Source organism: Carassius carassius, chromosome 43, assembly GCF_963082965.1.
Source record: "Carassius carassius chromosome 43, fCarCar2.1, whole genome shotgun sequence".
Taxonomy (NCBI): Eukaryota; Metazoa; Chordata; class Actinopteri; order Cypriniformes; family Cyprinidae; genus Carassius; species Carassius carassius.
Genome location: NC_081797.1, coordinates 13,121,516 through 13,690,981, shown reverse-complemented (window position 1 = coordinate 13,690,981; position 569,466 = coordinate 13,121,516). Strand labels below are relative to the sequence as shown.

General features: G+C 38.0%; 23 protein-coding genes, 2 long non-coding RNA genes and 3 pseudogenes across 45 annotated transcripts; 17 read left to right on the top strand and 11 right to left on the bottom strand.

Moving 5' to 3' along the window:
- Positions 1-16,581: 16,581 nt before the first annotated feature.
- Positions 16,582-37,405, top strand: pkmb (pyruvate kinase M1/2b). The gene is made up of 11 exons (XM_059536289.1): positions 16,582-16,634; positions 19,391-19,575; positions 26,647-26,738; positions 30,860-30,991; positions 31,068-31,254; positions 31,364-31,634; positions 32,160-32,310; positions 32,390-32,542; positions 34,321-34,487; positions 35,521-35,702; positions 36,988-37,405. The coding sequence occupies exons 2-11, from the start codon at positions 19,425-19,427 to the stop codon at positions 37,092-37,094; spliced, it is 1,593 nt and encodes a 530-aa protein (XP_059392272.1). The 5' UTR covers positions 16,582-16,634; positions 19,391-19,424; the 3' UTR covers positions 37,095-37,405.
- Positions 37,406-44,658: 7,253 nt separating this feature from the next.
- On the bottom strand, positions 44,659-71,460 carry hcn4l (hyperpolarization activated cyclic nucleotide-gated potassium channel 4l). Its single transcript, XM_059535804.1, has 8 exons — positions 70,093-71,460; positions 61,694-62,117; positions 60,009-60,170; positions 57,492-57,710; positions 53,944-54,090; positions 53,599-53,839; positions 49,226-49,390; positions 44,659-48,664 (listed from the first exon to the last, which is right to left on the bottom strand). The coding sequence occupies exons 1-8, from the start codon at positions 70,749-70,751 to the stop codon at positions 47,115-47,117; spliced, it is 3,567 nt and encodes a 1,188-aa protein (XP_059391787.1). The 5' UTR covers positions 70,752-71,460; the 3' UTR covers positions 44,659-47,114.
- A 3,208-nt stretch (positions 71,461-74,668) lies between these two features.
- nptna (neuroplastin a) lies at positions 74,669-101,114 on the bottom strand. Its single transcript, XM_059536060.1, is given in 12 exon segments — positions 74,669-75,319; positions 76,156-76,230; positions 76,442-76,463; positions 78,015-78,288; positions 80,609-80,742; positions 83,228-83,322; positions 93,625-93,790; positions 94,684-94,751; positions 94,753-94,808; positions 94,811-94,908; positions 94,911-94,943; positions 101,003-101,114. Coding segments are annotated over 11 exon segments (1,080 nt in total). The 5' UTR covers positions 101,076-101,114; the 3' UTR covers positions 74,669-75,319; positions 76,156-76,169.
- Positions 101,115-105,328: 4,214 nt separating this feature from the next.
- Positions 105,329-107,382, bottom strand: ugt5a5 (UDP glucuronosyltransferase 5 family, polypeptide A5). 2 transcript variants are annotated; one of them, XM_059536029.1, is made up of 2 exons: positions 107,254-107,349; positions 105,329-107,146 (listed from the first exon to the last, which is right to left on the bottom strand). In XM_059536029.1, exon 2 carries the CDS (start codon positions 107,144-107,146, stop codon positions 105,569-105,571), a length of 1,578 nt encoding a protein of 525 aa, XP_059392012.1. In that variant the 5' UTR covers positions 107,254-107,349; the 3' UTR covers positions 105,329-105,568. The 2 variants fall into 2 exon arrangements, with proteins under 2 accessions (XP_059392012.1, XP_059392011.1); XM_059536028.1 differs by having other exon boundaries at positions 105,330-107,156; positions 107,263-107,382.
- Positions 107,383-123,970: 16,588 nt separating this feature from the next.
- LOC132124732 (UDP-glucuronosyltransferase 2A3-like) lies at positions 123,971-125,681 on the bottom strand (annotated as a pseudogene).
- Positions 125,682-126,350: 669 nt separating this feature from the next.
- Positions 126,351-133,448, bottom strand: LOC132124731 (UDP-glucuronosyltransferase 2A3-like; annotated as a pseudogene).
- LOC132124815 (UDP-glucuronosyltransferase 2B13-like) lies at positions 129,782-131,415 on the bottom strand (annotated as a pseudogene).
- A 4,038-nt stretch (positions 133,449-137,486) lies between the features above and the next one.
- Positions 137,487-142,875, bottom strand: ube2q2 (ubiquitin-conjugating enzyme E2Q family member 2). 4 transcript variants are annotated; one of them, XM_059536903.1, is made up of 13 exons: positions 142,663-142,875; positions 141,433-141,537; positions 140,286-140,408; positions 140,128-140,184; positions 139,868-140,026; positions 139,538-139,622; positions 138,951-139,011; positions 138,769-138,859; positions 138,607-138,665; positions 138,217-138,265; positions 138,028-138,123; positions 137,881-137,947; positions 137,487-137,793 (listed from the first exon to the last, which is right to left on the bottom strand). In XM_059536903.1, exons 1-13 carry the CDS (start codon positions 142,819-142,821, stop codon positions 137,762-137,764), a joined length of 1,143 nt encoding a protein of 380 aa, XP_059392886.1. In that variant the 5' UTR covers positions 142,822-142,875; the 3' UTR covers positions 137,487-137,761. The 4 variants fall into 4 exon arrangements, with proteins under 4 accessions (XP_059392886.1, XP_059392888.1, XP_059392887.1 ...); XM_059536905.1 differs by having other exon boundaries at positions 139,883-140,026; XM_059536904.1 differs by having other exon boundaries at positions 139,868-140,023.
- Positions 142,876-162,927: 20,052 nt separating this feature from the next.
- il17rel (interleukin 17 receptor E-like) lies at positions 162,928-172,415 on the top strand. Its single transcript, XM_059536007.1, has 18 exons — positions 162,928-163,108; positions 163,925-163,952; positions 164,051-164,191; positions 164,732-164,838; positions 164,990-165,104; positions 165,216-165,260; positions 165,347-165,489; positions 165,577-165,648; positions 165,734-165,788; positions 166,336-166,496; positions 166,604-166,648; positions 167,399-167,456; positions 167,533-167,684; positions 167,975-168,040; positions 168,146-168,203; positions 170,250-170,366; positions 170,785-170,834; positions 171,421-172,415. The coding sequence occupies exons 1-18, from the start codon at positions 163,001-163,003 to the stop codon at positions 171,427-171,429; spliced, it is 1,530 nt and encodes a 509-aa protein (XP_059391990.1). The 5' UTR covers positions 162,928-163,000; the 3' UTR covers positions 171,430-172,415.
- Positions 172,416-209,575: 37,160 nt separating this feature from the next.
- On the bottom strand, positions 209,576-211,385 carry kbtbd13b (kelch repeat and BTB domain containing 13b). The gene has a single exon (XM_059536219.1). It carries the CDS (start codon positions 211,167-211,169, stop codon positions 209,814-209,816), a length of 1,356 nt encoding a protein of 451 aa, XP_059392202.1. The 5' UTR covers positions 211,170-211,385; the 3' UTR covers positions 209,576-209,813.
- Positions 211,386-233,309: 21,924 nt separating this feature from the next.
- Positions 233,310-236,988, top strand: LOC132124568 (serine/threonine-protein kinase pim-3-like). The gene is made up of 6 exons (XM_059535637.1): positions 233,310-233,713; positions 233,966-234,075; positions 234,168-234,218; positions 234,297-234,660; positions 235,700-235,876; positions 236,086-236,988. The coding sequence occupies exons 1-6, from the start codon at positions 233,626-233,628 to the stop codon at positions 236,253-236,255; spliced, it is 960 nt and encodes a 319-aa protein (XP_059391620.1). The 5' UTR covers positions 233,310-233,625; the 3' UTR covers positions 236,256-236,988.
- Positions 236,989-247,620: 10,632 nt separating this feature from the next.
- Positions 247,621-259,112, top strand: LOC132125365 (bromodomain-containing protein 1-like). 2 transcript variants are annotated; one of them, XM_059536741.1, is made up of 12 exons: positions 247,621-248,977; positions 249,066-249,222; positions 250,822-250,953; positions 251,122-251,250; positions 251,941-252,253; positions 252,372-252,626; positions 253,051-253,521; positions 253,604-253,733; positions 253,822-253,952; positions 255,349-255,458; positions 255,802-255,956; positions 257,935-259,112. In XM_059536741.1, exons 1-12 carry the CDS (start codon positions 247,632-247,634, stop codon positions 258,101-258,103), a joined length of 3,498 nt encoding a protein of 1,165 aa, XP_059392724.1. In that variant the 5' UTR covers positions 247,621-247,631; the 3' UTR covers positions 258,104-259,112. The 2 variants fall into 2 exon arrangements, with proteins under 2 accessions (XP_059392724.1, XP_059392725.1); XM_059536742.1 differs by lacking the exon at positions 255,349-255,458 and having other exon boundaries at positions 257,935-258,092.
- A 37,282-nt stretch (positions 259,113-296,394) lies between these two features.
- LOC132124693 (proline-rich protein 5-like) lies at positions 296,395-402,606 on the top strand. 2 transcript variants are annotated; one of them, XM_059535824.1, is made up of 9 exons: positions 296,395-296,509; positions 392,821-392,968; positions 396,185-396,265; positions 396,551-396,599; positions 397,492-397,549; positions 397,679-397,770; positions 397,858-397,992; positions 399,675-399,795; positions 401,217-402,606. In XM_059535824.1, the coding sequence occupies exons 2-9, from the start codon at positions 392,850-392,852 to the stop codon at positions 401,588-401,590; spliced, it is 1,029 nt and encodes a 342-aa protein (XP_059391807.1). In that variant the 5' UTR covers positions 296,395-296,509; positions 392,821-392,849; the 3' UTR covers positions 401,591-402,606. The 2 variants fall into 2 exon arrangements, with proteins under 2 accessions (XP_059391807.1, XP_059391806.1); XM_059535823.1 differs by lacking the exon at positions 296,395-296,509 and adding an exon at positions 390,303-390,533 and having other exon boundaries at positions 401,217-402,605.
- On the bottom strand, positions 314,392-377,419 carry LOC132124694 (chemokine-like protein TAFA-5). 2 transcript variants are annotated; one of them, XM_059535826.1, is made up of 4 exons: positions 376,998-377,419; positions 329,669-329,818; positions 316,766-316,893; positions 314,392-315,134 (listed from the first exon to the last, which is right to left on the bottom strand). In XM_059535826.1, the coding sequence occupies exons 1-4, from the start codon at positions 377,053-377,055 to the stop codon at positions 315,126-315,128; spliced, it is 345 nt and encodes a 114-aa protein (XP_059391809.1). In that variant the 5' UTR covers positions 377,056-377,419; the 3' UTR covers positions 314,392-315,125. The 2 variants fall into 2 exon arrangements, with proteins under 2 accessions (XP_059391809.1, XP_059391808.1); XM_059535825.1 differs by lacking the exon at positions 376,998-377,419 and adding an exon at positions 352,242-352,785.
- A 7,359-nt stretch (positions 402,607-409,965) lies between the features above and the next one.
- On the top strand, positions 409,966-421,202 carry LOC132124601 (apoptosis inhibitor 5-B-like). Of its 2 annotated transcripts, none has more exons than XM_059535686.1 (14): positions 409,966-410,251; positions 412,655-412,816; positions 412,904-412,997; positions 414,077-414,142; positions 414,288-414,439; positions 415,335-415,562; positions 415,838-415,942; positions 416,148-416,237; positions 417,270-417,448; positions 419,501-419,594; positions 419,842-419,898; positions 419,985-420,070; positions 420,145-420,287; positions 420,370-421,202. In XM_059535686.1, exons 1-14 carry the CDS (start codon positions 410,180-410,182, stop codon positions 420,447-420,449), a joined length of 1,608 nt encoding a protein of 535 aa, XP_059391669.1. In that variant the 5' UTR covers positions 409,966-410,179; the 3' UTR covers positions 420,450-421,202. The 2 variants fall into 2 exon arrangements, with proteins under 2 accessions (XP_059391669.1, XP_059391670.1); XM_059535687.1 differs by having other exon boundaries at positions 409,969-410,251; positions 415,335-415,541.
- A 2,569-nt stretch (positions 421,203-423,771) lies between these two features.
- On the top strand, positions 423,772-425,186 carry LOC132125490 (uncharacterized). The gene is made up of 2 exons (XR_009426921.1): positions 423,772-423,901; positions 424,117-425,186. It is a non-coding gene; the product is annotated as an uncharacterized LOC132125490 (long non-coding RNA).
- A 1,040-nt stretch (positions 425,187-426,226) lies between these two features.
- On the top strand, positions 426,227-442,517 carry LOC132125267 (uncharacterized). 4 transcript variants are annotated; one of them, XR_009426886.1, is made up of 6 exons: positions 426,227-426,443; positions 428,144-428,161; positions 433,348-433,452; positions 437,336-437,463; positions 440,376-440,471; positions 440,816-442,517. It is a non-coding gene; the product is annotated as an uncharacterized LOC132125267 (long non-coding RNA). The 4 variants fall into 4 exon arrangements; XR_009426884.1 differs by lacking the exon at positions 426,227-426,443 and adding an exon at positions 427,761-427,903; XR_009426885.1 differs by lacking the exon at positions 426,227-426,443 and adding an exon at positions 427,944-428,059.
- A 1,840-nt stretch (positions 442,518-444,357) lies between these two features.
- Positions 444,358-459,941, top strand: LOC132124863 (very-long-chain 3-oxoacyl-CoA reductase-A-like). The gene is made up of 11 exons (XM_059536005.1): positions 444,358-444,660; positions 453,089-453,135; positions 453,967-454,042; positions 455,777-455,884; positions 456,239-456,303; positions 456,383-456,427; positions 456,748-456,782; positions 457,249-457,330; positions 457,660-457,725; positions 458,562-458,711; positions 458,800-459,941. Exons 1-11 carry the CDS (start codon positions 444,483-444,485, stop codon positions 458,905-458,907), a joined length of 960 nt encoding a protein of 319 aa, XP_059391988.1. The 5' UTR covers positions 444,358-444,482; the 3' UTR covers positions 458,908-459,941.
- Positions 459,942-460,134: 193 nt separating this feature from the next.
- Positions 460,135-492,463, top strand: LOC132125007 (alpha-ketoglutarate-dependent dioxygenase alkB homolog 3-like). Of its 3 annotated transcripts, none has more exons than XM_059536206.1 (10): positions 460,135-460,257; positions 460,620-460,712; positions 463,907-463,980; positions 464,056-464,090; positions 464,170-464,217; positions 464,316-464,422; positions 465,899-465,987; positions 466,072-466,281; positions 467,682-467,780; positions 492,354-492,463. In XM_059536206.1, exons 2-10 carry the CDS (start codon positions 460,637-460,639, stop codon positions 492,393-492,395), a joined length of 780 nt encoding a protein of 259 aa, XP_059392189.1. In that variant the 5' UTR covers positions 460,135-460,257; positions 460,620-460,636; the 3' UTR covers positions 492,396-492,463. The 3 variants fall into 3 exon arrangements, with proteins under 3 accessions (XP_059392189.1, XP_059392187.1, XP_059392188.1); XM_059536204.1 differs by lacking the exon at positions 492,354-492,463 and adding an exon at positions 475,532-475,684; XM_059536205.1 differs by lacking the exon at positions 492,354-492,463 and adding an exon at positions 475,532-475,684 and having other exon boundaries at positions 460,208-460,253.
- A 26-nt stretch (positions 492,464-492,489) lies between these two features.
- LOC132125009 (uncharacterized protein C11orf96 homolog) lies at positions 492,490-493,830 on the top strand. The gene has a single exon (XM_059536207.1). The coding sequence runs from the start codon at positions 492,706-492,708 to the stop codon at positions 493,072-493,074; it is 369 nt and encodes a 122-aa protein (XP_059392190.1). The 5' UTR covers positions 492,490-492,705; the 3' UTR covers positions 493,075-493,830.
- A 9,234-nt stretch (positions 493,831-503,064) lies between these two features.
- LOC132125514 (treslin-like) lies at positions 503,065-513,792 on the top strand. Of its 2 annotated transcripts, none has more exons than XM_059536960.1 (22): positions 503,065-504,205; positions 504,289-504,541; positions 505,148-505,374; positions 506,058-506,286; positions 506,407-506,551; positions 507,333-507,463; positions 507,608-507,799; positions 507,938-508,083; positions 508,424-508,524; positions 508,640-508,730; positions 508,870-508,952; positions 509,042-509,269; positions 509,345-509,432; positions 509,513-509,585; positions 509,668-509,805; positions 509,885-509,975; positions 510,098-510,156; positions 510,243-510,371; positions 510,501-510,643; positions 510,758-512,789; positions 512,877-512,990; positions 513,272-513,792. In XM_059536960.1, the coding sequence occupies exons 1-22, from the start codon at positions 503,519-503,521 to the stop codon at positions 513,364-513,366; spliced, it is 5,475 nt and encodes a 1,824-aa protein (XP_059392943.1). In that variant the 5' UTR covers positions 503,065-503,518; the 3' UTR covers positions 513,367-513,792. The 2 variants fall into 2 exon arrangements, with proteins under 2 accessions (XP_059392943.1, XP_059392942.1); XM_059536959.1 differs by having other exon boundaries at positions 503,068-504,205; positions 513,269-513,792.
- A 2,068-nt stretch (positions 513,793-515,860) lies between these two features.
- On the bottom strand, positions 515,861-520,955 carry LOC132124734 (protein disulfide-isomerase A3-like). Its single transcript, XM_059535885.1, has 13 exons — positions 520,666-520,955; positions 519,456-519,534; positions 518,816-518,933; positions 518,624-518,731; positions 518,376-518,505; positions 518,163-518,279; positions 517,912-518,037; positions 517,230-517,412; positions 517,041-517,149; positions 516,789-516,917; positions 516,622-516,701; positions 516,452-516,509; positions 515,861-516,348 (listed from the first exon to the last, which is right to left on the bottom strand). The coding sequence occupies exons 1-13, from the start codon at positions 520,800-520,802 to the stop codon at positions 516,238-516,240; spliced, it is 1,485 nt and encodes a 494-aa protein (XP_059391868.1). The 5' UTR covers positions 520,803-520,955; the 3' UTR covers positions 515,861-516,237.
- A 5-nt stretch (positions 520,956-520,960) lies between these two features.
- Positions 520,961-526,678, top strand: LOC132124735 (cation channel sperm-associated protein 2-like). Of its 3 annotated transcripts, XM_059535887.1 has the most exons (11): positions 520,961-521,093; positions 521,918-522,111; positions 522,506-522,676; positions 522,794-522,862; positions 522,948-523,120; positions 524,061-524,222; positions 524,302-524,426; positions 524,515-524,690; positions 524,972-525,068; positions 525,914-526,182; positions 526,384-526,678. In XM_059535887.1, the coding sequence occupies exons 2-11, from the start codon at positions 522,033-522,035 to the stop codon at positions 526,413-526,415; spliced, it is 1,353 nt and encodes a 450-aa protein (XP_059391870.1). In that variant the 5' UTR covers positions 520,961-521,093; positions 521,918-522,032; the 3' UTR covers positions 526,416-526,678. The 3 variants fall into 3 exon arrangements, with proteins under 3 accessions (XP_059391870.1, XP_059391871.1, XP_059391869.1); XM_059535886.1 differs by lacking the exon at positions 520,961-521,093 and having other exon boundaries at positions 521,606-522,111; XM_059535888.1 differs by lacking the exons at positions 520,961-521,093; positions 522,794-522,862 and having other exon boundaries at positions 521,605-522,111; positions 523,026-523,120.
- Positions 526,679-527,141: 463 nt separating this feature from the next.
- LOC132124736 (creatine kinase U-type, mitochondrial-like) lies at positions 527,142-534,721 on the bottom strand. The gene is made up of 10 exons (XM_059535890.1): positions 534,540-534,721; positions 532,691-532,887; positions 531,777-531,975; positions 531,584-531,679; positions 530,078-530,299; positions 529,919-530,004; positions 529,140-529,263; positions 528,674-528,808; positions 528,444-528,569; positions 527,142-527,561 (listed from the first exon to the last, which is right to left on the bottom strand). The coding sequence occupies exons 2-10, from the start codon at positions 532,840-532,842 to the stop codon at positions 527,448-527,450; spliced, it is 1,254 nt and encodes a 417-aa protein (XP_059391873.1). The 5' UTR covers positions 532,843-532,887; positions 534,540-534,721; the 3' UTR covers positions 527,142-527,447.
- Positions 534,722-537,406: 2,685 nt separating this feature from the next.
- Positions 537,407-543,673, top strand: ahcyl2a (adenosylhomocysteinase like 2a). 3 transcript variants are annotated; one of them, XM_059535811.1, is made up of 16 exons: positions 537,407-537,715; positions 540,358-540,469; positions 540,586-540,729; positions 540,823-540,923; positions 541,217-541,319; positions 541,416-541,510; positions 541,609-541,715; positions 541,820-541,936; positions 542,024-542,087; positions 542,223-542,311; positions 542,397-542,467; positions 542,555-542,649; positions 542,726-542,824; positions 543,023-543,091; positions 543,364-543,442; positions 543,549-543,673. In XM_059535811.1, exons 1-16 carry the CDS (start codon positions 537,428-537,430, stop codon positions 543,671-543,673), a joined length of 1,758 nt encoding a protein of 585 aa, XP_059391794.1. In that variant the 5' UTR covers positions 537,407-537,427. The 3 variants fall into 3 exon arrangements, with proteins under 3 accessions (XP_059391794.1, XP_059391793.1, XP_059391795.1); XM_059535810.1 differs by lacking the exon at positions 537,407-537,715 and adding an exon at positions 539,247-539,584; XM_059535812.1 differs by lacking the exon at positions 537,407-537,715 and adding an exon at positions 539,248-539,527.
- Positions 543,674-544,984: 1,311 nt separating this feature from the next.
- On the top strand, positions 544,985-550,097 carry ppp1r3ab (protein phosphatase 1, regulatory subunit 3Ab). 2 transcript variants are annotated; one of them, XM_059536600.1, is made up of 5 exons: positions 544,985-545,946; positions 546,200-546,252; positions 546,335-546,399; positions 547,024-547,150; positions 549,845-550,097. In XM_059536600.1, the coding sequence occupies exons 1-5, from the start codon at positions 545,180-545,182 to the stop codon at positions 549,916-549,918; spliced, it is 1,086 nt and encodes a 361-aa protein (XP_059392583.1). In that variant the 5' UTR covers positions 544,985-545,179; the 3' UTR covers positions 549,919-550,097. The 2 variants fall into 2 exon arrangements, with proteins under 2 accessions (XP_059392583.1, XP_059392582.1); XM_059536599.1 differs by lacking the exons at positions 544,985-545,946; positions 546,200-546,252; positions 546,335-546,399; positions 547,024-547,150 and adding an exon at positions 547,372-549,753.
- A 4,960-nt stretch (positions 550,098-555,057) lies between these two features.
- LOC132125413 (S-adenosylmethionine sensor upstream of mTORC1-like) lies at positions 555,058-561,713 on the top strand. 2 transcript variants are annotated; one of them, XM_059536804.1, is made up of 5 exons: positions 555,058-555,247; positions 557,572-557,713; positions 557,792-557,920; positions 558,018-558,132; positions 559,849-561,713. In XM_059536804.1, the coding sequence occupies exons 1-5, from the start codon at positions 555,109-555,111 to the stop codon at positions 560,476-560,478; spliced, it is 1,155 nt and encodes a 384-aa protein (XP_059392787.1). In that variant the 5' UTR covers positions 555,058-555,108; the 3' UTR covers positions 560,479-561,713. The 2 variants fall into 2 exon arrangements, with proteins under 2 accessions (XP_059392787.1, XP_059392785.1); XM_059536802.1 differs by having other exon boundaries at positions 558,015-558,132.
- Positions 561,714-563,375: 1,662 nt separating this feature from the next.
- Positions 563,376-567,745, top strand: tmem168b (transmembrane protein 168b). Its single transcript, XM_059536801.1, has 4 exons — positions 563,376-565,133; positions 565,963-566,105; positions 566,208-566,482; positions 566,813-567,745. The coding sequence occupies exons 1-4, from the start codon at positions 563,997-563,999 to the stop codon at positions 567,358-567,360; spliced, it is 2,103 nt and encodes a 700-aa protein (XP_059392784.1). The 5' UTR covers positions 563,376-563,996; the 3' UTR covers positions 567,361-567,745.
- The last annotated feature ends 1,721 nt before the right edge of the window (positions 567,746-569,466 follow it).

Here is a 569,466-nt window from a genome sequence, read left to right as displayed (position 1 = left end):
AATTCCATTTTGTGTTTTTTTTTATTTATGTTGAGTTCTATTCTATCTTTTATTCAAATGTTTTCTTTTATGGTGTGTAAAGTTCTATTCTGTTGTGTTCTAGTCTATTGTGATCAGTTTTGTTTTCTGTTCTATATTCTGTTCTAATTAATTTTATTTATTTTTGCAGTGTTTTTCTATTTGTTTAATTTATTCAGTCATTTTATGCTGTTCTGTTCTGCTCTATTCTATTGTGGTGAGTTGAATTCTATTATGTGTTCTCATCTATTTTGTTTTTCTGTTTCATGTTGAGTTCTAATCTACTGTTTTATTCAATTTCTGTTATTTTATGGTGTGTTAAGTTCTATTCTGTTGTGTTCTAGCCTATTGTGTTGAGTTATATTTTCAATTATATATTATATTCTAATTTTTTCTATTTGTCTGTGCAGTGCTGTGTTGTATTTTATTAAAAAATTTCAATTTTCAAGTTATTTTAGGGTGTGTTCTATTCTATTCTATTGTGTTGTGTTGAATTCCATTTTGTGTTGTTTTGTTTTTTATTTATGTTGAGTTCTATTCTATCTTTTATTCAAATGTGTTCTTTTATGGTGTGTTAAGTTCTATTCTGTCGTGTTTTAGTCTATTGTTTTTGGACTTTGTTTTCTATTCTATATTCTGTTCTAAATCATTCTATTTATTTTTGCTGTTTTTTTCTATTTGTTTGTTTAATTTTATTCAGTCATTTTATGCTGTTCTGTTCTGCTGTATTCTATTGTGGTGAGTTGAACTCTATTATGTTTTTTTAATCTATTTTGTTTTACTGTTTCATGTTGAGTTCTAATCTACTGTTTTATTCCATTTCTGTTCTTTTATGGTGTGTTAAGTTCTATTCTGTTGTGTTCAATGCATTAAATTCACTATACATGCATTCTATTTATTTCTGCAGTATTTTCTATGTCATGTTTTATTCTATTTAGTTATGTTATGCTGTGTTCTGTTCTGTTATATTCTATGTTACTCTATTCTGGTGAGTTGAATGTCATTATGTGATCTCATCTTTTTTTCTGTTTGATGTTAAGTTCTACTGTTTTATTCAATTTCTGTTATTTTATGGTGTGTTACATTTACATTTACATTACATTTACATTTATTCATTTAGCAGACGCTTTTATCCAAAGCGACTTAAAAATGAGGACAGTGGAAGCAATCAAAAACAACAAAAAGAGCAATGATATATAAGTGCTATAACAAGTCTCAGTTAGCTTAACACAGTACACATAGCAAGGGCTTTTAAATAATATAATAAATAAAAAGAAAACAGATAGAATAAAAAAAGATTAGAGCAAGCTAGTGTTACAGGTCTTTACACACACACACACACACACACACACACACACACACATATATACAGTACATATACATATACATATACATATATATATATATATATATATATATATATATATATATATATATATATATACACATACATATATATATACACACACACACACATACACACACACACGTGCACACACACACAATTGCTTAATAAATGAAAAGAAAATAGAATACAAAAAGATTAGAAAGGTAGTTAGATTTTTTTTAAGAATAGAATTACAATAGTGAGTGTTAAAGCTAGAGGGTCAAATAAAGATGGAAGAGATGTGTTTTAAGCCGATTCTTGAAGATGGCTAAGGACTCAGCTGCTCGGATTGAGTTGGGCAGGTCATTTCACCAGGAGGGAACATTTAATTTAAAAGTCAATAAAAGTGACTTTGTGCTTCTTTGGGATGGCACAATCAAGCGACGTTCACTTGCAGAACGCAAGCTTCTAGAGGGCACATAAGTCTGAAGTAACAAATTTAGGTAAATGGGTGCAGAGCCAGTGGTAGTTTTGTAGGCAAACATCAATGCCTTGAATTTTATGCGAGCAGCTATTGGAAGCCAGTGCAAATTGATAAACAGAGGTGTGACGTGTTTTCTTTTCAGCTCATTAAAAATTAATCTTGCTGCCGCATTCTGGATTAATTGTGAAGGTTTGATAGAACTGGTTGGAAGACCTGCCAAGAGAGCATTGCAATAGTCCAGCCTGGACAGAACAAGAGCTTGAACAAGGAGTTGTGCAGCATGTTCAGAAAGAAAGGGCCTGATCTTCTTGATGTTGATTAAAGCAAATCTGCAGGATCGGACAGTTTTAGCAATGTGCTCTGAGAAAGTCAGCTGATCAACAATCATAACTCCAAGGCTTCTGGATGTTTTTGAATGAGTTATGTTGATGTGCCTTACTTGATGGTGAAATTGTGATGAAACGATGGGTTTGCTGAAATCACGGTCCGTGTATATTTTGGTCATTTGATTTTCTATTTAAAAATAAATAAAGATAAATGAGAAACGGTTTGATTTTCGTTTTTTCGTTTTGTTTAAGAAACGGAAAACGAAAATTTAGCTGCATTTTTCGTATTTTTGTTTGTGGGTAAAAAATGAGATTATGCTTTAATATTTGTTTGAATGTGTGGGCGGCGCTGAAACGCCCCTTTCATCCTTCTGTACTGCACCGACAAGCGGCAACCGCAAGCTCAGTTCATTTTCAGGAGAGAAGGGCAGACAGCAGAGCTTGTTAATCCTGACGATTCTTTGCTAGTGGTGCTTGCAAGCTTTATATATATATATATATATATATATATATATATATATATATATATATATATATATATATATATATATATATATAATTTTTTTGACCAAACAGAAATTAATTTATTCAATGACATTTGAATTTTACTGTAGGCCTATACATGACATGAAATATGCGGATTTTTAGCCTACTAATTTTATTCTATACCTATTTAAGAAAAACCTCACAAGTAGCCTATGTTTTCATTTGCTATTACAAACAACAGCAACTGAAGCTTTATCTTGTAGAGTGTAGTCTGCTGCACTTCTCTGATCGGCGGATCCCGATCCACACCTTCCATCCCGAAAACAGGGGAAAGAGCTTCAGCTCCGTCAGTTTGGATCGTAAAACACCCTAAATAACACGAAAACCTTACAAAACTCAACACGATGTGCTTTCTGCCATCTCGGTCTACATTAACTTCTTTCTGAAACGTCAGAAATGAACCAGGCTCATGCATCAGACGAATCATGTCTAGCTGGACATGTCTACTTTTAAAATAATCCATTTAAATAGAAAAATAATAATAATAATTTTATATTTAGGCCTATGTAATTCAAATGAAACCAACAAGAGGTGCAGTGTTTCCCGTCTGAACTCATTATCTGTAATGATGTCACACCATCACTATATTCATACTGTCATCTACAGAATTCGTGAATTCAGTTCATAATTCTAAGTAGCCTATAGCCTATAATTAAAACATTTAAAGTAGACTAATTATGGGGAAAACTTAACTTATTTTAATATAAATTTTATTATAAATGTGGGGTTGGGTTTTTCCCATTTTATTTTTTTTTATGAATGGCCTAGAATAAAATAAATAAAAATTAAAATAATTAAAATAATAAAGTTGTCAAGTCTGCTTTGTCAATAACATGCAGCAGCTGGAAAATTATAATATTATTTTTTATTTTATTATTAATTTAATTAATTAATTCATTATTATTATTATTATTTTATCTTGCAAGCACCACTAGCAAAGAATCCGCGGGATTAATATGCTCTGCTGTCTGCCGCTTCTCTCCTGGTGAAAATGAACTGAGCTTGCGGTTGCCGCTTGTCGGTGCAGTACAGAAGGATGAAAGGGGCGTTTCAGCGCCGCCCACACATTCAAACAAATATTAAAGCATAATCTCATTTTTTACCCACAAACAAAAATACGAAAAATCCAGCTACATTTTCGTTTTGCGTTTCTTAAACAAAACGAAAAAACGAAAATCAAACCGTTTCTCATTTATCTTTATTTATTTTTAAATAGAAAATCAAATGACCAAAAGATACACGGACCAATCACAAGCAGTTCTTTTCTTGGCAAGGTTGAGTTGAAGGTGATGGTCCATCACCCAGCAAGAAATGTCTGTTAAAATCCTCGAGCTCGTTATAGCAGAGTGGATTCTGATTGGATGTCAATGTTTGTATCATTCATCAGCTGGAAAAAAATCGTTCTGAAAATGATTCCAACGATACCGTTTCTCTGTGCCTTTATCGTTATAGTTGTAGTGTGGACTCTGCTATTCTTTAATATTGAGAAAGATTTTTAGAACTATATCTTTATCGTTATCTTTATAGTTATCATGCTTGGTGTGAACGGGCCTTTAGACAGGCTGAGATGCGAGTAGTAAGCGTCGGATCATCAGGATGGAATAAGAGGTAGAGTTGAGTGTCATCAGCATAGCAGTAGTATGAAAAGCCATGTTTCTGAATGACAGAACATAATGATGCTATGTAGACAGTGGTCCAAGAACTGAGCCCTGAGGCACCAGTGTGTTAATTCATATTCTGTTGTGTTCTAGCCTATTGTGTTGAGTTCTGTTTTATTCTATGATATTCTTTTTCACGTTTAATTTTATGCTGTGCTGTTTTATTTCGGGTGTCTTGTGGAGTTCTGTTCTAATGTTTTAATCTATTCCTTTTTTATGGTGTGTTAAGTTTATCGTTTTGAGTTGTTTTATTCTGTTATGATCTTTTGCAGTAAATTGAATTTCATTCTGTGCTTTGTTTGAATTTCAATTATATCTTGTCCTGTATTCTGCTGAGTTGTGTGGTGTGGTGTTCTGCTCTTATGATATGTTAAATTCTATTCTATCTTGAGTTGTGTTTTATTGTATTTTGTTCTTCTGTGGTGAGCTGATTTTTATTCTGCATTCTATTCTGTTCGGTTCTTCTGTGGTTTTCTTCTGTTCTGTTATTTTATGATCTATTCTATACAACTGTTGTATTATATCATATCTGGAGTTGTGTTCTGTAAAATTTTTCATTTAAAATTATGTTGTGCTTTGTTTTCTGCTCTATTGTACTCTGTTTAATCCTATTTTGTTATTTTCCTTATAGCAAATCACTGCACACTGGTGTTACACTTAATGTTTGATAGATTATAACGTTTATAAATATCCATATGAATTGTCCTGACGGGCTTCAGTCCTCAACAAAAACATCCTGTTTCAGGGATGTAAAGCTTTCAACAAAGTCATTTTCATAATTTATCATTTTGGCAAGAATGGATAAAAATAGGTTGCTTTGTGACAGTACCTCATCATTTAGTCATTCTAGTGGGTGGGGAACAACACCGGAGATCTGAAAGAGATGGATGGCAGTGGAGACTGTATGAGTGCGTCCCATTTAACTGTCAGAAAGGTACAAAGCAGAGGAGATCATGAACATACAAGAATTTAACCTCCCAATGGCATAAACCGTCCCATTTGTATCATGTTCACATAACACCAAGGGTGTTTTTTTTAGACACTTGTTTCCAATACAAAAATCAGTACCAAAATCATTGCTTTTACAATATGCAAGTCATTTGTGTAATCTCAAGCAGCACTAGCACCCACCTAAAAACTACATAAAGTCACTGTGTACATTACAGATGGTTCAAAATGTCACAATTAAAATGTTAAATGTTTAAGACTCTCTTTGGTTAGAAAATGTGCATTCTGACATTTTATTACATAACTGACAGTGGGATTAAGAAGCAGTAATACTAGTTAAAATTCTACAAAATACATTTAAATAATACGGTGTTTTACTAAACAATTATATAATTATTAAACAATAAACGATATACATAAATATTTAAATACTTTATAAAATAATGAAATAAAATGAATTCTCTTAAATGTCTCAACAATACTTATGAACCGTTTGTCTTATATTGGTTCTTTGTGGGATGCATGAAATGGCACATTTGTGCCTGCATATGCAACAGAGACAGCTGAACCTCAATTAAAACCAAATTGATCTAAATTTAGCACAACAAACCTTATCTCCCAATGTTTGGAGATACGAAAGAATAGAGGATGTGTCAAACAGAGTATACTGGAAATATCTACTGTTTGACAAGTATGCTGGCTGCTGCAGATGTAGATTAAAGGTAGGGTGTGCCTATTGTCCACTTGAGGGAGATAGTGGTTGTCTTACTTATAGAAACATCAACAGAAGAGGGAACAGAACACAGCATAAAATAAATGAATAGAATAAAACATGAAATATAAAATACTGAAAAAGAATATATATATATATATATATATATATATATATATATATATATATATATATACAGGTGCTGGTGATATAATTAGAATATCATCAAAAAGTTGATTTATTTCACTAATTCCATTCAAAAAGTTAAAATTGTATATTTTATTTATTCATTACACACAGACGGATATATTTCAAATGTTTATTTCTTTTAATTTTGATGTTTATAACTGACAACTAAGGAAAATCCAAAATTCAGTATCTCAGGAAATTAGAATATTGTAAAGGGTTCAATAATGAAGACACCTGGTGCCACACTCTAATCAGTTAATTAACTCAAAACACCTGCAAAGCCTTTAAATGGTCTCTCAGTCTAGTTATGTAGGCTACACAATCATGGGGAAGACTGATGAATTGACAGTTGTCCAAAAGACGACCATTGACACCTTGCACAAGGAGGGCAAGACACAAAAGGTCATTGCAAAAGAGGCTGGCTGTTCACAGAGCTCTGTGTCCAAGCACATTAATAGAGAGGCGAAGGGAAGGAAAAGATGTGGTAGAAAAAAGTGTTCAAGTAATAGGGATAACCGCACCCTGGAGAGGATTGTGAAACAAAACCCATTCAAAAATGTGGGGGAGATTCACAAAGAGTGGACTGCAGCTGGAGTCAGTGCTTCAAGAACCACTACACGAAGACGTATACAAGACATGGGTTTCAGCTGTCGCATTCCTTGTGTCAAGCCACTCTTGAACAACAGACAGCATCAGAAGCGTCTTGCTTCAAAAAGGACTGGACTGCTGCTGAGTAGTCCAAAGTTATGTTCTCTGTTGAAAGTAAATTTTGCATTTCCTTTGGATATCAGGGAGAGCGAGAGGCACACAATCCACGTTGCTTGAGGTCCCGTGTAAAGTTTCCAGTCAGTGATGGTTTGGGGTGCAATGTCATATGCTGGTGTTGGTCTACTGTGTTTTCTGAGGTCCAAGGTCAGCACAGCCGTAGAGCAGGAAGTTTTAGAGCACTTCATGCTTCCTGCTGCTGACCAACTTTATGAAGATGCAGATTTCATTTTGCAACAGGACTTGGCACCTGCACAAAGTGCCAAAGCTTCCAGTACCTGGTTTAAGGACCATGGTATCCCTATACTTAATTGGCCAGCAAACTCACCTGACCTTAACCCCATAGAAAATCTATGGGGTATTGTGAAGAGGAAGATGCGATATGCCAGACCCAACAATGCAGAAGAGCTCAAGGCCACTATCAGAGCAACCTGGGCTCTCATAACACCTGAGCAGTGCAACAGACTGATCGACTCCATGCCATGCCGCATTGCGGCAGTAATTCAGGCAAAAGGAGCCCCAACTAAATATTGAGTGCTGTACATGCTCAAACTTTTCATGTTCATACTTTTTAGTTGGCCAAGATTTCTAAAAATCCTTTCTTTGTATTGGTCTTAAGTTATATTCTAATTTTCTGAGATACTGAGTTTGGTATTTTCCTTAGTTGTCAGTTATAATCATCAAAATTAAAAGAAATAAACATTTGAAATATATCAGTCTGTGTGTAATGAATGAATATACAAGTTTCACTTTTGGAATGGAATTAATGAAATAAATCAACTTTTTGATGATATTCTAATTATATGACCAGCACCTATATATATATATATATATATATATATATATATATTGTGACGGGGTGAAGAAGCACACGACACGAGGATCAAGGTAAGTTCCCCGAAGGGTGGATTTATTGAGGTGATGTAGGGAAAAATAGCCAACGTGAGGGGTTTCCGGTGCTCAGTGCTCAGCCTTCTCTTCCTCCTTCGGTGCGCAGGGTCCGTGAGGTCCGTGTCCTTAGCGGGCTGGCGGTCACACGCTGCTGTCTGGAGGGGAAACACAGAGAATTGTTAGCTGAGTCTTTTGGAGACATCTCTCAGCTCTGTGTTCGTCGACGCTGCTTATAAAGCCCGCTCCTGATGGGCTGCAGCTGTGACCGCTCAGCCCGTAATGAGCAGGTGCAGGTGTGCCTACTCTGTTTCCAGGGCGACGCTGATGAGAGCTCGGGCCACGCATCACACTATCCCCCCTCCCCCCTAAGCGTCGTCCTGTCCCTGTGGAGAAGTGGGGAAACTGGGGGAGGGTGGGGAGTGGAACCTGACAGACCTGCGAAAGCTGACCATATCCTTGAGAGACCGTCGGCGTTCGCGTTGGCCGTCCCCGCTCGGTGTTGTACGGTGAAGTGGAAGTCCTGGAGCGCAAGGAACCACCGAGTCACCCTTGCGTTGGTGTCCTTCGCCTGGGCCATCCACTGTAGAGGGGTGTGGTCTGTAATCAGGGTGAACTGGTGGCCGAGGAGGTAGTAGCGGAGCTCCAGGACTGCCCACTTGACGGCCAGTGCCTCCTTCTCGACGGTCGCATACCGTCGCTCCGCTGAGGTCAGCTTCCGGCTGATATAGATGACCGGGTGTTCCTCACCGTCGAGGACCTGGGAGAGGACGGCTCCCAACCCGGTATCGGATGCATCCATTTGCAACAGGAAGGGGCGATTGAAGTCAGGGGCCCTGAGCACGGGCTCGGAGGTGAGGACGGCCTTCACGCGCTGGAACGCGCTCTCCATTTCCGGGTTCCATGAGACCTTCTCCGGCTGCCCCTTCCTGGTCAGGTCTGTCAGGGGAGAGGCTAAGGAGGAGAAATTAGGAATAAAACAGCGGTAGTAACCCGCCAACCCCAAGGAGGCCCGTACCTGTGTTTTGGCACTTGGTAGCCGAGGTACTTGGCTTCAGTGAGAGCAAGGTGACACTTACGGGGGTTGGCGGTCAGCCCAGCCCGGCGGAGTTCCGACAGCACCTTCCGCAGCTGCTCCAGGTGGTCCTCCCAAGTCTCGCAGTGTATGACCACATCATCTAGGTAGGCGGCGCCATAGGCCTGGTGGGGCCGCAGGAGGATGTCCATAAGCTGCTGGAAGGGGGCGGGAGCCCCATGCAGGCCGAAGGGTAGGACCCGGTATTGCCAGTGGCCACTAGGGGTCAAGAATGCCATCTTCGGCTTGGCCTGCTCCGTTAGGGGGACCTGCCAGTAGCCCTGGGTGAGGTCAAGAGTTGAGATATACCGGGCCCTTCCTAGGCGATCCAAGAGTTCGTCCACTCGCAGCATTGGGTAGCCGTCAAACTCCGAGACTTCATTCAGGCGGCGGAAGTCGTTGCAAAAACGGAAGGTGCCGTCGGGCTTTGGAACCATGATGATGGGGCTGGACCAAAGGCTGCGTGATGGTTCGATCGTTCCTAACTTCAACATCTCCTGTACCTCCTCCTCAATGGCGTGGGGCCGAGCCTCCGGTACACGATAGGGGCGCTGCCGGACGATCAGTCCGGGTGCTGTGCGGATATCGTGCTTGAGTACGTGGGTCCGCCCTGGCTGGGGAGAGAACACATTGGTGAACTGACTGACCAGGTGTTGCAGCTCCGACTTTTGGGTGGCCGAGAGGTGGGGGTCCATGTCCACATCCACGGGAGGTCGCTAAGCGAGGGCTGCAAGTTGGGGCTCGGTCCTGACCCAGCGCTTCAGAAGGTTCATGTGGTACAGTTGGTCCTCTCTGCGTCGTCCGGGCTGCTGGACCTGGTAGGTGACAGGCCAGATCCTTTCTGTAACGGTATAGGGTCCTTGCCAGCTGGCCAAGAATTTGAAACCCCATTGGCTGGGCCGCCTTGTTGTAAAGTGGTTCCCGGCGGGGCTGACAGGCTGGCTCGCGGAGTCGAAGAGGCAGTCGAACCCTGGCCAATCCCTGCCGAGGAGGACCGGTACAGGCAGATCCTTGTCGTGAAATAGTTGGGCGGCACCAATAGGCGACAGTCCAACCGGCCCCAAGATTTCCTTCTTCAATTCTTCGTAAGAGCTGCTCCGCTCGGGGGTAAGCATGAAGTACGCCCGTTGCGCTTCTCCCGTCAGCAACTGCACCACAATCCGCACCCACTCGTCCCTGGGCCACACCTCCCGGATGGCGATCGCCTCGAACATCTGAAGGAACGTCTCGAAGTCATCATGCGCCGTCATTTTTGGGATGAGTTGGGTAGCCTGGGCTCTGGGGTCAGGTAGCGGAGTTCACGGGGCGGCGAGCTCTCGTTCCGTTTCCCCTTGTCGGGAGGCCATGTGCTCCATAATCTGTTGCTGGCGGATGCTCACCTCGTTGAGGTGCTTCAACAGATCCTCCATCGTTGGGGGAGGAGCGCCACCTGGGGAAACAGGAAGGGGACGTGAAAAAACAACCCAGAAAAAAAAACGTCCGTCAACAAACCAAGTCAATGGTGGCAGTGATGTAGTGGGATCCTGGTCGGTGACTTCTTCACTGTAATGCCCACATTCTCTACCAGTGTGACGGGGTGAAGAAGCACATGACACAAGGATCAAGGTAAGTTCCCCGAAGGGTGGATTTATTGAGGTGATGTAGGGAAAAATAGCCAACGTGAGGGGTTTCCGGTGCTCAGCCTCTCTTCCTCCTTCGGTGCGCAGTGCTGTGTGGGTCCGTGAGGTCCGTGTCCTTAGCAGGCTGGTGGTCACACGCTGCTGTCTGGAGGGGAAACACAGAGAATTGTTAGCTGAGTCTTTTGGAGACATCTCTCACCTCTGTGTTCGTCGACGCTGCTTATAAAGCCATCTCCTGATGGGCTGCAGCTGTGACCTCTCAGCCCGTAATGAGCAGGTGCAGGTGTGCCTGCTCTGTTTCCAGGGCGACGCTGATGAGAGCTCGGGCCACGCGTCACAATATATATATGATGACTACGCCAGGCTCTGTGGAAGGAGAAACAGAAGGATGGTAAGGTTTGAGGAGTGAGACATGGAAAGTGGGGTGAATCCGGTACTCAGATGGCAGGTAGAGCTTGAAAGTGACCTGATTGATCTGCTCGGTGATGGTAAACGGGCCAATGAATCTGGGACTAAGCTTGCGGCATGGTAGACGCAGGCGGATGTCCCGGGTTGACAGCCAGACCTTCTGTCCAGATTGGTATTCCGGGGCGTTAGAGCGGCGAAGGTCGGCTGTCATCCTGCACCTACGTAGGGCCCGTTGCAGTTGGTGGTGGGCTGCGTCCCAGACCCTCTCGCTCTCTCCGAACCAGTAGTCGATCGATGGGACATCCGAGGGCTCACCTGACCAAGGGAAGAGCGGTGGTTGGTAGCCGAGCACGCACTGGAATGGAGTGAGTCCGGTGGTAGGTTGTCGTAGGGAGTTCTGTGCGTACTCGGCCCACCCTAGGAACTGGTTCCAAGAGTCCTGGTAGCCATGGCAGAAGGTAAGGAGGAAGCGGCTAATCTCCTGAATCTTCCTCTCTGTCTGCCCATTAGACTGGGGATGGTAACCAGAGGACAGTCTGATGGCCACACCTAGGAGTGAGTGGAAGGCTCTCCAAACCCGGGTGATGAACTGGGGACCTCTGTCAGAGACGATGTCTTCGGGAATGCCAAAGTATATGAAGATGTGGTTGAACATTAACTCGGCCATTTCCATGGCCGTGGGTAGATGTGGGTAGGGAAGGAGACGACATGACTTAGAGAACTGGTCAACTATAACAAGGATACAGGTGTTGTTGTCAGAGGGAGGCAGATCTGTGATGAAGTCCACCCCTAGGTGTGACCACGGGCAGTTCGGGATGGGCAGAGGGTGGAGCTTGCCTGATGGTAGGTGGCGTGGACTCTTGGAGACTGCGCAGTCTTTACATCTGTGCACGTACCCTCTGATGTCCGATGCCATGTTGGTCCACCAGAAGCATTCCCTCAGCAGCAAGAGGGTTTCACTGACCCCTGGGTGACCGGTGCCAAGAGACGTGTGTGCAGAGTGGATGAGTGGAGTGCGCCGTGTCCTGGGGATGTATTGCCGTCCTGGTGGGCAACCAGGCGGAGTGTTGGTGGAGGGATTGGAGGAGGGTAGGGTTTTGGTTGACCTCAGGAAGTATAGTTTCAGGTTCTTCTAGGCTTTCTTCAGGGGCGTGACACCGGTACAGGGCGTCAGCCTTGATGTTTTTGGCCCCTGGGCGGTACGAGATGGAGAAGTTGAAGCGGGTGAAGAATAGCACCCAGCGGGGCCTGTCTTGGATTAAGCCTTTTGGCCATACGTTGATACTCGAGGTTTTTATGGTCCGTGAGAACTAGGAAAGGGTGTTTGGCTCCCTCCAGCCAATGCCTCCACTCCTCCAGGGCTAGCTTGATAGCCAGTAGCTCTCGGTTGCCGATGTCGTAATGAACCTCCGCAGGGTTGAGCTTCCGAGAAAAGAAGGCACATGGATGGAGGCGGCTGGGACTCCCCTGCTGCTGGGACAGGACCGCTCCCACTCCGGTGGTGGAGGCGTCAACTTTGATGATGAAGGGCTGATTGGGGTCAGGATGTACTAGGAGTGGAGCGGTAGTAAAAGCCTCTTTGAGAGAGTGGAAGGCCTCCATAGTGGCCGGGGTCCAGGACAGAGACTTGGGTATATTACGGAGGAGACTGGTGAGAGCGTTGGTGATGGAGCTGTAGTTCTGGATGAAACACCGGTAGAAATTGGCAAAGCCGAGGAATCGTTGGAGTTCTTTGATGGTGGTAGGAGTGGGCCAGTTCTTGACAGCGTTCACTTTCCCCTCATCCATCCCGATGCCACTGCTATCGATGTTATACCCAATGAACTGCACTGAGGGCTGATGGAAGGAGCATTTCTCTGCCTTGAGGTATAGGTGGAAGGCCCTCAGGTGTTGCAGGACCTCCGCAACATGGCGACGATGTTCGGCTAAGCTCTGGGAGTAAATGAGGATGTCATCAATGTAGATGAGGACGAACTTGTGGAGGAACTCCCGGGGCACCTCAATGTATGAAATCCTGGAATACTGAGGAGGCATTGATAAGTCCATACGGCATCACCAAGTATTCATAGTGGCCTGTAGGGGTGATAAAAGCTGTTTTCCACTCGTCCCCCTCACGTATCCGGATGAGGTTGTACGCACTGCTGAGGTCCAACTTGGTGAACACAGTGGCACCACAGAGATGTTCCAGGGCAGCTGGGACGAGGGGAAGAGGCTAACAGAATTTTACAGTTATATTGTTGAGGGCACGGTAATCAATGCATGGCCGCAAGCCTCTGTCCTTCTTTTCCACGAAGAAAAAGCTGGATGCAGCAGGGGAGGTAGATGGACGGATGTAACCTTGCGTCAGCGCCTCCTTGATGTAGTCCTCCATGGCCTTCTCTTCCGGGATGGAAAGGGGATAGATCCTTCCTTTAGGCACTGGTTCATCCGGAAGCAGATCGATGGCACAATCCCATGGCCGGTGTGGAGGCAGCTTGGAGGCCCGTTTGGGGCAGAATACGTCACTGAAGGGGGTGTAACAGGTTGGAATGGAAATAGATTACTTTTCTACCGGGCTCTCGATGGATGTGGTACAGACAGGTAGAGGTTCCAGGGAGAGTTTGGCTGGAACAGGGAATCCAGTAATACAGCCCTGGAAACAGGAGTTGCCCCACTTCAGGACTTCGCCCGTCTTCCATGAGATAACTGGGTTATGCTGCTCCAACCACGGGTGCTCTAGGATGACATCAGCGGTGGATTCCTCCAGAACCAGCAGATGGATCTCTTCCTTATGAAGTAGCCCAGTTTGGAGGGTTATCGGACCAACACTGTGACGAATGCATCTTCGACTCAATGGTTTACCAGTTATTGTATGGACCCGGTAGGCTGACGGCGTTGCCGTGGTAGTGAGCTTGAGCTGACGGCAGAGGGCGCCAGAGATGAAGTTGCCGGCTGATCCAGAATCGAGGAGGGCGGAAACTGGAAGAGAGATGTCAGTGGCGGTGTCACTATAGTGGTGAGTGGTTTCATTTGATACTTCGAAGGGAGAATGGCACTCACCATGGGACGAGGAGGAAAGACGGGGCATACGGAGATGATATGCCCCGGAGATGCACAATAGAATCGGCCCACTGAAGTGCTTTACCTTGGAGTTGAGATATCAGAAAGGCCACTTTAGATCATTCAGTGGAGTACAAATGCGGTTGCATCTCCAAGACCAGCGACCATTGGAGCAGGAATCTGCTGCAATCCTCTGCCGAACCAGAGTAGGGCACCGGCCTGGCCATGGGACTGGCGTGCACAGCTGGTGAGGAAGTGATGGTGTTGTCAGCGGAAGTGCTCGCAGGTGATGGTGATGCCGGAAGAGTGGTGAGTGTTCGACGCAAAGTGTCAAAAAGGTCCTGGAAGGGGTCCGTGAGGCTCATGCTTGTGCCGATCGGTCTTGGTCATGTCTTCTGTTACAATAAACCAGGAGAGGAGGCTGAAATAACAAATAATATGGTTTATTGAGGCACAAGCAGAGGAGCAGGTAGTGCAGGGTGAGGTATAGGTGCTGGAGGTGAAGTAGATGGGATCCGTTTGAGAGGAGTTCTAGACGCTGGAGGTAGTGGACACACACACATGCACACGATGGAGACTTGGAGACACTGGAGATCGCTGGAGAGAGGTAAGCAGAGAGATCGTTAGTCCTTAGAGTAAGCATGCAGGTTAGACCTTGTTGCAAACGAGACCGGAAGCTGACTGGGTGCGTGTGTGTGGTATTTGTAGTGAACTGGTGATTGCAGGTGGATGAGGTGCAGGTGGGAGTGATAAGTACTCAGGTGAGGGAGTGCACTGTGACTGGTTGGTGATGGAACCTGGCGTATCTGTTACAGTGATATGATAAAGCAAACCCATACCTATAAGGTGTCCATTCCTGCCAGGTGTATTTTAAGAGCTTAGCTTTTCGTATGTCACTTGTCTTGAAACGTGCCCTTTGACTTGGAGAACATACTGTACCAGTGGATGGAAATGTCCTCCCTAGAAGTAAATAAAAAAGACAGGCAATAAAGATCAATGTTGGTTGTAGTTACTTTTAAAAGTAATGCAGTACAAAATTACTTTTTAAATGTGGGCAGGGCTTGATTGTTTTTAATATAATAAATTATACTCATAGCAAATGTAAAGGCCCTTTCACACCAAAAAGTGTAATGAATAAACCTTAGGCTGAAGGAAAAGTAAATTTACGTCTGTACAACACTCTTCAGCAATAATTAAAAAAAATGAAGCACAATTGTTAGTTTATCTAAAGTCATGTTTGCTTATTAGTATGGTTGAACTGGATCATCAAAGGTCAGAAGCAAAGATATTAGTTGATAAAATGGGATTAGATACATTTGTGTTATTTAAAATATTTAATTATTGCAGGCTTGCGTCATATTCTGAGTTTGCATTTCACTATTTTAATTCATTTTGATGAATACTCTTTTTTTTTTTTCGAGTGAGATGAATGAATGCACATTAACATTTAGAACTACAGTACATCAATTTCACACAACGCCTTTGTACTTCCGATTTCTTCCAATATGACGACAGGAGACTTGTCAGTCAATAAATGGGTAAAAAGAGCAACTTCCTTTTTTGAAAAAGTAACTCAGATATTTTCTTGTAAATTAAAAAGTAATGCGTTACTTTACTAGTTTCTTGAAAAAAGTAATCTAATTACATAACTCGTGTTACTTGTAATGTATTACCCCCAACAATGTTAAAGATACATCTTGAATTTGCCTAGAAACCCATTTCAAAACCATCATTGTTAGCGGGCAAAACTGTACGGCCTAATGTTAGACAAGAAGCTACGCATTTTTAAAGGTCACCCATACTGTTACCCATCAATCAACATGTCTGCAACACAAGCATGACTGTCTAGTTTGCACATTGAAGGGTAAGTATGTGTAGTGAATTTAATGATAGACTAATTATGACAAACATTATTTTGATATATAGGTCTATGCAAAGCATCAGATGATCTGACCTTTCCTACTCTGTGGAAATGGCATACAGAATAGGCAACAAATCAAACAAGCAGCTCTTCTATCATGGGCACCAAAGTTTCAGCTGTAGGCCTTGAGCTATTATTAGTACTCCAGATGCCTGTAATGGCTGGTATTTATGAAATGACATGAAGGAGTGTTGAGGGTGTTGTAAAGTCATATGTAGGCCTACTGTAAACAGTGAGGAGTAAAATATAGAAGTGCAATGATTTAATTGACAATAAAAATCAAATAGAATGACAAATATAACATGGAAATCTGAATTCATACAATAAAATGTTGTATAAATGTTGTAATAACGTGTTTCTTGTTCATTAAATTCCAAAATGAAACGATCACACTAAATCCTTCATATGAGAGTATCAAGTTCCTATTAATCTGCGGGTGGCTCCTGATTGGCCGAGGTTAAAAAACGTTCGCGCCAAGTGAAATAGTCCTCAATATATATCAGAAGTTTATCAATATTATCAATATATCGTAGTATTAATATTATTAATGTAATAATTTAAACTCAGTTCAAAATACTGAACTATACAGACCCTGTCGGAGGAACACGCTGAGTTGTGGGAAGTAGTGCCGGTCAGTTCAGACTGGATAAGTTGAGACCGTGACGGAGGAAGAGAGCAGAAGTTCCTGCAGGCGTGCGTTTATCTTCTGAGGTAAGAGGCACTGAACTCAACAGATTACAAGATAGCAATATGCGCTAACAAAATAAATATAGTGTATATAACAAAATAGTTACTGCGAAGTTCTGAAAGCACCCGTTGGCTGTTTGGAGCTAATAAAATAAACGTATATTTAGACCTTAAATGTGATTAGAAATAAATATTTTTGTCCACGTAATTAAAAAGTTAACCTGACATTTTCTGGTGAAAAATTGGAGCTGAAATGTATTAATAATTTACACATTTAGTTCATTGACTTAAATCAGTTCTATTAAAAGTTGAACATGTTTTGGTGTTTATTGACATGATATTTATATACTATGTTTTATTACTTTGACAAGTTGTCTTTTTACCCTCAGATCACTGTTTGCTGGAATGTGTGCGTGCAATCATGCATTTAAACACACTCTTCCTTTCTGGCTTAGGCAGTGCTGCCACTGGCTCTCATTTAATGTTTTGAACCATGTTGAACCATATAATAGCTTTGTGCAAGCGTCTGAATGAAATTTAAGGCATTATTCTGTGAATATCTTGCTTTATTCAGCCTTGTGAAAAGGAGGTGTGTAGTGTAGTGTACAGTCGTGGCCAAAAGTTTTGAGAATTACATAAATATTAGTCTTTCCGGAGTTTTCAAAAGGTTTGCTGCTAAACTGCTTTTAGATCTTTGTTTCAGTTGTTTCTGTGATGTACTGAAATATAATTACAAGCACTTCATATGTTTCAAAGGCTTTTATCGACAATTACATGACATTTATGCAAAGAGTCAGTATTTGCAGTGTTGGCCCTTCTTTTTCAGGACCTCTGCAATTCGACTGGGCATGCTCTCAATCAACTTCTGGGACAAATCCTGACTGATAGCAACCCATTCTTTCATAATCACTTCTTGGAGTTTGTCAGAATTAGTGGGTTTTTGTTTATCCACCCGCCTCTTGAGGATTGACCACAAATTCTCAATGGGATTAAGATCTGGGGAGTTTCCAGGCCATGGGCCCAAAATTTCCACATTCTGGTCCCCGAGCCACTTAGTTATCACTTTTGCCTTATGGCACGGTGCTCCATCGTGCTGGAAAATGCATTGTTCTTCACCAAACTGTTGTTGGATTGTTGGAAGAAGTTGCTGTTGGAGGGTGTTTTGGTACCATTCTTTATTCATGGCTGTGTTTTTGGGCAGAATTGTGAGTGAGCCCACTCCCTTGGATGAGAAGCAACCCCACACATGAATGGTGTCAGGATGCTTTACTGTTGGCATGACACAGGACTGATGGTAGCGCTCACCTTTTCTTCTCCGGACAAGCCTTTTTCCAGATGCCCCAAACAATCGGAAATGGGCTTCATCGGAGAATATGACTTTGCCCCAGTCCTCAGCAGTCCATTCACTATACTTTCTGCAGAAGATCAATCTGTCCCTGATGGTTTTTTTTGGAGAGAAGTGGCTTCTTTGCTGCCCTTCTTGACACCAGGCCATCTTCCAAAAGTCTTGTCCTCACTGTGCGTGCAGATGCGCTCACACCTGCCTGATGCCATTCCTGAGCAAGCTCTGCACTGGTGGCACTCCGATCCCGCAGCTGAATCCTCTTTAGGAGACGATCCTGGTGCTTGCTGGACTTTCTTGGACGCCCTGAAGCCTTCTTTACAAGAATTGAAAAGAATTCTTGTGCTCGTCAACATTCTCACCTGAGTTAACAAGACGATTACTGAAATGATCTCAGCAGGTCCTTTAATGACAGCAATGAAATGCAGTGGAAAGGTTTTTTGGGGATTAAGTTAATTGTCATGGCAAAGAAGGACTATGCAATTCATCTGATCACTCTTCATAACATTCTGGAGTATATGCAAATTGCTATTATAAAAACTTAAGCAGCAACTTTTCCAATTTCCAATATTTATGTAATTCTCAAAACTTTTTGCCACGACTGTAGTGTACTTTAAAGAATATTAAAAATGTACTTGCAGATAATATAAAATTAAGGAAAAGGCCTCTTAAGTGTGTTAAAAGATATTACACTTTTATGACTTTTTCTAAATACAAGTACGCTTAAAAAAAGTCATTAATTTCAGTTTTGTGTTTTTAAAGTCCTTTTGAATAATTTTATTGCGCTTTAAAGAGGTACACAAATTTTGATTCATTGACTAACATAATAAACACGTAATAATTAACGATTTTTAACTATAATGTGTTATTTGATTTTATATTTAAAGTTTATATATATTAAGTGTACTAAAGTGTAACTTTATCATTACACATGTGTAATTACAAAATGGGTTCAAATTTATTACAAGATTAATAGAAATAAAATTATATGTAAGTTTACAATAAATGCTTGTCAGTATATTCAGCAAAATAAATTGCATGAAGACATGTACTTAAGTCCTGCTTAAGATAGTCTAATAAGCACTGTTAAGTTCAGTTACGGGCGTTTAATATAAATTTAATCTATAATAGATTTTATTTTATTGCAATTAACGAAGTTAAGTGTCAAAAAAATTACATTCAGTTTGGACTTAAGTATATTCTTTTAAAGTCTATTGTTTCCATAATAAATACTCTTTTTAAAAGTATGTTTTACAAGGCCAGTCTTCTATGAAATTATGGTGGAATTTTTTTTTGCTTCTTTGAGATCCTTTCCTTTTGTGTACACAGAAAAGAAAGTCAAATGTGTTTCCAAAGGCCTGAGAATAAAAAAAAAACTCAAAATAATCACTGTCCTTGCATAAGTCATCTAAATCTGCTTTGTCCATATTTTTTCCAGCACTTTTCTAGCAGTTGTGGACGCAGCTCCAGCCATGTCTCAGACAAAGACTACAGGCTCTGCCTTCATTCAGACGCAGCAGATGCATGCTGCTATGGCAGAAACCTTGCTGGAGCACCTGTGTCTGCTGGACATCGACTCTGAGCCTACAGTGTCTCGCAACACAGGCATCGTCTGCACGCTCGGTCAGTGAAACATGTAAGGCACTTAAAGGAATAGTTCACCCAAAAATTAAAATTTGCTGAACGTTTACTCATCCTCAGGCCAAGATGTAGATAAGTTTGTTTCTTCTTTGTAACAGATTTGGAGAAATGTAGCATTACATCACTTTCTCACCAATGGATGCTCTGCAGTGAATGGGTGCCATCAGAATGAGAATCCAAACTGCTTATAAAAAACATTACAATAATCTACAAGTAATCCGCACGACTCCAGTTCATCAGTTTATGTTTTGTAAAGTGACAAACTGTGTGTTTGGAAAAAACTATATAACTTTAAACCTTTGCTTTCAGTCAAAAAACGAGTCCATAATCCATAATAACACATTTTCCAGTGAAAAAGTCTCCTGATGTCCTCTTACATCAAAATCCACCCACATATTTGTTTAGAACAGTTTTGGGGTCTTTCCACTTGTAAATGGTGCTCGATCTGTGTATATTTCTCTGCAGACTTCAGGCTTTTTCACTGGAGAAAGCATTATTATAAATAGAGGACTATTTTAACTGGAAGCAAAAGTATAAAGTTAAAAAAATCTTTGTTTATTAAAGTTTATTAAAAAGTTGTTATAAAGTTGTTTATTATTTTGTTTATTAAAAATAAAGTTGTTGTATTAAAAACACAATTTATGACAAGTAGGGATGTTCATTTTAACCGGTTTACCGTTAACCGACCGTTAAGAATTTTGACCGATTTATACAATCAGTTAAATGGTTTAAAATGTCATTTATTTATTTTAAGTAATTTATTAAAATGTTTAAAAAAAAAGTTTGCTGCATTGGCTTAATTCCGACGCAAAATGTTTAATCAGCAGTAAATCTCCATCACCTGCGCGCTGTCACATGGAGCAGCATTAACTACACAGAGCTGTTGTTCACTGACAAGCTGCGCAAAAACACAATCATATTTTGCTCATGTTTTGCGCAGCTTGTCAGTGAACAACTGCGTGTAGTAAATGCTGCTCCATGTGAAAGCACGTAGGTGATGGAGATTTACCGCTGATTACAGAACCGGCTTTACTGACAAGATGCACATTAAATATCGCATGCAGTTTATCGTGCAGCCCTAACAAACATCATAATAAATATTGTAAATATAGCTATGTTATTTTAGTTCCCTATCTGTCGGTCACTACGAGTTATGTCGAACGACATATGGGGTCTCACTTGGGAGGCCAATCATCTCTGAATTTAAGAGAAAACGCCAATGAAAATTGGCTAGTGGATTAACACACCTGAGCCACTCCCCGTGCCACGGGTATAAATAGGGCGACAGGTGCATCCACTCATTAGATTTTTGCTTCGGAGCCGAGTAGTCGATGAGAGCAGTCACTACAAAGCCATTCATCTTTGTTTTAAAGAAGCTGTTCCTGGTCGGTGTGACGGCGCGGTACAGCGGTGTCCCTGTGACGGCGATTCCCCTGGGCGCTTCGGCTAAAAGAGACAGTTTTCTAAAAGAGCAAATCACGGGCGATTCGCGTCTTTTTCAAGATGCCGTTTAGTCCGTGTCCTTCTGGATGCGGTCGTTTCCTGTCTTCGGTGGACGGTCACGAGCGTTGTCTGCAGTGTCTGGGCGTCCAACACGCTGAGGCTGCGCTCGTGAATGATTCATGTGTCTACTGTGGGCGTATGAACATGGCAGCGCTGCGATCGCGTCTCTCACTCCTCAAGGGGAGTGCAGCAGACCCCTCTGTCGCCACCCGTCCCGGTTTCTCTGGCTCGAGCAGAGGACCGCCGGCTGGCGCTCTGGGAGATCTGAGGGTTACAGTGAGAGCTTCTCCGCCGGGCCACGCCCCACGGACCTCTCACTCCTCCCGCAGCGCCTGTCCCGTGCAGCTGCCGATTGATTCTGCTGGGCCGTCTCATGGCGATCCCAGCGTGTCTTTCGGTGCGCCGCCCGAAGATCAGATGTCGATCGCTGCATCGGGGGATGGGTTATCGACCTCTGAGGATGAGGATTCGGCGGGGCTGCCCCCCTCGGGTGTTGTCGCTGCTGCCGAATCTGACTTGGAGTTGTCGGCCATGCTTGCTCGGGCAGCCGTGAGTATCGGGCTGGAGGTGACTACACCGCCCAGTCCCGAGCCCTCGCGGCTGGATGATTGGTTTCTCGGCGCGGGACGCGGCTCACAACCTCGTTCTGCTCCGGTGCCTTTCTTCCCGGAGGTGCATGAAGAGGTGACGAAGTCGTGGACGGCCCCTTTCACGGCCAGAAGCCGCTCGTCTCCCTCTTCCATCCTCACCACCCTTGATGGCGGGGCAGCCAGGGGGTACGTGAATGTTCCCCAGGTGGAGAGAGCGGTTGCGGTGCACCTGTGCCCACAAAACGCCGCCACTTGGAGGAATCGTCCGCGTCTCCCGTCCAAGGCCTGTAAACTGTCGGCCGCGCTCGCTGCCAAGGCTTACAGTGCTGCGGGCCAAGCTGCCTCCGCCCTGCATGCCATGGCTATCCTGCAGGTACACCAAGCCAAGGCGCTCAAAGCAATGCACGAGGGTGGTACCAACCCGGGGTTGATGCAGGAGCTGCGCACGGTGACTGACTTCGCCTTACGGGCGACGAAGGTCACGGCACGGTCCCTCGGGAAGGCGATGTCCACGCTGGTGGTCCAGGAGCGGCATCTCTGGCTGAACCTGGCTGAGATGAGGGACATGGACAAGGCCCGCTTTCTCGATGCTCCCATCTCCCAGGTAGGCCTGTTCGGCGACACTGTCGAGGACTTTGCCCAGCAGTTCTCGGCGGTGCAAAAGCAGACTGAGGCCATCCAACACATCTTGCCCCGACGTGTGCCTCCGGTTGCCACCATTCCGTCGCGGGCAGCGCCTCAGCCTGCTCGTCGCCGTGGGCGCCCCCCTGCGTCCTCCAGCTCCGCCCCGTGCTGAGAGTTCTTCGAGGCCGGCGCGTCGAGCCCCGAGCAGGCAGCTTCGGGGTCCTGGACTGGACCTCGACTGCTTTGGCACATCAACTGTCTGGAGTTGCTGGCAGTGCATCTAGCTTTACGACGGTTTCGTCCGCTGTTGCTGGACAAGCACGTGTTGGTCCGCACGAACATCAACCGACAGGGCGGTCTACGATCACGTCGCATGTCTCAACTCGCCCGCCATCTCCTCCTCTGGAGTCAGACGTGGCTCAAGTCGCTGCGTGTTATCCACATCCTGGGGGAGCTCAATCGTGCAGCCGACGCGCTCTCACGACAGCTCACTTTCCCCGGGGAATGGCGACTCCATCCCCAGATGGTCCAGCTGATCTGGAGTCGATTCGGGGAAGCCCAGGTAGACCTGTTTGCTTCCCACGAGTCCTCCCACTGCCAGCTGTACTATTCCCTGTCCCAGGCCCCCCTGGGCACAGATGCACTGGCACACAGCTGGCCTCGGGCTTTACGCAAGTATGCGTTTCCCCCAGTGAGCCTGCTCGCACAGACACTGTGCAAGGTCAGGGAGGACGAGGAACAGGTCCTGTTGGTTGCGCCTTATTGGCCCACCCGGACCTGGTTTTCGGAACTCATGCTCCTCGTGACAGCCCCTCCTTGGCGCATCCCCCTGAGGAGAGACCTTCTCTCTCAGGGGCTTGGCACCATTTGGCACCCGCGTCCAGATCTCTGGAACCTAAGTGACCTAAGTGATCTGCCCCCAGCAGTGGTAGACACTATCACTCAGGCTAGAGCCCCTTCTACGAGGCAGGCCTATGCTCTGAAGTGGAGTCTGTTCACGAATTGGTGTTCTTCTCACCGAGAAGAAAACCCGGAGATGCCCGGTCAGAGTCGTGCTTTCTTTCCTGCAAGAAAGGTTGGAGCGTGGGCTGTCACCCTCCACCCTGAAAGTGTATGTGGCTGCCATTGCAGCCCATCACGATGCAGTGGACGGCCGGTCCCTGGGGAGGCATGACCTGATCGTTAGGTTCCTGAGGGGTGCCAGAAGGTTACATCCTCCTAGGACACCCCTGATTCCCTCCTGGGACCTCTCTATTGTCCTGGCGGGACTTCAGAGGGGTCCCTTTGAGCCGCTGGATTCAGTCGAGCTTAAGTTCCTGTCTCTCAAGACAGCGCTCCTGATCGCGCTCACTTCCATCAAGAGGGTCAGAAACCTCCAAGCATTTTCGGTAAGTGAAGAGTGCCTTGTGTTCGGGCCGGCCTACTCTCACGTTGTCCTGAGACCCCGGCCTGGATACGTGCCCAAGGTTCCCACCACTCCCTTCCAAGACCAGGTGGTGAACCTGCAAGCGCTGCCCCTGGAGGAGGCAGATCCAGCCTTGGTGTTGCTGTGTCCCGTAAGAGCGCTTCGCATATACGTGGACCGCACCCAGAGCTTCAGAAGCTCTGAGCAGCTCCTGGTCTGCTTTGGAGGTCAGCAGAAGGGGAAGGCTGTCTCTAAGCAGAGGTTGGCCCACTGGATAGTGGATGCCATCGCCTTGGCTTACCATTCCCAAGGCGAGCCGTGCCCCCTGGGGGTGAGGGCCCACTCCACACCGAGTGTGGCCTCCTCCTATGCACTGGCGCACGGCACCTCTCTGGCAGACGTCTGTCGAGCTGCGGGATGGGCGACACCTAACACCTTTGCGAGGTTTTACAACCTCCGTGTGGAGCCAGTTTCTTCCCGTGTGTTGGGTAACAGGTAATTGGCGGGAAGGGCTGGCTGGGTGTCACGCTTGCTGCGCCATTCCCCCTAACACGGGGATGTGAGCGCCTTTCTTCTCCCAGTAGAGTTCCCCGGTTGGCGTACCCTGGTCGAGCATCTTCCAGCACCCTCGGCAGTCAGACTTGGCGGAGCAGTCTGTCGCCAGGCCCAGTACTGGCGTTAGCATGCCCGGAGTTCCGGTCAGCCCCTGTACTGGGCTAGGTGTTCATATGGCTTGGTTCCCTACGGGTAATCCTATATGTGTATTCTTCCACGGTAAGGTTTCCCTCTTGGCAAACCCGTGTCTTCCCTTTGCAGACCCGTTCTGTCAGTCTCTTCTGGCAGCCGTTCCATCCCTACTCCAAGGTAGGACCTGCCTCAGAGACCCCTTCCATATGTAGTACTGCCCCCTGGGTCAGTCCATATCGGTATATCCACATGTCACCTACCTACGGGTAGGATGTGGTATCCGTAGCGACCCTTTCCTAGGCTCGCTTCCCCATTGTCTTGCCAGCTGAAAGAACAAATAGGGAAGATTTGAAGCAATCTTTCTCTGAAGGTTGAAATCCCTTCCATTAACTTTATGTGGGCGGAACAGCAGCATGGCCTTCTCCAGCAGCGATGTACTCACCCTTTGGCCCCTTCGGTACCAAGCTCAGTGAATTTGCGCTGGGGCTTTGGGAAGGTTACGACCTTAAGCGTAGCTTTTGTGGCACGCCAGGGCTTTGTCGACAATTGCAGCGCCACAGGGTTGTGACGGTGTTCAGGTTGTGGAGTTTTCCATAGGACCCCATATGTCGTTCGACATAACTCGTAGTGACCAACAGATAGGGAAAGTCTCGGTTACGTACGTAACCCTCGTTCCCTGATGGAGGGAACGGAGACGTTATGTCCCCATGCCACAACCTTGAACCGTTCGCTGTTGCCGGGACACGTTCTCGGCTCCTCAGCGTAAAACCTAATGAGTGGATGCACCTGTCGCCCTATTTATACCCGTGGCACGGGGAGTGGCTCAGGTGTGTTAATCCACTAGCCAATTTTCATTGGCGTTTTCTCTTAAATTCAGAGATGATTGACCTCCCAAGTGAGACCCCATATGTCGTTCGACATAACGTCTCCGTTCCCTCCATCAGGGAACGAGGGTTATGTACGTAACCGAGACGTTCCCCTCACTCCACAACAAATCCTTTCAAATAACAGTAGCCTATTTAAGAACACGAATAAAAGTAATAGCAACATAAACGACAAGCCAAAACAAATTAATTTAGGCTAAAATTAAACTGAAGCCAATGTTGGGTCTGTCATTCGACACAAAATCAAATGTTTTCGTATTCTCTATGTATTTGAATGCCAAATTATTTTATATTATAGCCTACTTCACTCGCGTTCCAATATCCATGTAAAACAAAATGTTTTGCATAACATCACAGCAGTACGGTGATAACACTTGACCGCACAGATTTTATTACATATTTAAACTAAGCAGTGTGTGGTTTTTTTGTTGTTGTTGTTGTTGTTTTTTATGTTTGTTTGACTGTATTTTATTATGATAGTGAACAGGCTGCTTTGTCAGAGTAGCATAGCTTAACTTGATTTTTTTCCCTTCTAACAGTGGAAGCAACTATTCCTTTTAGTCATAAAAATAATCACAATTGTAAACGGTTTGCCTTTATTTGTGTACATTCACATTAAAAACAAATCTTTGTGCGTGAAATAAGCCTAAAGAAAAATAGGATGCCGCTTTCTGCCATCTGACTTCCTTTTGCGCGGATCAAAAATGAACCAAAACTGGGTTTTTAATTCATTTTCGTAATTTATTATTCAAGTAAAAATATATTTCTCGTAGAGGCTTATTTGTTCGCTATATATAGCCTAGCTTTATTATGTTTTTCATCTCTCGCAGAAGCACTGCAGGTGCGTGATGTGATATGAAGACCATGTGAATCCTCATGTTATGTTCATTGTTGCTTTTTGAACATGAAATTAATTCCCGGGAAACAAATGTTAGTATTTTTAATGGGTCACAGACCCTTATCCTTTCTAATTTAATTCAACTCTAATTTAAAATAATCGCATCTGACTTTTAATGGTTAATAGTCGTTTAATGAGCCTCGGTTGTCAGTTAGGAAAAAACCCCCGAAATGAACATCCCTAATCACAAGGCGTTAATTGATGGATTGTAGTCGCGTGAATTATTCTGATGTTTTTATCAGCTGTTTAGACTCTAATTCTGACGGCACCCATTCACTTCAGAGGATCCAGTGGTGAGCAATTGATTTCTCCATATCTGTTCCAATGAACCAACAAACTCAAATACATCGTGGATGGCCTGAGGGCGAGTACATTTTCAGCAAATTTTCATTTTTGGGTGAATTATCCCTTTAATGCAGTTTGTGCCTCAAAACGTTTTCAGTATGTTTTATCTTAATGCAGGACCTGCCTCCCATTCTGTGGAGACCCTAAAGGAGATGATCAAGTCCGGCATGAATGTTGCACGTTTGAACTTCTCCCATGGAACTCACGAGGTACGTGATCTCCTCCATTATGGAACGTTTTCCATTAGCCTCCACTGAAATGATCCACACATGTATTGTTATATCATCAAGCAGTCTGATAATCTTGTAATAATGTTATTCAAAAAGTCTCCATCCTATTAATCAGCCTTGACTTCAATCGTAGATCTTTGATTATTGTGGTATTTCCCTCGTGCCTCTTCAAATGTCAGAAGTTTTAAGCTGATCTTGTTACCCGCTCTGATCTGTCTGGTCATCTTGGGCTCTAGCCAGAGTGTGAGTTTAGACTGCGCTGACCTGTCCCCTTTAAAAGTCATGGCTTTTTACCTGTTTTTTTTTTTGCGTGGCACTGTTGCAACATATTACTATATTAACCATGCTATCATGAAGTGAGGCAGTAGTTATTTGTGGCTGGGGAACTGAGAAGGTCAGTAGCTCATGTTCGTCTTTAATAAAGTTTGCTTCTATATTTGATGAGTAAATATGAGCACAGAGTTCATTGAGAGTTCCAGTGAGCATTACTAAGCATCTTCATGTGGTAACTTCTTTTTAAAACCATTTTAAAAATAGAAAATCAAGATTGAAATATTAAATATTCGTAAAAAATTAAAATCCATACTATACAATGTATTAAATTAAAAGCATGATTTTATTTTATTTTTTTATTATGGATTTATTTATTAATCTGTTTAATTTGGTGAAACGTAATTTAAAAACGTACAGATAGTTTACTATATGTGTGTGTGTGTTTATTTTTTCACCTTTATTTACATAAAAAAATATGCCATTTACAGTTTGCACATTGCAAGGTATTTATTAAAAATGTATGGAATTCTTAATCTTGTTAGTTTAACAAAATTTAAAACTTTCTACTTCAATATAAAATAAATTTATGTTTTACTTTATTATAATATATAATATGCATTCTATAACTTGCAGAATATTTTACTTTTATTTACTTTAAAATTTTTATTTATTTTATCAACCTATTTATCATCTTGTTAATCATTCAATGTTAATACTAACATTTATATTAGTGTTTATTTTAACATTTGTTAATACTAATATCATAATTGGACCCGAGATCACAGTAAATTTACAATTTTTAACCTGAGATTTTCATATTTATCCATTTTTATCTGAAATTCATAATCAGTCACAATACAGCACTATCCTTTTGTATCATTTGAGTCTAAATTGTATTTGTTACTTATGAATTTTAAATAATTTACCTTTTTAGCATTATTAGAATGAGCACTCTCATTGACACTTATGCATGTAGTGATATGGTTGAAGTGACTGTCTTGTTATTTGCTTAGTTGTTATTTGCAGTCTGTAATCAGAGAAACGGCAACCAAAATTTGACATAACTATCAGTAAAGCTGTCAGACCAGTCATATTAATTCACAGAAAAACTAAGAGTTTGAGATCAGAAGCAGTCAAATGTTTGTGTGGGTCACTGGAAACATAACCTGTCTCTCCCTGATTCTATATATATATATACACCTCTGTCTCTGCCTCGAGCCTGCGATTGAATGCACAGGACAGAGACAGACTGAGCTGTAGACTTTACAGCAAAAAAGACATGTTCGCTTTGTTCTTTTTATTCTGTAACATCGTGTTCAGTAGAGTTTTACAGGTCTCAGAGCTCACGCTGTCAATCGATAAAACATCCGTCTGAGAGCTAGAATCAGCGTACAAACAGAACAAAGAAGAGAAAATAGCCTAAAAAGAGTTTTTAATGTTTCTAAAGGACAAAAATGATGCCATATGTAACATGAGGAAGTTGGGTTGCTTGGAGATCTCAGAGCCAATGTAATATAATATAAAATGTGACCCTGGAGCACAAAACCAGTCATAAGTTGCACAGATATATTTGTAGCAATAGCCAACAATACATTGTAGGGGTCAAAATGATCAATTTTTCTTTTATGCCAAAAATCATTAGGATATTAAGTAAAGATCATGTTCCATGAAGATATTTGGTAAAGTTCCTACAGTCAATATATCAAAAGTAATTTTTGATTAGTAATATTGCAGTAACATTGCCAAGGACTTCATTTGGATAACTTTAAAGGCGATTTTTTCAATATTTAGATTTTTTTGCACCCTCAGATTCCAGATTTTCAAACAGTTGTATCTCGACCAAATATTGTCAGATCCTAATAATGGATACATCTCAATAAAAAAAAAAAAAAAAAAATGGACTCTTATAACTAGTTTTGTGGTCCCAGGGTCACATATAATATGTAATGGATAATCAACGGTTTGCCGTGCATTAAATGATTTTAAATGCATGACGTGGAGGTCAAGAACCACCCGACATGAAGCACATTGGTGTATTTAAAATCCTTTAATGCAAGCCGTTGATTATCCCTGCTTAATCCATGATCTTTTGCCAAGTTATAGACAAGTTAAAACTAGTATTGCTCTTTGCAGCACAACATTTTTATTTATTATTTCAATTTCATCTTTTGATGAAGTGGTTAACAGATTTGAGATTCCCAGGTCCCATTTCTTTAGATATCTGCAGGTATGAATTTTCTTGGCTTCACATACTGATTGTTTTCCTTCATATCGTGTGCATGTTTTAGTACATTGAGGGAACGAATTAGTAAATCTTGCACACGATTTAGCCTTATATTTTTTCCTGCGTGTCATGTGCGGGGCTCCGTACTTAAATAAACAGTCCTTGTTCAAAATCTCATAAGTCTGACTGTAACGATCTCTAGCTGGAGTGCCCACGAGATCCGCAAGAGGGCACCCCATCCTGTACCCTTTACCAGTCACCCCGGACTCCATTTCCCATAATCCTCTGCCTGAACTCATCATCAATTGCAATCACCTGTCTCTCATCACCTCATCAGTCTCACACCTTAAGAATGGCGCACACACACACACACACACACACACACACACACACACACTCAATCAATCACATCGTTGTTGATTGAATGTCTTTGTTACACTGACCTTTTCTTCCTTAATCTGAGAGAAGTTGGAAGTACCTTTTTAACTTTTTTCAGAATTGCAAGATGAAATCTCAGAATTGCAAGAAATAATACATAATATAATTAGTGATGTCAGTCGATAAAAAAACAAAAAAAAAAAACAAATTCATCACACATTTTTTTTCTGAAATTAATCAGGATTTAAAAATCATTAATAATCAGGACAATACAATTTTATACTGCAATAATTTCACATTCGATCTTCAAATGAATGTTGAAACAACATAAAGACAGTGTATTTGTTTAGTGGCATCTTTTTTATAACTGAAAGAAAGTCACTGATACCAAAACTACTGATCGTCTCTAGGAAATTATTATTTTTTTCCTAATGTTAAACCATTAAATACAGGCACTCAACATTAGAGTATCATTGAGAGCTATTGATTTAAACATTTATTGGACTTAAAACACATTTATTGTGTCCTTCAGCAAGTAGGAAATGTACAGAAATTTAATAAAGATATCAAACACTAAATTCTAAATTAAATCTAGATGAATCCTTAAAGCTAAAAAACATTGATTACCGCTTTTTTTTCTTCTTCTTTTTTGGTTAACAGACATCACAGCAGCTGGCTATTATTTATTTGGCTGCTATTACTTTAAGAGCTGCTGCTGCTGAACGTAACACAGATCTGACGCTCACGGTCATAGTTTAATTTGCGTTTTATTATGAAATTATACAGGCTACAGGCAGAGCACACTGCCATATTTTTGCGTGCAATTGAAGAGCATGCACTACGAGCACATTGTAATTGCTGGCAGGACAGAAAAATACTGGTGAAGTGGAGCACTTCTGAAAAGATGCTCTGCTTTTAAATGAATGCAATTCTTGTCAAGAAAAGAGAGACCAAAGCAGCAGTTGTGACTGGGGTGCCCAACACTAGCTCCACCCCTGCATAACTGCTTGGGATATATTTAACCCCATTAAACTGGAAAAATGAATCGCCTGCATTAACGTGCTAATTTAACTTATCAGTATTGACCACTGTTTATATACTTGTTCATGCTCATTTTCCCTATTTGTACTTTTAGATTACATTTTCTATCATCTTATGCTCACTTACAGTTAATATTTAAAACATTTGACACTCATATTTACTGTAAATAACCTTTTTAATGCAGTACCATGCTGGCACCATCAAGAATGTTCGTGAAGCCATTGAGAGTTTTGGAGCTGGTAGCATTGAATACCGACCAGTGGCCATTGCTCTGGATACCAAAGGCCCTGAGATCAGGACTGGACTTATTAAAGGCGTAAGTATAGCATAAGTATAGCATAAGGCGTAAGTTTTTTAAACTCAGGCTTCATGCATGTATGTGGTTTCTTCAGAGTGGCACTGAGGAGGTCAAGCTGGTCAAGGGTAACATGATCAAGCTCACTCTGGATGACAGCTTCAAGGACAATTGCGATGACAAGATTCTGTGGCTGGACTACAAGAACATAACGAAGGTGGTGCAGCAGGGCAGCCATGTTTACATAGACGACGGTCTTATTTCACTCAAAGTTAAGGAAATTGGTAAGGTCCAAGTTCAGTGAATCTTACCCATCATAACCACATCGTATTTTCAAGCCTTTGAAACATGACAGCAGGACCGTGTTGTTTTAACGTTTTTTTAATGTTTCAGGTTCTGATTTCCTGAACTGTGAGATTGAGAACGGAGGCATGCTGGGCAGCAAGAAAGGCGTGAACCTGCCCGGGGCCAAAGTTGACCTGCCTGCAGTATCTGAGAAGGACATTCAGGACCTTCTGTTTGGTGTGGAGCAGGGCGTTGACATGGTTTTTGCCTCCTTTATCCGCAAAGCTGCTGACGTGCATGCTGTCAGGAAGGTGCTCGGAGAGAAAGGCAAAGACATCAAGATCATCAGCAAACTGGAGAACCATGAGGGTGTGCGCAAGTGAGTGATAATAAATATGAAATAAAATTAAATAAATTGTAAATATTTATTAATATAAATAAACTGATTATATATTAAATAATAATTATTACATTCATTTTTAATTATATATTAAAAATAAATTTAAATATTGTAATGTATACATTTAAAATATTTTTTAAATACATTTTTAACATTTTGGGGCGAGTAAGATTTTTTTTTTTTTTTTTTGGCAAGAATGCATTCAGTTGTCATTCAAAAGTGAAAAAAGACATTTATAATGTAACAAAAGATTTCTATGTAAAATAAATGCATTTTTTTTTACTTTCCATTCATCAAAGAATCCTGAAAGAAAATATATCACCATTTCCACAAAAATATTACGTCACGATATTACAGTTTTTTACTGTATTTTTGATCAAATAAATGTAAATTGTATGTATACAGTATATTAATTGGAATTTATTTCAAAGTGGGCATTCCTTACTGTAAACGTGTTGTGCTTTGTAGATTGAGTTTCTTGTTTTGATTTCTTTATTTGCATAGGTTTGTTGAGATCCTGGAGGCTAGCGATGGTATCATGGTCGCCCGTGGAGATCTGGGTATTGAGATCCCAACTGAGAAGGTGTTCCTGGCTCAGAAGATGATGATTGGTCAGTGCAACAGGATTGGCAAACCAATCATCTGCGCCACACAGGTTAGGACAGACATCATGCAGAAGCAAGTTAGCCGACTCAGTTCAGCCAACACAATCTGACTGTCTCTTTGACTGACAGATGCTGGAGAGCATGATCAAGAAGCCCCGCCCCACCCGTGCCGAGAGCAGTGACGTGGCCAATGCCGTGCTCGATGGCGCCGACTGTATCATGCTGAGCGGAGAGACCGCAAAGGGTGAATACCCTCTAGAGTCTGTGCGCATGCAGCACCAGGTACTGTACCATCAAGAGCGCCACCTTCTGGCTTTACCTGACTGGTGTCTGATATTGTACTAATGCTAATATGTTCATAATGCACTGTAAGTTTAGCTTGCTAAGCAGAACATTCATGTAATTAACTCCAAAAGCAAATCTAGCAAAATAAACACTATCTAAATGCTATAGCTGTAACTGTACTGTGTACATGTGCAATTTAAGGGTTAGTTCAATCAAAAATGAAAATTTTGTCATTAATTACTCACCATCATGTCATTTCAAAACCGTAAGACCCGTAAGTTCACCCAAAAATAAAAATTCTGTGGTTAATTACATGTCGTTCCCAATCCATTCATCTTCAGAACACAAATTAAGATATTTTTGATGCAGTCCGAGAGCTCTCTGACCCTCTGTAGACAGCAAGGGTACAACAAGGGTAAATAATCTCCTTGCTATGTTTCTGAGCCTTGATCGTGTAAGGATTCTTGCTGTCTATGGAGGGTCAGAGAGCTCTCAGAAAGCATCAAAACTATCTTAATTTGTGTTCCAAAGATGAATGGATTGGGAACGACATGTAATTAAAGACAGAATGTTTATTTTTGGGTGAACTATTACTTTAACTGTTACCCTTGTGAAAAAGAAGTATACTTTAGCATATGTTTATTATGGAAATAATACATTTAAATATACTTGATTAATAATATACAGATTTGGAAAAATTTTGCATTCCATCACTTGCTCACCAATGGAGTGAATGGGTGCCGTCAGAATGAGAGTCCAAACAGCTGATAAAAACATCACAATAACCCTCAATTAATCCATAAGACTCCAGGCAATTAAAGTCTTATGAACTGAATCCAAATCCATCATTAATACATTTTTTAATTTCAAACTGTTGCTTCTGGTTAAAAGTCCTCTATCCATAATATTGCTTTCTCCAGTGAAAAGTAATCTTGTCTGAATCTGTCTAAGAGAAATATGCACAGATCAAGCATTGTTTGCAAGTGAAAATAGTCTAAAACAATTCTAAGCAAATATATATGTTAATTTTGATGCGAGAGGACGACAAGGGATAGACATTTTCACTGGAGGAAGTGTGATTATGAAATATGGACTAGTATTTTTGCCAGAAACAATGGCTTAAATTAAAGTGCCTTGATGTATTTTTTTTTTTTTTTAAAAACATGCAGCTTTTACATTTACGAAACGTTAATAGATGGACTGGAGTGGTGTGGATTGCTTGTGGATTATTGTGATGTTTTGATCAGCTGTTTAGACTGTCATTCTGACGGCACCCATTCACTGCAGAAGATCCATTGGTGAGCAAGTGATACTAAATTTCTCCAAAACGGTTCCAACTATCCAAAACTCATCTACATCATAGATGGCCTCAAGAAAAAGTCAATTTTCAACCAAGTTTCATTTTTAGGTGAACGATTCCTTTTAAGTTCAGTTATTTTTTTCACAAGGGTATGTTAGCCTTGCAAGTTCCGTGCTTTTGATGTGCTTGTTTCTGTGCCATTTGTAATTAAGGTTGTTAAGTGTTGTGACGATTTCTCACATGCTTTTGAGGAAATGCAGCACTACTTCTCTCACTACCAAAGGTTTTTTCTCTAATTTATCAGCAAAGGTTTTTTATAATTGTCAAACTGAATAGAGCTCCATCAAAATAAGTGCTCTGGAGGTACCAGCACACTAGTGATGGTATCAGATGGTAATACTGTGATGTATACTATGGAAATACAATAATACGGTTCTTGCCTTCTCATTTGTGTCATTTCTTAACATTGCATCAGATCGCCCGTGAAGCTGAGGCCGCTATGTTCCACAGGCAGGTATTTGAAGAGCTTCGCCGGACCACCCATCTGACCCGTGACCCCACTGAGGCCGTGGCCATTGGTTCAGTGGAAGCTTCCTTCAAGTGCTGTGCCAGTGCTATCATTGTGCTCACCAAGACTGGCAGGTCAGAGACGCTCTCAGTTACCCTAAAAGGCCTACGGTGGCATTTACACACACACACACACACACACACACACACACACACACGGTTCTAATATTAGGTACAGTGACCTCTACTCAGTGTCATGCACATGAGATTGTAAAACATATGCATGTATTGTAAGACACAAATCTTCTTATGCCAGTTTAGAATATATTTAACACTTAATTTGATCATTTGTGTTAAGTTAGTTTACTCACGGTCTCTTCACACTCATATATTATCCGTTTTGCCCTGTGGCTGATCGAAATGCATCTCATTGCGAGCGAGACAGTCTGACCTTTGCAGGCCTGAACCTTGACATTTCATAGGCTAATTTAAACTCCTTATTCACTTGTCCCACAGTAGTTTGCAGAGAGGGAAAAGTGCACCCTCACTGGGGATTGGTAAATTTATATAATTTATACATTTATAAATTTATACAGCTAAATTTATATAATTTTTGTTTTTGCATACTTATGCTAGTTTTATGTCTCTTACAATCCTCAGTCATTCCTAAAGTAATTACAACTCCAGTTCCATCTTTTTAAGTTTATTTATTTGGTAGGAAGCCAAATGAAGTTGGATAATGAACAGTCAGCCAAACATTAATGCAAAATAAAACTCTTCAGGATGTACCATTTTCAAAAACAATGTTAAAAATATATATTATTATAATTATATATTATAAATTATATATATTTAAGTATATAAGTATATACATAATTTTTCTTTCTTTCTTTTGTCTATTTTCAAAATTGTCTGTAATGTTTTAGATATGTAAATAAAATATCAAGTTAAAATAAATTATTATACAATTTTAAATTACATTTTTTTTAACTATTAATCATATTTAAAGCATATTTTAAACTACTATCCTTTCCTTTCCATGACTCATAATTATTAATATTCATATAATTATTATTATTAAGAATCAATTAACTTATTATTTGTATAATAAAGTTTTCATATTTTGTTTGGACCTATAAAAATAGTCACCCTGTCTTTGTCTCCTCAGGTCTGCCCAGATGCTGTCCAGATACAGGCCACGTGCTCCTATCATGGCTCTGACCCGAAACGGCCAGACGGCCCGGCAGCTGCACCTGTATCGCGGCGTCATCCCCATCCTCTACACCAAACCTGCTAATGATGTATGGGCTGAGGATGTGGATCTACGTGTCAGCTTCGCCCTGGAGATCGGTAATGAGACATCCGGAGAAATCTAGCACTTCATCTGGCCTGACACTAACAGACGCACATTGATTTAGTTAAAGTCATTCACAGAGCAGGTTGCCTCTTAAAAGAACACTGTTGGCAGCTACAGAAACCCACTTGAGCAATTTATTTGGTCCATTTTAAAAATTAAAAAAAGTCAGTAGCCAATAACCAGTGGTTTACATATCAGTAGTTGTGCACACTTATAAACAGAAAGTTGGTTTGAACTCTAATACAGTTGTCTTTTATAGTTATAATTTTTGGTGTAAATGGGTCTTAAAGGATTATTCACTCCAAGAATGAGGACTACAACCACAACAATAACTATAAAGTTTTAAGAATAATTCTATTTCTATACAATAGACTATAACAACTGTACTATACAACTATAATGATATTGACACAGATGGATTGATCTAGACGGATGATATCATTGGAATCCCATTCAGAATGATTTTTCTAGGTTATAAAACTTTGACAGCCAATCATAATCCACTAACTTTACACCATAACTGCAGCATGTGCTAAAACAGTTATTGTTAACTGTTTAGTTCTCATTCTTGGTGTGAACAGCCTTGAAGGTATAGTTGACCCAAAAAATTTTATTCTGTCATTAATTACTCACCCTCATGTTGTTCCAAATCCAAACCCATAAGACCTTCGTTCTTCTTCGGAACACAGTTTAAGATATTTTTGATGAAATCCGAGAGCTCTCTGACCCTCCATAGGCAGCAAGGATCCTTACACGATCAATGTCCAGAACCGTAACAAGGACATCGATAAAATAATCATCGTGACATCATTGGTTCAAGCGTAATTTAAGAAGCTACGAGAATACTTTTTGTACGCAAAAGAAAAAAAGCAATAAAACTGAAGGACAACGAAATCCTCCTCACTGCTTAAAGACGCCATTTAGTACTGTTTTTTGCAAGTTTTTTTCACAATGGATGAATTGATATGCATCAGATTCAGTTTCTTCGTGTAACTAATTTTAGGATGACGAATACGAAAAAATGAATACGCGAATTTCACACTCTGTTTGCAAGGACCTTTAAAGCTAAAGCTAACGTATATACTAAAAGTCACAAAGTGCAACATCAAGTTAAAGGTAGCGTAGGCGATTTCGAAGAGGCTAGCAATAGCAAGCTAGCTTTGAAAGCATAAGATCTCGCACTCCCTGCCAATCATTCTCCGAAATCATAAATCAGGCACTAAAACCATTTACCCTTGTACTTGAGGTCTTATTCACATCCACCATTTTGATTTTCAGGGAAAGCCCGGCAGTACTTCAAGTCTGGTGACGTTATCATCGTTGTCACAGGCTGGCGTCCAGGATCTGGATACACCAACACTATGCGCATTGTTGTGGTGCCTTGAGCTCACTCATGAACTGTACCCCACACCCCCAACCCCCAGTATGTTTTCACACGCAAACATTTTGTCAGCTGTTCAGCCTCCAACGAAGAGATTCAAGTTCCAAAAATAGACTTGTGGTGTACTCACATGCTTAAACTTGCATCAAACCCTTTTCATCCCACTGGAAGATTATTTTCATCAGCACTGTACTGTGTTTACAGTGACCTTTTTGTATCATGAGATATTGTGGAATTACGTTGTTTTTCCCTGTATGTTTTATTCTTTGTTGTTTTTCTTGTTGAAAACGATTAAACAGCAAATCGTTTTGTTCACCGTTTGTTTGTTTTCATATATTGTCAAAGGCAAAAACTACAGTAACGCCACCCCGTGGCCTATATTGAAAATACAGAATCTCTATAATAAGGTCAGTCCAATGTCATTGCCCTGTGTTTAAAATTTGATGCTGACGAATATCAGATAATTTCAGAAAAAAAAAATATATATATATATATATTGAATGTATGCTAAGTGCTAAGCATTATGAACATTTAATAGCTTGGATTAGAAAGCTCTGAATTGCCTTCAAGGTCTGTAGTCAATTAGCTGTAATATTCAAAATTATCCCTTGAGAGCTAAAGAAAGATAATATATTATTACGTTAAGGCTTTAAACAGACCACGAGGGGTCAGTGTGTAATTGGACATCCAAAGCACTGGATTGCACGTTATTAAAAACCAAAAGGCAAACATTCACAATTTATGCATTTTTTATTTAATTAATTTGGATAGCGACAAAACGCAATGAAAATACCCGGACTATTCCTCCGGGAGCAGGGTTACTGAGAGAGAGAGAGAAAAAAAACTGCAAGGACCTAAATAAAAGCTTATCGGCTGTTCAGATGCAGAGTGAGTCAGCAAGTCCTAAAGCGCAATTAAAATGCATAACATACTGGGTAACTTTTCAAAGTTTCACAAGGGCCGACAATAAGGGGAAACTTCAGAGCATCAGGTTTCATTCCAGTCTAGGGATCAATTTGGCATTAATATAATGGGATCACGCTGTAATTAGCTGGGCTTGCTGTCTGGGTGTACCTTGGCTGCATTGTCAGAGTGACAGGGATCAGCTGGTCAATTTGTATGCAAATAAGGTGAGGCTTAGCCAGGCTTTGATTCGCCAGCAGGGCTCGCTGACATCAAGCCTCTATGAGTGGAATTCTTACGAAGCTTCAGCTCCAGTGCAAAGACATAACATGTAATAGTTGCCATAAACATCATTTCAGCTTGTGGTGAGTATTCTGTCAACAGTCCTTCACAAGAAATCTTTGCTTGGCTCCACCACAGGGAGGAGAACACTTCTATGGTGAGCGCTAAATCTGAGCGAAACATACAGATTAGATGCTCTGTTTCGCGATGATACTGATATAGGGGTTAATCATTGCAGGTTAGTGGGGGATGGAGAGCAGGACAGATCCACTACTGTCTCAGGGAAGTGAACGATGCTATCTCAGTTCCCCACTAGAGCTACATCAAGTGTCAGAAGTGCTGGTATCGAGGCTCAATAAACCGGGAGAACTGAGTGCATTGGGTTTTCAAGGACGCGACCTTGTGATTCTCTCCTTGTGTGGCAGTATTACAGATATGGCGTGTGGCCTGGTCCAAAAATAAGGCTACAGCGAACGACTCACTTTCCTCAGCGAACGACCCCCTTTCCTCAGCGAACGACTCACTCACGCAGCGAACGACTCTCTTTCCTCAGCGAACGACTCACTCACGCAGCAAACGAATCACTTTCCTCACGCAGTGAACGACTCACGCAGCAAACGACTCACTTTCCTCAGCGAACGACTCTCTTTCCTCAGTGAACGACTCACGCAGCGAACTACTCACTTTCCTCACGCAGCCGGAGACCCACTTTCCTCACGCAGCAGACCACTGACTCTCTCTTCATGTAGAGACCGAATATTATAATTAAAGTGACTTCTATATTACATCCAAAAGAATATTTAGATATAATATTTAAATATTCAAAATGTGTACATTTCAATAAAATGAAATAATTGCTTACTGCAAATTTGTGAATGCATGGTTAACTTTTTTTCTGCAGTCACTAGGCTTATATGTACTGAAACATTTAAAAAAAATCTATATTTTATAAAAAAATAAAATAAAATAAAAAATAATCCTGAATTATAATCTAAACATCTGTATTTTCATACAATTTCATAAATAAGTAGGCTAATAAATATATAATGTTTAAAAAAATATGATCTAAACTATTATAATATATAGTGAGAGCTAAGCTAAGCAATAAAAAATATAAAAAGGCACAGGTTAGGTCGAGGTGTCCAGCAAACGGCTAAAACCCCAGTACTATGTTTTTATAAACTGTGGACCCCAGGAAACCTAATCGGCGACAGGAAACGTTACTTAAAAATAAATTAAGTTTTTAATCTTTACTGTAATTTAATTTATATTTATATGTATATTAATATTATATATTCAAATGTATTTATACAGTGGTCGAATTTTAAAATTGTTTTAGGGGGATAGAGTCTTTTTCTTTTGGGGGGGTGGTCCTGTAGCTAATTTTACTTAATGATTACAAAATACAAAATCATAATTTTTAAAAACGTTGTATTGAAAATTTTGCCTTTTTAAATGAAACTGATTAATTTTGGTAAATATTTTGCTAAATGTGTTTTTGTGCTGGTAGTAGGCTAGTGCTGGCACCTTGTCTGGTTTAGGCCTTTCATGGATAAATAATGATGACAATAAAACCGCCAGTAGGTGACAGCAAATCCATGGTTTAAGTATTTATTGAATCGTTCGAATCAAACTTTTCGTTAAAAACGGCTGATTCCATTAGAAAGGAAACAAGTGAGTCCATTTGAATGGACTGTTGAATCACTGGCTCACTTGATTAGTTGAAAATCTGATGAATTCAAGGAACGAAACACCGTTTTACTATGCACTGTTGTAGCTATAAAATTAATAGCACATTTGAGCTCGCGCACATCTGCTGATACTCAAGCATTGCTTAATGTGCAATGAATATAAAAACGTAAAACATTTTTTTTTCATTTCTTAAATTATAAGGACATTCTAACTTTATTTATTAATTCTAACAAACTTCATTGCGCAATGAATGCTTTTGGATTCTCAGGACGTTTTTTTTTTTTTTTTTTGCAAAGTCGGTGACTCCAAATGTCAGCTCTATCGTCTCTTAATCCGTCACAAACAGTGTATGAGGGACAATGGAAGCAATCAAAAACAACAAAAGAGCAATGATATACAAGTGCTATAAGAAGTCTCAGTTAGCTTAAAAGCAGTACACATAAATACAAAATACAGACAGCATGTTACCTGTCCCACCAGAGACAGTAATATATTGAATCACTGTTACACAACAATAAAGGATGCATATCACTCTGTTCCACGAGCAGCTTTGGGACGTTCTGATCACCTTCTGGTTCATCTTATACCGACCTACAGGCAGAAACTAAAATCAGCTAAACCTGTATTAAGGACTGTAAAAACATGGACTAATGAAGCAGAGCAGGATTTACAATCTTGTTTTGACCTCACTGATTGGAGTGTTTTTGAAGCTGCTGCCACCGATCTGGATGAACTCACAGAGACCGTAACATCATATATCAGTTTCTGTGAGGATATGTGTATTCCTACCAAGACTCAACTAAATTACAACAATGACAAACCGTGGTTCACTGCAAAACTCAGACAGCTCCGTCAGGCCAAAGAAGATGCTTACAGGAAGGGGGACAATCTCTTGTATAAACAGGCTAAATACACACTGGAAAAGGAGATCAGAGTGGCAAAGAGGAATTATTCTGAAAAAATAAGGACTCAGTTCACTTCGAACGACTCAGCATCAGTATGGAAAAGTCTAAAGAAGATCACCAATTACAAGACACCACCCCCCAGCACTGTGGAGAATCAAAGACTGGCAGACGATCTGAACGAGTTTTACTGCAGGTTTGAAAGAACACCCATCACCTGCCCTGAACACCTCTCCACACAACCGTTCACACCAATAACAACTCCTGCATCCCCCCTCTCCCCCACACCAGCAATACAGATCAGCGAGGATGCGGTGCGCCAGGTCTTCCGGAAGCAGAAGAGCCCAGAAGAGCAAAAAGCACCAGGCCCAGATTGTGTTACACCAGCCTGTCTGAAATCCTGTGCTGACCAGCTGGCCCCCATCTTCACAAAGATCTTCAACAGATCACTGGAGCTGTGCGAAGTCCCTTCATGCTTCAAACGCTCCACCATCATCCCCATCCCAAAGAAACCCAAAATTACAGGACTAAATGACTACAGGCCTGTGGCTTTAACATCCGTAGTCATGAAGTCATTTGAAAAACTGGTGCTGGCTCACCTGAAGGACATCACTGGACCCTTGCTGGATCCTCTTCAGTTTGCCTACAGAGCAAACAGGTCTGTGGACGATGCAGTAAACATTGGACTGCATTATGTTCTGCAACACCTAGACAGACCGGGAACCTATGTGAGGATCCTGTTTGTGGACTTCAGCTTGGCTTTTAACACGATCATGCCAAACCTCCTCCTGCCCAAACTAACTCAGCTCTCCGTGCCCACCTCCGTCTGTCAGTGGATCAACAGCTTCCTGACAGACAGGCAGCAGCTAGTGAGGCTGGGAAAATACACATCCAGCACCCGTACAATCAGCACCGGAGCTCCCCAGGGCTGTGTTCTCTCCCCACTGCTCTTCTCCCTGTACACTAATGACTGCACATCTAAGGACCCCTCTGTCAAGCTCCTGAAGTTTGCAGATGACACCACACTCATCAGCCTCATTCAGGACGGTGACAAGTCTGCTTACAGGCAGGAGGTTAAAGAGCTGGCTGTCTGGTGCACTCTCAACAACCTGGAGCTTAACACGCTCAAAACAGTGGAGATGATTGTGGACTTCAGGAGAAACCCCCCTGCACTCCCCCCACTCACCATCATGAACAGCACTGTGACTGCAGTGGAGTCATTCAGGTTCCTGGGCACCACTATCTCTCAGGACCTGAAGTGGGACATTCACATTGACTCCATTGTGAAAAAGGCCCAGCAGAGGTTGTACTTCCTTCGCCAGCTGAGGAAGTTTAACCTGGACTGCTGAGCGAATCATCGGTTCAACTCTCCCATCTATTCAAGAACTGTACTTATCCAGAGTGAGCAAAAGGGCTGTTAAAATCACTTTGGACCCCTCACATCCAGCACACTCCCTCTTTGAACTGTTGCCATCTGGTCGACGCTACAGAGCTCTGAACACCAGAACGACCAGACAATCCATCTTATGAACAGCTGATACACACTGAACACACTGAACACACTACACTTTATATTTATATACACATACACTTAATTTATCTAACACACATACTTAGTATACACTTAAATTTTGCACATAATATACATGTACTTACATAACTGCATTTTTGTATACCTGCCTACAATTGTCAATTTGTATATTGTCATTCCTTATCTACTTATTTGTATTTTTTGTATTTTTATATTCTTTTATTATGTGTTTTATGTTCTGTCGCTGTCATTCTGTTGTACTGCGGAGCTTCTGTCACGAAAACAAATTCCTCGTATGTGTAAACATACCTGGCAATAAACTCATTCTGATTCTGATTCATAACAAAGGCTTTTAAATAATATATTAAAGGAAAAAAACAGATTGAATAGAAAAAGAATAGAGCAAGCTAGTGTTAGAGGTTTTTTTTGCCTTTGTTAATTGTATAATAAATTAAAATTAAATCGATAGAATACAAAAAGATTAGAAAGCTAGTTTTTTTAAAGAATAGAATTAAAATAGTGAGCATTAAAGTTAGAGGGTCAAATAAAGATGGGAGAGATTTAAGCATTTTAGGCTGATTCTTGAAGATGGATAAGGATTGAGTACAGACAATCCAGTAAAGATTTACCCAAACAAAGGGCTGAGAATATCCTCAATGCAGAAAGCACTTTCTTTTTTTCCTTAACACAGTTAAATTTTAGTGATATGGTGGAAAACAAATAGTTTATATCATATTTTTTAAACATTATATATTTATTAGCCTACTTATTTATGTTATATATATATATATATATATATATATATATATACATATATATATATATATACATATATATATATATATATATATATATATATATATATATATATACTACTTATATAATATATGAAAATACAGATGTTTAGATTATAATTCAGGTTTATTTTTTATTATTTTTTACAAAATATAGATTTTAAAATGTCTCAATATAGCATAGGCCTAGTTACTGCAGAAAAAAAAGTTAACCACGCATTCATAAATTTGCAATAGGCAATTATCAATTTATTGAAATATTTTAATGAAAGTAAAAAAAATACACTGTACACCTTTCTTAATATTTAAATATCATATCTAAATATTCTTTTGGACGCAATATAGAAGTCACTTTAATTATAATATTCGGTCCCTACATGAAGAGAGAGTCAGTGGTCTGCTGCGTGAGGAAAGTGAGTCTCCGGCTGCGTGAGGAAAGTGAGTCGTTCGCTGCGTGAGGAAAGTGATTCGTTCGCTGAAGAAAGTGAGTCGTTCGCTGCGTGAGGTGAGTGTGTATACTGATGCACCGCCGGCCTATCAGTGGTAAACTCAGTGGATACTGGCAATTGTGCGGATCCCGCGTGACAAGTCAGTAGCCTTATTTTTGGACCGGGCCACACGCTATCTACAGAAGCCATGTGCTCCAGACTATGTGTGAATCATAGCAATGCAAATTAGGGCCGTCAATCGTTTTGATAGAGTCACAACAATTACGTTTAATTTATTAATATTAATTGCGATGAAATATTAAAATATATCAATATTCAATTTATTTTTCAGCGCAGAAGCAAGCAGTTTCCTGCGAGATTTTTTAGCCGCTGTAGGTAAACTAGTGGAAGAATACCTAACATACAACTATTTGTGCTGCAAACCAATGTTTATTACAGCCTAATTGGTAGTAAATTATATAATACAATAACAAATATGTCCACGAGTGCTCTTACATTAAGGCAGCAGTTCATCCAAAATTTTAATTTAATGAAAATTTACTCACCCTTGGCCTCAGGCCGTCCTGATATAGATTAGGTAGTTTAACGTCACGTGACTTGCTCACCAATGGAGTAAATGGGTGCAGTGCAAAGAGGTGAAAAAACATCACAATAATTCACAAATTATCAACACGACTCCAGTTTATCAGTTAATGTCTTGTTGAGTGAAATGTTTCATCTCTAAAATGCGTTATTAAATTCAGATATATACTCTATCCATGATATTCTCCAGTAGAAAAAGTTGTCGTGTCTGAATCAGGAGAGAAATATGCAGAAAGCAACAAGCATTTACAAGCAAAAATAGTCCAAAGCCACTTTAAAAAGTAAAAACGCCTAAATTATGGTTTTTTTTTTTACACTAATAGAAATCTAATAAAATATGGGTATTCATCATCGTCAGAGAGAAATAAATGACAAAACACAGATTTACCAAAGAAAAACGATAAAATTTAATTTTTTACAATTATTTATCGATTAACAGTTCAAATGAAATATCATATAGCTATACTCATGAATATTTGTACATACATGATTATTCAGTATTCATGATGAACATTATATTCTGTAATATTTTGAATCTGAAGCATGTTAGTCATATTACATATTGTAACCATAATTATAATCATGATACAGTGAAACACTGTCCAAATATGGCAAGTCTGGTCATCTCCAAAGTAAAAAAAAATTAAATAAATAATAACTTGTTCATATTACATGCGAAAATATTGCACTAATATGTCTATGAGTTCTGAAGGGGACATATTCCATGAGGATGCTGGTTAGGATGGAAGAATTTTTTTTTTTTTTTCATAAACTGAAAGTGCACTGTAGACTGATGCACAATGACACAACTTGTCCATCGTGGATATGCCATATGGCTTAACCATTCTGCCATACAGTGATCATAAATTCTGTTTTGGATTATTACACTCAAACACCAAAACGGCATGAGCATCCTTTATGAACACACAGCCCACCAGTACTTATCGGTAATTATGTTGATGGGTTTAAAAATGCTACTGTATAACAATAATTAATGATACCTCACTTTGGTTATGATAAATAATAAATGCACAGAATATTATATTATATTATATTATAAAATACTACAACATAAATCCACAGTAAAACACCCATACACACACCGTTTCAGACCTGAAAAAGAGAAATTCTACAGTGTAATGTATTGTGTGCACTGTAATACTAACAAAAAGCTCTTTGATGTTTTGATATTTAACTCATTAATATTCAACATCACGTATAACACTCTCATTTGCATTTTGCCTTGCAATTTTATCCGACTTCAATGCAGGGAATGATGTTAACTTGGAAAAAATCAGGGTCTGAAAATGAAAATAATTATATGATAGTCAAATGCACATTGCAGGAATGGAAGAGAATTGAGTGTGGAAGGACAGAGTGATGTATAATGACAGTATCTGCAGACTGATTATGACGGTATATAGTTTAAATTATGAATCTATAGATTAACAAAACAAACACATACACAATAAATAGATATATACATAGACATGTAATATAAAATCATATAAATTATATAATATATAATAACCTGGGACAAAGCAGGGAATTTGCATGATCCCTCTGTGTAAGCTTTGCTCAAAAGGAAGGACACTTAGAAAAATACTATTCCTCCTTTTACCACCAGCCACATTTGGCATATCATAGCAGGTGCTAGGCTAACTATTGTGTTAGCAGAGTTGTTTTTATTATTTTAGTCTGCTGTACCTCTGCTGAAATATATTTTAAATGGTTAATTTTTTTTAATTTCACAGATATGAAATATAATACATAATAACCAAAACATGTATTGCACAACCAGAAAGGATAAATAACTTCATGCAAATTGTGGGGTATAGGCTTACTGCATTATATAAAATGTGCATATGAACCGATGAAAAACAGAAATGAAACATACAAACCCAACTTCAAACATGACTTTGTAATTATAGTTCTTAACTCATAAGCTTTGGTAACTGCAGTGGGCTTTTTTATAACTGCGTCATATTAGTAGTGTCGTTGCCATTGTCACAATCACCCAGTATCTTTTATTTGACAGGAAGAAAGCTGCAATTTACAGTTCAACCTCCATGCATGTACAAAAACCAAGCATACAGTTTTATTGCTTAAGTACTGCACAAGTTCACAAACAAAGCACATACAAAATGATTGCAAAACATTCTTAATATTCTCGGTTTTGTTGTGGAAGTGAGGGTGTCGTTCCCTGGTGTCCAGACACTAAGGCAGTATTGTTACAAAAAGGAAAGGCCATAGATACTGAGCATTACTTCTTTGTTAGCAAGGAGGTATGCATGGGGTCAAGGTCTAGCGGTCTAGATAATTGGGATGTTGAGGGCTAGGTTTGTTTGTGCATGTGTGAACATTTCTGTGCACCTGTGTGTGTATATATCTGTGCCACCTGCCCAGAGAGACCTGTACGGCGTGTTCTCTCACAGTGACAGATGATGCCCGACTGATGAAGTGCAATGAATGTAGCTTTGCTTCCCTGACCCAGGATAATTCCTGCCTTTAAAAAGAGCAAAGACCATAGCAATCGCTCACACACACACACACACACACAATCGCAAACATACGTATGTCCTTTAGAATTATTACTTTTTTTGTTTGTTTTTCGGAAGTCGTAATTTGCATATCCCTATACAGTCTTTTCATCAGACAATAATATTGCAAAAATTACTGACAGAACTTGGAAGACAAATTTAAGTTACACTTTCATTCTTGGGTCATTTTTGTTAGTCCATTCCTTCTTTTGAAAATACAAATAGGGAAGTCAGTGGACCGATAGAAATCCAAGTCAATGAACACACACCCTCCTTCTCTAGTGAGAAATGTCAGTGTCTTTGACGTATTAAAAATTGCTCACTCATCGTTGGAGGGTGCAATCCATTCTCACAAGTTCGATGGGAGTTTGGGGTGCAAGCTTGGAGTCCCAGGGGTGGACCTGTCACTAGATCCATGGGCTGGTGACCCACCTGAGGACCCAGTCTGAGTTATGGACAACTTGGAAGTTTGTCTTGATAGGACAACATGACCAGGTATTGAGCTAAATGGTTTCATAAGGGGAGGGGGTGACGGGAGTGGTGAGTAACCTGAAGCAGATCCTCTGTGATGGGATAAGTCCGGTGGTTGAGGTCCTCTTCCAGCCGGCTTGGACTTTTCAGGTAGTCCTGGGGTGGGGAGAGACATGGAAATGGTGCTTAAGTCTTGGGTAGGTAGGTCAACTAGAGATCTGCCCTTTTCTCTTGGTTGAGGTGGTGGTGGGAAGAGTGTCTGAGGGGTTAGGAGTGAGCTTTGGGATCCAGAGATGCTAGCAGGGTGGCTGTGCATGGACATTCTCATCGTCTCCACTGTAGGACTCTGGCATGTTGGGCTCCAGGCTGAAGGTGTGCTACATGGGGACGCATTTCTGGACCCATATTGTGCAAGGGAAGCAAGAGCAGATGGTTCTTGGGAAAGCTGGGAAAGTACATCCGTCTGTAGACCAATGTGACCATGTTGGGATGGGACAATTGTTGTACTCTGGACTTGTTCAGTAATGTTCCTGGGGCAGACAGGAGACACTTTTATGGGAGACTGAGAGGCTGTCCTTACAACTTTATTCAAATCTTGTATTGGTTTTGTTTGTTGAGGAGTTGGCTGAGCTGAATGCAGTTGGGTCAGGATTGGACTTACTGAATGCGCTATCAAAGGAGTAAGGGTGGATGCAGGGGGAACTGCAAGCTGGACAGCCTCTCTTCCAATTGCTCTTTTTTGGAAGAACCCAGGAAGTGTTGCAGCAATGCTGGGAAAAGACGCCTGAGGAAGTTGTGGTTGGGAATGAAGTTGGGCAATACTGAAGTCTTTGGACCCGTGGGAAGCAAGGGGTCTATGGGGGTAGAAGGAAGACTCTGTAATGTTGGAGGTGGTGGTGGTGACTGTTGTTGTGATGGTGGATGGCAAAGAGCTGGAGGATGGTGGTGGAGCTGTGGAGGTAGATGATCTCTCAGCGCTGAGTGTGTCCAGAATTGGGGTCTCTATACAAGAGCTGAACTGTGAGCTGGTTGAGGAGGAGCCACCAAATGCAGCAGCACCTGAAAGTGCAGTTGGGAACCTTTTTACATACCCTGGTTGGTCTTTCAGAGAGCCAAGCAGTGGGACAGGGGGTCGGAAGAGGGTATGGGGCAAATGGGGGTGGCGAGTTAGGGCAATGGCAACTGAAGTGGTGGCTGCGGCAGCTTGTAGAGGAGCCTGAATAAGAGGTGCCCAGATGACGGGGGTGTGGGAAGACGGAGTCGCTGCTGGGTTAGGAGCTGGAGGAGGTGTCTGCATAAGGTGGGCACAATGGGCCATATCCCTGTCATGCTGTACAATCTGCTGGATGATCTCATTTTCTTGGTAGTTTAGAACACCGGAATTGAGATCCCGTTGGACCTTGTGTTGGAGTACAGAGTTCTGTTTTCCTGAGGACATAAAAGGAAGATAGAAATACATGGAGCAACTCAAGAATGTATTTTGCTTTAAGCTTTAAACATGTCGACATGTAAGGCTGGGAAAATGTTTATTCCATTTTAAATAATGCTATTAAACAGATGTTATTTCAATTATTAAATAATAACCTTACATGCCTAATCAACATGAAATCGAAACTGACCAAATTTACTGTCTTATTGTGAAAGATATATCTTATTGTGAACTATATATCTGTGCATCCTGCGTCGCCTTTTGACTTTCCTTTTCCATGGACAAAACTTCAGCTGGGGGTGATCATTCTCGTTCGTTGATGAAAGTTTGTCAATAGACAGATATCAACAATGTCAACAATGTCAATTTCAGTTATCAACATCACATTATGAAAGTAAAAATAATGAAAATTGCAAACAGCAATTCATGTTGATTTCAGAATGAAACAATTACAATAAAAGCAAGGGACAAGATGCGACCGCTTATTAAACTCTCAACTCTTTAAGGACATCTCAGAGCAGCTGTGAAAAACATAGGTCTATTGAACTGACAGATCTCACCTATGCGGTCAAGCCGATCAAGGGCTACGGTCTCAAAGGCGCGTCGCATCATGGGGTACTCCTCCAACACCTCGTTGAAATGGTCCACAGAGAGCGAGTACAGACGACAGTATGTGTCTGCTCTTACACTGGCTGTTCTTCTGCCTCGAGTCAGCAAACAGATCTCTGTGGACGTTTTGCAACATGAGCAAACTGAAAGCCACATGGGAAGAACATGTATCCTATTCTTCTTGTAAAAACAACCATGCGGAAAAGAACATGTACAATTTTACATGTTTATATATATATATAATATAAATATGTATATGTGTGTGTGTGTATATGTCCTTTTATGCATATAAATAATAGAATGAAGAGTAAATAAATGAATGTATGAATGGGTATACCCTAGTATCCAGCCCCTAACTTAGCATTAAACATAAATGTTTCTTCAGCCTAAATTTAGAGCACTCCAGCACTATTAATATGTGCATAAATTCACAATAGTGGGAACCATGAATTAAATATACTTGCTGTAAATGCAGTGACTTAGACTTTATAAACTTTGAGGGTGCTTTTTTGAATGGTATTTTTTAATCTGTACCCAGAGCATTAAAATACCATTTTGACAGCTTAGAGTTGTACTCAGCCATCATCTGTCCAGTCAGATCACAGAATAAAAGCTCTATCTCAAATGCAGAGGAAATTTCTGAGCGACAGACAAGCAGGAGGTTTGAGGAGAGGACACAAGGGACTGTCAACACTAATGTGCTATATGGGTGTTCCCAGTCGGTATCTCACCTTCGCACCTAAGAAATACAGTTTTACTGTTTTCCCAAAGGTTCACTGACTAGTTCATACCATTTTTATAAGCTAAAGAAAATTGAATTTGTGTGATTCTCTGTACAACCTAATGGAAATTGTACAGGTAAAGCATTTTGTTCCAAACCCGTAAGACCTTTGTTCATCTTCAGAAAACAACTTAAAATATTTTTTCAATGAAATTTAGAGGCTTTCTGATCTTGCATAGACAGCAACACAACTGACACGTTCAAGGCCCAGAAGGGTAGCAAGAACATTGTTAAAATATATTCCATGTGACATCTGTGTTTCAATCATAATTTTATGAAGCTACAAGAATCATTTTTGTGCGCAAAGAAAACAAAAATAACAACTTTATTCAACGTTCAATTCAGAACTCTGGCTCTTGCATCAGCAGCAACACACGTGTGTGTCGTGATACTCTCGTGAACGCGCATCAAAGTCTGAAGAAAGTTTTGTTTTCTATTTACACAAAAAGTATCTTTGTAGTGGAATTACAGTTTAACCCCTGACGTCAGGTGAATTATTTTAACAATGTTCTTACTACCTTTCTGGGCCTTGAACGTGTCAGTTGTGTTGCTATGAAGGATCAGAAAGCTCTCAGGTTTCATCAAAAATATCTTAATTTGTGTTCCCAAGATAAACTAAGGTTTGGAATGACATGAGGGTGAATAATTAATTCTTTTTTTTTTTTTTAATTTTTGGGTGAACTATCACTTTAGATAAATATTCTTACTACCAAACCGATCAATGAAATTTTAATTTTAAACAGAGGAACCTTGATAGTGTTACAGTCTATAAGTGTTTTATTTCAATAATAACAGCTTATAACGCAATTACTAAGATATTTTTTCATGCACGCATGTGTGCAACTGATATTAAAGGGATAGTTCACCCAAAAAAGAAAATGTGATGTTTATCTGCTTACCCTCAGGGCATCCAAGATGTAGGTGACTTTTTTTCTTCAGTAGAACACAAACTGAGATATTTAACTCAAACCGTTGCAGTCTGTTAGTCATATAATGCCAAGTGGATGGGAATCACAGTTAAAACATACAATAAACCAAAAAAACAAAAAACATACACATTGCACAGACCGATTGTTTTGTGTCTTTGTGTCATATGTGATGTATCGTCACGAGCCACATGGTTTAATTTGTTTTTGTTTGAGTATGTTTTTTTTTGTTTTATTGTATGTTTTAGCCGTGTTTCCCATCCACTTACATTATAAGACTGACAGACTGCAACGGTTAAAAATCTCAGTTTGTGTTCTACTGAAGAAACAAAGGCCCGGTTTCACAGACAGGGCTTAGACTAAGCCAGGATTAGACCATAGATCAATTAGGACATTTAAGTAATTTTTATAAACATGCTTAGAAAAAAACATTACCGATGTGCATCTTAAAACTAAAAAGGCACTGATATATTTTTAAGATCAGTCAGTGCAAGTTTATTTCAGTGGAAACAGCTCAGACTTACATTTTAGTCTAGGACTAGTCTTAAGCCCTGTCTGTGAAACCAGGGGAAAGTCACCTACATCTTGGATGCCCTGGGGGTAAGCAGATAAACATCAAATTTTCATTTTTGGGTGACCTATCCCTTTAATGATGGGTACTGAAAAATAAGAATACTATGGGGATAAACAATCTTTTGTCTTTTGGACCTTCAAGAACCTAAAAGATAAAGTGGTGTTGTTTGGGAAAGACAGAGGGGTAGAGGAGGCTGCAGAGATTATTCTCATTCTCTTTTTCTCTGTCTAGTCGTCATGGCCAGAGTCATAAAGAACATGTTGCCAAGAGCCACTCCATCAGAGCACACACATCACTAGCACACATCCCGAGGTGGAATGAGGGGAGAAGGGTGGTGCGAGGGTCAGGGAAGATGGAGAAATACAAATAAAGAATCAATCATGGTGAATACAAATGCAAAGACAACATGGTTTTGAACACATTACCAGAGTAATACCAATGCTTTTGAATTTATTATGAGGCATTCCATTGCTATTCTTTCATATACCATTAAATATGAATCTCATATTCATATTTCATGGTGTATAAAAGTAGAGCAGTCATACAGTGCCATGAGACATCTGCTGTGATTTCCTTCTCATTTAATTATTTGAATATTTGACTGCCAACAGTTTTACAATTGTATCCATAGTAATTGGAATAACTTAATTAAAAATGCAAATAAATACATTTTATACACTACCATTCAAAAGTTTTGGTTTGGTAAGATTTTTTAATGTTTTTTAAAGAAGTCTCCTATGCTCACCAAAACTGCATTTACTTGATCAACAATACAGCAAAAACTGTAATATTGTGAAATATTATTACTATGAAAAAAATAAGAAGAGCAAGAACAGCATTTATCTGAAACAGAAATGACTGTCTTTGCTGTAAATTTTGATCAAATTTTATGCATCCTTGCTACTTTAAAAAATATTGTAAATCATACTGACCTTTTGAATGGCATTATATATAATTTTGTGCGCTGTTTCACATTCCATTTTTTTTTAAATAGGAAAAAAGCAGACAGTATACAGCATATACTTTGCAGTGTGTAGTACTAGTATTGTATTCTATTCTTAACCTAACCAGATAGACAAGAGAAAGAACAGATGACATATGGGGACTGGGTGAGCTCAGTACTAGCCCAGAATCCAGCCTGCTCCTCCCTTCTGCACTTTCACACAGGGTTTATGGGAAAAGAGATTATGAGCGGCTTGTTGAACATGTAATGACCTCAGACGAGCCTGGGCAGAAGGAAAGAGTTTTTTTTGGAAAATATATTTTTTTTCCTTGACTAAATCTGCAGCTCACTGATAGCACAAACTACTTAGTTGTGATCCCAGAACTGCACAGGAGACAGTAATAGAGTTTATAATGGCACAGAACGCCAGGAAAGAGGCTAGCTTGCATTCAGAGACCAGGTGGTGTATAATTTATTTCAAAATATTTGCATCACCCTCATTTTCTTCAGAAAACAGAGTGTGTTGATTTGTTTGGTAGACTCACTATTTGCATACAAGGTCAACTATAATGTCAATAAAATGTATTTTAGCAATTTAAAATGCATTTAATAATGGACAACATATACATGATGTCTTCATGAATGCCAAAATGAATAACAGAAAATGTACAAGACAAAAAAAAAAAAAATGAGTCTATGTGGAATCGAACAATGGTAATGAGAACTGAGTGAAAGCCTCTGGATGACAAGGCTCAACTCAAACTGTTATCTTCCCCTCCTCCCTCAATCTTGTGAGGGAAATTAATTTCATGAATGGTTAACTTATGCTGGGTGAGGAATTTCCCCAGGCTCCAAAAGTGTGGCCATTCACTGATTTGGTTCCCTGGGAGAACGAGCCGATAACACTAAAGAACATGGTGGTACCAGCCTGAACATTAAGCACATAAAAACTCGCTAATAAAAAAACATACTTGTTTGCTGCAACTAAAATGCAAATGAATCCACATTAGCTTCTAAAATAAACTTCCTTAAAGAATTTTAAAAAAAAAAAGAATCAAATGAAAGCTGCATCAAATCCAACAATATCAGTGTTTTCTTACCTCCAAAGTAAGACCCGTCCGAGATCTTTGTCTCTTTGCTGCCCTTCGTCAGAACAGTTAGTACACCGTGTTGGATGAAATACATCTTCTTGCCAACAGTCCCCTCTTTGATAATGTAGTCTTTTGGCTGGAACACCTCGAAACGTAACTTGGTGAGCATGGAGGTCACAAAGTTGGGATCTGCGTTGGCGAACAACGGCATGGTAGCCACAAGCTTTCGACAGTTAAAACTGATGATTTCCTGTAAACGAAGAACATCAACATAAGTGGATAGAACGGTTCAATACTAGAATACAAGCAACGCAATGAAAGTATACACGAACTGGCTTATATGCTACTACTAACCTCTCTGAGTGGCTCATTTAGTTCTCCCAGAATGCTTTCCTCGTCGAACATCTTCCCCTGATAGCGATGCTCATAGTAATCATGGATCCTCTGCCGCATGTCTGTAGGAAGTTTGTGGAACGACATGTACTGCTCCACCTGCTTGTACTGTACAAATGACATATACACTGTATTATCAACCTGAATATTACATATTTATATAGATAGATGGATGGAAAGATCAAACAGGGAAATTCCAGCTTATCCTGTTTTTTGATTTCAGTCTTAAGATTATTGTCAAATCAAAGAATGTAGTTGACACCTGGCCCTTGTTTGAGAAAAAAACAAAACAAAAAACAAAACAAAACAAAACAGAAAAAAGAAAGCAAAATAAAAAGCAAAACATATTTTTTTTCAAAACACACACACACACACACACACACACACACACACAAAACAAAAACGAAGCAAAGCAAAAAATAAAAAAAGACCTAGTTTCCAAATAAAAAAATGTTCATTATCACAGAAAGGAAAAAAACGTTTCTAACATCATAATCATTTGCATATGCACAATGGTACAAATATGGTAATTGATCATTACCATAGTATATAACAAAGTACTGTGATATTACCATGTGATACCATCACCTTACAATGGTACAGTCTCTTCTTTTTTCAAAGATCACTGTCCAATATTTTTGTACTTGGAACAAAAAAAACTCTTAGTAATCAGTCTTTTTTAGTAATCCATTGTCTTTTTTTAAGTCTTGTCATGTATGATTTTATGATTAGGTGTGAATAGGCTTTGAAGTGTCTGTAGACCCTGAGGTGTTGTCTCTAACTACACAGCTACCGATAAATAAATATTGACTAAATGTCCTGCAAAGCAATAGCTCGGTCAGTGTAACTGTCCGGCTCCATATTTACGGCAGCCATCCCAGGCTCCATTTGCAAAGCTCGGCAGTATTTTCACATCAGCGGCCATCTCCCCATTTATCATTGTCTTTCTGTTTGTCCCGCTCTCAAGCCTGTCTCTTTCACTTCAAGGAAGGACGTATAGTACTGATAGGGTTTATTTTACACACAATCCTCTTGTACTGTCTATTTGTTATTTCATTTGTGTCTCTGAAACTGTCAGAGATCGTCTGTGGCACTGCGGCTCGACGGCTTTACGCCTCTGCTGTCCTTTCTAATAAACTTTGTTCTGTCTCTAGCCATTTTGCATCTCCCGCTTCCATGAACTCCTGTCCTGGCTGTCGACGGTAGCCGGTTCCAATGTGCCCTTCACCACATGCTAATGTTCCTGCCATGTCAGCTGTGAACATCTCCTCGGTCTCTCCGAGTGGCTCTTCTATTATCATATTCAAGGGTAGGGGACAAAGCCAGCAGGAAGAGTTCAAACAACAGGAAATAATGTCACGCTGTACAGTTAGGTATAAACTGCGGAGGGTGTGAAGACGTTCGCCGAAATGCCAGAGTAAGGCGAGCATGACTCATGGTGTCGGGAAAAAAGTGTGTCATTGGAATTCGTCCTTTTTCTGGAAATGGATGCTGGTAATCACATTGACACTGAGGAGAGTGGTGTGGAAGCCCAAATACAGCAGGTAATGAAATCGGCAGCTAAGTTAACAGGACAAATTGACAACTTCATACATTTTTATCCCGGTTGAACTCTCCCTAATCGAATCTTCCTCTCTCTCTCTCCCTCTCCTTGTGTTTGTGTCTTCAAAACCCTCTCGAACAGATGTGGAGAGGAACTGTAAATTATGTACTGTGAAACCATAATCAAAAGCGGTGGCCTTCATGCATTCAGCTTTCAGGAAAACAAAACACTTGCTCCAACCACTGCATCATTTTAGAGGAAAAAGGAGGAAACCTCACATCAATATGCGCTTCTGTATCAACAATGCAAGTTGCCAGGACAACCGCAGTCGGGCTGAATTGACTTGAATCTTTTAACACCGCAGAGGTCAAGGCTCTTGTATTTTCTTCTCATAGAAGATTGCAACAGTTCAATTACCACTCCAGCACACTTACAGACACGATAAAACCACGAATCGATCACCGCAGAGGTCAGAAACCTCCACGACTAGCGAACCGCTCAAAACTCACGAACCCTCGTCGTTTTCCATTTTTCTCTCCACTCGTCTGCTTGCGACCCTGGTTTTTCTATTTTTAAACAAGACTTCAAAGGCGTTCTCGGATCTCGGAGTGAAGAAATTTTGTCTGCTGGGAAATCTTTACAATGCTCAACAAAGTGGGAAACGGCAGCTGCCCACCCTCATTAAAATGATCTTTGCTTTAATTGCTGGCTTGCCGATGAAGATCACATTTTTGGGGGTTTTCCTTTAGTATATATTTTCTACAATTATAAAAGGAATATAGAAGACAGCTGTAACATTTTAACTACTACTAACCTACCCGTCATCATTTAGTTTAATAAACAGATATATGTTTGAAATTTAAATGCACCATCAATATATAATATAATATAATATAATATAATATAATATAATATAATATAATATAATATAATATAATATAATATAATATAATATAATATAATTAATATAATATAATATAATATAATATAATATAATATAATATAATATAATATAATATAATATAATAAAAAGTTTGGGGTTAGTAAGATATTTTTATATAAATTAATACTTTTATTAAGGAGGGTTCATTCTACTATAATATTTTACAAATTAATTAAATTAAAACATTTATATTTCAAATAAATGCTGTTCTTCTGAACTTTTCTATTCATCAAAAATTCCTGGAAATATATATATTTTTTTTCACAAAAATATTAGGCAAAAATAACATTTTTAACATTGATAATAATAAGAAATTTTTCAAATTATAATGATTTCTGAAGGATCATGAGGGGTTGAAGACTGGATTAATGGGTCCTGTAAATTTCAATTGAATAAATTACATTTTAAAACATAATAAAATAGAAATCAGTTTCTTTAAATTGTTATAATATTTCACAATATGACTGTTTTTACTGTCAAAAAATACCAAAAAATATTATCAGCCCCAGTTATACTTATATATTACATTATACTACTTTTATATCTAAATATGTGCACATATACAAATTAAAAAGTATATAATTAATATGTATTGTAATTTATACAATTGGATATTATTTAGTAATAAATTATTTAACAACCTATGATATTAATAAATATTATTTTTTTAAATTATATATATATATATTACTTTCTTTTTTTTTGAAGTAGTAATCATAAATACTACTAGAAATGATAAAGACTTCAGGGCCATGATAAAATGAGCAGCTTTTAACCAACAAATAAGACAGATATAAAGTGGGTTCCAAAGGCATTTAAATTTCAGACATCCCAAAATAGTTCCTCAAATAATAAAGCACAAATTTTACTGAGCAGTGTATGTGTCATCATTAGCTTAATTATGAGTGAAGAAATCGCCCCAAGCTCAGATTATTCTGTAATAAAATCACAATGCATGCAGATATCCACACTTTAGCCTCTCAGACCCAACTGATTTCATCACCCCCTCTTGTTTTCACTAACCTTCTCCTGGTACTGCCTGCGTGAGGAGTCCAGTGACTGAATGAGGGCGGTGGCGTGGCCCACAAACATGGCATAGCAGGTTGCACCCACGATCATGCTGAGGATGGTCAGCCACACGTCCGTCATGCCCACCGGAGGGTACATGCCATACCCAATACACAGCATGTGGCTCATGGCCTTAAACAGGGCGTAAGAGTACTGCTGACCCCATGTGTCATTCTGTGAGGACAGAGAGAAAGGGAGGGATGCACGGAAAGAGAGAGCGGAGAAGAGATAAAAGAGAAAAAAGAACCCAAATTAAAGCATGAATATAATTACGAGCATGAAAGACAGCAGTTGTGATAGAGAGCAAAAGAAATAGGAGAGATGGTGAAGTGTTGTGAAGGGACAAAGGTATGGACCAATAAGAGTGAGAGAGGAGAGAAAATAGACAGAATGTGAGAGAAAGAGCGCGAGAGAGTGTTAGACTGGAAAAAAGTGACAGTGTTTCTATTCTGACAGGAGCCGGAGTAAAGGCCAGAGAGAGAGAGAAAGGGAAATATCACGTCCTTTAGCAGGAGGGTCATTACCAACACTGCCTGTGCTTTCTTGATATCAGAAGATGGAGGGAAGCAGAAGGTACTGTTTTACAAATGCTAATGAAGCATAGTCGTGGACCGTGTTCGTCTTTTAGCAAAATGAGTCACTCGGCCTGGCACTTTTCGGCCAAGTACTTATCATGCAGGTCCAGGATATGATGTAGATGGCCTAATTTCAGTCGTAAATATTACTTTTACCAGTATGAGTTCAATATGGTTGCCAGATTCAGTCTCAGAGTAAAAAAAAGAAAAGTAATTAAGACTTGATATGTCACAATTGTGATGTTAGTAAGTAGCTACGTTTAAATGAACCCTACTAACTGGGTTTGTTAATTGGTTAATTGGAATTGAACTGCTGGTTTCGTCAGAGGAGATCTGGCCCCCCGACTGAGCCTGGTTTCTCTCAAGGTTTTTCTCCATTCTGTCACCGATGGGGTTTTGGTTCCTTGCTGCTGTCGTCTCTGGCTTGCTTAGTTGGGGTCACTTCATTTACAGCGATATCATTGACTTGATTGCAAATGATTGCACATATGCTTTTTAAACTGAACTGAGATGATGACATCACTGAATTCAATGATGAACTGCCTTTAACTGTCATTTTGCATTATTGACACACTGATTTCCTAATGAATGTTGTTCAGTTGCTTTGACGCAATCTTTTTTGTTTAAAGCGCTATATAAATAAAGGTGACTTGACTAATCCGATTGTAATAGGACTAGGAGCAGAGAGAGAGAGGACATGTAAACACTTGATCAGATTGAAAACTGGAAAGTACTGCGCATTCGCAGTGACAAAGAAATAGCGTAATGATGTTTGACACGTGGAACGAGCTGTTCTTCCTGGTGAATAAAGTACCATAAATAATTATCCCGTCATTGTAAAACTCCCCTCTCAATCAGCATCTGTGAAGTGGAGCAGGAGAACATTTCATTTAACGCGCATATCAACCCGATCACTTTGTTTAGTGTTCATAAACATTAGGTTCGGATTCGTCATCAGAAGGAATTCATTCCAATGGAAGCAAAAAGTGTCCATGTAAATGCACCTATTGACTTTAAATTTCATAATATGACTTTTTATCTTGCAGTCTTAACTCATGTTTTTCATGACTATTAAACTTTGTTTCTCATACTCGTGACTTTATATTTCGCAATGTAAACCTACATTGCATAATCTGACTCTTTAATCTGATAATTGCCATTTCTTTCTCAAATTTCTGACTTCATATTTCATAATTTGGCTTTTTATTTTGCAGTTTGATTTTATATATCCCAATTGTGTCTTCTGACTTTGTTACTAATAATTTTGACTTTATATCTCACAGTTTGACTTTATACGTAAGAATTTGACTTTATATCTCAAAATTACATATATATCTTTTAACTCTGACTTTATATCTCCCAATTGTGATTCTATACTTTACAATATGACTTGCGATTGTAACTCTGTGACTTTTGTTTCTTTTATTTGAAACTTTATATTTCAGTGTGATTTATATAAAAAAATCTAATTTTATATGTCATAAACTGTCTTTTTATCATGCATTGTGACTTTATATCTTGCAGTTTGACATATCAAAAACTGCAACTATTTCCTTTAATTCTGACTTTATCTCTTAATTGTAATTCTCACAATTGCAACTTTATATTTCACAACGTGCTTTATATCACAAAATCTGACATCACATAATTGCCACTTCATGGTGTCATAAGTGCAATTCATATCTTGCAATTGGACTTATCATATTTTACGATTGTGACGGTTTCTTTTAACTTTTATTAACTTAAATTAAACTCTGAGCTTTCTATAATTCAAAACGTTCCATCTGGGTCATTTATTCTGTTGTTGCATTTTAGATGTTGGGATTAATAAATCATCGGGAGCTGTGCCAATGGAAAATAAAAAGAAAACAGACAAGGATCGGCGCCTCAAATTTACCACCATTTTGTTTTTGGCCACCCAGCAGTCTGAAGGGAAATCCTGCAGCATAGGCACCAGGAACTGCAAGCATCCGTCCCAGTGGCACAGCAACAACATCATTCCAATGAGATTCACAATGCGCACCATGGCACTGGCCAGGTCATAGGTCATGTGAAAAATCTAAAAGGAAAAGAGGTCAGAGATGTGAACTAGAATATGCTGCATTGGGTCACAATTAAGATTTAATCCTCACTCAGTTCTAGGCCACATTGTCCTTAAGCTGATTTTTAGTAGCAAAACGCTGAGCTTGTGGAGTATTACGTAAGGTACTGTATCTTTTATGCTAATGTCACTAATAGTTCCTAGGAGATCAGTGGGAGGCCAAACGAGAGGCTGATGTTACCCACAATCCATAAAGGCTCCGATGGACCCCACCCCCTACCTAAGTGGACAAAAAGGCGGCGTTCCCAAATAGCAGTAATTAAAGTGCGGATCCCAATAGATTTTCGTTAACTAGCAAGCTTGAGGGATCGAAGCAATTAAAGGGTCATGTTGCACACTTTTAACTTTGCCATGGACAAACAATGGTTAGGTTGAGTAACACATTGGTGTCTGTAATCGTGGCTAATTGCTGCTTGATTTAGAAGCTGCTATTCTTTGGCAGAGCTAAAATTAAATCCATGTGATGGCAAAGCAGTCGCTGAGTTTCAGACATGACTGTGAAGTTAATGTGACCTTCTGTCTATAATTGCTGACCGTGATTTTAACAAGTAGGATGTGCTCTTGGAGCGGCTCCATTGTTGGTCCTAGCACATCCTCACTGTTGTCTGTTACCAATCATGTCCTTATGGTTTTAGAGATAATTAAAACAACAGTCCATCCAAAATGAAATTTATGCCAACGTGTACATTTATTTTAGGTTGTTTCCAAATGTGCCAAATTGTCTTTTCTGTTCACCATTAAAAACTGTAATATTGTGAAATATTGTTCAAATTTAAAAAGAACTGTTTCTATTTTAATACATTTTAAAATGTAATTTATTCCCGTGATTGCAAAGCATCATAACTCCAGCGTTCAGTGTCACACGGTCCTTCAGAAATCATTCTTTTAAGTAGATTTGCTGCTCAAGAAACATTAATATTATCAATTTTGAAAAAGATTTTTGCTGCTTAAGCATAATTAATTTTCAAGTTCAAAAGAACAGCATTTATTTGAAATAGAAACCTTTTGTAACATTATAAATGTCTTTAATGTCACCTTTGGTCAATTTAATGCATCCTTGCTGAATAAAAGCAATCAAATTCTACTAACCCAAACTTTTTGTAACATTAGTGTATAGAATTTAATAAGCAGCGTTTTTCATACTTCTTTAGTATTTTATATTTTTTTGTCACTTTAGACCTCAACAGCCCAGATCCCTGGCAGAATTTTCATTTGAAGTTTTCATTTTCATTTGAAATATTCATTGAATGGTTTATATTACGGTTAAAATTGTGGTTATGAGGAATGAGTATATTTGTTTGACAGAAATATTGCTTCAGGACCACCAAAAGAAACCATGGGCAGCTCCATTATTGGTACGGGAATATCAAACAAGGTTCATATCACAGTTAATTTTCTTTTCAACATTCACAAGCCAACAAAAAAATTGTTATTTGTGATAGATATATTACAGGCTAAGAGTCTATAGAGGGGCATCTTACCTCCTCCCATTGGTGGATGTATCTAATGAGTCTGGACAATCTCAGCAGCCGAAGTAGACTGAGTATTTTAGTGAAACGCACAATCCTCAACGCTCGGGCCGTCTTGTAGAAGTCTGAATCGATGCGGGTCTCCACAATGAGGAAGATGTAATCCACAGGGATGGAGGAGATGAAATCCACAGCGAACCAGCTCCGAAGATACCTCACCTTGATCTGCTGAGGGTCCAGGATGATTTCCGTGCTGTCTTCTTTGACGATCCCCGTGCGGAAGTTCAGCACCAGGTCAACCAGGAAGAATGTGTCAGAGACCACGTTAAAGACTATCCAGGCGGGGGTGTGTTCATCTTTAAAGAAGGTGATGCCTACGGGGATGATGATCAGGTTGCCCACCATCAACAGGAGCATGATCAGGTCCCAGTAGAACCTGGACGACATAAAATGCACAACGTGTTTATTTAATGCCTTTGGAACAGAAGAGTCTGCATGACCTTTGAAACCGTTAACCAGTAAAGACAATTAAAGATTCTAAATTACAATGATTATTATTATACTTCCTGAAACACCTTTTAAATCTACACTCTTAAAAATAAAGGTTCTTTGCAGCAATGCCACAGAGGAACCATTTTAGGTTCCACAAAGAACCATTCAGTCAAAGTTTCTTTAAAGAACCATTTCTTTCTCAACTTTTTATAATCTGAAGAGCCTTTTTTCGTCATAAAGAACCTTTTGTGCAAGGTTCTTCAGATGTTAAAGGTTCTTAATGGAACCATTTCGACAAAAAGGTTCTTCTATGGCATTGTGAAGCACCTTTATTTTAAGAGTCTAGTTTGTGTATAGATTCCAAAAAACTAAACAAAAAAACAATGGCATATTTAAGACCAACAGGTTCTGTAGCTTAACTGATGTGCTAGCAACACCAAGGTCATGGATTCAGTTCTATGGATAGATGCATCTGCCAAATGCATGAACGTAATCGTCTGCCATCATTTCCTCAAAATAAGCATCATGATGTCCGTAATCAGAAACACTAATCTAAATAGCGCACTCAGGATTTCTTGAGAACGCTTCACGAGCTCAGCCCCTGACTGACGCTGGAAATGGCTGGCTGTTTGGTTGGGCTATTACTTCTCGTTTATGGATGAGTTCCATGTTTGGTAATTGGATGTGTTGTACGTATGTAAATGAAAGAGGCTGGAAGACATCCAGGAGACCTCTGGCAAGACTGCCACTTTGTCAATAAAAGATCTGCTGGGAGAAACGTTTACACTAAAACAAGCCGCCATAATTGCTGAACGCAGCATTAATTACCCCGTTGGCCCTGACATGCCAAGATGAGCCTTTTTGGTTGTGTGAAACATTCAATAATGCTACTGATATTTCATGCTGCTTTATAGTATTTGCCTGGCTGTTTTCCCCACTTGCTAATATTCTTTTTCTACACCAAAAACTGAAGTTTTGGATTAGCCGTGTTCATTTATACCATGGTAGAGAGCTAGTTGGTTACTATATTCCAGTCCTTTGCTGCTGAGCTGTAATTAAGCAGAAATCGATCACACAGAGGGTTGATAAACCGTCCAGCTCGGTATGGATTGCAAAGAGAGAACGAGGCTCACAGCATTTCAGAGTTGTCCAGTGGGATTAAGTGTTGTTTGACACCACACACAAGAAAAAAACACACACTCAGTTTGATTTTAGGCCCTTTTTGTGTATAAATAGGTCACTGTGTTTTCTTCACTAACAAATTGCTTCTGAAATGACTGCAGAAATAATAAAAAAGCAGATTAACCATGATCTCACACAGTATTGGATCATGACTGAAGGTTACTGTTATCTGCAATCATATAAGCATAAGCAATCATTAACATATCAAAAGAACTGGGCCATTCCATGTCAAATCAACCAGAGGTCCTCAGAGGCTAAAAAGTTTAATTTTGATTTAATTTTTTTGTTCAAAGAAATACATAACTAAAGAATAAAGCCGAAATATGAAATTGCTTTGAACCAGAATCCAAGAAATAAAATCTCATAGGATATTATGAAACAGTATCTTCTTAAATAAATTACAGACACGCAAACTTTATGAAGAAACTATTTATACCACTCAAACATCTGTTCTTTGCAATTGTTTTGATAGATAGAAACGAGATAAATTCCTAGTTTAAACATTATTTGTTCATCAGACAATCCTCTTTGAATTGAAAAAGACTTCACTGTAAGCAAAGTGACCCACATTTGGTTTTTGAGCTCTGAAATTGTGAACAATTTAATTTACACATGGAGCCAGATTGAAAATACCCACATCTGTTATACCATATACAGTAGGGCCTTAAAAATGAAGAGACCAAATTATACATTTGTTAAGAACCAGTATTTAACAGAATATTGGCATACCGCTAATACTTTTTGAGTTAAAGCAAACAAACTCTGGAAGAAACATGTGCTTTTTCCTGTTTTTGGCTCCAAATCTCAGGTGAAAACTGCCATTTGACTATTTCTTCAAATATACAATTACTGGATTATTATTACAAAATAGTAAATATTCCTCAATGGCATTTTAAAATGTTGGTTCTCTTCACTATTAATGTTTGCGTTGTAAAACATTGAGCCAGGAAAGCTTCAGAAATTTGGTTAGTTTGACAGAATGACCAAGCTTCATAGTGTCTGTTAAAAACAAAACTGGGCAAACTGAATATTAAACCGCTGACTGAATATTACCTTTGTCTAATTAAATTCTCAAAATAATAATGTCCTTCAACTGACCAGAAACTAGCATTATATTAGCTTAACATACCAGCTTATTTAAAACCAATTAAATTAATAAAAGATGAGCTTTATGATATGTCCCACTCAGACTTACTGTAATACATCAGGAATAGAATCCAAATAATGCTAATATTATATTACATCTGCTTTTTTTCTCCCAAGTTAATACTCTAATCACATATATGTTAAATACCTACTTTTAAAATTTTATATGAAATCTGGGTTTAACCAACTGGAAAAACACTACTTCTGCTTCGCAGGGCTCTATTTTACATTGCTTGAAATGAGCTTTGGAGGAGATTAAACAAGAACAAACCATCTATAGGAAGTGTCACTAAATCTGCCAGATTATTTCCAGACAGTTTTCAGATTATAAAGGATTTGCCATTGACATTTACCCTTGGACAGATGCTCCAGTGGTCAAAGCAGGCAAAAGAATAAGTTTTACAGCAACATGTGCTGAACTGTTTGTACCGAACACTTATGCAAGGACTAAAAGCAGCATACTGATTCCAAGAGAAGTTCGACAACTAAATAAATGTGGTGAATAATTCATTATTTGAATAAATAATATAAATTAAGCTATATATATATATATATATATATATATATATATATATATAAATGACAACAACAACAAAACAGATTCTGTCTGGGTTTACAAATTATTTAATCTAATCATATCACATCACATCACAGCATTTTCTTGGTCCACTTAATCTCCATATTATAGTATAGCCTATAAATTTCCATCATGTCTATATTACTATCTATACTGTAAATGCAATATGGATATTAAAATTGTCAGCCCACGCTGTTACTAGAGCAGTAATTGTATTTCAGAATATCCAGTATCTATCACATCAACCATAGTATCACTGGAACCACATTATTCTCTTCTCAAGTCACATGTGTAAACAATTAATTTTATCGTGAGAACATACACTAGAAACCACAAGAGGCATTTTTCAATATAATTTGCAATATAAAATGGACACCAACTTGAGAAAGCTTGGAAAAGTGAAGATAGTTTTGCAAGAAGGTATCTGGTTTGTTTGTAAGTTTTGATTCCACCTTCATTTTGAACTTTAACGACCCTATTTAAACTAAAACTCAACTAACAGACGGGAGCCACTGTTAAATGACAGCAGAGGGAACACATTTCATCCAAACAAAAGCCTTTGCAATAATCAGCTTTCTGTTACAATCTGCCAAAAACACACTCTCTATTCTCCTTCTCTATCTGTTGCTGCTTAGCATATTAAGAGTCCTAATTGTCCTTCCCAATCCCCATCTCTCCAATTGTAATGATCTCTCTGTGGAATCTGTGTCAGCTCTACTCACCAGATCTAGCCATCATCTGAATGCTCTGCACCACAGCTCAACCAGTCGCTCTGGCTGCTGGAGGTCCCTGCAGAAAGCTAATGTGTTGGGTACATAATAATACGTTTATGCAAGACCATTGCCATGATTCACTTGGGTGGCTGTCATGCTGCCATCATGCAAAATAATCGACTGAATTCAGATAGCCTTAAGGCTGTTTCTTTAACTATTGTCACTTTAGAAAGTAAACTCAACCAAGATCTATAACTAGAGATGAAAGAAACAGGGCCCTCTGCTGCATTTCAAAAATATCACCGTATGACCACAAACATCCACTTTATCATGAGACACAACACTATTATGGACAAATCAAATGAGTTTTCATTAAAAAATGTTAATATTACAGCCTGATTATAGAACTGAGGAAGATCATTTAAAACATCTTCATCGCTTTTACTAGAACTACTAACACACAGTTTAAAGCATGGGGAATAGTTACTTTACAGTACATTATTCTTCAATTTTCGGGTTTCATCACTGTTTTCCATTTACAGTACACTGCGTGATCGCATTCATTATCTGACCTTCTGCTGCATCTGTGCAGTTATTTACATAAGCCACTTTCACACATACAGTCTTTAGAGGTAAATTACTGGTAAATTACCTTTAAGAGATCATGTGAACAGGACCTTTTCAAATAAATACCGGTAAATTTGTTCTGGCAATTTACCAGTAAGTGAAGTTGTAACATTACCTGTAAACTAACAGAATGATGCTGCGCATTAATGCGGAATGAAGATTACGGTATGAGCACATACGAGTTCAGAATGTGCTAACATAGGTCTACTCCGGGCCAATCATAACATTCTGATGCATTTGATGCATTAACTCCGCCCTGTGTAGTTCACTTTGAAGTCGTGTGTAATCAGGGGCCCCCTGAACAGCATATTTACTCATGCCCCCTCTGTACAAATCATGTTCCGGGCGGAAATAAATAGTGTTCCCCAAAGTAGAAAAAAAACGTGTTAGAAATCGTGTTCCCCCCTGGGGGGGCCCCTTCTAATGCTGGGCCCTTGGAAATGTCCTAACCCCCCAAGCCCCCCACCCCATGGCGCACCTACGTGTAATACAATGTGTCTGGGCCAAAAGCGCTACAGGAATGGGAAAATTTTACAAAAGCACTGATCGCGTATACCCCATCCATGTTTACAAACACAACGCCAGGAGGCGCAGCTGTTAAGACGTCATTTCTGATTAATGAAGTCACAAAATTACCAGCATTTTTAAACGGATGTGTGTGTACCAGAGAAAAGACAGAACAGTGTTGTCAGTGTGAACAGGGAATTTTTGTATTTAACGGTGAAATCGTTTCAGTGATTATGGAATTAATTTACTGGAATTACTGTGTGAAAGGTGGTACATATGTGATGTAACTTGTGCACCTAAATGCTGTCAGCATTAGAGTAGATGCAATATGTTCAGAAAAAAAACTAAAAATGTAAGTGTTGTGCAGAGATATCGCTATTCGAGTTTTGCACTCGCGTATCGCGTTCCTAGTGTGGAGAATCAAATTACGTAATACGTTTCTCTGCAACTCGACCAGTCACAATTCAGACTGTAACGAAGGACAAAAAAAAATTATTTATAATATTATGAAGAAATATTTAAAACAAATCCCAGTAACAAGTTGATTTTCTAGTGTATTTGTGTCTATATGTGAGTCTATGAATAAATGTTTGCGTGTGTTGGCTGACATCTTAGTAGTCTGTTAAAGTTATGTTTATTTTAGTATAACTATCTGGAACTAAATTATAGTTTCCGATATCTTTAATATAACTGTTATGAAAACTATTGTAAGATATGCTGTTTTTATTAATAATTAATGATTTGACATCGATACACTTTTAAACTGTAACAACAAAATGGCTCTTTAAACACTTTTCTCCTTCTCTGAATAATATGTGACATCATTATTTTCAATAATTTGCATCTTATATCTGAGAACATCTGCTATTAAGTTTAATGATCCTTCAAAGGTTGTTATAAAACGCCTATAAAAAGCCTTCAAAATAAATGAAAAGACAAAACGTTATTTTTGACTAAAACCTAACCAGTGCATAACACAAAGAAACGCCTGTGTATTGTTTGAGCAAATCACAGAAATACACATCCATTGAAGTAATACGTTTAGTCTATAATTTAATAAATAGGCTGAAATGTTTGCTTATGCGACGCCACAGCTCTAAATGCTAGAGAGAAATTTTTAGCTCTGTGAGAGAGCACTGCTTTCATTTTCATCTGAAGCTAATGGAGAAATGATGTGATGCACCATATTGTTCAGCAGAAAATTATGTTTCCTACTCTTCCAAATGCGCTGCAGAACAGAGCTGCTCTGTGGTGATTCATTAAAAAAGCATGTTTCTTTGCTTCCCTTGTTCCAGAACCCCTTGAACACTGATGCTAACCTTCCACCCCATCTCAACAGCCTCCCTCAACATTCTGACACTCTCTTCTCGTTTTCTACATCAACCAGGTGATGCAATCAGCAAATGGATGTCCCCGCTTCGCCCCTTCCCTAACAGTGCTGAGGGGAGGAAGGTCAGAGAGCGCGGGGAGATTGGGATGAAGCAAGTGCAAGAGGAAGGAGACGAGGGCAAATGTGAAAATGACACATGAAAAAGACTGGGACGGTACCTCTTGAGACAGCTGAAACTTTACAAATCACCTGCTGCTGTGGTCATTTGGTACTCAACAGGTCTAGATGCTTCCTGAAATAACATTCATAAAGTGACAAAACTTAAGTTTAAGTTTAAGACAGATGCATTTTGGGTCGTTTTGCCAGTAAAACTTAAAGGGAAATATTCTAAGAAAATCTTTAAAAGGGGGGGGGGGGGGGTACTGTGTTAGTATGAATATGAGTTTCCATATTAATACCTTTTTATAGGTGAGTTACTTGTATTTTGAATTAAATACAGCATTCCCTGTGTATTAGGAGTAAATTAAACATAACAATGTGCTGGCAGAATAACCAGAATCCTTCCAATTTTCTACACTGTAAAAATTATTTTCGAAACCAATATTATTGGAGTAATAAAAAAATACTATTTTACTTTTCTATTTGAAAATGTTCATGTTTTATTCCATGTGTTACTTGCCTTTTCTTTGTAATTAATTTTGATTTACTAGCAATTTCTGAGTGAAACTGTATTTCAAATTTCAAGTGCATTGTAAAAAAAACACAATTGGCAAGTGACACTGAATTAAATGTTCATATTTGAAGCAGAAAAACAGATGTGTGTGTGGAAAAAAGTAGTTCAAACAAACAAACAAAAAGAACATTCTGTCATCATTTAATCATCCTTATGTCATTTCAAACCTGTATGGAACAGAAAAAAAGATCTTTCGAAAATATATTTGGTTGTTGTTGTTTTTTTGCCGAATACAATGGAAGTCAATGGTGTCCAAACGACTTTGAATGGACAAAGAGCAGTTATTTCAAATATCTTCTGTGAGGAAAGAAAGTCACAGAGGTGACCTGAGGGTGAGTAAATGATGACAGAATTTGATTCAATATTGTCCTCCTTTGCACTGCATGACCCTGATCTCACATTCATTTTGACTGATATCCAAAACAATGTGCCAATCTATCATTAGAAGCACCTAACTGCTCGGCTTACACGCCGTCCTGACTGTGCAGAGGCCATGTGGTCCATTTCTGACTGTTAGTACTGCCCCCTCCAACTAGGACCAGAGTGCCATTAAATAAATTGTGTTGTTGTAATCCTCTCTGATGTTTGCTCCCAATAATGCCCGTCGTTATGTTAACCCATTTTGATCACCCTATTTCCCGGCATGTGCAGAAACGGACAGCTCTGTTTGAGCAAAAACATGAGAACAATGGCTAAATATGATTGTGTGACTTATTTCTATGCAGTAAAGCGAGAGATTGCACTTGACTTCTGTGATTGGTGCAGTGAAAGTTTTCATGCAATGAATGCAAAACAATCACAGAAACTCCTAGACAGCTGGCGTTGGTGACAATGTCTGCCCTTGCAATGTGCCGGTGGATGGTATCAATGTCATTCAAACGGGAAAGAGGTGAATATGACCAGGTGAGGTTAGGGAATGCAACAGCACGGGCCTGATTGTAATATCCCCATGCAGCAAGCTCAAGGACACAGAAAGACAATTTTAAAAACAAAACCATGAAAAGACAAATGTGCTGTATTTAATCTGCTCAGACATGTGAGCAAAGCATAGAATCGTTTAATTCTGGAGAAGCCCTTGCTGGAGGCAATTAGGCATGGGTTTACCTGAAGTCACTGTATGGGTGAATGATCCAAAAGCCTGCAGATTTGACCCGTTCCTGCTCGCGCTCCACCGCCTTCTCGCTCCCGAACATTCGAAGGGAGAACTTGTTGACCCCTGGTTGAAGCATCGCGCCTAACTGTCTGTGCATGAAGCCCGCTTGGTACAGCCGCTCATCGTCAGGCATGATTTGATCGATACCTTCCAACTTTACGAAACTCGACTGTTCTTCAGCGGGCGCCTCGTGTGCCCCGTCATCGCGGCCGCCCTGCGCGCCCAGGCTCTCTCCAGGTCCGGGTTGCTCCAAGGGACCGTCGTCCTCGGGGCTCGCATCCCCGATGAGGCACCTCTGCTCGGCCAGATCCGCGTCTGGAGCATGCCGACTGGTGATTGAAGAGAGGCTGCCTCTGAACCTCCGGCAGTCGCCGTTCACGTTGGTTCTGAAGGGTTTCCCCACATCGGTCTCCGCGTCTCCGCTCTTGGCCTCGCTGACACCTTTAGCGCTCCCCGTGGAGGAGGGTGAGGGAAGATGCTTCATCTTGACACTTTTCCTCCGAGTGTCCTTGTCGCTGTCTTCGCCGTCTCGAGTCATAGCACCCTTGTGTCCAAACTGATGGGGCAAGCTATAGAGCCGTTTGCGCATGGAAGAATGCACCCTATCCATTGTGATCGACCACCTTAACGGAACAAATGACAGTCGGTATCATCTGAGAGGAGACGCAGGCAGGAAAATAGGTCGTCAAAAATATGAATGCACACATAGCATCCCGCTGTATCTGTAATACTAGACACCGAGCGCGCGCACTGGATGCGGGAAGACGGACGGACGTGTCTACAGTCTATGGTCTGAATGAGGAACAATTTGACGCGCGTCTCAATGACAAATCATTGCACACTCCTTTCCAAACTACTCTTCAGACAGCACGTGCGAAGCCCCCGGCCATTGACACATCAGTAATCCAATGTGCAAAAGATGTCCAGATCAGTCGTGGTAACATGCGTGGGGATGGAGAATCTATTACGTTGCCATAGAAGCGCAGACAGCAAATTAGCACGCACCACCGAAACCGACTTAGGGGTGTAGCAAAAAAAAAAAAAAAACCTGACATGACATTACCTGCATTCACCAAATGATTTACCCAATAATAACATTAACATTCATAAATGGTTAAAGTAGCGTTTTTACGTCATTCGTTCTATTACGTCATGATGCCTAATGGGAAACAGTTGGCGTTGTTTATCAGTTGGCTTGAGATGGATCAGACTAGCAGGGTACGAGGAAGTCAGAAGAAATAAAACTATGTAGGCTGTTCGTCCTACATAAGGATTCACGCAATTCAATAGCGTTCTCAAACGCCTCTGTAAACGGTAAAGTTGAAATCGCGTTCGCTGAGATTGTAACAATAGCAACAGTTCACCGCTGGAACGCTGTTTTAGGATCAACAAAGCGGCAAAACTCATGGCTTTATTGTGGATTATAAAAAAAAAAAAAATTATATATATATATATATATATAAATATATATATATATATATATATTGAACATTTAATGTTAATTAAAATGCTTTTAAGGACGTTGACGGTTATCTGGGACGCCAGAATTTAGGGTCGCTGGAGATCTGAAACGAATTATTCAAATAAATATTTGCCTTTCTGAAGGTAAATTAATAATTCGCACAAAGGTGTCCTTGTTACAATGTAATTATACATTTAAGTAGGCTACTGAGTAGAATATTACTTAATTACATAGGCTAGTTACTATATGTGACCCTGGAGCACAAAACCAGTCAAAGGTAGCACAGACATATTTGTGGAAATAGCCAACAATGCATTGTATGGGGCAAAATTATGGATTTTTCTTTTATCCTAAAAATCATTTGGATATTAAGTAGCCTAAAGATCGTGTTCCATGAAGATATTTTGTAAATTTTCTTCAGTAAATATATCAAAAACGTAATTTTTGATTAGTAATATGCATTGCCAAGGACTTAATTTGGGCAACTTCAAATGCGATTTTCTCAATATTTAGATTTTTTTTGCAGCCTCAGATTCCAGATATTCATTTGGTGTTGCTGTATGCTAATGAAGAGTTATAGTGGGGACAGCTATGATGGTCTTTTCAGTAGAGATGGGTCTTGTTTTTATATTTATGTCATGTTTTTATCTTGTGTAGCCTAATCATGTTCACCACAAAATGTGACGTTTTTCCAGAGTAATACAATTATTTGAAATATTCAAGCCATTGATTTTCAAAAACCACACAGCCTTGTTTTAAAACAACTGTGCTTCTTCTAATGTCATGGTTTTTACTGTGCAGTCCGGATACAACATAACATGTCAGATGGTGAAGTCAGGGCACCAAGTGATCTGATGAAACTAGATACTGAGAGAATAATGGCACTATAATCTGTAAGCGCATGGGCAAAGACAGCTTTCTGCCTTTTGAGCAGAAAATGCATTGTGACAAACGCTGCCTTTCCAGGAATCATCCATCCCTGTGGCTATGGAGGAGAAACGACTGAGATTATTCTGTGTGGATGTGATTTTTGTGAGAGTGTATGTATGAAAATATAATCTTTGCTTCTGTTGTACGGTTGGTTACCTGCTGTCTGAATACCATTGTAACTCAGTCAGCCAATTTCACATTGTATGGATTTATAATGTGCATGTCATATTAATGAACTCAATCTTAAAAATACCTTTTGCATATTTCTGGCAGAATATTAATGTTCATTTTTATATATATAGTAATGCACTATATAAACCACATTTATGCAAGTAAATGCATATTTACTCCATGGTTTAAATGGAACAGCTAATAATAAATGTAGATGATAATACTTATGGCTCATCCAAAAACTGTTGCACAGATCTTTTCCGTGCAATGTCTATAACTGAAAACTGAAAAGGCGGGGGGAGTGGAAACAAACGTTCAGAGACATTAAACGTTTGGAGGGTCTTAAGTTTCAGTCTTGGTCAGCACAGATATATTTCTTTTAGGACTGCAGGCATAACAGTGCCAACCCTACAATAAGATGATTTATAACCTTTAAAACACCCACACAAAGATGTTGATATTGAAGCAGATGGTATGTACTTATTTTTTTCGAAAACAATGCAACATTGTGTAAGTTGCACAAGGCTTGGATATTTTTAGCTTTTAATGTTTTGTAAGTGTCCTTGTTTGTTAGTATACGATTGTTTCCATATGCACATTGATTAAAGACAGATTATACAATTGATGTAAACTCATATTAAAGGAATAGTTTGCTAAAAAAATTAAAATTTGCTGCAATTTTTACTCACCCTCAGGCCATTAAGATATATGAGTTTGTTTCTTCATTGGAACAGATTTGGATAAATTTAGCATTACATCATTTGATCAGCAATTGATCTTCTGCAGTGAATGGGTGCCATCAGAATGAGAGTCCAAAAAGCTGATAAAAACATCACAATAATCCACAAGAGGACTCTTTTTAAGTTTGAAGTTAAAAACATCTTAATGATAAATTTGTTTTAATCAAGCAGCTTTTCACTTTACAAGATATTGATGAATGGATTGGAGTATTGTGATGTTTTTATCAGCTGTTTGAACTCTCATTCTGATGGCACCCATTCCCTACAGATGATCCATTAATGAACATGTGATGCAATGCTACATTTCTCCAGATCCTTTCTGATGAAGAAAAAAAAATCTACATCTTGGGCACTGTAACGAGGAGTCAGAGGCGTTCGGATCCACGTGCAGAACTTTATTGAGAGAATAGTCAGACAGGAAGAAATCAGGAAAGGCGTCAGGTTTATCAAGGATATCCAGAATCATAAACGATAACAAGCAGAGATCAGGGCAGGCAGCAGAAAATCAGAGTCGGTTTAAACTATCCAAAATCAGACACGGGAAGAACAAACACAGGGAAAACGCTCAGAAATGCTAGACGGGGCTAAACAAGACTTCGCAAGGTGTCTGTGTGTGAGTGCTGCTTATATGTGCATGTAAATGAGGTGCAGGTGTGGAAAGGAGATAGCTGATGCAGTGACTCATGGGAGATGTAGTTCGGGTGTGGTGCAACAGTATGAGAGGTGCTAGTGTCCAAGTGATGATATGGTGACATCTGGTGGTTGATGGGTGGAATGGTCCTGAGTGGAGTGCCCTCTACTGAAGTTCATGGGCACTCCAGCTAATGATAGTGACAGGCGCCCTGAAGGTGAGTAAATACCGGTATTTAGCAATTAAAAAAATAAATAAATAAACAAAGCCTCATATCATAAAAAAGACTACTCATATGACTTTGGATATTTTAATAGTTAAAACATGTTTATGCCTTAGTCAATTGAGATATTATTAATTTCTCTTCACATTATGAATTAGTGACCCCTTATATGTGTAAGGAGCTCATGCAGTAATGTTTTAAAACATGTGGATTGTTTTTCATGGTTTGAACAGTGCACTTTGCTAACATATAATATTAAATCTTAATTATACAGTACTCAACCGAAAGCTTACATTAAAAAAGGCATGCATAGATATTGCTTCGAATAAAAGCCATGATGTATACTATGCATACTGTACATAAAAAAAAAAGCAGTCCTGTAGAATTAGAGACAGATAAGGCACATAAGTATAAAATGTCACTGGTTTGCAAAAATATTTGAAGGAATAAGTGCATCAGTATGAAAAACATTCAGATAACTATAGATATTTCAAATGATTTCATACATCAGTGTACAAAACAAATACAAATTAAATATGGCAGGTCATTTCGCAAAGCCCTTAATTGATTGACAGGATCATATGCCACCTTACCAAATGGTCTACAGTAATATGATAATCTGTACAAAAACTGTCATACCAGAATCATGGTGGCATAATAAGTTAAAGGCTTGCTTGAACAAAAGTCATTCATAAATACGCAAACAAACCTAAAAAAAAAGCCTATATAAACAATAATTATCTTGCATGCAGTCATTATTTTTGGACTTTTGCCTGAAAATGGAAAAAGTTTACTTGAATAAAAGAGATTCTAAAGAAAAGGCAACACAATCATGCAAAAAAAATTTCAGAATCAAGTGCAGTTCTGTTCACTCGTGGTCCTCACACCAGATTTATAAGGCAGGCCTCGGGTGCCCATTTCTTCCAGTCTTCCATTTAACTCCTCCACCTTTGATTTGATTGCCAATGCCCTGAACCGTTCATGAGTAACGTTCATGTGGTCATGATGTGAATGTCTCAATCTGTAAACAACAAACAGACAAAAGTGGGCAGTTTCAGAAGAGTAACTGATTGAGAAATGTGCTAGTTAATAAAAAATTACACAGATTTCTGGAATACTTGATTCTGACTGGGCCAGCTGCGGCATTCTGCGAATAGATATTTCCTAATATTCATCACTGTCCATGGCAACTTTTTGTATCAGTCAGCTTATCAGCCAGGTTCACAGAGAACTTGTTCTTGCCTTTAAAAAACGTAAGATGCAGGGCAGTCTCAGGATGCCTTTTTAAAAGTTCAATTTATTTTATCTTGATCGGAGTATTTTTAGAATGCCATGTGAGCTAGACGCAAGTGTCCGTTAGCATGTATACTTATAGAAAACAATAGAAAAGCAGCTCAGTGGAATGCAAACGTGCTCTGTTTAAAACTTGTTTAAACTGCCGCTACTTTCATGTGTATTCAGTTTTATTATTGTAATGTTCTTGAAGTGTTTATGTTGTTGCTGCGCACGTTTTGTACATTATAATGGACATTTTTTTCCCTAGTGGAAGCTTTAAGATAATATTAAGATTATAAAATCACATATATATGTAATTAACAGGAAAATGTACTATCAGTAGTTCATTATAAGTTTTTAACAGTTAAAATGCATAAGTCATAGCAATGAAATTATATATATATATATATATATATATATATATATATATATAAAGAGATAATATTCTGTTCCAAAACCTTTACACACTTTTTGGTAATTTATATATTTTAAAGTATGGCTTAGTGTCTAAATTTCTGTAAGCACTGTTTCTTGTTGTATGTTCCACTGATATGAATATTCTCAGTCTAACTGAATACTCACCTTTAATGATGAAATCAATTTGTATTTCTCTGACGTAGGCTTTTCTCTTTGTGGTTGTTGGTGGAATTAGTTTTCCTTGAAGGTGAGATCATAAAAATGAGTCAGTGTGAGTGTCACAATACAAAATACAAATCCAGCATTTTACACTCATCCATATAATTACATTTCCTTCATTCACTGTTTCTTTATACTCCATACATTCTGTATATATAACATCCGCTGGCTTCAGTAATTTAGGACAGTTGCATCATATTAAGTCTTATTGAAATGTAAATCTGATACTTACATTGGCCCAGCTGGTTCGTCATCTTAAGCAGAATGGGAAACAAAACAACAACAATTTTAGTTGGAGGCTGTAAAGGTTCCAGCTGGAACAATATTCACATTATTGAATGGATGCTGTAAACTGATTGCTGAAGATATTGTTGTGCAGTAGAATAACACAGAATGAAGACTTCGCTCCATCAGCTTTGGTGTGAGTAATTAAAAGGCTTGCAGTTTTTAACAGAACAAGAACAGAGAAGAAAGACAAACATGCAGCCCACACACACACACACACACACACACACACACATATATATATATAAATATATGCATCCTATGTTAAATATCACATGACTTTTATATATAATATTGCATATACATAGCATAGCTATACAAATACATGTACACAAATTTTCAGCCTTTAAAAGTGAAAGGGGACACAGAAAAAAAAGGTAAAACCTCATGCTCATGCCAACATGATTGCATCTGAACAGACTCCAGGTGAAGAAGATGTACAGAAATGAAGGTCATTTGAAGGTTAAACAGCAACAGAACAGACGGCATTCCAGTAATAATGGCCAAATAAAATCCCATTTTAGCCTAAACCACACAAGACTTATATATACACACTAAAGTACAGGAGAACAGTGAATATGGGCAGTACTGTTAGGTTCAATCAAGCTGCATGCAGGTCTTTCACTTACCACAGTGTTTTAGGTTGTGCCAGTCAGAGAGAAAGAAACGTGTTAACGTTGTTCATTCTTAATGGCTTAATGATATTAACCATTAAGAGTGTCATTTAACGGTAAAATAACGATGCAGTAATTCTCAAGTAGGCTCAGCTATAAACGCCTGCACTAAGTGTGAAGCTGAACCTGAATATATACACTCAACATTGTATTTTAACATACGTCTGCTCACATCCACGAACAATGCTAAATACTGAACACATTTTAAACAAACAAAACGCATAAATTCTTCGTTTCTATTTATGGCGATTAAATCAATTCCGATGAAAACCACTAGGTGGCGATGCTGGACAGACAACATCCCATTTAACGTCACTATTAGCTCAAGACATTAAAAGCTTGGTAAACCAGTTCTTGTGGAAATATAGATTGGTAATGAGTAAATATAAGAAATAGCACACATAATTGAATCCAAAAGCGAATATTATTGCTTTAAATAGTTTTTAAACATAAAGAGTTCGTTTTATAATGAGAGCTGAAAGTGATTTACTGGCATACAGGAATACATGAATACATTATACAAGACTGACAGGGTCTCGTTTTCCCTCGCAATGCATTGTGGGTGAGCTGTAAGTGGCGTTGGACTACACCTCCACACGCATCAATAATTCACTGCCCGCTACCTACCCTTACACCACAGTCACATTTCTCTCAAATATCAGATTAGAGTCCAGATGACCTAACTCAGGTGACCTACAGGAAAGAGAGTGTGTGTGTGTGTGTGTGTGTGAGATCAGAGTCCAGATGATACTGTAACCCAGCCTTTTAAACTCACCGTCAGGAACATCGTGTGTGTGTGTGAGATCAGAGTCCAGATGATACTGTAACCCAGCCTTTTAAACTCACCGTCAGGAACATCGTCAGGCTTCTTGCGCTTCTCGTAGATGACGATGATCAGCACCAGGATGATGATCTCAGCGAGGATCCCCAGCACGGGCCACAGGGGGGCCAGGAGGCTCCTGACACGCAGAATTGTTTGCTTTGAGTCGGAGCTGATGATGTTGGTGGCGTTGCACTGGTACTTTCCCGGGTCGGTGGTGATGTTTAGGTCAATGATGGACAGTTCGGTGTAGCCATCCTTGCTGCTGATGAAGAAGCGGCCAGAGGAGTTGTCAATATCCTGGGTGATTGATGGAGTGGGAGGAAAGCCGGTGACAGACAAGGAGAGGTGAAAGAAGAAAAGCCAGTCATTATATGCTTAATTAGTGTTTCTATAAAAATATTTACTTTTTATTAAATGATAAATGCTTGACGGTAGACCTTTTTGCGTAACTGTAAAAAAAAATTTTTTATAAAGTAAATGTAAGAATACATTTTATATTGTTATTAATATTTCAAGATTAACCCTTACCAGACTTAAAGGATTAGTTCCCCCAAAAATCATAATTATGTTATTAATAACTCACCCTCATGTTGTTTCAAACCCGTGAGACCTCCGTTTATCTTTGGAACACAGTTTAAGATATTTTAGATTTAGTCCGAGAGCTCTTAGTCCCTCCATTGAAGCTGTGTGTACGGTATACTGTCCATGTCCAGAAAGGTAAGAAAAACATCATCAAAGTAGTCCATGTGACATCAGAGGGTCAGTTAGTGTTTTGGTCCAAAAAAAGCAAAAACTACGACTTTATTCAGCATGGTCTTCTCTTCCGGGTCTGTTTTGAGAGAGTTCAAAACAATGCAGTTTGTGATATCCGGTTCATGAACGAATCACTCGATGTAACTGGATCTTCTTGAAACAGTTCACCAAATCGAACTGAATCGTTTTAAATGGTTCCCGTCTCCAGTACATATTAGTCCACAAATGACTTAAGCTGTTAACTTTTTTAATGTGGCTGACACTCCCTCTGAGTTCAAACAAACCAATATCCTGGAGTAATTCATTTTCTCAAACAGTACACTGACTGAACTGCTGTGAAGAGAGAACTGAAGATGAACACCGAGCCGAGCCAGATAATGAACGAAAGATTGACTCGTTCTCGAGTCAAGAACCGGTTGCATCGGTTTTCAGATCACCAGTAGTTCTTTCGGACAGTTCGATTCAATAAACCGGTTGAAGAAAACGGTTCACCGGTTCTTTTGCGCTCAACGTAATGATGTCATTGGCGATGATTGCCCTTGATTCAAGCCCTCGGTTTACCTGGGCTCATAACATAAGCACAGAATCAGTTCAGAATCAATCACCAAAAGAATCAGTTCGGTTCAGACGCTCTGTGTGTCAGTCTGCTTCACGCTGAATCACACATGCACAGTATCATCAGCTCCTAGGTTCACGAATCGGACGTGTCTGACAGAAACGGTTCTTGACTCGAGAACGAGTCAATGTTTAGTTCGTTATCTGGCTTGGCTCGGTGTTCATCTTCAGTTCTCTCTTCACAGCAGCTCAGTCAGTGTACTGTTTGAGAAAATTAATTACTCCGGGATATTGGTTTGTTTGAACTCAGAGGGAGTGTCAGCCACATTAATAAAGTTAACAGCTTAAGTGATTTGTGGATTAATGCGTATTAGAGACGCAAACCATTTAAAACGATTCAGTTCGATTTGGTGAACTGGTTCAAAAAGATCCGGTTACATCGAATGATTCGTTCGCCAACCGGACATCACTACACTGCAGTGTTTTGAACTCTCGCATAACAGACACGGAAGAGTAGACAATGCTGAATAAAGTCGTAGTTTTTGCTATTTTTTGACCAAAATGTATTTTCGATGCTTCAAAAAACTCTAACTGACCCTCTGATGTCACATGGACTACTTTGATGATGTTTTTCTTAACTTTCTGGACATGGACAGTATACCGTACACACAGCTTCAATGGAGGGACTGAGAGCTCTCGGACTAAATCTAAAATATCTGAAACTGTGTTCCAAAGATAAATGGAGGTCTTACGGGTTTGGAACGACATGAGGGTGAGTTATTAATGACATAAGTTTCCTTTTTGGGTGAACTAACCCTTTAAGTAACTTTAGGTTAACTTAATTTTCCATATACATGTTTGTAGAAAAATAATCGTAATGTGTAAGGTATTATTGAGAGATACAAATTAACAAATGATATTTATATTATATTTTAGTCTGTTATACTGTAAAAATCTCATTGATTACATTACAAGCCTTCAGAATTATTATTACTGTAATTCTCTTATTATTTTGTAATTCACTGTAACAATTTTCATCTTCAAGTATGATCACTCACTATATCATACTATATGAGCCATAAAAGTCTGATGCATCACATATCAAGCTTTTAAATCTTTTTAAAAACATTTTTGTCTAAATGTTCAATAAACGTAATAAAAAAATGGATTTTAGAACATTTACTTAATATGCTTTATAGGGTTAAAACAACTTGCTAAGTAGATGAATTTTCTTTGTGGGGTCGAACTATCTCTTTAAAACGACCAAACAGAAAATTGATGGTTCACTTATGAGTCAAAATGACCATACCATACTGATGCCATTATTAAGTTTGTACCAGCTCCACATGGGATAAGGATAAACCACGGATTTGCAGTAGATGACAGCTTTTTCACCCTCATACTTATTCTCGCTGACCTTGTACCCCGTGATATTTGGTGCAGCTACGAGAGGAGAGCAGAAGGACAGTGAGACCTTCACTATCAGAACAGATTTCATTGCATAAATATATCATTGCTCTGATATTCAATCACTACATGGACATTTGCTGTGTCATATTTGTGTGGTTAATATAGCTTAAAACTAGTGATGGATCAGCAAATATTAAGAAAATATACCATGATTGCCCCAACCCATGAGAATAAATCAAAAACCTATGTCCACAGCGATTTGATGTGCTGTCGCACAAGCCGATTTAGACGAAAATGCTAAAAGTAGTGAAAACAATGATGTTTTCTCTTTAACTTTTATTTATTTGGTTGACCTTTTTTCACCAAAGTGATTTACATTCAAGTTCAAATTTAAACCATGAATAACTCAGGATTCAAAGCTGTGGCTTTTCTGAAATTGCTGAAATGAGTGTGAAGTGCTGGTTCAAGATCTCATTTAATTTAATGTTATTGAAACAGACCAAAAAAATAAAATAATAATAAGCCTAGGGATGCGCCAATGTCATTGTTATATTATTATTACTCTGGCTGATAAAGACAAAATAAAAATAAATAAATCTATACTACATTTTTAATATTTCACATTATAACATTGTCAAATCTATATTAACTTAAATTAGTGTTTTTAAAGGTTAACATTCTGTGAGTGTTAGACAACTGGAAAATTGTTACGTCAAAAGCATTAACAATTTTTACCGCCCTTAAACCTTGATAATATAACTATATACTTGCTGTTGTTACTGACATATTTAATCTAATATGTTTATTTCTCAAAGGACTACAGGTGCTGGTCATATAATTAGAAACATCAAAAAGTTGATTTATTTCACTAATTCCATTCAAAAAGTGAAACGTGTATATTATATTCCTTCATTACATTCATTCATTACAACCTTCAGCTCTTCTGCATTGTTGGGTCTGGCATATCGCATCTTCCTCTTCACAATACCCCATAGATTTTCTATGGGGTTAAGGTCAGGCGAGTTTGTTGGCCAATTAAGAACAGGGATACCATGGTCCTTAAACCAGGTACTGGAAGCTTTGGAACTGTGTGCAGGTGCCAAGTCCTGTTGCAAAATGAAATCTGCATCTCCATAAAGTTGGTCAGCAGCAGGAAGCATGAAGTGCTCTAAAACTTCCTGCTCTACGGCTGTGTTGACCTTGGACCTCAGAAAACACAGTGGACCAACACCAGCAGATGACATGGCACCCCAAACCATCACTGACTGGAAACTTTACACGGGACCTCAAGCAACGTGGATTGTGTGCCTCTCCTCTCTTCCTCCAGACTCTGGGACCCCGATTTCCAAAGGAAATGCAAAATTTACTTTCTTCAGAGAACATAACTTTGGACCACTCAGCAGCAGTTCAGTCATTTTTGTCTTTAGCTCAGGCGAGACGCTTCTGATGCTGTCTGTTGTTCAAGAGTGGCTTGACACAAGGAATGCGACAGCTGTAACCCATGTCTTGTATACGTCTTTGTGTAGTGGTTCTTGAAGCACTGACTCCAGCTGCAGTCCACTCTTTGTGAATCTCCCCCACATTTTTGAATGGGTTTTGTTTCACAATCCTCTCCAGGGTGTGGGTGTACACTTTTTTTCTACCACATCTTTTCCTTCCCTTCGCCTCTCTATTAATGTGCTTGGACACAGAGCTCTGTGAACAGCCAGCCTCTTTTGCAATGACCTTTTGTGTCTTGCCTTCCTTGTGCAAGGTGTCAATGGTCGTCTTTTGGACAACTATCAATTCATCAGTCTTCCCCATGATTGTGTAGCCTACAGAACTAGACTGAGAGACCATTTAAAGGCTTTGCAGGTGTTTGAGTTAATTAACTGATTAGAGTGTGGCACCAGATGTCTTCAATATTGAACCTTTTCACAATATTCTAATATTTTCTGAGATACTGATTTTGGGATTTTCCTTAGTTGTCAGTTATAAACATCAAAATGAAATATATTAGTCTGTGTGTAATGAATGAATGAATTGTATAATTATAATTGTATAATTGCCTTTAAAGTTGTTAAAGTCAAAATGAAGTTTTATATTTTTACGGTAGGTAGGAATATATATATATATGCAACATGAACTTATGCAACATGAACCAATCAGCTTGTGCCAAATCTTTTAACGCTGTGAATATCATCAGTTACGTTAATACCCATCAGCCTGTGCCATCTAGAATTTCATGACTGAACTATACTTTTCTATAATTATATACTAATTATTAATATTTCAAACAATTTATTCACATTCATCCTGTACTGGCTGGTGAACAAAACCTGTATGTCTTTGCACTCAACTAACCAAGCTCACATTCATGCTGTCATGGCCTTTCAAGCCCCGCTCTGACATGTCCAAGAGATGGAAAGACAAGCTGACCCCATAGACAGGTTTAAAATGTCAAAATGTCACTCATCCAAACCAACTGAAAATCAGACTCCAGTGAACATTCAATTCCTATACTTTTTTAGCATCTTACCTTTTATCTCAATTGTGGCATTTGCTGTGGGGGCCGAATCGAACGTGAACACACACATATACACGCCTGTGTTCTCTCGCCTTGGTTTTTCAAGTCTGTATAATGGATACAACACAATATGCTTATAAAGTGAAGGTAACAGCTATTCTTTGAAGTACATTGGCATAATATAAAATGGCTCAGAATGACACCCCCACCGGTAAAGAGAAATCTAATGCAGGTTAAGTGTTAGGAGTACTAGTATGCCTACTAGTCTGTCTCTGATGAGATTAGGAGTCAGGCAGAGAGATTAACAACACATGTAGGTAGAGAAAGAGCCCTCGTATGGGATTACAATCCCGCCAAATGTATTGCAGTCACAGAGCGAAAAATAACAAGCAAAGATCAAATATTTAAAAACACGCGTATAATAATAACGCACAAAACTGAAAAACAAATGCAGTTTTTTTTTTATTTATTTAATTTATTTATTTAATTGTTTTATTGCTCCATGGTAAAAACACAAAACATTTCATTTTCTTCTTTAGATAATTTAAATTCTCATGTGCAAAAGGGAACAGAAAGAAGATTAAATCTTATAATATCTGTCCCCTATTCCAAAAACAAAATAAAAAATAACCTTGGTTACGCAACTTACAGCCAAAATTACACTGACAAAAACAATGTTGGTTTAAATATCAGCATTCATGCAGTATAATATAATAAATCAGGCAATGCCCTAACAACAAATCAACATGTAATCCAATACATATACAATACACAAAAAAACAAACAAAACAAAAACCAAAAACATAGATGTCACACACCTGGACTCATTTTGTGTGTTTTTGCCCCTGTGACCCAGTTTCCGTCTTCCGTGTGTGGTTTGATTAGTTCCCAGGTGTGTCTAGTCATTCCCGCATGTGTTCCATGTCCCTGTTAATTTAGTCATGCCTTCCACCTGTGTTTCCCCATTATCCTTTGTATAAATGCCTTGTCCTTTCAGTTCTGTTTTGTCGGGTCTACTCGTCTAAATGTCAACTTGTCTACTTGTCACCTGTTACTTGCCTCTTGCCACCTGTTATTTACGACTTACCTTGTTTATGTTTTATTTAATAAATCCTTGTTTCGTTTATCCCTCGGCTCCGTGTTCCTTCCAGCAGCATAAGCCGTGACAGAAGACCCGACCTGAAAAAGTTAAAAACTGCGTGTTTTCCCTCCGTTTTGTTTTCCGTTTTTTTTCACAGTCTTTTTTCTTTCCGTAGTGTTTCATGGATCCCCTCTATCGCCCCGAATACCTCCTCCTCCTGCTGGAGCAGGAGGGACTGTCTCTCGAGGACCATACCAGACGGTTTCTCTGGCTAGCTAATGCCACCAGCTACCCGGACCACGCGCTCTGCACCTTTTAACACACCAGCCTGAACCCTAGGTGCAGAGCGTTGTCGCCCGAAGATGGTCCTCGGGAGGATTTCGCCGCATTTATAGAGTGGAATCTGGTGAGAAATGGGTCCCCTCTCACGGTCGGCCCAATGGAGGATCTCGCCAGGTCCACTCTGGACCCAGAGCCCAGCCTACAATCTCCCCACGGTACGAGGCATAAGCCCGAGCCCACCGATGACGGAGAGCCAGAGAGCATCCCGTCAGACCAGGTGCGAGAGCCGGCGACACTGCCCACCACGAGGGAGCAAAATATGGAGCGCCAAATGGGTCAAAATGAGGGGGGTTCCAATTCACCTATGCCAGATCCTCTGTTAAGCCCAGGAAGGGCTCCTGATCTTCCGTTAAGCCCAGGACGGGCTCCTGATCCTCCTGTAAGCCCAGGATGGGCTCCTGATCCTCTGTTAAGCCCAGGAAGGGCTCCTGATTCCCCGTTAAGCCCAGGACGGGCTCCTGTTCCCCCTTTAAGCCCAGGATGGGCTCCTGTTCCCCCGTTAAGCCCAGGACGGGCTCCTGATCCTCCTGTAAGCCCAGGACGGGCTCCTGAACCCGCGTTAAGCCCAGGACGGGCTCCTGAACCCGCGTTAAGCCCAGGAAGGGCTCCTGATCTTCCGTTAAGCCCAGGACGGGCTCCTGATCCTCCTGTAAGCCCAGGACGGGCTCCTGAACTTCCGTTAAGCCCAGGACGGGCTCCTGATCCCCCGTTAAGCCCAGGACGGGCTCCTGATCCCCCGTTAAGCCCAGGACGGGCTCCTGATCCCCCGTTAAGCCCAGGACGGGCTCCTGTTCCCCCGTTAAGCCCGGGACGGGCTCCTGTTCCCCCGTTAAGCCCGGGACGGGCTCCTGATCCCCCGTTAAGCCCGGGACGGGCTCCTGATCCCCCGTTAAGCCCGGGACGGGCTCCTGAACCCCCGTTAAGCCCGGGACGGGCTCCTGAACCCCCGTTAAGCCCGGGACGGGCTCCTGAACCCCCGTTAAGCCCGGGACGGGCTCCTGAACCCCCGTTAAGCCCAGGACGGGCTCCTGATCCTCCGTTAAGCCCAGGAAGGGCTCCAGCCCCAGAGCTTACTCCAATGCCTGCTCCTCCAAAATTCCCACCCTCCCACCCACTCCTGCCTCCTCCTCCGCTGTCGTCTGGCTGCCCCTCTGCTCGCCCTCAGCCTACCATCATTGTGGTGCGAGCTCAGCGGGACCGCCATCCTCCAGCGACGCCTTGGTCGGCGTCTCCCTCACCTCCGCCTCCAGCCTCTGAGGCCTGGACTCCGCCTCGGCCCGTTGACCCGTCGGCTCCACCATGGCTCCTAGCTCCTTCCTCTCCGCCGTGGCCCGGCAGTCCGCAGGCTCTGCCTGGCTCCCTCGTCCCTCCGGCTCCGCCTTGGTCTGGCGTCGTCCATCCTATGCCTCGGGACTCCACTCCTCCGGCTTCGCCTCATCCCTCCGTCCCTCCGGCTCCGTCAGGCTCCTTCATCCCCTCGGCTACACCTCAGTCCTCGGTCACTCTGGCCTCACCGCGGCCTTCCGGATCCACATCGCCGCGTCAGTCACCAGAGCCATCTGTTCCGCCTAGGACCTCCGGCTCCTCCCCGTCACCCTGGCTCTTCGGCTCTCCGTCTCCGCCTCGGGCTCCTCCTCCACTTGCTCCGTTGCCGTGGGTCGAGTCCCTGGAGTCAGTGACCATTCCTCCTCCATGGCTCCTTCCACCGTCGGCCCCACCTTGGGCCGTTATGGCTGTGGCCTGGGTCCTGCTGGGTACCTCCTGCTTCAGATCCTTCCTGTCTCCTCCCTGGCTCCTCCCTCCGTCATCTCCTCCCTGGCTCCTCCCTCCGTCATCTCCTCCCTGGCTCCTCCCTCCATCTCCTCCCTGGCTCCTTCCTCTGTGGTCCCTGTCTGCTGGCCTCCCTTTGTTGTTTCTACGGTGCGAGGACGCACCTTCCCGGGAGGGGGGAGTACTGTCACACACCTGGACTCATTTTGTGTGTTTTTGCCCCTGTGACCCAGTTTCTGTCTTGCGTGTGTGGTTTGATTAGTTCCCAGGTGTGTCTAGTCATTCCCGCATGTGTTCCATGTCCCTGTTAATTTAGTCATGCCTTCCACCTGTGTTTCCCCATTATCCTTTGTATAAATGCCTTGTCCTTTCAGTTCTGTTTTGTCGGGTCTACTCGTTACTCGTCTAAATGTCAACTTGTCTACTTGTCACCTGTTACTTGCCTCTTGCCACCTGTTATTTACGACTTACCTTGTTTATGTTTTATTTAATAAATCCTTGTTTCGTTTATCCCTCGGCTCCGTGTTCCTTCCAGCAGCATAAGCCGTGACAATAGACCTCACCATATTAATACTGACTGAATATACTCTGTTTATACTTATACTTAAACTGTCCAATACTACTACAACTTTTAAGATTTTCATGCAATGAGTTCCACAATTTTACTCCAATAACTGAGGGGCACATTTGTTTTATTGTTGTACGTGCAAATTGATGCAAATTTAAAATTATACCTTCTCCTACTGAACTCTTTTTCTAACTGAAAAAGGTGTTGTATTTTCTCTGGTAAGATTTTATGTCTTGCTTTAAATAAAATTATTAGTGTTTGAAACTTTACCAAATCTTCTAACTTTAATATTCTGGATTTAACAAATAATTTGCTTGTATGTTCTCGGTAGTTGACTTTATGAATAATTCTTATAGCTCTCTTCTGTAAAATAGATAAAGGTTTTATATTTGTCTGATATGTGTTCCCCCAGACTTCTATAAAATAAATAAAATATGGTACGATGAGTGAACTATATAGTATTTTCATTGTTTTATTATTTAATACCTCCTTCACTTTGTTTAAAACAAAAATATTTTGGGAGATTTTTCTTTTAATGTGTGTTATGTGAGGTTTCCATGATAGCTTATCATCCATAATTACACCAAGAAAACGAAACTCAAACACTCTCTCAATATCAACTCCATCTATGGATAAAGCAACAGGTTCATTTATTTTCCTATTTCCAAAGACCATAAATTTTGTCTTCTCTAAATTCAACGACAACTTATTTATATCAAACCATTTCTTCAATTTTGTCATTTCATATTCAATGGATTCTACTAGTTTCTGTATATTATTTCCAGAGCTGAAGAAATTAGTATCATCTGCAAATAAAACAAACTGTTATAATTTGGAAACATCACAAATGTCATTAATATATAAAAGAAAAAGTTTAGGTCCCAAAACAGAACCCTGTGGTACCCCACATTTAATTTCCATAAGTTCAGATTTGACATCAGTTAACTGTACATATTGTTTCCTGTTATGCAGATAACTTCTCAACCAATTAAGGGCCATTCCTCTCATTCCATACAAACTTAATTTAGAAAGTAAAATATCATGATTCAAAGTATCAAATGCCTTTTTTAAATCAATAAACACTCCTACTGTGAATTTCTTTTCATCTGTTGCTGTTGTTATTTCTTCAACAATATTCATTAAGGCCGTTGCTGTGGACCTTTTTTGTCTAAAGCCATACTGGCTTTCACTCAGCAGGTGATACTTTTCTAAAAAACTGTTTTTAACAGTAAAAACAAAAAGTTTTTCCAGTACTTTTGAGAATTGTGACAGTAATGAAACCGGTCTATAGTTATTGAAGCTTTGCTTATTTCCTGCTTTAAATAATGGAATAACTTTTGCCCTCTTCATTCTATCTGGAAAAATACCCCTTCCAAAGGAAAGATTACAAATATAACAAAGGGGTTTGACAATACAATCAATTGTCTTTTTTAATATAACCATATCTATTCCATCACAATCAATGGAAGTCTTACTCTTGGACTTAGAAACAATAGTCATAATTTCTGATTCACTGACATCCCCTAAAAACATTGACTGCAGCACTCTACTATCGCCTCTCCATCCTCTTTGCAATGACGTGTCATGTATCTTGATACTATCTACCAGATTTGGCCCCACATTTACAAAAAAAGAATTAAATTCATTAGCCACCTCATTCAAATCATACAGTGTCTTATTATTATAAATAAAATGATCAGGCAGGACTGTGTGTGCTGTTTTATTACCCATTACTTTATTCAGAATGTTCCATGTACCTTTTATATTATTTTAATTATCATCCAACAGTTTATTATAATAATCCTTCTTAGCCTGTCTCATAATTAATACTAGCTTATTTTTATACACCTTATATTTTATTTCAGCAGTATTTGTTCTATATTTTATAAAATTTCTATAAAGTTTGTTTTTCTTTTTGCATGAATTCATCAATCCTTTTGATATCCATGGCTTTCTATTTTCATTTGCTTTTTGTTTGTGTACCACTATTGGACAATGTTTATCATAATATGTCATATACAGTTTCAAAAAAGCATTGTAGGCAGCATCAACATCCTCCACATACACCCCTTCCCATTCTTCATTCCGCAGCCTATTTATAGCATCATCGTTTCTTACTCTTACAAATATACACCCTGTCTTCTCTTTACTTCTTTTTAATTGCCAAGTAAAATTAACAAAAATTGGCAAGTGATCACTTACATCATTTATAACTAATCCACATTTAATGTTTTCTTTAAAGCAGTTTATAAGATATTATCGATTAAGGTTGCTGATTGCTCTGTAATTCTACTGGGTTTATCAATCAACGGATATAACCCTCTTCCGTACATTAACTCAAGAAAGTCAGCGGATGACTTCTGCTTGGTAACCTTTAATAAATCAACGTTGAAATCTCCACAAACTAAAAAAGTTTTGTTTTCGTTTACCTTACTCAATAACTCATCCATCTTTTCTATAAATGTTTCCATCAGAGACCCAGGTCGCCTGTATATACACGTAACAATTATATTACTCATCTTTTCCAACTCAATTTCCACCGATATGCATTCCATTATATCATCAATTGCCATCGTCATACACTGAATTTGTTTACATTTTAAATCTTCATTCACAAACAATGCAACACCGCCTGATCTCTTATTTGTTCTATTAATGTGATACAATTCATATCCATCAATATGAAATATAACACCTCGTTCTTCTTGCATCCATGTTTCTAAAAAAAAAAAAAAATAAATAAAAAAAAAAATGATACATGTTTCTGATAATGCTATCAGCATAAATCGTCCCTTAAGGGTATGCAAGTAATAATCTATCTTATCAAAGTTTTTATAGAGGCTCCTGCAGTTGAAATGAATTAACGAAAACATGGAATCAATAACTATTTGTTTGGCAAATTGTTCTTCAGAATAATATCGACAAGTGGAATTGCTAGTATTAAACACATATCTTCCTGGATCAACATCACATTCAAAATCATGCACTTTATGATCACTCAAAAGTAAAGATTCATCTCTTGGTTCTGTCATTTTTCCTACGTAAGTGTCTCCTTTTACTTTTGAGTACCTATAGGTCATTCATAAAAGAGTTTATCAAACCTTTTTTGTCGGCTCTTCGTGCACTCCTTGTATGGACCTTCAGCCAATCACAGCACAGGCCTATTAACTTAGCATCCAGGTCATCTGGAGTCATTATATCCAGTTTACCAAGGAGCCCACTTTATCCATAAGAACATAGAAACCATATCCAGCCGATTGAACCTTAATCCAGTCTATAAACATCCCTCGACCACTGTTCACGCCGACATATTCCATGTGATCCCTCGAGATAAAAGTCATTCTCTATACTTATCCTTAGCTTATAAAATCTCGACAAAACATCAACCCTGCGCAAGAATGTAGAGGTAAGCTAAATAATTGCATCGTTGCATTGGTGGTTAAAATGAAGCTTTGACATTTTAGCAAGAGGTTTTGCACAAATTAGCCAAAAAGACAGTGGTGAGGAGTGTGCTATTTTTGTTTTAATGATGTGCGCGCGCATTTATAGTGCGTTCTTTCACTGTGTGATTCAGTCTCCTAAAATGCATTTAGAATGATCACAAAATTGAAGATATAGCGGCAGAAAATTCACATATTTATATAATTTCATATATTAAATCAAAATCACTCAAAGAATGCCATCGTTTCCTCCAAAAATCATCATGAATATATACATACATATATATAACAGTTCAGTAAACAAGTTAATTAAGAGACTTGCGTTTTAGACACCATATTGCCTTTTTAGCTCTATTTCTACAACAGAAAATAATTCCAAACACAGCCACCAAAGCACAGTTTTGCGTCTCTGAGCAACGTGACAGTGTTTCGTTCCTGAATGAATCAACCGTTTAAATGATTCGGTTCAGTCGCAATGACTCACTTATTAACAGTGACTTGCTGACACATACTGGCCATTTTAATTTCACATTTAAAGTATCTTTTGATTTTTTAAAATAATTAATTTCTTATCATTTCAAATGAGTATTCAACATTTTATGTCTTGTATATCAAAACATTATTCATGCATTGGTAACTGCAGGTTAAATGCATTCTTGTCCTGCACTAAACAGTGTAATACATCTAAATGCCACTTCCAATGAATCTTCTGCATTTCCTCTGCATTAAAAGATGAGTTTGTTGATACTGATTTGCCTGGTAACAGCCCAAATGTTTTATTATTCTAAATAACTGATTCCTTTAATTAAAAACAACTAGTTTGAGATTAATATACCTATACTCAGTTCCTGGAGGGCCATAGCCCTGCAGAGTTTAGTTCTAACCCTGCTCCAGCACACATATCATGTAGTTTTCAAATAAACCTAAATGATTAGATTAGCTGGATCAGGTGTGTTTAATTAGGGTTATATCTAAACTGTGCAGGACTGTGGCCCTCCAGGAACTGAGTTTGACACCCTTGGCCTGTCCCATTTTGACTCCCTCCAACTGTTAAAATGTAACTAAGTAATTTTTACTCTGAGTAAAGTTTAAATGAGCTACTTTTTACTTTTACTTGAGTAGATTTTTAGACTGGTACTTTTACCTGTACTTAAGTAAAATTTCATTAATGTAATGGTACTTTTACCTGAGTAGAATATTTTTGTACTCTTTCCACCTCTGCTAGATTGACAGCTGCGCCTCTAGCCAATCAGTTCAAGGGGGAGTTGACGTCACTCCAATGTGACTCGTGGCTGCTGTGGCAGGTGTGTGTGTGTGTGAAGTAGAGGGTGATGGTGACACGGGAGTGGATTTTCAAATCTCTCCTGTCCCAATCCCACAAAAAAAACTGGGGGAAAATCCCGTCCCATTTCCCAGAATTACTCATGATCTCTCCCTCTCCCATGTTGTATTCATTTTATTTTTTTAGCCGGAATCTGTCAGTTACAGTGAAAAAATACAGCACAGATCACAGCACGCCCACTTTTTTTTTGTTATTTTATTGAACTGAAAGCAATCTTAAACAATGCACATTGTGCATTTCACACACGTTTTCTATTTTATTTTTTTTCATTTGAGCATAGACATTGCACTCTGAGAGTGGCACTCTGTATAGATTTATTTATCATACATGGAGTTTCTCGCTCAAGTTCACATTTTAAGAGCAAGTGAGAGCACTGGTGCCTCCATCTGTCCTGCTGTTCAGTGTCCACACACACTTCAATAGCGTACATTTCTGTAGGTCAACATTAGATTGAGCGGCCAAATAAAGTTATTACTACATACATCTTTTCGATGAAAAGCTATATTTGAGGCCTATGAATGATAGGTGGGCTTTTGGATGTACTGCCCGATGTAGGCTACTGTATTACCACATAGACCAGCTGTTACCGATCTGTTCTTTACCAGCCACACCAAAGCAAACAGGAGGAGAGCATAAAGACACAGGGCGAGTACAATTGAGTTCAAAATTAAAATATAAGCCTACAGTTTATACTTTATTTATTTAAAAGGTAGGCTATATTTGTGTAGAAAGTTGGGGATCAAAGTGTTATTACTATTCCAGGTCCCACCAACATTTTTTCCCATCCCGTCCCAATCCCGTGATAGTGATTTTGTTTACAATCAATGTCAGCCTCTAGTGTGAAGATGGATAGCCAGCGTCAGCAGGCAAATCCCGGACGATCTCAGGTAATTTGTATTAAATATTTTGTTAGTGGGTGACAGAAACATTCCCTTTGTGTGATATTTAATGCGCATCTTGTCAGTAAAGCTGGTTGTGTAATCAGCGGTAAAAAAATAACATATGAGGAGGAAACCTGATTTTGTTTGCGATTTGGAAAATTTTGAATTCATGTTTCAGTTTTGTGTAATTCATGACTGCGCTGTTTGTTATATCACGTGTTATTACACGTGTTTTTAAATATTTTATTTATGCTTATTATTTTTCGATCTGTGACTGCAATACATTTGGCGGGATTCTAATCCCATACCCTCAAGTTCAGGATTTTTCAGCAATGCAAAAAAGAGCGGCATCAACAAACACTCCGCCAGTCACTGATACAATACATTTACAAAACAAAAGTCCCAGGTAATACACATGATTAGAAGCCTAAATTGGCATATTTTGAACTGATAGTAGTATAAAATTACATTAAGGTCAATGTTTTTGCAATACAATTTACAATAGTCATTAGTAATTAATCTATTGTTAAATAAATGTATGCAGTCTCTTGAGTTACAAGTAAAAGTGTCAGTATATATATATGCACAAATATGTATATTATAAATATGTAAACATACATTTATAAGTATAATTATAGCCAATATACACTTATTACTAGTAGGGCTGAAACTACTAAAAATTGATTAATATGTCAATTTATGTTCATATACTATACACTATGAACAAAAATGGTTTAAAATATCAAGTTGGATGTGGCAGTCTGGTCATATGATTTTTTTTTTACAATATTAAAAATATATATATAAGTATTAAAATATGATGTGACACCATTCAGTTGAGCTTAAATCTCATTTGAATAAATAAGTTTGGTATATATTATTATGAAAGAACAAGCAAAATATATTATGACATTGAAATGAATGAGTGAAAATTATAATATGTGCACACACACAAACACACACACACAACCACATCAGCACCTACTTGTATTGTGTGTTTTTGACACTGGCCCTTGTTTTAGCGATCTCCTCCCCATTCTTCATCCAGAAGCTCTCATGGTGTGTGCTTTGGGACGATGTAAGGTTGCACTGGAGCGTGATTGGAGAACCCGTGGGTAGAATTATGTGATCCGTTGAATCAATTGTTGGTTCTGGAAACACAGATGCATCGGTCAAAAGGTCTTTTTGAATCTTATAGGACTTAGAATGTTTTTTTATTTATTTTTTAAATAAAGAAACGTTATACTATAAAATGTATAATAAACGTCTGAGATTCTGCAAACAAACACAAACCAAATACTAAATCCTCAAACGTAAAGTCTATTATTATTATAGTCTCATTGATGCACTATTATAGTTTATTATTTATTTATTTATTTTCTAGTTTTAGTTTATTCAGTTTGAACTTAAAACAAATTATTTGGAAACTACAGTAGCTAAAATAATTACTTTTTATTTTAAATTAAAAGTATATTTTATTTCAGGTAACTACAATGTTTTTATTTTATTTTTATCATTTTTTTAGTGATAGTTACCCTGCTTCAGTTCATTTTTTCACATAAAACATTGTTATATTGTGATTATATAATTTTAACTTTATTCTATAAGGCAGCACTGTGATCTCTCACTTCTGGACTCCACTGTATATCATATATGATACAGGATCGGAATTACCAATGGACACTGATAAACATATAATGGCTCACTAACTACTGTACCTTACCAGATCCATGGATGCCTCAGAACAGAAACTGTAATATTGTCATGGTCAAACCCTGAAATATCTCAATAAGGAGGACAAGGAAATTTTCTACAAAAATAGGTCACTTGCCTGTATATGTAGCAGCTACAAGGGCAAAAGTAATCTAATAGGATGGTGCTCTGACCAGATTATAGTCCAGTTATAGACTAAAACAACCAGAGGAGGAAAAGGGAAGATCCACTACAGCAAATGCTGACCACAGCACAACACTAAACAGAGGTGTATTAGGAAGGGCGGATGGTTCATTTCGGCTACACCACTAGCGGGGAAAGCTGAACTCACTCTGCAACACGGTAACTGTTGCCTGGGCTCGTATCCAGGTAGTGGATGGATTCTGGTGCAAATCGTCATGGGTCAATACTGGCCCTGCACTCATAAATCCCAGAATCCTCGATGGTGATGCGACTAGAGTGATGTCTAACACACTTACACCATTGGCGCAGTACGCCATGCTGATGGACACGCGTTGTCTGCGCGCTCCATCCCAAATCTGGAAGAAGCTGTCAGCTTAGTCTCAGAGAGGGGCGACTTCACAAACCCCGCTGAGGGGCGGCACAGAGGCAAATAGAAACATGACAAGAAACATGACAAATAAAGACATGGGAGGAAAAAAAGAAAACAAAAGATTAAACTAAAATTACAAACCAAAAATGAAACAAGAAATGAATAATTGCACAATTGACGAAAGACAAAATGAAAAAGTTTTCTTTAAAGGGTTAGTTCACCGAAAAATGTAAATTATGTCATTAATAACTCACCCTCATGTTGTTCCAAACCAGTGAGACCTCCATTCATCTGTGGAACACAGTTTAAGATATTTTAGATTTAGTCCGAGAGCTCTCAGTCCCTCCATTGATGCTGTGTGTACGCTATACTGTCCATGTCCAGAAAGGTAAGAAAAAACATCATCAAAGTAGTCCATGTGACATCAGAGGGTCAGTTAGAATTTGTTGAAGCATCGAAAATACATTTTGGTCCAAAAATAACAAAAACTACGACTTTTCTCAGCATTGTCTTCTCTTCCGTGTCTGTTGTGAGAGAGAGTTCAAAACAAAGCAGTTTGTGATATCCGGTTCGCAAACGAATCATTCGATGTAACCGGATCTTTTTGAACCAGTTCACCAAATCGAACTGAATCGTTTTAAATGGTTCGCGTCTCTAATATGCATTAATCCACAAATGACTTAAGCTGTTAACTTTTTTAATGTGGCTGACACTCCCTCTGAGTTCAAACAAACCAATATCCCGGAGTAATTCATTTTCTCAAACAGTACACTGACTGAACTGCTGTGAAGAGAGAACTGAAGATGAACACCGAGCCGAGCCAGATAACGAATGAAAGATTGACTCGTTCTCGAGTGAAGAACCGGTTGCATCGGTCACATGTCACATGGACTACTTTGATGATGTTTTTCTTACCTTTCTGGACATGGACAGTATACTGTACATATGTTTTCAATTGAGGGACTGAAAGCTCTCGGACTAAATCTAAAATATCTTAAAATGTGTTCCGAAGATGAACGGAGGTCTCACGGGTTTGGAACGACATGAGGGTGAGTTATTAATGACAAAATTTTCATTTTTCGGTGAAGTAACCCTTTAAGCCTACAGTATATGCATTTTTAGATTTAACATGCATTTACATTTAGTAGCCTACACTGATACATTTTATTTCTGATTTTGTTTATATTATGTTTGATTGAGTACTGATTATTGCAGTTTGTTAGTGATAATTAAATACATCCATGCTACATGTATCTATATTTAAATAAAAAATACTAAAATAAATAATGAATCATAAATTGAGCATATACATTTAAATATCAAATAAAAACTATATTTGATTACTCACACTGGAAATGAAAGATCAATTTAAATACATTGTATTGTTGGAAATTATTTTGTACTTCACATTTTAGCAAGTTTACTTCATCTGGATATGCATCTGGAAACAATGCACACACACAATTTGAATACTGTGCACAGTACACATACTACATATTTATGCTGTATGCAGACTAGTATGTCTGTCCGCTATTCCAGCCATTACTGGTTTGAAGATAATGTAATTGATTCTACAGAAAGACACAAAGTGCACAGCATTGAACAGTGCTGTCAATATAGCACTCTGAATCTGAGCACTATTCATGTGTGGATGTGCTGATAGACAGGCAGTTTCCATAGAAGCATGCTACAGCAGTTGAGCAGGCCTTTAAGAAGAGGAAGGACTGCCAACCACACTGCATGCATGTCTGCCACAACCCCCCACCCCCCATTAACCGCTGTGCAAGCTGATTGCATTCACATGTATGAAGCCCCGCTGTCAACAGTCATATAGTGCGATACGTGTTTGTTGTGTGCATTTCACTATATATGGCAACATAGGAACAAAACTTGTTCCTATCGAGTGATCAGTCAACAGTGCTTTCTAATGAAACAAATATTTTGAAATGAAAAACAAAAGAGACACAATGCATTGGGGCACATTTAAAAGATGTCAAAAGCAAAAAAAGAAAAGCATAAAGACACAAACATAAATAATTTATGAAAGGAAAGCCATGATATTTGAACAACAGCCACTGACAGGTGTTTACTATTTTATGATATGGTTTTAATGTTCTATTTACATTTCTTTTTTTTTATCTGTCCGAAACCCGGGCCAACACAGACGTTCTTTATTTTTTTGTTTATCCTACTAACTTCAGCCGCCAAACGGGCGATCATACAGTGAGGAAAATTGCAGTAGTCAAGGCGAGCTGACATGTTATCAAGTACGCTGCTGTTTACAGAATTACCGGACCTGCGTCCTCGCAGACATCACACTCCCGAGTCGAATGGGAAGATGCAAGTCCGAAAACAGCGGTTGAAGTTAGTAGGATAAACAAAAAAATAAAGAACGTCTGTGTTGGCCCGGGTTTCGAACACGCGCTAAAAGATGGCATGCCATAAGAGATAACAGTCACTAACCACTGAGCTACAGCACCATCATAACTTGTCACCTGTGTTTACCTATTATGAAAATAAACAATAGCAGAACACTGACTACATTTTATGGTTCATGATGTTAAAGAACATTTCATAACGTCTCAGACAACTGTACATTTGTGGCTACTGTGGCTTAATTATAAACACTATCGTTAACTCATATTTACCCTAGTAAAAACATGGTACACTTTAGTACGATCGTCACTTCCCAATGCAAACACGCCCAATAAAATGGCCCCACCCCTGTCACTTGATTGACAGGTTTCCGTGTAGACGTTGGAAATTCAAATGCAAAAGGTATTGCGATTCCATTTGAGTTTTGGCAGTTTACATGCACAGTGCAGAGAGAGTGAAAAGGCAAATGTGGTAATTAATATTGCTATTTAAATATGACAGGCTCATAGCTCGTAAGATATGGGAAACACAATTGCAAACGGACTTTGCATGTCCATTTTAAATTTGGCAGACACTGCGTTCACTTAATCGAAAATGAAAACGGTAATGCGCGATTTGCATTTGCGTTTGGATTATGTCACATTTTATGTGTCCACAAATTGAAAACGCAATTGCAAATACAATTTGCAATGCCTTTTGAATAAAGTCCGCAATATCATTCCATAGTTTCCTTTGAGGTTATGTTACATAAATATGCAGAGAGGGTTTTTAATGGTTGCACTGTATTATCATGTTAATCAGAACATACACACAGTAGCTTACTGCTGGTTATTCTGACATTGAATGTGATGATAAAACAATCATATAAGGCCATAATGATAATAAAGCAGGGACAGATATGATTTTTACATCCAAACTGACTTTCTACACAATGGGTGATACAACTTACCAAATGCTGCATTTATCCAAACAATAATAGAAGCATGTAACCTTTTGACCCAATGATTGTGAAAGAAGCTTGTAGTAATTACGAGATGTAACTAAATGATTACTTAGGGTTGCACAAGTATTTATATTTTATACGTATTTGTAAAAAGAAATATCAAATACAACACTAAAAGCTAAAATCAAGCATTTTAAAAGGCTTCAAGTGAAATTAGGCACAACAACTTTTACAATATGAGAATGTCTTTTCATTTTAAGATTGTCTAAAAATTGCATTTAACAGTGTTATTATTTTTCAATATTATTTTATAATATTATTTTACTATATTACTTATATGTTAACATAATTTGTTATATATTTTACTTACAGTAAGTAATATTTTAATTATTAGTATCAAATGTTTTTACTTTTACTTTAAGTGAGCATCAGATAAAAGCAAAGATATTAACGGATTGATACTGACAAAAAAAACCCCTCAAATATTGATAAACTTTATGATACCAATATACAGTGTAATCTTCCAATATAATTTTAATCTAAGTGCATCTTAGAACAAGCTTGTGGAACTAATGGACATGTAATTAGTTTATGTGAAAGGGCTTGTATGCTATTGCATATAGTCGCTTGCTAAAGATAGCAGCAAAAACCTGGTTAACCTAAAGGCAGCAAGTGCTGTTGTGCTCTTATGCTTCTAACCAAACACACCTATGCTAAAATGATCCATTTGATCAAATGTGTCTGCCTGTGTGCTCATGCGTTTGTATGTGCATGTGAGTGAGATGAAAGGAAAAGTGTTTGATCTTCATATGAGCTTATGGCCCCTAACAAACAGGCGATGGGCAAAACAGTTTAATTCTGAAATGCTGACAGCAACAATTATAATGCAAATTATAAATTGCAACTAATGATATACTCATGCATAGGATGGTAAAATAAATAGGCTTATTTACTTAAAAAAAAAAAAAAAAAACACTTCCCATATCTTTAGTTGTTGACATCCAAGGTCATGTGTCCAAACAATACAGTCACAAATATATATATATGTCCCTTGTTAGAAGCTAGTCAAATCAGGCAAAATTACACTAGGTGAAAGAAAATATGATCCAGATTACTTTAAAGGAATAGTTCACGTAAAAATTTAAAACTGCTGAAAATTTACTCACTCTTTGGCTATCAAAGAAGTAGTTAAATTGTTTTGTTGCATCTAAAAACTTTAAAGAAATTTTGCATTACATCACTTGCTCACTAATTGATCCTCTGCAGTGAATGGGTGCCGTCAGAATGAGAGTCCAAACATCAGATAAAAACATCAAAAATAAAGTGCTGCAGTCATGATGTCAAAGCGGGTTTCTAATTTATGGGATGCAAAACATTCACGCATCATAAAGTTATCTTTGCCACTGACCTTTTTTAACTTAAAACCCAATATAAAAACCCATATCTCAAGGGAACCATGGCGAAGTAGTCTTCTGCGGTTTTCCGTCATGGCTGCATCACTCTATAATCCACAAGTAATCCTCAAGACCCTAGTAGTCCTTCAATTAATGTCTTGTGTACATTAACAAATACATAAAGTTGTTTAATTTAAACACTTTGCTTTCGATGCTTTTAAAAGTATAGTTCACCCAAAACGAAAAATTCTGTCATTAGTTACTCACCCTCATGTCATTCAAAACCCGCAAGACCTTCGTTCATCTTCAGAACACAAATTAAGATATTTTTGATGAAGTCCAAGAGCTCTCTGACCCTCCATAGACAGCGAGGGTACCACAATCAAGGCACAGAAACATCGATAAAATAGTCCATGTGACATCAGGGGTTCAACCATAATTTTATGAAACTATGAGAATACTTTTTGTGCACAAAGAAAACAAAAATAATGACTATTCAACAATTTCTGTGCCTTGATTGTGGTACACATGCGGTCTATGCAAGGGTCAGAAAGCTCTCAGATTTCATTAAAAATATCTTAATTTGTGTTCTGAAAATGAGCAAAGGTCTCACAGGTTTGGTAAGACATGAGGATGAATTATTAATGACAGAAATGTCATTTTTGGTTGCACTATCCCTTTAAAACTTTAACTCTGATGGCACCCATTCACTGCAGAGGATCCATAGGTGAGCAAATAATGTAGGCTACTGCTAAAATTCTCCAAATCTGTTCCGATAAAAAAAAAAAAAAACTCATGAAGACCTTGAATGGACTACAGACGCACTTGTAGATTGTTGGGCCTTTTTGCTTACAGAAATATTTTTCATAATGTAATGGATCGCAAAAACATGAGCAAAACCAGTTGAGAACCACCAAATCCAATCAATGGGTCACCTTAAAACAGGTGTTTAACACAAACTTCAGTCTATATCAACTACTTTTTCAGTTTAGCAAAATAATTTTTCCTACATGTCCTACGATAATCCACCGTTTTTAAAATGATCCGATGATCCACCTAAACACATCCAAATGATTCTTTAAAAGGGGAATCTTATATATAAAAGAGCCACAAACAGACTCTCCCTGTGGGACAAGTCACAAAATATTAAAATTGTACCTATTTGTGAGAATAAATGGCGAACCGCTTTTAAGAAATAAACAGCACTTTTTAAATGGATTTTTAAATGCAATGCGTTTTGACTTTTAAACCTACAAGTAAACATTTAACTAAATATGTAATAGGTCCTGACATCCATTTAGTTTAGTATTTCCGAAAGCAATGCATAGGATCTGAGATGAAACTCAGTTGTTCTTTAAATGCAACACATTTTTAAAGTCCTTACCGTTCTGAGCGAAGCCCGAATGCAGCATAAGGACTCCGAATAATATCACCAGCACATTTCCCGCGTAAGGCATGTTCTGGGTCGCCTGACTACCTGGATATGTGTGGAGGGATGCGGATGAGAGGAGGGCTGTCGAGGAGGATGTGAGTGGGAGGGAGCTGCATCAGTGACGTTTTGCTCAGTTAGTAAGACATTTATTGAATTTATGCTACCAACTGAGCTTTATTGTAAAGCTAAAGTTTCTGACTGTAGGTCTGTATGTTATTAAATCACATAATGTAGCCTAAATACAGTAAATAGCTATATCAATATCTGAGTTATTAATATATTTCATTGTAAAAAATGTTTTGTGAATAATACAAGTGGTATAAAATGGAAGGAAACATGGTTACTTATAGTTCAGAATTGGCCTACACAGAAAACATTCCACATAATGCAGAAGCCTGAAAACCAAAAACATAAATGTATCAGAAAATAGGAGTAGCATCTTGTCCATATTATGCATTAAACATTTTATTCCAACAACAGTTTGTAGAAAATCTACTTGTTTTTTTAATGTAATATATCTATAGTTGGTCACTTTTAAACTGTATTAGTATTTACGTTTGAATGCTGTAAATTTTAATTCACAGAATAAAGTAGTTTGTGAATGTGAGATGAATATAGTCTAATAACATAGATTGACATGAACTGTATTTTACAGACAACAGTGTTGACACAATGAATAGGGTGGTGCATCTAATGCATGGGAGGAAATTTTTGCATGCTAGATGAAGTTTAAAAATGTTCAAAAACAATGTTCAAACTATTTATTATAACATTAAGTTCATTCATTTATTCAACCAACACATTAATCACTGACATAATGTGCCAACATTGCCATTCCCTGCCAAAACAAGCACTTTAATCTGTAGTTCTCAAGATGACAGTCTGCCTTCTACTGGACAGTAGAGTTATAGAAAAAAGTATATTCGTTAACTGTTGGTAAGGACCTTGCAAAGGTGAAAAAATATATTTAATCATCATTTTTTCATGTTTATCATGCATTTTTTTTGGAGCAATTATTACATTAAATTTTAATTTATTTATATTGATCGATTTTGGAGAAAGTATTTTGTTAACAAAACTTGATCTAAACTATGGAATGAAAAAATGGTTTGCACTTATGCCCTACTGAGTGGGCAAACATTGCACTTCATGTCATGCGCAAGCTGTTCACACTGGCTTTGACCAGAATAGATGCTAACTGTGACATCTCTGTATACATAAAAATCACATTTATATATGGATGCATGAAAACTTTTTCCTAAAAATGACACTGGCCATTCAGGCGATGGTAACCACATGTTGGAAACATCTTTTACAAATGCCAATACCAAAGAAGTTTCAACTTCCACATTCTGTAGCCTATAGGGCTGAATCTGTCTGGTACATTCTTCTCTTTTTCATTTCTCATCTGCCCCACACCAGATAAAATCTTAATTAAATAGAAAGGCAAGTTGTGTTCCAGAGAAATGCACACTACGGAAACTGCAATGTTGGATATAATGTTTTGACTATATGCTTTAATGGTGTCTATGTATAATTGTGTATTTAGCTGTTCACACTGGCTTTAACCAGAATAGATGCTGTGACATCTCTGTATACATAAAAATCACATTTATATATGGATACATGAAAACTTTTTCCTAAAAATGACAGAGGCCATTCAGGCAATGGTAAACACGTGTTGGAAACATCTTCTTTTAGAAATGCCAATACCAAGGAAGTTTTAACTTCCACATTCTGTAGCCTAGGGGGCTGAATCTGTCTGGTACATTCTTCTCTTTTTCATTTCTCATCTGCCCCACACCAGATAAAATCTGAATTAAATAGAAAGGCAAGTTGTGTTCCAGAGAAATGCACACTACGGAAACTGCAATGTAGGATATAATGTTTTGAGTATATGCTTTAATGGTGTCTATGTATAATTGTTTATTTTAGGGACTGTCAAAATACATTTAACTGCAGTAGTACATGTGTGTGATAATAATATAACATCTAGTGGATATTGGTCAATGAACAATAAAAATAACAAAATAGAAGTTCATTGAGGCTGATGGAGCTTGTGATGTCTGATGATGCCTCTGGTATTCTTCCAGCATATTTTTCCCGTTGCTACTTAAAATAACAGTGTGTCATTTGCATATCATTTGCACTCTTGAAATATAAAAACATGTCCTCCTGACAAGGTTGAGCAAAAGGAAGCCTGGTCACCACCCAAAACATATTTTGACAAAATAATAGTTAATATATAATATTAACAGTTAAATATTGTTTATTTAAATACAGTGCTTACAAGGTAGCAGTGTATTTTCATTAGGCGTTCTTCTTAATGTTCTGTATGCGTAATACAATCTGTACAAACATAAAGATTAAAACTTTATTTTTTAGATAAATTCAGCCGCCCTTAGGCGTGTAGATAACTACATTAAAAATAGCCTTTAAAGGAGTCATACCCTCGTATTACCTTGGATACCTACTGCTGTATTATAGTCTTTCAGGCCCTTCTAAAAAAGAAAAGTGGAAAAAAAATAAACACAGAGCTCCTCAGACCCTTATTTCTGTAGGCATTATTGTCTCGCGAGATCTGATGCGATATTTTGGCTGTCGTGGACGGTCATTATAATAATGCAAATGAGGGGCGCGTTGATTGGTTGCAGGAAGGGGGGGGGGTTGACAACGCAGGTAACGCTTTAGCATATCATTACAAACTGACATCATGGCGCAAGTTGTGAATGAACGCGACCGGCATCCCGGCCAGTGTATAAGTATGAGGCACCGTTTAGGGCTTAAATCAAACTTCATTCACGCACACATATGAAACACGCTTGCATATATACTAAGTGGTCACACATACATGTATATGAACTCACGCACATAACGTTACTCATATGAGACACGAGCACAGCACACACACACAAATATAAGACGAGCACAGCACACACACACAAACTAGACGGCGCCTCATATATAAGCGTTAGGCAACAAATAAACAATAACCGAATTCATGATGATCTCAGTCATTTGTTTTTTGCAAAGTACGTTAGCAGCCATTCCCCATACCTCGAAGCGAATACTCCTGCCAGTGTTGTGCCTGAACGCGTTCATTGAACGATAGTTCATGAACTTGTTAATATTTTGGGCGAACATGAACTGAACGTACCGCATTACTGCCTGATGAACGTTACTGTGAAGTCGTTCATTCTGGTGTCTGTGAACGCACGCTCTCTCAGTTTAACTTCGTTCAGTAGGATGCCAGATTTCTATAAAGCCTTCCAGGCGAAAACCCACCTAAAACCCACCGTAAACCGGCCTTAATATGTAGCAGAAAAAACACCCAATCTGGCAACGCCAGACTCTCTTGTTCAAGCTCGTTCATCAAAATGAACAAATCTTTTTTCGAGTCATTTCGTTCACTTAAGGGGCTTTAAATGTTACTATTAACTGGCAAATTCCCCGAACACATCAACCTACGCAATCTTGATCATATTCTGAATTAAGAAATCATTATAATGCAGTCAAAAGTCCGTTTTTGCAGTCAGTTTACAGGGAACATAAATAATTACTTCACCACGAGTCTTTCGTTTATTTGTCTAGTGACAGACGCAATAGCATACAATAGCGCATTAGCAGTTAGATACTGTTTGTTACACACAGTAGAGCAATAAAAACACAGTCTTACCGTTTCAATTGCAGGCAATTTTGTTGGAATGGCGCTTTTCCCGAGCTTCGATGCCAACTTCGCCTGATATTGCCCCAAATTTGTGAAGGATTTCGGCGTACAATGTTTAGCACAAACACGTAACAATAAACCAGTGGAAGGGTTGAAGGAACCGCGTCATTAAAAATGAATTTAATCCACTGGTCTCTGATAGCTAGGTCCTTTCTTGGTAGAGAAAACACACTTACATGTTGATTCTGGCAGTCAACCACAGAGCAACTCACGTGTGCACTACTACAGCGTCTTTCGCGACTGAATATGAGGGGGAGAGGGGAAGGGTGAGCTTCCTGCTGCGGTGTCCATATATGGTATATCCTGCCCCGTCTTGACGTCAAGACGGGGAAGAAATCAAAATCTCGTATTTGAGTGCGCGTGCACGTGGGCTATTTTACAAACCCTGAGGTAAACAAACGCTTCACTTTTAAATATCGGCTTCCCGGCCAGTGTATAATCGTTAGGCAATCATAACATACATTGATTCTCGTGGAAAAGTGCAAATTGTGGGTCATGACTCCTTTAATATATATTTTTTGTCCTTATAAAAATTATGCTAAGAAGATAAGTAGAAAATGTAGAAAAATTTGCTGTTACAAACAGTGTATACTTTACACCTGAAGATGTAAATCAAGTGCAACAATTAGTTGTTAATAAAGAAGTTTATTTCACTCTTTTTCCACTCATATTGTGCACAATTTTTTTTTTTTAATTTAAAATCTGCACAAATAAGAACAAATAAAAATATAAATTTTCAGGTTTATATATGTTGCATGTGTTATTTTTAAACTTTAAATAAATTCCTGGGATCACTCAGCTTTAATTTTCTTCTTAAATACTAATTTTAAGCACATACATTTTATGATCTTATGAATCATGAAACAAATCAAAATAACTATCACCAGCAGAGTCAAAATAACATCTACAGAGTGGTACTCGATCCAGGACATTCTGAAAGACTGTGTTCGTAAATGAGGAGCTCCTCTATTCCTCATAACAAACTCGATCCAGAAGACGGCACGATCAAGAGGTTTCATTGGCTGGTCGTGGTGCAGCTTGGACAGTCTCTGAATGTTCTCCTTGTAAGATGGGTTATACAGCACTTCCTCCAGTGCCTGTAGAAACATCGTCCTGTTCAATTCTGCAATATCCACAAGTTTAGCTGTGCCTCTAACTTTCATTCTAGACAGATTGTCAGGTTGATCAAATACTATAGGTAAACCCAAAATGGGCACCCCGTGATAGATGGCCTCTTGGATGCTATTTGTTCCTCCATGTGTTATAAACACTTTAGTCTGAGGATGTCCAAGCAGGTCATTCTGAGGTAACCAGTCAACAAGTAATGTATTATCACCTATATTGACAGGTCGAGGTCCGGTGTGTCTCCAAATGATTTTTTGGGGCAATCTGGCAAAAGCGGCAGCAATTTCCTCTGTGATATCTTGTGGAAAATGGCTAAAAATAGTCCCTAGGGACATGACAATGAGTCCATGATCTCCTGAGCTCTGCACAAACTCCTCAAGATCATCTGGAAGCGGCTTGGCGGGTTTACACTGGAAGCCCCCCATATAAATGATATTAGGCATTGTGGGTCGTGGAAACTCAAAGGTAAAGTCAGTTCTCATGAGCCAGATGTCTGCATCCCGAAGGACGTTTTTGTAATCAATTTCTGATCCAAAGTATTTATTGCAGAAAGACTGGTAGTGTGAGGAGATATATCTGGTTTTGTGATAAACTGAAAATATGTATCCCATTATGTTCTGTACACGTTGAGCAAACATCATCTTATCTGTCAGCTCTAGTCCTGGTAAAGGAACATACGATAGTGGTGAAGGAGCTATTTCGTAATGTGCCTCTCCATGCATCGTCCAACGGACATTTAGCACAAGAGGGAGACCAAGATGAAGCGCAAGAAAACATCCACCTCCAAAAGCCGGATCTGTCAGAACCAGGTCATATTTTGCTGTCTGGAGTGAAGCCATTAAGTCTTTATTTTCAAAGATTTTCCCCATTAAGTCAAGTTGATTGCGATGCATCGCTTCAAAAAATGTTCCAACCTCTAAGGCCAGAGTGAGGTAGGTCCAAAAGGACAGTTTCTCTCTTCTGCTGACCAGGATATGTTTCGTAAATGCATCAAACTGCTCCTTTTCAATTCCACCGCTATTATAAACAGTGATGGAGGTATAGAAAGGAGATTCCTCCTTGATATACCAGCTGTTAGAGGGTCTAAGCACGGTCACGTTGTGACCTCTTGTATGTAATTCCTCAATCAGGACCTTCATGTTCACCCAGTGGCTTCCATCCAATGGATACACCAACACTTTCCCTCCAAACACTTGAGATAATATGCTCAAGAATGCTAACAATGCGGCAGGAAAGTAATGCATCTTTTTTAACCTTCGATGAAAGAAAGTTGATTACAATACATTATAATTCAGTTTCACAAACCACACCAACACTTAATAACTGTTTACATAAAATGAGGGCAGTCTACTTTACTCACCACAAAAAGTTTATAAGCTGGTGATGAAAATCCAAGTATGCGGCCGACTAGGTAACACACTGACAGCTTTGAAATAGTGTGAAACAAGCCCAGCCCTGCTAAAATGTGCAAAACACTGGGAGTGTACAAGTGGAAAGTTGATACCAATGATACTTCCTCTATGCGCACAAAACGTGTCTAAGCTTGTACATGCTGTAGTTCTTGAGAAGTGCAGAGATTTAATAGCACACCTTATGTCCTCTAGACAGCCAAATAAAATAGCCTAGTAAACCACTACATCCCCCCACCCCCAAATATACTTGTTTACCAAGAAGACAACGGTGTCGCTGAAAAGCTAGAGATTAAGAGTCATGTGATAAATTTCAAGAATGTTAGGAAAATTTTGAAGTGTCATTTGTGAACAATATTTTTATTGTGTGTATATATATATATATATATATATATATATATATATATATATTAATTTATCTTCTTTGAAATGTAATTTATTTATGTGCTGTAAGGCGACTAGGAGCAGTAGCACAGGCCTACATTCTAATTTGAGTCCAGTCTGTTATGACAGACTGTTCCTATGGAGTGAGAATCATGCCAAAACCTCACACACACACAAAATGTGTTTTACTCACACCCAACGATTCACAAACAAACTCAGTGTGGTTTGCAAATACAAAACATCACTCACAAACTAATGCATTTTGTTCTGCAAATAAAAAACGTTGCTATCAAACAAATACAGTACGTCTTACATATACAAAGAAACGTATTTCTTCAATGACAAAAATATCCTCCAAGTACAAACTAAAATCAAGTACAAAAAAAAAAATCCTTCAATTAAAAAAAAATCCTTCAAGTACAAAACAAAATCCTACAAGTACGAAAAACTGTCACGTGACTTTTGGCACTAATTTTTCGCCTTGCTGATCCACACGCAAATGCCTTCAGATCCACACACATGCTAGTAAACTGTCATGTAATTTAGCCATTTACCCAAATCTAGGGCCTTGTAGAATCTCAATAGGCATGCAGTACAAACTTTGGTTCAGTTATACTAAGAACATGTTTGTCTTTCATCCTGCAAAGTTTGGTGAGGCTATGAATAACACTTTAAGATATTAATGCCCAAACATGGTTCTCTGATAGTGTTTTTGATGCTATAAAAATGACAATCTCAAGGACTGACAAAAAATATGAATATTTTTACAGGCCTTGGTTTTGGGACCCAAATATAATATAGAAAAACTCTTCATCTGAGATGTTGCTGCAACCACTGTCCTGGATTCTGACTGATTTGACATGGAATGAAGCCTCTATATTCTATGAGACACTAGCAGGAGAAAACAAGGGTTGATTTGGAGGTCCAAACACACCCTTGCCATGAAAAACAGACCGTTGATATAGACGCGGAACGGACTATTTTCTTTAGCGGAAGCAATACAATCGTTTTTAAAATCAATAAACTCATTTTTAAATCAATATTTTGTCAAATTATTTATTTATTTTGTAGGTAGCAATGTAATAAGTGGGATCATGTATAGCGAGGTGGTTGTTATAGCGAATAAAAACCCCTTCAGGCTGATTTTTCACCAGCAATGACTGGAAACTCACCTGTTGGCCGCTCATCGTGTTCAAACGTCCCTCACGCTAGCGTTTCTTCTTCTCTTCTGTTTCCATGTCGGTGGCGGCGCCAAGCAAGTCGCTAACAGCGCCACCTGCTGTTGTGGAGTGCGAATTACATGACAGTTTACTAGCATGTGTGTGGATCTGAAGGCATTTGCGTGTGGATCAGCAAGGCGAAAAATTAGTGCCAAAAGTCACGTGACAGTTTTTCGTACTTGTAGAATTTGGTTTTGTACTTGAAGGATTTTGTTTTGTACTTGAAGGATTTTTTTTTTCATTGAAGGATTTTTTTTTTGTACTTGAAAGATTTTAGTTTGTACTTGGAGGATATTTTTGTCATTGAAGAAATATGTTTCTTTGTATATGTAAAACGTACTGTATTTGTTTGATAGCAACGTTTTTTATTTGCAGAACAAAATGCATTAGTTTGTGAGTGATGTTTTGTATTTGCAAACCACACTGAGTTTGTTTGTGAATCGTTGGGTGTGAGTAAAACACATTTGTGTGTGTGTGAGGTTTTGGCATGATTCTCACTCGATATGTTCCTCATTTATTCATTTAAACATTGTAAATTCATGATAAAAAAAAGAATGGAAAAAAGACAATTAATTTATTTTCAAATAGCAAATTTCCCTGCCCCTGCTTGACCGATCACGTGCTTCACTGCATCGCAGGACAAGGCTGACTGGAGGAGGAGCGCGAAATTTCTGAGGTGAGGTAACATTAGCCTACTTTCATTGCACGACAAAATTAGTTTTTAAAGTTGTTACGTTGTGAATAACACTAAGAGTAATGACAAATATTAAGGCAGGGAGGTGATAACTACAGCTCGTAACGTTTCTAGTAGCTTTTTTTTAAACGTAACGTTAATTACGTAAGTGATATTTTTAGACTAAATACTTGGGGTTTCAGGTCTGACGACATCAGACGGGCGCACGCATGTCTCGGGTTTGGTGTGTGTGTGTGTGTGCTTGGTGTGTGTCTGTGCGCTTGGTGTGTGTGTGTGTGTGTGTGTGCTTGGTGTCTCGGGTTTGGTGTGTGTGTGTGTGTGTGTGTGTGTGTGTGTGTGTGTGTGTGTGTGTGTATATATATATATATATATATATATATATATATATATATATATATATATATATATATGTATATGTGTATATATGTATGTGTATATATGTGTATGTACAGTCGTGGCCAAAAGTTTTGAGAATTACATAAATATTGGAAATTGGAAAAGTTGCTGCTTAAGTTTTTATAATAGCAATTTGCATATACTCCAGAATGTTATGAAGAGTGATCAGATGAATTGCATAGTACTTCTTTGCCATGAAAATTAACTTAATCCCAAAAAAACCTTTCCACTGCATTTCATTGCTGTCATTAAAGGACCTGCTGAGATCATTTCAGTAATCGTCTTGTTAACTCAGGTGAGAATGTTGACGAGCACAAGGCTGGAGATCATTATGTCAGGCTGATTGGGTTAGAATGGCAGACTTGACATGTTAAAAGGAGGGTGATGCTTGAAATCATTGTTCTTCCATTGTTAACCATGGTGACCTGCAAAGAAACGCATGCAGACATCATTGCGTTGCATAAAAATGGCTTCACAGGCAAGGATATTGTGGCTACTACAGACTGTAGTAAAATCTTATTGTAATTAAACCAGAAACATGTAAAGTAAATGAACAAAAACTATTTTTAAAGTTTGGGCTCATAAATATTAGATCACTCACACCCAAAGCAGTTATTGTAAATGAAATGATCACAGAAAATAGTTTTGATGTACTCTGCTTGACTGAAACCTGGCTTAAACCAAATGATTATTTTGGTCTAAATGAGTCTACTCCACCAAACTACTGTTATAAGCATGAGCCACGTCAGAATGGTTGTGGCGGAGGTGTTGCAACAATATATAGTGATATTCTCAATGTTACCCAGAAAACAGGATACAGGTTTAACTCTTTTGAAATACTTCTGCTAAATGTTACACTGTCAGACATGCAAAAGAAATCTAATGTATCTCTTGCTCTGGCTACTGTGTATAGACAACCAGGGCCGTATACAGAATTCCTAAAAGAATTTGCAGATTTCCTCTCAGACCTTCTAGTTACAGTTGATAAGGCGCTAATCATGAGAGATTTTAATATTCACGTTGATAATACAAATTATACATTAGGACTTGCGTTTACTGACCTAATAAACTCCTTTGGAGTCAAGCAAAATGTCACCGGGCCCACTCATCGTTTTAATCATACACTAGATTTAATTATATCTCATGGAATCGATCTTACTGCTATAGATATTGTTCCTCAAAGTGATGATATTACAGACCATTTCCTTGTATCGTGCATGCTGCGTATAACTGATATTAACTATATGTCTCAGCGTTACCGTCTGGGCAGAACTATTGTTCCAGCCACCAAAGAAAGATTCGCAAATAACCTGCCTGATCTATCTCAACTGCTATTTGTACCCAAAAATACACATGAATTAGACGAAATGACTGACAACATGGGCACTATTTTCTCTAATACATTAGAATCTGTTACCCCCATCAAATTGAAAAAGGTTAGAGAAAAACGTACTGTGCCATGGTATAACAGTAATACTCACTCGCTCAAGAAAGAAACTCGTAGTCTTGAACACAATTGGAGAAAAACTAACTTGGAAGTTTTTAGAATTGCATGGAAAAACAGTATGTCCAGCTATAGACAGGCTCTAAAAACTGCTAGGGCAGAGCATATACACAAACTCATTAAAAATAACCAAAACAATCCAAGGTTTTTATTTAACACAGTGGCGAAATTAACAAATTACCAGACGCCACCTGATTCAAATATTCCACCAACGTTAAATAGTAATGACTTTATGAATTTCTTCACTGATAAAATAGATAACATTAGAAATACAATAGCGAATGTAGACTCTACAGCGTCTAACACTTCAGTTTCATCCATCGCACCCAAAGATAAACTGCAGTGCTTTACAACTATAGGACAGGAAGAGCTAAATAAACTTATCACTGTATCTAAACCAACAACATGTTTATTAGATCCTGTACTCACTAAATTACTGAAAGAGTTATTACCTGTAGCCGAAGAACCACTTCTCAATATCATTAACTCGTCGTTATCTTTAGGTCACGTCCCAAAACCATTCAAGCTGGCGGTTATCAAGCCTCTTATTAAGAAACCAAAACTAGATCCTAGTGTACTGGCAAATTATAGGCCTATTTCAAATCTTCCATTTATGTCTAAAATTTTAGAAAAAGTTGTGTCTGCTGAACTGAGCACCTTCCTGCATAAAAATGATCTGTATGAAGAATTTCAGTCAGGTTTCAGGCCCCACCATAGCACAGAAACTGCACTTGTTAAAATTACAAATGACCTGCTTCTTGCGTCAGATCAAGGCTGCATCTCATTTATAGTCTTACTTGATCTTAGTGCTGCGTTCGACACCATAGATCATGAAATACTCATAGATCGATTACAAAACTATACAGGTATTGAAGGGCAGGCTCTAAGATGGTTTAGATCCTACCTGTCCGATCGCTACCATTTTGTTTACTTAAATGGGGTGTCATCTCATTTATCATCAGTAAAATATGGAGTGCCACAAGGATCCGTCCTAGGTCCCCTTCTATTTTCAATATACATGTTGCCCCTTGATAATATTATTAGAAAATACGGAATTAGCTTCCACTGTTATGCTGATGATACTCAGCTATATATCTCAACAAGACCAGATGAAACTTCTCAATTATCTAAGCTGACAGAGTGTGTTAAAAATGTAAAAGATTGGATGACAAATAATTTTCTCCAATTAAATTCGGATAAGACAGAGATATTAATTATTGGACCAAAAAAACACTACACAGAATCTTGTAGATTACAATCTGCAACTAGACGGATGTACTGTTACTTCCTCTACAGTCAGAAATCTGGGTGTTATATTAGACAGCAATTTGTCTTTTGAAAATCATATTTCCAGTGTTACAAAAACTGCATTCTTCCATCTTAGAAACATTGCCAAGCTACGAAACATGTTATCTGTTTCTGATGCAGAAAAGCCAGTTCATGCATTCATGACCTCTAGACTGGACTATTGTAATGCACTTCTAAGTGGTTGTCTTGCTTCGTCAATAAACAAGCTACAGGTAGTCCAAAATGCAGCAGCTAGAGTCCTTACGAGGTCAAGAAAATATGATCATATTACCCCAATTTTACAGTCTCTGCACTGGCTACCTATTAAGTTCCGTATCAGTTACAAATTATCATTACTTACCTATAAGGCCCTAAATGGTTTAGCTCCTGCGTACCTAACTAGCCTTCTACCACGCTACAACCCATCACGCACCCTAAGGTCACAAAACGCTGGACTATTGGTAGTTCCTAGGATAGCAAAGTCCACTAAAGGAGGTAGAGCTTTCTCACATTTGGCTCCCAAACTCTGGAATAGCCTTCCAGATAATGTTCGGGGTTCAGACACACTCTCTCTGTTTAAATCTAGATTAAAAACGCATCTCTTTCGCCAAGCATTCGAATAATGTATCTCTTTAATTGTGAGTGTAGTTGCATCTGATCAAATGTGCATTTTTATTCATTAGCTTGGGTTAAACTAATTTTACTTTGTTGGATCAGCAGCTATGCTAATGATGTCTCTATTTTGTTTCTATGTTTTGAGAATTACATAAATATTAGTTTTCAAAAAGTTTGCTGCTAAACTGCTTTTAGATCTTTGTTTCAGTTGTTTCTGTGATGTACTGAAATATAATTACAAGCACTTCATACGTTTCAAAGGCTTTTATCGACAATTACATGACATTTATGCAAAGAGTCAGTATTTGCAGTGTTGGCCCTTCTTTTTCAGGACCTCTGCAATTAGACTGGGCAATGCTCTCAATCAACTTCTGGGCCAAATCCTGACTGATAGCAACCCATTCTTTCATAATCACTTCTTGGAGTTTGTCAGAATTAGTGGGTTTTTGTTTGTCTACCTGCCTCTTGAGGATTGACCACAAGTTCTCAATGGGATTAAGATCTGGGGAGTTTCCAGGCCATGGACCCAAAATTTCAACATTCTGGTCCCCGAGCCACTTAGTTCTCACTTTTGCCTTATGGCACGGTGCTCCATCGTGCTGGAAAATGCATTGTTCTTCACCAAACTGTTGTTGGATTGTTGGAAGAAGTTGCTGTTGGAGGGTGTTTTGGTACCATTCTTTATTCATGGCTGTGTTTTTGGGCAGAATTGTGAGTGAGCCCACTCCCTTGGATGAGAAGCAACCCCACACATGAATGGTGTCAGGATGCTTTACTGTTGGCATGACACAGGACTGATGGTAGCGTTCACCTTTTCTTCACCGGACAAGCCTTTTTTCGGATGCCCCAAACAACCGGAAATGGGCTTCATCGGAGAATATGACTTTGCCCCAGTCTTTAGCAGTCCATTCACTATACTTTCTGCAGAATATCAATCTGTCCCTGATGTTTTTTTTGGAGAGAAGTGGCTTCTTTGCTGCCCTCCTTGACACCAGGCCATCTTCCAAAAGTCTTGGCCTCACTATGCGTGCAGATGCGCTCACACCTGCCTGCTGCCATTCCTGAGCAAGCTCTGCACTGGTGGCACTCCGATCCCGCAGCTGAATCCTCTTTAGGAGACGATCCTGGCGCTTGCTGGACTTTCTTGGACGCCCTGAAGCCTTCTTTACAAGAATTGAACCTCTTTCCTTGAAGGTCTTAATGATCCTATAAATTGTTGATTTAGGTGCAATCTTAGTAGCCACAATATCCTTGCCTGTGAAGCCATTTTTATGCAATGCAATGATGGCTGCACGCATTTCTTTGCAGGTCACCATGGTTAACAATGGAAGAACAATGATTTCAAGCATCACCCTCCTTTTAACATGTCAAGTCTGCCATTCTAACCCAATCAGCCTGACATAATGATCTCCAGCCTTGTGCTCGTCAACATTCTCACCTGAGTTAACAAGACGATTACTGAAATGATCTCAGCAGGTCCTTTAATGAAATGCAGTGGAAAGGTTTTTTGGGATTAAGTAAATTTTCATGGCGAAGAAGGACTATGCAATTCATCTGATCACTCTTCATAACATTCTGGAGTATATGCAAATTGCTATTATAAAAACTTAAGCAGCAACTTTTCCAATTTCCAATATTTATGTAATTCTCAAAACTTTTGGCCACGACTGTATATATATATATATACATATATATATGTCTATGTATATATATATATATATATATATATATATATATATATATATATATACACATTTAGCTGACGCTTTTATCCAAAGCGACTTACAATTGTTATATATATATGTCAGAGGTCACACACCTCTGGAGCAACTAGGAGTTAAGTGTCTTGCTCAGGGACACATTGGTGTCTCACAGTGGATTCGAACCTGGGTCTCTTTGTCCACTGCGCCATCACCACCCCTATATATATATATGTATGTGTGAATGTATGTGTATGTATGTATATGTGTGTGTATGTATGTATGTATATATATGTGTATGTATGTATATATACGTATACGTGTGTACGTGTACATGTATGTGTATACATATGTGTATATACGTATATACACGCATATATATACGTATATATATATATATATATATATATATGTATATATATAAATATAGAATTTTTTTTCAGGATTTACAGATGAATAGAAAGTTCAAAAGTACAGCATTTATTGAAATAGAAAGCTTCTGTAAAACTAAATTACAGTTCGAAGGTTTGGGGTCGTTAAGTTTTTTTTTTTTTTAATGAATGATACATTAAATTGATCAAAACTGACAGTCAGGATGTTACAAAATATTAAAATTTAAAATGTTTTTCTTTTGAACTTTCTACTCATCAATTTTTATATACAAAATTGTGTGTGTTTATATATATATATATATATATATATATATATATATATATATATATATATATATACCGTACAGACCAAAAGTTTGGACACACCTTCTCATTCAAAGAGTTTTCTTTATTTTCATGACTATGAAAATTGTAGAGTCACACTGAAGCCATCAAGGGCTATTTGACCAAGAAGGAGAGTGATGGGGTGCTGCGCCAGATGACCTGGCCTCCACAGTCACCGGACCTGAACCCAATCGAGATGGTTTAGGGGTGAGCTGGACCACAGACAGAAGGCAAAAGGGCCAACATGTGCTAAGCATCTCTCGGGGAACTCCTTCAAGACTGTTGGAAGACCATTTCAGGTGACTACCTCTTGAAGCTCATCAAGAGAATGCCAAGAGTGTGCAAAGCAGTAATCAAAGCAAAATGTGGATACTTTGAAGAACCTACAATATGACATATTTTCAGTTGTATCACACTTTTTTGTTATGTATATAATTCCACATGTGTTAATTCATAGTTTTGATGCCTTCAGTGTGAATCTACAATTTTCATAGTCATGAAAATAAAGAAAACTCTTTGAATGAGAAGGTGTATATATATATATGAGAGAGAGAGACAGAGAAGGAACTGCATGTTGCTGAAGGAGGTTCTGATAAACATTTACATTCACTCTGCCATGTGTCTGTATAAGTGTCCATTGAGAGTCTTGCATTATCCTGTCTTCTCATGCATTTTTGTCTTGCTTGGACAACAAACCTTTTTGGGTACTTGAACCTACAATATTCGAGATTTGGAACAACCAGCTTCTCTTGCAGTGGCTGAAAGAGACATCCCTTTGACCTTCATTTGGACAACCGGCCGTCGCAGGGTTTCAGTCACCTTAGAGTGGCATGTCGTCTTGCCAGTTAAATAGGTTTTTTCATATAATTAAAAGAATTTAGCACCAGGTGCCAGATTAACACATATCAGTTATTGATCAGTTATTTTTCAAATGTCTCATTTAAGCTTTTTATACTGTGGTTCAGAAATCAATTAATTTAAGAAATATGCTTAAAAATGACCTACTTCTGTTAGAATAACTTAAAATAGGATTAAGCAGTGACCTTGAAATTTTGGAAATTGTAGGTTGTTCTCTAATTTTTATCTTCATTGCACAAACCTTTTAGCGTTATCAACATTTTTGAGAAGTTTAAGAAAGCAGTTAGAAATCACTCAAAATGAAGTGTTAATTTAAAGATGCATTTAATTTTTCACAAAAATGTGACACTTGATCGAAACACTGGAAAATTACTTTACAGCTGGAACTCAAGAGAAATGTTGCTTCAGTTTGTGGTACACAAACTTCCTCATTGCCACTGCATGGCATTGCGTCAGCTGTCTGGGATTGATGGTTCTGGTTAGAGCGAGAGCATTCTGAACAGGTAAATAAAAAATGAATGCCACATAAAAGATGTCCATTTATGTATTAAAAAGAAAAAGGGCTTTTCACGTATGAAATAGTGAAACCTGGGTCATTCTAAACCCTGGGTGAAGGGAATCCTGTGTTTTCTTATTTCACACTGCTCATACTTTATCCGGGGTTAACAATTCATACTGGGTATTCATAAACTGTCATTTAACAATGTAAATTTATAAACCCCAGATTAACATAAGTTGTGTTTGAAGTGGCACTGTGCAGACCAATCAGTTTGTGACATCAAAGTACCGTGAGAGTGATTAGAAAGCATACAGAACCATCTGATCTCTGATAGATGTCTATCAGATGTCACTTCAAACCTAAAACATAATTGGATGAACGCAGCACAGGACCTGTTTACATAAAGGCTCTAGCATTGCACAACCTCGTATTATAGACTGCAGACCTTACTAACCAGTTTTTCTTGATATTAACTTTTCTTGGAATATAAAAGGTAAGAATTAAATGGTCCTCTTCTTAACTCCAATTAATGCATTTTCAATCATTATTCAATATTTTTCTGCATAAAATACTGTTGTGAATGTGAATATGCATCTACAGTAGCTGTAACATTCTAACACGACATTGTTACACATTGGAAATGTTTGGTACCACAATGAGGGTTTAACAGCATAAAAGCAGTTCTTCTAATGCTGATCCAGGGCAGGGTTTCATAACCCAGGGTAAAAAGTGGTGCTTTTAAATTGCAAATTTAAACCATTGCTTTACCCGGGCTTTAAAATGGCAGTAACCCAGAGTTAATCACAGTGTGAAAAGCCCTAAAAATGTTACACAAAGACACAAGTTGTGGCCGTGCCGTCTTACCAGTAATACAAAAGCCCCACAACTGTTTCCATCTTCTTGCAATGCAGAGCAGAGATTACCATTTCCCCAGAATCCTTGCAATTCCTGTGTCTTCCTGGACCTCACAGCCATATACTTCCTAAGAACAATTAATGGAATACATTAAATTTACCAAGTCAAAATTAGCATTTCTAATGTTTCCTAATCAATTTGGCCTAGTTCAACTTAAATGATTAGTTCACCCCAAAATTAAAATGCTTTCATTAATTACTCACCCTCATGTTATTCAAAACCGGCAATATCTTTGTTTATATTCAGAACACAAATAAAGATATTTTTTATGAAATACAATTTCTGTCCCTCCATAGACAACAAGGGTACTACCACGGTCAAGGCACAGAAAGGTAGTAAGAACATAGTTAAAACGTTCCATGTGACATCAGTGGTAATCACAGTAATGTTCCGAAGCTACGAGAAACATTTTTGTGCATAAAGAAAACAAAAACTACTTTATTCAGAATTTTTTTTTTCACACACACACGTTATACTACATTTATATAATGTAATATAACGTGCGCACACACACATACACCATCAATGCTGAAAGATATCCAAGTTCTAGAACAACATATGCTCCCATCCAGACGTCGTCTCTTTCAGGGAAGACCTTGCATTTTCCAACATGACAATGCCAGACCACATACTGCATCAATTACAACATCATGGCTGCATAGAAGAAGGATCCGGGTACTGAAATGGCCAGCCTGCAGTCCAGATCTTTCACCCATAGAAAACATTTGGTGCATCATAAAGAGGAAGATGCGACAAAGAAGACCTAAGACAGCTGAGCAACTAGAAGCCTTTATTAGACAAGAATGGGACAACATTCCTATTCCTAAACTTGAGCAAACTCAGTCCCCAGACGTTTGCAGACTGTTATAAAAAGAAGAGAAGATGCCACACAGTGGTAAACATGGCCTTGTCCCAACTTTTTTGAGGTTATTAACAATAACTCTGTCCACCAAAGCATGGCTGCAATGAACAGCACTGCAAAAGATGTCTGAATATCTGTAGTATAGAGAAAAACCCGAACAACATGAGTAAGCAATTTTCTTTTACCAAAAGCTAATGAAGAGGAATGCATATTTCTTCTCAGTTCAGCTTAAAAACTAGTTACTACTACCAGTGCTAATGTGTAAAACAAACATTGTAAGATTTGCACTAATCATAATCACCTTTTCAAACATCCAGGAGTCAAATCTGTCACACAGTAGAGGCATGTAGGTAGAAATATTGAAAAGTGATATCCAGCGTTAGTTTTGGTGTTGTTTTCGAGTTTCAGAATGTCCAAATATGCATTTATCACCTGTGACAAACCACAAAGGATCTTAGTTTTGGAGATTTTACTAAGCTTATCCCTCCCTGATATGAAACATTGAACCTATCATGACACCTAATTTTACCTTATCATTTAACCAGTGAGGATGTTTCAGAGTTTCAAGATCACAGCTTCCTAACACCTGTCCACACACAGACAATCTACCTCCACCGTCTACCTCAACACTCTCATGCTTGTTCAGCTCTGCCAGAAATGTCTCAGCCTCTGTCAAATAACACCACACTTTTAAATTTCACGTGCAGTAACACCTAAATTAGTTACATACCCATAGTTACAGTATGATAAGTGTATAACATTTACCTATTACTCACCTGGCAAATCTATTGTAGCACAGTCTTTCAGCGAGTTATCTTTCAAAGAACCAGACTGGTCACCCGTATCACCTGCAACTAAATAATCTGCAATGGATGACATCTTTTAAATTGGACACAGACAACAACTGTACCCTCGATCTTACCACTGTTTCTTTTTTCAATTTTTCTTCTTTTGGTTCTCAACATTCTTCTTTTCACAAAGTTTCGGCTTCACATCATCTTTCTTGCTTAGAAGTGGTAGCATCTTCCTTTGGAACAGAGCATTTAATCTTTCCTTTAAGTTCACCAATAACTGCAGTTGCATTTTGCAACAATTCAAGATCATAGCTTAGGTATTACAGATCCAGGAGAATTTTTAATTTCTCTCGTAGAACACTCTGTGCAGTGGAAACTCCATTTGCCTCCACATCCATGTTCAAGCTTTGAATGTCAAGACTGTCTTTGGCCACAGAATGTACAATCTTACTCTTGTGAATCACTTCTTTCACAAGCGTTTCTGACCTGAAACCACCTCCGAGTCAAGAGTGACATATGGACTGTTTATGTAATCTGGGCACAAGTAGTACCATGAGCTGTCAGTGTGTTGGAAAATCTCAAAAAAAATGCTTGCAGGGTAAAAAAGATGATTTAAAAGATCTGCATTCACATGACGGAAAACGGTCTTTGTCTCCAAGGTCTACAGAGTACCAGTCACATGACTGTTCACTCTGGACTTACACCCTTGCTCTGTTCTTGAAGATGTTGGGAGGTATAATGAGCAGCTGTCTCTATGCTTTTCAGGCAATGTTGCACAAAGCTTCTTGGACGGTCCCAAAGGAACTCAGGAACATTAGCACTGTAGACCTTGTGTTCACAGCTGTATGTGTAATTAAGTTTAGTGTATGAGAGGAGCTGCTCAGGTATGAATTCAGTAATTATCATTTCAACTAAAGATGATACTGTTTTAGTACCCGAAATCTTCAGGTAAAAGCTCTTCAAAGAGTTGTTCATTGCTTCAGTGCCATTGTTTGTGTTTACAGAAACATTAAATCCATTTGGGGAGAATCCTCTGCACCACCTCTGAAAATAAACAATAATTTTTTTTACACCAATTTTTGAAAAATTTGAAAAATGTCTTTATAACCTCCCTTTACTGTCAGTGTACATAAATGCATAACAACCCCCACTTGTGACAACATTAGATTTTCATGAACACTGCTGTAACCCCTACCTCTTTAATCACGAGCCACCTTTTCTCAACATAGTTTCGAACGGCTGTGTTAGTCTTATACAAGACACTATCCCTGAGCTTACTTAGGTCTGCCTCACGTTTCTCTATCATGTGCAGATGCTACACTACGAAGGAGGCCAAAAGGTTCACTGCAATCCTGATCAGAGAGATGGTTTTTGCCTGCAACAGTTACATCAAAATGACTATTACTTTTTAAAATGTTAATACTACTCCTATATAATGCACATGTAATCTCTAGCATTTGGCCTGTAAAAATTAACTGGTTTACACAACATCACTATTAATAAATAATAAACATTTTGTAAGCACCAAAGTTATTATTCTTAAGACAGCTGGAAATATAGGAAAAGAAACAACAACAAAAAAAACAACCAACCGGCAATTGTAACCATGAGTAATGATACACTGATTTGGCTCTTATAATCAATCGTCAAGATAAAGAAAGATTTAAAGAACTTTAAAATCTAGACATTTCTAGTCCATCACCACATAAATATTAAAAAGAGAACTTCTTACTTTTCCTAGTCCAGCGAATCCAGGCTTGCTCGCGATGGAAAACACACAGGTATTTGTGAGCATGTGGGAAGACTAATTGAAGCGCCTGGTATTCTTGTTCGCAGTAATCAGTCATGAAATATTTTGGATTCCAGGTTTGTAGCCAACATTTGTCCTGACAACTACTAAAAAAGTGGCAAGGCATATTTTGTTGTTTTGTATGTGGCATCCAGGAGAACCATCTCTCCATATCGTTTCAGAAGTCTCTGCTGTTCTTGTGACTGATGTACAAATAAAAAATTAAGCTGATCAAGACCAGAGTACTTCCCTGCTACTAAAGCCAAATGCACATGATTTTGAATGGTATGGCTAGCTGGAAAGTAGCACTCATCGTGTGACTTTGGGGTGACACAATCTGAAGGCGAGAGTTCAGTGTTCACAAACTGTCGAAAAACTTTCCTAAGGAAAGGCACAGATGTAATTCCTAGAGATACATACTCTTGAACACACACACACACACACACACACACACACACACACACCAAACCCGAGACACCAAGCGCACACACACACACACCAAACCCGAGACACCAAGCGCACACACACCAAACCCGAGACACCAAGTGCACACACACCAAACCCGAGACACCAAGCGCACACACACACACACACCAAACCCGAGACACCAAGCGCACACACACCAAACACGAGACACCAAGCGCACACACAAACACACACACCAAACCCGAGACACCAAGCGCACAGACAGAAACACACACACACACACACACCAAACCCGAGACACCAAGCGCACACACACCAAACCCGAGACACCAAGCGCACACACACCAAACCCGAGACACCAAGCGCACAGACAGAAACACACACACACACACACACACACACACACACACACACACCAAACCCGAGACACCAAGCGCACACACACACCAAACCCGAGACACCAAGCGCACACACACACACACACACCAAACCCGAGACACCAAGCGCACACACACACACACACCAAACCCGAGACACGAAGCACACACACACCAAACCCGAGACACGAAGCACACACACACCAAACCCGAGACACCAAGCGCACACACACCAAACTCGAGACACCAAGCGCACACACACCAATCCCGAGACACCAAGCGCACACACACCAAACCCGAGACACCAAGCGCACACACACCAAACCCGAGACACCAAGCGCACACACACACACACAAACACCAAACCCGAGACACCAAGCACACACACACCAAACCCGAGACACCAAGCGCACACACACCAAACCCGAGACACCAAGCGCACACACACCAAACCCGAGACACCAAGCGCACACACACCAAACCCGAGACACCAAGCGCACACACACCAATCCCGAGACACCAAGCGCACACACACCAAACCCGAGACACCAAGCACACACACACCAAACCCAAGACACCAAGCGCACACACACCAAACCCGAGACACCAAGCGCACACACACAAACACCAAACCCGAGACACCAAGCACACACACACCAAACCCGAGACACCAAGCGCACACACACCAAACCCGAGACACCAAGCGCACACACACCAAACCCGAGACACCAAGCGCACACACACCAAACCCGAGACACCAAGCGCACACACACCAATCCCGAGACACCAAGCGCACACACACACACACCAAACCCGAGACACCAAGCACACACACACCAAACCCGAAACACCAAGCACACACACACCAAACCCAAGACACCAAGCACACACACACCAAACCCGAGACACCAAGCGCACACACACACACACCAAACCCGAGACACCAAGCGCACACACACCAAACCCGAGACACCAAGCACACACACACCAAACCAGAGACACCAAGCGCACACACACCAAACCCGAGACACCAAGCGCACACACACACACACACACACACCAAACCCGAGACACCAAGCGCACACACACCAAACCCGAGACACCAAGCACACACACACCAAACCAGAGACACCAAGCGCACACACACCAAACCCGAGACACCAAGCGCACACACACACACACACACACCAAACCCTAGACACCAAACGCACACACACCAAACCCGAGACACCAAGCACACACACACCAAACCAGAGACACCAAGCGCACACACACCAAACCCGAGACACCAAGCGCACACACACCAAACCCGAGACACCAAGCGCACACACACCAATCCCGAGACACCAAGTGCACACACACCAAACCCGAGACACCAAGCACACACACACCAAACCTGAAACACCAAGCACACACACACCAAACCCGAGACACCAAGCACACACACACCAAACCCGAGACACCAAGCATTTTAATTTTAATTAAATTTTAATTATATTTATGCTTCATAATAGATTATACAGTCAAGGAAATGCTGTTTATTTAACCAAAATCAACAATATCGTGAATAATATAGATCTGATAACTAATTTAATGCCTCTAGAAACACCATCCTGTCCAAAGTTGCATTATCTACAATTTTTGCTGTTCCTTTTGCTTGCATCCTGGAGAGATTATCAGGCTGGTCAAAAGCTAAAGGAAGCCCCACAATAAGCACTCCATGGTGCCCGAATTCTCACCCCAAAATGAAAACAGAAACATTGGTTATGGAATAAATTCCTGGGATTCTGGCCAAATATCCAATCACTCAGCTTTAATTTTCTTCTTAAATGCTACATTTAAACACATACATTTTATTATCTTATGAATCATGAAACAAATCAAAATAACATTCACCAGCAGAGTCAAAATAACATTTACAGAGTGGTACTCAATCCAGGACATCCTGAAAGACTGTGCTTGTAAATGAGGAGCTACTCTATTCCTCATAACAAACTCAATCCAGAAGACGGCACGATCAAGAGGCTTCATTGGCTGGTCGTGGTGCAGTTTCGACACGTCTCTGCATGTTCTCCTTGTAAGATGGGTTATGCAACACCTCCTTTAATGCCTCTATAAACACAGTCCTGTCTAAAGTTGCAATATCTAAAATTTTTGCTGTTCCTTTTGCTTGCATCCTGGAGAGATTATCAGGCTGGTCAAATGCTAAAGGAAACCCCACAATAGGCACTCCATGGTAGATGGCTTCCTGAACTCCACTGGTGCCTCCATGTGCTACAAACAGTTTAGTTTGAGGATGTCCAAGCAGGTCATTCTGGGGGAGCCAGTCCACAATCAGAGTATTGTTACCAAGATTGGCAGGTTTTGGACCTGTGTCTCCAAATAACCTTTTGAGGCAGTTGGGCAAAAGCTGCAGCAATCTCATCATTGATTTCACTCAGAAGCTGACCAAAAACAGTTTCATAAAGTCATGATGATGACCCCATGCTCCCCTGAGCTCTGCACAAACTTCTCAAGTTCATCTGGAAGTGGCTTAGCTGGTTTGCACTGGAAGCCACCCATGTAGACAACATTTGGCATTGTGGGTTGTGGAAACTCAAAAATGAAATCATTTCTCATGAGCCAGATATCTGCATTCTGGAGGAGGGAGAAGAAATCACCGTTGGGGCCAAAATATTTCTGGGAGAACTTGTGATAATGACAACTAAAGAATTTTGAATTTTGGTAGATAAAAATCACATAAACCATCACATTCATGACTCTTTGATTGAATGTAATTTTGTCGGTTAGTTGTAATGCTGGTAAATGAGAGAGGAGATAGAGCCACAACAAAGTGACCTTCACCATACATGGTCCACTGAACATTAAGTACAAGAGGGAGGCCAAGATGGTGCACCAGTAACACTCCAGCTCCAAAACCAGGATCCGTGAGAACAAGGTCATATTTACCATCCCTCCAGTGAATTCATATTGCATACTTGCTGTTGAACTTCTGCAAAAATATCTCTTGTCCGATTTCTATTTCAGACCAAAATGATTTTCCTTGTGTCTCTTTATTTGCAATTACTGGGGAAGCAACATCATCCAAAAGTCATTGTCAGATTCGCCAACGTCTACAGTAATGGAGGAGTACTAAGGAGACTCATCTTCAATATGCAAGGTATTTGAGCCTCGGACCACAGTGATATTGTGACCTTTTGAATGTAAATCCACAATAAGGACTTTCCTATTAATCCAGAGGCTTCCACCTTCAGGGACAACCAGAACTTTACAACAATAGGATCCTGATAACAGATAACAGAACAAACAAACCAAGAGGGGTGGAATGATGCATCTTTATTGATTACCTTAAATTAAAAGAAATAATATCTATAATAATATATTGTAGAATGAATGGTATTTTACAAATTACAATGATAAAGACAATCTGCATTACTGTCTAAAAATATAATGGAATTGAATGTTAAATATAATGTTTCACCTTCTATTTTCTACTATTCTATGGCTAAACTGTTCACAATTGGACAGTTATTCAAGAATATTAAATAAAATTAAATAATTCCTTGGCATCAAGATATGTAAGCAGCTTCAATAAATAAGGATAGTTGTTATATATGCAAGTCACTGTTTAAATCACTGACAGATTTTACACAGTCACACTATGTACAAAAGTCAAGGTGTGATAACGTACACATGATCAGATGCCTCTTTATTGTATTGTGCTCATAGTACCCTGTCAGTTAAGGTTTCAGCAATAGCTAGAGGTCATTAACAGTCATAACACGAAGATGAAATTAATTATAATGTAGGAGATGGATTTTAGCCCTTGTACTATCTGTGACTGATATTTGGCTATAGTAATTCTTAATACTATGGATTGTTCGTTCTACACTAAAAGCAAAACATTTTTAAATACGTAAAGATTCATGAAAGCACATGCTGTCAGGAAATAATAAAACTAAAAGGAAACATCAATAATTAACTGATATTTCCAGTCAGTACTTCACTCATGTTTTACTTTCTTTCTGAATAAAACCATACAGAAATATCTCATTATGTAAGCAGTCACAAATACAAATATCAAAAGTGTCATCAATAATGTCAAAATAACATCTATAGAATGGTACTCAATGCAGGACATTTTGAAAGACTGTGTTCGTAAATGAGGAGCTCCTCTATTACTCATGAGTCATGACAAACTCAATCCAGAAGACGGCACGATCAAGAGGCTTCATTGGCTGGTCGTGGTGCAGTTTCGACAGTCTCTGCATGTTCTCCATGTAAGATGGGTTATGCAACACCTCCTTTAATGCCTCTAGAAACACAGTCCTGTCCAAAGTTGAAATATTTACAATTTTTGCTGTTCCTTTTGCTTGCATCCTGGAGAGATTATCAAGCTGGTCAAATGCTAAAGGAAGCCCCACAATAGGCACTCCATGGTAGATGGCTTCCTGAACTCCATTAGTGCCTCCATGTGCTACAAACAGTTTAGTTTGAAGATGTCCAAGCAGGTCATTCTGGGGGAGCCAGTCCACTATCAGAGTATTGTTACCAAGATTGGCAGGTTTTGGACTTGTGTGTCTCCAAATAATCTTTTGAGGCAGTTGGGCAAAAGCTGCAGCAATCTCATCATTGATTTCACTCAGAAGCTGACCAAAAACAGTTCCTAAAGTCATGATAATGACCCCATGCTCCCCTGAGCTCTGCACAAACTTCTCAAGTTCATCTGGAAGTGGCTTAGCTGGTTTGCACTGGAAGCCACCCATGTAGACAACATTTGGCATTGTGGGTCGTGGAAACTAAAAAGTGAAATCAACATTGGGGCCAGAATACTTCTGAGAGAACTCTTGGTAAGGAGAACCAAAGTACTTGGAATTTTTATAAAGAATCATTATATATGTCAACACATTTCTTATTCTCTGACTGAATGTCATCTTGTCAGTTAGTTGTAACCCTGTAACAGGTATATATGAGAGAGGAGATGGAGCAATATCAAAATGGGCTTCACCGTATATAGTCCAGCGTACATTAAGCACAAGAGGAAGGCCAAGACGGTGTGCCAGTAACACTCCAGCTCCAAAAGCAGGATCCGTAAGAACAAGATCATATGCAGTATCTTTCAGAGAATTCATCAAGGTCTCATTTTCAAACATGGCAGCTGTCATGTTGCATATTTGCTGATGAAACTACATAAATTTCCTATAAACTTCATCAGCAAGTGCTATTTCATTCCAAAATGATCTTCCTTGTCTCTACATTTTAAGTAGGTTAGGAAGAAACCTCTCCATGAAGTCATTGTCAAATTCACTGGTGTCTACAGTAATAGAAGTGTAGAGAGGAGACTGTTCCTTAATATACCAGCTACTAGAACCTCTGAGTACTGTGATATGGTGACCTTTTGCATGTAATTCCATAATAAGGACCTTCATATTGATCCAGTGGCTCCCATCCACAGGAATGACCAGAACTTTACCAGCATAAGAGCTTGACAGAGCAGAAAACAGGATGAACAAACCATGAAGGGTGGAGTGATGCATCTTCATTGATGACCTTTGATAAGAAATAATATTACAGAGAATTAAAAGAGTACACAAGATTTCACAAAATACAACAATAAAGAAAATAATGGCCTGACATACTCAGAGTTAAATACACAATACCTTCCTTCTATTTCGGGTTATTCTCTCTAGGTTGTAAGGCAGATGAAATGAAGTCTTACATGTTTGTAATTAATCTGAGTGTAAGTAAATTATAAAATAATTAACATTTTTGGGTGAAGAAATCCTCAGAAATAATCAAAATACTCTCATACTGCATCAAAAATAAAGCTAAGTACTACCTCTGTAAGTGTTAGGAAATGCAGTAAGCATCAGTGACAGATTTTCCCGTTTTACTAGCAGAATCTGAAAATTGTTAATGTATTTATATTTGTCAGCTTTACTTTTTAATTAATGTTTATTTTAGTAATTGAACACAGGTGTAGGAATGAGTTTAACATGGGGGGTAGGGGGGGGGGCATTTATATGAACACGGGTGTAGGAATGAGTTTAACATTGGGGGGCAGGGGGACATATCGGAAACCTGACAGATACGTTAATGGTTTGAAAAGAAATATGTTATAAATTAATTACACTTTAAAACATTCACCAACATGCTTTATTCTACTAAAAAGATACATTTGTAAAGATAGAGGAAAACACATTTTGAATGGCAGTAATTAACACAAAAGGTTGAATGCGAGTTAAAGATTTCAAAATCAAATATTTTTCTCCTCCGCGGTATAATTATTTTGGGGGGGTGGGGAATGCGACTGTCTCCAATATTGGAGGGGACACACCCCCCCGTCCCCCCCAGTTCCTACGCCCTGGCTTGAACAGACAAAAGCTTAACCAAAACTGATAAAGAGAAACCTTCAGTGTAGCAGGTCCCCAAAAAATTATTTATTGAATGCTAACAACCAAACATGCAGTTTCAAATTAACTAGTTTTGAATCATACTTTTCAATCTCATGCACTGGATTATTATCATTATTATTTTTTGCATTTACAATAAAGTGACATTTATTTGAAAAAAAAAAAAAATCAGATTTCCATAAAAAACATGCTATCACAATCAGGAGATATGCTATTTCCTGTCTGTGGATCACTCATGTTTTATTTTATTTCTGATACAAACTCTAAAAAGATATCTAGTAACATACACCATGACAAAGGGAAAAATAAAAAGTGTCGCCAATAAAGTCAAAATAACATCTACAGAGTGGTACTCAATCCAGGATGCCTGTGTTCGTAAATGAGGAGCTCCTCTAATCCTCATGACAAACTCAATCCAGAAGACGGCACGATCAAGAGGCTTCATTGGCTGGTCGTGATGACCAGCTACAACAAAGTGACCTTCACCGTACATGGTCCAGCGGACATTAAACACTACAGGGAGGCCAAGGCGGTGCGCCAGTAACACTCCAGCTCCAAAAGCAGGATCCGTTAGTACAATATCATGTGTAGCATCTTTTAATGAATTCATAAGATCTGATTTTCAAACATTGTAGCTGTCATATTGCATACTTGCTGTTGAATTTCTCTAAATCTTCTATAAAACTCTTCAGCAAGTGCCATTTCGTTATAAAAAAGATATTCCTCGTCTCTGGATCTGGAGTAAACGGGGCAGAAAGTTCACTGTAAAGTCATTGTCATTCTTCCCAGTGTCTATAGTAATAGAAGTGTAGAGAGTAGACTGTTCCTCAATATACCTGCTTCTAGAACCTCGAACCACAGTGATATTGTGACCTTTTGAATGTAACTCCACTATAAGGACCTTCAAATTGATCCAGTGACTTCCATCCGCAGGGACTACCAGAACTTTACCAGCGTTACATCCTGACAGAGCAGATAACAGGATGAACAAACCAAGAAGGGTGGAGTAATGCATTTTCATTCACAACCTTTAATAAGAAAGAATATAATCTGAATTAATATGGCACAGAGTGAATTATATTTCACAAAATACAATGATAAAGAGACATTTCCAATTGTTTCTGAAAAATATGATGCAATTACAAATTTAGTCTTTAATATTTCAGTTAGATCTGTACAGTTCTTAGATTGTTGTACAATTGGATCGCCTCTGTCTTTTGGCTGTGCTAAACAGCAATGCCATTTGTAATATGATTAATGTCTGATGAAGCCAGCTTATTACATTACAATCAACAGTGGCATTATTTAGATTTCTTATTGCAACTTTGCAATAATCTGACTGATACAATTTCTGTTTAAAGACAATTTAAAAAAGCTGAAGACAGACTTTTAAACTGCATGTAAACACAGTTAGTGACTCGATCATATAAACACAGTGACTCAATCATGAAGTCAGTGAAGTTCATATAGCAAGGGAAAACTTTCCCTTGCATTATCACTTTCTGGTATTAATTTTTACCTTTACTGAGGCTACCAACCATAAATGCAGTTCCAAACAGTTACTACGAAATTCAGTAAATTCATGATAATTAATTTGCTGTGAATTATAATTTTAATTTCACAAGTTGTTTTACAAATCCAGAAAGAATGTTTTTAACAATGAAGTCCAACAATAGTAATTTCTGTCATGCAAGTTTTACTTTCTTTTGGAATAAAATACTAAAAAGACATTGAATCAAATATATAAACAAAAATGCAAATATGAAAAGTACTGCCGTTATAGTCAAAATAACATCCATAGAGTGGTACTCAATCCAGGACATCCTGTAAAACTGTGTTCGTAAATGAGGAGCTCTTCTGTTTCTCATGACAAACTCAATCCAGAAGACGGCACGATCAAGAGGTTTCAGTGGCTGTTTGGCAGGTTTACACTGGAAGCCACCCATATAGACGATATTGGGCATTGTGGGTCGTGGAAACTCAAAGGTAAAGTCATTTCTCATGAGCAAGATGACTGCATTTTGGAAAAGTGAGAAATAATTAACACTGAGCCAAAATGTTTGAGACTGAAAGGAGTATAGATGGGATCAGCGACGACTGTAATCTAGAACCAGGTATACAAGTAGTTGGAACATTTTTGATACGTTGGAGAAATTACATCTTGTCTGTTTACTCTGCTCTTGGGACAGGAATATAAGTCTGTGGGGAAGGAGCTAGAGCAAAATGTCCCTCTCCCTGAATGGTCCACTGAACATTGAAAACCAAAGGAATATTAAACTTGTAAACTAGGATTGCATCACCTTCGGCAGCAGGGTCTGCTAGCACCACTTCATACTTCATACTCTCTATCATCTGCATCATATCTTCATGCATGCTTTTAAACTTCATGATGATTTCACACTCCAGCTGAAGGCGGTTCCAAATAGAAGACCCTTCTTTTCTAATCTTCAAGAGATGGCCAATCATTAAACCAAAAAACTCCTCATCAAATCCTCCTGCATTTGAAATGGTGATGGAATTGTAGAAGGGAGACTACTCCTTGATATACCAGCCATTGAAGTCTCTAATCAGAGTCACATTGTGACCTCTGCTTTGCAGTTCCTTGATCAGGACCTTCATGTTGACCCAGTGACTTCCATCTAGTGGAAACACCAGCATTTTACTTCAAGCGATTCCAAATAATCTGCATAACAGCGACAACAAATGCTGAATGGAGCATCTTAGTACACAATACAAATGATGCCAGTGATGGTTATAAAAGAATTAAAGGAATCATGAACTAATAAGTAAACAAGTAAACAACAATATCAGAACATAAAACTTTCTCGTTAGTCTAAAAACAGCTTATATTGAAGCCAATCTGCCAAAACGACAGCTTGTGGAATGCCCCACTCTATGAGGTAATAGTGTGGCTAAATTTCACATTCAAGTACTTTGAGACGTGTCTCTTCTCTGTGCGTCCTGTGTGCACAGAACATGTGCGTGGGTGCTGAATTATGCTCTTTCACATCTTTTTCTGATTGCAGTTTAAACTGCGATTTGTATTTGTTCATTCATGCACAAGAGGACACGGAGGAGAGCTGTTCTCTACGTGCGCACCGAACAAGACGTGCGAATACTCAGTTGAGTTTTTCCACATATTGTTTTTGAATGCTTTAAAACTTTTTTGAATGTTTAAATTGGCAAGGCTTAAAAAAAAGTGCAAATGGTAAGCTTTCATGATGATGCGTAGCAGTTGCCTGCCAACTGTCCCGAGCGTCTTTTTAGGATGGCCTCAGCCCATCAGTTGAGATTGCCAGGGGCCCCCTTCAGCTGTGGGCCGCTATAATCATCACCACCTTTCACCCCGCTAGCGATGGCCCTGCCTCATAGAACGGTACAAAATAAAAAACAAAGGCAGTTCATGACCCCTTTGAGGAAAACAAAAGAGAGAAGACCGGGAAAAGCAAAAGGCAGCTTTTTTACATTATAATTGAATACCACTGACAGCAATGATTCGATACTTGCTGATGCTTATTTGCGTTTATGGATCTGTCATGGTCTTGTGTTGTGTGGATAGACTTTTGACATGGGACATAATGTCTGGTCCATATTACAGCAGAATTTATATTTGTCTAGTACGTATACGGAATATTTCACTTTGAAAAAAAAAAAATGAAATATTCAGTTCTGATTGTGTCTGGTTTATTTGCTATACCAAGTGCCTTAAACTAAATGTCTTTATGTTATTATTCGTTATTAGGCACTCATGGCATCAACCCTGTACCTTGTAAAAACAACTTGATTTACAGCAATACTTTAAAGCAGGTTACTTATGTGTGGTACAGGCCATAGTGTTTTCAGGAAAAAGTAAAAAGTTCTCACCTTAGAATCGGTTTTCTTTTTGTTTAGTAGTGCTTTGTGCGTGCTCAGAGCTTGCTAAATATGTCAAAGTTAAGCAATACCTCACTACAAATGCTGCAACGTCTGTAAAAAAAAAAGGCTCATAGTACATTCTAAAGCAATAACTGGCAATGTGTGCATTCACCTCTCAAAGTAAAACATCACATTTGTTTGACATTTTTCTGAAATGAACAAATTGAATTTGGTTTTGAACACCGTTTTTTTATAACAAAAAAAAAACAAATTTGAAACCCTTATACCTGGTAAATACAAATTGTACAGTCTGGAGAAGTTCTAGAAAGTTGCTTCTATAATAATATAGAAGCAGTAAAAAGTCAAGATATTACATAATGAACCAAGAGCAGAATCTGAAATGCAAATCTGAAATCTGGTCTATGGACTGACGATAAAATAACACACATTGCCAGATCAAATTGTATTTTGAAAGAATTATTTATTGATAATATTTCAAACCTTACCTGACAACCTTGAAATTCACCTCGTCACAGTGTAGCGTCCAAAACCTTTAGCGCATTTATCATGCAATGTTTCAAGCTTTTTAAGTGCATGTAGGTGAAAGGCTCCTTTAAATGAATGAGCACAGCAAAAGCCTATCAGGTTTCTTTAGGCAGGGTTGTTAAATAATGCCACAATAATACCGGGTCAAAGATCTTTGGACCCTGTTTTGAAACTTTGATTTTCTATAACAAGACAAACATTGTAGATTTATTTTATATTTTGCTTTTAATTACGGTTTAAAAAAAGAAGATTCTTTGATTTTGTATTACACTAGATGTCAACACGATACCTAAGATTAAATGTCCAGCTTTGTAAAGACTGAAGATCATGCTACACTCCCTCCATTAAGAGCATTCCAGGGGAGAAGTGAACTAAATGGGTTATTGTTTGTGTCAGTTATGTAACAGGCAGAAAGAATGAAAGGAAACCTGAGCTAAATTAATTCTTCTTGTTTAACACATTGTATAAAGTACTTAACTATGTTTATTTAGACTTGGTGGACAAACTGACACTATACTAAACTGTCACTCAATACCTGACCAAACATGGTCAAAAGTTCATTAGTGCCTCAGACACAAAATTTCACAAGACCTATGACAGTGTATGCTCTATTTGGCTGTAAAAGAATAATGTTACATCAGTGTCACGTGCTTTAAATAGTCTTTGGTTAAAACAAAACTTACACAAAAAGGACTTTAACTCTGTAAAAGTTTACATGACGTTGTTGACCCAGTTTTGCAATAAAAAAATACTAGCAATCCTCATCTACATATTATAAAATGCATTTTTGAACAGCTACCCTTTCTCATTTATCTGAGCTGTACAGCAAATGGATGTTCAATTTCCAGTCATGGATTTGAGCACCAGTGTCTATGGTTCAAGACCAATGACTTTAAGCATCAGTTACAATTCCAGTGACCATAAGCAAATATTAATTATTATTTGTATTATATTAATACAATAGAATAATAATAATAAAAAAAAGTGTGTAGAGCAACTTATTATAGGCCTGTAGCATGCAAACTTTTGGCCTCACTGTTAATTGGAAAGAACCACAAGCAGACAAAAATGGCAAACAGCTACCCCAAGTGGTAAGGAAGAATAATAATTCAAATTCATATAATCTTCCATTTTGACAAACTTTAAACTACGACTAACATTAGGGAAGTTGCAACTCGCATTTTCATTTATAGCTCAAAATACGTAAATTACTAAATTAAATAATTAGATAAGTCAAGAAAAGCCTTAAGCCAGACACTAGGGTGACGGTGTCAATTACAGATTTTAAAAGATTTTAACAAGCCCCACAGCCATGATGAAGTTTTGTGTAGTGAAATACCAGCCAGAACCATTCACGTTAACATTTACCCAGCAAACTAGACAGAATGATACATTTTACATTAAACAGCATAACTGTAGACACAGAAAAACACCATATTTAAAATTGAACATGTCTGCGCTTTTCAAGTTTGTATGTACATCCATCCATTGCCAATTCTAGAGTTTCTAATGTTTTCTTAAAGGGATAATCACCCAAAAATAAAAATTCTGTCATTAATTACTCGCCCTCATGTCATTCCATACCCGCATATTTAGAACACAAATTAAGGTATTTTTGATGGAATCCAAGAGTTTTCCGGGCCTGCATAGACAGCAAGACAACTGACATGTTCAAGGCCCAGAAAGATAGTAAAGACATCGTTAAAATAGTCCATGTGACATCAGTGGTTCAACCATAAATGTTATGAAGAAATGAGAATACATTTTGTGTGCAAAGAAAACAAAAATATTAACTTTAAACAATTTCTTCTCTTCCCTGTCAGACTTCAAGGCATGTTCACAATAGTACCACAAAGGATGCCTTGTTTGCACACAGAGGAATGCACATGCATACATAGCGGTACTGTCATAACATGCCTCAAAAACTGACACGGAAGAGAAGAAATTGTTGAATAAAGTCATTATTTTTTGTTATTTTTCACCCAAAATATCTTTGTGTTTCAAAGATGAACAAAAGGTCATACAGGTTTGGAACGACATAAGGACAGAATTTTCATTCTTGGGTTAACTACCCCTTTAATGAAAATTAAAGTAATTGAACGCATCAATTAGATCACTCACAGATACCCCAACAAGCTCCTCATAAAATTCTTTATTCATAAACTTGATGCAAGTTTACAAATATACTGTACATGGTCAAAATTCTCTTGTAATGGAAAAGCCTTAAAAAAAAAAAAAAACAAGAACGCAAGCCAACAGTGTGAGCTTCAAGAACCATTCCATGAGATGGCACCAGAGACGAGTTCTGTTATTGGTTACGGTGAGGTTCACGTTCAGTGTGAAAAACAAAAACAAACAAGTCTTTACTGTTCGGACAAGGAAACAGAAGAACGACTCATCAGTTACAGAAACCTTGGTCAATGTGGACAAGCCCAGATCAGCAACTCGAACGCAGATGTAGTTCTTGAGATGAATAGACCTCTGAGAAAACACCATTTAGAGAGGTCTGCTTTTTCAAATCTTATCAAAGAAAACCCAAGACCAAGCACATTTCTGAAACAAGACAGCAGCAATAACTTGCAAACCAGATACTTGAGTTATTCGAGACATTCCTGCTGCAGTGGCTCTCTTGAATTACATTTACATGTGACTGGAGTAAAAGATTAAATTTGCATCCATATTAAAGATACACATATCCAAGAGCCTGTCTGTTATGGGACGAAGTTCAAACTCAGGACTGATCCAAGAGGAACAATCACAACATTCTGTGTGAATACTAAACCCAAATGTCCCAGAATATTTACAACTGAAAGCTGAAGTCGGAGGGATGAGGAACAACAACAAAAATATTAGTTACATTTGACGGAGCACTTAAATTCAGTAAACAAAGGAAATCATATACATTTTATATAATCACCATTGGCCTTTAACACTTACGATGAAACCAACCCCATCATAAAATACTTAATAGCGACCAAGGGAAGCTGTTAAAATCATTTTCTTTGAACTAGAGAAGGTTCTTTAAGTGGATAGGTAGAGCAAACTGACAGAAAAAATGTTTTCAAACAGAATGGATATTCCTGAGTTTTCAATGAAACATGCGCGAGTCTTCGACAGCCACTTTTTATAATATACTGCAAAACAAAGACAAAAAAGATGGGAGGTATGGTGTTTTTCACCATTCGCAATGAACCTTGAAGCATTGACCAGTCTCATGACTTTATACTGGACGTTCAGATCCAAGAGGTAAAATAAACAACGCCTTGAGTATTGTGACAACTGTCCATCAGACTTGGAAAGAAACAGTGCTCTTGTAGTGTTGTGCTATGAGAAGAGTATTATTTGCGCTCTTTTAATCCATCGATGCTCACAGAATAAAACTGACAGCAAACTTAAGTACTGAGAGGCCCATTAGTAATGTAAACCTCAAATGTCTTGATCTGTAACAGCTGTTTTTTAATGGAGCAGAAATTATGAAAATGACAATTAAGGGTGGGAACAAAAACGTTATGTTCATATCACTTACATAAATACAATTTTTAAGATATTACCCCTTTTATTTTGAGAAACATCAACCTTTTCCCCCATTTTGAGTCCCCAAGTCCTCACATGAGAACAACTCGGATAATTCCCCCACTTCACATAAACACCACATTTAAGACTCCTCAAATCCATTTACAAGTATACAAGTGGAGCTCTGTTCAACTATGGAGCGACAGCAAGTTCTGCTTCGCTTTTTCAAAGCCAAAGCTCGCATTTGTCCATCATTGGTCAGATCATTAGCTGGAAAAACGAGATTTGGGGCTAGAGTCGTATAAGCGCCCTTCCTCTCGTCCTTGCAGTTATCATTAACATAAGAGTTGCTTAGGAAGCTTACGCATATAATTGTGGCAAGTAACGATTCTTTGACAACATCAGCATTGAATGTACCAGTACATGTTAACTCAGAATGCATGAGGGGAACAAAAGTCTTGATAGATACAAGAGCAGTGGCACATTGTCTTCACATTGTCTCTAGTTGCATCCACATCCTGTTTTAAGTTCAGTAAACCACCATTTAAAGTCCATGGCCATAAGAACGTCCTTTAAAAGCAGACAGAGGGGATCAGATCCAGCATCTTCATTGAGCATCTCCATCTATGTAATAATCCTGAACAGAGCCATGCTCCAGTCAAAGTGAGGAAGCAACGAAAAGAAGCGAGAGAGAGGAAAAAAAAAATCTTTCTGATCACACCGTTCGGAAACGCCATGTTAGATGCCTTATTAGTACCAAGGCTCTGAATGTCCCATCGGTATAGAAGACAATATGATGATGAGAGAGAGAGAGAGAGAGAGAGAGAGAGAAAGAAAGAGCATGAGAAACAGACAGAAATCCAGACATCATGGGATCTGGTCAAAAAGTCCAGCCTTGCAGAAGATAAAGGACGATGCAAATTTCTGAGCATTCCAGACAGCGAGAGGGCAAACGTTTCCCCAATGGCTTCCACTTACACGAGGGGGCATCATACTCAAGCTGAAGATGTGAAAACATTAGTAAAATAAAGCAAAGGTTTGACCAGATATCCCATGTTTGCTGTGTGCAAGCGGATCAATGCTTTTCCTAGCCATCTTCTTTAGGAGGTGTGTACCAGCCTGGAGGAAAACATGAGAAAAAAAAACTTTTGAGAACAGTTCAAAGTGCATCAATTCTGCATCTCATTTGAAAGTTTCTCCACCTACCATTCTTTTCATGAATCTGAACCAATGATTTATATGACTGTTGTGCTCTGGCAAGGTTGTATTGATTCTGCACAAAAAACAAGTGAAAAAGGGTCAACATTTTTGCAGGCAAATATTTTTTGTTTTTCATCGTGAAGTCGACCAAACCTTATTTGCTCCGAACTGCACTCGGGCTTTCCCTTTGACTAAGGTGGCATTGATTTGCATGATGACTGACTCTATTGAGTAGGCACTGCTCCAGCCCTACAAGATCAAATTTATTGCAATGTTTCGGATTTCTTGAATTTTTTGGTATTATTGAATGTGGAAACCTTATAAAATGTAGAGAATTCAAACCTGTTTTGTAAGTAGCTCCATACACAAGGCTCCTCCTCCAAGAACATAGCTAGATTAGAAAAATATTTAAATACAATAATTTTTATCAGTCAATGTAAACTAATACTTTTTCTGTGAACGGTTTTATAATGGCCTTTCAAAAATATATGGGGTGTTAAACAGATTTCTAAATAATAATTAAAATACAGGCAAATTAAATTAGCATTACTCAATCTCTGTTAAGTTAGGACTAAATGTTGAGTTATTCAGACAGCATTATTCACAATACATCCGTTTATTATTCTCTGGGAGAAAATATATAATAATCCATCAAATATAGTAAAATGGTTACTTTTTACTAACACAAAGTTTAGTCGGACTTATTTACTAAGACAAAGTTCTCATGCTCACCCTCCAGACAGGACAGGAGACACAACCCGTACAAAGGGAGGATCAAAAGGAAAGTTATCCTGCCATCAGCAAGCAAGAAAACCCAAATTTAGTTGCATAATCTCTTTTTTCCAAGCAAATTATCTTTAATCCGTATTCATGTACAACAAAGAAAAAACTAACTTTATAAGAGAAATTGAGCAGAATGTAGTCCATGCCTTCTTTTTCCTTCAAAACCTGCAAGTCGCTGTGTAACGGACTGTCTGGGTCAACCCTTAAAAAACACAAGAATGATTTGAAAGATCCGAACACTAAAATTATCATCAGTCCACATGGTATTTCATATGTTATGCAAGCATACTTACGTCCTTAACTTGACATGCCACTCATACAGGCTATCATTGACTAACTCCACTGAATAGATACCTGGAACAGACGGAATGGTAAACAAACAGATCAGGCAGATCTGTAACAAGATAAAACTACTGGAAACTAAGAAATGTGTTCCACAACAATTTTAGGCATCACATGCGTACACCTGACATAAAAATAGCAGTAACAAAAGGTAGGCATCTTAAGGCCCTGATATACTTCAAGTGAAACCAATGACGCAACTGGTGAGTTGTCATTTCCAACAAAATCAGGCCAACCAAAGTTCAAAACTGAAGATGGTAAATGTCACTCCATGATAACGGCATTTTACCCACACAAATCTTTGTGCTTGTGTGAAAGCGTCGAGTATAAAACAGGCTTATTAGGTAAGTGTGCTCTAGGGCTCCGCCTTATATGATGAAGAAATCATTTTGCATGTTTAATACTGAAAAGCTGTATTGGACAAAAACTGGACAAAAGAATTGCCTTAACAGTGAAAATGCTCCTTAAAAGGCTTTGAAAGAAAAAGGTTTGGAACAAACAAATGGAAAAGTCAATGCTGTTATTGAACTAAAATTACCTGTCTTATAACTCTGTGATCTATAGATCTCCCTGAGTTCCTTCATGAGGCGGTCAGAGGCCTGAACTGAACCGGACACCGCACCCTACGAGACCAACAATGAAGCATTTAGGGAACATATACAACATTGCAAGGAGCTATCTTTTAAATTATTCTTCAGTGGATAAATTACAGACTTCACAAATAGAAAAAAGCTGAACCTATTTGCTAATTAAAAATGTGCTTTATTGTATTGTATTATAGATCATAAAGAGATTACATCACTATACTGTATCAATAAAACCAATATTGCTCCACCCAACCCCAAAGTTGTATAAAAAGGTACCTTACCGAATGCACACTTACGTTCAAGTGGTCCTGCCTCTGGTTTTTTCGGATTTTCTCCAGAATGGCCAGATTCTCTTTCTCGATGCCATCGTCCTCTGACTTTTTCCCATCGACCGGTTCCTCCTCTTTCATGTCATAGTGGTCTAGATCTTCAATATCCTGCTGCCACAGCAACAAACAAAAGAGAAGTGTAAGGTATTAACTAGTCTTCTCGTCATAACTTGAGTCATGAGGAACCCATCGCATCCCCTAAAGCTTAATACCTCTGCCATTTCCTCTTCCTCCTCTTCTTCTGATGTCACTTCATCTGTTGTTCCATGCTGGGAAGAACAAGGACAAAAAGCTTCAATCAGCTCACACCAGGAACAGGAAAAGGAAGGAGTGTAATAAGGCTATGTAGGTCTGTGCTGATTTGGGCTACCTTCTTGTCTTGACCGATGGGTCCAGCAGGAAGTGGCTGATCCAGCATCTCCACATCAGGATGCTGGGGCAGGTTATAGAGTCGGCATAAATCACAGATCAGCCTTTTCAGCTGCTGTAGGAGCTGCATAAAAAGGAAGAGTGGTAACAAATGGTAAGTAACAAGAACTGGCCAACATTTTACATATGCTAACTTATATAAAACCATTAATCTACTATCACACATTGGGCTGCATATAAAATAATGTGAGATAATGGGTGTTCAGAAAAAAAGCTTCATCCTGACCAAAACATGGATTTGGGTTCATTATGGATTAGAAATGCTAGATTATGCCACATATTTGGAACAATGTCAAATAAGATAGTCCATAATAAAGAATAAACTATTTCTACCATTTACAAAAGTTCACTTTGTGTACAAAGTGTTAAAAAAAAAAACATTAAGTATACACATTTTGATCAATTTTCTTTTTACAAAAAACATTTGCATTTTAATGCTATCGTTTAAATTTTTTCTCTCCAAATCAATTTTTTTAATTACAGCACCAGATAAAATGGTGCTGTAATTAAAAAAGGTGCAAGTTGAATGTATTTTTAGATTAAATTAATGAAAATGGACAAAGCTTATTTCCCATGATATTTTGATTAAAATGATCAATTTTGATTAAATGATATATACTACCATTCAAAAGTTTGTTTTTGTTTTTAAAGAGGATCCATGCTCACCAAGTCTGCTTTTATTTGACAAAAATACAGTGAAAACAATAACAGAGTAAAAGATTATTACAATTTAAAATGCCTTTTCTGTTTTTAACATATTTTAAAATGTAACTTATCCCTGTGATGGCAAAGCTGAATTTTCAGCATCATAACTTCAGTCATATGTGTCACAAGATCCTTCAGAAATCATTCTCATATGCTGATTTGCTGCTCAAGGCAATTATTATCAATGACTAAAACAACTGTGCTGCTTCAGATGAACAGTGTATTTAAGATAGATTCTTGACTTATCTGTGACTTAATCGATTTAATTCATCTTTGCTGAATAGTTTTTGTACAAACTTGTGTACATTAAAAATATATATTTTGTGCTTTATTTTGATGATCACATCTCATGACAATTTCCGAGAGAGTTAAACCCTCCTTACCAAAGTATTGCCTTTTCTGACATCTTCCAGTCGTTCAAGGACTTCAGTCAGACTTGGGTCATCTGAATCAACGAACCATATTGGTGGGGTTGAAGGGTAAGACTCCTACGAAAATATCAAGAGTTACAACATCAGCATCTTCAGAACTCTATCGAAACCCTTTGTCCTTCCACAAGGTCACTAATGTCTGAACAAATCTGCTCATCCACTTGCATGAGAAGCAGCCACAGGACCACTTACTGACTTACTACACCTCAAACATCAAGACAGAAGCTTACCAAACTGATTCAAAAACAACAAAACAGCTGCCAGTTGCACTGCAGTGGCGTCGTTTTGCAGTGTGCGTTTATAGACACTGAACGCATACTTCATTATGTAGTACAATTAATATACTCTTCATATACATACACATGGTGTCCATTAAAAGCTGTGAAAATTCAGGAATCGCTCGAATACTAAGTTTGAAAATATGCTAATATTGTTAATACCACATATAACACGTTACGATAGAAGCTTTAAATTACGCTAACATTAACTTTGTAACAAATCACGATAGAATTAACTGAACGTACTGTCGTTTTAAATCTGAGCATTTCTTTAGAGGCCTCGCGAAATGACGAAATTCGGCAAACCAACTTAATAATAGATAAATTAGCTAGCCAACATCCAATCTAGCGGTTTATACTAATACAATGTTTTGTTAAGCTATACATATTCCAGAATAGCATCTCAAAGTCGGCTTGGGAAGACCAAAAAAAAAAAAAAACATTTTGTCCGAAACGTCGTTTAACTAGCTGAAGTATCCGCTTAGCTAAATTAGCACACAAGCTAATTAACTAAATTAACAACAAAATCCCAGCGACGCGGAATAAAACAACCCCTTTATGTTTTATTTAAACTTATATTTGATATGACCAAGCAAACCTGAATATTATCCAGCGAGTTTGATTAGCTAATAAAGTTAAAGGGACAGCAAACGCAGTTAACTTTGTTAGCTAATCAACTAACGTTAACGTTAGCAGGCTACATGTAGCTCTTGCTAGCAGTGCATACTTGTTTAGCTGTGATTTTGACACCTATTTGAGGATATAATCTATCTTGATCGGCTTTATTTACATGGTTTATCCTCAATATGATGGCTTTATTCGAGTCAAAAGGGGTTGTGGGTGGTGTTGTTTCTCTCGGCCTTGTCTTGTTCGCCTGTAAGTTCAGCTACGTGATGAATCTTACCGTGATGTTGCAGTGAATAATCAGCAGCTTTTCTCCCGTCACATTGAACTGGCAGCTCAGTTCATCTGGCTTCCAGTCGATTATTCTGAATCGCTCATGGTTTGGGTCAAAAATTGACTCCAGGAACTTTAATTCGGCCTTCAGCCCCGACACCGACATCTTCCACTCATCTCATCAGCAGCCAGGCGGAGGGGGAAGGGACTCACGGACTACTGCTAGTGCGAGCGCGCAGCTGATCCAGAGAGAGAGAGAGAGAGAGAGAGAGAGAGAGAGTGTGTGTGTGTGTGTGTGTGTGTGTGTGTGTGTGTGTGAGAGAGAGAGAGCGAGGATTTAACAACGTTTATTAAATTATCATTTATATCTCACACACATTCACAATAATACTAAATAAAACAAAAATAATAGATAAAACACATAAAACATTATAACAACACCAAGTATCACAAAAAAACATTTCATTTTCCACCAGTTTGTAGTACGCAAATTCAATCTTGATTCTTCCACCCATTAGTTTTCTAAACATAATTTCCACATCAGTAGTCCCAAGTTGTGTTCCTTTATTTTTCCTTGTTTTCCAGATTGCTAATTTTGCTTTTCCCAACAAATAATTTAGTAAACATGTCATCCTTCTCATACCAATACTTAACACCTCCAATAAATATTTGATCTGAAAATTCTTCATCAAAATCTTTGAACAAATCTGTAAGAAAATTAAAAAGATCTTTTAATCTTCCACATTTTAAAAATAAATGTTCTAAATCTTCTTGGCTTCCACAAAATCTACATTCCCCACCCACTGCTGGATTCAAGTGTGCCACGTGTATTTCAGTAGCTATCGCCCCATGAATAAGCCTCCACTGTAGATCTGCAGTGCGCTTCTCTATAGGAGGCTTATACAGGGCTCTCCACCTGTCCATCACGAGGAAGTCTGGTCCTAACAAACTTGGCCACTTTGAAGCTTTTATTCGCTTGAGAAAAACTTGATGTGTGACTTTTACTGAAGAATAGTACAAATGTTTATCCAACCCGAGCCCACCTGCGTTCTTCAAAATTAATCTTGCAGTATGGGCCCAAGTCAAGTCTTTGTGATATAAAAGTCTTTATGCTGCTTGTATCCTGTAAGAAATCAACCGACTTCTCACATCCACGAGCCCTTGACCTCCTTCATGGACAGGTAAATAAAGTGCTGCAGCATGGATCCAGTGTGCCCCACTCCAAAAGAAGTTCACAATTGTCCTTTGTATTTTATGAACCAACTCCCGCTCCATAACAGTCATTTTATGCCACAATGTCAAGGCCGCCAAGTTGTTAATGACCAAGACTCGCCCTTAATAGGTCCATTTAGACAATCGGACTATCACTTTCTCCAGCAATCCCTTCCAGTTTCTCATCTGAAAATTTTAATTCCCTATGTTTTTATCCCCTCTCTACCCCAAAGTAAACCACATGGAAGTTTTGGAGGTCCTATACTTCTTCCCAGTTACCAATAATAAATCCCTCACTTTTCCCCCAATTCACTTTGGCTGAGGATGCTTTTTCATATTTCCAGATCATTTCTGTTAAAACTTTCAGATAATTTTGACCTTTTATAAACACTGTTGGCCCTATCATACACCCGGCGCAATGCGACACAAGGCGCAGCGCAAGTGTGTTTGCTAGTTTCAGTCCGGTGCCGTTTTCATTTTCCCATCCAGCGCAACGTCGTTTAATTAGGAAATGCATTTCTGCTCATTTTTGTGCTCATGGGCGTGCTGGTCTAAAAAAGAGGTGTGTTTAGGCGCATAGGAGCTGAAAATAGACTGTGCAATAGACCAGCTCAAACCTGGTCTAAAATCTGGCGCAATGTTTTTTCTTTGTTATTTAAAGAGCGTACAGGCTGCTTATTAAAGGGTTAGCTCACCCAAATAGCAAAATTATGTCATTGATAACTTACCCTCATGTTGTTCCAAACCCGTAAGACCTCAGTTTATATTTGGATCACAGTTTAAGATATTTTAGATTTAGTCCCAGATCTCTCAGTCCCTCCATTGAAACTGTCTGAACGGTATACTGTCCATGTCCAGAAAGGTAAGAAAAACATCATCAAAGTAGTCCATGTGACATCAGAGGGTCAGTTAGAATTTTTTGAAGCATCGAAAATACATTTTGGTCCAAAAATAGCAAAAACTACGACTTTATTCAGCATTGTCTTCTCTTATGTGTCTGTTGTAAGAGAATTCAAAACAAAGCAGTGTAGTGATGTCCGGTTCGCGAACGAATCATTTGATGTAACCGGATCTTTTTAAACCAGTTCACCAAATTGAGCCAGATAACGAACAATAGACTGACTCGTTCACGAGTCAGTCTATTATATTACTGTGGCAGGGGAGGTGTGGTTTAGCGAGATCTGCGACGGGAGAGAGAGTGAAGAGATCAGCGGTGGTAAGTGAGTTAAGTGAGAGACAAGTGACACCTGCTTCTCATTGCAGTGATTGGCGTGGGGAAGCAGTATTTAAGCCAGCTGTGAACTGGAGACAAGGGAGAGACCTGAGGACTCGTGGGAGGAAGCGGCCGACAGAAAGCGCGAAGCATCTGAAAGTATCAATGTTATGATTTATGCGCATGTGGCGCGACTTTGTTTTCCGTTCTATTGATTGTTAAATATAATAAAGTTCCCACGAGCCTCAGTACGCCGACCCTGGTCTCCTTCCTTCTCTGCCATACGTACATTATCACACTGGTGCCGAAACCCGGGAAGGAAGGAGAACGACGCCGCCATGCAAACCCCGTCAGGATCATCGGGAACGCCGTTTGCGGAGCTCATTACATCGCTCGCGGGCCTGCATCAGGAACAACATCAAGCCCTGCTGGAGCTGCGAGCCGACCACGAACATCGGTTTCAGGCAATGATGCAGGTCCAGCGGGAGGACTGCGAGCTGTTCCGGAGCATGCTGGACCGGGGGGTTCGGACGAGGTCGGCCTCCCCCAGTTCCAGCCCTGCTGCCCACATGCCTCTTATGAAGATGAGGCCAACAGACGATCCGGAAGCGTTCCTCGATTTGTTTGAGAGGACGGCCGAGGCGTGTGGGTGGCCGGAGGGCAGCTGGCCGGTCCAGATAATTCCGCTGCTGTCAGGGGAGGCCCAGAAGGCTGCTCAACAACTGCCCGTCCAGAACCTCCTGGTATATGCAGACTTAAAAAGAGTAGTGCTCCAAAGGGTCGGCCTCAGCCCCGAGCAGCACCGTCAACACTTTCGGTCGCTAGAACTGACCGAAGCGGGCCGGCCCTTTGTCTCCGGGACTCCTGCCGCAAATGGCTGTTGGCCGGAGGAAGCGACGCCGAGACCATTATCAACACCGTGGTGCTGGAGCAGTTCATCTCACGACTCCCGAAGAGGACTGCTCAGTGGCTCCAGTGCCACCGGCCGGCGTCGCTGGATCTGGCCATCCAACTGGCGGAGGATCAGCTGGCGGCGTGTTCCGGGGTCGGCGAACCCCTTCCATCTGTCTCTTTCTCTCTCTCTTCCCCCCCTCTCTCTCTCCTCTTTCTCCAAAGCCTGTCCCTTTACCCAGGTCTCGGTACCCAGGGCCACCGAGGGCCGCACCCCGTTGGAGAGCAGGGACGGAGCCGGCCGCCATGTCACGGGGTCCGGCCAGGGGAATGGGGCCGCCGCACGGGGAGGGACTGGCTGAGCTACCGGCTGCTTCCCCACGTCAATCACCTGACCCACTTCCAACCACTAGGGTGGCGGGGAGGCCTGGGCCGGCCTGCTGGCGTTGCGGGAATCCGGGCCATTTCGTGGACCGGTGCCCGGTCATGGAGGTGGGAAGTTGGTCCGGATCCCGGACAACCCGCAGGCTGCCCCCGATCAAGCCGGGTTGTACCAAATAGCCGTGAGTATTAAGGGGGGTACCTATCAGGCTTTGGTGGATTCAGGTTGTAACCAGACCTCCATCCATCAAAGCCTGATACAATCCGGGGCATTGGATACGGGCCGCATGGTTAAGGTGAGGTGTGTGCACGGGGATATAGTGGAATACCCCATAAAAACCATAGGCATCAAATTTAGGGGACAAAAGCATTATGTGGAGGTGGCCGTTAGTCCGCGCCTCCGGCATCCACTAATCTTGGGTACCAATTGGCCAGCTTTTGAACAATTATTGGGGTGTTTAACAGTGGATGCCTCTGGGAAAAAGAGAGGCCCGGTTGGCGGGGCGTGCGCTCAGGTGGGAGAATCTGTACCAGGACCCAGTGGGGAAGCTTCAGGGGAACCGAGCGAGTTGGCGAGGCTAAACCTTTCCAGTCGCGATGACTTTCCCCTGGAGCAGTCCCAGGATGAGACCCTTAAACATGCATCCGAGCAGGTCCGTTCCATCGATGGGCAGGTCCTCCATCCTGACCGCGCGCTCTCTTATCCGTATTTTGCCGTTATTAAGGACCGGTTGTATCGAGTGACCCATGACGCTCAGACAAAGGAAGATACGGCCCAATTATTAGTACATAAGAGCCGTCGGGAAATGCTTTTCCAGGCGGCACATTGTAATCCAATGGCGGGGCATTTAGGTATGACAGCCACGCTAAATCGTCTAATGACCCAATTTTTTTGGCCGGGCATTCACGAGAACGTCCGCAGATGGTGCGCGTCGTGTCGGGAATGTCAGTTGGTGAACCCACCGGCCACCCCAAAAGCGCCGTTGCGCCCTCTACCTCTAGTGCAGGTCCCCTTCGAACGAATTGGTATGGACCTCATCGGGCCATTAGAACGATCCGCACGGGGACATCGTTTTGCGTTAGTCATAGTGGATTACGCAACACGATATCCCGAAGCAGTGGCGCTCTGCAATATCTCGGCGAAGAGTGTGGCGGACGCCCTGTTTCGTTTAATCTCCCGCGTGGGAATCCCAAAAGAGATTCTCACGGACCAAGGCACCGCGTTTATGTCACGCACGTTACGCGAATTATACGAATTATTGGGCATTAAAGCGGTACGGACCAGCGTCTATCACCCACAAACAGACGGACTGGTCGAACGATTTAATCACACTTTGAAAACAATGATTCGTAAATTCGTACAAGAAGACGCGAAAAATTGGGATAGATGGCTAGAGCCCCTCTTATTCGCTGTGCGCGAGGTCCCCCAAGCCTCCACGGGGTTTTCCCCCTTCGAGCTTCTTTACGGACGCCAGCCCCGCGGGGTGCTGGACGTCCTGAAAGAAACTTGGGAGGACGGACATTCGAATAGCCAAAATGAAATTCAATATGTCATGGACCTGAGAGCAAAACTCCATACACTGGGGCGGCTCTCAATGGAGAATTTGCTTCAGGCCCAGGGCAGACAAAGCCAGCTATATAACAGGGGAACTTTGCACCGGGAGATAAAGTGCTCGTATTACTGCCAACCTCCAGCTCCAAATTATTATCAAAGTGGCAAGGACCCTTTGAGGTCACACAGCGAATAGGCGATCTCAATTATGAAGTAGTACGAACAGACAGAGGCGACTCCAGGCAAATTTACCACCTCAACCTCCTTAAAAAATGGAGCGAAGAGGAGTCAGTGTTGCTAGCGACGGCAGTGAGCGGAGAGGAGGATCTCGGGCCAGAGGTGGTCATTAAAGAAAAATCCCTCGCCCTGGCCCCGGGAGGGGATCACCTCTCGCCCTCGCAGCTCACTGACATTGGACAGTTACAGTCCGAATTTGCAGACGTGTTTTCGCCTCTACCTGGTCGTACTAATCTGATTCAGCACCATATTGAGACAGAGCCGGGCGTGGTGGTTCGCAGCCGGCCATATAGATTACCTGAACACAAGAAAAAAGTGGTTCAGACAGAATTAGAGGCGATGCTGGGGTTGGGAGTAATCGAGGAGTCCCACAGTGATTGGGCGAGCCCGATTGTTTTGGTCCCTAAAACGGACGGCTCGGTGCGATTTTGTGTGGACTATCGCAGGGTGAACGCAGTGTCAAAATTTGATGCTTATCCAATGCCACGGATTGACGAGTTGCTCGATCGGTTAGGTACGGCTCGCTTTTATTCGACATTGGACTTGACAAAAGGATATTGGCAGATCCCCTTATCTCCCATGTCTAGAGAAAAAACAGCCTTCACCACGCCGTTTGGTTTACACCAATTTGTGACGCTTCCGTTCGGCTTGTTCGGGGCCCCCGCTACGTTCCAGCGTCTCATGGATCGAGTGCTGCGCCCGCATGCTGCATATGCCGCCACCCACCTGAATGATATTATCATTTATAGTGGCGACTGGCGGCGGCATATGGAGCATGTGAGGGCTGTCCTCGAGGCGCTGAGACGGGTGGGGCTAACGGCCAACCCGAAGAAGTGCACGGTTGGGCGGGTGGAGGTAAGGTATCTGGGCTTCCACTTGGGTCACGGGCAGGTGCGTCCCCAAATTGACAAGACGGCAGCAATTGCGACTTGCCCCAGACCCAAGACCAAAAAGGAGGTGAGGCAGTTCCTGGGGCTGGCGGGATATTATAGGAGGTTTATTCCTGGTTATTCGGACCTCACTAGCCCCCTGACTGACCTCACTAAAAAGGAGGTACCAGATACGGTCCAATGGACGGAGCGGTGCCAACAGGCCTTTACCCGAGTTAAGGCTGCCCTGTGTGGTGGACCGCTCCTGCACTCTCCTAACTTTTCTCTCCCCTTTTTGTTGCAGACTGACGCGTCGGACAGGGGGCTGGGCGCGGTCCTGTCCCAGGAGGTGGGGGGGGATCGCCCGGTGCTGTACATTAGCCGGAAGCTCTCTAAGAGAGAGGCTAAGTACAGCACCATAGAAAAGGAGTGTTTGGCCATCAAGTGGGCGGTCCTCACAACTTCGTTACTACCTCCTGGGCCGGGAGTTCACCCTCTGCTCGGACCACCCGCCCCTCCAGTGGCTCCACCGCATGAAGGATACCAACGCGCGAATCACCCGTTGGTATCTAGCTTTACAGCCATTTAAGTTCAAGGTGATTCCAGGCCGGGGCCGACTTCCTCTCCAGGAATGGGGGGGGGGGGGGGGGGGGGCTGCAGGCCGGATGGCTCCCCGGCCTGAGTCGGGCGGTGGGGGTATGTGGCAGGGGAGGTGTGGTTTAGCGAGGTCTGCGACGGGAGAGAGAGTGAAGAGATCAGCGGTGGTAAGTGAGAGACAAGTGACACCTGCTTCTCATTGCAGTGATTGGCGTGGGGAAGCAGTATTTAAGCCAGCTGTGAACCGGAGAAAAGGGAGAGACCTGAGGACTCGTGGGAGGAAGCGGCCGACAGAAAGCACGAAGCATCTGAAAGTATCAATGTTATGATTTATGCGCATGTGGCGCGACTTTGTTTTCCGTTCTATTGATTGTTAAATATAATAAAGTTCCCACGAGCCTCAGTACGCCGACCCTGGTCTCCTTCCTTCTCTGCCATACGTACATTATCACAATTACATCACGCAATAAAAATAAATGATCCATAATTGTTCTATGTGGTATACAATAAGACTGGTCTCTATGAACTAATTCATATAAATATTTTTTAAGTCTATTTGCTAGTACCTATGAGAATATTTTGTAGTCTAAACATAGCAACGACACTGGTCTCCAGTTTTTTAATAGTCCCAAATCTCCTTTCTTAGGAATTAAAGATAGAACTGCTCTGTAACAACTTGTGGGTAATGTCTTTCTTTCGATGCAATCTATCAGCAGTTCGTTTAAAGCATGACCAAGTAATTCCCAGAAGGCCTGATAGAACTCCACAGGTATAGACCCCTTAAAAGTTTGTAAACACTGCAACGTCTAAGGGTGGGCGGGGCTTAGCTGGAGGCAAGAAGAGGCGTGGACGCAATGTTGACAAGCGTAAGCTAGCACGGTTTAGGAGGGATTTATTAAACATGGATGCAGAAGAAGGTTCGGAACTGTCCGAATATGTACAGTCACTGACTCTGCGGGACCGTGACAAATATTTTTGTAAATTAACTCTCGCGGATGGAAGCAGGCTACCTGACCCGTATGCCATACGGCCATATGAATTACTTTTGGGTGGTTTGGGGAATTTTGTCAAGGCTTATTTTCTAATGTAACCTATCACTGGGCTAACTATTATTAGCAATGTGTATTATTTTAAGAAACCATTCAAAGGATGGCACACACATCTATCGCTGTATGTTTGTTTAACATTTAAACTAGCTAGTGCGCTGAAGGTTGGCGACTAAAGGTTGCTTTCTAAAAAGATTTAATGTCATCTGAACTATAACTCTTATTCGAAAAACTACTTAGCGGAAAACTGCACTCCACACTGCATTCCGAAAAATCACTTTCATTTTCTGTGTCCGTTTGGCTTAAATCGCAACGCAATCCTTTTTTTGCTTGCTGATCTGAAGGATTCTGTTCTAGCCTTCACCTTGGTTGCGTTTTAAAAGCACAATCAAGATTAACAGGAGGTTTGTCTATCGTGTCCACAACACAGTCTCTATTCTCCACCTCATTATCTTCACCCACAGTAACCCTCATACCTTCATCTTCCTCAGAACTCTCTGCCCGCTCTACGTCCACTGTTACTGTGACAGCCGCCGTCGCCGCTATCTGCACTGAACTCGGTCCAGGTCATCTGCGACTATCACAGTGACATTCCGATTTACATTTTCATTTACAATGTTCCCATCCTTTAAAACCTGTAAAGGTCTCTCATTTGACTAATCCTGTCTACTTGGACACTCCCGGATCATATGCCCCAATTCGCCACAATTAAAACACTTCATGTTGTTTGTAGTGGCAAAAATTACGTAATTAAATTCCTCATGTCGAAAATTTAAGGACAAATCCAGTTCCTCAATGTTATCTGGCAGGATCTTATAAACATAATGCCTAAAAGACACTACATGTTTCAAGAGAGGAGACTTGGTGCCAATCGGAATCATCTTTATAGGTGAAACTGTTTTACCATAACGGGCAAGTAATCCGAACAACACTTAATTTGGGATAAATGGTGGCACATTTGATAACGTCACCTTTTTAGAAAGTGTAGACAAGGGAAGCACTGGTGTAAAAATACCATTAAACACTATGCTGCTTTCTACTAGCTAATTTGCTAAATCCACTGTTTTCACAACTACGACAACAGCGCTGTTCATACAGGATGCTGATACAATATTCTCATGTCTAACCAATTCCCCCACCACTAAACTGCATCCCTCCAAAACCAGTGACTGAATCTATTTTTACACCATGACGCCTTGTCAGAGAATTGAAACTCCCGCCGCTACCTGGGGTGGCCATGCTCCCAACACGTGGGAGCCGACACCCCTGTCTGACACAACACTCACTTCCCTCCTTCACAAATTAATTCTACAAAATAGAAACCAATAAACAACTAACCAAAAAAACAAACAAAAGGGGGGGGGGGGCTTGTGGTGGAGAGAGAGAGAGAGAGAGCACCACTGAAATCAGGGGAGAGATGAGAAAACAACGCCCGCCACAAAAATAATGTGCAAGGGGCCAGGAGTGTTCATTATCTACATGGGATGCTGTTGGCTTTGTTTCATACTCACATGCGTGTCCTCTTTTTTTCAGGTCGACCATCATGAATAATAATAAATAATTATTATTGTTTTTGTTATTATTATTTTTGGGATGGGATAATAAATGGGATGCTATTGGTTTTGTTTCATGCTCACATGCATGTCATCTTTTTTCTGGTCGACCATCATGAATAACAACAACAACGATAACAATAATAATAATTAACTATATTATAATCATCTTTATTATTTATAATTTTTCTGTTTGTTCGACTAGGAATAATTAATTACCCCTAAAAATAAGATCTTAATGAGTGTTAATAAAAACCGTTAGTAATTATAGTAATACATTAAATACTATATTATAATTATCATAATTTTTTTTCAGGGAAGTCAATTTCTACCAACAGTATCACATAAGATCACCCCTTGTAGTATATCTAGCATATCACATAATAATACAAAAATTATAAAGTGTTCATTTGCATGTTCATGGTTCTCTGGCGTTGGTTATGGTGACATGTAATTAAATCTAGAATTTTTCCCAGGTAATTCTTTTATTTCATTATTTTAAAATGATTCGTTTTTATTTAGTATTTTTATGAATTAATTAATTATTAGCTTTTCATTAAACGCACAAACCCTCTTATTTTCCTTCAGAAACCCCAGTCTAGAAACCTTGATGTAATATTAAGTTTATTGCACTTCGTGTTGTTGATAAAAACAAAAGGAATATTCTGTTACTCTTTGTATTTTTATATAAATATGGTACAAGATTATCCTATTTAAATCAATGTGATAAATGAGTTAGGTCAAAAATAATCTAAAAGTAGTCTGATTAGCTATATTACCTGAAATGTGTAATGTAATCTATTACGTTACTAACTACAATTTTTGTCATGTAATTTGTAATCAGTAACGGATAACAATTTGTAAGTAGACTAATCTACCCAGCTCTTTATATATATATATATAGTAACACTATATATATATATATATATATATATATATATATATATATATATATATATATATAGTAACACTATAGAATAAAAAAACAGTTGGTTTTTGTTTGGAATTCTTTAAAACTTTAAATTCTCCAGTGACAATGATCCATGTTTTGATCTTTTTGGCAATATGCAACATTTAGCATAAGACAGTGATACAAACCTGTGAGAAAAAATAATAATGATGTTGTAGGCCTAACTGTGGTATTTTTAGTAGGAAACACCAATTTAAATTCACGCTTGTATCCGTGAATCGTGTCTGCTGTTGTTTTTTGTCTCCATCTAGCGGCAAATATAGTTTCTACAGAACTGTCTGTTTACTTAATTAACAGATATGGGTGTCATGCAGTGTTGCCAGACGTACGATAATTATCGTATTTGTACGATAATTTTCACCTCTGTACGATGTACGATCAATAATGAAAAAAATCCCGTAATGTACGATAATTTCAGAATTTTATGAAAATTTAAATGGTGGTAGTTGCAGTCATAGGGCTTCTTTACTCATACACGAAATCGGCTCATTACAGACACTCTAAATGCATTCGTGTGCACCTCAGAGTGTGTTAAGAATGCTGGAGGGTGCCCTGCTTTAAAGCCAACGAGCACTAGTTGCGGTCCATGACAGAAAGAACCCCTTCAACATCTGGCAACACGCAGGATTCCGATGACAGCGGCTCAGATGTGGAGTTAACTGCACCACGCAGAAACAGCTAAATTCCTTCTTAACTGGATGCGACAAAGCAAGTGTTAAAATCATTTAAATATGTTTTAATATGCGCCACGCCCGAGACAGTCACTGAAAATAATGGGATAGTATTTTGTCTCACTGCTTCCGTCCAACAATACGCCTTATCTATTGTGGTAATTTGCAGGTCGTGTCGAAATGTTGTTGGTTTAGAATAGATAAATAACTCTTTTGACTCGTGTACGATAATTTTCTTCCAAATACGATAATTTTGAACTTCTGGTACGATACTTGGGCATTTCCAATCTGGCAACACTGGTGTCATGCCATACCATTTTTTAATGACTGAGGTTATACGAATTTAACATTGCAAGGTAGGCTGCTCATCATAACACTTTTATTGTTTTATTGAAAGTGAGCAAAGAACATTTACATCATCAAAGAACATTTTCACTGACAGTCTAGTTCAAGCACACTCAAAAACTCACTGAATCACTGAAGCTGTTTACACTGTGAAATTAATATCTTACAGATTCGTAAACACTTTTGCACTATGTCGCAAATTCGCCAGAAATAGGTATTCAGTCAGCGAGCGAGTGATGAAAACACTGGTTTACAGCGATGACTCATCTGAATACCTCTGATTGGTCATTGCATGCACGAGCATCGTGTGTAATTGGTTATTGCACAAAGTGCTGCAAAAATATGGAATGCCGAAGCTGCCAATTTTAAAAATAAATAAATAAATAAATACATAAATAAATATACAAATAAATGTAAATAAGAATAAATAAATACATAAATATATAAATAAATATACATAGAAAAGCAAAAAAACGAAAATAAATAATTATTTATACATTTATTTCCGTATTTATGTATATATTAATTTTTTTCCATATTTATTTATTATTTTATTTATTTATACATTTATTCATTTCTACATTTATTTATTTATACATTTATTTATTTTTACATTTAATTTATTTATACATTTATTTATTTCTTCATTTATTTCTTCCTACATTTCTTCCTGCTTAGAGTAATGAGGAGGGCGTGGTTTACCTCAGACATAGCAATCGAGCTCAGAGTAAGCGAAGGCGAAGGGTTGAGGCCACAGTGACGCCTATTGTGTGGCGAAATACAATTAGTATAGCTCACTGACGTTGATACGGTCTGTGACTGCGAGGTATATGGTCAAAATCCTAAATCTTACTGTGTGACATGGATAGGCTACTCTTTATTCCGGACATGGCCGTAGAACATCGTTTGGTCTGGATTTGTAAAATGTCCTGGGCTAACAAACATGAAACAGGGACTCTGCAGTGCTTAATTTGTAAATTGCGAGGTCCCGGAACAAAGCAGGGTAACGGATGCCGGATGCATGTGATTACAGGAGGGAGAGGTGATGGAGCACTCGCACAATCACATTGGTCAGCAGTTTAAGTGATTGACTGCATGCATCAGTTGCTTTTAGGGTCTGTATGTTCATGAATAATATGGAAATGCCATGCAATTTTAAAACAACAATTTCCAGGCCTAAAAACGTTTTGAAAAAGTTGTTTTGTTTTATTTTACAAATCTCTGTATAATAGAGTCCTAAATTTCGGTGGGGGACTGTGTAGCTATGTCGCATGGTTTTAATAATTCTCGCAGCTTTCAAGTTTATAATGAGGAAAATTCCTGCATTTATTCAACATAGCTTGAAGGTTTGAATAATAAAATTAATCCATGCAAAATTTAAGATTAAATAATTCATTCGAAACCAGTCTTCGAATCCATGAACTCTCTCGCGCGCTTCTCATCAGCGCATCTCGTCTGCACAGTGACCTGCAGCACGCGCCGACACAAGACTTCACTCGCATCTCGGGACAGCTGACAGAACAGTCACTTGACTAATCGGGTCATTGTTGCATTGTCACAAAAATGTATAATTTGCACACATTTTTAAGTATTTTAAGCCATATGGTACTCGCGCGCTCCGAAGGCTGTATTATGTGCCCTCACAGTCACACCCAAAGTTCACGTGTATAAAGCCGCCTCGCGAGTAGCCTATTATATGAGTTATTTTTCGTAGTTTGTTGAGCTTAAGCAATCAAATACACACAATATGATGTCTGTTGTGGGTGTTGACAAATAAAACAATTTCATGGCACACTCTACTTAAACACATGGGGGAAAATAAAGAAAAGGGGAAAAAAATCAATAATTAAACAACACTGCGTCGTCAGTGTTGGTATTGTATCGGACACTTGCACTTAACATGAGGCTTTATGAAAAACAAGCTCAAATGGAGTAAACAGGTTTTTGCTGGCGAATGAGGAGATCGCATCTGAGACAAGTGCATCGCATTATACGCTTTCATCAACTCTTACAGGTTATATAACATTTATTGTTGCTATATGGGCGATTTGTTTTTCTTGTTGTTTAATTCACTTGGCCAAAATTTCACGATAACGATTAAGCGCTTATGCACAGGACATTTAAAACGTACAAAAGTATATTGGCTTGCGAAAAACCAGTCTTCAAACACACAAAAACATTAGCCTTTACAGACATAGTGTTTGAGTAAAGAAAATAAATAATAATAACAAATTATTATAGAGATATGAATTTTGGATAGTTTTTCACGGCACATCTGGCTATTCTCTGTCTGCCATATGGAAACGCCGCCCCTGGAGGAGGGGGATCCGCCAAAATGAGGTGCCGGATGGATTTCGGAGGTGCCGGATCCGGATCCGGCGTGTTGCGGCACAAATTAAGCCCTGGGACTCTGAGACTGAAGCGCTTGATATTTTCCATTTTTCGGTCAGAACTCACGGAAAGGAAGCAGGGCAGATTTAGGCTACAGTGAAGTCGACGCAAGCATACTGACCAATGCTTTTGAACATTCTATTAAGCGGTGGTAATCTTTAGCCTACCTCCATAAACTCATGTCCAGGGGCAACCTTATTAAATGTATGAACGTCACGTTAATCCACATCGATAAATTCAGTTAGAGGATAAGACTGTAGGGCAGTTAGCCTACCACTAAAATCCAACCAGAGCTTCATCAGAGCCATCAATACAGAAGAGATCTTAATGCATTTACACAGCAATTAGCCTACAAGTGCATAGAAATATTATGAAGTGTTTTACATTTTGAAGACATAATTATGACATGACGGAATCAATGAAGTGATAGACCTACGTTTAATATGAAACTAAAACAGACACCAGGTGGCAGAAAGACACTGTCTTAATGTGTGCGTTCAATCCACTCGTTTGATTCCTTAAAATACACCGAAACAAAAACAACTCGACGTGTTGAAGCGGATCAGCTTTGGATTTGTTTCTGATCATTTCTATTTAGGCCTATGCATTATTTAAATAATAATAATAATAAATAAATAAATGACCAAATGTTCAAAAAGTTGGCAGAGAGGAGTCATGTTCAGGGAAACAACATAATTGTTGATAGACTATTTTTCGGGGACATGAGGTTAATGCGCAAACCTGCGTGCCCATATAGCAACTATTCAGAAATGGAAATTACGAATGCATTAATATTTTGTTTTGAATTTAAGAAAAGTCGATTGAATATTTACAGGTTTGTATCTCGTTATTATTTTCAGAATAGTAAAGTCTTTGTAACCAACCATAGTGATCAAATATCGAAGCTATTTATTGTTAAATTTTGTAAAAATTTCTGTAGGCCAAAAACTGCCCAAAACATAACAAAAAATAGCTAGTAGCCTACATAACTTTTTAATTTGTATTATTATTATTATTATTCTCTCTTTTTATTATTATTATTATTATTATTATTATTATTATTATTAGGCTATTGTTATCATCATCATCATCAGCTGGCAAACCATTATGGAGTCTATTTAAAGGGAATGATTGTGGCGGGGAGTTTGGTCAATCTATGGCAGCAACAATAAACGTTATATAACCTGTAAGAGTTGATGAAAGCGTATAATGCGATGCACTTGCCTCAGATGCGCGTGTTCTGTTGACAGACAAAACACAGAACTCCTCATTCGCCAGCAAAAACCTGTTTACTCCATTTGAGCTTGTTTTTCATATAGCCTCATGTTAAGTGCAAGTGTCCGATACAATACCAACACTGACGACACAGTGTTGTTTAATTATTGATTTTTTTCCCCTTTTCTTTATTTTTCCCCCATGTGTTTAAGTAGAGTGTGCCATGAAATTGTTTTATTTGTCAACACCCACAACAGACATCATATTGTGTGTATTTGATTGCTTAAGCTCAACAAACTACGAAAAATAACTCATATAATAGGCTACTCGCGAGGCGGCTTTATACACGTGAACTTTGGATGTGACTGTGAGGGCACATAATACAGCCTTCGGAGCGCGCGAGTACCATATGGCTTAAAATACTTAAAAATGTGTGCAAATTATACATTTTTGTGACAATGCAACAATGACCCGATTAGTCAAGTGACTGTTCTGTCAGCTGTCCCGAGATGCGAGTGAAGTCTTGTGTCGCAGCGTGCAGCAGGTCCAGCGCCGGGGCTATGGTGGGGCATTCGAGGGCCGTGCCCCCCCTAGCGGTTATTGATGCCCCTCCTACAGGCCATGGCGTGGCCAAAAAAAAAAATCCCTTTTAGTTATTATTTTAATATTAAATGTTCAAACTGTAACAGAGGGTTTTTTTTATTCTGCAAAAATGTGAAAAGGGTACACAATGCAACATCTGCATATAATTTCTGTTTTATAGGCTAATAGATAGTGTACAGAATAAAACTAAACATGTGCACTCAACTTTTTAGCTCACAAAACTGGAGATTTTGATTTTTTCTTGACTGATACACACATTTACACACATTTCAGAAGCATGCGCGTCGGGCTTTCGCAACGGCAAATGCTTTGATTGCGTCCTCGAGTTTAACTTGTACTTCTGAGATAATATTTATCACTTTAAGCTTTGAGAAACTGCGTTCTCCAGGGCTCACAGTGACAGGGAGAGTGAGAAGCACTTTCAATGCTACAAAAACCAGGGCCGGCTTTGCCGACAGGCGACACAGGCGGCCGCCTGGGGCGCCATCTGCTGGACGGGGTGCAAAATTGCAGAATTAAAAAAAAAAAAGTTAATTAAATGTATGTATCGTATTATGAAAGCTGCGCACACGCTGTACACTTTTACTGTGCACTGTCCACACACTGCTTGTATTTGTTCATTTCTTTTACCAGATTTACAATCCTAAAAAACGACTGAGTCACTCTGACAGGCAGCTGTCAAACTCAGCTGCTCAGCAACCGGGAGTGATGCGAAAACATCTGACAGCTGGTTTTAGCGCTTTAAATGATGGGGTAAATGAAAACACGTAATAAAATGAAAACACTATAACTGCTTTTCTTTGAGGTGAGATCTTAATGCTTCTCTATTGTTTTGTACTGTGTCCTTCAGGTTGTTGCTTTTAAAGAGTTGTTGTGTGAACATTTAAAATAAAAAATTAATAACTATGAAATAAATGCGGATTTTCTTTTTCCCGGGGGTGGGGATGATGTGATTCCATCCCTTTTTCACAGATGAATTTAAGCGCATCCAGTGGTTTAGATCCAGCAACCAGGCGTCTGCCCAAAGCAGTCAGCTCTTCAAACAATTCATGCCCATCAACATCCCGCGAGTCTCCATGAGTCAGGGCCTTTTCCAGTCCTAAGCAATCCTGAAGAACTATTGTATTCTCCTTTTCTTTCAGAGATGCGATGTCATATAAAAATCCAAATACGCGCCCATTGTCTAAGCAGCGAAAAGCTTTCTTCCACGGAGGCGATTGTACTCATGAACAGATCATTTTATTTGTTTTGACATTTTTGAATATACATTAAAGTATTTTGCATGCATATAGACTTTCTAATCGGGCGCTGCCGGGCGGGAATTTTTATTCGAAATGTAAAGTTTTTTTATTTTATTTATAAAAAAAAACCTGTTGATATAAGTGCGATAATTGTAACCTAATGTGAAACAAACAAATTAATTAATATCTCTCTCTCTCTCTCTCTCTAAATAAACAGTTTAAAAATGTTGTGACATCCTTATTCTCTGCAGGCGAATTTTAGTCTTCTGATTTAACTGGTCCATACGCAGACATTTGTGTGATGATGTCCAACTCGTTTCATGAAGAAAAAAGCCTTAAGTTTTCAGAAACATCTATACGAAAAAACGTCTGATGGGGACATTTTTGGACGTTTTTTCTAAGCTTCAAACTGATTCAGTGTTTTATTTTTGTCGTCGTAATTTGTTAATTATTTAAGTATAAAAAAATATATAGCCAATTATATTAGGCCTATTTTATGTTTTTTTTTTTAATATTTTTTTATTTAGCCTATATTATATTCATATTATTATTTTATGTATATAATAATATATAATGACATTCTATATAGATAGATCATTGGAGCTAACTGACTCTTGTCGTATCCGGTCGGCAAAACAGCAAATTTCAGCGCTGTCTTCTGTTCCTCTTTTAGATAAAAAACCCAAGTCCAAATCGTTCATTGTCATTCTAAATAATCTTTCAGATTTAGGTCTGGATTTCCATGCTACTATGATGTTGCCAATGCGTCAAAAAATAAAATATTTATCAAACGACAGTGCCCCCCCCCCGTCCCCGTCCCCGTCGATGATCCAATGCCCCTCCAGTAGATATGCTCTGACGCCGACTCTGAGCAGGTCACTGTGCAGACGAGATGCGCTGATGAGAAGCGCGCGAGAGAGTTCATGGATTCGAAGACTGGTTTCGAATGAATTATTTAATCTTAAATTTTGCGGGGATTAATTTTATTATTCAAACCTACAAGCTATGTTGAATAAATGCAGGAATTTTCCTCATTATAAACTTGAAAGCTGCGAGAATTATTAAAACCATGCGGCATAGCTACACAGTCCCCCACTGAAATTTAGGACTCTATTATACAGAGATTTGTAAAATAAAATTCAACAAATTTTTCAAAACGTTTTTAGGCCTGGAAATTGTTGTTTTAAAATTGCATGGCATTTCCATGTTATTCATGAACATACAGACCCTAAAAGCAACTGATGCATGCAGTCAATCACTTAAACTGCTGACCAATGTGATTGTGCGAGTGCTCCATCACCTCTCCCTCCTGTAATCACATGCATCCAGCTTCCGTTACCCTGCTTTGTTCCGGGACCTCGCAATTTACAAATTAAGCACTGCAGAGTCCCCGTTTCATGTTTGTTAGCCCAGGACATTTTACAAATCCAGACCAAATGATGTTCTACGGCCATGTCCGGAATAAAGAGTAGCCTATCCATGTCATACAGTAAGATTTAGGATTTTGACCATATACCTCGCAGTCACAGACCGTATCAACGTCAGTGAGCTATACTAATTGTATTTCGCCACACAATAGGCGTCACTGTGGCCTCAACCCTTCGCCTTCGCTTACTTTGAGCTCGATTGCTATGTCTGAGGTAAACCACGCCCTCCTCATTACCCTACGCAGGAAGAAATGTAGGAAGAAATAAATGAATAAATAAATAAATGTATAAATAAATAAATGTATAAATAAATAAATGTAAAAATAAATAAATGTATAAATAAATAAATGTAGAAATGAATAAATGTATAAATAAATAAAAGAATAAATAAATAAATATGGAAAAAAATAAATATATACATAAATATGGAAATAAATGTATAAATAATTATTTATTTTCGTTTTTTTTTTGCTTTTCTATGTATATTTATTTATATATTTATGTATTTATTTATTCTTATTTACATTTATTTGTATATTTATTTATGTATTTATTTATTTTTAAAATTGGCAGCTTTGGCATTCCATACAAAAACACGTCTGTCTTTGGCTCAGCGCCAGCCAGCGAACGCAGATTTGATTTTAGCAGCTGATGATATGATGCACTGAACATTAAAATCACGCTGTTGTGACTGTATGAAATGTAAAAAATATTTATCGGCTATTTTGTCTTTTGGAAGCTTCATTAAAAATCCACTTGTCTCAATAATATGAGGAGGCACGTGTCCTCTCACTTTGAATGGGCATGATGCCTCTGTATTGGCATTAGGAGTAAAGTATATTTGAGACGTGTACAATTGAAACACCTTACGTAACATAACCGTGATTATTTTCTCCACACACGTGTATTAGAGTTCTCTTTGATCATGGGAAATGTGAAATGTGTGCGTCTTTCCACCCTCTAAATATCACCTTTTATTTATATTAATATTTCTTATATTATAAATATTTACTTTATATTTTCATTTCACCATGTCCTTTCTACAATGAATAGCTTATTATTCATTTATGATTGTTAAACTTACCATATACCGTTGAACGTTAGCCTGTGCTCTAAAAATTTCTTTGACAGTGTGTTATGCAAGGTCTTTTCATAACCGTGGGGTACAGTTGAGTCAGTGTGTACGCAAATTCTGTAAAAAAAAAAAAAGTATACTTGTGATATTTCAACTGCCTATTATTAATGGACATGTTTTCTAACATGAATGTTAAAAGGATTACATAGCATTTTAAGACATATGCAATGTTGTAAAGTAGGTACAGTTGATACTCTGGGATAACCTTTATGGTATACAGTATACAGTAACAGTTTAATCATAGAAAATAAAATTCATATTCAGAGGCTGTGTGTGATTGTGTACTGATATAACCTACCTTATGGGGACCAAATGTCCCCACAGGTATAGTAATACCAATGATTTCTAACCCCATGGGAACACCATATGGGTACAGTTGAGAAAAAAATGCATCTTATGTTTATGAGCTAATTGTGGAAAATATAAACTACTTAGGGCTATTATCAATTTATGGTATTTTAGAACAAAAGCAAAAGAAATATGTGAAAAATCACTGAATTTCAGCATTTAGTTTTTGTGTAGTGATGAAAAAAGCAGAAAGTGTCTCAACTGTACTCAGTCTATTAGAGAGAGAGAGAGAGAGATGATAGGTTGATACATGGATGAGCTTTGGAAGCTGCATGTAAATTTGTTTTTTTTTTTCACTTTATCTGGGTTTTAGTGGGCGGGAGCAATTTGCCTCTAAATGGCAATGCCTGTTTGATATTTAAAGTGCTGCATACTCTGACAGCAAGTCATTCACAGCAACAAAGCAAGTTTGTACAGGAACCTCAGCGCGTGTCAAAACTGACCGAACATGAAATATCTCCCACTTTTTCCTTTTCTGCTCCTCATCCTCCAGAACCACAAGATCCACTCGGACAGGATTGAGACAAATGAGGATTGTGCTTGGAGTTGTTCTGAGGTTTGTCAGTTGTATTTTTTTTTTTAATGTAGTCTAAATGTAATTAGTAATTTAGAATGTTTAGATAAAAGATTAATTTAATAAGGTCTTTCATTTCTCTTACTCCCTTTCTTTTTAAACTTGATATTGCATTGACTTGACTTGAGTAAAATATTGCTGCAGTCATAAATTAATTATCAAAAGTTTAACAATAATCTGCTGGAATTATATCTAGATTGCCAGGAGTGAAACATTTAACCTGTAAAAGATGGATAAATTAAATTAAATTTGAAGTTTGCCTGCTGACAATTGCATTTATAAATATTTAACCTAATTAAGCCAGTGCTTATTTATATGAGAGCTAAATCTGTGTTATGTTAGAAAAGTGGCTAGAGGCATGGTTTAAATTATGAGTCATAAAAACATGATATCATCCAGAGCAATGAAACCCAGCCAGTTAGGTGATGCATTAAAAAAGACAATGTGTTAGTCTAACAGAAGCTGACATACACAAATAACCCACTGTCACTGATCTAGGTCATCAATATTGACCAAGTTTGACTAATCTTTTTGTATTCTGTTGATTATTGTAGTTAGATATGAAGATACACTAAATTTACATCATAAGCCTGCTAGCTTTGTTATATTTGCTCCTACCAGGAACTTCTGAAGGAGTGAGTGGGGAAACCCCTTGTTTTACTCTCCTTACAGTTCAGTCACATTTCCTGTTAAATGATAAAGCAGTTTTGCAGCATGCATAAATAGGAAAGTAATTTACACTATCATGACTCAGCCTATAGTGCTATAAATAATAGTCCTTTTGATTTCTACAAACAGGGTCTACAGTGTAAACCCAGAGCTTACTGTGAGTATCTATCTATCTACCTATCTGACTGTCTGTGTTTATATCTATCTATGCAGTAATCTATGGTCCTAACATATTTTTTTATGTATAACTTACAGCTCCACTGTCAGCATTTCACTGCAGGAATCAGCCTGTTAGCAGCGCCGTGTTTAATAATGTGATGTTGTCTAATGTGTTGGCGTGTGAAGGGAGAAAATGTTCACTCCAGCTTAAAATCACAACATCAGTGAATGCTACTGGTGCGTATTATTCTGGTAACATTGTGTGAATGACATGCTTTTGATGTGGTATATGTTTTAAATGTTATATATTAAGAAATATAATAAATGGTTACAGATACCGCTCATTTTTGGATAAGACGTGTTTGCACTGTGACAACTTACCTCACTGCCTTCAAAGTGTTTTCAGTGAACTCTATCTTTTTGTCTGGCGCAGTTTTCCTGAAAAGCATCAACAACCGCTGTTAGATTGCTTTATAATTACTTTGCTAGACCTACTGAGTCATTCCTACGTCACTGCATTTAACCAAATACTCTGGTAACTCATTGACACAACCTTTCAGAGTACAACTACATCTTTCTAAAACCAAATCTTTCACAACAGTAAGTTATTAATTCAATACCCTATAATCTAAAAGGTCTAACATTAACTAAACACAATGTGCCTTAATAATAAAAAAACATTAATTGAAGGAGAAACTGCAAAATGTCGTCACTACTTTGTGCCACCCACACAGTGGATGGGTTTCAGTTCTCCTAAAGATTCAAACTGTTTTCCAGGTGATATTCGTGGAGTCTCAGTGTGTGCCGACTCTGCAGGGATGATAGGACATTGCCAGATTTACACCTTTGGCCATGTTGGCAAAGGAAAAGCCACAGGGAAACAGGTACAGTATAAACGCATTAAATGACGCTTACCTGATGGTTACACTATGCAAACAGATTACCACTGAGAATTTTATCAATGACACAAATCTGTCACATAATCTCCTACTTTGCATGCTTGTCAGATATTAAATACTCGGTTTCTGCTTCTAGGTTGATGTGAAGTTTAAATGTGTTCCTGTTAGACCTGGACAGCTTGTGTTTGTGACACTCAAAACCATTCCCAACTACTGTAAGGCCACGTGGACACAAAGACACCTTGTTCCTGGTATCAGTGTTGTGTTTATCAGCAGTCTATATATAACGCTTAAACACAATGTAGTCACACATGATATAAATAACATTAACAGCTATTGCCCTTTTCTTTTTTTAATGCCAGAATGCAGTCATGAAGGTATCAGAGATGAAATTGCAGAGTGCATCAGTAAGTTTCATTATCATGTCCCAACATTGATAGTTCGATAGATAGACAGTTTGTAATGCTGTTACTGTACTGTCATTTTGTTGCAGCTGGGAAGCTGGCATACACTGTGGATAAAGCCATGAATGCGTTAACAGTGAAAGTGACTGATGCTCCAGAGGACACAGACTACAATCTCCGGCTCTGCCATAAACGTAAGGTCATCTGTGCCGGGGAAGGGGCTCATATGAAGGTAAAAATGGCGAGCACGCTTTCCATTGCATTTCCTAGAATACTTTGCATCGTTTTATTTCACCCTTGTGTTTTGCATGTGTTTCAGATAAAGCCACAACATCTACAGAGTAGCATAATGCTTCATTATTCCAAACCATTACCCTGTTTGTGCATCGAGGTATGAAAGCTTTATTTTACGGAAAATTTAAGTTTGAACATGCAATCTGACTGATAGTGTGGATTTCCACCAACTTTTATTTCAGGGCTGGCCTGCCAGAGTAGATGCAAGGAGAGTTCAGGTGTGCCCATTCAAAAACAGTAAGTAAAATTTACTTTGTTCAAAAGAGATGTTGTCAGTTTCTCGGTTTACACTGTAAAAATGCTTTGTGAGGAAACCGAGCATTTTAAAACAAGTGGCAACATCTGAGGTAATCTTCAGACCCACCTCAAAACCTTTCACTAACAGCTAAATTGATGGGGAAAAAAACTTTCTTGCATTGGCTTGCTTATTTGCATTCAGTCATATTGTATCAATGTCAGATTTAGTTTTGTACTAGTTAGCACTTGTTTGAATTTGTAAAAAGAGTACCTGTTTCCTGTTAGATAGCGTCCCAAATCATTAGCTTGCCAGTGGTCTCAAATGTGAAGCACTTAAATCAGTAATTACTTACATCAGTTACCCTAATGTTGTTTCCAGACCTGCAGCAGTTTCTTTATTTTGTGGAACACAAAAGAAGATCTTTTGAAGAATATTTCACCTGTTTTTCTTTTCCCCTTACATTTTCATGTTTGGTCAAACTATTCCTTTAAATTAGTAGCATTATAAATTGGCATTTTAAATTCTTGCATTTTCTTTCTCTAACAGATTTAGAAGAACTGTGGTCTGGGATAACCTTTGACTTCAATAAGGAAGAGCTGATATGGGAGCCGCAGTGTCCAGTCAAAGTGTCAGTTTCTCTGTGCCATGCTGATGGAGGGAAACACTGTCAAGACATTGGAAATGTTTTCCATTCAGAGGGGCAAAAAGTATGCTCTGTTCCCCTCTAATCATTTGTTCCTTTTTATTACATGTGCAGTAATAGCTGCTTGATCGTTAGGAACCCTCATATCATATTTTACTGTTTTTACCTCAGGTGATATTCTCTTCCGTGGATCCACACCCAACGCTTTGCACGAAGGTTGAATTTTTTTTTTATTGTATATTTGCTTTTACCCAAAAATATACTTTCTGCCATTATTTACTCACCCTCTTGAGGTTCCAAATCATTTGACTTTTTTTTTTCTCCATGGAACACAAAAGGAGAAATGTTGTAGAATGTTCTAGCTGCCTAGAACTGTCACATTACAAAAATGATATAAAGCACCATAAAAGTCCATATGACCCTATTGACATGATCTCTACAGTCCTCATACATTATATGTACATGTTTTTGTTATGACTATTCTGTATAGCCTTCTTGCATGCCATGATTGGGTACAATGCCTGTATGTTATTGGTTAAACTACTTTTCAGTCATTCCCTTCAGCAAATAGGAAAACAAAGGCAAAACCCAAACATTTTAGGCAATTTAGAAATCCCAGACAGGACAAGTTTGGGAAAAGGACGATTTATAGTAACCCTGCTATATTACAAGTCATAAAATAGTTTAGTTGTGTAAATTATTAACTGATAATCTTTTCGCTAGTTACAAGCTACAATATATTTGGTGAATTTCAGTGAAAAACAAGTTATTTATCATTTAAAATTATGGTCTGTTCTTTAAAAACTATCAAATGACTTCTGGTGACTTGAAATTTACCACATGAGTAGTTTAGATATGAAGTCAGAATTTAACATTTTGGGTGAACTGTACCTTTAAATTAATGTCAGTGACAGAAAAAAGCTTTTTGGGTTGGATTGGAATTCATTGTAATTTCTTTTTTTGTAGTTTACCACTGAAGTGGGGACATGGATAAAGTGTCCTTTTGCAAAAGGAAATTTCTCAGGTATATAAGCACAATAGCTTTTACAGATGTTTATGTTACACACTGTATGATGCTAAATGTCCTTTTATCTGACAAGTCTGGACAGCAAAGATTACATCAAAAGATGGTCAGCAGTGGGCAGAGATTTCAACATGGGTCGAAGCCAGCTTCTCCGTTTCTGTCTGTGAGATGAAACCCTCCTCTCAGTGTAAACAAATCGAGGGAAACGAGTTCCCAAACTTTTCTGTGGTAAGGAACCTTGAGCAGGATAATCTTCCTGTAGGATCAGTTATAATGACAAATGTACAGGATGGATGCATTTTTTTTCATAGTGTTTTTTGGGGTTCTCAGTACACTCCTATTCATCTTTGTAAAGCATGCCTTGAGGCCTCCACTGAAGGCAATTCTCTTGTCAAAGTAAAACTTTTCACCTGGTTTGTACCTGATGACATGAGAAAGAAAAGGGTCTGTTCTAAGGAAACCTCAAACCACAGAAGCGGTCTTGTTTGATGTCATGCCAGGCCTTATTTGTTTTCTAGGACAAAATGAAGCACACAGTTTTCAACTTGTCTAAAAGTTCGTGCGAAGTGTGTGTCTGCATCCAGGTATGGCATCAAAAGAAAACGACAGTAACAGTGCTGTCAAATCTTGTTGGATTTTTGTCAGTGATAATTATTGATGTGGATGGTCTTGTGTTTTCATGTTTCTAGGTCCAGAGGGTAGATGTGCGCTTTTCAGTCCCTGTGCTTCAATGTGACTTGCAGTGTTGTAAGTACATATGTAAAGGTGATAAGATCAGTGTTAAAGAAGCTACTTTTGAAATTGTAGCTAGCTAAGTAACAAGCTATAGCTACTCACTATTTCAAGTAATCTACAGCTTAACATTTAGAATTAGTTTAATGTAGCTACAGTACAGTAGGCCTACATGCTTAAAGCTACTAGTTACATTGTGGGCACAATAAACTAGTGTTACATTAATGAAAGGTTAGTAAGTTAGTGCCTTAGTATGTTAGTGATACAACTACAGCTACAACTTTCAAGCAGTTTTCTTTGTGGGCATAAAACAATGAAAACAGAACAATTTTTGTAGTGTAGCTACCTCAAAAACGACACTATTATGATAAATGTAAATGTAAAAGTTGTCTTCCACAATACAGCCACAGCAAGAAGAACATTAAAGGAACACTACACTTTTTTTTAAAAATAGGCTCATTTTCCAACTCCCCGAGAGTTAAATAGTTGTGTTTTACCGTTTTTGAATCCATCCAGCTGGTCTCTGGGTATGGTGGTAGCACTTTTAGCTTAGCTTAGCTTAGCATAGATCATTGAATCTGAATAGACCATTAGCATCTCGCTCAAAAATGACCAAAGAGTTTATATATTATTCCTATTTAAAACTTGACTCTTCTGTAGTTACATCATGATCTCAGACCTACGGAAAATGAAAAGTTGCGATTTTCTAGGCAGCGCCTGAGTATAGTCCCCAGTAACTCTGACAATTTTCAAGTGCTGCATAATATCACTGCGCCTGCTGCACCTATGGTACGGCAGCAAAGTTAATTGATTATTACGCTGGAATGAGAGTATAGTTCCTTGCCACAATGCCCTAGAAAATCACAATAGGAAAAAGGAAAAATATAGAATCTCTTTGGTCATTTTGTAAGGGAGATGCTTACGGTCTAATTGGATTCAATGATCTATGCTAAGCTAAGCTAAAAGTGCTACCGCCAGAACCGGAGATCGACTGAATGGATTCGAAAACGGTAAAACTCAACTGTTTATCTCTAGTGTTCTTTTAAACCTAATCTTTAAAATAAAATAATTATGTGACACTACAGCTACTCTATTCAAGTAGTTCTACAGACAAGTTGCTAAACTAGCACCAAAAATTTAATGGCAATGAAAATTTTCAATGTAGCATTAGTAGCGCTGCCACGGCTACAGCTACTCATACATTAAAGTAGTTTAACTCAGGAGGAGACTGGTTTTCCAGTTTACGCTAAGCCTACATCCTACATCATTCCCTGAAATGCCACTCTTTCATAAACATGTGTACGACAGTTAGCGGAAGCTAAAGATTATGGTTTATAAAGTTTTAAAAATGGATACTTTTCTTACACAAGTGCATTGATTCACTTTAGAAAGCTTTATTAGGTCCCCAGAGACATCTGGAATACATTTTATGATTGATGGATGCACTCTTTTGGACCTAAAAATCTCGACCACCATTCACCTCCATTATAAAGCTTGGATGAGCCCCAGGACATTTATTAATGTAACTCCAATTGTTTTTGTCTGAAAGAAGAAAGTCGTATACACCTAGGATGACTTGAGGGTGGGTAAATAATGGGGTAATTTTTGGGTGAACCTAAGTTGTGGCCATAACAATGCATTGAAATATATAGCAATGTAAAAATCTTCAAAAAAATGCAATTAAAAATACCAATGGAGCATTTTGTAGTTTAGCTTGTAAAAGCGACATTTTGAAAACAGCGCTAATGTCACACTAATGAAAAGTAAGTGGCATCTCCTATGATACAGCTACTCATAATTTCAAGTGGTTAAAAATACATTCAAGCAAAAAGAATAAAATAAAATTTAATACTTTATGCCTAGATAACTACATTGTGGAAAATAGAATAAATACTTGTAGTGTTGCCTCTTACTGGAAAAGCTACATGATTTTGAAAATATCTAAACTAATGCCAAGCTAATGAAAATGTAGTTAGTTATGCCTCTTGAGATTTGTACTGTATTGCCATGTTACACAATACAAGCTATGAAGGATATGAATGTTGTTGTTTAATCACACAGCAAATTGGTGCCGTGACCCAGAGAGAAGTCAGGACATTGAGAAGATTTTATTGCCTGCTGTCATATTTCTGACCGTGATCCTGGCAGCTGTCTTGTTTGGTAGAATGATATTAAAAGGTAAACTGACAGCGGTTTGACACACCTGTCGCCACTGGCTAGAAGGAAACAGTGAGATTGTTGTTGGTAACAGTACACATTATGTTGGAGATTAAAGAGATTATATATATTTAATTTACAACACAGTAGTTCCTGATTTAACATCCTCTTCACACCGAAAATAAGAGTAATAATTAAAAGTTAATTATAGATGGAAGTCTTATGAACAGTAGTCTTCAACGCAAGTCAAATAATAGTAGACATACCAGTTCCAAACCTGCATATAAGCTTTAGAATTGAATCGGGTGTGGACGTGTTGTGAAGAAAAAGATGAAAAGCTCTGATATAGTTGTTAGACTTCATTTGCTACTGGCAGTTATTCCTGGAAAATATCTGCTGGTTGTTTTGATTTTGATTTGTTTCTTTATTTGTTTCTAAGATGGGGACAAGAAGAAAACACCATGGAGGAAACTCACATGTTTGAGGATGGTATGTAAACCAGTAAGAAATAATGGCTGTATAATAGAGTCCCCAGTGTGCTTTGATTACAATCACTAGTGCTCACGATTCATGGTGTTTTTGATGTGATCAGACATGAGCCTACAAAACACACATGCACACTATTTACTGTAAATACAGTATGAATTTATTTTATCTTAGATACATGTAAACATAGTTTTATTACTTTTATAACTAACAAATGTCTCAAGTTCAATTTAAAAATGAATAATCTTACAATTTCAAAAGTATAATAGCAAATGTATATCAGTAGGTATATATCAAGTGTCAGGCATTGCATGTTTTTTTTTTTGCATTTTTACTTTTGCAAATGCATAGCAACATGCCAAAAAAAAAAAAAACAATTTAGAGCACCTTAGCAACCTATTACAATGACCTGACAACCACCCAAAACATCCAGCATCAAACCAATGAGTTTTGCATGGGCACACATGACATACTTTTTCATCAGAAAACATAATTGATCTAGTTGTAGATATAGTATCTCTAGATATGAATAGGTCTTTTGTGGTTGGTTATTTTAACAAATAAAATATGTTTATGTTCCTTTTAACAGAATCAGTGACAAGCACGCCTTCTCAACAAGAGGATGTAGATTGTAGGATAGTTCTCAATAAAGCATGCGTGTAATCCTTTTTTATTTTTATTTTTTTACTGTAAGACTGAAGCCTAACATAATACTTGTTTATTGTCTAATGCACACATTACAAGTTGTAACATTTGAAAACTGTAACTAAATACATTGTTTTTTTATGCATAATGTACCAGCTGCTTTTATGAGTTTATAACACGCAGTGTATTAACATGAATTTTGGAGCATTTGTATAAGAAACTTTTTTATGTAAGTCAGTGTAAGACTGAATTTATGTTACACATTAATAGTTTCCTGCTTTGCATAATCAAATTCGTTTTTGTCACCTATGAGTTACTACTTTTGTACAGCAGAGGGCAGTGTCGCTAACAAATGAATGTCTGTGTCAGCAGTGTGAATGAGTTTTTGCTTCTGATGTTGATATTTCTCTCACGTCAGGCTTGAAACTAGGTCACAAATGGGTGGTCAGCTTACAGACACTTGTGTAACCCCAATGTGTTGGTTTACTGCCATAGAAATTTCTGCAGCTGCACATGTTCCTGTGTCTCCTGTCCCTGTCGTCATTATATTCGATGACACACTTTTTCTCTGATCCTGAGGATTCAGAGATACTGTATGACAATTCTGGACGGTGCTGCTCTGTGCCGATGGGAGGGGCCGGGTGGAATCGGCTCTGGGGTTTGCTGATGAAAACATTCCTGAAGGATAGAGTAAAGCCCAAACAATAGAGCTCAATACCAATACAGTTTTGGGGAGATGCCACCATTCTCCAGTTTAGTCTGTGATTTTATTGTGTTTTTATGAGCATCAACTGAATAAACTTTATTTTTTATTTTTTATCATACTCAAGAGTTCACAGGGTTCACTTGAAAATAAAGGGGGTTTCATAGTGATGCCACAAAGGAACCATTCAAATAACCTCTCAAGGAACAGTTCTTAAATCAGTGTGTCAATAGCATTTTAATAATATATAGAACCTTTGGTGAAATGGAACGTTTCCATGGATGTTAAAGGTTCTTCATGGAACCGTCTGTGTGTGTGTGACATATATGTGTCATAGCTAGGGAGTTTTTGACTCTGGTAAACACTGTAAAACAAACCCATGTGAAAATTGTTGGCCTCGATGACTTCATCGCTGCCTCCAGACTCCACCTGCTGTCTGCGAGTCTTCAGCTGGGAGTGAAGCATTCTCTTTTGATACTTTCCATACGGACCAGACCGCTGCCTTTTCTGTACCTCCCTGACTGAATGTTCGACTGGTTGCGCTTTGCCTCCAAAACGTGTTTGGGATAAAGGGATAAAGCACTGAAAAAAGAAACAGACAAAAGCATTTGCTGAGTTGTCGTATGTTTAGCTACTTCCACTTAGCTGCCAGTGACTGCATGTGACCTTTTTGGTTGGGGTCAATAGCCACCAGCCCTGTCCCCTAACCTTTTGGACTGGTCAGTTTTATTGCCACAGACTTAACCATCTGTTGGTGTTTGAACCCATAAATCCCGATAGGGAGAGCTTCTCATCTCAGAATAGGCTTACTTCAGTAATAGTATTAAAAAGAACTGTATTTACGAATACTGTGTGAGTATTACATCTGATGAGGAACTTTAAAAGTCCTTTAAAAGCATGTTTTATATAGTTTGAATGTGTTTAGTATGAATGAAGTTCAGATGTTCTACACCCCTCAATGCTGTCAGTGTCATGTGTCTTACGGGCATTTACAACTCCTCTTCTATGGCCTTGTGAGACTTAGGAAACTCGATGGAAATAGTAGGCCTATAGGTCATTAGGGTACTTCTTGTATTGTTTTATGAACACTACTCATTTCACATAGGCTATTGTTTTTCTGCATTATAGTAGGGAAGAATGCATATGAACAGGTAGTCTATTCATGAAAGAGCAGGTGCAACTATAGAAACCTTTGCTATTCCATGAGTGATTTTTAAAAGACAATAACACATTTTTCTTGATATATATGCCAAAATTTTGAAATTCTAATCAGACATTTTGTAAAGAAATCACGAAAATTGACTCAGCCAATGGCTTTGGGTGTGCAGACTTTTCGATCAAAATTCAAATCAACTGCTTCACAACCATCGAACCACCGCACGCTGAGGACATCTACTGTTTAAAGCGGTGAAAAAGTTTGTTGGTTCACAGACAAACAGAACTACTAAACTCTACTGACTTTAATAAACTTAAAAAATAAATAAATAAACCGGTTCGAAATCAGGTACAATCATACAATACTCGTCCATTGGTTACCAAGGTTTGAACGGTATGACGTAGCAAAGCGTGGTTGACGTGACCAAAGCTCTGGACGTGACTAACGTGGTTCACATGGTTAACATTTTACATGCTCCGAACTTTTACTGTTTATGGTTCCGAAGTACTGATTCTAAACAAACGATTTGTTAAGTGATTCGTGACGCAATCTGTGTTTTAACACGGCCATCATTACAGACAAGTAAGTTAAGTAATTCATTGAATTAAGCAATGAAAAATCTGAGCACGTTTACAAATTTACATCAGACGCACATTTACATCATTTAATCGCGACCATTTTTTTTCTTTTTTTTTTTTTGTATATGGGTCATTCCTGTTATACAGTGACTTTTATGTCCCAATTATTTATTTAATCATATTTTGTTCTAAAATGAGTCACATATTTATGATATATGGCTTAAATTTTATATTTAGGTCTTCTTTATCACTTAAACAGGGATAATATAAATTATAAATACTATTTTGTATTTTACACACCTTTTCATTGATATATGCATTCAATTTTATGGTGTCCTCAGTGCAAAGTAATCAACTTCCACAAGAAATATAAACCATGAAATGATAAAAAAACTCAAAATATGTTTATATTTTGTTATAGACTAGGCTAAACTTCCTCTAATGATACATATAAATCTTGTGAAAATAGAGTTTTTTTTCTCCTTTCACTATTTTCTTCAATTACCGTGTCCCTGAAGTCCTTTTCCACCCTGTTAGTACATACTTTCTCGCCTTCCAAAACCGACGTCAATGTCATTGAAACCATTTTATAGAAGTGACAATTTTTTATTTTTCCCACTGGAAATCATCTGTCAAAATTGCGGTAAACTTCAACTATCACGCCTAACTTTTTTTTTTTTTTTTTTTAAATGTTATACTGCTTGTCCTACCCTTAAAGTTCTGCCCTGTTAGGCTATATCATGGAGAATGTTTGTCCTATCAAAAAATTTAAAAACAAATCTGAAATAGTTATAAAAGTTCTGTTAATCTGTAGAAGGTTAGCTAGCTAAATGTTGATCACTCAAAGAGCTATGGCTAATTTAGCTCAAAATTTTCCACCCTGTTATAGTGTGCAACTAACAGGGTGTAAATTCTAATAGAATAAATAGTATTTAGTGTATATAGTAAATACATTTCTATGTACGTATATATATATATATATATATATATATATATATATATATATATATATATATATATATATATATATTAGATACTGTGCAAGAACCCCTTAAGCTCCCAGGTCAGTGGTACAGAACTCGAGGTAAAAAAAAAAGTCCCCGAGCTTGACCAAAATCCATTTCTAATAGTTAAACATGTCACTATTTTGGTAGAATGCAAAAAATAAATAAAAATCATGTAACTTTTTTTCCAACACTTACCAGGAATGACCCATATATTGGTAATGATGACATTTTGTCTGCTAATTAAAAAAAAATGTGTCAAACTTTTTACTCACTTACAAAAAATAACCATGATCTTATTGTAGTAAAATTGTAGGTTAGTAACCATGTGTTTTTTTTTTTTTTGGCATATTGATGACTATAAGTAATTGATCCTTTCTGACAATTAATATTATTACAAATTTTATTTCCCAGTTTTATTACAAATATTATGGTTAAAATATGGTTAATGTGGCAAAAACCAAAAATGAAAAAAAAAAAACCTTTTCTGTAAGGGTAATTCTATACTTCTGTTGAGGACAGTCAAAGTCCTTTTAGGCGTGCCACTCATGCCGCCATCTTGGCAACGCCTCCGGGCAGCTATTTCGGACTAACAAGACCAGGATCCTATCTAAATGAATGGGCAGAGAGTCAGAACTGCACTTTCACTGGTCGCTGGGACATAAAAACTGCATGCACAGAAACAGCAGTAAAATATTATAAAAATTGCTGAAAAGTTTGATGACTTTTCCCCAAAATAAGGTTCAAAATACCTTTTCCCCCACAGGTTATAGTTTTACTACGCATGCGCAAGGGTTTACGACACCAACTTAATTTAGGTCTCTATGCAGAATTCCGGTGTTGTGCCAAGCACTTAAACAAATGCTCAATGTCATTTGTTTTATCAGTGTACAGTACAATATTTTGAATTATTATTATTTTATTTACTCTTCTATGTGGATTCCATCTGATCTTGCACACACCACAACTGCTGTCACCAAATCGTCTCCGCTGTCGCAAAACCTCAACTGTGCGCATGCGTCAGTGGAACCAGACGATAGGCTTAAATGTTCCCCGGCTTGACTGTTAAAAGCATATGATTGAAAGTCATTCTGACTTTGCTACGACAATCTGGCACTTCTGAATCAGCTACTGTATGTTTTGTTAATAGTTTAAGTATTTGCTATTGAATGATCAAATGCGGAGGTTGCATGTCGTGTGTGTGACAGAGAGAGAGAGAGAAAGAGAGAGAGAGAGAGAGAGAGAGAGAGAGAGAGAGAGAGAGAGAGAGAGAGAGAGAGAGAGATGGTCACACAGTGGAGTCAGCTGTCTTAACCGTTCGTGGCTTGGTAAACTGATGGTAAAACTAAGGATATTTTCTGTCTTTACATTTATTTTGAAAGATAAAGCTTGCGATTATGGAAAGGGGAGTTACATTTCCGATGAGTTCTTGCGGTGTTCAGCCAATCACAATGCACCCGGTCAGTTGGCCAATCAGAGCAGACTGCGTTTGTCATAAGGAGGGACTTTGTAGAAAACAAGGCGTTTGAGAGAGTCAGGGCATAGAGGACCAAATACTATAAATAATATACTATAAATACAATAATGTAGAGTATTTGAAAAATAATGTGTTTTTTGAACATTAAAGCATGTCAACATATTCTGTTGCACCAAATACACAAAAAATGATCTTTAAAAAAAGCATCATATGACCCCTTTAAATTAGTGAAGGTGCTCTAACTTTAATGTATTAGTGGCGTCCGTTGGTATTGTGTAAAGAGTGCTCCGTTCATAATCACTATAAAGCTGTCACTCATCTTAAAGTGAAATCAAAATTGTCTTTATTTACATTAATAGTGAACATTGCGAGTCTCGATGTAAACAATTAATCTGTGCAGGTTAATCTGCTGAAAAAACATTTTGTCTTTGTAATCTTTAATCAAAATCTGAACATTTACTTCTGCTCTGGAATGGAATTCCTTTTTTTTTGATGATGTCAGTCTGACGGCTTTGGCAGAATATCCTTAAACACACCCCTCCAACCGTTAGATTGAGTGAGAGATGGAGAGGAGGAGCACAAACATAAAACCATGCCCTCTATTCAATATTTAGTTTCAGCTGGAAATATGTCACTACACTGAAATAAAGTCAGCAGCAACTTCCAGTTCACGCGGACTTTAAATTCATTGCGATCTCACAAAGATATGTTATAATCAAGTTCTTTAGGCTGCACAACGAAACTCCTATTTACATCCCGTCTACACTTTGTTTATAATGAGATGATCCGTGCTGAACACAATACCTGAAGAAAAAAAAATTCCAGCGATTTGAGCAGTTTGTGTATTCTTCTGTAACTTAAATGCCTCTGATTCATGAAATCAACAGATATGTCTGTTATTAACTACATTGCTCAAAGCTGCAAAAACACGTTAAAATCGATCTCTAGAGTGCAAACCATAATGGACTGGTTTGCCAAATCTGCAACAAAATGCCATTAATGCAGCTTTAACTAAAGGTGCTTTTGATTTCGTTTGAGGGTGCTAGCACCCTATTAGAACCAGGCCTGGACTCAACTATTATGATGTCAAGGAGTCATCTGCTATTTTCAGTGGTTTAAGACAAAACCACTTTCATAGATGTGGGAAAGGAAGCCATTTAAAATATTTAGGTTGTGGTATTCCTGTCTGTGGCATATTTGTCTTCACACAGTTAATGAGTCCAGCGTTGCTATGGGAAGTTTTTGGAACAGAGACTTTTAAGCTTCATCTAAACAGCACAGAATAGCATCATGGAACACTGGGAAACAGAGAGTAAGGAGCATAGCTCATAAATTCATGGTCCAGTGCTTCCAAGGACATCATAATGGTCCATTGGGCACAAACCCCTGTGGAGGTGGTAGTGGGGTCAGGTTTGCATTCAGCACCCTGGGACCATCCATTATGAATCTTCCTCTACATGAAGCCCAGCCAGCTCGCTAAAGTACAAACCAGTACACCAAGGCCCTTGTCTAACAGTGATAATGGTCTGCTGGCACAGGGCATGGAATCCATTGCGGACACAACAGTACTTACAATAACATTGCCTGGCAGAGATGGTCTAGTAAAATAGACACAAAGAGATAGGTGGAGTCAACTTAACCTTTAGGACTGTATGTGCAAATATACTAACAATGGAGCTGTTTGTGCTGGTGTAAGTGGTCCATGTCCAACATGACATTTTACAGCTCTTCTGCTTAAATGAATGGTTAAATCTTTGCTTAGATTCTCAGCTTCATGGCAATATGCTTTAAGACTACACTGTTGCAATAAATTACATCTCAATAACAGTGATTTGTTATTTTAAACTTCACTGTATATCTGTGCTCAGCATGACAGGGATCAAGAAAATAAAAAGAAACATGTAGGAGCCAAATGGCTTTTTTTAAACTGGCTGAATGGCTGCACCCGAAATCTGCTACTTATTTACTATATAGTAGATAAAAAAAAAATCTGTGAAAATATTATGTATAAATTCAAAGTATTTGTAAAGCAGTAGGCGAAAAGTACAAATTATTTAATATCACCCTGATAGTCAGTGTGTCTCTTTTTACAGGTTACATCGACATGCCAGTAGGTTGCAAGTAAGTGGATAACCAGTATAGTAATGTCTGAAATCATAGTGGACATTATCAAGTCACTCATTCAATCCCAAAATGCACCTCAATAATGAGTGCACAGCTGACTTTAAGCATTGCACAGAATGAAGTTATCTCATTTGTTTTTATTCACTCATTAAGTACAACCCGAATTCCGGAAAAGTTGGGACGTTTTTTAAATTTTAATAAAATGAAAACTAAAGGAATTTCAAATCACATGAGCCAATATTTTATTCACAATAGAACATAGATAACGTAGCAAATGTTTAAACTGAGAAATTTTACACTTTTATCCACTTAATTAGCTCATTTAAAATTTAATGCCTGCTACAGGTCTCAAAAAAGTTGGCACGGGGGCAACAAATGGCTAAAAAAGCAAGCAGTTTTGAAAAGATTCAGCTGGAAGAACATCTAGTGATTAATTAAGTTAATTGATATCAGGTATGTAACATGATTAGCTATAAAAGCTTTGTCTTAGAGAAGCAGAGTCTCTCAGAAGTAAAGATGGGCAGAGGCTCTCCAATCTGTGAAAGACTGCGTAAAAAAATTGTGGAAAACTTTAAAAACAATGTTCCTCAACGTCAAATTGCAAAGGCTTTGCAAATCTCATCATCTACAGTGCATAACATCATCAAAAGATTCAGAGAAACTGGAGAAATCTCTGTGCGTAAGGGACAAGGCCGGAGACCTTTATTGGATGCCCGTGGTCTTCGGGCTCTCAGACGACACTGCATCACTCATCGGCATGATTGTGTCAATGACATTACTAAATGGGCCCAGGAATACTTTCAGAAACCACTGTCGGTAAACACAATCCGCCGTGCCATCAGCAGATGCCAACTAAAGCTCTATCATGCAAAAAGGAAGCCATATGTGAACATGGTCCAGAAGCGCCGTCGTGTCCTGTGGGCCAAGGCTCATTTAAAATGGACTATTTCAAAGTGGAATAGTGTTTTATGGTCAGACGAGTCCAAATTTGACATTCTTGTTGGAAATCACGGACGCCGTGTCCTCCGGGCTAAAGAGGAGGGAGACCTTCCAGCATGTTATCAGCGTTCAGTTCAAAAGCCAGCATCTCTGATGGTATGGGGGTGCATAAGTGCATACGGTAGGGGCAGCTTTCATGTTTTGGAAGGCTCTGTGAATGCTGAAAGGTATATAAAGGTTTTAGAGCAACATATGCTTCCCTCCAAACAACGTCTATTTCAGGGAAGGCCTTGTTTATTTCAGCAGGACAATGCAAAACCACATACTGCAGCTATAACAACAGCATGGCTTCGTCGTAGAAGAGTCCGGGTGCTAACCTGGCCTGCCTGCAGTCCAGATCTTTCACCTATAGAGAACATTTGGCGCATCATTAAACGAAAAATACGTCAAAGACGACCACGAACTCTTCAGCAGCTGGAAATCTATATAAGGCAAGAATGGGACCAAATTCCAACAGCAAAACTCCAGCAACTCATAGCCTCAATGCCCAGACGTCTTCAAACTGTTTTGAAAAGAAAAGGAGATGCTACACCATGGTAAACATGCCCCGTCCTAACTATTTTGAGACCTGTAGCAGAAATCAAAATTGAAATGAGCTCATTTTGTGCATAAAATTGTAAACTTTCTCAGTTTAAACATTTGCTATGTTATCTATGTTCTATTGTGAATAAAATATTGGCTCATGTGATTTGAAAGTCTTTTAGTTTTCATTTTATTAAAATTTAAAAAACGTCCCAACTTTTCCGGAATTCGGGTTGTAGACTATATTAGTGGAAAAGTGAATAAGGGTGTAGGATGCGATTTGCCTTTGAATCATTTATTCATTATTCATTAGGGTAGTAGATGCTTCCCAATTCATGTACTTATGCACTATACTGTGCCATTTGTACAAACCCCATTCCAAAAAAGTTGGGACACTGTACAAATTGTGAGTAAAGAAGTAATGGAAAAATTTACAAATCTCATAAATTCACAATAGAATATAGATAACATATCAAATGTTGAAAGTGAGACATTTTGAAATGTCATGCCAAATATTGGCTCATTTTGGATTTCATGAGAGCTACACATTCCAAAAAAGTTGGGACAGGTAGCAAATAAGAGGCCGGAAAAGTTAAATGTACATATAAGGAACAGCTGGAGAACCAATTTGCAACTTATTAGGTCAATTGGCAACATGATTGGGTATAAAAAGAGCCTCTCAGAGTGGCAGTGTCTCTCAGAAGTCAAGATGTGCAGAGGATCACCAATTCCCCCAATGCTGCGGCGAAAAATAGTGGAGCAATATCAGAAAGGAGTTTGAAGTTATCATCATCTACAGTGCATAATATCATCCAAAGATTCAGAGAATCTGGAACAATCTCTATGCGTAAGGGTCAAGGCCGGAAAACCATACTGGATCCCCATGATCTTCAGGCCCTTAGACGGCACTGCATCACATACAGGAATGTTACTGTAATGGAAATCCCAACATGGGCTCAGGAATACAAAAGAAAAACATGTCGTTCCCTCAAGATAAGAAGTCGTGGCCACGAGAAATGGATGTCGTTCCCTCAACATAGCATCTCGAGGCCACGACATAAGGATGTCGTTACCTCGACAAAATGATCTCGTGGTCACGACATATTATCACAATCCCACGAGCTATTATGTCGTGGCCATGACAAAACTAAGTGAACCCACCATGTCCTCTCCCAGGCACCGTATTAAAGGGTTAAGTACATCCATAAGTACATATTGCATAGTATGTAATTTGAGACACCGCAAGTGACTGTTTTGAATCATTGAATCATTCAAAAAGGCTGATTTTGTTGCATTAAGCCACAGTCTGGAGCCCTGGATAAGATTGGTTCATGGGGAGCAGTAATGTATCAACAGCAGGCATCAGGCACATTAACTTGAGCAAAACAGCCCCTGTGCATTCAGGTCGTGTATGCAGACAGGTTCATTAGGATTACTAAGACACTGCATGTCTGTACATGACAGTCCTTCTCCACTAGTGATCATACATTCCAGGAAATTGCATCCCTAGACAAAGGTTATTTCCTAGAAACAGAGTGTTCCTCACAAGCTCTTTGAATTACAATCCCTAGAGGGGTTTTTGGTGGTAGTTGATGTCACTGAACAATTGACTTGTTCCTGGACTTGTTGAGACAACTGTTTTGTACTGTATAATTCACTCCATTTGGGTAATTAGTTTTGTTACATGTTTAATTACATTCCTCAGTGGTGCCTCCAAGCCATATGGAGAGTATGTAATAATGCAGTTGTCAAATTGTCAAATTGCTTATCATAACATACACGCCAATGAAAACATTACAAAGATTTTTGTAGGATGAAAACATTGTTCCAAATAAAACAATGCTTCTCTGGCGTCTGCATATCTTGACCCAGTGTTATCTGGCTGTGATTTATGGTCCCGCATATGTTAAATTCAATGTTAACCAATTCTCTAAACCAAACCCACCGTGTCACATGCATAAATAGATCAGTAAACGATCAATGATGAATGACTCCAAAGCATATGGAAATAGATTTTAAATAAATACACTTCCCCGCCCCCCAATGACCACATTCAAACTCACTTCTCAGATATTCATGAGTCTGACACCACTTCATTGTCTCGCCATTCTGAGACCCTGTCTCAATTCTGGACAAAGAGCACAATGGGATAGACACCTGTTACCAGTCTATGAGCATAACAGAGACAACATCCTGCTGGGTAGAAAATTGTTACATACCATACACTTTTAAACATAAAAGTTATTTTTCGACATCTTTGGTTCCAGAAAGAACTTTTTACATCCATGGAATCTTTTCCACAAGAGGTTCTTTATAGTGGAAAAAAAGATATTTCTATCTTTAAAATGTTCTTTAAAATGTTGTTTTAAGAACTGTTAACTGAAATGTTCCATGGAGAACCAAAAATGGTTCTTCTGTGGCATAACTGCGAAAACCCTTATTTTTAAGAATATGCTCATATTTCATAGTTTCTGTGAGTTCGTCTGTCCAGCCCTGTAAATTTTTCCATGCACTTTCCAAGTGCCTTCTGTTTGTTTGTAGAGAGCCTGTGGACACACTCATTACCCCACCACCCTATGTCCTTGGAAGGCCCCTGTAGAGTTCTTAGAAGGGGGTCTGAACAGATGGTCCCTGCCGAACCCCCCACATCGGACACTCTCTTCACACTGCATCACTGTCACTTAAGTCAGCTGCGTGGCTTGAGGGGGACGAAATGAAAATATCTAAAATTAATTCGATTAAAAAACAAGGCTACTACAAGAATTCATACAGTGCAATGTCAACGAGTATTTGAGAAAAACATTAATTTCATAATTATATTTCCCCTCTGTTTTAAATTCTTATTATCCAATGAAAGGATACATTTTTGTGAATTTTTTAAATAGAAAATCAAAAGGATTAACAATGCAGATGAATTTTCACAGCCTTTTTGATCATATTTACCAAGGGTGCCAATATTTTTGGCCACGACTGTATTTATAGGATTCTTTGAATAGAAAGTTTAATAAAAGCAGTTATGTATAAATGTCTTTACTGTCGCATTTGATTTTAGATTGTAATGCATCTTTGCTTAGTAAAAGTATTATTATTATTTTTTTTGCCAACTCCAAACTTTAGAACAGTACTTGATACTTTTATCATACAATAATATAAACTGTATCACTTAACTTAATTAAAAATTCACTAAATAATAAAAAAAGATTGCACTTTTCCTAGTCTGTATTCCATGTTTGTGTGAATCTTTTAATCAATCCTTTAATACATGTTTCTGCTTTTCCTTCTTTTGTACATGTAAGCCCTGCTCATTGCCCTGGAGTATTGACACCTAGTTGGGGTAATTAGTGAGCAACAGGGATGAGGGGGGAGTGACAGCCCCACATTCACTCCCACAGCATAATTATCTCACTGGAGAGAAGCCTGATGTCCCCAGCCGCTTCCATCCCCCTCAAAACACATGGAAATCCACACACGTGCATTTATGAAATCGCATACTCTTAAAAGGCCACATTATACTCATGCTGTGTTATTGCACACCTACGACATCATAACGTCATAACAGTGTTACAGGGAAATGAGGCTTCTGCATACAGTCATAATGATGTAAGGCCTGATTAATGGCAATGCCCCATATGGCTTTGGAATAATCATCGTTACATCAGCATGGAGTATCATGTTTCCAGCAGGGTCAGATCTTTTTATGCAATAAGGCCACAGATTTAGATCACAAAACAATGATGCGTTCCCCTGAGCACCTTCTAACATCATTATATTCTTACAAAAACTGTCTCAGTTTTTTTTCTTAGTTATATTTCAAATTCTGACCAAAAAACAGAAGAAATCATTAACTATGTATATATATTTGGTTGTAATAGATTTTGTAGATTTAATTTTTTTTATTTTTTTTTACTGCAGCATAAACAAAACACATGCATAAAAATGTTATTTTATTTTTATTTTGATATTTATAAAAAAATAAGGGAAATATGAAAATCTAATATTTATAAATGTTAAATATATTTTAAAATATTATATATACATTTATACAATAAAAATTGTTGTTATTTAAATAATTGTTTTAAATATAATTTAAAATAAAATGAAGAACAAAGATATAAATCTGCTGTGGCTGAGACTGATCTGCAGAGATTCTAATATATAATTCCATATAAAATCAAATGTTCAAATTTCAATAATAACACCCGCACATTATGAAACATTTTAAAGAACATGCTTCGGCTGAAAAAGTTTGACCTTCTTACATAAATATGTTGAGAATGCATGTATAATTTTTTTCTGATACGTATTGTCGAATATTTCTTTGAATGCCCTTGCTGAACCCGTCTCGGCAACATGTTTCAGACTTTTCATATCACATCTCAAATTCAGTTATGATAGAAAAAAACAAGGTCAAGATCTGAACACCCAGTCCCCCTCGAGTAGCATTAAATTACTGAATAACACTGAGGAAAATCGTTATGTAAAATCACACACTTATCTACGTTTACAATATTTCCAACAAACACGTTATCAAATTCTTTCCACTGAAAACTGCAAGATGAGAGGAAACTGATAATGTGGGAAAACACAGTGATTCGAGAAGGATTCCTCACCGTGGGGCTCGTATGCGGTCTGTCAAAAGTAAATATTTACCTCTGATAGCTGAGAAGGACTCATGCCAGGATAAACTGACCTCCTTTCTGAACAATATGGATGTCACTGGACTCATTCCCTGCATTACATGTAAAAATACACATTATATGTACTGTTTTATAAAGTAATGCAGTTTAAATGCTATGCTGGGACATTCCATTAATTACATTTCCATCAAAGTACCATGTTTTAGGCATAATACATTGTGTTCCAAAAGGCCTTTGAGAATGTCTGAGAATGTCCTCGTCTGTCTGGTTCCTGGAGTCAGAACATGATGCACCTGGTGAGTACATTCCGTTTAGTTTCTATAGCAACCCCCAAAACTATCAGCTATGAGAAAATGGCTGTCAGATGTGTAAACAGCTTCTTTAGTTCCTTAAGAGTCTGTAGCATCTTCATCATCATCATCATCATTAAGAAAAGGCAGGTGTGGCAAGGTAATACTTTTTGATTGCAGTATGTCAACAAAACCTCTGACACATGTACACTTGTTCTTTCCAGCGGGGCATGTGAGAATGAGAAAATGCTCTCCCCGTGTTCTCTGTCATGGCTGAAGCATGCAGTGATTGATTTTATGTAATTCATTGCATCTTTAAAATGAGATACTGATTCTGAAGGATATGTAATGATTCCACATTATGCAGTGAAAGATTTTATTGTTTATTTCTTAATATTGATTGGATGTTTAAAGTCATAAAATATCTTATTATATATATATTTTTTCATAATTTTTTATTTTAATGTGATGTGATATATATAAATTATGTATAAAGGAAGGTCATTATTCAATATTTTTTATTATATATAGGTGAAAATGCATATCTAATATGATTTGAATAAAGGTCAACTTATTTCAAAACAATTAATAAAAAAGGGAAATAAATATTTTTTATATTTAAATATTTAAATATTTTTATATTCTGTATTACACTGAAGACTTGTACTATTAATACAAAGGATTATTGATTTATTTTAAATTTTTTAGCAGATGTTTTAACATGGATTTTGATGTTCAGTGCTCTTTGAGAGAATGTCCAGATCTGGTTACTCAGTAGTTTGTTATGCTTGAAGAAAAAGAAATGATGACACGAGACAGAATGATGGATGGAGAGTGGCTTTGTTCCCTTACCAAGTGAGCTGTTTTACTGTCTACTATCTATATAGGTCGCTGCCTTGTAAACTAGCATAATAACTGATATTGAACCTCATAAGTGACACTATTTATAACTCAACAATTACAGTGCAAGTCAGACTGTTGCTGTTAGCATGTTGCTAAGCTAACAAATTGATTAAAGTTACTTCAAGTTACACTCTGTGGCCATCTTGCTAACATCCACAGGTTGTTGTTTTCTGTTTTAGCTCCACATGTTTTGAATCAGACATAAAATCTGACAACATCTGCATCATATATGTAGCTTAGAACATGCTAACAATCTGTATTTTTCAGGCTAGCCTAGTTTATGTTGAGTGAAAGCGCAAACACTGCAAGCTAAACAGAAGTAGGCTAAACTTTGGGCTAAACACTCTTCAGAAAAAAGTTAAACAACTGCGAATGCAAGGGAGAATAGAACTGATTTCAGATTTTATTTTGTTTAATGAAAAGCTTATAATTAAACAATTTTTTTTTACAATTAAAATAAATAATTGTAAAATGACATCAAAATAAAACACTCTGGGAATGCCTGCATTATATGTAAAAAAAAAAAAATATATATATATATATAGTTAATTATATAAAGTTAGTCTCTGCATTTTAATGAGTTTGAAAGACAAAAACCTTCCAAAGACATAGTAACACGGTTAAATAATGATAATTCAAATAAAAATGAATGTTGAAACACTTCTTAAACCTGAAATTATTTTTATAATCTATTTATATAAGTGGTAGGCTATTTTAGAAAGAAACATTTAAAGGATGAAAAAGAGGAATTACGGGAATCGATAAAAAATGAATAATTTATTGCTAATGAGTGAATAATATGTAATCATAAAATCAATAACATTAATTATGAGTCATGTAATTTAATGTAAAATAATAATAAAAATTATTGTATTTATAACACTTCATATTTAAACAAAATATAAAGTGCATTATAAATACAATTTATTATTATTATTTACCTAATTACAAGTACTTATTTTTTAGAATTTGATTATGTAATCCAGATAACATGTAATTAGTTCAGATTATGCTGAATGAAAATATAAAAATAAAGTCTAATTCAAAATACAAACAAAAACTACATCAGTGATACTTAACACTGGCCCATCTCCTGTCTTATGATGTCTCAGATGCAATATTGTAATGAGCACAAAATACATATTGATTAAATAAATAGAAAATGCATGGCTTTTAGACACAATAGCGGTTATGCAAACGCCAACATGGGTTAACCTTGCGATTTTCAATTTTTAAAGATGGATTTCCTTCTCTTGGTGGATGCCACCCCCGGCATGTTTGTGAAAGAGGCATTCCTCGCCGTGCAGCGTGGGAACAACCTGGACCATCCATCCGGTATTCCGACGGAACAATGTCACACCAGAGCCGGCTGTTGTCATGGAGACCGCCACAAGTGCTCTAGTGCGTGTCCCTTTTTAGAAATGAGTGCTGAGGTGGGAAGTGCCTCAAGAGAGCCAATCGGTAGCTATCACCGTGCATTAATAGCGTTCGCTGCTCTTTGAAGCCCTGAATTAATGAGGTTGCACAACATTTTCCCAAACCACCTGCTGTACGGTCAGATGTGTGTGAAGCTGACTGTTCACCTATGGTATAACAGCAGTTGCTTCAGCTTAAATGTCACCATGGGAAATCGGCATACCAGAATCCAAGGGATGCGGGCAAAGGTTGACAGATGACTTAAATAACAGAACCAACTTTGAGAATAAGAGCACTGGTAGCACCTTTAAACACACAGGCAACCATATACATTCACTCACACACACACACACACACACACACACACACACATAACCTCTAGCCTTGCACAGTGTCAGCGGCTCACAAGCGATTCGCCCCCTCCGCACATTTGCTTCGAAGACCGGGAACACTGTGTACCCAACTTGTACACTGGCATCAGGGCACATGAAGCCCCAGCCTGAGGATATCACATGCATTCACACATCACAGATTTGACTGCAGCTAATTAATGTTTTATCAGACTCCATTTCAGCTCTGTGCAGTCAAACTCAAAACATACTTTTCTGTTGATTACATGATTACATATTATTTACACAATTGCAATAATTTATTCAAAATGTATTGATTCTCCCTAATTACTCTTTTTCATCTTTTACAGTGTTTAAACATTGCAGCAACTACTGATGAACACATTCATTTTTATTTGAATTTCAAACAGATGCACAAACTTTTTTTGTCATCTGGTCCTCCTTCACCTTGTAGGGCATTGCTGTGTGGTTGTTAGGGTTATGAATAATTGCCAGGGCATTGCTGTGTGGTTGTTAAGGTGTTATTAATAGTTGCCAGGGCATTGCTGTGTGGTTGTTAGGGTGTTATGAATAGTTGCCAGGGCATTGCTGTGTGGTTGTTAGGGTGTTATGAATAGTTGCCAGGGCATTGCTGTGTGGTTGTTAGGGTGTTCTGAATAGTTGCCAGGGCATTGCTGTGTGGTTGTTAGGGTTATGAATAATTGCCAGGGCATTGCTGTGTGGTTGTTAGGGTGTTATGAATAGTTGCCAGGGCATTGCTGTGTGGTTGTTAGGGTGTTATGAATAGTTGCCAGGGCATTGCTGTGTGGCTGTTAGGGTGTTCTGAATAGTTGCCAGGGCATTGCTGTGTGGTTGTTAGGGTGTTATGAATAGTTGCCAGGGCATTGCTGTGTGGTTGTTAGGGTGTTATGAATAATTGCCAGGGCATTGCTGTGTGGTTGTTAGGGTGTTATGAATAGTTGCCAGGGCATTGCTGTGTGGTTGTTAGGGTGTTATGAATAGTTGCCAGGGCATTGCTGTGTGGTTGTTAGGGTGTTCTGAATAGTTGCCAGGGCATTGCTGTGTGGTTGTTAGGGTGTTTTGAATAGTTGCCAGGGCATTGCTGTGTGGTTGTTAGGGTGTTATAAATAGTTGCCAGGGCATTGCTGTGTGGTTGTTTGGGAGTTATGAATAGTTGCCAGGGCATTGCTGTGTGGTTGTTAGGGTGTTATGAATAGTTGCCAGGGCATTGCTGTGTGGTTGTTAGGGTGTTCTGAATAGTTGCCAGGGCATTGCTGTGTGGTTGTTAGGGTGTTCTGAATAGTTGCCAGGGCATTGCTGTGTGGTTGTTAGGGTGTTATGAATAGTTGACAGGGCATTGCTGTGTGGTTGTTAGGGTTATGAATAGTTGCCAGGGCATTGCTGTGTGGTTGTTAGGGTGTTATGAATAGTTGCCAGGGCATTGCTGTGTGGTTGTTAGGGTTATGAATAGTTGCCAGGGCATTGCTGTGTGGTTGTTAGGGTGTTATGAATAGTTTCCAGGGCATTGCTGTGTGGTTGTTAGGTTATTATGAATTGTTGCCAAGGCATTGCTGTGTGGTTGTTAGGGTGTTATGAATAGTTGCCAGGGCATTGCTGTGTGGTTGTTAGGGTGTTATGAATAGTTGCCAGAGCATTGCTGTGTGGTTGTTAGGGTGTTATGAATAGTTGCCAGGGCATTGCTGTGTGGTTGTTAGGGTGTTATGAATAGTTGCCAGGGCATTGCTGTGTGGTTGTTAGGGTGTTATGAATAGTTGCCAGGGCATTACTGTGTGGTTGTTAGGGTGTTATGAATAGTTGCCAGGGCATTGCTGTGTGGTTGTTAGGGTGTTATGAATAGTTTCCAGGGCATTGCTGTGTAGTGTTAGGGTGTTATGAATAGTTGCCAGGGCATTACTGTGTAGTTGTTAGGGTGTTATGAATAGTTGCCAGGGCATTGCTGTGTGGTTGTTAGGGTTATGAATAGTTGCCAGGGCATTGCTGTGTGGTTGTTAGGGTGTTCTGAATAGTTGCCAGGGCATTGCTGTGTGGTTGTTAGGGTGTTCTGAATAGTTGCCAGGGCATTGCTGTGTGGTTGTTAGGGTGTTATGAATAGTTGCCAGGGCATTGCTGTGTGGTTGTTAGGGTGTTATGAATAGTTGCCAGGGCATTGCTGTGTGGTTGGTAGGGTTATGAATAGTTGCCAGGGCATTGCTGTGTGGTTGGTAGGGTTATGAATAGTTGCCAGGGCATTGCTGTAGGGTTGTTAGGGTGTTCTAAGTGGTGGCTCAGGCATTGCTGTCTGATTGCTAGGATGTCCTGATTGGTTGCCATGCCAAGTCATTAATATGCAGTTGCTTTGGTGTTTCCAGGTTGTTACTTTGATTTTTTAGGGTGTTATGGGGGTTTGAGTGCTGTATGTCGTTACTAGGGTGTTCTGAGTAGTTGACAAGGCATTGCCAGGTTGTTAGTATTCATTTGTTATGGTGTTTTGGATGGTTGCCAGGGCCCTCTTTCAATGGGAGTCAAGGAGTAAATTTTCCGGTAAGTGAAAAACGATCTAAGTTTCTATCTAATCGAAAACTGATCGCTTAGAAGAAAACCCCTCTTTATAAAAACTTAATTTAACAAAAGATTCGATGAAGTTGCAGAATTTAATAGTTGGGGTCTGCTCTAACCTTAAAAGTCACAGAGAGTTTCAGTATGTTCATACAATCACCATTTGCAAGAAAAGCTGGTGCGCATCAACACAGTTTTGTGTATGCATTCTGAATGTGACAGAATGAAGGCATTATGTACAGGTGTGCACCCATTCTAATGGGTTTTAATGATGCGCTATGTGCCAGCAGCATAATGTCATAGACAACAACATGACACATCAGATCTTGTCAGCTGTCTCTCCACATGCCATTCCACCTTTATTCTACCCGACCTTTCAGTCCAACTCATGAAAGACAGTCAAGCACATTTTTTCTAACCCCACTAATTGCAGTAACTCCTGATACAATGTCAGACAGCTCGACTTGCTCTCTTGCTGGTCATCCAGACCGAGAGACAGGCCATCCCACATGAATGAAATCTGATTCTATGAGGTCTGTAAAGTAATTACATTAAGCGAGTGGGTGCCCAGCAGGGTTAGATTCATTAGCTATGTTAGCACTAGGCCCATGCCAAAGCTGCAGTCTGGCTTTATGTATGAGCTGGCCTGTGCAACTATTTATTTTCCATGGCCGTGTGGTTTTCAATGGAACTTATCTTTCAGTTTTAGCCCGCGCACATGGACGAGCATGAATTTTCCAGGGCAAAAACGAAGGCGTCAACATTCATTGTACGAGCGTGCACACTGAAGCTTTTGTCCGCTGACTGGAAAACGCTAAAGTTTTCCTTGAGATGGATAGACAAGCGAATTACTCCATGTAAGTGTGAATGCATGTGGGTGAGTCAGAGCTGGATGGACAGGGGAAATGAGAATGTAATAGGGATTTTGTTGTCCACTAGGACCCAAATTGTTCTGTACCTCTGAGGCTGAGAAAACTGTTTGTGTTTCTAGAAGAAAAGAAGCCCTGTTCAGGCACAGAGTCTCTGTGTTTCTGCGCTTTTCCACTGCAACTGTGGTTTCTGAAAGAAGATAGAGGGGGAGAGGAAGAGAGTAAATGGGGTGGTGTTGGCGCAGTGGATAAGACACATGCCTTTGGTGTGAGAGACGCGGGTTTGAATCCACTGTGAGACACCAATGTGTCCCTGAGCAAGACACTTAACTCATAGTTGCTCCAGAGGCGTGCGACCTCTGACATATGTAGCAATTGTAAGTCGGTTTGGATAAAAGCGTCAGCTAAATGAATAAATGTAAATAAGAAGTTGATGCAAGTAAAAACTACACTTGGATAACATTAAAAAGGGATGCGCAAAGAAGGAAAGCATGCATGTGGAAAATAATGCACAAAAAAGGTGATTAACAGCCATTATTGTGACACAGTTGTGCTTCTAAGTTTACAAATCCCTTGCAGAATCTATATAATAATCAGTAAATAAATTAATGTGTACATAAAAAATGTAAATACAATAAATAAAACAATATATTATATATATTACACACACACAAACATATATTATTTGATATATATATATATATATATATATATATATACAATTGTATAATTATAATTATATGTTCTATCTATTATTATACATATCATATATTACATATTACATATATATTCTAAATATAATGCATAATAATAATTGTATAGGGTACATAATTATCTACACATATAATTCAATTAAAATTATTTTTTTAATTAAAAATGTGAAAGAAAGATAATTTATATGTTTGAAATCAACATAAAATCATACAGGCAAAACAAAACATTTGTGTTAAGTATTTTAATAAAAAAATTTGTTTTTTTTTATTCCTCCTTGTGTGACAACTAGTGCATAAATCTCAAAAATAGCTGTAAAGTAGCTTCATAAAATAACCTTATCATCACTGTATCAAATAAAACAAATGTCAATTTTATGACCCCTCATATATTTAAATCATAAATCAAGGGAAATAATAATAATGAATAAAAATTTAGCAAATTCTTAAAGGTGCATATGAAAATAAGAGCAAACGTATATATGGACAATTTTCGGACAGATATATCAGAATATTAGAACAACTAAAATCTTAAGCATGCTAGCCATAAGCAAACCAAATCGTCTTCTTTAGTTTTGCTACTTCTGTGAAATAGTAATTATTGAAAATGATGTATAAAAAATAATAATAAATAAAAGAATAAAATACAGGCATGAATAAAAATTTGACCAAAGTGAAAGTTCCATGTGTCTCCAGCAGGGTGCTCTGGTCTCTGTTGTGTGCTTGTGTGTGAACGTGTAGTTTGGGAGAAAGGCGTGGCTGCGTGTGCAGGTCAGTGGGTTCGTTGTGGTGATGGAGAATGCAGCTCTGGCAGCGCCACACAGACGCTCTGTTAACTCACTACATGGCCCCATCTCTCTCTCTCTCTCTCTCTCTCTCTCTCTCTCTGTCTATCACACACACACACACACACACACACACACATACACACAGACTCACAGACACAAAACTGAGGGCTCCACTCTTCCTCCGCCAGTCGCAAGTCTGCAGACATCCCACTGAGCCCCAAAGGACAGGGGACAAGAAAGACAAAGAGAGACAGAGACCAGAGGTCATATATCTCCACTACGCCCATTCAAATTAGAATGATATATAAAGAGAGACACAGAAAAAGATACATATTGATTTCAGTCATGTATATTTAACATCTTACTCAACATAATCTCATAATGTTTAACTAGGAATAAATTATATCAAATATAAACTTATCTTATCTCTCTCAGATGTTTATGTATGTTACATATGTATGTATGTATGTGTGTGTGTGTGTGTGTGTGTGTGTGTGTGTGTGTGTATGTATATATATTAGATAATATTAGACTTTTTGGGTCTCAGATTTATTGTATATAGGAATATTTACAATATGTTTTAGTTTTGAAACATTATACTTCATGTATATGTCTGCTATTGTAACCTTTTATAATAGGCAAAAAATTCCCTTTGTATCACATTCTGTTTGTTTTGCCAAAAAAAAAATTATATATATATAGTATATACAACTACAGGGCGAAAACTTGTTATGACAGGAGTAGCATCACTTAAACCCGAGCTGTTGCCAGTTTTGCAGTAGTAGGCAGCAGGAAGCAAAGCTTGACTGTCTGACTGTAGTAAGAGAGCGTGACTACATTTTGAAAAAGCCAGAGAAAGAGGGGCGGTGTTCCTTTAAGAGTGCTGCAGTACGGCAGACAGGTGAATCGAGGACACGCTGGCACTAGATGTTCCAGGGAGAATGAGAGAGAGAGAGAGAGAGAGAGAGAGAGATGTTACACCCCATCATTTTCAGACACAAGACTCAAACCACACTACTGCACAGAGCAAAGAGGGAAAAAAGGAAGAGAGGACCGTAATTCTTCATTATTCAGGCTCTCCACACTTTCAGGAGGGCCCCACTATAATTACGCTCCACTTGTAATTTACATAAGCCCTAAATAACCTTAGCTTTATTTATGATTTCGATGTAAATGCAAACCTATGCAAAGGCTGGGATATCTACGCCAGCAATAGCAATGAAGTCTAACCTGCTCTGACAGACTGCCCTTCAAATGGTTGCTAGCATAGCAAACATTACAAATATATGAATAACCGTTAAGCATCAAAATGGCATTAAGTAATGCCAATGAGGACAGGACTCTTTCCACAACTATGTAATTCAGAACATCATTCATGTTTCAGTATAGAAATGTAAATATGTGGAGCCTGCTTGTGTAAGCTAACTTAACTTAGCATTTAAACATGCAGTTTAACAGCTCTAAACGACCTCCAGTTAAAATGATTTGACATTTACACCTGAAAATAAACCTCATTTACATAAACACTGATCAACAATGTTGCCAACTGCTCTACAATGACACCATGATTAGCAAACTGTTGATTTAGCTTTTGAAATGGTAGTTAGCATATGGCAGTTAGCATAGATCTACTTTGAATTCATATTGTATCTGATGTAACTGAACAGATTGCTTTAAAGTAAGGAATTCAGAGGATATAGACACTGTTTATGTGAGCCTTTAATCATTGTTTTAGCACTTTAGCAGGCTAAACCTAAACAGAGTTGTGTATCATGTAGCAAAGCTGTAGCAAACAGGTAAACATTTTGAAGATCTCATTAAACAGCAGTTATAAGTTATGGTGGCTATTTGGGATAAATAGTGCTCCTAAATGCCTCGGTTACGTATGGTAACTTTCATTCCCTGAAAGATGGAATGGAGATGTCACATCTGTGTGAGAAGGCTCACTGGGGAAAACGTATACTTGTGTGGCCAACATGTCAAGTGTTCCCTCGGTCAGGGAGTAGAACAACTGGTCTCTGGAGAAGCAAACAGGTCTACCTGAGTGGCTCCACAATGTCTCCAAGTCAGCTGGATCATACGGGGATGGAGTCTCCACTCTCCCGAGAGCATAGCTCGAGACAGCTCACCAGATGAACGGCTGAGCAGGCCCAGGATGTGAATGCCATGAATTGACCTCAGAACCTTCTGACTCCAAAGGAGGAGTTGTGACATGCAATGAGAGTGCAGACTGCCTTGTCGGTTAGTGTACGCAAGGTTCGCTGTGTTCTCCATTCCGACCAGCATATGCTTGCCTCGTAAGCGCCCTTTGAGATGGTCGAGGCAAGACGCACTGCTAACAACTCTAGGCAATTGATATGCCAGTGCAGACGAGGACCCGTCCATACCCCTGACACTGCATGCCCATTGTACATGGTCCCCCAGCCAGTGGTGGAGGCATCCGTGTAAACCACAGCATGCCTGGAGATCTGTTCCAGGGGCACTGCCCAGAGAAAACATAAGATCTGACCACGGGGTGAAGGTTTGGCAACAGGCCGGTGTAACTTGGACCATAGTGGAGAAGGCACAGCCCAGAGATCGTGCAGTGACCTTCATCGTTCATAGTGTGAGGTCAGTAGTGATACGGAGTTCTGAGAACCTCTGGGTCATGACCTTCCTCGTGCAGGTCCTTCAGTCCCTTAGCCTGGTGCACCTGCAGTAACGCCGTAGCATGTAAGGTGGAGGCAGCTTCTCCACAGGACGTATAAGAGTCGCCAGACAGGCCAGACGAGTACCTACAGACCCGGGAGGGGAGGCATTGTTCACCCTTGGTTGCTCAACTGGATCGGAGGTGCTATAGGAGTGGTGGGCCCCCAAGGGTTGGTTCCCTGAGGGGTTTGCCATCACTTTAATCCTCAAACAACTTATACTACCGCTGGAAATAGTCCCTGCCTGGCAGCTGCCAGGATGAGCACTATATCATGGCAAAGGCAACGGAGCTCCACCCCCTGGAGGAAACAAAGGCCTGGCTCGCAGCTCTGAGAGGGTCATCTTCCTGCAATGGGAACATGACTCATCTGCGAACGCCACCTCAGATTGCTTAATGGCCAGACACGTGAGGCAGCGATTGTGACCATCACTCATCGCCAGGTAGTGACGGCATCCAGAAACACACGGGAGAAAAGGCATCTGCACCCGTGTATACTTTTTTTTTTTTTTTAGAATTTAAAAAAAAAATTATTTCTGTGGCAGAAATAAGCTTCAATATTCCTTTAACTTGTTTTATTAGTCAGTTTTTACCTCATATCAAACATAATTTTAAGCATTCAGAACTGCTCTTTGATAATTCAGAACTTGGTAAAACCCAAAACTTTTTTTTAAGGATGGTTACAGTTGTCACACTACATTTTGATGAAGAGTTAATTCTCCCAGCACAGCACCATGATTTCTTATTAAATATTAGGGTTTGAGTTCAGCAGTTCCAGCAGCAGTGCTGTACACAGTGGGAAGGGGGTGGAATGTTTGGGTCTCAGTGTTCCACTCTGGCCTGCGCCCTGCATATCCATTGTGTTCTATGTTGTGAGATTCCACAGGCATTGTGTCATAGAGTTACATTAAGGCCAGGGATTGGCTCCATTCCTATGAGAGAAAGTTTTCCACCTGAATATTGAACTCGTGCAAATCCAGATGAGAGAAATTCTGTTGAAAAGAAAACTGGAGCTGCATAAAGGCTGATGATCATTGGCTTGCTTCCATTACAGATGTGTCACAGTTACAGTAAATGAGAAACTCTCTCTGTTGTTTAGTGTTCTCTCATACAAATGTGAATGCTCAACAGTCTTATTTACAGTTAAGGGGGATTTAACAGCTACGGTCCAAAAAAAAAAAAAAAAAGAAATCAGAAATTAGATCTTTTTAATATCTCATTTGTTTACTGTCAACATGAGCCCATTAGCATTTGCAGACATTCACATGTGATACAGTCTTCAATGAATAGAAAGTTCAAAAGAACAGCACTTCATTGGAAATAGAAATATTTGTAACTGTCTTTAATGTCACATTTCATAAATGTAATAAAGGGATAGTTCACCCAACTGATACAGAAGAGAAGCAATTGTTGAATAAGGTCATTGTTTTTGTTTTCTTCACACACAAAAATTATTCTTGTATCTTCATAAAATTACACTTGAACCCGTGATGTCACATGGACTATTTTTACAATGTCCTTACTACATTTCTGGGTCTTGAATGTGTCAGTTACATTGCTGTCTATGCAGGGTCAGAAAGCTCTCGGATTTCATCAAAACATTTTAATTTGTGTTCCTGAGATGAACGAAGGTCTTGCAGGTTTGGATCAACGTGAAGGTGAGTAATTAATGACATAATTTTCATTTTTGGGTAAACTATCACTTTAATGAATTATTGAAAAAAGGATTAAATAACTTAAACCACTTACATTTTACTGTTCTTGATAGTAATATTATAGCAACTATATTATTTATTTAAAATTGTAATATAAAGATTCATGACACTGCAATTGCTGTGCCCATTTAAATACTTCTAAATGTTAAGTTCTTCCAATACGCAATAATGTACTTTTCAGGAATTATCCCAAATGTAAACACTAAATAGAAATGAAAACTAATGAGATCAGGCGATTCTTGTAGTAGACAGAATGAGATAAAATTGAGTGCAAATTGAAATTTATGGTGTCCCCTACTTCCTATGCTTTTCATTTAAGTAAAAAACTACATTAATCTTAAATACATCTACTTCAGAGTTTCAGAAGACACTCTGTGCTCAGATTTTATGGAGATACGAGAGTCTGTGATCAAAAGTCACAGATTTTTAATAAACACTCAAACGCTCTTGTCAAAAGTTCCAACACCAAATTATCTGAGCTATGCAGTTTAACTCTATGTGCTTACTATGTCAACAGTTGCCACATTCATTTTTATTCTCCTCAGGAACTGCAAAAGAAACATCTGAGACAGAGATGATACTTAAATAAAATATTAACGCCTAACTATTAGGTCTCAAAACTAACTAATAGAGCTGTTAAGTCTCCCGGGCTTTGATCAATGAGCAACAAAATGTTCCTCTTGAAAGTGCAAATTAAAAGTGACATTATCATTAATAAGTCAAAAGTAATTAGCTAGCAGCTGATGCAGCTTGACTTTAAGCACAGACGGTGTAATTCAATAGAGCTTTGCTTGAAGCCTTGAAGATCCACTTTCAGAAGCCATCGGTAAGCCATCTCCCTTTGAACATTCTGACAGTCTTCTCTTGTCCATTGCCAACTTTGTTGCACATCAAACACGCCAACCGCAGTATCTTAATGCAACATTTGTTTGAGCCATAAGCATTTTCAGTTACCTCAGATAGAGCCTAAAATTCTATGAGGGAAAGGCAAACAGAACTGAACACTCTGCACATTGTTGTGAAGGGTGATTGCGAACAACACCGGTCTTGTCTGACGATACTCAAGACTGTGGAGAACTTGATGGATGAGGGTTTTATTTCTAAACTCGACAGGACCTGTCAGTGTAAAACTGCTGCTTGTTCCTCTGCGGAGCTCGCCAGACATTTTGGCTCCAGGGAGGTGGTTTTGCGCTGGGCTCCCTTGGAGAGCTCAAAGATTTAAGAAAACACACCATGTGAAAAGGGCATTTTAAAATGGACCCCGACACCCACCATGTAAGTGAGTGAGGTCATCGTAGTTACCTCAGAGAAACCTTTGTTAGTGGCTGGATGTTTAGAAGAATTTCTGGAGCTCTGCCGGAGCTCTGGTCTCACTTGTCTTGTGGGAAACAAACCTCATTAAAACGCCCTACATCGTCAATTGTGCATTGTTTTGCAGCTGATCAGACATGATATAGTTGATTTTGCTGACTTGTCATAATTTATAATGCTGGCCAATATGATTAAAGTTATTTACTTATGAATCAATGTGTCAGATTGTCAATTAGCAGAATGTCTGCGAGCGAATGCCAGCAATAAATGATTGCCAGTGATGTGCGAGGTTGCTTATTGGTACAATAACTCTGCCATCTCTCCGGCTTCCCCTCCCGCCCTTTCATCTGTTGCCTGTCTGGGTGAGAAAAATTCCTGGGTGATTGTTGAGGGGCCCACTGTGTTCACAAACAAAAGGCCTCCTCTCTCTCAGGGTGGCGGAGCGCTTGGTTTCCGGCATGAAGTCATTCTGTTGGAGAGTGAGCAAGACGAAGAGATGTCATTCAGGACTTGAATCGGAGCTTATGCTGGTTTTTGGGATGAAGGGAGGATGAGCAGGGTTGGAGGGAGTTTATGTGTGTCCACATGTCCCAGCCCGGCCTGGTTAGCACAGTGTTGGGAAAGCGAACTTGAACTTGCTACCCAGTTGGCTATAATCCAATAAAGTGAATATAGCTAACCACATTGATACAATTTTGTCAAACTGCCAGAGCTGCCAGAGCTTTTTAAAAAATTGCCAGCCACCGCCAACAACAACAACAACAAATCTGTTTTATTCAAGCTTCAAACTTTTTTTTCATCAACACTTAAGTTTCTTTAAAAAAGCAATATTTTGAGCAAACAGCTGAGAGAATTGTGTTTTTATCAAAGACTACTGTACATCTGGATCATATTGATTATGATGATCAAAGCAAATATGCAGTAGATTCCTTGCACTTGCACAGTCCTGTACCACTCTCTGGATCAGCATTTCATTCTACAACAGTAGGCTGTTTTGATTTACATGCTTTTTATTGTTGATGATTACGTAATTTTTTCATATGCATCTGCTTACATATGAAACATATTTCTAGTTTCTGTGTCTTCCTCGCCTGTGTTTTTGATCAGGAGATTCTGGTCTCATTCAGGAGATACATAATGGCATATCGCTAAAAGTAGATATTTTAAGAATTTAGTTTTTTCGGTCCGTAAAAATGAACATAATTTTAGAACATCCTGCAGTGTGACAGCTTATTGGGAAACATATATACTGTCATGCTATTGAAGAATAGTTGAGTTAGCATTGTAGCTACCTTTAGTTACCCACAGCTTCATCTGAACGAAAAGACAAACAATATGGTATAATACTTCCTCAGAGAGCTGAACACCTCCTGGCAAACTACCTATCAGTTTCAGCACAAAAATAAAACTCCTGAGACTTTTTTCACAAAAGCTTCTCATCTGACTTAACAGTATGCTCATTAAAATAAGCACCGCTCCTGTATTCGACCAGTGCGAGTGTAGTAGGTCGATATGTACCCATAAAATCTGACTCAAGAGGATTGTATGTCACTTCCTTCTAGTCTGTCCCAAAGCTCTTAGCCCGTTTGATATGACAGGTTATTTAACAGTAATCCTCCAGCCTTGATCTATTGCCATACCACAGCATATATGGAGCAGGCAGCAAAGCACAAATCTTCATACGGTCTGCTATCAATGAGTTGATGGCCTTGTCTAAGGGATACAGATCATTGTGCAGCGCTATAGATGGGTAAGTGAGTTCACTGCACTCTGTCTGTCAGTGTCGCTCACAGCCCGGTGGTGCCAGGCTGAGTCAGAATGGCCTGTTCTCTTTCTCTGCACACTCAGAGCCAGCTGTGAAAGGCTGCCACTCAGCCCAGTGCTTCTTCACTGTATCTTTACTATGTCTAGGGATGGTAAACAAAGAACAAGTGAGTTAAAGTCATATTAGCCTAATGAACCAGACTGGTGAGGCTGAGTTTGGACGTGGTCTAGTCTTGTGGTGAAATATCCAGGCTTATGACCAAGTTCAGTCGGTTCAGCGAGGGGTTCTCCATGAATCTCCATTATGTCCTTGAGAGGGACTCTTAACCCCAGGGTGCTCCAGAAGGACTGACCCAGCAATAAATCAAAGTCCTTCTGAAGGCCAGTCAGTCCACTCAGAAACCATCTATCTATCTATCTATCTATCTATCTATCTATCTATCTATCTATCTATCTATCTATCTATCTATCTATCTATCTATCTATCTATCTATCTATCTATCTATCTATCTATCTATCAATCAATCAATCAATCAATCAATCAATCAATCAATCTATCTATCTATCTATCTATCTATCTATCTATCTATCTATCTATCTATCTATCTATCTATCTATCTATCTATCTATCTATAAGACAACATAACTGGAATTTCCTCTAGATGCATATCTCTAACTTGATGACTGAGTCGTTTGTGTGTGAAGTAGGTGAATAAAGAGCCTCTTTTCTGGATGAACTCCACTAACCACAGTGTTGGTAATGAACACCTTATGTATGTCAAAAGATGCACTTGAATGAAGCCGCTTCCTGACCCCCTCCCCCTCCTTTCCCTTTGCAGAGCATTCAGTTGGATTTAGAACCATTCATGACAAATGGAAACCCCTGCACCCCCACCCATGTGTCCCATGACAGCTGAATGAGCAACTTTCTGGCAAAGATAGAGAGAAGAAAGCATAAAATCAGTATGACACAGGATGTTGGAAATGGAGTCATCAAAAATTCTTACATACGTTTCAGAGCCAGACATAGAAAATTGAAAAATAGATAGAAAATAAATAGAAAAATCCACCATGAAATATAAATTACATTTCAAAGTCAAGATAAATAATGCTTGTGAAATATTTTTTTTTCTGTTTGTGTGTGTGTGTGTGTAAGAATAGGCTTTGTTAAAATGTAACTTTGCACATATGATGTCATTGCTATCACTCATTAGCTCGGGGTAATAAAAAAGAGGGGGCAATCGACACTGCTGGCTCAAATACCGTCAAGCTGCTTTTGACCTCTGTTACCATGTGACTCAATCTGAGGAGTCAGAATAGGGTCAACCTAGGGTGAATTTTAGAGTAAGTGTAACAGAATCTGTAATATCCATGTAACTGTGTGACCTGTTTTGCCCATGTCAGTGGCAGCCGCTTTATTTAGTTTGACCCAATTCCCTTCTTTGATCCCCACTGCTGCAGTAGTTTTACTACATGCAAGCTAACATCATTTAAATACTCAGCAATAGTCACTAGTTCCGATGTAAACAAACACTGCGAAAACGCATTGCATTTAATCAGTATTGTGCATCCAGACAAAACAATTTATAGTAATTCTATAACTTACACAAAAGGCTTTTTCTAGCTTTAACAATTGTGGAATCGGATTCATTGTTTGCCTTATGAATATAAATATTCAGCAGCTTAAATGGTCATTGTCCTGACAAATACAAGCTAGCCTGGACCAAGTGACCTCATCAAAACAGAAATACTGACAAAACTGTCTGCTTCCCCCTGAACTTCCTGTTGTGAGGCATAGACTGTAAATCCCCCTTACCGTCCAGCACCTCTTCCTGTTTTCCACACGCCTGCTGGGAGATTGTTATTGTCATCTATCACAGCTGGGCTCTGGTTGGACACGTTCCCTGAAAACACAAACATCTAAACACATGACACTCTCCACACATACAGTACAAAATAGGGCCTGAAACTACTAAAAATGAGGGCATTCTTTCCTGTTGTGCAGATTTTCCATTTCGCAACCCTGTCATAAAAATTTGGGCCAGGTGAATAACATAATACTAAAAACTACATAAATAAACAATTTAATGAACCTCAAAATGAAGCATACATTTTACAACATGAAATAAACAACAAATAAATAATAAAACCAAAACAAATAAAGTTGTGGTCACGTTTACCTTTTCTCTGCAAAATTTTGCCAGCAAAATCTGTTCATTTTAAATCTGCGCAATCGGGAGTTTCGCATGAGGGCGATAAAGTTTACTATGCAGAATTTGCTCGTGTTGGAGTTGGTCACGCAAATTCTTGACCTAAACAGAAAGCTGCTTGATTTTAAAGTGACTTCTGCGTGAGCTCTTGATAAATTTCAGGCACAATTACAATATTTGTAAAGAAAAAAATTTATTAATTAGCATGGAGACCTTCTTCACCTTCATGCGAAACTCCTGATTGTGCGGATTCCTATTAAAAGTAATGGATTTTTTTATTATTATTATTATTTATAATATTAAAATTAATTAATAAAAAAGTTACTGCACTGAATTGAGAATTAAATCTAAATAAATAAAAAATCTGTCAATATAAATTACATTTCTGTATGATTCTATTCTATGATCCATTTGTACGATTCATATCTTTCGGATATGGGAATTGTGTCTTTAAAAAAGTGCTGTATGCACTTCTTTCATCTCTCTTAATCACAGATGTTCATGTCTGGGAAAAGACAGAAATACAATGCTGATATTTCTGAACACTTCCTTCCCCATTAAGTGGCGACCCTGACAGATCCTCAAATAAATATTTGAAATAGTCGCATCTGGTTCTCTATCCAAAGGAAGGAGGTCAATGAAGACGTAGCCCACTTGTTATGACACGTCGCTCGTATGTGATGATGTCAGTAACATTTGACCCTGACCAATAGCCAGCATTTCCTGCAAGCCTCAAGGCATGTGTGTCCGCTCAGATCTGTCAGCATACACATCCTGTGCACACATCACCCAATGAAGTGGTAGTCATTCAGCACTAATCTACTATTGTTAACGTAAAAGCCTGGATATAATTTCCCCAAAACAAAACTGGTAAGCTCTCCTGCATGTTCAAACCATGTCATTAGAAGAAAAACAAGAAAGCTTGGCCATTTCATTATATCTTAAGTGGGACTTGAGCAGCAAAACAATAAACAAGCTATATGTGATTCGCAAATAAGCTTAGCAAACAAATCAAGAGCATGAAAAGGACTTTGTTTTCTCAGTTGGTTCATGTAAGGCCAATTTTTCAAAAGGCTTAATCCCTATTTTCTTGTTTTCCACAAGCAAACGATGCTCACTGATGCGAACAATAAAGGAAATCAAGTACAGTAGTGGGCCTACATACTTTGTTGGAGGGGCTTATATTGAAATGTGACACTCATAAGAAGCAAAAGAGATGCAAAGGTTTATTAATCTGCCACTATAATCCCCTAGTTTGCTGTTAAAAAAAACATGCAGAAATATGTTTGTGGACATCTGGACATAACTGATAGTGATGCTTATACAACAAATAGTGTAGAAGTTAAATAGAGAAGTTACTATGAATATATTACAATAAGAAATATTTCATTCATCAAGGAATGAATCCTAGCAAATGCTTGGTACAACACTATTATCACAGTGACCATTTCCTCGCATTTGCAAGTGTGAAAAAAAACAAAAACAAACAGCAGGAAACGTAAGATACATGTAGGTCAGCGATATCTGATTTGCAAATGAATCGTTTGAGTTGAGTCTTTAATCTCTTTGTTTTTTTTTTATTTGTCAAACTTCTTCACAAAAAATTTTACTTTGCAAATTTTTTGTCGCAAATCTAGGTCTATTTTTACAAAGCATCATTAATTTCCACTGAGTAATGCAAGAAGATTTCCCACAAATTCATAAAAAAACATTGCATTTTTCTTCATCAGTAAAGAAACATCAGAAAAGCCTGACCTGCATATTTCTTTTGTGAACATGTTTTTCAACCACAAAACACAATAAAGTATGGAAGCACATGGGTAGCGATATTCAATTTGCAATGTAATATGCAAAATGACAATGCAATATGTAAAATGACAATGCATTTCTGTATTTACATTTACATTTTCCAATACATTTGTGCAACGTTTGGTGCAAAATGAAAATGAAAATTAAATTAAATAATTTTCATTTGGCATTTCATACATCAGTTTTAATATGTAAAATGAATACTAATTTTAATGCTTTATAAGTTGCAAAATTAAAATGAAAATGTATTACAGAAATGATTAGATATGTATAACATGTTCAAGCAAAAACTGTGGCAAAATTATCATTTAGATGCTATTTTTCTTAAATGCATTAACTCTCACAGTCAAGACACTTACGATTGCATTTTCATTCAGTGTCCCGCAATGAATGTAGCAAAATTCAATGTGCACATTGAAAATGCATTCTGAGCCGATCACGTGTCCGCCCCCTCGCGCCATGCCAATCACTGCGTGAACAAGGCGGGGCTTGCAGAAGGTCTGAGACTCAAATCTCAAGAAGAGGATTCAAGTGAGAGAACATGGACAAGACCGTTGGTCCGTGTACGTTTTGATCATTTCGGTTTATGGCTTCAATATTTTATTCGCACTTGTGGGCGGAGCTGAAACGCTGCTTTCATCTGATTGGTCGAATCGCTCAACCTTCAGCTCGGTCTTTCCATTCTTTCAGGCAGAATAAGAGTCAGTGCGAGTGAAGCACTGTTATGTCTGAAACCACCGCTCACTGTTAATTAGCATAATATTTGGATCCGATGATGCTGGCCACATAATTCGTGCTGCTGCGACTTGCAAGAGACCCCGTTAAATTATTTCTAGGTTATAGTATTGTATAAATATTGTCCCACTGATAAAAACAGTGCAAATAGTTCTGTCTCCTTGGATAACAGTGAAGTGGAAATAAATATAGTTAAATTTATGAAATAAAATTAAATAGGATTTTTTGGGAAGGTAAGTCTGGCCAGTTATACAGCAACACGAGTCAGATGAGTCTGAAGATCTGAGCTGAATTTGGTGAAACATTAAAGTTCTAGTCTGTGTCAGTTACTCTCATAATAAATAATAATAATAATGTTACCCGTATTTTTCGGTATAAGTTGCATCAGTCCAAAAATTCGTCATGACGTGAAAGAAAGGGAAAAAAAACATATGTTCAGTCTATTATTGATTTTTATTTCCACTTCACTTTTTTCCAAAGAGACAGAACTATTTGCACTGTATTTATCAGTGGGACAATATTCATACAATACTACAACCTAGAAATAATTTGCAGGTCTCAGCAGCACGAATTATGTGCCCAGCTACATCTGATTCAAATATTATGCTAATTAACAGTGAGCGGTGCTTCTTATGCTGCGTTCCAGGCAGGTTTTTGAGCCCGTAAGTCACGATTTCAAACCACGACTCACGACTTTATAGCGTTCCAGGCAAGTCACGCCAAACTTCCTGAGCGCAAGCAATTGTAGCTAGATTATTAATTTTATTGCAATGTTATATTGTCCTAAAATCGTTTTTTTAACGTGCACCACTTGCGTAAACACTGCATCCATAGGCAATATTATCCGTAGAGGCTGCCATTGTTGTTTCGCAGGCTATGTGACGTCAGAGTTCGTAACTCGGAGAACATCTATCTAGTACGAGTTCACAGGTGGGAAGTCACGGGTTTGACTGCTGTTCCAGTGCAGTTTCACGGGTAGAAGGTTGGAAAAACACGGGTTACGGGTTGCCTGGAACGCGGCATTATTCTGCCTGAAAGAAAGAAAAGACCGAGCTGAAGCTGGAGCGATTCGACCAATCAGATGAAAGCAGCGTTTCAGCCCCGCCCACAAGTGTTTATCTTATGTTTATCATAACAAATATAAATTATATAATAAATACCAAGCTCAGTCATGAAACTCTTCCATGCTGCTGGCTGGCTGTCTCGTAACCGGTTCTTTAGCAAATCTAATGCTGCTTTCTATAAAGCTCGAATTTATATTCTTATGAAGCTCAGTCATGTCCCTAGCCCTCCTCCTCCCCAGCACCACCCGTCTAGATCTGCTAAGGGGTTCTCTTTTATCATACAATTTTGGGGTTCAGCAGACCATGTCTTCATACTTTGTTCTGCAGCATGTTTTCCTCTCAAAAAAAATTAACATTTATTTTTACATTTATATTTACATTTACATTTATATTGCTCAATATTAAAATGTGTGTTACAAACTACTGACTGAAAATCATGTCATGACTGAAATACTAGTTTGCAAAATCAAGCAACATAACAAGCTAAAAATAACTGGAAGCGAATGACACCGGAAGTCTCGCACACTTACAAATATCTGCACACGCTCTACATTTATAAAGAGGTGGATAAATTGATTGTAAGATCCTACATGTGGGTGCTCATTGAAGTGAGCAGTCAGGCCAAAACACATGCTTGGCACATGTCTCTCATTACCCACAACCAATCGAGATGGAATGCTTTTTATTTGCTCATCCCCAAATGCTTGAGGTCACAAGGTGGGCGAGTGCATGTTCTTTCAGTACACGAGGCTGCCAGACCACTGCATACCAAAGCTGATCGGCTAAGCAAAAGCGTTAGTGCCAAAAACATGTGCATCCAGAGCTGTTATTAGGGTGAAAGCAGCAATATTCCTTTAAAAATCCAAACTATCATTACCGTCCTGACATGTCATTTTGAAATTATTTGAATAGATTGAGACAGTCATGCTGTCTCACCCCAGGGCTCTTCTGGTCTGGCACAAATAGTGCTATATTGAGAGACCTCATGTGCCATATGAGATATATAGCTGCCACCTTTGGCACATAGTGGACAGATGCAGATATAGACGCATAGCCTTGAGAAAAGCCTGACCTCAGATGACTGCCTTCGGCGTTAACCTCCATCGACCATGGGAATGACTCCATGCATTGTTTAGAGAGCCATTGTGGTCTGTCAGATGTTGTTTCTCTAAAACAAAAGGGTGAACTCGCAGTAAATAAGTCTCGTTTGTAAGTCTGCTTTGAATCAGCAATGATCAATAGGCTAGTTTTGAATCAACCAGGGCGAGGTGAAACTAAAACAATATTGAAGGGATTTTAAACTCTGGAGTCAAATAGTTTACATTAGCAGAGGTCCTCACAATTGAGAGCAGTTTACAAGTGGTTTCATTTTTTGATTAGACATATGCATCATGGGAATGTTTTAGGTGATAAAGTCGGCATGAAATAAAAATTCATCCTAAACGCAATTTCTTTGACCTTATTGTGAACAATTCATCAATTCTTAATCAAAATGACTTTATCTTCTGGTGACAGATTCTCCAATCATTGTTTCCACTTAAACTCCACCCCTTTCTTACAATCAACTACAAGCTTACAGAACTTCAGAATCTGCCTCCTTCTAATCACCCGCTGCGCTGAAACAAGACTCCACCCTACATTTTTCTTTGTCAGTAATCTGTTTCCCTTAGATGTGGAAGCCTGTTTCTGCCATAGATAAAAAATTGTAATTAATTGATAATTTATTTTTCCCTCACAAACTTGCAAAGCTAAGACGAAAATTCTGAATTGTTTAAACTCACAATTGAGAGAAAAAAGGCTTGTGAGAAAATTGTGAGCTAAAATGTTGTAATTACTTTCTTTGTCTTTTATGAAAAAAGTCAAACTGCATTATGTAAACAAAATTCTGATTTAATTGTGAGAAATATACAGAATTAGGTCACTAGAGTTTTTATCTCACAATTCTGCATTTTTGTCCTCAGAAATGCTAGTTTGATTAATAGCGATACTGAGCAAGAAAAAACATGTTGTAATACAGAAGAAAAGCTACTTCCATTTTATTGCGACTTTTAACTGCATGTAGATTTACAAAAAATACAACAAGGGTCCATTTTTGGCGAGTCTGGGTTATCAATCAAATAAAATTTTGTTTTCCTCCACATGGAGCAACAGTACAAGAAAAAAGGCTTCTTAACTTTTTAAGTGCTATTCTTTTTACTTCAGCAACACTTACTGAACTTTTATTTTGTAGATAATTAAAATCAGTAATATTCTAGTTTTTAATCAAACCAAGCATGTACTTTTGGCATTTTCAAATGCTCATTTTATATCTAGCCAACAAAGACTTTTATTTTGTACATACAGTAATAGTTAGATGTCAGAATGCTACAAATCACCAACCTAATAATAAGTAAAGAGTAATAATAAGGTTCACGTTGTGACATATTGTGACAGTTGTATGTGTGACACTCCTCCAGTTCTGACATTTCATCCCATCAAGTTCCTAGCATGGTTTGGATGGGTCGCTACAGGCTGGCGAAATTGTTTCTGTCCTGAGGTGACCCACATGATGTTATTTTCAGTCTAAACATATTTAGCTCTTACCCATGGAGCTCATTCTACTTGGCAGTAGAATTTCTTGCTCATTGGCAGTTTCTTCGTCCTAATAACTGAGGACCTTTGTGTCACTGCAGTAGATAAAAAGAGTGCTGAATTTACCCAATATTTTAATGCCCTTTTTTGATAGTAACCATCCAATTTTTTTTTTTTTTACAAATTATTGCACTAAATATTCAAAGGAAAATACTTTTGCAAACTATGGAATGGTGCTTATGCAATGTCATTTAATCCTATCATAAGCCTTGAGTCTTGAGTAACTCCACATTCTCCACAATAATAATTGTCTCACTGAAAACAAACAGAAATTAATATTTTATTAGAACATCATATAAGGAAATGGTCTAAGAATCAAGTCTATGTGGGATTAGTAAATAATTTCAATTGATATGAAATGCATCTTTAATCTGTTTTAAGGAAAGAACATTGATCTTAAAGAGCTCAAAGTTTCACTTGACTGTTGAATGAAAGTGTCACCTTGGGTAGTTTTAAGAGCATGACACAAGCAAAATGTCACACGGATCTGACAAGCATCTGAATTCTGCCCTTTCAATCTTGGCAACAACATCCATGCTCTGAAAGAACTGTCCCCTAAATGCATTTCAAGATGCAAGGTGACTTTACCAAATAACATTTCATAAACCTATCTAAACATGCCAAAATGAGATCCAACAATAATACAAACTTGTGATATGAGATGACCACTGAAAACAAAGATATTCTAAACAAAAAAATCTGACCTTCCTTTCTTTTGTAAAACACAAAAAGAAATAATTTACTGAATATCAGGGCGGGTGATTTTAATACAATGGAAGCACATTGTGACTCATTTTAGCATTTAATAAGGCACCCAAGAGTGTAAGCAAACGTTTCCACAAAGCTAGTCATATAATTTCCAAGGTAAATTTACCATGAGTCACAATTTTCTAAGTAAAGTTAACCATGAACTTATATTGAATTCATCCAACCAGATATTCATTCAATTATCTTCTTTGTGTTCTGCAAAAGAAAGAATGTCAGACTGTAAATAATGACTTTTTGACTTGCTTTAACGACAGTACAAAATTCACCTGTAAAAAAGTTGTTACTTTCTTGGAATGGAAGATGAAAAGTAAATCTATTTACAATTAAAAAAAAAAAAAAAAAAGATATCACCTAAAAGCGTATGCTGTTGCATTTTTATTAAAAACCAATGTAATTCAGTGCATTAATTGTAAAAGAAAATAACATTTCAAAGCAATGGGAATTTTTTGCACTCTTTTGTGACTTTTTGTTGTGAAGGCCATAGGGATAAATCTCGTGCCGAAAATTCATGTTCACTGTGAATGTCAAATTTTTAGTTATTTGCATATAAGGTTCTGTATATTTAAAACACTGTCACTTCCTTCCTTTCCTTTGGAATCCTGAGTAGAAATGTCCACACAGATCCATTCCTGGGAAAACCCTTCATCTGCTTACAAGGTTTCCACATTTTCCCTGAGATGGTGTACTCCAGAGTCATGGTGCGGTTCAGTGTGAACACAGAGTCCCCTCTCACTACAGCAGTGAACAGTGCCCCTTTGCTGTTCCCATAGTGCCCAGGCATTGACGTCCACTGTCCAGTGGTGATGTTGTAGCAGTCCATCAAACAGCGCAGGAAATCGTCTTGGGGTCCATTGCGTATGATGTAGAGGTTGTCTCTGTGGGCCACCATGCAGTGTCCGTAGCTTTGGTGCTTCAGAAGTGTACTCACCAGACACCACACATCATGGTTTGGGATGTATTCGTAGATTTCGTTAGTCTCCATTGGCTTCCATAAACACACAAAAATTCGGTTCATAGCTTTGGTGCATGCAACCCCAGCGACCGGTCGAGGTAAAGGTGCTGCAAAGCTCCACTCCTTTGTGGGAACATTATATATCTCAACCGAGGACATGGTGGTTCTTCCAGACTCTCCTCCAATGGCGTAGAGGCAACCTTCTATCCCAATTAGGGTGAAGTTGTACCTTGGCTGTCTGGGACCTGGCAGCAAACTCCAGGTGTTGGTGACAACATCATAGCAAAAGCTAGCATCGACAGGTATCTTTTCAACACCGTGCACACCTCCAACAACGTAGAGTCGGTTGTCCAAAACGGTCAAACCAGCCAGAGAGGTGCTGACTTCCATTGGCAAGGCAGTGAGGACCTTCCAATCTTCATCATCCTCATCAAGGTAACATACTGTCCTTGTGGCGGCAAGAGGAAGCTCATCCACAGAGCATGTGGAGTGTGAACCCACAGCCACAAATGCACTAGGAACCAGAGACTCCACATGTTTAATCAGCTCCTGAGGAAGTTTGTTCAAGTCCTCTTGCATGTCACGATACATATTGCGGATGAACTGTGCCGAACTCTCACAGAGCTCCAATAAGCCATAGGTGGCCGAGGCTTGGTACATGAGCAGGCAGTTGTCGGAGTTGAGAAGATCCTGAAGATGCCTTGCAAGAGGTTCAGCCTGGAAGAAAGCAGCACATTCAATGGCTTCCAAAATGTCCTCACCATTCAGAGTAGGTCTCTCACCATTGGCCACAGCCAGCATGATTATGAACCCTTGGGCTTTGAGGTTCCTCACGTGAATCTCTTCTTGATGGCACTCTACCATCCCCGATCTGTAAAGTGCCCTGAAGTATTCACATTCTCTTAGCAGTAGAGACTTGTTTGTTTCAAAGACACTGTCTCCAACTCTTACCTTGACAGTATCCATGTCTAGCAGACTGCTTGATCATTGGTCCTGTGCTGTTTGTTTATCAATACTCAGTTGTTTAAAACACAAGATATTCAGTTTTAACGGTGAGCAATTGTCTACAAAATATCCATCAAAACTCTAACCTTACCCTGGCATTTACACTGAAATGTCCCTCGCTTGTCAGTTAACAAAACTGTCCTCCCTCCAGCTGGCACATGATGTGCCGGGCTCCGGTTTTGTTACTAAGATAGCACTGCCTATAGATAGCAGCAGTGTCTCATGACAGACATTACAGAAATGAGCAGTGGCTTGAGTGAGGAATAACATACTTATTCATAACACTTTTAAGGTCAATGATATGAATTACACTACATCTGTGATTAATTGTGCTGATTGGTTGTTTGTTCTTGCTGGCGGCAGAGTGATTGTATCCAACAATTCAGTTAACTCAAGCTGCTAGATTCTATGAGTTTTTATATTGAGTGATTTTAGAAGTGCTTGCTAAGACACAGCATGTGCTATGAACTTGAATGATACCTAAAAACTCTGTTGCTTGCAATTGGATATTTAAAGGTATCGTTCACCCTAAAATAAATTTGCTGTTATTTTACTAACCCTCAGGCCATCCAAGATGTAGGTGACTTTTTCACTGAAACTGTGGTCCTTGGTGATTCTTAAAATGCAAGCCTGTTTTTAAGAATTAAAAAAAGCGCATCAAGGAACACAAAACTGTAGCTCCTTACAAATTATTGAGGTCTTATGAAGTGAAACGATCAGTCTGTGCAAGAAACTGAACATTATTTACAACTGTTATTTTGCAACCATCCTTTAAAAAAACATAGGATGGACATCAAAAGAAATGTAAATCTCAACATAAATCTCACTGATTTATGCTCAAGGTTAAAGTCAATGGTGTGCCATATCAAGGGAATATAATGACCCAAGTGTACATCCACACATTTTATCCAAATTTTGGGATAGTGTATAAAAATGCTGGATGTAAACAACAAGATGCACATAAAATTCCAAAATGCACAAACACTTTTTAAAGTGGACTAAGAAAAGTTGAAAAGAAAACAGTTCATTGAGGGCTGAATGAGTTTCAAACTGTATTATCAAACAAGCGGTTTCAATTTGCAGCTGGTTTCAACATAGATAGCTCGCTATTTGAATAAAACCACATCTGAGCCATATACAGAGTCCAAGGAAACAATTCCCATGTCTTGTGTTGACATGCCCCAAGGAAGAGAGGGTTGGAGTGAGCAGCAGCTCATTATTAATTAAAGAGTCATGCATTGAAATGAGTTGCTGTGAACAGAGCTATTTTTGACAAGGTAAAGAAGGTGTTGTTTTACATGACAATTTTAAACAAAGTATGTTACAGATATTTCATGAAGACCATGAAGAATCAAAACAACTTGTGGAAAATAGACATTCAATACCCCCTTTAATTAAAAAAGAATCAGCGATGTAAACTTAACAAATTTACCAAATAAATTCCTTGATGCACATCAAAGGAGTCATGTGACTTGACTTTGCCTCAACAAGCTTTGTGAATGAAGCATTTACTCAGATGATTGGCTACTACTGTACGGAGGCCCAGACAGTCAGCACAATTTAAGTAAATTGCAAACACTATTTAGTAATTCGTTAACTCAATTTAAGCACATTCGTAAATATAGGAGTAAATTCTGAGTAATTTGCATGTAAAAAGGATTCACAAATGCTTCGTACTAGTCACATTTGATAACTAAACATGTATGTTAATGAATTCCAGCCTTTAGTAAATAGGGCGCTTGTGCACGCTCATTCACAATTAGCATAATCCCTGCCGATGAATTACAGCTACATAAATTGCGTGTCCAGGAATGCAGTGGAATATTCCGGTCTACTTTCTCAGGTTTGGCTCCAGTATATTGCATAAATGCTAAAAAAAATTAATAGGCCATATGCCTAACAATAAATACTCAATAACTTGTGTACACCAAAGTGTTTTTAGCCAGCTGCTAAAATGTCCTGCGCTTTTCTAAAAATGGCCATCTTGTGGCACTTGAGAATGCTTTGGTGGCAGCGTTTTTTCCAGAGGCGCTTTGGTTGCTATGATTTGGAATATCCACGGCAGTAAAGTATTACTAGTATCTCATTTTGAAGAATATTTCTGAATATAAAATGCAGTGACCAGCAATATTAACTTCTCTTTTGTTGTTCAGCTGTTGTACAAGAAGGAGATTGGTCGGTGTAGTATTTGTCCCCCCCCTCCTCCATTGATTGGACAGCTGGGTAAAAAGTGACCGTGATAAATGCTGTTTTACCCAAAGCTAAACAGTTTTCAACTCTTTATATAAAAAATAAAAAAAAAACAACCTTGTAAAATATTATTATGGCAGTGCATCAAAAGTCATTGTCATCAGTTTGCCAAAAAGAACACAGAATGTTTTACACATGGCAAGGAGCAGTGTGTAAATTTACAAATTTGTTGCCTCGTTTAAAGCACATTGTGTACATGATCTATTAATTAAAGATTAATTAAAGTAATTTTTCAATTTGTCTTTAAAGATTTTAATTTTGTTTACTTTGCTATCGTGAGTCCATCTTGAAGACTTCATCAGAGCGGTTCAACATTAATGTTTTGTTGAGGTTTAGCTCTCTATCACAGTAGATCAGATACAGCAGAATACATCCCAACATGGGTCCACTCTCTGCTTTAATAAAAGGCAATTAACCCTCCTGCAGTGCAAGTTATGAGGTAATTGCAGGTCAGTGTTCATGCTGCGAGGCTTTCATATATCTGTGAGAGATCAACCTGGGTTACCCAGAGTGCTCAGATTCATTATCTACACACACCTAGACATGGGGGCTCGACGGGGTGCCCTCATGCTGTTACTATGGAAACCATACCGTCTGACTCTACCTTGTCTGTCTTGAGCATCAAGAATTCAACACAAGTCAGCCTAAACGCTTATAGCACTTATAGTGTCTGCGTGACTGTTGAACTTTGACACACACACACGGGACACTGAGTATAACCACGCTCACGTGTCCTAGTCCTTCACAGCTGCTTGTAATGTGAATTTGCACTTTAAATGGCCACACGTGATGAGGACAGTGGAGACGCTTGAACTATGTGACCCTTTTTATTCATTCAACTATTGGTGATGAAAATGATTTATAGAATGAACAAGATTGGCTGCAAAAGACATGATTAGAATCAGAGTCTAAAATTAACAACACATGCTTTAACTAATGTGAGCTAAATGTATAACAAATAGTGAAACAAAGGGCACAGCTTGATTTCTAACCATAACAAGTCAAAAGGTCAGTATGTGGTTATGTTCCCCATGCTGAGTCATGGTGAGCCATGTGCTGGACCATGTGAACTCTTTGTTTTGATCATGTGATGGCAAATCCAGCAGGGGCTAGGTAACAGGTTTGGGGCAGGAATGTGTTCACTGTTGTAAACTCATTGTGTAAGTTGGCTATTATGAAAGCCTGCAGCGAGTGTACCGGAAAGATCCAGAAAATTCTAATTCTGCTGTTTATTCCCCATTTCTCCCTTCATTAAGTTTGCGGATGACACAAGTGTAGTGGGTCTCATTAGCAACAGAGATGAGACCAACTACAGGAGCGAGGTGAGTCGCCTGGCCGGGTGTTGCAGTGACAATAATCTCTCTCTGAATGTGGAGAAGATGAAGGAGATTGTTGTTGACTTCATGAGAGTGCACACTCAACATGTTCATCTGACCATCAATGGTGCGACTGTGGAGAGAGTGAGCAGCACACGGTGTGCAGGAAGCTGAACTCCCTCCCGACCTTGCCCTCCCTCGCCTCTTTTGCCCCAGGCACGATTAAACTCTGAACCCCCTCCCCTCTTTTGCCCCCCACCCCAAGCTCCCACATCCCCAGGTCCTTTCATCCCCCTCTCCCACTAACAAACTGCGGCATTGGTCGGCTCACTACCTCATTCAACTACCTCTTCAAACAGTTTAAATAAAGAACTGTTCTCTGAGCTTTATTTATATAGCTTTATTTTGTTTTAGTTTTTTTTACATGCCCTTATTTGTATAGTTGTATTTTATATTTAATCTGTATCTATCTGTATTTTTAGGATCTACTGTTAGTGTTATCTGTATTCATCAAGGGTCTGAGAGTAATGCAGTTTCAATTCTCTGTATGTATGTGCTGTACAGTACATATGAAAGAATTGACAATAAAGCAGACTAGTGTTGTCACGGTACCAAAATTTCAGTATTCGGTACCGATACCAGTGAAAATCAACAGTTTCCAGTACCAAAGCAAAACACAAAAATATCCTAATAAAAAAAAAAAAAACTTTTTATACTTATTTACAATTGTGTTTAAAAATTTTCTACAAGTAATATAATTATAAAAAACAGTATACAAGTTTTACCAAAATTTAATTTGTCTTTTAATTCAATTTAAACACGTAAAATTTTTTGGTAAATAAAAGGGATTTGCTATTAAAATTAAAACATGGAAGAAATATTGTTTCATTTTCATGACTGGGTTTTGAGATTCTGTCCTCATTTTCTGCTTCGCGGAAATCATAGCGCTGTATGCGTCAAGAACCGGGTTGACCGTGTACTCTGTACCACCGGTACTTAAAGAAACCTGGTACCCTGACATATTCATTATTTTAGTACCGACTTGGTAACGAAGTACCAGGTCTTTTGACAACACAAAAGCAGACTTTGATTTAGTAGACAATGTAACTACAGAACAGTCAAGTATAAATAGGAAAAATATAGAATCTCTTTGGTCATTTTTGAGCGAGATGCTAACGGTCTAATCAGATTCAATGATCTATGCTAAGCTAAGATAAAAGTGCTACCGCCAGACCCGGAGATCGTCTGAATGGATTCGAAAAACAGTAAAACTCAACTGTTTAACTGTAGGGGAGTTTCAAAAAATTATTCAACTGAATTAAATTCAGTAATTTTTTTTTTTTAATCCACCCTAATAATGTCATTGGTGCTTTCTGGATAGCACACTTGGTTTCGGAAAACAAAGCAATAATGTGATATAAAACATAAGGTGTTTGAAACACACCTACAAATAAATGTTAACACATAGCCTGTTAAATCAGCTCTCAAAAATGAAAATGTTTGTCATCACTAAACCGATGTTTTGAAATTGGGTCCCAGAGTGGATATATTTGAAAACGCCGCCTTTGCGTTTCTTCTCGACGGCGAATCCGTACATTTTCTGAAAATATGGCGTCATCAGCCCACGTCTCGCCCCTAGTCAAACACCACTACATCACGTAACAGCAACAAAAACATGAACAAACACTGAACGCTTACATTAACACGGATTAATAAATGTATTGTTCCATGTTCGTTTGTGTACCATGCGCAGCAAATCCATGTCTTCTTCTCCGTTTGAAGTGTATCTCTGTGGCAGAATTACAGCGCCACATGCTGGTCTGGCATGTATACTACATCAGTTTCGTGTGGACGCGGAGATTTCTTGAGACGAGGGAAAAAAAGATCGGGGTTCCGTCTCCATGTGGACGGGGCCGAAGAAGTAACGGGTACTTACGGTTATGGATAGAAATGCAGCGGAGTAAAGAGTACAATATTTGCCTCTAAAATGTAGTTGAGTAAAGTCATGAGTAGCCTACTCCCCAAAAAATGATACTCGAGTAAAGTAATGATCCCTCAAAATTGTACTTAAGTACTGTACTCAAGTAAATGTACTCCGTTACTGTCCGGCTCTGTATATCATGTTAATATATTGCCATAGTTAAATTCCATAACATGCCAATTACATGTGATACCAATTTCACATGTTTGCACATAAATAAGATCTTGCATAATTGCAGAATTCGTTAATTCTTAGTTTTTTTCTTGATAATAGAAAATATGAGCTAGGCATCATGTATGACAGTCAAAAATGGGATATGAGCTACAAAATGACCAGATCCTGCCATTAACTATATAGAAGACATATCTTGTATGTATAGGGCTTATATGTGGATATGAAGAAGCAATACAGGAGACCTATATTTCCTGTATATGCACATATATGCACCTCAATTTTGCCTATATGTGGCATATATACGCGTATATGCAGCATATATGCAGTATATATATATTATCATATATGTGCATATATGCAGAATATATGTGCATATACACTGCATATAGGTTTCATATATGCGCATATATCCACATATAGGTTCTTTCCATGTGGGACAATTAGAAACCACATCTACTACGGAGTAAAAGAAACAAGCTTACACATCCAAAGCAAGCACAAGCTTAGAATGCTTTAAAGAAAGTGCGTGGGAGGATATAAAGATAGAAGGTGAAACGCTCTATCAAAAGGAGAGATTGTGTGTTGTTGTTCCCTACCAAAACACATGCTGGGACCTCTGTAGGAACCAAACCACATCAAACGGTTGTGTCAGTTTGATTCCCAGCTGCATAAAGGAGTTCGTGACTTCTACAGCCCACTACAAAGAGGGTAGAATGAATGCTCTGCCAACGGTAAAGAAGATCTGTACATTTAGTCAACGATAGCAAGACCTACAAAGCACATTTGGCAGGGCGTTTGAAACATGACGGAGTGTGTTTCTGGTGTTCCATTTGAGTAACGCTACCACCTGTTTCTTTCAGCAAGTGACCTCTGAATGAATGTTAAGCTGCCCAAATACTCAGATCTAGTGTTTCTGAGCTGAAGTCAATACAGCAATCGACAGCCTCTTTACATTAGGTTTCTATGGCTAAACATTGTTTATGCAAGGTTCTTCTGAGGGTTGACTGTCTGTTCCTTATTCTAATTTTGCTCATTTGTGAAATTACACCCCTTAAATGCTCAAGAGTTAATCATTCTAGCTTTTTAATTAACGAAACAAAGTCATAATTATGGACCCTTGATGACTGTGCTAATTTCTCTATTGATTAGCAGAGGAACTAAACAGTGGGTCGCTTTTTAATTGCCATCTGCTTGACTGGCGTTTTGGAGTCACTAGCAGATGACAGTGGGAGACGCCCCCGGGGTCTTCATAATAGTGACCAAAAATCTATGCCCGCCTCCCTCCCACCAGCAAAGAACAGTTTCTATAAATAAATCACGCAAACAAAATGGAGATTTAAAAAAAAGAAATAAGTTACTTACTAAATAAACAAACATTTCCATTATTTCGTCAGAACTTACCTTTAAATCAGACCCCTGAAATTTGAATAAGTATATAAAAATGTAAGTATATTGGCAGAACTTGCATGCTTAAATTCTAAAAGTTTTTTTTATAATTTCAAATTTAAGAATGAATGAATGAAAAAAAAATTAAATGAATGAATTGATACTAATTCAGTTATATTGCCAGAATTTACATGTGTAATTATAATTTTTTTTTATAAGTTTAAATAAATTAATGAATAAAATATAAAGTACTTTGCGAGAAATTATATGCTTACATTATAAATTTTTCTTTCTTTTTCAAATCTTAAATGAATATATAAATAAATGTCAGTTATATTGCATGGACTTGCATGCATAATTACAACATTTGATTTATTTTTTCAAACTTTAACAACATTTAATGTATATTGCCAGAATCTTTTCATATCTAAAATAAATAAATACAATCTTAGTTATGATGCAAGAACTTACTTTTTTTTTTTTTTACATTTAAAATAAATAAATACACACATAAATAAATACACTCAAACAATTGGTGCAATATTTATTTTGAATTTCCAGGCAAATTTAACAATAATTACAAAAACAAAATAAAAGAAATATGTCAAGCAACACACACAAAGTAAAATTCTGAAATAGTTTGGTATTTTGTATGTAGTAAAAACTTACATACAATTTGTGCAAACAATTTAAATTATATTGACAGAATATGAATGTTTAAATATTAAAAAATGGTTTTGTACACAAATGTTCATTTACATATTTTAGTTTTAGTTGATGGACTAGATAAATAATTAAAAAAAAAAAAAAAAATTTAAGGGGTCATATGATGTGATTTAAATTTTTTCCTTTCTCTTTGGAGTGTTACAAGCTCTTGGTGCATAAAGAAGATCTGTAAAGTTGCAAAGACTAAAGTCTCAAATCCAAACAGATATTCTTTATCAAAGTTCATGCCCCTAAAACGCCTCGTTTAAACATGTGCCCACATGTCTACGTCACAATGTGGGAAGATTTGCATAACACCGCCCAAATGTTCATGCAAAGAAAGGCATAACTTTTATTCTCACTGTTGCCAACTCCATGTCGTGAAAACGCTGTGTGTTTCATTGTGAAAGTGAAGCTACTTTGTTTGGCCTTCCAAAGGGGACACAACCAGAAACCAGTGGTTAAGTTGTATTTACAACACTGTTGTATTTAAATCAGATATTCAGATGTATGCAGCACATTTCACGGAGGACGAGGTCTGTTTCCTGTGAGAAATGCCTACAATATCAGTGTCTGTTTCTATAAAGTGGGGCAGCTACAACTTTGAAAGGACAGTCTGGTGCTTCTGACTTACAGTCTGTAAGTACGAAGTACATTTACATATTTCTAGAATTTTCCACTGATGTGGAGGTATGTCGAAATCTGTCAGGCAGTGTAAATGTCTTGGGAAAGTAATAAAACTCCTCTTTGTTTACACATCAACACTACTAGTGTCAATAGAAATGATTTTCTGCAAGTCAATTCATTCCCAATGGCATGCATTAAAAAAACGACAGCGTGTCCCAAAACACACATTCTCATATGTCGTTTACTACCTCTTTTGTTTACTCTCTGTGGCCATGTTATGTGAATTATAAGACGCTGTGTGTTTCGTTGTGAAAGTGAAGCTACTTTGTTTGGCCTTCCAAAAGAGGACACAACTAAAAATCTGTTGTGTTCAACCCAAATATTCAGATGTGTGCAGTACATTTTATGGAGGACGGAGACTGTTTCCTGTGAGAATAACAATATCGGTGTCAGTGTGGCAGTCACAACTTGCAAGGACAGTCTGGCGCTTCTGACTCACAGTCTGTAAGTACGAAGTACATTTACATATTTAAAGAATTTGCCATTGATGATTCAAATGCGAGTTTTGAGCAGTGTAGAGTAGCATTTGTTGTTTCTCTGATCACAAATGCAGACATGGTTTTATGTTTACGTGGCGCGATAAGCAATGCAACGCAACGCGTTGGATATTCTGCCATGATTCTAGTTTGAAAGGAGTGTATATGTTCCATTAAAATTGCATTAAAGTGTGCAAGACATGAATTTATAATTGTATTTATTTACCGAGGTATATGAATGTCACACTTGCTGTCTGTGAAGACGTTGCAGGCAGCAAATCCATGAATGAACGTTGGGAAGTGAAGTAAACTTCAACAGATTTCCCCTGCTCAGGGAGTAGGGAGCAATGAACATGGTGCAGGGATCATATCAATCGGAACGCAGTTCATGCACGTGTCTATCTCTAAACAAACTGTTTATATGAATCAGGTCTGTTAACTAAGAGAGACATGCAAAATATGCAGAGCAGGTGGGTGCGAGGACTGGGATTGGGAACCGCTGAGGTAAGGGGCGTAACATTTGTCACATGCTTGAGGCATTCAGCCAATAACAAGACACTGGATAGCTGGCCAATCAGAGCACACCTCGCTTTTCAGAACGATGAGCCTTGTAAAAATGGGTTACAGAAAGACTGGGCTTAGAGGAATAGTAATAATGTACGGTATGTGGAAAATAATGTTTTTTTTCTGAACCGCATAAACACATTGCATTACACCAAATACACAAAATAATGTTATTTTTAGCAATGCCATATGACCCCTTTAAAAAAATCTACTACAAGTATCCATACGTGTAAACTCTCTCATGTTTAAAAGCACCCAAAGGATAGTTCGGTTACTTTATCATTTCTATACATATTTTATTGACTTTACTATTATTTTACAATGTGTTATAATAACAAATGTGGAGGTGTGTCGAAATCTGTCAGGCAGTGTAAATGTCTCGGGAAAGTAATAAAACTCCTCTTTGTTTACACATCCACACTACCAGTGTCAATAGAATTGATTCCCTACAAGTCAGGCTGACAACAATTGTTAATTGTACCACTCTGGGGGATGCAAATACACAATTCATTCATCTTTAAAGACATTTATTCCCAATGGCATGCATTAAAAAAACAACAGCGCGTCCCAATACACACATTCTCATATATTTCCCAACTAGCTCTTTTGTTTACTCTCTGTGGCCATGTTATGTGCATTATAAATATCGAGCTGTCACTCTGGTGTAATGTTTGAGTGGTGGGCTGAGGATGGGGGGTAGAAGCACTCTAGATGTTACTGTCAAATTGACTGACATTTAAATTAAGGGTTAAAATTAGAGTATCAGTGACTTTTAGAGTATTTAATGTCCGATGTCAGATGCTTCAGACCACTGAACATCAGTGTGCGAATTTTCATTGGCTGGCGTAAGCCAAGTAAACTGAGGAATGAGTTCATTCAAAAAACGTTCAGGATTGATTAAATTATGAAAAAGTCTCTATATTATGGTGTCACACAAAAAGAAAAGCTGTGTTTGTTGTAAGATAAGAGAATTATTCTCTTTGAAAAAACAGGAGACAATAACATGTACACTACTGTTCAAAAGTTTGGATTCTGTAAAAATTTTTCAAACATTATTGAAAAAAGTCTCTTATGCTCACCAGCAGCATTTATTTAATAATTTAAAAGAAATATTATTACAATTTAAAACATCTGTTTTCTATTTGAATATATTTGACAGTGTAATTTATTTCTGTGATGCAAAGCTGAATTTTCAGCATTATTAGTCTTCAGTGTCACATGATTCTTCAGAACTCAATCTAATATGATGACTTCTGTAGAAACATTTTAGGAATGCAAAAGTATTATGATTCTAACGGATACCAGAGAGCTGATAATTATCATAATCATGCTATGGTCAATATGCTATGGAGCCAATATCAAAATAACAAAATTATATACTATTTAATCCAACTAAATGAAAAATAAAAAACTAAAACTAAAATCAAGCATTACAACAATTTAATGTGCAGTATAAAAAATAAATGTATATTCATTTTGAGATTTACATAGATTTAACAGTGTTATTAAATTATTGTTTATATGTTTCGATATCAACCAAAATCAGCCAATGACAATTAAAAAAAAAAAAAAAAAATTTATTCTACTAACCGATATGGTACCGATATGGTACCGATATTGTGCAACAATAATAAATGTCATAAAAAACAAAGCCGCTTATAGAGCTAAAGAAATACACACCAATCTCTAAAAAGTAGATGTGTAATATGTTACCTTGGCTATTTAAGGCAGGATTAAAATTGTCCTAATTGTTGGTACTAGTTAACACGGTGGCTGATTCTCTTATATTCTAGATCAGCTCCCAGAAATGGCATGCAATGCATGTTCCCTTTCTCTGCTTCCTTCATCCTCAGATGTGATATATGAGCAGATACATCCATCCTTCTCTGGCAAGAGATAAGAGAAAGTGTGCTCAGAGTGGGACAGTGTTATAAGAGCAGACCAAGCTTTCTTTTGGGAGAGCTCGGAGTGACCTACATTCTACAGCCCCCAGTCATAACACTGCAGGATCATGTGACTACTGCCCTCAGTCAAAACAATAACATGAGGAGCAGCGGCTAAGGCTGGGGGCGGGGCTCCGGGATGCTTGCTTGCTAGCGGAGGCTTTGATGTCCTAACTCTTTGCAGGTGTTGAGAGAAGATGGCTGGGTGATAAACTCTCTCTTTACATGGCAACCACGAAAACACAACTGCTTGTTATTTTGGGGAAAAATCTAGCAAATGTCGGACAGGAACCTTTAAAACGAACAATTTTTGGTGTCAGGTTCTCATGACTCGACAGAGTTCTTCATTATGTTGGGTTGATGTAAGTTATATGACACTGTAAAAGCAGCAGGGACCAAGGAGATCTTAAAGGAACAGTTCACCATTTACTCACCCTAATGTCCAAGTTGTGTGGAACACAAAAGAAGACTTTCTGAAGTATGTTCACACTGCTCTTTTACATGCAAAAAAAAAAGAAAAAATGTTTTTTTTAAGGCAATATGATTCATCAAAGCTCATTTTAATCAAATGATGTGGTGTATTTCAGGGGGAAACAGGAATAAGAACATTTAGGATTAATTTATGAAAATGAATGAATGTTTTCTATATGATGATGTCACAAGGCGGAGAAAGTTAAAGGAATAAGAGAAGTTTTTGAAAGAATTCATTATTTTTTTATTTATATTTTTAAGTAGTCTCTTATAAGACTTTAAAAATATAATAATATTGTGAATAGTTTTTAACATTTAAAATAACTGTTTCAAATGTAAATATATTGTAAAATGTAATTTATTCCTGTGATCAAATCTGTATTTTCAGCATCATTACTCCAGTCTTAGATGTCACATCCTTTAGAAATCATTCTAATATGTCGACTTGCTGCTTAAGAAATATTTATGATTATTATTATTATTGAAAACAGTTCATATTTTGGTGGAAACAATTAAAAAAAAAAATTCAGTATTCTTAGAATAAAACAGAATTTTCCTAACACAATGGAAAAGTCTTAAAATTATCTTTTTTTCATTCAGTTTAATGCATCATCACTGAATTAAAAAAAGCTTATAACCCACATTACATTACTGGTAAAACAAATATTGGTTTAATATGATGCAAACCAAGCTGACTAAAGTTTCCTCATAAAAGTCTTGGTAATTATCAACCCTTTTTAAAACAGATATTTGGATTACATCGATTGAAAAGTCACAGCTCAACATGTTTCAAGGTCCAAGCGACACCATTTGCATTTTGCTTGTCTTGTGTTTGCCAACTGGCAGTGGTGGTCCTTTATGAATGATGCACTCTCACTAAAATAGTGTCAGGATTTGGTAGAAATCAGAATGTGTCTGACCTTGTGCTGACCTCTGATGTGACAAAAGGAAGTATAGGCCCAGGCTGACCCTCTATAGGGTTTAATTACATTTATGCTTTAGGTGTAATATGCTGTAATGCTGCACTCTAGCATATTGTCTATTTGTTACCCAGCGCTTCTCACCCATATGTCATCTGCTTGGACCTTTTTCCTAGAATACTTTAATCCATGGAGATTAAAAACCCTAATTTAATGCTTAAAGCCCACCTGTTTAAAGTGCGGTTATTCTGGTCACAGTGTCTGCAGAATAAATACAAATCTAAATAATATATACATAAATATTAATCATCCCTCAACAATGTAATGGCTTTGAATCATCTCCATTTGGGGGCTTTTCTTAACAAAAATTGGAACACATTATTCCATTATGTGATTAGTAATTAATTTCCATATGTTAATTAATTGAAACACATAATTAATTCTATTTTTATATAAATTGACACCTTTAGTTTCTATAAATAAATACAAAATATATCCCACAATATACATTTCAAAATAATATAAATTATTTTTATGTATGATTATTTATTATAATCTACTTATTATATTTATTTATTTGGAAGAAATAATAATTGTTTTTAACTAATTATGATTAATTGCAATAATTAATGGTATAAATTCATTAATTTACACAATTTAATTTATATTTACATGTGTATTTACAGGTTTTAATTGTTGTAAGGCTCAAATAAATAACAAAACTTGTCACACAGTATATATTTCAGAATTATATGATCGAAGGAATGTGGAAGATTCATACATTTCTGAGAGGCTACATAATTTTTTTAATTTAGATTATTTAAATAGTTAATGGACTCAGTTAACTGATACATAATTAAATTGCATTTTTTTAATTGATTTATAGCTCCAAATGAATAAGAAAACTTGTCCTATAATAAATGTTTCAAAACTATATAGTCAAATGGATTTGGGTAAGTAAAGGATAGAGGCTACATGACATTTATTTTGGTTATTTTTAAACATGACAAAGTAGTCCATGCGACATCAGAGGGTCCGTTAGAAATTGTTGAAGCATCGAAAATACATTTTGGTCCAAAAATTAAAAAAATGCCAACATTTTTCTGCATTGTCTTCTCTTCCGTGTCTGTTGTGAGCCCGTTCAAAACACTGCCGTGTAGTGATGTCTGGTTCGCGAACGAATCATTCGATTTAACCGGTTCTTCTTGAACCAGTTCACCAAATCGATCTGAATCGTTTGAAACAATTCACATTTCCAATAAGCATTAATCCACAAATGACTTAAGCTGTTAACTTTTTTAATGTGGCTGACACTCCCTCTGAGTTCAAATAAACCAATATCCGGGAGTAATTCATTTACTCAAACAGTATACTGACTGAACTGCTGTGAAGAGAGAACTGAAGATGAACACCGAGCCAAGCCAGATAATGAACGAAAGATTGACTCATTCTCGAGTCAAGAACCGGTTGCATCAGTTTTCGGATCACCAGTAGTGATGGGAAGTTCGGTTCTTTTCCGCAAACCGGTTCTTTCAGACAGTTTGATTCAATAAACCGGTTGAAAAAAAAACGGTTCACTGGTTCTTTTGCGCTCGACGTAATAACGTCATTGGCGATGATTGTCCTTCATTCAAGCCTTCGGTTTACCTGCACTCATAACATTAGCACAGAATCAGTTTAGAATCAATCACCAAAAGAACCAGTTCGGTTCAGACGCTGTGTGTGTCAGTTTGCTTCACACTGAATCACGCACGCGCAGTATTATCAGCTTCTCGGATCTCGAATTGGACACGTCCGACAGAAACGGTTCTCGGTTCAGTGTACTGGTGATCCGAACACTGATGCAACCGGTTCTTGACTCGTGAACGAGTCAGTCTTTTGTTCGTTATCTGGCTCGGCTCGGTGTTCATCTTCAGTTCTCTCTTCACAGCAGTTCAGTCAGTGTACTGTTTGAGTGCATGCATTACTCCGGGATATTGGTTTGTTTGAACTCAGAGGGAGTGTCAGCCACATTAAAAAAGTTAACAGCTTAAGTCATTTGTGGATTAATGTGTATTGGAGACGCGAACCGTTTAAAACGATTGATTTCGATTTGGTGAACTGGTTCAAGAAGATCCAGTTACGTCGAGTGATTCGTTCGCCAACCGGATATCACTACACTGCTTTGTTTTGAACGGGCTCACAACAGACACGCAAGACAAGACAATGCTGAATAAAGTCATAGTTTTTGTTATTTTTGGACCAAAATGTATATTCGATGCTTCAACAAATTCTAACTGACCCTCTGATGTCACATGGACTACTTTGATGATGTTTTTCTTACCTCTTACCTGGACATGAACAGTATACCGTACACACATTTTCAATGGAGGGACTGAAAGCTCTCTGACTAAATCTAAAATATCTTAAACTGTGTTCCACAGATAAATGGAGGTCTCACGGGTTTGGAACGACATGAGGGTGAGTTATTAATGACATAATTTAGATTTTTGGGTGAACTAACCCTTTAAATTACTTGTTTTAATTGATTTACAGCTCTAGTTTCTTTAAATAAATAACAAAATTTGTTAGACAATACAAAATTATATAGCCAAAGGTATTTGGTAAAATAAAAGCCGACATGTCATTACATTTCATTTCAGTAACTAATGGAAGTGAATTAACTGATGAATAAATTAATTGCATCTTTTAATTGAATACATCTTTAATTGAATCACTTTAAATAAATCACTCAAGCATGCAAACACATAAATGTAATTTTCCCCAAAAATGAATACCTGGTAATGTGTATGAAAATCCATATATATATATATATATATATATATATTTTTTTTTATTATTATTATTATTTATTTTTATTTTTTTCAGGTTTTGAAAAATCAAGGACAGCATGTGGTTTGGAATGGGTGCATTTCAACTAACACATGTAATAGGTGATTATATTCTTCCCATCTTTAAATATGCTTTAAATATGAATGTATGTTCCATCTGGATGAAAAGGTAAGTGATTGTCTAACCCTGCCCTCCAGTTAACCTCTGAAGAGGATTCAGAACTGTGCACTATAAGCCCCTATTGTTGGCGAAAACAGTGGGGGTCTTTGTGATCAGTCAGATTAGACATGTAAAGCTGCATAAAGCCACTTTTGCTACAGGTTATCACATTTTCATCAGGAATACATCAGACAGAGATCATTATGACAGACCAGCTGCAAACAAGATTCCAGTGTTGCTGAGTTTACTATGGTACGACAGACATGCCAGGATCAAGTATGAGTTTAAACTCACCAACTAAATTACACACTGTGGATCCATAGAAGCTTTTTGTTCATTTGGACACATGTGCTTTGGCCTTACATCAGGTAATTGCTGAAAGGCTTGAGGGATTTCCCTCCTTATTGCTCCAGTGTGTCTCATAAAAGCTTCCCAAAGCCTTGATGTCCTTTTCAGGTATGACCTAATGAAACTGGCATGAGATGAAAGTGAGGATATGCTCTTTTTTTATGGGAAAGTAAGAAGAGAATGAATGGTGCACATTAACTGTCAGATGTAAGATGTTCAGTCATGGCTCATTACATTTTATTCTTAGCAGCCATTTGTAGCACTTTACATAAAGTGCAGTTGGAATTTATGTTTAATTGCACATTTTATTCATCCTGGTCTGAGATGTAGTTATTATTTTTTAGACGTTTTATGTTAAGGCTAAGCATTGATTTGACTGCAGTTTGATATCAGTGTCTAATGGGTCTGGGGCGCACAGCTGGAAATGATGGAGTCTGTTTGCAGAGGCCGTCTTATCATATGAATTTTTATAACAACGTTCATCCTCTATCACAGCAGGGGATCACTGTTTACCTTGTCTCCCTGTCTTTGAGACATCCTGTCTGCGTACTTCCATCAGCCTCTTTCCAAATTACCTCCTTAGATGAGCGAAATGTTCAGAATTGATCTGGACAAAGAGATAATCCCAGAAAATAAATCTGCAAAGCTCCAGTCATATGCTTGATATAAGGATCTGCCCGCTTATTTTATGTAGACTATCATATAATTTTATACTCTATATTCGTGGAGTACTGAATACTTTATGATGTTACACCATACAATTAGCCTATATGATCATTCATTATGAATCATACAACTGAAACTAGATGAAGTATACAACTGAGTCTACATCAGATGGCTGGCTATAATGTACAGCAGAACTGTATGACTTTGTGTACTTATTTATTTATTATACACAGATACAACACTTAGGGACATAATGAACACACATGGTCAGTCAGACAGACAGACAGACAGTCAAAGAGACAGACAGACAGACAGACAGTCAGAGAGACAGACAGACAGACAGACAGTCAGATGGACAGAAGACAGACAGACAGTCAGAAGGACAGACAGAAAGACAGACAGACAGACGGACAGAGAGACAGTCAGACGGACAGACAGAAAGACAGACAGACAGACAGACGGACAGAGAGACAGACAGTCAGAGAGAGACAGTCAGAGAGACATACAGACAGACAGTCAGATGGACAGAAGACAGACAGTCAGACGGACAGACAGACAGAAAGACAGACAGACAGACAGACAGACAGAGAGACAGACAGACAGTTAGAGAGAGAGAGAGAGAGAGAGAGAGAGAGAGTCAGAGAGACAGACAGACAGACAGACAGTCAGATGGACAGAAGACAGACAGACAGACATTCTGACAGAGAGACAGACAGACAGAAGACAGACAGTCAGATGGACAGAAGACAGACAGACAGACAGACATTCTGACAGAGAGACAAACAGAGAGACAGTCAGACAGACAGACAGAAAGACAGACGGACAGAGAGACAGACAGTCAGAGAGACAGACAGACAGACAGACGGACAGAGAGACAGACAGACAGACAGTCAGAGAGAGACAGACAGACAGACAGACAGACAGACAGACAGACAGATGGACAGAAGACAGACAGACAGACAGACAGACAGATAGATATTCTGACAGAGAGACAAACAGACAGACAGCCAGACGGACAGAAAGCCAGACAGACAGACAGACAGACAGACAGATAGATAGACATTCTGACGGAGAGACAGACAGTAAGACAGACAGACAGAGAGTCAGACAGACAGACAGACAGAAAGACAGACAGTCAGAAAGACAGACAGTCAGACATACAGATAGACAGACAGACAGAAAGACGGACAGACAGACAGACAGTCAGAGAGAGAGACAGACAGACAGACAGCAAGACAGACAGACAGACAGACAGAATGACAGACAGTCAGAAAGACAGACTGACAGAGAGTCAAACAATTCTAAAAGTTTGATTTGCTGATCAAAACATTTCTTCTTATTATTATTATTATGTTAAAAACAGATAAGCAAATTTCCTTTGAGGAATATAAAGTTAGTAGAAAAAAAAGCATTTATCTGAAATAGAATCTTTTGTTACATTATAACATTATATATGTCTTTATCATCACTTATGATCAATTTAAAGATGATCAACAACAACAATAATAACAAGCTTTATTAATATTTATTATGAATTATTTATTGTTGTTGCTAAAAAACAACATTATACTCAACATTAAAGCTTTTTGAAGGGGCACATGGGGGGGTGTTATTCATGTTTGTCATGTCAAAGTCAAAGTTAAAGTCACCTTTATTTATATAGCGCTTTAAACAAAATACATTGCGTCAAAGCAACTGAACAACATTCATTAGGGAAACAGTGTCAATAATGCAAAAATGATTGTTAAAGGCAGTTCATCATTGGATTCAGTTACGTCATCTCTGTTCAGTTAAATAGTGTCTGTGCATTTATTTGCAATCAAGTCAACGATATCGCTGTAGATGAAGTGTCCCCAACTAAGCAAGCCAGAGGCGACAGCGGCAAGGAACCGAAACTCCATCGGTGACAGAATGGAGAAAAAAACCTTGGGAGAAACCAGGCTTAGTTGGGGGGCCAGTTCTCCTCTGACCAGACGAAACCAGTAGTTCAATTCCAGGCTGCAGCAAAGTCAGATTGTGCAGAAGAATCATCTGTTTCCTGTGGTCTTGTCCTGGTGGTCCTCTGAGACAAGGTCTTTATAGGGGATCTGTATCTGGGGCTCTAGTTGTCCTGGTCTCCGCTGTCTTTCAGGGATGTAGAGGTCCTTTCTAGGTGCTGATCCACCATCTGGTCTGGATACGTACTGGATCCGGGTGACTGCAGTGACCCTCTGATCTGGACACAGACTGGATCTGGTGGCCACGGAGACCTCGGAACAAGAGAGAAACAGACAAATATTAGCGTAGATGCCATTCTTCTAATGATGTAGCAAGTACATAGGGTGTTATGGGAAGTGTTTCCGGTTCCGGTTTACCTAATTAATGCAGCCTAAAAATCCTTTAACGGATTTGGATATTAAAAGCATCTTAGTACGTTATGTGTATGCCAGGTTAAAGAGATGGGTCTTTAATCTAGATTTAAACTGCAAGAGTGTGTCTGCCTCCCGAACAATGTTAGGTAGGTTATTCCAGAGTTTAGGCGCCAAATAGGAAAAGGATCTGCCGCCCGCAGTTGATTTTGATATTCTAGGTATTATCAAATTGAGAGTTTTGAGAACGTAGCGGATGTAGAGGATTATAATGTAAAAGGAGCTCATTCAAATACTGAGGTGCAAAACCATTCAGGGCTTTATAAGTAATAAGCAATATTTTAAAATCTAAACGATGCTTGACAGGGAGCCAGTGCAGTGTTGACAGGACCGGGCTAATATGGTCATACTTCCTGGTTCTAGTAAGAACTCTTGCTGCTGCATTTTGGACTAGCTGTAGTTTGTTTACTAAGCGTGCAGAACAACCACCCAATAAAGCATTACAATAATCTAACCTTGAGGTCATAAATGCATGGATTAACATTTCTGCATTTGACATTGAGAGCATAGGCCGTAATTTAGATATATTTTTGAGATGGAAAAATGCAGTTTTACAAATGCTAGAAACGTGGCTTTCTAAGGAAAGATTGCGATCAAATAGCACACCTAGGTTCCTAACTGATGACGAAGAATTGACAGAGCAACCATCAAGACTTAGATAGTGTTCTAGGTTATTACAAGCGGAGTTTTTAGGTCCTATAATTAACACCTCTGTTTTTTCAGAATTTAGCAGTAAGAAATTACGTTTTTTATATCGACTATGCAATCCATTAGTTTTTCAAATTGGTGGGTTTCACCGGGCTGCGAAGAAATATAGAGCTGAGTATCATCAGCATAACAGTGAAAGCTAACACCATGTTTCCTGATGATATCTCCCAAGGGTAGCATATAAACTGTGAAGAGTAGCGGCCCTAGTACTGAGCCTTGAGGTACTCCATACTGCACTTGTGATCGATAGGATACATCTTCATTCACTGCTACGAACCGATGGCGGTCATATAAGTACGATTTAAACCATGCTAATGCACTTCCACTGATGCCAACAAAGTGTTCAAGTCTATGCAAAAGAATGTTGTGGTCAATTGTGTCAAACGCAGCACTAAGATCCAATAAAACTAATAGAGAGATACACCCACGATCAGATGATAAGAGCAGATCATTTGTAACTCTAAGGAGAGCAGTCTCAGTACTATGGTACGGTCTAAATCCTGACTGGAAATCCTCACATATACCATTTTTCTCTAAGAAGGAATATAATTGTGAGGATACCACCTTTTCTAGTATCTTGGACAGAAAAGGGAGATTCGAGATTGGTCTATAATTAACTAGTTCTTTGGGGTCAAGTTGTGGTTTTTTGATGAGAGGCTTAATAACAGCCAGTTTGAAGGTTTTGGGTACATATCCTAATGACAATGAGGAATTAATAATAGTCAAAAGAGGATCTATGACTTCTAGAAGCACCTCTTTTAGGAGCTTAGATGGTATAGGGTCTAACATACATGTTGTTGGTTTAGATGATTTAACAAGTTTATACAATTCTTCCTCTCCTATAGTAGAGAATGAGTGGAACTGTTCCTCAGGGGGTCTATAGTGCACTGTCTGATGTGATGCTGTAGCTGACGGCTGAATGGTTGCAATTTTTTCTCTAATAGTATCAATTTTAGAAGAAAGGTAGTTCATAAAGTCATTACTGCTGTGGTGTTGGGAAATGTCAACACTTGTTGAGGCTTTATTTTTTGTTAATTTAGCCACTGTATTGAATAAATACCTGGGGTTATGTTTGTTTTCTTCTAAAAGAGAAGAAAAGTAATCGGATCTAGCAGTTTTTAATGCTTTTCTGTAGGATATGTTACTTTCCCGCCAAGCAATACGAAATACCTCTAGTTTTGTTTTCCTCCAGCTGCGCTCCATTTTTCGGGCTGCTCTCTTTAGGGTGCGAGTATGCTCATTATACCATGGTGTCAAACTGTTTTCCTTAACCTTCCTTAAGCGTAAAGGAGCAACTTTATTTAAAGTGCTAGAAAAGAGAGAGTCCATAGTTTCTGTTACATCATCAAGTTGATCTGAGGTTTTGGATATGCTAAGGAATTTGGTTACATCAGGAAGATACCTTAAAAAGCAGTCTTTTGTGTTAGAAGTGATGGTTCTTCCATACTTGTAACAAGAAGTAGAATTTACCGTTTTGGCTATATGAAGTTTGCGCAGAACTAAATAATGATCTGAGATATCATCACTTGGCTGAATAATTTCAACACCATCAACATCAATTCCATGTGACAGTATTAAATCTAGAGTATGATTTCGACAATGAGTAGGTCCAATCACCAGTGTGATTGTATCAAATATATAAAAAATATGATTCGGCTTTTTTTTGTCGTTTGGAAGCTGCATTTAAAATCCACTTGGCTCAGAAATCTGAGGGGGCACTTTGAATGGGAATCACGCCTCTGATCATTCTTATTATTATACAGGCACAACCCTGCAATATTACTCCAATTAGTCACAGCGCAATTATATAAACTGTGCAACGTGGTTAGTCTTGTTATATAGCCTAAGCGCAAATCTCTCAAAGGAGGTATCCATGGGCGTCTCGCACTATTCACCAACACACTATCACTACTGATTCATACTTCAACATTTACAGTGTAATTCTAAATTTTATTGAGCAGTATTTCTTTCTTTTTTTCTTTTCTTGAAACTCTAAACAATTTTGAGAAGTGCGTTTGTTTTTATTTTGTTAGAAGTTCGTCTATCCTTCGCGGAGGGATCTGTGCAATGCGTCCAGCGCCCAAGCAAACACGAGAATTAAGAGTTAATACGATCTCCCCGCTCCCTCTCTCACAGACAGACACATCAACCGAGCAGACCCAAAAGAGCAAACGTGTGCAGTTCTCTCTCACTATGGGTGCGCGGGGACATTCGTGAATAATTACCGGAGTTTGACACCTTTGTAGACGAGGAATCGAAATCGTTTTGCGATCGTTCGTGGGATTTTCGCGCGGAGTCCCACTCCTAAATACATTTCTGAAGGGAATCCGCTGTTCTCGGTGAAGGACGGAGAGTGCCGGTGTTTTCCAGCACAGTTACGCATCGCAAGGACTGAGGATCGTTTTGAGAAGGCGACAAAAAAAATGTTACTGTCCAAGTTTGGATCTTTTTCTCATATTTGCAACACGACCAACATCGACCACTTGCCGGTGAAAATTCAACTCCAAGCAGGTAACGTTAACGTTAGACGTCGTCCTTCAATATCATAACAACGATATACACTTTCACTTCGCATTAAATTGCGCCGTTATTTACTGCTATTTTTCCACACACGACGTATCCAGCCGCTTAATCTGCACGCGCTTTTCCGTGACCTGCGTATGGGGCCATTTTGTTGCCAACCGTGCATTGTGTACTTGGGTTTAAATCGCGTTTTTATACCAACACACTAACTCATACTGCCTTTTCTCCTTCGTTTTACAGCCAAGGCCGAAAGGGAGCCATTTGACAAGGTGTATCATGTGGGCTCGGTGCTGGGAAGCGGCGGCTTCGGGACAGTGTACGCCGGGTCTCGGATCTCAGACGCGTTGCCGGTAAGCGCTGGCTTTGTTTTGGTGGCAGCACATGGCCGCGTTTGGCGCCACAGTCACGCATTCATACGCGCGTTTTCTCTTTTTGTCTCTAGGTTGCGATAAAACACGTCGCTAAGGAGAGAGTCACCGAATGGGGTACGATTGTAAGTAAACAAGCCTTTATTTATGTTTTTTTTCTTGTCATCGCTAGGTTGTTTCTAAAATGCGTGTTTATATTCCAGAACGGCTCGCTGGTTCCCCTCGAGATCGTTTTGTTGAAGAAGGTGGGGAGTACGTTTCAGGGGGTCATTAAACTCCTCGACTGGTATGAGAGAGCCGACGGCTGGCTGATTGTAATGGAGCGGCCGGAGATGGTGAAGGATTTATTCGACTTCATCACGGAGAAAGGCGCGCTGGACGAGGACACCGCCAGGCGCTTCTTCAGACAGGTGCTGGAGGCGGTGAGGCACTGCTACAGCTGCGGGGTGGTTCACCGGGATATCAAAGACGAGAACCTCCTGGTGGATCTACGCTCGGGAGACCTGAAGCTCATTGACTTCGGCTCCGGGGCTATCCTCAAGGACACCGTCTACACAGACTTTGATGGTGCGTCTTTGACTCACACCCATCCTGCTCTGTCTGCATTGGCGCACCTGCAGCTTCTAGTTAAACGAGCTCAAGTATTACTACAGAAAGTGTTAGATCCTGACTTGGGGAAAAATAATAATAATTACACTCAATTATTAGCACTAGAGTTAAAGGAAATTAAGTGCCTGAATTCAGTGTCTCACCTCTGGTCTGGTCTTATCTGGTCTGGTTTGGTTTCAAGAGGTTTTAGGCATTTGTTTTTGGGAAATCAGCTGGAAACTGTGTTTGCAAGGCTAAAAGACCACCTGTTAAGACTATCCTGGACCAGCAAAGGTATATAATATATATTACACATTTTAATTAAATGAAAGACAACATTTGAAACATGAAACTGAATTATGCTTTTTTTAACCTTGTTTACAACTATTTTCATGTGAGTTAAAATCTAAAAGAGATAAGTTAGTGGATCAGCTGTTACTGCGTAGCATCTGTTTGTTGTGAAACCTGAGTTGCCACACCACGTGATCACGGATCCCTGTTTTTGTTTGGTATCCAGGCGACTCCTAGCCTTTGGGGGCCTGTCACACACCCCTAGTGAAGGGGCTTTTGTTAGGGGAAGTGAGTGACTCATGCTGGAAGCATGTGGAGTTGCCATAGCTTGTGACTGTTTGTACCTGAAAGTCTCCCTTTTAGATCGCCCTCCTGTTCCAGCTTGCTTGTATTTTTGGATCGAGCTGTTCTCTAGCTCGCTGTGAGGCTGGAGGAGGGAGGACAGTTTGTGCAAAAGCCAGACCGCTGGCGCCCCCCTCGCTAGAATCAGCTGACTGGAGCGGCTCATTATACAGTGCTACAGTGTAATCAAAATCGGCGCTCTTTATGGCAAAACAAGGCGATTGTGAAATGAGTGTTGTGTTGTGCCAGAAATAAAAATCACAGAGTAGGTTTCAGGACCTAAAAAAAGTGCAATCTTCATGCTCTTGGCTCGCAAATAGATGTTTTATAAGTCTCAAAGGTTAATTCTCACTGGATTGAAAAAACCGAATGTTTTATTTTGTAGGCACGAGAGTGTACAGTCCTCCCGAGTGGATACGTTACCACAGGTACCATGGACGCTCGGCAACCGTTTGGTCCCTTGGTGTCCTACTGTACGACATGGTGTGCGGCGACATCCCGTTTGAGCATGATGAGGAGATTCTGAGAGGACGGCTCTTTTTCAGGAGAAGAGTCTCTCCAGGTATGAGATGCCAAAATTGGCTCATCATGCCATATCATAAAAGGAAGGGAAAAAATGCCATTAAATTATACATTTAGTATTTTTGTGAACATTTATTTTTGCCTTGGAAAATTTAAAAAAATTTAAATTGGTTAATGTAAACAGTCCAGACTTTCATTTTTAAACCCTTTTGTGGACATAAGGTTTAACTTTTTCTTTCTGTTTATCAGTGTGTCAGCAGCTCATCAAATGGTGCCTCTGCTTGAGACCTTCTGACCGGCCCACTTTGGAGCAGATCTTCGAGCATCAGTGGATGCGCATGGAGGAAAGCCCGAAAGCAGAAAGCAGCGACATCACACTTCACGCCATCAGCATAGAATCGGGCAAAGAAGGCCTTTGACGGATGCGGGGACGGCGAGTGAATGGACTCTGAGACCTTTTTGCTCTTGTTCCCAGTCTGTTGGTTATCAGGACTTCGGTTTATGTTGCATAAATGTATTTTTTTGGTTTTTCATGCTAAGGGTGAGTTGTTAACCCGTAGGGTTTGCGTGAGCAGCAATGCTAGTGATCCTTTAATCTTACTGGTTGCTCTTATAGAGCTTGGACATTATTTTCCTTTTAGACTATCTTTTTAGTTTTCTGTGCCTTTTTTGGAAAGCTGCTTTTATGGGATTCAAGTCACGACAGACACCAGGTGGATATCTTGGATTTTAGGGGAACTCCCCTGGATTCATGGGAATCTTCAAAGACTGTATCTAGTTATGTGGTGGGTCTCCCTTGCCCTCTAGTGGTCGAATACTTGAAGTACACACTTACTACTCTCTTAACAGTATCTCTGCTGCTCTGCCATTCATATTCACTATTTCAATGGTTTTCGCTTCTGTTGTTGTTTTCTGAATGTCTTCCACTACTTCATCTCTGTTGACATCACTTTTTAGACTTTGCTTGGCAAAGACTTGAGTGATGTGCATAATCAATGCAATATCCATGGACTCACTTATCTTTCCTTATTTCTTTTTTTGGGGGAGGGGGGGGGGTTCTTTTTTTTTTAAATAGAAGTATTTGCATTGTATTTATGTACATTTTCTTCCATGTATCTTATTTATTCATGCAATACAAACATTCCACATTCAGTGGCTATTTATTTATTTATTCATTCATTTTATACCATCTGCAAAAATTAAATTAAAATTGTTAAATGTAATGAGTTCTTGGGCTTATCTTTAGTTTAACCTAAAGGATCATAGACATGCTAAAGTTATCTAATATTGATACAAATATACAATTGAGATGTTTAGTGATTCCATTTTCTGATGTAGTGTAAAATTTAGAATCAGTTTTTTCTCCATGTGAAGTGGAAGTTAAAATGTGTTTTAGTCCTTCCACTGTGACAGTGTGGATTTTTTTTTTTTTAACTGGTCAAACATTTATTTTTTTATATTGGACACAATAAATTCCTTTCATATGTAAATTGTGGTGTCTGTTTGCATTTAAATGTTATCTTTATGTTTTCATGTGCTATTATACACAATATTTGAGGATGCCGCCCCTACAGATAGTGGAACTCTGGACTGATTGGTAGAAACATGACGATAGCTTAGAACATTAAGTACAATAAAATAGAAAAAAGTCCAAATATTCTTAACTTTCCATAATTCACCTTAGTCCATTCCCAAAATCAGATTTTGAACATGAGGAAGTAGCTACAGATCTGACTCACCCCTTACATGAACTGCCCAAACATCCTGCTGAGAAGTTAACATTACTCACATTAGCCAACGTGGTATGCAAATGTGATGACACATTGGCGCTAAAGCATTACTGTCTGAGGGCTGTAAAACTGGATGATTCATTATGTAATGCATGATTCAGATGTAGAATCACCTGAGATTATTCAGCTCTACCTGTCAAATATACCGTTACAAAATACTTTTGACATTTAATGGCTCTTATATTACAGTAATGTGGAATTAAAATAAAATTTTAATTTTCCACAAAGCAGTTATCTCTTCTATGGAAAGATCAAGAATCAGGTTATTTCTTCATTCTTCACCATATGAGCTGCTGGACTGATAAGAAGACTTGACTTCTGTCAATGGAACAGTTTACTCAAGATAAATCACTGAATTACTGAAATGTATTAGATGGATGTCCACATACTTTTGGCCATATAGTAGCCTATATTTGAGGGCTGAGCATAAGAAAAAAAAGATAGAAAATATGAATAATATTAAAATAGATATTTATCAACAAATATAAATAAAATTCCATTACTTTCACAAGCATGGAAAACACCTTTTTTTTTGTGTGCAAACTAATTATAAGGTAGCAGTTGTTGCCCCAAATTTACATTTCAAGCATGTTTGTTTGTAACATGTATACTCAAAACTGATTGAGTGAATTCACATTTTAAACAGTTTATTGTACAGGTAGCTAATCTCTGCTCTAAACTAATGTGCTGCTACACTGCACGCACACAACACACACGCTCACACATGAGGTACAGATCAGACACACATAGAAACAATCAGAAGTGCAGAAAATTGTCAACACTGCAATGTGATTTATCATCTTAAAAATGTAAAAGTTACATCATATTCTTCATATTCGTTGCACAGACAAATGAGTTAAGAAGTAATTCAATATTAAACTATTCTTCTAGTATTGTGTATTTATTTTTATTTAATATAAGTGCTAAACAGAATTTTGTGATATTTCAAAACACTGAAATAAATGGGATGGAGTGATTACGGAATGGTTGGAGTGTGGCAGAGCCATATAGAGAGAGAGTTGCGACAACTCCATTGGCTCCAATGGAACGCTTTTTTTTACAGCAATGGCGGCCCGTGGAGCCTCTAAATAGTTCCCGGAAGTAGCAACAAATTGGTTTGCCTCAAATTGTGCCTGCAGAGTGACTTGAGTTTAGTTTCCACACACAACCTTTTTTTTTGTCTACATACGGTACATATCACATGGTGGTTAAATGCACAGTTATAGGAAACACTGATGACTCCCTGCAATGTCTCACCATGAGTCTCAGCTCCCTGGGTTTTGCAAGGCTTTGCTTGTTCCTTATTTCTAGTAAATCATTTTCAATGTAAAAAAGTGCAAATAAATTTAAGTATAATTACCTAACAATTTTTTGTTGTTGTAATTTTTATTTATATTTAAATTGCTCCTGCTCACTTGAGCCAACCATTATTTTCTCCTCTGCATGTCAGCTGGGAAGCCATACATTCGTACACCTTTCTCTGACCGAGTGGAGCATCCCCATGCAGCACAGCAAACCATGGTGGATTCTATGCAAGGACAACATGAAAGAAAGGACACATACAAAATGCTTGGCATGCTATTAAATTTATTAGAAATGTATTCATGAATTGCTGTAAATAGTCAATTGCATTTATTTGAATAAAAATACAAAGAAAAAGTAATCTCGTAATATATAATTACAATTTAAAATAACTGTTTTCTATTTTAAAATGTAATATATTCGTGATGCCAAGCTGAATTTTCAGCATCATTACTTTTGAATGGCAGTGTACATTTTTATATACGAGTATGCTTAAGTTGTTTTAAACCTAAATATATTGTGTACATGAATAAGTATTGTAAGAATTATACTAGATATAATAGATATATTATTTATAATACATAATTATATTATAAGATTTATAATAATTATTATAAGAATTATAAACAGTAAGCTTCATTTTACATTTAACATGCTAATTTCTGCTGCTAATAGTTAATTGACCGATAGTGCGGTGCGAGCTGAAAATCACCTGTCACCAGCCTGTCTCTACTACCTGAAAGTCATCAATATAACATTAGTTAACATGAGATCAGTGAAAAAAAGGCAACAGCAACCCGTTTTTATACAACTTGATCACTAATCCTCAAAAATGACCTGATTTGATATTTTAAAAACAACATCGCTGTAACTACATACTCATGCTACATACATATGTCGGTGTGTTGTATAAATATATAAAATAAATGCATTTATTGACTCCTTATTACCAGAAATCGCAGTTTTGTCACTCTACTCTATCAGTTTGAATGGCCGGCCGCCAATGCACTTCCTGGAACTATTTGAAGTCGACACGAATCACGTGACAACCAAACATTTCGAACTTCCGTTGTCGCAACTCTCTCTATATGGCTCTGGAGCGCGGATGAGAAATTGGCTGCTGCTCCACATACACTGGTTCCTGGAACTGCTGAACACCCTTTTTACTGCTGTGATAGTTTGGATGTTTTCAATTAGCTTCCAATGAACAAAATAATATATATATATATATATATATCTTAGTTTTAGAAAATATATTGAATTTCCTTTTTTTTCCCTCACGTAATGGACATGGGGATTTTGGTCGGTAAATACCACATTTATACATGCAAGTGGAAGAAATGTAAACCCTCCTTTACTATATTTCTTGATTTTGTGAGAATAATTCCAAGTTAACTTTTATAAAATTATTTAGTAAAATATTTACTATTGTAGTGCTGTCCTGATTTATTAATTTGTTAGTCCATTATATTTCAGATCTTGCTTCTTTTTTTTGTCAGTGTGTGTGCCAGCTTTCTTGAGCTGCATTTAGTTATGATTTCCAAAGGATCGTGTGACACTGAAAGCTGGAGCAATGGAGCTTTTTAGTATGAGAGGAAAACACATTTTAAAATATTACAAAAGAAAGCAGTTCTTTCAAATTTTAGATTTACTGTTTGCGGTAATTATTTTATTATTATATAAAAAAAACGTCGTAGCATGACACGTTCCGTCAAAGCACATAGATCCTGTAATCAGTTGTTCAGTATCTGAGCGCGAGGGCTACATAAACGGATGCCGCATTCTCTGCCGCACTCCACTCGCTTAAAACACCGGGATTTGACAAGTTGACAAACGGATATAGCAAATGCGCTTTGATGCATCCAGTGTACGTTAGAGACGGTGTTAGGATATGGCAGACCACTTTCTTTTGCAAGTTTCAGCTCACAAATATTTGGTGTTAACTCGCCTTAACCAAACGCCCCTTTTTCCAAAATATTGCTTCCGAACGTCCCCGTTGAGAAACACTAACATAGAGATTCCGCGTGACGCTCTTTCGGTACAGACCCTTTAGTGTCAGATTATACAGGTTTTTTGTATTTCCTATCTAATCTGCGGCCTAGGCCGAAACAAAAAAAATCATAAATAACTGAACAACTTAGATCACACAATACGCAGCATCCATTACGCATTTTGTCTAAAAACAAGCGACCACTTCCTTATTTTTGCCACCGTGCGTGATGACGTAGTGCGTAAGGCGATGGAGAGCTGCAGCCGCATTGTTGTGGGGGGAAGAGAGGCGAGCTAGCCTGCTAGCATAGTGCCTATACGGCCGTCCCAGTAGCGAGCAAAAACAGGCACGTTAGTATGGTCGAGTTGCTGTTATCTTAAGCGTGTGACTCCAGCTTTAAATGCTTGCATTTGGATCCGGCAGACCGTTACGGATACCTCATATTACCCTTGAAATACAACGGAGAAGCGGCTGGTGGACGGTAGCGCCTGTAGCGCGGCTCGTGCACGGATTAAACCTACTGCTGTTCAGTAGGCCACAGTGCTGCTGCTTTTAGCTCGGCCGCTCTGCCCTTAAAGCTTCTTTGAACGGCGAAGGTGAGATCGAACCGCAGTGTCTCTTGGGGTTAACTTATATATTTGCGGCTTTAAAGGGCGTTTGCATTCACGTTTCACAGAGCGTGTTTTGTTTTGTTTGACGCCATGTTTGCAGAAACGTCGTTGGGTCTTTCCAAACAGCATTAGCTCACTAGCAGAGCCGCCAGCAGGCCTCCGCATCTAGTGTGTGTCCTTGCTGCTCACTTTGCGTGTGTTTGGCCTGGTCCTGCCCTGCCCCCCTCAAACAAACAAAAGCCTGGATGTACACCATGGCTGTTATCTGTTAAATGGCAATTGCTTAGTTAATGGGTTAGCGTGTCAGATTGTGGAGCTTAAAAGGGCGGTTAGGGGTTTAAGTAAAAATAATAATTAAAAAAATCAAATTGCCAAGCACGTTCTATGTTGTTGTTATTGATTTTTTTTTACATCTTAATCAATTAATTATGTCAGATGGCTAAACTGCACATATTGTCAAAAATACAGAGGCATGCGGTTTTTTTTCTGTTTCCATGCCAACTTGGGTTTAGGTTGCTATGGATACCAGATAAGATGTGTGCTTGCAGTGCCTGCTCACACCAAGCACTAAGAACTAGAAAGTTTAAAAAATCGTTCTCTATGAAATCCACCACACAAATGTAATGATAAAAGGAATGAAATCATTGGAATCACTTGCAGAAGGTTTTACTCAGCTGATGGACGGTTAAAAACATTGACAGCCAATTAGAATCCAAACCACTTTCAGAGTATTTAAAGCGGCAGGAGGAGGAGGAATTGGTCCTTCGGTAAGACCCGCCCCCTTAGTTACAGTTGATATGTCTGACAAGCCAAGATACTCAAGATGCTAATCATCATCATCTCACAAAGTGTAATATACACCATGGTCTATCTGGGCATGGTGTAGCGCAGTGGTTCCTGGAGGCCCCCCCAACACTGCACATTTTGCATCTCTTCTTTGTATGACACCCATTTCAGGTCTTGGAGTCTCTACTAATGAGCTGATGATCTGAATCAGATCTTAATGTTTGATTAAGGAGACATGGAGAACTTGCAGTGTTGGGGGGGTCTCTAGGAACGTGGTTGGGAACCCCTGCTGAGGTGTATCGAAAGATGATGATCATGTATTGAGAGTGAGAAATTGTTGTCATGGTACAGAGCCCTTCCTTTCGATATCACGGTATCTCCCGGGATCCTCACCCTCTCTGCCATGTTGGCAGGATTCCGAAGGCAAAACATGATTGTCTATGTGTGTTGTTAACTCAGTAGTAGAGGAGGTTCTTGCAATTTCGCACTGTTTTACCATGCCTGGAACTAACTGCTGCGTTAAAAACTGCTCCAGTTTAACTACCCTAGCCAACCCAGAACTGGTTTGTCCACTTTGAAGCCCCCAACACAAAAACCTGGTACAATACGTGTCATTGGGCTAAAATCAAATTACAACTATATACTAAAAACATACACAGCTTTAGCCTACATCAAAACATGTTGAAAACGTTTGTGTACATTGAACATCTCATTACAATCTAGTGTTTACGTAACAGTCGCAGTTAATTACTTTGTATTTAGCAGACACTTTTTGACCAAAATGACAATGTAATTACAACACACTAAAAGCATGTGAAGAAACTTACCTTGGCCAGCGCTGTTTTCATCACCTGGAGGCTTGTAGATGGCCAAGTCCTGCACTCAGCCACAGCAGAAAGCCTTGTAACTTTCCAAAGACTTGTGGCTTTTAAACTCTTGCATTGTGTAATAACTTACACCAAAAACAAGATAATTCACAATGTCCATATATGTGCATGGAGGTAAATGGTCCAGGTCTCTGTGCCATTCCGCTGCAGGGAGCTCGTATGGGTCGATATTTTGGATGCCTGAGAGCTTGTTCCTGTAAGGTCCCTTTTCTTTCGCCTTATCTTTTTGCATTGCTTTACTTTCTTCCTTTTCTTTCTGTTTTCGTAGATCCGTCTCTGTCCCGCCAAAATAATAAATGCGTAAAAATTAAAGAGCTCTGGAATGTTTAGTCGCACCTCTGTGAATTTCTGAAGGCGTTGCCCCTGGCAACCGATAGCGTCTCCTAACGTCATGGCCGACCGGCTCAGACCCCGCCCAAATCAACCCAAATAGTCACGTGACTCCTCGCTCTCAATTGACATTAGCCAGAGATATTGTCAAAAGCATCACATATTGGCATTATTAAGAGTATTTCCAATTAACAGGGGCGGTGTCAGAGTGAGTGCTAAATCATTGAGATGGGGAGCTTGGCAATTAAGTGCATCAGACTCAATCATCGCACTGGTAGTTCTTTTGCGATTAACTTTCTCAGTCGGTCGCAGAAGCAAACTTTGTTTCTTTTTTTTTTTTTTTTTTGCTATAACATTGGATTAATCAATGCATGCTGATGAACTTTTATCATAGTTTATAGTTAGGCCTATATGGAAAAGAAAGTGGTTAACATTCAGCCCTTTCTTTTTCATCAGTATTATTTGTGATTTGAATTTTGTAAAAGGGAGTTCCTCTTTTGCTGTGTTATAAGCTGGGCTTCGGGTGCTTTCACTTTCGATTTCGCTATCTTGTCACGTTTTATAATAAAAGATAATTGTCTGTTTTGCTTACATCTATACACCTTTCAGTTCCTAAGACTAAAACAAAAGATGTATTAATTGTTATTTTTCATTATAAAGCACAACAACATTAAAACCACATGCTGTAGGCCCTATTATTTAATGATTTATAAATTACAGTCCATTAAACTGTTGGCCTGCACCCCGACGCGGGTGTCCTCAACTCCCCATGTTTGCAAAGAGCAAAGATAAGTTTTCAAAATGAAAACAAAAAGAAAAGTAAAATGCTGCCGGTGACAGTGCTTGCATGTTATTTTTCCCCACAAGAATACCAACATGTTCACCTTCTTTTGTTTAAGAAGTGGCTTTTTACTTTAGCATACATATTTAATGATCCTGGAGTGACGCGTTGTGACATGCTGCCAAGATGACAACGTCTGGCTTCGCCACCTTTTTTATTTCAGAAACACTCAGAAACCAATGGGTGACATCAAGGATACTACGTCCATGTTTTTATGCAGTCTATGTTTCACATACACAACAGAAATGGCAGCACTTATGAGTTGAAAACCTGTTTTCTTACAGTATATTTTTGAACAACTGGACCACTCTCAAAATTTAGTCACATATGCAGAAAAATTGTCACAGTCTGGATTCCTGCAATTAAAATAACCAAAACAGGTTATATTTATTATCAATAATAAAAAAAATTATATCAATAATAAAATATAAATAAAACTCACCCACTCGGTTTTGTAATATTCTTTAATGTAAGTAGTCCGTATGAAAAGGTGTAGGGGTCCACAATATACAGTCGTGGCCAAAAGTTTTGAGAATTACATAAATATTAGTTTTCAAAAAGTTTGCTGCTAAACTGCTTTTAGATCTTTGTTTCAGTTGTTTCTGTGATGTACTGAAATATAATTACAAGCACTTCATACGTTTGAAAGGCTTTTATCGACAATTACATGACATTTATGCAAAGAGTCAGTATTTGCAGTGTTGGCCCTTCTTTTTCAGGACCTCTGCAATTCGACTGGGCATGCTCTCAATCAACTTCTGGGCCAAATCCTGACTGATAGCAACCCATTCTTTCATAATCACTTCTTGGAGTTTGTCAGAATTAGTGGGTTTTTGTTTGTCCACCCACCTCTTGAGGATTGACCCCAAGTTCTCAATAGGATTAAGATCTGGGGAGTTTCCAGGCCATGGACCCAAAATTTCAACATTCTGGTCCCCGAGCCACTTAGTTCTCACTTTTGCCTTATGGCACGGCGCTCCGTGCTGGAAAATGCATTGTTCTTCACCAAACTGTTGTTGGATTGTTGGAAGAAGTTGCTGTTGGAGGGTGTTTTGGGACCATTCTTTATTCATGGCTGTGTTTTTGGGCAGAATTGTGAGTGAGCCCACTCCCTTGGATGAGAAGCAGCCCCACACATGAATGGTGTCAGGATGCTTTACTGTTGGCATGACACAGGACTGATGGTAGCGCTCACCTTTTCTTCTCTGGACAAGCCTTTTTCCAGATGCCCCAAACAATCGGAAAGGGGCTTCATCTGAGAATATGACTTTGCCCCAGTCCTCACCAGTCCATTCACTATACTTTCTGCAGACGAACAATCTGTCCCTGATGTTTTTTTTGGAGAGAAGTGGCTTCTTTGCTGCCCTTCTTGACACCAGGCCATCTTCCAAAAGTCTTGGCCTCACTGTGCGTGCAGATGCGCTCACACCTGCCTGTTGCCATTCCTGAGCAAGCTCTGCACTGGTGGCACTCCGATCCCACAGCTGAATCCTCTTTAGGAGACGATCCTGGCGCTTGCTGGACTTTCTTGGACGCCCTGAAGCCTTCTTTACAAGAATTGAACCTCTTTCCTTGAAGTTCTTGATGATCCTATAAATTGTAGATTTAGGTGCAATCTTAGTAGCCACAATATCCTTGCCTGTGAAGCCATTTTTATGCAATGCAATGATGGCTGCACGCGTTTCTTTGCAGGTCACCATGGTTAACAATGGAAGAACAATGATTTCAAGCATCACCCTCCTTTTAACATGTCAAGTCTGCCATTCTAACCCAATCAGACATAATGATCTCCAGCCTTGTGCTCGTCAACATTCTCCCTGAGTTAACAAGATGATTACTGAAATGATCTCAGCAGGTCCTTTAACGAAAGCAATGAAATGCAATGGAAAGGTTTTTTTGGGATTAAGCTAATTTTCATGGCAAAGAAGGACTATGCAATTCATCTGATCACTCTTCATAACATTCTGGAGTATATGCAAATTGCTATTATAAAAACTTGAGCAGCAACTTTTCCAATTTCCAATGTAATTCTTAAAACTTTTGGCCACGACTGTATATCGGCCGATGATTAATGTGCATCTCATCAGTAAAGCCGGTTCTCTAATCAGCGGTAAATTCCCTCAGGTGCGTGATTTCACATAGAGCAGCTGTTACTACACAGAGCCGTTGTTAACTGACTAGCTGCGCAACTACACATTCATTATCAGCTTGGATATGCGCAGCTTGTCATTTATATATTGTGCACCCCTAAAAAGTTGCATTTATTTCTATTAAAGGCACGTCTACTTGGAGATGGCAAGTCAGTGTCTGCATTTGGCAACTTCATCTTTGCACCCGTTTTTTTATTTTATTTTATTATTAAATACAATGGGCTACAACATGTATATAATTGTTCCATGAAAAAATCTGTGGGGGTGCTGAAGCACCTGCTAGTGCCCCCCATGCCAATTAATGTAGGCCTATTACTTTCTTCTTATTAGAGCTATTACTATTACTAGGTTACTTTTAATATTAAGTTAGTATTGCAATTAATTTGCCCCACAATTTCATAGCTCATCATCGCATAACTGACACACTGTGATGATAATGATCTAAGCTTACTCCGCACTGAAAATGTTTTTAAAAAGGTATTACAAATATTTGAGCAAAATGTTTATTTTGACAGTATTTTTAGTGTGCGTGCTTCGGCTGTACCCCCTAACACAATGTAAGTTGTGTTGTGCAGTATCTTGAGACGGAGATGCCAGAACTGCAGCTGACAGAATGCACTGTAGCATCTTACTATGATATTTCTTTAAAAGCAGGTCGTGGTGACTTCACGATAAATCACGAAAAATCAGCACATCACACACCCCTATTTCAAAACACAAATATTTACAAAGTTGTACTGGCAAGGCTTTGAAGCAAGCTGAAATAATGTACTTTTGTAATTCGAATCAACATTTGATGTGAATGTGAGTTTCAGCTGGAGCTGGAGACATAATACAGTGCATTACTTGATGTAGATGTTGTGTTTTGTTAGTAAATGTTTCATTATATTACTAGTGTTGCCTCCTCTGTTCACTATTACTCTACTGCATATATTGCATCTGACACTGGTGTCACTTAGTTTTGTAACGTGAGCCCACACATTCAAAAGTCTCACACTTCAATCCAAAAATAAAAAATAAAGCTGTGGGGGATACAAATTGTGGCTTTGAAACAGTTGAAAGTTGACTCTGCATTTCTTTTACTTCAGTTCCTTTTGTGGCATTCAAAATGAGGAAGAAGGTTCGACATAATCGTCTTGCCACCCCACAGAGGCCTCCTTCGCCCATCAAACCCTCACGTAACCGTGAGACCTTGACGTACGCCGAGGCTCAACGTATCGTCGAGCTGGAAATCGATGGCCGCGTGCACAGGCTCAGCATTTACGACAAACTGGATGTCATCGACAGCGACGACCCTTTAGCTCAGAAGATCAGCGAGTGCACCAGCAACAAGGAGAACACGGAAAAGCCACAGCAGGTCCTTGTACGCTCAGTGCGGCTCAAAAACAACCAGCAGAAGAAGAGCGCCACGTTGAAGACTGTGCAGGGTTCGCCAGCTCAGGGTAGGCTACCGGAGCCAAAGATTCGAATGGTTGAGTACAACCTCCCGGCAGTGCCACGGAGGCCGTCAGCATACTACACCTATGTGGAGAAGACGCTGGATGAGCTCGACGAGGAGGTGGAATATGACATGGATGAGGAAGACTATGCATGGCTTGAGCTGATCAATGAGAAGAGGAAGACCGACGGCTATAGCCAGGTCTCTCAAAATGTCTTCGAGTTTCTCATGGACCGCTTTGAGAAGGAGTCTTTCTTCGAGAGCCAGGGCCAAGGAGACCCCCAGTCGCTTATTGACGAGGACGCTGTGTGCTGCATCTGCATGGATGGCGAGTGCCAGAACAGTAACGCGATTCTGTTCTGCGACATGTGCAATCTCGCCGTGCATCAGGAGTGCTACGGTGTCCCCCACATCCCGGAGGGCCGCTGGCTTTGCCGCCACTGCTTAAATTCTCCCTCGCAGCTCGCTGAATGCATATTCTGTCCGAATAAAGGTGGAGCACTTAAGAGAACAGATGATGATCGCTGGGGACATGTGGTCTGTGCCATCTGGGTCCCCGAAGTCGGTTTTACCAATACGGTTTTCATCGAACCCATCGATGGTGTGGCTAACATTCCTCCAGCTCGCTGGAAACTCACCTGTTACCTGTGCAAGAAGAAGGGAGTGGGTGCTTGCATTCAGTGCAGCAAAGCCCACTGTTACACAGCTTTCCATGTGAGCTGTGCTCAGAAAGCTGGCCTCTACATGAAGGTGGAGCCCATCAAAGAGGTCAATGAATCTGGAGCTACTACGTTCTCTGTGAAGAAAACGGCGTACTGTTGCTCTCATACACCTAACGGTTGTGTGAGGAGACCCCTCACTATATACGAGGACTCCAAACCCAAGAACGGTTTATGTCATAAGGCTGCTCACAGGGATAGAGCAAAGGGATGCCAGAAGAAGAAGAACAAAAAGCCCGAATCAGAGCCAGTTGGAGTGGTTCCGGCGGTTTCTGGGCCTAGTATTACACCTAAAAGGTAGTATAAATGTTTTTCTGCAAATATGTTTTTAATCCTTATTGTATTGAATGATTTTGACACTCTGTGATTCCCTCTGTTCTTACAGTTTCAACACAATCCTCAATCAAGTTTCTCTCCAGAAGAAGAGGATGTTTGTGGAACGGGTTCTAAGTTACTGGATGCTCAAGAGGCAGTCAAGGAATGGTGTCCCACTAATAAGGCGCCTGCAGACTGCCATACAGAGGCAAAAAGAACCAGAACAGGTAATGTAATGACTAAATGCAATGCAACAGGGCTGTCAGTTTCATATGCATATGACAGCCCAAGTCATATGCATATGAATTTACTTATACATTTACAGTGGGTACGGAAAGTATTCAGACCCCCTTAAATTTTCACTCTTTGTTATATTGCAGCCATTTGCTAAAATCATTTAGGTTAATTTTTTTCCTCATTAATGTACACACAGTGCCCCATTTTGACATTTTTGCACATTTATTAAAAAAAAAAAACTGAAATATCACATAGTCCTAAGTATTCAGACCCTTTGCTCACTATTTAGTAGAAGCACCCTTTTGATCTAATAGAGCCATGAGTCTTTTTGGGAAAGATGCAACAAGTTTTTCACACCTGGATTTGGGGATCCTCTGCCATTCCTCCTTGCAGATCCTCTCCAGTTCTGTCAGGTTGGATGGTAAACGTTGGTGGACAGCCATTTTCAGGTCTCTCCAGAGATGTTCAATTGGGTTTAAGTCAGGGCTCTAGCTGGGCCATTCAAGAACGGTCACAGAGTTGTTGTGAAGCCACTTCTTCGTTATTTTAGCTGTGTGCTTAGGGTCATTGTCTTGTTGGAAGGTGAACCTTCGGCCCAGTCTTAGGTCCTGAGCATCCAGGATATCCCTGTACTTCCCCTCGATTGCAACCAGTCGTCCTGTCCCTGCAGCTGAAAAACATCCCACAGCATAATGCTGCCACCACAACGCTTCATTGTTGGGACTGTATTTGACAGGTGATGAGCAGTGCCTGGTTTTCTCCACACATACTGCTTAGAATTAATGCCAAAAAGTTCTATCTTCATTGGTTTCTTCTTTACCTCTCTCACCAAGGCTCTTCTCCCCCGATAGCTCAGTTTGGCCGGACGGCCAGCTCTAGGAAGGGTTCTGGTCATCCCAAACGTCTTCCATTTAAGGATTATGGAGGCCACTGTGCTTTAAGGAACCTTAAGTGCAGCAGAAATTTTTTTGTAACCTTGGCCAGATCTGTGCCTTGCCACAATTCTGTCTCTGAGCTCTTCAGGCAGTTCCTTTGACCTCAAGATATTTGCTCTGACATGCACTGTGAGCTTTAAGGTCTTATATAGACAGGTGTGTGGCTTTCCTAATCAAGTCCAGTCAGTATAATCAAACACAGCTGGACTCAAATGAAGGTGTAGAACCATCTCAAAGATGATCAGAAGAAATGAACAGCACCAGAGTTAAATATGAGTGTCACAGCAAAGGGTCTGAATACTTAGGACCATGTGATATTTCAGTTTTTCTTTTTTAATAAATCATGCAAAAATTTCAACAATTCTGTGTTTTTATGGGGTGCTGTGTGTACATTGAGGAAAAAAAAATGAACTTAAATGATTTTAGCAAATGGCTGCAATATAACAGTGAAAATTTTAAGGGGGTCTGAATACTTTCCGTACCCACTGTATGCATTTAGCAGACGCTTTTTTCCAAAGCGACTTAGTGCATTTAGTCTACAAATTTTTAACAGTAGCCTATGTGTGTTCCCTGGGAATTGAACCCACAACCTTTTGCGCTGCTAACGCAATGAGCCACAGGAATTTTGAGTGAGGATTTGTTTTTGAATGACAGGCGCCGCGCGTTGAGGACCATCAAGCTCTGACAGAGCAGTTAAAGGACTGGCATCGTTTACGGCATGACCTGGAGCGCGCTCGCTTGCTGCTGGAGCTCATCCGCAAGAGGGAGAAGCTAAAGAGAGAGGAGGTACGGTGGTCATCGTGATATGATGTGGCATCAGGTGGAAGAGAAAGACCTGACTTTTTATGTATAACTTACTATTAACTTGGTATCATAAAACTGGTACTTTTGTCGTATGTAGCTACATGAAAAGTGTGTTTTGCTAAAGTTAATGTAATCCTTCCCCTCATGCAGATGAAGTTGCAGCAGTCGGTTTTGGAGATGCAGCTCACTCCGTTCCCTGTCCTGCTGCGAGCAGTGATGGATCAGCTGCAGGAAAAAGACCAGGCTAAAATCTTTGCCCAGCCTGTCAGCATCACAGAGGTACGTCTGTCTCATTTCTGTGTGCTGTTAGTCATGTTGACCTGATCAAAATGTATTTATTTTTTACAAAAAGGGTTTTTCAGATTGGGGAAAAAATTATTAAAAAAATAAATAATTATCATAAACCGAATTTGACATCATTAAGGTTTTATTTTGCTCTCTGGTTTTTAGAAATTGTTTCATAAAAAACTAATCTCATTTATTTTTCTTCTTTTCTTGTACTATGAAAATAGTAGTAGGATTGTCTGAAAAATTGCTTTGGAAGAGGATTTTTTTCACACAATGTTATTAAAACTTGTTAGGTTATTAAAATATTGTATTATATGAAAGGTATAGTATTATATGAAAATGTTGAATTAGAAAATTTAAATGCAAGTAAATTTTTTTCTTTTTAAATATATTTTCAATTTATAATTTATATGTAATAAACTCATATTTTAGTGATTTATTTTAGCTTTAGTGCAATAGTAATATAAAAGCCAATTATTTGATTTTGAAACCTTGTTTGTTTGTTTTTTAATATATAAATAGGTTGCTGTACATAAATATGATACTTTATATTTTTGGAAAGGTGTTACCCATAACATTGTCATCATTTTTTTTTGGCATCAGTGTTTAAAAATCACACTTTTTAAGTGTACATGTAATTCCTAGTTTTATTCCATGCTTGATTTTCTCTCTTATGTTTAGGTTCCTGATTATCTAGACCACATCAAGCACCCTATGGACTTCTCCACGATGAGAAAGCGCATCGACACCCATGGGTATAAGAACCTGGATGAGTTTGAGGATGACTTCAACCTCGTTATAAACAACTGCATGAAGTACAACGCCAAGGACACCTTTTTCTACCGCACTGCTGTGCGTCTGCGAGATCACGGTGGAGCGATCCTCAGGAAAACCAGACGGGACGCCGAACGGATAGGCTTTGACTTCGCCAGTGGAATGCACCTCACTGAGCCTCCTAAGATAGAGCCACCTCCAGCATTGACCTGGGATGATGGTAAGGACAAATCAGTTAGATTTCTCCTCTCTTTTAGGTTTTAGACTACTTAAATTTGAAAATCACAACCTTGGGTTTGTTGGTGAACATTATGGATTTTATTCTGCGTTTGTTCCAGTTGACCGACTGTTAAACCCAGCCAATCGCGAGCACATGTCTAGGGAGGAACAATTGAATAAGCTGTTAGAGATGCTGGATTTAACCACTGCCATGAAGTCATGCCCTTCTCGGAGCAAACGGCTCAAGCTGCTCAAAAAGACCATTAGTGATGTGCGAATGGAAATGGGTCACAAAATGGAGCCCCCTTCATTGGAGCAGAATAATCCTGAGGAAAAAGCGCCTCTTATTCTACCACATGCCACTGAGGAAGAAGGTGCAATTCTTTTAAATCACATTCACATAGTAGCTGAAACCACTTAATTTTACACATAATTTTAGCAATATAAACTATGGGGTCCACAATTTCTGAGACCTCTTATTATTAGTGTTACTATTACATGTAATGTTTTGTTAAAAATAAATTATTAAAATACATCCATTTACATTTCTTTAAGTAAGTATTTAATTTCCTCAGTATAAATTATTTATATTAACAACACCACTTTGAACATTCTTAAAAATAATTAAGAAAGATTTTTTTTTAAATCATTTAAAAAGGTTTAAATGGAAAAATAAAACTTTTTTCAGTGTGAAGGCATATTTTAATTCTCTTCATTAACAGCTGGTCAAAGCTTCCCCTAAGAACTGTGATGCTCTTTAAAACGGGTTTGTGTTAAATATCTGATCTATCATTACAGGTGTCAAGTCATTACCTCCAAAACTTGAGCCTTCAGACTCTGTGCCACTCCTGAAAAACTCAGACAGTCCCTGTGAACCTCCGACACTGAAACCCATAGAGCCCAACCCTGAAAAGTGCCCGAAAAAGGTCAAATTTGACGGGGAGAAATTCTCTACCTCACTTCTAAATGGTCTCTCCTCTGACGTTATGCCCTCTGAAAATAACGTCATGGTCGCTACCTCCACTCTTACCGAACCAGTGAATATGGTCAACCGACGGACAGCTGTGCTGTTTCGAAAGTCAAAGAGTCCGCAGAAGCCGTTGAACATGAGTCAGTCCTCATTTGATTGCCCTCAGCTAGGCACTAAGACGTTCCTGTCCGTGGTCATCCCTCGCCTCGAAACCCTGCTCCAGCGCAGGAAGAGGACGCGCAGTGCTAGCGGAGACAGTCAGGACGAGGATGAGTGTCCGATTAAACGCTTGGATACTGGTAAACAGCTTTCTCTTTTGATTCCAAGAAACCGTTTCCTTCCCTCCCTGGGCATATTATAAACATTGTTTTGTACTTACAGGCTTGTCTAATGGCTTTTCTGAGCCAAAGAAAGGGCTAAATGTGAATCGGCCGTCAGAGCCTCGGCGCCGCTGTGCTTCAGAGTCCAGCATTTCCTCCAGCGGAAGCGGGAGCGTACAGGAAAACACGAGGTGAGAACTAGTACATTAAATAAAAGACATTTAGTATGCAGTATTTTTCAGGCTTTTAGTTATGGTGAATTAAATTCCTGTCTTACAGTGATGACAGTCACACAAAGAGCGGGAAAGGGAAGCTGGCGATGACGAGACGAAACACGATGGACGATAAAAAAGAACTGGTCAATTGTGTGGAACCAGGGAACATTTCCAAAGCCAACAAGTCGGCAGCAGGTAAGTGTCCAGCTTTATGCAGCCGTGAGCGGGTATGATGGATTTTACACCCGCCCCATCCTTCAGTTCAGAGAAATGGGTCAGACCCGTTCTGGCAGCTGCATTGGTGTCCCGCCAGCTCTGTGGAAGCTCACTGTCCTTCCTTCTGCTTGCTTTGCCACTAACCTGCTCTTCATGGCTTTGTCTAACACAAAGACCGCTGCGTACTGCCGTAGTGTCTGCATGTGTGAAACCCTCCTGTTTTAATAATCATCACGGCTTATCCTGTCTTTCTGGGTAGTTGCTGCTTATGTTTGCTCTTTAACATGGCACTTAAAGAGACCGTTCATCTGAAAATAAAAATTCTCATTTATTCAGCCTCATGTCATTCCAAATTATTTTCTTTTACCCTAATAAGACACGTGAAATATTCATTTGTGCCTTTCTTGCCCATTCAAAGTGATAAGAATTCACAATAACTATTATAATCCGATTAGCATCCAAACCATTGCACAGTAACTTTTATTTCCAATGCACACCGCAGTTCTGCTGTCTGCCACTTTAAATGGTTAAATTATTTATCAGACTGCATGATTAATTCACAATAACATATATATATATATATATATATATTGCAATAGCTATATTTCTTATTTATACTACGTAATCAGATTTAGCCAATATTGACGTTTTTTATTTTATAGCAGAGGAGATTTTTCAGCGAGCAGAGACTTAAATGTTGGAAAGTTCTTTACCCAAATCTATTGTATAAATTCAGAGGAAACTCAGAGATTTCAGAAACCTCATATGGACTATTATTATGCAATTTTTGAAGCTTGACAATCCCTGTTCTTGCATAGAAAAATGTATGAAGAATCAGTGTAGCCTTTGCGTTTAAGAAAAGCACATGGTTACTTTTGAACTATTTGAGGGTAAGTAAATGATAGAATTAGATTTTTTTTTGATGAACTAACCCTTTAAAAGTAAATTCATCCATAACAGTATTTTCTGAACGATTTCCTCGATCGCTTAACATTAATATGCTGAGTGAAATCTTTTGGCCTGCCACGCTTTTTCCCAGAAATACAAAGCTTACATCTGCATTCTGACTCGCAAGCATGTCAGAGTCTGATTGGGCTCAATAGTCACATGACATGTTTGACCTTTCCAGACCAAACCAAAACCATTTTCAGCACATTTCTTAATTTTGTTTTAGTAGAAATAAATAAATATATTCTTTGGAAGTGCCATTAGAGGCGTAATAGTGTCTGGTGAATGGCTCTGCATGCTTCCGTTAAAGAAATGACCCACTGCTGCCGATTTCTGATTGGCTAAATACTGCCATGGCTCTTGAGGTGTTCTGCACCATTTTTTACGGTGAACCCCTCATAACTTTCCATTATTCCTACTTTCATAGAGATTGACAGCAGCAATATTTGGATGCCTGCTAACACTACATCACTAAATCTGGAGCCCCTTAAACTAGTTTGGGCCAAACTTAGTGGATATCCTTCCTATCCTGCCTTGGTGAGTGTGCATGTGTGCATGCAGTCAGAGACTGGTTCTCCTTCACTTCCTCTTCATTATTTCATGCATCAGCCTCCACAGTGGCCAACAGTCAACCATAACATTATTTCCAGGTGATAGAACCAGGATGTGTATGTGCATACATCTGTTTTATGTGTGTGTGTGTGAGCGAGCGTGAACAGAAGTGTGCATGCGTTCCTGTGTTTTGTGGCAGCCATTCCCATTTCCAACAGTTTATACATTAGCAGTCACAGGCACACTCTTGAGTTACCAGGTTACAGGCATTTCGAGATGTGCGTTGGAAGGTTAGTATTGTTTTGATGGCCTCTCTGCCCACATGTAGATCATAGATCCACAGATGTCTCGGGCGGGTTGCCATCTCAACGACGAGTACATTCCCACCCCTCCACGGGACGTGCTCAGGGTCGGAGAGCTGATGCAGTTCAGGTCCAAGGAGAAACTCTTCCTCGTCCGCTTCTTCGACAGCAAACGCAACTGGTGAGAAGTCTTGCATTCAGAGAAACAATCAAATATTTCCACAATTACAGCAAAATGTGTTCATGTGTCTGACATCAGTGGTCTTGGGGCAGTTTTTTGCTAAATATTTTTAGGGTATTTAAACATGTTAAGTAGTAAAATATTTTCAGAAAGATATGCCAAATTATTTGGTACACATTATCTTTAAGGTGTCTAGTAAAATATATGCATTCACATATATTCAGTTTTGTTGAGTGTGGTCACAGAATGAGTAAACATGTTGATCGTCACAATAGTGACTGGTGGGATAAGTGAACTTAGGTATACAATATAAATCCAGCTGCAGTTGTTAGTGAAAATTACACTAAAATGTTGCACTAAATTAAAAGTTCAAATGTTACATTTTGCATGTTTATTCAAAGCATTAGAAAACATGACTGTGGAAAAAAAATACATATTTAAAATAATGCTTATTAACCAATTATAATTAAATTGCTTAACTATTAAAAAAAAAACCTGTGTCATGTAGGCTATGCATGCATAGCTAAATACAAAGGGAGGAAAGCCAGTCATGCAGTGGGATGTGGAACAAAAACCCACCATAAAGTCTCGAGAGATGTTTTTAAAAAGTTGAATTTACATAAATTTTACATGGCTTTCTAAACATGCAGCTTTCTTGTGCGAGACATGAGTCCAACGTTGTCCCTCTCAAAAATGTGCGAAATATGCGTTGTGTGAACGGCTTGGCTTTCAGTTTTGATGTAAACAAGATCTTCTCCACAATGATGTTCTCTTTTTTTTCTAGTGGCTTCAACTGAATAGGCTAACATAAATCTTATAATGCAAAGACACTTACATCGTCATCGCATCTCGTGCGCCACTGATAAAGGTCAAGTATACTTCGGCCGTCCACATTGTCATTTTCGACATCCAAAAATTGGCACTTTATTGCGGGGCAGTTTGGGGCGGGTCACTAAAAACAAAAAAAATTAAATCCGTTTATGGTGCGTGGAATTTAGTGGTGAGAAATATGAGTCAGTGGATTACATGAAAGAGAACGATTCGTTCACCTAAAATATTCGTTCACAAACGAACCATCACTAGTACAATTCCCTATAGCCTATATTAAATATTTGGAATATTTTCATATTTTATTGGGTTCTTTGATAAGGTTACAATACGAAGTTCTAAGTAGCAACGTAACTTCCGTGATGTCCCCGATGGGCGGGTCGGGGCGGATAAAGAAATTTTACTTTATTTGCGGGGCGGGTTGGGGCGGGCCAAATAATTTCGTAAAAGTGGGACCCGTGGGTTGAAAAAAAAGCCGACCAGCGCATCACTAGCGGACGCAGCTGTACGAGACGGAAAGGAACACGGATTGTGAAGTATACCGGGGGCTTATAAGGCAGCCTCCTTAATGCACACCTAAAATTCGAATGCAACGTTTTTTCTTTAGAATGTGGATTTTTATTTTAAATTCGACGAATATTCTAAATAATTCAAATTTGACAACCCTAACAAATAAATTATTAATAGTAATTACTGTTTATAGCACAATGTTTATTTTTGTAGCAAATGAAAAAACCTATATTTATATTAAATAACTATATATTGATTGTAGGTTTATTTTTAAAATTATTTAAAATGAATATTGAATTATAATTATAGAATGATGCTTTCTTTAGTTGTGGCTTTAGTACATTGACAGTGTAATTTAAAAAATATTTAAGAATACATAAAAATATTGTGTAGAGTTAAGAATCTTTAGACATTTGCACTGGAAAACAAGACTAAAATCACTCTTTTGCTGTGTTATCAAAGTATATTCAAATCCATTTTTATATTCTAGTGGGTGAGAGCAGAGCCTTGAGCTCTCTTTTTTTGAGCTCTTTTTTTATTTTATTTATTTTTTATCTAAAATAATGGAGATTAGTAGGAATTACCTTTTTCTTAGGAGTTTGACTTTTTATGCCATTTTAAAATAACTGTGCTTCATCAGGCAATGGCTTCCTAAATCCAAGATGGTACCGTTCGGAATCGACAAGACCTTAGACCGAAGAAAAATGTTGGAAGGCAGATCGTCAGGCATCCGTAAAGCTGTGCAAAGCGCCTTCAACCGTGCCATGAACCACTTGAGCCTTGTCCAGGACTTAGGCGCTGGAGATTAACGGAGCTCTATGTTGGAGGGTTTCATCGAGCCCCACGTTTACCCAACGCTACGCTTCCGTATCAGACTGGCCCTTCCTCCCAATTCTGTTAGGAGCCGGCGAGCTTCTCAATGGACGAATGTGAGAGCGCCTTCACTCTCCTGTAATGTGCTGCAAGACTGCTGTGAACTCACACACTGCCATCTACTTTCCTTTACACTTCCATCACCATCCATGATACGCCTCGTGTTTAACTCTGGCTGTATATAACATCATCCTAAATTATCCAACACTAATTTATTATTTTTTTGGTTTGTACCGCACAAGACCTCCTGGAAGATTTCTACTCCAAGGTAATTTCTCAACTGCACTGAGGTGCGAACCCATCTGGTGCTACATCACGTGCAAAGCCTTGATCTTTCAAAGCGAGAGACTTTTGGAAGGGGCTGTCGCACCTACTGTATCAAACGTTTGTTTTTCTTCAGTTTTTTAACGGTTAAGTTATTGTAATGTCAATGCAAGCTTTTCTTCCTTGGCATTAACATGTTATCTACTTTTTTATATAAGAAATATTCTTATGGGACGCAACTAAGTGATGTTTGTAAATATTTATATAAAGCTAAGAAATTATATACATGTAATACTTTAGAGTGAGTAAAAAAAAAATTGGAGAAGAGGAAACAACAGTAGCGATGAAAGCCAGAAGTGCATCACACATGCAAAACCAAATATTTTGCTGCCCAGTTTTTCTTCTTTATTTTGGAATGTTTATCTCTTTTTTTTCATATTGGTTTGTGTGAATGTTTCAGGCAGGTAATATGAAAAAAATCCCTCAAGTTGTTGCTTTTTTATTTCACTGTGCTTTCGGGAACCGTATTGTAGGTCTGAATAAAGATGTGCCTGTACAAATGTGTTGTATTAGGACAAAGAAAAGTATGCAAAACTTTATATTCAGATTAGGCATATTTTGGTGGAAGCTGTGTTTGCCTATTTTTGCTTTGTGTGTGGGTGTTTTAATCATAGCCGTCTGTTGTGATTGTTTAACTGTCTCTCTCTCTCTCCAGTATGGATTCTGGGTAGCATTCTGGGTTAAAACACTTTTTGTATGAATGTCTTGTATTGACCGGTACTCTTGTTTCTTTTCTCTGGGAGGATCACATTATAGCCAATGATAGTGAGTGCTGGCCAGATCCAGTATTTTTTAAGTACACTGAAAATAAACACAAAAAAATTACAAATGGTTGTGTTTGCCTTTTTAAAGGTCATTTTTTTTAAACGTTCTCTTTTAAACTTTAATGTTCTTTTACAAATGGTCTGCTTTTAACTGCTAAGTGGATTGAACTAAAAATAAACCATTTTTTTTTTAAATGGTAATGTTTTAAACTACAGTGTTGTAATTTTGTTGATGATGAATTAGTTTAGATTTTTTTTATCATAACAAATGTACAGTATTTTGAAATATTCATTGTTTTTTATTTGCTATTTGTTACTTTAGTACTTAAAAATGAATTTAGTACATGAAAATGTAATTTTGAAGGAAAGTGTAAGATGGAATTTTAATTGTAATTAACATTATATATCAGATCTGTACGATAACCTTGTGGGCAGCACAGCGACAGATAACAAAAACAAAAAGTATTCTAGTAGCATTGGAAAGTTTTGGTTGAACCCCTGATGTCACATGGACTACTTTACCAATGTCCTTGCTAAGTTTCTGTGCCTTGACCATGGAAGTGTCCTTGCTATCCATGGAGGGTCAGAAAGCTCTCAGATTTCATCAAAAAGATCTTAATTTGTGTTCAGAAGATGAACGAAAGTCTCAAGGGGAATGACATGAGGGTGAGAAATTAATGACAGAATTTTCATTTTTGGGTAAACTATCCCTTTACCATGAATCCATTCTAGTGTTTCCTCTGATACAAACAAACACCAATCAGAAAATATTTTAAACTTTAAACGGTCAATGTGCACCACAGGATACACTCTTTAGTCTCTTGTAGGAGTCACGTGGAAGAATTGTTCATCCAATACTATAATCATTATCATAGTTGAGGTTGTTTGGAGTATGGGATCGCATGACTTGGTTCTAATTTTCTGTTTTTGTTTTCTCAGTTTGACCTAAAGCCAACATGTCCACCCATGTGGCTGCACATTTAGAAAATGTAGAATCTTTAAAACTTTTTTTTATGTATGGTTGAACAGCGTAATCAATGATCAGTTTTGTTTATAATCCTCAGCTGTAATGCCTTTAAGAAAAAGCTTGTGTTAAATATATTTTACAAGCTGTCTCATAACTGAATTTGCTCTCAATGTATGCTGCGGGTCACTAGATGGCGCTGTTGAACCGAGCACAGGGCTGATGTGGAGCTCTGACACAATGTGATTGTAAACGATCTCTATCTCTCTTCCAAAGTTTAATAATCTTCCAGCAAGGTCAGCACTGTCGGTTGTAAAAGCAGATTAAATAGGCCTTTTATTCCGGATCAGCAGTACCTGTTCCAGAGATGTCTGGCTTGTCATCCAACAAGCACTGCTGTGCGATTTCTCTTTCTGTTTGTCTCTTCTTCATCTCTTCCTCTCGTCCTGTGTCTCTGTTTATCACAGTTTGCATTCTCCACTGGTGTGCTTTCATCTGCAAACATACCAAATAGCGAAAAGGTGCCTCTATCTCCTCAGTCAGCCTTTATAATGGATGTGATTAGATATGCTGAAACAATCATCCGTCCATCTGGTCCTGTCATATACTTTCCTTTATAGTTTTAATATTATATGAATTTGACTGACTGACTGTATAATTCTGCTTGTTAAACGGTCACTTGACGAATACATAAATAAAGGGGCATTAAAGATTAATTTGAAATGAATTTATTCTATTACATGAAAGCAAGAGATCACATGCATCATGTGAAGGATATGAAAGCAATATGCAGGAAATTGGTTGCCAGGGACAACGGTCAGCATTCAACTAATAATGTAAATTATTTATTATTAAATTATCTAGGTTATATAAGGATGTATATAAGGATGTTTATTGAATGGTCTGTAGAAAATTATCTTATTTAAAATAGTAACAAGATATTATATTATATTATATTATATTATATTATTTTATATTATATTAATTCATATAGCAAGATATTGCGCTCATGTATATGCACTATTATGCAAACAGTAAACTAAAAGTGTTCGTGGGCCGCTGGTTTCTGCTCGTCAATCATTTGGCGCGGCGTGAAGTCCATATATGGAAAGGCGGAAGCTGACAGAGCCTTTAACTGAAGCGTTCTCGCGACATTGAGGTGTGCGAAATATTTATGATTTTTATGTGTCAACAACGGCTTAATAAACCAAACAACCTAAAAGGATTGAGAATATCACCTACAGACAAAAAATAATAATAGTAATAATTGTTAATCGCTAAACTAAACTGAAAGATTTGGCACGCTTGAAAGACGCCGAAATTGAGGTGTTAACAGGTTAATATTTATTCTATATAACTCAGTTAACCTTTTAAAAACGCTTACATCGCATTTGTAGCTTTTTAAATATATTAAACATCCGTGTAACCGTTTTTGAAACTTTTGTATGTTTTCATTTTTGTGTTCATTTGAAGAGTATGCACTCGTGGACTTTTCACTATCTGTATCACTCCGCTTGTCTATTTTTCCCCTTCATTCCAGATAAATTTTCATCAGTTTTAGTTTTTTTTTTGGATCTTGTTATGAGTCATTCGTTCATAAAAATGATTCGTTCATAAAAACTCATTTATTCTGGAACAAAACAAACCGTTGGAGAGCAACGGTTCATTCTGATGTGGCTAATCGGGCGGATGTAGAAGATAATTTTTAGGAAGGCAAGGGGGTGGCATGAGGACTGTGAGGGGTGGAAACAAAGTCCAACTTGAATCTTCAATAAAAGTTAAGGTTTGATCAAACAGGTTACATCAACACACAGATATCAAAATAAGCACCTGACATTTAAAAGAAATCACTCCCTCTTACTGTTTACACGAGAAGTACGAAATAGCTCTCTAAATATGTTTACTGTCCTAAGCTATGTGATCATAATATATGGTGTATGTGTTGACTTACATTCAACATTTTGTATTAAAGGTCCCATTCTTCGTGATCCCATGTTTTAAACTTTAGTTAGTGTGTAATGTTGTTGTTAGAGTATAAATAATATCTGTAAAATTCCTAAGCTCAAAGTTAAATGCCAAGCGAGATATTTTATTTAACAGAATTCGCCTACAAAAAACGACCCGTTTGGACTACATCCCTCTAGTTCCTACAGGAATGACGTCACTAAAATAGTTTTTAGACTAACCTCCGCCCACATGAATACACAAACAGGGGGGCATGGTCTTGTTGCGCTCCGACGGAGAAGAGGAAGAGTTGCGTTTGTGTTTGTCGCCATGTCGTCGAAACGCTGTTATTTTCATCTCTGAGTCCAATCACCTTTGTTTGGCCTTCCCAAGGACGCTGTACTTGGAGATTAATGGTTACAATTTATGTTTAACTCGGTTCCCGAAAATTATAATCCACATGTAAAACTCATAGACAGTAAAAGAAATGGACACAGCGACCCCATTGGAACTCAATTGAGACAAGTGAAGCCCATTTTTAGCGATTTTTAGCACTTCCGTTTCTGACTGCAGACTCAAACTAAGCTTGATGACGTCAGCAACCTGTCTGACAGATGTAAATCTTCTAGTAGCTGTGCGTGCAAACTGCCATCGTTAATCTTGCAGAGACGGCGAGCTTGAGTGGGGAGTTCTTTGGCGTGAGTGAGCAGGAGTAAGTATTCTGATTAATTATTTTGTATAGTATTTTAAAATGTAACGCCAGGGCTTCTCTCTTGACGTCTCCCCGATTGCCTGCGAGCTTCTCCTCCTGTCTGTACGGTAATTTCTCTACTGTGCGACAGAGAGTCGAGTGGTTATGACGCAATCGTTAGCCTATTTTTACAAAAACTGTTTCTACGGGGCCATAATGTAACACAGAAGGTAATGGAGCCCTTTATACATTGTCGTGTATCTTTAGAAATAAATAATGGACAAATGGAGTCTTTAAACGCCTCAGATGTAAAGTTATTCGCTGTCAAAGTGACGCCAAAATGAATGGGAGTCAATGGGATGCTAACGCAAGTGAAGTTCTGCTACAAGATGGCGGCACGCGGCCGACTTCCAACTTCCGGTCGACTTCCTTCCCGCCTGGTAATACTATGTGCAGCACATTTTGCTGAGGACAGCTTCCTCAATCTCAATCACTTTAATGCCGGATTCACACAAAGATTATTCTTGAAAGATGGAGCAGTTCCCTCTTTGTCTGGAGAATGCGTTGTTTATGGACCACAACCGCTAAGTGTATTTTATTATTTAAGTTGGTGCGTTTAACAGTTTCTGTAACTTACACAAAGGGCAACGCTGTTAAGCTTTGTTAACTAGATGTTAGGGCTGTGCAAAAAAATCAAATGTGATTTTCATGCGCATCTCGTCAGTAAAACCGCTCCTGTGATTATAAGTACATCTCCAGCACATGCTCCTGCACAATTGCTTCTCAAAACTACTCCAAAACTAGCCCAATTGCGTTTCCAGGAGGGCAGCATGCCCTCAGCTGTTGTCGAATCACAACACAGGAACCGCTGGCCCAATCAGAACTCGTTACGTATTTCTGAAAGAGGGACTTTATAGAACAAGGAAGTCATCAGCCGTTTTTATGACAGTGAAAACAGTGGTATACAGATAGGTGAATTGTGTGAAAATTACTGTGTTTTTTACACGCGAAACATGAACACATGTTATATTGCACACTGTAAACACAATCAAAGCTTCAAAAAAGCATGAAAAACGGGACCTTTAAGACAAACTACATGTCATAGGATGTCAATTTCAAATAAATGTGATGATATATTCAGCTTATTTATTTATTTATGTATAATAAAACTTGCAGTTTAAGTGTTAGTTTTATTATACATACCACAATATTAAATAAGTGACATAAAATCTATATGTTATCTTGAAAAAAAATTAATAATTGTCTCTTCGTTTTGAATGGATAGCAATATATTTAATCATGCCTATCTTCAATTAATCATGGCAACTTAAAAATGTTTTCTTAAGGGTCTATAAAAATTAAATATGATCTACATTTTGAGTTTCAGATATAATTTGATTGAATTTTTCGGTCTGAATTCACTTCACAAGATGTAAATTGATGGGCCTGATTCGTGTGGATCATTGTGATGTTTTTATCAGCTGTTTGGACTCTCATTCTGATGGCACCCATTCACTGCATGATCAATTGGTACATTTCTCCAAACTGTTCTGATGAAGAAACAAACTCCTCGACATCTTGGATAGCCTGAGGGTGAGTACATTTTCAGCAAATTTGAGCTATTCCAATCAGTGAAGGCTGTTTCTGTTTAACAAGTATTTTACCAATGATACACCTGTGGTACAAATGATACAAGCAAGAGAAATTAAGACATATCTGTCACCAATCAAACTGTCCCAGCATCCCTGCTGTGGGAAAACCAGATGCAAAAAGCAGCCAGTTTTAACTGGAAAACCTTACATATACAGTAGTATCCTTACATTTACTACCACGTTTTTTCTCTGGTGTGTGCAAATGGACACATGACTATAGTTCAGTCTCTACAGGGTTTCCAGAGTTAAAAAAAGAGTGAAATCAAGCCAGTCTTCAGTATGTGATCCAAGCCTTGAGCAACAAGAAATGCTGTTCTCCTGAAATCAGCAAAGGCACTGGAGAGCCATGTCTGATTAGCGATTATCTGTTCTGAATAATTAAATGTAAATTAATATTTGAATACACGTAAATGTATTCACAAAGAAACAAACTCCCCACCGCACTAAAGAGCAGACCAGAAGTGTAATCAATCATTTATTTAGTAGCGCTAAAGTGGGGATCTGAATCTAATTTGGAAACCTCCAAAAAGCATGCTGTCATAACCAAACCGTTTCAAAGAATATGAGTCAAAGGTTCTGTCTCAGAATAAAACTGGATAAAACTACCCTAAAGCTAATTTAAACGAGCTGGATAGAAGTTCATATATATATATTATTAGATTAATCTTTACTTGAGGTGTGGCAATGCTGACATCAGATATAACAAGATTGCAGGTTTTTAGCATTTTATGATGGATTGTCTTTAGTTTAATTGTGAGTATTTATTTAATTAAGAAAGCATTTTAAATAGACTCTGCCATTGCGTTAAAGTTTTTCCCTTCAGTGAATAATATAAAAACAACTGCAGAACAATATTCTTGTACCTCCAGACACTTCAAAATAACATCAATATTCACGAGTTCAGATGTGTCCTATTAACAAGGCCGGACGCCTGTTGTTTATCGTTGAACAGATTTGCATTGATGTTTGTTGTTTCCGTGACATTCTCCAAGGTTAATATTGATTTCAGAGGCTTGATTTAGAGAAGAACAAGATAAGTTTGACAATATTATTGATTACAGCTCAGTCAAATGTACAGTATCCTGTCTTTATACCATTCATCCATTGACAAACCCAATGAGAACGTTGGCAATCCAACATTTATCTGATCCATACACATATACACAGCCCCATGATCAAATTAAAGTGTCGGCTCCACGCGCCACATTTTAAAATGCGTGTTCTGTTCGATTTTCGATGGGGTTTGTTATGTTCTTGTGGAGTCTCGCAGGAATTATTCAGTGTTTTTGTTTTCTGTTTCACATGGATGTTTAACAATGTTGTAATGTATGTATATGAAACAACTTAAACTGGAATATATTTCTTTGTACCACATTGTAAAAAATTGAGTTTTCAAAACGTAAATAATGCAGAGTATTAATGCAAGAAGTTTTTCTACATGAAAAATTGTGTTGCTTGTAGTTTTCTTTGTAATGATTTGTGAAATATCTGATGGAAAATAGTAGCAAAGTAAATCCTAGACCTCTTCATTTTTTATTTTTTTTTGTACTAGTGATAAGCTTCAAAATAACCCAATGAAAAGCCACATGATGACTTAAATTTCAACAAAAGTGACCTTTTTGGATAACTGGTCAGTATTTGTATTGTCTTAAAAAAAAAAACAGCCCAAATAAGACTTTGTTTTGTAATAAAATAAAATAAAAAAATGTTTGAATAAATAAAATAATGAAATATGAAATCAAATAAAATTCAAATGAAATATTATGTATAAATAAAATATATTATAATATCAATAATAAATATTACTTTTCTCAATTAATTATAAGGTAATTTTAATTCTGAAAATCAGCATAAAATGAAAGTTGCAACTGACTTGACTTCACTACCATACTGTGACATTTTTCAATGTGAAATAGCTATTGAACAAGGAAAAAAAATGCTTAGACTTTATTTTATTCATCGGGTGCTGATTGAAATGTAAAAAAAGTGAGCATTACATGCTAGAATGGAGGCATGTTGAATGCAACTGGCTTAACTGAAGTGTGGTATTGCATACATTAGCAAAGAGAAGTGAGCATATAACATAAATATTTTAGAGTAGAATCACATGCACTGATATAAATGTTTTTTTTTTTACAGTGCATTTTTAAGAAACAATAAAATCCCTTCAATAGTGATTGTATTTTGTATTGCATCATGTATGTAAATGCCCTTAATTTATAGTGTTATCTACATCTTATACTGAGCACTATGGTTAAGCTGTACTCAAGCCCGGTGTTTTCAACGTCTTGTCTTAGGCCTCTTATTTATCACCGTTTCTTGGAAAGGAAGTATAATGAGTATCATCAGACTCTGATGAGAAATATAATTAGTCAGATGGGGAGGATTTCTGACATAATTACAGTGGCTGTTTCTGTCCGCTCGAATTAGGAATCAATGAAATTTGTTAATAGAGTCTGAGGCGATGGGATCCCATCATGCTCAGAAAGTTGGACGTATTCCTGGAACAAAACAGACAAAAGTTTATAAAATGACTTGAGGCTGTAAGAAGTAGATTGTAGAGGTAATGCAGCATTGACAAGACAAATGAATCAAACCCTTTTGCTATTGCTATTGAAACACCCCTAAAAAATTGGTTTGAATTCATTATTCAAATCAAATGCAGCTACACTAATTTGATCTGGAGAACAGTATATGTAATGTTTTTTTTTTTTTAATTATAATCCCTACAAATCTTATTTACCTTGTAACACACATCTTCATCTTTGACGTGTACTTCATTTTGCTTCTCTGTATAGGGAAACTTAACCATTTGAAATGCTGCAAAATGACTCACCATTAATATCTCTATCTTTTTTGTTCTGCTTAAAACTGTGAAACACCATTTCATGGTTCTGTGTTAAACAGCCCATTTTCCCTATAGTGACTCATCCTGGATTATGATTGCTTTTACTTTACTAAATAACGCCTCCTTCAACCAATTCCGTATTGTACAGGTTTGACAGCTTCTTGGTTAAGAAATTTGATGGTATGAACATTCTGGATATATTTATATTCAGTAAAAGGTTCACTGCCACAAATATGCCAGAATCAAACTTTGGGATACTGAGATATTGCTGGTCTTTTCCAAACATTCATATTAGCAGCAGGCATAACAGCTCCCTGCTGGAAATTCCTTTTCTTTGATTGGTCATAGCTCGCGTCAGTAGCATATCTCTGAACAACACATTGTTACCTTAAAAAACCTTTGGTTTTTAAACAGTAATTCTAGCAGTAGCTTAAATTTTTTTCTCCTTTTGTTTATCTTTTTTTCAAAAAAAACTATCAAAAAATTGTTTGAAAAAAAAATATATCTGGATATTGAAGTGCAATGTTGATAATTACATCCATCAATTTTATGACCTCACTTGTTTTGTTTTAAAAGTTTGGAAATGAAATGGGTTCCAGCATATAAGTAACTATGTATAAATGCTGAAAAGCAAATAGGAAGGTGATATATATTATTGCTATTATAAAACATTGTTTTGTAGTTACCAAGAATTAAGCATACAATTGAGACATCTCTATTTTACTATAATTACGCATTCAAATAAAGGAAACAGTAAGGTAAACATTAATACAGAGTTCTGGCATGAAACTCTAGATGGCGCAGTCCGATAGGTCTAACTCAATCTGACCGAATGACATCATGTATCGGTAGCCTATGAGCTCACTGCTCAACATTCAAATATATGACTAGTGCTTGCTGTAGCAGTTTGCAGTGTGCTTCAGAAACCCTCCACCTTCCCCAGCTCCACCTGTATAGATCTGCTATGAGGTAATCATGTATGCTATAGTATTTCTTACATGCTCACAGCAGCATGTTGTGGATTTGGAGTAATGATGTTAAAAATTTAGCTTTGCATCACAAATAAATTACATTAAAAAATGTGTTCAAGTTACATTTATTTTAGCAGTTTATAAACTGTTGTTTTTAAATTGTAACAGTATTTCACGATATAAAGCTTTAAGAAACAAATTTTTATAAACATGAAAAAATATTACCCAACTCATTATTTTGAATAACAGGGCACATGAATGCATAAAGGGACCAAATGTATTCTCGTTTAATTGATTTGTTTTTATTTTTAAGAAAAGGCATCTCAAATTAATTTAAGTATGTGATTATAAACAAATATTAAAATTTCTCAATGTTTATTTAAAGAGTAACTAAACCCTAGACCAACTTTTTTTAGTTAATGATATATAAGAATGGGGCTTTATTAGTGCTGTTCATTGATTCGAGTAACTTTTTTGACATTTGACTATAAAGTGTTTTAATTCTACAATATATGGTGTAAAAACGTCTGAGTGCTGCCCTCTTCAGGTTGAACGGTGGCTACTGCAGTTGAATTTTCTTATTGGATGTAGCGGTGGCAAGTGACGTAAGCGGTGGCAGGTGACGTAAGCAGTTTCCAGCTCACCACGCCCCTGGCCGTATAAAACCATCTTGTTCCGTCAAAATTACTGTAGTGAGTCAGTGAGTTGGAATTGCGAGTATTGAAAACGATCAGGATAGACTATTATAGCATCTATTTAGCATATCAATTATAGAGTTATTTATATCTTCAAGTTAGCGTAGATTTATCTGTATTTAGTACAGTGTTCAGGATGGTACGTAGGTGTAATGTTGCTGGTTGCGACAGCAATGCTGGACTGCATAGTTTTCCAGCAGACTTGAAAATTAGGCGCCAGTGGTTGCATGCACTTGCAGGGAAGTCGTGGCCTAATGGTTAGAGAGTCGGACTCCCAATCAAAAGGTTGTGAGTTCGAGTCCCGGGCCGGCAGGAATTGTGGGTGGGGGGAGTGCATGTACAGTTCTCTCTCCACCTTCAATACCACGACTTAGGTGCCCTTGAGCAAGGCATCGAACCCCCAACTGCTCCCCGGGCGCCGCAGCATAAATGGCTGCCCACTGCTCTGGGTGTGTGCTCACAGTGTGTGTGTGTGTGTTCACTGCTCTGTGTGTGTGCATTTCGGATGGGTTAAATGCAGAGCACAAATTCTGAGTATGGGTCACCATACTTGGCTGAATGTCACTTCACTTCACTTCACTTCACTTCACTTCACTTCACTTCACTTCACTTCACTTCACTTGGCCTGGAAGACCGCGAGTTCCCGCCTAGAGCTGGAGTGTGCAAACTGCATTTTACACGGGATTGCTTCTCCAACGCAATGGAGGTGGAAATGGGCTTCTCCACACAGCTCGCGCTGAAAAGCGGCGCGATGGGGGAGTTAAGGCCGCAGTTTGAGCCAGTTGCTCAAATTGATATGAACAGACACCTCGACATCCTCCACTTCAGGTGAAGGTGGGGGAGAAAAGTCCTCTACTTCAAATGATCGCTCTGTTGCAAAGCCTCTTGCGTCACTACAGTCACTCTCCATTTTAGCGTCTCTGACAGCAGCTGTCAATCAATCCGTCACTGCGGGTCTCAGGATCACGCCGCACTCGTTCAGCCCCGCCCTAGGTTCGTCCCCTCTATCTCCGCTGTGATCTGCCCACTTTTCAGCATTTTTCAAATATTGTCAGTGGGTGGAGTCAGGCTCTGACCAGGGGTTTAGTTACCCTTTAAGTACATTATTTAATATAAATTGACTTCAAATTGACTTCATCACAAGACATTTATTCAAGTTATCTAATTTTTTTAAATTAGTTTTAATAAGACAAATTAGGAAATTAATTGAGAACTTGTGGTAGTAAAGTAAATCGTACAAATATGTAAATGGCATTGCTGAGGCATTCACGTTCTCTTCAGAACATGTAAAGATCTGATTATTGACTCTAAATAGACTTAAAAACACATTTTGTGTCTTGATTGCTCTCCACTAAAAGCTGTGTGCTGAAAAAATTCAATATTTGGTGGTTTGAGGCCTGGAATTGTGGTCAAAACCTTTATTTGGGACAGATGCGAGGGGGATTGTGACTGGAATATACTGGATACTGGAATTTCTCCTCTTCATAAACCCATAAACACCCAAAAATTTGACGGCTCTGAATTCAGAAAGGCATACCTGATTTGCATTTAAAATCAAATCCCAGCTAATATTCCTTCAGCTCAGATGAAGCATGGAAAAACCTGATCTTAGATCAGAGCATTGCTTCATCTTACTGTCTGCCGGTTCGCGGATGTTTGGATTAGCGGAGGCATTGTTTGAACTTGAACAACACGAAAGGACGAAACTGTCAACAAACTGATTAATGGTAATGGAATGCAAGCCTGAAGATTATCTCGCTTTTTTGCGCTTTTTATCTCAACAATAATTTACGTCGAGATTGCAAAGACAAAGCGGAATGATCCCAGTACAAATAAACAGCTGAGCTAGCGATCCGAGTTTGCTAACATCACTTCCAAGGAGTATGTTGAAAGTCTGGCTGGGATACTGTGTGAAACTGAGAGCCACGTGCTTTGAATACCAAACAGTTTTACAGCAGCCCCGTTGTGGTTCTGCTAGATTTTATCGCAAAACACACCCACCTTATTACCATCAGTCCTGCTACCCAGTTTCAGGGGTGTAATATTTCTCCCTTCTTTCACGGATTTCGCAAAATAGATTGTGTTCGGTCATTTAAACACCATTTGTTTGTCTGAAAACATCTTGTGTGACCAAGAACAATCTGGTTTATTTCCCCCCTCCCCAATGTTTGTTGCGTTTAATATCCGAACAAACATCTGCATGTGTCCGTCCGCATCGGGAGGTTGACCCGGGAGGCCTCTCACCCCACGTGTGTGCCTTTCTTGTCTCTCCGTCCTGTTTATTTGATTCATTAGCCATCTCAAAGGCCTCCTGTGGCTCTCTCCCAGATGCACGACTGGATCAATGGACTCGGGATGGGTGGAGCTGAATCGTAATGTTCGCCGTAATGTGCACACACACCGTAGCGGGGCGGATCAATGGAAACTTTACCACGTGTAGATAAGAGAGGGCATCTTGTAGTGACTGCCCTCTTCTTTATCACCCTCCTTTCCTCACTGATGAGCTTTAAAGTTGTACTGTGTTAGCAAGATTTAGCCCCAAGGTGTAAAGCGTGAGTTTAAGGGCTTAGGGCAGCCAAGGTTCAAAATCCACTTATTTCTGCGGAATAAAACCGCAGCGTCCGGTTATAGGACTTATCTTGTTATCTCGAAGAGGAGATTGCCAGAAAACATTGCATTTTAAGGGAAACTCCTGCTTATCGGATATTAACATCGTGACAGCACACAAATATCACCTATTTTTCTTGTCCACCAGAGAACATTGGCTGCGGGGAGTATTTCTGAAGTTAACTGTTTAAGCGCTCTCTGCCTCGTCTCATAGCAACTGACCAGAGGCTGATCCAGGTCAACAAAGTGCTTGATGGTCAGTATATTCAGGGTTCAGACTGAGAATTGGTGAATTCACACTAATATCCACTTTGGCGGTGCATATGAGCACAACTTTTTTTTTGCTGTAAAATTTCTGTATTTTATTTTTCTCCTAAACATCTTGGAGAAAAATTCATGTATTACATGCAATAATATAATTAATTATATAAAAAAAAACTTTAATTACATTTTTTCTAATATTGTGAAATAGTATTACATTAATATAAATGATTTCTACTGTAATATATTTTCAAATGTAATTAATTGCTGTGATGAAAAGCTTGTGTTTTCAGAATCGTTTCTCCAGTCTTCTCAGTCACATGATCCTTCAGAAATCATGATATGCTGATTTGTTACTCATTAAATATTTATTATTATCTTTATTGAAAACAGATGTGCATCTTAATCATTTCATAGAAACACAGAAAGTTTTTATTTTCCCGGAGATTTTTTTTTATAGAAAGTTCTATGTTAGGTGTCTTTAAATACCATTTAATAGTAAAATTATAAATTGCTAGGTGCAATGTACATATGGGACCCTGGACAAGTCTTAAGTAGCACGGATATATTTGTAGCAAATGAATATATGTAGAATGAATGAAATCTGGATGTCATGTGACCTATCAGAGTCAGTTGCATCACTTCACTCTCCCGTGGCCTTATGGAGTAGTCAAGTGTCCGGGTGCACTCTTTAGAATCTCGCCCAGAAATAGTAGATCACCTAGAGACTTTTTGTCCGCTGTTTTATGAATACTGTGAATTCAGACATACCATTCTGTTCACGGACTGCCTATAGTAGCGAAGCACGTGATTTCGGATGCAGCCAAAGAGTTTGCGAAAGCAAGAAGTCCTCAATCCCCTCTTATAGTGAAATGTAGCCTAATTAAACCACAATTTCCAGCAGATATATAATGAGTTAATTAGCCAATCATAAATGGAGTGGTTTGGACACCTGTGTGGTCAGTAACGCTGTCTGTCTCACTTCTACACATTACAGCAAATCTGTCGCTGATTGAGAGACTAATGACTTCATAATAAGACAAGACCTGAGAGTCTATCTTAATGGAAATCACCAAAAGCCCTTGTACCAGTCTTATTTCAATGCCACTTGGTGTTTATTTACTGCTTCTCTGCGAGTTGCACAAGATGGTGATGTTCTCAGGCGATTTGCAAGCGTTGCACAGCAGATTGACACAGAGGTTTTCTCAAAAATGCATTTAATTAATGTATAAAAATTATAAATAAATGGATGTCAATAAAAATGCAATTTAGCTTTTTCATTCTAAATTCACATTTTTAAAACCACATTATTAAATGTCGATTTAATTGCCAGTTTGAAAAAGCTATTCCTTTATTATTTTATTTAAAGTAAATAGTTGAAATGTAAGTCATTTATAAGTTAATGTTTATATTAACAAGTTGCCTGGATAAAACCTGTTTACTTTCTCTTCTGTGAAGACACATTCAGGGAGGGCTTGACCTAAAACACTGCATGGTGCTGACTTTAAATGATAACAGGCTTCTCATATAACCTGATGGTTTTTTTATTATCTATGATTGTTGTGGAAATGAATCACTCTTGAGATTCATATTGATTTACAGCTGTGTATGCAATTGTATTACACTTAAGCACTTAAGTGCTTGGAAAGGTTCAAAATCATAAAGCTGTGATTAGTGGTCTCTGAGAAATATAACCTGTGAGAAGAAACATCCATTACCTATGAATATGTGGTGAATGTAATGTATTTACAATACTGTTGTGACGTTTATTTTGAGACATCACTGATGCTCCAAATGAACATAATGCCATATAAAATTTTCTTCACATCAATGTTTCCTACATCAACAAACACAGTGTAAGCTGTAATGTCTGATTCATGAACTTTTTTCAATGATTCAGCCAAAAGATTTATAATTCAGTCTCAGACTCGCTGGGTTAGAAATTGGAATCATTCAGTGAATCATTTGGATCTGTTATTGAGTTCACTCCTGAACGGCAAGGCTTTTTTTGGTGATGTCTGATTCAAAATGAGTACCCATATGCAATACACATACAAAAAAAACAATTACAATCTGAAATTTATGTTAAAATATTGACAGCTGTGGTTACCTGAAATTTACAACACTGATACACAGTTACAACTTTTGTGGAACGTGAAGAAAAAGTACTGAAACTAATGTAACTAATTACTGTTGCCAGAAAGTATAAGTATAGTAACAACATTACTTTTGAAAGGAGTAACTAGTAATGAGTAATATATTACATTCTTTGAGTAACTAGCCCAACACTGGACAAGAGCGCGTACACGAGAGGCTGGAATTGGACGAGATGAAGCACAAAGCAGAACACCAGCCGCATCACATCCTTGAGTTGGAGGCTAAAATAAATGCTTCTTTCAGTATGTTTAAGCAAAGAAAATGATATAGGAGCATGTTAATAATTGGGGTGGCATCTGGGGTGGCCGATCAGCTAACACTGCCCTTATTCAGTTAAGATAATTAGCAATTACCATCTGGCAATTTATCATAGCATTTTTGCAGTATTTTAATGTTAAAATTCCAATCTGGATCCCATTATGGTTTTTAAAACTTTTCCCCCCCCTCTAATGTATAAGATATGTTTTTTTGTACATACTATTAACTTGTAAATGGTACAGAATTGGTTGAGATATGAGCTGACTCCAGTATATTCTATTGTGTCTAGTGTCTAGTGCTCGGCCATCAGCCTTGCAATATGTGACACTGTTCACCGAATAAATGCGTGTTTGAGTCTGACACTTTATTGGTTGCAGTAGACTCCTGGTGTTATTACACACAGACACACACACACACACAGATGGGCTCACCTCGTTTATTCATAAGGGGACTTTGATCTTTCTCCAGTGGAGTCACATGCTTCCAATCTGAGGGGTCACCAGATGCCAAAACTGTTGGATATTAAATTCTTTTTTGCTCCATGTGAAGCCCTAATGGCTTCTCTGTAACCTTCCACTTGTGTAAATACAAAGCGCATAAACACATGTGTTCCAACGCCTGATTCACACTGTGAAGTAGACTTCAGATGCGAATGTGTTTTTTTTTTTACCTTTTTGATTTTTTTTTTTTTTAACTTTGTTTACTTCATGCTTTTTGTTAATTATTTATTTATTTCAGTGTTCTGATTTAATTACTACCATAATGTGCATCACCACTTATTAAGATGATATAAAAAGCTGCCGAGCCTTCAAAAGAATGTGCAGCTTTGCTTCATTAAAATTTGAAAACTTACATCAGTGTGGCAGGGCTTCATTACTGTCATTATCAATTATGCAGACGTTGAGACGTGCATCTTATTGAGAGTGCCCGGCTGTGTTTTGCATGCTGTCTGCCTAGCTTGCTTCTTCTTCGCACTTTCGATATGCATATCTATACAACATCCTTGTTCTGAGATATTTTTTTGCCAACTAAGTAACCAATCTCGTCGTGCCTAATCAAGTATGTCATGTATGCTAATTTGAGCCTCAAACCGCCGACAGTTACTCAATATTCATTTCATCATGTTAATGAATGATGGGTTTGCATTTACCTGGCTATGGATTAATGAAAGCCAATCAATACCCGTGAATAAAATGTATTTGATAGCTCTGTGTTGCATGCAATCAACTTCGGTTTGGATCTGTTTTATTGAGCAATGTTTGATGTTTGTCGAATACAACAACAAACGTCCTGACCTGTGTTGATGTATAAGTTGAAGGAGTTTTAAAACAGGAGATGTTTTTTTGGTTGCTCAGCTAACTGAATTTATTTGGAGAACGTAAACCTCTTTACATAAGTTCACCCGATATTTTGGAGGGAAACCAGCTTTTGATGTTTGAATATATTTTTGTGTATACTGTGTGTATCTGTTGACAAGAAGATTTAATGCAACTTTTGTCAAAGCCTTGTATGTGGATTAAAACTGAGATGAGCAGCAGAGTGTAAAGTATTTTCCATCTCTGTTTCTATTATTATAGTAAATGGAAGGATATAATCGAGCTTAAGACTACCCAAAGTAAAATCATTTTCCTCCCAAACTTGTTTGTTGCTATGTATTTCGATATTGAGGTAATTTGATTGATCATTTTGTTTAATTGGCTGATGAAGGTGATTAAAAATAGTTTTTCAGATTGATATTGATGCACTGTGGTCAAAAAAGAGAACAAAAATGCTCTTAGAGAGGCAGAAGAGAAAAATGCAGAATGTCTGCAATTGTTTTCCATAAGTGGGAAGGAATGGATTTGTTGTCGAGGATGTGCAAAGTGGACCCACTTTGAGTACTTCAATCATGAAGGGGATTCATTTGGGAAATATGCCTGTACTAACATTGAAGCTCCAAGACATAGACTGTTCAGTTGCTAAAAGCAGAGTAATACAGAAGTTCATATAAAATACTTGGTTAAGAGGTTATGAATTGCCCAAAGTGATTTAATAAACAGGAAATTGGTGCATCATTAACTGAAGGGGCTGTTTTGAATAAGTATGTACTTAAACCTTTCTGTATCAAAGTATTTGCATATGGTGAAAAATTTTGACACACCAAAAGCTAGCAGCCTTTATATTTTCAGGATTTTTATTCAAAACATTTATTGTTTACAAGTGTTTAAGTAGCATTTCTTGAATTTCCTTTATATATTTACATTTATTGCATCTCTTTTATGATACTGATTAAAAAGATTTTAATTATTATTAAAATTATTATTATTATATTTCTTGCATTTTCTCTTAGTCCATTTTTTAGACAGACTTTTGTACCCAACAGAGGGATCAAAGGAATTTAATACAATTATAATATTTTTTATATTATTGTATTTATAAAAATAATATTAACATTTATTTATTTATTTTATTTATTATTATTTATTTTATTTTATTTTATTTTACTTTTGCATTGCAAAATGAAGAGCTGATGAAGAGAAACGTCACCTGTGGTGAGAACATAATGAGAGCTGTGGTGTGCCTACTTTGATGTTTTGTTTGCATTTTCCCTGAGCCCATCTTTTTTTAGACATCATTTTAATTTGTCTGTTGGGTACAAAAATCGTTATATATATATATACAGTACAGACCAAAAGTTTGGACACACCTTCTCATTCAAAGAGTTTTCTTTATTTTCATGACTATGAAAATTGTAGATTCACACTGAAGGCATCAAAACTATGAATTAACACATGTGGAATTATATACATAACAAAAAAGTGTGAAACAACTGAAAATGTGTCATATTCTAGGTTCTTCAAAGTAGCCACCTTTTGCTTTGATTACTGCTTTGCACACTCTTGGCATTCTCTTGATGAGCTTCAAGAGGTAGTCACCTGAAATGGTCTTCCAACAGTCTTGAAGGAGTTCCCCGAGAGATGCTTAGCACTTGTTGGCCCTTTTGCCTTCTGTCTGCGGTCCAGCTCACCCCTAAACCATCTCGATTGGGTTCAGGTCCGGTGACTGTGGAGGCCAGGTCATCTGGCGCAGCACCCCATAACTCTCCTTCTTGAATGAGAAGGTGTGTCCAAACTTTTGGTCTGTACTGTATATATATATATATATATATATATATATATATATATAAATATATATATATATATATATTATAGATTTATTTTTCTTAGCATTTTCTTTTTAGACATCATCTTGATTTGTCTTTGTCTTTTATTTTTTCGTTTCATTTCATTTCATTTTGAGACCAAGGAAAAGAAATCCATAAGGCGGATCTCTAACTCTGTGCCCAATATATTTGTAATTGATGTGATACATTTTTAATGAATCATAAGATTCATTTCGCGCTGTAATATGGTTTGTGTGGTTTTGATAGACAGATGAGGTATATGATTATAGCTTCAAAGAACTTCTGTGGTCTTCTAGTCTTTTCATTTAGGCGTTTCCTGTTGCTATCCTCATTTGAAACTCAGCAGGTTCAGTCACCCTTTAGAAAAGCTATTTCAAATCACATACCTATTCATTTTCAGCCTCAGTCAGAATGTAATTAACGGAGCAAAACTAAATAAAGGCTGCAAAACTGAACAGCCTTTTAAAATGTAATTACAGAGCAACACAGAATTATCAAATATAATAAACAAATATCAGACCTTTTTGATGTCAAGCACAGTTGTGTATAAAATCATAAGTTATTGTAGCGGTTATATTTGTTTATAGTTCATATTATTAACAACCATTCCTCTTGTTTATTTGATTAATAAATCATTTCTGGAACAAGTTATCTCTTCATTTCTTTGTCACAGCTTGTACGAAGCCCTGTCAGGCAGTTCTGCTAATTACTGGAGTCTTGATGTCTAATTATCTTGATTTTCTCTGAGCCCATGTTTCTTACACAGACTTTTGTACCCATCATAAAAATCTAAAAGATTTATTTTTAAACTTACTTGCTTTATCTCCCTAGCACTTTTCTCAGTCTTTGATGCGAGTAGCGTTGTGGATGTCACCTTTGATCAGTCAGTCTGATCACAATCAGGTGAAATTCTGCTACAATGACTGCGAAGGACCAATAGAAGACAGATGCTGTGATTTGCTCTTGCTGCTTCTAATTGGTTTATTGCACTTGCACTCTTACGAGCAGTTTGGACGCTCTCCAGGGTTCTGAAATGACTCGATTCAAAGGATTCACTCCGATCAAAGATACCGGAAAGTGTTCAAGGATTGTATGACTGGAGATCAGTCATTAAAATGATTTAACTTCCATTGACGCTTAGTTCTGTTTTTAATCTTGCAAACTTAATTTGACTCTTAGATCCTCATCAAATGTACGATTTGCATCAAATTTGAACTGAAGGAGATTTTGAAGCCAGTGGTTTCAGGTAGAGTCTCTGTAATTGGTCAAGATCTGGAGTTTTGTGTATTTGTGTATAATGAGCACTAAACCACATATTTCACCATTGACAATGCATGGTAAAATACTGGTGTTTTTTCATGTTCACTCAAAATTAATTGGTGTCATCTTGCTACTCAAAATGTCCTCTGTGGTAAAAATGGCCTTGGAGGACTTAAGTATGAATTTTATGGAGAGCATAAACCTTTTATAGCTAGAGAAGCACCCACTCAAAGAAAGATAATAAAAAGTTTGTCAGAAGAATGCAGTTATTACAGGTAAAATATCTAAAAAATGCTATTAAAAGGCTACATTTACTAGAGAGGCAACGCTATAGAAAATACAAAGATTTGCTTTCACTATTTGTATCTTTATAACTACTGTATTTTAACTTGATTTACATTTTAGGTATAGTTAATTAAGTTAAATAGTGGGGGGGGGGGGGGGCTCTGCCAGTGGAGTAAGAAAAAATATAGTATTAATATTTGTACTTTTATTTTTATATTTTGATTTTACTTTTACATTTAAATTAAGTTTCCGTTTTGTTCTTGGGGGGAATTTTTTTTTTTTTTTAATATTTCTATTTAGCTAATGTTCTGTTTATTTCTTTTTCTTTTTAGGTTTAGTAACTGTAGTACTTAGCCAGTAACTGTAGCCAAGGCAACATTTATAATGTTTAAGTTTAAGTTCATATTCAGTTAATTTAGTACAAATGTTTTATTTTATTTCAGTTAACAAACTATTTTGAATAGTTATTTATATATTTTTTTTACAGTTTCTATTTCAGTTTCTATTCTGTTTCATTCAAAACAGGAACATAATTTGGTGTCTAGTATTATGAAATTAATAATTTAAATGATTCATTCTGAGAGAGCTACACATCTGTTATTGTTACTACGTCTTTTAAAGCAAGTCTTTGTCTCATAGATTGTTGCCTCTCAAGTAAATTTAGTTTGTTTTTATGATTTTTAAGTACAAAAAGACCACCCCCCCAAAAAAAATCCTAAATAAGAGATGCTATTTAAAAAAAGATAATAAATATATAAATACATTTGTTTAATTTTGCTTATTTTATAAAAAATCTGTAAATAAATGTTGCTGTTGCTAAGCAAATTTTCACATTGCAGTGGACTTTTTCTTAGCAGAATTCTAATCTGTAAGATATTAAAATATCTTACATCAATATTTAATGTCCAGACAGTTATTTATTTTGAAAGTAAGTTGAATAATGTACAGTCAGGCGGTCATTATTGCAAAATAAACCTAAGAGTCCCTTGAACAGGGTTTTTTTTACAATAATGACCGGCTGAATGTACATTATTCCTTATATACATAAATACAGAGATTGAACTAACTATAAATATCTCATTCAACACCCTGTATATTAAATATGTTCGTAAGAGTCCAGTCTTCTTTTGCAACATCAATTGTAATCTTGCCAAACGTATTCATCCTTGATGATTGGATTCAGTCGACATTGTGCTGGTGCTGAAGTCTCTCATCTCTTCATTGTGTGCATTAATCATTCACATTATTTCAATCTTCAAACATGATTTGAATATTGAATTGCCCTGATGCATCAAGCAGGATCAACTGCGCTTAATCTTTCTGTCTTGCTTTCTTTTTCAATTTTAACACACATTCTCCGTCTCTCTCCATCTCTTTCTCTCTCTCTCTCTCTCTCTCTCTGACACACACACACACACACATGCTCATAGTGATTTTATCAGCAAAGGCTTTAAGATGAGGTCTCCTTGTAAAGTGGCTTGCCAATTCCGTTGTCAGTGCTCTGAATCTTTTATGCTTTCTATGGTCTCAGGAAGGTATTCATCTTGTGAAAGCCCATGCAGGTCAATCCAGTAAACATCTGTGGTATGGATATGATGAATATGGGGTTAGGGCACTTAGTAGGTTGTATGAAAACCTGGCTGGTTTTTGGCTGGCATCCTTGCAGATGTTGCATCTGTTTTCATGGTGCAGGGACTTTTGGCTTCAGTGAGAACAGATCCTTGCGGTCTTACCGGAGCTTTAAGAGCTCAAGTGAGATGCTACAGTGTGGATTTCATTTCAGTGTGGAGGCAGTCTGGAGGCTGAGCTGCCTCTATCCTCGGCGTCACTGATCAGAGTCACAGAGGAGAGATTGTTTATGTGGCTGCATCTGAGTGGAAGCCATTTTCCCCCTCATATCTTGCCAACAATCAAACTCAGGCTGAACAACACACACATACACATAGTCCAGTCAGCTATTGAGAGAGAGCTCTAGGAGAATTGATTTTGTATAGCTGCTCTATTAATCCTAATTATTTTGATTGCTTTTATGCTGTAATGAAATATCCTGCAGACTCAAATTTCTGAATCTCTGGGATACTTATAGATGGGGCCAAAAGTCTGAGGCTATCAGTGAAAATGCTTTGATTTGGCATTTATCTAACTTAATACAATTTATTTAGAATAACAATTTGAGTGAAAAGTGGATTGGGAGTGAACATGGATATTTTCTTAGTATTTCATAGTAATATGTCCCACTTTTGCTTTAATGCTAGCAGCAAAGCTACATGAACGCCACAATTTTGTATAAAACCTGCGGATCATATTCTCCAGCTTAATCAGCAAGAACAGCTACACTTATTTTCTCAAATTTAAAATTGCTTTATACGATTAATTTTTTTCTGCCTAGAAATAGTCCAGAAATATTAATTCACATCATAATAAACTTGCTGTTTCATCACAGATTTAAATTAGAGTTTGGATCCATAGTTTTTATTGTGGTTTCAGATTTTATCTAAAAGTTAAAAGCACTTTTCAGTATTATATTATATTATATTATATTATATTATATTATATTATATTATATTATATTATATTATATTATATTATATTATATTATATTATATTATATTATATTATATTATATTATATTATACTTGTATGGGGAACTTCATAAAAATTATAGTACTATGTATTAGCTGTTTTTGTCTACATTTTAAAGAATGTAATGTGATGTAATGCAATATAATTTGCAATATCTAAGAAATTATGACTAAATTTCTTAAATTGTCCATAATCTTGATGTGAACGCCTTATATCACATAGTCATTAGACATTAAAGGCATATTAGGTACGTGAAAGCTATTCAGCTGCTGTAATTCCACTGAATACAGCAGAATCGCAATGCAAGATGATAGATGCCCCCATTTAAATCAGCCTTTCCTTTTATCACATGCTTTTGTTTTATTCGCAGCCATTTGCAAAAGTGCTGTTAACAAGGTGCAGCAAATATCAGCTGACACACAGTTTTGAAACTTTGGACCGGCGCTTGTTCTGAGGGCTTGTTGGCAGCTGAGAGTGCAATCAATGCAGCGTCCCCAAGGAGCCTTTAGCTTTCTCATGAATAGACTTGACTAATTGGTGATTGAAAATCCCAACAGTTTCCAGTGTGTTTAAAGGTCAACTGTTGTTTTAAAATGGAGTGCCGTGTTGTAGGTTGTAATTATTGTGCTAACTCAATAGTTTAGCTCTTTGGTTAGCCTGAATGTAGACATAACAGTTGTGTGCCAAAAGTTTTTTATTTATTTATATATTTATTAAATGTATCCACTTCTGGGAACCATTAAGAGTTTTGTCATCCATCATGTATGTATACATCTATATATAACCCATTATTGATGCTCTTTAAATGGATAAGGGCTCCATAGTCAAGTTGATAGAGCTACATCAAAGCCTTTTTCATAGCATTATCAAGATCAATGACTTGAGTCACAAGTTGCATGACATACTTTTCCCGACTTGTGCATTTCAAAGGAATTAAAATTTTTGATAAAAATGCATATTCATGTATTCTGCATCTCATTATCCTGATATAACATCCCTCATTTGCATAGGCTCCTAATGAGGCACCAAAACACAGAGAGTAGCATAGAACTTTATTATATTTGAATATTTAAAGCCATTGCTTTTACCCCGACTATAACGTGAAGTGCACTGCATTTCCCGCCCTCAGTGGAGGCACTTTTTGTGCGAGTGAACGATTCATGAGACTCAGCGAGAGACAACAATTCAGCATTCATCTGTCAGTCCTAACTGACAGGCTGTCAGTAAAACCCAACGAAACGGGTTGTAGTGGGACCTCTTTAGATTTGTCAGCCCACTGAGAAAATATTTGGGAGTGTGTAACAACTGAAAGCCAGACAGATGGAGAAAGTAGGTAGCTGTGGATTTTATGTATGAAACGATGGAAAAGCGCAGATCAGAGTTGGTTTCTGGCGTTTGTGCCAAAGGGATGATGGCGTATTTATATTTGCAGCGCGACGGGGGAGTGCTTTAGATTTTTTTAACCTGCTTTCGCAGCTTGATGCAAAACATCGACGGTGCCAGAGAAAAGTGCAGCTAAGAGTACAATCCAGTCCAACAACAAAATAAATTAAGACACCCGAAATGAGCAACAATAATCAATTCCACTCTTATAAGACGGGGCAGAGCTTGTGGGATACCGATAGCTGAGAAAAGACATCTGTACGCTTGCCAGCAATTGATCTGTTCTTGGAAAGGACGATATAAACACAAGAATTGCAATCCAATACCCACTGAAATGTCCATCCATGACTCAAACTGTGAAGGTGCCAGGCCTGTAAGCCTCAATTAGAACATGGGAAAAATGACGAGTTGATGGGAGAAAATGGCAAAGCAATGATAAGAGATTTGATGTGGCAGACCAATTTCTCATCCCACGAGACCAGAGCCGAATTACCACGGCGAGTATTTTTAGCTTGATGTTTTAATAATAAGCGTCACACTGATGTAATTGAACAGGAATGAGATTTGGTTTGCCGAATGCGTGTTTGGTGTGTATGAAAAATTAATCGTCTTCACCTATTGGTTTCTATTGCTCTGTCGTTTTATTGCAAACAAAATCAATTATGCTGATCTTCCTGTGCATCCCTCATAAATAAACACATAACTGCGGCATTCCTGCGGTGCAATACAGTAAATGTTTTTTTAGATACAGTCGTGACCCTGCTCTCCCCGCTATATGAAATATTAGAATTAAGCTTTAGATTAATGTCCAAAAGGCTTGTCTTGTTCATTTTGCCTGGCAATTCATCTTGAGAGAACTTGATTTGGTTATGTAAGTGAATGTGTGTGCAATTTCTCACATTTGGCTCTGTATGTCACCCAGAAAGGTCACCTCTGATTTGTCTATCGAGTGTGACAAGCATGTTAGGAGAAAACTAAATACCAGGTTTTGGTGGCTGTAAAGGGGTAGCAGGACAATTTAGCTTATGATGACAATGTGACAGTGAGTAACGGTGATGAATAATAGTATGAATATGAAAGTATAAAGATTCTTTTAGTCTAAAGAAAGTTCAAAGGAGGATTTCAGTGGGCCCTAGTTATTAGCCTGTATTATTAGTCTATATTTGGCTTTGTCAGTATGGGATTTCTACATATATACTGTATACATGTAGCATTAATCTAAAGATACAGTCACATTTACCAATTTTATGTGAATTTTCATGGTCAAATGGAATCCACTCAATGGGGAATTCATGTGAGGGTGAAAGATTTCCCCTGATTTGACTGATTCATCATGTCGACCAAGGTGCTTTTTTTGAAAGGGACTTCTTTGTGAGCTCTTCTACATATATTGCTACATTATTGATAATAGACAAAATTTCACAGAAATTTCACTCATGTGAATTAACCTTTACATTGACATAAAGGTAACATTTAAAAACACTAATTTGATAACACTTTGATAACAGCATTATAACGTTGCGATGCCTAAAATTATTGCTTGGTCTAAGTTTTTTAGTTTATTTGTTATTTAGAGAAATTGGTGTGTGCCGAACACATACCGTTACTGTGCAATGCTGCTTTGAAGGACAGATACAAATGTCAGGGTAGAGTAAGATGAAGACTGTTCACTCACACAGCGAAACTGTTTGTGGCAATATGGAAGACGGCTGAATATGAATGAATGTTGAATGCGCGCTGATCAATCCTCCATGTTTGAAGCAGTGATTAATTTCAGCAGATCTTATTAGAGCACTGATGGGGTTGGCAGCCTTTCTTTTATGTGAGAGAGTTTGATTAATGAGATATCAACATAGATAGGAGACCTCAGCTATCCAAAAAAAAAAAAAAACCAAAGAAAGAAAGAACAAAAAAAATGAGAGGGCTATATGTGATTGATATAAAACCAAAAGTTTTTAAATGCAAATAAATCTTCAGAAAGAAAGTTCATCAAATGCTCTCTCATCCACTCTTTGTGAATAGAACATATGAGAATCAAGGGAAATTCAAACACATAACCAGCATCTTTCAGGCTTTTGCTAATGAGACTTACTTAAACACTTCAGATTCACTAGCTGGACTCTTTCCCCAGTTTTTAGCCCCGTGTTGACAGAGACATCCATCATCCTCTTTGTCCTGCTCTCATAATCTATTCATTATCTTACGCTAAAGAGGGTCCTACAAAAGCAAAACCCGCAGCATTAGTGTTCTTAAGGTCTCTGAGTCTTCCAAGAAAGGATTGTGCTTGACAACTTCTACAGTGATGCCTCATTAGTTGCAGTTATTTGCAGCAAGTCACCATTGCAAAACACACCTTCTTCCAGTGTTGAAATATTTACATGCTGCACAGAATTGCTTGAAATCGATTTAAAAAAACAACACTAGTAGATTAAGATATTGTCTAAAGGAGCATCCATATTCAGAAAAAACTTTTTATTTAGGTCAAAGTCTCCCACTGTTGCGGGTATCCTCTGGCCCCCATTTCTGGAACAGATTGTGTGGGGATTTCAACAGGACACTTCTATGGCAATACGGATTAGGCAATTAACCCTGATGTCAGTGTAATTATTAAGACACTTAGTAAATGAATTAATTTCCCTGAAGGTTGTGCCAGTGAAACTCTCTCTTACTACGTAGAACAAAAGCATAGTTAAAATGGTAAAGGATTGTGAGACAATTCATCAAGATGATCTTTTGACTTTTCATCTGATCTTACTTTCTCTAAGGCTCGGGGAAATTTTAACTAAATCAACAGATGTGAAAAACTGGTGATGTAACTTTAAATGGGTTTTACTGGTCCTAGAGGTTTAGTAAACGCTGCTCTTATGTGGACATCAGTTTTTGAATGTAATTTCTATTTCTGTTTCATTTTTATTTCGTTTTACTTGTAGTAATTTAGGGCTGCCAAAGTTCATGCACTAACTAGTATAATGTAATAATTTGAAGAATGTTAAAGTCAGCATTAAATGAATTCACCCTTTATATACTTTTAAATCCATATTATTGTGAACAGTTCATCTGTGCATGTTTTTTTTTTCATTTTAAAAATGTTTTGGCTTCATAATGATAATCAAAATACATAGGAAAAGGTCTTGTTCTACATTCTGTCTTTTCAATAATCTTTATCTATCTTAGATGTACATCAGAATATGAACAAATTATTTTCAATTTCTCATCACAGTACTATGTAATTGCTGTTTACTTGTATTTTCATATTTACCTGTTTATAAGTTTCAAGTTTTTTTATGTGTTAATTAAAACTGAAATTATCTTTAAAAAAATTTTTTTAAATTCAGCCAGTTTTCAGCAAATTTGCATTTTTGGGTGAACTATTCCTTTAAATTAATTGTCTGGTGAATTATGCTTTATACACTAGTTAATTTTGCCAATAAGGTGACAATACATTTTAAGCGTCCACTTAAAGGGTCTTGCCACTGAACGTTTCAATGCACTGAGCAATGATGGGATGATTTGCCAACAGACTTCACGGTTAAGCCTTCTTGACTTAATAAAGTCCTTCTGCAGACTTGATAAGCATACTTTAGTGGACTTTAACTTATTGTCTGGACACATTGTTTAAGCCAACACGTTTAGTTAATTAATGTGATACACCGCACAGATGTCTCTCGTCATCCTTCCCTGTAATACAGAGGTCAAAGGTTATGCAACACACCCAGGACTTGTTAGAAATGTTCCGCTATTTTCCTTTTTTATTAATTATCAGAAGCCCCACTAATCATCCGTGTGCATATCTCTTGGTGTTTATGTCGCTTCATTATTATGGTCTGTTTCAATTAGTATGCTAATTTAAAACGGATTGTTTTTTTCAGAGTGTTCCTCAGGTGGTATCAGCATTAAGTAATGTTATTCCGTTCTGGATCAAAACAGGGATGAAAGGAATTATGTACTGTGTCATGGATGTTAATTAACTGAAGGGTGGTGTAGATTTGTTTATGTGTGCGTGTCTAAAGAAAGCCATGCCACTTTCTATCAGTCACCTTCAAATAAATATTTGTAATATCTAGAGGAAAGTACAAACTAGACATTCTCTATTTTCTAAATGTCTAGACATTATTACGAACATATTCAGTATGCAGATATATATATATATATATTAAAGTAATAAAAAAGTAATAAAGTCTTAAAGTAATAGCAACCTAATAACACACTCTCTGTTAATCAAAGAACAAAAGAAGCTTTCTTAAAGCTTTTTTAGCTTTAAGGATTGATCTTTATTTAATTTGTTTGATGTGTTTGATAACTTTATTCAATTTTTTTATATTTTCTTCTTGCTGAAGCACACAGTAAATATGAAATTTGTTATAATGGGTTTATGTGAATATTGTCTCAAGTTCACTTAAATTAAAGTTATTTTTTAAAGTCTAAATTTTTTTTTAAATGTAGGCTACAGCTCTCAATTATACTGTAATGTTGAGTGAAGGTCTGGAATTCACTGCAGCTGTCATTGGCCAAGGCCCGCCCATGAGGCTGTTTGATGGACATGTCAAACAACCAATCACAGTTCATTTTGTTTATCGTCACGTTTTGAGGCGTGGAAATATTGCCACAATAACAGTGTGTAATAGTGTGTAAAACTCTCTGACGTATTTTAAAGATTCTATCCCGCGAACATTTTTTCCCTAGAGACATCAGTAGTATTGGTATCAGTGATACCTTCAGTCATAAAAAAAGATGCCATTTTAACAAATTATTATAAAAAATAATGTTGTTTCTATATTAATTTGAAGATTGAATGTGAAATTACTGCAATATAAAAATATATTTATAAACTTTAATGTTAGGTGGGATTATTCGCAATTCTTATTAGAAAGAAAAAAGTGCAATTAATTAGTTTTTTTTATTCGATTGACACCACTAATATATATATATATATATATATATATACATATGTGTGTGTGTGTGTGTGTGTGTGTGTGTGTGTGTCATTTTTTTTTTACTTAATTTTATTTCAGTGTCTGCATGTGAAAAATATAAATTTTGACATTTCAATTTATTTTCATGATAGATGCTTTTTTTTTTTTTTTTGTCAAAACCGCTTAGTGGAAAATGCGTAAATTCATAGTAAAGGATACAAACTATACTCTCAGATGAAACCAGACCAGAAATTGTCAATAAGAGCAGCGTGCCAGTTGATACAGCTGAGCTGTATGCTTTAATGGTTTGTTGACTTGAGTCAGTAGAGGTCCAGAATCCTGCAGTCCCGAGGCTTTTCCACAGACTGACAGATATGTCCTCATTTTGTCCTTTTTTGCTACTGTTGTACCATCTTTGGACAGGAAAAAGTAGTGCCTCCTAACATCTTCGCGGTTACATTACCGTGTTGTCCACAGTCTTTATTTTATTCTAGACCATGGTGCTACAGAGAGTTTGACCCCGGTGGCTCTGTGAGACTAATTGCTCCATAAATTGGCCTGGAGACATGCTATCCACATCGCTCGCAGCTGGAGTTCAGACTCTCTCGCATCTCTGCTTTTTACTAATGGTCGTAAATGCTGGGAAAAGGAGAAATTTTAAAAGGCGGCAGACAGCAGGCTCTGCAGGGTCAGCAAGTAGACATATTTAAGAAGAATATTCAAGTCAAAAGAATAACAAAATTTGCCTAAAATAGGAAGCAGTCTTTGCTGCAGGGCTACTAGATTTATTCAGTCTAGAGCCTGAGGCTGAAGAATATTTTTGAGCTGGAGCTAGATTTTCTGAGCCTGTAATCGACAATCAAGCTTGGATATTAATAATTAGATATTTTTTTCTCCATTTTGAACATAAATAAATAGCTAATTCGTTAGAAAACACTTGTTTTAACTCAAAATAGGTGTTGATAAAAATGTGTGAAATATGGTCATGATTATGATAATATAGAAATCAGAAAATCATCACATGGTTTATGTTTTGAACCAGAAGAATAGATCAAGCATACTTGTTTCATTCACAAACTATAGTGATCTGTAAAATTACTTTTAATGCACATTTAAGGGAGTAAATGCAAGAGTGTTTCCGCCACAAAAAAAACACACACACACAAAAGAAATTGACTTTTTATCTCACAATTCCGAGTCCACATCTCACAGTTTTGAGACGAAAGGTCTAAGTTGTGAGATGTTACTGACAGAAAACATTAAGGCGGCTAGAACTGTATTAGAAACGTGCAGTTCTGAGGGGGAAAAAATTAATGAAAAATACAAATTACAATTAGGATATAATCTCACAATCCTGAGAAAATGGTTCAAGTTTTGACGTTACCAGATAAAAAATTGGAATTGCGAGAAATACTTTTTTCTCTGAATAGAGTCTGAATATCAAGTTATAATCTCACCATTCTGAGAAAATTGTGCAAATTGGGATGTTCACTCAGATTTATGAAAAATAAAGTTAGAAACTTGTTACAAACGTGCAAAAAAAAAAAAAGCAGGATATAATCTCATCAATCAACAATCTAAGGTGTTGACTTAAAATTGTGAGATAAAAACTGGTAATTGTGAGAAACAACAGTCAGAACTTTGTTATAAACCCATAGTTCTGACTTTTTTGATTTAGTGGTGGAAACAGGCTTCCATTGGAGTGTTTACACACAACTTGCTTTTAAAAACATCACAGAATGGTAAAGAATGTTAGGCATTAAAACATGAATATGAATATGACTCATATGAGTCTACAGAGATGCACTATGCTGTCATACACTATGATCCTCATGAATACCACTGGCATACTTTAAATGAGACGCAGACTGTGATGTTAATGTAAATTTGTAGCTTATTTGCATAGAGTGAATACTTCCAGTGTAATACAATTATTGTAAAAGCACCACATGTGTGTAATCAATCAAAAATTAATCCAAATAGTGGAATTTTTAAGTTATTGTACTACAGACATGAGGTATAACGGCGATAAATAGGTGCAATGAGTCATGCGGTCCAGCATTTAATTATACACTATACATCTTATACATATTTAATTTCTTCATTATTCAAGATGGTGGCGTTGTGACACAATAGTAATTGACTGAATAAAAGTGTTAGGTGATTAGTGTGATGGCTTCAGAGTGTGTTTACAGTGCTCTACTTTCCCTCCACTTTCTCCTACTGCAGTAGTGGGACGTTTTATCTGATTTCTCTAGTCAGCATAAAACACAAGGGATTGGGTACTATCTGTCCTATAGCAACCTTTTCTCTTCCCCTGTACAACAGGCCACTGGGACTCATGCATATGAGAATTTGCTAATGAAATACATTCATTGGTGCCTGTTTTATAGAAATAATTCAACTAAAAATAAAAATTCTGTCATCATTTATTCAGCCCATATGACTTTTGTCATATAAGAAAATATTTTGCAACCTGAGCTAATTTTGCAAATAAAAAGGTCATATGATATTTTAGGAGGCTTAATGACTTTGATGCACATTTATGAAAGTACGATATTATTTATTATTTATTATTATTACATTTTTCTCTGCATGTTGGTTGCACCACATGATTTTGTACATGACTTTGGCTGGCAATTCATATATGGTGAATTTGGTTTTGTACATAAATGATAAATTAAATACTAAATACTAAGTTGTTTTTAATTTATAATAATAATTTAATGATTTATAGTATAATAAATTATAAATTAACATTTTTTTCTAAGAAATTATAATAAACACTTATGCCAGACTACTTAATATGCTTTAATTTCCATCTTTTAGTAAGTGTTTCCCTTACTTAATTATGATATCAGGACAGATTAGACGGTATACAGTATTTTCAATAAATATAAAAATTAAAAGTATCATAAGATGCGTATTCAAGGCATTGCATGTATAAATTGCATTTATGATGTATTTTTGAATAAATGAAGATGAGCATCACATCATTGACAGAAGACAAATTGTGATGTTTAGCAGAATGTTAACGCTGCTCTTTTCCATAAAGTGAATTTACTGTATATTAGAAAATGCTAGTTAGCAGCTTTGGTAAATGAATGGAGCCGCTTTCCTCCGGTTTACACATTCCACACATTAATACAAAACCCAGATGAATATTTAGGAGATCATTTATCTTATCATTACCTTTCATTAAGTCTCAGAAGCCATTCACACCCCGGCCTGACACCATAGCCGAACGATAATTAATTTCTGAACAGTGACCTAGGTGGGCAATTAAGCGTAGGCAGAGGGCTGAATGTGAGAAAACATCTAACATACATGCCTCTAATTGAGGCGCCAAGACAAGAATGACTAATGTGGAGGCGCGCATTTGAGGGAATTAGAAGCATACTGCACCACTTTCACTCGCGCTCTCTTTCTTTTCTCTGAGCAAATGTCTCGGGATGCTGGTGGACAGTCAAAGGCACCTGTGCTTTCATTACCAGTCGTCTCTGAGCTCTATTAGCTTTGAGAGACTGAGATCAGTCAAATGAGCGAGAGACAGTGGCTTCCCTGAGCCAGCAGATGCTGTTTACTAAAACATCTGGAAGGGATAGTTCATAATGATTTACTCATACTAATGTCTTTCCAATCCTGTATGTTCCCTTTCGAGGGAACTTCGAACTGCGTCCTCTAGGGGGCGCTTTGAGGAACACCTCGTCGTGACCCGTGTCTGAAGCATACATTAAAAAAACACCAACTTGTTGGCCGGCGACAACCTCCGACGTCACTACCGGCGCGACTATAAATCAGCACCGGGAGAGCACGCCATTATCTTCTTCATCTTCTCTGACTGTTTTGTTTGAAGCGTGCGTCTGAAAGAACCGGTAAGGGCGACCTTTCTCTGTTTATCATGGCGACAACTAGCAAGCGTTTAGACGATGTGTGCATCCGTGTCGGAGTTATTTGATACCCGATGACACACGCAATTTTTGCATCATTTGTTTGGGTGAAGAGCACGCACACGATGTCTTTGAGGAGACAATCTGCGTGCATTGTGAGCGTTTTTTCAATGGAAAAAGCTCCGCACTCGTTCGTCTCTCTTTTGAAAAAAAAAAGGCAGCCATCTGCTTCCCGCGGTTCAGGATCTGTCCACGCTGAGGCGTGGAAGAAAATGAGCTTGTGAGAATACAGGTGGATCTGTCTGAATGGTTTAAAGAGGGACTTTCCCTTTCGCGCTTGTAAAAAAAAAAAAGGGGGGGGGGGGCGGACGAGAGAGAGCCTCGGGAGGATGATGTTATATCTTTAACACTTTGTGATACTGAGGTTAGTGCTCTGCTGGGTTTTTACCCAGGAAGAGCAGGAGATATTTGAGGATGGTGAAGAAGCTGAGGCTGAGCCTTCTCAATTCTCCTGCCCTGCGTATGTAGAGCTGTTGGAGGTTATTGAGCGAAAATTACCTTTTGACCATAGCCCTCCAGCTCAGGTGAGCCTTTCATTTGTGCATGATCTCCATACAGAGATTAAAAAGAAATGAAAGATGCCGTTTTCTTCTCGCATCCATCGGTTTTGGCATGAAAGTAATCTGCCGACATCGAGGTGATGCGCGAAAGCGGCTAGGAGGGAATGCCCCCTGTAGAAAGAGCTACAAATTTTATAAATAGTTTATAAATAATTTTTATCTGTGAAAATGTTTTTCTTTCTGCAGGGGAAACATCCTCTCTTAATCTCCCTCCTTGCCATCTAAGCCCCTTCAGAAAATCATCTTGCTTAAATGGCAAGGCATACGCAGTAGCAGGTCAGGCTGTGGCTTTATTACAGCACAATGCTGGTGCTTCAAGCATATCAGACTAATCTGCTAAGAGACCTGGACAGAGGCAGGGGCCTTTTTCTGATCAGGTAGCTGAGCTGCGCCGCACCACGGATCTCTCTCCGTGCTACCAAGAAGGCCGTCCCCGCCATGGGCAGGACTATGGCGGCCATGGTGGCAGCGTAGAGACATCTGTGGATTAACATGGCAGACATCGGGAGGAAAGAAAATGCTTTCTGCTCGATGCTCAGGTTTCGCCTTATGAACTTTTCGGTATTTCCGTTGAGATGCCGATTTGAGAAGTTCAGGGAGACGAAGGCGCGCTCTGCTGCTTTCAGATCCTTCGTTCCACGAAGTTCCAGGTCTGAGCCCAAACAACATAGGGGTCCTGGCCTGTCTCGATCTGAGGATCAAAGATGGGCACAGAAGGCTAGTGTTGCAACTCGCGCTCCTCCCCCACCTGCGGGCAGGGGTTAGAGGAATCGTGGGTCACGAGGAGGTAAGCAGAACCTAAGGGGTATGATCTAGACGAGGCAGCGTTTTCGTCCGAATCGGAGTGATACCGAGGTATCTACTCATTCCCTTTGGGGATTTTTAACCCTCTGGAGTCTAAGAGGTTATCAGGAGAAAATAGCCTCATAACGCGTATATGCGTTAATCGACTTCAGAGGGTTAACTTCTGCTTTTAACCTCCCCTTCCTAATTCCCCTGTAACCACCAGCTCTCCACCTGATCAAGGTTAGGTGGAATCCTCTCGCATAACAATCTCCTGTGCTGGACCTATAATGTTTTTATGGTTCTATGTTCATAGCAACCACCTGACTGATGGTCAAGACTAAAAGGTGGTGCCCCTTGAGGGGGGCTCCGGCGCAGGAGGGTGGCTGAGTAAATGTAACCCTCTCTGTATATACTTATGTGTATTTAACTGCTGGTGGTTACGTGTCTACTAATAAACTCTGTGGGTTTCCTTTGCAGTGCTCAGTTACAGTGTTTACTAAACATTCGCCAGCAGCAGCCATCCAGCTTCATGTTCCGGTATTAGGCGGCTGAGATCACAGGTTTCTGAGGGAGCCTCCTTGATCATTAGGCCTGGCACAGCACTGCAGGGAATTTCATGGATGTCCGGCCAGGTCACCCTGAGGGGTCTCCTGGCCGCTTAGGGGTGCTGTCGCATCTACCGGGAAGTGGAGGTGGAGGTATTTTTATAAATAATAATAATTAAAAGCCTTGCCATAAAACATGGTACGTTTTAATATTTGCTTTATTATTATTATTAAGAATAATATTTATGAGCATCATAATTAACTGTAAACATAAAACTTGCTAGCTGTAATATTTACTATCTCATTATTGTTGATGATAATATTATTGCTGTTGCTGTTAATAATAATAATAATAATAATGTAAATAATAACAATAAATCTTACTATAAAACATGGTAACATTCAATTATTAAATATGTACTTTATTATTATTATTATTATTATTAATAACAAACAATAATTTCAGCATCATAATAATTAACCATAACCATAAAACTTTCTCACTGCCAACTGTAATATTAACTGTAATATTCTTATTATTGTTGTTGTTGTTGATGATAATATTATTGCTGTTGTTGTTGCTATTATTATTATAAACATTACCATAAAGCTGGATATCTTTAATATTAAATTTATTATTATTATTATTATTATTATTATTCATAGTAAAGTGAAACATGGAACCATGAAAAGCCTGAAGGTGATTAAATGGTAACATAATTTTCACTTTGGGGGTAAACCCAATGAAAATGAAAATGGAAGAGTATTTCATATATTAGGCAACTCTTCCAAAGTCTGGCACCAGTCAGATGTGGCACAGCAAAGTCAAACCTCTACCGTCGGGCGAATGGCGTAAACAGTTTTCCTTTTGTTGTTAAGAAGTAAACTATTCTCCGCAGGATGCCTGATGAGAAGAATCCAGGAGATGGTCTCATGCTGTGCAGGGGAATGTCACTCACTCTCGAGAGGCAGTTACTGTTCCTCATCAGCATATCAACCACTGCACATAATCTCGAAAACAAAGCACATTTACATACTCATGTGTCAGTCATTCATAATCTTGAATTTAAATAATGAGGAGAAAGGTAAGTTGCGTGCGGAATATGGAAGAGCTGGAGTGTTTATGGGTCTGTGTGTGATTGGTAATTAAGCTTGGGCTCTGTGTGGGTAATGTGTGTTGATTACTGGGCACTGACCAGTGAAATGTGAAGGACAGAGAGAGCAGTCGCTGCTGTGAGGGACCTACATTGAGTGCTTTTAAAGAGCCCGAGTCCCTCGTAAGCGCAGAGGCATCCATATTTCAAGCCGTACGGGACACATTTGCATTTTATAATTCATATTTCAGAGTACGGTTTGCATCTCTTTTGCAAGAAGACAGTTATTATGAAAAATGAAATGCAGAACACTTTCTGTCTATCTTCGTAAAGAAGCAGATTTTTTTTACATGGCACAGTGTTCGTTCATGTTGCAAACTTACCAGGTTCAATACAAGCTGATTTCTTTCAAAACAATAGATATGTAGTTATGGTGCACTTACAGTGGAAGTGAACTGAGCCATTTTTTATTTTTTTTTTGGATGATTTGCAAGCTTAAATGTGAAGCTTATGTTGTCAAAGCACATAATTTTTTCAGTTAAAACTTCTGTATTATTTTGAGTTGTAAAGCTGTTTGCTTTTTTCCAGTGGTTTTAGGGTTCACGGTGTTTCATTGCCATGGCAAGTAAAATTGGACATAACTTACAGAACACACAGAAAAGGTCAGTAAGTGATTTTTTTCACATTAAAATCATGTTTATGTAGTAATGTAGCACTTTGTTAATGTACTGTGGCTAAAGTATTGCAATAATAAAAATAGTTATTATATAACAATTTTTTTTATTAATACCAGTAACATTAATAATAATAATCATCATCATCAATAATATCCAGAGAAATTATTATTATTGTTGTTGTTGTAGAATATATTAAAGTTAATGAGTTTTATAGTAATGTTAATTATTAGCATTATTTATTAGTAAAATTCAATTCAATTTTATAAAATATTATGGATTTAAATGTGTTTATACACAATTTTTTTATTTATTTTTTTGCGCTGTAAGCAAGGGTTGTATGTAAAGTTATATGAAGAGTTATCTTAAGATTTGTATAAAAGTCTAAGGTTAATTATTAGCATTGTTTATTATTAGCATTATAACTTTTAGTAGTAAACAATAACATTATAATCAATAATAATAATAATCCATTACCATTAATAATAATGACTAATAATAATAATAATAAACAAGAATATCCAACATAATAATGATTAATAGTAATAGTATTGTTACTGTTATTGTAAAATTTCAGTATTATGGACTACAAATTAAAATGCTAATTTTAATTTTTACATATTGGTTCTGTTCAATGCTTCATAGCAACACTTTTTTCAATTTTGCTTTTTCAATCTAAATGGAAGGGCAGGTGGAAATTAATTGTGTGGTAATAAGTGCTATTCTTTTATTATACATAGCAATCACATATCAGTTCTCAAGGAAAAACTGAGTTATATATTGAGTACACTCATAGGGATGACTGAAATGATTTTTCAAATGTGCACCGTAGTGAACTAGCCTTGAATAATCCAAAGGTTTGTGTGGCAAATGTCATCCCTAACCCTTTCCCACCAGGCATGAACTCTCGAGGTATGGAAGTCACGGCCAACAGACTGGATCTCAGCGTTCCCTTCCTCTTTTTTGTCCCGGGGGTCTGTCTGTGGCGTCCATCCAGGTCGAAGGCGCAGGTAAGCCCATGCTGTATCTCTGCTCGGGACCTGTGCACCCTGCCATCTGGGCAGGTGCTGCTCCTATGTCCTATCCTCCGATTCGTTTAAAATCCCGGCTGGTGGGTCAGTGCCCCGTGTGCAGCGGAGTGCTGATTTCAGCTCTGAGAGGGGCTGGGGGCCAGCAACCCCTCTGAGAGCCAAGACATAAGTAGCATGACATTAAAAAGGCTTCTGGGTCATACTTCATAACAGGTCTAATCAAAGCGTCATGCTCATTCAAACAAATGCTGCCCCACTCAGATTTATGTATTTATTTATTTTTAGCCCTTTTTTTATAGGCTTCTGTCCAAAAGTCTGTAAGGTATTTTTTTTAAAAATTGTTATTATTTTAATTTAGTTTAACTTAAAAAGGTATCATTTAATTCAGCAAGGGTGCATTAAAATGACCTAAAGTAACAGTAAAAACATTTGTAATGTTGCAAAAGTTTTCTTTTGAATTTTCTATTCATCAAAGAATCCTGGGTGAAATTTTTTTATCACTGTTTCCACAAAAATATGAACTGTTTTCAACATTATTAATCAGAAATGTTTCTTCAGCACCAAATCAGCATATTGATTATCAGAATGATTTCTGAAGGATCATGTGACACTGAAGACTGGCGCAATGATGCTTAAAATTCAGCTTTGACATCACTGGAATAAAATAAATGTATATATATATATATATTAAATATAAAACAGCTATTTGAAGTTGTGATAATATTTGCAATATTACTATTTTTTATGTATTATTGATCAAATAAATGCAGCATTGCTGAGCATAAGAGACTCCTTTCAAAAACATTTTAGACATCTTGTCAACCCCAAACGTTTGAATGGTAATGTATAATTGAAAAAATGTTTAATAATATTATATTATTAAAAAACAAAAGCTGTAAATAAAGATTATGGGAGTATGTTTTACAAGAAAATACCATTTCAGTTTTCTACTTAATTTCATATTTAATTCAATTTATCACTTGCAATTTCTTAGAAATATAAAAAATAAAAAATACATTTAATTTCATAAACAATTACGGATTTAAAGTTGTTTATACACAGTGTTTCTTTAAGTGTAAGCAAGGGTTTTATGCAGTTATATTAAGATTTGTGTTTTACATTTGTATTTATTTTTTTCTCATTTAGTGCATGAAGTGAGCCAGAAAAGATATTGGTTAATGACACACTTGGGTATAATTTATTGTGTAAACTGATTTGATTTAAATACTTTTTGCTCCTGCAAACTATTAACTGCTGTACTCTTAATTGCTATTGTGATTTGATTTATCTACAAAAGTCTGTTATTTAAAGCGTAAGCCAATCTAGAGAGATATAATGACACCCTCTCCAACCTTTCGTGGTGGGTAAATTTGACCCTAAGAGAGTGCATTAGTGTGCATTGGAGCATTTAAAGTCTGGCATTTTGGCATCCCATTACATTCAACCACTCTTAAGCTGTTAGAACTAATTGGACTCTCTCTCATTTCATTATCTAATGTCAAACTAAAGCACTGCTTTAATGCACTTAAAGACTTTTTTAGAGACTTAAGTCACGGCAATGCGGCTGTTAATATTCCCACATTCAGATCCCTTAAAGACGTGATAAATGGTGTCTATACCCTCAGCCAACATTAGCGATTAGCTAGCATTCATCAGTGCCCTACTACACCTGAAAAGCAGCTATTAGCCTCCAGGCAACAAAACACAGATAATAAATGTGCCTCCTGCAACCTAATAATTTATACATTTGCGGAAAGCCAAAATAGCCAACCTCGGTGTGTAAGCCAGCAGTTTACAAAGAGGTGACAAATATCTCTCTCTTTCTCCATTTGGATACGTATGCTACAGAATGATGACAATAGCACAACATATTTGCCTAAAAGCTCTGGAAGAAAAAAAGGAAGTGAATATGAAGATATCTGTGAATTGGTTATAGGGCTAATGTAAACCCTTAAAGATTTTATTTCCCTATCGGCTATCAGTTAAATGGATATTCCAAGTTCAATACAAGTAAGGATCAAACTTGTTCTTTCTCTTCCTTAAAAAAATGGGTTGCAGCAAGGCACTAACAATGGAAGTGAATGGGACCAATCTGTAAGCGTTAAAATACTAAATTTCATTAATACAGCCACAAGACATATTTGTGTGACCTTTTCTGTTAACTCATAAGTGTTTCATGAGCTGCCCTTTTGAATTTTAGAAGTCCTTCAGACACAAAACCCTTTATGATTCCAAAGTTTCTAAGGCATCGTAATTCTCTAGAGTTGCCATCTTTTGTGTGCAAATGGATAGTATGGTGATAATTTATCCTGCAGCCTTGCTCATTGTATGCCAAAATAGAAATCTTCCCAAGCATTTTTTTCCCTTGAAGACTCTGGGCCATTTTCAGTAAAGCAGCAAAGCCTCTCCTTCTCATTTCCCACTCTTTGAATGGGGCTTGCTTGTCCAAACAAAAGGACTATGAACTCTGTGCTCCTTTCTGTGTTACAGTGGATTACCGCTTTTGTTGACGATGTTGCTATATATTGTCTGAACAGTGGGATGTCCTCAAAGAGATTGTCCTTTCTGGGTGCACAGACACTCACATATACATGCACAGCATATACACAGTAACACGAGCTTGATAATTGCTGTTTGGCCAGCCCTGAGGGTGTTAATATTAAGCTGGCATGAAGCGAAAAGAGTGCCATGAAACTGCATTTGTAAAAGTCAAAGTTCTGCTTTGGTCAGCAAAAAGAAACCCACAAGCCTTTCACAATTTGCTCTTTTTTTCTTCATTCTCAAAGTCAGTTTTAAAAAGGAGCTTGAATATTCCATAATGATGGCACGTTCCCTATACAAGAATGGCCCGTTTTATCTTTATATTTCCATATGCATGTCCTTTGCAACAAAAACAGACTTTTTATAGACAAATTATATTAATATATGTATATTATAAAATCTGTGTGATTATATTTGGGCTTGGTAAGATTGTTTCATATTTTTGAAAGTAGTTTATTTTACTCATCAAGGCCACATTTATTTGATAAAAAAGTGTAAAAACAGTAATATTGTAAACTGTTTTCTAATTGAACACAAAATTATTTTATTTTATTTTATCATTACTTCAGTCTTTATAACCACATGATCCTTCAAAATGATTTGCTGCTCAAGAAACATTTCTTATTGTCAGTGTTGTAAACACTTGTGCTGCTTTTTGATATTTTTTATTTTTTTATTTTTCTGAATTGTATGATAAATAGAAAGTTCAGACGAACAGCTTTTGTTTGAAATGGAAATGCTGTCACTTGATATATTTAATGCATTCTTGCTGAATAAAAAAAGTAATAAAAAGTCTTACTGACCACAGAGTTTTGAATTGTATTGTATATAAAATGTGTAGATAATATACATTATATGCTGATAAATTAACCTAAATTAATTTATGTTTATGCACTTGGAAGGCAGTTTTCTGCACAACAACTTACAATACTTTTGGCATATACATTTTTAAATATGTTGTGGGTACAATTAAATTAATTTATTGCGTCAATACTTAAAAAAGGAAAAGAGCTCTTTCTCTATTTTATTTCTCTCTGATACTTCAGTGAGAAAATTAATACAAAGTACCATCTGAATAGGCTTGTTTTGTCTATATAAAGATTTAGGATGGCTAAGGATAAGAGCTTTGTGACTGATTAACGAGATTTCAGTTTTATCTTTTGTTGAGGTTGTGAACGTCCAGTTAGAATCTGCTTTAAATTACAGATGAAGGTACTCAATGAGGGGGTGGAAGGCTGTGCTAATGGGAAATAATATAGATTTATGTGTCTTCGGCACAATAATAGAAATGGACCAATAATGCTGTATTATTTGTCAAAGGGAGGCATGTAGATTAAAATGAGAAGAGGGCCCCGAATAGATCCCTGGGGGATGCCCTTCCTAACAGCAGCAGAAGAGGATTTATGTCTCTGAAAAGGAACAAACTGCTGCCTGTCATTGAGATAAGATGTGAATCAGAGGAAAACATTGCTAGAGATGCCAGTGGCTGAATAGATATGTGTAGTTATAGTTTAAATAAATGCCTCACTGTTCTCAGGTTTAACTCTCCAGGGATCACTTTCCTTTGATTGGTTCACACATATCCTACTTAAAAGCAACCTCTTTTGACATCCTGAATGTCTAGTAAATATGTGATAAAAATGTGTCTGTTTACAATTTAGCATTTGCATAAGTGTTTCAAAACAACAGAGGGATGTCTTAAACCTTGAAATGACTAATCAAAAAGGATGTTACAGAATCCACACGCATCTCATGCTTTCATAATTGCCTTGTTCAGCACATTAAAGTGTTTTGTTATATCTACCCATCTCTCATTTTTGTATTTATTAAAGTTGAATTTGTTTGTGCATGTTGTATAGTATAAAACAGTGTCACACTAAGTCCCCAGAGAGTGTGAGACAGGCCCACTATTGCTCGACAGGGTGCATATATGTAACCTTGATGTTAAATGCTTATTAGCACTTGCTTCTACTGTTGCCCTTCTCAAAGCAACTGCCAACACAGAGAGTGTCGAATAAATGCACCCTCAATGTGCTCTGACAGCACTCAGCCCTCGCTTATATTCGCCCTCGATTTTATTATGTGCTTATTATATACCAGTAAACAAATGCGTGGACTGGTGACGCTGAGAAGGCTGATATGATTTGACAGGCTCTAGAAACAGGAACTAAGTAGACAATGGGAGGAAGTGAAAAAAAACAAACACTTATTTAGCCTCAAAATGCAAATGCATCCATCTGCAACTCATTTGAAATAAACACAATCTTGTTATTCAGTTCGGTTTCAAGATTTCACATTGTACATTGGTAAACCCTGGTTTAATGTTTTCAGTTGCATATTTATGAGGTTAATAACATTTGATTTGACAAATATAGCGATATGTACGACCATGCAGTAGGTTTTAATAACTGTCCATGTGTAGACGTGTTACTATATAGATTCAGTTTGTTTTTATATTTTAACAAAAAGTAAAATTTCTGTCATAATTTACTCACCCTTATGTGTTTTCAAACGTGTATTTCAAACATGTATTACACAAAATATTTTGAAAAATGTCACAGTGAAAGTAAAGGTGACCCCGTTATCTTGTGTACAAATCTTACTTTTGACATATTAAAATCTCCATTAAGAAATAGCCTATCCATTAAGTTTTCTAAAATATACAGGAAAATAACAGTTTATCAGTCTCGTTACTACTTTATCAGTTTTAACTCTAGCACTCAGGCGCTGAAACTGAAAGTTTTTCCGGCTGTACAAAGCCCATGAATATTTAATGAGGCGAGCACTGAGGCAGTTTATGATTGGTTGTCTTCAATGGGGACTGAGACTTCTCTAGAGCGGGAAAGCACAGATGTCACTTATCAATGTCAAAATGTGTGCTCAGATCTATTTTTTATTTTAGTGTCTGCAGTGTATTCCAAAGAGCTTCACTAAACAGTGAAATTACTTAAAGGAATAGTTCACACAAAAGTGGAAATTCTGTCAGCATGAAATCAAAGAAAGTCATACAGGTTTGGAGTGACTTTAGGATAAGTAAATTACACATTTATTTTTCCTTTCTTTTTTTTGGTAAACTAGCTTCTTAAATAATTGAAAAAACTCTAATGCTTACTAATGCAAAATAATGTTTGTTGCCAAGAGACATCCATTTAAGTGCTCAATCACCCAATCATCAGGACAAAAATAAACTAAAAGTCTAACTTTCAATGAAAATCATCAGACCAGAACTCAAAATTACATTTTTACAGGCTCTTGTCCAATTAACATGGATTTTTGCTCCATGATAATGATACAGGTATCTAACCTAGACACTCATTGAAGCAATGCTTATACTCTATGTTGCTAAACAAACCTAGCATTCTAGGTCCACAATTTCAAAAGTGAAGTGACATTCGGCCCAGTATGGTGACCCATACTCAGAATTTGTGCTCTGCATTTAACCCATCCGAAGTGCACACACACAGAGCAGTGAACACACACACACACTGTGAACACACACCCGGAGCAGTGGGCAGCCATTTATGCTGCGGCGCCCGGGGAGCAGTTGGGGGTTCGGTGCCTTGCTCAAGGGCACCTAAGTCGTGGTATTGAGGGTGGAGAGAGAACTGTACATGCACTCCCCCCACCCACAATTCCTGCCTGCCCGGGACTCGAACTCACAACCTTTCGATTGGGAGTCCGACTCTCTAACCATTAGGCCACGACTTCCAAAATGTCAAATGTGTGAAACATTGATTAGCCTAGGGTTAAAAAGGGGTTTAAAAAAACATTATTCAAGGTTTAAGAGTATGTGAAAAGCCCTTTCTGTGATCGGCACTAGTGGGATATGTTTCTGTGCCAGAATATTTTCACTGTTCTTGTTTCTCTTCTATTTGTTCTTTTTCTTTTCTAAAGTCTTCGAACTTCGATGCCCATTTTATTCTGTCCCCCATTTCTATGTCCCAGGATGATTTGTGGGGCTCACTGAAGGGCGAAGTGGGATTCCACCAGGTTAAAACAATGAGATCTGAGTGAGAAAATGATAGATGAACCGACTCCAACCACATTTGTCTTCGGTTTAACATTTTCTTGTATCAATTGTTTCAGAAAAGCTTGCTTAATATGCATTTCTGAGCACCCTGGTGCTAAAGGAAGGAATGAATCAGTAGAACTCTGGAACAAAAGAAGAATAGCAAGACAATTTGGGATTTCAAGACTCTAATTATGAACACGGTACTTCATTCTGCCTATTGTAATGAGAGCTCTATAACAAATGTTGGGACCGTAGATCCTATATAAGATTGTCAAACTAATCTCTCTTGTTCAGTATTGAAGTAAACAGCCAACAATATTGTCCGGCTCTGAAACTCCTTGGAATATGTCATGACATGTTTGAGTTTGTAAAATTGGATTCTCTGTCTGTTTATGAACCCAATAGTAAACCTTCTAACTCTACAATGTCATGAATTAAACTAATGGCTTGGGAATAAGACAAGGAGCATTGGGAAAATATGGAAGTGCACTCATGTGCAGCCATGTGCAAAATTGATATTTCACAATATCTGATTTATCACGGCTCTCATTCTGTTTAGCGTCATTGTCTGTTTATATTCACTTTTTTTGCAGTCGGAAGATTGTGTGTTTATGCACAGAGGTCGAAGATAACTTTACAACCAGCCAGTGTACAGCTGTGATGAATAGTCAGTTTTGACAGTGAAATTGATACTCTAATCTATATATTGACAGGCAGTTGATAAATGGCATGAAAGGCAGGTGTTCATTGATAATGAGCCAGTGAAGCAACCAGCTGATTAAGCTCCAACTTTGATTCCAGAGCTCAACGTCCTTTGATTCATCTTTTGGGAAAAGACTGCATGGATGAATGGAAGAATGTTGCTCGGTAGCTCTACTTCTGGGTTTAAGATGCATACAGTGTTTGTAGCATCAGTACAAATGCTGGAACTGTTCATTTAACTATATTTCTCAGTAATGAGGAAGTAGCATTGCTAGTTTCTTAAATCATGTAGTATTTTAGTAGTTAAACTTTTTAATGTATTTGTATGGCTGAAGACGTTACATTTTACCTATTGGTATTTCAGCAATTAAGTGTGTTTGATATTTTGTATTATCTGTTTAAAATCTGAACGAGTGAATTAATTGTGAATGAATGACTATTTTGAGTTTAATGCAGTGGTCAAGCTAATTAGCAAGGTGTTCTGAATCAGTTTGCAATGCAGTTTAGAATCAGAACTAATGCTATTCGATTCATTAATGAATCACTCTTTTGAGCTGGCTCATTCATTAGCTTTGTTTTCATCACAGATTTGCACAGAACATTTGCAGTATTGAATAAATGTAGATAAAAAATGATCAGGTTTCCATTTATCAATATTATGCGACTAATACATAATTTTCTTCCTCTCGCAATAAGTCATGATGATGGATGTTGGTAGGTGTACACAGCCACTGCACTAACCATTAATTTTAATTGAAGGAGACATAGGCATGTATCTTTAGGGAAGCAGCACAGATAGCCACTTTTGGGACGCTTCTGAAACGTGCCGCGATGTGACTGGTATAAACACAAGCATTGACTATAGTGACCATGATCAATGCACTGAAGATATGTGCAGTGTAAATTATCCAAACATTCATGGCAAGAAAAGCCCCTTATACTTGAGAGCAGCTACTTATAAGGTGGTGTTTCTTGGGAGTTTCCATTGCAATTTTGTAAAATATTCCTATTTTGAATTGCCTGAAAAAACGCCTCATTTGAGCGAAAAATCTTTTTTTGCGATATTTAGTAGTTTTTGAAAAATTTACGTGTTTGCATTAGACATATTTTCCATTTTAATTTGTACAATTTGAAGGGTGATGGAAACACAGCTAATGCATAGAATTGTAAACCAATTTAGAATCTGATCTATTGTCTCAAATCACAAAATCACTTTTTTTGAGTCAATTCTTTTCACTGAATTGCTTAAAATGATTAGCAAGGTGTCCTGAATCAAGTATTTGTAAAACAGTAACAAATATATACAATCATTTGAAACAATGCATCCTTGCATGCATCCTATTGTTTTTTCTGTAGTATACAGTAGTTACTGACTACAATTTTAGAGTAGCTTGCCCACCACTGTATGTATGTATGTATGTATGTGCTACTTTCCTTATATTTATGATGGCACTCTTGATTAATCTTAGTGGGAAGTGATATGCTTTCAATATAAATGTTATTCTTTCAATCAAATCCAAGCCAGTTATTCGCACTACAAGCTTTTATGGAGGGGAGCGGATACGCATCAAATCTTTCGATGCAATAGCAGTAAAATGCACGGCTGGGAATCCAGACTTGTAAAAACACTCCCAAGGACTATTGGTGTTCCAGAAGGTGCCTGTGGTTTGGTCCTTATGGGATTGCATGACGAATAAGAAGAATGATGAATGGACTGTCTTGGGGCTAATCTGTCTTCTGAGGGGTTAAACAGCATTCGGTTCAAACCTCGCTAACTGTTTTGTCTGAAGACCGTCTGAAGACAACATAAAAGCGCTTTGTTGTGTTAGCTGTGGGAAACGTTGCACATAGACGTTTACAAAGCATTTTTTGTGTTTCTTTCTGATATCAGGGTATGCCAGACATGACAGTTTAAAAGCTAGTTTTTTTACTGTGCAAATCAGCAAGGCAGTGTCCTTTTTTCTGTTTTTCAAAGATATCTTTAGATATAAAGTGCATTAGTATTTTGCATGTTTTAAGTGAAACGTGTCACGGGTTTAAAATAATTTCTGGTGTTTGAACACACAAAATTCTGCAATCTCCTGTCTTCTGCTGCCAGTGAATGGAAATACACTGATCTTCACTGTCTTTACATCTGAATTCAGAGTGATATCTCAAAATGCTTATGGTTTACATTTCCCAATACACTATCCTTCAAATGCTATTATAAATTTTGCCTTTTAGATATAAATGAGGCAATTAAAAGATGTTTATAAATGATATGCCCAGGGGTTGATTTGCACTCTGTGTACATCATGAGAGGCGAAAGGTCCCAATAAAATATAAATATAAACCACTCAAGTGAAGCAGCTTTAATTAGAACACAGCTGCTGCAAGGCCAAGGACCAGCACCAGTACTGAATGACCACTGGTGGATTGGCCACTTCATCGTTTATATTAATCTTGATATAATATTATAAAATAATTAATTGACATTAATGATTTCTCTAGCAGAGGGGAGATTAATAAGACTTCAGAAAATGAGGTCTTACGAAAATCTCCAAGGACTTATAAGACACGGATTTCTGAAGGTTCAATACAAAATGTTGTTAATCAGTATTTTTGTCTTTTTTTTTCTACTACAAAATACCAAAACAGCCTTAAAATATGATAATTTTACTTAAATTGCACTGGATTTTGCTTGTTTTTAAAAAATAATCATGAAAATAATTAATGAAATGAAATGTATATTAAATTATATAATAAAAAATGTGTGTGTTCCTGTAGCTCAGTTGGTAGAGCAAATTCATAAATGTAATTTAATTTAAAAAATAAATTTTTAAGCAACACTCAAAATTTTAGGGTCGGTAAATAAATTTTGTATTATTATTCTTTTTTGTCACTTAATAATTATTTATTTTATTCAGAAAGGATATATTAAATTGATAAAAAGTGATCGTAAAGACATAAAATGTTGCAAAAAATCTATTTACAACACATGCTGTTCTTTTGAACTTTCTATTGATCAAAGAATCTTGAAATGGTCATAAAAATGGTCTCGTAAAAATATTAAACAGCATAGCTGGTTTCAACATCGATAATAATAAGAAATGTGTCTTGAGCAGCAAATCACCATATTATAATGATTTCATGTGATACTGAACTGGATTAATGATGCTGAAAATTCAGATTTGCCTCACAGGAATAATTGACATTTTAAAATATATTAAAATAGAAAATGGTTATTTTCAATTAAAAATAATATTTCTTAATACTACTGTTTTTTAACTATATTTTTATCATACCTGAGGCCTTGAAAGGACTTCTTTTAAAACCATTAAAATATCTTACCAGCCCAAAACTTTCCAGTGATAGTGTGTCTTATATACAATATTTTATGCATCTTATACGTGAATTTGAAATATATTTGAAATACACTTGAAATATATTTCAAGACAAAAATATAAATTTGTGCAGTGTTTTAACCGATTGTTGATTTACATGTTTAGAGCAATGCACAGTAAGAACGACTGACATTCTGAACTAAAGCTGTTTTTCAGGTCCATTTTCACAGCCACATTTATTTGTTCAGTCCTTCCCTGCGACCCTGGACTCCAGGAGGCTTTTGTGTTGACTTCCCCTCTGCAGTCAATTTCCCACAATCCCAATATGTGGTTGAGGAGTAAAGAAAGGCAAGCTGTTCATTGATTGGCAGCAGTTTGCATATACAGTACTGGAAAAATGTCACGTCAAGCTGTCTGTGTGACCTAACTGGCTCTCGGTTAGAGTGACTGAAGAGGGTAATTTATCATTTGACAGTCTTTAGAACGGGCTGTCCGTGCTGTCTAGCTATTGTTAGCATCAGCGGTCAGCTGTCACGCATGTTGGATTAGCAAGCATAGATGAGCGACTCGGCAGGATGGACACAAGCAAATGTCAGGGGAAGACAACCATTGCATGATGATCAGAGCCAATGATTAATAATCTGTGCAGAGAATGTTCAAGAAGGGGCTAAAATTGTTATGGGTTGGAAAAGGATGTTGATTGAAGTTTGAATGTACCACTGGCTTTTAAAAAATGAACAAAGCAAACAAACATTGAAAATTTAGGGTTTTTTTCTTTTGTGGCTTGTTTTTGTTGTGTTGTAAACTAGGGCTGGATTGAACATTGATTTCTCAATTTGATTCTCAGTCTATGCTGTTTACAGTTGATGCATTAACAAAATGTCACTAACCATTATTTATAGCGTACTTCCCATCCAGTAAATAACAATAATCTGTGCTTTGCTACTTCCGCTTTTGAATTATGTCAATGGGGTATATGTCAAACATCACCTGACCAAACAGGAAAACAGGTCTCTTCACATCCACTTGTTGGAGAAAGTGTTATAACAGCAGTATAAACTGATGAAGATATCTATGGACTTAAATGGCAAGATATTTTACTTGTTGGTGTTTTATTCATAATATTCAAATGTAATTTAAATATCTATCTGGATATGTGGTGGACGTCTGTTATAGTAGCTCATCTGAAGTCTCCATATTTAACAAAGCGCGTAAAAAATCCCAAACTGGAAGAAACACAACTAGTTTTACAGAATAGTGAAATTTGTTGTGCATAACCTGTATTTCATTCCGAAATTCAATAAATACTGCTTCGACACGCTTTATTTCTGAGACAGATCGAGTTAGCGCCTTAATTCAACCAAAGCAGCAGCACAGGAACCGATCACCTCTTCATCTTTAGTTCAAGTAGCATGAAATAAACCCCAGAAAGTATGCTGAATGATACAATTACAACATAATTACTCAATCAGTGTTTCAATCCTGTAAAAATGTCAGTAAATCACGTCACATTGCATTACATTTGACCTTAAGAATTGAAATTCAGTGAGCATAAACTTAATAGTTTTCTAGAAACTCTAGCAGTGTTTTTCTAATTATATGCACTATATTACATATTCATAAAATTTTTATTCAACCTGTTCTTTAGTATTTAATGTATGTTTGAATGAATCTATCATGAAAACCATTTTTATGACAGCCATTGTTAAAATATTAATGCAAAGCTGTATAAATAAGATTTCCATTTATGTATGGTTGGTTAGGATAGGACAATATTTGGCCGAGATACAACTATTTGAAAATCTGCAATCTGAGTGTGCAAATTTTTTTTTTTATCTAAATATTGAAAAAATCACCTTTAAAGTTGTCCAAATGAAGTTCTTAGCTATGCATATTTCTTCAAAAATTACGTTTTGATATATTTACGGTACAAAATGTACAAAATATCTTAGTGGAACATGATCTTTACTCAATATCCTAATGATTTTTGGCATAAAAGAAAAATTGATAACGTTGACCCATACAATGTACTGTTGGCTATTGCTACAAATATATATGTGCTACTTATGACTGGTTTTGGGGTCCAGTGTCACATTTGTTATTATGTTCCTTACATTTCTATAAACATAATCATAAACACACTTGGGGGTTTTAGTGCAAATAGTTTTCGGTTTACTGCACTTGGTTATTCTTAGTTACAGTATTTACCAATGCTAATGAATCTAAAGACTTGCACATTCAAATAAAAATGGCTTGCTTCTGCATTGTAAAATAAAGTGGAATTTTTTCAGTATTAGTTTAGAGAGAGAGATTTTTTCCATCAGAGGAAAAACTGATGTACTATACCTGATACACATCCAAATGATTCGGTAACAAATCAAATTTAATCGAGATCGGATACAAATCGAATGGCATGCTTGGTAATCCAAATCAAATCATGAAATTTGTGCCCTGTAGTGCACCCCTAGGCTACTGTAGCTCAGTAGAAACATATTAAATGACAAATATTGGAAGTTCCTTTCGGGTCGTGACAATGACATCGCTTTGGCTTGTACTAAATATCCTGAGCTGGAAAGATGAACAAGGTGAAGAATGTGAGTATGATAGAAAATGAAATGAAGATGCTGACATCAGGCCCTTATCAGATGTTTCCACCAAGACTTGGAGACTCCTGGAAATGAAGACTTAGAGACCTCTGTAACAAAATGAATGTTCCCATATCTCGCCGTTGTCATTCGGTGCACCTTTGCCCTCGCACCCGTCTTCCTTTCTGTGTTCCTGCATTAAGTTCATATCTCGCTGTGCCATAAACATCCCGTTCCCTCTCACCTCTGCTCTTTCTTTCAATCACTCTGTGCAGTGAATGGCAGCCATGTGGAAAGGTGACATTCAGGTGTCTGGTGAATCGTAGACGTGAATCAATCAGTTTTGGTAGATTCAGCTCAGAATGGCTTGCGGTCAGAGGAATGCTGCCTTGCTGGTGTGCATCTCTATAATCCTATTTTGCAGGCGGCCTTTGCGCTTCAGAGTTTGGCTGCTGCACGGCTGACACCGGAGGATACTGTTTTGTAGCGCAGCGCATTACCGCTGAGAGCTTTACCTCTGACATAGAAACTGTAATGAAAGGTTTCTGGCTTGTTTCTGTAGAAACGTCTGCAGTGTCCTCAACAAGGATCATCAAAGCTGTTGTGACCTGTAGGCAATTTTTAAGGTCCTACTTATAGAAATTTGGTTTTAGCTCTAATGCAACATAAAGCACAAAAGGTGCACATTGGGTGTATAATTGATGGTAATTCTGTGTATATTATCAGGGAAATAAATACAAAATACCTCAGATTTACAAGTACAAGTACAAATTTTCTCACTTATAACTTTGCTGGCATTCGCGTGCACTGAAACTCAATCATTAGTACATGATTTGAAAACACTGTTGCTGTACATTAAATGAAAAAAATCATTTCTGATTACAATCTACACCTAATGCAGACAGCCATGTAAAGACTGAAAGAGTTGATTCTTAACCTTCTTAACACAGAATTCTTTTTTTTTTTTTTTTTTTTTTAAGACATTTTCCTAATCTTGCCTGAGGCCTCACAAACCCACCAGCCTGCCCTCAAGGTCTGTAAATTTTAGGGTAGTATATGTAACAACATTTAGTTAATTCTGCATCCATCCTGAAGGTTAGCTCTCAAAAACTGAATCACACTGACATATCTTTGACCTTCACTTCAGTAACAATGGCAAACACGTCATGCTTAAATGGGAGAAGGAGAGTCTTTAGACATAATTTGTTATTGTAGGATACTCCAGGACTCGAGACTGTCCCGCAGGAGGTCACATTGTTCCACACTGCATTCATGCCTCATCGGTCCTGCTTATGCTGACTGTGTATTCAGTGAACAATTCAATTAATTCTTACGAAACATTGCTTCATTCCGCGTGACCCTCAAAGTACTCGCCCGAATCCCAAAATTACCCTGGCAATGTAAGTTGTATGTTTGGTCCCGTTGGAAACTATCTCCCTTAACAAAGTCACTGCTTCATCTTTATGGTCCCGTGTGAAGGACCCCAAGGGGCTGAGGGTGGACAGGTAGGGTGACAACCAGGTCTCAGTAAGGTTTGGAAACACATTCCAGAACTCGTTTGAGAAAGGGGACACTGGCCAGAGATGATTAATGGCGAGCTTGTGTGACTGCTTGAAGGGCAGACCATAATTCACCACACGGGCCTGGAGGAACTCGAGCAACGTCTGCCTACCCCATGGGCAAAGCGCTTCCCTCCACTTGTCTTCATCTCAGGTGCAAAGTTGTCTTCCTTTATGTGTGCACTTGTTTTTATCATGCTAATACATAATTGGCCACTCGCAATTATCAATAATTGCGGGGAGTTCTCCTTCGGTTTTGCCTTAATCAGAAATTTGCACTATAAAAAGGGTCCTGAGTTTAGATTTCACACAATTACACATTCACTGCTTTTCATCTCCTTTTAATCTCCTGCAAATCTGAAACATGGAGCTTGTTCATAAACACAGCTGAAGCCCTATGATTTGCTTTGACATTTTGCTAAACGAATGAAGCAATCCTATCAATGTTGTGCCTCTGTGTCTACTGATTAAAATCATTTGAATTGCAGATGACGTCTTTGTCTAAAGAGTTCAGTAAACAGAGACATCACATTGATAGGCATGCCAATTTTTAATTGAAATAAGATCGCCACCCGCTTTGAGCCGTAATGCACATAATGATGTGTGACCGTAGAAAATACTTTTTTTCGTTGATCAAATGTGGCTGTAATGACTGCGATAATCCGGATTATTACAGAAATCTATGGTAATCTGTCATTTAAAATTATTTGGAGAAAACTATCAGCTGAGGCGTAGAGCTATGAAAATCAAAGTCCCTGCCTTGTTGTCCTTTCATTCTTTTTCGGGTCTTTCCGGCTATTTATTCGTAGCTCAGCAAGTACCTCTAATCTACGGCTGATACTGTAACTGGTGCTCGTAATTGTATGAGATTGTTAAAGTTGGTTTTCAGGAAGGGTGCTTATCAGCGTCTGTTTAGTGTGCAGCTTGTGGGAAGGGAAGCCCAAATTGAGGAGAAATCAAGTGGCGCCTTGGTAAGCAGGGTCGGAATTACCGTGATGGACTGGGGCTGGATTTCTCTCCCATGCATATTTTTGCCCATTGTCACGATCTTCGTCCTTAATAGAAGCTGACAGAATGTAAATGGGATTTTAAGGGAACTGGCAAAGTCTGTAATTTTTCTCATTTAGTCCATGGATGAGTGAGCCAAGCCGGTAAGATTTGTATGGGAATTTGAGATGGTTCAGTGCGACATGTCAAACCCTGATTATGAACTCAAGGGAGCCTTTTTACCTTAGCCAATCATCTTCGTGCCTCGCCGCCACCACCGTTGCAGGTTGTCTTAGAACAGCTAATTGTTCACAATGACATTTTCAGTGGCTAAAACAGATATCAATAAAATGACAAAAAAAGATGACAACACTTACTGCATAATATAAAATGTCTCATTTTTTTTAACTGGATAAATCAAATTATGCCACAGAGTAAACCCATAATCTACAGTAGCCCTCATAGTAAAAACTACAGGCAGTAGTAAAATCAAACCAAACAGAGCTGCAAAAATAAGGACTGTTTTCAAACAGGTTTTCTGAAAACGCATTTGTTGAGCCAATGTTATCATGGCAAGCTGGTCAGGATTTTTTTCAATGTTTACAGTTTGTTAAAGGTTTTTCTTTTTTTCACAAAGGCTGCATTTATTTGATCAAAAATATAGTAAAACAGTGAAGTTTTGACATGTTCTGTTTGAACACATTTTAAAGTGTCATGTCATCTATTCCTATGATGCAAATAGTCTTTACTGTCACTTTAGATCAGTTTAATACATACCGGCTGAACAAAAGTATTAATTCTTAAAAATAGAAATTATGAAATAAAATCTTACTGACCTCAACCTTTTGAACGGTACCATATATTAGTAATTTACTTTAGTTATACGTTTTTAAGACCTTCTCAAAAACAAGACAACCAGCAGCATTCAAACAAAATTTCCTGAGCACTCTTTACTATTGGTCAAAAACAGAAAGCTCCGCCCCAAACTCACCCCATTGGCTGAGCCGGTGTTGCTATGTCAGGCAGGACAAGATTCTCAAGCAAACAAATTGTTTTAAAAATGCCACAAAGATTAGTGTATAAAAAAACATACTTTACTTTAAAGTATGGTGTTCAGTATCGTTACTCCTTTACTGATTTTGAAGTTCCGTTCTAAGAAGTGACAATTAAAAACCGACAACATTCAAACAAATAGCTCCACCCAACCTCACATCATTGGTCGAGCTGGTGAGGATTCTTAAACAGAAAAATGTTTTGAAAACACAGTGTTTACAGTTCACAGGGGAATCAGCCTACAAATGGCTTTATCGTCTTTGCATATTAAACTGAAGTAGAAGAATGTATTTTAGCATCTTAGCATATTTACCTTCAGGTTTGAAGGGACACTTTTTCTGACCTACAACTAAAGTAAATGATTAATGCAAGTTGTTAAGATCTCAATAAAGCCAACATCATTCTCCTTCAAACCCTACATTTGGGCCGGGCAGTGAGGGGGGTGATATTGTGGGGCACTGCAGCTGTAGCTGAGAGACGCCGTGTGTAATGTGGGCTGTTAGTGATGTTAAATGAAGCTTGAAGCCTGGCTGACAGCAGCATTCCTCCACAGGCTTGGCGCTGAGAGAGGAGGAGAGGGGCCAACAAGGGCAAAGTAATGGTCTAAGAGAAACCACGCAGGACACGGCGCTCATGGTGGCGGACGGGCCATTATCTCATAAGGGCCATTATCTTAATGGGGTGACCGTCTCCATATGACAGATATCACAGAAGGACTGACACATAAACAGTTTTTATAAGATGAATTTGCCAGTGTACAATCTCTGCGGTAAAACACATTTGACCGATAGCCGTATACTGACGAATAGAACCTTGTCAAGGTGGGTTACAGTTGCTTTGTGTGTGTATATTGTCGAATGGTGATACAAAACAATAGTTTACTCACAAATATACAATTACACTATTTTCCTTTCTATGTTCATTTGCGAAAAAAGCAATGTGTAAATAATTTTCCAGGACGTTACTGTTTTGAATTCACCCTTTATGAATAGGATCACATTGTCAGTGTTAAATAAGGTTCGCTACAAAGGTACATCATATAAAACTGTTAAATATATATATATATATATATACATATATATATATATATATATATATATATATATATATATATATATATATATATATAACTTTATGACTCTGAAAATACATAGGATGGTCTCTCCCGAAGCGCAAGTCTGCGCTAGTCTCTTCAGGTCAGGGAGATAATGTTCGGTTTGACAAATCCACTGCCACATTTGCTACATTTTCAATCCTGACAGATTTCAGTCCAAATCACAACAATGGCAGCAGACCTACAATCACAGAAAAGTCAACACTTTTGTCGCAAATGTCTTTTTTGTCAATTTTGTGTGTGCTCGGTTGGAAAAACTTCTTACAAAGCTCAGGTATGTGTGTTTTTGCTTGCGTTTGTGGAAGCTGAAGCAGCTGATGTATGTGTCCGTGTTCATATTGGAAATCCTTCCACACAGAAATTTGCCCGTATTTCTTTGGTCTGTAAAATTTTGATAGATCCATACACGTTTCAAGATCCAGGTCGCAAACTATCCTGCAACCGATATTGCCAGTTTTGGCATAAGCAAACAAAACGTTGGACATTTCAGCTTTGATTGACAGCACAGGGGGATCCGTTCCTCATGGTCCACGTAAACTCCATGATGAGAGGTCCTCACCCCTTATCTTATGAGACTGAAGGACTAATGGAGAGACTGACAGACAGGGCTAACAGGACTATGATAAATGCTCCCCTCCCCCGCCCTGCTGTAGCTTTGGAGAATGACGAGGTGCTTCCGTACGTCGCGCCTCTCTTGGGAAAATCATCCCTCATTGGCGTCAGGATACCTGGTGGGATTTAACAACACAGTAGTTAGGGCATATAACATGACACATTATTCATTCTGAGAGGTTTTGGTGTTGTCCCAGATCTTTCCCTGGTTGGACCCTAAACAAGGATGTACTGTAGACAAATATTCAAGACAGGTAGGAGATGTATTCTTAAATTTTAATAAAAAGCCATCTCAATGCCAGTGACACTAATGAATGAAACCTTGTAATTGAAATCTGTAGCTTATAGCTTTTTGACTGTATATAAATTAAAAGGATAGTTCACCCAAAAATGAAAATCCTATCATTATTAACTCACCTCATGTCATTCCAAACAAATAAGACTTTGATTAATCTTTGAAAAACAAATTAAGATTAAGCAATTGCAAAAACAATCTTTCGTAGTGCAATTTCTATTCTTTAACTGATTTGATTCAGCTACTAACACAATATGAAGAGACTTATGAGCATCATATGAGACAAATGTCATACGATGTTGTAATAACAACTTGCTGAAAATAAATTCCATAGATATAAAATACTTAAAGCATATCACAATGTTAGTTTAAACGTTTAAACGACATAAATGTACGCTATTAGGCGCCAATCCAATCGTTTGTGCCAAAAGTGGAAGCTGAAGTGCGATTTGCAGGAAATCAGTGAAAATAAGTTAAAATAAGCTGTCATTTTTGCTCATGAAGGTAAAAATAATACATAATTCAGCACTATATGGTCTACTTTTATTTGTGTGCACTCACAATATCAACAAAATGTTGTACTTTTGTAAAGTAAACAACTATGATGTGCTTTCTGCCGTCTGTCTTGAGAAGGAGCGCTTCACAAAAATTAACCAAAACTCAGCGAATATTTTCCTTACAGACATGATGAATATATCTATAGAAAGATCTAAATGAAAAACTAAAAAACTATATGCGCGAGCTGTCTGTTTCCGAGCGTGAATTCTGCAATTGGGTCAGATTGAGGTTGGGTCTTGTTCACACCTTAAACAAACAGTACCAGAGTTCTTTTGGAAGCGGACTGAGACCACCTCTTCAGCTGGGTGTCGGTACGGTTGTTTGGTTCACACCTGAGTGTGATTGCTGTATTCACACCTGCCCAAAAGATCCGCACCAAGAGGGCAAACGAACTTTGGTTTGATTCAATTGAACCAAACAAGACAGGTGTGAATACACCCTAAATATCTCATATTAAGGATAGTGCATTGTGCACAAGTAGTACTCTGAATGAAGTTTAATAATTATTTTAGTCTTAAGTGACATGTCATTAAATATGTTAATAGATTACTTAGTATGAAATAAATATATTTTAAATACATTACTTTTTTTACGGATCCCTTACAAGATACTACACATAATCATAAAAACATCTATACTTATATACAATTTCAGGGTGTCATTGTTTTATATTGCATCTTCAATTTTATTAAATTAAAATGAACATTTTAAGCATTTTTTTAATATTATTATTAATTACATTTTAAAAAACTATATTCTCTGTAAGTGAAACATACAGTGATATTTACTATTCTTCAAAGATAGCATTATACGTGGAATCCAGTGAGGTTATTTTTCATGACACCAGCCTTTTTGACAAGCAAGTCCAGAGTTGTTTTGTTTTGTGGCACTTACAGTAGTTGTTTTCACTCGGCCTCCCGGCTGTGCACACGTCCAGCCCGTTCTGTTTACCAATAGGTCACAGCCTTCGTCATCCAAACAAGGCATCATCTCACACCACTGTCTGCTCCTGACAATGCTCACTGTTAAAAGAAGAGGAAAATGAATATGAAGAGGAAGTTAAATCAAATAAATTACATTTCCAACCTATTTCACTTCCACAAGACCATATATTTCTTTGTGAAACATGGTATTTAATATGAAATTAAACATAGAGTGGGGCTTATCATAGTGTAGTCATTTTTTACTCTGGATTTCATTGGTGCACCTGATGTGCAAAAGAATTATGACAGAATAGTAGTATACATAGTAGAGGAAGTTTACCTAATAAATGATTTTAGCATTATGTATTAATATAACGAAGGTTAAGTTTAGTTAATAAATATAAAACCATTGTATGACATAGACTAACATAGTTTGTCTTAAAGGAATTCCCATGAATGCGTAAAATTCAAGAAGTCAAGACATGGTAAAAATCAGGACATTTCAGGCAACAAAGGCAAATAGCAATGAGAGAAAAGCGCTCCAGCACTTGGCCTAATATCCTAAGACTTTCTCTTTGAAACAAATCGCTGAAGTCCAACAGTGAGAATTTTTTTTCCTGAGGTAAGATTGTTTTTACACTTAATCAAACATAAATGTCTATTTATAATAACTAGGGCACCTTACATGTTCATTTGCATACCGTGACACCCCAATTGGCCCTTAGAGAGAGGGAAAAAGGGGAGGGAGGAAGGGAGGGAAACTGAGAGAAAATGAAAGAGAGAGAGAGAAAAGAGTAGGCCTATTTGTGAGGTAGAGAAAATGATAATCAGAGTGAAATATAACCCAGGGAGGCAAAAGTACATAAATATCAGGGTGGCAGCATTTGTACGTTTAGAGGAAGGCTAACAAAGTGTACAAATGGAGGTGAAATGTCATTCTCACCAAAGGAAAAGGCACGTTCTTAAAGGTAAAAAATAGTTGTAGAGATGCCTTCCAAACTCAAAGTAGTTTGTTATGTAGTGAATGTTTTCCTCACAGCATCTACTCTAGGGACTAGCTTCCGCTACTAATCTCCAGCATTAGTATTCACTGTTATGCCCTGGGCCATAAGGACAAATAAAAGAGCCTTTCATGCAAATTCAGTACATCTTCATTCTGTAGGCATGATTCACAAAACCGTAGGTTGCAGCCATTGGTGTTCTTATCTATGTTTTAATATTCGCCTGCAATTCAACATTAGTCTTATATGTAGTTTTGCAGAATTTTTTACAAATATTAGTTGATTAAGCTTAGTTGGTTTCCCCGCCAAAAAAGTTGTCTTGACAAAAAAGTGCCTTATGGGCCTTATGTTGACCTTATGTGCCACAGATGGATAGATGGATAGATAAATAGATAGATAGATAGATAGATAGATGGATAGATGGATAGATGGATAGATGGATAGATGGATAGATAGATAGATAGATAGATAGATAGATAGATAGATAGATAGATAGATAGATATGCTGGCATATTGTTAGATGGACTGATGTGTATATATAGGCAGATAAATAGACAGATGAGTAATTAGATGGATGGAGGTATACTGGATTACATTCCAAGATTTTCACTGAAGTTCTATGTGATTTTTGATAATGCTCTATGGGAAAAGCTCAAGTCAGATCAGAAAGCAAAGTAACAGCATCCCGAGTCAGACTGAAGGACATGAAAAGCTGGAAAGCTCTAGGAGCCATTACATTTTATAAATGTCTGGTCTTGCATTAGGGATTTGTCAAGTTGACATACTGTAATAATGATGCCCCAAAAACCCTTTATTTCAAAGTAAAATACTCAGCTATTCCAAAACCCCCCCAGATCCCACCTCTAACTCATTCTCTGCCTGTCCCGGGCAACATGTCAGATCACTCCGGCCTCCAGTGATGCATGACACAAGACAGATCATCAACATTTTAACAATTTAAAGAAGTAAAGTCAACAAATCCACAAACAACAGCCGAAGAGAGTCCTGTCAGCACAACACAGTAAGCTCCCAGACTCTGTCTCTAATGAGCTGTCCCTCGTCTCCTGCTATTGAACATTGAGGCTATTGAGACTGTCACTCCACGGATGCCAAACAGACTATGACAGAGTGCACAAAGTGCCTCTGAATCAATACATCAAAGAACTCTCTGAACTTGGAGTTTCTGGTCAAAGGGGCACAAAAGTAATATGGAAGTTTCTTACTGAGACCAAAATGTGACTTTGTCCAGATAAAGATTTTATGTACCTGATTCTGAATGAAAACATCTCTCTTAACATCCCTCTTATTGCTAGATGCCGGGAATCAAATCTGTTGAATTATAATCTGTATATCTGGAGTATCCACACGTTGGCAGTTTGAAACTAGAAAAAGGCAAAATAAATATCAAAATAATCCCTGCAATCAATTCTTGTGAGAAGATTTCCTTGCTAACTATTCATGCATCTCTCTTTGCGGCTACAGATGGGATCTAAATTGTGACAAATCACTGGATACCTCCATTATCACACCCAAAATGATTTCTCTCTAATTCTTTTTTGTATACGTAAAATATTGTGTGTGCCTTTCAGCTGTGGCTCTGCAATTTACAAATATTTTATCATTAATCAGAATTATTCAATGCAAAAATTGCGTTTTCTGAAGGAAATATCAGAGCTGGAAAAGCTCTAAAAAGCTGAAAAGTTTTGGTGTAACTGTTCATTGTCAGCTTTATATGAAGATGATCCCATTAAAAACAAACACTCTTCACTGCTTTAAAACTGACGCATGAAAAAAAAATAGTTGCATACTAGGGGTTGCACGACTACTGATTTCTACTAGTCGATTTTTTATTTAAAAAATAGAGTTACTCGACTACTTGTGGTTCATGCTACTGTAAATGAAAAGACATTAAATTTTTGTAAAAAAAATTTTTTATCAATAAACGCTTATTAATTCATAGCCGTATGCAACAATTACATATGTAAATTGTCAAAGCTTTATAATTATGACATTACATATTAAAATTTTCATGTAACAGCAAGTATTTGAATCTGTATTTATGTCTGTAACAATCACAACATTTTTCATATCTGCATTCGGATACAGCATTGATAAGACTGTTATGGCTATCTTTTTTTTCATAGTTATCACTGAACAAGTATGTCATGTTAAACTAAAATAATTATTAATTTCTAAAATAACATTTATCATGCAAGCAGAGAGATGTCATGATAAACGTTTAGTGATCATTTGAACACGACTGAATCAATTCAATGCGCACATTTTCATTACGCAGAACATTTTAAGCAAGTCTTAATGTTTAGTGAACTTCACTAAACAAATGTGTGTGTGCCGCGCAAACCAGCAAAAGGTAAAGATGCAAACACGTAGGACAAGTAGAAAATGTATCCGCATCGAAGCTGATTATCAGCCTACTAGAACTGGTTTGGTTTTTGAGACTGACGCGCTGTTTGATTGGTGAACGTGCTGCACTTAATCCATTCATTCGTATCATATCGTAGCCTAAGCTTTAAATCATTGCATTTTAAACATATACAAAATAAGAACATGTATGATGTATTATTATAGGTGATATTACTCTTGCAAAGCTCTGATTTCTGAGAGATGCACGGAGAGGCAACAGCAATGCTGTGTTTGATTTGCGCTCTTTTCACTCAAAAAGTTTCCATTCATTCACTTCACACTCTGACTTTAGAGGTTTGTTGTATAATATTGCACTGATCCCCTGGCTCATCTGTTATCTAGCAAACTCCGGACTGTGCCAGCTTCAGCCGAGTATTCAGGCAGAATTATTCGGAATTTATTTGTCTGTTATTCATTTTTGATCCCATTATCCGTGCCATTCCGAATAAGGAATTCGGCTTTAGGCACACACCTAATTATTACATTACATATTTTAATTTTACATGCAACATAGATAAGGTCATAGAAAGTAACGGCTACACGCAATTTTGTAATCCTAAAAATCATGTCGTATTGCAAACTGTTTGTACGCATTATGGTTAATGCATGCTCAACTAGTCCATTGTTTCCAACAGCACCGACTAGTGGTTGAAGTAGTCAATCACTCGACTACTCGACAAGTCTATGCAAGCCCTATTGCATACATAGGGAAGTCAATGGCTACCGTCAGTTGTTTGGTTACCAACATTCTTCAAAATACCTTCTAAAATACCTTTTGTGTTCAACTGAAGAAATTCATACAGGTTTGGAACAACACGAGTGTGAGTAAATAATGACAGAATTTTCAATTTTGTGTCAACTATCCCTTTCAGTTTACATCCGAGACATTATTTAAACATTTTTATTAATGGACAAATAAAAAGCACATCAAAAACAACAATTCTGAATATCTCTCCTACATGTAAGCACTGTAATGGTGAAATTCTGTATTTTTTTTTTAAACCCAAATTTGATTTTAATAATGGGTTCTTCAAAATGTTCTGAGCAAAAGGTAGTTCCAGTCCTCAAGGCCCTGTCATTCTTGCCCCAGTTAAGACTTTAGCTGTGACTGATGACCGATGCAGAGGCCGGACTCAAGATTTATCGGGACAATAAATGAGAGGGGCTGCTCATTGCAGCGGACTGCGATTACTCAAACGTTTGGCACCGACGAGAACATCAAACATCTGTCCATACATTTTTACAGAGGACACAGCTTGAGAATCCTATATGTTTAACATTCACAGTAATGGCACACACTAGTATTCAGATCAGTGCTGCTTACACAAGAAATGCCCATAATTTACAAGTAACACATGTTGTTGTTTATAATGAATTCATGAGCCTACATTTCAAACCGTTTCTAAGCCAAGCCCCTTCTGTTCTCAATGGTAAGCCCCCCACTGTGATGAAATCAGTGAGGGGAATTTATGATGTCATAAATTGGCCAGCTAATGAATTGGATTTGAATATCAATGAATATTTTCTATCTGTTGTTTTGCATCAATAGTTCTCACAATGCTATTACACTAGTATTGACTTTGGCACTTTTCACAAAACTGCTGATTTTTCTATTGCATATATTCCACTCAAAAACAAAGATACAGTATGATCAGTGTAGCTGGATTCACAAATGAACAAGTCTTATAAACCAGGTCTTTTAATGAGTCAGTCACAAGTTATTGGTTTGCATCAGTCTGAATGAATCTTAATGAAGAAAAATCAAATCTGAATGAATCACTGGATCTATTAAAAATAAATCACAAACTCTCTGGTTTGAATGAGTCTAATGAATCCTTTTTAAATGAACTCTAATCAGTATTATCAGTTACTTAATAAACATCTGAACCACAAGTTATCACTTATAGTCATACTCAATTCAAAATCAAGGAAAGAACTGTTTTTTGTTTGAATACCTAGCATTACTTACTGGAAAAGTTAAAAATTTTAATCTTGACACTTTAAGCCATTAAAATGTTTAATTCAGTAATTTTAATTTATTTAATGTATTCAATAATGATAATTAATATGAAGAAGTTATCAAATGTATGCACAAAATCTAATATTTTTTAATATTTATTAATAATGTAACATTTTAACATTTTAAAGATTCAGTTTATTAAATTATAATTTCATAGTAAATATATTTTAATATTTATATATTATAGAAATACATATGTACAAACACACCAATGCTGTTTAAGTATGATTGAGATTCTACTGAATTCTACTAGATTCAGTTAATATTAATATATTTTGAATTAATATTGAGTTAGTTTTTGTAATTAAAAAAATGCCTAAGTAGTTTTTATTTCAGTTAAAATAAATGAAAATGAGAAATGTTGAATGGCAACTATGATACAATAAGTTTAGCCTTTTCTATTTTATTTCAGCTAAAATTGATTTCAAGTGACTAAAATGTTTTTACATTTAGTTAACAATAGTAAAATATAATACTGTATCTTTTGAATTATACACTGTATCTCTATTTTGTACAAAACATTTTATTACACCATCCCAAAACTTGCTTTGATAGCGCCCCTGAAACAGAATAATACACTTGGATTAATCACCAAATGCACAAATATGTGTACACTGATTGTCCTCACCACCGTAATTGATTCTAGAAAACAAAATGAAGGTATCTTTGTGAGAGGACATTTGTGTAAAATAATATATGAGGAGTCAAGGCGGAGAGTCTGTGTTATCATGGGCACACCTGCAGACACTTCATCACAGGGCATGCTAATTTTTAGAGCATTGTGAAGCATTGTGGAAACACAGAGGATGCATTATATAATTAGTTTCTAGTGGGACCACTTATGTCAAGTCTCTGTGTTTATTTAGTGGGTGAGCCAAATAACAATATATTTTGTGTCCTTATCTGTCCTTATAAAAATCTAAAGCCATGCCAGCTACTGCAACCTGTATTAAATCTAAAAAACATGAACATGGAAGTTGTAGCTTTTGGTGTCCCCGACGTGATATAATCCCTATATGAAGCCAGCTCCATCTTGACTTTGGTGTCTTGATTAATGGTGCAGAATGTCTCGAGTCACTCCCGAATGTTTTGGGGAGCCGGTATCCCATTTGTAATGCTGGTGCATAGACACCCGCGATACGAGGCAGATGCTTTCGAATTGGCTGCCTGAGGTCAGCTCTGACCTATCACATCCATCTAGGCTGTGTGACTAGGGAAACATTACTAATCCTTGGGCTGACATTCTGAATTCGATTGCGGAGTCAAAGATATGGAATTAATGCAGGTGTTTCAGTGAGCGGGACTTGATTATCCTGACACCTGACCGACGATCACCTTGTCTAATTGTTAAAATGCTCTCCTTCCTCTGACTTTCTGCATAGTTTTCAGGGCATATTCCAGCTGTCGGCTCTCACCTCCCTGCTACCACCAGCGGAGGGAATTGGGTTCTGTTGCTGTCACTTCCCATCCGCTTCCAGGCAGAATCCGCAGTCCCTCTGTGTCCCAACATGCCGCAGCCGCCTCTCGTTTAGTTTTTTCTGTCTGATGTGATATTGATGACAGATCTTTCCAGGCCACTTTGATTCTGTTCTACATGAAAACTTCATGACGGTTTAATTTCCTGTTGGTTTGATGATAAATTCATTCTAATTGCCATGTCGATGTCATTGCCCAAGACGTCTTAAGAGATTCCAAAGAGCAAATGTGTTTTCGGCTCTGCTTTTCTTGTTATTCGTTTTACATGCAGGCGCTTTTGCAGTTAGAACTGACCTGTCACTGTACTTATACAAGTGAAAATGTAATTATACTACAAACATGAATTATACATAATTTCATCCTGGTTTCATGCCAAAGAATATGTTTTCCATTTTTCAGTCTGTGTGTGAGCTTTTCATTTTTATTAAACACCATGATATACTTAAGTGCTACGCCTTCAGGTTTCAAGTATACATTACAGATAAAAAGTTTGGGGCTGGTGAGAATTTTGTTTTTAATGTTTTGAAAGAATTCTTACACTCGCCAATGCTGCATTTTTTGAAAATCTCATTTATTTCTGTGATGACAAAGCTGAATTTTCAGCAGCCATTACTCTAGACTCTAGTGTCACATGATCCTTCAAAAATCTGATTCTAATAGTAATTAGAATAATAAATTATAATGTGTTGATTTGCCAACACTGAACTCACGAGACGTCTGAATTTGTTTATAAAAAAAATCTGTAACACGTTACAATAATGTTCTATTTATTAAACTATTTAACTACATTATTTAACATTTACTATTACTAAACTGCACTTCTACAACATTGTTAATTTTAACATTTAGGCTATAGCCTTCATTGTTGAAATCAAAAGTTGTACAGTATTTGTTAACATTGTTAATGTACTGTGAAGTAACATTACCAAACAATGAACAGCTGTGTTTTTATAAACTAAGATAAACAAAGATTAATAAATATAGTAACAAAAGTATTGCTTGTGGTAAGTTCATGTTAGTTAATATGTTAACAATTCAAACCATATCCTAAAATTACTAACAAATAAATTACTCCAATTTAAATAATACTCTGATGTTTAAATAATTTAAAATGAGAATGTAAGTGTGCTCACCCCATTTTTGTTTGTAAAAAAAAATTAGATTAGATTTCATATCGCAATATATATCGCAGAAAAATAAAATATCGCAATGTCATTTTTTCCCCAATATTGTGAAGCCTTAATATATATATATAAACTCTTAATATACACTAATTTGACATTTTTATAACAATGACTGATTACTTCAGTATGTAAAATGTCATAACTCCCCAAAAATGAATATTTTATTTCAGATTAATTCTAGGGATGCAACGATACTATTTTTTCAGAACCGATCTGATCCCGGAAATTCGGAGTATCTGGCGATAACGATCCAATCCGATACAGCGCAGTTTTTTTTTAAATCAATGTAGAATTTCTATACTTCTCTGTGTTGACCTGATCATCACTCTTTTGTGTGTTAAACACAATCTATTACATATACACCACTTCATTTGAAAAAATATATAATCATAATCTATGACAAAAATACTATTCTAAACTAGATTAGTGGATAATTCAGCAGCAAAAGATAGATTTTAGAAAAATCACGGGTGCATGATAATTTAATAAAATCAAGTGAAATATTTTATTTACAAATAAAAGTGAATAAGTCTAAAATCTGGTCAAATGTTACACATTGCTCTTTGTATTGTTGTAAAATACATTCATGTATATACATTTATATAGAAATCTAAAAGACATTTCTTTTAAATGTATAGCACAGTAATAAAGGCAGCAACATGCGATAGATTGGACAGAACAAGAAAGACTATTAATAATCTTTGATTGCACAGAAAAATATTATAATACTAAAGGCACCCATATAGAGTGGCACAGAGCACTTATGCGCATCCCGTGTGCAGAATGACGAGCTTGAAACAACACTGAGTCACAGTGTGAAGGCTGTGCAGCCCTCTGAGTCCACATTAAACAGTTAGTACAAAACACAAGCTGCTCGGCTCGTGTTCATCTTCAGTTCTCTCTTCACAGCCATTCAGTCAGTATACTGTTTGAGTTAATGAATTACTCCGGGATATTGGTTAATTTTGACTCCAAGAAAGTGTTAGCCACATTAAAAAAGTAAATAACTTAAGTAATATATGGATTAATGCTTACTGGAGATGCGAACCATTTCAAACAATTGAGTCCGATTTGGTGAACTGGTTCAACCGGTTCACTAAGAAGAGCCAGTTCAATCGAACGATTAGTTTGCGAACCGGACATCACTAGCACAAAGTGAAGAGATATTGATACATAGTGTATTATTATGTGCGTTAATTTATTGAGCCTTTTCTTTGAACAGTTTTTAACCTCAGTTATGTGTGCTCTTGATGAGAGTTTCATTGTTTTGACAGTAGTAACCGAATGCGACACACAGTTTGATCTCGTCTGACAGTTTGCCTCGTCTGACAGATACCCGATCCGCAAAAAATCCCAGTATCGGAGCTGATACCGATCCTGAGTATCGGATCGATGCATCCCTAATTATTTCATTAATAAATCATAATAATTCATGATATTTGTAAAAAATACTTTTATTTTAAAACATTTTTGAAATAACTGTGAAGATGTGTACAGTCAGATTTATTTAAACAAACATTTGGGGGTGTTGCACCATATGACATTTTAGATTAAAGTTGATTAAAGGCCCTTTCACACCGGATGCGTAACGAAAAAGCGAAACGAAAAAGCGAATAGTTCGCGTGCGAATAGTTCGCGTCAAAACCATTCACATCAGCCGCGACGCAAATTTGCGATGTCTGTGACGTCCAGAGAGCTTCAACATTCCAAAACTTTCGCGCCGACAGTTGAGAAAATGGACACTTCAACATCATCATCCAGTGAAGACGAGCTTTTCATTTTCTTTAAAAGACAGAAAAGAAGGTTTTGGGTGCACCCAGTCCTAAAGAACAGAGTCTGAAGGGGAGTATGCCAATCTTGTACAGGAGCTAAAACTTTATCATGGCCGGTTCCGCACTTACTTTCGGATGTCTGTGGGACAATTCGAGGAGCTCCTTCAGATAGTGGCACCGCATCTGACGAGACAAACCACAAACTTCAGGGAACCAATTGATCCGGAGCAGCGTCTGGCAGTCTGCTTAAGGTGAGCTGTCCTCTTAAAAACATCAGCCCATAGAACTACTGCTAAAATTCGCGTTCTGCAGCGTCTGTGAACACAAAGCCCGCCTACTTTGATTTGATTAGTCATCTCAAATATTCTGACACTTTGACGGGCAATGACAGGCCAATGAGACTCAGATGAAGCCTTTTTGTCGCCTCAAAAGTAAAAAAAAATCGACATCGAAGCGAAAAAAATAAAAGTCGTTTTTTTGCCTCAGCACATTCGCGTTCGGTGTGAAAGCACTCATTACACAAACAGCTGATCAAAAAATAATACCATCGCGCGAATTATTCGCGCGTCAAAATCGCGTCCAGTGTGAAAGGACCTTTACTCTTAAAAATGGCATAAAATTTTGAAACATGAGCTTGGAATTTTATATATGTTACACTAGATTTTTAGTTTTAAATGTTTCTCTTTTCACCACACACTCTTATTTGTCATTGAGCCACATGTGATCTACAGTGTCATCTTGTTTTACTGCATGGTCTTCAATGTGCTAAACAAAAAAGTCTGCTCACCTTCCATCAGCAGGGCATGTTTCCTCAGTCCTGCTGTCGTGAGACTAAAGCCTGGCAGTCTTGGTACTAATACATAATGGCAGACATGCGGCTATTCTTTCTCAGTATCAAAACCTGTCTGATTACCTGCCTTTTATCAGATAAAGCCACAGGGCAAAGAACAAGATAAAACAGCAGCATTGCCTCATTTGAAGAGATCAGGCTATAGTTAGCAGAAGCTTTTTAACCAAAGAAACAAAACAACTGAAGAAATCAATATTTCTTTAATAGCTTCAGACACGCAGAGTAGCAAATTACACAAAATTAAAAGTGAGTGGGGTAAATAGTTAAATGACAAACAAGACTAAGGAAATACTGAGGGAGCGGTGGAGTTCAAGAAAAGATTGTCTTCTTATGCAGGGGGTAAATTGTCGATTGGATACACTAAGATTTTCTTCCTAAGCCTTAAAATTCAATCTGAAGAGCAGAATCTATTAGTTGTTATGAAATAACTGCATTTTTGAAAGGCCAAAGCCTCGAGACCTCTGCACGCACCGATAGAGAAATTGTATCCGGCTATCTTGTTAGAAAATGCCAAAGTACAGTGACTGCTTTTTATTGTCAATTTGGTTTGTAAGCCATGAGATGATTTTACTGTTTTTGCTCGTTTTTTGTTTGTAAACTTTATTGTTTACTGGATTCTGTGCTTTTTTACGACATTTCTTCAGCCAGGGTTACTGACTGGCATGTGGTGTAGCCCACTACAGGTGATGTAAGGTCGTAGAAACACGGAGGACTGTGTCTTTCAAAAGCAATTACTCCAGAACACCTACTTTCATCTGGCCATGAAGAAACTCCTACCTTATGAAATATGTCTTGAAATTACTCGGGTGTCATAGCAACAACTGAAGGCAAAAAGACATACGACCACATGAAGATAAGTGCAGGCCAGTCCACGCAAGACTAAAACTAAATTGAAGAAAAAGGAACACAACTAATGTACTTGGAAAAGCTGTAAATGGCAAATATAATTACAAAAAGCTCTCATTTGCTTCTAGGATACAGTACTAAAGCAAGCTGAAAAGCAAGTAATGAGAGAAAAAGACTCTGTATTACATATTTCCATTATGTTCACTTCACAGCTGTATTCAAAAACAAATGTACAGTGAAATTAACATGAACAAATATCTCTAACGAGCCAGATCTTTTAATATATCGATCAGAAAGACTTATTGCTTTGAATAAGCAATACTTTCTGATTCACTTACTGTAAGATTTTAGAAAGTTTGGTCATATGACAACCTTTTTTTATTTTATTTTTTTTGCAAACGTTTAGTACTTAACAAAAACAAACGATCAGAGTCTGATTCATGAATAATTGGCTCTAATGAGTCGGTACCTTTGAATCATTATAAAAGATTTATTCATTTGAATCAGTCTAATAAATCCTTCATTTGATGAACTCACTGAATCCATTAGATCGGTTACTTAACATCTGACTCATTTAATAAACCACAAGTCTTTCAGTCATGCTCGACTTTAAATGAAGCTTTTGTGTATTTAAACATTTTAAAAGCTTTTTAAAACTGGTAGGTGAGATTCACTTAGCAGAAGATTGATGCTTACAAAAACAAATGTACACAGTCTGATTCATGAACAAATTACTCCAGTGAGACATTTCTTTTATTGACTCACTCAAAAAGACTTGCTAGTTTGATGAGTCCTTGATCTAATGAACTCATTAACATCGGATCCACTGAATGAACATCTGATTCACTTACTGAACTGCAACTCTTTCAATCATCTAACCCTTTGACTAAAAATGCAGCTTTGCGTATTTAAAGATTTCAGAAACTCCAGTTTGTTTATATGACAACCTGTAGTCTAGATTCACTAGTCATTTGTGTTTACAGAAGTTGCTTTTTAAATAACTATTTAAATAAATAGCTATTTAAATAACACACAGCAGCTCGGAGCTAATCTCACCAACTCTAAATTTCCCCAGCGTCCGTCACCTCGTAACACATTCGCACACGTGACCTCAGTCACTGATGGAACCTCTAGCAACATCCCAAATCCTGTGAGTGACACTTCAGCCACACTCACTGAGCAGCGTAATCTCACGGATCAGACTGGAATCTGAAAGCCCCAGCTATGGATGCTCTGGTGGGCTTAGAGGCAGTGGCACCAAAGCCTGGATGAGTCCCACCTCAGCCCCTCCTTATTCTTACCATCCACACATGCTGGACTGGCTCTGGTTGTGCCGGCAATCTGGCCCTTCCTGCAGGCACACCTGGCCGTCTGCCGGGCGATGGTCCTCCTTGGCTGACTGCTGTCCCTGTCCAGAGTCACGATTTCACATGTACCCGCCACCAGCTGACCTGAATGAAGGACAAAGAGTTTAGAGAAATGTCAGCTGGGCTTTCAATACAACCTGGATGACAATCAAATCTTTAAGAAAATGTGAATGGTGCCAAATTCCCTGCTACAGTGCTAGAATGATGTGGCTGGTTGCCAGGCTGTTGCTTAAATGTTCGGAGTGGTTTTTAGCATGTTTCTGTGATTATGAAGGTTTTATGGGTGGTTGAGGGCCCAAGTCAGTAATACTGGTCCTTTAATGTGTGCCAGGTCTAGGGCTGTATGTTTTCAGGGCTGTCTAGGGCTGCGATTTATTTAAATAAATGTACACCCTGCATGTTTCCGAGTGAAGCGCAGCACTGTGTTTATTTACAGACGAGCAGCTTATGAGCTGGTGTTTTCAGTGTCTCAAATCAGCTCATTTCACAGAACTAGGGCTTAGGACTGTGCAAAAAATCGAATGCGATTTTCATGTGCATCTCATCAGTAAAGACGCTCCTGTAATTAGAAGTATATCTCCAGCACGTGCGTTCAGATCAGGGTTGCCAGGTTTTCACAACAAATCCTGCACAGTTGCTTCTCAAAACCTGTCCAAAACTAGTCCAATTTAGTTTCCAGGAGGTTCCCCAATAAAAATTGCTTCCCGGGATTAAAATATAAGTTTTTTGGCAGGGTTGCATTGTAAAGTTAGTATTTTAGGCGCTAAATTTCACGTTATTGGTATTGTTGCTTCAACCCGCGGACATGAAAAACAACCACAGACTTGGCAACACTGGTTGGCATTTACTACACAGAGTAATTCTCTGACAATCTACACAAAATCGATTTTAAAATCGCAGGCATACATACAACGTCATAACATTTTGATCTGAACAAAAAATTACATCTGTTTAATATATAAAAAAGTGCTTACAAGATTCCTAAACAAAACAAAACAATTGTAAAATAAAATAAATACAGATGTTGAACCTTTCCACTTGGATTTCACAGGTTTTTCATTTTGTATTTATGTTCTGCGTGGAATCGCAGAAACTGCGTCGCAAGCACCACCCCAACTGCACAAAACGCCCCCAAAATGAGAGAAAGCTGCAGCCGTGCTGCGCTGTGACCCTACCGCCCACCTTGCCTCGTGCGAGCCTCTTCACACCGAACCAGAAACAGGACAGTTCTTTCATCCTCCATTACTAGCAGTGATATTAATGCTAACATTAGTGGCATGCCCTAATGCTAGTATTTCCTGTCACTCTCACTGTCGTTCAGAGATGAAGACTGCCATGAATCTTGTATGATTTTTTTTAATTTAAATATTAACACAACGGTTTTGAAAATCGATACACTATCGCCAAACAAAATATCACGATACTCACGTACATCAATATTTTCTTACACCCCTACACAGTACATGTAAATGCGTCACACAGACTCTTCTCTGCTCTGCTTACAGCGCATACAACCAAAGATTAAATTATTGGGTGAACGGCCCCTTTAATTGCATTTGGGAATGCAACATACACCAAACATCTCCCCATCATTCTATTTAATAAGAAGCTTCTATAAACAGCTGTTTACAAAAATAGAGGAATAATAGTATTTTAATATTTACAGTTGTACTGTAAAATAATTGTTTTTTTCTTAAATGCTCTTTATTTTACAATGAAATATTACACAAATATTACAATTAGTAATATTTCTTATTGTTCAATTAAGGTCGTTATTGTTATTATTGTAGTTTATTAATAATAGTAATAATTAGTAATGGTAATACTAGTATTAAAGTGACAAGTTAATATTTATAATATTAATATATGTTAACAATATGTATAACCCAATATATAATTTTTGCATTTTTGCAAAACAGCATTTTTAATTGCAATCCCAGTTTATCAGAAAAATTTGATTTTTCCCCAAATTATGCAGCCCAACTCAGGTTCCTTCTTCAGTGTAAAATATGGATTTTTTTATTTTGCTCAATTTATCTTCTGGCAGGTGAAAATAATTGCTAAGAAAAGTAATAGCATGGTGCATGATTTGATAGCATAATTGTAGCAGAAATGGTGAGAGATGAGTAGGGATGAGGGAGGGATGAGCGATGTGGTTGAGGTACATACACAGTATAAGCCTTTAATGATTAGTGAACCAACTTTGATAGCAGTGACAGTGTTCTTCTATAGATATGTCAGAAGCGAGCCCTCAAACTGATTCATATGTATTATTAACTATTTTATAAAAATCAGAAAGACGGAAAATAAGCAAAATGTACAGGAAAAAAGAATCGGAGCATATCGCACTCCAGATTTGAACCTGCGTCTCCCATATGAGCACCGCAGTGCACTGTATTTGTAACTAGCCCACAGCTTTGATAGAATAAATGGATTTTTATGGTGCTGAGCTGTTAGTTTCCCTACTAATATTGTAGACTGAGGCATCACCCTTGTTAGCAGACTGATGGGGACCAAGTTCTGCTGAAGCTGCACACTGCAGCCATTGTTCAATGTTCCTCTATTATCCTGCACCTGCATGAACAAGAATCTATACACACGCTCACATCAAGCCACTGCAATATGCTGGATATGGACCTGTGACGGTGAATCATTTCCTAGCAGTGACCGTGTCAAAGGAAAAAGCTTGATGAATCAGGGTGGGCTGCAGATCCACAAACCCAGACAGATAAGCAGGGTACAACCTCTTGAGAGAGTGCTTATGTTAGATGATGATTAATCCAGCGCCAGGATGCCTCAACACCCCCAACCTCCTTACAAAATAAGGCTTATGTATATAATTAGGTTATCCATTGCCAAGCTTTCAACAGGCAGTCGGTCACAACTGGTCATTTTATTATTACCTGAAAGACAAACACTTATTCATCTAACCACTACCACAGATCATAGAGAGCTATCTCTTTCAGGAATATAACTGATTATTAGTTTTGTTATAACCATACATCCAGTAAGCAATTTCACATCATTTCAACCCTTAAATAAAAATATTTTATATAAAATATATATATTTTATATAATATATAAAATATATTTATATATATATATATATATATACGTATAAATAGCAATAAGAGAGTAAAAATAGAATAGAAAATAATAATAATAATACAAAAACGTATAGTAATTATTAAAAAATATTAATAATAAAAACTAATATCAATAATCTTTAATGATAAAAGTAATCAATAATAACGAAGAATAGAATAAAGTAAACATAATATTTTCATTTTTAATTAATTTATTAATTTATTCGTTCATTCATTATTCTTGAGGTCACCAGAAACCACCAGAATTTAGCTTTTCACCTCCACTCCCCCCTCTGGTCTTTATAATTTAATGGTCAGTTTTCTCACTGTTTCTGTACACTGTAAAAAAAATCTAAAAGTCAGAAAACTTTAGGAGATTTTAGATTTTTTTTTTCAACTTGATGTTTTAAGTCAACAAAAAGCCAAATATCTTCTACAAAAACAAGTAAAAAAACTCAAAAATCTCCTGATGCTGGTTGTCTTAAACCGTTAAGTTTTCACCTTTTGATTTTTTATAGCTGACTGATAAAGCGTGGACTTGATTCCCAAAACCAAAGTATTAATAAAGAATTGTATATTTATTAAACTGCTTTAATAAATATATTAATGGCTGAATTATATTGTGACAGATGCACCACAGACACTAGAATCAAACTAAAAAGATCATAGATAAGTAAACTCTACAGCCAGTAATAAAATGAAAATAATGAAGTAAAATAAAATAAATGCTGCCTGGGGGATGTCTGAGTTACAGTTCAAAGAAAAATATGCTACATAAACAGATAGAATCAGTCTGAAATGATCAAGGATATTGTTAAAAGTAAACTAATGTTCATAACATGGTAATCCATACTCAGTAATAAAACAACTAAATAAATGTGATTTATTTTGAGTTCTCCAAGTAACGGTACGTTTTATAGTACTTTTATCTCAGAAGATCAAAGAAAATTAGATTCCTTGTGATATGGCCGCTTTAAACCCCATCTACGCTACAATTACGTTCACTACTGAAGAAAGCGTCCTATCAGAGAACTGCATCTGAACATTGCAATCATTAGCAGTATGTAGTCTGTGAGCCACTGTGATCAAGTGTAGCTGTGAATGACATATGAAGGTGTTTGTCTGTAGCACATGATGGATTATAGCATCTTCTCGGTTTGATAGGACGGCCGCTAGAGTTATTGACATGTAAAATTACCTGTATGTCTGTGTATGTATCCAGCTCAAGTTTGATCTACAGTGTGTGTAATGGTTCATCTGACCAAACATGCATGAGCTCCGACACAAACGATGATGGATGGCGCTTCCACCACAACAGACGTGGCATCAGTGTAGAGGTGCTGAATGAAAAAGCACATCCAGGCCAGATTGGTTTGGTCTGCATATCTGTTTTTTATACACAAATAAAAAATACAGCTTTTTTACATTTATGAGCATAGCTGGAAATCTGTTTGCCCCAGGTGGCTAGAGAAAAGAAGCCATAACTTTCAGAAGCACATGGAGTCCTCGCTCTCAGTCCATCACTGATTCATCAGGATGCGAAGCAAGCCCATCACCTTTTATTACACTCAATATTTCAGGTGACGTTTGAAACTGAGATGGAAATATTGCACGTTTGTTAAAATAAACACAAAAAATCGGAAGGAAGGTTCTCCAGACGACCCTTGTTGCTAGCAGCTCCCATCATAAAATACCAAGAGAACTTACAATTCAATCTATTTCTGACCAACTCAGTTGCTGGAGCGCTTCAGTCATTATTGGAACATTTTCAAAGGGTGATTTGATTTTTTTCCCGCCTCTCGATCTGTTTTCCTCTTCTCCAGACATCATTTCTCACTCTCCTTTTCTTTCTCTCTCTCTCTCTCTCTCTCCGCAAAATCAAATATCAGCATTCCTCTGAGTTACAAGAATAAGAAGGCATTGCTCTGGTGTCTGCTCTAATAGCTGTACGTTGGCTTTTTCTCTCTTCAAAGACTCCGAATGGAACTGAGGCTCTGGGTAAAGTGGAATGGTTTATATGACAGGGCAGACACTTCAGCATTACATCATCACAGAATATGATGCGAGCGCGACTGGCGGGAAATGAATGTGGGTGGAAACTCCTCGTTATCAAAGTTGCTCTGTAGTGAATAATGTATTCTTCAAAATAAACTCTCTGATTCTGCAGACATGGGACAAAACAGGCTACGGATGTGAAAAAATAAACGTTTATGTAGAGAGTAATCCTTCTGGGTTTCTTGCTGCTTCCGATTCTCACAAAAAATGTTTCTTGCTCGCTGTAACTTAAAGTGTCAGGCCATCTAAAAAAAAAAGTCATGTGTACTCAGTTATTTATAATAAACATTTGCAAATTGTAATTTCATCTACAAATAAAAATTAATTGTGAATACAGAAACAAAAGTTTCAAAATGATTTTCTACTATTGAATTGTCACCACAGACCACAGATCCATATTTTGCATCATGCATGCATTAAATGCACTCATATTAAAAATTTTGGCAGCTACAAATATAACAGGCAAAAACATTTTTTTTTATATATATAGGGCCTTCAACTAACATTTTGCCACATGTGATAAAATTTACCAGGCAAGTTTTTTTTACAATGTAATTCGCCAAAACTGAGCATTTTGACAATTGTGTGTTTAAGTCCAATGAAGCACTACTGGTGCACTGTCTGAAGTGGCTCAGAAAACAGCCGAATGCGCAGCCTTTTAAATTATACTTCACTGTGTTTAGGCAGCGTAACCCCAGGTATGTGTCGCCGCATTCTCGGGTTATCAAGAATAAAGAAGAGAAAAGTTCATCTTCGTAAATGAAGCAGCAAAATCTTCTCAGGTAAAGTTATTAGAACCGTGTCTAGGGACAAGCTGGCCATCACTGCTCTTTTGCTCTCTGCTCGTTTGTATCCTATTATTTGATTAGGTCTTGTGGTTTATGACAGAACAGCTAATCTCGATGATCTTGTCTTCAGAAAATATTATTTTATTTGCTTATGTCAGAAGCAGTAAATCTCTTTAAAACTGGCTGTTGTTTTCACTTCATTGCATTGTTATAATTCATAACAGTTGTACCCACCAATGGCGACTGACACTTTTACATAGACTCGCCAACGCAGATTTTTACTCGCATTTGGCACTTGGCGAGTGTTCATTATAAGCCCTGTATATATATACACTCACCTAAAGGATTATTAGGAACACCATACTAATACTGTGTTTGACCCCCTTTCGCCTTCAGAACTGCCTTAATTCTACGTGGCATTGATTCAACAAGGTGCTGAAAGCATTCTTTAGAAATGTTGGCCCATATTGATAGGAAAGCATCTTGCAGTTGATGGAGATTTGTGGGATGCACATCCAGGGCACGAAGCTCCCCTTCCACCACATCCCAAAGATGCTCTATTGGGTTGAGATCTGGTGACTGAGGGGGCCATTTTAGTACAGTGAACTCATTGTCATGTTCAAGAAACCAATTTAAAAATGATTCGAGCTTTGTGACATGGTGCATTATCCTGCTGGAAGTAGCCATCAGAGGATGGGTACATGGTGGTCATAAAGGGATAGACATGGTCAGAAACAATGCTCAGGTAGGCCGTGGCATTTAAACGATGCCAAATTGGCACTAAGGGGCCTAAAGTGTGCCAAGAAAACATCCCCCACACCATTACACCACCACCACCAGCCTGCACAGTGGTAACAAGGCATGATGGATCCATGTTCTCATTCTGTTTACGCCAAATTCTGACTCTACCATCTGAATGTCTCAACAGAAATCCAGACTCAACTGTCCAATTTTGGTGAGCTCATGCAAATTGTAGCCTCTTTTTCCTATTTGTAGTGGAGATGAGTGGTACCCGGTGGGGTCTTCTGCTGTTGTAGCACATCCGCCTCAAGGTTGTGCGTGTTGTGGCTTCACAAATGCTTTGCTGCATACCTCGGTTGTAACGAGTGGTTATTTCAGTCAACGTTGCTCTTCTATCAGCTTGAATCAGTCGAACCATTCTCCTCTGACCTCTAGCATCAACAAGGCATTTTCGCCCACAGAACTGCCGCATACTGGATGTTTTTCCCTTTTCACACCATTCTTTGTAAACCCTAGAAATGTTGTGCGTGAAAATCCCAGTAACTGAGCAGATTTTGAAATACTCAGACCGGCCTGTCTGGCACCAACAACCATGCCACGCTCAAAATTGCTTAAATCACCTTTATTTCCCATTCTGACATTCAGTTTGGAGTTCAGGAGATTGTCTTGACCAGGACCACACCCTTAATGCATTGAAGCAACTGCCATGTGATTGGTTGATTAGATAATTGCATTAATGAGAAATTGAACAGGTGTTCCTAATAATCCTTTAGGTGAGTGTACATATATATATTTATATATTTATATATATATATATATATATATATATATATTTATATATATATATATATTTATATATATATATATATATATATATATATATATATATATATATATATATATATGTATGTATATATTCAAAATACTGTAAAAACAGCAATATAGTTAAATGTTATTAGAATTTAAAGGACCAGAAATTATTTTTATATGCTAATTTGCTGTTAAAACAGCTAATTATTTGATAAAAGAGTATTTCTTTGAAACAGAAATCTGATTTAATGCATTCTTGCTAAATTAAAATATTAATTTCTTTAAAATGAAAAAACTAAATTACAATTAGCCCAAGGTTTTTGTAAATTTTTATTTCTTGTTTATTTTTCCTAATTTGCAATTTTAGGTGGTAAATGGAAAACGTAATACCATCTTTTGCAAAAGCAATGAAAAAAGAAAGAAAGAAAGAAATGGTACATTTGTGTTAAAAATCTTCTAATAATAATCTCTGATTAATATAAAACTGCAAATGTGGCAACTTAAATCTAATAGCATACAAAACTTTTGGACCAAACCAGTGCACAGCTTTTCCCCCTTTCTAAAAAACATTATCTTCTCATCCTGTTGTGTTTGACAACACCCAGCCTTTCTCTCTGTTTCTTTGTGGCGCCCTGGAGGTGAGCCTCACTCCAAAGCTGGAAGAAAAAGATTCACCATTCATCTCCAACTTCAGGCCCAAAAAGGCCGTAATGACTGGGCTCTGATAGATGCTGGAGAGAGAGGAGTCCATAGAGCCATTCATCGAGGCTAATCAGCATGCCAAGAGCAAAGCCTGGCTCTGCAGTGACTGAATGCAGACTCTCTCACTCATTCATTTGGCCCTGCCGTGGCTTTAAGACAAACCCAACGTGGCCTTCTCTGCTGTTTGCTGCCACCTTTCCTCGACTGCCCTTTTTTCTCCTGTGTCCCGTGAGTCAGAGTAAACAATTGTTACAGTGTAAGAACATTGGGCTAATTCAGAGGAAAAGACACAATGTGAGATGACAGTATTAATAAGCAGGTTCACCCCAGGACGAGCTATTATGACATCGTTAACACTGCAAGAATGCAAGTCGACACTTTGCTAATGGTCACGGGGCCAAAACGCTCCGATAAGCTTCAGATTTGCTCACATTGTTCTAAAACGCCTCTAAGTGCTGCAGCTTAGATGTGTTAAGCAGTGTAACTTGTGAAAGTTGATACGCCCTCCCTGTCTGTTTAAATAGACCCGCTGACAGCGAAATGTCTGATTCATCTCCAACCTCTTCGAGCGCTCTCCCCAGGATCTCCTGTATACTTCAGTGCATGCGTTTTAAGGATGAAAGGGCTGCCAACCATGCATCTCGGAGATGGAGACTTGTTGGCTGTGCTGATCTGAAATTCAAAAGCTATCCTTTACAGGCTGTCAGAAAAGTGATGGAGTGAAAAGGGAGTCTATCATCAGGGGACCAATGCTGGACTCCACCAGCGCCGCACGATGCTATCAGCCTTCATTTTCATGCCAAGATCGTTCAGTTCAATTCTATAACCGAAAGCTTTATGCTGCACTTATTGCCTTGCAATGCGAGTCAGTTGGCCTCATTTGACTGTTAGATGTTTTCATTAAGAAACAGCACCGGTGACAAAGGCATATATAAATAATGTCATGTTCGGAGGCACGAGAAGACAGGAGTTTTAAGAAGACAATTAGGGTATTGCAGATTAATTAGGGTTAGGGTATTAAACACGGAGTTAAACACAGAGTTGGAGATTGGCCCGGGAATCCAGGAAGTCAAAATCAAGACAAAAAAACTGAAAGGTCAGATGAGTACAATAAGTTTATGTAATGTAATGCAAGTTCATGTTGTGAATTGAGAGGGATGAAAACAAGCTACAGCAAACGTCCATTTATTTATTTATTAAATAATCTTAATTCATGTGTTTTTATTGTATAAAATAACTGCAATTTATGAAATAAATGTAAAAAATTTAGTTTCTTTTGGTTTTCATTAGTTTAATCAAACTATACCTATAACTACATAGCAATGGGCAAGTCTTTCATTCCTAGGGAATGCAAAAAAGTAAAAAACTGAATACCTTGAATGCAATGTCAGTCACTTTGTAATAAATGTGACTGATAAATGTTTAAAAGAAGAGTTCAGATGCAAAAGCCTCCAAGTACCGTCTGACATTCTTCTAAAATGAGCACTTTTCTCAGGCTCCTATAGGTTTATGTTCAGTTATTTCACTTTAATGGCATTGAAAATAACATTTATTGTCATTAAAGTGAAATTACTATACATACACATAGGTGCCTGATGAAAATGGTCATTTTTGAAGACAATTTCAAATGGCACTTGGAGGCTTTTTCATCTGAACTCTTCAAATGTACATTTAAAATGGTGAATGCAAGTCTCTGTTTCTAAGTCTGCCTCCATCCCTTAGAGACTGTAATAAACAAGACCATGAAAAAGAAAGACCACTTGACGTCAAATTCAAGACAAAAAAACAGTAAAGTCAAATATGATACAACACAAAGTAGAATTGTTAGAGAGACCTCATGACTTTTTAACTAGTAAAAAAAAATCACAGAGAACACAGGTAGAGCATTGTGTTAGCATTGTAGAAGGTTGTGGGTTCAATTCCCAGGGAACACATAAACTATTTAAAAAAATGTATAGCCTAAATGCACTGTAAGTCGCTTTGGATAAAAGTGTCTGCTAAATGCATGAATGTAAATGTAGAGAAGAGAAAAGCTATAACAAATGTTCATTTATAACATTGGGTCGGGTGGCTTTTGAGCATTGGTTGGCTTTAGATTTTCGGTGTTTCAAACTCTTTCAAATGTTATAGTTGGACATTATCAGTTGTTTTTCACCAATTCTACATGTTGAATCAGTGGCATAGCTCTAGTGCAACTCTTTTGCCTCAATGCAAGCGATATGAGGCAAGGCAACGCCACAGTCTGCTTTCCTTAGCACTAGTTCTTTGGCATTGGTTTGGTGTGTCCCTACCCTTAGATACTGTGGCAAGCCCATAAAAATACTCAGTACAGCTTTTATATTGAGTAGGCAGAATTATTGCAACCTGAAATTGAGAAATTTAGATCCTGCATCATATATTTTAGGTCAAATTTTTTTATGACTAGTCCTGCAATTCAGCCAATTGCTATATCATGATATCAGCTGCCAATAACCTGCTTAAAGGGATAGTTCACCCAAAAATGAAAATTATGTCATTAATAACTCACCCTCATGTCGTTCCAAAACTGTAAGACCTCCATTTATCTTCGGAACACAGTTTAAGATATTTTATTAAGAGTTATTCCTCTTCACAATTCCGTGGACTCAACCCTGCATTCACTCCTGGACTTAACATCTCCATTGTAAATAAACTCAGAGTTTTGCGTCGCTCCCGTTATGTCTATCGGAGTACACGCAGATGCTTTGTTTACCATCAGCAGCCTGAGCAGTGCATTCCGTCGATCTGGACACGTCATCAGAGCGCTGCCACCAAGAGGCTATTTTATTCCAAGCGGGACAGAAAACGCGGAGTGGATCACAGCCTACTCCGGCCCCTACAGAGACATTCTGCTATCACAAATCCAGCGTCCCCTGTAAAAATTTAATTTTTAAATGCACAATCCCTTAACAACAAGGCATCTTTTATTCATGACCATATAATCAACGAGCAGATACACTTCATGTGCCTAGTTGAAACCTGGCAACAACCAGAAGTTTATTCTAGTCTCAATGAAGCCTGTCCCTGTGGCTACACCTACCTCAGCAAGGCCCGCACCACTGGCCGAGGTGGTGGCCTTGCCGTTGTGCACCGGGTAGATTTTGAGTTGTCCTCCCTTTCCCTGCCTGTCCATTCCTCTTTTGAATGCCTTGCATTCAAATGTAAACCGCCACTTTCCACTACAATGCTTCTGATTTACCGGCCTCCAAAACCGAATCCAGCTTTCAGTTCCGAGATGTATGATCTTCTCACCACACTTTACACAACCCCAGGGAATATCATCATACTTGGTGATTTTAATATTCATGTAAACAACTCTTCTTCCTACTCTGTAGCTGAATTTAATAATCTTCTTGACAGTCTTAATTTCACCCAACATGTCAATGTCCCAACACACTCCAGAGGCCACACTCTTGATTTGTTGATCACCAACTCTACCTTAATCACCAATCTCTCGGTGCACGTTCTGGGCGTGTCAGACCATAAGGCCATCACATTGGAGTTACCCACTCTGTTCCCCATCAGTAAGCCCAGCAGAAAAATCAGTTTTAGGAACCTTAAAAATATCAACCCAGTCACCCTGACTACTGACCTCTGCCATCTCTTTGCTGCAAACCCCCTTTCAGTCACTAATTCTGTGGATCTCTACAATTCATCACTCAGCTCACTTCTGGACCGCCATGCCCCAGTCAAGTCCAGAACCGTCACCTTCACATGCTCAGCCCCCTGGTACACCAAGGAGCTGCGGCTACAAAAGAGAACAGGGCGTGTCCTCGAACGGCGTTTCAAGGACTCAGGACTCGCTGTTCACAAGCTAGCCTACTGGGAACATCAGAAGGCCTACAGCAAGTCCCTCAGTGACACACGGTCCCGGTTCTACTCCCACATAATCAACAATAGCCCTGGAAACTCCAAGCAACTTTTCTCAACTGTAAATCATCTCCTCAAACCCCAGACTCCCCTATACTTCGATAATATGCAGGAGCGGTGCAACAGCTTCATCCGATTCTTTAAAACAAAAGTAGGAAAGATATGCTCCATTCTCTCCAGCCCCCCCACTGTATCTGCTTCACCGCCCCCCCCCCCTCTCTCTCTTCACCCTAGTTTTTCTACCCCCCCAGTAATATCCACTGACCCTCAATCTGGGACTACCCAGCTCCTCTGCTGTTTCAAGGATATCACTCAGCATGAAATTGAAGTCCTGCTAAGGAAGATGAAGCCATCCACCTGTGACCTGGATCCATTTCCCTCAGCCCTGATAAAAAGTCACTCTTCTGCAATAAGTCCCATGATCACCAATATCATCAATCAGTCTCTTTGGTCCGGCCATGTCCCCACGTCTCTGAAAAAAGCGGTCATCAAGCCACTACTCAAAAAGCCCAGCCTTGATCCAGAAGTTCCTGCTAACTACCGCCCCATCTCCAACCTCCCTTTCCTGTCAAAGGTGTTGGAAAAGGTAGTTTCCGACCAACTCCACAACCATCTCATAACTAACAGTCTTTATGAGAAGTTCCAGTCTGGTTTTCGCTCTGGCCACAGTACAGAAACTGCCTTGGTCAGAGTCACTAATGACCTACTGATGAAAGGCTGATGCTGGATCTCCATCACTTCTCATCCTTCTCGACCTCACTGCAGCATTTGACACCGTGGATCACCATATCCTTCTACACCGCCTCCACTCCTCTATTGGACTCTCTGATACTACCTTGGCTTGGTTTACATCATATCTCACGGACAGAACAGAGTATGTTTCCCTGGGTGGTGCTAAATCGGACACACACTCTGTCACTTGTGGTGTCCCTCAAGGATCAGTCCTTGGCCCCACCCTCTTCACACTGTACATGCTCCCCCTTGGTTATGTCATCAGCCGGCATGGAATATCTTTCCATTGCTACGCTGATGACACTCAACTCTACATTAAAACAAACCCAAGCCACTCTGCAGTCCTCTCCACAATTTCCACCTGCCTGGAGGAGATAAAAAAAGGCGTGGATGACGGCTAACTTTCTGCAACTCAATAGCTCAAAAATGGAAGCCATTCTTGTTGGCACTCCACATCAGACCCGGTCATCCACCATCACCAGCATCACCTTCTCCGGCCATGACATCCATCTTTCATCCTCAGTCACAAACCTTGGTGTTAGAATGGATCCTCACTTGACCTATGAGGCCTACATTAAACAGCTATGCAAAACCTCATTCATTCACCTCAGGAATATTGCAAAACTTCGTCCCATACTCACTCTCCCTGATGCAGAAAAACTTGTCCACGCCTTTGTATCCTCCAGGCTGGACTACTGCAATGCACTCCTCATCGGGATCCCAAGTAAGAACATCCAGCAGTTGCAATATATTCAGAACTGTGCTGCGAGGATCCTGATGGGGGTGCGGAAGTACCACCACATCACACCCATCCTAAAATCCCTCCACTGGCTTCCTGTCCAGTACAGGATTGAATTCAAAGTTTCCCTTCTGACCCACCAGTGCCTCCATGGAACTGCCCCCTTATATCTCAAACAACTCATCACCCCCCTTTCCTCCTCACGCCATCTCCGCTCTGGACAGGCCTACCTCCTCCAGCCTCCGAGGACAAGGCTTCGAACTATGGGCGATCGCGCTTCTGTTCAGCTTCACCCAGTCTGTGGAATGCTCTCCCTGTCCATCTAAGGGCCCCACAAACTGTTGACTCTTTTAAAAAAGGACTTAAAACCCATCTTTTTAGAAAAGCCTATGGCTAAAAGTGCTATTTTTATGTCTTTGTTTTCTTTTTACGCTAATTTTAAAGTTTATAGTATATAGTTTGTTGTTTTATGTGCATTGTAGCACTTTGAGGTCATTGAATTGATGTAAAGTGCGTTACAATTTTTTTTTATTATTATTATTATTATTATATTTTAGATTTAGTCCGAGAGCTCTCAGTCCCTCCACTGAAGCTGTGTGTCATTATCTGGCTCGGCTCTGTGTTCATCTTCAGTTCTCTCTTCACAGCAGTTCAGTCAGTGTACTGTTTGAGTAAATTAATTACTCCGGGATATTGGTTTGTTTGAACTCAGAGGGAGTGTCAGCCACATTAAAAAAGTTAACAGCTTAAGTCATTTGTGGATTAATGCGTATTAGAGACGCGAACCGTTTAAAACGATTCAGTTCGATTTGGTGAACTGTTTCAAAAAGATCCGGTTACATCGAATGATTCGTTCACGAACCGGATATGACAAACTGCTTTGTTTTTAACTGTCTCACAACAGACACGGAAGAGAAGACAATGCTGAATAAAGTCGTAGTTTTTGCTATTTTTGGACCAAAATGTATTTTCGATGCTTCAAAAAACTCTAACTGACCCTCTGATGTCACATGGACTACTTTGATGATGTTTTTCTTACCTTTTTGGACATGGACAGTAGAACGTACACACAGTTTCAATGGAGGGACTAAGAGCTCTCGGACTAAATCTAAAATATCTGAAACTGTGTTCCAAAAGTAAACAAAGGTCTTACAGGTTTGAAACAACATGAGGGTAAGTTATTAATGACATAATTTTGCAAATTGGGCGAACTAACCCTTTAAGAGCTAAGGATACTTTATCTAGCCAGTATATATCCCTTCCTGTCACCCTATACACCTATTATCCTTGTCTAGATTGCGCAGTAGTCAGAGGGAGGGTTGGCGGGGGACGAGGGTCTCCTTTAGAGTCAGTAATGACAGTCAGACTGAGATTGGACCTGATGCCAGGTCAGTCTGGTTGGCCTCAGAGCTCAGCAGGCAGCCAAAATCATTGCTTCCCAAGTCCAATCATACCAAAAAGCCCCTGCAAAGTGTGACTGCAAGACGTCTGCTTGTACAGACTCCTGGGGAGTGCTTTAAACTAATTTATTTAGAATAATTAAAACTTTCACAGAACACTTTAAGACACGCAAGCCTTCCACAGACCTGCCACATCCAGTGTTCCACTTTGTTAATTACTCCATGGTTTTAGTCTGGCATCCATCCTCTTTCAAGCCATTTCCATCAATTAGCAACTGCTGGGGAGTTCAGGTGGCCACAGTAATGGTGATCTTTGTAGCCAAATGTTCATTTGAAATGCTTAGCGTTGCATTGTATGGGGTTTTTGAGCATTTCTTTCCGTTCCCTTATATTGTCATCATGACCTGAACTAATTGGTCAGACGAGATTTAGTTTGAACTGAGCAGCCAAACACAACAAAATATGAATTTTAAATGTTCAGTATAAGTCTCTGTTTCTGAATCTGCCTCCATCTCCTTCGAGACTGTGGTAAACCCAAGACCATGAAAAGGAAAGTCCACTTGAAGTCAAATTCAAGACACAAAACAAAAAGGTCAATTATAAGAAAATGTCTAGAGTTGTTAGACAGACCCCATGACTTTTAAGTTGTAAAAAATACAATAAATTGCAAGTTCATTATTTAAAAAATAATTGGCCGAAGTTCACGTTTGAATTGAGAGAGATGAAACAAGATACACATAAAAAGGTCCATTTATTTATTTAACTTAAAAAAACAACTATAAAATGTAATTTATTTTATAAAATAACTATAATATATATAATAAGTTTTTATTTCGAATGGGCTGAATATATGTTAAAAAAATTATTTGCTAATTTATTTTTATTTTTTTTTAATTGTAATTCATTTGTACAGGGGCATCTTAATAAATTCAATGTCGTGGAAAAGTTCATTTATTTCACATCAACGTGCATGTTCTGCGTCAGCAGCACCACACGTATGCGTCAATAATGGGAGTGGACTTTCCCGGGAGAGAGGAAATCCTTGAATAATGTTGTTATTTTTGTGTTCTTTGTGCACAAAAAGTATTCTCATAACTTTGTAAAATTACAGTTAAACCCCTGATGTCACACTGACTGTTTTAACCATGTGCTTACTATCTTTCTGTGCCTTGACCGTGGTATGACCCTTGCTGTATATGCAGGGCCAGAAAGCTCTCAGTTTTCTGCAAAAATCTTAATTTGTGTTCCGAAGATGAACAGAGGTCCTATGCGTTTGGAACTGAGTTTTCATTTCTTGCTGAACTATCCCTTTAAGGTACAACCCGAATTCCGGAAAAGTTGGGACGTTTTTTAAATTTTAATAAAATGAAAACTAAAAGACTTTCAAATCACATGAGCCAATATTTTATTCACAATAGAACATAGATAACATAGCAAATGTTTAAACTGAGAAAGTTTACAATTTTATGCACAAAATGAGCTCATTTCAATTTTGATTTCTGCTACAGGTCTCAAAATAGTTGGGACGGGGCATGTTTACCATGGTGTAGCATCTCCTTTTCTTTTCAAAACAGTTTGAAGACGTCTGGGCATTGAGGCTATGAGTTGCTGGAGTTTTGCTGTTGGAATTTGGTCACATTCTTGCCTTATATAGATTTCCAGCTGCTGAAGAGTTTGTGGTCGTCTTTGACGTATTTTTCATTTAATGATGCGCCAAATGTTCTCTATAGGTGAAAGATCTGGACTGCAGGCAGGCCAGGTTAGCACCCGGACTCTTCTACGACGAAGCCATGCTGTTGTTATAGCAGCAGTATGTGGTTTTGCATTGTCCTGCTGAAATAAACAAGGCCTTCCCTGAAATAGACGTTGTTTGGAGGGAAGCATATGTTGCTCTAAAACCTTTATATACCTTTCAGCATTCACAGAGCCTTCCAAAACATGCAAGCTGCCCATACCGTATGCACTTATGCACCCCCATACCATCAGAGATGCTGGCTTTTGAACTGAACGCTGATAACATGCTGGAAGGTCTCCCTCCTCTTTAGCCCGGAGGACACGGCGTCCGTGATTTCCAACAAGAATGTCAAATTTGAGCCTTGGCCCACAGGACACGACGGCGCTTCTGGACCATGTTCACATATGGCTTCCTTTTTGCATGATAGAGCTTTAGTTGGCATCTGCTGATGGCACGGCGGATTGTGTTTACCGACAGTGGTTTCTGAAAGTATTCCTGGGCCCATTTAGTAATGTCATTGACACAATCATGCCGATGAGTGATGGAGTGTCGTCTGAGAGCCCGAAGACCACGGGCATCCAATAAAGGTCTCCGGCCTTGTCCCTTACGCACAGAGATTTCTCCAGTTTCTCTGAATCTTTTGATGATGTTATGCACTGTAGATGATGAGATTTGCAAAGCCTTTGCAATTTGACGTTGAGGAACATTGTTTTTTAAAGTTTTCCACAATTTTTTTACGCAGTCTTTCACAGATTGGAGAGCCTCTGCCCATCTTTACTTCTGAGAGACTCTGCTTCTCTAAGACAAAGCTTTTATAGCTAATCATGTTACAGACCTGATATCAATTAACTTAATTAATCACTAGATGTTCTCCCAGCTGAATCTTTTCAAAACTGCTTGCTTTTTTAGCCATTTGTTGCCCCCGTGCCAACTTTTTTGAGACCTGTAGCAGGCATTAAATTTTAAATGAGCTAATTAAGTGGATAAAAGTGTAAAATTTCTCAGTTTAAACATTTGCTACGTTATCTATGTTCTATTGTGAATAAAATATTGGCTCATGTGATTTGAAATTCCTTTAGTTTTCATTTTATTAAAATGTAAAAAACGTCCCAACTTTTCCGGAATTCGGGTTGTATTTATTTATAATAATTATTTTATTATCTGTTATTTTATTTTATTTTATTTTATAGCACACAGCACACAGTGAAAATTACATGAATATGACAGTGGGCAAATGCATAAAGCGCAGCATAATTTGAAATCACGAGTTTAAAGTTAAAAGCATTCAATTCTCACAGGCCGATCATCACACAGAGAACACCTGATCATGCTGGATACACATACACACTTCACAAGATATCACACCTGGATTCCACTAAGTTTGCAAGGTTTGTGAAATTAAATGTTCATTAGTCATTCAAAGATTTGTTCAAATTATATAAATGCGTATTTGCTTAATGCTGATGGCAAACGAGAAAGTATTATAATGTTTGCCTTTCTATTACTAATAATATATAAGCAATCATTGTAATACTTTCTGTATACATTAATTCCTTTCTTTAACCGTTTTATCAGATTATTAGACAGAATTCTATCTGTATTAGACAGATAGTATGTCTCAGCACCGCCAAAATAAAAGTTTCGAACACATCGGCCTAGTAGAAAAACTTATCGGCCAATGCCTATATTGAAAAATGCCAAATATCGGCCAATATATATCGGCATTGGAAGTATATATCAGTCGACCACAATTTTTTAGATTATTTTTCCTTTTTTATTATTATTTGTGACTATATCAAGACTACAGCATAACAAATAAAGCAACAAAATGAGAACAAAAATTAAGCCTCAATAAAAAAAATCTAAAAAAAAAAAAAAAAAGATGCACTTTAATAGTTTAAAATCATCATGCATAAAACAGTTTTACTCGTGCAATATGACATGGTTCCGAGTGAAACAGAATATTAAAAAGAAAAAATTTAAGGTTTCATTTCATCCTTAAGGAAAAGTGTGTCATTATCATATTAATGTTAACCTGAATGAAATTGCGCTAACTATTAGCAAGTCTGTGAAAAAAAAGAGAAAGTTGTTTCAGTGGTGAAGCAGGTTATTATTTTTTAATAAAAGCTGATTTTTTTTACTGAACATGCACTGCAGAATCATTCACAATAACAGCATAAACATGCTGCTTGGGCAGATGCCTCCTGTGGTTCTCTCTATCACCATGCTGGAGGTCACTGTTCTATTCCTTGGCACTTTGTGAGAAGCAAACCCATGCATTCTCCAATTATTTTCTTAAAAGCCCAGTTACTGTGGCAACCAGGCCAACATGTTTTGTTTGCCACGGCGGCAGGCCAGCTCAAACCTTTAAGCTGTTCAAAGCAAGCTCACTTGCTATAATGGGTGACTGGTCTTGTGGTCTCAACCTTACACCTATACTGATATTACACGCACAAAGAGCTCCATAACTTAATGATAGTGTCACTTTACTTAGAACTTCATCAGTTGGTTAAAAATAAAGTCAACTGCAAAGGCTGTCGATCGAATTCCAACTCGCCTTTACACTATATTTTAGGATTAGTCGTGAAAAAAAAAAAAGTCTGCTCTCTGAGCTAAAAAAACAACATTAGACACTGGTCATGAACAAGTCTGAACCTTTTCACATGGCTGAGACTCTTATGCAACATGGATCAATTTTATGAGGCAGAATATTTTTGCTTTTGCATTCCAGAGCACATAGAAGATAAAAGATGTCAGACTGAAATCTGGGGTGTCACATCAGCACCTACATGACTTATAGCATTTTCTTACTCATCTATCTATCTGTCTATCTGTCTATCTGTCTGTCTGTCTGTCTGTCTGTCTGTCTGTCTATCTGTCTGTCTGTCTGTCTGTTTGTATGTCTATTCACATAATGCCATCGGTGCCTCCTAAGTGATGCCATGCTCAAGGATGGTGAGATTGGGAATATAGTTAGATGTGTCTAGGTTTCTTTAGGTGCATCTCAGTGTATGTCACAATCCAGTCCCTGTGCTTTCCACATAATCATGTATAATCACAAATGATTTTGAATCTTTTCTTTTTTTTTTTGTTACAAAGAAAGTCAGTAAATGACATTGTTACAAATATAGCATCTCCTTAAAGTAAATAAATGGAGTACCAATTCAAACAGATGGTCCATGGTTTGGCCTTAGGCTAGATTTAAGTAGAGCTGAAACAACGAATCGATTTAATCGATAAAAATCGATTATTAAAATAGTTGTCAACTAATTTAGTCATCGATTCGTTGCTAAATAACTTTTATTTGCCGTAAGCGGCTCATTTCGTGCATATTTCAAATCTGCGGTGACCAAAGTGTGGCAGTAATGAGCCACCGGAGGTTTTACTCAGCCAGTACAGCAGGAGAAGTAGCGAATAGCCAATAGCTGGCCTCGTTTTATGTCACGTGCTTCCCGAACAGCGTCTCTGCAGCATTTAGCGGGATGTGGGAGACTGGGAGTACTTTACTTTGAGCCTTCAAAAAAGAAGAGTAAACTCTGCACTACTGAACTGTTTAAGGGGACGTTCACATATCGCGTCTTTTGCGCGCTCAAGTTCATTATTTCCAACACCGCACCGCATCGAGTTAAAAACATCTCAACTTTTCAGAATGCTGCAAGCGCATCGCGGGTCATGTGACAAGAACTAACCAATCAGCTTCATCCTTTCCCGTAACAACGTTAAAAGCTCAGTCAAGATGAAAGGAACAGCTGATCATAGTTGTATATGGATTTCCATTTTGAAATAAATTTAGTAGCAGAGCTACTGCAAGCGATTTTTTGAGCTGCAAATCCATTTATCCTTTGCTGAAATTTCCGCGTCTTCAAGCAGAGTGCACGTCATGGTTGCTTAGCAAAGGCAGATGCCTCAGGGGCGCTTCTGCACGAGCGCTTTGGAAAGAAGGAGAAAGCGGTGCGCCTAGCGTTTTCCACGCGTTTTTAGGCACGATATGTGAACGGCCCCTAAGACTTTTATTTGTGCAGATTCTCCAGTACAATGTTGTTTGCAAATGTTTAGTCGTAAAAGCTGATAACATTGCTTTTTAACAGTTAACATTTAAAGCTTTACAAACATGTTCTGTGATCAGTTTGTCGTTTACCAGTTCAAAATTCAGTCGTGCAGCCTAATTATGACTGAATAAGAGAGGTAAATGTTTAAAGATATTTGAAATGCACTTTTTTTCCCTAAGTATTCACTGCTCTTTTTCACACAGCAGGTTTTTTGTGTGTGACTGTCCAATTTTTTTTTCTGGACAACCTTCTGATGGATTTTACTTTAAATTGTGAGTTCCATTCAGGTTTTATGCCACTGGCACTTTATTCGAAGGATTGTTTACAATTTCACAGCAAAAGCTATAAAGCTGTTTCCCAGTAAATAATAAAATGCAATGTACTGCAAATTTATTCGGTTTTATTCTTATTCTTCATGAAAATATGTTCTGAAAGATTCCTTAATAAGCTTCATTCGGGATGTTAAACTATTTTAGGAGCTCTAAGGACTGCCATGGTGAAAACATTATTTTAAATCTCCTTGTGAAATTTGCTAGAGTATGGGTCAGTGTTCTGATTGCAGAAGAGTTCGACAAAGGATTAGTAACACAATAAAACAACTCCAGGTATATTTTTGATTAGGATATGACAGTGCAAAATGGTTAAAATCTCTTAAAAATCTATGCTGAAGGATAAAGACCATTTATTAATAATTTACTTGGGGAAAAAATGGAAAAAACTAAAATATAAGTACATAAACCGATTAATCGATTAATCGTAAAAATAATCGACAGATTAATCGATTATCAAAATAATCGTTAGTTGCAGCCCTAGATTTAAGCACTACATATTGACAAGTACACGAAAGGTCATGCTCAAGTCCTTTTTCTAATCAATTTTGATGCCAGATGAATGCAGAGTATTACTGATGCTTATACACTGGCAAAACATACATCTATATAATGAAATACATATATGAAAAACAGGTCATCATTTCATTAAAAGGTGTATGCATTGTAATCGACTTTAAAAAAACTTAACATGGAAGCAATGTTACCCTGCACTGTAAAAAAATAAAAATAAATAATAATAATGTAAGGAAGTTACCCTACCATTCATTTATTTATATAAAATTACAAAACATGCAATTTTACTGCAAAATATTCTAAAACATTAAAAATGACATTTCTGATTTACCTTATAATTTGAAATGAAAATGTATATTTGACAAGGCCATGTACTTTTAAAATAAAATATTGTTAAAATGATAATTTTATAATAAACTTAGAAACCAACCTAAAAGACATTCCCACAAATCCTTCCACAAACCATCACTATTTGGATTTTACTTAAAATGTTCTTTGTTAACAGTTATGTACATTTGACTATATTTTATGTTGCATTTCATGTTATAGTTAAAGTTTACAACTTTATTTTAGTGTCATTGGTTTTTTGATGTTGTGTATATCTTTACAAAGCCCTACAGAGGCCAATTCTGAACAGTCATCATGTGGCCTTTGACTGCGCCACCTGTACAATTAACTATCATCACAGTTTACAGTACAGCGTAAATACGATGGTATATTAATATTATATGGTTAAATGATATGATGTAGTTAAGAACTACAAATGTCATAAAATGCCAAAAAGTAATGTTGTGACATAAGCTAATCACTTTATATCCATGGTAAAGTTCTAGCAAACACAAATTGTTTTTATTATAATTATGTATCGTCAAATTATAATTTACGTGTATTCCCCCGCAAAATGAATTTAATTCTGACAAAGACCGTTCAGGCTTACCTTCTCCGAAGAAATGCGTTTGAATCAAGAAGAGCAGGAAAAAGCCCACCGCCGCTCCCGCGAGCGCCCACGCCACGCGGAGATGTTGCATCTTTCTGAAGATCGGATGCGTTTACAACCGCACATACATCCCGGATCAACACTGAAGAAACATTCCCTTATTCTCAGGATAAACAGGCTGTGTTTGGACACTTTCCATGCGGACAAGCCTCTGCTGGTAGTGCGGCACTGCTCAACGACAGGTTTCTATTCGGAGAGACTAAAGTTCAATGCAAGAGAGTTTCGACGCAGCATCTGATCTGACACTTCGCGTCCCGTTAACCTCTGCATAGTCTCTCGCTCACCGCTCGTCCCAAAATATTTAGCAGGCACCGCGCCGCATGTCTTCACACATCCATACGCGAGCCTCGAGCAGCATAAACAACTGTCGCCCCCGGAATCCCGTTAAAGTCCAGGAAAAGTCCTCACATGCGTCCAGCCTCGCGCGTCGTTCCGTTGACTTCCCAGCAGAAACTGTGCGGACGCGCGAGCGTCTCCTGTTCAACTGAGGCTGCGGGTCTTGCACGCGAGTTTCGTCTCAGTTCAAAATCGACGTCATCACTGTTAAATCTGTCAATCTCTGAGCGATTCCACTTACAGAGCGCGCGGAAACACCTGCTTACAGTGGGCCAACATAATTCATTACTCTCTCTCTATCATTCTATAATGCATAGATGCAGTATTGAGATTTATTTTTCTTTTCAACAGATCAGAAATACCGTCTTTGATCTGGTGAAATTCACATTTAATGTGCTGGGGTTTTTTTTAATCAAAGTGAAGCATTAATATTAATACACTGTAAAATGTAAATTACTGTTAAAAAATATCAGTTTCTACAACTTTGCTGTAAAAATTAATTAATGGTATTACAATCATTTTGGTTACGGTATTTTATTTTCTAACTTGATAGTATGAAAGTGGTACTGATAATCTTTCATTTAGTGTAAGGCCACACATTCAATCAAACATAAATAAACACACCAGGGTAAACTATATGACTCAAAATAGTAAATATTAACTAACATGAATGCAACACAAAATCCTATGAAAATAACCCCACTGGTCCCTATACTGATTTTTCTTTTCATAGGGTTTTGTGTTGTGACTTTAATTGTATGGACAAAAGCAGATGTATCATATTTTTTGTTACACAAATGTTCGCTTTTTTATCATTTTTGATTTTAAAGGGTACCCCATAATTTACATATGCAAGTCAAAATTGGTTTCATACATCTTCCATCATATATCTATGTACGTAACTGCATATAGACAATGTTAAATATCACGTTGACATTCAGATTTACATTTAGTATAGAAAGTAAATATCAAGCTGCCATTTGCGAGATGCTTTTATCCAGTACAGTAAATGCTATTTATAACCATGACAATCCCACTGGATCATCAACATGAGGTTAGGTATACAGACAGTGGTGGACTGGGACAGTAAATCAGGCCGGGAATTTGACTCCACCCCTGGCCACCTCTGTTGCTGCAGTCACCACCACCCAATTCATGTGTCCACCAGACTGATAAACTCTTTGGCTCTTTCAGTTGTTTGAATTGGGTTATAATTAAAAAAAAATCAAAATCCTTAGACTGTGGACAGGCAAAATAATCAAATGAAGTATCAAGAAGTATCAAGGCATTCACTGTCTCTATCATCTTTCCCTTAATACCCCTCTCTCACTCTGCACATTGAGTGTCTCTGCAATATGAAATAAGCACTTTCAATAATCTATATTAATTATGCAGCCATCAATTGTATGTCCCAATGACCACAGTCCTATTACTGATGACCTTATAAATCATAAAAGCACATATTTTTCTGATAGTATAGCCATCATGTTTAGTTTTGTTTATAGCTTAAACTTTACCTGAAGGTTCCTGCTCTGACTCAAAGCTGAACTGTCCACCCTCTCTTGTTCAACAGCAAGAGCACTAGCAGCACTAGTGCTACTGTTGCTTCCTTCGACACCTTCAAAATAAATAAGCATTGTACACTAGGCTACATATTGTAGGCTAGAAATGGAAAATCAATTTCTAGTCAATTTCTAGTCAACAGTGTGCTACTGTAGTTTGTCATTAAGATGCTCTTTTAAAACATCTATCATTATATACATTTGTAATATATATATATATATATATATATATATATATATATATATATATATGTGACGAGTGGGGCGGGGCCGAGGGACATGGGAGCGAGGCCGGGGGAGTGATTGGAGATGAACTACACCTGTTCGTCCCACCGGTCTCGAGGCCCATGGAGGAGATGGAAGGATATAAAACTGGAGCGACGACAGTGAAGGACGAGAGAGGACCAGGCCTGGGCTTTTAGTTGTGTTTTGGTTTTTATTTTATGCGCACCAGTCGTCCGTGAGGGGCTGGTGCGCTGTTTTGTGTTTATTTTGTTATTAAAATGTTTTTGATTGTCCGCCGGTTCCCGCCTCCTTCTTCTGGATGAATATGAAGGTTGATATCGTTACAGTGGTGCCGAAGCCCGGGAGAAGGAGGGACGCGCTGCTGAAGATCCCTCGCCGCTGTGGTGAATCCGCGGTGCCATCGAGCTGGCGAGGAGTGTGCCGCCATGGACGCTCGAGGCGGTGGACTGGAGCGAGTTGCCGGGGACGGGCGAGCTCGCTACCGGCCGCCCACGATGTGGAGAGACGGCTGCCGTCCGTGAGGGAGCGGAGGAGTCGGCGCCGTTCGCCAGGTGGCCGGAGCCTGCTGCCTCCGCCGGAACGGGGAGGAGCAGGGAACGGGGGACTCCTGCCGGCTGCCCAAAACCGGAGGAGCTGTCGCCGTCCACCGGGCGGCGGAGGAGTGTCGTGCCGTCCGCCGAGGGCCGTCCAGTGCCACCGCCAGGCACCGCGGAGGAGATCACCCAGCTGGTGGAGGGCCGAGCAGCGGTGCGTCTGGGAACCGGAATTTTTTTTTTTTTTTTCCTCTCTCCCCTCTCTCGTCTCTGTCGCTCCTCCTTCCATCTCCTTTTCTCTCGCCTCGCCTGTCCTACCCCCAGGTTCCCGCAGGTCCCCGGGAGCGGCCCCCCCGGAGGGAGGGGGGGGGGGGGGGAGTAGAGCGCAGTCTCGGGAGTACCCCCCGGCCTGCGAGGGGCGATGGGGGTATGTGACGAGTGGGGCGGGGCCGAGGGACATGGGAGCGAGGCCGGGGGAGTGATTGGAGATGAACTACACCTGTTCGTCCCACCGGTCTCGAGGCCCATGGAGGAGATGGAAGGATATAAAACTGGAGCGACGACAGTGAAGGACGAGAGAGGACCAGGCCTGGGCTTTTAGTTGTGTTTTGGTTTTTATTTTATGCGCACCAGTCGTCCGTGAGGGGCTGGTGCGCTGTTTTGTGTTTATTTTGTTATTAAAATGTTTTTGATTGTCCGCCGGTTCCCGCCTCCTTCTTCCGGATGAATATGAAGGTTGATATCGTTACAATATATATTAAATAGATTTTATCTATTGTAAGTCGCTTTGAATGAAAGCGTCCGTCAGCCAAATGATTATGTAAATATTAGGGTGGAACAGTTCAACTTTTTTACGGTTCGGTTTGTTTCACCGTTTTAGAGTCACGGTTTCGGTATAGTTGTATGTGCTATGTTTATGGAAAAACTATACTTATATATATATATATATTATTATATTATTAAGAATATTCTAACTACAAGCAACAGCACAAATAAATACAATAGAGTAAAGATACAAATAAACTGACTTTCAGGGTTTTTTTAGGTAGGTCTTGCATTAATTTTTAGGTACAGAAATTAGAGTAATCAAATGTAAAACAGCATTGCATTTTGGACTATAAATTAAAGATTATTCTTTATTAAAGTAAAAAAAAAGCTTATTAATCAAGAGCAGTGAGTGATTTCTTTGTTGTTGCAGTTCACTGTTGTAATCTGGGAATCCAGAATGCGTATGCATCAACAGAAACATATATTATTTGAACCCTGTTTGTTTTACGTGTAGTAAACCATATTACAGATGCTTTGTCAGATTTAAGTTGAACAGCGGTCCCAGTGCGTGTCGAACCATGTGTGGTGAACTGAGCGGTTCGGTTTTTTCATTGAACCATAGTAAATAGGTTATAAACGTAATTCTGACCGACCTGCTCCCTTACTGGCGAACATGGCTGGGATTTTGCAGCAACTTGCTGCGGCCGTCTGTGGCCAGGGCTTTTCTCCGTCTCTGCTCCTCCTTTGCGTTTGCGTTTCATTTTTTGCACGATTTTCTAAGATAAAACCTGCTTCTGGATATAGCCAATTAGGCAGTGCTTCTCTGATGTTTGGTCAAGTGGTGGCGTCATTTTTACTCCGCGATCGCCTGATTCGTACATTCATACGACCGTCAATTAATTCGCAGTTGCATACCAGCCTATTGCACGTCAGTCTGATCGACTGCACAGCGGCAGCCGGCAGGCAAGAATGACCGTCAGGCCACCGGGAAATTCCCGGTGCTCCCGATGGCCAGTCCGCCCCTGTATACAGACAATCTAGATTAACATTAAAATCTAAGGTGTTAAATATATATATATATATAGATAGATCGATAGATAGATAGATATATGATGTTATATAACAAAGTTCGGGAGGAGCAGTCGCAGTTCATTAACCTGATTAACACAAGTGGAGACCAATCAGTAATCAACACATGACAATAAATAACAGCAAAACCTACCTCTGTTCATTGACAGTTTTCAGCATCCCTCCTCCACCCCATTTCTCCTCACTTATAGATCCATCTACTCTTACCACAACCGGGGTGAGTACTCTGGGTTCGGGCCACATATATATATGCATCTAATTTATCACATATGCATTCCAGTACTTAGATTTCCTTTCTCATGCTTACTAGTTTTCATTTTGGAGGTTTTTTTCATTCAGTGATGGATAGGTATTTGCTTTGTCTCTTGATGATATCATTAATAGTGATCTCTTTTAATGCATATATTCAGATTTAAAAGTAATCCATTTTCTCTGCCATTGATGACTTTTCATTTAATGCCCAAGTACAGTTGTCCACACATGACATCCCATCCCATTCTCATATTGTTCTCACATACTCTGAGCTTCAGTAGAAGAATGGCAATCAATCAGCGGGGACCCAATTAAATATGTTCAGAATACGGCATCACTGTAAAGTCAAGCTGGTACTGAAATACCCTGCACTATAATAACATGTTCCCCTGTGTTGCCAATATATCTCCAACAGATCTAGTCTTTTTTTCTCCCGCTCTATCTCTCAATTTCCATTTTGTCTAAGGGGAATATCTATATTTGACTCTGCAGTGTTTGTTACTGTGTGAAAATATGTGGCGGGACAATAGACCCAGTTCCAATTTATTAAGCCTGCTTTCATTTATTTACTTTATACATTTGTTTTCCATAGTAATTGCAACGCCTCAGTGGAGACACTAGAAAGTGATATTGGTGTGATACTGTATATACAAGCAATATGAGCCAGAACCAGTACCTTATTTAGGTTTCTATTTTTGGTGGATGAAAAGTAAATTTATTCACACCAACATAATTCCAGCTTGCAAATGAAAGAAACCCTTGGAAACCAAATGTTTGAGTATGAATATTTATATTCGTCACGTATTTAGCAACAGCTATTGTGGAGAAAATAAACAATGTGATTTAAAATTGCACATCAGATAAATACCTTGAAACGAACTGAGAAACTCAACATTTCAATTCATAGACTTAATCTCTCAGATCAATGCAGGGACAAGCTGCTGTTTGCCCTTTTTAATCTAAATCCCTTTCCTTGATTTGGAATCAGAAAATCCGTTTGTTCAGAGAACGTCTAAAACAAATTACGAGTAGAGCATCAGCACCAAACTTTAGATTTGAAATGAGAAAGATCTCATGCTAATGAAAGCATTGGATACCAGACGAATTAAAGGCAGAGTTCACCCAAAAATGAAAATTCTGGAATACAATGGAAGTCTATAGGAACTGAAAATGTTTAGTTACTAACAACACTCTTCAAAATGTCTTCTGTGTTCCACAGGAGAACATGTTTCATGCAGGTTTGGGAAGACTTAAAGGCCATTAAATACAATACACTTTTTGTGCTACATTCCACATATTCTGAAGTCATATGAATGATTTATGTTAAAACCGATCCAAGTTATGTAGTATTCACTGATAAAGTGTAGTGGGCTGTTAACCATTGCGACCGAATAATTGAACTTGGGATGAGTGCAAAACGGTTTGAATGAAATTCAGGGTATTTAAAAAAACATGTGCTAATGTGTTTTACAGTCAGGATAAAAATAAAGTGGAAAAAAAACATGTTAATGAATCTTGGACTCACACCATCCTCCTGTCTGAGAGCCAAGGGCGCTCTCACCTGCACTGTAATTTTATGCAGCATTTCTGTCAACGTTATCAGTGCAACACTCTGGGGGAGCAAACGCAGACCACCGCTTGACTGCTGAATGTCCCTAAAGCACAGTTTACACTCCACAGTACATTTGCTGTCACAGTGAGTCTCCTTATAATCAATATCTTTGTCATTGTCAGAATTAGTCACAGGGCCTCTCCACTGACTCTGGGAATCGTGCACCTTGATGAATCTGTGAAAATGAAGTCTAGCAAATCACATCTACTGAGCAAAGCAATGATTGTGCAAAAGTCACAAATTGCTCTGGAAAATACCCTCATTTAAGGAAACCAGTTCAACCAAACCCTGTCATTAATTTCTCAACTTCATGTCGTTCCAAACATGTATGACTTGATTTATTCCATGTAACAAAAAAGAAGATAATTTGAAGAATTTCAGAAGTGTTTTTTGTTCATACAAAAAGTCAATAGAGAACAGCAGGGTTATTTTGGGCTCCAATGACTTTCAATGTATGGAAAAAAGCAGCTGTCATTCTTTATTCATTCATCATATTTTTTGTTCCACAAAAGTTATGAATTTAAAGGGGTCATGACATGAGAAATCAAATTTGCCTCAATCTTTTGGCATAAAAGAGGTCTTCGTACCATTAAAACATCCTGCAAGTTTAATATCTTAAAACGTCCTTATGAATATCAACAAAGCATTTATTTAATCAAGCTCCAAAAACCTAAAATTCAACCTGATCTGATAAGAAAACATAACTATTTTACAATTTAGCAATTTTGTATTAATCTGTATTATTGGATTCATACAAAAACCTATCATTTTTTTGGACAAAACAAATAAGATTACTTGAATTCATACAAATTCACAACCAGTTCGATGAAATGAAATAGTTATGAATTCCTATGAGATTGTGTTGGTAAAAGCACATAACCAATTCTCTTGAGTCTGAACAGATAAGATTCCTCTTTATTGGGAAACTGCACCCAAGATTTTTCTTGATTTTTTTCAGTGAATAATGGCTTCAAACTCTGTCTGTCATATGACTTCTGAAGATTTGGACTGTATTGCATAAAATACTTTATGATGCTTTTTGCCATTTTGAGGCTTAACAGCTCCAGTCATCACTTTCATTATATTAAACTGGCCAGAATATTCTTTTAAAAAAGCATCGGTTCAAAATTATACAGATTCAGCTCAACATGAAAGTGGGTCATTATCACTTTAACACAAGACAAAAGCACATCCGGTTAGAATGACAATGAATAGCAGGGGAAATGACTCCGCTTTCGAAAATCGAACACATTTGATGCTGATGTGCAGATGTAAGACTTTCTGCTCTGAAAGGTGTTCGAACCACAGGATCGTGGCTTTCTAGAGTGTGAAAACTTCATTCCAATTCAGCATAATTAGTCATGACAGATTTTAACCAAACAAAATACAAGAAGCTTGAAGACACTTTAAGGAAATTCCACCCCCAACCACTGTCTAACCGCACAGCGCATCCATATTACAGTTTGGGCTGAGCAATCCAATTTGGATGAATCCCATTAAATGTGACATCCGATATGCATTCCAGTAAATCTGCTGCATTTCAGCAATGTTTTTTCCGTTTCAAGATATGTTGATCCATATGGCATTCAAATCTCAGGCTCTTGTTTAGTTAAACTGGAACCATATATATATAATATATATATATATATATATATATATATATATATATATATATATATACAACTGTATTGTGGAGCTGTAACTGTATCTTTTGATATGAGCATGAGCGATGAGTTTCTGCTGTCAGAGGTAATCAGAACGGATTAAGCCCCACAGTTTTACTCCCAGACAGTCCGAAAGAAAAACTGATGGTAGAGATCCCAATCAAAGAGAGGTGGGAAACTGTGACAAGTCCAGATACGTTGAGTGATAAGAAGGCGGGGGCTCTTCTTCTCTCACCTGCCCTGGAAAGACTTTTGTAATCAATCTATGCAGACTAATTCGGGCCAGACTCCAGTGTTTCAAAAGAGGTGGAGAAGGGAAGTGAGAAATGGTCTGACAGGCCAGAGTCAAGCTGTAAAGTCACGGGTCTGCAGTGCTGTACATTTTCATACCCCCATAATGGATAAAATATTAAATTCAATTTGTAAAGTTGGAGCATATTAATTAGTCGCTGATGCAGTGGACACATTTTTAAAAGCTATTTTAGTTATTCATGGTGTGACGGTGTTACATGAAGTGCAATTCGATGTAACAATTATTCTTAACCATAATTTGATTGGATTGTCCACTTTAGACTTGCCACGGTGAAAAATAAAACATTTAAAATTATCAGAGAGGTAAACATTAAGAATGAAACTGATTTACGGTAACAACAGTTCTTGATAAAGAGTTTGTGAAACAGTACATTTTTACTAAACGAGCACAATGAAAGCCAGATGTTATTTAGTGAAGTATCAAAATTACACGACAAAAGACGTGACTTTTATGTGAGACTTTTATTTGTCTTGAACAACTATGGTCAGAAAAAGGAAGCGGTATACATTTATGTGTGTAAAGAATCGATGCAGTGAACAAAACAAAGCATAGATATCAATACTGGATGTCCACATTTAAAAATCAGAGACTGTTGTAGGCATAAACAAACTCACAAAAGAATGACCGAATTCGCATGCTGGTTGAGGTTTAGTGAACAACACTGAATTTAGGCCTATTATTTAACTTTCTTTTTACATTTTTTTTTTTTCATAAAATGTAATGTAATTTTGTCGCAAGCCATGTGTGGTTTTTTTTAAATGATGTATTTATAACAATGAAGATTCTACAGTATTTACCATTATCTTCTATTGTAATGGACCGATATGTAGCTCTCTCAAAATATGTCATTAAAAAACCCTTGTTAATAATCATTAAACAAGATTAGAAGAACATTTTAGATCGGTGGTTCTCAACTGGTTTGGCCTTGGGACTCATGTTTTCCCATGGTCATCAAGCCGTGACCCACTTATATATATATATAATGTATATGTGTGTGTGTGTGTGTTTTTGTTTTTTTAATTAGTAAAAAAACAAAGCAAATTTATTTCACAAAAAGTGCTGTACACTCCGCGACCCACTCAGAACAGACCCACCAGTTGAGAAACACTGTAAATTTAAATAATTACAATACTTTTGTTTGAATCAGTGTTGCCATTTTTGTCATGTTCCAGGGTGTGTCATGCACAAATTTATGACATTATCACATTTACTTTGAAACTCTCAATTTGTAACTTCCTTCGCTTTATTTCCTGTTTAGCCATTTTACTATATTTATGCCTATTTCTGAAGGTCTGTTTTTACCCTTTTAGAATAGACAAAAAAAACTTCAAGGTGTAAAGACAAAAGGTACTACACAGCAGAAAAGACTTCATGTGTAAAGTCAATATTTAGTGACTGAAACGGCAGTGCCCTGGTCAGTTCAGAGGACAGATGGATGATCTCAAAGAGAATGTAAGTGTGGAAAAGCAGATCTTACTCTACTCCTGAAGTGTTTTCCATGCAAGGCAGGACAGTATTATTATGGACGGTATTGATTTGACTGAACAAACATTTTGCCCATTGACCGTGATGCACCGCTGTAGCGAGTGTTTATGAAATGGATAGCATGTGAGAAATTAATTATTGACAGATTCAAATATGCCATCCACAATGGCGTAAATGTGGATGGTAAGCAGTTTTTGACAAACGCTGTGGATAAATCATTCAGACAAGATGCAGTGACAAGCAACTGAGCTTAAAAAGGTTTTCATGCGAATGATGCAGATGTAGATTATCAAGTTGTAATGTTGTATTCACTTGGCTTGCAAAACACAGCCGACGTCTGTGACCACAGTTGTAAAGTGATACATCATTCACCACAGTGTAAAACTCAGAATCAGTATGGATGTGCAGTGATTCAAAGGCAAAAGCTCAGTCAGATGATTCTATGAGCAATGACTGAAAAAGAGATTGCTTATTAAAATCTAATATCTTGTAAAGGATCAGTAAAATGAAATCGAGATTTGACTAAAATATTGTTTAGGCCAGAGATGTAATCATGAAAAGGCATTCCACCGAGGATAACTCCATTTTCTCAAACTGTTGGAGGCATTACCACCAAATTGAGAGAGAGGAGAAAAAAGTTAATGTGCTTGTAAAAGATGGGCCACTTTATGAATTTTACTGCCCACAGGTCAGATGGGAATACATTCATTCTATATTCAGTGCAGAATTTATACCGGTTTCTCGATGTTGCTATGCAAAGCACACAAGAACATTTTCAAGGCAAATCATAAAGCATCTGCCCTTCAGTGGCGAAGATGGAGAAACAATTCTGAAAAGGTGTGTATGCCTCTATGTGTGTGTCTGTTCTTTAATACTTCTCTCAGGACATACCATTTTTTAATTATTGCTCTGAATAAAGGTCAATGACATGCTCATTTTTTATCCAGATATATTAATTTATTAAAAAATACTTGCAATTTATAAACATAATGACTTGAATATTCCTCTTCTATCATAAGCATGTTTTTTTATTTCTTAATTAAAACTAATTTTGATTTTTTTTATTTTTTGGTGGTGGTGGGGGGGGGGGGGGGGGTATACAACTGACCTTCTCAGAAAAAGAAAACCCCCTTATTAAATATTTTAGCATAGCCTGATCATATCTCCGAAATATATATATATATATATATATACTGCTCATTAGTATTTGAAAAAGAAAGATTGGTGGTGCAAGCCAGTCTTTTTTTTTTTTTTTTTTTTTTTTTTACATTATTCAAATATGATTAAGATGTGAACATTTTACTTGGTTATACAATCATTAAATCACATTAGTTGATCAATTCAAAATTTTCTTGAAAATCTGTTTTTCAAAAACATGTGAAACTAACATGAACACAAAAGTACATTTCTCAGAATCTGGCATGCGTTTTAAACTAGATTTTTTTAAAACATCTTTCCATTTATTTGTCACTGACTCATGAACAGATGTCTCAGTGTTGTTTAAACATCCCAAAGCATGAGTATATGACACTGTGCCAAGTTTAAACCATTTCAGACACTTCTCGAGAGACCAGTGCATTCTGTTCCATTCAGTTAGTGTCAATTAATGAATGTGTCTGGGATTATGGAGAACTTCTCAGGAACTTCCAGGATAAAGTGATTTTTCTGGTAGAGTTCATTGAGCTCATGAAAAATGAATGTAGATGTATATTATCACAAACAGATGTATGAAGTGTAGGTAATACTATTCTTAAGGTAAGTCTTACCTGAGGTTAAAGCCGATTATAAACAAACATGTCAATACCGACAAATACTCACAGAGAAGGTGGGGTTTGATGGAAAAGCGGGGATAAAAAAATAAATGAGTAAATGAACAAATGACCTTGGTGGCAGCCAGGCTCTATATGCATATGACAATTTGTTTTTAGAGACCGGAGAAAGCAATCTGACGTTGCCGCAAGAGCGGTTCGTGAAAGCTTTTCTTAAATTATTTGAGCCACAAAGAGATTCCGCAACATGCAAAGGCATCAGCTGCTTTACATTATTCAAGACTTACACAATGGCACTCCTGGCACGTCTCCTGCTTTCAAATTGAACTTGATTTAGTTAAGCTGGGTGAGCTGGAATCTGTGGATAGAGTGGCCTGCCAGACGGCAGGGAGGAGAGTCACTAACAGACACGCTGCGGTCTACATGTGGCGCGAAACGCCGGTGACCTTCTGTCGGAACATCTAACAGTGCTTTAGTTCTGAAAGTATTATATTTGCAGATGATGAACCGTGTCTCGCTGCAAGTTTTGGAGGGTGAACATTGGGAATGAGAGAGATTCTTTTCGATATTGCCAAGAAAAAACCTAATATAACACATATTAATAGGATTTGGCCAGGACTATATAGTGCCAACACAATCTAACATTTATTGCTCATGAGAAAAAGAGCAGAAGCAAGAAAGCAAGGTTTCGGGGATAGAGCAGTAGAGAGATTCTGTTTCCCAGAGACAGCCAATGAAGCTTAACAAAGCCATGTTTCAAAATGTATGAATGTATCAGCTGGAATTACACTTCTCCAGTTGAATAAATATCTTCAGGGTTTCTCTTCCCCTGTGTCCGATGAATGAGCTCTTGTAAACACTCATTCCTTCTCTCTTTTTCCGTCTCATTCTCTCTTGTTCTTTTCTCACCCTAGGTTTTGCAAAGAAACGGACTGATTGATCTATCACAGGCTTGTGTGGAAGTGTAGAAGGGATCTCAATGTCAGAGTATTCTTCGAATGAAGGAAAAGAACAGCACCATAAACCACATTAATTGAGCTGCTTCATTATCCACCGGCTTTTTTAAAATAGCAGCTCATTTAGTTTCCTGGTGCTGCTATCAAACTTGCTTATTTTCCCAAAGTAGTTTATTTCCTCGAATATGAACCGTTGCACCCATCTATTTTTATTTGATTGTCTATTTTTGAATGTTTTCAACCCCACTTTGTGAAGTCCTGTAAGTTTGACATTTTTCTCAAGGCATACTTTTGTGCTCTCTCATCTTCAAAGTGACTAGATTTGCTCTTTGTGTATGAACGTATCTGTTTGTGTGTTCATTTATTTAAGTGCACACTGTTTCCTTCTATGACTATGCCATTTTTCCTTTATGTACACTGCTATATTTTCATTAGTGACGTGTGCCATTGTTTTAAAAACATGTGATAACAAGTAGTAGCTACTTTTTGCAATTAGTAGAGCAGTAGCATGTCAAAACTCTACATTACTGCTTTTTAATGTTGCTTTGTGTGTGCACCCCACTGTACTACTGTGTAAGGGGTTTTAATAATTCAACTTATCATTCAGTTTTTTTCTAGGGAATCCGTTTGTTCAAATGAGAATGAAAAGTTTAAAAAACACTTTCATTTGGCTGAAGCTTTTATCCAAAGTGTACAGTATTGATAAATTATTTGAGCAGTTTCGCATTCCTTGGGAATCAGTTGAGTGAATTATTTTAAAATTGATTAATAAATCAATCATTTTTTTTCATTCCTGAACAACTCAATTGACTGAATGATTCAATGACTCATTCATTGTTTCTGATTGAATCAATGTATTTGAGCAAATACATTGAGTAAATGATTCAGTGACTCACTCAAAGACACTTGTTTTGTTCTTAAATTAATCAGTGTTTCTGAACTAATGGGGGGGGGGTTGATGTCCCTCAGTAGAAATTGCATTTGCCCCCCATCCCCGGGCCCTTGGAATCATCCAGGGGGTTCAAATCAAATCAAATAATTTAAGTGAATGATTCAGTGACTCACTCAAAAGATTTGTTCCAGAATGAAAACCCATTTAGCCTACTTATATTATGCCCTAAAAGTATGTACTCTTTTTGTGAAGGAAAAAGTACATACTTTTGAGTATGTAGAAGCGCATTGATCTGCTAGCCGCAGGTCTACCATGGAAGAACTCTGCTAATGTGTTTGCATAATGATGCATTTAAAAGTTAAAGACCAACCGTATCATAAAAGTTCACAGTGTTGCTGCAGATTAAATATAATGTAAATAACATTAAATTAACATTTTTAGACATTTATTATTTATCACTCAAATTAGTTTCTCTACCTGTCTGTTGGTTGCATATATCCGCCATGTTTGTAGTTTTTTTTAACACTTTGTAGCGATATGGAAGAAATCCATATCAGCTTTTCATTTTTTCTGATGGGCGGAAACCAATGAGGAAATTTAGAATAAAAGAGCGCTAGAAACGGAAGTTGGGGCGCGAGTAAAAAACAAAACACACCTGTAGGTTATTATTGGAGTGGGACACACGCTACCTGAAGCTGAAGGTCGTACTATTCTTTGCTGGAATCTCTGTGCATGCGCTGACTGGGTGCGATCGCCAAAGTGACGGAGAAATTGCTCTACTGCGTCTGCATGGTTCGTTCGCCTGCCTGGTGCAACATAATCCAGCCTGGTTCGTTCGCCTGCCTCAGGTACTAGTGGTGATGTCCATCATCTTTTAACCTCACGCCAAGAGTTTCTAAACTCACGCCAAACTCTCGCCAAGTCTCCAAACTCTTTCTCCGGCCCAGGATTTGCGGCCGCTACACAGACTGCTTCACGCAGCCACCACCACACACACACACATACACGCTCATTGTACACGCACACACCCATACACAAACACTTGTTTGAAGTGTTTTTTTTTTGTGTGTGTTTTTTTTTCCTCTTTCATTTCTTTATTTTGGCTGAAAATTGAACACAAACTGAGTTTGAAAAAAAGAACTGTTTGCCTTAAATATTTTGTTATTTGTCATGTGAGGTAAAGAAAAAAAACTCTGTGAAAATTTAACTTTGTGTAGTTTATTTTATTTTATTTCTTTGCAAAAATGTTTTCTTAAAATATACATATTTTTGACCAAACCCTTCAATTTCTGACTGTGTGTCATTTAAGCCCTATTCTACATTATTGTGGGTATTTGAAGGAATTTATTTTCGTTTTTTGTGTAACGGTGGTTTGAGTTATCTTCGGGGAAATTGAACTTCATTACATATATATATATTTTTTTTTTTTTTGACAAGTTTTACTTGTCTGGCGCCCGAACAATTTAAATTTTATTAAGTCAAATTTGATTTGGGGCAGCCACCGTTACAGAAGTGGCGCCCGTTACAGGGACCTGAAACTTGAAACTTGAGACATGAAACTTGAAACTTAAACACTTAAACCTTGACAACTTGAAACTTAAACATTTAAGCACGTAAACCATGACCACTTAAACTGGTCATTTGAGCTTTGAATTTGAGTTTCCCTAAACGATTACTTAAAGGTTGGCTGTCACTGCCTATATTTTTTTGTGTTTGTGAAATTGTGGTGTATATACATACTGAATTGAAACAGTTTTTTTCCTTTACTTAATGGTTTTGTGGGAAGATACTTTTTGTTTGTGAACTTGCACGTTGTTAAATATATAATTGTTACCCCTTAGTTGTCTTGCTGCCAAACTGACCCAATTATGTGAAAGTTGTGGAAACACCCATTTGTGTTATTGAAATCTAAAAATCTAATTATTGATTTGTGAAGTTAAGTGAATTGAAGTGTGAATTGGTGAATTGGACAATTGGACAGACATTTCACACTGAACTGTTAAGAGTATTCTGCTGCAATTTATTTTTTCAAACATTTATACATTGTTTTTTTTTCACTCAACTTGCATTTCACTACATTTTTACACTGACTGACTATACATACACTGACAATCAAACATGGCTGCCACTCCTCTGTCTCCATCCACTTTTGTGGAGATGGAACCACCAGCACCAGATGTTGCTACCCCAGTCTGGCCTCCAGCACCCCGTCCTCTACTTTCTTCAACTGGACCTCTTCGTGCTCCTTTCCACTTCACTCCTACTCAAGCCAGCACCACTGACTTCCCAGGAACCCATGTGCGGTTTGCAACTTCACCACTAGCTGGCAGTACTCCTGTTCAACCCTTCACCTGGGAGCAGGAACCGAATGGCGACTCCATGCAGATATGTACATCACCTGGGCCTTCATCTTTATCTTCAGTGGCACAGCAGGGCTTGCCTGGCATCCTGTCAACTCCTGGAAAAGGAATGCATCAACTCACTCAAGTTAAAGGAAACTGGGACACGTTGACACAGCATATGCAAACCCATGAAAAAAACATTGGTGAACTTGCCAAAGAACTTAAAACCATGACTGCACATCACGACAGCCTGATTTCTAACCTTGCTGATAAACTCAAGCAAAACCAACAAGAAATGCTCACCCACATTTCTGAAAGTAAGAAGCATGTGAAGGAAGAGACTGATCAACTCACTAAGTCACTTAAAGTCATGATGTCTGATGAACTTCACAAAGCTAAGACTACGTATGTGTCTGAAGTACGGTTCATGATTGACCAACTTCAAGTGGAGCTTCAGCAGGACATCAAAACCTACCTGGTAACCCATCAAAAAAATTATGACCAGTTGTCAACAGAACTCACCCAGTGCACCCAAACCACCAACACCCTGTGTGCAACTGTAAAAAGCTTACAAACTGAACTTGAGAAAAGACTCGAAAAGCAAGAGAAACAAATGATTGACCTGCAGACAAGAGATTACTCACCCTTGCCTCTGACCACTGCAGTTTCACCTACATCACCAGTGACACCTCCAATGTTTCCTACTCCTGTTGTAAAGAGTGATCATCTTAAGATTACATTTCCTACTTTTGGGAGACAGTCAGATGACTTGGACCCCTTGCTCTATCTAACTCGATGTCAGGATTTCTTGGCGTTACATCCTCTTACTAATGCTGACATCCTGGCCACTTTCCGCACTGTCCTTTATGGTACTGCCCGGGACTGGTGGGAAGTTGCACGATCCTCAATAACCACGTGGGAAGAGTTTGAAGCTGCTTTCCTCTCTGCTTTCCTCTCAGAGGATTATGAAGACGAGCTGGCTGAAAGGGTAAGGACAAGAACACAGGGAGAAAGAGAGAGCATTAGGGACTTTGCATTTACATACAGAGCTCTCTGCAAAAGGTGGAAGCCCACCTTGACCGACAGTGAGTTGGTGAAAATGATTTTGAAAAATATGAATCCTTACCTTGCAAGCCAGATTCGCAGTCGGGTGAACACAGTCGATGAGCTTGTGAAATTGGGCCAACAGCTGGAAAAAGACTACGAACAACAACTGCAATATGAAAAACGTGTGAGTTCTAAGCAACCCCTATCCATGCCTCAAAGACCTATTCCCAACCGCCCGGCAGAGAAGCCTTTAGTGCAATGCTGGCGATGTAAAGGCCATCACTCACCTGGCAGCTGTCCTCACTTTGTCTCTTCTCAGTCCCAGTCACCTCAGTCCACCAGCCAACACCCTTCCTCCAATAACAAGCGGACAACATTTCCATCTTCTAAAGGTACTGGTCCATCTGGCAATCGCTCTGTGTCTGCCACCTTTCCCCACAATTCATCAACAACTGGTAAGAAACCACCACCTGCTGCAATTGTTCCACAACAATTAGTGATACCACTTTGCATTGGTACCTGGAAGGGAAAAGCCATTGTTGATACTGGGGCTAGCTACACCCTTCTACATGAGAATCTCTGGAAGGAGCTCACTTCACAAAAACTCCATCCATGGACCCAGGGTCCGCTCTACCTAGCAAATGGGGAAGCAGAAATTCCTTTAGGTTGGATAAACATGCCAATCACCCTACATCAAAAAGTATTCACCATACCTGCTGTTGTTCTATCAGCCAAAGCCCTGGCCTATGCAGTCGTATTAGGACTGGACTTCATCTTCTCCAGTGGGCTGCAGATCAATGTGGCAGATCAAAAGTATTCATTTCAGTCCAATCCTAAAGAGTATTATCCTTTCCAGCCAACAAATGCCAGTGTACCAGTTATCAGTTCCCAACATCCAAGGGGAAAGATGGGAAATAAAAATCCCAACAGCCTCTCCTTACTATCTTCTGTTCCTCCTCCTCAACTTAACATGTTTCAACCAGCCTGCCTGGATGAGAAGACACTAATTAACACTGCTGTACAGGATGCCCACTTACCTCCGGAAGGCAAGCAACAGTTACGGCAGATCCTCGAGTCAAACCCTCAAGTTTGTACCCTTCGTCCAGGACGTACTGAAGTTACACAGCATCACATATATACTACCCACCAAGTACCTATAAAACAAAGACCGTACCGCACAACACCTGCCAAACAAGCTGTCATTACAGAGCAACTGGAAGAGATGTTGACTGCCGGCATCGTAGAACCATCACACTCTGGATGGGCCTCACCTGTCGTCTTGGTCCCTAAAAAAGACGGAAGCCTTAGGTTTTGTGTGGACTACAGAAAAGTTAATGCCATTACAGAGAATGATGCTTACCCATTACCCAACATCACTGAGATCTTGGAGTCACTATCTGGAGCGGCCATCTTTTCCACCATTGACCTTAACAGTGGCTACTGGCAGGTAAACATGGATCAAGAAAGTAAACCAAAGACAGCTTTCACAACTTCATCAGGACTGTTTCAGTTTAATGTTATGCCTTTTGGGTTAAAAAATGCCCCAGCAACCTTCCAAAGACTAATGGAGAACGTTCTAGGAGAATTGCGTGGAAACATCTGCTTTGTCTACATTGACGACATCATTATTTACTCACCATCTGTAGCCCAGCACTTCTCCGACCTCCAAGCTGTTTTTTATAAACTGCAAATGGCTGGCCTCACCATTAATTTAAAAAAGAGCAAGTTCTGTCTTCAGAAAATAACTTTTCTGGGACATGTTGTCAGCGTCCAAGGCATAGCTGCAGACCCAAGTAAAGTGGAGGCTATACGTGAATACCCTGTGCCCACCAGCATCAAGGAGGTCCAGCGCTTCCTGGGGTTAGCCGGGTGGTACCACCGGTTTGTACCAAACTTCTCCAGGATCGCTGAACCCATCAATGCACTGAAAAAAAAAAGGATGTTCATTCCTCTGGTCACAACAATGTCAACAAGCCTTTGAACATTTAAAATGCTGTCTTACCTCTCCTCCCATTCTTGGCCATCCTGACCTTCAACTGCCTTTTACTGTCTATACGGATGCCAGTAACACTGGTCTGGGTGCTGTGCTGACCCAGCGCAAGGAACAGGGATTGGAACAAGTTATTGCTTATGCCAGCAGAACCCTGAACAAAGCAGAGACCAATTACACAGCCACTGAAAAAGAGTGTTTGGCTGTAATTTGGGCCCTGGAAAAATGGCAGCACTACCTAGAGCACAAACTGTTCACTGTCATCACAGACCACTCAGCGTTACAATGGGTAATGTCTTCCACAAAAACCACGAGTCGCCTCATCCGGTGGGCCTTGCGACTACAGAGATTTGATTTTATCATTGAATATCGCAAAGGAAAACTAAATATGGCACCTGATGCTCTGTCTCGGATTCACACCAGTTGTAACCTGTACACCAACCAACACCAACAGGAGAATGCTGAGTTTCCGATATCTCCAGCCACAATCTGGGAGGAACAGCACAAAGACCCTGTCATCACCAACACACTTAAAGCACTTGCAGAAAATGATTCCTCTTTTAAAGATCAGTATGAGATAGTGGAAGATAAACTCTATCACAAAACTCACCTGCCGAACAATCAAGTTCATTACAGAGTCTACATTCCTACCAGCCTTGTGTCGTCCATTCTACACCACTACCACTCTAATCCCTGGAGCGGTCATGTAGGTATTTATAAGACCTACAAGCGTATCCATGATGTTGCATTCTGGCCTGGAATGTGGACTGACATAAAACACCACGTCAAAAAATGTGTCAAATGCCAGACTCTTAAGGGAGAAAATCAGAAACCTGTGGGCAAACTACAGCAAGTCACCACCACCCGTCCCAATGAGATGCTTGGAGTGGACATTATGGGGCCAATGCCACGCAGCACACAGCAAAATGAGTACCTCTTAGTCTTTGTAGATTACTACTCCCGGTGGGTGGAATTTTTCCCCATGCGCAATGCTAAAGCTGAGACTGTTGCGTTACTTCTTCGGAAGGAAATTCTAACCCGTTGGGGGGTGCCAGACTTCATTCTGTCGGATAGAGGTACACAATTTGTGTCATCACTGTTCAGAGAACTCTGTCAAAAGTGGAGTATCAAACCTAAATTGACAACATCATACCATCCACAAACAAATATGACCGAGAGGGTTAACCGTACGCTCAAATGCATGATTTCTGCCTATGTGGACAACAATCACAGAAAATGGGACCAATACTTACCGGAACTCCGTTTCGCTATTAATTCAGCTGTCCAGGAAACGATTGGGATGACCCCTGCAGAGCTTCATTTGGGGAGGAAACTGCAAAGTCCCATGGACAAGGTGTTACATGGCAAGAATCTAACTCCAGACTGCACATCTTACGATACAGTCCACCACCTAACTGAGCTTCAGACCAAGGCCATGGAATGCTGTAAAAAAGCACAAAAGAGACAGCTTCGGAATTATAATAAAAGAAGACGAGATGTCACATACAAGGAAAATGATCGTGTGTGGATGAGAACCTTTCCCCAGTCTAGTGCACAACATCACTTCACTGCAAAATTGGCTCAAAAATGGAAAGGCCCTTACCGTGTCATAAAACAGGTGGGTCCATTGAACTATCGAATAGCGCTAGAGTCCACTGGCGAAGATGTTCGCATAGTGCATGTGTGCAACCTGAAACCATGCTTTCCCACGGCTGAAGAGCTGGAATGCCAGGAGAAGAAAAGGCTCTGCCAGATATTCAATGAATCTTCTGATGAAGAGGAATTCATTGGATTTTAATTATGATTCACATTTCCACAACCATAGGTTGTCTTCTCCAGGGAGGGAGAGTGTAGCGATATGGAAGAAATCCATATCAGCTTTTCATTTTTTCTGATGGGCGGAAACCAATGAGGAAATTTAGAATAAAAGAGCGCTAGAAACGGAAGTTGGGGCGCGAGTAAAAAACAAAACACACCTGTAGGTTATTATTGGAGTGGGACACACGCTACCTGAAGCTGAAGGTCGTACTATTCTTTGCTGGAATCTCTGTGCATGCGCTGACTGGGTGCGATCGCCAAAGTGACGGAGAAATTGCTCTACTGCGTCTGCATGGTTCGTTCGCCTGCCTGGTGCAACATAATCCAGCCTGGTTCGTTCGCCTGCCTCAGGTACTAGTGGTGATGTCCATCATCTTTTAACCTCACGCCAAGAGTTTCTAAACTCACGCCAAACTCTCGCCAAGTCTCCAAACTCTTTCTCCGGCCCAGGATTTGCGGCCGCTACACAGACTGCTTCACGCAGCCACCACCACACACACACACATACACGCTCATTGTACACGCACACACCCATACACAAACACTCGTTTGAAGTGTTTTTTTTTTGTGTGTGTTTTTTTTTCCTCTTTCATTTCTTTATTTTGGCTGAAAATTGAACACAAACTGAGTTTGAAAAAAAGAACTGTTTGCCTTAAATATTTTGTTATTTGTCATGTGAGGTAAAGAAAAAAAACTCTGTGAAAATTTAACTTTGTGTAGTTTATTTTATTTTATTTCTTTGCAAAAATGTTTTCTTAAAATATACATATTTTTGACCAAACCCTTCAATTTCTGACTGTGTGTCATTTAAGCCCTATTCTACATTATTGTGGGTATTTGAAGGAATTTATTTTCGTTTTTTGTGTAACGGTGGTTTGAGTTATCTTCGGGGAAATTGAACTTCATTACATATATATATTTTTTTTTTTTTTTGACAAGTTTTACTTGTCTGGCGCCCGAACAATTTAAATTTTATTAAGTCAAATTTGATTTGGGGCAGCCACCGTTACAACTTTTTTTATTCGTATTTGTAGTTCTAATCGAACCCTCGTCCACCGTGCAATGTGTTCTGAGCAATATTAGCCATTAGAAAGTGCATCGATCTGCATTTTTAAATTCTAACCGGAAGTAGTCAACCATCCAGGAATCTTTGGCATACTTTTTTAAACATACAATGATTTGGGACATACTAATTCTATTTTCAAATACGATTCAGGATGGCTAGTATGCGAACTGGGACGCAGCATGTGTTTATGAATAAATTGACTGACATAACATTTCTGAATCAATAAAGTGTTTTTGAACAAATCGGTTGAGTGAATCATTCTGTGACTTATTAAAAGACAGCCACTTGTTTGTTCCCAAATAAATCTGTTTTTGGATGAAATGGTTGAATGTTTCAATTAGATTTTTCATTCATAAAGACAATAAGTCAATGTCTTAATGATATAACCTCCAGAAAGAATGAATCTCTCCAATACTAATGCACCAGTTAAGAGTCTGCCTATAAGCACTATTGGAACATAACTCTGCGATCTGTTGTATATAGTTTTATTCTAGTTGTATTTTGTATTTACATTTAAATGTAAGTTTGTTAGTAGATTGTAGTGTATCTAAAGCTAGTTTTCATTAAGCTATTCTTAATGTATCTCCCCCAACAGTACTTTTATTTTTATTTATTTTTAAAAAGTTTATATAATACAAATGGGAGCTATGAGTACCTGTTGTTTTGCAAATCTCTCTAAATAACCAGTGAAAAGAGTTCCTGGATGATCTGCTTTAGTTTTCACTTGGGGGAACGCCTTTATAGGGGGCTGAAACTCATGTAATGGAAATCCAAAGTTAGCATGATGGCTTTCAAACTGTTCAGCTACTTGGGGAGTCCCTTCCACCATTTTCATCTGAAGAGCCATTTAAATGTATCGCATCTATGCTCTTAAAACGGTGAAGAAGCAGCACGTCAGAGGGATCCAATGTCTCATAAGCACTTTAGAGGGGAAGGTTCTAAGAAATTCCATATTTTTAAGCTTTGAAAGGAAGTTTAGAAGAATGCTGGGGTTCTTCAAACCACCTCATCACATGCATAATAAAGCATATGCCTGCACAGCATGATTAATGTATAGAAATACAAACAATAAATGGCTGCTTTCATGCACTTCATCATGAATGACTTAGGTGCTCTGCATAATAAGCCTGTAAGTCAAGAGCCACTCGCACCCCGCTGGTCATCACTGCCACTGAATAACTTGATTTTCAAAAGCCAGAGAACAATATAGATGGATTAAAAGAGTACGGTGTCAGCTCTAGAATAACGACTCCTTAAAGTGCCATTATTTTGTCTTCTGACTCAGCACAACATTCTGTATATTATGATTTTTCGGGATGAATAATTTGTGGTCAATGTCATGCAGAAAAATGGTTGATTCAACTGGTTTGAACATTACGGCTGCTGGTTAGAAAACAGATTTTGGGTTGTTGTTGTTTTTTAAAATAGCCTATTTTTGTATGCACAGAACAGATGGCCTGTCTCCAAGCTTATTTTGAGTTATGGACTCGAGTGTGGAGCTAGTGCCATTCTAGCTTTTAAGAGGTAATAGCAAATGCAACAACAAATGCATAGAAAAAGATAATTGTTGCTCTTAATGAAATGTTTTTGCCGTCTTAAGCCCCCACATTAAAAGTCCTAAAATCTGTTGAGGGGGTTAAACGGTGTGCGAATGCTGTCTCCGCAGAGCAATCAATAAAGATTTCCATTTACTGGCCAGTCTGAGGAAGAACTAAAGATTTTAATGTACTCAAGTCAATATGCAATTGGGACTCAAGACAAGAATACAGCCCTTCTGAAAGCTACAATGGGCTCTGGGTGTCTGGTCCAGAAACGCTACATCCCTTATAAAACTGATTAAGGGGTCTTGGCCATTTGCTGAAATGCCACTGGGGAGGAAGTGTCTGTTTTGTTTTTTAGTTTTTTTGCTGTGTCCTCTAACTGAATGCAATGCTATAGATTGAATCAATAGGACAACACAACGCTAATGAAGACTCCCACAGTACAGTGGGGCTTGACTCCTGAGTCCCCAAACACCAGACAGGTAATGTAGTCATATAAAGGTTAAATGTAGTTACTACATGTACATCTCACTACCTCTCCCTCTCTCTCTCTCTCTCTCTGTCTTTCTTGTAGCATTGAAAAGTATGGGAATGACTCTGAATCCATCCATAAGTGTAAGAAAATTGGGGGGGGGGGGAATGAATGTACAAAAATCTGTCTATTGTTGGTAAAAATAAAAAAACAAAATACAGTGAGGGATTTAATGTTTAAAAACTACTTATACATCCAACCATCCATGAATCTATCTATCTATCTATCTATCTATCTATCTATCTGTCTGTCTGTTGCACTATTGGTATATTTGTAGTTGTTAAAAGTGGGGGAGTTAATGGCTAGAAAGAATTATCCATTAGCACTTAGAAATAAATGTCTAAAATCGATCCATCTATCTGCCTGTATGTCTGTATTTCTGTTTGTCTATCTGTCTATCCACATGTGTCTATCCATATTTATTGTTGGTAAAAGTGAAGAGGAAAGTGTGGGAATGAATGTCTAGAATGTATTTATTCATCCATCCATTAGCAATAAGAAATGAATGTCTAAAATCTATATACAGTATCTATCTATCTATCTATCTATCTATCTATCTATCTATCTATCTATCTATCAACATTAGGAAACTGATGGTAAAATTATTGTCTAAAAATGATCTATCTATCTATCTATTTATCGTTTTTATGGAACTAATGTCTAAACAAAATTTATCCACTGGGATAAAGATGGGGGGAGGGTGTTATTGTCTAAAAAACTATCCATCCATCCATGTTTAGGGTGAAATGTTCAAGCTTTTTTTCATACCAAACTCATCGTATGACAAATTCATTATTGCTGCTGAACTCAGTTACCTTATTGTCGACGAGTTATGGGAATAAATATAAGAATCATAAGCAGAAGAGCAGCGTGGGCTTCTTACCGCAGCAGAGGATCAGCAGACCGCTGAACAGCAGCACAAGCCAGAAAGTTGAGGACATCGTCAGCCACGCATCCCACTCTCAATTCCTCTTCCTAAAGGGCGAAGCCATCAAAGTCGGTCTCAATTTCCAGTTAAATTAGCCTCTAATCAGGCTCGTGTAACCAGCAGCTATACACGCATCGGCGTTCGTCGCAAAGTTGCCAAACAGAAACGAGGGAGAAACGGCGCGAGCGTATCCTCGAGAAGCACTGGGATGAGACAAATGAAGAAGATCCTGCGACGTTTACAGTTGTAAAACTTGAAAAAAGGACAATCTAAAATTTGAGTTGGAGAGAAGCAGCGCTGCTGCCGTTTCATCTGGAGACTACGGAAAAGTGCTTGATAACTGAAGTGAAGGTGTTTTGATTCTGAAGAGAGAGAGAATCGATTAAGTTTATATTACCCCAACAAGCCACTGTAAGCATCTCAATTGCATTATCTGTAAATTTGCCGCAAATTAATAGAGGTCTTTTTTATTAATGGCCTACAGAACATTCTCAAAGCAACCTAAGAGGGCAGGTAAAAAAGGGCTTATTTAAAAAAAATGTATTCCAAATTGTACCATTAAATAACCTGGTATATGCATGATTTGTGAAAATCTAATTTAAGACCGTTTATTTTTACAAATCATACAGATACCAGGTTATTTTATGGTAAAATTTGAAATATTTTTTTTAATATGCCCTTTTTAAACTGTGCTCTTAGGTTGCTTTGAGAATGTTCTGTAGGCCATTAATAGAAAAGACCTCTATTAATTTGTTGCAAATTTATATCGCCCAGCCCTATCTGCAATTCACATTTCAGCCTTTAACCTCTTAAGTGCCACCGGCCCACCGGTGGGCCTGTTGGCGCTCTTTTTTTCAGTCTTTTTTCTCCGTCACATATCTTGGGTAATACTCATAACTTACAAATCATTTGAAAACTTTAAAATCTCAAAATTCATCCTGTGAAAACCAGTTTGAAATCGGACATTGAGTTACCATGGAAATTGTATTTTAATATCTTTTGGCAGTCTCTTTCCCCTTAGTGGGTGGAGTCATGTGTCATATTACACAATGTATTATGGTCTTTTAGAATCAAAACTTTTTATAAAACTTAAAAAAAAACATATCCTCAGAAAGGTCTGAGTCTCAAGATTCCATATATGGAATATTTTGTTATAGAAGTAATACTGACATAGATATTTAGACATTTGTGGCAGAAAAATGCATTTAAAAAATTCAATGGAGTTTTGATGACACCCGGTGGCTGTTTGTGGTATAATGCCCTAAATAAAAAATTTCAGGAACCTAAGTTTTTATATCAACTTCAAATTTGGAACATAACTTATTTAGACATAAGTCTTTCGTTTTATAACAATCTTGGATTAAAAATATTTTGAAAATTATTTATTTTATATAAAATAAAATAAAAATGGTACAGTGCATTTTCTTAACAGTAAATTTAAACTGCTTTAACTTTTTGATACGTTAATATTTTTTAATGATTCCACTTCTGCATTAATCTGCAGATTCTCTTCCTAAAAAAAGAGTCCAACCTTAGGTCTGTGTTTAAGATTGAATAGTGCACTTTCACATGTATAATCTATAAAATGGATGGTGGCACTTGAAGGGTTAAAAAAATTTTAAGAAAAGGGATGAAAAGTGTAAAATATAATATAAATTTAAACAATTATTATTATATTTAATAACATAAATATCTTAGTGTTTGTTTAGATTTCTGTTGATCCACTGGTTCACATTTAAAAATATGTAGCAAAAACAGCAGATGGGCTTATTGAAAAAAGATCATTCGTTCTCTGCCAGCAGGTTTCACTTTCAGAACTGTAGAAATATATACAGTATACAATTTATATATATATATATATATATATATATATATAGGTTTTCATTTATTGTTTGCTAATGTTAGTGAATGTTTACATTAGAGTGCACGTCCTACTCCTATACGCTGAAATTAATACTGCGAGCGGCTGTATAGCGATCACTTCTGGTTGGAGATAGTATTAATATCATAAACTATAAGCAATCTTTACATGACTTGCTTTTCAAATGTTTTAAAATTGATCATCAGAGTCTAATATGATCCGGGACGCCAATTGCCCATCCCTGTTTTATACATAACTTCAGAGATATATGCACTGTAGGCTATATGAACTTCAGTGCGTCTGTGCCTGTGTGTTTAGTGATGAAGTAGGTGCAAAGAAAGTTTTTTTTAATTTTGTTTTTCTATTTGATGGTTATGGCACCTGACGTTTTACATCCAATAAATAAAAAATTCTGTTGAAAATGTCATAAACACTTCAATGAAGCCAACTTGAATATAAAGGCTCCATTTAAAAAACTTGGCACTTGCATCTTGACCTACATTAGTATGAGATTTCTTCTGTTCATCATCTCAGACATCCGCATTTGTCATTGATCCTCTATGCATTTGTCGCACTGTGTGCATTTTAGTATTCACAGCATTACATATCATTTTTCCCTGTGATAAGCCTCTGCATACAACATCACCTCAAGCTGTGGACACCAACATAATATCCAAGCAGAGACCAGAGGAAATGAAAACCTCTTTGATTTGGCACTTACGAAAAGTGCTGTTCTTAAATTATTGAATTGATATGCATTGAGAAGTTTGTATTTATGAATTGTGAAGTCATAAGACGTCAGCTATGTTACTTGGTTAAAAAAAAACTACTTAACTCTACTTTTAATGATAAATTAAGATTAATATAGAAAAAGAATGCACATCACGTGTTTTTGCTTTGGTTTTTATTCAAGATTTTGTCAGTTAAATTGTAGTAATTGTAGCCTGCAACACTTTGTACATGTAACTTAATTTTATTGTAAATTAAATGTAAAAATATATAATTTCATTGATTTCAACAAATGTACCCTCTGACATGCCCCCAACTCGCAAACTCTGACCTAAAAATGTCAAATTCTCTGAAAATGTACTCACCCTCAGGCCATCCAGGTCTCTTCATAGGAACATATTTGGAGAAAGTTATCATTACTTTACTTGGGTGCTGTCAGAATGAGAGTCCTAACACCTGATAAAAACATCACAATAATCCACAAGAAATAACCTCTTTTGAAAAGCTGCATGTTTGAGTGAGGAAGTCCATCGAGACATTTCACTTTAAGCTTTGTCCAACATATGAGACCATGATCCATAAGAACACTAATAATAATGGTCTCTCACATCAAAATCCACCAACATATTTTAAACAGTACTGGAGTGTTTTCGCTTGATCTGTGCATATTTCTCCCCTGATTCAGACAAGGTGACTTTTTTCACTGGAGAAAGCAGTATTTGGGCTAGCATTTCATCTGCAGAGGATCTAATAGTGAGCAAGTGATGTAATGTTAAATTTCTGCTCCAGTGAAGAAAGAAACTCATCTATGTTTTGGGGTAAATTTTTCATCAAATATTTATTATGGAGTGAACTATTAATTAGAAGGAAGCTCATGTGCTTTCATATTGCATATACTATCTTTCTGCCATGACTTGCATCAAAATACACATTAACTAAGGCGTGCAATCTGATTAAGTCAGCCTTCAGCACTTATTTCCTCATGGGAAAGACTTGTTTTCCTACGTCATCCACGTGAGAGATGGCGGTCTTTGATGGTTTTATTTATGACATGCTAAGTTTTGTCCCTTTGAAGGATCAGTAGATCAAGTGTGTGTGGGGTCCTGGGGCAGAGAGTCGACTCCGATGTCTGGCGCGTGTCTATAATTCATAGTCCTACAGCTTGGGTTGCTGGGCTGCTCAGATGATTGTGTACAATAGCAGACAGCCCCTGACCCACCTCTTTCGAAACCCCTCACTGTCCGCCCCTGGCCCCCAGCGACCCTCGAGGGAAATCAAAACTACTTCAAAGCAGCCTGTCGAAGGAATGGAGAATAAATATTTCGTATTGTATAATTTTTCATTCCTTCCCATCACAACATCCCAGCTTTCTGAGACCCCAGAGAATGGAGATTACTGACCTCTAACTTTCCTCTTCTCGTTGTTCAGAAACAAGCGGTCCGTATTATAATACCATGAATTTCTATTTCTCTGTTCACAGTTGGTACCTGTAATGTAGTGAGTTTTCTTGTTTTACAGCTCATTAAAGTTTCAGGAGAGAGTACTCGGCAAGTTTTCATTCAAGACACAAAATTGTTTGCGAGTGAGCGTCATGCAGTTTCACCGAGGAGACAATACACTGTAAAAAAGGCAAGGAGATGTCATGAGAGAAGAACATTACTCAGCCACTTAAGAGGCAGGAACCTTCAAAGCAGCGTGTGCTGAAGAAGGATTGAGGATGCGTGACACCGATCTGATAGGGCCTGAGGGAGCCGTCAAGGTCCTTGTCACTCTGCTTATGACAGGAAGTATGTCTTCATGCAGCCTGTCGAAATGAATCTAACATCTAATGTAATTATGCAACCAGTTATTACTGAATGTTATGTCATTATTATGGTTGTGTAGTTCGGACTTAATTGCGCTTGTGTCCCTTTCTCATTACTTGTTTTGAATTAAACTGAATTGTTTATTATCCTGAGACTGTTTGAAATGAAATAACGGGAAGTTATAATATCGTTCCTGTATCTCCTGTTCATTATTTTTTCATAAAGTGCTTTGTTAAAAACCATTTATATTGACGTAGCACGTCAAATGGAAGGTAGCATAGGCCTTAATAGGTTTTATAGTCAGACTGGGCCTTCTGCAGTTTAAGTGCCATCTATTTGTAATGCAAAATGCATTCAGATAAAACCTTGGCTTCTTTATTTCCGCATTAAATCGAGTCCTTGGAAGTAGCGCTAAAACACAATTCCGAATATTGTAATTGTAAAAGTTTAAACACTGTGGCGCAATCAAAACTGCTGTTTAAGCATCCTACAATATAAATATGAAATATAAATGTTTGTCAAAAATATTGAAAATAAGGTGAGTGTTTGATAACCTGTTTACACTAAAGTTTGCCAGATAAATTGTCTAAGAATGTGATTTTGTCACAAGTATTAATGCATTATTTCAACCATTTATTTTATTCAGCAAGGATGCATTAATTTGATCAAATATGACAGTAAAGAAATTCACAGTGGTGCAAAATAATTTTATTTTACTACTATTCTTTTTTTACTATTTATCAAACCTAAAAGTGTAACTATTTCCACTTAAATATTAGGCAGCACAACTGTTTTCAACATTGATAATAACAAGAAATGTTTCTTAAGCAAATCAGCATATTAGAATGATTTCTGAAGGATCATGTGACTCTGAAGACTGAAGTAATGACGGATTAAAATGTACCTTTGCATCACAGAAATAAATTACTTTTTTAATTTATATATATATATATATATATATATTGTGGCGGGCTGAAGAATCACACGACAGGCTGCAGTGAAAGTTTAAAGCCCCGGAGGGTGTATTTATTAACAGAAGTGACCGTGAGGGTGCCAGAGGTGTCAGGTGCTCGTCCTCGGTGATAGCACGGCTCCCAACCCGGTGTCGGATGCGTCCATCTGCAATAAGAAGGGACAGTTAAAGTTGGGAGCACGCAATACTGGCTCAGACGTGAGCGCCGCTTTTATCCTTTTGAACGCTTCTTCTTCCTGGGTTCCCCACCTTCCTTTCTCCGGCTGTCCCTTCTTAGTGGAGGTCTGTCAGGGCAGTCGCTAGGGAGGAGAAGTTAGGTATAAAGCATCTATAGTAACCAGCCAACCCCAAAAAGGCCCGTACCTGTTTCTTGGAGGTGGGCCTCGGGACCGAGAGAATGGCTGCCACTTTTCCCTCCTGCGGACAGGTCAGGCCCCGGCCCACCCAGAAACCGAGGTATTGGCGGTGAGCCCTGCCCGCCGCAGTTCGAGAAGCACCCTCCGGAGCCACTCCAGGTGGTCCTCCCAGGTCTCCGAGTGGACGACGACATCATCGATGTAGGCTGCTGCATAAGCCTAATGGGGTCTCAGCACGATGTCCATCATCCGTTGGAAGGTGGCTGGAGCCCCGTGCAGCCCGAAGGGGCGAACCTGGTACTGCCAGTGGCCACTGGGGGTGGAGAAGGCGGCCTTCGGTTTGGTGGACTCTGTTAACGGCACCTGCCAGTAGCCTTTGGTGAGGTCGAGCGTGGAAATGAACCGGGCTCTCCCCAGCCGTTCCAGCAGCTCGTTGACACGGGGCATCGGGTATCCATCGAACTCGGAGACCTCGTTTAGGCGGCGGAAGTCATTAAAGAACCGGAGGGTGCCGTCCGGTTTTGGGACCATGACTATGGGACTGGACCAGGGAATGTGGGAGGGCTCGATGATCCCTAACTTCAGCATCTCCCGAACCTCCCCTTCGACTGCGTGTTGCCGGGCCTCCGGAATTCGGTAGGGCCGCTGTCGCACGATGGTCCCTGGAGGTGTGCGTACGTCATACTGAAGTATGCGGGTCTGCCCGGGACGTGGGGAGAACACATCAGAGAGTTGACCGATCAGATGTTGGAGCTCCGTCTTCTGGGCGGCCGACAGGTGGGGGCTGATGTCAACAACCACGGGAGAGGTGGCGGCGAGCGCAGCAACCTGAGTCCTCGTCCCCTCCCAGCGCTTCAGGAGATTAATGTGGTACAGTTGACTTTCCTGCCGTCGTCCAGGCTGGCGTACTCTGTAAGTCACGGGCCCCACTTTCTCCATGACGATATACGGGCCTTGCCATTTACATGCTGCCGTTGGGACGAGGACTAAAATGTAATCACCTGGCCGGAATTCCCGTGGTTGGGCCGCCCGGTCGTATCAACGACGTTGGGCTTCTTGGGCTGCTGCCAGGTGTTCCCGGATGAGGGGCATGACGCGGTCGGGCCTTTCCCTCATCTCTCTCACGTGCTCGATCATGGTCCGATGGGTGGTCGGCTGCTGCTCCCAGGCCTCTTTGGCGACATCAAGCAGGCCACGGGGCTGCCGTGCCAACAGAGGTTCGAAAGGGGTAAATCCTGTGGAATCCTGAGGCCTGGGGGACTTCCCAGATGCTGAAGAGGACGTACGGCAGCATTTGGTCCCAATCCCGTCGGTCATCCGCAGCCACGCGACGGAGCATCTGCTTCAATGTCTGATTGAATCTTTCGACCAGCCCATCGGTCTGAGGGTGGTAGACGGTGGTACGAAGCTGCTTTACCTTGAGGAAGCGGCAGAGGTCAGCCATCGTCCGGGACATGAAGGGGGTGCCCTGGTCGGTCAATATCTCTCAGGGGATGCCGACCCGGCTGCACAGCAGGAAGAGCTCCTGGGCGATGGCCTTGGATGTAGCTTTGTGCAATGGAATGGCTTCGGGGTACCAGGTCGCATAATCCACGATGACTAATATATGTTCGAGTCCCCGGGCGGACTTTGGCAGCGGCCCAACTAAATCCATTCCTATTCGCTCAAAGGGCACCTCGATGATGGGCAGCGGAATTAGCGGAGCTTGGGGAGGGGTATGTGGCAGTCCGGACAAGCCTGACAAAATCGTTTGATCTCCGCCTCCATTCCGGGCCAATGGAATCTGTCTCGGATCCGTTGGGTAGTATTCTGCGCCCCCTGGTGGCCAGCCATAGGATGGGAATGCGCAAGCTCAATGACCATCTGTGTCCTTTTATGTGGGACTACCAGCAGTTTCACCTCCTCCCCTCTCCGCTGTGCGACACAGTACAGCAGGCCATTCTGGACCACGAAGTGTGGGGTCGGGTGTGGTGGTGGTTGGACCTCTTTTCCCTCAACCACCCTTACTTGCTTCCAGCAGTGCTTCAGCCGATCGTCCCCGAGTTGCTCCTCCACAAAATTTCCCCCACCCCTTACCTGCTGGAAGACATCATAAAAAAGGTTAGAACTTTGGGGGGGGGGACTCACCATCTCGGGCGCTGTCCGATGCTAGGAAGGCAGGGTGCCGTCGAGGAGCTTGGCTGAGGTTTTTTTTCTTCTGGCGGTTCCCGGCAGGGCTGGCAGGCTGGGTGACTCGGGTGAGTAGTTGTTCAAAGCCTGGCCAGTCTCTCCCCAGCAGCACGGGTACGGGCAAGTCCTTGACCACGCCCACTTCCAGTGGCCAGGTGTCGGTCTTGGCGGAGATGGTCACCTGTTGGGTAGGTACGCTCTGGGTGTCACCGTGGACGCATGTGATGGATAGGCGGGCTTTGGTTCCCATCCATGGAGGAAACATGGAGGACTGGACCAGGCTTACCGGAGGTGTCAGGTGTCAGGTGCTCGTCCTCGGTGCTGCGTGATCCTGTTCGCCAGCCGGCTGAGTGCAAGGGGATTCGGTGTCCGGTACTCAGGTGGCGGGGACACGGCTCACAATATATATATATATATATATATATATATATATATATATATACACACATACATACATCATTTTTTAAGCTCTTTTTTAAATAATGCAGTCTTGGTGAAAGTTCTTTCAAAAACTTAATCTTGTTATAAAAAGAAGTATATTCAAGATATCAATATTCAAGAATCAAGACCAGCAGCAAGATTAACTGGAATAAGACCGTTTCATTGAACAGCTGTACATCATTATTTTGGTATCTATCTTTCTGTTTTCTGCTCAAACGGATTTTAATCAGTACTGTCTGCTCTTAGATGTTATGTTTTTATGAAGTGAGGTGGGGACAGAAAGCCTGACGAGACCTTCTCTGTATCGGTCAAATGACTTGAAGAACTTTTCAGACTCCAAAATGGCTCTTCTTCTTCCTTCCAGCATGTCTTGAGCGGGGTGTCCTTGGTCCTTTTGTGGCCAGTCGTCAAGGGACTTTTGTCTTTTGATGCTGAAAGAGACCACACACAATCTGATGCTGTCATCTGTAATTGGTTGCCTGCCCAGAGGACCCTCCTAGCTGCCATTCTTCTTTATCTCTTCACTCTTATCAGTCCTTTTTCTCCTGGAGTGTCAGCAGGGCACTAGATGTGTGTTCATACAATTGGAGGGCACTGCGGCAGTGATCAACCTTGGTCTTTGTATTGCCAGGAACATTATTTTCAACTGAAAGGTCTGAAGTAACCTTTGCACCCAAAAAGCTGTTAAGTCAGGTGAGCTCTAAAAGAAAAATATAAGACAACAGTTGATCAAACAGTGTGACCAGAGCAATGAGATTCCTATCGGAACGTAAACATCATACTTACAGAATAAAATTAAACATCATATTGAATAAAATAATAAAATAAACTGTTAAAAATAGGCTTTATATGTAATGATAACATTTGTAAGTGTCAGATATATTGACTGCAGAATAAAGATAAGTTGATTTGTTTGGGATGGAGGACGTGCAGAAGTGGGAGGTGTCAGTGAGGCAGTACGTACCTCATAAATCAGTCATGGCATCTGAGGCCAATCCCGAGCTAGCCAGATCGAAGTGCTAAAAAAATTCACTTTTATTTTCTACAGCTTTTGAAATCATAAAGTTTGTTCCTTCGTCATCGTTTTAATTCGTTATAATGGCATGTAAGGTCAAAGTCCTCATTGTGAACTGTCCCTCTGTTACAGTGAGAGCAAGCACAGGGCTGATTCGCTTTGATGGATTATAGTCATTTTAATAATAGAGCTAAATTTGGACGTGGATAACTTCAACATGAGTCCCACCCGTGCAGTCTATTGTGGTCTCAATAAATATATAACACGATTATCTGTCCCTCATGGCCCTTTTCTAGCTGTTACTTGGCTCACTGACGTTCTTGAAGTTCGGGTATTAAATGTGATGTGTATTTTTTGATGTGTATCCCACTAAGCAACTGTTTTCAAGCAGGTTTCGCGAATACTATCTTAAAAGGTGCTGTCAAATTAGTGAAATTACACCTGCAGAATCATTTTATTGTAAATTGTGTAGCGATGTTTGAGGCACAGCTCACACAGAAGTCACTTTCAGACCAAGCAGCTTCATGGTTGTCAATTTAACCTGTTGCGGAAATGATTCCTTCTGAAATTACTGTATTTCATCAGCGTAAATACGCAAATGTCTTTAACTTTCTATGCAATCATATGGAAGACCGTTTTTGCCATGGGATGAACAAAAAATGTAATTGCGAATTTTAAACACAATATTATTTTCACAATTGTGAGTTTATATCTTGGAATTTAGACTTTTTTCACATTTGTAAGGAACTAATTCTGAATTTTTGAGATATAAATACAGTTCTGAGGAAAGGAGTCAGAATTGCGAGATAAAAACTCTACGTACAAAAACGGAAAATTCAGACTTTTAACTCACAATTCCATCTTGCTATTTTGACGTTCTTTATCTCTGAATTCTAAAAGTACCTCTCACAATTCTTTTTTAAGGTAATTGCAACTTTTTATCCCACAATTCTACATTTTTTTCATGCAACTGCGAGTCTGTATTTCACAATTCTATGTTTACATCTCACAATTCTGACTGAAAAAGAATTGCAAGAATAAAGGCTTCCACAGAGATGCACTATTTGCAGACAACGTTAATATATTCCAACAGTGAAAGTTTCCAAAAATAGGCGATACCAAGATAAGTCCAGGCTGATTTTGCACTCTCAAAATGTGGTGACCTGCTCCATATACATAAAAAAGTTTTATTAGACTATACTGACAAGACTAGAGCCTTTATGTCATCTTTTTTCAAAAGCACGATTCATTTTTTATCTCCAAAACTTTTTAAATGAAGAACAAATTGCTTTTGTGTGGCTTTAAATCCTTTTCTAAATGAATATTGCCCACTATTACATTGTGACTAACTACATTTAGTATGATTGACATCAATTATCTCACTAACTAGATCTCTTATCCATCTACAAGAGACGATATGCAAAGCACATTGGCCCAGACAAGAAAAAGAGCAGACCGGAATGAAATGACGGAGAGTTACGAGAGCACGAGACTCGTGGAAAGCAGGAAATCGCCAGGGAAACGGAGGTGACAGGGACTGTGAGAGAGGGAAAGGCTGTTTCAGCCTTGTTGCTCCAGAGATTCATTGCTCTCCTCATCAATCGTGGAGGGCTGATGAAATTGTTCCTGCCCAGAAAGAGCCTCATGGCCCTCGTGGCTCTCATGTGCAGAGTTGGCATAAATCCTGCTGGCAGGGAATAGAAGTGGATTATATTGTGCAAATTAATCGTTGCTTGAATATGCCACTTTTTCTTCTTGCCCGTGGAGGGCTTGGAACACGAGCGGCGTATTGTCTTATTTTCAAAGCTGCTTTTTTTGTGTGTGTGCTGGCACATCTCCTAGATTCTTACCTTTTCAAAGGGATCATGTCAAGAATTTCAATTTGAAAAGGAAAAGGTTGAGGATTAGCCTCGGAGTGCAATTTCCAGCTGTAAGGTGTCCAAACAGCGGGTCAAAATGAACAAATCTTCATTATTTCAACCAGAAGCCCATTCTGGATTCCCCGCAGCACGTACAAATCCACACCTTCAATGAAGAACAAACAAAGAGCGCCGCTTTCGCTACCTGCAGATCACTCATTAATGTGTTCGGTTTATTTTTAGACCACTTCCCCTTCGTTTGATTGTAGACGAGCTTGGGAACTTCTCTCTCATTAGTGTTTAACACGGGACTCCTGCCGTCAAGGTCAACGTTACCCCTGTGCCTCGGCCACTGTTGGGAAGGCCTTGCCAAAACTAATGAGAGGACCACCACTCACAGAGAACAACTACTGCTACTTCTTTATTTTCCTGCTCTGGTTCAGACAATTATTGTCCCTTGCCTGACCAAAAGGTGACTTTTTTGCACTTATTTGCTTGCAATTAGTAGTTGTAGCTAGATGACACATTTTTTTTTTTTTAATTGGATTAATTTGATCTGTTCTTATGTTTATTGCTAGGCATTTTCACAATAATAAATAAATAAGTGGAACATTTGTAACATGAATTTGCGAGGCTTCATTCACTTCCAATTATTTTGAGCTTTACAGCTAGTAAAATTATTTTTTTTTACATCTTGTTATGCTGCTTGATATTTCAAATTGGAGTTTCCTGTCATATCATTTTAATGTATTGTCGTAATTCTCAACACCTTTGTTTGTAGCACACAGTTTTACCGTTCACTTCACTTTTATTTCTAGTTATTTACCTAACTTTACGGAAGTCTCGCACATTCACAGAAAACTACTTCCGTGTTGCAGTATCTATGAGGTGGATAAAATGACTATAAAATAAAACAGCTTATATATTGTTCAGTTTGACCTTCAGAGTCTGACAATAAACGTTTTATAGCACCTAATTGTCAATTTGCCAAAAATAAAAAAATAAAATCCTCCAACGACTACATATGCTAACTGAACTTTTTCCTTGTTTAAGCCAGACCGATACTTCAATGGTAAATCTGCAATTAAGAGAAAGAAAAGGGGGAAATATTCCTTGGATTTATTCAACGTTTCAAGTTCAAGTGGGAAGTTAAAACGTGCTGAATGCTACTAAAACTCACGTGCAGTGCGATACTGCCCTCTAGAGGATCTTGCACACAAATCATTTTGCACACTGGCCAGATGATCATGTTGTCATTGTCAAATCTTTAATTACATTTCTAAATTCGGTATGCGACTCAGCAGTTGATCTTAAGGAGAAAAAAAAAGCTTGCATGGCCTAAAGTTACTGTCAACGTTTCGTCTTGGACTGCTTATTTGAACTTAAATACATAGTGAAGATGCTTGGCGGTTAAAGGAAACCACAGAGTACGAACAGAGTAAATTCTGGTCCAAATTCAGAGTAAATTCTGGTCCAATGTCTGCAGACAATGGCGATGCATGCCAGCCGCACATTAAACCACAGCTGTTGAACGCACATGTCAGAATATTGAACGAATCTTTCTTTTGAGTCGGATGCCTTCAGTGAATCAGTTCACAAAAGCGATCTGACTCCAAACGCTTCCCGAGTCAACTGGTTTATTGATACGACTCGTCTATTTGTCAGGTTCGTGTGAACTAGTGATGCTGAGATTTGACTGATAGAACAAAAAGTAAATGAATTGAATAGCCTAGAAGTAGTGTTTTAAAATAAAACATAGGACTGCTTTAAATAATTGTCTAAAAGTTTTATCAACGGAATAAAACGGACATTTTTCAGAAATATAGGCCTACATGTAGGCTAAATATATTAAATTTTGTTTCTAAATAACTTTGTGTTTATGAGCTAAACAGCGACACATTGCAATAATCATTAAACTTTGACTGGGAATGTGATGAGAAAAAGAATCACTCTAATGTTTTTGAACCGAGCTGTTCGAGAGAGCCGATTCGCGGAAATGACTCGGAATCACTGCACACTTGTTGAATGTGTGAAAGAGTTACAGCAAACTCCTCCCATGGGCGGGCGCTTCACAACAGAGCATCTTGCTTTCTTGTCTCACCCGATGAATACTTAGTTGATAAACAGGGCTTGAGCGTTGAAGTTTTATTTTTAAGGGTAGAATATGGGTGGTTACGGTAGCGTTCGTCGAAGTTGCATTGAACGTTTAAATGTGTGAGAATGGTCGTGGAAATTACAATGTGGCTAAACTAACTCTCAGTTGGGACTGAGAAGAACAAGCTGGTAAGTGAAACATTTAATCCGTAAACACTGGACTTGTAGATCCCGAGGGTCATTGAAGATACTCCAGAGAATCTGTAGAGAAGATAAATGAAACTTGTAGAACTTAATGACATTTACTAATGACATTTAAACTACTAATGTTTACTTTCTGACTAATGAATAAAATGTAGTAATGTTAAGTTACATCCCTTAATGAATGTTATTAGGTAGTGCTACATAGAAAAGCTCACTTTTTAGATTTTTTTTTTATTTGTAGAACCTAGTTGTAGATGATACCCTGGTAGATAACTTAACTGGGATGTTTAATTTTTCATTCTGCGCCTCAAAAGTTGAGCTACCCACCTAGACAACATTTTTAGGCATTGATTTATAGATACCTTCGGGGAAAGCATTTTTGCCTTTTACTTAATGCAAAAATACTATCAAAATAACCCCAAATTAAAACTATTTTCTCACCCTTATGCTGTTTTGTGAAACACGAAAGAAGATATTTTGGGAGAAAAAAAAATGTATTCAGTGAAAGTCAATGGGGTCCAGTTTGGTTGTGGATGCCAAATACCTTAAGTGTAAATGCAAACATATCTTCTTCAAAATATCTCTTTTATGTTCCACAGAAGAAGAAAAAAGTCATACAGGTCTGGAATGATATGTGGGTGACTAAATATGGCCATTTTCACATTTGGGTAAATTATTCCTTTAAATGAATTGGAAAGAACTGACTACTGAAGCATTAAAATACCAGAATATGTTTACAAAACATGCTGAGTTCGCATACTTGTTTCTAAAAAAAAACAATCACAGCAAGTTCTTCTTTTTTTTTAAATTTGGTCTGAGTTTACCCAAAAGTATTTTGTATAGCTCATCGCCTTTTCTTGTCAGGTCCGTTCATTCCTTTTGTGTGTCTTCAATCTGGCAACCTGTGTCTGCCTCTCGTTTCTGGACTTAACTGTTCATATAGAATTACAATGAACAAATAAACGTTACATTTATCATTATTGGTGTAAATGGGTGTTTAAAAACAAGACTTTAAAGGCCTGTCAACATCAAGAACAATAACTATATTAGCATACACATACTTTAAATGCACCAGCTCTTTAAAACTGGTTCATTTATAGTTAAAGTTCTTGTTCTCAGTGTAAACTGCTTTTCAGAAAGTAAACGTAGACTTTGTGAGTCCACTGAATGTACTTAAGCCAGGTCAGCAGTTGAATGCGGATGATAAATGAGGCTGTTTACTCTCCGTCGGTCATGCTTTGAGATGCTGCAGCCTTAATTGCATTACCTAACTGGCCTGAGTACTTGCTCATGTCTGTTATTAGAAGTTCACCAGTCAACCATCTCACCAGACAACCCCAGCACTTGGTGAATCAATTAATATACCAGAAATGAAAGAATGAGATTATACTTAAGGAGCCACGCAGAAACGTGATGTCTTAGTTAGTGTGATTTATGACCAGAGGCGCCCCATAAACTCAATTCATGCAAATTATGCATAGAGTGAATCAACTGCAGTGGGAGTCTGACTTGTTTTTGGCCTCGTAATTAGCAGATGGTGAGTATGGATGCATAAAATTTTCATTCATGAATGTTAGACTGCGAATGAGCTCATTTTCTTGCAGCTCATGGGAAAAGATTTGGTGCGCCATCTGATGTTGCCATCTTCTTGCTGGGTGGATAAAATACCAATTTAACCCATCACAGACTTTACAATGCAGCCTATAATTGTTTGCCCTCTCGTGGCAACGTAGTTGTTTTTGTCAGTGTGGGAACAGGGCGAACCTATTATTAGGCAGATGGGATAAATATGTAAGTTTACAGTTGGTATCAGATGTGTGTGGGATCAAGTTGTGATGCCGTCAAGGGTGCAGCTTGTGAGCGAGACAGCTTGAGTCAGAATTCTGGGAAGCATAATTTCGTGCATAGGAAACCAAGATGAGCACTGTTTGAACGTGTCAGCATCTGATACAGGCATCTGGTTAACTGCATCTTAACTGCCGTTTTCGCGATTATCTGATACCTCTGTGCGCGAGCGTAGCGCAGGCAGCCATCGGTTCACCAGGAAGTCTCATGTCAGGCTGCACATCAAAGGAAGTGTACTTGTTTGTGTCGTAGACGTTCTGTGTGGCTTTCATTATGACACAGGCATCTATATAAATGAGTCACCGCAGCTGAACCATGTAAATAACTGCCACTGCGGTTGTATCGCACATTCTTTGCATCACTCATTCAGTGTACCTTGTGGGAGGTTTTGCCTGTAACGTGACTTGATCTCTCACATTTGTTCTAGCACGTGCCTGTCCTCGTCTCAACTAAACCATGGGGTCATTCCGAAAGCCCAGGCCCCGTTTCATGAGCTCGCCTGTGCTGTCCGACCTCGCCCGCTTTCATGCCAGCTCGCCAGCACTGCAGCTGTCCAATGCCAGTGTTTGGAACAGGTGGGTGGTTCCCTTTCCCAAGGATGAGAGAGAGGGAAAAGGCATTGTTTCATCAATGCCATGAGAATTGAGGGGTTTTTATAGACACGACCGAGAGTTTTTAAAAGTAAGGTTCATTAAAAGAAGACAAAGCTGTTGTTATTTAATCGTTAATTTCCAAAACTTTTTAAAATAAACTTTCCGAAATTTTATTTTTACATTTACACTCTCAGAAATAAAGGTACAAAAGCAGTCACTGAGGCGGTACCTTTTCAAAAGGTACATGTTTGTACCCAAAAGATTCATTCTGGTACCTTAAAGGTACATATAAGTACTTAAAGTGTACATATAAGAACCTAATAGGAACAAAAGTGTACATTTTGAAAAGGTACCACCTCAGTGACAGTTTTTGTACCTTTATTTCTGAGAGTGAATCATGAATTGTTAATTTATCAATATTAATAAATTTCTGGAGGAGTCGCACCACATGACATTTTACATCATGAATCTGATCTGAGCTACGCTGCTCATAAAAACACAGTTTTGAAATTATTATATTAAATAAATTTAAACCCAAAATTTGTCATGTGGTGTAACCATCAAGGAAAAGATAATAACGTATTTTCCGTACTCCTTCAGTACAAGTGAATGTATACATCATTTTCTGAAAAGTTCTTTAAATATAATTTGTAAAAGTATTTTTTTTAAGTAGAAGAATAATTAATTCATCAGAGTCGTCCCACATGACATTTTTAAAATTAACTAAACTTATATTGTCAGAAACACAAATGGCGCTTTAATATAAGACATGTAACCTGTATTTACAGTATGTTGGTTTCATTCTCTTATTTTTTCATCATGATATTAGGTCAGTAACTGACATATTTGACTGGATGTCCCAGCTAAAAATATCTAAATAATTTAAGCAATTTCCATATTTAATTTCAGCAATTCAAAACATCACCATGCATAGAGGTAACTGTAGAAGTCATTGTAGAAATACAACCCGAATTCCGGAAAAGTTGGGACGTTTTTTAAATTTGAATAAAATGAAAACTAAAAGACTTTCAAATCACATGAGCCAATATTTTATTCACAATAGAACATAGATAACATAGCAAATGTTTAAACTGAGAAAGTTTACAATTTTATGCACAAAATGAGCTCATTTCAATTTTGATTTCTGCTACAGGTCTCAAAATAGTTGGGACGGGGCATGTTTACCATGGTGTAGCATCTCCTTTTCTTTTCAAAACAGTTTGAAGACGTCTGGGCATTGAGGCTATGAGTTGCTGGAGTTTTGCTGTTGGAATTTGGTCCCATTCTTGCCTTATATAGATTTCCAGCTGCTGAAGAGTTCGTGGTCGTCTTTGACGTATTTTTCGTTTAATGATGCGCCAAATGTTCTCTATAGGTGAAAGATCTGGACTGCAGGCAGGCCAGGTTAGCACCCGGACTCTTCTACGACGAAGCCATGCTGTTGTTATAGCTGCAGTATGTGGTTTTGCATTGTCCTGCTGAAATAAACAAGGCCTTCCCTGAAATAGACGTTGTTTGGAGGGAAGCATATGTTGCTCTAAAACCTTTATATACCTTTCAGCATTCACAGAGCCTTCCAAAACATGCAAGCTGCCCATACCGTATGCACTTATGCACCCCCATACCATCAGACATGCTGTCTTTTGAACTGAACGCTGATAACATGCTGGAAGGTCTCCCTCCTCTTTAGCCCGGAGGACATGGCGTCCGTGATTTCCAACAAGAATGTCAAATTTGGACTCGTCTGACCATAAAACACTATTCCACTTTGAAATAGTCCATTTTAAATGAGCCTTGGCCCACAGGACACGACGGCGCTTCTGGACCATGTTCACATATGGCTTCCTTTTTGCATGATAGAGCTTTAGTTGGCATCTGCTGATGGCACGGCGGATTGTGTTTACCGACAGTGGTTTCTGAAAGTATTCCTGGGCCCATTTAGTAATGTCATTGACACAATCATGCCGATGAGTGATGCAGTGTCGTCTGAGAGCCCGAAGACCACGGGCATCCAATAAAGGTCTCCGGCCTTGTCCCTTACGCACAGAGATTTCTCCAGTTTCTCTGAATCTTTTGATGATGTTATGCACTGTAGATGATAAGATTTGCAAAGCCTTTGCAATTTGACGTTGAGGAACATTGTTTTTAAAGTTTTCCACAATTTTTTTACGCAGTCTTTCACAGATTGGAGAGCCTCTGCCCATCTTTACTTCTGAGAGACTCTGCTTCTCTAAGACAAAGCTTTTATAGCTAATCATGTTACAGACCTGATATCAATTAACTTAATTAATCACTAGATGTTCTCCCAGCTGAATCTTTTCAAAACTGCTTGCTTTTTTAGCCATTTGTTGCCCCCGTGCCAACTTTTTTGAGACCTGTAGCAGGCATTACATTTTAAATGAGCTAATTTAGTGGATAAAAGTGTAAAATTTCTCAGTTTAAACATTTGCTACGTTATCTATGTTCTATTGTGAATAAAATATTGGCTCATGTGATTTGAAAGTCTTTTAGTTTTCATTTTATTCAAATTTAAAAAACGTCCCAACTTTTCCGGAATTCGGGTTGTATGTGAAATGTAATAAATCAAAATATATATCCAGAAAATGACAATTTAATTGTAATTTTTTTGGTAAACATTGATAAAACAAATGAAACCATCTTTAGCTTTGAAATGAGCTTTTAGGAAGCCCTGAAATAAACAAAAAGGGCGGTGTTCACGGTCACTATACTTCTGCCTCAAAAGAGAAACCTTTCATTTTCATATATGATTTCACACTTTGCATGCCATATTTAATCTTTAGAGGAAAACCCCTTAAAGACGCACGTTTTAAGGCTTTGGGATAGGAAGCAGACAGCAGCCTTTGCCTGTACCACTTCCTCATTGAAATGGAACCTCTGCTGCCCCTCTCTCAGGAAGTGTAGAGCAGGATGTTAGTCAGAAGTGGTTGGTTGGATGGCAGGCAGTGGAAGTTTACTGGCAAGCAGACAAAAACGCTGTCTATAGACACTAAAACAGAGATAAAAAATTTCCCTGACACGGGTGACTGCTGGATTTTGAAATGTTTTTACAAAGTCTTTCTGCATATAAAAGGGATGTTTTGCATAGAATTTTCTTAGCTTGCAAATCAGCGGTCAGGACACTTGAATGAGGCGTAGTTTCCTGATTTCTCAACAAACTGAGTCTTTTCTTTTTTGCAGTGTTCAAACAGCTGTAATTAAAGTCTTTCAAGGTGGGGGGCTACAGTCCAATGAGCTCTACACCCTGAACGAAAGCATTAGGTAAGAAAATAATACAGAGAATCGCAGGCATGTACTCAATTCACTTCCTATACAATGATTTCAAGTCAAGATTAGAGATGGTTGACTCATGCCAGTAGGCAATGACCAAGAATAACCTAACAACCACATAGCAAGCAAATGGAAACCACCCACAACACTCTAATTTTGTTTTGGTGAGGTTTTTTTACAGGCAGGCAACATGATTTTTACTATTTTTAATTGAGAAAAAGTACAAAGTTTTGGTTTATGAGGGTGTGTGTAACTAACTGTTAACTGTTTTATCAGGTGGCTTTTGAGGACCGAGCTGGGATCATTTATCACTGAATACTTTCAGGTAATACAGCTCACAAAAATACATTTTAAGAACATTCTGCTAAAATGATGGAATTGTTAGTGTTGAATGTTTTCTGAAGATTCTGAGATGAGTAATAACATTTCAAAAATGTAAAATGAACATCCAACTAAAACACTTTCATATGAATGATGTATAAATAATGTTTCTGTGCTAAACTTTGGAGAAGGTTATTAAAGACCAGAGAACTGTGAATGATATTTATAAAGTTTGTATGTAACTTTGAGCGAACATTACCAGAGCATTGACTAAACTAGAAAGCTTAATTGACAGCATTTTTGGAATTATGTTAATGTTCATTTGTACTCTTTTATTTCATGAAAAAAAAAAAAAAATCAAGGTTACGATAAGGCATTTACTGTGGAAGTGAATGGGGCCCATTTTTAAAGCGTTAAAAAGCAGAAATATGAAGCTTAAAATTTAATAAAAGCACTAATATTAATACTTAATGTTAAAATATCTATTAATTGAGCTGTAAAGGTATTTAAATTGTTATTTTTACAGTTGTTTCAGGGTTTTATGGTATTATGTTATGAAATTTTTTTAGTAAGCATGTGTTTTTTTGTTTTATAAAATCATGTTAACTCTCATATTGTTTATATCTTGTGGCTGAACTATTGAAACAATAAATATTTCAGAATTTGCAAATTGAGATTTTGTGTGTGTGTGTGTGTGTGTGTGTGTGTGTGTGTGTGTGTGTGTGTGTGTGTGTGTGTGTGTGTGTGTGTGTGTGTGTGTGTGTGTGTGTGTGTGTGTGTGTGTGTGTGTGTGTGTGTGTGCTAATCAACATTACGCCACAAATGCTGTCAAATGAGTTTAACTTGTAATGAATCAGAATATTCTCTAAAGTACCTTCATGACTCTTTTTGTCCAGGATCAGCTCTTGAATAAGGGTCTGACGTATATTTTGGAGAAGATTCAGCTTCATAACGGTGAGTGCTGAACCTGTTTTCTAGGTCCTATTAGTGCATTTGATGGCCTGCGTGAGCTCTAATAAGGTTTTATACAGATGTGTGTAATTCAATCGCTCCTTGCAATCTTGTCTCATTTCTCATGCCCAGATGAAACTCGTCTCCGAGCGCTGTCTGAGATGTGGGTGAGGTTTTTCACAGACATCCTGCCAACTCTTCAAGCTATTTTCTACCCCGTGCAGGTATTAAAATGATCTCACCTATCAAAGTATTGGGTTGGCGTTGAGTTACCGACACTTTGGTGACTGGTGTTTTTTGGCTGGGTTTAGGGTCAGGAGTTGACTGTGAGGCAGATGGCTCTGCTAGGCTTCAGGAACATGGTTCTGTTGAAGCTTCCTGTGGACGACATGCTTCAGGGCTCCTCATATCCTCCTCCAATCACACAGATGCTGCTGATCCTGCAGGTGAGCTCTCACCAGGGTCATTTGTGCACTAATAATGTCTGATTCTATGCTGCATCATGAACATTTCCACCACATCGGTAATTTTGAGATGGAAATTACATTTGAAACATTTTTGGAAATGTTTTGGTCCTGGCAGCTTTAGAACTAGCATTTTGTTTGTCTTAGATGCTCAAAAGTAATCTCTCATATTTTATCTCACACCCTTCACTGACATTGTTGACTTTTCTCCTTGGTAACCAAGTGCAGTAGCATTTGAGAAAAAAAAAAATGTTTAGGTGAAAAAAATAACAGTTGTTGTGTAAATTATGCTACAACTTAGACACAGTCAGTTAGTGTTAAAAAAATGTGTTAAAGTGTTAAAAATCTGAAATTTTAACCATAACATTTTATAAAAGCTCTAATATTTATACTTTTTAAAAAATTAAGTGTTAAAAAGCAGAAATTTTATAAAAACACTAATATTAATACTTAAAAAAGCATTAATTGAGTAGTAAAGGTGTTCATCAGTAACATATGAAAAAAATGTTCAGGGGAAAAAATGGTTGTAGAAATAATTTGTGTAAAGAAAAGAAATAAAGATGATATAAATAATTTAGACAAAGTGCACGCATCCAGCAGGCAAACAATTAAATATATTTTTATGCTATAAATATTGAATATAAATTGTTTGTGTTTATTATATGTCTATTGAGATCTTAATAATTCTAAAAATGTTATAACATTTTTATAACATTTGTTATAAAATTTTATCAAATGTTTAAGGTACATCCTGAAAATTGTATAAACGAAAAGTTATATATTGATATAAAGGCCTCTAATTTGACCTTAATATTGTTGTTAGTAACTAAAAGTAAAACTAAATAATAAAATAAAAACAAAAATAAAAATAAATATTAGATGAAAAATGAAACTTAAACATCTTGAAAATGACAACGTTTGCATTGGCAACTTATTGATATAAAATAAGTTGAAGTGCTAAACTAATTAAATAATAAAAAATTATAATAATAAATTAAAGCTAAATATAAATATTTTGTGAGGGGAAAAAAATACAAGCACATAACAAATTAAAAAGCACATAACCAATTAAAAATAAAAATGAAATCTGAAAATTAATTTTAAATTTAAAAGCTAAATTCAAAACAAAAAAACAATATATATATAATACTAAAATAATACGGAAAAACGATGTCTATTTTAATAAAAATCAACAACTGAGAAATAAATGTTATGCAAACATACACAAAATGTTGTTAATGCACAGGTGAGAATATGAGGCAGAGATATGAAGAGAAATGAACGTTAGGAGAGTATTCCCTGAGTGCTGGTGTGGGAACATCTACAGATCTGCTTTGTGCTGCTGTAATCTCAGATGAGATTTGAAGAGCCTCCATGAAACCAAGCACCTTGACCCAGCGTTAATTTTTCAAATACGGCTCCTCCATACAAAAGAAATTTGTCAGCTTTGTTCCAGAACAAAGCTGAGTACCGCAAGGATACAGTGTCATGCTTAAGGGCATAATGGTGATGAAGCACTCTGATGTGTCATCCGTTCCTCATTTACTCCCACTTGTCAGCTGTCTTGGGATTGAACCCAGATATTTAACTATTCATCTACTGGCAGTGATTATCGGCTCTTTGTTTTGGATCCTTATTTTCATGAAGTTTGTTTTTTGGGGCAGGGCATTCATGAACCTAATGGACCGACACAAGAGTATTTCCGGCTCGAGAGGCTAGTGGACATGGTTATATCCCCCTACCTGAGTAACTACCTCTACATGAACCCAAGCGATTCCTCTTCAGGTGCTCTGTCTTTCTTTTTTTGGGGGGGCGGGGGGCAGGGTGTTGTGGGTTAATGACAGGATGCCCTTTATTTGTCTGGGTCAATTAATGTAGTATTCAGAAAGCATTAACAATTCAGTTTGTGCATACAATGACTTGAATATACCTTTATGATGAATGTAATTTAAATTCCTGATAAAATTTATTATATTTTTTTAAAGGGGTACTAAAGTCAAATCTGTCAGGTTGGTATAACTGTCCAAATATCATACAGAAAATGAATATAATGCAGACAAAGGCCTCATAAAAAGAATAGTTTATTTAGTAGCTTGGCTTAACCTTTTAATATTATTTATTATATATGTTTTTTTACAAAACAGCTTCACTATTAATCAATGTTGTTTATTAATAATAAAAAATAAACTTTTGTCCACCAAATTACAATCATATTGTGTAACCAACATAAAGAAAAAAGTGCAATAATTATCGTACAATATCAGATAATTTGACATTTTTATAACAAGGCTTCCAAAATAATTTATTAATAATTCCTGATATTTTAATAATATATGTGCAACTATATTTACAACTATAATTTGACCATTTATGGCAAAGTTAATTTATTTAAAACATGTCATATGGTGTAACTCCCCATTCATGTTATAATTTATAATATTTGTAAAAATGTCTTTGTACCTTACAAATATATTATTAATAATAAAAATATATATATTTCATATAGAAAAAAATACTTAAAGTCATATAGTGGAACCAACATGCAGAATGTTAGAAGTCTTAAGATCAAAATGTCATTTAAAATGTTAGATAATTTGACCATTTTATGGCAAAATTAGTTAATTTTATCAATGATCAACTCCCCATGAACTAATATTTGTAAAAATGTCTTTGTACCCTGAAAAAAAATCGTAATTAATAAGAAAATTATAAATAAAAGTTATATGGTGTAACCAAAATGCAGAAAAAGCATGAAGATCAACAAGTTAATTAAAATATCAGATAATTTGACCATTTTATGAGAAGACAAAGTTATTTCATGTTTTTAAATGTCATGTGGCACAACTCCCCAAAAACCTAATGATGTTTATGAATTGATAATTCATGATTTTGTAAAACTCCTGTGTACTTTTATTATTTATTATTTTCTTAAAAAACTTTTTAACCCTCATTACTGTAGAGTTGAACAAAACACGAGTACCATGGGCATTACAGTGGAACACTAACAGGTCAATAAATAAAGAAAGTACGTTTTTTTATTGATGATTATGCCACATGACATTTTTAGAGTCAGTTTCTTGAATATAATATAAAAGTGTATCAAACCCATGTGAAACGGACACATATTCATGTCATTGATAAAAGTCTATTATGCATGTTGCAGTCAGCGTTAAATCTAACCAGCATCATAATCGCTTCCCCCACAGAGGACCATCTGGAAGGCCTGAGGTTAGTTCCCACTCCACACCTCAGTCAACCTGAGATTACGGTGACACATTATGCCCACGAGTCTTTCCTGGCACCTCTAATCGAACACGAGGGTGAAGCCTACTTGGAAAGGACTGGTGGTGTCCGACGACACACAGTCGCCAATGTGCATTCAGACATCCAGCTCCTGTCCATGAAAAACAGGATGTGTTCAGGAAAAGTGGAGGTCAGTGACAAGAGAACAAGAAAAGAGACCAAAAGGACACCTAAGACTTTCTGCAGTGAACCGGCCTTTTTTGACTCACGGCCAGGTGGTGTGGAAATCCTTAGAGGGAAAAGCACTGCAGAGATGAAGTGTGGCCTAACTAGTTAAAAAAGCCTCTCTCTCATGATCTCAAAACACCCACTGAGATCTTGTAAAGTTAAGATAACTGAGACAAGCTAGAACGTGTTCGCTTAATACAATATGGACTCTACTGCTGTGAAAATGTGAGCTGTGTTGTGTGCTAAATACTGTTTGGCCTGTCAGTGTAGCCTGTTTTTAAGAGCTTGGAGGGTGGAGGTTGGCTGAAGATGCTTTCGCTTCAGCCGTTTCTTGTAAAGTACACCAAACATCACACTTCTTTCTGTCGTGGAGGTGGTAAAGCGGTGTGAAAGTATGCTGGTGAGCAAACAGTTTACAAAGGTACAGCAGAAACCATACTGAGACAAACTAATAACACTTCCTTACAATTAACGTCTTTATCTTGCGTTTTACCGTTTCATTTCTATGTAGTGGAAACTAAACATGCTGACATGAAGAAAAAGAAGATTTTATGAATGTTTTGTTTTATTTTATGAAATGTTAATATTTAAAAACATTTAATTTAAAATAATTAAAAAGGAAAATTCAATGTGTGTGTGTGTGTGTAAAATAATGTGTATTTTTGTAGTAATGCATTTTTTGGAGAAAGTGTTTTTGAAATCATTCTTGATTGTTCATTCAGCTCTGGGCTGTACGTCTAAGGTTTGAGTAGATGTCTTTAGAGGTCCATGTGAGCATTTCTTTGTGGCTCTGGCATACAGTTTAGAGTTCCTTCAGCAGATTAGCTGTTAAGGAGCTTTAGATGCTGTTTTCAACGTCAACATCACCTCGGAAAACCTTTGTGGCGGTGTTTCAGATTGTGAGCTGCCAAAGAGCTTAGTTGCAAGTGTACTAATCAAGGACTTTTGAATTCATCAAAGACCATGTTTTGTTTGCTTTTTGGGATTTTATTTTGTTATTTTAGCTTGGTTGAATGCATAATGTGAATATTTAAAAACAATTTTTAATTGAATTTTGAGTGAAAATGTGCTTAATGTCACAATACATAAAAAAACATAAATCAAAAAAACATAATTTTCATCTTTGTGTGTGTGTGTGTGTGTGTGTATTTTAGATCTGGCACAGGGTTCCTGCGGGGTCTCAAAAAGCCTTAAAAGCATTGAATTTATTAATTTGGAAATAATACCTTAAAAAGACTTTAAAAAGTCTTGAATTTTGATGTCTGGGTCTTAAAAATTGTGCTGTATGTAACTTCTATGTATTGTAATTTTCCTCAAAAGTTTCATTTGTCAACCATTATTTTGATGAAATGACGTAGTATAAATAAAGAGTGGCGGAACCAATAATTGAGTGAATGCAAAACACAAAATACTGCGAACATGTGATGCCTTCAGTAAATTAAGATCACGTGCTACAGCACCACAACCATAGACTGCAACACAAAACAACACAGACCTCGAGCAACAAGCAAAGGAGAAGCGCGAAAAATCAAAGAAAATCTCAGCATTCCACAGGGAAAGGTTGACTGACGCCATTATATTTTTAACATTTGTTTTTACGTTAGCTAGCTTAGGTTATGGGGAAATGTAAATTTAATGAAGCGTGGCTGGATAAAAACTATTTTCGTCATTGGTTAAAACCAGTGGACAGCAACGTTTTTGAGGATTTTTGCACCATATGCAAAAAAAAGCATTCAGCTAGGTACAAAGGGGAATGAAGGCATTAGAGTCTCATGCCAAGTCATCCAAGCACATGAATGCTCTCAATGGACAAAAACAAACTCCTTCCATCGCCTCCTTTTAACCAACTAGTGTTAGCCAGCTAGCTGCTAATGTGCCTAAAGTGGCAGCAGGAGCTAATGTTAGGGGCCGTTCACATATCGCGCCTAAAAACGTGTGGAAAACGCTAGGCGCGCCGCTTTCTCCTTCTTTCCAAAGGGCTCGGGCAGAAGTGCTCATGAGGCATCTGCCGTTGCTAAGCAACAATGACGCGCTATCTCCATGAAGACGCGGAAATTTCAGCAAAGGATAAATGGATTTGCAGCACTAAAAATCGCTCGCAGTAGCTCTGCTACTAAATTTATTTCAAAATGGCAATCCATATACAGCTATGATCAGCTGTTCTTTCATCTTGGCTGAGATTGCAACGTTATTACGGGAAAGGATGAAGCTGATTGGTTAGTTCTTGTCACATGACCCGCGGTGCGCTCGCGGCATTCTGAAAAGTTGAGATGTTTTTAACTCGATGCGGTGCGGACGTGCCTGGACTCGACCGCATCGCTTCCATTATGAGCGTGCAAAATCAAAGTACGATATGTACGATATGTGCAAAATCGCGATATGTGAACGGCCCCTTGGCCAGCTTGCTGCTAGCGCTGCAGACCCTCCAGCTATGACTGCAACTAGAGTGGATCTGCACACAGCTTTTGGGTCCACGCCAACAATGAAAGCCGAGGTGTTGTGGACTCTTAACACAATCGCTAAACACCAGGTATCTCCGAGTTTTTCAAATGCATGTTCCCTGACTCCGACATCACTAAAACGTTTACTTGCGGTCACGATAAAGGAGAAGTTGACGGAACTGGCTGTCCTTGATAAAGAGATTGCTGCCATGAGTGAAGGGCTAAGGAGTTGACTGTGTTTCTTAAACGTACAGTATGGAATTTTTGGCCACCAGGGGTCACTCAAACAAAATAATAACATGAGACGTACTTTGATGACGTCGGGAAAGAGCGTAGGCTCATGGGAGTTGTTGTTCATTGGAACACGCGCTCTGTCGCTCCCCACATTCCTCACTCATTTTAACTGAGGCCGGCGACACACTGGATGCGAGACGCGCGTGCATGCTAGAAATAGAACCGACGCCTATTTTTCACGCGACACGCACGCGTGTTGGAAGCGTTTCCAGTCAAAATATAATAGGAAAATATGTTTATATGTAATTTTGTACACAAATACATATTAATTCATGACATTTTGATGTTGAAAGTCTATAGGTTGACATAAATTAAAGGACATTTTGTCCTTTATCAGTAGGCTTTATATTTATGTTCAACATGAAGTATAGATATTGTTGTCATGAAGACAAGAGCCTGGTCTGTCAGCGGTCTCCCTTCACCTACAGCAGCCTAGTATTTTGACAATCACGTATTTTCGAACGGAGAGATATATGAATTATCAGACCCCTGTCAAATCAATATTCCATCTAGCTAGTAGTAACATATGTTTAAAAAAATGTTTAAAAAAAACACGGTTGCCTTTTGTTAATAATTATAATTAGGCTACGTTTAAACTATGATATCGAACAAAATAGTGAACTGCATTTGAAGCTACTTTATCCAGCTAGATATAGAACACATGTAGATTTACATTATACTCTACATGAGAGCTAGTCCGTCTGCGTTTTACACAAGACATCATCGTTTCACAAAATACACGGATAGATATAGTTAGCTGAATGGATGCATACCTGTTTATTAGAATGCAAGCATCTCTCTGTAGTTTCAGCTTGTCACGAAGCTCTCTCTATCTTGGAAATGCAACCACAATATTTACCCGTGTCTCGTTTCTTCTTCGTCCCAAAACCTTCTCAGGTCATTTATTTCACTCGTACGTTTGCGCTTCACAGAACGTGCAGGCAAAGCATAATCATGATCCATAACTAAGTTATTGATTGAGGTATAAATACGAATATAAACAATATAAATATAAAATATAATAGTCTCGATCAAGGCTAGCTACTACTTTTTCTTCTTCGTCTCGTCTTTGCTTCTGTTCACCTTTGTATTTGGCGGTTCCGTAGGAAGTTAGATAAACTAGAGGGGTCAAAGTTTATATGACGCCATAGACGGGCGACAAAACGGAAATAAAGAAACGTGCCGTGTCTTCTAATTAAACTATAATTTGAAAATTATTCGGATTTGAAAGTTCGTGGAAACTGTCGGGATAATGTAAGTACAAAACAAAAAAATATATATAACATAGATATAGTGATATCTGCTATTTTTAAAGCAGAAAAATTACATATTGCGCCTTTAATGTGTATTGCTGAGTTCTAATTTTCGATGTTTGTTGTTCAGGGGTCTCTCAGTTCCCCATATTCCCAATAATAAGTAGCTAGCTAATGTTAAAAAACAACTTAACATTGTTCGGCAAACTGTCTTGTGGCCTACTGAAATGTTTTTATTTTTCACAACTGCTCTGCTTATCTTTTACCCATGAAAACAAGTTCAAGGATTTAGTTTTTCTTTGCTTGGTAGGGACGTGAAATAGGTATTAATTTTTTATATAAGTGGTCTTAAAAAGGTCTTAAAAAGACTTGAATTTAACTTGAAGAAACCTGTAGGAACCCTGCTGGCAGAAGGAGCCAGACAGTTTCTCTTCTGACTGCCACTGTAAGAAAGTTCTGTAATCTTATTTGAGGTGATTACTTCAGTAATGCTCCTATTAAGAAGATAGGGAAATTGTGCAGCCGAAGAGCATGAATTTACTGGTCTTTGATGCCATCTTCTGGAAGGTTTACTTGACTGCAGCTCACAGTCAGTAAATAAAAATGAGTTCCTGTTTCTTAAATTTCTATTTTTAGAGTTAAAAGCTGAGAGTAGAGTACTATATTCAAATTTGAAAACCATTCAAAATCATTACAACAGCTACATTAGCACTGGGAAGTTTAATTGTTGTTTTTTTAATACAGTGGGGGCCAAAATTATTAGAACATTAGTGTTTCGACCAGCTAAAAAAAAATAATAATAATCCAGTGAGATGTTGTTTGGAATGTTTGGAAATGTACACTGATATTTCCTACTGACACACTTAAAACCATTTTTAGCTGGTGAAAATACTAGTGTTCTAATAATATTGGCCACCACTGTATTTCTTTAATCAGATGCTACAGTGAATATGACTACATTTGGTCATTCTTATATTGCATTTTGTCTTGTATTATTGTTTATAACATAAAAAGAGCCCATTTTACGTTAAGTGTAGTGGCATTCTTATTCTTAAGTTTAGTGTAATTCTTATTCTATAGGCCATTGTTTTGGGTCAAATTGAACCTTGATTTTAAGAACCTTTCAGGTTTTGTTTAAATATATTAATCATATTTGACACCAAAAATTGTTCACTGTACCATGAAGCTGGATTAGCTGGCTAGCCAGGTAAATTTCAGTTTACTTTGCACCAATCCTGGGTTTTAGGTACCATGAAAGTGGTTTGGCTTTTAGGGGCATTTATTCCCATAGTAACTTACACTCCACGGCTAACCTGCTCCGGGTCAGGGGTCTGTACCATGATGGTAGCTGAACAAATTCAGAGTTACAGGATTAGTTTTGAGTTGACAAAACCAAACCTCTCCAATCCGGCTTTGTTGGTACCATGATGCTGTTCATCAACTTTCTTTGTTAACTCAGGCTTTGATCGTGAGTCTGTGGAGCGCGTGCACATGCTTGTGTGACATCACTGGCGAACAACCAATCACAAGCCTTGCAGCACAAAGCAAGTTTGATTTACTTCTCGCGAGAGACCCAGCGAGAATCAAAACTAATTTTTGAATCTTGCTGTTAACTTTTGTTAAATCAGTTTATACATTTGAAAATATATTGATAGAGACTCGAACATGTAAGGTCAGATTTTTTTTTTTAAATAGCACAATCTATTGATACTACAGATAATTTATATCACATGATCTATATACATTAATATTTATTTAAAATAAATGATTTATAATAACTGTTAAGTTAAAATTGCTTGTGTGCAATAGATAAATAATAATAATTATATGAATCCAAATAATTATATAAATCATAAAATTACTTAGTAATTATCATTAAAGCCTTTTTTGGCATTAGTGACCTTTAATTTGGAGCAAGATAAACTTGAGTGACTTTGTGTCAGACATGTCATATATATATATTTATATACAGTACAGACCAAAAGTTTGGACACACCTTCTCATTCAAAGAGTTTTCTTTATTTTCATGACTATGGAAATTGTAGATTCACACTGAAGGCATCAAAACTATGAATTAACACATGTGGAATTATATATGTAATTATATACATAACAAAAAAGTGTGAAACAACTGAAAATATGTCATATTCTAGGTTCTTCAAAGTAGCCACCTTTTGCTTTGATTACTGCTTTGCACACTCTTGGCATTGTCTTGATGAGCTTCAAGAGGTAGTCACCTGAAATGGTCTTCCAACAGTCTTGAAGGAGTTCCCCGAGAGATGCTTAGCACTTGTTGGCCCTTTTGCCTTCTGTCTGCGGTCCAGCTCACCCCTAAACCATCTCGATTGGGTTCAGGTCCGGTGACTGTGGAGGCCAGGTCATCTGGCCCAGCACCCCATCACTCTCCTTCTTGGTCAAATAGCCCTTGATGCCTTCAGTGTGACTCTACAATTTTCATAGTCATGAGAAGGTGTGTCCAAACTGTGTGTTTGGTCTGTACTGTGTATATATATATATATATAGATATATATATATAATTGTCTGTGTTTAATGATTTACTTAGTTATTTGATATGATCTATATATTTATATGATTAATACAAGCAATTTTAGTTTAACAATTATTATAAATTATTTTAAATGAATGTTAATATATATAGATTTTAAATAATATAAATAAGCTGTAGAATCAATAGATAACACTTTTTAAATGGCTACATGGGACATGTAACATGTTCGAGTCTCTATTGATGTATATTTTCAACTATATAAACTAACTTAAAGGGTTAGTTCACCCAAAAATCAAACTTATGTCATTAATAACTCACCCTCATGTCGTTCCAAACCAGTGAGACCTCCGTTTATCTTTGGAACACAGTTTAAGATATTTTAGATTTAGTCCAAGAGCTCTCAGTCCCTCCATTGAAGCTGTGTGTACGGTATACTGTCAATGTCCAGAAAGGTAAGAAAAACATCATCAAAGTAGTCCATGTGACATCAGAGGGTCAGTTAGAATTTTTTGAAGCATCGAAAATACATTTTGGTCCCAAAATAGCAAAAACTACGACTTTATTCCGCATTGTCTTCAGTGTTTGAAACGGTTCGCGTCTCCAATACGCATTAATCCACAAATGACTTAAGCTGTTAACTTTTTTAATGTGGCTGACACTCCCTCTGAGTTCAAACAAACCAATATCCCGGAGTAATTCATTTACTCAAACAGTACACTGACTGAACTGCTGTGAAGAGAGAACTGAAGATGAACACCAAGCCGAGCCAGATAACGAACGAAAGATTGACTCGTTCTCGAGTCAAGAACCGTTTCTGTCAGACGTGTTCGATTCGTGAACCGAGGAGCTGATGATACTGCGCATGTGTGATTCAGTGTGAAGCAGATCGACACACAGAGCGTCTGAACCGAACTGATTCTTTTGGTGATTGATTCTGAACTGATTCTGTGCTTATGTTATGAGCCCAGGTAAACCGAAGGCTTGCAATCATCGCCAATGACGCCATTACGTTGAGCGCAAAAGAACCGGTGAACCGTTTTCTTCAACCGGTTTATTGAATCGAACTGTCCGAAAGAACTACTGGTGATCCGAAAACCGATGCAACCGGTTCTTGACTCGTGAACGAGTCAGTCTTTTGTTCGTTATCTGGCTCGGCTCGGTGTTCATCTTCAGTTCTCTCTTCACAGCAGTTCAGTCAGTGTACTGTTTTAGTGCATGCATTACTCCGGGATATTGGGTTTGTTTGTTTGTTTGAAGACAATGCTGAATAAAGTCGTAGTTTTTGCTATTTTTGGACCAACATTTTTGATGCTTCAAAAAATTCTAACTGACCCTCTGATGTCACATGGACTGCTTTGATGATGTTTTTCTTACCTTTCTGGACATGGACAGTATACCGTACACACAGTTTCAATGGAGGGACTGAAAGCTCTCAGACTAAATCTAAAATATCTTAAACTCTGTTCCAAAGATAAACGGAGGTCTTACGGGTTTGGAACGACATGAGGGTGAGTTATTAATGACATAATTTTGATTTTGGGGGGAAATAACCCTTTAAGTTTCACTTGTGACTGCACTGATAGAACAAGATACTTTATTTTATTTGTTCTCTTTCATGAACAAGTACTTTTTTTAAAAAAAATTGTAAATGCATTTCAATTCATCATATTCTTCAATCTCTTACCTTTTAGGAAAACCTTTAACCAAGGCTCGTGATTGGCTGTTCGCCAGTGATGTCACACAATCATGTCACAAACTCAGGATCAAAGCCTGAGTTGACAAAGAAAGTTGATGATCAGCATCATGGTACCAACAAAGCCGGATTGGAGTGGTTTCATCAATACGTACAATGGGACTAAAAAGGCCTCAACAGGATAGTTGGTTAATAGGGACATTTTCTTTTCATTTTATTTGCGAATTAGCGCCCCGATCCATCAGATGGCGCTCTTTCCCAAAGGCGCTGTCAATCATCTCCCAAAATCGTCGAAGAAGAGTTCCTCCCGCCTCTGCAGCAGCAACAAACCCAAGCTGACGCACTGCACGCGAGAGCAACGCTCGCTTCCAAAATAACATCCCACATTACACCTGTGCGTTAACATCGCGACGCGTTTGGAGACCCTCGGAGCGGACACAGCTGAAGTGTCGCAGGAGGAGCAGCAGAACGGCCGTTATTCACCGAAAACCTGAAGACAGACGCGCTGATGGCGGCGACAGTGGAGGAGCTCTACCGCAACTACGGCATCCTCGCCGACGAGAAAGAGGATCTCAGCAAAGTAAATAAAGCCTCGTATCTCTGTGCTGTCCGCCTGAATGAAATGTACTCGTTAGATATTCAGTTTGGGAGGGGGTTATTTATTTTAAGGCTACACGCGGCCTCCTCTAGCGTATTAGCATATTAGCCCTAATAGCTGACTTGAAATGTTTTTTGTTTATTTTAGCAAATAAGCTAACAGGGCCGTGTGCGAACTATTAGGGCAGCTGTGCAGGCGGGAAGCGGTTATTACATTTGTGTCTGATTAAATACGTTTGTTAAATTTAAAGTTTGTTAAAGAAAAAGCTATCACGTTTAGCCAACGCTAATGTTACGTACATTAGCCAAGGCTAATGTGTGCGTAATGCGTTTGTGAATGTGGGTTCCGCAGTCGCGCGCACAGAAACACTAATGAATGACTACCAGCTCAGGAAGGAGTGGATTTACATAATGCAAACATGGTAGTTTTTCCTTATTTTGGGAGCATAAAATCTGATGTTAAGATATGGTGTGTAATATCAACTGTAATATTTAATAATAAAATGTAATAATATTACATATTTTTCTTTTATATTGTGCTGTTATTTTTATTTTATTTTATTTTACTGTCTATATAAATAAGTATACAGTACCAATCAGAAGTTAAAAGTTAATAATGAAGTTTTCACCAAGACTGCATTTAACACTTTAACAGTAATATTTTGATATTACAATTTACGAGAACCGTTTTCTATAGGAATATATTTTGAAAATTAAACCGGAATTGTATGCGCTCAAAAAAAACAAAATAAAAAAACAACAATGAATACACAACTGCATAAACGAAGAAGTTTAGTCAACCAGGTTTGTTGTTTTTAAGACTTTTGTCACTTTTACATATGAAAAATAAAATTATATTTTTTATAGGTCTTTTTTGGTCTGATTGTATTTTTTCCAGTGTGTGGACAACTACAGCTACTTGGTTGAACATACTTTGAAAAGTAATTTGTTCATATGTTAAAATTATCATAAATATTGAAATATATCATTATTTTTACTAGGGATGCACCGAATATTCGGCCACCGAAAATTTTCGGCCGAAAATGGCCAAAAAGTGCATTTTCGGTTTTCGGCCGAAACACTTTTATTACCGAAACAACACGGCCGAAATGTTATGATGACGCAAACAGAAACCGCGACCTGCACGTGCACCTGCATAGCGCAGACCACGAGCTCCCCGCGTCATTCACTTCACACCAGTGGGTCTTAATAGAGAACATTCTCTCTATTCGTATTCCTTTATTCGCAGCACTAAAGCGTCTCCTAACAAAGAGATTGAGACGGACCACGAAGTGAAAACAAAGAAAAGTACAGTCTTATAGAGTCTGTTAGCACACGTCTCACTGAGATCTTTTCGGATCCTCCGCACTTCATCGCGAATGTGCTTGATCCGCGTTATAAAGACCATTACTTGGACGCGGAAATATGGCAGAGCACACGAGAAATGCTCCAGGCCGCGCTGGATGCGGAGAACCCGCGTGGAGACGGAGAAGCGCCAAGCGCAGGAGACTGAGAACAGAGCGCAAAAAAAAAAAAGACTCGTCTCTGCATATATAATACACACACATATACATATACATGCATAATATCAGATTGTAGCCATATTTCTGCTAGATTCTTTGCTAGATTTCTGCTTTAATTTGATAAAAATGTTTATTTATGCCCTGGCCCTATTTAAATGCACTCTCTCAAATATTTCTCAAATGTCAGGCAGATGACAAGCTCAACTGCTCAACAGCTAGATGGTTATCTGTCTGAAGTCCCCATCCCCAGAAGTGATAACAGTCTTGCCTACTGGAGAAGTAATGCACTTTCTAGTACTACAGAGAAAAATTTCAAATGCTCTTCACCTAAATGCACTTTTTTTGAGAGAACAGTTAATTTTAAAACCTTTCTGCAGGCCAGTAGGCCTGTACATTATTATTTAATATACAGATGAGTGGGATTAAATTTTAGTTTGAATTTTATTTTATACTGTGCATTGTTGCAATGTGCTTAATAAATATTTGCATAATTTGTAATTATGCATTTTTATGTTTTTTTTTTATAATTTATGTAATTGTAATTATCTTTGAAACTTTAATATTAATTTATGCAATTGCAATGTTTTAATTTTAGTAAAGTTAGTACACGGTCATAGCAATAAATGCAATGGTACTAATAATTGGGATAATTTCTTTCGGTGTTTCGGTTTCGGTTTTCGGCCTTGGTTTTCTCTTTTTCGGTTTCGGCCAAGAATTTTCATTTCGGTGCATCCCTAATTTTTACTTCACACACACACACACACACATATATATATATATATATATACATATATATATATATATATATATATATATAATTATAAAATGTCACTTATTCTGATCTTTTTTCTTTTTTTTTTTAGCACAAAGATGCTTATCAGGTAATTCTGGATGGTGTTAAAGGAGGTCCAAAAGAGAAGCGACTAGCCGCACAGTTCATTCCAAAATTTTTCAGCAGTTTTCCAGAGCTGGCCGATGCAGCCATCAACGCTCAGCTTGATCTGTGTGAGGATGAAGATGTATCTGTGAGTACATCATCATCATGTTATGGGTGTGAAACCAGAAAACAAATCTTTGTTGTTGGTTCATCTTTCCTGGTTTCCTGATTATAGATCAGAAGGCAGGCTATCAAGGAACTGCCCCGTTTTGCATCAGGAGAGAATTTACCCAGAGTTGCAGACATCCTCACACAGCTGCTGCAGACAGGTCAGTCTCGCGTCTACTGAGAACCTGGTTTTTAATGTCTTTATTCGTTTTTAGTCTACAAAGTCTCAACATTTTAGTCAGTATTTAGTCAATGACCTCTTAGTCACATTTTCATCATTCTGTATAATGGTAAAAATGATAAAAAAATATTTTTGCTCAAAATTATAATCGTAATGATTGTTGTCTTTTGAGAAATGTACTTTTGCATTATAAGTATTGCATATTCACCAGTATGCACAAATCAATAGAATGTGGATTCATGGTGTATTTTACCAAATCTAGTTTACTGATTTGTTATAGGCTTTTTATTATATAGATCAATACCAAAGACTTATGCAATCTTTCTGTCTACATCATGGAAACGGTTAAAGCAAACAAAAAAAGATTATTACAGTGAAATTCCTAGCAATTGCAATAGCTAATTTCTCTATTAAAACAACAGTGGTTGAGTAAGTGCATTTATTCAGTAATCACAATCACTAACAATACAGTTGAGATCTCATGACAGAACACAGAGGAGTGAGCGTGGCGCATGGTTGCCAGATTGCTTAAAATAAGCAAAACTCTTGGCAGAAAATGTATCAATGTAACAAAAGTTCTGATGTGGGGATTAGAACTCTTGACAAAAATAAAAAATGTTTTTAGTAAAGTATTATTTTTTTGAATACATTTTAGTCTCGTCTTAAATTTAAATTAAATTTAAATTGATGTATTTAGCAGATGCTTTTATCCAAAGTGACTTACAGTGCATTCAAGCTAACATTTTCCCTGGGAATCAAACCCACAACGTTTTGCAATGCTCTACCACTGAGCCACAGGAACACTATATATAACACTACGTCTAACTTTGTTAACAAAATTGCATGTTGATATAGTCTTAGTTATTGTTTATTGACTTTATTATCGTATCGTCTTAGTCATGGGGAAAAAAGCTTGTCTCTAACATTTTTCGTCAGTCTTAGTTACCGAAATTAACACTAGTGTCAAGTTCTTGCATTTCTTGGATACATTAGTGCATTTAAACATCATAATGTTTTTCCAGCTGTTTGATCATAGCCGTTTCTTCTCATATCTTTTAGATGATTCTGCTGAATTCAATCAAGTCAACACCGCTTTGATCTCCATATTCAAAATCGATGCAAAAGGTATTTGCTCATCATACACTCAATGCTTTATGGGTAGAATGTGTTTTCTGTTAATTCTACATGTAAAACTACTGATTGTTATTGTATTGAAGACTAAAAGACTTAAGTTATTGTCCTCTTTGACCCTGGCTTCTTTCTTTTGCAGGAACTATGGGAGGCCTGTTCAGTCAGATCCTACAAGGAGAAGATATTGTTCGAGAAAGAGCGATTAAGTTTCTCTGTACAAAGTTGAAAATGATGCCAGATGACACAATGACAAAAGAAGTGGAAGATTACATCTTCATAGAGACAAAAAAGGTATCATTTATATTTTTATTGGGGTTGATAAAATTATTTTTGAAAAATTTCTTCTGCTTACCAAGACTGCAATTATTTGGTCAGCAAAAATCAAATTGCATTGTATGCTATTGATGCAAAGCTGAATTTTCAGCATCATTACTCCACTCTTCAGTGTCTCACGATCCTTCAGAAATCATTCTAGTTTACTGATTTGCTGCTTAAAAAACATTTCTTATCATCAATGTTGAAAACAGTTATGCTGCTTCATGTTTTTGTGGAAACCGTGAGACATCTTTTCAGGATTCTTTGATGATTAGACGGTTTAAAATAACAGCATTTATTTGAAATCCAAATCCTTTGAAACATTTGTAATGTATTTACTTTCTATGTTTTGATCAATGTAATATATTCTTATTGAATATGTGTTAATTAATTTCAAACACAACCAAAAACTTATTGACTTGTTTATCCATCCATCCATCTTCTTCCGCTGACTTGTTTAAATGTTTTAAATGCATGTGCAAAGTTCTTAATGTGCTGGTTATATACATATTTGTTTCATATAGTTTTGGAAAAAATGGAAAGTTTAAGGATAATTACTCTAAAAATGCCATGTGGCATAACCATCAAATTAAAAAAGTAATAATATAGTATGCTTTATTTAAAAAAAAAAAAAAGTAAATATTTTTTGTAAGTATTCTACAAAATATCATAAATTTAGTCACGTCACGTGACATTTTATAACCTGTGCTAACCTTGTCTTGTAAATTAAGTAATTTAATTTTTTTTAATTATTATTTTGCTGCATGTTATTTGCATCACATGCTTTTGATTGGTTGCACCGCATAATATCAAACTGCTCATTTGGCTGTTAGTCTTTCTCACACTTGACCTGTCGCTCTCATTGTCCTAGGTCCTAGAGGATGTGACGGGGGAGGAGTTTGTGCTTCTGATGCGTATCCTGTCCGGTCTGAAGAGCATGCAGACTGTGAGCGGACGGCAGCAGCTGGTGGAGCTGGTGGTGGAGCAGGCTTTCCTGGAGCAGGCGCTGAACCCCGCAGATACAGACAGTGTCGACCGGCTCCTGCAGTGCACGCGCCAGGCCTTACCACTCTTTTCTGTGAGTGAAACCACAGCAACGGTCAGCAATACTATTAGAATATTTCTCCAATAATATTCAGCTGTTGAATTTGTCACTTCCTGACAAAAGCTTGCATGCCTGAATTGTTCACAAAATGATGTGCCAATCTTTAATCCAAACGAGAGAAAATTGTAGGTTAAGAATTTTATTTATATAAGCATTTAATTATTTTTATATTGTCTTTATTATTAATATTAACAACTAATTACTAGTGCAAATAATCACTGTTCATTTTAATGCAAATCATAATTATTAACATTTTTCCTCTCCTCCAGAAAAATGTGCATTCTACTCGCTTTGTGACATACTTCTGTGAATTTGTGCTGCCCAACCTCAGTCTGCTCACCAGCCCTGTAGCGGAACTGGACATCCAGCTGGAGGTGTGTATAACAAACTGGAAATCATGGTCAGAATGGTGGGAAGCCTTTATTAAGCTAGAATGTGAGAGTAATTTTTAACATGAAAAAAAGGGCACTTTTTCATTTGATACTTGTCTGTTGAGTTGTTGTTGTTTTTGTTTTTTTGTTTTTTTTTTGCCCAGATATTTGTAGAATGCTGGGAAAAAAACTATTTTCTGCTTTGCAGGTACTGAAGTTATTAGCAGAGATGAGTCCATATTGTGGAGACATGGACAAACTGGAGGTCAATCTCAACATGCTGTTTGAGAAGCTACTGGTAAAGGCTTACGTTGAACTCCTGAACTCACACAAGAATTTAGAAAGCTTTCCACTTCAGCCTAGGGGTGTGCGATATGACGATTTTTGATCGTGAATGATGTGTGTCTGTATACTAGATATGGGCAGGTCTTAAAGGGACAGTATTAAACATGCTGCCTATTGTCATTAAAGGGATATGGTTCACCCTAAAATTATTTTCTGTTATTTACTTACATGTTGTCCCAGACCTGTATCAATTTCTTTCTTGTGCTGAACACAAAAGATTATATTTTGAAGAATGTGGGTAACCAAACAGTTCCACATTGAATATGATAGTAGGAAATAAATACTCAGTCACTGTGGACCAGCAGCTGTTTATATAAAATATAACGTTTATATTCAGCAAAAGAAAGAAACTCATTCAGGTTTAAAATAAATTTTAAGTGCGTAAATGATGGCATAAATATAAAACACTTTGACAGATGTGACAGAATTTTTATTATTGGACGAACTATCCTTTGATATTAATAAAACGACAAAACACAGAGAAAAATCACTCACTGCTCTTGACTGAAACACTTTAATACAGTTGCTTTAGGGATCAGTTTTTATATTTGTTCATTCAATTTCTTGAATGTTTCTGCGGAGTACACCTATTGTACCTTAAAATAAAGCACTGTTGTATTATTTGTATAATATGTGTATTTGTAATGTGTGTCTTTGTTCTTATTTTTTTAAAGATACAATAATGACAACGATTTTTATCTTTGCCCACTTTGGCCTAAATATCTGTCATTCTTTTTTTAAATATTTTGTTATCTTGAAAAGCTTTGTCTTTATAATAGGGAAATTAGATGTAATACTCAGACAACATGCAAAATAGTAAAAACCAACATGACAAAGAATCGTGATAAAATCATGAATTGTGATATTTCTTTAAAAAAAATTAATATTATATGTTGGCCATATCGCCCACCCTTACTTCAGACGCTTTGTCATTAAATATCCTCTCATACTGTGGTTGTGCTTCTCTCTGTCCTAATGTCTGCAGGAGTTCATGCCCCTGCCTCCAGAGGACGAGAACGGAGAGAATGCTGCCAATGAAGAGCCCAAGCTGCAGTTCAGCTACGTGGAGTGTCTGCTCTTCAGTTTCCATCAGCTGGGCAAAAAACTACCTGACTTTCTCATCGACAAAATCAGTGCAGAGAAGTTGAAGGACTTCAAGATCAGGTCAGATCTCGTATTAATCAAAAACAAAGCTTTCTATTACAAATAACCTGGAAAAAAAATATTAAGCAGCACAACTGTTTGTACAATTGTTCTAATAATAAGAGATAACTGATGATAAAAAATGTTTCTTGAGCAGTAAATCAGCATATACTAATGATTTCTGAAGGATCATGTGACACTAAAGACTGGAATAATGATACTGAAAATTCAGTTTTGACATCACAGGATTAAATTACATTTTGTGGTAACACTATTTTAAGGTGTCCTTGTTACACGTTACATGTACTTACTATTATAATAACAATCAGTTATGCATAATTACTAGGGGTGTGCACTGATAGTCGAACATTCGAATATTCGTTCTGCTCTAATTATTCGATAAATAAAAATGATATTCGAATTTCGCAAAAAAAAAAAAAAAAGTTCACAATAAAACCTAATTTGGTCACTTTCTGTGATTCTCCACGGCATATTTGAAGATGTATGCAAGCAAAAAATAATCAATGATTGAACAAGGGGCCGTTCAAATATCGTGTCTAAAAACACGTGGAAAAGGCTAGGCGCGCCTTTCTCCTTTCCAAAGCGCTCGGGCAGAAGCGCTCCTGGCGTCTGCCATTGCTAAGCAACAATGAAGCCGTGGAAATTTCAGCAAAGGATAAATGGATTTTGAACATTATCAGAACATTTTTCTTGATGAGAGTGGTGCGGATGCAAGAGGATGCAATGCCCACTCGTCGGTAAAGGCTGAGCCAGTTCTTCAGCGATGATTACAGAGAGTCCAGCTGAGACGAGTGGGAACAGTTCTTGCTGGAGCCATATATTTCACCAGATGAGGATCCCATTCAGTGATGAAACGAAAACACGAAGCGCTTCACAAAACTAATTCGCTTAGCACACCGTTATTTGTGAGTCCCGTCAACGTCTGTGCCGTCAGAGGGCCTTTTCTCCGCGCCCGGCCTTATTGTTAACAGACTAAGGAGCTGACTTTCCCCCGATCATGTTTACATGCCCGTATTTCTTAACAGGAACATGTAAAACAATAGAAAAAAAAGCAAAAAAGATTTGCTGACAGTTTAAAAGTTTCGAAGTTAAGTGAAGGCTACGTTCTACAATAGCCTAATTACTGCAGGCTGCAGGCTGCTTTCTGTGTTCACTTTTTTTTCTTTTTTTCTTTTTTTTTTGCTTTTAATCTGTACTTTTGTTTGTTTGCACGCATTGTTAAAGGTTTTCAGCTACAAAACACGATGTGTAATGTTCAAGCTTATTGTAAGCTTGTTCAAAATGACGGAAAAAATAAATGTTGCTGAAAAATAACGTCTGTCTCATTAAACTTAATTTAAATAAACGAATATTGGTATATTCGTTTTTTGTGAGCTCAAATATTCGAATGTGATATTTGCGGAAAACGCTTATCCCTAATAATTACATGTAAGCAACCCTAAGTCTAACCCTAACTATATAGTAAGTACATGTAGTTAATTAATATTACTCTGTATAAGTGCTGTCAAACGATTAATCGCATCCAAAAGAAGCTTTTCTTTACATAATGTGTACTGTTTATTATGTATGTATATATAAATACACACACACAGTATATATTTAGAAAATATTTCCATGTTCATATACATTTATGTAAATAACGTATTTTTCTTAAATGTATACATGCATGTGTTTGTATTTATAAATGCATAATAAATATACACAGTATTATAATATATTGTATTATATATATATATATATATATATATATATATATGTATGTAATATATATTGTGAACAAAAACTTATTTTGGATGCGATTTATTGTTTGACATCACTACTCGGTTACTTAAATGTATAATTATACTGTAACAAGGACACCTTAAAATAAAGTGTAACCCATTAAAATAGAAAGCAGAATTTTTACATTTTTATATTTTACAACTTATGTTTTTACTGTATTTTTGGCAAGAATAAGACTTTTTATTATCTTATTACATTGGTTTGTGAAGGGCAGATGAACGATGTGAATTAAATGTATAATTTTTTAGTTCTCTATTATTAATATTACAGGTTACAGTACTTTGCACGGGGGCTTCAAGTTTATATTCGACAGCTGCGTGTGGCATTGCAAGGCAAGACCGGAGATGCACTAAAGACAGAGGAGGTATGATTTTATAATTTTTTTTACAGTGATCTTTGCTTTAAGGTAATAGAAATTAAGGTAGTTATTCACTTGCTTGCTTATTTAAATTTTATTTATCTATTTTAATTTATCTAAATTTTATTTTATTTATTTATTTATTTATTTATTTAGGTTTATTTATCCAAATATACCTAATCCATATAAAAAGAAACCCTGGAATGAGTATGATAAAAGATGTCATATGTATTCTAATTTTGTCTCTTCACAGAATAAAATCAAAGTTGTGGCTTTGAAGATCACCAACAACATAAATGTTTTAATCAAGGTAACATTCCTGACTTCTCACACTTTTGCAAGTCTTTGCTGTTTTGTCACATTTTGATCTCTTTTCTTTATGTCTATCTTCTCCAGGATCTGTTCCATAACCCTCCGTCCTATAAAAGCACAGTGACTCTATCCTGGAAACCGGTGCAGAAGACTGAGGCAGCAGCAATCGGGTACCTGAACGGATCAACCTATACATTTAATCTGCTTATGAAAGTTGTTGTCATGATCTATGTATATCCTACAGCCAGAAGAGGCAGTCAGGAGAGGACATCGGGGCAGAAGCAACAACAAAGAAGCTTCCCACAAATCTGCCCAGGAGGGACGCCCGACAAATATACAATCCGCCCAGTGGGAAATACAGCGCCACCATTGGGAACTTCTCCTACGGTGATCGTCTTAGCAAAACCTGTTCAGTAGTACTATATGAATTAGTATCTGTGTATATAACTGATCTCATCTGTGCCCTCAGAACAACGTGGAGGCTTCAGGGGTGGCCGAGGACGGGGCTTCGGAGGAAGAGGAAACCGAAGCCGAGGCCGAATTTATTAAGAGGACTGCATATGCTTCTACACCCATGCAACTGCATTACCACAACACAACAATATCTCTCACACAGTTTCTCTCGCCTGGTCCTTCCTGCATCTCCCAGGCCTCCATTCATCCTTTTCTCTCCACATTTGTTATTTTTATTCTCTGGTGTGTTTTTGAGAATCCGTTCACAGCCTCCTGCCGTTGGTTATGTGTGGGTTGTATTTCTTTCTGGATCATCTTTGTGGAACAAAAAACTGCCACGGTGTATTTTCTTTTTTAAGAATTTTTGTATGGTGACGTACATCCTTTGTATCTTTTCTTTTTTTTTACTTTTTAATTTTTCAGAGCTTTTGTTGGATCAGAAATCACAGATTTGTAAGAAGTAAAAAATAATATCCTTCTGAATTTTATCAAACTTGTGTGGGTCAAATGCTGTCTTTATTTCAGGACATAAATATTTAAGTTTGTATGACGGCCCTTGTGCTCTGATGTTCGTTTGTTAACTTGATTGTATATTCCACGGAAATTGTCCTTTTAGACTAGGATTGACTTTTCAAACTATTACAAAATAATTTAAGGAACCAATCGTTTTCAAATATTGCTTGCATAGATTTGAGTTCACTTTCGATTTCAAACATTGTGCATGCTTAGTTTGTAGGAGATATTTAATTGTTTTCGATTGAAGGAAATCAGACATTTATGTATTACAGCTGTTGGTTTTCATTTCAAACCAGATTTTTCACCCACATTAAATCTTTTTGCCTTTTTCAACATATTCTCATTGGTTTTGTATGAATATGAATATTGGGTAAATATTTAGTCAATACCAAAAATGCCATGAATTTTGCATTTCACACATTTGCTACCAGTATTTATGTGCTAATACAGTGTAAAACTAGTTCATATGGAAGAATCTCACCACTAGATGGCCATGCAAGTCCACAATAAGCAGATTTACATTCAAAACACGACAATTTAGTGGACTTCGAAAAGTGAAAGGCTATTTTAATCTACTTTTGTTTTCTAATCACAGTCTAATTCATAATAACATCGTTTTTCTATTGTTGTGACTCTAGTACACCATATCTCCTTTAACCCTAAAACACATAGGCTTTTTACATGCATCACAAATGAGATGCAACTAGACAGTTGTCAATTAAAAAAACATTTTAATGATCATTTTGATTTGTGTACGAGAGATTTTGCCTTTATTGTATTCCTTTAATGGTAAAATCCGAAACAAAAATTACTTAAAAGTCTAAAAATGCGAAACGTTTGTGTGAGGGTTAAGTTTAGGGGTACAGTAGATAAAACAAATTAAGAATACCCTAACGTAATCGCATAAAGATAACGAGATAAATCAGTTTTAACCATTCGATAATAACAAATATGATTATACATGATTAACACATGACTAATTATGGCATTTGTGCTACGTCAGATGAAATAATCGCCACATGTGAGGTGCACAGTAAAAGAAACATGACACAGACGGATTTGAGGGTTAAATCTGTCGAGTTTCTGTCCCCACGTCAACAGGTGTGTCGTGCCGCGCTGTTCACTGAGCGCTAGGTGGCGCTATCAGACCGCGCGAGCGCAGCACGGGCGCTCGTGACTAGGTATTTCCCAAATCAGTCACTGTAGCTCCTCAGCTCCACACGCGCTCTCAGAAAGAGATACAGTGACTGAATAAGAAACCTTCTCTTCATGATTCTGGTCGTGTTAGAGACGCACTTTGCTTTCGGCGTTTAACAAGAACGATTAAAGAGCAGCACGACTACAGACAGGACGCAACAGTAGGCGTCTGATAGTGATCGGCTATTTTTGTAAGACATGATAAATCGATGGACCAGTCAAGAGGTGGACAAATAGGCTGGAAAAACAAGCGTGCGATATCAAACAATATGTTCATGGTACTGCAGTGAACAGGTGGGGCAGTGGAAAACCACCACGACATGTCCACTAATTAACGTTATTTACATTAACGACGGTGCCATTTAATACAGCCGGGTCAGCTGAGGTTTCACAAGACTCTATTGGGTTAAGTGAAAATATTTGCTTTTTAGGATATCTTATTTAATATTTAAACGTTATAGTTCCGGTAACGTTATACGTTTTTGGAACGTGAATTCTTTCCCCGCCGATGCGAAGCTGTTAAATACTAGACACTGTTACATGTATTGCTATTAATTAACCACAACACCAATACTGTAACATACAGCGTGCTCCGATTCCTGAAGGAAAAACTTTTAAGATCCCTTTATGTTTTATATGTATACATTTATGCATTTAGCAGAGGCTTTTATCCAAAGCGACTTACAGTGCATTCAAGCTATACATTTTTCTTAGCAGTTAATTATTATTAGTTATTATGTTTTATTTACAAAATAAATAACAGCGCAAGCAGTGTAGTTCGATTTTATAAAGTGAGTCCGTTCTTCTCTCAAATGAGTCGGTTGTTTATAGGAAATCAGTATGGACGGATTTCCAACTAAATGACTCATATGAACCGATTATTTTAAGTGAATTAGCACTCAGTTTGACCAGTGTAGTGTAGTCCGATTCCCGAGTGAAAGACTCTTATGAATCGATTCATGTGAGATATTTATACAGCATGATCAGTGAAGTCTGATTCCTGAGCAAATGACTCTTATGAACCGATTTTTTTGAGAATTAAAAGCTGATTCCCGAGGAAATGTAATTTAATAGTTAACCAAGAAGAATGATTATTTTTTTATAAATTAAAAGCATTTAGCTTGACCAGTGTAGTCCAGTTCCTGAGTGAATGAGTGCGTTTTAGTGAATCAAAAACATACAGCGTATCCAGTGTAGTCCGATTCCCAAATGAATGCCTCTCATAAACCGATTATTTTCAGTGAATCGAAAGCATACAGCAAACAACGGACTCTAATAAGGTTCTTTTTAGGGAACACTTAATGAATCAGTCAGAGCAGTTACTGAATAAACAGTAAGAGTAAGTTTTTATGTCGTAGTAAATGACTGGTTCTTCATGTATAGTTAAACAAAAAATATTTTGAGTATTGCATACAAATAAATATTTTTATTTGATAAAATCTTTTATTAAAGGTATGATTCGAACCAATTACTGTTTTTAATTATTTACTGGTTATATTATATTTTTATTTACGCCACCTACTATATCTGATTTGTTATGTTTGTACACGATAAGAATAGCATTTCTTATGTCAAAATTGTCCCCCTTCAATGTTTCTGCTGTGATGCATTCAACTAAATGTCATTAATTTGAACACATATTCATTTGTTCGCAGCGTTGTTCTGCAGCAGAAGTTGAGTCGTCGCACCTTGCACAGACACGCGACACAAGTACGGCTGAAGAACTGCAAGAAAAGAACGCTATCCTCTTTTTCATGAAAGACTACTATCCGCCCCCTCATGTACAATGCCTGGAATAGTAACAGCACTGCCAGGCTTACTAAATATAGCAACCAGTGAGTGTTAACATGTCAACTAGAAACCCAAAAGAAGTGGTTTCCACACGTGTGGCTGTTGCTTTAAATAGACTAATAGCCTATGCAACGTCTTCAATAACTTATAACCCTCCATCAAATTGTTGCACATTAGTGTCGCTTAACCCTGCACATGTCAGCTGTCTAAGTTATGCTAACCGTAAATACATTTTAATACCTTTCTCTCTTTCATGCAGGCTTGTTATGTAATGGGCTATGTATGTGAATGGAGACAAGGGGCTGGATGAAACGTGAAGGATCATGCAATGTGGGCAAAGCAGCAGCAGCTGAGAGATGCAAACAAGGCAGGACCCTTCGGGTTTTCGCTCACACAAGTTAGTTATTTGCTATTTTGTGCTTCCGGAAAGTTTCGGTCCCAACTAACTTTAGAATGAAAGAATAAATAAATTAGCAGAAGGGAGTAATGAATCAATAAATGGCAGCGAACTTTATGGATATGGTGAGGATGTGCACATGAAAGCCCGGTCTGACTTTCTTAACATGTTATGCAGGAGGAACATCATGTGACAGCTTGCCCGTTCATAAATATTCACCATCTCTATTCATGCAGACTCTTCTCTTGAGGTAGTCATTGTGCCTCGGCTCTGAACCATGTGATTCTGATGGGAGGGGGAGAGTCTATAAATAGCTCTATAGCTCGGCTTCCACTGACATCATTTAGGCAGGAGAGACGGAAAAATAAACAGAGAGAAAGGGCTTTAAGGGCGGAGATTCTTAATCTGAACTTGAAATTCAAACAAACCCTCATCAATTTTGATTCCCCTCTCAACTCTCCAATAGAAACCACCGGGGCAGTGTCCGTTTCCTAGAACATCTACGTCTCTCCCGGTGGTGGAACAGAACTGAGGAAGGAGGGAGGGAGGGATTGGGGAGGGGGACATCAAACAAAGGAAAAAGAAACGTGTGACGGAAAGCCAAAGCAAATATTTTGGATTATGTTATTAATGGGAACTGGAGGAAGATTATGTGCAAGACTGCCTATGTGTCAGAGTCTGTCAACAATGAAGATCGATTACATGATGCCATCCCAGCAAATAAACTTCTGGAGTAAATAATGAATCGTTCATGTCTGGTCTGATACTGATGGTCGAAGAACACATTAAACATCTGAGCAATGCAAAACTTAATGCTTGACAAACGTTAGGATTGTCATTCTGAAATATGATTCATTCAACACAATTATTGGCTTTATTTGTAATGCACTGAGAAAAACCAGGGTGTTTTTTGGTGAGCACATGTAAGGGGCCCAGGAAACCCATTTTGACCCCCAAATCCTACATAAGGGGATGAATTCCTTTTTTGGTCTATTAATTTTGACTTAATACTTCCACTTGTGGCACTCAAATCACTATTCAGGTAGTGGATTTGTATTTGAGACAGAGACTGTGCATCAGTCTTGAATTCTATTAAATTGAATTATATATTACACATTATATATTTAATTATTTCATAATAATAATAATAATAATATAAAAATATTATTATCATAATTTACCATTATTGCAGTCTTTAACTTTATATATATATAAAGTTTATATATATATATATATATACTATGGAGGGCCAAATGACTCAAAATGAAATGTGAAATATATAAATAAATCAGTAAATAGTACCTAATTAATTACATAAATGCATAAATATTTGTTCAATCATATAAATATTTATGCATTTATTTATGGATTAAATTATGTATTTAATGATTCTTATATTTCCACATTTATTTAATGATTTCATTTTGAGTAATTTGGCCCTCCATACCATATATATTTTATAATATATAACTGAATAATATAAATATATATTTGTTATAATATATTATATTAGAATATTATAATATATTATTTGTAAATATTATAATATATGATTTATTTGTTTTTAAATTGTATATTATACATTTTATATTTGATTATATCATTAATAATATTAATATAGTTTTTATTTTATTTAAAATATATATATATATATATATATATATATATATATATATATATATATATATATATTTCATTATTTCTTTTAAATTTCCTTTTTTATTAAAAAATATATATATATAATTTAATTATATATTAGATATGTTATATATTATTTTTTATCACAAATTATAATGATATAATACATTTATTTATATATGAAACAATTTTATTTTAAAAAACGTATGCATGTCCCTGTCAGATTTGAAGTAAGGTGGGTTAAATGAGAAGAAGCTCTGAGCGAGCTCAAGCCCACACAGCCGAAATTGAGGTATTTTTAGATTTAGCGGAGGGTGCAAACGTCCAGCTTCATTGTCAGATCAAAGCCGCTACTTATGGCACTCCTGGCAGAACACTGATGTATTTCAAGGGAAACATGATGACACATGCTATATTTACGCCCTTGATCTAAATATTTACCTATTTCCAGTTCCCCCCACACAACTCGTCACCGCCCGCCCATTCACGATCCTCCCGTTTTAGCAGCAGGAGTCCGACAAACACTCCGGAGCATCCCGAGTGTGGCGAAGGTAGGAGCATCCCTGCACACCGCAGTACATCGTGTTGTTCATGAATAGGAGCTTCTGTTCATTCATACACTTGTAGCTAACATGTCAGAGCGATGAAATGGTGTTTCCATGTGTTTACTATAGTATAAACAGCCTTTGCGTGTATGAAACGTATTTAAATGTAGTGTCTGTGGAGAAAACACTGCATAAAGCTTAATGTAATAGCTAAGTCGATATTTCAGCACCACGGACAGCGACACTCCAGTCGGAGAAAAAAAACATAAAACACTGCGTGACTTTTGCCATATTTTTGATTATCACAATAAGTAATTTCACACATAAAGGCACAAAAAGTAAAATACTGTCATAAGTAGATTTTCAGATCAGTTTTAAGTGAACAGCGCTAGTTTTAGCAGTTCTCGGATGGAGTTTGGCGACACCATGCGGCAAGACGCTCAATTTCTTCCCTCCCGTATGTTTCTACCGCACTGGTCAAATTAGTGTACTTTGTGTTCTGCACGTTCTATTTAATTGTTATGCTTTGCAATTCGACAGCTTTAGACGCTGCAGACTTTCTGTGACTATTGCACTGTCGTTTATAACATCACATCGATTTAAAGCAGAAACTGAACATATTAGAAACGCCTCTTTATATAAACGAGGCATCCCCAACTTTTCTCTCTTAATGCTCTCCCTAAACAAAACCCCAACATGCGCAAAGCAACTACCAGGCTTAAAGAACATATACAGACTAGTGGTGCGCGCCTGCCACTGAATCCATTGGCAAATGAGTTTTTAAAGATGCCTGGCAACTGCAAGGAGTGGTTTCGCTCTGGGAAACCGGGGCTGTGGTCACTTGCAGCGCGGACACTCTCCGTCTTTCACCTATTTAGCCCGAGCCATTTTCATTAACGCGAGGCTGTCTGCGAGCACAACAGGGACGGTTGTTATCAGCAGCCATAGACTGTGAAGTGGGAGAACCTAAACGTGACGTCAATGCCTAGTAACTGACGCAGCCCTAAAAAAAAAAGAGAGATTCTGCAAGCGTTAATTGTCATCGTTTGAGTACTGCTGTAAAAACAAAAACATTCCGTTCGCAGTGCAACTGATTACTGTTGTTTGCGAGCGCGGGTCCGTCTGTGTGAGTGTGTGCGTGCGTGTGTTTTCTTTATGAGCTGCGAATCCGTCCCGAGTTTCCAAGCGAAAGTTGCATGGAGACACGCCGCGTAAGACGCGTATCATAAAGAGGATGGTGAGCAACATAAAGGAACGAGGAGAGCAGTAACAACTTGTGCTGAGAAAGCGAACGTTTAAGAAATATTTAGCCCATAAGAAAGAGGGGCATTGAAGCAGTTCGTTTGGGGGGGAAAAATCACTGCAGCGATGCAACGGAGGCGAGTCGGAGCCCTTGCATGGAGTTGGAGAGGCAAAATTAATGTACATTACATGCAGTCCATGTAACGCTCCTGAGCGATGTCTTTGTAAGTGTTTTTTTTTTCTTCTTACTGGGCGCTAAAAATAGCATCAGTGTTTGATCGTGGTCCAGAAATAGGCAGATGGTATCACTTGTATAAAAAGGGACTGCGATTCTGAGAAAACTTCTCAAACGTGTTGCTGAAGATTGATGTGACTCAAGGGTAGTAATTGATTTTCGTCTCGCTTGTTGTTTTTGGTCACATATGATGGTTTTATACTCATTTCTGTGTTTTCCCTGCTTTCAGCCAGGGCTTCCTGCATTGGTAAGTACACATTCGCGACGATTTCTTTGGTTCGTTGACATGTTTATTTGATTTCTTGCACGATTTCTTGCATGCATTAAATAACGTGCCATTCCCTCACCGAACACCATCCATTCGTTTCACGCATACTGTGTGCACTTCTTAAACAGGTGCTTTGTTGTTTTCACCCACTTGTTAAAAATGAAATAAACCACTCTCTCTTCAGACCAGGAATCTCGCAAATGGTAAATAAGTGAAATCCAAATCCAAACTCCTTTGTCTGACGGCGCTGTTGAGTCGTTTTTTGACTCTTCGCTACAGCTGAAAGTGTGAATGGAAACCGATAACACTAGAAGAGTAAGGGGACATATCTCTCAAAATATGTGAAGAGGAAAACAGGCTAATAAATATAGGTGGAAGATGCTGCGCCAAAAGGAAAATCACCAGCAACAGCCGACGAGGGAAGCCCTGGTGTGGCGTCAAGGGGTTCCGTGCATCCAAAATCGTCCTTATATGTCCAGCCCTGTTTTGGCCATCACCCGTGAAAGGGATGCCACTAGGCACACGGTGTCAAAACGCAGCTTAAGGTTTTTTTTTTTTTTTTTTTTTTTTTTTGTGCAATGTTCCCGCTTACGTTGTTTGAACACTTCCATCAGATGTGCTCGAGACTGTGTAGCTATAGGCGGATTCACATGGATTACTCTTCCGCCCACGTCATTTTCATTATACAGTACTGCAATCGACTGTTTTCTATTGCTGTGGACTATAATACTGGTCTTGTGCCAAAACTAACGCGTTTGTGCAGTTGCGCAAAACAATCACGATGTGTTCGCCAGTGTTGTTTTAATCAAAGCATCTTTTAATAAATGTCTAATTTATAAATCCTGCAGCGTGCACAAGTGCCTTAAGCATTCGCAGACAGTAGGCTATATTTCGAATGGTTTCAGATGGTTTAAATTGACATGTGCATGTATTCAAAAGCAACATTTAAATGTGAGTTCGCGTAAATACTTAAAACCGTACATGCCAGAGTAGTGAGTCCAGGAATGACCGCGGATCTTTGCAGAAAAAAACTAATTTCCTTGACCTTTTCAAAGACACTGTGGCTCTCTATACACCTATCCCAGACATAGCAAGATCTTCTTAAGTCAATGCTGGAGTTGTAATTTTAGTGGAAACACGGTTTTATCCGAGTCGTGACTGCTATAGTGAGTAATATGTGCGCGTTGGCTGCGTCAGGAGATGCAGTCGCTGTGCGGTGCAGACAGAAGGGGGAGAATCGTGACTGACTGGAGACGTCCGCAAATGATACGACCACCAAATAAAATCCTCATAATGGTGGCATCTGCGCTTTTTTTCTTTCTTTTCTTTTATCTTCTTCCTTTTTTTACACCTGTTACATCTCAAGTCACATCTCCTTTGCCTAACCACCCCAACCTCCCCTTGCACCACGAAGGCGCAAGAAGAATATCAGTGATTAAGGGGAAGGGAGGGGGGAGATCTTGGTTCGGGATGAATTTAGACTGAGTGGGGGGGGGGGTTGTCCATATAAAGATCGTGACCCTCCCACTTCGTATAGTTTCTTGTATAGTTCCAAGAAGAGCCACTCTTTAACAATTTTGACAAATGTTTGCGATGGATGCAAGAAAATAACTTCACTGGTAAGTGAAATGAAGTCACATTCCACAGCTGGTTTGAGTTTATGGCAAAAATTTACGACAGAGGAAACCCATTTTTCCTGTGTTGTCATGCCACTATTAATTGTTTCCCTCAAGTTCAGAGAAATGTTAATGCTGTTGATGCATTTGCAAAATGTTGTTGTTGTTGTTGTTGTTGTAAAGTTGGGTCTAGAACATTTATGTAACGTTCTTCTGATGCCAGTCGCTCATTAACGCATCATTGTTTTGTTTGTTGTGCCTGCAAGCGATGATGCAACTGTTATGTATAGAATTTGTTATGTTCTGCTGATAGTTTAGAGACCCCCGTGTCCTCACTGAGTGGTATCAGCCAGTGAACTCTCGGTGGTCATGCAATGAAATTGCCTCAGAAGCCTATCATGTTGTTGTCGTCGTGCTGGCGATGTGCTGCTTTGTTTAACATGCACCCGACGCCTCAAAAATGTTAGTCGTTTAAAAAAAAAAAAAAAAAACGACCCTAAGGTCTGTTTTGAATGGATACGTGAAGATGTACTTGCAGACATGAATGCACGCCGCCCCGACATGGTGTGCGAGAGACGTAGCAACATGTTTTGAAACGTGACATGGCGAACAAATTCGGCTTCAAAACAAAAAATGATAAAAACATTTAATGTTATTGTCTTACACTGAATATTTTGGTCACTTGCGCCAACTAGGATACAATTTGGTTTCCCATTTCTTTCTTTCTCTTTTTTTTTCAAAAAGGGGGGTCCCTATATGAGCAAGAAACCGATTGGTGGATGACGATTTTTTGTTTGCGCCAATAAGATCTCTCGCTGCTCTCTATTTATTGCGAGCAGATTACAGACTGCTCTCTCCTCACCAAAAGCTCTTCATCTGCTCAGTTCTCCGGCTTCGGGAACCAGAGGATGTATTTGATAGTAGCAACAAAACGGCGATGCGAAAAGAAACGAGCTCAATGATTGCTTTATCATATGTGTGTCTTTGTTTAAATGCAATAATCGCAGCACACGTCGGTGGGCACGAGCGACTAGAAAAACCAGCGAAAATAAACTACTGGGAAGGAGTGAATTCAGCACCGCGGACAGCGCTCGCACGCAGAATACAGGCATTTGGATGCTGGCTGCTCTCAAAGCTTCCCATGCTCGTAGAATGAGAATGAGTTGGATACAGTTCAGCCACGGAGAAGGGCTTCGCAGTCTCGCTTTTCCCGATGTCTGGACACAATTAGGATTGGGAAAACAGAGCCATGCACAAGCCACCTGGATGTCACTGTTTGATGTCACGGACTTCAGACTGCGATTTGTCTTTCGCGAATCTTTTTGCGGTCTGGGCTTGCTGTTCATAAGTATCTAGCTGGGAAGCCCTTACCCCAAAAAGCATTTGCGGAAGGCGCATTCACCGATTGATGCTCCCTACGATGCGTGGATAAAATGATTGCATTATTATTATTATTATTATTATTACTGTATTTATTTTTTACAAACACTTTGTTATTTTTTTCCCCCCGCAAATATGTCATCACTGTATTGCGGCTCAAATGTAAAGCCGAACTTCTCTCCCACTTACGTCCCCAAAGTCTAAGATCCCTCCCTGTCGAGAATTATCTGGCGTCTCCATTGCAAGAATATTTGCTCTCGTTAATACGATTACAAAAAGTCACCCAAACAGAACCACAGTTCCACCAACGAGCCTCCCAGTTTGCACGTGGGAAAACACAGTGGTCCATTCGGGGAATAGAGAAAGAGAGGGGCATCTCGTTAGTGTGCTATTCACTTAGAAGCCAAACAATGTTGAAATGACCCCACCCTGTTCGCAATAACATATAAGCTGTATAACACTGCCGGACGCAGTTATAGTTCTACACAGGTTTAAATTAAAATATCAGGCCATTGACAGAGTGCCAGTGTGTGTGTGTGTGTGTGTGTGTGTGTGTGTGTGTGTGTGTGTGTGTGTGTAAGAGAACACGTCACCGTAGGTGCCCAAAGACAACAAGGTTTTACCCGACCTCCTCGGTTTCTTTTCTTTTATTTCTTTTCTCTCCCTTTTTTACACACCCTCGTTCCTTCTCTCTCTCTCTCTCTCTCTCACACACACACACACACACACATACACACACACACACACACACATTATTTTGGAAATATGACACCTCGATGAAATATGACACACCTACGCACACCCAGGATATAACATCTAGACACATTGGGTGATAAAGTTTTTATGTCATGCAGATACAGTCCATTGAGAAATTCTCAGCAACTGAGAAGTGACATGATCCGTGTCACTACCAGGCCCCCCAAGTACCTCATAAGTCATTTCCCGTTTTTGGTGACACTCACCTGTCCCCTGGCCTATATGCAAGAGGAAGTGCAAGTACAAATGCCCTTATTATATGCTACAGTATTTGGAAAAGGCTCCAAAGTCCCTTAGTGACGACAACCCTAAATTCCTTCAGGTCAGCCTAACATTAATTTCGTCTCAACCGTATGTGTTCCCTCACACATTATTGCATTATAAGAAAGATGCATTGCCTTTGATTATATGGTTATAAAATTAGAACAATTAAAAATGACGCGAAGAAGAGGTCCTCCTGAAACTGGTGAAGAAATATTAGAAAACTTTAAGGAGTTTTGCATTTCACTTAACCAATTTTTGTCTCTCTTTCTAATACTTAAAGAAAATTAGTTCGACGTTATAGTGAAACTTTAAAAAAATAATCTTTACTGATGGCTAAACTGTAAAAGGCAATAATGTAAGTGTTCGTTTTGCGTTTATTAAAGTGATTCGCTTGATGCTCACTAAGAAGAAGCAAGCGGAGAGTGAAGGTTAATTTGCAGGTGTTAGAAGTAAAAAAAACGCTGATTTTGGTTACCTAATAAACTTAAATCATTATATCATATTTGACTGTAAGAATCCCTGATTAAATGGGGGTTAGAAATATTATAATACTGTTTAAACAGCATCAAGAGGACGCTCCTACGCCATACGTGCATCGTCAAAAGATTTTCTTTATTTTGCTTGAACAGCATGTTTATTAACTTATACCAATAGTTTCTATACTTTCTAATCGATTTCAGGAGATTTCCGAGTTTTCTGCACGGGCTGAATTCCGAGTGGTCAAAAAAGTGAAAGAAACTTTTCTAAACTAACAAGTTAAGCCAGCTATTACAGTTAGGTTTTAAAGTTTACAGGCAAGATTTTTTTATTGACACATATGTCTTTTTGTACTGTATAAACGCATTTAATAACGATTTTCTTGTGTCCGTCGTTAGTGAGTAAATCGTTTTCTCGTACTTCTCGCATCCAAACTTTTTTTTTAAAGTGCACCAAACGTGTTTTTGCGTGGACAGACTGGCACGATGTAGCTGGAAAAGGCTTTCCTTTCTCTTAATTTTTTATTTTTTTTGCCCCATTACTGTTCCCACAACTTTTTACAACATGGCTTCTAGCTATATTATCCAGAAGAATTTAAACTGCTCAGATTGCGCTTCTAAACGATCCTACTGTTATTTATATAAAACTTTGTGTTCTTGTGTTTGTGTGCAGGGCAGGACAAAACCTGAAACATCCATCGTGTCAAGTAATGGAGGGAGAAATGAACGGCTCAAAATCGAATCACAGAACGTTCGCAAACGTGACGTCACTGTCTTCGTAAGTTCATTCTTTCAGTCATAGCCCTTTGCGAGAGTGACCTCTGTTTATATCACTGTCTGTCATTAAGCATTTGAAACTGCAGCAGGGACAGAATTTTTTTTACAATTAAACAGTCGAAAGGTTTGTAAAGTGTGCCACCCTATATAGTGTGCATCAGGCGGTGGGGGGTTCTAGACCACGGTAAAGGGGTGGGGGGTCAGACAGGGGTCACTTGTGCTTTTAGGGGGCAGAATTTTAAAATTCATCTTAACATACTTTAAGTATTATTAATTCAGTCATTTGTCACCGTCATGTATCACTGCAATCTCTAGAAGTAATCTATAGCAACTGATTATTTCTACTGTATTGTAGTGTCAGGGGCATCATTTATTTTTGAGGGGGCACGAGTGAAGGCAGGGGGGCTTTCATGCTTGTCGTGTGACACATGACACACAGCAGCCATAATACCACTGTATAACTGATATAGGCTTAAAACCATAAAAGAAACACAACAAATAATATTAAAACATTACAAACCATTAACTTTTAACCATTAAAACCTTTAAAAAATGGTTTTCTGTAGTGTGTTTTGGGACAAATTCCATTAGGATTTATTGGTTTTAACAAGCCCCCAATAGAAGCCAACCAATTACCAGTAGAGACCAACAGGGTCCATTACCATTTCCAGTAAAACCAATACAAGTCCCATTATAACCAGTAAAACCATTAACATTTTCTAATGGTGTCTGTTGTTTTTTTCAACAGGGGTTTTATGATTTTTTTCAAAATATATCATGGAATATCTTGATTCTCAAATATGTGTGAGTAAATGCATTTTGCACCTTAGACTGTGTTTGGTGATCTATAATGGGCGATGGGCAAAGTATCCTAATAGTGTAATCTAGTAACATTGTATAAAAATCTGTCTTTTCACTTAAGTACTAGATATGGGTGTCATAAAATATTTTTAATACGACTGAGTTTGTATTCAATGTGAATAAAAAAAAAAACATTGTAAGTTACTAATTAGACTATAACACTTTATTTGTACAAAAAGAGAGCAAGGAACGTTCACATTATCAAAGAACATTTTCACTGCAGTCCAGCGAGTTCAAGCACTCTCAAAAAGTCCTGTAATAATCTTTAAAGCTGTTTACATTGTGAAATTAATATCTTACTTACATTAGTACATCTTCACTTTGTTGTTTCTGATGAGAGAATTAGCCAGTGCGCGTGGTGACGAAAAAGCATGTTTCAGCATTGACTCATCTGAACGTATATCTATCTATCTATCTATCTATCTATATATATGTATGTACTTGTATTGGTATTGCTTGTTATGGAAAATACAGCATGATTTTTTTTTCTTTAGTGAACTGGATCACTGCTCTGGTTCATATGTTATATATGTATGCTTAATACACCTTAAATTTATTTATTGCACATTAGCATTAGTTAGTTGCATTAGTTAGAATGCAAATACATTCTCATAAGTATAAGTGTACTTGATATGTGCATAAATGCATACACACAGAGACACACACACACTGATTTCATATCTGTATGCATATGTAGATAGTTAAAAAAATAAAGATATTTTAGTGTTTTTAAGTACAACAAAAAGATTAAAAATATTTGGGAGTTTTTGTGTATGTTTTAACTCTCATTGCATGCTGCTACTTATATTAAACAGACTTGTATTGTCTTAGTCTTAAATGAAATTATCACTTAAGTTATACGAGCATTCAGTTTGAGCTGCAAAATATAAAAAATGAAGCTATATATGCTGAAAAAGTTATATATGCATTAGCTCGTAAACAGTTTTAGTTTCCTGTGGTGTTAAAGATCTTTGTGTGTGACTTTCAACAGTATTTTAAAAGTATTGTTCATTGCAGGTTGGTTTAGAATAATATGCAAGGATTATTTAAGATCATTGTTTTTAAAACTGAAAAAATATAAAGGTATCATAAAAATATTTATCACCGACAAAGTAAGGGGCAGTTATTAACACAGGCTGGACGGTACGACGGACTCTAGAAGATAAAATTAGCCAAGCTTTTTTTTCCTGTCTTTCTTTTTTTAAACAATCTGAGAAAAAGAGTTTTAATAGAGATTTAGAAAGGAACAGTTACAGATTTCATATTTAACACACAATATATACAATTTTTAGTGAAGCTAGAATTGGATTGCAGCACTGGCTACAATGGGCTATTTTCATTTAACAGTTTTTTTATTATTGCATTTTTAAACACTTATCAAAATGAATATTATTGTTATAATATCTCATATTTATCTATATTGTTTTTTTTTACACCTGTGGTCTGACACTTGAGATGCATTCAGATCTCACCAGCACTAGACGTAGGTACTTTTTTTTCTCAGAGAGAGACTTAGTCATGGCTATACTGTATGTGTTTTATATGTCTCTCCCTTTTAAGAATTGATTCATCTATGTTTTTTGATAACTTAGCTATGGGTTTCTTAATTGATTATCTGGGTGAGCAAAAGACGTCACCTGGTTTTCTCACCCGGTCACTTTTAGCTTATTAAAGATGCACGTCTCCAAGAAAAGACCCTATGGTTCAATGTTGTGTTTCATTGTTTTAAACAAATAATGTGTCATTAAATTCTTTTATTTTCTACTTTATCGAAACGGTATTGAGTTCTTTTTAACACTCATAAACTCATGTTATACTATTAATAACCACAGTCTAAATTAAACTGAAAAGCATCACAAACAAATTATTTATAGCTTCAGTTATTTATTATGATTAAAAATCTGATGTTGCAGTTATTAAACATGTTTTTTTGTCACGGAGCACACTGTTTTACGTTTTTTTCTCCTCAGCTCATGTCCTCTGGTCCCTCTCAACGTATTATTTTTCAGTCTGAAGGGGATATATCGTATCAAAACATGTACTTTAATCTCCTCACATTTCATTATTATACACCAAATAACATTTAAAGCCTTTTCACCTTATTCTTCGACTTTCGTAAATTGTTTGCAAAATGACATGATGTAGATTTTTTATATTAACTGTCATTTTAATCAGTCCACAGTTGGCCCCGTCCCTTCTTTCCCTCTTTTCTCACAATCCCATATGCATGGATGAGTCAGGAAAGGTGTGAGGGATGAGTCAGTTCCGGGCGGAATTTTTAGGGAAGGGGAGTGTCTGCTTGTTCCTAAGAGGGTGGTCCCGTCGTGTGAAGATGGCATGACCTCAGTGCCGCAGAAATACACGTTCATGCATTCACTCGGCATTAATGTGCTCTCTACATAATCAGTGAAAAAGCAGATAATATTCGTGTCTACATACTCCCAGTTAATTCCAGCTTTTAAATATAATCTTTTGGTAAAGTACATTATTTAAATGTGAAGTTTTCAGTTACCTAAACATCACTAAATGGCACCAAAACTCTTACTTTTCATAAAAAATAAACATGCGTCTATTAAAATTCGGCTCTTTAAAAAAAATATTGCATTATGATGAAACTGCTTTTAGTATTTCACAGCCATATAGATATATATTATATTTGGATATAGTGTATTTAAAAAAACTGTAAAAGTGTGTGTAAGAATTAAGTTCATGAAATATAACCGAAGACTGGAACTTGTAAAAGAATCTGACTTTACAGTGTTAGAACACATTTATGTACATACAGAACAATTGAAAATAAGAAAATATATTATAATTAAATCCATTAAAACTATACAAAAATAGTAGTTGTTAAGTATTAAATGGCAGTACTATTAATTGTTTTTTTTTTAAGATGAACAATTTTAGCACAAATAAAGATTGTAGATGCTGTGTGTGTGTGTGTATGAAGGGGGCGGAGGGTGTTTATGTTTGGCTGCATGTCTAAATGTTTTTTGGTAATTGTTTGTGTCTTTTGTTTGTAGAAAATCTTGCTGATTACTGGACGTCTATGCAAAAGTGAGATGTGAAGCCAAACTGACGGAAGGGGAGTAACAGCTGACAGGAACAGAAGATGTTGGAGGTTAAAAGAAGGGGATTACCAATAAACAAGGTATCAGCCAACACCTATTTAGACCCAAAAACATCTACAGGGAAGCATGGGAGTGTCCGGCCCTCGAATGAGCTGTAATGCAAAATGCACTTTCTGTCCCATGACATGCATTCACACCTTAGGCTTTGCTGATGGGTGAAACTTTGTGACTGATCAAATGTGTAACTGAAGAGATCATTTGGCAAATGTGAATCAGTTCTAGAGAATGTTCAAAAATTTTAATTCAGAAGACTAAAGACCTTTAATTTTGCAAGACACAATGAATGATAAGAAAAGAAGCAGAATTCAGGTTTTTGAGCAAATGATGCAATAAAATCACCAAATGTAAAAATCTTTCTCTTTGTCAAGAAATCAACTAAGCAAAACCTTCAAGTGCTCACATTCTGTCCTGTTTTTGCAACCTTGCATGGTCTGCTTCGATTGAAAAGTCTTCCAAAAGAAAAATTATCCTTATTACATGTGGTAAAAGACAAAAAAAATGGTTGCTGATCATGTATATAATGTTAAAAAACAATATAGATGTGACAGGTCAAGTCTGATGGCTCCAGCAGCACATAAAAAGATGACGACGTACAGAGGGAGGCACTTATTATATTATTGCTGACCAAAATAGATTCTACTATATTATATATATAATACGGCTAGTATTTTAAAACAGCTAAACATTTGAAATGTATTAATCAGTTTTGTTAAACTATGAAAACCAGAAATCCAGAAGAGATGTATCAAAAACAGAGGCATTGCACAAAAATGTTTGCTGAAGAAATAAGTTAGAAATAATACAATATATTTGTTAAAGTGAAAGCAATACATATTTACCTGTATGTCTGTATAAATTTGGTATTTCACAGTTGTTTAATGATATGTCGACTAAACTGACATTAAACAATGAATAAATTCTTAGTATGGATTTTATCTGACATTTAGCTGTTCTTCTTTAGTAATGCAAAAACGTCCTTTAAAAATAAGACAACTTAACAGAAACTAGTTTTATACTAATCATGTGGAAATTAACAGAAACCAGTGAACTAATCTGCATTGTATTATATATATATAAGATAAGAATTTTATAATATAAGAATCAGATATAAAAATCAGATTTCAGTGTTATCACTATTGAAATATTCAGATTATCATTAGGTTTATATATATATATATAGAGAGAGAGAGAGAGAGAGAGAGAGAGAGAGAGAGTAAAGCTAATTGCCATCATTCTATCTGATTTGATATTGATACTTAACATACTATATATTGTACCCCTTAACTAGTATGTACTGAGAGAAGTATGGAGGATCTCAGGAAACATATTTGACCATAGTGACGTTGTTTTTATGACTGTCATGAGCAGATTGTCATTGAGCAGGCCAGATCTGTTTGTGTGTGTGTATCCAGTGCCCACATATGTGAGATGTGTTGCTAGTGTCATATGTTTGCATACCCACACAAAATGCACTGGCAATGTGTGTGCAAGTGTCAGAATGCTTTGTGGATTGTGGATGTGTGTGCAAGATTTCTTATGTGTGTGTGTATATATGTCTGTTAGAGAATGTAAAGGCAGATTTGTGTGTTTCACCATTGGGAGATGGGAGTGTGTGTGCGTGCGTGCGTGATTGTGTATCAGCAAGATTGCATACGAAATGTGTGTGTTTGTGTTAGTTTAGTGCATACATATAGTTTAGTGCTTAATGTTAGTATGGATATACATGTGTAATACATGTATAAGTTGCGGTGTGTGTATAAAAATATACCATGGTAAACTAATGTGTGCACCAAAATGAGCATTTTGGTCATTTTTACAGATGGTGTATGTGTGTGAAGTTGTATACGAACAAAAAGTGCTTGTGTGTGTATATCAGAAAGCTTTGTATCATTGTCGCAAGTCCTCTATGTGAGTGTGGAAAATGTTTTGTGTGAATAAGAACGTACATGAGTGAGTGTGTGTGTATTTTTCAGTTGTACTGACAATATAAGTGTGTGTGCTTATTTACGTACCTTGAAGAGCGCTGGATGTGTGTGTTTGTGTTGTAAGGCTTTATGTGATTGTGTAGAGGCCCTAAAAACGCTTGTGCGTGAATGTATGCATATATGTGTGTGTAAATACAAGTGTGTGTGTAAATATGCACAGAATGCTTGTGTATGATTGCTTGCGCACATGTAGAGAGCTGGATGTGTGTGTACGTTAGTGAGCACATGGCCAAGAGGTTGTGAAACATATGCGTGAGCTTTGTAAAAAAAGACGGCAGGCCAGATGTGCCGAAGACATGCAGTAATAAAGGACAGTATAATTTAGTTACATTTATATTTATTACATTTTAGATTCCAAATGCAATTTTTACAGTTTAGTAATATATTTGATGCACGTCTTATATTTAAGTGTTTAGTAAGCAAACATACGTACTTTACAAGTAAATTTGCTACATGTAAGCTTCTTTTATTAAATAAAATGACGCTGAATAATTTTAAACATTGTAATTTTAATCTAAAAATACAGATTTACTTTACTTTAGTAATTCACAGCAGTTTTGCTTCAAAATATATTAATTTGAACAAATTGTAGATTTTTAAGACTACAAACTACTAAGACTTGTAAATCACTAGCATTTGTACAGATGTGATTAAAATTAAAAGGCTGTTTGAAATCTAATAAAACCTATGAGATGAAAGTGGACATAATACATGTGGATGTGCATGAAAAAATATGACATTTGACTGTCTTTGCATCTGTGGTGCATGTGTGTGTGTGTGAACAGAGGCATGTGTGACAATGTTTGTGAGCAAAAATAAATATACAGTATATTAAACACCCTTAACAAATATTTATATTGCTGTAAATGTTCTTAAATCACTAATGATAGATAAAATCATAAATCTTCATCTGCTTTTGCATGCTTTCTCTTTCAAACCCCGTCTAGCATTGCAAAGGCCTCAGACGTGAGAATACCGTGGTGAAGTCCTATGGTTAATCATCTGATCTACAACATTCACATGTCAGAGGGAAGAATTAAAAGGTATGTGGCATTTTTTCAGTGTTTGTATTTTTTTTAGCCAGGTAATGTGACCTGAGTCAAGCTGACAGTATAGCCTGTGAATGTGCCTCTCAGTATATGTTATAGAGAAAAATAATCATTTTCAGTTTATAAATGTACTATAAACTGTTGGATAAAATATTACATTTTATGAACGAGCAGTAGTTGTGATAACAACTTGAAATATGTGTTTTAAAATGTATGTTAGTGCATTATAATTCCATCAATTATTATTATTTTTTTTTTAGATGATACATAAATGATGTATGATTGAGAGGATATTACGTTAATAATCACTAAAACGTGCTTTATTTTTTCCCCCATAGGATGAAAAACTGGGAAAACTTTACCTTGTATCCTGCACAAAAGATCAAGGTCAACCCAACGTCAGCTAGACTGCTTTACCCTTGTAAATGGATATTCAGCAAATTAATAACTTTGTAGGAACAACATAGCAGCCATCAGGTATTTGCAATATTTGTCTGTAAACTACATGGGGTTTAATAAATGAGCTTAACTTGTTTACGTTGTCACGTGCAGACGTCTTTAACGTCTGAGACGCATGAGCTCTGAGACGTAAGGAAATATGGAAATGATGTAGTACTTTACGTATTTAAGCTTTAAAAAAATGTTTACTTGCACATAACACCATGCATAGATACATTTGTAGTAATTAATCACCTGAATGAGAGAGACGAGACGCACATGAGCGCTTGTGGCGAGTTGTGTAGTTAGTAACGTGAGGGCAAACGCAGTCTGATTTAATCGTATTGCTTCTAATTAAATAATAGCCTATATGTATCTTGAAATGGATTTGTTGTGACTGTGATAATAAGAACATGTGCGTAGCGAACGTAGGAAAATTACAGACGTGAGGGTTTTTTTTTAGCTTGTGGTGTTTTATAATTGTGAGGGTGAAATATTTAACAGATTTGTGGGATTCTAATAGTTTGTTTAAAATGTAATATGAAGCTGTAGACAGTTGGAGGGAGAGTTTTAGCTGCCAGGCGCGCGCTGTCCACTACATGTGCTGCTGCTGACGTATCACTCACAAGGCCAGCTGAGCTCAGAACTCGAGATTATGTTGCTTTTAAACGTTTTTCGCCAGATATGTTTATTATATTGTATACATGTAATTAGGTTTCATAACTAGTGTTTAGGGAGCATTTTGAGCATAGTAAATGTGAAATATGTATTGTTGGAATCACCAAAGGGTCAAATGGGGCTGGGTAGTGCATGAAGGGGGACAGATAAATATGTTTAAATTAAAGAATAAAGATTATAGGCGTCGAGTTATTCTTAAGATGTCTGTGGTAGATCAGTGAGCGTCGAGGACTGAAAGCTTGAATGTATAATGCGTTACGTGAGAGAAAACGTGTGTGTGTGTGTGTGTGTGTGTGTGACAGAGAGAGGGAGAGTGTGTGTGTGTCTGATCTCGAAAATGTTGTGCTTTAAGGTTTGTCTAAACAAAGATAATTAAGTAAAATATCTACATTTCGCATCAGTTATTAAAGTATTATTTTGTAGTATAATAATAAATAAAAAAAATCACTGTTAGTGCACAGTTTGATTATTTGTGCCTTACGTGTCTTTTCTTTTTGTTGCTTTATAATAATAATATTTGTATGCTTTGCTGTTGTTTATCATGTAACCCCTAAATGTGCTTAACAGTTTGAACTAAATTGAGTAAAATGAGTCAAGTGTGGTTGCTGCAGTGTACACTACGTAAGGACGTAATTAACGTTGGGGTTCTGCATTTCTCAAAATTTAAATGTCATTTCTGTATAGTTAACAGAGAAAAAAATATGCTGCATTAACTATTCGACCCTGAATAACTGTTGAGCTATTTTCTTACATGAAACAAGCTGTACATGTGGTGTGAGTGATAAGTGTGATTTTGTTACAAGACCTAAAAGCTGGAAGTCTGTCGTTCATGTGACAAAGTTATGAATCACGTATTTTGTAATCAAACTGTTTGTTTTCTGTATTCCCTATCCCATGTCAGGGAAAATAAAATGTTTGGAGTTATTTTAGAGTCTGCTTGCTTATTTGTGTGGGGGAATCTGGACAATTCACACTTTCTTGTGACACATTGAAAATGTTTTATGTGTGTTAAGAGCCTTTCGGATATAAGAAAAGACAAAACTTAGCGTGACGGGCCAATACATAGACAAAAAGGCTTCCATGGTGAGAGTACCTTAGAATTAAAAATACAAACATTAAAATGTGTTTCTTGAAGACACCAATGCTTTTTTTCTACTAATCAGCATGTGGTTCACATGTTGCATGTGTTACTTGAATTATTCACGTAGCGGTGGGCTTATATTTTAGGTTAAGTTTCGGCTCGTGAGTGGAGCGAATGGCGACAGTGGACACGGATGTGTTGTGTGTGCTAGTCTGACTGAATGTCAAACTGACAAGCTAGGCACAAGCCAAGAGCAAAACATCGGACTGACGCGAGTTTCGCCGCTTACAACACTTGAGTATCGCTTTCGTACCCGCATGCATGTGTAAGTCGATTAAAAATGTGCTTCACAACAGTTCACGCTGTATTTTCACAGGTTGTTCAGCTGCATATCTACTGTGTTTACATAACCATCCTCTCTTCCGCGTTACTCGCGCAGAGAGTTCTCGCGATATTTCGGCGCAGCGCTGTGTGGTAATTGTAGTTTCATGTCGAGGATGGTCACCGTTTCAATGAATAGAAATAATAAGCTTGTTTACATTATAAAATAAGCAGAGTTTGATAAAATAACGCTGTTCAAATCATCTTATCTTAGGATACATACGCTATTCACAGCGTAAAATATAAATTGCTTCCCATCCAATGACGTATTGCTTGTTACTATGTAGAACTGGTGGATGTTTTATTGGTGCTAATGTATTACATTACGTTATTTTATACTCATGATTTGCTTTATTCACATTATTTTCAATGATTGCTCTAATCGCCATAAAATAATGTTACTGTTATAGAAACACTGCGTCCACAACACACACACAACGTGTCAAACACAATGCTGTCAAATATGACTCATACTACAAGGTTAATTAACATCATGCAATTTTGGCTTAGTTTTTGCTTGAATATGTATTTATCCATATATAGCTTAGCATTTATGTACTGCATCACTTTGTATGTATTTATGTATCTATAAATACGATGTCTTTGCAATGTTCAAAATACATGAATGGTTTTTATGTTGTGTTTTACACTGTGAAAACAAGCGGAATGTGTATTCAAGCGGTTTTATTTTACTCACGAATGTTTTATGTGCTTTTGGAAACGCAAACATGGTCAGGAAAATTGATAACTCAGTCATACATGTGCCTATCGAGCTAAAATGCAGTAAATAAGCTTGTCTGTCAGTTTTTTCCCCAAAGTATGACTCATATGTGTGACAGCGCTGGTGAATGAATGTGACTGGCGTTCATGTCGACCAATAGATTCTCAGTGACTGCTCAGAAGGGGCGGGACAACAGGAGCCCTCGTGGCCAATGAGCAACAAACTTCATTCATAAAATAGTGTGGGGGTGATTGTTGGAAGCGTGGGTTTGGAGGTTTCGTAACCCTGACTGAAACAGAAAAAACAGTTCTGAATCACAACCAATGACATTATTTGAATGGAGGTTACCGTAATGTTTGTCCAATCGTTTCTCACTCAGAAGAGTTTTCGGTCCGCCCCATTGAAACGGGCAACCGAATGAATGAGAATGGGCTCTTTGTGATTGACGCGCACAACAGCCAATCAACGGTAAGTTGCGGTTGACGGAAGCGAGTGTCGGCCAATCAACAATGGACGTGGGCTCGCATGGGCGGCGACGGAGTATGTGGGAGGTGTGCACTTAAATCTGGATAGACTAGTATGTTAGAGGAGTTGTAGGGGTGTGATGCCACAACCTGCATATAAAGGGGCGCACACATTGAAGCTCTAACGCAGTGCATAACGACTAATTCTGCAGGTCATTCCCCACACACAGCCAGCCGTAGACATGGAGTCGTTTAACGCGGTGGAGACGCTACAGCCTGCCGAGAGAGCGCTCTTTTGGGTCGGTGCACTCACCACGGCCTCGCTGGCGCTGTGGCTGCTGTACAAGATCATCACTGGCTTTAGGATATGGGTGCTGGGAAACGGGGATCTACTGTCTCCCAAATTGGGGAAATGGGCAGGTAAGTTGAAAGACATGCGTTGGGAATGAGAGCTTGTGCTGGCAGGACATGGGTGGGATGAATGCAGTGCGCATTTGGCGCAGCCTTAAACTAAATAAAGATGAACTTCATGGATTTGGAGGGAGGAGGGGCTAATAATTTCAACTTTTTGCGCAGCAGATTTAACGCTAATTGAAAACATTTCTGTCAGCGTTTACTAAGAGCGAATGTTTATCATTTACGCACATTTGTAGTCGTTAGGATCAAGCAGACTAATTGAGGCGTTAGTATTTTACGCGTATGGTCAGCGGAGGAGACGTGTGTCTCAGGTTGACTGATTGCGCCATACGTTCATATATTATGCGCAGATAGCATGTCACTCTGAGTCATTCAGGTATTTCAGCCTGACATTTTTAAATACTATATTCTCGGTCAAATATATGAAAATGGACTAATTGGATTAAAGTTTATAGTTCCAAATCATTCTCAAAATCTTGCATTTTATTTCAAATGCATATTTTATTTTAATAATTTGTTTTTTTTAAACAACCCTTTATAGATTTATTTTTTTCGGCTGTTTATCATGTGTCGCATTTCAAGTTTTTCCTGAATCATATGTGCTTGGCCTGACCCAGTTATCCAGTTTCCCGGATGCGCTTAGAACAAACGCGCTTTTTCTCGTCGCTTTGGCAGGTTTCATGGGGGGAATGTCGCTTAGTCTTTGGGTAGGTGTCTTTTTTGGCCGGTGTTGTCCGCTTCATCCCCTCACTGGGGCACTGAGGTTGGTTTTGGCAACATGACGCAGTTTAAAACGCCAATCTTAATTATAATGCGGGTCCATACCACGTGGGACATGTGAGGGGAGATTTGTGTGTGAGCAAATGTTCAAAAGCCGTGAGGTACAGCACGAAAATTTGCTCCTCACGCAGTCGCACTTTCAACACTGTTACTTCAAAACTCATGACACCCTGTTAAAGGTTTTGAAATGTCTCATCATGCCGAGAATGTTGCCTAGGCAGCAGGTGCACTGTTCAAAGCCCCTAGCGGTCAGTTTGGGTAGTGCACATGCGAAGTGATTTGAGGGGCGCAGTGCTTTCTGTAGCTCGTGCGATGATTCTATTTATTTAAAATGTATTTATTTAAAATTGTGTTTATTTATAAAATATGAGTTGGAAGGCATCGGTGCTTAAAAGGTTTGAACTGACAACCCTTAAGGTTATTCTCACCTGTCAATAAAATGTTCATATATCAATAAAGTAAAAGCGACCATTTTCCCCCCTCAAAGCCAGTATTAACTGTTTGATATGCTTCATCCAGCCAGTTACAACTTGCATCATCTTGGAAGAATGTTGTTTGACTTGTTACCTGCTGAATGTATGTCAAAGGTGGCTCTTCTTGCCACATTTAGTGCCATTTATCGATAAATGCAATATTTAAGAACCAATTAAATGTAAAAGTGGAAAATACTGGTAAATTTTAATGACCAAACCAATTATAGGTCTTTTTAGAGCTCTAATGTTGCATAGACGAAGCCTAATTATTGAAATGATTGGATATTTTTCCACTGTGATTATTTTTCAAGACTTGAAAACTTACTCCCATTACATTTAATATAAATTTATATTTTACTTGACAATTTATTTTGCTTTACAGTTGCACATACACAAAATAAACAATCAAGTAAAATATTAATAGAAAAAAAATTAAACACAATTAAAATTCGGCGATATTTTGCAATGAAATATGAAAGGCACATTTTCCCAGCAGGTTTTGCAAGAATCATCCCTCAATAGATGCCACCACTCCCTTTCCCGTTTTGAACCGTTTCCTTCGTTCATTCTGTCACTGTGAGGTCAGATATGGAGGTGATGAATGCCACTCCCAGAAACTAAAAAAGCAGGGTACCAGTCAGACTTGTTCAGATTAACGTGTGCTATCACTCACAGGTTGGGGTGAATAAGTGGAGATGGGAGGGGGAAACTAGTTTGCCTTCCTGCCAATCCAGAAGCACAGGTCTTGTCAGGTGGAGCAAGTCTCTGTTTCCAGGTCTCGAAACTCTTTCCACGTCGATATGAATGTTACTGCTGGTTCCTTGACACGTTTGCAGTCCCCCTCCTCTTCCCCTTCATCTTACAGACTCGTTCGTTTGCATGTTGGCCAAATGAGGTCACATCCTAAGATCATGTTATTTTGAATGTATAATGTGCTGAATTTGCAGTAACTTGAAGGTGAGTCATAAAGAGGAATGTATGAAGAAGAAAGGCCCTGTGGTGTGTTCCTGTAGCAACCAGGCATCCCTCGCCTGAGTCGCTTAATGGAGACCCCTGGTGTCTGTCTTGGGGACTGCACCGCTGTGGTAAAGGTTGTAAGCCAGTGGTTTAGATATTGTACATGATGTTCTTGCAGCAGTGGAAGCACAGGCTTTTTTTAGACCATTGTTAATAGTCAGATGTGGCTTCTCTCTCTCTCTTTCTGCATTATTAAATTATACATATTACTGAGGAAACCCAGAGCAGTGTTCTTTTATAAGGAATCACAGATGTGTTAACGAACAATAGAACTATTAAACCTTAAATTAGTTTTGACATCACTTTTTTTTTTTTTACAATAAGCATCTGAGGTTCATTATCAGATCTCATTCTGATAATTAATGCATTTCTGAGTAGCACATTTTACCTCAAAATTAAAAAGGAAATTGTTTTATTTTGCATGATGATTTTGCAACAATTAAGCACATATTACCCCAAATTCTTATCACAGTATTGATAAAAAAAAAAAACATTTATTATTATTACTCTAAATAATTAGATTTCGTTCATTGGGGATTCCCATCCTCATGCCAATAGTAAATTTTTTGTGCTCTTTAATTTAATTATTTAAATCTAGTATTAAGGCAATAGAATACTTTATTTTTAATAAAATGTTGTGTATAATAATATAATGTAATTTGTGCATATTATTCCACCTGAACTGAGAAAATAAATGTATTATTAATTTCTGAATATCATAATTCTTTATTTTCATAATTTTATTTATTTTTTATTTAGGGGTGACCTATGACTCTGGCTACGTTTACACGTCAACCATGTAGTCAAAAACTGAAACTTTTTTTCCCTTGCATTTTTAAAGTTTCACGTATACACGACAACATTTTCAAAACTAATCACACATAACATATCGCAGGTAACACATCTGCAAAAACGGCCAAAAACACTATTACATATGCCAGGCCAGTAGCTGGCACTGTCACCTTATTAGTAAACAGTATAGGAAAGTGACCGTTATATGTTGTATACGATACGTTTCCGCTGTTGGTTGTAATATTGGAGAAGTAAATCCACACTTTGCTGAAGAAGTGTTAGCAAACTCTTGAGCAGCAACAACAGTACCATGTACTCCACCATTGTTGTGTATGTTTGTTCGCGCTTGCCTTTAAAATCAACACGTACTGCGTGTTGTAGACATGTGGGTGTATACACTGAAACGATGACGACAGCGTTTTCAAAAACTTTCAACAACTTTCAACTTTCACATTTTCAAGAAGATGTGTTTTCAGCCCCCAAAACGCAGTTGTCGTATAAACGAACAGGCAAACTGCATAAAAAGTTTCCAGTTTTGGGCTGAAAACGTTGTGGTGTAACCTGTTCCTCAGACATGTTCTCAACTGGTTTAGTAACATTCTCCTTTTTCAGAAAACTTAACTTTGAGTGTTGAGGAACAGACTTCATCAACACTAACATAAATTAGGAAGCTTTTCCAGTCCATCAGTGTGTTTCTGTATGGGTTCAGAGAGACTTCCTATTGTTGGTCCCCAACTAGCAGGTTGAGTTTATGTTGGTAGTTTATGTGTCTGGTGCAGTGTACTGTTGGCCTTTCTCTGTGATGCTGACCGAGCAGCGTGAGGAAGCCAGAATTAGAGCTTCATCATCATCACCCACCCACCCTTCCCCATCTTTCTTGTCCTCCAGTGGCTCACTTCATCCTTCCTTAGAACACTAAATTTGTTTGAGAATCACAGTTATGTAACAGAAGTGCAGTCATTCATGGGGATGGGGCGACTGTGTCACACAAACTTGCTTTGACATTCAAATCGAGGAGTTTTTCCGTTTTAAAACCCGCTCTGGCCTAGGCCTTTCTCAGTCCGGGTGAAACTTAGCAGCATTTTGACTTGTTACAATACAGATAACACTCGACTTTCTTGTTCATGCTGATTGTGAACGCACAAGTTTGTGAATAGCACCGTTAGCCCATTCATTCTAGCTAAAAGGGGACTAAAAGTGAACGCGGACTGTGCAACTTGTGAATGTGTGAATCCTTGTGTGCGGTGAATGATGACAGAGTGCGACTGGCTCTTGTGTTCAAGAGGTGGGGGGGCTTCAAAGGGAACGCTGCCGTTCATGTGACTAACACGCTTGTTGCCACGTGCCAGAACCAAGGATGCTGGGTAAAACTGCTACCCCCCTCCACCTCTCTCTGTCTAAGCCTATCTCCATCCTCCATCTCTTGCTCATCCCCTCCGTCTCCATCACTAGGAGCCCCTCTCCCCCCTCCCGAATCTGTTTGTTCGCTCTCTGCGAGCCCCCACCCTCCCTGTTCTCTTCTCTGTCACGACTCTGCTCCATTTATTTATTTATTTCCTGGAAAAGGAAATCTTCCATCTGGCGTTTAAACATTACACTTACAATTCACATCCAATTCCGACCTGCTATCGTGAGGCACGGCGTGTAGCATACGTTTAATTGGATATCGTTGGCCACAGTTTTAATTCGGTTTTAACGAGAGAAGGCACTATTTGTGCATATTTTAACTGTTTAGATGCCATTTTTCTTTCTTTTTTTTTTATTTATTTTTGCCATATCAAGCACAGTCAAATTTCACAAAAAAAATGTGAAAGGCCTCTAGTATGTTTCATTTCTTTGACAAAAATATAAATTTAACAAAAAAAAAAAACTCTTTGCACTAATTTTAACCATTTCGATACCATTTTTATTGTTTGCAGTGTGCTCCCATTCAAACACAATGTGAGATTTGCAGAAAATTAGAAAAGTCTACATTTAATCGCATATTTAATCAACATTTGAATTCAGGTTCTACCAAAAAATTCACTATTTGCACTCATTTTAATGGTTTAGATCCTGTTTTAGTTTTTTTTGCAATTCGCTATTAAGCACAATATAGCTGCACACCTTGAATGAAACTGAATGTTCTCTAGTGTCCTGAATAAGCCACTCATTTACAGTACTTTTACCTCAGTCGTCCGTGCCAGGTGTTACTTTTGCACAAATTTAACAGCAATGCATTTTCTCTAGCATCTACCTCCAAAAATATACCAGCTCTATGTTTGGATGTTTAGAATTATTTCTGCCCTTTTCTGTTCCAATTAATTTTTTGCAAAGAGGAGACTGTTGTGCGGAGAACCATTGATTTTTCACCTCTTTTTTTTTTTGGCAGGCATGTGACTTTTTGCTGCTATTTCTGATATTGCACCCTCTTACCGCCACATCATTTTTTTTTTTTTCTTCAATCCACCTTTATCCGAGTATAGTTGCTATTTTGGGTGCTGAACTGCTCTGGTGTGTGGTTTTTCCTGCAGGCCACGTGACTGGCTTGTGCTATTTAAAGCACTATTCTGCTTTGGGGGGGGGGGGAGTGGGCGGAGGTGTTAGCATTCTGCAGTGCCACCGAGCCAAAAACAGGAATGGTTCATTCATGGAGGGAGAGAGAGAGAGGGGGATGTGACAGATTGCATACAGTAGCAGTCTGAATGTGGACAGCCGAATCCCTCTTTTTTTTTAATTACACTACACTGGCCTGTGTTTTTTTTTTTGAGCCCGAAAGCACTGTTTTTGTTCACGATTGTCCTCTGCTGCAAGCATAAAATCCCTGTCCCATAAGAACTGGTCAGCTTTTTATTTATTTGTCCCGAAGGCTCTACAATGAGCTGGGTTGCTGGGGGGATGCAGAAAGAGAGATTGAGGGTGAGCGGGCAGCATCTTGTTGGTATTCAAGTGCTGCGGCTGTTCCAGACGAGGTAGCTATTTTTACTCACTCGGCTGCTTTTTTTAGCGCTGGAATATTGAGTCGGAGGAGGGCCTGTGTGGCTCCGTATTTCTGAATGCACTGTTCGTGAACATACTGGAGCATGACTGCTCGTGCCATCTCGCTGTTCTGGGCCTATTTTTATACATTTGTTTTGTGCTTTTAATAATGTTCATGCCAACAAAATACTCACAGAAGTATCAAGCAGCAGTGGCTTTTATAGTGTTGCCTCTTACATGCATCTTCATGGTTTGCCACAGATGTAGGTGTTTCTGTGCGATAGTCTTGGGTTTTGACAGGCGGTGGTTTATTTATGATCATGCATTAAAATCGTCATAAACTTTAAGCTTGGAATTCCTCAAGTTTAGGGAAAATGTGAAACCAGTGCCATATCTTTTGTGAAATGTGACGCCATTCATGACATCTTATCTCGTTTTTGGTGACTTTTGCTAGAGGAATGTTTCTAAGAATGCTTCCAAGAGCATTTTACTGTTAGTTCTCACTTTTTGAAGAATTTGTGACTAAATTGGGATTTTTTTTTAATCAAACAAAGGAAGTATGTACAGTGTTTTAGACATTCACAGTGAGTTTTGTTCTTCAGCCATATCCTCAAAATCTCTTTGTGATTATTCAGTGGATTGTTCAATAATGTCATTTACTCACTCTTGTGTTGTTCAAAAACTGAATTACTTTCTTCTGCAAATCACAAAATATGCTAGTCCTATTTTGAAGAATGTTGACAGTCAGGCAGTTTTGGTGATCATTGATTCAATTGTATGGACAGACATTCCTCGAATTATATTTATTCCACAGAAGTAAGTCAGTTATATGAGGGCGATTTTTGAAGATTCTTTTTTTTTTTTGAGGCGACCCTTCTCTTTATGTAGATTGTTCCATTAAGACAAACTAGGATGCGCTAACTTGTTAGGATGAATTTAAAAAGGATCTTGTGAATCACTTTGTCTTTTGTTCCTTCTGTATCGATCCAGTGCTCTTACTCCCGTTGTCGTGCTCTCTCACTTTCTACCCACATCTGACTTTGCGCAGTCCCCCCCCCCCCTCCCTCTGGTTTCTATTTTTAGCAGCCCCCAGGATCCCTCCTCACCCCTCCTGTGCTGTCGTGCTCTACAGACGTCATAACCCCCCCCACACTCTCCCCCACAGCCCTGTTCTTGCAAATGACCACTGCCCATACCACGCTTTGATCAGCCATCACACATTGTGTCTTAATGCTTGCTTTTTGTATTTCTATGTATGTTTTATAAAACAAGAGCATCATGGGACATTAGTAATATTTAATACTCTGTGTCTGGTCAGACTACGAGCTGTTTTAAGGTCAGAGTGAAGTGCTATAGAAGAAAAAAAATTAAAATTAAGTCCGATTTCTAGGTGGATTTATGGTAACTAAAAACATATTTGGGTTCTCAATGAATGGTTGTAAATGTGAAGTGTCGTTTCTGTGCCGCTAGAGTCACTAAATGAATGTAAAATATGACTGTTTTCGAACATGTCTCCCATCTGAAAGCCACACCCCCGACTCGCATCACTGGTTGAGCCAGTGTTGCTGGTCAGAATTTTAAAATGACAAAATGTTCTTTAAAATGCGTTGGAGTCACAGTATTTATACTTCTTGAGGAAATCAACCTGGAAATGGCTTTCATAAATTCTTTTTTTTTTTTTTCTTAATGTGTTTAAGCTGAGATATACAAGCCAGTGTTGCCATGTTGGGCTTGTTGTGATTCTCAAACAACAAATGCTTTGAAAATGCCACATGAAGTAAGTTTTTACACTTTGAGGACATTAACGTAGAAATGGTTTTAGTCTATTGTTGCCTTCACATGTTAGGCTAAGAGTATTTTAACATCAAAAATTATGCACTGTAGTTTTAAGAAAGAACCGTTGTGTTGAGTGAAATGAGGCTGAAGTAAATGATTAATACCTCTATCATCTGCCTTTGTTTGAACTGATAGCTCCACCTTAGGCCCATTACTTGAGCTGGGGTGCATTTCCCAAAAGCATCATTAGCTACCTATGGTGGTAATTTCCACTGAACTATATTGGTAACAACAGAACTTGCGACCATAGCTGGTTTTGGGAAACGCACTCCTGGTTGGGATTCTCAATGGTCAGTACTCATGTTTTCAGGGAAATCAACCTACGAATTGCTACTTTAAACCGTTTTTAAATATTAAGCTGAAATATAGTACTTTAACATTATTTTAAATCACACCCTTTAATGCTATCTTCACTTAGATGGCAGTTTGGCAGGGATAGACCGAGTTCAAATCAAAACAATCCTACACGAGTAAACTTTGCCCAAATTTACCATTTGACAAGTTTGTTTTTGCTAAAATTAGTAATTAAGCTGCTGCAAACACTGATTCTGTCTCTTTCTTTCTCCTTTTTCCAGTTGTGACGGGAGCCACGGATGGGATTGGGAAATCCTATGCGGAGGAGGTAAGGGTTTCTCTTCTTATTTCTCTTCGCTCCTCGGAAAGCACAGTGACTCATCACAAGACAGAGGTTTCACTCTGAGGCCAAGAGAAGGAGGGTGACTAGAAGACTGCTGGTGGAAAAAGACCTGTTACCTCACATAACTTGTACAGTTAAAAGCCGTTCTTTCATGTCACTGCTCACTCCTGAAATTAACATTCAGCTTCGTATTTAACTTTTTCATAACTGTTAAAAGTAAAGGGAGTAATCCAAATTTGTGAAAAAGAATTACTGTCTTCAAACGGGTTTCCCTCAAACACTCCTCTTATTTGTCATTGGTCTAACAAACAAATAGCCCCGCCCCTAAACCCACGTCATTGGTTGAGCCACTGTTGCTGTGCTGGGCTGGTCGGAATTCAGAAAATGTTTTGAAAACAAGTGTTTACATTTTTTTTTTTTTTCAGTGAAATCAAGTAACTTCTAGCTTGCTTCTAGTTGTTGTACATATTAACCTTAGGAAAGGATATTAATCTTTTGTTATCTTAAAAATTAGATTTTGTCAGTGCTAATTGTCTGTCAGATATTATATGGTAATATCCACCTCTCTAAAAAGTTATATTATGTTGATACAGTTGAAATCAAGTTAATCCATATTTAGTTGTAGAATTGTGGAAAATCTGAATCAAATGTTCAATATTCCAATACTAACTAAAGTATGCTTTTTACCATGAAAATGGGCAAAGAAGCTGACATGGGCCACTTTTATTAGATGTTTTAATGGCAGCTGTTAAATGCTTTCCAATGTTTCTCTATGTCATAAATTAGGTGATTTAAACTATCTCCTCTGTCTCTCAGTTTGCTCGGCGAGGATTCTCCATGATGCTCATCAGCCGTTCCCAGGAGAAACTCGACGACGTGGCAAAGTCTCTCGGTCAGTATTTGGCCATCTGTGTGCAAACCGCAGTGCTCATCTCTGTGAATGACAGGCAGTCCTCCTGATGTTAATGAAAGTGGGTTTATTTTTAGCCCTGGCCTAAGAGGCAGGGTGGGAGCCTGGTTCACTGACTGGGTGGAGAGCTGATGCAGCCTGGCAGGAGTGCACAGTCAAAGGTCCACACCAAGCTCCAGGGGTCATGCACGAAACTTCTCAGAATGGGGCCGAACCACTGTTTGCCCTCCGTGTTCCAGTAAATGTGAATTCTTTAGATGCTAGATAATTGCTCAGATGATGTACACGTAGCATTATGGTTCTTCAGTCTGTCACTGGTCCCCTGAGTGCTGTATGGCCAAACATCTACCGTTTAGACCAGTCAGACGTGTAAAGGATCACAACCGATATTGTTACCCGTACAATCAGCTGAAATTAAGTTTCTGTCAATCATTCATTTGAGGCATTTGTTAAGGCTTTCATTGTAAAAGCAATTTCTGTTTTATCTCTTCATACGCTATCAACCAAGCTAGCCTTTGTAATATATCAACATATAATAGTAATTAGTAAAGTTAATTTTGCGTGTTGTATTAATTGTGCAAAGTACTATTATAGTATGTACTAATATTTTTAATAAGCTATTTGTTTTTTTCAGTTAGTATGTATGGTTCAGCTATTCTATTTTCTCTCTTTTTTTCAACTACTGAAAATGTAATATTTTAGTTGTGAGTAGTTTTTGATTTAATATGAAATAATAATAAATCATAATTTATTAGTAGTAGTATTCCCATTTCCTCCCCTTTAAAATTTTAAGGTGCTTATGCCTTTTTTTTTTCTCCTTAATTTGCAATTTTTAACCCTCCCATTTCTTTCTGGTACGAATGGAGTATGGCAGGCCATGAGGTTGTGAATGGGAGATATTTTTCTACACATTTGGCCTCTGTGTGTGCACTGAATATAATGAAGTAACAATGCCTTGCCAGAGTTTCTTATCTGCTCATGATCAGCTCTTGAGAGCACCCAATTTACTCAAACACCCTGTCAGGAATCATTTAAGCTCATAAACCAAATTGTTGTTTTTATAAGTATAAAATGTTACTATAATCAACTTTTAAGCTGTCTTAAATGTAGCCTGCTTAACTGCTGAGGTTGGAAGGGGAAAAATCCCAGTCTGCCGTTACCACGGTCGTGCTGGCATCACAGAACGGTGAAAGCGTGGGGAGGTTATGGTCACGAACCAGAATGTAATTTGCCAAATTTGGTCCTCAAACCTAACATTTGCATTGATCGAACACTCCAAATGGAGGATGAAGTCACCCAGAAGAGTATCCCACAAGCCCTCTGGACAAAAACAAAAGACTTTGGAGCTGATTTATGTGCATTCTTGTTCTTAAAATAAACCTTCAATTAATAAAGTGCTTCTTGCTGCGAGACCTTAGAGGAAATTTCCTCTTATAACTCACTGGAACAGTGTTTAGACAAATGAGCCTTTGGACAATAAATTCTAATTGCTGCAGGCACCTCAAACAAGCAGAGGAGGGGAGGGGAGGGGAGGTGTAGGAAGTTCCTCTGACAGCCTTTCTTTGGTACGCAGCGCCCCCTGCTGACAAGAAATCTGTGTTTTGGTGCAATGGGCAAAGTCCCAGAGAAGTTATTTTTAGAACAGGAGCAATAGCAGGGATGCCTGCTCTTGGACAGAGTTTTTTTGCATCAAGTGTCTTATGTCTCTGTTTACAGAAAGCGAATATAATGTGGAAACAAAAACCATCGCAGTGGACTACAGTCAGAATGATATCTATCCTAAAATCGAAAAGGGTCTAGCTGGACTGGAGATTGGAGTCCTTGGTAAGGTGTTTTTTTTTTTTTTTTTTTTTTTTTTTTTACACCTTACATCAGTAACCCAAACCTCAAAGTTGTCGGAAAGCCGACACGCACGCAACTTTCATTCACGATTCTCTGTCAGTGTTGCTTTGAAAGCTCTTTTATTTGGCTTCATCTTCTGAGAAAGGATTTATTTTTCGTTCACCTGAAATCGTGATACTTTTTTTTTTTTTTTACCATGTCGTTTAGCGCTCGCGTTTCATTCCTAATGCTTTATCGTCACCTAGTGGTGATTCTTAAAACATGTTTATTTCAGAAACAAAATCTAAATCATATTCAACCACATCTAATTTTCTATTTTTGTCTCTTATTCCATAGTGAACAATGTAGGAATCTCCTATTCATACCCTGAATTCTTCCTCCACATCCCTGATTTGGAAAACGTGAGTAATTTCTTTGTCTGATAAGGAAGGTTTAATCATTGTCATTAAGAAATATTCACCTGTTAATTTCCTTTCATAGTTCATCACCACCATGATCAATGTCAACATCACCTCAGTGTGCCAAGTAAGTAGACACAAACAACATATTGGGCTGATGAAGTGTTTCAGAATCTGTAATATTGAAAATTCTAAATTGTAAAAGTTCTGCAGCGTGACCGCTTTGATGTGCTCCTTCTACTGTTGTACCTGTTCTCTCTCCCTGTGTTTTGCTGATCTCCACCAACGCTCCCCGTGTTCACCACCCACCCACACATTCTCTCTCTCTCTCTCCTTCACTTCCTTTCTCTCTAATGCAGGAGTGAGATATTAGTGTTTTCAGATTTTTTTTTATGTTGTCTCAAGTCATTTTGGAGCATGTAAGAACTCGTTTTTTAATCTTTCCAGATGACTCGTCTGGTGCTGCCCAGAATGGAGGCAAGGTGAGTCCTGGTGTTTGATATAAAAACCTCCTTCCAGCATCTTACTGGAATTTCCTACACAGCCGCCGTCACTAACAAGGAATTCATTGCAGCTTTTAAAAACAGGGTTTTTCCTCCCCTCCTGTTCTCCCCACTCTTTGTGTGAAATTGAAAAGCAACAATGCACTGATCCCATTGGCTGCTGCCGAGTCACGTGAAACTCTGGGGCCAATAATGGAGCTGGGTAAATTTTGTACAAATGGGTTCAACCCTCTGCACTCCCCAGCACTCTGCTGCAGCTGCAGGGGTATTGCATGAGAAAGCTGGTGCCATGGCAACACACATGGCGACCATCATTAGACGTGTATTTTGAAGTACATTGGGTGACGGCGGCTTTCAGGTTTCCACAGCTGTATATATATACCTTATTTGATGCCAATGTCAAATGTGATTTAGTTGAAATAAAGTTAGCCTTTTTCCATTGCAGAGCTAAGGGTGTCATCCTCAATATCTCCTCTGCCAGTGGCATGTTCCCCCTCCCACTCCTGACCATCTACTCCTCCACCAAGGCGAGTGTCTTCACAATATACTTCACAGAGATACCAGTGGTCATAATTATGGAAAAAACTTTTCAAGTTGTTAGTACTGAACAATCTAAAGTGAAGTTATTAGATTTATTTATTTGTATCAGTCGATAGTGGATATTTAAAAGTGCTCATTTTCATTTGCTGTCTTTTAACGCTCGCTTAAACAGAATTTGATGTACTGTAATGTTATGATGCCTTAATTTACATGTTGCATTTAGAAATGATTGGTTTTATTTTTGGTCTTAGTTATTTTTTTTTTTTAGGTTGATTTATTTTTTTTTTTTTTTTTTTTACTTGTCATCTATCTACAGGTTTTTGTGGACTTCTTCTCACGTGGACTTCAAGCAGAGTATAAGTGCAAAGGGCTCATCATCCAGGTGAGCTTTTTTTTTTTTTTTTTTTTTTTTTTTTATAAATAAACAATGAGAGTAAAGAAATAAAATGTTAAAAGATTTCAATTAAAAAGTTATTTTGACCTTTCTATTTATCAAAGAACCCCTAGATAAAATCTATGACTTTCCATCAAAAATATAAAGCAGCACAACTGTTTTCAACATTATTAATAATAATAATAAATGTTTGAGCACCAAATCAGCAGTTTTATTCTGTAATAAATTATTTTTCTATTTCCATGTACCATTACTATATACAAAATATTAGTATTTTTACTGAATTTGATTAAATTCGTTCTTAGTGGGCATGAAAGACTTATTTCACAAACATAAAAAATCTTACAGCCCCCAAACTTTTTAATGGTAGTGTTAATACATAATCAATTTTTTTTACTTGTCTTGTTAACTCTTAATGTTTTTTTTTTTTTTTTTTTATCAGATATGAATAGTACAGATTTTGCAAGATCCACCCAGCCTTAAGTGCTCTTTTAGTCCGAAGTCAGAAAGCGCTTTATTACCAAGTTTACACACACACGCACACACACACACACAAGGAATTTGACTTGGCGACAGGAGCTTTCAGTGCAGAAGAAAGTACAATCATAGTGCAGACATACATGGGAATTATACAGTAGAGACCGAATATAGCACTAATATAAAAAATATAAAATAAAAATGAAATGCACTACACCGTATATACAAAAGTAGAAATATAGAGAAAAAGCATAACTGTTTAAATGAATGTAGTTTACAAGTGTACAATTTGTGAATATTTTTTCGTGACTATTTTAGTGAATAACATCAAATCTTTCTGTCACCAGAGTGTGCTGCCTTTCTTTGTGGCTACCAAGATGACGAAGATCAGGAAGCCCACCCTGGACAAGCCCACCCCTGAACGCTACGTAGCTGCTGAACTGACCACAGTGGGACTGCAAGACCAGACCAACGGCTATTTCCCTCACGCCGTCATGGTGCGACAGCCTAAATGTCTCATCCAGCGGTGTTTTATACAATCATTGACTGTTGTCACCCTAACCTTCTTATCTTTGTGTCCCACAGGGCTGGGTGATCAGTGTTCTGGCCCCCATCAAGCTGGTCCTCTTCCTGGGCCTCCGCCTGAACAAGTCCCAGCGCGGCGGATACCTCAGGAGGAGAAAGCTGCGATAGGTTGAGGACATTGTGTGACGGAAACCAAACAGGATGAGATGTTTTACAGAACACATGTACTGAGATTTGAGATTCACTTGGAGTCATTTTGAATCTCACATCTTTGAAGTGCTTCCTCTTATGTAATGTATTTGTTGTGTGTTAAATGTTGTGCATTTTTTGTTCTCTTGGGATCAATATCTGGACATGCTCACGTTCCACAATGACTCATTATTATTGACTTATTGCTGGTTGCCAGAAATGGAGACCAATCTTCTTTATAGGGTGAGAGAAGTGTGTTGGGAGGGTTTCGTGTCCACTGCTGTTGTAAGCAGAGGGTTATTTATATGGTGATGGTGTTTTATTTATTAAATAACTAATTATGCATTTTCTTTTTATCTGGGACTATCTGTTCGCACTCCTGTTAACTTCCAATAACTAGTTTGCATTCGTGCCTTAGACCTTCTGATTAGTGATAAATGGGTGCTGGCCTTTCTTGTTATTAATTTAACATGCAAATCTATAGTGGCTATTTTTGAATCTTGTACTGTATCAATATAAAACCAAAGGTCTGATTTAAGTGTATTTTTGTACATTAGTGTACCTGTCAGAATTGGTTTATTTAAAACTTGTGCCTTTTTATAGGAATATAAAACTTGGTCACGTTAATGAAAGGAGATCTTCTACATGTTTACATGATTTTCTCCACTGAAGACTTAAAGGTGTGGTGGAGTGTCACCCGTGTGTCTTGGGTTTCATCCAAAGCTGGATTTGAGGAATACCTCCATATCTTAGATCTCTGTATGATTATTTATGGAGCAGTGCCAGTCAAGTGAAAATGTCCAGGTGGTTAATCCTCATTAGTCGCTCCTGGTTTAAAACTTGAATGTTATCCTTCCAGACGTGTTGAAGAGTGGAACACCACATGCTGCTTTACTGATGCCTGACAATCTGAAACATGGTTTGTTAATAAAAAAATGATTTCTGTAGTGACTTTGTATTGGTCTTTTTTTGTTGTTGTTTTTTGTTTTTTAAATAAATTTTATGATGCTGCCGATGGTTTTGTGTCTTTTGTTGGCTTTAGATTTCAAATGTTACAGAGATTTATAAAACGACTGGCCTTAATTCAATACTAATCTCTTTATAATAAATCGTGATGGTTTAAAATACGTTTAAGTGATGTACATTATATACATGCTGATAATAATATAGCAGTGTATTTAGAAGAATATCGTCTCCGTAGGAAGTATTTTCTCCGGTCATTGTAGTAAGACGGACACGTTTCGCCGAACACCAGAACTGATTTTGTTTCTATTACACTAATGTTCAACGCTTTGATAAATTAGATAAATCGCCTTGAAACTAATGTGTGTAAGTATTTTTTAACTTGCTAAATTTTTGTGACAACGCTGTCAGGTTATTAAAACTTGATTGAAAACGTGAGAACAGTCTCATTCTGGGAAGTGTGCAAACTGTATAAAGTGTATTTACATCAAACATAATTATGCATTTTATAATATGGTTCTCAGTGCTCATATACACTTTTGGAAAGACTGGTTTTAGAAACTGACCCATAGTCATATTCCAGTATGAAATGTGAGTACTGTACTAACATTACCTGAAGATGGCAACAAATTCCTTCTGTTGTCAGTTGTAAAAGTTAAAATAAATAAATACATTTTGTCCTTCTATAGGATTAAAGGCCACTGACATCATATGTTTTGTCTTGTCAGATAAGTTTCAGCCTTTGATGAGTGATAAAAGGCAGCGAGCGAGAGTCCAGGGCTCCTGGGCCAAACCTCTTCACAAACCACAACAGCCAACAGGTATGCCAACATTACAAGGATTTTACTATTAAAACACTTCTACTGCAAACATTAAAGATTTCACAAAATAAATAAATTATAAGTTTGATATCATATGTTTACATATTAACATCTGTTTAAGATTCCACAACTTAGTCCTGACTGTAAATAATTAAATAATTTTAATAGTAGAAGTAATGAATGACTTAAAAGTTGTAGAAACGTCATAGACACTTAAATAAATTAAGTTACTAAGGACATTACAACTATTATCTTTCAGAATTTTTATTTTAAATTATTAAATGATTTTCAAAAATCTTTTTTGCAGTAATGAAAGAGTTGAAAAGTCATGTAAATTCATAAAATCTTGAAAAGTATTGGAAACTTCATTAAATAATTTTTCTATTTAAATTAAATGATTGCTTAAATTATTTTACAAAATGATTGCACAGTCATGAAAGTCACAGAAATGTATTGTTCAAAAGATCCCTGGAATAACTATGCCAATACCCAGTACAATCACCATAAAGAGGTAACTGACTGTAACAAGGTTCGTAGTAAGGAAGGAAGGAAGTGACCAAGGTTGGTTTTTGGAGACTCGTGGAAGTTTATTAATGGTATTAATGGTAAATACTGGTAAAATGTACTAACAATCACATTTAAAAAAATTAACAATTTTAGATACCATAAAAATAACAGGTAGCCCATCTGAATTATAGGCCAATAACATTTAGTCCAAAAAATATTTAACAGTAGAAGTGAAATTTTATTGTAGTCTTCAAATCTGGGTACTGTCTTATGTTTTAAAATCACTTACAGTTTGTTCCCATCACGCTAACATTACAGGTCACAAATCATGCCACTGTAAGCTTTTCTTTTTTCTTTTGCGTTCACTTGCAATCTTTACAACACACATTACTTGTTTCATGGCACACTTGTTTGGCGCCACCTGTTGTTGTGGTTGCATTATTGAGATGTCAAAGTATAGACCCTGAATATAAGACGACTGTGTTTTTTCCAAGACTGATGTATTTCCAAGAAAAAAAACATCATCTTATATTTGGGTCAATATGGTAATAGCGGAGGGTGAGAACTGCTCGCCGGATCACCAAGCACTCCTTCTCATCTCTCTATTAGAGAGCTTTCGACTGATATACAATACCGGCAACTCCTCACACTTGATGATCTGGGCACAGGAAAGCTCCAAGCCCCCTGTCCGATGCGTCTGCCTGCAACAAGAAGGGGTGCGAAAAGTCAGGAGAGTGTAATAGTGGCCCACCACACAGAGCAGCCTTTACCTGGGTGAAATCCTGCTGACACAGCTCCGTCCACTGGACCGGATCTGGAACTTCTTTAGTGAGGTCAGTCAGTGGGCTGGTAAGGTCAAAATAATTAGGTATAAACCTTCTATAATATCCTGCCAGCCCCAGGAACTGCCTCACCTCCTTTTAGGTCTTGGGCCTCAGACAGGTCACAATTGCCGCCATCTTACTAATTTGGGGACGCACTTGCCCATGACCCAAGTTGAAGCCCAGATACCTGACCTCCATATGCCCAATCGCACACCGTTAGCCCGGCCCCTCTCAGCGCTCATAGGACAGCCCACAGATGCACCATATGACGCTGCCAATCCTAACTGTAAATGATGATGTTATCTAAAAAGGCAGTGGCATAGGCGACATGTGGCCGGAGGATTCGGTCCATGAGCCGCTGAAAAGTGGCCGGTGCCCAAAACAAAACCGAAAGGAAGGGTAACAAATTGGTGTAATCCAAGCGATGTCATGAAGCTTGTCTTTTCTTTGGATAAGAGCAATAAGGGGATCTGCCAATATCCTTTGGTTATGTCTAGAGCCAATCAAGCAATTTTGTCAACCCGCGGCATTGGATAGGTGTCAAATTTCGACATGACATTCACCTTGTGATAATCCACACAGAACCAAACGGAGTCATCCATTTTAGGTACCAAAAGTATCGGGCTCGCCCCAATCGCTGTGGGATTCTTCAATTACTCCCATCTCTAACATCGCCTCTAATTCAGACTGAATCACTTTCTTTTTGTGTTCAGACATCTGATACGATTGACTGCGTACAGCCACACCCGGCTCCTTCTCAGTATGGTTTGTTAAAAGAGCAGGGGCGAGAACACGTCCGCAAACACGGCTTGCAATTTTGCAACATCAGTGAGCTGGGAGGGCGAGAGGTGATCTCCCCCTGGGGCCAAAGTGAGGGATTGGATTTTAGTGTTTACTTCTGGCCCAAACTCTTCCTCTCTCCCCATTTTTTAAGGAGGTTAAGATGGTAGTTTTGACTTGACTTGTCTGACCGAATTACCTCATAATTGAGATCTCCCACCCGCCGTGTAACCTCGTCCTTGCCACTTGGGGAGTAATTTAGAGCTAGAAGTTGGGAGTCCCGGTGCAAAATCATGTAATCTGGTTCCCTGATTATACTGCCGGCTCTGCTTGTCCTGGGCCTGTAAACTCTTAGAGAGCTGCCTCAAGGTGTGGAGTTTTGTTCTCAGGTCCAGCACATGCTCAATTTAGTTTTTGCTATCCGAAGTTCCCTTCTCCCAAGCCTCTCTCGGGACGTCCAAAACCCCATGGGGCTGGTAAAGGAGCTCAAAGGTTGAAAACCCCTTGCAATTAAATCGTTCCACCAGTCCATCTGTGTGTGAGTGATAGATGCTGGTGCGGACTGATTTAATGCCCAATAATTCATAAAGTTTCCATATTGTATGTGATATAAACGCCGTGGTTTCTCTCCCAGACAGCGCAATGTGCACGAGTCTCCGTCCCGTCTCTCTCTGGCACCACATTCTCCAGCCTCTCTTTTAACTGGTCTCTCCAGGCCAATTACTGCAATCAGCAATTCATTTTCATCATTTTGCACTTGATCTACTTACTCACTTCTCGTCTCCCGTCCTTCTCTCCCACTGCAGACTTCGCTGCACCACGGCCCCCTCGACATATAGATATCTCAAAAGTACAATTAGCTAAAACAGTGTTTTAATTCACTTATTAAAAATAAGAGTCAAAGACATGCCTTTTTATTATTATATTATTCTTATAAATAGACTTCAGAGGAAAACAAGCAGTATAGGTGTAGTACAGTGTATCAGTGTATTGTTTTCTGCTCTATGCTTTTACTTGTTACAGTAATTAGTGTGAATTCTAAGTGGCTCATTAAATTAAGTGTATTTACATTTAATGTTTCAGCTCAAGATGTCCAGTCAGTGTCAGGTTCATGGAGATATGGGCCACGATCATTTGAGTTCCATCAGCCAGCTGATGTAAGCGTCATTATCATTGTTTTTTGTTTTGGACAGGACAGTGGCTTTCAATTTATCCTATTGTTTTTTTTTTAGCCCATCAGAGAGATTCCGGCAGAGAAAGTGATTGAGTGAGTGACTTTCAAGCAATAAAACCTGTTGATTGACACACCATGTATATCCAGTGTGTTGTTTTTTTCTCTTTCTCAGAAATGCCGGTGACTATGAGATTAGTCAAGGGCCTACTGGAGTGTCCCGGTAACAATGCTCAGATTTAACGTGGCCTAAAATAAAAAAAATACCCTCAGAAGAACATTTCCTACATTAAAGTAATTGATTACTGTTTTTCCGTCCAGACTGAGACTCATACCGGGGTTTCTACAGCAGGAGGAGGCTGACTGGATGTTTAGCAAGCTGCTCGCTGAACTGCCATGGTCACAAAAGACCAATTTTAGGATGATGGGTAGGTTGGATGTTGAGTTACTGTAAATTGAGGGGGAAAAAAATTGTGTTTTAACCTCTTAGTGAACTGGAGATTATCTCTGAGCTTGACATAAAAAATTATAATCATACAAATTATATATATATCATATAGTTTTTTGGTGCATTTTATGTTCTGTATAATATTTGATATATCAGTCTTATAATACACAATTTAGTGCAGTTGCTGATATTTCTATATATGACCAGAAATATCTGATGAAATTTTGATGGCTTGTAATGTAAATCAATGAGATCTTTATAACAGACTACTTACATAAAATATCATATTAATATCAGTTGTATCTTCCATTAATATGTCTTAGTAAGATGATATTTATATGCTTCGTTCTGTGATCAAAGCTCTGTAGTTTTCAAAACATATAATGCAATGAAATACAATTATGATTGAGAGCTGTGACGTTTTCTCAAGAGCCTGATGTATCATATTTTTTATATTCACATTTTAACAAGAATTTCCTAAAAGATTTCACAGCAAAATGACACATGAAACACAAAATGAAGGGAGGCATTATTATTACGATTACACTAAAAGGACCTTTTACTTGATGAAAAGGTATAAACTATCAATCAGATTTTTTTTTTCAGTAAAGATTGAATTATGTTTAGATATCAAATATGATACAGTAGGCTTTATAGGGTAAAAAAAAAAAAACGTCATAAACTTGGGGTGTTTTTTTTGCAACAGTCCCAACACAAGTGAAGTAAACTTATATAAGTGGAGAAAAAAATGAAGTTAAGTTGCTTATTTTAAAGATGCTAATTGAACAAACAGCTGAAATGTTATTTTCCAGTAGTATAATGAGCATATGTTGAGCCTTGGGGCTAACGTGAGAAAACCAAAACAGAAGAATCAAAATAAGCATGTTTTTGTGCACACATGATGGCATTTTGTGTCTGGCCCACTCACATGTTCACAAAGTGCTCTTCCCACAGAATGACTCACATTTTCCAGTCCTTCTTCATCAGTAAATTGGCAGGAATGCCACTGCGTCCCTGTTCCCTCATCTGTTTACCCTCTCCGGGACCGACATCATTTGAAAAAGTCCCAAATATACCAAATGTTCAAATATTTGCTTTGGACCAATAGTGACTGTGACTGATCGAGATCATTTTGACAAATAAGTTCTGGTTTCACAAGCTTTCAGCCCTTATTTAGTTTGCTGAAGATCAAGGCGGTTTGTTGAGGAGAGATGTGCTATTTTGAAATATGATTTTACATCTTCCAGATCATAAAATCTGTTTGAGATAGGGATAGTAAATAACCACCCTGAACAGCCTAGAAACTACATTGCAACATGTTAAATCCATTAGGTAAATTTTTCATTTTTGGCTGAACGATCTCTTTAATTATCTTTTAAACCCCAATAGATGTTAAGCAGTATTGAAATCACATATAGCTGGACATACTACATATTTAATATTTTTTGCACTTCAGGTGATGAATATGAGGAACCCAGACTCACTTGTTGGTATGGAGAGCTGCCATATACATATTCACGCTCCACTATGCAGGCCAATGCTCAGGTATATCGCTATTCCATATGGCAAATGACGTCTATCAATGTGTAAAGTGAAGCATGTTTATCCATGTTTTTCTCTTAATTACAGTGGCATCCAGTTCTCACCACTTTACGCCTGGCTGTCGAGGAAAAGAGCGGCCACACGTTTAACTCATTGCTGTGTAACCTGTACCGGGACGGTAAAGACAGCATTGGCTGGCACAGTGACAGCGAGCCATCACTAGGACCCCAGCCCTTCATCGCCTCTCTGAGTCTGGGCGACACTAGAGTGTTCAGTCTCCGAAAGCAGCCACTTCCTGTGAGTCTGCCAATGTCAGGCTGGGGTTTAAATGAGGGGAATTTAGTTTTTTTGGATGCACAGTATCTTATGGCTGCGATTAATCATGATAGAACCAGAATGCAGATTATGGTTGGCAGCTGTTGTCAACAGAAGAGAAGCTTTAAGTGCTTCCTCTGGTTATATGCAAAAAAAACTCAATGCTTTAACATTTGACAATTCAGAAATGAAAATATTAGTCTTGTAATTTCACAGTTATGTTAAATAGAATTATTATAATAATTATAATTTTTTTATTTAACACTGAAATGTTTCTTATTTTGTTCATTTTTAATTTGTATATCTAATATTTGTTCATTTTTAATTTATCGATATCTGTCAATATTGGATATTTAATTTAATATATTTCTAGTTAACTGAATCTTTAAAAACGCTAATAAAAGCTTTTAAATGCAGTGTTTGGATGTTTAATTTAATATAATCAGATATTTAATAAATATATATATATATATTACATATTTAATTAAATTTAATTCTATTATAGCATTTCATTTTCATTTATTAAAAAGTTTCATATCTGCCAATTATGCTGTTTTTTATCAATATTTGTCAATATTGGACATTTGAATATATTTCTAGTAAAATCAATCTTTAAAAACGCTAATAACTTAATAGCTTTTAAATGTAATGTTCGGATATTTTAATATAATCAGATATTGAATATATATTGGATATTTAATTTAAATTTAGTGTAGTGTTTTATTTAAATTTTAATTCAATAAAAAGTTTATTGTCTGCCATTTATTATTTTATATTTATAGATATCTGTCAATTTTGGATATTTAATTTAACATATTTCTAGTAAAGTTCATCTTCAAAAATGCTAATCATTTAATAACCTTTAAAAGTAATGTTTGGCTATTTAATTTAATATGATCGGATGTTTAATTAATATATTACTCATAAACAAATTTAATTCTATTGTAGCAAATCATTTCCATTTTCATTTATTAAAAAATATTAATGTCTGCCATTAATACAGTTTTTGGCCATAACATAAAAATAATTATTGATTACAGTTTATAATTTTAATATCAGTACATCTCTAGTTTTAAAATCCCAAATGTTTATACTTTTACTAGAAGCCCGATGATGTTAATGAAAGTTTCTGGCTGTTGTTAGTGAGTCCTTTTAAACTTTTGAACCTTTACCCAGGCTTCATTTTCTTCTGAACTCTGCCTACACTGATTAAGTTTTCATGATGTGTCTCCTTTTTGGTTTGAAGTGAAAAAATATTAGTGAAATATTCTTTAGAGCTTGTTTTCCAACAGGTGGCTAAATGTTGCGTCTGCTTAAGCTTGTTTGAAGAATGAACAGAAGTTGAATTAGAGCTCAGAGTAGATTCTGTTTATGTGTTTCAGCAAGACAAAGGAGACTACACCTATGTGGAGCGCATACGCATCCCGTTGAGCCACGGGACACTCCTGCTCATGGAAGGCTGTACGCAGATGGACTGGCAGGTATGTCACTTTTAACTGCTCTGAAGAAAGTGTTCGCAGTCACTATGATTTTGGTAATTACAACAGAATAGACAAACCATGCTCAGATGGCAGCAAAAAAAAAGCAAATACAAAGATTTCACTAATATTTTGTATAGTGTAAAGTGATAATGTCCATCAGTAAATCTAACAATCCTTCTCAAACTCATTTTAGCCATTTCGCATTAACTTTTACACTGTGTGTATCTTCAAGATTCAATGTGACTCACTAAGAACTGGCAGGAGCTCTTGTTTAGTCTAATGTGAGCGGTTAAGTTGCCAGTTAATAACTCTCTTCTGAACGCTGATGATAAGCCAGACTGTGACGAAAGGCTGAAAATGGCTAAATCGATGTGGAGGGGCGGAGATGGTGTTCCTTTGTTTTGGCTTGAGTCACATGTGTTAGAGATGATCTGGAACGGTCACACTGTTCGCCATCCAGAGAGCGTTAAGTGCAAACACTGTTTTCTGCTGATGTGTAACAGTGTGAAAGGGGAAAGTGAACGCGTTTCTTCCAGCATACTGAAGCAGACAGTGTTTCCAAAAAAGCAAAACATTGCTGTAATACTACACACAATGAGGAGAATTCACAAAGCATATGATATCAGAGCAGAAACCTGCGTCTTATTCACTGTGTACTGGAGCACAAAACTAGTCTTAAGTCGCTGGGGTATATTTGTAGAAATAGCCAAAAATACATTGTATGGGTCAAAATGACAGATTTTTCTTTTATGCCTAAAATCATTATGATATTAAGTAAAGATCATGTTCCATGGAGATATTTTCTAAATTTCCTACTGTAAATATATTAAAGCAAAATTTTTTTGATTAGTAATATGCATTGCTATGAACGTCATCTGGACAACTTTCATAGTTTCATAGTTTTCAACTGGACAAGCTGATTTTCTCAGTATGTAGATTTTTTTTGCACCCTCAGATTCCAGATTTTCAAACAGTTCTATATCTGCCAAATATTGTCCTATCCTAACAAACTTGTTTATTCAGTTTTCAGATGATGTATAAATCTCAATATCGCGAAATTGACCCTTATGACTGGTTTGGTGGTCCAGGGTCAAAATAGCAATGCTTTTCATTTAAATTAAGTCATTATAGTCACTCTTTATCTTCACCGCAAACACATCTATGTTAAAATGATATAATATGATATGATGATTGTATTTACTTATAGTCGTAAAATAATAGAATCATTTGTTACTGCCGAATGTAATTAAATGTTTTTGTTTGTTTTTTTACATTTTTGTAATTTTGCTTAACATTTTTTTAATTTTTGTACTTTTTTGTCATTTCATTTAACAGGTTATTTATTTTACATTTTGTAATTTAATTTAAAAGTGTTTTTTTTTTTTTTACATTATTTTACATTTTGTAGTTTCATTAAACAGGTTATTTTTACAGTTTCTTTAATTTTCTTGAACTTTTTTTCATTTATGTGCATGTTTGTAATCTTTTTCAAATAGGTTTGTTTAACTTTTGTGCATTTTTTTTAATTCCATTTAACATTTTTTGTGCATTTTTGTATTTTAATTTAATAAGGATATTTATAATTTTTTTGCACTTTTATAATTTAATTTCAAAAACCTGCTGGAAGTTATTTTTGCTCTGTTTGAGTTGTTTTTGGATTCCGACTACAAGACAAACCGCAGGCCTTTGGTGAGGCACAAAGAACAGAGAAAGGTCAAGAACATTTTATGGCGACATCTGAAAACTGTTTAAGAAAGGTCACTCCTGCATTGCGCCAAAAAGCTTTCAGACTATCTTATTAGGTCGACATAACTCACATTGACCTGTCAAAATAAAACTAACTAAACCCACATGTATGGCTGTTCGCAGTTGCCTTTAAAATGTGCACAAAATATTTATAGGATTAAAAAGCAGTTTCATAACTGTCAGAGAGTCATTCTCTGCATCCAGTGCAGTTTGGCTTTCAAAGTAATCACTCCACAGAAACAGCCAACTGCTTTTTTATTGAGAATATCTAAATGAATTTAGATAAAGGAGGCGTGGTTGGTGCAATATTTTTAGATTTAAAAAAAGCATTTGACACCGTTGATCATGACGTTCTCTTGTCAAAATTACCGTATTTTAATTTTTGTGGGAATACAATTAAATGGATTAAATCATATTTAACTGACAGAAAACAAAGTACACGCACTAACAATACTCAATCTACATATCTAAATTGTAAAATAGGTGTCCCTCAAGGATCTATACTGGGCCCCCTTCTGTTCAGTCTCTATATAAATGACCTGCCCACCGTTTGTCCATCTGTACATTTACAAATGTATGCAGATGACACAGTCCTCTATGTGCATGCTAAAAACAAAAAAGTTGCACACCAACTGACTAAGGCCATGAGTAAGGTATCCATATGGCTAACTAATTCATGCTTACACTTGAACATAAGTCAAGTCAAGTCAAGTCACCTTTATTTATATAGCGCTTTAAACAAAATACATTGCGTCAAAGCAACTGAACAACATTCATTAGGAAAACAGTGTGTCAATAATGCAAAATGATAGTTAAAGACAGTTCATCATTGAATTCAGTGATGTCATCTCTGTTCAGTTAAATAGTGTCTGTGCATTTATTTGCAATCAAGTCAACAATATCGCTGTAGATGAAGTGACCCCAACTAAGCAAGCCAGACAGCGACAGCGGCGACAGCAGCAAGGAACCGAAACTCCATCGGCAGAGGTGGGTAGTAACGAGTTACATTTACTTCGTTACATTTACTTGAGTAATTTTTGGGGGTAACTAATACTTTTCGGAGTATATTTAAAGATGGGTACTTTATACTCTTACTTGAGTAAATTTTTGGGGAAAAATCTGTACTTTTACTTCGTTACTGTGGGCGACGCTCCTCTCGTTACTTTATCTTAATGCAATAAATGTTATAAATGCTTCAGTTTATTCCAAACGCGCCGTCTACTTTTCTCTGGGCAATGAGCGATGCCCATTCGCGAATGATTCATTCTTTTGAGTCAATTCTGTTCAAAGGCTTGATCAAACCCATTGGCAAACGAGTGAATTGGTTCATGAATCAGTTTGGATGATTCCTTCAGTTCCCTGCCGCACGCGCTGAGCGTCTGAAGCGGTTCACTCAGAGATGTAACGTTTAACATCAGCAGCGTTGAAAACGTGGCTGGAACTGCACTGAATTGAAATCTGCAAAGGCTATTATTTGCTAGCGATGGAGATCCTTATTAGATGAACACCGCGTGTGCTGTCTACTGTTTAACAGGTAATAACTTGGGCTACATTCGATTACAGTACACGATACCACTGTGACATTAGTTTGTTGTACGTGTGTGGCTTATAACAGAGGGGAGTCAAGTTGAATGCAGCTTCCAAAAGACAAAAAATAGCCGATTAAGATTTTATTAATTTTAATACAGTCACACCGGTGTGAGTACGTTCAGCAAGTCCAGCTGCTAAATTCAGATCTGTGATTCCTTGCTGGCGCTGAGCCAGAGATAGATGTGTTTTTACAGCACTGCGCATTATAACCAATCACACATGATTCTTTTGAGCTTATTAAAGCATTGGCCAATCAGAGGTGTTCCGAAGAGTCTTCGCTAAAATGCCGGTGCTTCCTTCACTCGCTCACTGACCTGGAGACCTCTTTCTGGCGAATTCTCTCGTCAGAAACAACAAAGTGCAGATGTGTGTACGAATCTTTAATTAAGATATTGATTTCACAGTGTTAACAGTTTCAGTGATTTTAATGGGAGTTTCTGAGAGTGATTGAAATCTAGACTGTCAGTGAAAATGATCTTTAATAATGTAAATGTTATTTGCTCTCTTTCTGAACAATGAAAGATTAGTAGCAATATTTATATCACATTAACTTTCAATGTTAAATTCACATTTAATATAAAGTCAGTCGTATTAAAAATATGTTATGGCATGACACCTATATCTGTTACTTAAGTAAACAGACAGGGTTTTATAATAAATTACATAAATTGGAGTAAAAGGCTGATGTAATATATACATTTATACACGCAAAGATACATTACATACATTTTATCTATATATCTAAATAAAAATAGGCTCAGTATATATGACCCAAAGTAACTAGTAACTAACTACTTGAGTAGATTTTTTATCCGATACTCTTTTACTCTTACTCAAGTAACTATTCAAGACTAGTACTTTTACTTTTACTTGAGTAAATATTTCTAGAAGTACTTTTACTTGAGTACAGTTTTTTGGTACTCTACCCACCTCTGTCCATCGGTGACAGAATGGAGAAAAAAACCTTGGGAGAAACCAGGCTCAGTTGGGGGGCCAGTTCTCCTCTGACCAGACGAAACCAGTAGTTCAATTCCAGGCTGCAGCAAAGTCAGATTGTGCAGAAGAATCATCTGTTTCCTGTGGTCTTGTCCTGGTGGTCCTCTGAGACAAGGTCTTTACAGGGGATCTGTATCTGGGGCTCTAGTTGCCCTGGTCTCCGCTGTCTTTCAGGGCAGTAGAGGTTGTCCTTTCTAGGTGCTGATCCACCATCTGGTCTGGATACGTACTGGATCCGGGTGACTGCAGTGACCCTCTGATCTGGATACAGACTGGATCTGGTGGCTACGGTGACCTCGGAATAAGAGAGAAACAGACAAATATTAGCGTAGATGCCATTCTTCTAATGATGTAGCAAGTACATTATGTTATGGGAATTGTTTCCGGTTCCGGTTTACCTAATTAATGCAGCCTAAAAATCCTTTAACGGATTTGGATAATAAAAGAATATTAGTATGTTATGTGTAAGCCAGGTTAAAGAGATGGGTCTTTAATCTAGATTTAAACTGCAAGAGTGTGTCTGCCTCCCGAACAATGTTAGGTAGGTTATTCCAGAGTTTAGGCGCCAAATAGGAAAAGGATCTGCCGCCCGCAGTTGATTGTGATATTCTAGGTATTATCAAATTGCCTGAGTTTTGAGAACGTAGCGGACGTAGAGGATTATAATGTAAAAGGAGCTCATTCAAATACTGAGGTGCTAAACCATTCAGGGCTTTATAAGTAATAAGCAATATTTTAAAATCTATACGATGTTTGATAGGGAGCCAGTGCAGTGTTGACAGGACCGGGCTAATATGGTCATACTTCCTGGTTCTAGTAAGAACTCTTGCTGCTGCATTTTGGACTAGCTGTAGTTTGTTTACTAAGCGTGCAGAACAATCACCCAATAAAGCATTACAATAATCTAACCTTGAGGTCATAAATGCATGGATTAACATTTCTGCATTTGACATTGAGAGCATAGGCCGTAATTTAGATATATTTTTGAGATGGAAAAATGCAGTTTTACAAATGCTTAGGTTCCTAACTGATGACGAAGAATTGACAGAGCAACCATCAAGTCTTAGACAGTGTTCTAGGTTATTACAAGCGGAGTTTTTAGGTCCTATAATTAACACCTCTGTTTTTTCAGAATTTAGCAGTAAGAAATTACTCGTCATCCAGTTTTTTATATCGACAATGCATTCCATTAGTTTTTTTAAAATTGGTGTGTTTATCCTAATGACAATGAGGAATTAATAATAGTCAGAAGAGGATCTATGACTTCTGGAAGCACCTCTTTTAGGACCTTAGATGGTATAGGGTCTAACATACATGTTGTTGGTTTAGATGATTTAACAAGTTTATACAATTCTTCCTCTCCTATAGTAGAGAATGAGTGGAACTGTTCCTCAGGGGGTCTATAGTGCACTGTCTGATGTGATACTGTAGCTGACGGCTGAATGGTTGCAATTTTATCTCTAATAGTATCAATTTTAGAAGTAAAATAGTTCATAAAGTCATTACTGCTGTGGTGTTGGGAAAAGTCAACACTGGTTGAGGCTTTATTTTTCGTTAGTTTAGCCACTGTATTGAATAAATACCTGGGGTTATGTTTGTTTTCTTCTAAAAGAGAAGAAAAGTAATCGGATCTAGCAGTTGTTAATGCTTTTCTGTAGGATAGGTTACTTTCCCGCCAAGCAATACGAAATACCTCTAGTTTGGTTTTCCTCCAGCTGCGCTCCATTTTTCGGGCTGCTCTCTTTAGGGTGGGAGTATGCTCATTATACCATGGTGTCAAACTGTTTTCCTTAACCTTCCTTAAGCGTAAAGGAGCAACTTTATTTAAAGTGCTAGAAAAAAGAGAGTCCATAGGTTCTGTTACATCATGAAGTTGTTCTGAGGTTTTGGATATGCTAAGGAATTTGGATACATCAGGAAGATAACTTAAAAAGCAGTCTTTTGTGGTAGAAGTGATGGTTCTTCCATACTTGTAACAAGAAGTAGAATTTACAATTTTGGCTATATGAAGTTTGCACAGAACTAAATAATGATCTGAGATATCATCACTTGGCATAAGTAAAACAGTATGTATGTATTCTACAAAACAAACTACAGTGACTTATGACTTTGAGGTAATTGTTAATAAAGAGGAAGTTAGAGTGGTATCTGACTTTAAATATCTGGGAATTATCCTAGACTCACAACTCTCATTTAAAAAGCATATAAAAAAAGGTTGCCAATATTGTCAAATTCAACCTGGCAAATCTTAATCACATAAGACCATACCTATCAATGAAGGCCGCAAAGCTCTTCTTGCATGCAATGATCTTTTAAAATTTTTCTTACTGTTTAACCAGCTGGTCGCAAGCCAATAAAACAATATTGCAACCATTGGAGTCATTTTTTATAAACAGGCATTAAAGACATTGGACCGTAAGGGTGATAGCTACCATCACTGTCACATAATCAAAAAACACAACATGTTTAGCTTTGAAAACTACAGACACTTTGCTGATGACTGTCTTGTCTTTAAGGTACTCCGTCGGCTTGCTTCCCCACCACTGTGCCATTTTATAAAACAGAAGGACAAGGTTAATAGAATAACCAGAGCAACCACAGGAGGGGACTGCATAGTTCAATATAGACAAAGTAGGATTGGAAACACAGCCTTTTCTATCAGAGCTACGATTTTTTGGAATAGTCTGCCCAATGAGTTAAGGAAGTGTAATAGTCTCTCCTCTTTTAAAAAAACGCTTAAAGTTTGGCTTAGGGACAATTATAATTGTAATCATACACCAAATATTTAAGTCCATGAACATACTTTTTTCTTTTCTGTTCATTCCCTTTTTTATTTATATTGTATTCACTTTATATTGTAATTAAGTTGAGGGCTAGGTAAGCAATATATTGTCTGTTTGAGGGTATGTTCATATTGTTTTAAAATTCCTGCTTTATTATAGTGTTTATTATAGTGTATATAACTATATTATAGTGTATAGTTTTAAATTTATAGTGTATTTTTATTGACTTTTGTATTTTTAGGGTGCCTGTTAAGATCTGGCAACAGATGGAAACTAGCACTTGTAGCTAACTCTGGCTTGTTTACAGCAAGTAATTTGTCTGTTGATCAATGAGCATTGTTCCTATCAAATAAATAAATAAATTCTGGGTCAAAAATATAACAGCGGACACCAGTTCATGTAAACATACCGCTTTTGCTTAGTAAAGCTACGTTCTTTATGATCTTTCTGTACAAATATATGACACAATGTGTAATCGTATTTTTGAATTATTTAATACACATCATGCATCACCGCTGTCTTTTGAGGCAGACGCCAAGGCCAGTTGGAGTCTGATTAACCTCTTTTAACTTTGTCCAATGGTTACATTGCCTTGTTGTGAGTTTGTTTTTAATATTATTAATTCTTTTTAAATAGCACCAGGTGGCAAAGGAGTACCATGACCGCGGGCCTCGGATAAACCTCACGTTCCGCACCATATACCCAGAGCCAGAGCGTCCCAGTGGGAGATTTGTGAGGTGATCACTGGGAGAAGAGACCACAGGTTTGCCGAAATCTGTCTCATTCACAGAGCACATTCTGTTCGATTTAATTATTTATTTACTTGTGATAGTTGGCTTTTGACCCTGAACAATGATAAGCTTGTCTGGCTATGATGGCATTTTTGTTTACTTAAATTATTCTTTTCTCACAGCAATTGTCCATAAATTGTTTATGGTATAAGAAAATGTTATTGGTATTACTTGTTTGGAGAATATAAGTCAAAAAAGCAGTGCCAAATGGCCCATATTTCTGTTACAGCCCCCGAAAAAGGCTCTTTTTCTGGGTGAATTGCTGTTTAAATATTATATGTTGTGCAATTTTTCATTCATAGCTTGTGGTAAATAAACCTGAATTACAAACATTTGTTCAGTGTCATTATGGGGTTGGTTACACTACCCTCCAAAAGTTTGGAGTCTGTAAGATTTTTTTCATGATTTTGAAGTCTCTTATGCTCACCAATGTTGTTTTTGTTCATCAAAATGTTTTATATTTTAAGATATTTTTCCTGTGATGCAAAGCCGAATATTCAGCATCATTACTCCAGTCAAATCATGCTGATTTGATGCTCTAGAAACATTATTATTATCAATGTTAAAAGTTTTGGTGGAAATCGTGATACTATAAATGTCTTTACTGTCACTTTTTAAATTAATTTTATGCATCCTTGCTGAATAAAAATACTAATTTCTTTAAAAAATCTTAATGACCCTACATTTTGGTGTATGTATTTTGTGTTTAAAAACAATTTAATAATTCAAATTCTTCAAATGCGATGTAAAGCATTTTATTACGGAGGTAACAAATTCACAGTAAGCCCACTGTCCTTTTTTTCAATGAGGTTATGAGCTTTGTTAAAGGGTCATCAGTCTTTCCGAGATGTCTTTTTTTTTTTTTTTTTTTTACAACTTGCAGCTCTCAGATTGTTTTCTCTGTGCAGATGGTTGGTAAGCTTTACACTTGACTGCTAGCCTCTTCTCATTGTTGATGAGTCACAGTCGAGTCCTTGTGTGGTTGGTTAAGAGCTGAATGGCTGTCTCTGTCACAACAAACCTCAAAAGATGACTATGCTATTTTGTTAGCCAGAAATGCAATCAAAGAGAATTCTCTTAGTTCATACACAAATATTATATAACATGTTCTTGAGTGTCTTTTTAAATTGTTGCATATTCATCTCTGGGGTGAACAAGGCCCAAAGGTCAGATATGGGCCTTGTTAGGTCACCCTTTTAAAGACAATATTCCTAAATATGGGAATGCCATTGAACATAGCAGTGTTTTTGGCAGTGGTTTTGGCTGGATAATCTCTGCTATCTCAATAGCAGACATTATCCAGAGAACTTCAAAATGTTTTGAAACTGCAAACCGTAAATCCCGTACTCTTGCATGTGACTTCCAGTGATTTGTCGGAGCTCTTTAATTTGAGTTTCTTGGTTTTCCTTTCTGCTCGCCTGGCAGAGCTTCCCCATAAAGCTGCTTCTGTTCTGGAATGCAGGGACCCTCGCTGTGTAATGGGATCATTGGGCATTATTTTTCCACTCCAGTTAAATTGTTGCAAGTTTCATTCCCAGAGTTTGCAGGGAGATCTGTTTGGGTAAGTAGTGTATGCAACAACTGTCATGATTGAGTTCTTAGTCAGAAAAATATCCTGCACTCGCATTTAAAGGGATAGTTCACCCAAAAATGAAAAGTCTGTCATCCTCATCCTCAAAACGAATATAACGTTTGTTCACCTTTGAAACACAAATTAGAATATTTGTATGAATTTTGAAAGATTTCTGTTTGTTGTTTAAATCAAATCAAAACTTCACGCTTTAAATCAAATCAAAAACTGCTGCCTCAAGACGTTTATTAAAAGATTGTAAAATAAGTCTGTATAAATTGAACAGTTAAAGGGCTAGATTACCCCATGATTTACTCACCCTCAAGCCAGAAAAAATACAATTAGAGTTATGTTAAAAATGTCTTGGCTCGACTTCCGGGTTGGACATCGTCAAGATGGCAGCATAGAGCTGGTGCTCCCGAATAAAATAGTCTAGAAAGCTCCCTATACTCTTTAATCACGATTTAAGTAATATATATCGTAAGAATACAAAGGGAGTAAGATGGAAACTAGGTGTAAAACGAAGAAAGTATCAAAATCTATAGAGATATATGACGACAACCCCGCACCCTCACCTCCCAGCGCACAGATAAGCAGCCACGAGGAAGACCCAGTGATACCCGCCGGAGAGACGGTCGACCTGAGCCTCATTCTTAAGGAGTTAATAGATTTTCGTCGAGATAATAAAACCCAGCTTGAGGACATTAAAGCAGAAATTTCTAATACCAATGCTAGACTAGAAGAGGCGGAAGGCCGAATTGAGATGGCTGAAGAAAGGATTCAAAATGCGGAAGAGGAACTCACTGCCATGCTGAAGATGCACAGCAAAATGGAAGAGAAACTCGTGGACATAGAGGGTCGTTCAAGACGTAATAATGTTAGAATATATGGCGTGCCGGAAGGTGCCGAAAAGGATTGTCCGACAATGGCTGTGTTTCTGGAAAAACTCCTGAGAGAAAACTTAAATTTACCGGAGGATGCACCGCTTCAGATTGAACGAGCCCACAGATCGCTCGGAAAGCAGCCGCCAGCAGACGCACAACCGCGATCAATTGTGGTTAAATTCCTAAGTTTTACAACGAAAGAACAGATCATTCGTCAGGCATGGCAAATGAGAGGATTCTCCTGGCAGGGAAAGCAGATTAACCTTGACAACGATTACGCTCCTCAAGTACTCCAGATGCGAAGAGAGTACGCAGAGATACGCAAAGTCCTGAAGGACAGTGGAGTGAAATTTAGAACTCTGTTTCCCGCTCGTTTGATGGTGATGTATGAGGATGGAACGAAGACATATAACACAGTAGAGGAAGCAACGCAAGATATGGCAAAGCGAGGACTTCCAGTGCAGCCTATCAGTCAACCGGGCACCCTGATGGAACAGATACAACGGATGACTTGGCAGAGAGGTGGCCGAAGCAAGGGTATCCGCGATCTTCAACAGAGGAGAGGCCCAACATTCAGGGAGAAGTTGCAGACTTTCCGAAGAAAAGACGCGAGTTCCTAATCTCGATAATCTCTGCCCGGTCAGGATTCCCGGCTTCTTTGTATCTTATCAAGAGGAAAGAGAGACGGGGAGCCGTCAATTTGAGAATTTTTTTTTTTTACAACCTAGTTAATTCAGCGCAGTTTTGAATAATCGGGACATGCAGTATAGCTCAAATGACTTTAATCGAATCTGCTATCTACAAGGGCCCCTTCTACAAGTCTATGAAGAGGGGCTTTCCCTTGCAGCCTACTAGTGATGGCTCGTCAGAAGTCGAGGTAACGACTTCAATTATGGAAGTTCACTCTGTATCTTATCTATGGTTAATTAAGAATTTAGACTTTGGTTTTGTTAATTTGTTTCAGTTTACGTTAGTTCTATCAAAGGGGATGCTGTATGTTAAGACACTTTTGCCACTACTATTCCATGAAAATTGTTTCATTTAATGTCAACGGCGTACTCAATCCAGTTAAGAGAGGAAAGATCTTCTCCAAACTAAAGAAGGCAAGAGCGGAGGTATTGTTTTTACAGGAAACTCATTTAAATGAAGTTGAACATCTTAAGTTAATCAAAATGGGCTTTAAAGAGGTATATTTTGCATCCTATAAATCAGTACGAAAAAGGGGAGTGGCCATACTCATATCTAAAAAAACTGAACTATGAACATATTTCAGAAATGAGAGATAAGGAAGGAAGATTTGTACTGATAACAGGTAAAATAGAGGGAAGGTTAGTAAGTTTTTTGAATGTCTATGCCCCTCCAAGTTCAGAGTGGAATTTCTATCGTGAAGTGTTTGATTTAATAGTTACTAAAGTCCAAGGAATTTTAATATGTGGAGGTGACTTTAACTTTCGCCTAAACCCGGGTCTGGATTGCTCTAGAAATACTATGGAATTAAAACCACTGATTAAAAAGGTGAATGGCATGTTAAAAGAGATAGGTATAATAGATGTGTGGAGAGAACTGAATCCAAAAACTCGTGACTATTCTCACTATTCTCATCCTCATATGACATATTCTAGAATAGATTACTTCTTTACTTTTAAAAAGGATCTTCATTTGGTCCACCACTGCGAATTAAGTACCATGGATATTTCTGATCATAGTCCCATTTACATGTCGATGTGTTTAGAAAGGAAACCTAGATCCACAGTCTGGAGAATGAATTCTGATATTTTAAACAACTCCCAAACCAAATTAAATTTAGAAAACGAGATTAGATCATATTTGGAAATAAACGATAATGGGGAGGTGCCACCATCAATGCTTTGGGATGCACTAAAGGCGGTAATAAGGGGCAAGATAATAGCCCTCACATCTCATTTAAAGAAACTTAGAAAGCAGAAAATGCAGGAACTTGAAATTAAATTGAAAAGATTGCAGATTGAACATAGGGCTACAATGAGTCATAAGGTGAAACAAGATATTAAGAAAATAGTTAAAGAAATAGATGATATATATTCTAAAGAATTACAGAATAAACTTATATTCTTAAAGCAAAGATACTATGAAACTGGGGGGAAGTCATTAAAATTGTTATCTTACAGACTAAGAAAGCAACAAGCAGAAAGAACAATCAATAAAATAAAGAATACTCAAACAGGGGAAATATATTGTAAATTGGAGCAAATACAGCAGACTTTTGAAACTTTTTATAAAGCTCTCTACTCGCAGCCTAAAATTAATAATGATTTGCAGATAGATGCATTTTTAGCTTCAATAGATTTGCCTAAAGTGTCAGAAGAGCAAAATAGATTTTTGTTAGCAGAAATTACTATGAAAGAGCTAAAAGTAGCCGTGACTAGACTAAAGACAGGCAAATCCCCAGGGGCGGATGGCTATACTGCTGAATGGTATAAAACCATGTTTGATCAACTGGCCCCGTCTCTACTAAAGGCATTCAATTGGGTAGTACAGAAAAGGGAATTTTACCCTCATGGAGAGAAGCAATCATTTCTGTCATCTCTAAAGAGGGAAAAGATAAATCGGAGTGTGGAAATTATCGGCCTATTAGTGTTTTAAATGTTGATTATAAATTATTTACCTCTATTTTAGCACGAAGACTAGAAAACATTCTCCCAGATCTCATTAATTTGGATCAAACAGGCTTTATCTGTAAAAGGCAAGCATCTGATAACATTAGAAGGACCCTGCATGTTCTCAGTCACGTTTCAAATCACAAAGTGGAAGCTGCTCTAGTGAGTTTAGATGCGGAGAAAGCCTTCGACTCTGTAAGATGGAACTTTTTATATAAAGTATTAACAAAATTTAGATTTCACAATAACTTTACTGAAATAATTAAGACATTGTATGATAAACCTTGTGCAAGGATTAAAATTAATGGGGATTTATCTGATCCATTTCAATTAGAGCGAGGCACAAGACAGGGATGCCCCATCTCTCCACTTTTATTTGCCCTATTTATTGAACCATTGAGCCAATGGATTAGGCAGAACCATTCAATTAAAGGGGTAATTAAAATGGGATACTAAATCAATTAATTACTTAGGAGTAAACATATCGGGAGACTATTCAGATTTATTTGATTTAAACTATGGTCCTTTGATTAAGAAAATAAAATCTGATCTAATACGTTGGAATCTTATCCCCATATTCAGCCTAAGTTCTAGAGTTGATTCAGTGCGAATGATTATTCTACCAAAATTATTGTATCTCTATCACTTCCGGTGGAAATTCCGAACCAACAATTTCTGGAATGGAATAAATTAATATCTAGGTTTTTATGGCAGGGTAAAAAACCCAGAATAAGATTTAAAACGCTACAGTTAAGCAAAGAAAACGGTGGGTTAAATCTTCCATGCCTACAATACTATTATTATGCGGCCCAATTAAGGCCATTAGTTTGTTGCAGTAGTTCGGTATATTTAGCTAAATGGATTGAAATAGAGCGAGGGATGATGGAAGAGTCCCCGTTATCTGCCCTCATTGCAGACAACAAGCTAAGAACTAGAATTAATAAGGAAACAAACCCATTGATCAATGTATCATTTAAAATTTGGCACCGGACAATGAAAATAGGGGGTTTGAATGAAGCATCAAGAATATTAAGATGGTGTGCCTTTGATACTGATTTCTTCCCAAACAGAATAGATAATCGATTTCGTATTTGGGCTAAATTAGGAATCTCAAATTATTACACTCTTTTCGACAAGGGTAAAATCCAAAGCTTTGATTCACTAAAGGAAAAATTTGGGCTTAACCAAAGTGACTTTTATAGATATCTTCAAGTGAGGGATTATTTAGAAAGTAAAATTAAACCAGAAGTACTGTCAAGGGCTGAGTCAGGAATAATAAAGGTTTTCCTAGCAGTATCCAAGGCTCAGCCATGTAATAAGATCATTTCAAAGTTGTATAAGGGTTTTTTCCAAAATTTACCCGAAAATACTCTGTATATAAGGGACAAGTGGATAAGGGAAGGAGACTTAAATATTTCAAATGAAGACTGGGGCAGAATTTGTAGAGCAAAGTGGCAATACACAATTTCAGCCACATGGAGAGAATTCTGTTGGAAAAACGTTATCAGGTTTTTTACTACACCATCACAGAAAAAACATCAAGGGAAGGGTACTAGCTGCTGGAGATCATGTGGGGAAATGGAAGCGAACCATTATCACATTTTTTGGGGGTGTCAGAAATTGAATCAATACTGGCATGAGATTAAAGGAGCTCTGACAGCTGTCTTTGGGGTAGAGATTGACTTTACCTGTGAATTTTTATACTTGGGTAATATCCCCTCAGAGAGGTGGAACAGAAATGATAAGAAGTTATTGTTAATTCTCTTAGCAGCTAGTAAAAAAGTAATTACCAGAAAATGGTTAAAACCAGAGTCACCCACGGTGAAGGAGTGGATTGATATAACACATAATCAGTGTTGGGAAGGTTACTTTGGAAATGTAATAGGTTACAGATTACAAGTTACCCTGTTTAAAATGTAATAGTAGTGTAACTTTTTCAATTACTTTATTAAAGTAATGTAACTAATTACTTTTGATTACTTTTTGATTACTTTTCTAAATTTGTGAAAATTAAAGAATAATAAATAAAAGTATATACATCAACTTAAATACAGTTATCTAATAAGCATGTGTCGTATTCTGTGTAATAAACTCCTGAAACATTGGTGTTTTTTTGAAACTGCTGTCTCTGTATATGATGATAGTTTTCTCAAAATAAGTAAAATGCACATGAAGTGACACAGAGCAGTTCTAGAAATTATGTTTATGTGCTCGTGTACTCCTATATTGAGGTGGCAGGGGTTGAAAACACTGCAAGCTTCAGTAGGCCTATGTGTAGTAAATGAAACCATGTCTTTGCCATTAATTTACAGGAGGGGCGGACTGGGAAAAAAATTCAGACTGGAAAATTCAAACTCATACAAACAAATTCATGGACAAAACTATTTTTTGTATGGACCTGACATAAAAAAGGTTTAAATCTTTAATTTGGGGACATGCAAAATAATTATAAGTTCTGTCCTGAACTGCATCTTCACTTCCATTTTTCTCTTCAGTCTCTTTATTTTGCCCTGTTATCCATCTCTCTCGTGACTTTAATACTCAAGATTGAACAAAACTGCACTTTACAATACAATACTCTACAATACTACAATATCTTCATAGAAAAATCCTAATACTGTACACGAGTCATGTTTTTCCCTTACAAAAAATTACCATTCTTTTATTAGCCTATATAAAAGTAAAATAACCTTGTTTTTTTTTTTTTTTGCAAATGGATTTGTATTTATTTTTAAATAAATACATTTGTAAAATAATTTTACATTTTTTGTTATCACAGTTTAAACAATAGTAACCATTTTCTTTGGATTTATAGTTAAATATTAAAATGTTAATTTTCGTAAGGGTTGTGTTGTTGTCTGTCGTAGCTCCCCCTAAACCTATTAAAAAAAATCGGATTTTTTTTTCAGCTAAATTACTACTGTAACATTACAACAGATAATAATGATGTCCTTTATATAGTATTTTGAGTGATGACTGATGAGCAACGTGCTGCTGCTTGACTAGATAAATAAAAAAACAACGACAAAAAAGCATCTTTACAGATGAAACTGACCTGAAACCCTGAACAGTAGTTCTGCTTCTCTGCTCCAGCGGTGCGCTTCCACAGTCCACTCTCTCTCTCGCATTGATTACTCTGAGTCTGATCCAAACCGTTTGGCGGAGGCGCGGAGAGCGCGCGAGTCACGACTAACAATTCATGACTTATTAGAGATTTAATTATCAAATGGCGGATTCGCAAATGATCGCTTTAGTACATTCGACAGGCAATTATACAATAATGATATTAAATAGTGGGGCAAAATCGGCTGCCAGGCCACCGGGAATTGTCCCGGTTCTCCCGGTGTCCAGTCCGCGCCTGATTTCCACAGACACGCAGAATGTGCAAGTCATATATTGCATTTTTGGGGCTTTATATTCACAGACACTAGTCGATGTCATGTTTTGATTCAAGTGTACTGACCTACTTTTGATTTAGTCATCCAAAATGTGGCATATTCCGTCCGCGTTAGGCATTCCGTTTTTATGACTGGATTCTACGAACCAGACTGTATTTCCGCATCCCGGAAATTATTAGGGCGTATGTCTCAGAATAGTCAGTGCAATTTGGGAAAGAAATCAGTTAAATCTGTATGTGGATGTGTGTAAATATTCAAATGTAATCCCCTTTGTAATCGTAAACAATTTCATAAGTAACTGTAATTTAATTACTCATTTTTTCTTAGTAACTGTAACTAATTACAGTTACAATAATTTTGTAATTAAATTACGTAACGCCGTTACATGTAACTAGTTACTCCCCAACACTGCACATAATATACATGTGATGGAAAAATTATCTTTCTCCTTAAGAGCATTAAGGGAAGACTTCCTCCAAATATGGAGTAAATGGATTGATTACATTAAACCAGTACGCCCAGACCTCTTTTGAATGGTTAAATTTTTTTTATTTTTTATTTTTAACTATTGGAATATGGCAATTTTTGGAATCTTCTGTAAGTAATAGCTCCCCATGTTTTATTGTATATAGTTACTGTTAAGAGGAGGAAACAAAGCATTGGTGACACTTGTAAAAACTTCTTTCCAGGCTTGAGAGAATATACTCTGTATTGATAATTGTTTTTATGTGTATATGAGTATGGATGTACAGTATATGTATATGTTTATTTCTCATTATTATTAATACTGTTTTGATATATATGTAATTGCATAAACTTTCAAGTGTCTTTGATTTAGGAATATATTGAAGGCTTGCTTTCTGTATTTCTCCTTGAAAAATGAAAAATAAAAAATTACAAAAAAAAAAATGTCTTGGCTCTTCAAAATTTTATAATAGCTTTTAAAAGCTTTATAAAGTTGTAAATATGGATTTTCTGTTACACAAATGCATCGATTTCAGTTCAGAAGGCGTTTATTAACCCCCTGGAGTCATGTGGAGAACTCTTTATGATGGATGGATGCACTTACTTTTGCTTCAAAATCTCGACCTCCATTCACTGCCATTATAAAGCTTGAAAGAGTAATTTAGTTGAGCAACAAAAACTTAGAAATCATAAAATGTGGTAAACAGAAGCTTCAATGTTCTTGCTTAACACACAAGAACCAATTTGTTGCTGTCACACAAACACATTTTTGGCTTTCAGCAAGAACCAATGTAGTTTGTTTTCGCAAGTCACACAAAAACATTAAAGTTTCCTCAAGAACCACTGAGGTTTTTCACATTTCCTATGAACATGTTTGAACTGTTTTGTGTTGATCAGTGTTTATATGTGTAAACAAACCTGTTATCATATAAAGTATCCCTTTATATAATCATATAAAATCCCTTTAACATACATTGATTTTCAAGCCTTCACAGTACCACTGGCCAGCGCACCTTTAAATAACCTTCTGGCAATTTGTCCAGTATGCTTTTAGCATTTCCCAGTTCCACTGGGATCATAACTGAAAGACCAGTGGGCAAAAGCTGCATGTTTGTAAAGTCCAGTGACCCATGTCCTGCCAGGATCTTCACTCCCAGTAGCCCTTCAGTGGCCTTTTATTAACAATACCACATGTATTTTTTGTTAGCACCTGTCTGAAACCGCTCTCTTGTGTCCAACCGCAAGGGTCTGATTTCAAGTTACATCAGAGTCATGCAAACCATGCCTCTCGAACCCTGTTTGTCATATGAGTTGGACTTGGAATCAAAAGGATGTTCATAATGACGGCTATTTTCAGCAAAAGACATGACTGGAAGTCATTATGAAAGATTTGAGGTGACATGGATTGTGTCCTTGGATGCAAAGTCCACAACTTTTTGCCACATAAGGCTAACAGCAAGATGCATGGCGTGGGCACAAATCCATCAGACGTTGGCAGTTTTGTCTGCTGAAGTCAAGGCCTGTGCTCCGTCTCATGTTTTCTCATTCCCACCAATACTAAGACCCAGTTCTCTCTCTGTCTTGAGGGAAAACTCCTCCTTTTCCCAGAAGAACTTTGTCACAAAAACACGACGCATGTAGATCAGGATAATTTACTTCACAATACAGCATGCAACAGAGCTAATTAATCGTTATTTATTCCATTACTTCAAAGAAGACATGGACTGAATATGAAGGCATATCTAAGAATCCATTTAAAGGCCCTGATATGATCTCGTTTGCCGTTTATATAATTTCTGACTGTTTACACATAGGGATACACAATATATCTTTTTTTTTTTTTTTTATCAGTGTCCTTGACTTTGGGTTTTTAATTATTCATGCTCATTTTGCCCCTCAAACTCATTATTAATTACCCATACACTAACATCAGCTCATGGTTTGTTAATGCATTATTTTGTCAGTAACTCAAATCATGGTTTGTTAATGTATTATAGTCAGTATGATGTTGCCTCTGCTAAGTTGGGATGATATGTTGCGCGAGTGGCCTTCGTGGGAATGTGTCTGAGTTGTGCTATAAATACATGACTTTTCGGACGCTGTAATGTATTCTAGGTCAAGTCCAAAAAAATAAATAAAGTGGCTTTTTATCTTGTTAACAGACTCACTGCTTAACGTGGAAACAAATTTGTTGATCCTACTTATAAGCACAAGAGACTCAAATCAAGCTGCAGTGTCCCTGAGCCAACATGGACATTTATAGCTTTGGATAGATGTCACTTTCTTACTGTTACTGTACGTTATCAGTTAATGTAACGGATCCATGTATGGCTAGCATGGGCGTAGGTTTGGTCTCAGCTTGCTAGTTACTTTGCCTACTTACACTCTGACCCTGCTTTATGAAAAAGCGTCTTATGTCCCCTTTCTTCTTCTTGGGAGGCATCTACAAAATACAAAAAGGGGCAAAAAACGAAATATTAAAATGTTTTTACTTGAATGTTCTTGAGGTTTTTGTCTTATAATATTATAGGTAATATTGTCACACACCTGGACTCATTTTGTGTGTTTTTGTCCCTGTTAATTTAGTCATGCCATCCACCTGTGTTTTCCCAATTATCGTTTGTACTTAAGCCTTGTCCTTTCTGTTCTGTTTTGTCGGGTCTACTCGTTACTAGTTGCTTGTCCACTCGTCTACTTGTCAACTTGTCAACTCGTCTACCTGTTACTTGCCACTTGCCACTTGCCACCTGTTATTTGCTTCTTACCTTGCCTATGTTTTATTTAATAAATCCTTGTTTCGTTTATCCCTCGGCTCCGTGTTCCTTCCAGCAGCGTAAGCCGTGACAGAAGACCCGACCTACAAAGTTAAAAACTGCGTGTTTTCCCTCCGTTTTGTTTTCCGTTTTTTCACAGTCTTTTTGTTTTCCGTAGTGTGTCATGGATCCCCTCTATCGCCCCGAATACCTCCTCCTCCTGCTGGAGCAGGAGGGACTGTCTCTCGAGGACCATACCAGACGGTTTCTCTGGCTAGCTAATGCCACCAGCTACCCGGACCACGCGCTCTGCACCTTTTATCACGCCAGCCCGAACCTTAGGTGCAGAGCGTTGTCGCCCGAAGATGGTCCTCGGGAGGATATCGCCGCCTTTATAGAGTGGAATCTGGTGAGAAATGGGTCACCTCTCACGGTCGGCCCAATGGAGGATCTCGCCAGGTCCACTCTGGACCCAGAGCCCAGCCCACAATCTCCCCACGGTACGAGGCATAAGCCCGAGCCCACCGATGACGGAGAGCCAGAGAGCAACCCGTCAGACCAGGTGCGAGAGCCGGCGACACTGCCCACCACGAGGGAGCATAATGTGGAGCGCCAAATGGGTCAAAATGAGGGGGTTTCCAATTCACCTATGCCAGATCCTCTGTTAAGCCCAGGAAGGGCTCCTGATCCTCCGTTAAGCCCAGGACGGGCTCCTGATCCTCCTGTAAGCCCAGGACGGGCTCCTGATCCTCTGTTAAGCCCAGGAAGGGCTCCTGATTCCCCGTTAAGCCCAGGACGGGCTCCTGTTCCCCCGTTAAGCCCAGGACGGGCTCCTGATCCTCCTGTAAGCCCAGGACGGGCTCCTGATCCTCTGTTAAGCCCAGGAAGGGCTCCTGATTCCCTGTTAAGCCCAGGACGGGCTCCTGTTCCCCCGTTAAGCCCAGGACGGGCTCCTGATCCTCCTTTAAGCCCAGGACGGGCTCCTGATCCTCCGTTAAGCCCAGGACGGGCTCCTGGTCCTCCGTTAAGCCCAGAACGGGCTCCTGATCTTCCGTTAAGCCCAGGAAGGGCTCCTGATCTTCCGTTAAGCCCAGGACGGGCTCCTGATTCCCCGTTAAGCCCAGGACGGGCTCCTGATCCTCCTTTAAGCCCAGGACGGGCTCCTGATCCTCCGTTAAGCCCAGGACGGGCTCCTGATCCTCCGTTAAGCCCAGGACGGGCTCCTGATCTTCCGTTAAGCCCAGGACGGGCTCCTGATCTTCCGTTAAGCCCAGGACGGGCTCCTGATCCTCCTTTAAGCCCAGGACGGGCTCCTGATCCCCCGTTAAGCCGAGGACGGGCTCCTGAACCCCTGTTAAGCCCAGGACGGGCTCCTGAACCCCCGTTAAGCCCAGGACGGGCTCCTGATCCTCCGTTAAGCCCAGGACGGGCTCCTGATCCTCCGTTAAGCCCAGGAAGGGCTCCAGCCCCAGAGCTTACTCCAATGCCTGCTCCTCCAAAATTACCACCCTCCCACCCACTCCTGCCTCCTCCTCCGCTGTCGTCTGGCTGCCCCTCTGCTCGCCCTCAGCCTACCATCATTGTGGTGCGAGCTCAGCGGGACCGCCATCCTCCAGCGACGCCTTGGTCGGCGTCTCCCTCACCTCCGCCTCCAGCCTCTGAGGCCTGGACTCCGCCTCGGCCCGTTGACCCGTCGGCTCCACCATGGCTCCTAGCTCCTTCCTCTCCGCCGTGGCCCGGCAGTCCGCAGGCTCTGCCTGGCTCCCTCGTCCCTCCGGCTCCGCCTTGGTCTGGCGTCGTCCATCCTATGCCTCGGGACTCCACTCCTCCGGCTTCGCCTCATCCCTCCGTCCCTCCGGCTCCGTCAGGCTCCTTCATCCCCTCGGCTACACCTCAGTCCTCGGTCACTCTGGCCTCACCGCGGCCTTCCGGAACCACATCGCCGCGTCAGTCACCAGAGCCATCAGTTCCGCCTAGGACCTCCGGCTCCTCCCCGTCACCCTGGCTCTTCGGCTCTCCGTCTCCACCTCGGGCTCCTCCTCCACTTGCTCCGTTGCCGTGGGTCGAGTTCCTGGAGTTGGTGACCATTCCTCCTCCATGGCTCCTTCCACCGTCGGCCCCACCTTGGGCCGTTATGGCTGTGGCCTGGGTCCTGCTGGGTACCTCCTGCTTCAGATCCTTCCTGTCTCCTCCCTGGCTCCTCCCTCCGTCATCTCCTCCCTGGCTCCTTCCTCTGTGGTCCCTGTCTGCTGGCCCCCTCCTGGGAGGCTGTCCTCCACCGGAACCTCCTCCCAAGTTCCCACCCACGCCTCCCTTTGTTGTTTCTACGGTGCGAGGACGCACCTACCGGGAGTGGGGAGTACTGTCACACACCTGGACTCATTTTGTGTGTTTTTGTCCCTGTTAATTTAGTCATGCCATCCACCTGTGTTTTCCCAATTATCGTTTGTACTTAAGCCTTGTCCTTTCTGTTCTGTTTTGTCGGGTCTACTCGTTACTAGTTGCTTGTCCACTCGTCTACTTGTCAACTTGTCAACTCGTCTACCTGTTACTTGCCACTTGCCACTTGCCACCTGTTATTTGCTTCTTACCTTGCCTATGTTTTATTTAATAAATCCTTGTTTTGTTTATCCCTCGGCTCCGTGTTCCTTCCAGCAGCGTAAGCCGTGACAAATATTACCTTATTAGCAGTGAATTTCCTTTTTATGTGTTTATTTTTTACTCACAGATTTTTATCCAATAATATATGGTTGAAAAACAGTCTCCTTTGCCTTTAAGACATCTGATTTTGTTTTTTCTACCGCACATTTTTAAAATTTCTCAAAGAAAGACTTTCTTGACCTGTTTATGGATGAAGAAAATTATTATCATCAAAGCTCTCTTTATCATCCACTGTTGAGTGAACCAAACGTCCTTAAACAGGAACTTAACGTGTTAAGGCATTAAAACATGAAATTAAATAAAATATGAAAAAAGTAATTAACATTTTTATTTTAAATTAAATTTTTATTAAATTTTTGCATATTAATAAAAAAATTTAGACGTAATTTTAAAAAACAAACTGATACAGGAAAATGTATGTATTTACAAAGTTACAATTTTGTAGATATTCATGCATTGTGATTAGCAAGAAAACTTACAATTTGTAATCAAAGATAAGTGTGAGCAAAACGTACAAATGAGATAAAGTTGCCACCGGTTTAGCAAAACAGAAAGTAGTTGTGAAATTTAATGAGACAGTTGATTTTGTAAACCTTTTGCGTGCTTCTGTGACATTGAGGTCTGAGTTTGAGGATGAATAGGGGCTCCTGTTCAGTTGTTTATTTACAAAACATTTTCTAAAGAAGGTGGTTTATTGTTTCAAAGGCATCATGTAACACTGGTTCATACATGCAATTTGCTTTGCAAAAACATGCGTCTTTGCTGTCTTGTACATCCCTCCTGCATTAGCCTAGAAACAAGCTATTAATCAACTTGACATGTTCCTGCAAAACGTGGTGTGTGTGTAGTTGTCCTTGACATCATCACATTATATCACCTGACTGATTATACCTCAGCGGTTGGATGAGCAACTGCAAGAGCTGGCTTCTCTGTCCCAAAATAGATGTTACTCAAAGCAGACTTGACAGTAACCGCTTGACGTCGGATATATAGGACAAGTAGGAGTGAGCTGAGAGGGTCAGGTGGCACCATTATGGTTTCCTGTTTTGCTTTTAAAGGGTCATCCTCAGGGTCCATGACAAAACCGGAGACACCATGGTGTGGTACGTATCAATGTCCAGCCCCCAGTTTCACACACTTTTCCCAAAATGTCTCTGGGCTCATGGGACATGCCTGGCGTGGACCGTTCGGGGGTTAATGACAAATCTGAATGGCACAGGAAGAGAGTGAGAGGCTGATGAAAGCTAAACTCATTACGATGGTGAGATCATGGTCGTGGCACTGAGAAGAGATTCCTGGCATGTACATGTTGCTGAGCTTACAACGCATCTAGTAAAAGAAAAATATAGTTAGATCATCAACCCTCCATGTCCTTGTCCTTATCTGGCCGACTTGAAAAGGTGGCATCATCCTTCACTTTCCTTTAAAATTGTGTTATATATTATAAGTCTTTAAAACACACAGACACACACACACATATATATATATATATATATTATTTTTATATATAGTTTTATTCTGTCATTTAATGTATTATTCAATTGTATTATTTTATATGTTCTAATCTGTCAGCTTGATCCTCATTTGTCATCTTCATTTAATTTCCTTCAATATAATACTACTAATATTCTACATGTGAGATTGACCTATTTAAGTAAAACCTAGTCTTTAAAAATCTGTAATGGTAATAATAGTAATAACAACAATAATAATAATATGATAGGCCCATATATTCTCTGCATTCTGTTTTTAGATTATCTGTTATCTGGTTATATCTATCTATCTATCCATCTATCTATCTGTCTATCTATCTATTATTAAATCTTTAAGCACGTATGGTTTGGTACTGGCATATATATATAACTTTAATTTTTTACAGTATATAACAGTAATTGAGAATAATGAGAATTCCTAATTAAAAGTCCAGACATATTACATAATTTTTTAAAGGGTAAATTTGCTTAAATTTAATTACAATTCTAAATTGTCTTATAACAGCTTCATTATTTTAACAAAAAAAGTTTTCTACTTTTCATTTTGGTAAGACCTAAACATGTTTTAGTGAGATTCGCCTCCACATGTATTTGTACAGTGTTTTGTGTACATTTCTCCAAAGCTTCTGGTCTTCTAATTATTTTTTGTTTATCTCTTCTTTGCCAATGACCTCTCACTCCCCATTTTTCTGTTTCTGGCCATTTGTTTATTTCTCCCTTTTCTGATCCCACTGTTAGAGCTGCATGTATCGGCCCCTCTCGCCTCTCTGCTTTCCCAACTCCCTCTCTGGCCTGCATTTATTTCAGGGATCTGATTCGGAGGGTCTGGTATGGCAGCCGGAACGGTGACGCCTCACAGTGGGTGGGCGGAGCCAGAGCGGAGTGGGGAGATGTTAGGAGAGTGAAGCAGTATAAAACCCAGAGCAGTCAGTGGCATGCTCAGAAACCACAGACAGAGAGAACAGCGAGAAGATTCCCTTCACTCGTCTTCTGGAAGTCGACTTCTCCATCTGTGTGTAAACTTCACCTTCTGTCAAATACAGACAAGAAGGATATAAGGAAAGTGACTTCATATCCTTCACCACAGGGAGTCCTGGAGAACTGCAAGCCTCTCCAAACATCTCAGAAGCCGAACGCCCAACCCTTTCCATCCAGACACATGGCTGCACGTCCGATGGAGACGGTGGGTTTCGCTGTTCTACCCGCACACATCTTGGCATCCGCCATGGAGGAGTTTCCCCAGCAGCTACCCGTCCCCAAGTGTCTGGCTCGGGGCCGAAACCGTCCCCGGCGGCCCCGAGACGCCCGCTTCAAGACCCAGCCGGTGACTTTTGCAGAGATCGCCGAAGTGGAGGAGGAGGGGGCTTCACCTCTGGAGGAAGAAAGGGCAAGACAGTCCTACCTTCAGTCGCTGGAGAGCCTCAGGAGAAGCACACAGACTTTGCACCACGCAGGATCAACACAGAGCTGCCGCACAGCATCTGCACAGGCTAATCTGGACTCCAGTGACTCAGACTTGACACACTGAGAGAGTGAGAGGAAGGTCTGAAGGATGACAGGACTGGAACTCAATGTATTTCGCACATATCTTCCTGTTAAATTCCTCTTTCACAGCCGTTAACCTACAGTAGTTATGCATTTATGTGCAGATTCTAGTTGAGTAACACTGGCAGAGCGATTGTTTAGCTCCTCTGCAAAGAGCAAAGCTGTAGCATGCTGGAAGATTTCAGAAACCACTTAAATGCTTACGCAAATTCCTTTGTTCATTCTTTGAGACTTGAGGACTGGTGAGGTTTCATCTGTAATGAACTTGACAGGAGAGGATGTACCATGTCTGATTCCATTTTAATAGACTAATGTTATTCGTATCCTTTGTGCCTGCTTAAGATTGCACAGTCGAATGGGTTCTTCACTGCTGGGCAGGATGTAGACTGTCACATTTTGTTATAACGCATTGCTGTGCTGACGAGCAAACTAAAACAGAGATGTATTTTTTACAGAAAATAAGGTTGCAAACCTTGATGTCTACGTCCGCCAGAATGGTGAACTTACTAAGAAACTCAGTTAGGAGCAAATTATTGTACTTTTTCAAATGTATCATATTTATTCGCAGATTATTTTGTGATAACATAGTAATTTTAGAGAATTGTTCTGTTGACACTGTGGACTTGTAAAGTCACTATCACTGTAAAAAAAGGCCTTTATACTTCAATTTGACTTATTCTTTGTTAATTTGTTTCATACTTTCTTTCGTAGTAATATAAATAAACTTTTTAACATTGGATTCATAATTGGTGTGCTGTTTTCAGAGACTAAAAAAATAGTGCTAACAAGTGGGAAAGTGTTACATAAACATAAAGTGACGAAAAAGTGTTTAAAGTGTTGTTAAATAAAATATTTATATAAAAAATTAATGCTAAATGAAAAACAGTAAAGTCATCATAACTTCTTAAATAATCTAAATATGCATTTATACATATATACTGTATATACAGTGACGTGAAAAGGTTTTTGCCCCCTTCCTGGTTTTTAAAATTTTTTGCGTATTTGCCACACTTAAAAGATTCAGATAATCAAACTAATTTTAATATTGCACAAAGATAATGTTAGTAAATACAAAATGCAGTTTTTAAATGATGATTTCATTTATTAAGGGAAAAAAGCTGTCCAAACCTGCCTAGCCCAATGTGAAAAATTAATTGCCCCCTCCAGTTAAATCATAAAAAAACTGTGATTAACCACATTATTTTATAAAGCTGAGTTAAATTTAACTATAGCCAAACCCAGGCCCGATAACCACCAGACCTGTTGAATCAAGAAATCACTTAAATAGAAGCTGTCTGACAAAGTGAAGCATGCTTAAAGAAACAATGGTGAACCTTCAAAGGAGTGTCCGACTTACCAAAATTACTCCAAGAGCACAACAACAACTCATCCAGGAGGTCATTAAAGAACCCAGAACAACATCTAAAGAACTGCAGACCTCTCTTGCCTCAATTAAGGTCAGTGTTCATGACTCAGCAATAAGAAAGAGATTGGGCAAAAACCACTGCTGACCACTGCTGATTTTACATTTGCCAAAAATTATCTTGATTATCTGTGGACTGATGCAACAACTTTTCTGAAGGTGTGTGTCCCGTCACATCTGGCATAAAACCAACACAGCATTTCATGAAAAGAACATCACACCAATAGTCAAACATGGTGATGGTAATGTGATGGTCTGGGGCTACTTTGCACCTTCAGGGCCTGGATGACTTGCCATAATTGATGAAAACATGAATTCTGCACTCTATCAGAAAGTCCTGAAGGAGAATGTCCGCCCATCAGTTTGTGATCTCAAGCTCAAGCACACTTGGGTTAGGCAGCAGGACAATGATCCCAAACACACCAGCAAGTTCACCTCCAAAGAGGCTGAATTAAAACAATTCTGCAAAGAAGAGTTGGCTAAAATTCCTCCACAGCGATGTGAAAGACTCATTGCCAGAAATTATCATTTAAAAAGTGCACCTTGTATTTACTCAGGTTATCTTTGTGTAATACTATGTTTAGTATTAAAATTGTTTTTTGATCTGAATTATTTAAGGGTGACAAATATGCAAAAAAAAAAAAAAAACAGCAAAACCTTTTTCACATCACTGTATGTATATATAATTTTCTTGTGTTTATAACATTTTAATAATCTAAAGAACCTTTTGTACATTAGAGAGGTTTCATTGATGTTAAACAGTTTTTATGGAACCATAGATGACAATAAAGAACATTTATGGAAATACAAAAATATTTTAAAATGGAAATAAAGTGAGCATAAAATGGAAAAGAAAACTTAAGTAAAGTCCAGTTATGACTCTTCATTATACATAATATAACGGTATAACGGTCATACATAATAAATGGTTACAGCTTCTCACAATAATGATCAGGCATAATCTCAGATGTGAGCAGGTGCTTACACTGTGTCCAAATCACAGCACAAAAACACATCTGTCTCTATCTGAACTCCCTCAACATCTGATTTCTATCAGCCAGAACAGATGCCATGTAAAAATAGCATCTCTCTGCCTTGCCCTCTGATCTAGTTACATGATAGGAAATCATGCCTCACCATCCAGCTGGGGATTCTGCAGTGTTGTGATAGACTATGCTTGGCACCAAAACGGTATGACTGGGCTTATTTATGTGTTTTACCCTTCAACCCACTTAGACAGACTACTACATCATCTCCTTTCTGACTGGGGAGAAAACATTTAAATTAAATAGTATTAACATTCAATTTAAAACCTGTAAATTAACCCGGCAGATGTGCAAAAACATTCATACTGGTCATACTGGTATATATATATATATATATATATATATATATATTAAATAAAATTAAATTAATGCATTTAGCAGACGCTTTTATCCATAGCGACTTACAGTGCATTCAGGCTATCAATTTTTACCTATTATGTGTTCCCGGGGAATCGAACCCCCAACCTTGATAACGCAATGCTATATATATAGATATATACAGTATATATGTTTTTCTCATATTTTATGGACAGAAATAATTCAGACACTGAAAAATATGAAACTTTCTAACGTGTCGAGAGCCTGCGTTTTTGAAAGGCTATGCGTTCACATTAAGACTTACAGGGGACATAACACACAGTTTCACCCAATCTCATGTTAATATTAAGTACCTATAGAGTAGTAGTGCACCCTTTGTATCTCCAAAAAGTCTTTACTTTTATCATATTTATAAAACAAAGATACAGCCTTACAATTCTCTCCTGAAAAAGGAGAGCTCCTGGAAGCACACCATGGGCAGAACTAAAGAGTGAAGAGCACTTGAGCACTTTTTTTAATGCTGTTTCACTTACCGTCTGCAGTTCTGAATCACGACCAGGATCTTTTATAGCATGGACCGCTCTTTTGACTGCCGTGTTTTTCCGGGAGAAATGCCCATATAAGGAGTTCCACCCTTGTCTACGTCATGAAGAGCCACGATGGGAAAAAAAACTCTCTGAAACTTGTACGGACCCGGAAGTAAGATTTTTGGCAAAGAAATACTCCGTCATAGGCCCAAATTGTTTTTTGAAACTTTGTCCATACTTAGCATGAGAATCCAACACTTTAACAATTTAAACAACTCTGAATGTGAAACAGCATTGTACACCCCCCCCCCCCCCCCCATGTGTACTTTGATCTTTGCTCTTACAGTTGGATTTGGCATTGTGCACAAGCACCGAAATATAAAACGTGTATTTAATGATATCCTTAAAATATTTAATTATTGGACTTGGTGTCATATATACACTGACAGACAATAAAGAATATTGCATTACAATGCGAAAACATACTGTAGCACAGAGGTGTCCAAACTCGGTCCTGGAGTCAAACACACCTGAACCAGCTAATCAAGCTCTTAAAAGGCATACTAAAACTTCCAGGCAGGTGTGTTGAAGCAAACTGGAGCTAAACTCTGCAGGACTCCAGCCCTCGAGGACCAAGTTTGGATACCTCTGCTGTAGCATGATCAAATGGTGCATATTAACGTGTTTAATGTTGCTGTGCCATTTTGGGATTATCAAATGTTATGATAGTGCCACACCGATGTGTTGGGTAAAGGTTTCTTTTAAATAACAATACTTCATAGCTGTGAATAGACAATTTGGTTCTTTCTCATTATTTGTCTTAATGGGAGCATATACAGGCTAAACAAGAGCGGTGCAATAATTGAGCCTCGTGGTTGTCCAGGTATCCATTTGAGTTGAAGTAGTTGTTCAGCTGATTAAACACTACCTTTTCAATAATCTTGCATATTAAAGGAAAGATTGATATTGGTCTGTGGTTTTAGGTCTGACGATTTAAGGTGCTGTACCATTTCTTCCAAAATGAATGAAATGTTTAGACCCCTACTGATGAGTAAATCTAGATTTGGTCCACGATTATGTAAAATACCCTACAATAGTAAAACCATCAAACTCTGAAGAAATCATTTATCAAATTTCTGTGAATTCTACAACAAAGGCTGCAGATTATTTTAGAGGCCTTGTAAATAATGATAAACAAAATGCGTGGAGCACCTTTCAGCACAAAACCTAGATATTCAATAGACAAGTACTGACCAAATGACACTTGCTTGCACTGATAGACATCTTTGAAGAGCCCTGTAGACACTTATATAAGTAAAGTTAGGAGGGGCTGTTTCATTGAGGACTGTTGCTGTCTTCTAGCCATGTTTCATTTAGAAACATAAATCCAGGTTGTTTGTGGTTATTAAGTCATTGATCATAAATGATTTATATTTTAGTGAGCGTATGTTTATAAATGCTCACTTGATGGCACTAATTTGTGTCTCTATAGTATTCTTAGTTTGATGCATAAATAGGGTGACCATATGCGCCGTTCATACGGGACACGTCCCAGCCAGGATTTTAATAATGCCTAAAACATCCAGAGCAGTTTGACCAATAACATGCAGGTATTGTACATAATCGACCAATCGTGGGGCTGCGTGTGAGAAGGTGAGATCTAGAGGGAATGATCAAAGCTATGCAAATATGCACACGTGTTTGTTCGTTCGATAGACTTGCAGCGTCGCTGCGCACAAATCCAAAAAAATAAAAAAAACAAAGTGCACCACAATGCTTCAAGTCAAACGAACAAACAAACACGTGAAAGCGATTCGAAAGCATAAGGAGCCGTCTGCTCTGCTCTTTGTAGCTCTCATGAATGTTACACAACGATCAACCTGCACAGTGCAAATAGCCAAAACCTGGATATTTTAGGCAATATTAAAATCCTGGCAGGGACGTGTCCCATATGAACTACGCATATGGTCACCCTATGCATAAAAGGCTGCAGATTAGATGGGTCAGCCGTACGCCTTAAGAAGGCCTTAGACTATCTATCACTTGATAAAACAGAAATAGAAAAAGCTACAGGCACACTGGGTTCCGGCTTGTTCTATAAACATTTGTGACTGTTGCTGCTATCATAGCGGGAGACCCGACACATATCACTGAGAGCTGCTATGAGTTGTTTTTTTTTCATCTACAGCAGATGGAGGGTTTGGGCACTGGCATTGTGGCAGTGGCTGGAGAGCTCTCACAGGAGGAGGAGCGCGAACTGGTGCCACAGGCTTCAGTGGATGTGGGGCCCACTGTTTTTTAGCTGATATCTGGGAGCTTGCAGCGAAAGAGTAGGAGAGTTTGGTCCCAGCATACACCAGTTCTTCCATTTTCTGTGAGAAGCTTAGAACTGGAGATGCTAGAGAGAGGGATAATGTGTCTGGTGAGCGGGGCTCTGGCTCTGGGGTTTCTGGTGGCTGAAATATGTTGTCATGGCTTCCCTGGCTGTTTTCCAGAAAGCCATCCTTTGATGCTGATTCTTGGAGCTGTTGTAGTACATCACAGTCTGTCTGTGGTGAGCTCTGAGGGCAGGATATGTTGTCCATGAGCAGAGCTTGTTGTTGCTGCGTGGTGTTATCAGTGTCCTTGTGGGATGTGTCAACCACATGATGACTCGGAAGCTGATATGATGTCCTGCCGTCACTCATATTTTGTCCAGGTGTGTGTGCGCCATCCAGGTTGGGTGGATTGGCACACACTACTGAAGGATGACAGAGGGAGAAATAGATATTGTCCTTTAGCACTCTTGCACCATTTGTATGGGCTGAGGCCAACCCATTTTAAAAAGTTGTCTATGGCCACAGAAAAGATTTAAGTTGTTGATGAAGTTGACTCCTTTTATACGGCAGGTTCCTTGTAGCCATGTATTCAGCCCAAGAAGCCATGAAAACATGTTAGTTACTTATAATGCATTACCCCCAGCACTGTGGATAAATCTTTCTACGAATAGCTCACTGCATAATAAAAGTCATGTGAGAGCATATTTAAACGTATAAAATCATCTTTAACAGTTTTTTCCTTCAGAGGAAATATCCTAGTTCATCTCTCCTTTCTGCAGCGAAGTGTCTCGGTAACCTACTTTGCGTGGTGTGGTTGCCATGGTGATAGTGAGGTCAAAGAAATATGATGTTTGGAAACTGTGGAAACAAACTTAATTTCCACCAGCCTTGCCTTGCCTTGTCTCCTCCTATCCATTCCCTCTCTCTTTCTTAATCATTCGATTTACATTTAGGCCTTGCTTATTGCATCAATGCTAAATACACCCTTTTATTGATATGCATTATTTCTGAAGCTTTATTTTCAGAGGCTTTTCAGAACTAACATAATTTTTGTGCTTCATAAATGTTAAAATATAAATATGACGCTGCAGATTTATCTGAATGCGGGAGTGCTGCCCAATGCGTAATGTGCAGTGAACAAGAACAGCCTTGAAAACAGGAACATCATGTTCCCAGCAGGCATTTGGACTGGCCCCACTCTTCTTGGTTATATAACAAATTGTTCTTATCGCTTATTCCTTGCTGAGAGAAGATCTGATGATGTCACTGTTAATAGATTCCTTCCAAGTCTATTAAATGAACACAATTCAATCAATTGTATTTTGCAACACATCCTCTTTTGTGTCCTCAAGTCAAAATATATGTGTATAATCCTATTCTATGAAGACTGTTTATTTCACTGTTGACATGGCAAAAATAATTCAAGTGTGTGGGCTTGAAATGTGACTGAATCATTAGAGGAAAACAGTGACTCATGTTTACAGGCCAGTGTTTATTAAATATATTGGAAATATATAAGAAATATATAAGAAAACTTTAGGAAAATTAGGGATTTGTCCCTTTTCTTGGCAACTATGAGATCCATCTTCACGACATGGCACTCAAAAGGCGATCATAGCTAGATTTTGGGACAATGGTACAAATAAGGAGTGTTTTACATTCATTTTCCTGCTCGTTCACCTGCTTTTGCATTACTGAAAGTGTTGCCTGTTCAAGGCTGTCTGGGTTCTGTCTGCAAAAGTATTTGTTTGCTGAAACCCTGACCTACATTCTCATACGCCATGAAGCAGAACCCTTTGGGCTTTGGGTCAGAACCAAAAGGCACATAACTGGAAGCGCTGTGTTGCCCTTGTTCTCCTAGTGTTTGTCTGTTTCTCTCATTGATCTGTCTTAAAATGATCAAGGATACTGAATGAGCTGAGGGTAACCTATTTACACAGTTTCATTACCTCAAACCATCAATGAGGGCAGTTGGCAATTGATGACATGCAAGAAATTATTAATATATATGTGTCATATGTGTCAGGGGAAACAAATAGATCCGTGCTTTGAGTGTGATTTATGGTGTTTATGGTGTACTTAATTTTTCTGTTTTTCTGTTTCTGTTGTGCATGCAAAGAGGTTTTTGAGTTTCTGTGAGAATTTTTCAGACTGTTGAAATTAATTTCAAATCGAAAAGGTTTATCTAAAACCATCTTGTGTCTGTGATTATGACTGGGAACTTATTTGGGCCTTCTTTTAATATGCTGCTGACAATTCCATTCTGTGTACTGATGCAGAGGTAACCTAGTTTGAGAGTTTTGTGCCAAAGCAAACAAGTCTATTCTCCAATGGATTGATGGGATGTAAAATCTTTCCTATTTTACCCTGCCCTTCACTGTCACTTTACAAGAGGATTTTTGTGCATAAAGAAAATGATATAATCTGGAGCCAATGACCCAATTATCCTTAATGTTTTATTACAAAATATTACTTAATGTACTTCTGTTTGTATTAAAGACAAAAAGGCAGTTTGTGTTTTTGTTCAGATGGTTTTGTCTCCACTTTTGAACTTGTGTATGGAGAAACACTAAAAGCAGCATGCAGTGTGTTCCTTGGTTATATTTTTTAAACAGTATGTCTGGGCTAAAGAGCTATTAGTCTGCACAACTTGTCCTCTTTTATGTTTTTTTCCTTAACAGACCCAATGACTAATGCTGTCTGGGCAACAGACTAAATTGTCTCGATCATCCAAAGATAAAAACATAAGAACTTCAAATGAACCCATACATGGTTTCTGCATCCTGATTTTACAGCCATTTGAGAGGTTGGGGTAAGGCAGACCTAATTTCTGAGAAAAGTATATTAAAAGAAGTCATTTCAAATGCTGTTTATGTGATATGGTATAAAAAACTAAAATGGCATTACTCACCTATCTATTAATCTATAAATATGACCATGAGCAATAAGCAAGTCACTGTTCTTGAAGTCAATATCTCTTACTAATAGTTATATATTTTATTCTTACTTTCATGTGAATAACAAACTGTGGAATTGGAAATCAAAGCAGTACAAAAATCTTTAATGTTGCATATTAAAACAAGAAATTGTATTTGAGTCCTAATGTGCATTGTTTTAAAAAATAAATTTCTGTGATTCTTATACATACAATAGCACCAAAGCATCAATTCAAAAGCTGTAGGAAAAAATAAAAAATAAAAATAGTGAAAATTGTGATTAATAATAATAATATCAACACTATGGGGCGCTGTTTGTAAAATAAAATCTGTAAGAAAAACTGGTCAGATTTGGTCCGATTTAACTACAAAACAAATACATTTGTGCAAGATTTACAAAAATAATAATAATAATAATAAGCTTAATGCAATATTTTTATTACTTAAATATTTTTTTATAATTGAATTTAATAATGTAATATTTGTTTGTATTTGTTATTTTACTATATTACAATAAAGTATTAAAGGTAAATCTAAATGTTTTATCTAAATCCAAATCTTCATTTTAAATCTAAATGTTAAATCTAAATGTAACTGTTAAGTCCAAATCATAAATGTTAATCTTATATCTAAATGTATATATATATATATATATATATATATATATATATATATATATATATAGCTAAATATTTAAAAGTTTAGCTATATATTTAGAAAACATTATGTGTGTATATATATATATATATATTTATTTTAAATCCAAATATTTAGCTACACTTTTAAATATTTAGCTATATATATATAACATTTAGATATTAGATTAACATTATGATTTGGACTTAACATTTACATTTATATTTAAAATGAAGATTTAGATTAAAATTAATTTAGATTAATTTAGAACACTTTATTGTAATATAGTCATATAGTAACAAATAAAAAATATATATTAAATTCAATTATTAAAAATATTTTTAAGTAATAAAAATGAGGAAAAAAGCTTATTTTTAGTAAATCTTGCACAAATATATCTGTTTTGTAGTTAAATCTGACCAAATCTGACCAGTTTTTCTTACACATTTTATTTTACAAACGACACCCCATACAACACTGACAATACATTACAATGATTTGTAAGCATATATATATATATATATATATAACAAAATTTTCTGTGGTATTCCTTATAAAAAATACACTTACGTTGAATAAAGTTGTTCATATAACATTGACTTGTGTCCAGTAGATGCCAGTAACACGCGAATTATGCTTTGCATATTAGTCACGAGAAGAAGCTCTTTTTATTGACCTGACTGTGGACCAATCACGGAGAGAGAAGCAATTGACGTCTTTGGATTTCTTTATTGCTGGGTCTCTCTGGTCCTATCACACGACGAGAAATGAATGACGTTTTTAAAGTTCGTTCGCTCCAGCCAATGACATTCATCGAATTCTGAAGCGCGAAGAGTTTAAGGCAGGGAGAGAAGAGAGCGATGGCTAACGGAAACTCTGAGGTTTAACAAAACAATACTTTTAAAATGCTATTTTTTATAACTTTCCGTTATCATTAACTGTACATTTATATGACTTAATTCTTTTTTAACTGCTTCGTGTTGTTTTAGCTCAACGGCGACAGAAATCATGACTCGTGTTGAGAAAAATAGCGTACGTGTGCGTTCGTTCCCAGCAGCTGCTCTTGAGATGTTTCTTGCTTAGCGTTTATTGACGTTTTAAAAGACGCGAAGTCATGTTTAGCGTTTGTTTTCTTTGTCTAGTTTAGTTCTAAACGTCTATAAGTGTTACATTTGATCTCTGGAGGAGGTAGTGTTTTGCATGACAGCTCTTTAAGTCCAGTTATGGCCTCTCAGAATGTGTTTTTTGCTATCGATGTGGATTATCGACCAGACGAAACCAACAGCACGATTAGTGCCTATCAAAACCATCTCAAACAGTGGATACTAAGAGTCCTGCTCGGTTTGGGATACAAGTATGGGCTGGAAAAAGTGCGATGGGGTTATAAATTCTTCCATTCAAGGACTGTGAAAAGTGCAACACTTATAACCAGAGGATCTGATTTCAAGGAGCTCCAGGAGAAGGTGTTCAGTGACTTCGAAGAGGAGCTGCTTGTCAAGTTCAGTGTGGAAGGAAAGTCGCCCAAAAGTCGGGAAAAGTCCAACAAACTGAAACCCAGCCCGGCTAGTTGTGTCCAAAATGCTTTGAAAGAGATCCTTCTTGACTTCCAGTGGGACAGACCTGATCTAACATCTCCAACCAAGGTCACACTGAGACCGAGAAGGTCGAGTCGAAGTGGCAGGAATATCCCTCTGCAGGACTATGACATGTTAAGCATTGACAAAAATGTCCTTTTCGTTGTGTCTGAATGTCCACGGTCCAAAGCAGAGTTGGAAGACTACTTGTCCATCCGTAGGGATTACAGTAGACTTCATAGAGACATACATGAGCAGGTGCTGCCCAAAGGTCTGATAGATATGCTTATGCAACGCAAAGTGTTGCTTCATTGGGCTGATTCAGGTATATTGAAGGTAAGTGGTGCTCTTATAGAGTTCCTATGTATAATTGGGGTTCATATCAGTGTTTTTGACTACAGTTTTTTTTTTTTATCCAGGCTAATCATGTGGTGAAGGACTACACTGGCATGGAGACATTGGCAGAGCTTCTTGGGCAGGTTGGTGGACGGGTGGTGCCCATGCTGTCTCCTTGTTTGCCAGTGATGGACCAGCATTGTGATACAAGCCCTTCACTGGGTTTAGGAATAGATGCCTTTCCTATAGATTCAACCAATAGCTACCTTGAGTTGTCTGAAAGAATGCACCGACAAGTCTTTCCTCCTTTGGGTGGATGTCTTTCCTGGATTGCAGGTAAATAATAAAACACACAAGGCGAAATAATCCTAGTTAGGATTTTAATTTTATATATCATTAAAATTTAAAATAATTGTTCTCCATTTTAATATATTCTACAATGTAATTCATTATTTCTTGTGAAGGCAAAGATTTCTGCAGTATTTCTTATTATCAATGTTAAAATGATTAGAGCATCCAGTTAAGCTGTTGAAAACTGCTTCGTTTTTGTAAAAAACTGACTTTTTTTCAGGATTCTTTTATAGAAAGTTGAAATAAAAGCATTCGAAAGAAATCTTTTGTAACATTAGAAATGTCTTTGTCACTTTTGACCAATTTAATGCATCCTTGCTTAGTAAAAGTATTGTTTGTAAATCTTACGAACTTTAAAATAGTAGTGGATCACATTCTTCACAAAATACTAAGCAGCTCAAACAAACACATTTTCTTGAGCAGCAAATGAATATATTAGAATGATTTCTGAAGGATCATGTGACACTGAAGACTGAAATAATGGGCTTTGTAATTCATATATTTATATATAATGTGTCCGTACAATACATGTTTATAGATATATTCTCCAAAGTGATCAGTAATTGTCATTTTTTTGTGTTTTTGTGGTAGATGGGAACAGGCAGTCCTGTAGTGTGACTCTGCAGCCGGTATCATGCAGGCAGAGGTTTCTGCGAGCTCCTTTGGATGTGTTTCTCAGAGGTGTCCTGCAGGACCTGGACACCATCTCCCTCTCATGTTCAGCCTCTGAAAGCTGGATAATTCAGTGCACAGATGCTGAACTGGGTCAGGAGGCTTTTCAGCACTTAAAGCAGCTGTCTACTGGAGGATCTGCCATGGTAAAATGACTTGATATGTTATGTTGTTTAATAATAGGATGATTCCAGCTGTGAAATATGATTGCAGTCACATGCAATGCTGTTTTGTAATAGTTAAAATACATGGACACCTGAAGTGAAAAGTGACGTGACATTCAGCCAAGTATGGTGACCCATACTCAGAATTCGTGCTCTGCATTTAACCCATCCGAAGTGCACACACACAGAGCAGTGAACACACACACTGTGAACACACACCCGGAGCAGTGGGCAGCCATTTATGCTGCGGCGCCCGGGGAGCAGTTGGGGGTTCGATGCCTTGCTCAAGGGCACCTAAGTCGTGGTATTGAGGGTGGAGAGAGAACTGTACATGCACTCCCCCCATCTACAATTCCTGTCGGCCCGAGACTCAAACTCACAACCTTTCGATTGCGAGTCCGACTCACTAACCATTAGGCCACGACTTCCCCATTGTATATATAGACACCCGCTCCACATCTATGCCTTTGGTCCTTATAAGGTTGTAGGTCCTTAATTTATTGCATGGTCTTTTGTTTTTTGCTTTGTGTTCACAAGTGTTCTGTAAGTGTTTACATTGTTCAAAGATAAAAGCAAAACTAATTAATTGTCCATGATGGGTGATTTCACATTTTTTTAAAGTTAAAAAATGTGTAGAATAATACATTTTTTCTTTCTTGACACAGCTAGCAGAAGTGAGTGAAGGAGGTGTGGTGTGTTCAGGGGTGCTGTCGGTGCTCTCCTCCTGTATGGCTCAACTCACTGTCCTTCGGCCGCTGGTTTCTCAGGAAGACCAGTTTCTGCCCACACACGTTGTTCCCTTGGACAGCACAGACATCTCCAGTGACCTACCTGATGTTGTCAGCAGTGTCCTCAATGTCATGTATGACATCATGGAGGATGAGGATTGCTCAGGTGTTTGTTTTTTTCCTGAAATAATCTTGGTTTTTTTTGTGCTTTGTGCATGTACAGACAAACACAACCTTAAGGTTTTGATTCTAACCTTAATTTTTATTTTATTTTTTCGGTTTCCAGATCAAGTAAAGTTGCCGTATGTTCCTGATTGGGCCAATCAAGAGCTCAAGCAGGAGTCTTGTTTAAGAAGAAATGGGCTGGTAGAGGGATGGTTTCCTTTTTCTGACCAATCAGGAATCAGCTGCCATTTAATGGAATCGATGAGGTTTGGAATCTTTCACTCATCTTTTATTTGACAAGTTCCGCACAATAATGGATAAACTGATAATCGTGATTATCCTGTGAGAAATTTATTTTTTACTTAGCATTATTGTACATTCAGGTAAGCACAAATAAAGAGAATTTCAGCTTGCATGCATGATTTAATTTCCTTCATGTATTTTCATGATTTATTATATTTAGTTTTCAGATAATTAGAACTTTTTTTATTTTTGAAAAGAAAGTGCATATGCATAGTAGCCAGATTGGTGAAATTAAGTGATACTGGACAGAATGTGTTTCCATTGAAAAGAAAAGCTGTGACTGGAGGATTTGAACTCTTGATATCTGGCAACCCTGAATATGAAGGCTTGTGGAGGCTTGCTACCTATGAAAGCTGAAGCAAATGTCAAACAAAATTTTAAATAATATTTTTATCATAACATATTAAAAACAAATAATTGAACTGCTCTAATATTAATGCATGTATACAACAACCTTTAGTAGGATCTCAAAGGCTTTTTAAAAAGCTCCTTCCTGAAAACGTGTAGAAATTTTTATCGTATGTACATTTAAAGCATCTTGTTTAATCCGTTTTTTATTTTATCTTTCTTGTTTTGTTTTATTGCATATTTATATCTATGTAACTGATTGTAAATGCACAACACAACTCCTGCCATGAAAACCTCAGCTGCTGACATGGTGTTAAAATTGTACCCCCAAAAAATTGCACATATTTGTCATGGGCTATTTTTATTCTGGTACTAAAAGATGTCTTGCATGTACAGGCTCCTGCATGCAGCTCCAGAGGAGAGGGAAGAGGAGTATTCCGATACTCAGCAGGAGATCACTAGCAGTCTCTCAGAGCTCTATCAGAGCAGCACAACTGGATCCAGTGGCAACCTGAGGTCCAAAAAACGTGAGTACAAAATCAGACTCGATGAAGTGATTGATGCTTTATAAATATGGACTTGCAGTGGTATAAAATACTTGCAGTGGTTTTGTTTGCCTATATCATGAACATGTTTATTAATGTTTTTTGGCCTAATTTGCACTTTTTCAGGAGGTACACAATGCACACCAGTAAGGCAGAAGATGAAGACTATGAGTCGCTCTCTACAGATGCTGAATTTTGCTCGCTTAAATGTGAAAGCACAAAAAACTCAGGGTGATAGCAGCTCTGCTGGATCTGCCAAAGGAGCTGAAAAAGGGGGCAAGAGATGCTCTGGGGATCGGACCAAGCCTGGCCTCTTGCGTGAGTATTGAGTCATTTATTTTAAAAAAAAAAGCCTTAAGTGATAATGTCCAAGGTTTAAGATCTGCATGAAGTAAAACAGAACTGTTTTTAACTTTATTGTAAATATTGTTAATGATGTTCATTGACTCAAAACAGATTTCAACAGTGAGGAAGATCTGCTTTCCCACCTGGGGCTCACTTATCAGAAAGCTGTGGAGAACAGATCCGTGTCTGTTCCCTCTCAAGTCCAGGATATGCTTTCAGTTGTTAAGGCATTCATCAAAACTAACACTGATGTGGAGGTGAGCCAGAGGAACATGTACATTAAAATCATACAGCTGTGTTGTCCGGTTGCAGGTAACTGCAAACCATGGTCTCCATGTACATGTTTATAATTATAAATATAAAAATATAACTCTGTTTGCCCTTCTAAAAGATCTTAGTCTAATTAGTTAATTCTGTGTTTGCAATGTTAATATATATGCTTTTTATGATATGTGTATTGTTGATATGGTGGTTTATTGTATCATAATAGTTTAGTGAAGACCAAAGTCATGTAATGATTTAGGAAAACTGATGTGCAACTTTTTTTTTTTTTTTACTATTTTATTTTAATTGTACATTTAATCCATTTCACACCAGGCTTCATTCTTGGACTCTGTGCAGAACCATCTGTTGAAATCCTGTCAGGCTATTCGTCAGCTTTACGGAAATTCTTCAGATGAAGAGAGTAAAATCAGGGAGTAAGTATTCAGACCAAATTAAATCAGTGTCCAGATGAATTGACAGTAAGCTTGGAACATCTTTATAAAGGTAATTATATGGTAATGGACTTAAAAATCATTATTCTTTATACAGATGCCAGCTGCAAGCAGTTCTCAGACTTGAATTGTGCAAACAACCAGAACAAGAAGAAGATGTGGAGGTTGTGGAAGAAAGAGTTGAGGATGTAAGGAAACGATCAACCTTTAAAAACTTATGATGTCATAACTAATAATTTAGAAGTAATTGTATACAGAAATTTTCTATGGTTTGTGGTTGTTAAATATGATGTTTGTAACTTCTTTTTTTTATAAACCTCTTTCAAGGTGGCTGATATGCTCCGGATTATCTCCCGGAGTAAAGATGCTGTTTACTTATCCAAGTTCATGCAGGATGAAGTTCTGCCGGTGTAAGTTATCAGCAACACAGGAATATTCATGAAAATGCAATTTGTAACCAAACGCAATAAGATGTGATCTCTGATATGGTATCTCCCAGGTTCCTGAACAGCATCCCTAAAGTCCTGGCAGATGTCTACCACAGTTTAGGAACTCAGTTGCCCGAAGCGCTTGTTGCTGTCCTGCCCTCTGACTTCTTCAGTGATGAGTCTATGGCTAAGGACAGTGTGTCTGCGAGACCTTCACCTTTTTCTGCCACACAGAGCAATGTATCCAGTGTCGGGGATCATCTGGAGGAACTCCGCAATCGCTCTGCTAAAAAGAGGAGGTGATTGTCATAGAAAAGAACGTGTGGTTATATCAAGTGCTTTGTGGTCAAATAAACTCTCTTCTCTTTTAGCAGACAGAACATGCTCACACGCCACAAAAGCATGACTGAGGCTCCTCAGGCACTTCGACAGATAGAAATGCCAAGAAAGTCCACACGGCTGGTGAGATTTCATTGTTTTTATTCTATTACTTTCCATCTTGTCACAAACTAAAATACTAACTTGCCTAATTTGGAATACAGGCAAAGCCGAAACTCTGTGTCCCGGTAGAACAACCTGCTGTGGACGAACCACCTCCAAAGCAAGCAGTTCAAGGTAATTGGCCCATTCCATTTTAATCTTCATGTTGTTTTAAAAAGTTGTGATCTGTTGTTGCACCTTTTTCTTCTGTTCAAAGAGGTAACAAAGGTAAGGAGAAATCTTTTCAACCAAGTAGCCATATCGCCCTCAAAGAAGTCCAAAATGCCACGGAGCCAGTCTGTGTCGGCAGTAGAGGGACTTAAGAAACGCAAGCGTTCACATATGGATGATGATGGTAATTTTTCTTTTTGATAGTGAGAAATTGTTTAATGTAGTGTGTGAACTTGAACCTTAAAACGTTAAACTAATTTCAGAACGACGTATTCTTCTCACAAAGAAAGTATCTGAAACACCATTGCATAAACAGGTGTCCAATCGTTTTCTTCAACGGCAAAGGACTGGCAGGTGAGTCATATGTTCTGATTTTTAAGTTGTTATATTTGTTCAGTGGTGCTTAATGATAGTAAAGGATCCAGTTTGAAATTAAATATTTTGTTTTTTCTCTTCTCTTGCTCTCTTTGTCACAGAAGATCTGGAGAATCTAATGTGTGCATTATTGAAGAGTCTCCTATCAAACCAACTGCTGGTTAGTGTTTAAGATTTTGCCACAATGTCAAACATAGGAAGACCACTTACTAATAGAAAGTACTCTAATAAATATTTGGTTCTTAGACTTGAGGAGGAGCCCAAGATTTAAAAGCCTTACCAGAAGACATTCCAGTGTATTCTATTCAAGCTCACAGCCACGTTCCCGAAACCTCGACCGTGCCATCTCCTCCTCTCAACTCTGCTACTCTGAGGGTAAAGTGTTTCAGTAACACAGAAAAAAATAGGTCATCAAGTTTCTGGACATAAAATGTTTAGTTTTGGAACATACTGTGAAGGTGTATGCTTGTGCATTCTCAAAGTGGCCTTGTATTCATTTTGCAGGAGGATTCAATGTTAGTTCTGTTAGGTCGCCGGTTCGGCTTCTTTTTGGTGCTACCCAGTCCCCTAGTTGCCTACGGCAAACTACAGCATCATTCTCAGATCAAAGCAGCAAAGAGTTGTCACTTAGGTCTGGAATTTTTGAGGTAATATCCCTTTCAGTTTACAGTTAATTAAAATCCTATGAAATGTTAAAGGAGTATTGAGTGTATAAATCCTGTCATCTATTTAGCATTAATGTGATACATTTTATTTTGCAGAATCAAAATAAAACTCCACAGAAGTTAAGATCCGATCCAGTAGGATCTTCAGTTGGGTGCAGAACCCCTCAGTCCCCAAGAACTCCAACCCGGACAGTTGGAGAGAATGGGATGACCCTGCGAGGGAGCCCTTTTCGGTCACCTGCTGCGAAGAGTCTAGTGGTAGACACCCCCAAGAAAAGTCCACTCAAGGGGATACTCAAGACCCCAATGAAAAACCTCTTGGATTGTGTTTCTCCTAATGGCGTTTGGTTGAGGAGCCCAAATGGTAGAACGCCAAAGAAGAGTGTGACATGGTCTCCATCTCCGCGGAAATGCCGGGTAGAAAAGCCAATCAATGTGCCAGAGTCTCTGGTGTTTCCAAAAAGATGCTCACCAAGACTGCTTACACCTGGCAAGAATAGCAGCCCAGAGAAAAGAAATGTTTTCAAAACGCCTGACAAGGTGCCTCAAAGGAAATCCAAGGAATCTCCTGAAACGATGTCTAGGACACTTGAAATCCTTGGAAAAGTTGATCCAGAATTATCTCAGTCCATTACGAGATCAGGAAAGATGAGGAGGACACCGAGCTTAACTTGCAAGGCTACCAAAAAGTCTGGCGAATTTGCTTCCATTGATTCACAAGACTATTATTCCAGGCCATTTTCTCTCTGTGCTTCACCATTAAAACCAAATAGACAAACTCCCATAAAAAGCCCCAGCCTAACACGCAGGATGTACACTTGCTGTGGTAGAACACCTTTAAAAGAGTCCTCATTGCTTCTTAACAAGTCTCGAGATGTTGAGGGATCTAGCCCTTCACCTCATGAAGGTCAGTCTGCAGCAAAATTAAGTGCACCTTTATCCTCTGGTCCTCCTAGATCACGTATCCGCCATCAAAGTAGTTCACCAACTAGTAATATGGGAGAATTCCCACAGGATAACAAAATGATTGAGCAAAACGACATCAACCATGGAAAAGCAGAAGAAGCGTCATCTTCAGACTCCCAGCAGTTTGATTGCTCTGAATTCAGCATTACCACAGATGATGAAAGTATTGAGATATCAGAGGCCTCGGTGGTGAGGACCGAACTCACAGGTGGCATTAAGATGAACATTGCTTTCTCAAGGAAACCCTCTAGATCCTCTGAGGTTTTCGAATTTAAGGGAAAACAAGCCTCTCCTGCCATTACCATGATGAGCCGAAGCTATGGCTTTCGTCAAACTCCAGACCGGCGCCAACGAGAAGCGGAAGCACGTCTTGGATACTCCTCAGGAACACCAAAGATCTCTACCCCAAGAACACGGCGAAGTCCTGCATGTGGAAAGAAGTCCACTCCTCAACCACTTACTTATGAAGTGGAGATGGAGATGCAGGCATCAGGCCTGCCTAAGCTAAAATTAAGAAGGACCGATTCTTTTGATTCAGGGGAAGCACCTAGTAGTGCAACCAAGGGTGTGGCCTCACACCTTGTACACCGTAACATGTCAAATGTGAAGACACCACAAGTCGACAGCCCACTTGCACAATGTACTAGACATCCTGGCTGCATATCACCATCACTCTGCAGTCGAGGAACCCCTGCGAAAGGTACACCTGGGAAGGGCGTACAGACATACATATGTCAGTCGATTACTCCCACGCATTATCCGGCAAGTAGCCAATCCCCATTGGCGTCCCCACTGACTCCGTCTCCTCAAAGCAGAGGATGGTCAACCCCGGAGAACCTCAATAGTTGGCCTCGTAAGAAAAGAGCTCGGATCGAGTCTTGTGGGAGCAAAGAGCAGGTCATCAAAGGGATCCCGCTCCTGGAAAGGCCTGGGGTGTTGGAGGACCCAGAACTTGAAGGTGTTTTCTGTATTCAAGGGGTGGAAGAACTCAAAGAGTCACTTAGCACCCCAATCAGTCAAAGAAAACTGGGTTTGAGATCAAGCCAGATTATAGACCATCAGTGCTCACCAGAAGGCATGGATTGTACGGAGACTGTGGTTCAAGACTGTGATGCTAAAGACCCTACGAAGTCTGAACAGTCTGCATGGATGGGCAGAAAAGGTACAGTAAAGCTTGTGTGCAATTCATAGCTTGTTCCTTGTGTTTTTGTAACATGTTTGTAAACGTTGTGGCTTGAACCTCTTTCAGCGGACACCCCTAAAGTAAAGAAACCTGTGTCAGCCAGTGGAATCTTTGCTCTCACTCAGTCACCTCTGTTATACAAGAAATCAACTGTAATCAATGAAGCAACACAACGAAATGGTAAGACGATGAAAAGTGTATGTAGAGCTATAGGTCAGAGTAGATGCCTTAAACATTTTCTGCATTATTTGCCTCAAATTAGTGTAGCACCTATTGCATGTGCTTCGAGCTTTGGAGCTCATGCAAATAGCAAAAGATGTTTTCTGATCTGAACGCTCATGTTTTCTTATAACAGTCATCTAAATAAACCTAACAAAAACAAGTGGCTGAGGAAAATATCAGATCAGGTTTTGTACATTTTAAGCGTTTCTTAATAATAACAATATAGTTTCTTCCAGCAGGATCAAAGTCTGAGCTGGATATCTCTCCTCTTTGCCAGTCAAGAAGGCGAAGGACACCTAGTAGGACGTACAGCCGAAAGAAACTTCTAGACTAAGTCTGTTATTACAAAAAGTACTTTTGGTTGCCTTGTCTTGCGCAGTTGCTTTTAGAAAAGCAAAAGCTTTTATGAATGTATTGTCTGTTTTAGCTAACTTTCTCATTTTCTTGTATAATAATGCATTACCCAATATTGTATATTTTGTATTATACACTGTATGTCATATGGCATATAGCAACTGGTCTGAACATTTATTGTAAAAATAAGGTGGAAACATTTTTCTTTTTCTTTTTTCAGTCTAATGAAATCAAGCTTTAATCCCTCTCTTGTTAGTGATTTATTTATTTGTGCTGCTTGTCCTGTGGATTTTTTTTATTGAAGCATGCGTTTCTTAACAGTTTGGCAGCTCACTCGCGACATCTTTGTCAATGTGAAATAAATGTAAATGTAAACCGATTATTTTAATAAATACTTGTTCTTAAACCTCTGCATGCCACTTGAATCAATGATGGTGTTTTAGTAAAAAATCTACATGCTTAATAACCAGCTCAAAAAGCAAGGTGAAATGTTTCGCATAGAAGGGGTTTATAGTCGTGATTTTAGTATCTCATTTGTTTGTGCGCTTAAAGGGTTAGTTCACCCTCATGTCATTCCAAACAGCTGAGCCAGATAATGAACAAAACATTGACTCGTTCACGAGTCTAGAACCGGTTGCACCAGTAGTTCTTTCGGACAGTTCGATTCAATAAACCGGTTGAAGAAAACGGTTCACCGGTTCTTTTGCGCTCGACGTAATGGGGGTCATTGCCGATGATTACCCTTGATTCAAGCTTTTGGTTTACCTGGGCTCATAAAATTAGCACAGAATCAGTTCGGTTCAGATGCTCTGTGTGTCGGTCTGTTTCACACTGAATCACACATGCGTGGTATCATCAGCTCCTCGGTTCTCGAATCGAACGCATCTGACAGAAACGGTTCTTGACTCGTGAACGAGTCAGTCTTTTGTTCGTTATCTGGCTTGGCATTCATCTTCAGTTCTCTCTTCACAGCAGTTCAGTCAGTGTACTGTTTGAGTAAATGAATTACTCCGGGATATTGGTTTGTTTGAACTCGGAGGGCGTGTCGGACACATTAAAAAAATGAACAGCTTGAGTCATTTGTGGATTAATGCGTATTAGAGATGCGAACAGTTTAAAACGATTCAGTTTGATTTGGTGAACTGGTTCAAAAAGATCCGGTTACATCGAATGATTTGTTTGCGAACCGGATATCACAAACTGCTTTGTTTTGAACTCTCTCACAACAGACACGGAAGAGAAGACAATGCTGAATAAAGTCGTAGTTTTTGCTATTTTTGGACCAAAATGTATTTTCGATGATTCAAAAAATTCTAACTGACCCTCTGATGTCACATGGACTACTTTGATGATTTTTTTTCTTACCTTTCTGGATGTGGACAGTAGACACAGTACACACAGCTTCAATGGGGGGACTGAGAGCTCTCGGACTAAATCTAAAATATCGGTGTTCCGAAGATAAACGGAGGTCTCACTGGATTGGAACGACGTGAGGGTGAGTTATTAATTACATAATTTTGATTATTGGGTGAACTAACCCTTTAACCTGTTTGATCAGATTTTAGAACACATTTTCATTTGACATGCGTGTCCTAGTTTCTCAGCGAATTTGTTGATCAGGGGTGCGTTTCTCAAAAGCATAGTTAGCTTATGGTCATTAGCGCCATTGAACTCTATTGGTAATGATTTAACTTGCGACCAAAGATGTTTTTTGGAAACATCCCAGAAAGACTTGAAAATTGGGTAGTGTGTGATCCTCAGTTGGTTTGTGTTTATGATGCCCAGGTATTCTTTTGAACTATTTATGCAGTCAACACATCTATGATGCCCAGTTTTCAGATTTTAAAGTTGTATATTCCAACCTTGAAGCTACTTGCATTTGGCCTCTCTTAGAAGAATCAATTTATGTGCTTTTGTGAGTCGATGTGTAAACTGCACCATCTCATGCATTACTAGAGCACCAGCTGGATCTGTTTCCAGTTCCATTTTATTGAAGTGCTATACGATGAAAACCTGCTTGGTTATGCTTTTGAGAAATATGCTTGGCATTTTTTGACAGTTAAGAATTGACTTCCCGATCATTCTAACAGATAAAAGCAAACAAAAGTTACTTACAAGAGAGCATCATTTGCAATAAGATCACATGTAACAACAGCTCTACAACCTGAGGAACATCCTGGAAAAACTACTGAAAACGTTCCATCAGTCTTTAGATGCTTATCTTATAGCTTCTACAGTTTTTCTTTTACAATTCTGGAACAAATACATCAGTGAGACAGATTAGGATGAGGTCAATTCTTGGTTAAACTAAACCAATGGCTGTAGGCGTTTTGTTCATAATGGTACAAGAGTCACAGTTCTCTTGAATGTTAACTGCATAACTACAAGTTCAATGCAGCTGCCACATGCAATCATTGTAGTAAATTGTATGTAAAAAAAACAACAACAAAAAAAAACGGTTAAAACCCGCAGGATTGTAGGTTTAGTGGGCCTTTTATTTCACATTCCTTCCAAACATAAAAAAAAAAAAGTACAAAAAAGGAAAAATAATTCACCAAATCCCCATTTTCCATGAGAAAATAAAAAAACCATGTAGAATTGGCCTCAAAAGTGCATCTCTCCAAGGTACAGTGTAGGGAAAACAATCTCAATTTGACAGATGTGTACCTCTCTTTCACTTATCTGAAAATCACACAGTCTGGCCGTCACAACCTTCCACAGTGTTCCCAGATCAGCAGGCCCACAAGAGGGCCGACATTGTGACGTGGGTCAGAGCACTCACTTTACTAAAGATTGGAATATAATTTGTCTCCTGCAAAAATTCCCTCCTTGCTTATTGGGTTTTGATTGTTTATAACTCAGATTTCTTCTTCTTTGATTTCTTCTCATCCTCTTGCACCACCAAGGTGTTTGTGGCCTCTCTTTTCAAGTAGGAAATAAAGTCGCTGACTTCACGACCTCCCTGATGGTTAAACAAGACTGATCACATTCACTTTTTTGGTAGAATGAATATTGAAGTTTCGATTTTTTTAAATGAATAAATAATTAAGATCGCAAACACAAACCTCATATTTCTTTGGATTTTGTTTCTGACCAGCGGGGGAGAAAAAGATTGTGGGGAATCTGAAAGCAAAAGGTTCAGATTGTGAGTAAAAAAAATTAGCAATAACTTGTACGCCACAGAAAAAGCTCTAGCATAATTTTGCCGGGAAAATGATGGATAGTCTCTACATACCCTCTAACTTCATATGGAGCAGGGACATCATTAGCAGTGGCATCCATCTTTGCGATGACAATGTTTGGATCATCGGAAAGCTGTAAAATAAAAATAATATTTAAGAAATGACCATTCAGATGAATATTTCATAGCGATCAATACAACATCAATCTCTTAAAACGTACCTTCTCTCCGAGTTCTTTGTATTTAGGCTCCAGGCTCTTGCAGTGTCCACACCAGGGGGCGTAAAACTCAATCAGAACATCTTTGCTCTCATCATTTACAATTGAGTCAAAGTTCTCAGCCACAATAACCTAGAAATAACAAGGACTAAGTTCCAGGTTATGTGAACTAGTATTTAAAATACATATATTTATGAAAATATACATGCATAAATGTATGAAAAAATATATGCAGAACAAAACTGCCTGAGGCACCTTCACAGGGCCGTCGTTGTTCTCAGGAATAGGCTCTGATTTGAGATAACGCTTCAGGTTTCCATCAAAATAATCCTGCAGGAACTTTTCCAAGGCCTTTCCATCACGACTGCAGACAAAAAAAGATTTTGTTCTTTTTGCTGCTTAAATCAAGGTCTTTTGTTAAAGGGAGGAAAAAAAACAACTTACGAGAACTCTTCCTTCATGACGTATTTGTCTCCCTTGGCAGTACGGATGCCGACGAGAGGCAGCTCTCCACTGCTGCCGTCCAGACCCAGCTCAGACACGTCATGGCCAAAGCTGTTCTTATTGGCCACAGCGAAGCTGAGCTTCTTCCCCTGATCTAGGAAGCTCTTGGCCACCTTCATTACCCTGGAGAGAGACACACACACAAGGACAATGAGAGTCTGATCTCAGATCACCATTTAAACACACTGCCTCATTGAGAAGTAATATTCCATAAATTAATTTATGTTTACATTTTATTTGATGATAATGTTGGATATCACTTTTCAAAAAAATACTTCCATAAAGAGAGTCCATAAATGGAAAAATTTACATTCTACAATTCTTAGAGGAAAAAAACAAAAGTAGTAATATTTTGCAACTTTTCCAACTGATTTTTTATATTTAAGTATATATATATTATATATATATATATACACACATACACACGTATACATATATATTGTATGTATGTTTGCGTCTGTTTAAATATATGTGTGTGTGTATATATATATATATATATATATATATATAACCTTGCAACTTCTATATTTCCATAGTACTTGAATCTACTGAAAATAAATGCCACTTCTATATACATAAATTTAACTGTCCCTGAGCAAACAAATTTACCAGATTGTTATACCTGTTCCTCCAGTAGTTGGAACCCTTGGGGTTCTTCTCATAATCCACATCATAGTAGGCCACCAACAAGTCTTTGCCTTTCAGCTGGTCTTTGTTGTCATCAGTCATGTGGGGACAGATGCCAAAACTGTCACATGGGGAAAAAGACTTTAATATTACATATTCAACCAGTAAATCAAACTTATAGTAAACAGATTGCCGATATTAGCAACTGAGTGCCCTATTTTACTAATTTTAACATCAGCAACGTACATGTTATCCTGAATGAACTTCTTGATCTTCGCACTTGTGAATTTGTCTTCAGTGAATTTCACACTGCCGTCTTCAAATTTATTGCTGAGAAGAGGTGGTCGGAACAAAATAATGCCCCTGCAACATGCATTAAAAAACAGAATATTAGAAACAGGATGAATATCGCTGCAAAACGGAAACCGAAATCACTAGGAACAGAAAAATGCCACATACTCTCCATCAACATCATGCTTCTTCAATACGTCCTCTACGTTAGTGTGGGCGAAACGATAGGACTCTCTCAAAGCACTGGCAGCCTTCAGGAACTCTCCTTGAGCAGCACTTCCTCCATCAGCGAAGAATCCTGGACACACGGATAACAATTACATATAACATAGTCAAGAGCACTGATGCAAAAAAGAAACCGTACAATCAGGTCTAATGTGAGACAGTAAACATTACTGTACAACACCATCACTTACCCACAACACTGGCATCACGGTCCCCAATGTACTTCTGAAACTCAGCCTCACTTTTGAGCTCCACCGAGGCTGGGCCTGCCTGCTTCTTCAGGTGGCTAACAATTCCATCTGAGGGATTAAAGAGGAAAAAAGAAGACATTAACATCTGATGAAGGAGCTACATATGCCATCACACGAGATACAAGAACACACCTGCTGTCCTGGGACCGTCGTAGCTACCAGATTCCTCTCCGTCTCTGAAAATCTTCAGGGTTGGGTATCCGCTCACGCCGTATTTGCTGCACACGTTGGAACTGGCGGTACAGTCCACCTAGATCATATTAGAGAAGAACATTAAGAGCAATCCCCCACAAGTCAACCCTTGTGAAAAGTAGACTACGGTATACTTTGAGCATACTTAATAAAATATGCTGTTTGAGTATAAGTGTGAAATAATGCAATGTTTTTGGTGACTTTTGCATGGTATTTACAATTAAAGGGACAGTTCAACCAAAAAGTTTGTCACCCTAAAGTTGTTGGTTACCAAACATTGGCTGGTAGCCCTTGACTTAAATATAATTTCTCCCCATAATACGGAAGCAGTTGTTTGGTAACAACTTTTGGGTGAGTAGATGACTTTTCATTTTGGGGGTGAAATTATATTTGAGCAATTGTAAAAAGTGAAATTAAATTAAATTTCTTTAAGTACACTTAGTGTTTTATTTTATTTATGTTATCTCTACACTACAGGTGCACACGGAGTACAATCAAGTGCACACTGAAAAATATGAAACTCTATAATGAGACCATGTAAAATGTATTTAGGTAAATTTGCAGGGTTTGATAACAATACCTTAGCAAGTGGGACGATGCCTTTTAGTCGAGTGGCGGCTGCCTCATATTCTGGAGCAAGACGTTTGCAATGGCCACACCTAAAAGTGAAGATGACACATGAGGTTTATTACTTTGTAAAGTTAAACTACTATACAGTCATGTCAGATTTGGTGGATTTCTGGCTTTTATTCAAACTAGAATATGCTTATAACAAAAAGAAGAAGAAAAAGATGAAGCAAAGTAAATGCCACAAAGTACTTTTTTTTTTAAGGTAAATTAAAATAGCCCCTGAACCTCCTGTAAAATCTGAGGCAAGGCAAGTCATTTTGTTAAAGTCAGTCAGTAACGTTGATCTACGTAATCGTGCGTCATCCAATCACACACGGCCAGCGAAACTTCATCGACCAATCAAAACGTTACAACGGAGGGCCGCCGAGACTCCAAACATCCTTGTTACCGCCCTCAGCTGCGATTTCTATCTGATAAACTTTATATAGCCGCGACTTAAGACAAACATTAGATCCGTTTTGACACACTTTAAGGTTTAATTCTGTAAACCGGCAAATTGCTCTAAAAATGCAATTTCAGAAAGAACAAAAAAACTAATGTTGGCCTTCGTGTGCAGCGTGAACGTTCTTAAAGAGACAGTTGAAAAATAAGAATTTATCATGGGTTGCTCAATCTCATGTGGACTCATACCTCTACGACTTTCTTTCGCCCCACAGAACACATTTCGAGAAATTATGCAGAATGTGAGCGACAGACAGGCAATTAATCCACTAACGTTACATGACATTAGCAAACAAGAGGGAAATCTACAAACAGGAAGTGACTGATATATTTAGTTTCGTCCACAACTATGGAGTTGCATGAATTCATTCTGATCCCAGCAAGCGTTTAAAAGTCCTTATCACTCCATATGCATTCCCAGATTCCTTATTAGCATCTCACGACCTTGCATACTTCTAACTTGACCAAAAAAATAAAACAAATAAGCAGCTAGTGTAGTTACTTTCGCTTTAGCAAACTAGCTTTGTAGTATTATTCAAAGCCCTGGTCATCCACGCAGTTTCCTAATAATACATAATAGGATTGGTCTCTAGAAAATACATTAATAATTTTATTTATGATATATAGTATGCGCTAATGCACCAAGTGTTCTAATGTACATATTTTCAAAATTGCATGAAGAAAAGATCGTTTAAAAGCCAGATTCGTCTCTTACTCACCATGGAGCGAAGAACTCTACCAGAATAAAGTCATGATCTCCGATTCTGCTGTCAAAATCATCATCTGTGAACTCCAGCACGTCACTCGCACGCGCGGCCGCTGCGAAAGCGGCGATAAACAGCACGCGCAGCATCATTTCAAACCCTTTTCAGTGCACAAGTGGAGGGAGTGATCAATATCCCGGTAGCCCTCAATTAAGTGCTTCTTTTTGAGGTGTTGTTGTGGAAGGAAGGAGTGCCCAGAAGAAAGGCCCGCTGGATCTGGCACCCTGCACTCGGTGAAAGAGAACGCGCAGACGGACGCGCGCGCGGATGTGTAAACCGGAGCTCTGCAAACTAACCTAAGTGTGGCGTCTCACCATTGGATTATCGGCAGCGTCATGCTGCTACAATCAGCCAATCAGAACTCGGGAAACACACACTTCCGGGTGGGGAAATAATCTCTGCGCGTTACTATGATTTTTTTTTAGCTATGTTAGTTGTTAAAGTGTGCTATGTCTAAACTGTACAACTCAGAAGATTCCAGGTCACTTATCAAATTACCAAATTAGTGAAATGAACTCCGTGAAATAACCACGAACTCCTTGTTTTGATGACATTTTATTAGTGCTCTCAGTCTTCACAATAATTATTCATCAGTTATTCTAGGCTATGTGTATTATTTTTTCTTTTCAAGCTATTTACAATCAGAACTAGCAATGATAGATTCGTGAATGAGTCGCTGTTCATCTAACAGAGCAGTAAAAAGATCTGAAGTTGTTTGCGATTCAATTCGATTCATTCGATTCACTCACACACAGTATCGTTTGCAGAGGTTTCTCACACTCAAAAATAGCAAAGGGACACTTTTGGGGGGGGGGGGGGATTAATTATTAATTGTCTCTTGTCTTGGGAGTATTATTTATTTATTTATTTTTATTTTTTACAGGTATGTAGGCAGTGTTACTTTATTTCAATGTTACAATATTATTTAAATCCCTTAATTAAGATTACCCTTCAGGGTACATTGGTCACTGAACACAACTAAGTCACCTCAGTTTGCCAATTTAATTATATTTTAGTAATATCGACAAATCAGCAATAAATAGATAGAAAGATAAAAAAAAAAAAGAATAAATGGCTAATTTTAGCACCTAAAGCGGTTGCATTCACTTCACATCCTTTGACCGTTAAATGTTGTCTGACGTCATGCTCGCTACAATTCAGTGGGTTGAATTTAGTTGTACATTTTGCCCCCATTTACAATGAGCAGTGTCATCAAAGGTCAGGAAAATAAAACCTGTGAGTCAAACCAACATGAGGACAACATTTCCACTGAGGAAAGCCTTTCTCCGAGAGCGCAGATTATTCGATCAAAACTGATCAACATGTCAGATCTGTGCGATCTTTTCCCGCAGCGCGAGGAGCACAAGGACAGACCACAACACAGCGTCAAGGATGTGACGGGTATCTAATACAAAAAATAAGAGTATAAATATATTTGCCTTCGGGTAACAAGGTTTTACGGTTTAAATTGACATTTTGTGTGCTTCTTCACATTTAGGGAATTAACGTTACTTATAAATTTACAGATTAGTTCTATTTAGTTATCAGTTGTGAACTGTAATAAATAATGGTAACAGGGTTAGTTCAGTTAAATTAACATAAAAAAAGTGATAAAAATGAGTGCACTTAAAAGAGTTCACTTCCTCAGGGGATGATGATGATGATGATGTCATGATAATGACAAGCTGATAAATATGATGGTGACAGGGTTCACTTTCGAGGGGTATTACAATATCAGCTGGAAAGAACAAAGAAAATAATTTAAAAAAATGTTTTCTTCATATTTGTGTCTTAGATCTGGAGCGATACACCAGTCTGGAGAATGAATATAATCACTTGGTGAGGTTTGAAATCAGTCGCCACAGGAAAGAAAACATAACCCTGGAGCAGCGCAGACTGAACCGTGTGCTAAACCGCCATTCAAGATACCCTCCAATGAATATGTTTGCTCAGTGGATTTTAGAGAGTATCCTTTTAAACATAATCTTGTGTCCAAAAAAAGAAAAAAAGCAAATTCTAAGCAGCACAGTTTTTAAATTCGAGACCGTCTGAACGTGTACTCTCCTTAACGTAAATATGTTAGGTAGTGTGTTTAAAGCTATTATGCTTGTTCTTGTCATTTTGAATGTTTCTTTACTATCAGTAGAAGCAGGTGAGAGGTCATTAGCTCACGATTTTTATAGATTAAAGACGACTAATGTAAATCACTCATGAGCCATCTCTGTTTGCGTATTCAGAGTTTCATGACTATAAGGATCCAAGCATAGAAATCCTTTTAGTGGTGCTACAACTACTGAACTTGTCTATACTACAAGTTTACGTTTTGGAAATCATCCTGAAGTGGCTGGACGATTTCTGGCTGTTTTGGAAATGTCCGTGGAACCTCTTTGATTTTGCTGTGACTCTAATGGTATGAATGCAATGTTAATTTAACTTTTTCTATGTCTTCTTTAGACTGGGTTACAGTGAGAAACTCACAGTTGAAGTGAATTGAGTTGATGTGTAATCTGTTAAATGCTCAGTAAAAGCTATACTTGTTTTTCAAACAAAATATATTAATCAGTTAATTAATGTTATTTGAATAAACTTTCAATTTCAGATGAAAAAGATGATCACCATCTGAATCTGCAATGCTTCATCAATAGGTGGCAGCAGAGTGAAATGTGGACATCTCTTTTTTTCTCTTTTTTTAATTTAGACTGTTTCACTCTCCACCCTTTTGGGCTGTAGTTAATTAGATACAGTTTATTTGTTATGTCAGTTACATCTTTGTGCATACATATTCAAATTTACTCACAAAATTAAATCCTAAAAGTGTGTGAGATACAGGTAAAAGAAAAGTAAAATAAATAAATAAATAAATTCATGTGTAAAACCACAGTTCACTGAAAGGTGTATGTGTGTAGTTTAAAATGTTATATTTCTAAAAAAATAAAACAAATCTGAAAAAATGTAAACCATAATTAGAGGTTTTTTTTCCTGTATTGAAAACTATGGATTAAGAAACAAATTCTTAATGAACTGTTCCTTTAAATGAAATATTACTTGAACAGCTTTACAGCTCAAATCAAACCAAAAACAGAATAATTAATGTATGTGCTTTTTCAAGATAATAATCCTCACATTTCTGCTATTAAATCCTCCAAAAATTGACCCCATTCACTTCAATAGTGAGTGCTTCAATGCACCCTAAATTCTAACTATTTAGAAAAGGAAAGAGATGTTGTTGTCTTTTAGCAATCAAACTGTAATCAAGTGCTATCAATTGAAGTAGTGCACCTGGAATATTCCAGTAACTTTCAAAATTTGTGAGCAACAACTTGCCATGCAAAATTCTTTTTTTCTGTTAGCCTGTTCTTCCAGCGATTGTCCCCGAGACCTTCAGAGGTGCGTTAATATCGCAAAAATTCTTGAAACTTGTCGTCCAGTTTCGCGTCCTCCGATGTTTGAAGATCGTGTCCAGATTCCAGGATATTCGTCTAATGTTGCAGATAATCTACCATGCATGTGGGGTATGCAATTATCCATAAGCCTGTACTGTGTAAGAAACAATGTTACGTTAAAACTAACGATGCTGACTACTTTCAACAGACCGTGAAACTTATATTTCCAGTGTTGTTAATGAGCTTTTTAGTTTTTGCTGTGTTTGGAGTAGTTCTGTTTGAAAAATACACCAACTCTAACATTGAAGGTCTGCTCTACAAGAATGATTTTAAGTGAGGGCATTTTCATTGTGAAAACCTGAAGAGTTTATTTTATAAGGTGTGGGTTGTTGTTATTTGATGTGCTCTTCTTCTTTTTTAGAGGTTTATCCAGTGCCTTCATCACCCTCTTCAGTATTTTTACCTTGGAGCACTGGCTTGATTTACTAAAAGACATTCAAAGAGTTCCAGAGCTAAACCATCAGCTCTGTGGATTGTTCATTATGGTGTGGCTTGTTTTTGGAGCCTTGATGACCTGTGTTTTTATGACAGTTATAAGTAAGTATTCTTACAATATATAAAGAAATATTGATTGTTCTAAACCCAGTGATTTTATGTATTGCATGATACACAAAATTAAACCCAGAACAAGGTGAAAATTATTGTAGTTTAGTGCCTTTCTGGGTATATTTCTTCCAAACTTTTTTTTCCTCTATTAAAAATTCTAACTCGAAAAATAGGTTTTCCAGGAGGCCTAGCCACCCCCAAATTTTGAATGGTAGTGTATGTATATTCTTAACTGTAAAATTTATGGTAATTGGTTTCCTTTTTGTCCACAGTTGATGACTTTCAGGAAATTCGTAACAATCTCTCCAAAGAGGTGCAGCAATTGAAAATCCTGCGCAGAGCAGAGATGTTCAAAGCAAGTCATATGGGGTAGGTGAACAAATGTTTTGATTTACTAGATGCATGTAGTTTATGTTGGCTTGTTATACAGTACATTAAAACGGGTGGGTAATATACCAGAAGACACAATTAACTGGTAGAAATTTGTCAACTGCTAGAGATTTTGGACTGTTTCTATCACGGTTACACACGAATTGCTGTGCTATGTGGACATGAATACTTTTTGTTTGCACGCGTTTTCAAGTATTGCCGTTTAAAAACAAGTTATTTTAAGTCTTTGTAAGTATCCCAGTAAAAACCGTAATTTAGGTCTTAAGTGAAAGCAAACAGTTGAGAAAGAAAACGTGAAATGGTATATTGGATCTGGGCAGCTCTTAAAGTGACAGCAGTCTAATTTTACTGTTGTCTGTCATTCATGTTAATCAATAAACAAAAGAGAGAAATTTCCCACTGCTCTTGAATAAATCACTTATGCAACTTTCATAAGAAGAAATATATATTTAATTTACACAGCAGTATTTTTATACATTTGATTACTTTATATAGTTTATATTGATTACTTTATAATTCCTTTTAATTAGCTTTTGTTTAATTGCTTACTGTTTACTCTTCTTCAGTGAGTTTGAATTTTTATTTGTTTTTAAATTTAGGCTAGTATTCAGTTTTTTTTTTTGTTTTTTTTTTTATATTGACAATGGTGACAAGTATGAAATTCCTACGTTATAATTTGATATCATAAAAATCTTATTTAAAGCAAAAATAACCTTTTATTGTAATATATATAGTTATTGTGAAATAAAATGACTCGTATGCTGATATAAGATTTTGGTCATATCACCCAGCCCTATGTTAAAACATTCAATTTGTGATTTCAGGGCGATAAGCCGAACAAACCAACTGAAGGGCCACAAACCTGTCAAAGATGAGGAAGAACAACCAAGTCCAAATGTTAATTTGGAAGGCCATACCTCGAGACATGAGCTGGAGTGGGACATGGGTCTGGAGGCGTTTATTCAAGCGGCTGAGTTTCAGGATGACTGTGAAACAGAGTGCTGGCGTGAAGATAATCTCCACAGGTTCTTCGAGCAGATGGAAAAGCTCCAGTGCAACCTAGAGGAGATGGACCAGCTCCAGGATATATTAGGTGGGTATGAACACCAAGCATTTTCATGATAAGCGACTGCAACGGCAACATTATATTTGATCCAATCTGTATAGAGTATTTTCATATAGTCATACAAGGCTGCAAAATATTTAACCCCCTTTGTGATTTCCTCTTTTTACTTAATCATAATTTTATTTAATATAAAAAAAGTCATTAGTTACTTTTTATCTGTTGTGACAGTTCAGGGTTTCCTTAACCTGCATGAATGCTGAGAAAAGTAAGAAGAATGCATCAGCAAACCAACTCTATGACTTCTGTTCTCCGTCATAAACACTGGATGGGGGACTTAGATGTTTTTTCAAAAAGTTTACACTCATTTCTAATAAATTGTATATAATTTAAATACTTTCTAAAATGACATCAGTAGACATTAGTAACTTTTGTATTGGTAATATAATAAACCTTTTCATCTTTATGATATTTTGTAATGATACCTGCTTGTTGGCAATTGACTGTTTTTAATTAATTCTATTAAATCTATCAATCCGTCGTTCTATCAATCTGTCTGTCTGACTATATTTTTAATATAAGTTTTCTAACATAATGCAATGTGCAAGTCTTGTGACTTCACCTCAGATTCTACCCAATTCTCAAAAGTGACTTTAAGCATTGAACTCGCAAAAGCCACCTTGGCATCGGTGCCGAAAGTCTACTATGCCGATATATAACACAGACTTTCTTTTACATAGACTGTGTGGCTTCATGGGGGTGATCGTTTTGAAATCACATGACTAGCTCGACTTGAATTTATGAATCATGGTTGACTGCAAATAAAGCATTTCTGCTATGCTTCATCCACACCACTAGGTGTCAGTACAAGACAACGCCCAGTGCAACATAAATACATGACTTGGCACCTTTATGACTGAGTGATAGTTTTGCTTTTCGCCTACTTCATGTTGAATGTATGATGAAACACTCTCCGAGACCCTTAAGCATTTTATATCGACGACATCTTCAGCAAAAACAACTTTATTTCTCTGACCCCTGAGGCAAATCTTGACAATGGCTATTATAGTATTATTGTAACACAATCAAGTAAGTTACAATGTGACAAATCCATAGCGTTAATGAACACAATCATGATGTAAGATACATTCACTCATGTTTTATACTGAAGTGTGGTTTGTCTGGCGAAACATAGAGGCATGCTTATGGATCAGTATCAGCGGAATATTGAAGGAGGAAGAAACACACAAGAGGGAGGAGTCAGGAGAAGGGAGGAGCTAAGCAAGACCGCCAGTCTATTTAAACTGGCTGATGGGGGCGGGGATTTTGATGTCTTGGCCTCTCTCCAGTTTCTTCTCGCATTCGATGAGATAGTTCACTCCATCTATCACAGTCTGAGCCAGCTGGACCTGAGTACACGTTGATTGAAACAAGACGTTATGGTAAGGTAATTTAATTTTTTAAAGTTTTTAAAGAATCAGTTCACCCAAAAATCTAAATTCTATCATTATTTCCCACAATATATCAGTATACATGGCCTGAACTTAACACTCGCCAAATGCGAAATATGACTAAAATTCATCTGGTCAGTATTTAAAACACTGTTATTCACCAGTTGGCCAGTAACTTTTTTATATTAACTTTAACAATTATTGAAAATGCAATATGATTTATAGACTGCATTGTAATTATACAAATATAATCTGATGTGCTGTTATCTTTTCACAGTTCACAGTAAAAGATTCTTCTCACAAAAATCTATATAAATAAAAATTATGATATACTTTGCAGTTCAGTAATCTTAGTGATATAGTGATATTTCTTTATTCGTTAATTTTTAACATTTGAATAAATAATAGAAATTAATAATAATAATAAAAATACACTGCAATCCGGTTTCCCAATTTTATGCCTATTTTTAATGAAATAATGCACATACAGATGTCACTTATAAAAATATTTACAGCCGGTAATTTTTCTCACATAAATGGCCCTTGGCAGGTGTGTGTGTGTCTGTGTGTATATTAAAGCCTTCATCTCACACTCACTTTAAGGCACTAATAATTTGATAACACATTTAAATGTAATCTCTCACAAAATCCATTTGTCATACTGTATATTATATAATATAATGATGCCTAAATGTACTTATTTGTAACATTTAAAATGTTTTAGTTTTTTAGTGTTTTATTTTTAATTTATTTAGACGAAGTTGTGAAGAACTTGAATATCATTATAAATTTTTAGTTTTTTTTTTTTATTACATTTATTTCTTTTTTTACACAACTCACCTCCGATTGGCCCAGTCTGTCCAGATTGGAAATATCAAAAGTGTTTCCAACAGCGGCGGTGTCCACTCCTCCAGTCCCCCTTTTCTGGAGTCGCAGGTTTTCCAGGATCTTAGGGAAACGAGGGTCCTGCAAGAAAATGTGGACATAAATATTGAAATGCATTAATATTACAATGCATGTGACACACACAAGGTGCAAAATTGTTTAGAATGTATTTCTAAAGCGAGGACCTTGCTGAGGCGAGGAAGAGTAACATGGACGCCAGCTCGTAGCCCTGTGCCCAGGTTTGATGGACAGGTGAGAATGTAACCCAGGCGCTCGTTCCACATGAATTCCCAACCCTTCTCCTGAATTAGTCTCTCAACCTGAGGCACAAAGAGAGAGTCTTGTGAGAAAGATACGAGAGTGATCTGTTTTAACTAACAATACAATTAAAAAGATGCTCAAAAATAAAACATACAACATATATTTATGATTCCCTTTTAGAATGAGCACCAGACTAAGACTGAACCACACACATAATTACACACAGATGCCTGTCTGGCAGGATGATGTGTTTACAACGGTATGTACACAAAAGGGCATTGCTCTGAGCAGCAATAAACACAGCTGCAGCGTCTCTGCTGGATAAATAATGGAGGCTTGTGCAGTTTTAACAGTGACCGAGTGCCACAACCAACACATGCATGACCTCACCTCTTGGAGACCCTTGCAGAAACGCTCAAAGACCCTCTTCATGTTGCCCCCCTTCTCCATGGAGATCACACGAGTGTGGTCTTCCTCGTTGACCCACACCAAGAAGGTTTTCTCATTGTTGTGCCTGGAATTGAAAGGCATCTCGTTATTATCTTCTGCAGAAATATTGAGGCCAATGTCTTTGGCCTGTAAATATATGCATGGGAACGACAAAATGTTTTGGATTGAATGAGGCTTTTGAAGAGATTTCCACCATGCTCATAAACAAAACAGCGGGGGACACTGGGATTTGAATATGACAGATTTGAATATTCAGCGCGCAGAGTCCTTATACTAACTGAAAGACCCAAAACATTAACAATTTTTGAACTTAACTTTCACCTTCGTTGCATAATCCACATCGGCAAAATGGCTCTTTTATTTTTAAAATAGGAATCTGTTCTAATTTCAAACCTTACCCTTGACCTTATTATGTTTTAGTCTCACTTTTAGTCTCAAATGGTATCAGAAGTGCTTTGTTAGCTCGAAAACCATCAGGGTATTAAATGAAAGGTAATTTCCAAATTGAGTCTGGCAACACCGGCACACTTTCCCTTGCAGGCAGAAAGAAGAAGAGAAAAAAAGAGGATGAATAATGCAGGAGATGTAAGTGAGCCTTGGGTACACTCTGTGATCGATATCAAACCACAGCTCATGGCTGTAGAGGTTGCTTCAGGATGAAACGCAGTCCTGTCAGAGGACATGGTTCACCATCAAACCACTCAACTCCTTAAACTCACCAGATGCCTCTTGCGTCGGGCCAGTCGCGAGCCATGCCTGCACATGTCAGCAGGGGAGACACAGGCTTATCAAACAGGAAGTGATCCTATATAGCAAAATGAAAGTTCAGCATGAAAACATCTTGAGTTACATAGCATCACATTTGTGAATATACCCACATCAATGAGCTGCTGCTGCTCTTGTTCGGTCATCAGAGTGAGGCTGTAGTATTTTCCAGCCAGATCCCCTTTTAGGCCTGCCAAGGCATCAATCACGACCCTCTCCACCTCTCTGCGCTCAGCGCGGGTGCAGGCCGGGGGCAGGCTCAGGCCTCGGATGCTCCTACCTGTCCTGACTCGAGACGACAGCACATACTTCTCATCGAACTGGCCTCCCCGTATCTGATGGGATGAGAGTAGGATGAACATAATGGAAGTAACTTGGAACTGTAAGGCCTGCGTTTCCGGCCCGCTTTTCCGGTTAAAAAATGTAAAAGAATGCCAAAATGTTGGCCCCAATAGTCCCGTGGCAATGTGCAGATGTATATAGTGCTGTTGTGATTCAGGCGTCCCAAGTTCGAGTCCCGGCTCATGGACCTTTCCTGATCCTGCCCCTCTCTCTCTCTCCCACTTTGCTTCCAGTTAATTAACTGTGCTGTCCAGCTAAAAATGCCAAAATAAGATCTTAGGGAAAAAAAAGAATGCCAAACTATTGTGATATTATGTAACTATGTGCCCCTTTTTTAACCCCACAGTGTAATTTTGTAATGGAAATGGTGGTGGTGTAAATTACTTTTTAATGTTGAATTACAAATGTATTATTTTCAATAAAAAAATAATTTAAAAAAATCTCAAATGAAAAAAAAAAAATCTGATTATAAAAAAAAAAGCAAAAAAAAAAAAAAAGCATTTAAAACCGAAATGTAAAATTTAGCTTTTAAATTAAAATTAACATAAATAAATATTTTTTCTTGATTGTAGGTCATTTTCACCAGAAGATCCAGTTTGTTCAAAAAGGTAAAAAAACAAACAGAAGAATTGTTTACAATAAGATCTATAACATGCATTTGGGAAACAGATAGTGTGAGTGTTCATTTAATGCCAACTTTTTTCATGCAATTATTAAATTTTTTTTTGAATTCCAGGCTAATTCCATGGCTAGCATTTTATGATATCTAAATACCCACAATAAAATGATATATCTTCGTTTTTTGATATAATGAAATATTTCAATATCATTTTGAATAAATATATATATATATATATATAGATAGATAGATAGATAGATAGATAGATAGATAGATAGATAGATAGAGCTTTGTGCCCTTGTTGTTACAGTGTAATTACACAAATGAGTTCTAAGTGATTAATTGAAAACGTACTGTGTTAGTTGCTTGTAATTAAGTATAATATTAAGTATAATATTACTAAAGTAAATACTCTTGACATGTGTAACAATGTCTGAGTCTGTAACATGGTTAAAACCATAAAATGTATCTATAAATATATTTTTAAATATCTATAAAATCTACTTAAAAAAAACACACACACACATTGGAAAAGTATCAGAAATGAATTATGAAGGCATTCCAAGACTTTTGGGAAATAAAAGTGCCCACAGTTGAAGAATCACTACTTCTGTCAGTGTTGTATTAGTCTACTTGTAACTCAAACCTTTCCTCTTACCTTACTGGAATCCAGGTCAGTGGGATGCTTCATGTTGCAGGGGTCATAACCATTGTGCCTTTCTTTGATGACTGGGTTAAAGATGTCAGCAAAGACCTGCACAAAACATATTTGATGTGCTTTTGTGCTCCAAAAATGCAAAGCTCTTAATATGCCAAATGTGTGAAAGGCATATATAATAATATCCTCTCACCTCATACGACTCCTCATCTCCGGCCACCATTCCTACTGTCTTAATAAAGGGGTGGCCTGGGTTGTCCACACCAGTTTGGATAGCCAGGTCCAAAGTGTAACCATTCGGAGTGGTTTTATCACACAGCTTGGCATATACAGCAGGAGTCAGGTGACTGGCCATACAGTTATTGTGCTTCCGCAAATCTGGATATTCAGCACTGTTGGGAAAGAGAACAAAGCTGAAAATCAAGGACAATGGCTGTGTCTCAAAACCAAACAAGCTGTCTGTCTAAAATAAGACAGATGTTGGTCATGTCTTTCGAAATGGGAGTTTTTAAGCGTCAAAACCGCGTTCTGTAGCCTACGCGTCAGATCCTATTAAAACAGCGCTTTGAGCGTCAACCGCGTTCCGAACGCGTTCAAACCCTTTTGAGCTGCCAACAAAAAACGGCGTTCTAGAATGTCATAGACGCGTTCTGTACGCGTTAATACCTAGACGCAGTCTCTCTCGTGTTGCAGCCAACGTTCAACCACTACACGTGCATTTTAAGACAAAATTTAAATTGTGATATTAATTAACGCATACATACAAACAAATAAAATAAATACATTTGCATTCATCATAATTTTGTAGTAGCTACATGAAAGATGTAAAAATAAAATTGTTCATTCTACTGTATTTAAAAGACCCAAACGAAACAATTGCATGTACAATATAGAATACACAATTAAAAAGATATAATATAATAATGCTTATTTATCGCAACGCGACCGTGGAACTGAATCATTCCTGACTCGTATTAATGAACATATTTGTTGCCCACTTAGGCATTTTTGCAATACAATGCATGGGTTGTTTGGCATTCTCTCACAATATTTCATTGTTTTATGTAAGATGTTGTCGTTATAAAACACGGGTATGCTTGTAGTTACCTAGCAGGGTAGATTCTCCGGACGTGCGCTCCTGCATTGACATGCTGCTCTCTGTTCAGGAAGAATCCCACTGTCAGAGATCCAGCACCGACCAACGACAAGATTCCCACCTTCCTTTTACTGGACAAGATCCGTGCGAAGCTGCTGGCCATTTTAACCCTATAGAAGCAGACGAGGTCTCTCCAGATGAACGTGGACTTGAAGAATGAACAGACAGAAGGAGAGACACAGGGATTACTGGAGGATGCAGGGGAATGCTGCGGATATCTGCCCTTCTCCCAACACAACAGCCGTGTGATCTCCCTCCTCCCCTCCACAAGCAGCAGCAGCTCAGGACGAGATGAATCAGATTCTCACCCAGCTTCTCCCAACCCTTACAGTAAACCAGTCAGCAACCATGAATATACCTACACTTAGGCAATTCATTAGTGTCCTAGTGTGGTTAAATTTTTATAATTGTCTTAATGAGTTTTTAAGGTACTAAAAGGGAACAATAAATGCATTGTTAACCGTGAAGCAGCGGACAGCTCATTTTAACCTTGTACGTGACTTTGAAGCCTATTGGTTCATCTTTACCTGAAAGGGCGCACGCCCGTCTGCATCACGCGCATGCGCGCTAGGGATTGGCTGATGAGTGCCCCCATTGCATAAATTATATAGTTATTTAGATAAGGTTGAGATTTTTTTACCCCCCTGTGGTATGATACTGTGAGTAGTTTAATTGCACTCAGAGGCCTTACAAGTTCACTTTGTGTCTTTAAGTGAAACTAAGAAGGCTAAAAATGCTAAAATACATCATAAAACTGATGGTTCGTAGTTCTGGCAAAGAAGGATGCCACAAAAAAAAAATTTGTCCATGTTATAGGTTATAATCTTATAGTCTATATCTTAATTTTAAAAAGCAAGACATTTAAGACTGTGCTATATTTTTGGATATTACGCATTTTAACCGTGTTCGTTTATGATGTTCGTTATGAAGCATTTAATTCATGTATCACTTTCAATAAGTTTTCCACACAATGGATTAAATGAATTTAATGCAATTAACCCAGCATTTCACATTTGTGATTCAAATTGCTTTTCAGTTTGAAGGGTCTGTAAAAGTGCATAGTTTTAACAGCATGTAAAAAAAAAATGATATAACAATTGCTGTAAGTCACGTGACCAGATACTGTATATGACCTCTGTCTCAACACCCCAATAAAGGAAGCACAGATATGGATATATAGGATCATATTTGCTGTAATATTAAAAGGTCGGTTATTAATATGATATTAAAGATTCTCTGTCATGATCACTTTTCATCTGTCAGATTTATGCGCAGTCTGTCAACTCCATTGTCTTAAAAAATGACATGCTGTTTGTTTCATATGTGCTCATGTAAACTGCAAAAACCTGTGAATAAATGGGTTAACCTAAATTCATCATAAGCTTGCTTTAGGCCTAACCATTGAGACAAGTTCATAGCATTTACTGGTCTTAGCTGGGATGAAAATCCCTATTTTAAACCGTTCCCCTAGGATACAGTGCGGAAATCATGTGAAATAAACAAGAGAATTACCGTAGGCAAAACAAACTAAAGCCTGTATAATAATCCCTTACTGTTTTGTACAGCAAGCTGGTCATTATTGTGAGATTAAATCAGTGTTTAAATGATGCAAGGCAGAAATGCTACCGAGTGAATTGCAGACTTTCTATAATACAGGGATATTTCCGTTGAAATGCAGTGCAAACGTGGAATGTTTGAACAAGTCTGTCATTCATCAAATGTAAAAGTACTCTAGCGGCGCTGGAAAATAATTGATACATTACACTGCTTGCATATTTGAAATGAAATTTTAAAGCTTACCAGATACTTTTAATCCGCCGAAGTTGGTCTTATCTTCTGAAGTACAGTAGGAACCAGGTACAAGGGCACAGCTTTTACTTTCTTCAATGCAGCAGAGCAGAAATAGGTGTGTCTTTCTTTATTACAGTGGCATGGCGTGGTTAAGACTTCCTTTTGTTTGACCTGCCACCGCAACACTCAAGTAGCACTGTGCCATTCATTCATTGGCTGGCTAAGGTTGCCTAATGTCTCCTGGGAACAAAATCACTAGTGGTTTCCTTATCTGTGTCTGCTGTGATCATAGCTGGGAATGAGATAATAAACCCACGATCAGTTCAAAGGTCACTGGGACGACGGGATAAATGACACGTCTCTTTACAGCCTACCTTATAACACTATTACATTGATGTTGTTAAATTCAACTAAATAATGTAACAAAGAAAATCAACACTATGTTAAAAAGTAACAAAGCAACATTCAGCTTAAGGCCATTATTGTCTTTATAATCTGTATTGTTTAATAACTGATAAATGTCTAGTTGCTGAACTGTTGGCCCTGAAGTCTTATTGGGAAGCAAAAATGGAAACTACTAATACAGTCAAAGCCAGAATTATATATAAATATATATATATATATATATATATAATACTTATGTGTCTATAACATACATGTTATCTGTGTGTGTGTGTGTGTGTGTGTGTGTTAAACTACTTTCAAGCCTTTAACAATTTTTTTTTTCAGAACAGCTGAGCATGTACATATACTTTTAACCAGGTCAAATTAATCATTCTCGAGTTGGATTAAAGTTGTACTCATTTCAGTTGTTGTACAAATAGTTGTTTAAGTAAAATGTATTGCTATTATAAATCTACTTTAGTAGACATTGAAGTAGATTGATTTGATTTGTCATTTGACACATGTAAAACTATTAAAACAGAAGCTATTACTGAAATAAGTACTATCTATTGTATATAATCTTTCATTAAATTTATTTAACCTTTATTTAGCCAGAAAAATCTCTCTGGATTTAAAATCTTTCACATGAGAGTACTGGCCAAGAACAAACTCACAAAACAAAACAACAAGAAACTAAAACAACTAAACTCATTGAGTCTTTTTCAAGTGACCAGATAACAGATTTAAGGTGTTTCCATACTGTATATTGCTGTATATATTCTGTATCACTGCTCCCCCTGGAGGAATTGTTCTGCTATACAAACATGATAAATTGTGTAGTTAATAGGGTTTATTGCACAGCTTTATTTAAGAGTGTTGAAGTAGCTGTTTCAACTTTTATTTTATTGTTTTTTATATCGATTTTATTTAAAAAGCTTTTATAAGCTATTATAAAGCTATTATAATCCATGTTAAGCTTTTTTGTTGTTGTTGTTGTTTGAGGGCTCTTGGATATGTCATAGTGTGCCTATGCACTGATTTTCAACATGCCATGTGTCCTGTCTGAGACTCACCTTTTAGCCATGATTTCATTTAAAATGAAGGTCAGTACATTCAACAAAGGTTGATGAAAGTCTTACAGTGACAGCTAGGGATATGGCAGCATCAATAACCATAAAGATGCGATAGAAAGGGGAAGCTACAGTACTATCTATTTACACTGCCCCCTTACAATTTAGAGATTTATGGATCAGTCATGTCTTAGAAGTTAGAAGTTAGAAGTTAACATTTTCTAGCAATGAGGATTCAGACTGTTGCTACACTTTTTAATGAAACTAAAACTAAAACTAAAAATCTGTTAAATGGTGCAACCTTAATCTCAGGAGGCACATAATTTCTGTCACTCTGTATTTAGTCAACACAGCAGGCGAGTTTCCTGTAAACAGATCTTTCCTCAAACATCGTATCACTTTAATGATAGTCTGAAATCTTCTGGAAATAAAAACACCACTATTATAGCTATATTTAAATCATAATGTCATACAAAAGCACTAACTTAAAAGTGAATCTGAACTGACCAGTGAATGGAAGTATATTAAATAAAAGGTTTTGTTGAACTTAGATAAAACCCATCAATTTCAAGCAAACTGAGTGAACTCATTGCTTACTTGGACTACCATTCAAAAGTTTGAAAGTTTTTATTTATTTATTGTTTTATGTTTTTGAAAGAAATCTCTTATACTCACCCAAAAGAGAAAAAAAATTGCTCAAAATACACTAAAATATTTATACAGTAAGATATTATTACAATTTAAAATAGCTGTAGAGGTGAATTCAGATCAATTGGGATACCTTATGCCATTGGGATGATTGGGAACAACGTCCCAGTTAACCCAAAGTCTTATTATAAAATGTCATTTATTCCTGTGATGGCAGACTTGAAATTTTCTGCAACCATTATTCCAGTCTTCAGGGTTACATGATCTTTCAGAAATCATCTTAATAAGCTGATTTGCTGCTCAAGAAACAGTTCCTGTTATTACCAATATAAATATTAATATTTAATATAAACAGCGACACATTTTGATATAAAAGAACAGCATTTTCAGCCAAGAAGAATAATGTAAGAACAACATAACAATATCAAACAGTAGTAAACCAAGCCCAAGAGTACTTCATTTTTTAAATTGCTTTTGCAATTAAATTGCTAGAGATTGATCAGAGATGTACCAGAAGAAGGGAGACAGATAGCATCAAATACAGTATTTTACATTGCATTATGCCATGTGATACTGTATATACACCCATACCATATACTCTTGGGTTACATTTTTTAATGAAATCTTTTAACCCAAAAGTGTAAACTGTAATACTCTCCTCTCCTCTACCTCCATGCCATTCACACTGTTTCCACAAGGAGTTAACATGAAGGCAATGTTTATACACCTTTAAGACCCTCATCTGTTCAAAAGAGCAACTGCCTTTAACTTCAACACGCAACTAAAGACATTAAAATGGACAGCAGTCTCAACAGCAAACCAGAGATTCAGTCTGCAACTCCACCAATGGAAAACAACAACAGCATGGAAGATAGCAGCCATAATGATGAAGCTGCCATTTCTTCTGCTCTGGAAACAGTTGGAAATGGAGATTCCTCAGAACCGCCAACAATTAGCTCAAAGTTACTGAGAATGCTGGAAGCAGCAACCAACTGGCGACCTGTGCTCGTAAAAATGCAGAACAGCGAGGAAGTGTTCGAGGAAAATGAGGGAGTCGTCAGTGAAGCACCAAGAACAAAAAGAGTAAGTGCTACTGAAGCTGAATAAATACAATGGATATTAAAGGGTTGTTTAGTGTTGTGCATTATAATGTAATAACAGACTAAATGCAAGACATAAATACAATGAACTAATTCTGTAAGTCTCCCATATTTGTAATATTACTGTGTTCAGTGTGTTCCTGTTTCAAACCTTGGCTTGTATCACAAAAGCAGTGTTAACTTAGGAAAGGAAGAATCATGAATCTTAGAGTTGTTTGGGTTCTTTACCACTATTTGTCCTTGAACAATGTACTTGATCCCTCGCTTTTTCAACAGGAATATCTCTATAGCGATAGAGCTGTCGATGTCCTGTTTTATACCAGATTGAGAAAGGTTAGATGTCTTTTGCTCATTGGAGGTCATAGAAGTGCTGAGGTCAAACCTTGGAAAGGGAGAACCATGAATCTGAGTTGTTTAGCTTCTTTACCATTTGAACAAGGCACTTGATCAGTTGCTTTGATGAGAATGTCCTGTCAGCAACAGAACTGTCCATTTTCTTGTTTTATGCCACATTCAGAACTGTCTGTGTGTGCTGGACATGAAAAAGACACGCATGAATCTGAGAGTGGTGTAAGTCCTTTACCAGCAATTTGTCCTAGAACAAAGTCTGCTTTAACAGGAATGTCCCTAAAGCATCCGAGCTGTCAATGTCCTGTTTTATACCAAATTGAGAAATGGTTAAATGTCTGTTTTGGACATTGGAGTGCATAGATGTGCTGAAGTCAAACCTTGGAAATGGAGACCCATGGGTCTGAATTTTGTTGAGGATCTTTACGACCATTTTGACTTGAACAAAGTGCTTGATCCCCAGTTTCTTCAATGGGAAAGTCTCCGAAGCAACAGAGCTGTCAAAGTCCCGTTTTATGCCAGATATAAAAAGGGTTAAATGTCTGTGCTGGTCAATGGAACGCATAGAAGTGCTGAGGTCAGACTTTGGAAAGGGAGACCCATGAATCTGAATGCTGTTGAATTCCCATTTTGTCATTGAGCACTTGTCCAGGTTGTGTCAAGGAGACTTTCTCTATGAGAAGCGAAAGTTTTTTTTTTTTTTTTTCTTTCACAAGTTGGGGTAAGGGTCCACCTCTGGGTTTCAACAACAAAAAGCATTGAATCTGAGAGCCACTGAGTTTCCTTACCTCCACTGTGTCCTTAAACACTCGATCCCAGGTTGTGCCAATGGGACTGTTTCTGTGAGATGCAAATTGGCTTCTTTATACCACATGTGGTAGAGGTAAATACAGTTTCTGGTTTGGTAAATTAAATGTGCTGGGAAGCATAAGCCTTGAGTTGCCTTGTCTCCATTTTGCCCTTGAACAATGTACTTGACCCTAGGTTGCTCCAAGGGACTGTCCCTTTAGTAAAGGAACAGCAAATCATTTTGGATACAACATGCCTGCTAAATGAGGTGTAACTCAATAACCTGTTCTTGATCATCATTAACAACCCTGAACAAAGACACGGGCTGAACACAGACCAGTGCTCTTACAACCACACAGTAGCCGCTCAGTGGCACTGGGCCAGAATTAATAAATGACTTGTGGGAACTTTTGCGACCTCACAGACTTTAATCATTGTCAAATCACGTAAGCGGACAGAGGACTCTGGATATATTGTATAGGCTTTGGTCTCACAGTGTAGGATTTCATCTGACAGTGGACCCATGCTTCTCTAGCCCGCTCATTTAACATCATGGCACGACAATTACTGTTGTGGTTCAGCCTTTAAATGCTTACGTGGGAGTTGTTCTACGCATTTCTCAAGAGGATCCGACACCATGAGGAAAGTCTACAGCCTGGTTAGTCTCTCTAAAAACAGGGAATCAAAAGATGCTGTGATATCGCTTAACATCAAGGTATTTCCAGAGAAGTTGCTTTTTCTTAGGACGAGGGCATAAGATTTAAATATTAAGCACTGAAAACGATATTTTTTTTTTGTGATTAGTAGAAGTTTATATTCATTAATTTAGTCATTTTATCCTTAAGTGTTATATTATTGGTTTATTTGAATACAAATTCAATTCCATATCAAAATATATTTTGATTTACCTTATTTATATTACTGGGTGCTCAAGTATACATTTTTATTCATTACTTGCTAATCTCAGCACTTTGAAATATAATCAGATTTTTTTGTTGGCAGAGAATAAAATGGGACTACTAATGCTAAACCTAACAAACAAATGCATAATTATGAATGCCATGTTTAATTTCAACATTATTTGGTCTCTTAGATCTCTTGTCTGTATCTGAAACGAATACTTTTCTGTGTATTTACAGTATTGTGTCCTCCTAACACAATTTTAATATTTCTACCAGTAGATCATGTCTACTTATAGAATAAAAGGGGTTGTAATTATTCTATTATTTTGAGAAATCACTTTAAGATTTAGTTTTTATTTTGTTGCAGGGAATGGTTGCATTCACATTCAGATATTGAGATCTGTAATGAGATAAAAGGTTGAAAACTATTCTGAGAAATTAAAATGTTTTGGATGCAAAAAGCATTGCATTTGTATGAAGCGAATACTTCATACAAAATGATATGAAACACATTTTTATATTTTTGAGGCATCTTAAATAGATTTTATATTCAATATACAACAAAATATCATTGTTTTTTCCTCAGCAAATCCAGTATCCTGAGCAAACGCGAGAATTCGACAGTCGATTAACAAAGACGGGACGCCGCTCCCTGTCCCACTCCATTTCTCATTCCTCTACAGACAGCAACAGCTCAGGTAGGTGCCACACAAATTCCCTCCAACTGGAAAATTTACATTTTTAGTAGTTCCTTGTATTTTCATCGCAATCTTTGATCCCATTTTACTTTCTCGATTCGTTTCTCATTTTTCAGGGGGCTCAGATGCAGAAAGTCCAGAAGATGAGGTCTCTCCTCGAGACGTGCAACAGATCAACTCTAAAGGGAGCAGGGACTTCTGCATCAAAAACATCAAACTGGCAGACTTTGGCCGTCGAGAGATAGAACTTGCCGAGGATGGTAGGCATACATTATGTTTTAAAACACGTAAGCATTGTACAATATTCCAAAAGAAATGTCATAAATTTGTGCATCTGTTTTTATTAATTAAAGAGATGACTGCACTAATGGCCTTGAGAAAAGCTGCCCAGGGTGAGAAACCATTGTCAGGAGCTAAAATAGTGGGATGCACCCACGTCACGGCCCAGACAGCTGTAAGTGTCATCCCTTCACAGCATTTTAAACATATACTGTACCATGCTAAAAGAAAAAGAAACTCATACAGTAACAAAACCTGTTTTACAAGGTCAACAGCACCAAAGAAACATGAAACCCCCAACACCTCCCCTATCCCCCTACCTCAGCTGATTATATAATACAAAGATACATAAATAAGTAAATATTAGTACTGGTCAAACTACTGTTTGTTTGTTTTTGTTTTTTTTAAGATATATTCAGTATACGTATGTGTAGTATATGTACGGTATATGTACTTTTCCCTAAACAGGTGCTGTTTGAGACTCTGGGGGTATTAGGGGCTCAGTGTAGGTGGGCAGCCTGCAATATTTACTCCACTCAGGATGAAGTGGCTGCTGCTTTAGCAGAGCAAGGTAAAATAAACTCTCTGACTTTTTTTGTTTTTGTTTTTGCATGTAATTTACCTTCTTTGATTTCCCCCGTGTCTTGCCCTCTTCTCTCCATTTCAGATTTTCCAGTGTTTGCATGGAAGGGAGAATCTGAGGATGACTTCTGGTGGTGTATTGATCGCTGTGTGAATGTAGACGGCTGGGAGCCAAACATGGTACGAGTGTCTTCAGTGATATGGGACCACTTTTCCTTCAGTGTCTCTTATCTTGTGTTTTCACCTGTAAACAGAAGTTTGTTAATGCTCTTTTCTAGATCCTCGATGACGGAGGAGATATGACACATTGGATTTACAAGAAATATCCTCACCTCTTCAAGAAAGTCAAGGGTATTGTTGAAGAAAGTATCACAGGCATTCACAGGTTGAGTCACTTACTAATTCTGGTTATTTGTCACATTTGACACTGCATTGACACATGAATTGAAGCTTACAGCTTTGCAAATATTTTTGCATCACATTTATCAGACTTCATCACCTCTCTAAAGCTGGAAAACTATGTGTGCCAGCCATAAATGTGAACGACTCGGTCACTAAACAAAAGTTTGACAATCTCTACTGCTGCAGGGAGTCCATTCTGGATAGGTAAGATAATAATACAAGTGTTTCTCCATTAAATTCACAGTATTTATATGATTAAACCTACTTTCTGTCTTGTTTCAATTCTCTCAGTCTGAAAAAGACCGCTGATATCATGTTTGGGGGAAAGCAGGTGGCTGTATGTGGATATGGAGAGGTACAGTACATCTCCTGATTTCTGATAACCATTAAATGATGGTTTCTATTGTGTATATGCCACTTGAATGCAGTATCCATCACCTGCAATAGTTTAGTACAGGCCTCTGTTTTGTGTAAATATCGGTGCCTTCAGGTGGGAAAAGGTTGTTCTGCAGCTCTGAAAGCGATGGGATCTGTGGTGTATGTAACCGAAATCGACCCCATCTGTGCTCTACAAGCATGGTAAGATTAATTATTTGAAAGAAACTATCCAGAGAGTTATATTTTCCACAGTATCACTCCTGACAACCAACTGTATTTCACCTAGCATGGATGGCTTTCGATTGAACAAACTAGGTGATGTTGTGAGACAAGTGGACATGGTCATCACCTGCACAGGCAATAATATCCTAAATAAAACACAAGTCTTTGCTGTAATATTACCTTACACTGTTTGCTTAGACAGCTGACCCTTTGTCAACACAGGTAACAAAAACGTTGTTGTGCGGGAACACATGGACCTCATGAAGAATGGCTGCGTTGTCTGCAACATGGGACGCTCTAATACAGAAATCGATATTGTAAGTGGTGACAATTGATTACTTGTAATTTAATCGATTGATTTCTTGTAATTTCTGTTAACTTTTGTGTTTTCAGAGCAGTCTAAGAACCCCAGAGTTAGTATGGCAGCATGTGAGAGCGCAAGTGGATCACATTATTTGGCCTGATGGCAGGAGAATAGTCCTCCTTGCAGAGGTGAGAGAATACAGAATACTACTACAAATATAAAACCTTATATTTTTGGCATGTTAGGAAGGATTTGTGCTACAAAGCAGTGGATCTAAGAGCATGTCCTACTTGTGTAAATCATCTACATTTCCTCATTACAAACCTCATTGCATATTGGTCATTAATGTTAATGGCATAGTTACAGTTTTACCATTACCATTCTAGGGCCGTGTGCTTAATCTAAGCTCCTCCACTGTACCCATATACGTGCTTTCCATCACAGCCACCACACAGGTATGGAAGCAGTTTGCTAATACATGAATTTAAATGAGGTTTTAAGTTGGTAGCCTAAAGGCTAATGTTCTTCTTTTACGTAGCCTACACATTAAAGACTAGCTGGGCATAGCAATAAAAGTTGTAAAAGAACATTTGCATTTAGTACGACACAATGTAAATGGGAAGCATGCCAGCCTTAGGCTATAGTTGGGTTTGAAACGGTATAGTGAATGGATAGGTTGTCTCTCTAAATTTGTTAACATGTTTAGCCTTTGGTACACTTTTTGAAGGCTTTGGCATTGATCGAGCTCTTTAATGCCCCGGAGGGCCGTTACAAGCAAGACGTCTATCTCCTTCCAAAGAAACTGGGTAACAACGAAATGGATTGCCATATTTATATCCATATTTCATAATGTACCAAATCATATTTGGATAAAAATGACATCACAGAGAGATTTAATATTTTGTGTACCAGATGAGTATGTTGCAAGCCTGCACCTGCTTACTTTTGACGCACACCTGACTGAGCTCACCGATGAACAAGCCAAATACATGGGCTTGAGTAAATATGGCCCCTTCAAACCCAGTTACTACAGGTGAGGAATGTGTTTAAAAATTACAATGAAACGACTGCATTTATAGATGTGTTCTGTGAAACATTTAACACCTGCTTTGTGTTTTGGTTTGTTTTTAGGTATTAAGTCTCAGTGTGACTCATCATTTAAAAGAAAACCGACAGAAACTGATTCGACTCAGCGGGGAGTTCATTCATCCTGCTTTTCACCAACACATGATATTACCAGCTTGACCATTAAGGGTCAGAGTGTAAAAATATATAGTGAACTACAGCACTTTTTCCTCATGCTATTGTACTGCTAACCATTTTAGAGAAGGTGTCCATTCTGGTACAATGTACATTACCACTAAAGCTTCCTCAAAATAAATAAATACATAAAAGTAAAATAAAATGCAATAAATGAACATGGCATGCTACAAGTATGTTATTTAGACCCTTGCATAGTTCTCTTATCAAACACTGTATTCTGCTAAGTTTGCTTACTTCACAAATATAAAACCTGACAGGGCAAAACCACTGTTTTTACTAAGAATGACACAGATAACTTTAATCTTAAAACACTAACACATGAAAACTGGAAACACAAACTGACATTATAGAATGGAAAATGGCTTGGTGTACTCACTTTAAGTCTAGTAAAGGGGTAAAGGGTAGAATAATAGAGAGAACATCTTCTGTCCTTCAATCTTGAAGCAGGGAAAAATTCCTCAATGTGCCTATAGATGGAGGTACAGCTTTGACAAATAAAGGGCAAAGAAAGAGGGATATCTGCTTGCTTGTAGTGGCAACAATCTTGTTGGTCTCAAGTGGTTTGCAAGACAGAAATTCTGTTGATTATGATTTTCCTCCACTGTATCTTTTGTGGCCAAGTAGTTTAATAAAGGTATTTCAAAGCAGCTAGAAGTTGTGATTTTCACATTATTCTGTTACAAAATATAAATCTCTTACAAATATGGTTGACTGAGCAAAAGAAAGTAATTTTGTGTAAAATTACTCTATTTTATTATATGAAAATTGCTTGTATAAACATAAGAGAAATTATAAATATATTTATAAATGACAACAAATCCAAGCCTTTAAAACATACACAGAAAAAGCATGTGAAATTATTAAAGAGATCACCCAAAATTAAATTTCTGTCATCATTTACTTAGCCTCAAATATCTTCCTTTATTTTACAAGAAACAAGGAATTACATCAAGGCGAGTAAAGTAAGTAATCAGTAGTGATGACAGGATTTACCATTTTTGTGTGAACTGTCCCTTTAATCGTCTCCTTAAAGACATTGAGACATATATTTGCTGTCTTTGTATGCATAACAATGTTATGCTGTTTGAAGCGTGCCTCGAACATATTTATTTCATGGGTCCCCTGAGCTCTGACTGCATAGCTCAAGTGGTTTCTGTCCTAAATATAGAGTTGGCTTTTCCCTACAATGTCAAATGTAACTTGATTCCATAAGTTGAATCACAGCACGTCAGTTGCTGGCTGACCGGCTGAGTTCCTCTCACTCTGTGCCACACTGCCTGATGGAGTCGGTGGGAGTGCTATGTAGCCCCACTGGGGCCAGCTCCAACCTACTGAGCTTGCCGGCATCCTGCCCCTGGGATGAGGACGAGGAGTCACTGGGTTTGGAAGGAATCAAGCCCAAATCTTCACCCGTACCGAGACGACGGAGTTCGGTGTCCTCCGATGACTCCCTGCCTCCCCCTTCCAGCAGCCGAAGAGTGTCCTTTGCTGATGCCTTTGGTTTGAGTCTTGTGTCAGTGAAACAGTTTGATGCTTGGGGAGTAACTGACCCGTCAGGCTCTCTGAAGAGTGACTTGAATGAAGATAAGGAGTATTACATGGTTCCTCTCTTCACCCTTCCACAGACCTCTGAGGAACTAGCCTTGCGGGTTCACGAGCAGAAGCTAGAACTGGAGAGTTTGGAGTTGCTTTCTGAGACCACCACCCTAAGAGGAATCGTTCGTGTGCTGAATATTAGTTTTGATAAGATGGTCTATGTACGTACCTCTTATGATTCATGGAAGAGTCATTTTGATCTGTTGGCAGAGTATGTACCTGGGTCAAACAATGGTGGGACGGATTGTTTCTCCTTCAGACTCACACTAGTACCCCCATTTGGACAAGAGGGCGCTAGGGTCGACTTCTGTTTGCGATATGAAACATCTTTAGGCACTTTTTGGGCGAACAATAATGAAAACAACTACTCTGTGTTTTGTTGTGAAAAAATAAAGACGAAACCCCAAGACGAGAGTGAAAACAGAAGAAAAAGCTGTCTGAAAACAACCAGGTGAGAGGTCACCAACACGTCTGTTGCATAAACAGCAATAAATGTCAAAAGAAATATTCAAAAAATATCGATATGACTATACTTTTATCACATTTATATATAATGCATACTAAGTCTTGATAACAACTGATACAGATTTGATACGTAAGTGACATGCCAGAGTTAATATGCTTAAAACTACAATACTAAATGCAACAATATATATATATGCCTTTTCCCCAATTCTTAATTTTATAATTGTCTCATTTTCCAGCCTAAATGTCTCTGCTTCAACTGTTTCAGCAACAAACAATGAAGAATTTCCTGGTAATTGTCCTCCTGAAAATTACTTACAACTAGATTTGGAAATACTATACAATTCTGATAAATACATGTTTTGTTTCCTCAGATATAAATCTAAATTCAGGGTCTCTAAAGGACAACTCTGAGAAACCTGAAAGCAAGGAATTACAGGTGAGTTCTACATTTGACCAAGGATTCAACCACTGTCAACTAATTGTGTGTTTTAATGAAACAATGCATTTTTTGTATAAAACTGTATAGTGAAAACAATATTATATATTGTGCTGTGACACTAGCTGCTCTCTCAGAATGTCATGCGGTTACTGATGTTAGGCTTTGACAAGTGTTAGTGTAACATTACAGTATGTACTGTCCCAAACAAGACACTTGATAGGTCATGCTGTTCAGAGTCGCTGAGTCCAAGACCATCGAGTTATGTTGTTAAAAGTAAACCCAAGTCAATGGGCCTCACTGACTAAGCATGCGTATTGTGTATGAACTTTTTTTTTTTTGCGTATGAACCTGCATATGAACGATTTCACAAACAAATCATGATTCATTAAAACTTTCATAATAAAATGTATTCTAAATACAGAAAATCACACCATGGCCGGTCTTAATAATCTATATAAATCTACACAATTATCAGAGAGTGAGTTCAAATGTCTTGACTATCTTAAAAGTTAAAAAGATATTTCGATACGATAAGATCTTAAGAAAAGTTATTCTTTAAATTGTATTTACTGAAGACAGCATTTCATTCAGTATTTTTCACATCTATCTCTTTGGAAACAGGAGGAAATGAACAGAAACCGCAGCCGAAGAAGCAAAAGAAAGGCTGCGCGATTAGCAAAAGTCAAGGAACACTTTACTAAGAGGGAAGAAGAACAGAAACAAGGGACCAAGACCAAAGAAAGTGAAGGTACAGCAGACATCAGCATGCAGGAACATACAACATTGCTGAAGAAGACACCATGCAGTTCCCTATCACAACAAACTGCTCGACCACCAGCGTGTAACCAAATATCACCCTCTCCAGCTGAGTATAGTGGAGATTCCACTGACATCGTCAGCCAAGCTAGAACACAAGATGAAGAAGACAACATAATCCACTCCAAGACTAATTTATCCACAGCAAACACAAATTTACCCCTGGAAGACATCAGTTGTGATGAATCGATTGCATGCTTGGCTTCTGAAGTCTTGGAAGATATCCAACATCCTGAGCGAATTACTGACCAAACCGTTTCAATCAATCAAGCTGTTCCTGTATGTCAAAGTCCTGACTTGTCTATTAGCAAGAATGTTGAGGAAACATGGAAGGAATTTGAGAAGGATGCTAAGCAAAGAATTCAAAGTTTGGAACTAAGCTCTCACGAGGACATGAATATTAGCGATGGGAAACCAAAAGAGGATCTGAGTTTGAAAACTAATTCAGAGCCTCAGCTGTGCTCCCATGTCTTCACATTTGAGACCATTGTAGCCCCACTTTATCATCAGGTTTTTAAAAACATGGAAACAGAGAGAAAAAAACTCTTTCCGAAAGCTTTAGATACGTCATTTAGGAAACTAGAGGATGAGAGTCGAAGAGCGGTCACAGCCCCTGAGACCACAGACATTTGGATAGAGTCTTGCTATCTATCTACAAAACAGACAGTAGATGATGTTAATGTTGGCGTCTGCAAAGAATCAACAGAACAGAACTCACAACTTACAGTACACCCAACCAAAAAACCTCTTCCAGAGCCAAATGAGAGTAAGCATGTTAAAAACGCAGAAGCGTCTTACAATCAAAATGATTGTACCAGAGAATACCCAAGAGACATCACGTTTACTGAAACAAACCCTCCAAAAGTTACATCCATTCAGCCAGATCCTCCACAAGCAGAAGTTTCAACAGTGTGCAAACTCACAGTCACACTAGCTTTGACTGAATGCTCAATCCAGGATGATCCTTGCCAAAGTCTGCGTTTATTTCCTCAACATGGACCAGAACTTTTAGTCCCTACAAATCAAACATTAGAGTCAGATACTGAAAGCCTACCTGAACAGCTTCATCCATCATCACCCACAGCAGTTTTGAAATCTTCATCATGTTTGGATAATCAGAGGTCCTGTATAAAAACTGAAAAGTCACAGAACCAGGAGGACCCTACAATTATCCACACCAAAGAAGAGAATATATTCACACAAGCAGAATATTTAATCAACACTTCTTGCTTTCCAGCCCAAGCTCCAGAGGACAACACAAAAAGCTCTTTGAGTTCATCTGATGATAAATTAGAGCCTGACTGCTGTGAGATGAGATCGAACATTGAAAAACTTAAAGAACTCTCTCACTTACCAATAGGAAACGCTATGCCAATAGAACCATATACACAATTTGAGAACACAAAGATAAATACGAGCAATACTTTGGAGAGCTACCAAATGAATGAAAAGGAGGAACAAATACTCATGGGTTTTTCTACAAGGACTTCAGAGACGGAGCGCTTCAACATGATTCATTCTGATGCAGAACATAACACATCAGTGATTAAAGAGATGGAAGAAATTCACACAACGAAAAATGCTGAAAGCCTGGAAGAGCAACAAGAGGGAAATGGAAATCAAATTAACCAGACGGAGAAGCAGAAACAAGACAAGGAGGAGAAAGACCAAGAACCAGAAGAACAAGAAGGCGCAGAAGAAAAACATGAAAGTAAAGGAGGAATAAATATCATTGAAGATGAGTTGAAATACATAGATGATGAAGAGGACTTGGATGCAATGGAATCTGAGAAAGAAGAGAAACAACAAGCAGATGAAGATGATCTGCTTTTTCTTGAACAAGATTCAGAGGACCGTAAGCAGATCATTAGTACCAGCACTGTTGAATCATTACCACATCATATTGACTTAAAAGGTACAGAGTACTCTGAAAAAGAGGACATTCACGTCAACCTCGGTTTAGAGATATATGAGGAAACTGCTACATCTTGGCACGAATCATCTCAGAAGAATGATATCGAACTCAGCGGAAGTACGGAAGCTATGGAGAATGATTGCAACCGTTTTGAATTTATTGATAAAGAAGAGAATGTGTCCTATAAAGGTATGAAAAGTGACTGGAAAACTCTTGATGATGTGAACGATATGCACAAAAACACGGAATGCCTGGCAAAAGACAGAGATCTTGAAAACGTTGAAGACAACACCTCGACAGAATCGCAGACAGATGATGAGATGGAGCTGTACCTGAACGGTCTGAAGAATTCACAACAGTCAGTATTCAGAGAAGGTGCAATGAGTGGGAGCTACTGCAAAAGACCCTCCTTGAGCAGAGGGAGGCCGCTGGCTATGCCTTCAATCTCAGAGTCTATGGACGAGGACCAGCCGAATAGTTCCCTAGAGGATTTAACAAATATGGAGTACAACATGGAGCTGGAGAGAGCTACTCTGCCCCTAGTGGATGGGAATGAGCATGTCATTGGATGTAACGTCTTGTGGTGGAAAGAGTTTCTGTCCTATGACAATATGTCAAGGGTGACTGGATATACATTTTTGTTGATAGTGTTTTTAGTCGCAGCCTATTATTATGACTTCATTGCATGTTTTGCTTTGTATATTATTACAGTGTATTGGCTGTTTCGTCAAGAGGAGAAACAACCACTGAAAACCTCTCGGAAAGGTGACAGAGGACTGCAGTAAACATGATTTACTCGTCAACATTTGTTGGAGAACTTAGAAATGTGGAAGTGAATCCAAATATGTGTTGCTGCACATTAACATCGGATTATGTGGGGCTATGTTTATCACACAAACTTTCATAATGGCAAATACATGATTACAGTATAAAATGACTTTTGTAGATTGATGGATTGCGAATAAACTTTTACATTGACCTGCCATTTGACATTACATAAGTCAATAGGTATATTTCCTTGCTTTACCGGTAACAAAGTTTGCATACATACAATATCACAATAGTCTTTAAAAAGAGCTGGACATACAGCAAGAGATCATATGGGGTCTGTAGAAATGGCTGGGTTCTGTGCTAATGGGGCCTGGTACAGGATTAGTCTTGAAAAAAGGATTTTAGTGCAATTTCATTGACACATTTATGCATAGAGTTAATTTCATACTAAGTACCTGATTGGATTATGATTTATATACATATTATGCATACACAAAACACATAACCTGTTAACTATAATCTGTTTTTTGTTTTTTTAATAATCATGTAAATGTTTTATATCTAATAGATCTCGCAAAAAAAGCCAATAAGAACAATATTGAAGGCCCATGTAACATCTGAAGTGATTATAAAAAATTTTTTTTTTCTGTTGCAATTATTTAACAAACATTTTTCCTTACTTGGTCGTGCAAGATTATTCGAGTTACTTTGTTAATTTGTTTGGTCTGTTTACAGACTACATCAAGGATCAATATCCTCTTTTGTTTCAGTAAACCTAACGTTATGATCTTAACATCTCCAACCTGCCAACTTTTCTTCATAAGGGCATAGGTGTCGTATGGCACAGGTGTGTAAACATAATGAATAAACCATGTAAAATAAACCATAACTTCCATCGTTGTGCACTCAAAATAGATAAGATGTCTGTAAATTTGCTTTGTCCAATCAATATATTACTTTATATTGTGCATCTGCTATTATTTCAAGTTGTCTCTATCTTGTCCATTTATTGTTAGACATCTTTCATGGAACTGGCTTTCAGTGAACAAGCAGATGAGCTATGATCTCATCTCCAGGTTATAATGCTCTGCAGTTCACAGAAATATATCTAACCACAGATCTCCCCAAATAGACTCCTTTACTTTTTTAGCTGTAGATGTTTTAAGAATGTTTCAGTTGCTTCTGGCCATACAGTGAAAGTCATCGGGGTCTATAGCAACATCGTACCCAAATGACTTTTAATTGTCTGGACCAAAAAAAAAACAGGCTAATTAATGAATGAATGAATTATTTTTAAGTCATTTTTCAAAATATTGACTTTTGTGTTCAATAGAAGAAAGAACGCATAAGGGTGAATAAATTACAGAGCTAATTACACGCTAATTACACTTCCCTATAGAGTACCGGTAAACTTAAGAACACATTAATTTCGTGGCTAGATGCATGACCGCATATTTATAAGCTTATACAATAAGACACGTTGTAGTTCTTGGGGAGGAGTTTTTAGTTGAACATGCAACTATTATGGGATTATCACTCCCTCTAAATAGGCTGGAACTACAAGATGACATTTTCAAGGTTTACTCACAGAGTTATGGAAGCATATTGGTAGCAATATTCAATTTGGAATGTAATATGCAAAAGGACAATGCAATATGTAAAATGGCAATGCATTTCTGTATTTACATTTACATTTTCCAATACATTTGTGCAACATTTGGTGCAAAATGAAAATGAAAATTAAATTACATAATTTTCATTTGCCATTTCATACACTAGTTTTAATATGTAAAATGAATACTAACTTTAACACGTTATAAGTTGCTAAATTAAAATAAAAATGTATTAAAGAAATGATTAGATATGTGTAACATGTTCAAGCAAAAACTGTGGCAATTATCATTTAAATGCTATTTTTCTTAATTGCATTAACACTCACAGTCAAGACACTTACGATTGCATTTTCATTCAGTGTCTCGCAATGAATGTAGCAAAATTCAATGTGCACATTGAAAATGCATTCTGAGCTGATCACGTCTCCGCCCCCTCGCGCCATGTCAATCACCGTGTGAACAAGGCGGGGCTTGCAGAAGGTCAAGAGACTCAATACTCAAGAAGAGGATTCAAGTGAGAGAACATAGACAAGATAGTTGGTCCGTGTACTTTTTGATCACTTCGGTTTATGGCTTCAATATTTCATTCGCACTTGTGGGCGGCGCTGAAACGCTGCTTTCATCTGATTGGTCGAATCGCTCCACCTTCAGCCCTGTCTTTTCATTCTTTCAGACAGAATAAGAGTCAGTGCAAGTGCGCCACTATAATGTCTGAAACCACCTCTCACTGTTAATTAGCATAATATTTGAATCAGATGTAGCTGGGCACATAATTCGTGCTGCAAATTATTTCTAGGTTGTAGTATTGTATGAATATTGTCACACTGATAAATACAGTGCAAATAGTTATGTCTCCTTGGATAACAGTGGAAATAAATATAGTTAAATTTATTAAATAAAATTAAATAGGATTTTTGGGGAAGGTAAGTCTGGCCAGTTATACAGCATCGCGAGTCAGACGAGTCTGAAGATCTGAACTGAATTTGGTGAAATATTAAAGTTCTAGTCTGTGTCAATTACTCTCATAATAAATAATAATAATAATGTAACCCGTATTTTTCGGACTATAAGTCGCACCTAAGTATAAGTTGCATTAGTCCAAAAATACGTCACGATGAGGAAAAAAACATATATAAATCGCACTGGACTAAGTCGCATTTTTTTCAGAACCAACAGGAAACATTACCATCTCCAGCCGCGAGAGGGCGCTCTGTGTTTTCTGTGTAGACTACAGGAGCACTGAGCATCATAGAGCGCCCTCTCGCGGCTGTAGACGGTAATGTTTTCTCTGTTCATTTCTCTTGGTTCATGTCAAATTAATTTTGATAAGTAAGTCCGGAATATACGGTAAATATATGTTGTCTTTCTCAAGCCCAACAAAGAAGACAAAAAAGAGAAACATCATTCAATTTAGTATGTAATAAAACTAATATTACTAATTTATTTAAGAAATGTGACTTATATTAATTTTCACAATTATGTATTAATGTCACACACACATACCAAGTGCCTTATGACTTAAAACATGAGAGTGGTAAATGTTACAGACATGGAACTGTTCAGTCTATTATTGATTTTTATTTCCACTTCACTTTTATCCAAAGAGACATAACTATTTGCACTGTATTTATCAGTGGGACAATATTCATACAATACTACAACCTAGAAATAATTTGCAGGTCTCAGCAGCACGAATTATATGCCCAGCTACATCTGTTTCAAATATTATGCTAATTAACAGTGAGAGGTGGTTTCAGACATTATAGTGCCGCACTTGCACTGACTCTTATTCTGTCTGAAAGAATGAAAAGACAGAGCTGAAGGTGGAGCGATTCGACCAATCAGATGAAAGCAGCGTTTCAGCTCCGCCCACAAGTGCAAATGAAATATTGAAGCCATAAACCAAAATGATCAAAAAGTACACTGTATTGTCCATGTTCTCTCACTTGAATCCTCTTCATGAGTATTGAGTCTCTTGACCTTCTGCAAGCCCCGCCTTATTCACGCAGTGATTGACATGGCGCGAGGGGACGGAGACGTGATCAGCTCGGAATGCATTTTCAATGTGCACATTGAATTTTGCTACATTCATTGCGGGACACTGAATGAAAATGCAATCGTAAGTGTCTTGACAGTGAGTGTTAATGCAATTAAGGAAAAATAGCATTTGAATGATAATTTTGCCACAGTTTTTGCTTGAACATGTTACACATCTAATCATTTCTTTAATACATTCTCATTTTAATTTTGCAACTTAGAAAGCGTTAAAGGTTAGTATTCATTTTACATATTAAAACTAGTGTATGAAATGGCAAATTAAAATTATGTAATTTAATTTTCATTTTAATTTTGCACTAAATGTTGCACAAATGTATTGGAAAATGTAAATGTAAATACAGAAATGCATTGCCATTTTACATATTGCATTGTCCTTTTGCATATTACATTCCAAATTGAATATTGCTACCAATATGCTTCCATACAGAGTAACCCAGACCTCTGTGGAGTGAAACGTGACAGAACTCACGTTCTCTTCTCGCCGCATGATTCTGTGTCAGAGCGCGAGAATGTGATCCATCGATGTGATTCTCATGATGAAATGCTAGAAACACCTACCTTACGTGGGTTATTTTTAACTTTATTCGTAATCAGTTGAAAATGTAAACATCGAGCGAAACAAAGCTGGGAACATATATATGTGTGTATATATATATATATATATATATAGAGAGAGAGAGAGAGAGAGAGAGAGAGAGAGAGAGAGAGAGAGAGAGAGAAATTAGGTATTCTTATTTTTAATTATTTTAAAAATAGTAACAATTACGATATAAATCAACAAATCATTATTTTAACTTATATTTTCAAAATAAACTATATCTTCTATATATCATCTATATAATTAATTGTGTAGAATATTACTGTACATAATAATGGTTAATAATAACAACAGCGACAATACTAGTCAAGTCAAGTCACCTTTATTTATATAGCGCTATAAACAAAATACATTGCGTCAAAGCAACTGAACAACATTCATCAGGAAATCAGTGTGTCAATAATGCAAAATGACAGTTAAAGGCAGTTCATCATTGAATTCAGTGATGTCATCATCTCAGTTCAGTTTAAAAAGCATCTGTGCAATCATTTGCAATCAAGTCAATGATATCGCTGTAAATGCAGTGTCCCTAACTAAGCCAGAGGCGACAGCGGCAAGGAACCAAAACTCTATCGGTGACAGAATGGAGAAAAACCTTTGGAGAAACCAGGCTCAGTTGGGGGGCCAGTTCTCCTCTGACCAGACCAAACCAGCAGTTCAATTCCAATACTAATACTACTACTAATTATTATTATTTTTATATACAACATAATACAGGTTATCATTAAGTTATCAAAACTTAATGATCAAACTTATACGTCAACCCTTAAGAAAGTTTGATTTGAGTTTGAGGTGTTTCATGTTCAGCGTTCACAGATTGGACGCGAGCACTTCCGGCACGTTCGCTGGAGAGGCGGCGCAATTGTTGCGTTGTTGCGGTGCGTACGTGCGTGCGTTCTGTCGGAGCCGGTGCGCCGGTAGCCAAGTGCTGTACTATGGACCTGCGGAGCAGCGCTGAGACAGAGTCAGATCTCTCCGTCGCGACGGAGCTGCAGTGCAGGAAGCAGGAGCAGGAGAAGCTCTCGGGGGTGGTGAAGAGCGTGCACCGAAAGCTCCGCAGGAAATACATTGAAGGTACTGCATGAGATGCGTAGCTGTAGCCTAGCCTCGAACAGCTGTACTCTGTAGTCTGGCCTATGTTTGGAAACATTGGCTGTTGCTCAAAACCTAGTGAGTTGTCTACATAGACAGCATTTTGGGTCAAATTTGAATAGAATGTTGCAAACCCACAAAAATAATGCTGTCTATGTAGGCAGCACATTAGGTAATGAAACAGTCTCTGTCTGTCTGTCTTGTCTGTCTGTAGCACGACGTTATAGTCTGGTCAGCAAGGGTCATTCATCTGTTCCTGTTTTGCTCTTCATTGATCCGATGGCTGAAAGCATAAACAACTTTTAATTCTCTTTAGGGAAGTAAAAGGCAATAAAGCAAGAATTTATGAGTGTGAATCCTCTGAATTATGTACCCTGACTGTGTACAGGACAGGTGACAAGTGTGCGCCTCCTTTAATAGCTTTAGTGTCCTCTTCACTGTCAATTATTTATACATTTATTATTTAACACCTTTCTTATCTAATGACCTAATGGTCAGCTGACCAATTTGTAGTGTGTCTACTTGCTGGGGATGGTATAGTATAGGCAAAATAAGTACATATAGCATATGTTCTTTATTTTTTAAACTTTTAACATTTGGTTTAAGGATAAATGTATTAAACATACAAAAAATAAGTGAACTGAAAATGTAATTCAACCAGGTATTCAACAGAAGAATTGCAATCAAGAAGAGTTCGAGCTGACGTCAGTGATACTGGTTTCAGTGTGACTATGTCACGGGGGTTATGAGCACTTGTGGTGTAAATCTGGATTTTCTTTTTAGTTGCCTAATCTTTAGTACACTACCTTCTCTCCTCAGTTGACTTTCCTATTTGAGATTTTAGCATGTTCTTTTTAAAGTGTACCTAAAAAAAAAGAACAAAATTCACTGATAGTGTTCTGACTTAAATATCAAGTTAAATATCTCAATCTATTCCTTTTTTGGCAACCTTAGAGGTTTAGGCTTTCTCCACTGTATATAAAACCGACATGCAACCAAACATACAACACTGTCATCATTAATCTGTTGAAATGAGACTAAAATTAATTAGAAACTTGTGCAAAAAGAATTAATCTTGTCACCATGTAATATCCTCATTTTAAAAATTCATGACAACATGAAAAATGTGGCAAAAAAATAAATAAATATATATATATATATATAATGTTTCCTGTTTTTACATTTCCTTAAAATTAGTATTTATTTTATTTTATTTTTTTCCCGAAAATTAAAACTCTCAGTAAATCTTTCAGAAATTTCTCAAAATATCTTTGATGTTCCACAAAAAAAAGTAGTAGTAAATGAAGACCATTTAAATTTTTGTGTGCACTATCACTTTAAGCACAGTCTTATCACATTTAAAAATGTCATTTTTCGGGCCATAGTTTATACCCAGTTTTTTGAAAGTGCCTCTTATTATGTCTGATGACGGCTAAGTCCCAAAAACAATGCTTGCACATTTTTAAAAAGGATGTAAAAAGTGTTATCTTGAGAATTGTAAGACAAATAGACCTAGTCTTTTTATTGCTAGAGATAATTGACTGTGTGAGGATGTTGTTACATTTCCTGTTACAGTCTTGCGCTGCAGCGAGCTTCGTCGAAGACGGATATCATGACAGAGATTATGAAATGTTTGATTTTTGCCTGAAATCAGTTGTACCTGCAGGACGCAGAACCTAAATAAAATAGCACCATGTTTATGCCGTCTGACTTTAACTGTGTTGTTTAGTTTCTCATGGTTTAGATTAGCTTTATCGGATCTTCCCCCGAGAGGGACGAGCAGCACTGTCAATCCCACACACAGTAGTCTATTCACTAGAACCTTTGATGGGTTAATAAGAAAGACGTGGTCTGGTCTTGACATTGTACTGCAGTATTCATACGTAACGGTGCTGCAGTCTTTTCCCTTCTAGTCTTATTCTCTGTAAATGTAATAAGGCCTGTATTTTCCATTCTGTCATGGGACGGCTCAATTTTTGTCAGTTTTTGCCCTCCCGAGCACTCTTGTAGGGTAGCGGTTGCTTTCTGGTGTCATCGGTGTTATCAGCAAGTTTGTGAACTGTGTGTGAATCAGAACAAATGCTTTGATCATATGGTTCTTTTGACCTTGGCGATGGAGTTGTTGAAGAAGTCGAACTGTGTTTTGTGAGCCGATGGAGGCTACGGTTTTTAGGATCGAAATCTAGAGGAAGCACAATATCAGCTGACTCTTGAAACTAGGCTTTGTGAAAATGTTCACTTAGTTATGCCATGCAGAAGGATCAATCATGACTGTATGCTTCTCTGTTTTGTCTTTTCGACTGCAGTGGGAGATTTCGAGAAAATATGGCGTGAACATTGTGAAGACGAGCAGACTCTTAGCAAATATGCCATGGCCATGAAGAACTTGGCTGACAACCACTGGGCGAATAAATGCGAGGGCGAGGGGCGCATCGAGTGGTGCCGCAGGTATGAGTGCTGATGGCTAGTATTTGACATTGAATAGCAGATTTGGTATTTATTGCTGTTAAATCTCTCTTGCCGCAGTGTTTGCCAGGAGTACTTCCATGATGGAGGGATGAGGCGAGTGTTGGAGAAGGATGAGAAAAGCGCTAGGCATGCCGCAGCTGGGAATAACACATCCGCAGACTCTCCAACACAATCATCCTCTTCAAGGTGCTCTAGAATGATATTAACACTGCAAATCCACAACTTTAACAGATGGTAATGAATTAATTGACTAAATCAGCTTTTTATTCATGCTTGGTAGCAGCTCAATGTTCCAGCTTGGGAGGATACGACTGCTGGATGTGGGCAGCTGTTTCAATCCCTTCCTGAAGTTTGACGAGTTTCTGACTGTTGGTATCGACATTGTGCCAGCAGTAGAGGTTTGTGTTTCTTGAAGTTATATGAGATTGCCAATTTACTTATTCATAACCTTGAAAATGTGGCTTGAATACACCTCTTTATATTTTGATGGTTTTCAAAAATTGTCAAAAATGTCAGGGTGGTACAACCATCCCGGCAATGAAGTGCTCACCAGGGTTGCAGTTATTTCATAAAACAATTACTGTAAAAAAAAAACCATGATTTTTGTGGATATATTATTATAATTTAAAATAACTGTTTTCTATTTCAGTGTATTTTAAAATGTAATTTATTTCTGTGATATAAAGCTGAATTTTCAGCAGCCGTTACTCCAGTCTCCAGTGTCACATTATCCTTAAAAATCAATAAAATATGCAAGAAACATTTATTCTTATCAATATTACATGCAGTTGTACTGTTTCAATTTTTAGGAAACTATGATACTTTTTTTCTAGTATTTTGTCGATGACTAGAAAGTTTTAAAAAACAGCATTTATTTTAAATAAAAATATGTGTATTAAATATTGTATATGTCTTGACTGTAATTTTTAGCAGTTGAATGAGTTTTTTTTCATATAAAACGAACAGACCTTTGAATAGTAGTAAAATGGTGACCACATTTTAGTCATTAAATTTTAACTTTTGCAAAACATGGTATAAACTAGGGGTGTAACGGTACGCAAAAATCACGGTTCGGTGCGTACCTCGGTTTTAAAGTCACGGTTCGGTTCATTTTCGGTACAGTAAGGGAAAGAACTTACTTTTTAATAAAAATATATATAAAATAAAAAAGAATAAGAAATAAAATACTGCTGCAAAGTTCTCCACTAAATAAAATACTCTCTGTCTCAAACCAATATCATATAATAAAATATAATAAAAAATATAAATAAATAACTATGATTACAGTGCAGCATTACCAATCCCAGCTTGTAGGCCTGCTCATATTTAAAAATATATATATAACTTTTCCAAAGTGTAAAGTCTGTTTAAATGCCGACGGGAGCTGCGTTTGAATTACAATCGTTTTTTTTTCCTAGTTGTAGTGATGTTCACACTCACACTCACACTGGCATATTGCACCCGTCAAACATAGTCTATTTTGCCGTCAATACTGTTGACGGTGTCCTTTATCAGTAGGCTTTATATTTATGCTCAACATGAAGTATAGATATTATTGTCGTGAAGACAAGATCCTGGTCTGTCGGCGCCTCTGCGGTCTCCCTCTTTGTCACCTACAGTAGCAGCAGCGCGTCAGAGCCGCTTCAGGCACGATTCTGGTGTGTAAAGACACAGAAAATGCGAAGCAGCCGTCACGCTCCTGACACGCAGCAGAAACGCCACGCTCACGCCACGCAGCCAGTGTGTCGCCGGCCTTAGAATCAGCTGCAGGGCAGGATTTGCGCTGAACGCGGAGACTTCCGCCACTTAATATGTTCGTTTGGAAACACGAAAATGTACCTATGTTCCGCGCACAAAATATTGCATTCGGTACACACGTGCACCGTACCGAAAGCCCTGTACCGAAACGGTCCGGTACGAATACACGTACCGTTACACCCCTAGTATAAACGTTTTTCAAAACCACTATGAATACAAAAAGTACATTTCTATGAAATTACTATATATCCATTATCTTGGACACTCTTTCTGTCATTGACACTTGTACTAATTTTATCTGTCCTGCTGAGTCAAGCTAAATGTTCAGATTTCTCTGTTCCTCTTTATTGCTACAGAGCGTCTACAAATGCGACTTTCTGAACCTGCAGCTGCAGCAGCCTTTGCAGCTGGCCAGCGACGCCTTGGATGCCTTCCTGCGGCAGCTGCACGGCCCCATCGACGCTTTACCTGCCCAGTTATTTCATGTAGTAGTCTTCTCCCTGCTTCTCTCCTACTTCCCCTCGCCCTACCAGCGCTGGCTCTGCTGCAAGAAAGCACATGAACTCCTGACCCTGAACGGCCTGCTTCTCATCATCACCCCTGACTCCTCCCACCAGGGCCGGCACGCACTTATGATGCGCAGCTGGCGAGTTGCAGTGGAGTCTCTGGGCTTCAAGCGCTACAAGTACGTCAAGTTCTCCCACATGCACCTGATTGCTTTCCGCAAGGAGTCGCCCACCACCAGCAGCGACCTGGTCAGCCGCAACTACCCGGAGATGCTTTACATCCCGCAGGACTTTAACACGCTCGACGAGGACGGATTCACAGATTGCTACGAACCTCCGCGCTCTGAGTTCGAGGACGAGCAGTTGGCTTGTAGCTTCGGAGAACTGCCAGACACACCGTACGATTCGGACTCGGGCGAGAGCCAGAGCAGCTCGGCTCCCTTCCACGAGCTGGAAGACTCTATTTTGCTGCAGAGCTGAACTTGTTTACTGCCCCTCTTGATATTCAGTACCCTATTTTCACGCTGCCAAAATTGCTCTGCTGCGTTTGTGTACTCGACCCCTTTTTAAGAAGCAAAAAGTTTGCACAGAGTGAATGAGGACGTTTAAGTGGGCGTTGATTTTTTTAAGAGTGTGCAAGACATCATTTTGAACACAAATGCACACACCAAACAATCTTAACTAAGAAATAGAAGTGGTTTTGTAACAGAAGAAGCTGAGGGATTTCAGGTCGAGAAAGATTTTGCTCACCCCGTTTTCTCATTTTTAGAATGACTGGATAAACCTTTTCAGACTAGCTTAACTTATACCTTAGTCGTAGTTATCATCAATGTCAAAAGATCCAACCTTCAGATGCCATACTGTTTTGGACTTTTTCAGCTGAATTTTGTAAAAGTATAGTTTGTCTGAAAATGCCGTTTCAAGCCTGAATGACGTCCGTCTTCTCTGAAATACATATATTTAGAAAAATGCCTCGGTGTAATTTTGTCCGTACAGTCAATCAATGTTACTTTCAGTAACAATGAAACTTAGCGGAGTCCAAAACGATGTTGTTTTGAACCCCGTTGAGTTTTATTGTTACTAAAAGTGACATTGAAATGAAAGTTACAATGAAAGTCCATTGTAAGAACAAAAATAGTTCAACATTAAAGTAAAAAGGAATTAATACACATTTGGAACATGGTGGTGAATAATATTTCGATTTTTGCGTGAACTATCCAATTAATGGTTCAATTCTTAGCTGGTTTTCACTGGACATTTTCGATGGCAATTTCAGCCATCTGTTCTCTACTGACTTTTTAGAGTAGCCTTTATCAATGATATTTGTAGCATTTTTAGTGTCTGCAGAACTTGTGCGTGTTTGGTAATGTGACATTGTAACTGTGAATGTGGATTTCTCGCTTCAACAAGGTACATATCACGCAGAGTAGTCCTAGTTTTTCAGAACAAACAATCTGGCAAGTGACTGGATTGGATGCATGCGATCAAATGGCCCGAAAGTAGCTGCGTGTCTGCCTTCGTTTTTGTTTTAACCACTAATATAACCAGTAATATCCGATTACTTGTCAGCAGTATGTAGTATGGAACAGATTTCTCTGCATTTCGCCATAATGTGACTTTGAATAGGATGATTGTTTACTCTTGACTGTTTACTCTCGAAACCTTCGGTTGCTCTAAATCTACTTCCTGTATCATTGTCTGGTGTATATCCCATTGAGTTTTTCAGTACATTATTTTAGTTTTCCCGCTTTCAATTACAAAATAAAGCTTTTAAGGTACAAAAGTTTGAAAAGTACTATGCCAATTGTTGATTTAAAAAGTACTACAATAAGGTTGTTGCGTATCACTGTACGTTTTTAGCTTCTATGTTTCTAACTTTGAATCTTTTTTATTCAATCCAGGTTCTTAAAAACACTATTTGACTGTCCAAGCACATATTTGCACGTTTTTGGTAACACCATTCATAGGGTAGGCAAAATATTGAAATTGGCATCAGCACTTCATTAGAATAGCAATACGTTCATAATCATAAACGGTCAAAGATTCCCCATATCACTGTAACCTGGCAGTTATATTGAGTAACTGATATTAGGCACTGTTTTTTATTGTACTGTGATGGGTCTTTACTCTTGAAGGAGTGTGTGAGATGTACACTGGGGTTTTGGTTGAAGTATCTATGTGAGATTTTGGTGTTAGGCACTTTAAATGTGTTTTGGGGTGCCAAAAATAAGTGTGGTAAGATTTGAACCGGTGATAGAACTCAGTATGTGATCTTTCAGGGTATCAGGGGAAAAAAATCCTCATCAAGGTGCCTTCAAACCCAAATTGTATTTTTGCATTTGTGATTCTATAGAGTGGATTCAAGAACAGACTACTGGTTGTCATAAAAAAGTGCGATAATTTCTCTCCCACAGTAAACGGTTACAGTACATACTTTCAGCAAATTAACCAGCTCTTGAAAAAATAAAATAAAAGACTGAAATACAGCCCTGTTAGCAATAGCAGTTAGATGCATTCTTTAGCCTGTACTCAATTTATAAATATAAGAAAAAAAGCCTTTTTAAAGCATAAAAAGCATTAAAAAAAGCTTTGTATTACATTGTTTACTTGGTGGTGTGTTCAGATATTCACATATCAAATGTCTTTGTCTTCCCCAGGCTCTGATCCACTGTTTGCATGATTGATTTTCTTTATCAGTGTTATGATGGTTGACTCTCACGGAACTGGACTATTTGTGAGGAATATTGTTATTCACCTTTGATATAAATAAAGTTTTTTTTTTTGTTGCCTTCTCTCTGGTCTTTCATTTGCCTAATGCAGGTCACTTTAAATGCTTTACAGCTATTCTGTTCTAGCGATTTTATGTGTTTCATATCATGTTTATCTGTTGTAGTGCTAATGTAAACAAAAGTATGGAGTCAGTAATATTTTTTTTCATTCAGCAGGGATGCATTAAATTGGTCAAAGGTGTCAGTAAAGATTGTTAAAATAATTGTAATATAATGGATTATAATGTAACACAACTGTTTTCAGCAATGATGTTAAGAGATTTTTATTGAGCAGCAAATTGGCATATCAAAACGTAATGCAGCTGAAAATTCAATTTTGCATTACAGGAATTGCATTTTAAAATCAGCTATTTTAAATCTTAATAATATTTCGTTTTTACTGTATTTTTAATTAAATAAATGCCACCTTGGTAAGAATAACAGCCATTTCAAAAACATAAAATCCCATGTAACTTTATATAAACAAATATTATACTCGTGTACAAATTTCCCAGTGTTTTTAATAATGTAAAATCATTTATTATTTATTGCTATAAACAACAGTGTTGTAAATAAATCATTTTATTCCATTCACCTCAGTTTCACTGCTGTGTTTGTCCTCTCGGGGATTCCGTAGCGCCTTAATTCCGATGTGCAAACATGGCGGATATTGAGAGAAGTTTAGGCAATAGTTCGGGATTTTGTGCTAGAAATTTCCAGTTTTAGTTGCTTTTCTGTAAACGACTACGACCAATGACTTGTATATCTACTGGCGTATTTATTTTAGTTCGATTTAATCGATGTTACTCTCGTCGTGAACCGAAGCAACACATTCTTTGAACTTTCTGATGCCGGTAAACGCACTGAATCGGCTCGACGAAATCAGACGGACAGCACATTAACACTCTTCATCTCTTATATTTACCATTATCTAATAACTTATGACGAGTTTATCATTTGCACATCTAGTTCATGCCTTCGTTATACCATGACCTTGAGTTAAAAACAGCTCGGTTCATTCAGTAACAGGTGGATGTTTACAATCGTTGTAGATGTTAGCCTACTCTAACGTTTGTACTAAAATGTCTCTAAGAACGGTTTAGTTTGAGTTTTTTTGCTGAATAGTTATGTCGCGAATAATTGTTCGTGTTGTGATATATAAAGTACGTCATTTGTGACGTTGACGTCTGCTAGTTTTTCTGCTGTTGAGCCAGTTTTAACTCTGCAGCGATGTGCAAGCTGCTCAAGTATTGCTTCAGTCACTTCCTTTACGCTGCGATGACCCGGCTGGACGAAGCCAACAAAGGGGTCAACATGTGGTCATCCATTCGGTACCTCGGTTACCTGTCCAGCCTGAACTCCCTGGTGGCCATTTGTCTGGGTATTTACGTACAATGGGAGAAAACCGCAGACACTGTCATCATGGTCATTTTCATTTTGGGCCTCTTCGTTCTTGGGATTGCCTGTATTCTCCACTATTACTTTGGCATGGAGAGCGTCAGCCTATTTCTCCTCCATCTGTGGTTTGGTTTCCTTTTGGGTTTGCTGTGCTTCGTCAACGTCCCATCCAAAGAGCTCGATGTTAAGGAGCAGGTTGCCAACTATATGTTAATAGCGAGCATTGTGATACGAATCCTATGGGCTTTGGTTGGAAGAATGTGCGGTTATACCCGACATCAACCCGCCTTCCTCACTTCAAGGGAAGCTTTGGAGCTCACAGGCTTCGCTGTGGCCAGCACAACCTTAGTCAGCCAAAAATCCATAAGTCTTGTGGTCCTGTCACTGGCTTTGGCTGCTGTAATTGTGGATTTGCGCATGAAGTCCCTCTTGGCGATCCCAAACCTGGTCTGCTTCTCGGTTGTCGCTGCATTCTTCTTCCAGGAGTCTTTAGGAGTGTCCACCAACCCCTTCGCATTGACCTGCTTCTTCAGCCGCCTCGTCTGCGACCCATTACTGGACATCTACTTCAGCGGGCTTTCGGTCACCGAACGCTGGTCGCCGCTGCTACTGAGAAGAGGCCTGTGGAGACGCTTAACGCTTCTTCCTCTGGTGGTCATGGAGGTGATGTTTTTAGTCGTGGCCGCTCTGAAGATGAGCGATCTGGATCGGTGGTACCTGCTCATCCCGGGTCTTTCAGGATCGGCTATTTTCTGGATCATCTGCCACCTGGTTTTTCTCGTCACGCTGTGGGGTTTTCATAGCAAGCTGAGTGACTGTCAGAGGATGTGTATACTGCACACGTCAGAGGCTGGAGAGCTGGACAGGATCATGGCGTCTAAGGGGATGAGGCACTTCTGTCTCATATCGAAACGCCTGGTGCTCTTCAGCCTGATGTCCACCATCATACTCGGGGCTCTGGGTTGGCAGGTAAGGCTTCCTGTGAAAAGCTTTCTTAAAAAAAAAAGGTTATTTTGTTGACGGTAGGTTCACATGGTTTGGAAAAACCTTTATACAGTTTTCAAAAAATTGACATATTTAGACATAATTACTTTAAATAAGTAAAAGTAAAAAAAAAATTTTACACCTGAGTGTCTGTCAGTTCTTTAAAAAAAGGTTTGAAATATTTTAAAAGGTTAGTTCACACAAAAATGAAAGTCCTGTCATTAATTAATCATCCTTATGTCGTTCTAAACTTGTAGGACTTTTGTTCATCTCAGGAACACAAATGAAGATATTTTTGATGAAATCCGAGAGCTTTCTGACTCTGCATAGACAGCAACGCAACTGATGTTCAAGACCCACAAAGATAGTTAGGACATCATTAAAATAGTCCATGTGACATCAGTGGTTCAACCGTAATTTTATGAAGCTACGAGAATACTTTTTGTCTGTAAAGAAAACAAAATTATTTTTATAGATATTTTTTTTCAACAATATCTTCTCTTCCATGTTAGTCTTCGCTGCAAGTTTTTGAAGTACCATGATGAGTAATTAATGACAGAATTAAAATTTTCTACAATATAAATATAACCTGGATTTTCAGCATCATTGCTCCAGTCTTCAGTGTCACACGATCCTTCACATCCTTTCTGATTTGCTGCTTAGAACATTTATTATTATCAATGCTGAAAGCTGTGCTGCTCAATATCTTTGTGGAAACTATGTTATATAAATATAAATCTTGGTCAATATTCTGCCATAAAATAAGGGTGGTGATCATTTTCTTTGGTCTGAAATGTACTATTTTCTCCTACAGATGTCCAACAGTCTGTTTATTGCAATGTTTCTGCTGGTGCTTCCACTGGAGTCACTAGCCCACGGTCTCTTCCATGAGCTGGGAAACAGCCTCGGAGGAACCTGTGTCGGCTACGCTGTGGTTATTCCTACCAACTATTGCAGGTACTGAAAACATGCACACTCAAGTTTCACTATCTCAGATACTTCAGGTCAGTAGCTCACACAGAGGGTCAGTATTTCATTCTCTTCCTCATTTTCTCTCAGCCCAGATGGTCAGCCCATCCTGCTCCCCCCGGCGCATGTGCAGGAGCTCAACCTGCGTTCCACAGGGATTCTTAACAACGTGCAGCGCTTCTTCTCTCATCACATGATCGAGACCTATGGTTGTGATTACTCCACGAGCGGCTTGAGTCTGGAAGCCCTGCAAGCCAAGCTCCAGATGTTCATGGAGGCACACACGGCTGACGGCCCACGACACGATACCTACGTGCTGTATTACAGCGGACACACCCACCGCAGCGGAGAGTGGGCTCTAGCAGGTGGGAGGATCATTACATCACATTTTTTTCTGTAGAAACAGACACAACAGAATCTGGGAGAATCTCATAACTTAAAACTCAAAAACATACAAAAAAAGAAATGAGAAAAATGAGCATTAGAATGAGAGCATTATCAATATATTTTTAATATTATCAATAAAGAGAGCAATATTAGAATGAGCATTATCTATCTATCTACAGTATCTTCTATAGTATTTTGCTGATAAATATGACCTGGAGATTTTTAACTCACATATTAGTAAAATTTGCAAACCATTTACATAAAAGATATTAAAAGATAGCCTTTTTTTTGTCTTTTAATATAATTAGGTGGAGATGTTTTACGTCTAGATGAGATTGTGCAGCTTTGGAGAGAAAAGAACGCCGGAATCTGTTCCCGTCTCATCATTATTCTTGACACCGACAACTCGCTCCCCTGGGTGAAGGAGGTGCAGAAAATCGAGGGACTTTATGTAGCGGTTCAAGGAGCTGTGCTGTCTAGTTCCACAGACCCAGAGGTCCAGGACGCGCCTCAGCTCGGGGACTTCACCTGTCAATGGGTTGATTTTAACTGTAACCCTGACAGTATAGTTCGGTGGTCTGAGAGTGGGCGGCCCATCCGAGCAGCCTATGGCATCTCCAGACACTGGAGCGACTACAAGCTTCACCTGCCCACTGAAAGCGACGTCACCAGGCACTGGAGACTCTTCTTCCCACGCCTGACCTACCCTGTGGTTCAGCTCGCTCACTGGTGCGGCGGGTTGAACCTCTTTTGGGTTTGCGGATACTGCGTTCGACTGCTCCGAAGGATCAAACTCACGTGGTGCCCACCTGCGGTGCTGGATACAGGCCAAGGTTTCAAACTGGTTAAATCGTAGAACAGGACCTAAAGTGTGGCGATGCTGGTCTGAGCTGTGTCTGAACACGGTTAGGTGACGATCATCTACGGCAGCTTTAGGTTGTGTTGACCAGCACAGCGATTTATAAAACCTCAGGTGTAAAAACACTCCATGTGGAAAAAATAGCTAAAAATTGGCCAACGTACATACAGGGATGTCATTCGTTACTCAGCAAGGGTGAATTTTGTGAAAACAATCAACATTTCTGGGTCATAGGTCACCTCTAAGTCAAAAGGTAGATAAACATAAGATATTATATTTTGCATAAAGAAATAAAATGTATTTTTAATGACAATCAGAATCACAATAAAATGATGTCATTGTAATATGTACAAATATTTTATTTTTAATTAAATTATCTTATAATCCTTATTGGTAAACCACCCCCACCCCCCCTTCTTTTTTATACACACAACATAAACAAAGATTTTTTTTTTAATGTAAAAAAAAATCCCTGATTACAATTTAAAAAACGTCAATACCATGATGCAAAATGTTTTGTTGATTTCAAATTAAAAATTAATTTTATGTGAATTTATATTATTGTTGTTATATTATACAACATATACAGGATTTCTTTTATTACAGTAAAAAATACCCCTGTGATGATTAAATAATGCAAAATTTAATTACCATAATGCAAAAATTTTTTTATTTAAAATGTATTCAAAATTGTTGTTTATATTACATAAAATTATCAAAATATATGAAAATGATTGCAGTAAAAAAAGATAATCATCACATAAATGCAAATGCAAATTTCTATCCTTAATTGTCATGAAAATAATTGTTTTAATTACCCTAAAATATGTTTTAATTTTTTATGCAAAATATTTTTTTCCTTTTTGATTTGATTATGGTAAATTATGGCCTGGATATTGTTATTACGAGATTCACATACAATTTGTTACTGATGGGCCTAACAGCATTGCACCCACTAACCAATTCAGCTGTTACAGCTTTAACTTCTTGAATTTTTTTAACTCCCACAGCCATTTTAACGCTTCTTTTTTTTCTTTTGTAAACTCTCAGTTATAATGTATCGGCACTAAGCTGTTGAATGCAGCATTTGTACACAGATCCAGCAGCACAGCGTGAAACCCATTACCAGCTCAGCCATTTTGCAGTGCCTCCTCTTAACTGCACTAGACAAAGCACAGCCTTATATTTGGTATCTATACAAGGGACGTAGTGTCCATTTAACACTATAACCCACACATTCAGATCTGTCCAGTGGAGTAGTGTATTTATGTATTTTGTTTCATTTGTTTATACAGAAAAAGATTTTTTTACTGCCCTTTATAAATGGATAAATTCTTACTAATTTGTATAGTTTGGTAGGTCTCGATTAGTTAAGTATATCTGACTAATATTGTGTGTTGCTAGCACTTACAGCAGTTTGGGTTAAGTGTTTATACTAGTAGTGACAAGTGCCTTGGGTAAAATTAGTCCTCCCCAAAAGACATGAGGATTTACTCCTTGTAAAATATGCAATATTTATTGATTGACTTAAGACATGTATGAAGAGGTCTAAGGCTTTGCGTTTTTTAAAGGAACCTGTGAATGGCTTTAACAAAGAATGAACGAGACGCTGGGATGATTTCAATGATTGTTTGCGTTTTTTAAATCAGACATGAGAATGAATTCGATATTTTGATAATAAAAGTGGCTCTTTTACTGCAATATCATTTGTGTATTGAATTATTTTTATCACACCAACAGACAAAAAATAAACTCTACTAAATATTTCTAAATTTATGTTGGCATTAAATTTATATTCAGTGAATTGCTTTATCTTTAAATGAATGAAATAAACGAGAGAAACTAGAAATGCAGCCACTCTTACCACTGTTCAGTAAGTTTCCGTGGGTGAAATTCAGTTCAATTCAATAGGAATTCACGCAATAGTAAGGAAGCCTGTTTCCGACATGAAAAAGGTAAATTTTTATTTTATTTAACTTTTTCTCGCACACTACTTTTTGCCACACTATTGACAGTAAACCATTTTTTTCCTCAAAATTGACCGAACATTATAAATGAATACATTTCTATTAAACATATAACTATGTTGGTGTCAGTAGTCTC

Excerpts from the sequence above, each read along its gene's own strand:
- pkmb (XM_059536289.1), top strand. The coding sequence starts at position 19,425 with ATGTCTCAGACAAAGACTACAGGCTCTGCCTTCATTCAGACGCAGCAG. Across the intron at positions 32,311-32,389 it reads CAATCATCTGCGCCACACAG|ATGCTGGAGAGCATGATCAA; the intron begins GTTAGGACAGAC and ends TTTGACTGACAG. Across the intron at positions 34,488-35,520 it reads GTGCTCACCAAGACTGGCAG|GTCTGCCCAGATGCTGTCCA; the intron begins GTCAGAGACGCT and ends TTGTCTCCTCAG.
- hcn4l (XM_059535804.1), bottom strand. The coding sequence starts at position 70,751 with ATGGATAGGGTGCATTCTTCCATGCGCAAACGGCTCTATAGCTTGCCC. Across the intron at positions 62,118-70,092 it reads CACCCATACAGTGACTTCAG|GTTCTACTGGGACCTGATCA; the intron begins GTAAACCCATGC and ends TATGTCGTCCAG. Across the intron at positions 54,091-57,491 it reads GCAGGCAGTACCAGGAGAAG|TACAAGCAGGTGGAGCAGTA; the intron begins GTTAGTGAAAAC and ends TCATTTGTACAG.
- ugt5a5 (XM_059536028.1), bottom strand. The coding sequence starts at position 107,146 with ATGCATTACTTTCCTGCCGCATTGTTAGCATTCTTGAGCATATTATCT.
- ube2q2 (XM_059536903.1), bottom strand. The coding sequence starts at position 142,821 with ATGTCGGTGTCGGGGCTGAAGGCCGAATTAAAGTTCCTGGAGTCAATT. Across the intron at positions 140,185-140,285 it reads CCATCGGTCAAGACAAGAAG|CATGGAACAACAGATGAAGT; the intron begins GTAGCCCAAATC and ends TGTTCTTCCCAG. Across the intron at positions 138,860-138,950 it reads TGGCATGTCAAGTTAAGGAC|GGTTGACCCAGACAGTCCGT; the intron begins GTAAGTATGCTT and ends GTGTTTTTTAAG.
- il17rel (XM_059536007.1), top strand. The coding sequence starts at position 163,001 with ATGAAATATCTCCCACTTTTTCCTTTTCTGCTCCTCATCCTCCAGAAC. Across the intron at positions 165,261-165,346 it reads TGAAATTGCAGAGTGCATCA|CTGGGAAGCTGGCATACACT; the intron begins GTAAGTTTCATT and ends ATTTTGTTGCAG. Across the intron at positions 168,041-168,145 it reads AAGTGTGTGTCTGCATCCAG|GTCCAGAGGGTAGATGTGCG; the intron begins GTATGGCATCAA and ends TCATGTTTCTAG.
- kbtbd13b (XM_059536219.1), bottom strand. The coding sequence starts at position 211,169 with ATGGATACTGTCAAGGTAAGAGTTGGAGACAGTGTCTTTGAAACAAAC.
- LOC132124568 (XM_059535637.1), top strand. The coding sequence starts at position 233,626 with ATGTTACTGTCCAAGTTTGGATCTTTTTCTCATATTTGCAACACGACC. Across the intron at positions 233,714-233,965 it reads GAAAATTCAACTCCAAGCAG|CCAAGGCCGAAAGGGAGCCA; the intron begins GTAACGTTAACG and ends TTCGTTTTACAG. Across the intron at positions 235,877-236,085 it reads CAGGAGAAGAGTCTCTCCAG|TGTGTCAGCAGCTCATCAAA; the intron begins GTATGAGATGCC and ends TCTGTTTATCAG.
- LOC132125365 (XM_059536741.1), top strand. The coding sequence starts at position 247,632 with ATGAGGAAGAAGGTTCGACATAATCGTCTTGCCACCCCACAGAGGCCT. Across the intron at positions 252,254-252,371 it reads AGCATTGACCTGGGATGATG|TTGACCGACTGTTAAACCCA; the intron begins GTAAGGACAAAT and ends CGTTTGTTCCAG. Across the intron at positions 253,953-255,348 it reads AGCCAACAAGTCGGCAGCAG|AGATTGACAGCAGCAATATT; the intron begins GTAAGTGTCCAG and ends CTACTTTCATAG.
- LOC132124694 (XM_059535825.1), bottom strand. The coding sequence starts at position 352,332 with ATGCAACATCTCCGCGTGGCGTGGGCGCTCGCGGGAGCGGCGGTGGGC. Across the intron at positions 329,819-352,241 it reads AACGCATTTCTTCGGAGAAG|GTCAGCTGGTGGCGGGTACA; the intron begins GTAAGCCTGAAC and ends TCCTTCATTCAG. Across the intron at positions 316,894-329,668 it reads CAGTCCAGCATGTGTGGATG|TGAGCATTGTCAGGAGCAGA; the intron begins GTAAGAATAAGG and ends TTCTTTTAACAG.
- LOC132124693 (XM_059535824.1), top strand. The coding sequence starts at position 392,850 with ATGGGGTCATTCCGAAAGCCCAGGCCCCGTTTCATGAGCTCGCCTGTG. Across the intron at positions 392,969-396,184 it reads AATGCCAGTGTTTGGAACAG|TGTTCAAACAGCTGTAATTA; the intron begins GTGGGTGGTTCC and ends TCTTTTTTGCAG. Across the intron at positions 397,993-399,674 it reads AGATGCTGCTGATCCTGCAG|GGCATTCATGAACCTAATGG; the intron begins GTGAGCTCTCAC and ends TTTTTGGGGCAG.
- LOC132124601 (XM_059535686.1), top strand. The coding sequence starts at position 410,180 with ATGGCGGCGACAGTGGAGGAGCTCTACCGCAACTACGGCATCCTCGCC. Across the intron at positions 414,143-414,287 it reads ATTCAAAATCGATGCAAAAG|GAACTATGGGAGGCCTGTTC; the intron begins GTATTTGCTCAT and ends TTTCTTTTGCAG. Across the intron at positions 414,440-415,334 it reads TCTTCATAGAGACAAAAAAG|GTCCTAGAGGATGTGACGGG; the intron begins GTATCATTTATA and ends TCATTGTCCTAG.
- LOC132124863 (XM_059536005.1), top strand. The coding sequence starts at position 444,483 with ATGGAGTCGTTTAACGCGGTGGAGACGCTACAGCCTGCCGAGAGAGCG. Across the intron at positions 453,136-453,966 it reads GGAAATCCTATGCGGAGGAG|TTTGCTCGGCGAGGATTCTC; the intron begins GTAAGGGTTTCT and ends TCTGTCTCTCAG. Across the intron at positions 456,304-456,382 it reads ACATCCCTGATTTGGAAAAC|TTCATCACCACCATGATCAA; the intron begins GTGAGTAATTTC and ends TTCCTTTCATAG.
- LOC132125007 (XM_059536204.1), top strand. The coding sequence starts at position 460,637 with ATGAGTGATAAAAGGCAGCGAGCGAGAGTCCAGGGCTCCTGGGCCAAA. Across the intron at positions 460,713-463,906 it reads CAAACCACAACAGCCAACAG|CTCAAGATGTCCAGTCAGTG; the intron begins GTATGCCAACAT and ends TTAATGTTTCAG. Across the intron at positions 467,781-475,531 it reads GTACGCAGATGGACTGGCAG|CACCAGGTGGCAAAGGAGTA; the intron begins GTATGTCACTTT and ends CTTTTTAAATAG.
- LOC132125009 (XM_059536207.1), top strand. The coding sequence starts at position 492,706 with ATGGCTGCACGTCCGATGGAGACGGTGGGTTTCGCTGTTCTACCCGCA.
- LOC132125514 (XM_059536959.1), top strand. The coding sequence starts at position 503,519 with ATGGCCTCTCAGAATGTGTTTTTTGCTATCGATGTGGATTATCGACCA. Across the intron at positions 509,270-509,344 it reads CGCTCTGCTAAAAAGAGGAG|ACAGAACATGCTCACACGCC; the intron begins GTGATTGTCATA and ends CTCTTTTAGCAG. Across the intron at positions 510,644-510,757 it reads TTAGGTCTGGAATTTTTGAG|AATCAAAATAAAACTCCACA; the intron begins GTAATATCCCTT and ends TTTATTTTGCAG.
- LOC132124734 (XM_059535885.1), bottom strand. The coding sequence starts at position 520,802 with ATGATGCTGCGCGTGCTGTTTATCGCCGCTTTCGCAGCGGCCGCGCGT. Across the intron at positions 519,535-520,665 it reads GTAGAGTTCTTCGCTCCATG|GTGTGGCCATTGCAAACGTC; the intron begins GTGAGTAAGAGA and ends CTTCACTTTTAG. Across the intron at positions 516,702-516,788 it reads ACAAAGAACTCGGAGAGAAG|CTTTCCGATGATCCAAACAT; the intron begins GTACGTTTTAAG and ends TTTATTTTACAG.
- LOC132124735 (XM_059535886.1), top strand. The coding sequence starts at position 521,910 with ATGAGCAGTGTCATCAAAGGTCAGGAAAATAAAACCTGTGAGTCAAAC. Across the intron at positions 524,427-524,514 it reads CTCTACAAGAATGATTTTAA|AGGTTTATCCAGTGCCTTCA; the intron begins GTGAGGGCATTT and ends CTTCTTTTTTAG. Across the intron at positions 525,069-525,913 it reads TTCAAAGCAAGTCATATGGG|GGCGATAAGCCGAACAAACC; the intron begins GTAGGTGAACAA and ends TTGTGATTTCAG.
- LOC132124736 (XM_059535890.1), bottom strand. The coding sequence starts at position 532,842 with ATGGCCAGCAGCTTCGCACGGATCTTGTCCAGTAAAAGGAAGGTGGGA. Across the intron at positions 530,300-531,583 it reads CTGACCTGGATTCCAGTAAG|ATACGGGGAGGCCAGTTCGA; the intron begins GTAAGAGGAAAG and ends TCATCCCATCAG. Across the intron at positions 530,005-530,077 it reads AGCAGCAGCAGCTCATTGAT|GATCACTTCCTGTTTGATAA; the intron begins GTGGGTATATTC and ends TTTGCTATATAG.
- ahcyl2a (XM_059535811.1), top strand. The coding sequence starts at position 537,428 with ATGGACAGCAGTCTCAACAGCAAACCAGAGATTCAGTCTGCAACTCCA. Across the intron at positions 542,088-542,222 it reads CTGTATGTGGATATGGAGAG|GTGGGAAAAGGTTGTTCTGC; the intron begins GTACAGTACATC and ends CGGTGCCTTCAG. Across the intron at positions 542,312-542,396 it reads ATCTGTGCTCTACAAGCATG|CATGGATGGCTTTCGATTGA; the intron begins GTAAGATTAATT and ends TATTTCACCTAG.
- ppp1r3ab (XM_059536599.1), top strand. The coding sequence starts at position 547,612 with ATGAATATTAGCGATGGGAAACCAAAAGAGGATCTGAGTTTGAAAACT. Across the intron at positions 549,754-549,844 it reads CCTATGACAATATGTCAAGG|TGTATTGGCTGTTTCGTCAA; the intron begins GTGACTGGATAT and ends ATATTATTACAG.
- LOC132125413 (XM_059536802.1), top strand. The coding sequence starts at position 555,109 with ATGGACCTGCGGAGCAGCGCTGAGACAGAGTCAGATCTCTCCGTCGCG. Across the intron at positions 555,248-557,571 it reads CCGCAGGAAATACATTGAAG|TGGGAGATTTCGAGAAAATA; the intron begins GTACTGCATGAG and ends TTTCGACTGCAG. Across the intron at positions 557,714-557,791 it reads CGCATCGAGTGGTGCCGCAG|TGTTTGCCAGGAGTACTTCC; the intron begins GTATGAGTGCTG and ends CTCTTGCCGCAG.
- tmem168b (XM_059536801.1), top strand. The coding sequence starts at position 563,997 with ATGTGCAAGCTGCTCAAGTATTGCTTCAGTCACTTCCTTTACGCTGCG. Across the intron at positions 565,134-565,962 it reads TCGGGGCTCTGGGTTGGCAG|ATGTCCAACAGTCTGTTTAT; the intron begins GTAAGGCTTCCT and ends TTTCTCCTACAG. Across the intron at positions 566,483-566,812 it reads CGGAGAGTGGGCTCTAGCAG|GTGGAGATGTTTTACGTCTA; the intron begins GTGGGAGGATCA and ends TAATATAATTAG.